A 520,302-nucleotide genomic window follows, 5' to 3' on the forward strand; every position below is an offset into this window, starting at 1 on the left:
CCATATCCCTCTCTGAGCTCCAGACCCATGAATCCAACTGCCTCCCTGTCATCTCTTCCTGAACTGACTGAGATGAAGCCTCTGCCACCTAGAGGAATGAGAGCTCAAAACAGAAATAAAGGTACTGAGATGTAAGGTTTTGCTGGCACGTCGGGAATTTGTACTGACTCTACTAGCTGTTTCAGATCTCTTCTATGTTTTTCAATTCTTTGATTTTACTAACCCTTCCCATCCACTGACCCACCCCAATTAGCAGATCCTATCTCCTCCCGCTTCACAGAGGCCATTAGACAGCTCCCTCACCTCTGCCACCAAATCTACGACTTCTCCAGCCTTTTCTCCTCCTATTTAGGCCAGTTTCCTACCTGAGCTTTGGCTCGTGTCACTTCCTAGTTCCCCAGGTGTCTTTTGCTAATGAGAGTCCCCCCTCTCCATCCTCTCTTCTTTACCTGCTCTCTACTTGCTGCTTCCTATCAATGTTTACACATGTTCAAAGGTTCCCCAACCTTTTAAGAGCCTTTTCCTTTGACTCCCTATCCAGCTCCTACTATTGCCCTTTACCATTCCCTTCACAGCCAAATTTCATGAAAATTTGTCTGTTTATTTCTACCATCTTTATTTCTACACCTCCCACATCTCAGCCTCCTGCAATTTTTTTTTCTTCCCACAATCTGCTGAAACTATTCTTGACAAAGTCAACACAATGTCTTCCGTATTCTTTAATCCAATGGTCCTCATGTTGCTCTGACTTTTCTGCAGCATCTGCTGCTATTGAGCAGTCCCTTCTCCTTTCCTTGCTCTTTGCCTCACGACACTGTTTCATAAGTGGTTCTGGGTAGCTCACTGGGTAATTGCCAGCCCAGGGACTGTATTTTCTTTCTACCTTCACAAACACCTAGTTACCTCTATCTCACCCTTCGGGTCTCAGCTCAGGGTGCCCTTCCCTCTCTGCACAGACCAGTCCACATGGCTTCCTGTGCTTTGCCTGACTAGCCATTATCACAGATTACAATTAGATGTGTAGGGTCACTCTATACCCCTAGATTTTCCTCTGAGTCATATCTAATTTCCAGGGACTCTGGTGGTGACAGGACATGGGGGAGAGTGGCTTTCTGCTCCTGAATATCACCTGTTATGCTGGCCAAGCTGAAATGTACCGAGAGGTCACGGTCCTCATGAATGCTAGTTTAAAGGGATCTGAATGCTTCCCTTCATCCTCCTCACATATTTAAATTTTTTTCCCTATGTTTTTCCAGACTTTGTCCAAAGTGATCATTAGGAATGATTAAAGCAGCAGTCTCTGAGGGTGGTCTGATAGTGGTCACACAGCCTCTTTGTATGAAATTTTGCCTAGCAACCACCAAAGACACAAAAACAGTTATCAGGGCACTCCTATCATCCTCGTTCCTAACTCACCCCAGAAGGCCTGGTCCAGTTACGAGGGCACAGCACCAGGCCTTGTGTGGAATGTACAAGCTCCCCAGCCACACTCTCCTCAAGTCTGGGAACATTGATCTCATCTAGAGGTCCAGTAGACTCTTGCAGACCTTCAGTGTTGTCTCTGTACATGAGTCCTTTCTGCTTCCCAAAGCCAGAAAAAGACTCCTCTTTCAGATGGGTCCACCCTTCCCTGAGTTGAGACAACAAAAATTTAGTTCACTGAATGGGGGTAAAGGCCATGGAGAAAAGAAAATCCTGTGGACAAAAGCCACCAGTTAATATTCCAAAGTAGCCTCCTGACATAGTACTGCGGATCAGAATAGAGGGAAATAGGGGTTTGGAGGCAATAGATGAATCCAGAAGTGCCTGATGCCCTTAGTAGATAAATAGATATGGCAGAAGAAAAGAAATCGTTTTGCCAGTGAGTAGAAAAAGAAGGGCTGTTTCATCTTCAGCTTTACACAGAGGAATTTCTGGGGAAAAATGGGAAGAGTTTGTGATTGCTGAATTACAAAGGGTATGAGTCATTTGTAAATATTAAGAAAAATAAAACGTGCTTATGCGTAAATGTAGCTAGCAAGAAACTTAATAATCACCCACATATCTCCCCTTAATTATTGAATTAATCTAATTACTTCCTACCATCATTTGACCCTTCTCTTCCCACACATCCCCACTTATTATTTTTTAGCTAAATGACACAACAGTCACCCGAAACAAAAACCCCACAGATAACCAAGAGAAGCCACACGTTTGAGAAAGACTCCTGTTATATTTTCATGTCACTCTATATTAACATACCTCCTTTTTTTAGAATCTCAAACTCTGAGAGGAGAATATAAGATGTAAGTGGAAGGCAAAGTGACCTCATGCGTTTCTGCAAATACTGTTGGTTCTCCAAGGGGCAGGAAGCCGACTCCAGAGGCCTCTTGCTTTTTGATAATCCCTCAGGACACAGCAGAACAACAAGCATAAAATGTCTGAATACAGGTGACTAAAACTTGACTCTACCAGGATGGAGTTTGTCCAGCTGCCTCCTCTCTCAACGCCAAAATGCACCTTGAATGCCCCTTTTTGGTTTATTGAGAAAGATCTTAAACAGTTAAATATTTTTTCTTCTTATTGACATCCACACAGTGGAAATCTGGCCTTTGGGGGCCCCTGCAGCTGACTTTCTCCCATGATACTCTCTCTATATCTGCCTTTGTTTTTGAATACTCTGCTTTCTTATTCTCACTTATACTTCTCTTTGGAGAGAGAGCTTTGGAGAAACCAAAATAATTGGACTCCAGGGAGAGCTGAGTTACAGAGCTGAGGTGTAAATGCACTGACAAAATACTTTTTCTCCATATCGTGTTTTTATTTCAAAACCTTGCTTAAAAACTGTTTTCTAATTGAAGTATTCTATTTTTTAATTATTATTATTGCTATTAACAATTACTTATTGAGTATCTAATTAGTGAACATTGTACTAGGCTCTTCAGCTAGGTCCTTTCAGCTGATCGTCTGGCATCCATGAGAAATAGGAACTGCTACACCTATTTCAGAGATTAGAAAACCGAGTGTCAGAAAGAAAGGGCTAGGGACTTTCCTGGTGGCGCAGTGATTAAGAATCTGCCTGTCAGGTCAGGGGACACAGGTTCGAGCCCTGGTCCGGGAAGATCCCACATGCCGCAGAGCAACTAAGCCCACGCGCCACAGCTACTGAGCCTGTGCTCTAGAGCCCGCGAGCCACAACTACTGAAGCCCGCATGCCTAGAGCCCATGCTCCGCTACACGAGAAGCCACCACACCACAATGAAGAGTAGCCCCCACTTACTGCAACTAGAGAAAGTCTGCGCACAGCAATGAAGACCCAATGCAGCCAAAAAATAAATAAATTTTTTAAAATTTTGTAAAAAAGAAAAGAAATAAAGGGCTAATAAAGGGCAGACAGAGGCGAATAAGCAGAAAGCTAAGGAAGCTTAAGCCACAGGGCCCTCTCTTACATGGGCCCCTTTCAAGGCGCGGCACTTAATTCTGAATACATGAGCTCTATTCTTCTCCTTAGGAAGAGATTTCAAAATTGCATAAAGCTTCAGTTCCCACAAAGACTGGATCTGTCCCTGGTGTGGAGCCAGTATGTGAACTCAGAATTATCTGACTTGGAAGTCTATGCTCTTCACAGAGAACTATTGTTGATTATGAAATATGAGTCAGAAAATATAACTTCTGCTCCCTAAATCTGCCATAAACTTGAACACTCCAATAATCTTAATAGAGCACTCTGTTCAAATACCACTTGAATCACTCCTTTGGAGAATCAGAGACATCTATCAGCAGATACTCACTTACCACCATGTGGCAGGTGGGATGAGAGAGGCCTTGTAAGAGAGTAGTTCAAAGGACTGTCTTTGAAGCTGGCTCCCTGGGTTAGAATCCTGGTTCTCCCACTTTATCCCTACCTGTGTGTGCTTAGGCAAGTTATTTAACCTCTCTGTGCCAGAATTTCCTCTTCTGAAAAATGGGTACAATAACAGTTTCTATCTCATAGGAGTTTGTGTGTGTCTGTACATATATTAAACGAATTAAAAGGGTTTTACAAACTGTAGGTCAAGACTCATCAGTTGGTCATGAAATCAACTTAATGGGTTAACTGCATTTTTTTAAAAAAATGAAATAGAATCAGAATACAATCTAACAGAAGATATCAGAATTCATTGCACACAGTCAGGGTAGGTAATTATTTTCTGAAATCTTTGGCTTCCATTGTGTACGTATGAGTGTGCTGCATTGCTTTGTAAAATGTATCTCTTATGGTGAGTCACCACCCAAAAGGTTTGAAAACCTGAGTGAATACAGGCAAAGCAATTAGAAGTATACGAGGAGGGCTTCCCTGGTGATACAGTGGTTGAGAATCCGCCTGCCAATGCAGGGGACACTGGTTCAAGACCTGGTCCGGGAAGATCCCACATGCTGCGGAGCAGCTAAGCCCGTGCGCCACAACTGCTGAGCCTGTGCTCTAGAGCCCACGAGCCACAACCACTGAGCCCGTGTGCTGCAACTACTGAAGCCCACATACCTAGATCCTGTGCTCCACAACAAGAGAAGCCACCACAATGAGAAGCCCACACACCACAACGAAGAGTAGCCCCTGCTCGCTGCAATTAGAGAAAGCCCGCACACAGCAACGAAGACCCAACACAGCCAAAAAAATAAATTAATTTAAAAAAAAAAGAAGTATACAAGGCTTCAAGGCCTGGGAATAATTCTCTATGCCTCTCAGTTCTGTCATCTGGATTTGAAGCTCCATCCTCTGAGCCATCCTTCCCTTTTCCTGAAAGGTGCACATGTTTACAGCTAAGTAGTTTTATCAGCCTGCTTCCTGTCTGGAGAATTTTGGGGGTACAACTTCTTTCATTTAATCTTCTTTTTGTCCCTTTCAGTTCAAGCTGTCAATGTTTCTGCTAGTATAAAATTCTCAAGAGTCTTGTGGGCCTCCTGTGCATGTCATGGGAATTCACTCCAGTAGACAAGAGGCTCTTCCTCTTACCTTTCCTGGATAATTTCATCTCTATTTTTTCTTTTGTTGAGATGGCTGATGGGATCTGTGAGTCACACCCTTAATCTCTTCAAAGAGCCTTTTTGGTCTACTACAAAGAAAGCTGCTGTGAACATTCATGTATAAGTCTTTGTATGGACGTATGCTTTCACTTCTCTTAGGTAACTATCCTGGAGTGAAATGGCTGAGTCATATGGTGGGTATATGTTTAATTTTTTTTTCTTTAAATTAATTATTTTTTGGCTGCGTTGGGTCTTCCTTGCTGTGTGCGGGCTTTCTCTAGGTGAGGCAAGCAGGGGCCACTCTTCCTTGTGGTGTGCGGGCCTCTCATTGTGGTGGCTTCTCTTGTTGCGGAGCATGGGCTATAGAGAGCATGGGCTTCAGTAGTTGCGGTGCGTGGGCTCAGTAGTTGTGGCTTGCAGGCTCGGTAGTTGTGGTGCACGGGCTTAGTTGCTCTGTGGCATGTGGGATTTTCCCCGACCAGGGCTCGAACCCCTGTCCCCTGCATTGGCAGGCCAATTCTTAACCACTGCGCCACCAGGGAAGTCCCTGTTTAACTTTTAAAGAAATCTCTAAACTGTTTTCCAAAGAGGTTGTACATTTTACATTCCCACCAGCATTGTATGAGAGTTCCAATTACTTCATATCCTCACCAACATTTAGTATGGACAGGCTTTTTAATTTTAACCATTCTAATGGGGGGATTACCTAATGATTTTAACAGCAGTTCACAATATTTGCTTGAATCAAATTCATTAGAGCTTGCAAAATGCTGATTTATTATTTCTGCATTGATTAGCTGGCATTCTTTAGTAAAACAGACCTTTCTCTCATAAACTGAGATTATGTAGTTACCCTAAATATAGTGCCCATTAGAAAGGAGGTTAAATGTTTAATTCCTTCCCTTTAATTGCCAGTTTTCAAAACAAAGAGTTATTTTAATCCTTACATACCTTTTTTTTTTTACATACCTTTTTGATTCAAGTAGGTCATTCTTGTTTTCCTATTTTGCAATATGAAAGATATGACTATGAGACTCAAAAGAGCTTAAGGAAATTGCTTAAGGTTTCAATCTCAGCCAACAATCAAAAATCCTGATAAGAGTTTGCTTCTAAAATAAAAGTCTTGGTTGCCAAGGTACTTTGAAGACTCGTCACAGTATGCCTGTACTGGGCGCCTGCTTCCTAGTAACGTGCTCAGATTTACTGAGAAACATCTCATCTCCCCGCCATTAACTCCTTCCCTGACAGCAGGGTCATTACCCTGAGTGTCTCACAGGCTGTTGTGCTGCCCTTCCCAGCACCTGCTGGCGTGAGGCGGAAGCTGAACACTGGCGCAACAGGCCTGGAATACTTTCCTTTGCCAGGAAAGACCCTTCACTGACTTCTGTCTGAGCAGGCTGCTTTTCTTTCAGAAATTAGAATTAATTAGGGCTGACCTCCTGGGCTCTTTTCCGAGCAAGGATGGGGCAGAAAGTAGCAATTGACAGAAAAGCCAGGAACCTGAAAGTGGGTTTAGATGGTGGAGTCAGTAAGGGACACAGAAGTTAAGAGGTAGATGGAGTGATTGACGTTCAGCTGGAAGGCTCTAGAACAGAGGTAGCAGTTGCTAAAATGTTGAAATACATCTGTGTTCTTCCATAAATAGCTGCTGCTCTGTGAACTCCCCACCCATACCCCAGTGCCTGTCTTCTTCCCACCTTGACACCCAGTCTCTTCTCTCATAACCCTCCCATGACTGTTTTGATTAGCTAGGGTCCAGGCTGAACTATGGTTAAATATTTTGAATAACTGCCCTGGGTGTGGACACAAAATGGATTGGAATTCTCACTGGTGTGACCTGGCACCTATACTCTAACTTGAACATGAACATGGTGTTGTCAACCACTGTTGAGACAGCCTAGATGCTGCCTACCCTTGGGGTCATACACTCATGGGTACTGGACTGTGAGGTCACATGTATTTCTTACTCTTGGGATCAAAAGTTTGAAAAACCCAAACTAGGGCATACCAGGCAAAGGAGGCTGAATGCAGAGGTACACAGCTTGTTTCTGGAAAGGAAAGACAAGATGACTAGGCTGTAGGCCAGGCCGGAATGAAGGCTGTGTGACTCACGGTCAATCAAGAGTGGCCAGGAAGCAGTGAGAGTCAGATGTGGGGCACAGGATGGAAAGACAGTGAATTGGAGGTCTGAAGTACATTAGGGATAAAAGAAGGAAGCATGTGTATTGGATGTATGGTTCAGGCATGAAGGAATAATCACCCCACCAAAGATAAAGCAAAGAACTTAAGTCCTGAAAGTAGAGGAGGTTCCTCATGGACAGACACATACAGGCAGCCAGGAAGAGACCAGGAAGGAATTCTAAGGGCTCCCTGCATTAGTAGGCAGTGGAGAAAGAAGCACTCTGAAGGGCACTGAGAAGGAGGAGCCAGAAAGCTGGGAACTTGCCAAACTGGGAGGAGACAGAAATGCAAGAGTAAGGGCTTAACAGGATGAAATATAATAGGTCAAGTAAGATAAAGGCCTGAATGGGCCTATAGTTAGTATCCTGACTGCAGGGGCAAGCCTTGCTTGGTAATTCTGAACTCTAGGACCTTGGGCAAGTGACTTAAATTCTTGTGACTCAGTTTTTTTATCTATAAAATGGAGATAATAATAGGAATTCCCTGGCAGTCCAGTGGTTAGGACTCGATGCTTTCACTGCCTTGGGCCGGATTCAATCCCTGGTCAGGGAACTGAGATCCCTCAAGCCATGCGGTGTGGCCAAGAAAAAAAAAAGAAAACATAAAATAGATATAATAAGAACATCTACCTCAGAGAGTTTCAAAAATTAGATGAGAGAGAGAGAGAGAGACTCTGAACCGGGTTTAAAATGTTATTCATGCAACATATAAGCATATGCTAAATTATGATAACTATGGTACCAGCTACCTAAAATTTTTTATACTTTCTGGGCTTGAGTTTCCTTGGTGTATAAACTCTAGAAACACAGGAAAGAGGAAAGAAAGAAAGACAGCCATGAAGGAGCTGAATAAAGACAAATCTCTTTCTAATCACAGAATTAAGCACACATTAAATGGGGAATTCCCTGGCGGTCCAGTGGTTAGGACTCGGCGCTTCCACTGCTGTGGCCAAAGTTCAATCCCTGGTCAGGGAACTAAGATCCCACAAGCTGTGCAGTGTGGCAAAAAAAAAAGCACACATTAGAAATTGTGACATTGGCACCTCCACTCTGCCCTCTTCAGTTGCTTTTTGTGGTTGTTTCTGAGACTCAACTTTCTTCCCTGTATTTGTGACTTTCAGAGCACAAGCCAGGGTCACTAAAATAAAGATTTCTCACCCACTAGCTGCACAAGCAATACTTTTATTCTGGCCTGGATCCTTTTCCAGACTTCTTTGTGGGCCCGAGAACCAAATAAGGTAATACACTGAGGCAGGCATGGAAGTTCAGGAGCCACGGAGGGGGGAAGAGGGTGGAGCTGAAATCAGAAAAGGAGGCTCAGGAACTGAGCTGACTCAGGAGGCCGGGCGCAGCGAGGAAGGACCACTGTTCACGTGACACTTTGCTCCTTAGGGTTCCCGGAGGAACGTGGGGAGCTGAAAAAAAACACACACACCCAGAGACATCAAAGGCAGTCTTTCCAAATGGCTAAAATTTCTGAGCATTACTGCTTTCCACTCAAGTTATCACCAGGCTTCAGAGCCAGACTTGGGTTTTGAATCCCATCTCCATCCCTTACAAGCTGTGTGACCTCGGGCAACTTACTAAACCTCTCTGTATCCCAGTTTCCACTTACTTTAAATGGGGCTTCCCTGGTGGCGCAGTGGCTAAGCATCCACCTGCTGATGCAGGGGACACAGGTTCGATCCCTGGTCTGGGAAGATCCCACATGCCACGGAGCAACTAAGCCCGTGCGCCACAACTACTGAGCCTGTGCTCTAGAGCCCATGAGCCATGATTACCGAGCCAGTGTGCAGCAACTACCGAAGCCTGCATGCGTAGAGCCCATGTTCAGCAACAGGAGAAGCCACCGCAATGGTAAAGCCCACCTGCCGCAACGAAGAGTAGCCCCTGCTCGCTGCAACCAGAGAAAGCCCACGTGCAGCAATGAAGACCCAATGCAGGCAAAAATAAATAAATAAAAATTAAAAATTTCTAATAAATAAATAAATGGTACAATAGGGAAATTCCCTGGCGGTCCAGTGGTTACGACTCACGCTTCCACTGCAGGGGGTGCGGGTTTGATCCCTGGTCAGGGCACAACCCTCATGCCACACGGTGCGGCCAAAAAAAAAAAAAAATCTAAATGCTACAATTACATTTTATAAATCCGGTAAATTCCAGAGAAAACTACAGAGTGAAAATTATTGTGTGTGCTGTCGCGGGAGCTGCTGCTGCATGTGGAGAAAGGTATTTGGTGGGGGAGCGGGCGGTGCCAGCAAAATGGAATTACTCACATGCTCTCAGCTAACTCACAAACTTCAGTTGTCATGTGACATATCCCCAGACTAGGAGAAATTAGATAATCAACTGATGAGTATTGGAAAGTAATTATGGACCAATTTAAAATGAGAGTTTTAAACCCAAGTTATTTTGGCTCTTCAGTAAAAAGAACTTTCATTAATTTTCATTAAATGTAATTATAAAAAATTAGACCATACAGAGAAATAAATAGCCAAAAAAAGAGAAATCTTCATCTTACCACCTAGAGGTAAATGCTATTATTCTGGTATATAAGCTTTCCTACTATTTCTCTGAGTCTATACGTGTGTGTGTGTGTGTGCACACGTGTGTGTGTATGTATATAGGGCATATGCACAGACATATAATACTTATATATTTGAAAAATAAATCATACCTGCATTGTTCTATAACCTGCGTGGGTTTCTGCGGGGGTTATTTGGTGGTGGTTGTGCGGGGAGAGTGTTAAGAATAGTTGTGAATCCTCTTAAAGTCCACTATGTGGCCACCAGCCTTCTTAGTTTCCTTACACACATAATTCCTCTTTGCTGATTCAGTGTTTCCCAACCTTTTTGATTCTGTAACACACTTTAAGAGGACTAAACTTTCCCAGGACACAGCATGGTGAATGAAAGGAAGTATAACCTGAATAGAGCCATAAACTATAACCTGAAATGAACAGGTTATAGTTCATAAATGAACACATTATAACCTCATTTGCTGGCCCTGCCCCTTAAAGTTTAAAACAAAAACAATGAAAGCTCATGAAGCAAGCTATAGAATTTTATCTGGAGAATAAAGCTTTATCTGGGTATATTTGTAATTTAAATTCTGAAATATGTGGCAAGCAATCAGCAGCAATCTAGACATCCTAGGGAATATACATCAACTATACTTCAATAAAAATAAAAATAATAAAAATAAAATAAAGTAAGGGACTTCCCTGGTGGTGCAGTGGTTAAGACTCCGCACTCCCAATGCAGGGGGACCGGGTTCGATCCCTGGTCAGGGAACTAGATCCACATGCACGCCGCAACTAAGAGTTCGCATGCCACAATTAAGGAGCTGGTGAGCCGCAACTAAGGAGCCTGCAAGCTGCAACTAAGGAGCCCCCATGCTGCAACTAAGACCCAATGCAACCAAATAATAAATAAATAAATATTTTTTTAAGAATGAAAAACAAAATAAAATAAAGTAAAAGACATGCTAGGGAAGGCTGAAAAGAGACCAGGAGCAGGGGGTGCAATTCTGGGGTTCCCTACCTTCCAACCTCCCTTTGCTCTAAGATCAAGGCTGGAAAGATTGCAGCAGAGCCTCTGGGCAAGTGTGGGGAGGGCTGGGAATGAGAGCTTTACACTCATTTTTGATGAACATTTATCATCTTTTATGTGTCAGGCTGGCTTCAGGCTTGTGACAGGAAGGGATCTTGTGGCTGAGAAGAGGTTTAGGAAGAAGCTGGGAGCCAGCCTGTCTCTTCCAAGTTACATGAATATAAATGTTCTGTAAATTTTCTATAAAATGCTACACTATTTTGATATCATCAACAGCATAATTATTCTTTTTCTTTCTCGTCTTGCTCTCCTCTTGTGGATTCTCTCCTTTTCTTTTCCTTTTTTTTTTGACCTTTTTTTTTTTTTTTTTTTGCGGTACACGGGCCTCTCACTGTTGTGGCCTCTCCCGTTGCGGAGCACAGGCTCCGGATGCGCAGGCTCAGCGGCCATGGCTCACGGGCCCAGCCGCTCCATGGCATGTGGGATCTTCCCGGACCGGGGCACGAACCCGTGTCCCCTGCATCAGCAGGCGGACTCTCAACCACTGCGCCACCAGGGAAGCCCTGACCTTTTTTTAAGTTTTTTTGATGTGGACCACTTTTAAAAAAATTAATTTATTTATTATTTATTTTTGGCTGCATTGGGTCTTGCTGCGTGCAGGCTTTCTCTAGTCGAGGCGAGCGGGGACTACTCTTCATTGTGGTGCACGGGCTTCTCATTGCGGTGGCTTCTTTTGTTGCGGAGCATGGGCTCTAGGCGTGTGGGCTTCAGTAGTTGCAGCACGTAGGATCAGTAGTTGGGGCTCGCGTGCTCTAGGGCGCAGGCTCAGTAGTTGTGGTGCACAGGGCCTACTTGCTCCGTGGCATGTGGAATCCTCCGGGACCAGGGCTCGAACCCGTGTCTCCTGCATTGGCAGGCAGACTCTCGACCACTGCACCACCAGGGAAACCCCACCTGCACTTTTGAACACAGAGCTACAAATGTAGGAGTTCCCACAATCCCCGTAGGTTTGATATTCACCAGAATGACTCACAGAACTCAAGAAACCACTATACTTGCTGTTCCATTTTTATCATAAAGGATACAGATCAGGAACAGCCAAATAGACAAATGCACTGGGCAAGGTCTGGGAGGCTCCCCGACACAGTACTTCTGTGCCTTCTCCTCGTAGAATCAGGGTGCATCACCCCTCCAGCATATCAATGTTTTCACCAACCAGGAAGCTCCACTGAGCTTCAGTCCATGGTGTTTAATGGGAGTGTCATTGCATAGGCTAGATTGATTAAATCAATGGCTCCATGATTGAATTCAATCTCCAGCTCCTCTCCTCTCTCCAGAGATTGGGCTGGCTCAAAGCCCCAACCCTCTAATCATGTGGTTGCTCAGGAAATTCCAAGGGTTTTAGAAGCTCAGTGCCAGGAACCTGGGACAAAGACCAGACAAATTATTTTTCACACAACAGTTGCCTTTTCACTTTCTTAAAGAGCACTTTCTTAATGCTCTTTATTGCACAAACATTTTTAATTTTGATAAAGTTCAACTTTATTTTTTCTTTTGTTGCTTGTGCTTTTGGTGCCATATCTAGGAATCCATTGTCAAATCCAAGGTCATGAAGATTTGCGCCTATGTTTCACTGTAAGAGTTTTATGGTTTTAGATCTAATACTTCGGTGGTTGATGCATTTGCAGTTAATTTTTGTATATGGTATTAGTTAGGGGTTCAACTTCACTTTGTTTTTCATGTGGATATCAGTTGTCACAACACCATGTGTTTTGAAGAGACTATTCTTTCCCAATTGAAAAGTCTTGGCCTGTGGCCCTTGTCAAAAATCAATTGATTATAGATGCATGAGTTTATTTCTGGACTCTCAATTCTATTCCAATCATCTATAGGTCTATCCTTATGCTAGTACCACAATGTATTGATTACTATAACTTTGTAGTAAGTTTTGAAATTGGGAAGTGTGAGTCCTCCAAATTTTTTCTTATTTCTCAATATTAATTTTGGCTTTTCCACTTCTGCATAAAGTCTCTTGGAATTTTGGTAGGGATTGCACTGAATCTGTAGATTGCTTTGTGTACTACTGCATATCTTAACGATATTAAGTCTTCTAATCCATGAATAGGGGATATCTTTCTTGTTACAATTTTAAGTCTGCTATGATACACCTTTGAAATATTTCAGAGAATTAAATGTACTGAATGTACAAATGCTGCTTGATACATTTAAAGGAATGAAATCAGTCAAGTGTGTAAATAAAGTTAATTGTTTAGGGAAATTCTGCTTGACTTCTGATTCTATTAAAGATTTATCTAAGGACAGTGGGAATTATTATTATTTTTTTTAGAAATTTATTTTTAATTTATTTATTACTTTTGGCTGTGTTGGGTCTTCGTTGCTGTGCTGCGGGCTTTCTCTAGTTGCGGCAAGTGGGGGGCTACTCTTCGTTGTAGTTCCCAGGCTTCTTATTGTGGTGGCTTCTCTTGCAGAGCATGGGTTCTAGGCACGCGGGCTTCAGTAGTTGTGGCGCACGGGCTTAGTTGCTCCGTGGCATGTGGGATCTTACCGGACCCGGGCTCGAACCCATGTCCCCTGCATTGGCAGGCGGATTCTTAACCACTGCGCCACCAGGGAAGCCCAGAATTATTGATCTTATTTTAAAAATTACGTTCTTAGAAAATAAAATAACAATGATTGGAAATTTACCTTAACCTTACAGAAAGAACTGGATTTCAGAATTTGAAACTTCGATAAATTTAATATTAATCAAAACACTAGAATCAATCATTATTCCTTTCCAGGCACGAGAACACTACTCAGAAAATAAAAAGTCCAGGGAGGGAATTCCCTGGTGGTCCAGTGATTAGGACTCCGTGCTTCCAGTGCAGGGTGCACTGGTTTGATCCCTGGTTGGGGAACTAAGATCCCGCAAACTGCTCAGCATAGCTAAATAAAGAAAAGAAAAGAAAAGAAATCACACATAAGTACACCTCTTACTCACAAGTATACCTCCTAAAGATTCCTAACCTCCGTTAGATATTCCCCCAATATCCCACCTCTCAGAAGTGACGAACGTTAACTTTTGAAGGAGGGGGGGAAATCTCCTGAGTGCACATACTTCTAACATACCATTATAGCAGCTCTCTGAGCCTTCCAGAGAGAAATATAATAAGTACTCAATTAATGTTTATTGACTGAATGAAAGTGATTGATTCAGCTTTGCTTCACTGAAAGCACTTAGTAGGCACTTTGTAACCACTTGTTGATATACAAATAAATACACGTATAACATGAACATTTTACATATTAATGAAATTTCAAAATTATTCCTCACTTTGTGCTTCAACCACACTGGCGTATTTTTTTTTTAATTCCTCTAACTTACTACAGGAACTTTACATATTCTGTACCCTCTTCCAGGAACATTCTCTCACTGCTCTCACAAACTTTGCCAGATATCTCCGGCTTCTGCTAAATCATCACTTCCTCCAGGAAGCCTTCTTTGGTTTACCTAATCAGGCCAATCTTTCCTATGACATGTTCTTAAGACACCATTTCCCTTTTCAGACCATTTTCTACATAAATAATTTCACAACCACTTGTGAGATTCTTTTTTCTAATTCTCCTCTATGTTGGAACTTAGCCCCATGATGGTAGTCTGAGACTCTGTTTTGGTTTACTACTTTTTCCTCCAAATCCATCTCAGTGTTTGGACAATAGAAGGCACCTAACAAATACTTCTTGACTGAATGAATGATTGTTAAATATGTGATATGATCTAAAAAACTGTTTCAGGGAATAATATAAAAGTACCTAAAAGGTGGTACCTCAAAGGATCAAGGCAATTAGGTTTAAAAAAAAAATTTAAGGGCTTCCCTGGTGGCACAGAGGTTAAGAATCCACTTGCCAATGCAGGGGACACAGGTTCCAGCCCTGGTCTGGGAAGATCCTACATGCTGCAGAGCAACTAAGCCCGTGTGCCACAACTACTGAGCCTGTGCTCTAGAGCCCGCAAGCCACAACTGCTGAAGCCTATGCACCTAGAGCCTGTGCTCCACAACAAGAGAAGCCATTGCAATGAGAAGCCCGCGCCCTGCAACAAAGAGTAGCTCCTGCTCGCCGCAACTAGAGAAAGCCCGCATGCAGCAATGAAGACCCAACACAGCCAAAAATAAAATAAATTTTAAAAAATAAATAAATTAAAAACAGAAACTTTAAACTATGTGATTTGCAGAAACACTATTTTCACATAGTTGTCCCGGATATAGAATTAAAACGAGTTTTTAAATGATTATTTGTTGGAATTGTGTGAGGTTATTTTCCATTTGTCCCTGTAGATCAACACTGTCCAACAGATATGTGAGCCACACATGTAATTTTAAGTGTTCTAGTAGCCACAGTCAAAAAGTATAAAGAAGGCTTCCCTGGTGGTGCAGTGGTTGAGAGTCCACCTGCTGATCGATGCAGAGGACACAGGTTCATGCCCCGGTCCGGGAAGATCCCACATGCCGTGGAGTGGCTAGGCCCATGAGCCATGGCCGCTGAGCCTGTGCGTCCGGAGCCTGTGCTCCACAATGGGAGAGGCCACAACAGTGAGAGGCCCGTGTACCGCAAAAAAAAAAAAAAAAAAAAATTAATCTGTTTCTTTATATATCTTTTTTTTTTTTGGCTGCACCGCTTGGCTTGTGGGATTTTATTTCCCCAACCAGGGATTGAACCCGGGCCCTTGGCAGTGACAGCGCAGAGTCCTAACAGATGAATTTAACTGTAATAATATAGTTTATTTAACCCAGTACATAAAAAATAATTTCAACATGTAATCAATATAAACATTATATTCTTTTTTAATACCAAGTGTTTGAAATCCAGCATGTATTTTACATTTACAATACATCTCAATTTGGACTCAAATAACCACATGAGCCTAGTGGTGGTTGTATTGGACAATACAACCCTAGATCAATTCCCAGTCTTTGCTTTCCTCTGTGCCCTGGGAGGCTGACTTGGGCTTGCATCACCCAGCTCTCTTGCCCTAAGTTTTCCAGATAGCTTTGGGCAATAGAAGGCACCATCAAAAGATGGGACTATAGGAAGAGAAAGTAGTCCAGTTATTTCATCTCTGGTCACCCCCAACCCCTGCCCGAACTGGGCTGCCACGGTTCCTCTACCTAAGGCCATTATGGCCTCTCTTCATAGCTACAGCATTTATCTGGTTCTGGTAACCCTGCTCCCTTCCATGACCCACTCAGCCTAAGAGCTGCCTCTGGGAGTTCCTCCCTCTTCTGTGGGTTTCCTTAACCCTGCCCATAATTCTATAAATAATTACCTCTTCAGTTAACCATTTGTTGAGTACGTCATCTGCTTCCTACGAGGACACTGACTGAAGCAAGTAGTTAAGAAACTACAGGTCTACGCTTTTATTAGATTTTCCTTCATGGATACTGGAAGTCAATCACAATACTGAATGTTTTAATTCTTATACATAGATGTCAATGCCTGGCCATCAGTAATTCTTTTTTCTTAAAAAAAAGAAGCACTCAGGGGCTTCCCTGGTGGCGCAGTGGTTGAGAGTCCGCCTGTCAATGCAGGGGACACGGGTTCGTGCCCCGGTCCGGGAAGATCCCATATGCCGCGGAGCGGCTGGGCCCGTGAGCCATGGCCGCTGAGCCTGCGCGTCCGGAGCCTGTGCTCCGCAACGGGAGAGGCCACAGCAGTGAGAGGCCCGCGTACCGCAAAAAAAAAAAAAAAAAAGAAGCACTCAGGACTTCCCTGGCAGTCCAGTGGTTAAGACACTACACTTCCAATGCAGGGGGCCCGGGTTTGATCCCCGGTTGGGGAACTAAGATCCCACATGCTACATGCTATGCAGTGTGTCCAAAAAAAAAAAAAGAAAAAAGAAAAAAATACAAATCTCGGGGCTTCCCTGGTGGGGCAGTGGTTGAGAGTCCGCCTGCCGAAGCAGGGGACACGGGTTCGTGCCCCGGTCCGAGAAGATCCCACATGCCGCGGAGCGGCTAGTCCCGTGAGCCATGGCTGCTAAGCCTGCGCGTCTGGAGCCTGTGCTCCGCGACGAGAGAGGCCACAACAGTGAGAGGCCCACGTATTGCAAAAAAAAAAAAAAATCTGGGAATTCCTTGGCAGTCCAGTGGTTAGGACTTTGCACTTTCACTGCTGAGGTCAGGGGTTCCATCCCTGATCACGTGAACTAGGATCCCGCAAGCTGCACGGCAAGGCTAAAAATTAAAAAATTTAAAAAGCACTTAACCTACTGTATAGCACAGGGAACTATACTCAATATTATGGTTTTTTACAAATTTTTATTTATTTATTTATTTATTTATTTTCGGCTGCATTGGGTCTTCCTTGCTGTGCGGGCTGTCTCTAGTTGTGGCGAGCAGGGGCTACTCTTAACTGCGGTGCGTGGGCTTCTCATTGCGGTGGCTTCTCTTGTTGCAGAGCACGGGCTCTGGGCGTGTGGGCTTCAGTAGTTGAGGCATGTGGGCTCAGTAGTTGTGGCACACGGGCTTAGTTGCTCCACGGCATGTGGGATCTTCTCTGACCAGGGCTGGAACCTGTGTCTCCTGCATGGGCAGGCAGATCCTTAACCACTGCACCACCAGGGAAGTCCTAGATTTTTTTGTTTTTGGCCATACCGCACACCATGTGGGATCTTAGTTTCCCAACCAGGGATGGAACCCACACCCCCTGCAGTGGAAGGGAGTTTTTTTTTTTTTTTTAATTTATTTATTGTTTTGGCTGCGTTGGGTCTTCGTTGCTGTGCATGAGCTTTCTCTAGTTGCAGTGAGGGGGGGCTATTCTTCATTGCAGTGCGCGGGCTTCTCATTGTGGTGGCTTCTCTTGTTGCAGAGCATGAGCTCTAGGTGCATGGGCTTCAGTAGTTGCGGCATGCAGGCTCAGTATTTGTGGCTCACGGGCTTAGTTGCTCCGTGGTATGTGGCATCTTCCTGCACCAGGGATCGAACCCATGTCCCCTGCATTGGCAGGTGGATTCTCAACCACTGCGCCACCAGGGAAGCCCCGGAAGGGAGGAGTCTTAACCACTGGATTGCCAGGGAAGTCCTAGAATTTTTAAATTTTTTATTTTATTTTTTGGCTGTGCCACACAGCTTGCCGGAGATCCCTGACCAGGGATTGAACCCAGGCCATCGCTGTGAAAGTGCCAAGTCCTAACCACTGGACCACCAGGGAATTCCTTATACTCAGTATTTTTTAATAAACTATAAAGAAAAAGAATCTGGGGGGACTTCCCTGGTGGTCCAGTAGTTAAGTATCCGCCTTCCAATGAAGGGGACTTGGGTTTGAGCCCTGGTCAGGGAAATAAGATCCCATATGCTGCAGGGCAACTAAGCCCGCGTGACACAGCTACTGAGCTCGCGTGCCTCAACTAGAGAGCCCACGTGCAGCAAACTACAGAGCCCACGCTCTCTGGAGCCCCTGCACCACAATTATAGAGCCCACTCACCCTGGAGCCCGCGTGCCAGAACTAGAGAGAGAAAACCCGCAAGCCACAACTAAGACCAATGCAGACAAGGAAAATAAAAGAATCTGGAAAAGAATATATGTATACCTACATACCTATATATATATATATATATATATATATATATATATATATAACCGAATAACTGTACTGTACACCTGAAAGTAACACCGCACTGTAAATCAACTATACTTCAATTTTTTTTTAATTAAGAAGAAGCACTTAGGGGTTTCCCCGGTGGCACAGTGGTTAAGAATCCGCCTGCCATTGCAGGGGACACGGGTTCGATCCCTGGTCCGGGAAGATCCCACATGCCGCGGAGCAACTAAGCCCGTGCACCACAACTACTGAGCCTGCGCTCTAGAGCCCGCGAGCCACAACTACTGAGCCCGTGCGCCACCACTACTGAAGCCCGGATGCCTAGAGCCCATACTCTGTAACAAGAGAAGCCACTGCGGTGAGAAGCCCACGCACCACAATGAAGAGTAGCCCCCACTCACCACAACTAGGAAAGCCCGCACACAGCAACAAAGACCCAATGCAGCCAAAAATAACTAAAAAAAATAAATAAATTTTTTAAAAAAAGAAAAAAAGAAAAGGCACTTAACAAATTGGTAACAGGTGAATTTTAGAAATGGACAATAACTTAGAGCCATGGTTCTTGACTTGAGGTAGTGAGATGTCAGAGTAATTTCTGTATTTGGAATCCTTCTGTTCATAAGTGACAGGAAAAAAAACCAACTCAAAGTGGCTTAGGCAAATCAGAGGAAGAGGTAGGGAACATGTATGTTCAAACAACTGGGAATCTCAAAAGTGGAATTGGGGTCAGGGCTTCTTAAACAAGAGTTTTAGAGCTCGTTATTCCCCATCTCTCAGCTCTCCCTCTCTTTAGGTTGGGTCCACTGCAGGCTGCTTCCTCCCTACTAGAAGGATGGCTGGCAGGTTCAGGACCCCACTAGTCAGAGGAAAGGAACACACCTCTCTCTGGCTGGCCTAGCAGGAGCACTGGCAAGATAGCTAATAGTTCATGGAATTAACACTGTACATCAATAATTACTGCTGCTCTTATAAATTTATATGGGCATTTTTGGCAGTGTACAACTTACAGAGTCTTAAATTGGAAGGGTTTCTGTAAAAAAGATAATAGATTATGGCTATAATGCAGCTAATACAGAACCTGATGATAAAAAGTTAGCCCCAGGAAGTTATCCTTAGAGTTCAAATTTGCAATCACTTTAACCAGAAGCCCTAGCACAATTTTATGGCTTGTAAAAAATATGGAAAATGAAAATTGTTAAAATCTTACATTCTGCACTTAGATTGTGGCTATTTAAAATTCTAAAATTACTGTAATTTCTAAAGTTACAAGTCCCATTAGCTGACAGGTCTGATTGGATTAGTCATCCATTCCTGAACTAATGGGGGTGGGGCGGGCCACTAAGAACCAGGATGATTTAATTAACTAGGGGTGCTCATATCTCTACCCCTAAAAAAGTGGGGTGTAGGACCCAACCACACCTAAATCAATAACGTGGTCTACTGTGAGAATGGTAGTTCCTCAGAGAAAATCAAAGGATGTTTGTTTACTACCACATATGATCCCCATTCTTTGTCTAAGAAATTCTGCTATGTCCCGTTGAAGCTTCCTATGGTTCTAGGGTCTAGACAAGAGTGGTTGATGGTTGAATAAATTTAAAGGAACATTAAAATATTCCATAATTTAAATGGATAATTCACTTGGCTGCAGTTACTAGAAGATAGAAAGTGTGTGTGGATGGCCAGAGGAGGTTCAAAACGTATTTGAGAATACAGCTGGAGGGATTAAGAGTGCTCCATTGAGGACTTCCCTGGTGGCACAGTGGTTAAGAAACCGCCTGCCAATGCAGGGTTCGATCCCTGGTCTGGGAAGATCCTACATGCCACGGAGCAACTAAGCCCGTGCACCACGACTACTGAGCCTGCTCCCTAGAGCCCAAGAGCCACAATTACTGAGCCCGTGTGCCACAACTACTGAGCCCACACGCTGCAACTACTGAAGCCCATGCGCCTAGAGCCCGTGCTCTGCAACAAGAGAAGCCACCACAACGCGAAGCCCGCGCACAGCAACAAAGAGTAGCCCCTGCTCACTGCAACTAGAGAAAGCCCGTGTACAGCAACAAAGATGCAACACAGCCAAAAATAAGATATAATAAGTTAAAAAGAAAGAGTGCTCCATTGAAAGATGCATGCTAGACTAGCATTATATGCACAAACAACAACAAAAACAGGAAAAATGGTGGGAAAGAATGGGGTACTTTGGGATACTAAAGAATGAAATGTGAAAAGAACACAGAATTTTTTTGAGCAAATATTGTGCCAGCTTATTTACATACATAATTTCTTTTAATTAATTAAATAATTAAACAAATAAGTTTTGATCACCTGCTGTGTGTCAGGCTTGTTTCCAGGCCCTGGGGATGCACGTGTGACCGCAATAGACCAAAGTTGAAGTTCCTGTGAGGGTAGACAGCACATAACAACCTTGCATTGATGTAATTATCCCATTTTACAGAGAAGAAAGTAATCTTGAGAGAGGGTAAGGGACTCTTCTCCAGACACTTTAGCAGTAAGTAGCAGCGGTACTGTGGTCCAAATCTAGGACTGTCTGACTTCAAAAAGGCTTCGCTTTGATAGAAGGAAATAAAAAGAGGAGAAAAACTTACAGAGCAGGAGGGGAGCAAATATAAGTGAGCCAGAAGAGAAAAACAATTACAGAAGGAAAGAAAAGTAAGAAGAGAAACAAAGGTTTTGCTAGAATCCCTCACCTGGGAAACACCCCAGGGTAAGGCCAGCTCAGGGCCTGGCTCAACAACTGCAGTTCCCATTCCCCCTCTTTCCTTGGGAGTATAAAATCCCCATTTTACAGGTGTGAAAACTAAGGCTCAGAGGCATTAAATCTTTGTATTTTTCCCCCACTATGGATAAATCTTTTACAGGCACAATAAGAGAATATCTGGGAGAAACAAAACAAGTAAATAATTGGTATATCTTTCAGCTAATGGTGGAAAAATACAAGTTATCGTTTCTCTTGAGAGCAGATTTAAATACGTTTTAGCAATAAGTCAGACTTCACAGAAAGAGGGTAGGGAACACCAGCAAAACTGAACTCACTGTTCCGGCGAAGGAGATTTTGGTGATTTTTCTGACACCATCGCGGTATTTCTCTCCCAATAGTTAATCTTGTGGCTCGGTTTTTTTTTAGGTGAAGTGGGAAACAGAGGAAGGTGTGAGTGACCCATGGACCCCACCCCTGCCCCCGGTGCGGGGGTGGGGGGCTGAATTTAAATTCAATCTTCTTCAGGAACTTCCTTGTACTTCTACTTGCTAAAGGTGACAGTTTCCGCATGGCCTGACCGGTCGGTCTCATTTGCGTTTGCGTTTCTATTAAACATTTCAAGAGTCCAGGATGATGCCAAATCCTGCAGTTTGGGTGAGGGGTGGGAAACCAGCCAGAGTTCGGCGGACTTTCCAGGTTTGGGCTTTTCCCTAAGTGTGGGACCCCGGTGGGCACAATCTGGTGACAGCTCGCTCACAAACAGCTCCTTGACCTTGGGAGCAATTCCGAAGCACGTTTGTAAACGTGACAGTCTTAGTTCCAGCCTCACCGCTCACGAGGATGAAGTAATTAGTGAATTCATCTAATACTTTAAACTTATTAGGAGCAAAACGCTCTATCAGTGTTCGGGAGTGACGGCGGAGGTGTTATTAAACTCCAGCCTATTTGGATGTGAGGGACAGGGGACTGAGAATAACTCAGAGGTCAGCAGCTGGGGAATTACACCCGAGGGAGCTCCGGGCCTGAGACAACCTGAGCCCGACGCTGCTACCCTCCACAGACAAGGCGGTACAACCAGAGCGCGCTCCCACCAACCGCTGTTCTCGCTGAGTTTGTAGCCATTACGTCACAGCCTCCTCCGCCCCCCATTGGGCGAGCCCGTCCAGTCATGTGACTCCAGCATGGCCTATAAATAAGGGCGAGGAGACAGCGGTGGTCCGCCATTTCGTGGACGACGGGTGTGGGAGAGCATCTGTCGGTGCCAGGCACGAGGGGACCAGGAAGACCCAGCCGAGGGTGTGTGGATTTGAGCCTACGTGTTTCTAACCCGAGGTCTCGGTAAGTGACCAGCGACTAAAGGAATGAGGTTGGAAATGGGCCTTAACGGGACCGAAGTGGGGCCAGGCCCAATGGCGGCGCCAGATTGAGACAAAGAGACGCTGCCGCCATTTTGTGACGTTCAGCACGGGGCGGTGGCGGGGGCCCCCGGCCCCTCGGAGGATATATCCAGGTCTCAAAGTGGAGGTGTTTTTAACTCTTCACTGGGGGCGTGAACCGGAAAGTGAGATTGCCCGAGAGTTGATGCGAAGGAGGACTCGGTAGTCCGTCGTACTCCGGGCCGCGGCTTTTCAATTTATGGCGCCTTTTTTTTTTTTTTTAGGCCCCGCGTTTTCTTAGGTAGCTGCTCATGATTTTTTTCCTCAAGTCAGTAATCAAGATTGGGCCTTTCGATCCATCTCTAGTAAATGATTTCTGTACTCATCTTCATTTTTATGTTCTTTTAACTTGTTATAGTCTGAACCCAGTCACTTTTATTTTTTTAAACCGCTCTTCCTTGAGCTGTTTTGTTCTTGTAGCTCTTTCCATTAATACGTAGGCCTGTAGCTGGTCACGGTAAAGTTTTTGGAAAAAGGAAAAGAACCCATTCCCCGTCAATGGTTTGGTCTCGTAACTCTCCTGGGTGCAGGGTGGGGTCACACAAATAGGATGTGTCTGGACTGGCTTGTTTAATTGGATAAGCCCGGAGAGAGAAGAAAGTGGCTCTTGAGCTGAGTTCTTGGACAGGCTGCTCTTTTATGCAGTTGATACTGGCCTATAAGTTGATTAGATTCATTGCTGAGACGACTTGTTAAGTACTTAAGATTTATTAAAGCCCCCTAAGTGCCGTAAATTCTTGTATAACTTTTTTCCCCTGAGGTGAAATTAAGGTAAGATTCATTTTAAAGTGCACATTTCAGAGGTGTTAAGTACGTTCACAGTGTTATGCAGCTATCACCTCTCTAGTTCTAACGCGTTTTATACCCCCTAAGGTGACCCGTACACGTAAGCAGCCACTTCCCTTTTGCCCTGTCCCCTTTTCCTCCACCAGCCTCTGGTAGCTACTGATCTGTTTCTGGATTTACTCATTTTGGATATTACACATGCACGGAATCGTAATATGTGCCCTTGTGTGTCTGGTATCTGTAACTTAGCATGCTTTCAAGTTTCATCCACGTTTGTAGCATTTATGGGTACTTCATTCCTGAATAATACTCCATTGTATGGATAATATATTTTGCTTATCCACTTAGCTGTTGCTGAACATTGGGTTAACACTTTTTAGGTGTTGAGAATAGAATGGGGTACATCTTTTAATAACAAGTTTTTAGGTGTTGAGAATAGAATGGGGTACATCTTTTAATAACAAGTTTGTCTTGCTGCTTGAGGAATGAAGCTGGTTAACTTTTGGCCTGTGAAGGCACATTAGTATCACTTTTCTAGTGGTTTGTCTTCAGCGAGTTGTATTTGCTTTTGAGTAGGCTGTCCTACTTTTCTAGGTGTTTTTTGTTTAGTTTTTTAAGGTTAATTTGAAATAGGTAAAGTCCTTAACTCAGTTTCCACTTTGTGGTAAATGCTCCTCCAGTATGTTTCCCCTCACTTTTCAAGGAGGCTTCTTTTTTTTTTTTCTTAGGCAATCTGTGCTGGCTTCCATGCAGTTATCGGTAATTGTTTAAAGGGTAGTGTTTTTAGTTTGGGGGGGGTTTAGTATTTTTGAATTCTTTATTAAGGATCTGTTTTTCACTGTGTGGATTATGATATTTTGGGGTTTTTTTTGTTTTTTTACAGAAATGCATCGTGATTCTTGTCCGTTGGACTGTAAAGTTTATGTAGGTAATCTTGGAAACAATGGTAACAAGACTGAATTGGAACGAGCTTTTGGCTATTATGGACCACTCCGAAGTGTGTGGGTTGCTAGAAACCCTCCTGGCTTTGCTTTTGTTGAATTTGAAGATCCTCGAGATGCAGCCGATGCTGTCCGAGAGCTAGATGGGAGGTAATTTTATTGATTAATTTATACTAATGATAAATAATGTTGATTGTATTTTAATATTTAAAATCTCTAGGATACGTGACTTGTAGATGGCTTCTTGGCTATCTGAAATTGATGTTACTGGAGATTTACATAAACCTTTTCTGACAGTCAAAGGAGTGAACAGTTTTAGTGTAGATACCTAGGAAAAGTTTCTTTTTATTCAGTTGGCCATTGAAGAAAATAATTTTAACGGTCAGTTCTTGGTGGGTGGATAGCTGCATATGGTTGAAACATTTTAATCTAAATGCACCACAAAGCATCAACTGTGTTGTCACCTTTGAATTGTTTCTAAAATAATTGTGGAATCAGACATTTCTCTTATGGCCACAAACTGATTGTAGGTGGATGATGGTTACGTGGGTTTATTGTACTATTATCTTTTACATGTTGGAAATAATTTTGTTTAGGAACTGTGGCTCATACAGCTATTTCCCTTTGCATTTAAAATGGTCTGTTAGCTGGCTGATAAGCAACACCTGAGTCTTAACAGTGAACAGGTGTTGCCCTTCTCCTTCCTGGCATTTGAAAACCATTGGATTTCATGAAAACAAGGAAAATAATCCTTAAGATGCAAAAATTAAAGGGTCTCAGAGTTGGCTGTAAAGCTGTATAAAAGGTCATTTATCTAAGCAGGTTACAGAAACATTTTTCCAGGGCCCCACCTCTTGTCAGTCACTGTCCACATATGGTGAATTATCCAAACATAATGGTTGTGGACCAGTGAAGAGGTGGGAAATAACTGCCCTTTTTTTTTCCTCCTGTTCTCAGTAGCAGTTTCTTAACGTGTCAAGTATTGTGTGTGATGATTGAGGGGGGAGAGAGATGTAAAATGGCCAGAATGCTTACTGCTACTTACCTGGCGGGGGGGTTGGGGAGGAGAGGAGACCAACGGATACAGAGTAAGATTGGTAAACAGTTGTTGCAGCCTCAAAGGAAGTCAAAACAGGATGTACAGATGAACTAGTTCTGGGAGGATGAATCCAGGCGTTTTCACACTTAGATTGCACCTGTTAACATTGAGTCCAGTGATCAGACTAACGGCAATAAAATGTAAGGAAGTTGGTTTCCTTTACTAGAAAAAATAAGGGAACTAAAACTTGCTTTGGTATTAAGGATTCTGCAGACATTAAGATGTATTTTTTGCAAAGAAGCTAGTTATAGGAGTGGAGTTTTTTTCACTTGCTTTAATCTCCTAGAAAGTCAGTTGGGCTGCTTTAAATTTAACGTTTCTTCTCCTAGAACACTATGTGGCTGCCGAGTAAGAGTGGAACTGTCGAATGGTGAAAAGAGAAGTCGAAATCGTGGCCCGCCTCCTTCTTGGGGTCGTCGCCCTCGAGATGATTATCGGAGGAGGAGTCCTCCACCTCGCCGCAGGTACTTAGAGAGAGCGTGTTTAGAGGTATTGGTGTAATGGAGTAGCTAATAGGAGCAGGTATTTCTCTTAAAGTTTGTTGGTGGGTTTTAAGTTTTGAGGAATCAGGTTTTTATGAAACATTTGCTGGGTGTAGTTTGGGATATGTGAGTTGTGCTGAGTGTTGGCTTGTCTTTAGGTCATTGTTCATGTTGGTAGTCAGTAACTTCTATCTTGGATCTATCTTCTAGTTCATCTTCTAGTTGCATCTTTCCAAGTCTTCCCTTATACTTCAATTTAGGCCTTTTCCATTTCTTGACTCCATAATGACAAACATTACATTCAACTCTAGTTCTTCACAAAAATGTGTTTTCTATTAGCACGATTGTAATATTTATCAAGCAGGCAGCTGTTTTAATGTTACAACTGGTAAAGTAGAAATCATTCTGAAACTAACTTAAGTCACTGACCAATAAAGGGGGCTAAAGTAATCCCAGTCATCTGTTCTTCAAACCCAAATAGGAGAGAATGCAGTTTTTTTTATAATTGAAAATGGCATCATTCTTGGACCAGGCAGTATTGTCTGGATGCTAACTCCACATCTCCTCAAACCTCCAAATAGTTTCTGTAGGACTGAATTTACCTCTTACAGGTGAGTGAAGTCCTAGGAGATAGGAGTTCAAAATCTTGCCCCTTTTGCTGTTTTGAAAAACAAAACACACTGTTGCCCATCATAATAGAGTATTTGTTAGCTAATAGATGGTTGTACTGATGGCTTGTTTTTCATTTTTTTTTTGTGCTTTTTGGTCCATCTATTAATAAAAATGAACCCCGTTACAGAGTCACCATCATGTCTCTTCTCACCACCCTCTGAGTCTGCATTAGCCAGTCAACTAGCCCTTTCAGCGTCATGTGACCAGCGCGCCCCATTCAGCTTGGCTGGTGTCGTTTCACATGACCCAGGCATGGCCAGTCGTCAGGTTGCACCGCCCTTTGGTTCCCGAGCATGCTGTTTTCTCTCAGCCTTCTCTCCAACCTTAACCAAATCGGCAGCAGCCACCTCGACCGCCCACACATTCCTGGCCAATCAGCTCAGCTGTTTATTTACCAAATGTCTTCACAACAACTACAGCAGCAGCCTTCGGCTAACAAAAAAGCAGGAAAAATCCACAACACCCCCTTCGCCAACCAACTAAATCCAACGCAACATCTGGCAAAACCTTTTCAGCAAATTCTTCCTGGCCGTCAGTCCGGCAGCCTCACCTCACCATTTCTAGCTTGTTGAAACCCAAAAACTAGTAAGTTTTTCCTGCTTATACAGTTTACTGCTGGTTAAAATAAGGAGTAAGCGGCTTAAAGTAATTCTTTTTTTCTGGATCAAAGGCTGGCTGTGCATAATTGAATGGTAACGTACATATATATATATTGCTTGAATAAAACTTTTAAGGGTGATAGGGAACTCATAATGTAACTAGACCTTCAAGTGAAACTTATTTGCATGTGTGAGATGCCAAACTAAAAATCTTAATAACTCTAACAGATTTAGCTTTCCTTTCTAGCAAAAATTTGTTGAATCCTATCACCTTTAAATGGTTTTACTAACAGTTTTCAAAATTTTTAAATTATGGGGGTGAAGTGGGCCAAGCTAAGGTAATTTTGATAAGCCTAAACACACTCTTAAATGTGATGATCACAAATGCAGTTCTAATGTAGCACTTAATGGCATCAGTATTTACACCTAGCGCGTTTTCACAAAATTACACTATCCACCTGGTACCTAAGTCTTGTCATGGACTTGCAGGTTTGCATGGGTTCCAAATACTGGTTTATGGTACTGTTTTTGGAACTGTGGGACTACATTTTGGTGTGGTGTTTGGGTAGTGAAGTTAGTTTGACATGAAGTTTTGCATTGGACAGATCTGCTGTGAAGCATTCTTTGTTAAAGTGAATCCATGGTTGGAATACCTGCTTTTCACTTGAGCTTTTGGTTCCTTAATCCTTCTGTGCCTTTTTTTTCTTTTCTTTTTAAAAAAAAATTTTTTTTTTATATTTTGGACGATGGGTGCCAGTTCTTCGGCACATTCACTGGGCCCAACAGTGAGATTGAAAAGTTGGGAAATGCCTCACGCCATAAATGCTAATTGACAATTGGCCTAATTTTCCTGTTTTCTGCTTTTAGATCTCCAAGACGGAGAAGCTTCTCCCGCAGCCGGAGCAGGTGAATAACCTTTTTTGGGGGGCCACATTCTCAGAAGTGGGAGTGTCTGTGCTATTCCTAAGCTGTTTCCCAAATGACTTGGTTAATGGTGATAGACCTTGACTTCAGTAATGAATCAACTGGCATAGCTTTTAGCTTTCAAAAACTTCTCTTGTAAGTATTTGTTGTGTATAATCCTGAATGGCACTGTTTTTCTTTTCCCTCTGACTTCAGGTCCCTTTCTAGAGATAGGAGAAGAGAGAGATCACTGTCCCGGGAGAGAAATCACAAGCCGTCCCGATCTTTCTCTAGGTCTCGTAGGTAAGATCTTTAATGACCTGAGCCATTTAAGACCTTGCATACATAACGTATTAAAAGTAGAAATAGGTCTTCTTTTAAGCCACTTGGATAAAAATTTTACAACTTTTTCCCATAAAAATCTTTTGATGTTTTGTCAGAGTGTAACGGAGTTACAGGTGTAACTTCTGTTTTTCTGTTTATCAGCCGATCTAGGTCAAATGAAAGGAAATAGAAGACCAGTTTGCAAGAGGAGTGGTGTACAGGAAATAACTTCATTTGACAGGAGTATGTACAGAAAATTCAAGTTTTGTTTGAGACTTCATAAGCTTGGTGCATTTTTAAAATGTTTTAGCTGTTCACATTTGTTTGTCTCTTGGAACAGTGACACATAAAGATGTAATTCTCTATGGTTTGAAATGGATCATATGAGGCATGTAATATCAAGAATTGTTACTTTACAATGTTCCCTTAAGCAAAATGGAACTTGCTTTGAATTTTTAGTCTTGCACAGACCGATAATAAACCTCTAACTCCTGCCCAGCTGAAGTGTGATGTTTAATATTACGGAAACAAAACTGGCAAAAATTGAAAAGACTCTGTAGCTGGGATATGGTATGCAGCTGTAGTTAAGCGGTCTTTAAAAGCTGCTGTGAACACAAGCCAGCAGGTAAAAATTAAAGCTGCACCCTTAAACTAGATTAGAGGTTTAAAAATTCCACTAGTCTTCACACCGGACAAGAGGTGGTCCAGTGGGTTTAGAATCTAAGAAGTTTCAAGAAAGTTAGTTTACCTTCTGTGATTGGTGTATATGGATACATAGCTCTTTGTAATATTATTTGGAAATTTGAGACTATTCAAGATACCTGTGTCCTGCCAGTTTAAGGGTACATTGTAGAGCTGAACTTTGAGTTACTGTGCAAGATTTTTTTTTTCATGCTGTCATTTGTAATATGTTTTGTGAGAATCCTTGGGATTAAAGTTTTGGTTACAAATTGTTGTTTAACCTGAAAGCCTGTTTTTCCTTGCAAAACTAAAATCTGAGCTTGGTACCAATCAAGTCCAGGTATAACATTCCTATTGGAAGCCATACTTACATTTTCTTGTAAAGTGCTTTTGAAAATAAAATATTAACATAATTGTGTAATAGTTGAACCCACTATTACCATAGTTCTTGTCCCATAGAAGGCAGTTGGTTACACAAATCTTATTCTGTAAGAAACACAATTTGAGGCTTTTGAAATGAAGGAAATTTTTGGTTGTCCACCTAAGCGATGATACATTTTTAGGAGTAGAAGCCAGTTCAAAGTCCTTGATATTCAGTGACCAACATTTTAAAATATAGCCACCTGATACATTATAATCCAAAGTTGCTGGTTAAAAAAAAAAGCATGAATACGTTCCACAAAGCTTTTAAAAATTGCTTCCATTTTATATAATTTGAGGTGTTGCATGGGGATTCTAAATTGATCCATCATGATGTGAAATTCACTATATGGTTCAAATGTAACAGTGCAGAATTGAATATGGAGGCATGCATAACCTTCCTCTTAGAAATCTAGAGGAGTTGTAATTTCAAATTTTTGTGCAATTAGATTAAATCATAATGCAACAGTCTTTTGGCTTAGTTTCCTTAAATGTGCTGTTTAAAGATAGTTTTGGATTATGCTGTACTGACATTAATATGAAAGATAAGTCATATTAATCTAAAAGGATGTTTTATAAGATGCAGATCCTAAACAAATTATTTCCAGTGGTCCTTCTTCACCCTTCATGCACATATCAAGGGCGGGAGAGTCCTGGGTGTCAGAGGGGGAGAATTGGTGTCAGTGGAGTTAAGTATGAGCCTCGTTACAGAAGATACTTTTAAGACTGCCTATTGATTTACTGGGAGCTCGGGCTTTGGGCCTTTTGTCTTCTGGCATTTCATAGCTTAAAACCTTTGTTGGGGTCAAGCAAGGCAAGATAGCTAAGAATTCATGGAAGTAATATGGTACATCAATATTACACTGCTTTTATAAATCTACATGGGCATTTTTGGCAGTATACAACTTGCAGAGTCTTAAATTGGAAGGGTTTCTGTAAAAAGGATAGTGGATTATAGCTATAAAGTGGCTAATACAGACCTGATATAAAATTAACCTCTGGGATTTATCCTTAGGGTCCAAATTTGCAATCACTTTAACCAGAAACCCTAGCACAATTTTATGGCTTGTTTAAAAACATGGAAGATAGAAATCGTTAAAACCTTACATTCTGGCTATTAAAACGTTCTCTACTGTAATTTCTGAAATTAACAAGTCCCGTTGGCCAGTTTTGTCTTGCATTCTCAGTTGAATATGATACTGAAAGTAGTCACAGAAAGTTTGACTTGTGGTGTAATGATTACAGGTGTTCACTAGAGGTCACTATTAATACTTGGTGATAATTTAAGGAACACATCTAAGTTATAGTTGGTTTTTATGCTTTCAAGAATAGTTAATATTCTGTGGTTCTCAGTTCATTGTGGGTTACTTCTGACCTCCATGTCTTAAGCAGAAAGGTAAAGACAAAGATAAATTAGAGCCAGAGAAATTTTATTTTTATGAGATGTAGATACCTTTTATCTACTGTTTCTATGGCTTTTTACAGTTCCTTAAAAGATCATGTGATCAGTAGATGGCATCACCACCTTTTAAGACTCACCTGTGTCTGGATGGAAAGTCCTGGTTGCTTTTATTGTAGAGTTATAGTTTATATTCTTACAGTGCTTTATCAGGAATGGACTTTTCCAGGCCTACTGACTCATTTTTCCATCCCTGGTAATATAGGAACCACTGGTTTAGTACTTTGTATTAGTGTGCTTTTATTTTCAGAATCCCCAACATGATTTAGTTGTCAGACCTGGTTGGTGGTAATGTCTTCCAGTTGTATATTTTTGTACTAGATTGTTGCCTTCTGGTTTTCCTTTTTTTTTTTTTTTTTTTTTGAGAACATGGAAGATTTTTATAATTAAAGTAGCTGAAGAAAAACTGGGTTGGAGTATATTTTTATCAAAACATTCTGATAGTGTTGAATTCAATTTTATATGTCCACACAAGTTCTCTTCATCCTACTTTATTAAATTCGTTGGATACTTCAAACAAATTCAGCTGTATACAGCACACTTTAGAGAAGATAGAAAATTTGAAAGAGATATTGAAAATTTGTCTTGATAAACCTGGTATAACTGCTTAATTTTGTTGTACAAATTTTTGCTTATTGGAATTGCAGAAATTCATAATACGGTATTCTCATCATTTTGTATCCCAGTTCTTCCTCTTAACTACCTGGATGGAAGATGTGACAACAGCCAAAATGTTTCCCAGACTAATACATGAAATACATGTGTAGAACATTACTTCTCATCCTTAGTTTTTCCTTGGTTCTTCTCTGACATACATAAAACATTGTATTATATGATTATTTTACTAAAGTCTTACAATCTGGCCACTTAGTGCCTTAGCTGTTAGTACATGTATGTACTTGGTCTTGAAGTGAAAATCTCTGGAAACATTGATACTTAGCTTCCTTGATAGTCTCATTTGGAGAGGTCCTGAGATGGAGAATATTTCCTTTATTTCCAGAGCAAAATTACACCTTCCAGAAAAGTAGTCTGTAGGTGACTTTTCCCCTCTCTTTTTGAAGTCCTCTTCACTTGTGAATTGGCATTTTTGCTTCAGTACATAACTCATTCAGATTTCATTTGGGGGCAACTGAGCATTCTTTAGAGGTCTTTTTGTGTGTGTGTGTGTGTGGTACGCAGGCCTCTCACTGTTGTGGCCTCTCCCGTTGGCGGAGCGCAGGCTCAGCGGCCATGGCTCACGGGCCCAGCCGCTCCGCGGCATGTGGGATCTTCCCGTATTGGGGCACGAACCCACGTCCCCTGCATCGGCAGGTGGACTCTCAACCACTGCGCCACCAGGGAAGCCCTAGAGGTCATTTTTTTGTTAAGTCCCAAAACTGCAAATCAGAGCCAAGAGGGAAAGTTGCTGAAAAACTGCTTAATGAATGCTGCCTTGGAGGGGGGTGGAGGTGGCTGTTTGTGTTGAACATTTGGAAAGAGGAATGGAAATACTCAGTATATCATCATCAGTATATCAAGTTTTGAGAGCTGAAAGTTATTTTTGAGAGAATAACTCCCGCAGGAAACAATTTCTAAATCCTTTTAAACTTAGGCAGCTAGTACTTTTAACCCAATCCAACTGGCTCTCTGCCACTAGAATTTTTTATAATGAGAATTTATTTTTAGTTTAGATAAAATCCATGTTAAGCTTCAATAAGAGTGCTTTGCAAATAAATACAAATTGGAATGTTGATTTGTCATTTAATCCTTTTCATGTCACACCTTCCCCACATGGTAGTCTATGACACAGGCATTTAATGGGGAATGGGGTACAGTGATAGGGCATAATACCAGCTCAGTATCTCAAAACCGGTAATATTTGACCTGTGTTCAATATTAGGATGCTGAGACCTTGAACTAAATGTAAGTTCACCCCTGTTTTAGATTAGGATAAGTTAAGAGGTGTTGGTTGTAGGGCTTTTAAATACCCTAAGAGAAAGGCTCTTGGATCTTGAGGTGGCAAATAATCTTGAGAGTGCTTTGTAAAGCCCCTTACCTAGAAGTGGAAAACGAGTGAATTGAGTCAGATGGTAAGGGCTGTGTACTAAAGGCAGAGCTTGCAGTTAAAGGCTATGTGAAGAATGAAGTGAAGAAGTGAGTGTGAGTACCTTAATCATAAAGTAGAAGAGGGCAGGAGTACATAACTGCTTGGAGGTAAAAGTGAAAGGATTCTAAAACCATGAATTTACACCAATTCCAGTTTAATGATTTTTTGACTTTCCTTCAGCCCTATTGCCATACAAGCAGTGTGGGATAATTTGTCCAGCTTTAGTACTGGCAGGAAGGCCAAGAAGTTGGGAGTGTTACTGCCCTAATGAAAAGGCTGGCTCATGTGTCCCAGCTGTCTGGGGTTTAATGGGGATAGGAAATTCACTGAACTGGCAATCCTGGTTGGTTTTCAGTTGGCAATGTATAGCAGTCTGTTTGAAATGAAAGTGGCTTCCAGAAGTGAGGTTGGAAGTAGAAGTTGCCCACTTTGTAAATAGAGTAGGTGAACACTGATAGTTTGGAGAGGGCTAAGAAAGTAACTGCCTTTTCAGGTGCTGGAAGCTCGGGTGAAAACCGGTGGAGTAGTCAGGAAGTTTAAAAACAATTTTTTTTGCCCCATCTCTGCCCCACCATGCCTACTCACTCTGGCCAGCTATATCCTCCCGGAAAGGAAGTTTTGTTTTTGAGTACAGCTCTGCCAAACACTATCCTTTTTCTTGTGTAATGCTTAATCACTTGGGAGGTGAGTATCCCTGTTAAACAGAGGGCAGAAAAGCTCATACATAATTCCTCATCCTACCAAACAAGTACGAACACTCTTGGACTTAATGACGATTCGAGGTGATTTTTTTTGACTACGGTGGTGAAAAAGCAATAGGCTTAAACTATGAATTTTGATCTCCTTGGCTAGTGATGTTTGGCAGTATACTTTTTTTTTTTTTTTTTTTTTTTTTTTTTTTGCGGTACGGATGCGCAGGCACAGCGGCCGAGTCTCAAGGGCCCAGCTGCTCCGCGGCATGTGGGATCCTCCCCGACCGGGGCACGAACCCGCGTCCCCTGCATCGGCAGGTGGACTCAGCCACTGCGCCACCAGGGAAGCCCCGGCAGTATACTCTTGGTGCAGGGGCAGCAAGCCAAGCAGTGGCTCCCAGTCAGCTATGTGATCACGAGAATAAACGACAAATACACTTAAAAAGCATTCTGGACTCATACACCCATTTTGTTTTTCGCTTTCTGTATTCAGTGACTTACATGAGAGATTCAGTACTTTATGTTAGATGATTTTGCCCAACTGTAGGCTAATGTAAGTGTTCTGAACACGTTTAAGGTAGGCTAGATTAAACTGTGATGTTGGCAGGTTAGGTGTATTAATTAAATGTGGTTTTGACTTGTATTTTCAATTTATGACTGGTTTATCAAGATGTAACCCCGTCATAAGTTGAGGAAGATCTGTAGTGTATTCAGCACTGAGGCCATACTTGGCTCCACAGCCCTTGTTTTCTGCTCACTGCATTTTTATTTTACAACCCAATCATAAGATGCCACTTAGTGACTGTCATGTTTATGGTAAAAGTAAATTGTACAGACACTGGAAAAGACTTAACCTCCTTTCTAGAGGTAACTTGTTAAATTTGTTTTCTAGAAAGTTAGGCATACTGTAATGAGCAAGTATTTATACAGCTAAAATGCTAATCTTAGCTTTATCCTTATTACACATCTGAAGCATGTACATATGAGGTTTATGTACATGTCATCTGGGCAAGTACCACAACTGTTAAGCAGTCAAGGTATTTCTTGCCAAAGGCCTACCTGGCTTAATTTAATGACTAATGCTTAATGACTAAAATGTCACTGTCAAGGACGACAAAGCTGTGCTAATGTGGATGGGTTGACATTGATTCTGTCCTGTCCATGTTCACTATTAACCTTGTGTCATGGGCATGCTTCAAAGCTGTGACTAGTTGCTATGGCAACTCCGGTCTCCTGGTCTTGACATCACCCTTATAGGAATGGTGGTATTGCATTTTAAACTTACATTTGGGGCCTTTTAATTTTTTCAACTTTATAGAGAAAAGTGCACACTTTTTTTTTTTTTTTTTAATGGAGTCTTCGAACACCCCAGAATTCCATGGCCAGACAAGGCTGTTGCAGAGATGAACGCACCTTCTCTGGTTTCAAAACTGGGTGGTTGAAGTTAATGCAGCATTTCTTAGTTGCTGGAGGAAGAAAATACTGGTTAAGCAGGTACATTCAAGTGATCAATTAGATTTTGACAGTGGACCTGGTGATTAAAGCTATTGAATTGCCTCCAGCAGCTGCAGCCTATTGACCTGGAAGAACATTCCATTCCTTTCCTCAAATGATTTGGATTCTCATAGAGGTGAATGGAAAGAAGGGTTTTTTTTTTTTTTTTTTTTGCGGTATGCGGGTCTCTCAGTGCCGTGGCCTCTCCCGTTGCGGAGCACAGGCTCCAGACGCGCAGGCTCAGCGGCTGTGGCTCACTGGCCCAGCCGCTCCGCGGCATGTGGGATCCTCCCAGACCGGGGCACGAACCCGTGTCCCCTGCATGGGCAGGCGGACTCCCAACAACTGCGCCACCAGGGAAGACCCAAAGAAGGGTTTTTTTAAGTGCATCATCCAAGATTGGTTCCTGAACCAGGGCCAACTTTTTGGACTTAACAGCAGGTGACAGGAAGAAAATAATTTAAAAGGGTATATCAGTAATAAGGCGAATGTACTCATCCTAGTATAGAGAAGGCTGGACAAGTTGTCCAACGTCACAGCCCACGAGTGATTGAGCTGTAATGGTGTAACCCAAGTTGCAAGACCACTTGAAGTGGCCTTAGAGTCCATAGTCCCAGTTCTATGTTTAGAGATGAGAAGGTGGATTTGCCCAAAGTCAACGCAGGGGCACCATGGCAGAGCTGGAACAAGGATTGCCCCAACAGCTAATGAAGTGCTAGTTCAGGGAGGAGTATAATGTAAAGGCCTTCAGGCTTTGAAGCCAGTAGCCAGAGTTTGAATCCTGGCTTCCTCACTTATAGCTCAATGACCAGCTGCATAATTTTTGACTTCCATTTTTCTCATCCATAAAATGGGTAATAATAGAAAATAATTACCTCCTGAAAATATCTTGAGAACACAGTGATGTGATGCATATATGGCACTCAACACAGAGTGACACTGCTCAGTAAGCATTAGCTGTTATGTGGCAGGCTAACACTGGTATGCAGTAAGCACTCAAGGAATGGCTTTTAAGCAAAACTGACCCATTTTGGTGCTGGGCAAGCAAGAGCGCCCCCAGTGCATTCTTGCATTCCCCAGTGCATACGAAGAGTGTTTCCACTGACCCTGGTCCTTACCCACTTTTGAGTCCACTGTCCAGTTTGAGTTGAAGGGGCATGGATTTGAGGGGTCCAAGGTCAAGAGGGACATTTGTGGTAAAAGGGGTCTGAGTAGATTTCAAGAAAGGGGTTTCTGAAGTCACAGGGATAGGCAGGTGGGAAGGGTAAGATGAAGGATTAAAACCGCTAGATGGCTCTTTAAAAATGGGTTTTCACATTAGCCCAGCCTGTATTCAAATTTCCATCTTCTGGCTGTGTGTCTGGGACAAGTCACATCTTAATTTCTTGTTTGTAAAGTTGGGGATAACAAAAACACCTCAGAGGGCATTAAACTGGTCACTCTTTGTTTATGTCTGGTATTTTCCACTCTTTGCTGGAATCACATGGGGGAACTTTTGAAAACTAATACCTGGGCCCAGCCCCCAGAGGTTATGATTTAGTTTGTCTGAGCTGGGAGCTTGGTATCGGAATGCTTTAAAAGTTCCCCAGGTGATTCTAAGGAGCAGTCAGGATTAAGACCTGTTTCTGATCCCACAGTAGTCCTGTGGGTCTGTCTCCTCCCTATGCCAGTTCTCCCAGGCCTCCCCGTATATGGAGCAAGGCACATCCCTGTTCTTGCCTCTTAACCTTGCTGGGAACGGCAGCTCTGGTTCTGTTCTGTACAGAGGCTGTGAAGCCGGATTGAAAACTCCTAGCATTCCCTGGGTGCTTGCCTTGGTGTCACCTAGCCGCTGGATGAGATTGCTTTCACGAGAAAATGCTTTGTTCCTTCATTCATCAAGCTGGTTGCTGGTGCTGGGGTTATTCCTTGAGCAAGGTGTGGGAGAGAAAATATAGACCAGAAAGGGAGCTGAAATTGAATTACCATGCACTGAGCACACGTATGGTGCTTTTTCTCATCAACTCTGTGATGTTGGGGTTCTCTCTCATTTACCCAAGAAGCTCAGACAGGGAGAGTGGTCTCAACCATATCAGACTGGGGCCCCCTTTCTGTAAAAAAAAAATTTTGAAATGATCCTTCACTATTCTGAAGTGAAACCCATTTTCTACACTATTTAAAAACAAACAAGATGAAGGCTTTAATATAAAAAAGGAGGGGCTTCCCTGGTGGCGCAGTGGTTGAGAGTCCGCCTGCCGATGCAGGGGACACGGGTTCGTGCCCCGGTCCGGGAAGATCCCACATGCCGAGGAGCAGCTGGGCATAGCAGCTGAGCCTGCGCGTCCGGAGCCTGCGCTCTGCAGCGGGAGAGGCCACAACAGTGAGAGGCCCGCGAACCGCAAAAAAAAAAAAAAGGAAAGCAGTTTATAAAATATTATGTATTTCTGTATGTTAGGCATGACTGCTAGAAGACATAAGAAGTCAGATGCTTAAACCCACTTGAAGCTATTCCATACTTGCCCTATAAGAAAATTAAGAGTGAAGGCACATATAGACATCAGAATAAAAACTACATTCAGGGGGGCTTCCCTGGTGGCGCAGTGGTTGAGAGTCCGCCTGCCGACGCAGGGGACACGGGTTCGTGCCCCGGTCCGGGAGGATCCTACATGCCGCGGAGCGGCTGGGCCCATGAGCCATGGACGCTGAGCCTGCGCGTCCGGAGCCTGTGCTCCGCAATGGGAGAGGCCACAACAGTGAGAGGCCTGCGTACCGCAAAAAAAAAAAACAAAAAAACTAGAGTCAGGAAGTAATGATAGATCAGACTTATTTGAATGTGATATGAGAGAGGGAGAAATAAGCTTAACTGAAGTAGGGATAACATGCCAAGACAAATAGACTGCTGAATTGGAGAAATGAGAAAGTACAGTATTCTCACAAATGAGCTGGGCCTTAAAACTATAATGTCAAAAAATAAACTCACAACGGGACTTCCCTGGTGGTCCAGTGGTTAAGACTCCACACTTCTTTTCCGGTCAGCAGCCTGAGGTGACCTCTAAAAATGGTTCGCTATTCACTTGACCCAGAAAACCCCACAAAATCATGCAAGTCGAGAGGTTCAAATCTTCGTGTTCACTTTAAGAACACTCGTGAAACAGCCCAGGCCATTGAGGGTATGCATATCCAAAAAGCCACCAAGTATCTGAAGGATGTCACCTTAAAGAAGCAATGTGTGCCATTCCGTTGTTACAATGGTGGAGCTGGTAGGTGTGCCCAGGCCAAACAGTGGGGCTGGACGCAGGGTCGGTGGCCCAAAAAGAGTGCTTAATTTTTACTGCACATGCTCAAAAATGCAGAGAGTAATGCTGAACTGTAGGGCTTAGATGTAGATTCTCTGGTCATTGAGCATATCCAGGTGAACAAAGCCCCCAAGATGCGGCGCAGGAGTTACAGAGCTCATGGTCGGATCAACCCATACATGAGCTCTCCCTGCCACATTGAGATGATCCTTACTGAAAAATAACAGATTGTTCCTAAATCAGAAGAGGAGGTTGCCCAGAAGAAAAAGCTATCCCAGAAGAAATTGAAGAAACAAAAACTTATGGCCTGGGAATAAATGCTGCAAAAAATAAATGCAAATAAAAGTAAAAAAAATCCATACTTCCACTGAAGGGTGCACGGTTGGATCCCTGGTCGGGGGAACTAAGATCCCTCATGCTGCAAGGCCAAAAAACCAAAACAAACAAACAAAAAATCCAAACCTCACAACATGGGGCAGGGGGAGGGGAGTAAATTAAAAAGTACCTATCCCATGGGGTTGTTATGAAGGTTTAAGTGAATTAATACATGAAATGTGCTTAAAACAGTTCCTGGCACTTAAACACTGTTTCAGTATTAAATAGTATATATCCTTTGATAGAAGGGGAATGACAATTAGAAAAAAAATAAGTGCAAGTGCACAGGGTAAAGTAATTACTTCTAGACAGTGTCTTTATTCCATTTAATCATTCTTTCTTTAATGGCTTTATGCAGGTGCTTTTAATATTTTCTACCTGTAGTTGGTTCAGACCCGTGGGCATGGGTAATTCTTTGTGTACCAGACATCGAGTACCTCTGTCCCCTTCCCCTAAAGTCAGTTAGCTCCCTGGCCAGTGTGACCACCATAAAAAAAAAAAATCAGTTCCCCAGGCATCCACTAGGAGGCAGTACTGCCCTGTTGAGAATACTAAGCCAAATTCTTTGCCTGAGGTCACATACCTGTTTAGTAGAATTGCATCTCCACTGACTCCAAAGTCATTTTTTCCACTATGATAGTAACAATAAAGATAGTAATAAAGACAATAGTGATAATAATTAGCATTCCTTGAACTCATGCCAGCATTTTACTAAATGTTTTACATATATATACCACCAGCTCACTTAAACCTCACCATTTGAGGGCAGTTTTTCATTTTGCAGATGAAGAAACCAAGGCTTAGGTCCAAGACCCATGTTAAGTGTTTCGCGTAGAAGAGGTTGCACTTGAGCTAAGTGTTGAAGAATGGGATTGGCATAGAAAGCTGGTTATATAAAGAAAAAAACCACATGCATAAAAGCAAAGGCATGAAACTTCAAGATTTTATATGGACTGACAACTTTAAGACCCCATGAATTTATTCAGGGTTTAGAATTGGAGATTGGTAGAAAGTCAGAGCTAGAGGGGAACTCAGAGGTCATCAGGGATTGGTGATTTTCAAACTTGAAAACTAGCCAAATCTTTTTTTGGAATGAAATCTTACATATAATAACTATAAAATATATAAAACAATTTAAATGATATTGTTATAAAAAGTATAAGTTCTAGTAGATAGTATTCACTTATAAAAGATAGGAAAAATAATGTTGTTTTGATGAATGCAGTATTAGATTGACCTCAGAACCCAGTTTTTCCTGTTTTGGTTGTACAGAGAAGTGAATATAATAAGTAACATTTTAAAACACCTCATTTTGCAATCCCATAAGTGACAGGATAGGAAGGTCTACCCCAAAACCACCTAGAAACACAGATTCACTTCAGTATATTAATAGCCATATGGTTGAACAGGTTTAATGTTTAAAAAAATACTTTGAAAAATCATTAGACATTTTAAACAAACAAATGTCTGTGAGACTTCTGTAGCACCATGTGAGAATTCCTTATGCTGCCCTCGTCTTTACTCGGCAAAGAGCCTGAGGTGAAGGGACAGGGGAGTGAGTTGCTCAGACTCATGGGGCCCAGCTAGGGCCATCTCTGGGCACTCAGCCTCCTGAGTCCCAGCCCAGTGCTCCTTCTGAGAGACCAGTCGACATCTGGTGTGGCAGCATGCCACAGCCTGGCTGTACAACCCCTCACCTGAGAGGGCCCTTGGCTGCTTGCCCATCTCCCTGGCAGATAAAGCCTCAGACGGAGGGCAAACAGTACCTGGCTCCAGCAGTCAGTGCAGGTCTGATTCATGCGTGGTTTGTGCCTGTGCCAGCCGTGAAGGCTGTCTCCTGATCCTCTGCTCATTTTCATCACTTCCCTCACTGTGGCCAGACTGGGACTCTTGAGCAACAGGCAGACACCTGTGAGCTTGAGAATGGTGTTGGCTCTTTTAAGGAGGGTTTTCCAGGCCACAACAGGACTTGTCTGTCCCATCCCCCTGGGCAGCTCAGAGCATTGCCCCATCAACGTCAGTTTCAGTATCAGGGTGGGGCGGCATCATGGGGTGGGGTGCCGTGTTACCAGGGCGCAGACACATTGGCAACAGATGGTGGCTCTGGAGCATGGGAGAACAGGTGGGCTACCTACCACCAGGATTTCAAAAATACCATTTATCAGCATTTGCCTTTTGAAAGAAGCAATTTGCTTACAAATGGCAAGACATTTAAAAATTTAACTTGCTCTTTTTTTCAGAAAAGCATATTAAGTCACTATTAGGAGATTTTTTTTTTTTTTTTTTTTTTTTTGTGGTACGCGGGCCTCTCACTGTTGTGGCCTCTCCCGTTGCAGACCACAGGCTCCGCTCGCGCAGGCTCAGCGGCCATGGCTCATGGGCCCAGCCGCTCCGCGGCAGGTGGGATCTTCCCAGACCGGGGCACGAACCCACGTCCCCTGCATCGGCAGGCGGACTCTCAACCACTGCGTCACCAGGGAAGCCCTAGGAGGTATTTTTAATCACAGTATATTAGCATTTTTGTTTACAGAATGCATTCTGTTGCTACTGAAGAGAATACCATGAGCAAGCAATGTTTTTATACAGAAACAAATGTTTTAAAAGTAGGTTCAGACACTGAAACCTTTGGCTAGACACAGGCTGTTATGTAATAATAAATTAACCTGACCTTGACTCAGAACAGGTGCCCCAGAAGCAGGTTCGTAGAGTATCGCTCTGCTGGGAAAGGCTCTTCTTCGAGGCTCTATGGTCACGTTGCAGGAGAGGGAGAAGGTTCTGCTTTCTTCCAGAGTTGAAGGGATGACCTTGATCAAATCGTTGTGCATTTGTATACCCGCTCCTGGCACGTCACCGTGGCCTCTCGTGATAGTGAAGCCTTTGACTTCTCTGGGAACTCAGTACCCACAGCTAAGAAGTGGGAGCTACACTGCTTCCCTTCCAACCTTGTTAGGACAAAACCTGAGGTAACGCGTGTAAAGCTTCAACAACTCTGCCTGGCACAGAGGAAGCCCCAAAAGTTGCCAAGCTCAGCGTTTTTCACATGAGCTCTACTCCATCCCCTTTAACTACTCATTTTTAATTCAAAGGTAATCCATGATGTGGTAGAAAAAAGAGAGAATACATAAACAAAAAAGGAAGAAAGGGACCCAATAGTTTCTGGTTTTCCTAAGATTTTTTCTATCCTGTTTTCTTTATTCTGTGTGCTTGGAATGGGAAGTGTCCTCATTTGTGTTTAGGGAGTGTTAGAGAGGTGATATCATGGCCCCACTTTGCAAATGAGGAAACTGAATCCAGAAAGAAGTGCCTTTCCCAAGGTCACGAAGACAGTAGGAAGGTTAAGTCGGGTTTGAAACCCACAGCCTGTGAGTCTGAGCCCAGCACTTGTTTCAGGACCAGGAGGGGCCTCAGAGGTGCCGTGCACTGAGGTGTCCACAGGTGAGTCTCAGACACCTGCCCCTGAACCCCCATATGTGCAGGGAGCCTGTGCCCATGATATCGTATTTCCCTCATGATGACTTGAGGTACTCAAAACCATTCCCCACTGAAGATAAATTCCTATTTTGCAGCCTGCCCAGTCCTGGGAGTGGGCAGGCTGTGAGTAAACAACTCACCTAAGTAGGGTTTTTTAAAATTATTTATTTATTTATTTTGGCTGCGTTGGGTCTTTGTTGCTGCGCATGGGCTTTCACTGGTTGTGGTGAGCGGGGGCTACTCTTCGTTGTGGTGCTCCGGCATCTTGTTGTGGTGGCTTCTCTTGTTGTGGAGCATGGGCTCTAGGCACACGGGCCTCAGTAGTTGCAGCACATGGGCTCAGTAGTTGTGGCTCGTGGGCTCTAGAGTGCAGGCTCAGTAGTTGTGGCGCACGGGATTAGTTGCTCCGCGGCATGTGGGATCTTCCCGGACCAGGGCTGGAACCCGTGTCCCATGTTGGCAGGTGGATTCTTAACCACTGCGCCACCAGGGAAGCCCTAAGTAGGGTTTTTAGGTGCCTCAGTTTTGCTCTCCCAGGGATACTGGGTTGGCACTGTCCTTAGTCTTGCAAGCACGTAAGTACTGTCCTTCTGGGCTTTTCCCTCACTTTATTTTTAAGATTTATTTTTGGGACTTCCTGGTCCGGGAAGATCCCACATGCCGCGGAACAACTAAGCCCGTGTGCCACAACTACTGAGCCTGCACTCTAAAGCCCACGAGCCACAACTACTGAAGCCCGTGTGCCTAGAGCCCGTGCTCTGCAACAAGAGAAGCCACCGCAATGAGAAGCCTGTGCACCACAACGAAGAGTAGCCCCTGCTCGATGCAACCTAAGAAAGCCCACTTGCAGCAATGGAGACCCGATGCAGCCAAAAATAAATATATATTTTTTTTAATTTTTTAATTTATTTTTGGCTGCATCAGGTCTTAGTTGCGGCATGAGGAATCTTCGTTGCAGCCCGCGAGCTTCTCTCTAGTTGTGGCCCACAGGCTTCTCTCTAGTTGTGGTGTGTGGGTTTTCTCTTAGTTGTGGTATGCAGGTTCCAGGGCACGTGGGCTCTGTAGTTGTGGCGCTCGGGTTCCAGAGCACGTGGGCTCTGTAATTTGCAGCACGTAGGCTCCCTAGTTGAGGTGTGCAAGCTTAGTAGTTGTGGTGTGCAGGCATAGTTGCCTGTGGCACATGGGATCTTAGTTCCCTGAAAATGGCCCACAGTGTCCTTCCAGCTGAATTCTGACTCAGCCTCATCCACTGCTTCAGGCAGAGGCACCCCTTGATCAGATACAAGTTTGCTACACTGGGACCAAATGGCCTGCAAGGTCTTTTCCAGCACTCACTAGGACTTGCCAAGACCAGAAAAAGAATAAGGTTTTCTGTAAGGATGGCAGGTCCAGACAGTCTATTTCCTGGAGGGGAAAGGAAAAATGTTAAATGCATACAGCGGCTGACAATTCATCCAAGGAGGCATCAGGCTTTTTAACAGGTTTTTTGTTCTACAGCGGTCAGGCAAGTGTTAATATTTGATTAAGATTTGAATAGTCTCTGAAAACTTAGTCCTCAAACAACTCTGTTAATAGTTACTATTCCCATTGCACAGATGTGGAAACTGAAGCTTAGAGAAGGAAAATAACTTACCTCAGAGTGAGGAAATGCCACAGCCAGGACTAGAACCCAAGGCCTGACTCCCTAGGCCCAAGCTCTTCCAGCACATCTCAGCTGTGTGTATGTGCTATTAGCAGGGCTGGCATTGGGACTCACATTGATTCAGAGGCTGCATGGATACCCACGAAACCCCTGGAGGAAGCAAGTTCTTTCTCAGAGAAGGCCAGTGGGTGTAAAGGAGAAGGATGCCAATGAGAAATGAACACTGCCAGGGCCAGAAGTTGTCTGTGCGATGGCCACTGGGTCACCTTTCGTCATTCAGAGCAGCATCAAGAAGGTTTTACATAACATTTCCAGGTTGCACAATGGGGCTCGAAGTCCTATGGCTGTCTCTGGTGGGAAGAGCACAGCATTCAGAGTCTGGAGACCTGGATTTGGCTACTGTTGGCTTCCAGCAATACTGTATTACAAGCCTGTGCACATTACTTGGCTCCTTGGGCCTTGGTCTTGTCATCTGTAAAACAGGAACATGGGGCTATTATAGGATTTAAATGGAAAAAAAACAACAATCTTTAATGAAAGCTTCGTAGGTGCCCAGCACTGTTCACCGGCATTAACTTATTTAGTCTTCACAGCAACCCTCAGAAACTAGGTGTTATTACTATCTTCAGTTTTAAAAAGAGGCACAGTTAAGTAACTTGCCCAGTATTACACAGCAGCAAGTGGGGAAGCTGGAATTGGAACCTAGACAGTCCATTAGATGAATAAATGAATTCTAGGGCTGGTGAATCCTAGACAACACCTTTCTGAGTGTCAAAGACTATTCAAGGTAGATGGGCCCTTAGAAGGGCCTTAGTTTAAGGACTGTTTAGCAGATAAGGAATCCATGGGTCAGAGGGTGAAAAACCTGCAGGACGTCTTGGTAAGTCTGTGGCAGAACTGAGGTGAGGATCCAGGCCTCTCGGCAGCCTTGCCCAGTCGGGGCAACCATGGTCCACAATCCTGAGGTTATGTTCTAGGAAACACAACTCACTGAAAAAGTGCAGTCACTTCCATAATCACTAATGCAGAGAGACTCAGTGAACACTTAAGGCACTTCCACGACTCTCGGACACATTGTATCCATTAACCCTTTCCCAAACACTTTAAATAACACCGTTAGGAAAATGGTAATGAAAGAATAAGGCACTAGGCAATGCTGTGTGGTAACACATACCTACAAAACCCTGCACTTAGAATACATACAAATGAAAGGATATACTAGAATGGCTGCCTACGCAGCAGGGGATTGGGAGTGACCTACACGGTAAAGGGGAATACATAAAACAAGAGGGGACTAGCCAGGACTAGTGATGACTGTGAGCCATCATCTGGGGAGTAGGATTGACTCATCCCACTGCACTGGAGGGCCAAAAATAAAACTGAGTAAAATAAGACAAGAGATGAAATCACTTTGCCTGAAACACATTGGCTCTGGGCTCAAGGAGGAAAAGCGGGCACACATCCCGGGCTGCCTCACCAAAGGCAGAGGCCTGGAAGTGTCCCTGAGTGGAGTGAGTCAGGTCAAGGGGAGAGCCAGTTACACGTATGTCTGTGAGCTCAAGCCTACCACACACTGGTCCAAGTGGCACACCCACCCATCTCCCATGCCAATGGACTGTGCCTGGGAAGATCAGGTGAAGGAAGAGGGCATCTTCATTTACTCAGCTTGCCCACTGTAGATGGGACAGTTGGATGCAGACCTCCCCTAACAGCCCACCTGGCAACTGGAACCTCCCAGGGAAGCGGGTATCCCCTGAGCACAGAGCCCACAGTTCTGGGCTCGGGTCACAAGGTGGCAGCATGGTGAAGAAAGCTGGTTCTCAACTCCATACAGAGGATATCCAGGTTTGCCTGTGAGCACAGGAAGAGGGGGAACCATGGTCCTTAGAGAGCGAGAGTGGCTCATTTATTAAACATGAAATGAGGCAGAAGCCTGTAACTCCAGTGGCTGGGAAAGGGCATTAAGGAGAGGCAGGCATGATTTTCTAGAAAGTAGTCCTCACCCATGAACCACCACAGTGGTGAGTGACTCTGTCTGTATGTGTGTCTATAGGTGAACGTGTATGATTGAGTATGTCTGGTGTGTGTGTGACTAGTGTAATGCTGAGTGTGTGACTGTACATTGAGTGTGAGTGTGTGACTATGAGTCTGGGAGTGGGGGAAGAGGGAAGCAGCAGGCTCAGGTGTTGCCAGAGAGGCTAGGAGGAAACTATAAAACTGGCAATGCCCTCTTTATCAGGAAGCCCTTCTGGGTCAATAAGGGCAGAGCACAAAGTTCACACAGATAGTAGTGACTGGAAGGCATGAAGCATGGCAATGTTATTGGAGAGGCGGTGGTGGTGCTCTCTTAGGATGGGAAGGGCACATACTAAACTTCACTTAGTTCTAGACTCAGACAATGGACTCTGGGCCCAGGTTCCAACCAGCCTGGCCATTTTCAAATGGTGCAGGTGGAACAGTTAACCTTCCTGGGCTTCAGGTTCACCACCTGTAAAATGGCAGAAATAATTGGGCCTGCCTTCCTGGCTGTGTGTGAGGATTAAAAGAGAGCTATGTATGTAATGTATGAGAAGAAGGCCTAATGTGTGATGAGTGTGTGCCTGCTGGTTGTGGAGAAAACATGAAATTATGCTATTCAAGGAGGCCCATGGACAGCCTGGTCCATAAATGCCACTAGTAAGGTCAATCTCCTGTTCTCCACCCACCCTCGGCCTTCTGAAAAGGATCTTCCTGATGGTGCTGTGGTCCTTCAGGAAGTGGCAGTGCCCTGTCTCTGGGGAAGGGGGAGTTTGCAGGGGAAAAGCTTGCCTGGAAGAGGCTGTTAGGCCTACAACCTTCTAGATCCAACTCCAGCTCTGACACCGCACACTCCAGGCGGTTTAGAATATTGACTCACGCAAACTCGTGCTCAAGTTTTGCCCTTGTTTTTCCTTCTTATTAAGGACTGGGTGGAGAGCATTTGGTGTCACCAGGGATTACTTTGAAACTACCGCCTCACATTGGGAGCTGGCTTGAGTCAACTGGTCACCATGGAATTTCTTTTTTTAGTGCACAAACAGCCAAGTTACAGGCAGCTGTTGCCCCGTGCAGGGCGGAAAGTGGCCTATTGACGTAGAGCTGCCTGGCTCGTATTTCTTGGGCAAACAGATGCCGTGTCTCTCAACTCACCAATTAGGAAGCCCAGAAACTGGTTTAGAGACCACGTGTCTAGTTATGTCTAGTTATTCAGGTGGCTTTACTTGGGAAGCACTCTGAATGTCAAAGCCACAAGATAAAGGACATATATAGTAGCTGGGGGTCTCCACTTCTTAGGGGCCACCCCGGGAGGTGGTGAACATTAAGTGCCAAGTCAGCAAGGAAACTCTGTTTTGGAGCCAAAGCGTTAAAAAACACCAGCCACAAACCACTGAGGCTTTACTGAGTGCTTGTTTCGTGCAGGTTCTGAGTCCGGGGAAGGCCTCTGAGGGGAGGGGAAGCTGGAGCTGGAAATTCAAAGTAGTAGGAGGAATTACACTGGATGGGGTAAGGCAGGCCCTTCAAGAAGCAGGAATGGCATGAGCAAAGGCATTGAGGTACAAATGTATAAAGTGTGTTACAGGGAAGAGTTAGGTTAGAACAGAGAATTTACAACAATAAATTAACACACATTCATTAAGCGTCTACTATGTGCTAGACACTGTTCGAGTCACCCGGATGAAGTTGGTGACAAAACAAAAATCCCTCCTCTATGGACAGCGTAGTGAATAGCAACAATATAAATAATAATAGCTCACATTTATTGAGAGCTTACTACATACCTAGCACTGTCTTAAGTACTTTATTTACTCATTTAATCCTTAAAATATCCATATAACGTAGGTATGGTTATTATCTCTAGTCCACAGATGAGGAAGTGTTGGCACTGAGTGGTGGAGGCAGAATTCAAACTCAGAGCCCATGCTCTCACTGAGACATTCCACTACTCCACTAACCTCAGTGAGAAAGGGTGAGAGGTCAGTCAGGTTGCCAGGTAACATGGTCTGGTCTGGATGGTGTGAATGGTGGGCAGGGAGAGTGGGGATCTGGGGGCATGTGTGCAGTCAACTGGAGAGGCATGTGGCTGGAAGGACTTGGGGGTTCAGGGGGCAGTGAATCCCTCTGGCCTCAGTAGGGGGAAAGGAGTGAAGACAGAGAAGAATCAGTAGATAAGGTTTGGGACATTCCTTAGGTCATAGTTTGTCTGGAATTAATGAACTTGGTAGAAATTATTCTGTCCTCAGCAAAGAGGACTGACTTCCAGTTTACTGTGGATTATTCTTTGTATTATCATTAACTGCAAATCATGAGGGGTGAGGGGGCCTTTCTGGTGGGTCAAGTCCTGAGCCCAAAACAAAGGGGCTCTAAGGGTCTCCCAGACTTGGCCAGAAGATGTGATGGTGTACGCAATGTCCAGTCTTGGTCCTTCTCTCCAAACTCCATCAGCTAATCCTCAAACCCAGTGTTCAGGTTAAGTCGTAGACCCATTCCCATTCTCCCCCATCCCCTGTCCCCTCATCTCCACCCCTGCCCTGCAGGTCCCTTCACATTTCTTCATCAGAAATCCCAATGCCAGCCCCTCTTGGTGGCCAGCCTGCAGGTCTCTGTGCATGGCTGGAGCCCTGCTTTTGTGTGGGTGATACCACTGCTTTTGCCTCCCTGCCTGCCAACTACTGCCATGCCTGCTCCAGACTTGCAGAAGCACAAGCCAGATCCCTGTTTCAACCTTTTCCAGTTTTCAGCCATGTTTCCTGAATGGATATAAAATTTCACTCCGGTTTAGGTAAGAGCAGCCAACTTTATCTTGGCTGCCACCACTCAGCTGCTGCCAGTGCAGCCTCCTAGAGTCCCCCTCCCTGCACCTGCATGCACGCCTTCTTGGCTACACGGTTTTGCCAAGCCTTCTCCTTGCTGGGTTCTGTCTCAGGGAAAGTCCTGTCCCCTGGACTCCCAGAAGAGCCTGGATCCCCACTGTGTGTCCCTAAGCCCTCCCCTCCCCCTCCCTCCCTCGCTCTGCTCTGACCCTCCATACACAACTCCAACTTCATGCATATACCCCCTCTGGGGCAGGGTGGGGTCCAGGGGTCAGGTACTCTTGTGAGTTGGCAACAATGTTAACAACAAATTTCAAGATTGCCCTTTAAGAATATCCTCAGCCAGGCATAGACCTTGACAGCTGGGGATTCCCGCCTGGGAATTTTTCCAGTATTCTGCCAGCTGTTTCTTCTCTTTCTGTGGTTTTATTATTTTTCTTTCTGTTCCAACTCCTCCTTTCGCTTTCAGTATGGTAGCTCAGGCCAAATGGCAGTAGAGGGTGGGGACCTGGCAATGGCTGAGGTAGGAGCTGCGGCCATGGTCAGCTGTGCCAAAGGAGGGGAAGGGATGGGATGAAGGAGGAAACAGGAGTGGAACACAGGAAGTGAGACCAGCAGCAGGGTGGCCTCTTGTTTTTCTGGTGATCTTCATGTCATTCAGCTCTGGGCATAGGGCCTTGTCTCCTCCTGGCCCCTGTCAAAAATGCACATTTGCTACTTGGGACAGTGACACATTAACCCAGTAACACCAATTCACTTGTCAGATGTGCTAGCTGTTGCCTAACAGAGCAGAGACCAAGGAGAAGGGCACATGGAAGAGATAAGTTGTGAAGAAGAGTGTAGGAAGGGTTGGGTGCATGGAGCACATGTTTGGGGAGGTACCATGGCACCTCTGAGCAGGCAGGAGGTGCCAGACACCCCAGGGATTTGGGTAAAAGGGATGAACTCCTACCTAGGAGCACTTTTTTCACTACATAATTAGGCTCCAAGAGGGTGGGTAGGGTGAGTAGAGACCCTTGGTGAGATCATTTCCCTAATGTGATGTTAGTATCACAGCATTTGCTTGTGTTATGGGGCCTCCACAGTGGGTCCCCTGGAAAACTTCCTGATGGGACAGCCACGGGCCTCCAGCTTCAGATAAGGATTAAACTCAGCTGTGTGTAACAGAAAAGCAAAATAAGTGGCTTAAACCAGAGAATGCTTTATTTTTCCCTCATGTACAAGAATTGTGGAAACAGTCCTGAGCATTTTAAAAGCAAGACTTAAAGGACTAGAGACATCCAGATATCCCTCACCTTCCTGACTCTACTTCAGAGATATTCCCAAGCAGACAGCTCATTCTGTTTAGAGCTTGATAAATGTGTCCCGCATGGGCTTCCTTCTCTCCCTGTCTCATGGCCCCATATGCTTCCTGGGCTCACCTCCCAAATTCATATCTGGGGGTCTACATCTGAGGGACCCCCAACCAAGGTACTAATATTAGTGAGCACTTACTGCATTTGAGGTATTGTCTCATTTTTTCCTCAACCCTGTCTGGTGGGTTGCCTCCATTAAGTCCCATTCTAGGAATGAAGCTATAACTTGCTCAAGGTCACCCACCATTAGAGCCAAGACTCAAAAAAATCTGTTAATTTTGTGATATCTCCTTGGGATGGATTCCTAGACCTGAATTCCCAAGTCAGATAATGCACATTTTCAGGCTTTTGATCTGTTCTGCCAAATGGCCCCTGAAAGTCAAGCCTACTGCCCCTCCCTACCAGCAGTGTGGGGGATGACTTGCTTCTCATGTCCTGTCAAGGGCTCCTAGCTCTTTTCAACTCAGCCCCTTGAGGCCATTCCTCCAAAATATGTATTTTTTTAAATGCATAAAGTATTAATATTAACTAACCTGTTAGCCTTGTACTAGCAGACATACAATATGTATCTGCGAGTTGAACTGAAGAGATGGAACCAAGTGGACAAGCTCCTACCCTGAGCAGAACAGTTTTCCTGGGAGGGCAGCTTTTGCCCATCTCCCCTCCATGGAGCCAGGTGGGCGGAGGTGCCTAGGTGGGCAGATGGGAAAAGGGAGAGAAAGGATCAAGAAGGAAGGGCACCTGATGGCCACTGTGTGGTAAGGCCTGGGGAGGGAATCTTTGCACAACTTTGCTCTCTTCCACCACATTCCTTTTCTTTGCAGAAATACTGCTGAGCTGGGGGGTGGCAGCAAACAGCCCCCTAACTCTTCCCCTTAGATGTTTGAATAAACTGCGGGTAACAGGAAAGCATGTAGAGACTCACTGGAATTCCTCTCTCACCAGCATGTGAAGCTGCTGTTTCAGATGTCCTTGGTGAGCAGGGAACCCTACCAATGGCTCCAGGATGGGGCTGTGCCTGCCTGACCCCTTTCTAATAAAACTCTCCTACTAGGCTTTATAGTATCCAAAACACTTTCACATCAGGGAACTCCTCTGATCCTTCTTCAACTTGTAAAGTGGGCTGAGCCAGAGTATCATTATCCCCATTTTACAGATGGGTAAAGTTGAGGCTCTGATTAAAATGACGGTTCAATGTCACATGCTATATTATAAATCAAGATTTCTGTAGCCTTGCTGGGAGTTCTCTGGAGGTTCAGTGGTTAGGACTTAGCACTTTCACTGCTGTGGGCTCAGGTTCAATCCCCGCTTGGGGAAGGAAGAACCTGCAAGCCACATGATGCAGCACCCCCCTGCCCCCCCAAAAAGATTTCTGTAGCCTTGCCTACTAATTATCATAAGCACATACTGTGTGGGGCTCTTTGTCCAAGTTATGTCTTTTAGTCCTCACAAAACCCTCTTAGGTGGATAGTCAACTGCATCTGGCAGAGCTGATATTTGAACCTGGGCCTTCAGACTTCATAAGTAAGGGGTTCTCAAAATGTGGTCCCCAGACCAGGAGCATCAGCCAGGAACTTAGAAGAAATGCACATTCTTGGGTCCTGCCCCAGAACTACTGAATTGGAAAACTGGGATGAGGCTTGGCAGTCTATGGTTTAACATGCCCTCCAAGTAATTCTGATGCATGCTCAAATTTGAGAATTGCTGTCCTAATACATTCTTTTAACTCAGTGGATTTTAATCCTGACTGCACCGTGGAATCACTTGAGCGCTTTAATAAATACCAATGCTGGGCCAGACCAGAATCTCTGACCAGCCCTGAGGTGGGGCTCAGGCATCAGTATTTTTAGAAACTCGTCATGTGTATTTCACTGCCTTTGACATGCACCAGGGAGGTAAGCCCTGGAATGCTCCACAGTTTACCAGAAGGTTCTAAAGTAGAAGAACAGGGCAGCCTATACCAGGGAATCCTGGAAGGACTGAAGGAAGACTTGGTGTCCAGGAATGAGAGACTCTGGGGGCTTAGTCCCACCTTCTTGAGATGCATCCACGCGGGCCCAGGAAGCCTGAAGCCCTGGTAGGGCCCAGAGCACCCTGTTTGTCTTGGCATTTTCCCAAGCAGGCAGTTCTGTGTGGAGCTGCAGCTCTTTTGTTTGTGTGGTTTAGCTGTTGGCCCAGTTTTTCCAGGGCTGATTAGATATCCCTGCAAGCAGCACATCCCTCTCTAGTCCACAGGATTGCTGAAAAGGGGCTGAAGCAGCTGTTTCCCATTAGAGTTCAGGCAAAGAAAGGGTGTGGGGTGCTGGCTCTTGCTTCTACCTGTATCACTTTGGGCCTCAGGTTCGAGTATCTGATAAGTAGCAGTCAGGGTCCAGCCAGGAGCCAGAAACCACACCAGTCACTTCAACAGAGAGAATCTAATATAAAGAATTATTAAGTACTTGAAGAATTGAAAAGACAAAGAGAGAATATCAAAGTATCAGTGGGTCACAACCACAGGAAGCAGTAGGGCTTCCCTAGGGCTGGAGAAACAAAGGGAAAAGGCTGCAGTTGTTAAAACTTAGAAGCTTGGAGGATGGCTGGCCTTGCAGCTGAAATCCAGAGCTTTGGAGAAGGGGTGCCAGCTGGTGGTGCTGGTGTCCCTGAGGGGAAACCATTAGGTTGGTTCTGTGAATATTGGGAAAAAAATGCAAACTGGAATCAGCTGAAATGAACTGCTGCCATCTGGAGGGAAAAGCATTGCTAGGTAGGGGAATGTTGGGGCAGCTGGATTTCCAATTGTCTAACTTCTCTCTACCCTTGGAGACCATCCATACTCACCTCAGGCTTACTCCCTCCCATCTCTCAGTTTTCTTCTTTTTAGGACCAATCCCAAATGTTGCTGGTTCAATCAATAAGCCTTTACTGAACACCTGTTATGCCCCAGGCCCCAGGGTCTGGGTGGCAGATACAGTAACAGCACCCACATTCATTGGAGTACACTTACCTGCCTGACCCTGCTCTAAGCATCTCGCACGCATTAACTCATGTACTATTACCCTCATTTTACAGATGGGGAAACCAAGGCACAGAGACATTTAGTAACTTGCCTGAGGTTATTTAGCTAGTAAGCGGCAGAGCCTGAATATGAACCCAGTCAGTGTGGCTCCACAACACACATTCTTCACCAAGTCACCTCATTACCTCAAGTCCTAGAGAGACAGACATATAAACAGTTAATTGCAGCACAAGGTAGAGAATGTCATGTGGTGAGGGCCTAACAGAGGTGGTAAACTCATTTCATCCATCCATTCAATAAATCTTTAGACAGGGGTGCAATGGAGCAGGAACAGACATTCTACCTACTCTTGGGAAGCCTAAAATGGAGACATGGAGGTTAATCAAATTTTAACACCCAAAAAAGTTAGGTCCAATAAACAGGATCCCTTTGCTATGAAAACTGTAATCACAGAGATTCGTCATAAACGTAGAAAATGAGAGAAAGCTGATTCCCGGAGGAAGTAATGGTTGGGCTGGGGCAGATGAGTGGGAGTTAATCAAATGAAGAAAACAAAAGAGTTCCAGGCAGAGGGAATAGTATGTGCAAAGGCTCTGTGGTTGGTAGGAAGTGGTAAGCATGAGAACTGGAAGTCCTGCCCCTGATCTTTGGCCAGCTGACCTTGGCCAGCCCTCTCAGGCATGTAGCCCACCTGTTTGGAGCCCTACGGCTAACTCTTCCTGGATCATACTGCAGGCTGGCCATCCTCTGCTAGTGTAGATCCCAGGCTCCCTCAGCTCCGAGTGATAGGGCTGGCCTCAGGGGCCTCCTAAGGGAGGACTAAAAAAGCCCCAAAGCTGGAAGCTGGTATAGTGACTGATAGGAACAGTCTTGTCAGATAGGGAGTGGGGCAAGTCCCCAGTGAGTCTTTGGAGAATTAGTGGAGGAGTACACCATATAAATGACCTTTGTAAAAAGAAGGCTCAGAGCAGCTGGAGGCACAAAAGGGCGATGATCACCAGAGCCTCGACTGGGAGTCTTGGAGCACTCAACTCATACCAATTAACTCCTACTCCTTGACCCAGTGAGAAGGCAATGATTAAGCCTATTTTACAGGGCAGGGAAAGGCAAAGCTGTAAAGGAAAGTTGCTGTTTGGGGTGGCTTCTAGGCTTGACCCTTTTGGGAGGCAGCTGGGCCTTTGGAGAATGAGATTCTAAGGAACTATGTGGAGATTTTGTGACGATTCAGATAGCCTCTGGGATAAGTGGGTAAGACCCTAGCTTCCTAATGGGTCAGGAAAGGGGGAGAGACAGACTAGAGGGAAGAAAGGGAACTTCCTCTTCCCAGGTTTCTCAGTGTCTCCTCTCTGCCTTGTTTACAGAAAACAAAGTGCCTTTGGCTGTCTCTGGACGGGTTCCCTTGAAGCAATTAGAGCAACCATAGTCAATGCTTCAAGGAGGGCACCCTCCTCCCCCATTCTGCCACTGACACAGCAAGGGTGAAGGACCAACCGGGGGCCCCATGCTGGGACCTGCATGCCTGAGGTCCCCAGCTCTCCAACCCCACCCTAGGCAGCTCTGAAAGCTACCCAAAGCCTTCCAAGTTTCCAGGGGCCCAACCTTAATCAAGCACTGAGGGCTGTGTCATCCTCATCACTAGGAACATCTGATGAGCAGGAACACTGAATGGGCCTCTCTGATTCCCAATGGGAAAACAAGCCCCTCCCTTCCTGACCCCCCCGGCCCCCTCCCCACGCCTGCCTGAGGTATGCCTTTTATCAGAACCACCCAACCAGAGGCACTAAACAAAGTGTGAATTCTCTGAAGCTCCCTTCAGGGGCAAGGGTGAGGGTGTGTGCACAAATCCCTGTTGTATCCTGTTGGGTTGGGGGGCCCTGCAGGATGCCACCACCCATCTGCCATGCTGCCTAGGCCCTGGGACTACTGGAAGACAGGGGAACCATCTGGTGAGATGACATGGGCCAAGACCCAAGGTCATGGGTAGAGATTCAGTGGCTGATAGAGGGGCAGCCCCCACTGATTTATGGGGGTCCAAAGACTCTTTATCTTAATACCCCTTGCATGCCATCTTTCCTACCAGCCTGCTGCACTGCTTGGGTGGCAGAGGGGGGTTCTTTTTCCCTCCTCTACTTTGTACCCACCAGCCTCACACCAGGTCTGGGGGGTGTACTGGAACCAGCTCATACAGGCTTGCAAGAGCCAATTGCTAAATATTCAGGAATTTTGTGAGCTGGTTGTTAAACAGAGCCATCATTCAAAATTAAACTATATGAATCAGTGTCTCTCAGCCTTTTGTTCATTATTGCCTCCTAAGGAAACTTTTTAGACATTTTCCCCCTAATCTCCTACCACCCTCCCTGTGAAATTCTAATATCACAGATATACTGTATGTCTGTTTATGCACTGGATGTATATTTGTGCTTTATATTTACATAAGAAGAGTAAGACTTTTTCATCCCCTGCCAAGAACCAATTTTCACCCCTGTTGTAAATGCATGATATAAACACATAATTAAATAAATTATATTAAAAACAAAAGTAATATATATTCAAAATTCATCCCTTCCTAGTAAGGTGTTATGGAAAAACCCGAATGAACTTTCTGGCCAACCCAATACTACAATTGACTCTTTTGAAATTATTGATGTATCTCTTTTTCCCCTGGAGAGCTGGTTGTTCAACATTTACCAGTCCAACACTGGGCAAATATTTTAGAAAAATAACAGACACTTTGAGATGTGGTCAAAGAGAGGCTTGTCTATAGCAAAAACCTCACTTGAAGATGTATGAGAGAACATGGAGAATTCTAGTGGATGCAGGGAGAAGAGGAAAGAGGAGTCTGGAGAGAGAAAAGACCCTCTGGTGCTGACTCCAAATTGGCTGAAGGGTGTTTCTCATGAAAAGTTTAAAAAGGGGGGGCTTTCCTGGTGGCACAGTGGTTGAGAGCCCGCCTGCCGATGCAGGGGACACAGGTTCGTGCCCCGGTCCAGCAAGATCCCACATGCCGCGGAGCGGCTGGGGCCCGTGAGCGATGGCCGCTGAGCCTGCGCTCCGCAACGGGAGAGGCCACAACAGTGAGAGGCCCGCGTACCGCAAAAAAAAAAAAAAGGGGGAAAAAGTGTGTATGTTGTGGGGAGCAGGTGTATGTATGTGTGTGTGTATATATAATCTACATCCTCATGCTCTAAGAGTGTTTGTGATTAGCAATTGCTTGCTTTTTCCTGAGGTGTAGTGTACACCTTTACACACCACCATTGGGGTCAAGAGGCATAAAACTGAGACGCCCCCATACCCACCTGTCCCTTTCTTTCCCAGGGTCTCATGTCTAGAGTAAACATCTGAATCTCTATTCTGAACGGCATACTGGGCCCTACGCAGAGCACAGAGAAGCTGACAATGTTGTTTGGCCTTGAGTAGAGGGAGGAGACAAGACTTTCACACACAGATACACAATGTGGAAGCGCTGAATCACTCTCTCCTTTCCCGGCCCCAGTTTCCTCACCAATGAAATGGGAAGGGTGGACTGAATTCTCAGGAGGACCTTCCAGTTCTCACTGTCCTTGTCTGTAAAGCTATCTTCTCTTCCATCCACCTGGACAATGCTATGAGGTCCTGCCTAAGCACTGCCTCCTCCCTCTCCTCTGCCCTCACTCATCTCCCATCTGCCTGCAGGATGGCCTTTTAAAACTCAGCCCAGCTCCATCGTCTCCCATGAAATCCGAAAGTCTACAATATGTGAGAGGGTGGAACATGAACTCAAATGCTGTGCCATTACTTGTCAACTGGAGGACTACAAGCCATTACCAAACTCTCCCAACACCAGCTTCCTTGTGTTCAAAACAGGAATAAGGCCCACAGGGCCCAGCCTGAGGTAAAGATGCATGAGCTAGTGCTCTGCACATAGGTTCTTGTTATGGACTCAACTGTTCCCTCCCAAATTCATATGTTGAAGCCCTATCCCCCAGTACCTTAGAATCCAATCTATCTGGTGTCCTCATAGGAAGAGATTAGGATACATAGACACCAGGGGTGTGTGTGTACAGAGGGAGGACCATGTGAAGAGGCAGCAAGAAGACAGCCATCTGCAAGCCAAGGACAGAGGTCTCAGGAGAAATCAAGCCTTCTGTCACCTTAATCTTAGAATTCCAGCCCCCAGAACTGTGATGAAGTAAATTTGTTCAGGCCACCCTGTCTGTGGTATTTTGTTACAGCAGCCCTAATATAGTCCTTAAGAGGCACCGATTCTTTCTGCCTTTAATTTGTGTCAGCTTTGTCTTATGTGTGGGAAGTCTTGTTCCTCTGCTTATAAATGACTGAAGGGTGAGATCCAGGTGCGTGTACCTTTTCCTGTGTCCCCAAAGGGCACAGTTCAATGCCAGGCACAAAGTGTACACAGTCGGACCTCCTTCCTCACTGTCCGCTTCCCACCTGCCGACAAGGGTGGGGGGACCCAGCTGCCATCCATAAAGGTGCTTTTCAAACTGCAGGTCATGGAGTCAATTTAGTGAATCACATGAGCACTTTTCAAAAATAATGACACAGAATAGCAGAGAATAGAAAATGCCAGAGTGCATCTCAGGCAGAAAGGGGAAGAGTTATTTTATGAAACTTCCATTTGTTTTTACATATTTGTAAATAAAAAATAATTACCAACTATTCTAAGTGCTGTGAATTATGTCTGGTTACTGCATCGTGGTATTAAATGCATTTCTTAATATGAGTTACAATCCCCCAAATCTGAAAAAACACCACCCACTACCAGTATTGTTCAGTTTCTCTTTGAGTGAGTTTATCATTGAAAAGCCAATGAGCTGTTCAGGGGAGGCCTGGGGTGGTGTAGGGGCAAGGACCTGAATGGGAGGAGTCACTTTGTCTAGGCCAGTAGCCATGGAGCCCTGCCCTTGGGTACTTTCCTCTCTGTGTCCTAGAAAAAGTAACATAACTTCACTGGGCCTCAGTTTCCCCATCTGTAAAAGGAGACTTATAAAACCTCTCATAGGGATGCTGTGAGGATTACCAGGAGCCAAGGAACCTGAAGATACTCACTCACTGATGTAAGAGATAGTTTTTTTTTTTATTTCATCATTTTGTTATTTCATCATTTCATTCAGCTCTGTCTACTCTAACAGGTAAATTGTTTCTTTCCTCTTCCACAGCAGGAGAAGGGAATGCACTTGCCCCTCACCCCTCAGGAATCCCTGGTTGGGGGTGGGCCAGGGTTGAAAGGGTATCCAGAAAGGTATTTCAGAGGCTAAATCCCAAAGTGAGACCCCCCCCTAAGGATTTTATGCAGAGAAAATCAAGTTCTGGTATATTCTCAAATCAGCTTCCCAAGAGCAGTCAATGTCCCAAGAGTCCAGGAGAAGGAGTAGCCTCTCACCCTTTATCCAGGAATCAGAGAGGATCTGTGCCTGTTACCACCCCTCTGCTCTGGCTGGGTTCCCAGGAATATTGCCTGCAAGCCCTGAGTCACTGCTAGAAGCCATCCTGGGACCCTGGGAATGCAGGGTTGGGACAGCTTTTCCCAAGATGGTCCCCTGAACCTGGTGGTCCAGCACCCCCTCCCTTATCCAGATTGCTTCTCTCCATGACACATCTATCTTATCTGGGCCGAGGCCTTTCTGAAACCCATGTTGGCAAACCGACTTCCAAGGAGGGAACTTAGACATGAGTGGAATATCTGGAATTCCTAGAGGGTTTATAACCCAGCAACTGGAACAGGTGTAGGTAGCTGACCCCTACCCCTACCCTGGCTCTTACCCTGCCTCCAGCTCCTGCATTTGTCTCCCCTTTCTGGCCCCAGAGCCACATCTAGGTCACCATCCTGACCTCCATCCCCTGGTTCAGAGTAGAGAGCACTGGATACAGAGCTGAAGCTCTGTTTCTAGACCTAGCGCTGCTTCTGAGTGGCCTCAGGTAGTCCACCTCACCTCTCTGGGTCTCAGCTCCCTCACCTGTAAAACAAATGGGCTGGTGGGGGATGGGCTGGTATTTAACTTTCTGTAAGAGTCAAATCTTTAACTGTTCTTTCTAAAATTCTAGGAAATGAACTAGAGGAGCTAAAACCATGCTTGTTTGCTCCCCAAAGAGAGAATCGGGCACTTGTGTTCCTGGGGATGTAGTCGGAGTTTCCAAGCCATCAGACCAGTTTCTGGGGTTTGGAATCTGGTTGATGGGGCAGGGGTGGGCATCCTTTCTGCAGCCTGCACCAGCCGGGTGCAGAATCTGGACTGTCCAGGGTGTACCAAAGTCTGGGACAGGGCTGGGGGAGTGGCCTTTCCCCCACAACAGCTGCACTCTGCACCTAACTTCTCCTTGGCAGTCTTCACTAGCCATTCTCCCTTTTCTTCCTTTGTCTCAACTCAGAGACCCTCTGCCTTATTATTTTTAATGTGGTATTATCTTTTTTATTTTTTTTTGCGGTACGTGGGCATCTCACTGTTGCGGCCTCTCCCATTGCGGAGCACAGGCTCCAGACGCGCAGGCTCAGCAGCCATGGCTCACGGGCCCAGCCGCTCCGCAGCATGTGGGATCTTGCCAGACCGGGGCACGAACCCGTGTCCCCTGCATTGGCAGGAGGGCTCTCAACCACTGCGCCACCAGGGAAGCCCTAATGTGGTATTATCTTTAATTAAGTACAAAGACTTTTCCAATCATGTCACCTAGAGATCATTTTATCCACTGCTCTGTTGGCCGCCAGTCTCTTGTCTCTCTCCTCAGCAATGGTAAGGAGGATACCTTTTCCATGGGGAAGACAGATCCATGATTTGTTGCCTTTGCCAGTAATGAAAATGTTGGAGAGCCAGGTGGCAAAGCTGTTGCCATTATCATCTTTCATATGAACTGCATCAAAAGAACAAGGAATGTCCCTCCTAGTTGGTGACCAATTCTTCCCACTTTAGCACCTCCAGTCACCATGAACAGGTTACCAGTGTCAAAGTTGATGAAATCATTAATCTTGCCAGTCTCCAAATCAATTTGAATTGTGTCATTCACCTTGATGAGGGAATCAGGGTAGCAGATGGTGCAAACATCATGGGTCACCAGATAAGTGATTCCTTTTGTCCCCACAAAGATCTTTCTCATTTTGCACAACTTATACTTGGCCTCCTCAGGTATAATATGATGAACAGCAAAGCGACCCTTGGTGTCATAGATGAGACAAAAATTCTCTCCAGTCTTGTCAATGCTCATGACTTCTATAAAACCAGCAGGGTAGGTTATAATCAGTGTGCACCTGGCCATCAATCTTAATGAAACGCTGCATGCAGATCTTCTTTACTTCATCTCCTGTTAGGGCATACTTAAGTCTGTTCCTTAGGAAAATGATTAGGGGGAGATATTCCCTCAGCTTGTGGGGACCAATAGATGGACAAGGAGCAAACACACCAACCAGTCAGTTTATCCAGCATCCAATGCTTTGGAGCTGCTACGCGCTTCAGGTGCTTCTTGGGACCATAAGCCATGACTGCACTAGGCACGAAAAGAGCCCGTTTGCCTTATTTTGAAGATACCCATTGTCCAGGGCTTATCAGAGGGACCCCCAAACTTCACCCACTCAAATCTGCCCCCAGATCATTCCTAAGTGTCACCCCCCACCTTGCCCAACTGTTCTTTATGAGTCAGGAAGCCAACAAACAGCCTCTCTGGACTAGAGTTTCACTTTGGTGAAATTAATCCTCAAAAAAGAGGCCCTCAAATGCTGTTCTCCTCTGTGAAGCCTGCCCTGACCAATAGCCTCACTCCAGAACCTTTTCCCCTTTCCTCCACACCAGACATTCAATTATTTAATCATTTATCTACTCAGTGTATACTGAATGCCAGCTACCTACCCTGTGCTCTGCTGGGTGCTGGGATAAGGAAAGCAAAAACAGACCCAGCTCCTCCTCCTCGGGAGTTTAGGGCCTGGTGGGCAGAGCCCTGGTGGGCTCTTCTTACCTATCCCTTCCTCCTTGCTCCCCTCCCAGCCCCCACTAGCTCCCAAGACCAGCTTCCAAGGACAGCACCTTGTCTTATGCATATTTGTTTCTCAACACACAGCACATGTCTGTTATCCAGTAGGCCTTCAATATATTACAGATTACATATGAGTGGCCAAAAACGGAAATTGGTTTATGGCTGAGGCTGGTTCTAACTCTGTTATAGGGTTAACAAAAGATGGAGAAAGTAATTAAGGCTAGACACTGGGTTAAATCATATGCTGCTGCTGCTAGCCAACAGAATGCAATTTGGCCGTATCTATCAATTATAAATGCATTCACTTTTTTTTTTTTTTTGCATTTTTTTTTGCATTCACTTTTTGACCCAGCAATTCCACTTCTAGAAGTTTATTCCACAGATGGATGCTCACACATGAAAAATGATATACGTACAATGTTAGTCACTGTAGTATTGTTTGCAACAGATTGGAAATAACTTGAATATTCATCGATGGGGTCTAATATTTTTTTTAAAAAATAAATTTATTTATTTATGGCTGCATTGGGTCTTCGTTGCTGCTTGTGGGCTTTCTCTAGTTGCAGTGTGCGGGCTTCTCATTGCAGTGGCTTCTCTTGTTGTGGAGCATAGGCTCTAGGGCACAGGCTCAGTAGCTGTGGCGCACGGGCTTAGCTGTTCTGAGGCAAGTGGGATCTTCCCAGACCAGGGCTCAAACCCATGTCCCCTGCACAGGTGGATTCTTAACCATTGTGCCACCAGGGAAGTTCCCTAATTTTTTTTTTTTTTAATTGAGGTGTAGTTGATGTATAATATAAGTTTCCAGTGATAAGTTTCCAGTGTACAACACAGTGGCTCACAATTTTTAAAGGTTATATTCCACCTATAGTTATTATAAAATATTGGCTATATTCCCTGTGTTTTACTATATATCCTTGTACAATAGCTTATTTATATTATAGATAGTAGTTTGTACCCATACCCATACCCCTACCTTGCCTCTCCACCATGGGGCCTAGTTTAATACATTATGCTACACTACATAAAGCAGAATCCTGTGTGGTGTTAAAAAAAACAAAAAAAAGGGAGGGAGACGCAAGAGGGAAGAGATATGGGGATATATGTATACGTGTGACTGATTCACTTTGTTATGGGGCAGAAGCTAATACACCTTTGTAGAGCAATTATACTCCAATGAAAATGTTAAAAAAAAAAAAGAATGAGGAAGCTCTGTTTGAATATAAATAGGAAGTCCTCTGAGATATACTCTTGAGTTTAAAAAGGTGAGAATAGTTCATTATTCTTTGTGTAAAAAATGAAAAGATAGGGAAGAATATAATTAAGTATAATGTATTTGTTTAGATATGCATAGAAGGGTGCTTCAGGAGGAGGGTCCACAAGGAACAGGTAACAGTGGGTACTGTGGAAGGAAAAATTGGCAAATGAGAAACAGGTGGGAAAAAACCTTTCCATAGTATCCTTCGAATTTTTTGAATATTGTACTATGTAAATGTGTTACCTATTAAAAGTTAAAATAGGGCTTCCCTGGTGGCGCAGTGGTTGAGAGTCCACCTGCTGATGCAGGGTATACGGGTCCGTGCCCCGGTCCGGGAAGATCCCACATGCCGTGGAGCGGCTAGGCCTGTGAGCCATGGCCGCTGAGACTGCACATCTGGAGGCTGTGCTCCGCAACGGGAGAGGCCACAACAGTGAGAGGCCCGCGTACCGCAAAAAATAAATAAATAAATAAATAAAAATTAAAATAAAAATAAGGGACTTTCCTGGCGGTCCAGCTGTTAAGACTCCGCGCTTCCAATGCAGGGGGTGGGGGTTTGATCCCTGGAGCTAAGATCCCATATGCCAAGGGGTGCAGCCAAAAATAAAATAAATAAATAAAAAGTAAACATTAACAAATAAATAAATAAAATAAAAATAAAGTTAATGATAAAGACTATGAGGCAACATGGGGAAATGCTAATAAGGTAGGTGGGAAAAAAGAAAAAAAACTGTATTCAGTAGGATTACAGCTATGTAAAAAAATGCATGTTAAAATTTCCATCTGTGGAAGGAACATTCTAAGTAATTTTTATTTCCTTCTGTTTTTGAAATTTTTTTCCATTAATTTCTGTAATAAACATATATTGCTTTTATTAGAGGAAACTTGTAACAGAAAATACATATATACTAACAGAATGGAGCATTCTGTATAACCGCAATTATGAAAAAAGGTATTGAAAAAGACTGGAAGAAAATATGCAAAATGTTCACAGAGCTGTCTCTGGGTGTGAGATATTAGGTAATGCTTAAAATATTACAATATTTTGTATTACTTCTGTGGTGGATTGAAGGAAGGAAGGTAGAAAGGAAGGAAATCTAATGGAAGGTAATTCTTCAAAATAACAGTAAGATTATGGGTCATTTTTGTTGCTTTGTTCAGTTTTTCAAACCTTCCTTTATTTGGTTTTGTTGTTATTTTTACAGGAATAACACCCTCACTGCTGCAGAGTGGGATTCCACTCCCCAAAATCCTGCTCATTTGTACTAAAGAGCTAGAGTTCCTAGTTGCTTGTTATTCATTCCAAGTAATAAGGCCCAAGGGGTTGCTCTGGATAGTGGGAGATTGCTACTGGTGACACAGTAGTTACTGGGGAGAAAGAGCAAAGCATCAGAGAACCCTTAGGCCCTTAAAATGTCTCAGTTGGCAAACATTTATGAAGCCCTGACTGCTAGGTTTGGTGCTGGGAGAGTATAGCTTTCTAGGTGAGTATGTTTCATGCACAGATGTAAGGAGAGTCCTTAAGGAGGTCTGAACAGAAGCCTGGCAAGATCAGGCCTTGTAGGCAGTGACCAACTTTGCCACTGGACAAAATTAGGCCTGTCCAAGGGTTGAACCCTCACTGGTCCTCACCTGCCTTGCCATAGTGAGCACGTGTCCACTCATAATCTTCTTGGAGGAAGGACACTGTTAGTGATCACAAGGCAAATTGCCCAAGAAAGGTTTTGGTCATTCAAACTCAGAGACCTGGTTTCTGATTCTGGTTCTGCTATTAACCAGCTATGGGACCTTGGACAAGTAATCCTACCTTTATGAGCCTCATCTCTTCATCTGCAAAATGGGGAGAATCATAATAATTATGAATAGTACCTGCCCTGACTACCTCCCACAGTTTCTGTGAGGATCAGGTGACAGACACAGTGTATATAAAAAGCACTTTAAAAGTATAAAGGATTTCAGCTGATGAATGGATAAACAAAACGTAGTACATCGATACAATGGAATACTATTTAATCTTTAAAAGGAAAGAAGTACTGATACATGACAACATGGATAAACCTTGAAAACATTTCGCTAACTGAAAGAAGCCAGAGGCCACATATTGTATGATTCCACTTCCACGAAATATCCAGAATAGGCAAATCCATAAAGATAGAAAGCAGATTAATGGTTGCCAGTGGCTGGGGGGGAGGGATAAACGGAGAGTGACCAACGGGTACAGGGTTTCCTTTTGAGGTGAGGAAATGTTCAGGAACTAGATAGTGGCAACGGTTGCAAAACATTGTGAGTGTACTAAATGCCAATGAGGTACATACTTTAAATGGTTAAAATGATAAATTTTATATGTATTTTACCACAATTTTTTAAAACTTAAAAACAGTATAAATGATGATTCAAATCTGAGTTTATTATGATTATTATTTCCACAATTAATAATCAAAAGCATTAGATGTTTAGAATTTCAGGGCTCTTCATCTATACTAGGGCAGTGTGAGAAGTGACTAGAAAAAGGAAAAAAGAAAAAAAAGGAAATCCCTTACAGAAAGTGGGCAGAGTCCCAGGGATATGAACCCTTGGCCCAGGAGAAGTGTGACCATTGGAGAAACCCAGAATGCCAAGGCCAGGGAAGCACGCTCTCAAAACCATCTGGGTGGGCTTATCCTTTAATTTGGTGGCTATGTGGTTTCTTTGGGAAGACTTAATCTCCAGCCTCTTGCCCCCAAACCGTTTCCCAGCCAGCCTAGAAGAGTGTTCTCTGGTTCTTGCCCTGAAGGCAAAGGGCAGCTTCCTGGACCCAAAGGGGCCCTAACCAGGCTTAGCTCCTGAATGACCCTAGACCCATAAGATTTCAGAGCTGGAGAGACTCCTGGATGAAGAATTCTTGATAACAATGGTGTGACTTTTTTTTTTTTTTTTTAAACAGCCAGAAGGAAATCTTGGCAAGATTAGTAGACTTCCCCATGCTGTTGACACCACAGAAATTGACCACATAAGGGCACTGATGATGCTGGGCATCCATGATATCCTGGAGCATGTCTACAAGGCACTGTGGCTGTAGAATCTGCACCAGGGACTCTTGGAGAGCTTGCTTTACAGTGGAAGTCACCGTGCTGAACGTCCCCATCACCTTGCCTTCCAGCTTGTTGGCCACAGATTCAGAGTTGCACTGCAATGTCTGCTGCCACGTTCTTAGCGATGAGATGGTCATGCATCTTGTCCAGCAGAGATTCCATGTCTTCACGACTCAAGCTCTTCTAACCCTCAAGGCCCTTCAGCATCCCAAACATGCCAACCAGAGTCCCCTTGGTAGCACTAGGTTTGGTGGAGTTTTGAGCAGCCCCTTTGTCATCTGAGCTGCTGCAGTCTAGATCCTGAAGCTGCCTCCCAGACCCAGTCCCTCGAATCAAGCTGATGTCCTTGGGCGGGGCCACCTCAGGGGCTCCACTGGTGGTGAGAGTGCAATAGTCCAGGACTTCCCTGTTAGCAGTGCCACCCAGTGCCCACATCCGGGGCACTTTTTTGCCCTTCTCCTTGGGAGCATCTGACTTACTGGACTTTCCAGACTTCTCCATACCCCTCCCATGCTTCTGAATGAACTCTTCTCACTTCCTGCGGATCAGTTCCTGTTTGGAAAGCTCTATCACGTTCTCAGGCCCCACTGGGAGACCTGACTGTTCTGCAGGGACTGCTTTGCTGGTAGCCAAAGGGCCATCAGAACCTTCCTTCTTGGCCCCCTTTCTTTCTGTTTTTTGCTGTTGTTTTTTCCCAAGGCTTTTCAGCCTGTGTCTCTTTTTTCTTTTTGTGAATTTTATTTTATTTACTTTTTTATACAGCAGGTTCTTATTAGTTATCCATTTTATACATGTTAGTGTATATATGTCAATCCTAATCTCCTAATTCATCACAACAATGGTATGACATTTTGATGACAGGACACTCAGATGTACAAAGAAGACATTATTTTTTTTTCCCATTTCCTGAGACTGATTTAATCTGTCTCATGAATCCACACCTCAGGGAGTGGGAACTGAGAAGGGAGGGGACAACTTGCCAATTAGGCATCTTGGTCTGCTTCCATTTCAACTGCATCTAACAGATAAATATTCAGTCACCTCATTAAAAGGACCATTTCTCCCTTCCCTCCCGCTATGAACCTTAGGGAAGGGTCAGTTCTCAGTCTCGCAATCTACTGCCCCCCCCATCTCTCTCCTTCTCCTTCTCACAATGCACCAGGGCTTGAGGGGCGGGCATACCCTCTCTGCCAGGATTTCCTAAAATTCCCGGACAAGAGTAGCTGGGCACTGGCTTAAAATGTTCCTTCAGAGGCTCCCATCCTGGACAGTCTCATCAAGTAATTTGGGCTGTGACCCAGGAATCTGAGTTTAGTTCTCTCCCGGGAAGTTAGAGAAATACTGCTCTGTGCCATATACTGAGTTCTCTGTAGCCTGGCTTACAGTAACCTCCTTAATGGTCAAGTCCTCCAAGCTCACTTAAGGGAGTGGGAGCTTAAAACATTTATAAAATCATTTCTTTCTCCCCATAGCCTGTCTTTCAAGATGATTGCCTTACAAGGAGGCCCCCACCACCACCAACAAAGGGAAACTTGTTAACTGAAGGACAGCAATGCCTTTGTTGTACAAATTTGTATCTGCTCCTCTTCTGATGTTCCAGAAACCTGTTGATTCTGGCCTGGGGAGCCCCAGGGGTCAATATGATTAATGGAGCTATGCTTTCAAAAATATATTTTAAAATCCCCATTCACTAACAACAATATCCAACATTCATCAAAAACTTACTATGTACAAGGCGTTGTGTTGCATGCACTCACGTATTATCTTCTTCAGAGCAACCTTACACTGTAACTGTACCCACTTTACAGATAAAGAAACTGAGGTGCATAGGGGTTAAACAACTTTCCCAGGGTCACACCACTGATATTGGAAGAGACAGGATTTGAACTGATGTTTGGGTAATTTTAAGGGTTCTTTTAATCACAAAGATACTCCTTCCCTACTTGAGTTTGAGGCCTCTTGGAAACTGTCTGGTCCAGCCTTCCTATTTTATAGGTGTGGAGATCCAGGATGCGAGAGGGAAAGTGACTTGCCCAAGGACACAGAGCTAGTCAGCAGCAAGGCTGGGAATGGACCCCAGGCCTGGAACTCCTGATCCAGTGCTCCACCCCTCAGCCTCTGTGCCTCGGTGCTGGCATTCGACATGCAACACACGACATTTAGTAACTGCTGCTGTACAGAGTGCTGAACTGCCTGAGGACAGTGAGAGTCTTCACGGGACTGAGATCTGCCTGATGGTTTCATAATTTCACTAGGTTCTTAAAATGAGAGGGGCCCATCCAAGAGCTTCAATGCTGTTACACTGTACATTTCTATTCACTGATTTCTAACATGCACATTTCTTGGTATGTCTCCAAACCATCTACAGTCTCTCTGTTCTGCAGATTTTTAGGAATCTGGTGATTTTTAGAAAAAGGTATAGCTGGTGGCCCCATCAGGGCAGACCTGGACCCATAAAGGCTTGTTTCACCTTTGCAAGGTGCAAAGCCCTGAGGCAGGGAACTCCTTTGAGGCTGTGAGTAACTGGGGTGAGAAACCTTTTGACCTCTAGCCACAGGATCTTTGTCCCAGCACATTTCACAACTTGTAAAGGGAGCTCTGACTCCCAAGTGGAGGAAGCAAGGGAGTTCATGTTTAGTGAGTGGCTGCAATGAGGCCTGTGTTAAGTATTTAATTCCCACCTTCACCCTGCAATATTATCCTCATTTTACAGAAGAAGAAATCAAAGTTCAGAGAGGCTAATTTGCCTGAGGTCTCACAGCTTTTAGATCAGTTGACCTAGAATTTGAACTCAGAGTCTGCTGGACTCTGGAGACTCTGTAGGACACCATGGAGCCATCAAGGGTGAAATGCCACCTGCAAGTGTTACCAAGGCCTGTAGGTCTCACCATCTGCTGCCAGACATGGTTCTTGTTCATTCTCCCTCATTCTTGATGCTTCCCTGGGCTGCCAGTTCCTGATTATGTGCTACTCTTATCTGGTCATGCTTGTGCCCATCTCACCTTTCGTTTTCTGTCCAGGAGTTAACAGCCTTAATGAGAAGGTGTTCTAGAGGTCAATCACTACATGCACACCCACACTCTTTCTGGGGTACTCCTTACCTCAAAATTGCACCTGTCTGCCCTGGGATGGACACCTGACCAAGGTCAGTTCAGGTGTAATTAGCCCAGATGCTTGTGCTTTGCGGGGTCTTATTTAACAAAGAGGAGCTGTTTTAATCAGATGTTTTTTCAAGAAATGGAAACTGGGTACTGAATCAGTAGCAGCACTTGAATTATAAAGATTGAGATTAGAAAGGGGACTAGGAAAAGATGTGACGACCCACTTCTGAAATGATGAATAACTAAGACTATGTAGTGAGAAAAGAATATAGTACATGTGCAGAGAGTGGTAGAAAAGCTGCAAATACATATATATATTTGTATATATATTATATATCTATATTTGTATATATAGTATATATTTGTATATATTATGTATACATATATTTTACACATCCAAAAATAGCTGCAGTTCCCATGAGGCCATGCTGTGTAGCAGTTCCTGTTCTTGGATTCCCATAATCCTGTGTCCTTTCATTAAACCCCCCTTTCCTGAGGTAAAATGAATGGGTTTCTTCCCTTCCTTGAAACCAAAGAAGTTTTGTCTAGAGCAGGAGGAAACTTGAAATAATTTATAAGGTTTGAACTTCCTTACAATTGACAAAGGACACCTTTGGGTTAAGAGGTCTCAGAGGGCTCCAACCAACAAGTCACACAGAACAACCTTTAAGCAGTGAGTAAAAAGTAGTCACGTAGTTTTCCAGTTATCTATTGCTATGAATGATACCAGCCAAACTTAGAGGCTTAAAACAACCATCACTCTTTTGCTCATTAAATCCATAACTTGGGCAGGCTCAACAGGGACAGCTTGGAAAGCTTGTTTCTGCTCCACCTGGCCTCAGCCGGGGTGGCCCAAAGGCTTGAGCCGGACTCACCTGAAGGCTCACTCACTTATGCACTCACTCATCCACAAGGTAGATTAGTGCTGGCTGCTGAATGGGGCCTCAGCTGGGGCTCTGTCAGACACCTACCTACCCAGGGCCTCTCCATGTGGTTTCTCCCCTTCCTTGTGGCATAGTGATTAGGTTCCAAGAATAAGCATTCCCAGAGGTGGAAGCTGTATCACCTTTTATGACCTTGGAAGTCACATAACATCATGGACACACTCAGATTCAAGAGAAGAAAGCATTCATGATGTCAACATTACACTGTAAGGAGAACATGCTGGAAGGGGTATATTGTGGTGCCCATTTTCAGAAAATATAATCTGTCACATATAGCTAATGAGCTATAGACATTAGGAGGATGGAGAAAGCCCCTGACCTATGTTCAGACAAATGCACATTAAATCACTAACAGATTAAGAGCTTCAGTAAAATTGCTGCTGCAGTGAGGCAGAATTATAAAAAGCAGAGAGAAATATAAAGTACAGCATGTGGGAACATTTAACGCAGGTGCAAACAGCCTAGTAGACCTCAGTAACCCCTGGGAGTCTCACTGTCTAAGAGCAGCATACTAATGTTGAACCTGAGCTATCTGTCAAGAAGGGAGGGATGGGGTGATATACTTTGGAACAACTTACGTCAGAAATCATTAAAATAATGTTTTGGTTTTTAAATGGATAACTTCAAAACAGATTAACTTTCTTTTGTGATGACAGATAAATATTACTATAGTATCCTATAATTATTTTATGTTTTACTTTTCAATAAGAAAGAGCAACCTACCTTATAGTTCTCTTGGAGATATTCCATTATCTCCTAGCCTCTAACGCTGTGCCAGATAAGTCTGCTGTTACTCTTAGCTCCTTTGTAGGTCTTCTGTTTTACTTCCCTGGTTGCATTTAGGGTGGGATTGTTTTTCTTTGTCTTTTGTGTACTGTATTTGCTCTTACATATATGTCTACCTGTGGAATTAAAGAAAAATTCTGCTCAGAGTTCAATATTATTCTTCAATCTGATGATACATGTTGCATAATAAAGATTTTGGTCTTTTTCCTAGGTTCTGGGGAGGGAGCTTCTGAACCCTTCCTGATTTTCCTGAGTGATAGGGGTGTCTATGTTAACCATGGTGGTAGGGCCCTCAGACCACACCTGAGTTTATGTTAATGAGTGACTCAGGATTGGGGCTGGTCACAACAGAAAGACCAATAATGTGATTAGAGGGTTGGGGATTTGAGCCATGTGATATCAGCTCAACTTCCTCCTGGAAGAGAAGGTGGGCTGGAGATTGAGTTCAGTCAATCATGCATATATAATGAAATCCCAATAAAAACTCTGGACACTCGAAGCTTGGGTGAGCCTCCTGGTTGGTGAATGTATCGGTGTCCTGGGAAGATGATACATCCAGATTCCACAGAGAAGGGGCTGGGAAGGTCCATGTTTGGTATCCTCCCAGACCTCATCCTATATGTCTCTTTATTTGGCTGACTCTGAGTTGTATCCTTTATAATAAAACCATAATCATAAAGTATAGCACTTTCCTAAGTTCTATAAATAATCCTAGCAAATTATGGAACCTGAGGGGGTCATGGGAACCCTGAATTTGCAGCCGATTGGTCAGACGTGAGCATGGCCTGGGGACCCTTGAGCTTGCAGCTGGTGTAGGTAGAGTAGGGCAGTCTTAATGGGGACTGTGCCCTTAACCTGCGGAGGCTGCACTAACTCTGGGTTACTGTCAGAACTGCACTGCAGTATTGCACACATCTTTCTTCACTCTGGAAAGATTTCAGTGTTAGACACATGTGCTCAGCAAATACTACACTGGGTTACTGAAAAGCCTGTAATGACTCCCCATTACCTGTTGTTCCAAGAGGAGCAAACTGGGGTTCCTCTTCCTGACATCAAAGACATGCCATTAACTATAGGAGAAATAATGTCGTACCTTTGATATAGAAGTAAAACAGTAAAAAATAGAGGCAGTGTGGTAGATGGCATTACTGTTCCTTTAGTGTACACTACTGGGGCTCGGTCCAAATTTTCTCAGATCTCTTTTCAGGTTCTGTTCCCTTTCCTGAGTTCTGGGTGATTTTGTTTCCAAGAGCCATACACCTGTGATTCTTTTTGAAGGGTTGGTCCAGGGCTGCTGGAACTGCTTCACCCACATTCAGAAAGCCAGAAGTATCCTTAGAACAGTCCTTAACCAATGACTGACAGCTGTGGAAATATGAAAGCCCAGCTCCCTTGCCTTGAGTTGGGATGAACTCTGAGGTATAATTTGTACCCAGAACGCCCTCTGGATAAGGCTCAGACCAGGACTTGGCCTGAAATTATACCCTTACTTAGCTTTGTCTCCTTTCCTGTCCTGCTCCTCCATTCCTTTTCCAGATTCTCCCAGAACACTTCCTTAATAGATCACTTAACCCACAAATCCTTGACTCAGGGTCTGCTTCTGGGAACATAACCTAAAACAGTTCCCTGTTATTCACTACCCAGCAGGTTGCCATGTGACTTGCAGTGCCTGGGGAGAGGGGGAATCTATTTCTCAGCCCTCCTTGAGTCAAGCTTGGCCACGTGATGTGCTTTGACCAATGGAATGTGATGAGAAGTATGTCACACATTACTTGAATCTTAAGAATCATCACATGGTACTAGAATTGTTTTTTTCTCTGGGGGAAAGGCCAAGATAGGAGCTGCTCCTTCAGCCTGGTTTCCAGAATAAGATGTGTGAAGCAGAACCATATTTGACACATAGCTAACATGTAATGTGAGCAAGAATAAACCTTTATTATTGTTAAGACACTGAAATTTGTGGGTTATTACTGCAGTATAACCTAACGTATGTAATACAGGCAGTGTAGTTAAGAGCATGTGTCCTTGAGTTAAAGCCAAACTGAGGTCAAAGCCAAACTCTACCACTCACTATCTGTATAACCTTGGCCAACTTATTCAGCCTCTCCAAGCCTCAGTTCCTCCATTTGTAAAATGGAGATAGCAGTGACATCTACCTCATAAGGTTGTTGTGGGGATTAAATGAGTTAACACATATAAAGTTCTTCAAACAGTACTGATAAATGCTTGACTAATATTAACTAAAGTGAACTACAACTATGAACCATGATACCACATCCCCCAGTTTTCAGTGTTTTCTCCCACAACCACTGAGCTTGTTGGTTGCCTCCCCAGCATCCATTCCACTCTTCCCTCAGTCTCAATTTCTGTTTGGGGATCTATGTGGTTCTGAACTGATTTCACTGTGACTTCACTTGGCCTAAGATAAATCAAACAACTAATAGTGTCCTGGTAAACTGGATCCCAGGAGGGCAAGGAGGGAAGCCAATTTTCATGGTGTAAATTCTCCCTCCATGGCCAATTTCAAGCTACCAACGGTTTAACAACTGACTTGCAAAAATTTTGGAATATTTAAGTCACGTGGAGAGCCAGTACAAGCCGGCTCCAGCACACCATATGCCACCCCTCTAGCCATAATACATAAGTGCAAGCTCCTCCAATCAGTGAGAATCTCAGGACATCTGCAACTCTAATCAAACATAAACAACTCCCCTGAATTTTGCAAAATATAAAAGAGCTTTCCAAAGTGTATTAGGTTGAACATATGAAATCGCCAACATTAGTTTTGATCTACATAGAAGGCAATTTCATATGATTCAGCCTAAGGGATCAAATACACAGGAAAATATGGCAGAAGAAAGAAAGAGGAAGGAATGAAGCAAGATGGAAGAAGGAAGGAGAGGAGGAGGAGTTAGATGCCACCAGAAGCAAATCTGAAGAACGACCATGTGGAGCTTAAAAAGAGATGGTAATCCTTCACTCCACGACGGGTATTAAATATAATTTTGGACAACCAGCTTCTTCATTATTTGATTACACACCCTCTGGGAAGTATCATTACACCATACAAGCTTATCTAACATCTTCATTCTTTCAACCTTGTTTTCATAGCACTGAACCTTGATTCCCTCCCTTTCCATCAAGGGCGAGAAACTCAGAAAGGTCTGAGGAGAGATTTTTGGCAAGCACCTTTCGACAGGTTTTGGGGGAAACTCGGTCACGCTATTTGGGGAATTCCATTTCCCGTGGCCTTTTCCCTCGTCATAAATTCACTGCAGCAACCTGGGGAGTTAGGGGCCCCAGCCAGGCGGACTCCTACACCTCTCGGAGCCTGAGGTAACTCACCTGTGGGGGGTGGGGGTTAGAAGGCCCCTCAGGGGCTGGCCGTGAGGATTAAACGATAAAATACACTTGCAAGGCACGGCACTCGACAGGAGCCATTAAGTAGGACAATTTAAACACCGAACGGCTCTTACAGAGCGCAGCAAGGGAGAAAAAACACTCCGCCGCCGCCCACGCCTCTGCCTCAGCCGCTTCCCGGCGGCCTCTGCGGTGGGCGTGGCCCCGCTTCCCAGAACGGCCCGCAGGCGGGTCACGGGACAAGAGATCTGGCGCCAGAGCATTGAGGCGGCTGCATCCTAGCCCCTGCCCCGTAGCGGAGGAGTCCACCGTGCCTGTGCTCTCCAGCCACCTCCTACAGCCCATCCCATAGGAGCAGCATCTACACGTGGACACCGCACAGCCGGCATGCATACACTAGCCCACACCTCCACACACGACCACACCCTCTGCTTTGGGCCCACACAGGGCACACACCTCCCCAGCGGAGCAGAGCCCACGCGGCACGGCGCTGGGAGCATATGCAGAGCACAACGCAGTGCATCTGCACACAGACGGCACGTCTCAACCTCCACACGGAGTGCAGAACTCCCAATATACACCCAGCCTTCGCTCTGCTTACCGAAGACATGCGTGCATCCCATGACACACCAAAAACATAGGACACACAACACACAGCGTACCACTTCACATGCGCAGACTACAAACACCATGTATTTTGAGTTGTACGCACCCCCACATGGAGGTCGACTTCACACACACACACCGCAACGCACTGGCCCCCCTCACCCACATGACATGCATACGTTACACACTACACCAGACACAAAATATACACGTAAACCCCTGCTATAAAGAACATGCATTCATCGCCCACATGCTTATATTACCCATACCACACTAAATACGGCATGCTGTAGAAGCCCTGCGCATCCTACAGACACATGCATATATCACATCATTACACACTCAGCAACATATTCCCAACACAAAAAACCCCAATGTATCAACAGACCCATGCTACACCCACTGTGCACAAACATGAATAATCACACGTACCCACACCTCAGCACGCTGGACGTGTATATGCCACACCAGACAAAACTCACACCCACACCTGACCCACTGAACCCCCAGGTACACCTGTGGTGCCCAGCCATCTCTGTGTACTTGAGACTTGTCTGATTTTAACACTGAAAGTCCTAAGTCCCAGGAAACGCTCCCATTTGGGGGAATCCAGAATGGTAGTCACCCCACACACTGTTCAAATGAATCAGGCCGGGACCCTCAGTTAATAGCAGTGATAAAAGCAAGCTGCTCTGGGGGCAAAGAGATAGGGGGCCGGAGTGGCCCAGAGCTAAGGAGACCCTCAGGAGTGGCTCCCATCCACATCCACCACCACCCTTTGTCTATAGAAAGAGTGCAGCTAGGGAGGAAATGCCCTAAAAAGCAAAGTTACTATCAGCATCTTCCAAAAAAAGGAAAGAGGCAGAGTCCTAACCACACCTAACTTTGGGGTTTTACCCTTGGCAAAGCACTTTTACTGAACTTACCTCATTAGATCCTTACAAAAACCTGTGAGGTAGGTAGCGTAGGTGCTATTATGACAATGATGCTGAAAAGCACAGGCACCTGCTTGAGGTCACGCAGTACAGGTCAGGCAGAGCAAGTTTGGAAGAAGTCCCATCTCCCTGTTCACCCCACCCAGGCTTCCCCCTTCCTGCGGGCTGTCTGCGCAGTCCTCCCTCCCCGCCATCCTGGCTGATGCACAGCGGCTAGAATCAAGAAGCCACCTGTCTTGAGCCACTGCCTTCAAAAGTCTTTCATTCCCTCCCATTAGGGCAAGGTGCCCTGGCTGCCCCACCCTAAGGGTGGATTAGGCCTCTGCCTCCCTGCTGGGGTTTAAAGTACATCAAAAGAGATCCTTGCATCAAAATAGCTCTCATAGGCCCTGTCTGGTAGCTTGAAATCACACCAGGAGAGACCCCTTTTAGGTAAAGGCACTGTACCTTGATGGCCCTTGCTCAAAATGCATCTGTATCCCTGGGAGAGACTTCCACGCTACAGCTTCAGCACCTTAGCTGGCATTGTCTCCTCTGTCACGAAGTGCGTTGCAACAGACATTGCCTAATGCCGGCTTGCGGATGGAACTGGATTGTCTCTAGCAAGTCCTGTGGGAATGGGGCGCAGGATGACAAAAGTTTGATCGTGGCTGAGGGAGGGCGTGAGAAGGGTGCAGAGTGACCTGGAGAGAGGAAAACAGGACAATAGACATACGGGATGTTGAAAAGGATGGGGACACACCCTTGGCAGGAGTGCAGGAGGAGACCCTGAGTCTAAGAAGGAAGGCAAAGGGAATGCCATGAGCTTTCTAGAGATGACAGGAAGTAGAAGAGGGCCGAGTGTATAGGATGGGCATATATGGGGGTGGAGAGATTGGTGGGAGAGGGCTGTTTATGAGGAGGCCCCTGGGGAGGGAGCTGTTTGTGGGGGACATTCTGGTTCATTGCTGGTGGCACCCTGAGCAGGTCACTTGAGCATTCACAAATTATTCCTCTGTGGAAGTTGCAGAAGAAAATGTTAAGATGTGGGAAAATGTTTGTGATGTATTGATAAGTGAGAAAAAAGGAGGTTACAAGACAGGACGTACAGTGGGATCCCTATTTTGTAACACTGGCTGGAAAGACACCAAAATGTTAGCTCTAGTTATCTCTGCTGTAGTGAGAATGACTTGCATTTCTTCTTGGAGCCTTTCTGTATTTTCCAGATTTTCTACAATAAACTTGAAATGTGATTTTTGTGCGTTATCAGGAAGGGTTATTTTAGAGAAACGTTCATTGACTATTTATTGAGTTCTTATTAAATTCTGCAGTGCTGGCACCACACATGATGCAGAGAAAAGTAAGCCACGGCCATTGCTTTCAGATTACCCTTAAATCCAGTCATGGCACAGGGGTACAGTTCAGTGCACAAGAATGTGGCCACTGGAACCAGGCTGCCTGGGTTCAAGTCCCTCTTTTGCAGCCTCCTAGCTGTGTGACCTAGGCAAGTGGCTTGACCTTTCTGTGTTTTGGTTGCCTCATCTGTAAAATGGGGATAATAATAGCACCTGTAAGGATCAGTTGAGCTGATACATATGACCACTTAGAGGAGCAGCTGGCACAGAATAATCATGACCTAAGTGTTAGCTGTTATTGTTATTAGTGGTTAAAAGATTTACCTCTGGAGCCAGCTTGCCTGGGTTCAAATCCTTGTTCTGTCCCTGTCTGGCTTGGGCAAATGATTTAATCTCTATCTCTACTTCAGTTTCCTAATTTTTTTATTTTTATTTTTATTTTTTTTTGTGGTACACGGGCCTCTCACTGTTGTGGCCTCTCCCGTTGCAGAGCACAGGCTCCGGACGCGCAGGCTCAGCGGCCATGGCTCACGGGCCCAACCGCTCCGCGGCATGTGGGATCTTCCCGGACCGGGGCACGAGCCCGTGTCCCCTGCATTGGCAGGCGGACTCTCAACCACTGCGCCACCAGGGAAGCCCCCAGTTTCCTAATCTTTAAAATGGGGATGAAAGTAATGGTGTCTCATTCATAGAGCTGTTATGAAAACTCACCAAGTGACTATGGACAAAGTACTTAGAACAGTACCTGTCACATAGGAAGCGCTCAATAAGTGTGAGCCTCCTTAATACTAATTACTACTATTATTACCATTATTATTAATACTGGGGGAGGCAGGGATTAGAGCACCATCAACCAGAGCACCCTCTGTACAGCCAGTGGGTGGGGGTGGGGCCCCAGCACACATGAGACAGGCTGATCCGGGCCCTGCAAGATGGTTCCATCCACTCTCTCTTGCCTCTCCTGTGTTGTCCTCTAGCCCAGGTTATTCTGGTCCTTTAAGTTTTAAAACTGTAGCCCAGGTACCACTCCTTGCACATACACTACCACCTCCCTGATCCTTGTTTAGCTACACACAGCGTGGATTTATGGTGAGCTAATGAAGGCAGGCTTCCAGGACTTTCATTTGCGTGGGAAGTGCTCTGGCAATACTATATTTATAATTGTGTCTTCTTTTTCTTATAGAGGACTTCTATCATCACATAAACTTAAGCACCACCTGGATCCTCCCTTGGTTTTAGGAAGGGGGTTCCTAACTCAGACTTCCAAGTCCCCATCTGCTGAAATCTAACCCCTTTCTTTAACTGGGCCTGGTCACAGAGACCTATCTGGGTAGGACTTTTACCTATGTGAGCCTGTTCTCCTTTGTTATTGGTGCATAGTATTTTGTGTCTCCTTTTGCAGGCATAGCCTCTATCCATCACCATTTGGACTGGTAAGATCATGAATGAATGAATGAACAAACGAAAAAGTGAGTGAGTGAATGAATCTACTCTGGTTCTGTTTTGTTCTCAAGGAAAACCAGCAGAAAAATGGCTTAGTTCTGGGGTGGAGCAAAGCCCTTGGCAGACAGGACAAACTGGAAGGCCTTTTTTTTTTTTTTTTTTGCGGTACGCGGGCCTCCCACTGCCGTGGCCTCTCCCGTTGCGGAGCACAGGCTCCGGACGCGCAGGCTCAGCGGCCATGGCTCACGGGCCCAGCCGCTCCGCGGCATGTGGGATCTTCCCGGACCGGGGCACGAACCCGCGTCCCCTGCATCGGCAGGCGGACTCTCAACCGCTGCGCCACCAGGGAAGCCCAAGACATTTCTTCATACTCTTCGTGATTGTTTTGTGTACCTCAGCTTTACCTCTGTGACTGTTAGCTCTGGGAAGGTGGGGATTTCCATGTCGCCTCCCTGACAAACACTCACAGCTGAAGAGTTGGGATGTTAAACAGGTGTGAAGGTTTTGTGTCAACTTGGTGCCCAGTTGTTTGGTCAAACACCAGCCTAGATGTTGCTGTGAAGGTATTTTTTAGATGTGATTAACATTTACATCAATAGGCACTGAGTAAAGCTGATTAACATAATTTGGTTTGATTAGCATAATGTGATTGAGCCTCATCCAATCAGTTGAAGGCCTAAGAGAAAAGACTGAGGTCCATCTTCTCACTCCTACCACCACCAGGAAGAAGGATTCTGCCACTAGACTGCCTTCAGACTCAAGACTGCAATATCAGTTCCTGTTGAAATTGCCATTCAGCCAGCCTGTCTTACAGATTATGGACTTGCCAGCCTGCACAACCAAGTGAGCCAATTCCTTACAATAAATTTCTGTCCCTCTGTCTGTCTGTCTCTCTCTACATATATACATATGTATATTAGAGAGAGAGGGAGAGAGAGAGAGAGAGAGAGAGAGATTGGTTATATTTCTCTGGAGAACCCTAATACAGGAGGTCTGAATGTAAGTTGTTTTCTTCCTTGGTAAACCATGCTTAATGTGAATGACTTTGCATCATCTAAGTGGTTGGACAGGTGCAGGAGGTCTGGGAGACCTCATCAGGTCTTCTTGTCTCTCCCTCAACTTCTGAGCAGGCTTGGACTTAAACTTGCAGTCACAAATAAGCGTTAGGAATGAAGATCTGACTCCTCCTCTGCTAACTCCCCCACCCCCGATAGTGTGAATACTTTACACTCCAGACTTAGGGTGACCCATCATCCTGTTTGCCTGCAGTTGAGAGGTTACTTGGGTGTGGAACTTAAAATGTTAACACTCAGGGCTTCCCTGGTGACGCAGTGGTTGAGAGTCCGCCTGCCGATGCAGGGGACACGGGTTCGTGACCCGGTCCGGGAGGATCCCACATGCTGCGGAGTGGCTGGGCCCGTGAGCCATGGCCGCTGAGCCTGCGCGTCCGGAGCCTGTGCTCCGCAATGGGAGAGGCCACAGCAGTGACAGGCCCACGTACGGCAAAAAAAAAAAAGTTAAAACTCAGACCAAGGGTCATCCTATACAGAGCCTTGATGGAGGGAAGATGTTGTAAAATACATGGTACACGCACCTCATTACTTGTCTAAAATGTGAAAAGTTCTGCATTCTGAAACCCATTTGTCCCCACACGTTTTGGATGAAGGACTGTGGATCTGGTTGATCATAGACTATCTCTGGAAGGAGGCACAAGCAACCAGCCACAGCCTCTGGGAAGGAAATGGAAGGCGGGAGGGCAGGGATAGGAGGGAGTTTTCACTGCATATCATTTTGTATCTTTTGACTGTATTATCTCCTCCAAAAATAAATACAGGAAATTGTGGGAAAACAAAACCCTCTCTACTTTTGACTAAACTACAAATAGAATTTTTTTAAATTTTGAAAAAATAAATTACCTTGCTGCTGTTATTGATGCTATCAAAGCAATATTTGTATTCCTGATTCTGCTGATTCCAGTGTATCCTGTTCTCAGAGCTGCTTGTCTGTTGAGCCCTGATTTGGGAGTCAAGAGACTTGTTTTTCATTTTCTGAGCTGAGTGCTGGGTAGGTCGTTCCTGGAGCAGCAGGTGGACCCTTGCTCTTGCTTTAGCAGCATGCTCCACAGCCCCAGGCCATTTTTTCCCTGGTTGGTAGTTGTTATTATTATTTTGAAACACCAAGAACAATCATGCAAAGCAAGTAGAAACAGGCTGGGTCAGCTGAAAATGCCCACATGCTCCCGCCTTGGGTCTCCCGTGATATAATTAGCTGGTTTTATCCAGTGGTGAGTGGGAGGCTTGCACCGGGCAAGGCCAGAGGATGATGCAACAAAAGGCAAGCCCGGGCAAGGCCGAGCCTGAGCTGTGCCGGCCAAAGATGCTGATGTGTTACACTGGGGCGGGTGGGGTGGGGGGGGTGGGGGTGGGGGGCGTTGGAACAGGAGGGGTGGTTCAGAGCTGCAGGGGTGCGGGTGACCCAACTGCCCAGAAGGTAAAGCTGGCCTGCGCACTAAGCCTGGAGCTCCCACCCCACCTGCCCCTTCTCCCTTCCCCCATTCCCATTTAGTGACAGAATCTATTCTTGGTTCTCTCATTCTCAACCAGATGGAACGGTCTGCTGAGAACTTCTAGAGGTAAGAAAGGGGGCCCTGTGCATGGACAGACTAAATCAGGGTTCCCAAAGCCGTGAGGCTGGGGGGTGGGGAGGTTTCAGTTATTGGGGAGATTTTTCAAAATACCTGTATACTTGTGTAGCTGGTTGACTCTCACACAATTTTAATTCAGTAGGTCCAGATGGGGCCAGAAATTGGAATAGGTTTTTAATTGTGTTAATTATTATTTTAAATGGAATTAACTATTAAAATATATTACAAGGAATAAGCCTACCTTGCACCCAGAGTTGTACATAGCACAACTCCAGGGGGCGCTGTCCACACAGACTCAGATGGTGCTAATGGTGCCCACGGAGGTAGGTGACACAGGGGACCTGCTTCCCTTCCCAGAGGCAACCACTGTCATTGTTTCTTGTGTCTTCTTCTAGAAAGAGTCTGTGTATTTGTAGGACCTGAACATTTTTCAAAAGGGGGGTTCCCTTTCTCCCATTCCCTGTGTTGAGAATTCCTGAGCTGGAGGGAAAATGGTCTAAAGGATGGAGTTCAGGCATCTGCAAAGTGATAAGGGAGGATTGGGCCTTCCCTGAAGTCTCACCACAGCAGGCTCCCTCCCACCCCACCAGGTTCAGGCTGGGTCCCACACAGCCCACCAAGAACCTGTCAGGGTCTCTATACCTGCATTTCAGACAATAAAAGGCTTTTTCTTAGTAATCCTCCTAGGCCCCCAGGAGGTTTTCAGATGGATTTGCTGAGTAGGGGATTTTCCTGCATTTCAGTCCAGTGACTTCTCAGCAGACTTTGATGTTGACTAGTCAAAACAAAACAAACCTATGTACCAGAAGGGGGAAATTGGGTCCTGCTGTGTGACTTTAGACAAGTCACACTGTCTCTTTGTGTCCTGGTTTCCTCCTCTGGGAACTGGGGAGCATCACGTCTACCTCATTTTTTTTCCAACCTCTCAGCAAAGGTTGTAAGATCATGGATATGAAAGTACCCGTTTTATAGATGAAGATATTGAGGTCCAAGGTCATGCAGCTCAGAGGTCATGCACTCTTCTTCTCGTGGCCAGGTCCGGAAACTCGGCAGGAAAAAACTCTCTTGTGGGAAGAGGGGGAAGAGGAAAGGGTTCTCATCTGCCTCGCTCCTCTGCTGTGGCAGAGATGGCTAGCAGCTCATCACACATCTGTGCCCCCATCCGGGGACTACACAGACCCTTGATCTAAGTGGGACCGCATGACAAGTTCTTACCAATGGAATGTGGGTGGGAAATGATGTGTGTTACTTCTGAACCAGGTGTGAAGAAATGCATATACCTTCTTGATGTTCTTTCTCTTTCCTCCAGCTGGAAGCAGAGATCCTGATGCCTTAGGGCATGGTGGAGCCACAGGATGGAAAGGGCCTGAGTCCCTGAATTATCACATGGAGATCAGCTACTTGCCAACCAGAACACCTCAATTGTATTCATATGTGAGTGAGAAATAAACTTCTATTGGGTTGTCACTGTAATTTGAGAGTTTATTTATTACAATGGCTAGTGTCATTCTAACACACACTCCCACTTTTCTTCCTAAGTCCAGCACTGAGCTGCTCGCATGTACCCAAAAGGAGACATCGGTAATCATTCCTCACAGCAGGTGCAGGGTTGTTAAAAACCACTGAGTGTGGGGAGAGGGAGGCATAATCTCCCTTTAGCTCTGAACTTTGGGCCACCAGCATTTGGGGATTGGGTTTGCAGCTGTTGCATTCCACAGTGGCTCTGGTGGCATCTTGACTATGTGTGACACTCAGTGCCATCCTAGGGGAGCAAAGATAAGGACAAGCAGATGATAGGAGGGGGAACAGAGAGGGTGGGGCCACAGCCAGAGCCCTGGCTCTGCCCTGACTCTCTCTGCCTGTGTCATCTCAGCCAAAGCCAGCACCTCTTGGGGCCTCCATTCCACCATCTGTAACATGAGTCTAAAACACCCATCCAGGATGGAGAGGGAGGGAGGGGGGTGGGGATGGTGAGGAGTCAGATAATGGATTTGAAATCCTGAAATGACTTTCTAAGACTCCACACTGCTATGCAATCAGAGGATCCAAACCCAAGACCCTCAGAACTTTGATGGGCCTTTTTCTTGGGAGGGGCTTAAAAATAATTTGTTAGGAAAGAAAAAAGTGAAAGAATGCATAATTCCTACTTTTTGGGAATCATTCAGAAGGCTGTTCTGAGCTAAAGATCCTGGGAGAGGGATGCCTTGGGCGCTTTGAAGGCTGGCTCAGAGGACTGAACTCAGTGTCTGTGGGCAGTTCCTCTTGTCACCAAATGTCTACCCACAGGTGTCCAGTATATCTGAAATTCCACCATTAGTGCTTCATTCCTTTGGATTCCTTTTTATTCTTCCACAAAAATGCAAGCAATGATAATCCCAAACATGTGTGCAGTGCTTTAGACTTTTCCCAGTAATCCTGAAAGACACAGACAGGTCCAAACGCCAAGTGCAAGGTGCTTCACCAATCATTTTTCTTCTGACAGGAAGATTGTGGGGCAATTCTACTACTAGGTGTATGTCCAAGAGAAACTCTTGCATGTGTGACCCAAAGACATGGATAAGAATAATTAGGACTTCCCTGGCGGTCCAGTGGTTAAGACTTCCCCTTCCAATGCAGGGGGTGTGGGTTCGATCCCTGGTTGGGGAGCTGGGATCCCACATGCCTTGTGGCCAAAAACCCAAAACATAAAACAGAAGTAGTGTAGTAACAAATTCAATAAATACTTTTAAAAAAATGGTCCAAAAGCAGAAACTAACACACCATTGTAAAGCAATTATACTCCAATAAAGATGTTTAAAAAAAATGGTCCACATCAAAAAAATCTTAAAAAAAAATAATTATAGCAGCCCTATGCATAATAACAGAAAACTGGAAATAACCCAAGTGCCCATTTACAGGAGAAGGGAATCACTGGATGTTAAATAACAGTGAAAATGATTGAGCCCTGTTTTAATTATGTATTGCTGCATAACAGGCCATGTTAAAACATAGTGGTGGGACTTCCCTGGGGGTCCAGTGGTTAAGACTTCGCCTTCCAGTGGAGGGGGTGCGGGTTCGATCCCTGGTTGGGGAGCTGGGATCCCACACGCCTTGTGGCCAAAAGACCAAAAAACGTAAAACAGAAGCAATATTGTAACAAAATTCAATAAAGACTTAAAAAAATCATAGTGGCAACCACGATCATTTATTTGCTCACACAATTCTACAATTTAGGCAGGGGCTCATTGGGGATGGCTTGTCTCTACTCCATGTGGCTTCAGGTGGGGAGGATTAACTGAGGGTGAAATATCAACTTTTAAAATGGTCCTCTCGCGTGGTTGGCATGTTGATGCTGGCGGTCAGCTAGGAGATCACCTGGAGCTATTGTGCATGGGGGAGTAGCCTTGGTTATCTTGCATGTGGCCTCCACATGACTTCTCTCAGCATGGTGGTCTCAGAGTAATCAAAATTCTCACGTGGTGTCTCAAGTTCCTCAAGAATGCAAAAGCAGAAGTTGCTAGACCTTATTAAGGGTTAGACCTAGAACAGGCACAGAATTACTCATTCTATTGGCTAAAAGAGTCATAAGCCAGACAGATTCAAGGGGAGGCAACGTCAAGAGAGTGCAAACGCCCAGAGCTGTACTTCATTGGGTGCCACAGACTTGCACAAACCACAATCACCGATAGCCATATGGATAAATCTTAGGTAGGTTATGCTGCAGGAACAAAGAAGCTTCACATTTCACTGACTTCATATAACAAAAGATTATTTCTTTCTCACATACAAGTTGGTGGGGTGCTTGGCTCCACTCAGGAAATTAGGCTGAGGGAGGGTCTGCCATAGTGAGGTGGCGCCATCCGGGACATGAGACCTCACTTTTGCCACAGCCAGGGAGGACAGAAAGGCTGGAGAGTTTCACTTGACCTCAGTTCTAAGGAGGAAAATGTCACTTATGTTCACATTTCATTGGCTAGAACCAGTCACATTACCCAGTCTAAACTACAAGGAGGGGCTGGGAAATGTAGGAGAGCACGTAGAAAAATGGAAGAGCATTACTGTCTTGGTCACATGTGATAAAACTATTGAAAACAAAAGAAAGTTCAACATAAAATAGTGTACACTGCAAGATAGTGTTTATTTTGGGGTAGGGGAGGAAGGGTCAGCATAGGAGAGGAAATCACAGGAAGGTATCAATGATTTGTAATGTTCTAATTCTTGGGCTGAGCAGTGAGTGTTAATTATATTATTTTTTAATGAATACATGAGTAAACAGATGAATGAATAAATAAAAGAGAGGGCTGAGAAGCAGAGGCACTGAAGCCTAACCTCAGCGTGCAGGCCAAAAATGGCTCTTCCATAAATATTCACTGAGATTAGGCTGAGGCTGCTAGGCCTTGAAGGTACAAAGATGAATAAAATATGGGCTCATCCTCTCTAGGTTCCCATCTCAGAGGATGCAGTAGGCACATGAACCAGGCAAGCCAGTAAAGCACAGTGGAGTGTATTGCTTACCAGGGGCTCTGGGAGCCAGAGGAAGCCCTGAGAAAGCCTTGCCCCAAGGGGTCATATAGGTCGGGTCATGAAGGATCAGTAGGAGTTCAATGGGTGGAGAAAGGAGTGGAGGTGGGGCATATTGGTCAGGAACACTCATTCCAAGAAGAAGGAACAATATGTGCAAAGGCACAGAGAGAGCCCTTCACTCCTCAGGTGGCCTGTGTTCACAACATTCCCTCACCACCTTCTAGTCCCTAAATGATATGGTCAACACATTCACACTGTGCTGTGCCACCCAGAACCCTCTACAGGATTCAGGCACTCATTTGCCGTGCTGATTTCTATGTGCCAGGCACTATGCTAAGCATTTTGCCTATATGATCTTATTTAATGAAGAACAGAACTTAATACTATAGAAATGAATTTCTAATGGTGAAATTTCAGGCTTAGACAAGGTGAAATTGCTAGCTCAGGGAAGCTGGAAGTATTTGGCACAAATTCTGTCACAAATTCCTCTACCTCACTGTATGGTCAATTCTGATCTTTGTACTGGCTGGGTAAAACCCCCAGAAGGTCGGGGGGTGGAGCTGGGGGAGCTCCCAATCTCATTCTTCCTTTAAAAAAAAGCAAGCGGGACTTCTGCTCAATAATATAATAATGTCTCTGTTCTGCCACTTCTCTGGGGGTCTCACTTCTTGGGAGCCTGTGTGGAAGTGAATTCCACTGAAAGCTGACAGCCCCTGTTAGGTACTCCCCAGGACTTTTCTGAGAAAACAGTGACGTTGTTCCCAGCACTTCCCCCTGCTTCCTGGGCAGCTCCTGTGGCCACCATTGAGCCTTCCTCACAACCTCCTTCTTCAGGCTAGGGCTTCTACCTTTCCTTTCCGTCATCACGTCCCTCCTGGATGGGGGCTGACCTGGATCCTCCGGTCTCTCAGGCTGAGTCTCCCTACATCCCTAAGCTGCCTGCTTCCTTGGGAGCAGGCCCGGGCAGCAGGCTGTGGTCCTGACTAGCATTCAGGCCCTCAGGAACATGTCCTAACATGTTGAGCCCTGGCATAGAAGAAGCTGGTGGCTGTTTTGTCCTTGGGGCTTCCTGCTTTCAGAGAAGAGGGGGGTGGTAGGAGACAGGAGACCCCCAGAGACCCTAGGGAGACCGTGGTCTGAGTTCCTCTGAACAGAATATGTGATTTGCAGCAGATCCCTTGGGACTGGCCTGGGATCGTGTGTGTGTGTGTGTGTGTGTGTGTGTGTGTGTGTGTGTGTGTTTTGGGAGTTAGATCTTGCATGTGGCTTCTAACAACCTGCTTCTTTGCTTCTTCAGGGCAGAAGTCCTCCTTTAAGAGCATACCTGGCTACACATTCAAGTGTATGGTTGGAAACTTTTTTTTTTAAGTGCTGAACAGCACTAGACACTCAGTAGGTGCTTAATAAATATTTGTTGAATTCTGTTGTGGTGGTGGTGGTGAGCTAGAAGTTATAAAAAAAAATTCACTTCCCAACAAAAACAACAAAAAGAATTATTTCATTGTGAAGCTCAGGACCACAAAACTTTAAATAATTCAATACAAGCCTTCATTAAATTTTTTTCCCAAAGTAAACAGACAGACAATGTCAAGTCTATTTGAAATGTCTGAAAGCCAAGGGGATTCAAGGCAGTTGGAGGATATGCCCGTCTTCTGCTGGACATTTGACAACCCAGCCTTTGGGTGGTGTGGGTACGGGTGTGTTGGAGGTAGGGAGGGTGGAACTGGGGGAGAAGGAGGCTGGTCCTGGGGTCTTGGCCTTTTTGAGGTCCTTCTGAAGTCCTGGCCTGATTCCAAAATTAGGTAGGCAAGGGGGTCTGGTAATGTGCCCTCCCACCCCTACCCAGGCTCTTGTCCCAGCAGTAGAGGAGAAGGAGGCCTGTCTTCCCTGAGGTCAGCTGCATTAGAGGAAATAGACTGGGCATGTCTGGGCAGAGATTTCCAGACACTGAACAGCCCTAGATGTCAGTAATTGTAGCTGTTCCAAGCCTGGATTCTATTTCTTAGTAGATTTCTGTTCAGATTAACACTCTGTTCTCTGCAATTTTTTAAAAGGAGAAACTGCAAATGTTTTAGGTGAAGGAAGGAAGCAAAGGTGGGGTGCAAGTGGGGCTAGGGGTATGGAACAGCGGGGCACCTCACTTGCTTTTGGATCTGTCAGAAGCACCAGTGGACGTTTCCAGAATTGTCTTTCATCAGTATACTGCCTCAGTATACTGCCTCGAAATGAGGGGTGCAGGGCATTTCCCTCATTCTAGAGCCACTGAAACAGAGAGGGCAACAAGCAGAGGGCTCTGGATGAGAGACAAAAGGCCTATGTTCCAGCCATCACCATTTATTTGCTGTGTTATGAGTCAGGCCACTGAACTCTGAGCCTCAGTTTCCCAGCAGCGTATGTGGGCTGTGTGGGGACTACCCAGGAGCTAACTCACCCACCAAATCTTTCTCCCCTTCCTAGCCATCAAATCTGCTGCAATCACAGAACTTTCTTCTGCTGAGGGGAGAGGGAGGTGGGTGTAGGGAGTGAGGACGAGGGGGTGGGAAAGTTAGTTCAGTGTCCCATTTCCCTTGGAGACCAGGTTGGCCCTTAGCAGTGTGCCCAGTCCTCTCTTCCCTGGAGCATTTGACAAATAACTTCTCATCCCTTTAGTTCTGTGGGCCTCGGTTTCCTTATCTGTGAAATAAAGGGAATTGAATCCTTTCTGGCCTCCAAGAATGCTTCATTGGGGTCTCTGGGTGCCTCAGGTAATGGGCAGAGGTGGTGTAGTGAGGAATCCATGGGAATAGAGGTGGTGTAGTGGGGCTTTTCTGGGAATTGCAAAGTGAGGTGGTTTTTTTTTAATTATTTAAGGATTTTTATTTATTAATGACACTCCTCATAGTCTATTCAACTACTTTGGGTAAACCCTTGCCCAGAGTCAGTTGGTGGTGGGCCAGAGAGGGGGCTCCTCGGTCCTGTCCTAACAATGTCGTCCCCTCCGGAGGAGCGGCAACTCACTCCCCAACTGAAAAAAACAGATTTGGAGCTCAGTTCGTGGGGAAATGTGTCAAGCGTACAAACCCAGGCGCGGGTAGTGGGGAGGAGGGAAGCGCCCTCCTGCAGCACGCGAGGGTGGCCGCAGAGGTTTCCAGAGCGCTGTTGCGAGCGCACGGGAGCCGCAGTTGTCCCCCCAGAGGCCGGTCCCCGGCGCTCTGTGGGCGGAGCAGCAGGTCCCGCCTCCAGCCCTTTTATAAGGGGAGCGCAGGCGGCGCCAGCTTAGGTGTGAGCAGCTGCCCGAGTTGGTAGCTGGGCGACGAGGAGCTGGGCGCGGATTCACTGAGACACCGAGACCCTCAGAGGAGGTGAGAGAGCCAGGGCAGGCAAGAGCGAATCCCGGGCTGCGGCTCTGAGCTGAGCCGAGCGTGTGCGCGTGTGTGTCCGCGCACCTCCGTGGGTGTATGTCCGCAGCGGCGTGTGTGTACTGTGTTCACAGGTGAATGGGGTGCGTGGGTCCGTGCTTGGGGCTCGGTTTTGCGCACACCCGAGTCTATATGTGCGCGTGGGACAGGGGCCGGGATGTGTCGGAGATTCCGGGCGGGGAGAGGGAGCATTAATTTCAGAGATCCCCGCCACGCTCCCTCCGTTTGAAGCTCAGCTGGGGCGAGGGACGGCGTGGACCGGGCGGAGGGTGAGCTCGGGGTCCCAGGCTTGGTGCGCTTGCGGTGTGGGGATGAAGCCCTGTCCGCGGAGGGGTCCGGGAGGGGTGGGGAAAGCCGAGCAGGTTCATCTGGGATCCGCTCCCGGGCGGCTCTCGGATCCAATCGGTGCCATCCCGGCCCAGAACCGAGGTCTCGGTCCCCAACGCTGCCGTGTCTGCCAATAGGCTGGGCGCTGAGGTCAGCGCGGGCTGTGTCTCCGGCCCTTGGGAACGTGTCGGGACACGTCCCTTAAGGGCTAGCGAGGAGGTGACTCACGGTGACAAGAAGACCCCAGGGAACGGGGCCGGGTGAGGTCAGATCCCCGCCAGGGCTGGGAGACGGCTGCTCCCCCAGAAGTCTCCTTCCCTGCCTCTCCACGGTCTCTGTCCCCCCATCAGCACAGTGACCTATTTGGCTGGCACAGAGTGTTCCCAGGGAAGCCGGGACACCAGGAGGTCCAGGACCGGGTGTCCGGTCCCCGCCCCGCGGCGCGCCCTCGAGAACCCGGAGCCGCGGCCCGGCGCTGAGTGGGCTTGCGCCAGCCAGTCAGTTAGGGAAGCGCAGAATCCGGACCTCCCTCTCTCCCACCGCTGCCGGGAGAACCCCGGCCCAGCCTGCCCTTGGGTCGGACGGACGGATTCAGGGGCGGGGGCCGAGCCCTGCTCTGCGGGGCGGCGGGGCACACAGCCCCCGTCAAGGGAGGAAGCGGGTAAGGGGTCGTGTCTTTTAGGGATGGGGCTTCGGGGTGCGACGCCGCTCCGAACCTCCGTCGCCTGCATTCGGGGGCTCCGGGCGCCCCCAACCTAGTCCAGAATTCCCTCTCCGAGGGCGACACGGCTGAGCAGGAGGGCGAGTCGCCCTTCGGGCGCCGCCGCCCAGCGCGGACCACGGTGCGTCCGCCTTGTCTGCCTTGTCAGGGGCCCCCGGGGGACACGCGCCTCCCCGTGGGGACGAGAATCTTGGAACTGGTTTGGTACTTTAGGGCGCCCAGGCAGCTCCCTCCTTCCTTCCCTTCCTCCACGTTGCGTTTCGGGGAGGACTTAAGAGCGGTTTTGTTTTCGTTGCTCCCGTCTATTTTTATTTTCCAGGGATCTGACTCATCCCCTGCTTTGGGCGTGGAGATAAGGTGGAGGGACCAGATCTCGGCGCGCCTGTGCTTGCGGTGTGTGTGTGTGTGCGCGCGCGCGCGTGTGTCACAAGAGACGGCGCGAGAGCGCGCGGTTTCCCAACAGTGGCGGGGGTTTTGGAAGCCTAGCTGGCTCAGCGTGACGTGTTCGCGGCTCCCGCTCCCCCTCCCGCTCCCCCTCCTCACCCTGGGGTGACGTGCAGCCGGAGTGGAAGCGAAGTTTTGGCGGGCTGGGAGCTCTTTGCAGGAAACTGACTCATCACAACTCCCTGCCGCTGTCCCAGGCTCTGCCCACGCACCTCCCGTCCCGCGCGTGATTTCCTGTAGACCAGCGCCCCCTTCTGGCCCCAGCGCTAATAGCAAACACGCCTTCCCGCGGAAGGAGGCTTCACCCGCCTTTGCTTCCCGCCGCTATTCCAGTGCTGATCTGAGGTCGCTCCCCCGCCTCTTAAAAAGAGTACCCTATTGGTTCAGCAGTGTTTACTGAGAGCTTACCATTTATTTGAGTATGAAAATATGGTTGAAGTCGAAGGCAGGAAGGCCAACAAAGGAAGCTATTCTTAGTTACTTGTTTGTAAAACAAGGGTTTTTGTTTGTTTTCTCTGAGGTGCGAGTTATAATAATGGGCATGAGAGAAGATTTTGGTGGGGAGCCTATGAGAGCCGTAAGGGAAGGGGTAGCAGAAGTAGAGAGGATCCCTGCCGGGATTCTGGTCCCATCTTCAGCTCCTAGAAGCTAGAGAATATCTAGCTCCCTGATAAAGCCCTAGGTGGGCTTCTCCTCCATGTACCAATGAAGAACTGAGATCCATAGTGTATTCAGGACGTTCTGTGTGTCCCCTCTTGGCTGGCACCCCAAACATGCCCATCTGGAGAGCTGTCAAACATTTGAATTTAATTGGTCTGGGGAAGGAGGGGCCTGGCAGTCTACATTTTGAAAAAGCTCAAGTGGCTCTCTGGTTAAGAAACCTCAAAATTAGAGAGGGAGTAGGGTTCAACACCAGAGCACAGAACCCAGGGCGTTCAGGCCTGGGTTCAAATCCTGGCTGTGCCACTTGTGAGCGGTGTGACCTTGGGAAAGTTACTTAACTTCTCTGAACCTTGGTTACCTCTTCGGTAAAAGAGCTAATGTACTCACTTTTTCAGAAAATATTTGTAAACTTCTTAGAACAGGCCTTGGCACATAAAATATAAAAATAAATCTCAATCCTTGCCCTGAAGAGAGTGAGCAAAGGTTATTTGTGGGCTTTGCCCACTGCACTATGTTACCCCTCTCTATGTGGCAGTGGCCCTTGATCCTTTTAACTGTGTGGTTTTGGGGCAAGTCTCATAACTCCTGCCCTTTTAACTTGATCTGAGGTCACCTAGTGCCTCCCCTCTCCTATCAGCTGAGACATTGCATTGTGGGCTCCACTCACTGTAAGAGGTGGAGTGTGGAGGGGTAGGTGTAGTGTGGGTTCAGGGCTTCCTGTCCCAGGAGGTCACTCAGCAGAGCTTTCATCCTCAGAGCCTGCAAAGCAGGACTTGTCCCCAGAAAACCCAGTCCCTGTCAAGGTCATGCAGGAGCTAATCCTGGAGTCAGGCCGGAGCAGGGCAGGTAGGTGCCAGCACTCCCTCACGGGCAAACTCATCCTTAGTTTTCCCTCTCCTGAAGTGGGAGGAGAGGAACCAGGTAGATGGGTGCCTTTAATTTTCTTTGCCTGAAAAATGGGTTCTTTGGACGCAGGCAAAATGGGGCAGGGGCTTTCATGTTGTCTAGACTTCAGGTCACCTCATGTGCCTGGCAGGATGTGGCTCAGCCTGGGAGAAGTCATCTCCCTGCCCTGCCCTGCCTAGCTGCTCCTCACCCCCAGGCTGCCTGCATGATGACATCCTTGGGAAAGGCCCTCAGCGCACAACACCTGTCAGCTGCTGTCTGAAGGAGGCAGTGGCCCAGGTGGAGTGATGGGGAGGAGCTCAGGCAGAACTAAAGGCAGAGAGAGAAATAATAATAATATTTTCCAAGTGCTTCTATATACTAGGTACTGCTCTAAGCACATTATCTACATTAACTCAGTTAATCCTCACATCTGTCCTCTGAAACATTCACTATTGCTGTCTCCATTTTATAGATGAGGAAAATAGAGCCCAGAGAAGTTAAGCCACTTGTCCAGGTTCACCCAGCAGAGCCTGGATTCCAACCCAGGTGGCCTGGTTCCAGAGCCCTCACTTTTAACCACCAAGATACAGCCTCCCAACTCTGTTCCATCTGCCTTGCCTGGAGGGACCCACGGATCAACTGCTTGAGCATGCTTCTACAGCCCTGCTTTAGACTTGCATGCAGTCCCATTTTACAGATGAGGAAATTGAGGCCGAAAGACATTAAGTGACTTTTTTAAAGTTGAGATAGTAAGTGGCAGAGCTAGGACTAGGTGTTTTTATTTTTATTTATTTATTTTTTTTTTAGAAGATGTTGGGGGTAGGAGTTTATTAATTAATTTATTTATCTTTGCTGTGTTGGGTCCTCATTTCTGTGCGAGGGCTTTCTCTAGTTGTGGCAAGCGGGGCCACTCTTCATCGCGGTGCGCGGGCCTCTCACTGTCGCGGCCTCTCCTGTTGCGGAGCACAGGCTCCAGACGCGCAGGCTCAGTAGTTGTGGCTCACAGGCTTAGTTGCTCCGCGGCATGTGGGATCCTCTCAGACCAGGGCTCGAACCTGTGTCCCCTGCATTAGCAGGCAGATTCTCAACCACTGCGCCACCAGGGAAGCCCTAGGACCCAGGTGTTTTTTACCCCAAAGTCCAGGGTGGTTTTAAGTAGCTGAGCAGGATTACTCCACATGAGCATCTAGATGGAGGGTTTCAGGAGGCTCGAGGAGCTGTCCACTTACTTGGGAATTGACCTCCTGGCCAGGTCTGGGGTTAGGAAACTGCTGGACTCTGGCAATTCACACAGACTTGGGGCATTCACACCCATGAGGGACACCTCAGGGGGGAAAACAAATTGATTTTACCTGATAATACCTGGTGGTAAACAGGACCCTGATCCCTGCTATTGCAATAAACCTGCCTTTGTTGACATACATAAACTTGCCCTTCAACTGCCCACTTCCCCAGTGACCTTGGGGTGCCAGGCTGGCTGAGCTCTGCCCCAACCCTGTGTGTGTTGCTGGGGTGTTGGGAGAGCCTGTGGGAGGGAAGTGGGGGAAAATTAGCTGGAAGGAACCAGAGTGATTGTCTCACCTCACATTCTAGTAAGAAGACCTCGCCTGAGGTTACAGAGTGAAGCACGGCCGGGTAAGGGAGGGTCTGATTTCTCCGGTGACCAGGGTCTTACTTGTGTTCCAGCTGCAGGCACCATGTCAGAGCCATCCAGGGATGCCCATCAGATCCCACGCGGCAGCAAGGCGTGCCGCCGCCTCTTTGGCCCGGTGGACAGTGAGCAGCTGCGCCGGGACTGCGACGCCCTGATGGCCAGCTGCGTGCAGGAGGCCCGAGAGCGATGGAACTTCGACTTTGTCACGGAGACACCTCTGGAGGGTGACTTCGCCTGGGAGCGCATGAGGGGCCTTGGCCTGCCCAAGCTCTACCTGCCTGCAGGGCCCCGGGGGACCCGGGACGACCTGGGAGGGGGCAAGTGGCCGAGCACCTCATCTGCCCTGCTGCAGGGGACATCTCAGGAGGACCACGTGGACCTGTCACTGTCTTGCACCCTCGTGCCTCGCTCCCCAGAGCGGTCTGAGGGGTCCCCGGGAGGGCCGGGCACCTCCCAGGGACGAAAACGGCGACAGACCAGCATGACAGGTGAGGACAAGTGCAGAGAAGTGCAAGGGATCAAGACTCCCAGAATTCATGGTGCAGGGGCTGAACTATCTGACCCAGCTTCCTCATACCTCGGAGTGGGAAACAGGCCCAGAGAGGAGAAGTAACTTGCCTGAGGTCACACAGCTAGCCTGCTGCCAAGAACAACCAGCTAACATTTATTTGGAACATTGATTATATGCCAAGCCCTTTGCTAAGTTTCTAGATTTCTTTCAGTCCTTATAGCAATCCTATACCATAAGACATTCTTGCCATCCTTCTGTAGGCAAAGAAACAAGGCCGAGAGAGGTAGAATGATTTGCCTAAGGTCCCGCAATGAATTTGCAGTGGAGAGAAAGCTAATGAGAATTTCCTGGCTGTCCTATTCAAACTTAACTCCCCTTCCCCAACACACATACACACCTCCAGCCCCCCTTCCCTGCCTATTTTTCTCTTTTTGGCACTTTTTAAACTATCAACAGCTACTTCCTTATCTTGATATTGTCCATCTCCCCAACTAGGATATTATCTCCACAAGAAAGGAATCTGTAGCTCTGTTGTTCATTGCTGAATCCTCAGCACCTAGGATGGTATCTGACACATAGCAGGTGCTTGAGGAAAACTGAATGAATGATACTGACATTTGAACACTAAATATGCCAGGCCTTCGACCAAAGTCTTTTGCCAGGCCTTCGACCAAAGTCTTTTTTTTTTTAATTTTTTACTTTAAAATTTTATTATTATTACTGTTATTATTATTTTTTGGCTTCACCATGCACGGCTTGCAGGATCTTAGTTCACTGACCAAGGACTGGACCTGGGCCCTTGGCAGTGAAAGCGTGGAGTCCTAACCACTGGACCGCCAGGGAATTCCCCATCAACCAAAGTCTTTTAGAGAGCATTTCATTTAATCCTCAGAGCACCATACCAGTGTTATCCTCATTTTATAGGTGAGGAAAATGAGGCTTGGAGAGATGCAGCCAAGAATCCCACAGCTAATTTGCAGCTGGGTCAGAACTAACAATACTGATAATGATAATAATAATAATAATAATAACAATAATAGCTAACTTTATACAGCCCAGGCATTGTGCAGAACACTTTTCATAGATTATCTAATGCAATCCCCAGAGCAGTGCTCTCCGATAGAACTCTGTAAAGATGCAAATGTCCAGTGCCGCTGGCCACACATGGCCGCCAAGTACTTGACATCTGGCTAGTGTGACCGAGGAATTGAATTTTTCATTTTGTTTAACGTTAGTTAATTTAAATAACCACATAGGATTAGTGGCTACTGTATAGGGCAGGTTGGCTTACAGCCGGCCCATGGGCATAAGTCCTATTATTAATCACATCTGTGAAGCGTGGTGGGATGCTCTGGAAATGCTCCTCTGGGAGATGGGCCAGAAGTTGCCAGAGTTCTTCCCTGTACTTGGCAGTGTGTCCCTCTGGCCCTGGGGAGGGTTCCCTGGCCCCTCTGCAGTTTACGTTGGATGGGTGGTTCTGCTGGGCCCTCTTCCTCCTGGCCTGGCTGACTTCTGTTCTCTCTCCTCAGATTTCTATCACTCTAAACGCCGGCTGATCAGCTCCAAGAGGAAGCCCTAACCCAGCTGCTGGAAGCTAGGTCATCCTGGAAACAAGGAGGCCACTGTAGGCCTCTTCTACATCTTTTGCCTGATTCCTTCAGTTTGTGTGTCTTAATTATTATTTGTGTTTTAATTTAAACTCCTCCTCATGTATATACCCTGCTTGCCCCCACCCTCCTCATACCCCCAGCCTCTGGCATTAGAATTATTTAAAAAAAAATTAGGTAGCAGAAAAATAGGCTTATTAGAGTGCTAGGTATTTTTATTATGTGAACTATTATTTAAGCCCTCCTCACCCTTTGCTGTCCATTTCCTCTCTCCCTGAGGTACGGTGAGGCTGGCACGACCCTCACCCGCTGGGTGGTACTCTCTGGAGGTACCTGGCTCCCTCCCCTCACCGTCTGATGGGTATTACAAAATTCTGCCCCTTTCCCGCATTCTCAGACCTGAATTCCTTGTAATTTGAGAAGTGAACAGATAGCACTTTGAAGGGGACCCAACAGAGTGGGGGGCATCATCAAAACTTTGAGGTCCCCTCACTCCCCTCTAAGGTTGGGCAGGGTGACCTTGAAGTTGGCACAGCCTGGAACAGGGCTGGGGATTTGATACCCTCGTGGCCCTTGATAACCCCCTCGGTCCCGTGAAGGCGTGGGGAAGGTCGGGTCCCGTAGCAGACCACCCCACCTCCCCTCCACCCATGGGGGAGCCGGCCTCAGTGTTTGGCTTCGCCTTCCCCTGCACTTTTCTAGGGGCCCCAGAGGCCCCTCTTTCCCAGCTGGGCTCTCAGTCCCTCTCTGCTCCTCTCCCTTCCTCCATGTCCTTTCCCTTTTGTACCTTCTCAGCCCTGGGTGGCAACTCCGGGGTGCCTGTCCCCCAACTCAGTGGACTGGAAGGGGAAGGGGCATGCTAGAAGTAGGGTTCCCCAGTTCTACCTCAGGCAGCTCAAGCAGTGACCACCCCCTCCTCTTAGCTCTTGGGGTGGTGGTCCTGGATGGTCAGACAGGCCTCCTTGAATGGGGATCTCTCTATGTGAGGGGTATGTGGGTGAGAAGCAGGAGGGAGATTGTGATGCCTGCCCCTGGAACTCATCCAAGGACATTTTCCATTTGCCCCACCCCTCCCCCATTTCATTGCACTTTGAATAGCAACTGAACAAGGAGTTAGGCGTTTTATGATGGCGGGAGTAGAGGCTATGGATAGGGCGCACTAAGTGGGTGGATATGGGCCCGGGAGCTGTGAGTTGTTGTCTTTCCTGGCACTGAACCACTTGGTGGCTCTGACCCCAGACACCTTCCAGCTCCTGTAACATCCTGGCCTGGACTGTTTACTCCTGGCTCCCGTATGTCCTGGTTCTTCTGTCTCCACCTAGACTGTAAACCTCTCAAGGGCAGAGAATGAGTCCTGTACTGCCCTGTGTCCTTCAAAGCCCCTCCCACAGTGCTGGATATACAGTAGGTGCTCAATAAATATTTCTGGTGACTTCACTTGTAATATTACTGTTGTTGTCAATATACCTTGGTATTTATAAGAACAAGTAGGTGGGGGTTTTTTGGAATTTTTTTTTTTTTTTTTTTTTTTTTTTTTGCGTTACGCGGGCCTATCACTGCTGTGGCCTCTCCCGTTGCAGAGCACAGGCTCCGGATGCGCAGGCTCAGCAGCCATGGCTCACGGGCCCAGCCGCTCTGCGGCATGTGGGATCTTCCCGGACCGGGGCACGAACCCATGTCCCCTGCATCGGCAGGCGGACTCTCTCAACCACTGCACCACCAGGGAAGCCCTGGATTGCTTTTATAATTTAAAAAATTAAGCACTTAAATTTTAAAAATGCAGAAAGTGGGCTTCCCTGGTGGCGCAGTGGTTGAGAGTCCGCCTGCCGATGCAGGGGACACGGGTTCGTGCCCCGGTCCGGGAAGATCCCACATGCCGCGGAGCGGCTGGGCCCGTGAGCCATGGCCGCTGAGCCTGCGCGTCCGGAGCCTGTCCTCCGCAACGGGAGAGGCCACAACAGTGAGAGGCCCGCGTAACGCATAAAAAAAAAAAAAAAAAAAAAAAAAAAAAAATGCAGAAAGCTTAGCAAATAGAAAGACCAAAACTACAGAACAAAAAGCAGACAACAATAACAAAACAAAATAATAAATCATCACACCTCTGTAGAGTGCCACTGTCAACATTTTGGTTTCTTGTGTGTGTGGTTTTTTTAGTAAAGAATATATTGTTACTCATCAGGGAAATGCAAATTAAAACCACAATAAGATACACACCTACCAGAATGACTAAGATGAAAAAGACTGACAATGCCAAACGTTGGCAAGGATATGGAGCAACTGGAACTCTTATACCTTCTGATGGAACTATAAACTATTTTAACTACTTTGGAAAACTCTTTGGCAATATCTCCTGAAGATGCCTTCCCTCATGCCTGCCCCGTGACCAGGAATTCTATTCTTAGGTTTGTTCTCAAGAGAAATGAGTACACATTTCTGCCAAAAGACATGTTCATAGCAGCATTATTCATAACACAGCCAAACCAGAAACAACCTAAATGTCCATAACATAAGAAAAGATACATAAGTTGTGGTATCTGTATATAGTGGAATACTATATGACATTAAAAAGAACAAAGTACTCTTACTGCATCTTCTGATTACCTATTCATAGTTAACAACCCTAAGACTTAGTAGCTTAAAACAATAATGATCTGGTTGCTCTGGATTGTGCAATTTGGTCAAGAACTACTTTGCAAATGCTGAACAATTCTCTGCTGTACAGGGCGTGGCTTTGCTCCAGAATCCTAGGGGTCTGAGATGAGGCTCTGCCATTGGGGCTTTTGGAGACTTTACACTGTTTACTTATTGCCCATGGATATTTCTAGTATCGTGGGATATGCTGGGTCATACATCCCAAGAGCTTGCCGCATATCAAGGACCTATTGCAGAGCCTCTTTTGCTCTGGACTCCACTTAAACAAGTCAGAGAATATATGGGCTGGATCAGTATTTAGTATACTGCCTCCAAAACCCTTATTGGCCACCAGCGCTATGCATCTTTTTAGTGGTAGGATGTCCACAGTATAATAACTTGTCCTTTACTATAGAGGGAGTGTCTCAGCATGCCCCAACTCATTTGACCATTTAAAACTTAACTAACGGGGCTTCCCTGGTGGTGCAGTGGTTAAGAAACTGTCTGCCAATGCAAGGGACACAGGTTCGAGCCCTGGCCCAGGAAGATCCCACATGCCGTGGAGCAACTAAGCCTGTGTGCCACAACTACTGAAGCCGGTGTGCCTAGAGTCTGCCTTCCACAACAAGAGAAGCCACCGCAATGAGAAGCCTGTGCACTGCAACAGAGTAGCCCCCGCTCACCACAACTAGAGAAAGCCCACGCACAGCAACGAAGACCCAACACAGCCAAAACTAAAAACAAACAAATAAATTTATTTTAAAAAAAACTAACGTGATAGGTTTCTGAATTTTTGTGGGGAATGTGGTCATGACCCACTTTTTTTTTGGTTGTGTTGGGCTTTGTCTTCATTGCTGCGCATGGGCTTTCTCTAGTTGTGGTGAGTGGGGTCTACTCTTTGTTGCGGTGCATGGGCTTCTCGTCGTGGTGGCTTCTCTTGTTGCGGAGCACGGGCTCTAGGTGTGCAGACTTCAGTAGTTGTGGTGAGCAGGCTTCAGAAGTTGTGGCTCGCGGGCTCTAGAGAGCAGGCTTAGTAGTGTGGCACATGGGCTTAGTTGCTCTGTGGCATGTGGGATCTTCCCGGACCAGGGCTCGAACCTGTGTCCCCTGCATTAGCAGGCAGATTCTTAACCACTACGCCACCAGGGAAGTCCTCATGACACACTTTTGATCTGCTTTTATGATATGGATTGGAAAGAATGCATTGGCCATATTATTAGCTTCTTACAGTCAGAGGCCGTGGAGACTATTCTAGTAAAGATACCATATCTGATATAATGGCTGCAATTAGGGCTGCCTCATGGATAATCATCAATCACCATGTTACATTTGGTTTCTGTAAGAGCAAGATGGGGGGGTAGATTGGGAAACACTCTGTGTCCTTTACGTTTTTGAAGGTAGGACTAACCTTTGTGATTCCACCAGGGATGTGGTATTGCTTCTGATTTACTATCTTGACCAGTGGGATAACTTAAGAGACTGCTACTCAGTCCTTTCCCTAATGGCTCTTATTCCACAGATTAGGGAACCAATGTGAGGGTTCTGTTAGCTGCTAAGTACATGCACACCAATTTGCATTCAGGGGCTAGGAAATAGCCACAGACTCATTGGACTCATCGGACTCCGAGAGGGAGCCGCGCTGCATGGCTGTGGGATCTTAGTTCCCCGACCAGGAATTGAACCCGGGCCCTAGGCAGTGAGAGCACAGAGCCCTAGCCACTGGACTGCCAGGGAATTCCCCAGGATGTTTAATCATGAATCAAGAGAGAGGCCTCAATAAACACTCTCTTTAGCCACCTTGTATTCCTCATCTCCCCCAGCCCCAGTCCCATACCCCTGAGATCTCTTCCATGTGTTTCCCTGCTCCTATCAATACATACCAGCCACACCTGTAGCTTTTTGTTAAGTTGTTTCCTCCAGTAGCAGGGACTGTACTTTCCTGCTTGGGCAATGCTGAGACCTGACCCAATTTTTGGTCTAAGAGAAGTGGCTGGCAAACCCCTACTCTGTGGACCAACTGACCATTTTGGTATAAAGTTTTACTTCAATGTAGACACACCCATTTGCTTGTTGCCTATGGCTGTTTTTGCACTTTAAGTAGTACAAAAGCAGAAATGAGTAGTTGCGACAGAGATCACTTGGCCCACAAACCTAAAATATTTACTCTCTTGTCCTTAAGGTGTTTTGCTGACTCTTGTCTAGAGGCAGAGAGGGGAGGTGGGGTGAATCTTCATGTGATGGGAGAGTGTTCTCCTCTAGAGAGGGAGGGGGCATTCTGCAGGCCTGGAGGGCTCAGGGGAAGCTGGGAGTATAAGGTTCATCCATACAAACATCTCCATTCCAGGACCAAGCACCCCACTCTTTCCTTGCCAGCTGCGGCTGTACATCCGGTCTCTCTCGTAGCTCCACCACCTTTATACTAGATCCTGGGGCTGATTATCAGCACAGACTGCTCTTGGGCCACAGGAGATGAGGGCCATTTAGAATGCTCTGATGGGGGTCTCCTGTCCCACACAGCCTGCCCTGAGTTGAGTCTGTGATTCTCCTTCTTCAAGACTTCTAGGGCAGTCAACAGAAGCCAGCCAGCCCTGCAATCCTCATAATTACCATGGCCCCATATCTTTCTGTACCTCTCCCCGGTCCGCCTCCCACAGCTGGGTCTCTGTCACCATGAGGCTGCAGCCTACGTGGGGTTGGGGGTTGTCACCGCCCCACTCACTGCTGGCATCGGGCCTCCATTGTCATCTCACTGGTGAGGGATCCATTTTCAGAAGCCCACATGCCATTTCTGCTACCAACTTAAGACTTTTTTCCCTCAAAAGCAACCTGAGACAAGGACGTGTGTGTAGGTGGTTTACTTGGGAGGTGGTCCTGGAAGCACAAGTGGGAGAGCGGAGAGTGCGGGACAGGAAAGGAGAAAGCCACCGGAGGTGCTGGTGAGCAAGTTCTGCTGTGTCCACCTGGGAGGTCTGAGGAGACAGTGTGGAACGCGCCCTAGGATTGTCCCTGGGGGTACTTGCCTGGGTATCTCTCAGGTACTTAACCACTGACGCCAGCCATGGCTGACTGAGGGCAGCCTCCAGGAGCAAGTTCAGGTTGCTCCCTGGGTGGATCTAGTTCCTGTGATGCCAGAGAAAATGAGAAGGATGCAAGCATTTGAGGTGAGAAGCTATATCCCTGTCAGGAACTATTAACCACAACTTCCAGTGAACACAGACATGGGCCTGGGGATGCAGGTGGGGCATCAGCAGTGGCTGCTATAACTGCGCTTCAGCCAGCCTAGGGCCCAGGTGAGCAAGCTGGCAAAAATCACTGCAGCTTTACCCCCTCCCACCCAGCTTACAGAAACACGAGCACCCTGAGGGTTGGTCTTTGCCTCTTGTATTCACTGCTGTATCCCAACACCTAGAAAGTTCCCAGCATATCATAGGTGCTCAATACATATTTTTTGAATGATTCACTGCGGCTTGAATTTCCGTCTTGACCTGAGCATTTGTCTCCCAAACTCCACCCCAGCCCCAATCCTCAACCCTATCCGCCCGCCCCCCCCCCATCCCAGCTCTCACTTCACTGCCCCTCATCATTCAACAACCAGTCTGGCGTGTGAACAAGGCCACCTGCAAATTGCTAGGATGGAGAAGTTGGAGGTTCTCTCAGTCTCCTATTAACAAGCACAAAAGTAACAACAGCTGGGCTTCCCTGGTGGCGCAGTTGGTTGAGAGTCCGCCTGCCGATGTAGGGGACACGGGTTCGTGCCCCGGTCCGGGAAGTTCCCACATGCCGCGGAGCGGCTGTGCCCATGAGCCATGGCCGCTGAGCCTGTGCGTCTGGAGCCTGTTGCTCCGCAACAGGAGAGGCCACAACAGTGAGAGGCCCACATACCGCAAAATAAAAAAACAAACAAACCATCAAAAACAAAACAAAACAAAAAAAACCCACAAAGTCACAACAGCTGACATTGATTATCATCTGCCTAACACGGTTCCAAATGCTTTATGTGGGTTTATATAGCACTGAATCCTTACAATACACAACCAAGGTGGGCACTATTATGGCCTCTGTTTTACAGATAAGAAATTGAGGCAACAAACCTTTACGCCACTTGCCTGAGGTCACACCCCTATGAAGTGGTGGGGCACCAGGATATTCACGCTGATGACCCAGGTCATATTGCCTGCTCAGTAACCCAGAAAGGGGAAGTGCCTCGCCCAGGGCCACTGCTGCCATGACAGCTCTTCAGAGGAGGCTTTAGGGCACCTGTCTCCTTCTGTGTCCCTCCTCAGTCTTTGATGTAACTTAGGTTTTCTCAGTCTTAGGTAAAGCATGCTGTGTAAATGCAACTTTGAAACTGGTTCCCTGGCCTTGCTTTCCCCTGAGATCACCAGCCCGCCTAAGCTTGCTCTAAAGATAGTTTGGAGCCAGCAGCTGGAGGCAGGGGGACCCAGGTCTCCCAGTTTGAGCCCCAGTTCTCACCACTGCACCCCGGAACAGCGAGTATCTTGCTTCAAGGTTTACCAAATTGTGAAGTGAATTCGAACATCTTTAGGGAATTGAAAATTAGTGAGCGTGAAACTTTCCCATTCACAAAATGGTCTCACTGTCTTTGATCCTTGTTCATTCATTCGGTTTCCGTAAAATTTAGTTTCTGAGCTCAGTCCAGTGACACTATTTTAAAATTAGTTCTACTGTTTCCAGAAAGGCCTGGATCTAACTTTTTTCCTAGCACCAGGCTATGTCCTCCTGTCAGCTGCTCATGGGCAGGTTTTTCCTCTGCCTGGTGTGGAGGGCGAGGCCAGCCTGAGCTCTCGTCACCTACAGACTCGACTCTGTCACACTCAGGTTCCATCAGAGAGGGCTGTGACCTCCCCCGGCCACCTCTGTGCCCCTTTATTTCCATTGTTGGGAGGTGGGGGTGTGGGGGGTGGGGGAAAGTGAACTGGGGATTTCTTGAGATGCTGGGGACTTGGTTTTAAAAATCCAAACTCACTCTATTCTCAGAGAAGTGGAGAGAGTCCCTCGCTGGAGATAAAAAGGTCCGGGATTTGTCACAATTGCCCAAATGCAGAAGCAAACACTGCTGGCCCTCCTTCCAGAATATATCCAGAGTCCAGTCGCCTCTCATAGTCACCTCACGGCTGCCCTCCTGGTCCAAGCCATCACTTGTCTGGATGATTGTAACAGCCTCCTCGCTGGTCTCCTGCTTCTTTCTGCCTTTGCCTAAGGCAGTCTATTCTCCACAATGAAAGCAGCCACAGGATCCTTTTCAAACTTCATGACACAGGATCATGTCATCCTCCAAATGCCTTCCATCTCACTTATAACAAAAACTCATGTCCTTACATGGCCTACAGGTCACACTGTCTGTCATCTCTGGCCTCATCTTACTCTACCCTCTACTACCTGCTCCAGCCATACTGGTCTCCTCACTGCTCCTCATGTACACAAAGCAAGCTCTTGCCTCAGGGCCTTTGCACTCACTGTTTCCTCTCCCTGAACATTCTTCTTCCAAAACTTTTTTTTTTTCTTTTTGGCCATGAGGCTTGCGGGATCTTAGTTCCCCCGACCAGGTATCGAACCCGGGCCCCCTGCAGTGGAAGCGTGGAGTCCTAACCACCAGACGACCAGGGAATTCTCCCAAAACTTCTTCCTCACATACTCTATTCCAATATCACCTCTTCAGACAAGGTTCCCCTGACCACCACTCCCCTATCTGAAATATACCATCCACCATTCTATCCCTTCACTCTGCTTTACTTTTCTTCATAACACTTATTGCTACCAGACATTATATTACACATGGTGTTTTTCCTATTTTTTTCACTTTTTTTTTTTTTTTGCGGTATGCGGCCCTCTCACTGCTGTGGTCTCTCCCATTGCGGAGCACAGGATCTGGACGCGCAGGCTCAGCGGCCACGGCTCACGGGCCCAGCTGCTCCGCGGCATGTGGGATCCTCCCGGACCGGGGCATGAACCCGTGTCCCCTGCATCGGCAGGCGGACCCTCAACCACTGCACCACCAGGGAAGCCCTTTTTTTCACTTTTGTATCCTCAGTGCTGGCTCATATTAGACACTCAATAAATATTTGTTGAATAAAAAAAATCAGTGTTTTATTTAGCTCAATAAAGCCACAGAAACTCTGAGTATCAATTTCTCAGTGGTAAGAAGGGGGTGAAAAGGATGGTTGGTTGTGAGAATATCTATTTATTTAGGAATTAAATTTGTTAATTTTGAAATCTTTTTATTTTGAAATCGTTTCAGACATACAAAAAGGTTGCAAAAATAGTAAAATCATTTCCACAGGCCCTTCACCAACAGTTCCTAAATGTTAACATTTTACCACATGTCCTTCATCATTCTCTCTTGAAGGAGAGAATGTACAAATGTACAAAAATTATTCTTAAAATAATGTACCAATTATTCTTAAATTTATTTTATTTTATTTTTTTATAGTTGTATTAAATTCATTTTTGAATGGGTAATGTCTAACGATGGTACAAAATAAACAGTGAAATATAAATCTCCCTCCTTGTCCATTCCGATACATGTCCCTCATTGCTACCAGTTTCTTGTCTATTCTGTCACAAATATCCTATGCATTTACAAACATATATGATGGCATGTGCATTTATATAGCATAAATTTCATCCACAAACAAACACTTTTTTCTTCATGCAAAACTATACTCAACAATATCTCTTAGAGGGTGTGGAGAAAATGGAACCCTCTTGCACTGTTGGTGGGAATGTAAATTGGTACAGCCACTATGGAAAACAGTATGGACGTTCCTTAAAAAACTAAAAATAGAACTACCATATGACCCAGCAATCCCACTACTGGGCATATACCCTGAGAAAACCATAATTCAAAAAGAAACATGTACCACAATGTTCATTGCAGCACTATTTACAATAGCCAGGTCATGGAAGCAACCTAAATGTCCATCGACAGATGAATGGATAAAGAAGATGTGGTACATATACACAATGGAATAAAAAGCCATAAAAATGAAACTGGGTCATTTATAGAGATGTGGATGGACCTAGAGTCTGTCATACAGAGTGAAGTAAGTCGGAAAGAGAAAAACAAATATCGTATATTAAGGCATATATGTGGAATCTAGAAAAATGATACAGATGAACCTAACTGCAGGGCAAGAATGGAGACACAGACATAGAGAATGGACTTGTGGCCATGGTGGGGAGGGGAAAGGGGGTGAGATGAATTGGGAGATTGGGATTGACATATATATACTACCATGTGTGAAATAGATAGCTAGTGGGAACATGCTGTATAGCACAGGGAGCTCAGCTTGGTGCTCTGTGGTGACCTAGATGGGTGGGATGGGGGTAGAGAGGGAGGTCCAAGAGGGAGGAGATATATGTATACATATAGATGTTCCACTTCTTTGTATAGAAGAAACTAACACAACATTGTAAAGCAACTATACCCCAATTTAAAAAACAACAGCAATATCTTTTGAAGGTTATTCCATATCAGTCTACCCGGATCTTTCTCATTTTCCATCATATGCATGTATCAGAACTTATTTAACTAGTTTCCTGTTGGTGGAAATTTAGGTTGTTTCCAATCCTCAGCTACGACAGACAATGCTGTAATGAATATCCTTTTAAATCGTCATTTTGTACATCACCCGTAGGACAAATGACTAGAACTGAAATTGCTGAGTAAAAAGCTTTTTGCATTTTAAATGTTGATAGATATTATCACATTACTTTTCATGAAAAGTGTACTGGTTTATGTTGTTACAAAAAATCTGTGAAAATGTTTTTCTACATCCTTTACAACATGGTACGTTAATTTTTTGTTTGTTTGTTTTGTTTTGTTTTACCAACTGGATAACTTAAAATGCTATCTCATTGTAGTTTTATTTTTTATTTATTTTATTATGAGTGAAGGTAAACATTTTTTTTTTTGGTAAACATTTTTTCATGTGTCTAAAAGCCATATTTTTTCCCATGTGTTGTCTATTCATATATGATAACAATTTCTCTAATGCATTATTGGTTCTACATTGATCTGCAAGAACTCATGATATAAAAAGGAAATTAGCTTTCTTTCTGTGCTATGTGCATATTTTTTCTTAGTTTGTTTGCCTTTTTATTTGTCAATGGTAATTTTTTTTGTTCTTGCCATTCGTTTTCTTTTTTTCTTTAAAAATTTCTATCTGGAGGAGGATTGCCTCAGTCTTTTCTTTTATGGCTTCTAATGCTTTTTTATATGACTGGAAAGGCCTTAAATGCTCCAAGATTATTTTTTAAATTATCCAATAATTTCTTTTGGCATTTGTTCAAACATACACAAAAGTAGAGAGAAGAATAGAAGGAGCCAGAGTTACCCTCATCAACTTCAACAGCAGTCAGAATAGGGCAGGGCCAGTCTCATTTCACCTACGTCCCACACATTCCCCCATCCCTTGACTATTTTGAAGCAAATTGCAAACAACATATAATTGTACGATTTTTTTTAATGCTGAAACTTTTGATCTGGAATTATTTTAGGGTTAGAGCTCCAACTTTGTTTTCTGCAGATACCTAGCCCATTCTTCCCACAGTTTACTGAATAAACCATTGTTTCTCCATTGATTTGTTTTTTTTTAAGTTTATTTTTTAAACATATTTATTTGTTTTTTGTTTGTTTGTTTATATTTATTTTGGCTGCACTGGGTCTCAGCGGCAGTGTGCAAGATCTTTGTCGTGGCATGCGGGATCTTTAGTTGTGGCACGCGAACTCTTAATTGCGGCATGCATGCAGGATCTAGTTCCCCAATCAGGGATTGAACCCGGGCCCCCTGCATTGGGAGCACGGAGTCTCACCCACTGGACCACCAGGGAAGTCTCTCTCCACTGATTTGAAGTCCCTCTCCACTGATTTGAAATGCCATCATTATCATACAATAAATTCCCATATATAGTGAGTCTGTTCCTTTCTATTCTTATTTATTTATTTATTTATTTATTTATGGCTGTGTTGGGTCTTCATTGCTGCTCACGGGCTTTCCCTAGTTGCAGTGAGTGGGGGCTACTCTTTGTTGTGGTGTGCGGGCTTCACATTGTGGTGGCTTCTCTTGTTGTGGAGCACAGGCTCTAGGCTCACGGGCTTCAGTAGTTGTGGCATGTGGGCTCAGTAGTTGTGGCTCACGGGCTCTAGAGCACAGACTCAGTAGTTGTGGTGTGTGGGCTTAGTTGCTCCGTGGCATATGGGATCTTCCCGGACCAGGGCTTGAACCCGTGTCCCCTGAAATGGCAGGTGGATTTTTAACCACTGCGCCACCAGGGAAGTCCCCCTTTCTATTCTTTATTTTGTCCCATCAGTCCATCCATTTATATTTATGCTCCAGTACCATGCAGTTCTGATGGATGTAGCTCTACAATATATTTTGGTGTTAGGTTAGACATTCCCTAAAAGATGCTTTGGGTGTGGGCCTCCCCTGGATTTTGAAGACGTGGTCTGAGAATGAGGATCTGAGGTAAGCCATGGTGTATACACTCAGCTTTAGCCATAACTGTGCCCTTCAACACTTTGGCTGGGATAAGGTGAGGCATCACTCTGGCAACTAGAGACTTGGGTCCAAGTTCTGTCTTTGCCACTGAGAACTGGATGACCTTACCCTGAAGAGCTTCTGTGGCCTCCCCACCAGCTCCAGCTTTCTTCAGTTCTAAGATTGTAGGGCTAGGGCTCCTTGGGAGTACCAGGCAAGATGGTGAAAGTGTAACCAGTGGTCACTTTGACAGGAAGTCCCATAGATTAACACAGGAGGTTGGCTCCCCGGGGAACGGAAAGAGTGATTAAGCAAGACACAAGACTGTTAACAGTTCCAGAGCTCGTGGGCTCCTGGGGGCAGTGGTTGCCTCATTACCGGGTCCAGGAGGCACGGAGCTGCATGCACGATTGGGAGCCTCTGAGAGGTGGGAGCTACCCTGGAGTTGCAATGCTTCTTTTCTTTGGCGGGGTGAGGATTGGGGAGGGAACTGTGGTCCCCACCCAGCTCCTGGAACGAGGTGCAAAGGGCTAAGCCCTTTTCTCATGAATTTGGACCTCTCTGCATCTAGCGGAAGGCACTTGGGCAGGAGACTTGGATAGATTACCTACCTTTAAATGGCCATGTGACCCTGGGCAAGTCACCTGGCTTCTCAGAGCCTCGGTTTCTCTATCAGGTTAGTGGGGGGAAGGGAGAGGATAAATATACTAGGAGGTCTCTGAGACCCACTGACATGGACAATTTGGGTTCTGTGACTATCACTATTACTTATAGCTATTGTAGTAGTTGGAGTGAAGAGCTGACCCAGTTCCTCAGCCCTTTGGAGAGAGAATGATGGAACTGGGAGAGGCCCTAAGGCAATCAGAGATGCTGTGATTCTGTCCCTCTCCCCTACAGCATCCTTCTTACAAGACTCTCCACTTCCTGAAGGAAAGTCTGTGGTGCCTGCTTGCTGAACCGAATCCTACAGTGGGGAGCTGATTTCTGGGATGTCTGGGAGCAGGATTCATTTGCCCTCAAGTCTGGCCTCAAACTTTATATGATTTCTTGGGTGAGGAAGTGGGGAGAGGTAGTAGTGCTGGGGGTGCGTGTATGTATGTGTGCTCCTGGCCAGGATGAGGTTTCCCACTGTTACAAGTATGAGGTAATGATGATCAATAAGGGGAATGTGGGGACTTCCCTGGCGGTCCAGTGATTAGGACTCTGCGCTTCTGCTGCTGGGAGTCTGGGTTCGATCCCTGGTTGGGAAACTAAGATCCCACAAGACACAGCACTTGGCCAAAAAAATAATAATAATAAGGGGAATATGGCAGAGGAGGGGTCTCTGAAGGAGGGCTGCCCCTGCTGGCTGACTCTGAGGGTGTTGTTCTGAGTGACTCTGAGAGGGCAGGGACCTTCGTAGACGCCAGCAGCCGTGAGGGGTGTCCTGTCTGACTGTGAGAGTTGACCGTGAGGGAGGGGTGTGTGTGTGTGTGTGTGTGTGCACATATATGTGTACACACACATGTACACACGTGAGGACTGACTGAAGGACGTCCCCATTGTCTCTGAGTGGCCATACCTGGCCATGATGGAGGCATAGACTGTTTTTAGGTGCACGTTGCAAAGCCGTGAGGGGGCAGTCCACTGTCCCTGACTGATGGTGACAGGTGTGTTGAGACAGAACTGGCAGTAGGTCACCTGCTGCCTTTCTGACCTAGACCTCCTGACAGGCAAGGAGGGGGCCACCAGGTACCCTCTAGGGAGAGAAGGATTGACAGACTCAGAGGGCTGATGCTGAGGCCTTTGGCATAGTGGGGACTGGTGAGGTGTCCAGGAAGCGCTGCTTTCTTACAAAGTGCCAGGGGACTGACGGAAATAGGGTGCAGCTCGACTAGGAACTCCCGGACAGCGATGTCAAGAGCATCCCATGTCCTGCGATGTGGTCGCAGGGAATCTATTTCGGGATTCTAACTCCCTTCACTTGTGGAAGCCTGACAGACTCAGTGATGTGACACCCACATCACAGTAGACTCTTCCCCCAGCACTTCAGTTCTAGAAGCTTCCGCACTGGGAATCTTATCTTGCTGCCTCATGTGTGTGTTATCTCATGTGTATGTTATCTTTGTCAACAGAAGTACTCGTGGAACTTGAGTTCCCAAGTCTCATGACCCGAGCAAAGCCTGCCCATTCTGCCCTGTTCCAAAGCCCTGTCCCATCATGGCTTCTCTGTCAGGTGTCTGTGATCCACAGAGGGGCCTCCTGTCCGCCGAGGAGGTACCTCTCCAAGAAGTGGTCTTGGAGCAAGTCTGTCCCGTGACAAACCAGGAGAGTGGATCTGGTGTCAGATTTGCTTCTGACATCATGGCTTGGGCAGGTCTCTGCCTTTCGGAGCCTACCTCCCTGAGTTTCCTCATCTGCTGAGTGGGGATAAATCATATCTGTACAGCACCCAACTTTTATGAGACTCAGATGGAATTTCACCCTCATCCATGTTGTCACCACAATTGTCATGGCTAACTTAACCCAGTGGTTGCTGTTTTCGGGGCATAGCTGTGAGTGCTTTACATGGATTATATATTCAACAAATATTTGCTAAGCGCCAACTGTATGCGAGGCACTGTTCTAGGCCTTTGGGATAGAGCAGTGAATGAAAGAGTAAATTCCTTACTCACATGAGGCTTCTGTTTCAGTAAGAAGAGACGCAAATTTTACCAAATAAATGAATAAAAATACTCTATTCTGGGAAGGGGACAAGCGCTAAGAGAAAATAAGGCCAGGGAACTTCCCTGGTGGTCCAGTGGTTAAGAATTTGTGTTTCCACTGCAGGGGGAATGGGTTCAATCCTTGGTCGGGGAACTAAGATCCCCAATCAAAAATAAATAAGTAAATTAATTTAAAATAAAAAGAAAGTAAGTGAAGCCAGAAGGGAGGTGGGCTCTGCTGGGAAAGGGAAGGGGTGTTTCTACTTCAATTGTCTCCTCTCATCTTCACAACAACCCTGTGTGGTAGGTATTAGTCTCATGTTCCAGTGAGGAGACTGAGGCACAGGGATGTTATGTGACTTGCCCAAGGTCACACAGCCAGTGAGCGGCAGGGCTCAGGAGACAGAGTCTGTCTGACTCTAAAGCAATGGGACTAGAAGTCACTGCCTCTCTTGGCCACTTTTTCCACATTTATGGGTCAAGAGGGTGGGTTGGACTCTCTTCTGGTACTGACACTCAGTGAGTGATTCTTTGATTACAATACACAAGACCCAAGGCTGAGCCCACTGGAGGGTCATGGGGTCATGGACGGAGGGAAATCCCCTCTTAGGGGGATGGTGAGTGAGGATGGATATTGACCTCTGGGTGTGGACAGATGCACCCCAAGGAGGGGTGTGTATCTCATCATTGTTTCCAGGGGCAACATTGAGGGTGATGGGGGAGTGGGAGATACTAGCGGAAGGACAGTTAGATTTGTGGAGGAAATTCTCTATTCTAACCCCTGGAATCTCATTCTTGGCTTCACCCCCGACCGGTGTTTTGTTTTTGCTTTTGTTTTTTTGGCCAAACCGTGGCTTGTGGGATTTCAGTTCCCCGACCAGGGATTGAACCTGGGCCCCGGCAGTGAGAGCATGAAGTCCTAACTACTGGACCGCCACGGAATTCCTATCTCTCCTGCCTTTTATTAAGAAATCTTTCAAATCTACAAAGGAGTTGAGCAAATAGTTCAATGAATTCTATTGGACAGATGGCTTACAATTTGCCCCATTTACTCTCCCCCTCCCACCCACACTTACTTCCTGTTCATTTGCTTATGTATTTACTCAGAACCATTTGAAAGTGAAATGCAGACATTATACACTTCAGCATGGATCCCGTAAAGACAAAGAGATTCTTATACATGATCACAACACTTGTACCACACCTAAGAAATTCCACATTGCTCAGTGAATATCATCTAATATGAAGTCCATATTCAAATTTCCCCATTTGCCCCCAAAATGTCCCTTATTCCTACTGTGTTTTTGTTTTTTTTAAATATTTATTTATTTATTTATTTTTGGCTGCATTGGATCTTCGTTGCTGTGCGCGGGCTTTCTCTAGTTGCGGCGAGTGGGGGCTATTCTTTCGTTCCAGTGCGCAGGCTTCTCATTGTGGTGGCTTCTCTTGTTGCAGAGCATGGGCTCTAGGCGTGCGGGCTTTAGTAGTTGTGGCATGTGGGCTCAGTAGTTGTGCCTCACGGGCTCTAGAGCACGGGCTCAGTAGTTGTGGCGCACGGGCTCAGTTGCTCCGCAGCATGTGGGATCTTCCCAGACCACGGCTCAAACCCATGTCCCCTGCATTGGCAGGTGGATTCCCAACCACTGCGCCACCCGGGAAGCCCCCTACTGTTTTGTTTTTTGAAGGGAAATCCAATTAACGATTGCATACTATATTCAGGTGCCATTTATCTTTATTCTCTTGAATATAGAACAGTCCCCCTGCTTTATTTTTTCTTTTACGACACTAATCTTTTTTTGAGTCTACTCAGTTATCTAGTAGAACAACCCACATTCTGAAGGACAGTGTGTGTCAGCGGAGGAAACAGTGAGTAACTGAGGGTCCAGCACTTGCCCAGAGCAAGGCTGGGTATTATGAGGCGATCCAGGGTTAAAACTGATCTCTCCTGCCCTGGAACTCACTGTTAACTTATGTCACCTCCCCCAGGAAGTCCTCCCTGATAGGCACTGGCGAGTTGTTCCTTTTGCAGTGCTCTCACAGCACTTGGCATACAGGGCTACTGTCCCTTCCACACTGTGCTGTAATTAATTTTGTGTCTTCTCCTGCATGAGGCTATGTGAGTGCCTCTAGGGGAGACCAGGAGTTAGTCCACTCCTATAACTACAGGGCCAGGGGCTCCACTTGGGTATGTAGGTTGTGTCCTGTACAAGGGTGCCTGACCAAGGGGGTGAGTGGGGACTGGAATCCAGCCCACAGTCCACTTGCCAACCCGTGGGCCCTGGCACTGGGCTGCATCTGCCCAGAGGAAGGGGCACTTTTCCTAATTTGCCTAATGGAGCCTCACACATCACAGCAGGCTCGTTTTCCACTGTGCTGGCATTCGGTCGGTGCTCAGTGAACAGCTGTTGCTTAAATGCATGCTAGATCTGGGGAAGGCTTTGGGCAGAAGAGATGTTCTGGTAACTGTTCTTTGGGGGAAAAACCCCCTGATTTGTAGCATTTGCTGATTCCCATGGTGTAAATACTCCCACAGTGGCTGATTGCAGGCCGCTGAGTTGGGAAGAGAGGTACACAATTGGCTCTTGCAAACCTCTAATATGTGGCTCCAGCACACCACTGTGGTTTTACATCTATAATCTTAAAACTGCATCTGAAGCAGACTTTGAAGGCCCCAAGAGAGAGACAGAAAGAGATATGGAGAGAAACAGGTAGAGAGAAAAAGCAGAAAGGGAAGAGAAAGAGGCAATAACTGATAAGGAGTCAGAGACTCTACTTCGCTTTAAAGTTTGGGGCCTCCCCAGGGGTGAGGAATTGCTTCATTGAGGTTCTATGCAAGCTGTGTGAAGGAACTTGCCCAAGGGGAGGCTAGACCAGTGGCTCCAGACCCCTGCAATGAGCCCACTATCCCTGAGGCAGAGTCCACGATCCCTCCACTCAGCCTGTCTGTGACCTTTGACCCCAACGGGAAAAGTCCAGGGTGGGTGTAGTGCTCTTGCTTCATCAGTCCCTTCACACATGCTGTTCGCTGCTTCTAAATCTTACCCGCTTCCTTTAGAGCTTGGCTCAAGTCTCAGCACCTGCAGGAAGCTGCCTATGTGCACATCAAACCCTTCCCACCCTATACAGTTTTACGTGCCCCAGACTTATTCTCACCTCCCCCTCGCCACCCCCCACTAGGACCAGACTCTACTCCTTCCAGACTCCAGCCTCCTTCTCTCTTACCTTGAGGTCCCACCTGGACAAATCCTTATCCATCAAAATCCTTATCAATTGACTGACCTCGAGTGACAGATGAAAGTAGCCCAATTAATGAATTTGACAACCCTTACTTGAGCACCTACTATGTACTAGGGAGCTGGGAGCAGTGTGGACCGAGGCACAGAATAATATTCCTATAGGGGGAGCCCAGAACATCATGGGGTCACAGCTAAAGGGGCATGAACCCTGCTTAAAGCATGGAGGAGCTTCAAGGAGGAGGTTAGACTCTAAGGTGAAGGGGGAAGAGGTATCAGCTAGGCAAGGGGATGAGAGAATCAGGGAGGTTTGGGGCAAAGGGAGCAAGTGTGGGAGGGAATCTGGCATTCCAGGAATGGCGAGTGGTTCAGAAAGGATGACATGGACCATGATGGGACGCAGAGGTGAGGGGGTGAAGGATGTGCATGTCTTGAAAGGCCATAAAAGCCATGTGGGGGAGCTACGGATTCCCTGGTGCATATGTGGAAGGAGTAGAGAAATGTTGTTAAGGAGGAAAAAGAGGTTGGAGGCCAGGTGAGGCTGAGAGAGGGAGGAAGGGAGGATGGAGAGAGCCCCTGCTGGAAGCTGTGATGTGAGGAGATAAGCTGGTAGAGCAGCAAGTTGCTTCTTTCTGGTCCTTCAGACAGTGAGATCCTGGACCATCCTGTGTAACCACCCCCAAGTAAGGCAATAGAACCTATGATGGCCGGAGAAGACTTTTTTTTTTGGGTCGTGTTGGGTCTTCGTTGCTGCCATGGGCTTTCTCTAGTTGCCGCAAGCGGGGGCTACTCTTCGTTGCGGTGCGCGGGCTTCTCACTGCGCTGGCTTCTCTTGTTGCGGAGCACGGGCTCTAGGCGCGCAGGCTTTAGTAGTTGCAGCATGTGGGCTCAGTAGTTACGGCATGCAGGCCCTAGAGCGTGCAGGCTTCAGTAGTTGTGGTGTGTGGGCTGGGTAGTTGTGGTTCGTGGGCTCTAGACTGGAGGCTCAGTAGCTGTGGCACACTGGCTTAGTTGCTCCACGGCATCTGGGATCTTCCAGGACCAGGGATCAAACCTATGTCCCTTGCATTGGCAGTTGGATTCTTAACCACTACGCCACCCGGGAAGTCCCAGAGAAGAATTTTGACAGTTGAATAGAGAATTGAAGGAGATGAGGGCATGTGGATACCTCAGGGAAGAGCATTCCAGGCGAGGGAACAGAAAGGGCAAAGGCCCTGAGCGGGATGTGTGGGAGGCCGTCAGCTGGGGGTGGGTGATGAGTCAGAGAGGCCAGCGCAGGTCAGATCAGGCAGGGCTTCATCAGCCACCGTGGATTTTCTCCAGGGGTGATGGGGAGTCATGGGAGAGTTCTGAGCAGGGAGTGACTGTGTTCAGCAGCCCAGTGTCCCCTCACCTCTCTGTCCCCAGGCCAAAGCACCATGGAGAGTGGACAGAGAGTGCCCCGAAAGAGCCGGAAGCTAGGCTCCAGCCGCCGGCGGCAGATGCGAGAGCCAGCTGATGGCCAGGATGTCTCTGTGGCCCCCGAGCCAGAGTCCTGGTCCTCCCAGTCAGCTGCAGAACTGCAGGGCTTCTTCCAGGACTGTGGTGCCAAGGAGAGGGGCTTTGTCACTCGAGAGGATCTGGCGGTGAGTCCAAGGCCCCATCCCCCTGAATCCCTTTTCCACAGCCTTCTGAGACTCCCCATCCCAGGAAAGCAGAGCTTGCCTGCTGTTTTCGCTTTCTCTCATCTCAAATTTGCTCTTAGGAAAGGCTAGGAACTTGTTCATACTAATGTGTAAATGATTGATACGGCCTTTTGTGTTACCCTCTTCCAGAAATACTTGCATATTAACAAAGGAAAGGTTTTAGGCCAAAGAAGTAACTTGCGAATGGTATAATTTTTTTTTTTTACATCTTTATTGGAGTATAATTGCTTTACAATGGTGTGTTAGTTTCTGCTTTATAACAAAGTGAATCAGTTATACATATACATATGTTCCCATATCTCTTCCCTCTTGCGTCTCCCTCCCTCCCACCCTCTCTATCCCACCCCTCCAGGCGGTCACAAAGCACCGAGCTGATCTCCCTGTGCTATGCGGCTGCTTCCCACTAGCTATCTACCTTACGTTTGGTAGTGTATATATGTCCATGCCTCTCTCTCGCTTTGTCACAGCTTACCCTTCCCCCTCCCCATATCCTCAAGTCCATTCTCTAGTAGGTCTGTGTCTTTATTCCTGTCTTACCCCTAGGTTCTTCATGACATTTTTTTTTTTTCTTAAATTGCAAATGGTATGGTTTTAGGCCCACTGAGCAGGGAAGTTTATCTTGGGGAGCAGTCAGGGCCCTGGAAATCAAACAATGTCAATGACTGCAAACTTCAATGAAACAGAAGACCAGCCAAGGTTGTACATGCCAAGAAGTAATCTTAGGCTGTGAGCTAGACCAAGATTGGCTGGATTTTTTTTTTTTTTTTGGTTTCTCTTCATTTTCTACAAAGGGTCCTATGTGGGCTGCTGGAGTCTCACTGGACCTGTTGTCTCCTCCTGATACTGCTCTATGCTCCAGACTTTGTTCTTCCCCCATCAAAACTGACCCTTCCTATATTCCACCCTCAGGCCCACAAAAAAATACAAATGGCTGATGTTAAAATATAATTTTCAAAATAGTTAAAAAAAAAAGACTTTTGAGTAAATATAAAATCAATACTTATCAAAGATCTATCTAATTCATTATTATTATCAATCAGTGAGGGAACCAGTAAGATGTTAGGACAGGTTCAAGGACCATTTGAGAAGCTGGAATATTTATAGGCAATTTGACAGAAGATTGTTAGGATAAGTTTGCTGAGTTCAGTTTTAAAAATGGCTAATATCCAACAGGCCATAAATCTTTGGGGTTATCTGTACTACTAGGCAAAAATTATTTTCACCTCTCCTGGACAAAATCTACAAGTTAACAAGTAACTTCGATAAGTCTGGGACTTCTAATGAAAGGTAAACAATGAGATGAACTAAGTGCATTCCTCTCGTCTAGACAACACTTGGGTAGTCTTTACCCCCATATGGTATTGAAAGGATGTGCTGTCTACCTTTTTGCCTTATTTCCAAGTTTTAGATAATTTCCTGTGATCATAAATAATCTCCAAAGTTTTTTATTTTTGACATAAAACAGTCTGATCTCAGTTGGTTTGACTCGATCATTTCCTTAGATGCAGTGAGGGAGCAAATAAAGCATGTGGACCTCCTTGACTGGGCTCTGCAAATCTAGAGTTTTGAAGTATTGAGCCATTTTAGCTTCTGTCCAGAAGTTTTCATATGGAATCTTAAGTTGGACTTTTAAAACCTCTGTTATTCGCTCTTCTACCTAGAGTGACCATCTGTCCCAGTTTGCCTGGGCTGGAGGGGTACCTGGGATGTGGGACTTTCAGTGTTGAAACTGGGAAAGTCTTGGGCAAACTGGAACAAGTTGGCCTCCCTACTAATATAGAAACCAAGCATAAGACTTTCTCTAGCATCTTTCACCTGCAGCACCTATAAATGTGAGGGACTTCCTCCCTTCTTGAGGTTCCCAATTTTTCTAAAGTCCCTCTCCTGCCCAGAAGTAACCTTCCTTATCACTTGTTTCCAGGCCAGCTTCCTGAGAGAGCTTTGCAGGCATTGCTTCGACAAGTGCACCTTACAGTGGACTTGTCACAATCGATTAAATGAGAATCATCTTTTAATACAACATCCAGTTACACAACTGATCTATTCAACTATATCCCAGTAAAAAGGAGGACAGATTCTTATTGAAACTGTGTAAATAACTGTATTGCCAGAGAAAGGAAAGAGATTCAGGAAAAGTATTGAAGTATTGGTTTCTGAATCAGGAGGGGGTCAGTGAGATTCAGATACCATTTAAAATGTTAAATTTCAGTTTATGAAAGCATAATTTCCTAAACTGAAGGTTAGAGACAACTCAAGAAGACAGAGAGAAGATTTCCTCATACATCCATAAAAATAAAACAATAGAAAAATAATATCAACTATATTCCCAGCAAATAACCACAACTCGATTTCCTTTAACGATTCATTCAGTTCCATGTAATTAATTCTTCATCTACTGGATCTTGAGTGAGCTGGCTGCTTCTGGACTGAAAAGAGTCCTAGAAATTGTGATCCACTGGCTCAGTCTGAAGGTCGGCTAATGCCAGCTTGGAATCCTGTACCCAAGTAAAGCATCAATAGTTCGTAGAACCTGGTACAGTCCTTTTCCACAAGACTTTGAGTGTGTGCTTTGTGGAAGACACAAACTACCCTGCAGCTTGTAACCAGGCCTTCAGGTAAGGGTAGGAAAGCAGAAATGTGTTTAGTAATGAGACTGAAGGCCTGTAGTTATTACAGTAACTAATAATATCAGAATGGAAGAGAGTAAAATGCTGTATTGGGATATGGCATATAACTATTTCATAAGAGTTTGATTAGTGTTTCCCCTGAAGATAAGAACATATTTTGCATAGTAAAGACATTGAGAAATCTCTAGGGCCTTCCCCTAAAGCATGCAGTTTCTGAAATATTTATATTAAGAGTGTTTTACCTATGTAAACTTAGCCTAGGAAAGGCTGAATATCTTTTCTGATCTGACAGTTCTTCCCAGGATGCTCTTATAATAGTGTTGAGGTACTTAATAAATAAAGAGAAAGATAACCTGACATTTTAATTTTATTTTTTTCTAAACTTAGGATCTGATGTTGGGAAGGCAAAACCAAAAGAGCCATCACAGAAGATAGGGCACTAGATTAAGATAGAATCATGGGATCCTGGGCTTCCCTGGTGGCGCAGTGGTTGAGAGCCCACCTGCCGATGCAGGGGACACGGGTTCATGCCCCGGTCCGCGAAGATCCCACATGCCACGAAGCAGTTGGGCCCGTGAGCCATGACCGCTGAGCCTGCGTGTCAGGAGAGGCCACAACAGTGAGAGGCCCGCAGAATCATGGGATCCTGGGCAATAGTACTTGGTTTCCTATTTAATCAAAGTGACAATAAAATAAAACATTTTGAAATAAACATAGAAGGCAACACTATTGCAAGGATATTTAGCTCTTTTATAGGGGAAGTGGCTCTGCTTTTTGTTTTAAAGAAAATTAGAACACGATAAAGCCAAAATAAAGCAGAGAAAATTATTCTGCTGAGACATGGAATCAGTTTTCCGGGCAACTTACACAGAAGATTAATAGTAACCCCTTTTTAACCCTTGCCTAGAGCTCTAAGACCAGTTTATCATTTTAATAGAGATGGAGCCAAATTCTAGTTTTGCATTAATATAACATGTGGCAGTAAAACTTTCACAAGATTGATTGATTTTTTTTTAACAAATTTATTTATTTGGCTGTGTTGGGTCTTCGCTGCTGCACACAGGCTTTCTCTAGTTGCGGTGCGCAGGGGCTACTCTTCGTTGCGGTGCATGGGCTTCTTATTGCTGTGGCTTCTCTTGCTGCGGAGCATGGGCTTTAGGCACGCAAGCTTCAGTAGTTGCAGCTGGCAGGCTCAGTAGTTGTGGCTCGCGGGTTCTAGAGCACAGGCTCAGTAGTTGTAATGCACGGGCTTAGTTGCTCCACGGCATGTGGGATCTTCCTGGACTAGGGATCGAATCCTGCATTGGCAGGCATATTCTTAACCACTGCGCTACCAGATTCACATTTTTATAATCTTAAACATCATGTAAAGATAATGTCGGCTTATTTGATAAGTGAAACAAAATGAGACGTGTAGGAAATTCAGATTAACTAGTTTCTTCACGAAAAACAAATCCAGATCTTATGAAAAATAGAATATATACTTGTATTATATTTACTATAAGATGGAGAAAACACAGATAGCTATTATATTTGTCTTTTGTAAACCAAAATTATTAAACCAATTTAAGTAATTAATCTTTTAAATAAATTTATTTTATTTATTTATTTTTGGCTGCGTTGGGTCTTCATTGCTGTGCACAGACTTTCTCTAGTTGTGGCGAGCAAAGTCTACTCTTCGTTGCGGTGCGCGGACTTCTCATTGCGGTGGCTTCTCTTGTGGAGCACGGGCTCTAGGCACCCGGGCTTCTGTAGTTGTGGCACACGGGCTCAGTTGTTGTGGCTCGTGGGCTCTAGAGCACAGGCTCAGTAGTTGTGGCGCATGGGCTTAGTTGCTCCGTGGCATGTGGGATCTTCCGGACCAGGGCTCGAACCCATGTCTCCTGCATTGGCAGGTAGATTCTTAACCACTGCACCACCAGGGAAGTCCTAAACCAATTCAATTTAATTTAATTTGTCAAAGATTCACCTTAATTATCTGAACCTGGCTCCTTAAAAGTTTTCTGAGTTAGCAATTTCTTGTAAGAGGAATCTTTTATTAAGTCCAGCACATTGAAAGCATTAGAAGTTCAGTTTCTTTTTTTTTTTTTTTCCTGTGACTTTGGGGGCCATTAGATTTATATAAACATTTATTTGTCTCTACTAACCAATCCACACAAAACCCCTGTGAGAGATGTAGTACTCTAAGTCATTAATACCCAGATACAGAAAAATATTCACACTCACAATGAGAGTTAAGGGCCGTTCTGAATTACAGACATGTAGACACACAGACAGGGCTTCTTTTCTCCAACCCTAGCCACAGGTCAAAAGTAAACACAGAAACAAAAGCTCTCCAGTTCAGATTTCAAAGAGCTGTTCTCCTCCCCAGTGGGCTCAAAATTCTTAACCGATTTGAGGTCACACCTAGAAAAACAAACACACCACCACCAACAACAAAGGATTAGCAAACCAGATTTTCTGTTGTCTCTCAACCAACAGACACTAGGTCTCCTTCATGTATCCCGTGGAGATCTCCAAATGGTCAGTCCATAAAACGGAATTCCCCATCATGGCTACCACCAAAACCAGAAGCAGAAAATCAGTAAAAACAAAAACGTAAAAACTGGAGAAACAGAGTCAGCAAACTTAGAGTTCTGTCACACTTGAGATTCCCTTCAAGAGCCAATGAAAAAAGTTCCTGGGTTCCCAGAGTCCATCTGGGGCTCTTTTTCCAGCAATGCAGTTTACTGGGTTCTGACAGCTGAGTCCACTGGGGCATCTCCATGAACCTCCAAAACTGTCAAAGTAGAATTTCCAAAAAGGTAAAATCATGACCCTTGGACAAAAATAAAATGAGTCTATACCAGAGGTTTTATTTAACTCATTTATTAATGAGAAATATTATGAATGGTTGAAAGAGCATTTTAAAAGCTGGACAATTTAACAAAGAAATGTTAGAATCGGATTGCTGAGATAGATTTTTTTTAAGTTGGTTAATGTACAACAGGCCATAAATCTTTGGGGTTATCTGTTCTGTCAGACAAAAGTTATTTACATCTCTCCTGGACAAAATCTACAAGTTAACGTGTGACTTCATTTAGTCTGGGACCCCTAATCAGTACCATGTGTTGAATTAAGTACATTCACAGAATCTAGAAGATGCTTGGGTGGCCTTGGTCCCCCTGTAGAATACTGAAAAGATGTGCTGTCCACTTTTTGTACTTATTTTCAAGTTTTAGATAATTTTCTGTTCAGTATTCATTGCATTTTATTTATAGAAGTGAAAACAGAGCCAAAAAATGTCCAATAGGGGAAAAGTTAACTACTTTTGGAACACCCATTCAAGAGTATGAAGGAGCAATTTCAATGAGAGTTACGGATATGAAGAAATTATGGATAAGAAAAAGGTTCAGCATTATATACATCATAATATGATTGCAGCTATGTAAAATATACGCATCTGGGAAAGGTGGGATGGAATTATTTTCATATGAGGAAAGGAGGACACCTTTATTTCTTGCTTCTTCCACCCTGTTGTCTGGAATAGAGATTTTTGAGTTCCGGAGGCTTCTTGCACCTTCATGTAGAGGGTGGCACTGAGGGACAGTTAAGCCTCGAGCTTGAAGTCTGAGGCCCTGCAGACATAGTGGAGCTGCCACAGCAGCCCTGGCCCGAATACTTCAGATTACTTATCTCAGCTTTTATTATTTAAGCCTCAGCTATTTGAGTTTTTCTGTTATCATTTGTTAGTTTGTTTTTGCTGAATGCATCTGAGCCTAATCCTAACCCATATGCAATAAAAAAAATAATCTAGGATTCATTCTGTATTTAACATGAACAAGCAATTCCGAGTTGTTTTTTTAAAATAAATTTATTTATTTATTTATTTTATTCTTGGCTGCATTGGGTCTTGCTGTGTGTGGGCATTCTCTAGTTGCAGCGAGCGGGGGCTACTCTTCATTGTGGTGCGTGGGCTTCTCATTGCGGTGGCTTCTCTTGTTGTGGAGCACGGGCTCTAGGCGCATGGGCTTCAGTAGTTGTGGTACGTGGGCTCAGTAGTTGTGGCTCATGGGCTTAGTTGTTCCGCGGCATGTGGGATCCTCCTGGACCAGGGCTCAAACCTGTGTCCCCTGCACTGGCAGGCGGATTCCTAACCACTGTACCACCAGGGAAGTCCTCCAAGTTCTAATTAAAATTTTAAACTAGATATTAATATTTTAATGCAGAACATAGTCTGTTATACTGCATCACTGAATAGTTTTAGATAATTTTTTTTTGTGTGTGGTACGTGGGCCTCTCACTGTTGTGGCCTCTCCCGTTGCGGAGCACAGGCTCCGGACGCGCAGGCTCAGCGGTCATGGCTCACGGGCCCAGCCGCTCTGCGGCATGTGGGATCTTCCCAGACAAGGGCACGAACCCGTGTCCCCTGCATCGGCAGGCGGACTCTCAACCACTGCGCCACCAGGGAAGCCCAGTTTTAGATAATTTTTGAAGACTGATAAACACATTCTGGGGAAATTTGGCTACTGTCCTTTATTAGAGTCCTAAAGGGATGAGACTCAGGTAGGTTTGAGAACAGGTAGGTTTTGATGTTGGATGGAGGAAGGGAAAAGGTGTGGATGAAGTTCAAGGCACTGCTGAGAGGGCGGCCTTGGATAGGGTCCAAGAGCCTCAAGGGTCTGCCTTGAGGTCAGGTTGGCGGTGGGACTCCAAAACTGGGGAGAGGGGAGGTGGAGATGGCTACAGACAAACACACTCTTCTTTTCTGAGGGTGGCCCAGAGCCCTCCCCAGTGGGAACAGTGCCCAACTTACCTCTTCCTTGCAGGTGGCCAAGTTCAGCTTCCTGGGCAGCAAGGAGGAGCCAGGGATGATCTTTGACTGGGTGGATGTGGAGCGGAAGGGACGCCTCTCCCTTGAAGAATTCAGCTCTGGGCTCAGTATGTCTGTCCTGGGAGGGCCTCTGGGGAGTGTGCCCAGCATGAGGCGAGGCTGGGCAGACAGGAAAGACCCCAGGACTCCCTACCAATCACAGGACCTTCATAACATGCCCAAGGGCAGTTCTGGGCATGGATGATGATACAGATTTCTGTGGAGATGAGAACACTTAGCCTGAGTGGGAAGGCAGTTGGTTCAACGCAGAGCTGAGCCTGAAGACTCTAGCCCAGGAGACTTGACTTCCTTTCCACCAGAGAGAGCAGTTCATTAGCTGGCAGCTCCCCTGAGCATCCCCCTCCTCCAGAGAGGCCTCCAGGCTTGCTTTCTAATACTTCCCTTGTCATCTCCCCAGTAAATCTTTCCCTTGAGCAAGAAGTTAAGCGCCACCTGTTCTTGAGACCACAGGCCTTGTTTATGCCTGAAGAAGGTCACATTCTAGCTTTGGTTAAAGGAAATCAAGGCCCCAGAGAGCAGCAGAGGGTGATGTTTAGTGGGTGGGGGCTTCCCTGGCCCTTCCTTAGCCCTCACTGGCCAAGGTTACTCCAACACCGGCTTCTCAAGACATGCCCAGAAAGACCTAACGACACCAAAGCCGGAGACGCACAGTGTTCCTGCTGAGCTTGATGGGGGAAGACCTTCTGGCCCAGGGAATGGAAGGAGTGGTGTCCTTGCAGAGACCCTGAAAAGCACTGTTCAGCTTTTAAAGTCTGCAAAGCCATCTGGAGTTCTCAGGTCTGCTGAGTGTCCAAGAGTTTGGGGGACAACAGGAAGGGAGGCCAGGAATCTGCATTTATAAGTTGGGGCCGCCCCAGGAGGTGGTTGCTCCAGTTCTGGTGATTGAGAAACCAGGAGTAGGGAAGGGAAATGAGGGTCTGGAATCGGGAGTGGGGCAGAGGGAACGTTTTGTCCATGTAGCCCCAAGAGGCCATCTTCACATCTGTGTCCATTGTGCCCACTATACTGGGGACTTCCCAAGGTCTATGGAACAAAATTCAACCCCCTTCCCAGGGCCTACAGGCCAGCACCATCCAGACCCTTCCAATCTCTTGGGCTCACTCAATACCACTCGCCTCCTCCAGCATGCCAATCTGGCTCTTACCTCAGGGCGTTTGCATGTGCTGTTCTCTCAGCCTAGAATATGTTTCCCTAGAAATCCACATTGCTTGTACCTTCTTGTGAGTCACATCTCAGTTCCAGTGTTACTTCCTCAGGACACTCCTGACCACCCCCTCTAAAGTAGACTCTATCTAGTCTCTCAGTAGAAATTACCCTGTTCATTCCTTTAGCTCACTTGGCAAATCTACTTAAAAAAAAAAAAAAAAAGTGTCCTTTTCAGCATTCATAGACTGTCAGCTCCACCAGGGCAGGGATTTTGGCCAGTTTTGTCCCTAGCACATAGTAGATGCTCAATAAATATCCCTTGACTGAGTGAAAAGACTATATTGGCCACCGTGGAGCTGCTGTGTGACTTCCAGCAAGTCTTTTGGCCTCTCTGGACCTCAGATGTTCATCTGTAAAAGGGACACAGTGTCTACCTTGAGTAGACTCCAAAGGTTGATGTGAGGAATATATGACCCTGGCCCTGTAAAATGTGACTGACACAGATATAATGATTTCCCCAATGACTGGAGCAAGGCAAGGTGGGAGGTCAAGGGACTGAGCCGAGCCCCACTCTGCTCCCTTCTGCACCCCTCTGTCTCACAGAGAGCATCTTTGGCTCTAGCCCGAGCACCCACAAGCTCCACGGAAGGAGGCCACAGTCCTTCAAGCGAGGATCTGTGGCCACCAGCTTCCCAGTGCAGGAGGAGGCCGACGCTGAGGAGAAGGAGGCGTTCTTTGCCTTCATGGAGCAACTGGAAGCCAGCCACTCACTTCCCGAGTAAGGCCAGCATGGTTGTGGGTGCAGGGAGAGCTACTGCTGGTCAGTGGGGGTGAGGACTCTCCTGGACACAAGGTCGAGTGGGAGCCACCAGGTAGAGCTGGGCAGAAATCCTGGTTTAGCCACTTGTTAGCTGTGCGACTGTGGGCAAGTAGCCTAACCTCCGACCTCTGTTTCCCCGGCCACAGAGTGAGCATAAGAGCTGCTGTGGGATTAAAGCCACGTGTGGAGAAAGCCTACCCACTAGGAGTCCATCCCACTCAACCTCTCCCTCCCTGTCCTGACCTACATGGTCACTCCTCGGAAGGATTAGCGAGTTGAAGGGTCAGCTCCCTAAGGGGACTCAATTCTTAAAAATACAAAGCTCCCCGAGGGTGCCATACTCTCCAGGGGTATGATGGGGGATGCTTTTCAGGCATGGTGATGCTCTGAGTTGGGCAGGACTGGAGACAGGAGAGCTTGGAGACTGCCTCAGGCTCTGGGCTTTTGGCGTTCACTCATGCTTAGAGAAGGGGCTCCTGCCTAGAAATGCCCCTCTCACACCCCCCAGGTCCCACTGGGTCTGTTAGAACCAGCAAGGGAATCACCCTCGCCTGTCTGCCCAGGTTCTCCCACCCCGCAGGGCTCTGTGAGGACAAGCTCTCAGAGGGTGGGGCAGCTGTTGTGGGGCAGGCAGGGTGGGATTGGGGTGGGGAGTGATTTACCCACTTGGCAGCTTTGGCCTGGGCTCAGCCCTCAGGCATCTGTCTTCATGACTTAGTTAAATCCATGTGAAAGCAGCATTTACTGAGTGCCAACTGGGTACCAGACCCCAAGCCGGTGCTTTCACTGGGTGTGTCTCATTCTCCAGTGGCCGTTTTACAAGTAAGTTCAGAGAGAGCATGGGACTTGCTAAAGGTCACACAGCTAGAGTGGGAGAAGAGAGAAGACAGATGGAAGCCCTGGGCCATCGGACTCCCAAGTTCCCCCACCCCACAATTAATCACCAAACCATAGAGAGACAAAGTGTTGTGGGGATTCACGAAGGGAAAGGGCACAACTGGGAAAGGTTCCTGGGGGAGGTGGCATTTGAGCTTCACCTTGTAGGGTGTAAATAGATTTTCGTGGCCCAGGTGCCCAAGTCTCTTGGAGTGTTGCCATTAAAACCGAGGAGTGGGGCTCCCCCTGCCTCCTGGTCCCGCCTCGTGTCTAATCTCTGGCTATCCTCCCCTCCCAGGCAGGCGGAAATCTGGCAGCTATGGAGGAAGCTGCAGCAGGAGGAGCCCCAGCTGGCAGGCAACCTGGAGGGCTTTCTGGCCAAGATGAACAGTCGCCTGCAGGAAGCACGGACTGACAAGGAGGTTCTGGAACTGACCCTGAGGAAGTGAGTTGGGGCCGGGGTGCCTTGCCCGGTGTTGGCACACAGTGGGTGCTCTTTACATTTTAGTTGAATCTTAATTGAATTCTCTCAGTTCCAAAGAATGGAGGCCAGGCGTCCACTGCAGGGCTTGGGAGCCAGACGGGCAGAGCTGAACTGGAAGAAGGGGTGACAAAGGGGACCTATTGGGGAGGACAGAGTTAGGCCTTCAGCCAAAGAGGGAATGGTCAGTGTGTCTTGGTGCAGGGCCACTGTGGCACCTAACCCCAGGTCACCACTCACATAGATTACAATGCATGTGGTGATCCTGGGGTTGGTATGGGCACAGCCTTGCCAGGGGGTCTGAGTTAGGGGGGTAGGAGGACAGCAACAGCGGGAAGTGGGGACAGAGTGATGGGGCTTTGGGGACTATGAGACAGGGCCACAGGAACCAACATCTTGATGATGGTTATGGGAGTCGGCATGATGGGATCAGATGATCAATATCAAGGGCATATATGTCAGGAGCTGTTACTGGGATGACTGTTCTCACGGCGACGGGGGTCAGTGACCGCTGGCAGAGTGAGGTGGACAGTGGCATAGACTGCAAACCCAGGCCCAGACCACCTCTGCCAGCAGCAGGGTCCCAGGGTGCTGATGGGCTGCCTGGTCCCACCCCCACCCCTTCCAGGCGGGACTCTGACCACCATCGCGAGGTCCAGCAGCTCTATGAGGAGATGGAGCAGCAAATACGGCAGGAGAAGCTGCAGCTGCAGGCTGAGGTAGGCTCTCCGCGACAGCCAACCTCTCCCCCGGCCCTGAACTCCCCTGCTGGCCAAGCAGCGGGCCGGCCACTGGCCAGTGTGGGGCAGCGGGAGGCTGCTGGGAGTAGATCTTCTCACAGCCCTGAGCTCGTATTCCTCAGAGAGGTGGGGTGGGGAGCATTGAGCCTGGGCCCCCTGCTCACCTCTGCCAGGTCTCGCGTGTCTCCTGGAGCCACTCCTTCTGCTCTCCGGGTTTCTGTCTCCTATTGCCTGAGCCAGGGCAGCTGTCCTAGACCCCTCCTTGTTGAGACATCCTGGACCCTGCACCCTAGGCCTGGGTGGAGGTGAAGTGTGGGGAGAGCCAGCCCAGCCCAGCTGGGTCTTAGATTCAGCAATACAGGGGCTGAGACCTTTCTGCTCCCCAGAGCGACGCCCGGGGCCTGGCCCTCAGCTCCCAGATGCAGGAGGTCCTGGAGGCCAAGGAACGCGCGGTGCAGCGCCTGACTGAGGGCCAGAAGGAGGTGAGTGACGGGTTTCCCCGGGAGCCCAATTTCTGATGATTCACAGACCCTGACACCCATCTCCTGAGGGTTCCCTGGGCTCGTTGGGCTCCTGCATCAGAGCTGGCCCCTAGGAAAGCGATGTCTCTGGCCTTTTTCTGAGATGAGGCTGGGTACTGCAGTGGAAGTACTGGGACATGAGTCAGAGGTCCAAGTTCAAATTCCTGCTGTTCCAATTAAAAACCATGCATATCCGAGGAAATAATTTTGCTTGTCCTGGCCTTAGTTTCTCCATCCGTAAAATGGGAATAGCCACATCTACTGCATCTCCCCAGCTAGTTGTGTCAAATGAGGTAATAAATGGGAAAGCATTTTGAAACAGGAAAGCACTGGGCAAATACAAAGTCTCAGCATTGGAGAAGCTTGGTGAGGGTGGTGTTCAACTTTCATCTCCATTGTCAGCTGAGTGACCTTGGGCAGGTTTTTAACCTCTCTGACCCCTGGTTTCCTTATCAGAGAAATGGAGATCAGAACTTTTGCCTTAGAAGGCTGCTGTGATGATTAGAGATACTATATTTGAGGGCCTAAGATGGTGCCTGGCTGGTAGTAGGTGCTTTACATATCACAGTTGTTACTGTCGCTGAACCTGACCTAGCTTCCTGGTCAGAATACCTGCTACCCCAACACCTCAGGTCTCATAACCTATAGTCACTTCCAGTTGACATTGTGCTAAGCCTTTGGGTCTGAGACCCTGCCCCATTGTCTCTTCCCTCCTCAACTTTCAGACCACTGACCTTAGTAAAATCACCATCTGTTGTAACCAGGACAACCTGCATTCTTTCAGCACTGGACCAGGTTCCCAGTCTTCCCCACTGTTGCCTTGGCTGGTCCTGCTACCTGGTCTCAACCTCCTGACATGGGTTGATTTCCCAGGTGCCTCTGCAGTAGCTGCTCCTTGGAAACTGAGGCGGGCCCCTTCTGCCAAGGGAAGAGGTTAGACTTTCCACATGGGACCATTTTGTCCTGTCCCCTGTGGATGTGAAGCCTCTCCCCCCAAGGCTATTCATTCCTTCACCCAACAACTATTTATGGTGCAACCACTATGTGCCAGGCACTGTTCTAGGTTCTGAGGAACATAATAGACACAAATGACTCCTGTCCGCAGAGTTATTGTCTAGTCAGAGAGAGAGATGATAAACTAAATAAGCAAGTAAAATCTATAACATATTAGATAGTGAAAGTGCTAAGGAGAATAAAGTAAAGCAGGGCAGGGGGACAGAAGGGTTTTGATAGGGGAGTCAAGGAAGACCTCACTGAGACGATGACTTTGGAGGAAAGACCTGAAGGAGGTGAGGAGTGGACCATGTGGTATCTGGGGGAAGAGCAGTCCAGGCAGAGGGAATAGCAAGTGCAAAGGCCCTGAGGTGGGTAGGATGTGCTGTGAATGTTCAAGGACCAGCAAAGAGACCTGTGGGCTGGAACAGACTGAGGGAGCAGGTGGGGGAGGAGGCGGTAGTGGGAGAGAAGGTCAGAGATGTAACAGAGGTGGGGTTGGGGGTGGGGAGACTGTGCAGGGCCTTGGAGGCTATTGTGAGGCCTTTACCTTCCATACGGCATGGTCAAGAAGCTCTCCACCTCCCAGTCTTGCGACCTGCTGTTGGATCAGGAGCTCCTTGCAGACCAGATGCACTCAAGAGATGAGCAGCCACTGCAGAATACTGAGCAGAGGAGGGTGTGATCCCATGTATGCTTCAGGCCCTTGTGGCACTGGCAGTGTGTGTTTCTTACACAGTTCCCTCTCTCTTCCCCATCCCCCAAATTCCAATGTCTCTCCCGGGTGGGAGGTAATGGAGCTAATTAGGCCAGTGAGGGGGTAACAGCCGCCCCCCGCCCCAATCCTATGTTTTAAGCTGGGTGTCCAGGAGCCTGGAGTCTGTGCCCCACAGGGGCCTTGGAAGGCTGTTTGCTCCCCTGAAGGGCACCTGGGCTTCCCTCCTCCTCACCCTCCACCTCCTGCAGCTGGAGGCCCAGCTCTACCGCCTCAGCAGCACACACCAGGAGGCCAGCTCGGAGAACCAGCAGCTTCGGGAGGCCCAGCGTGACCTGGCCAGGAGGCTGGAAGAGGTGCGGGGGCAGCTGCAGGTGACCAGGGAACACCTGAACGCCACCAAGGGCCGTGTGTCCTGGCAGATGGAGGAGGAACCGAGGCAAGTAGCTGCCACCCCTGGGCTGCGCTGGAGACCATGGGCTTCCTGGAAGAGGGGAGGGTGGCTCTGAGTTCTCCGAGGCTCTGCTCAGTGCCCAGAGCACACAGACTCCCTCCTTAAACCTCACAACAGCCCTGCCAGGCTGGGATTATCATGCCCATTTCTCAGACGTGGAGACAGACGGGGGAAAGTCATGTGCCCAGACACACATGACATATGAATCACACAACTGGGATTCTCACACACACACACACACACACACACACACACACACACACACACAGAGACGCACACACACACAGGCTAGTGCAGTGCTGGATCCTTGGCAGGTACAGCACCCACTCTACTCGTTACAGGTCAGAGGAGTGGATGGGCCAGAATAGTAGGGAAGGCTTCCTGGAGGAGGTGAGGCTCCATATAGGCCTGGAAGGATGAGCAGGATTGGAGGTGGGGAAGGCTAGGGAGTGTGTGCCAGGACAGAAGCACTGCCAACGGGAAGACTGGGAGGAAGGACTAGCGGTGAGGTGCGCACCCAGTGGTGATGGATGCCGACAGTGTAGGTGTGACCTCTACCCGCCCCTGCCCTGACCTCAGCTTCCCGCACCCTTTCTAGTGTCCCCAGAGCAGGTGAGGAGAAGGCCTCAGTCTCCTCTGAGGAGGCTCCCCTGCCTGAACTGACTGGGGACAGCGATGACTGGGACCAGCTCCTCAGCAGCTTCAGCAGCACCCGCCACAGTGCCCTGCAGCTCTCCAGGAGCCCACCCCCAGCTCCGAGAGCCTCCTCAGGCCCCCAGACACCCCAAGCGGTCAGGCAGATCTCCATCCCAGAGCCGCGTGCTTTTCTCTTTGGTCAGGAGCCACCTTCAGATCCAGATGGGTCTCCAGGAAGCCCCCCTGGGGTGCCTTCCGGGACCGAGGAAGAGAAAGGAGTGAACCCAGAGGGGCAGGACATCAGCCCAGAGCAGACTGGAGGGCCCCCCAGCCTGGAACCCAAGGAGGAGTCAGGGTCTAGCCCTGGGGTCCACTTCTGCTGGGGGCTTCCAGGGGCTCCAGCTGGGGAGTCAGGGGGCCTGGTGGCAGCTGCGCTCAAAGTGCTCATTCCTTTGGAGGATGGGGCCCCTCCTCATGTGACCTCTCCCCCTCCCCAGGCCCCAGCTGGGCCCAGTGAACAGTTCCAGGCCTCATACCCAGATGACGAGGGCTCCGGGCCTGGGCCTGTCCCAGCCAAGCCACCTAGGCAGAGAGAGGCCCTCCATCAGGACCCACATGCTGCTGGCTCTGAGCCAGGGCTGGGGTCCTCAGGAGCTGGAGCCCTCACGGCAGGGCTGGATGAGCCCTCCCAGGGCCTGGAGTCTGTGGGTCAGGCTCCCACAGAGGGATTGGAGCAGGGCAAGCTGAGCCCAGATGCACAGGAGGGCCATCTTGGGGGACTACAGGAAGCTCACAGCCAGGTCCTTGGGCCTGAAGGGCTGCCTGCCCTACCCCACCAGAGTCCGGAAGAGGAGCCCAGGACTGACCAAAGGAAAGCAGGGGACCAAGGAGGGCAGGATTTCAGGTCAGAGCTGTCCGTTGAGGCTCATGGCCTGAAAACTGGGCACCCGGAACTCCCCCAGCACGATTCCCCAGCTGCTCCTCTCCCACCTGACAGAGCACAGGCTCAGGCTGAGGCACAAGCCCCAGCTCCTGAAAAACCGTCACCTTCAAGGGGCTCTCCCCACACAGGGGCTCAGCCTGGGGATGCAGCAGGGCCCCAGGAGCCCACACAAACCCTCCCCACCAGGGCTGAGCTGGAAGCCCAGCCCAGGCTCCAACCTACAACCGCTCACGCAGTAGAAGAACCAGGGTCCCCTCAATCCAGGGAGCCAAGGGCAGAGAACAGGCCTGAAGATCCAGGAATGGACTCTGGAGGCATTGGGCTGACCCCATCCCCAGGGGACTGCACGGCCAGTGAGCCTTTGGCCAATCCTGATTACGCCTTCCACGTCATCTTCCTGGGAGACTCGAATGTGGGCAAAACATCCTTCCTGCACCTGCTGCACCAGAACACCTTCGCCACTGGGCTGACAGCTACTGTGGGTAAGGGCCACCTGGGGAGGGCGGCAGGGGAGGGAGGGGAGACCTGGGGGACCAGGCTGAAGAGCTGGAGCAGGCCCAGAGCAAGCCATCCCTGAGGAAGCTGTAGGTTCTGCCCTCACCACAGGCCCTGCATTAGACATTATTTTATATGGGCATAATCTGGCTATTTTACTAATCATCTCTAATTACAGGTAATTGGCTTTTTCTGCATTGAACTGTTTAGCTAATAATGTGCCACATCAACAAGGCACCCTGCAATTTAGCCGCCAGCACTGGCTGATGGTGAAAACAAGCAGGTCTCCAGCCACGTGGCCCCTGGGCAGGCCACCGCAGGGTCCCTGCTGCTTGCATTTGCTCAGGACCGACCCTAGGCCAGTCAGCCAGACTGTGGCAGGAAGTGGCCTTTGGCAAGTTGAACATTTTACGCAGAATGTATTTGTAGCGTGGGGTAAGTTAGGAACACAGGTCCCCGAGCTCAAAACCCAGCTCTGCCACTTACTAGTGGTATGAACTTGAGCAAATTATTTAACCCCTCTGAGCATAATGGGGGCAACAGTAGTGCTGACCTCATAGAGGGGCTGTGAGAATTAGTTCAGTTAATCCATATCAAGTTCTCAGAATAATATCTGGCATGTATTAAGTGCTCAATATTCGTTATTTTTATGGTTATTATTATAAGTAAATTTTTGATAATGTCTAATTCAGTGGCTTTTGCAAATGAAATGTCCCATAGCACAAAGCCTCCTTTCTCTAAAAATATTGGGATATGTGGCCACTTGAACATTGCATAGAGCCACAGAAAAGAGTTTGTGGGGACAGCCATCTTAGGAGCAAAGTTGGAATGGTCCACGTCTTTGTGTCCCATCAGGGTGCGTGCTGATGGGGATCAGTGCTAGACCAGTGGATAAAGTTCTCAAACTTTATGTAAGAGAGGCCCCCCAGGAAAAGTTCTTGAAATTTTCTCTGCCTGAGAATCCTCACCTGGGGAGCCAATTAAAAATGCAGACTTGTCAGGAAAAGGGGACCCATAGGAGGCCTGGTCTGACGTTGAACATGGTCACAGGGTCTGCAAGGCCACCACCCTTAATCACCTAAGCTACTGGTTACTGACCACCTACAATGCACCAGGCATACATGCCTTATTCCTTACATCAGCCCTCCCTGTGATTGAGCCTCTCCCATTATTATGTGGTAAGAAGTTTCTACAAAATTCAGTAGAGAAAAATACAGATTGCATAACTGTAAAAAGACAAGGCAACTTTGCATGCACTGCTAGCCAGCTGGGAGGACCTGAGATCCAGGTGTGTGATCCAAATCTGTCCCACTGCTAGCTGTGGTTTGGTGCCCTTGGTGGCTGTCATCCATCTGGTTTAACTATCACTGGGGACGATTCCAGCTTCCTCAGCCATAAACGTTTCCCCACTCAGCATCACCCTGCTCCATTCCCACCCCCCTTTCTCACCTGCCTCCATTTGAGAACAGGGCTGGTGGAGGACCAGAGCCAGAGCCCATCAAGTTATAGCTGATGGTGCATTTTTTTGAGGCTTCTCCGAATCTACCCCCATTTTACAGATGAGGAGGACAAAGAATTGAAGGCCCAGTTAAATTTCTTGCCCTACCTGGGCTCCAAAGTTCATACCCGGGGCCACCTGCCTTCAAAGCACACGCCCCCACTCCAGAAGTTTTACCCTCTTATGGGTTCAGCCTTGCCCTCTCCCTGGGGTTGTTCATGTAAAACAGCAGATTCCTTGGGAAGCTGAAAACATATTTCTAACAGGTTATATGGTTAAGTTGTAACATGTTTCAGGGAGGGTGCAGGGGATACATGGGTGGATTGAGGAGGGTGATGGGCAGGGAGGTGGAAAGTGGGAGTAAAGTTACTAAATGCAAGGGTTTAATTAGGGTTAGGGTTGCTCAATAGATCACACAGTGGGTATTTAAGCAGAAGCTGGATATCATCACGGGAGGTGGGATTGGATAACCTCAGAAGTTCCTGCAGACCCTGGGCTTCCTTAGACCTGGAGGAAAGGGGGCAGTAAGGAGAAATGGAGGGACTTCCCTGGCGGTTAAGGGACTCTGCACTTCCATTGCTGGGGACACGGGTTCGATCCCTAGTCGGGAACTAAGATCCCGCATCCCGTATGCCACGTGGTGCGGCCAAAAAAAAGAGAAGTGGATGCTACAGACAGACTTTTGCTTCAGCATTTTGCTGAGGTCAGGACTCCCATCTGCCACTTCTCCCAACTTCCTGTGGAGAGCATGGGTGTGGGGGGTGGTCTGTGGCTTCAGTCACCACCAGGGACAGCAGCAGGTGCTTCTGGGGGCTGCATGAGAGACCTAGACCTTGAGGAAGGTCTTACCAGCTCAGGGATAATATGAGGAGATGCCCCTTTCTGGAGCTGGTCTGGGCCCTGCAGTGGGCTCAGCATGGACAAAGCAGCCCCTCTCTATCAGCCCCACCTGGCCTGGTGTCCCTGGGAAGGCCTGGTGTCCCTGGGAAGTGGAGGTTGGCTGGAAGGTGCTCCCCAAAGATTCCAAACCTCCCTGGGACTTCACTATTACTACCATATTTCCAGGCACAGGAGGTGTCTAGAACCATGACACAGGGAAGGGTGGGTCTGTGAAATTTGAGGAGCTGGGGCTCAGGGAGGTGAGAATTCATAGTGATAATAAAAATTACCACCTCCTAAGCACCCCCTAGAAATTAGGCTGAACCTTGGACATAAGTCATTTAATCCTCCCAACCACCCAGTGATGTGGGTCTTTTTAAATTGCCACCTTGCAGATGAGGAAGGAAGGCTCAGAGAAGTGAAGTGACTTGCCTGAGGTCACACAGCCAGTATAGCAGCAGAAGGTGGACAACTCACGGCCCAACTGGTCATCCTTGAAGCCAACATTCCTTCCACCCTCCCAGGCTGCTGTCTGGGTAAAGGGGGAAGATGCATGCAATAATTAGGAATGAAACAAGAAGTATTATAAAAAATAAATTAACAAAACTGATTTTCCTGAGTAGCTGAGGAATAAACACTGCCGTGCAGTTGAGAAGACAGATTTTTTTTGTAGAGGTAAAAACAATGCAAGGTGCCTCACGCTGGCCAACCCTCAGGGCGGGAGTGCAGTGGGAGCTGCGTGGTCAGGGAAGGCTTCATAGAGGATGTGGGCCCTCAAGCATGGATGGGATTTGGAGAGCAAAAGGGAAGCCCAGCAGCTGGAGGTTCCCATCCCACCCTGGCTGGTATTGGGGACAGGTATGTATTCAGGCAGGCCTCAGCTGCAAGTCTGGGATGGTAACTTGAAGTCAAGTAAGCTTGACTCTCCTTTGTGTGTCCTAGGAGTGGATTTTCGGGTCACAAACCTGCTGGTGGACAACAAGCGCTTTGTGCTGCAGCTCTGGGACACAGCTGGCCAGGAGAGGTAACGAGCACTGTCGACATTACCGGCTGAGTCTGGGCTGCAGAGGAGTGGAGGGCAACCCCGACCCTGAGGAGTCCAATATGGGCTAAGAGGCAACCAAGTGCAAATGCAGCTTCTACCCCTGATGATTCAGGAGGTCAGGGATGGAGAGATGAGTCCAGATCCCATGCAGGAGACAGGACAGCAGACCCAGAGTTCCCCTCAGCATGGCGGGGCACCTGTGATGGCCATTCCAATCGCCTGTCCTTCTGAAAACGCTGGCTTTCCACTTTCTGGTTAAGCCGTAGTGATCAAAACTGAAAAGGCACATCTTCTGTGACCCAGAAGTTCTACTTCTAGAAATTCATTCTATTGATAAACTCGTACATGACTATAATATCAAAGGGACCAAGACTGTTCATAGCAACACTGTTTATATTATGAAACATTGGAAACAAACTAAACACCATCAGTAATGGACCAGTTAAATATATTAGAGTCTCTCCACACAATAGAATATTATGAACACAAAAAAGATGGAGGACCCTCTTTATGTACCAATAGGGAAATATCTTCAAGACATTTTATTATGTGGATAAAACAAAGTACAGAATACTGAATATTAATAGGTACAGTGTTTTACACTGTATTTGTTTAAACAGTACGTATATGGGTATGTGTGTGTGTGTGTACATATACATTTATGTATCAATATATATATATAATACCTCTGGGAAACTATTTAAGAAATGGGTAAAATAAACTTCTTGCTATCAAAAAAAAAATGGGGAACTCTGGCTGCCTCTGGGGGTGGCTGCAGGATGAGGGTGGGATTGGCTGGGAGAGACTTTTCACAGGGTGCTCTTTGGTACCTTCTGAAATTTGAGCCATGAGGACTGTTACCTATTAACAATAAGCACACTGTAAGAAGGAAAATACATGCACGTTCTCTTTGGGAAGCAATTAGAAGCAGATGGAGTGGCTGAGGCCTAGAGAGGTCAGGGCTTGGGGTCAGGCCGCCTGGCATGGCCTGATGCGGACTCTCTGGACAGGTACCACAGCATGACGCGGCAGCTGCTCCGCAAGGCTGATGGAGTGGTGCTCATGTACGACGTCACCTCCCAGGAGAGCTTTGCCCATGTGCGCTACTGGCTGGACTGTCTCCAGGTGAGCCGATGGCTGCTGGGGTTGGCCCCAGTGTGTGGAGTCAAGAAGGAACTTGTATCCTTCCCACTCCCTCTTTTCTCCCAGGATTACAAATGACACAGCAGACATATGGGTGACATAATCTACTGAGGGTATGTGGCTGGATGGGCTGGGAACATAGTAGTCCAAAGAAACTACAACCACATAGTACGGTCTCCAAAACAAACTCTTTCCTTTATCCTATGACCATTTTTTCCTATATACAGAAGCTCTGTGATGTCTTCTTAACACCTGGGGATAATGCAAGTCTAGTGCCACTCTAGGTGATCATTCCTCTGTTCACACATCTCTAGTTCTTTCCCCCACGTACTTACTTGCTGTATGTATACATGCTGAAATTCTGCAGTATGTGCTAGCACAGAAGAGGGGTATGAAGAAAGATATGTTGTCTTCTCTCTAGAAGTTTCTAGTCTAGTTGAAGAGATGCAAGAGAAGCAGGATAAGGTGATACATGAGGGGAGCTGGGTTCTGGGTTCTGATAAGACCTGGGTTTGTATCCCAACTATCCCATCCCAACTCTGTGACCTTGGACAAGTGACTTAAACTCTCTGAACTTCAATTTCCCAACTTTTCTCATAGAGCAGTTGTGAGGATTAACTCATATAACTGCTTTCAGCACAGCACCTGGTATACAGTAAACTTTCAGTAAACAGAAGCTATTATTATTATTATTATCCATGACACAATTAGGAGATGAGCCAAGGCAGCCTGCATAGTCAAATGCTGGGCTGCTCAATACAGGCAGGAAAGAGGAGCATGGACAGGAGCAATCTAGGAAGGCTTCCTGGGGGAGGTGACTTTGAGGTTGGCCTTGGAAAGTGGGTGACATGTTTGCAGGCAGAGAGGTTCGCTGCAGATGGAAGGGAAAGTGTCAGAGGTGGGAAGAGTGTGGAGTGGGTGTGATATGGAAAGGTGGGCATGTGTGGAGGGAAGTGGCACACAGTCAGCTTCCTGGAGAGTATGGCCAAATCTACCCAGGGCCTGGCACACAGCAGGCGCTCAACATGTGTTGCTAAGGGAAGATGTTCTGTGTACAGGATGTAGTGTCTGACAGCATGGTCGTCCTTCTCTTGGGAAACAAGACAGACTGTGAGGAGGATCGGCAAGTGTCCACCGAGGCTGGGCAGCAACTGGCCCAGGTGAGTACCTCGGCATCAGCCACTCCCCCAGCCTGGGTTGCGCAGACCCCTCCCTCGAGGGTAATGAATAGGTCACCCTGGCTGATACCACAGAGAAGGATCCATTCCTGCCCTTGCTCCATCAAAGACCGACAGCCTCCCACACACCCGGGGCCTAAGACCCAAACACCAGAAGGTAACAGTGGGCATGACGTTGAACCTCACTGTTGAATTAGCAAATCCCCACAGTGTCCCTACCTACCTAAAAATATCTTCAGAGTCAAAATCTTTTTAAGCTTCACTTAAAATTCCCAATCAAATCTTAATTTTATCTCTGGTCTCCAATTAACATAACATTCCTTCTAATTTATTCTATCTTAAGACCCAAATTCTTCCCTGGGAAGATTGCATCAAAAGCCCTGTCACCAGGGGACAGTGGATTCTATTTATTTATGAATAGAACTGAACTACATTCCAGAAAATCTGGAGAATAATAAAAGTGGAACAAAGACTCTCGCTCCCTGCCCTACCTCTGACACCACCCCTCTTGTCATTTCCATATCGTATTTCCTTCCTGTTTCTTCTCTCATTTCTCCTGATCATGAGGTCATCATTGTGACTCCTGGTTGGTGGGAACTTTTTCCTCTTAAAAGTAGTAGCTCAAAAAAAAAAAAAAGTATCAGCTCATCTCCTTGACACAGTAATTCCTCCTCTAGCAATTTATCCTAAGGAAAGAGTCAGAAATAATAATTCTTAAGAGAATGACGTACTGGATACCCGTGTATTATGTATAATTGGACATTTGTATGAGGATATTCTTTACAGTGTTATTTATAAGAACAAACCTTTGGTGGTTAATTTGTGGAGCTTCATGTGAGAAGCTAGCATTTGCCATTAAGAATCCTGTTCTAAAAAATATTTAAGGGTGTGGAGGAAATGCTTACAATATAACGTGAAGTCAGAAAAGCAGCTGCATCTCTGGGTATAGGTTAGGTTGAATCAGTCACATCTGATATTTGACTGTTTGGTGTCTATCAAAACAGCACTTTCATATGTTTAACCTAAAGTATAACGATGTTTATAGCCCGCCCCCTCACCCCCCAATAAAAGGGTTATATAAAACACAATGGAAATATACACTCGAATACTAACAGGAGTGTTTTATATTTTGTATTTCTACTTTTTATGCTATATTTTCAAATATTTCCCCCAATTAAATATTTTTAAAATTAAAAATACATAGAACTAATGACTTAAAAATGTCCCCAAGGACACTTCTCCAAGTTGGGACACAGGCTTCCCACCGTCACTCTGAATGCTGTGGAGTTTTCTAGGTGGCATCATTGATACCTTGTCCAGCCATGGTGGAGAGACAGTGGGCAGAGGGGCAAGGCTGGGGGCCATGGGCCACAAGGAGACGGAGATGGGCTGCCTCACCGGTTGGGGTTGCCTGGGGGTGTACTGGGTGGGACTCTGTCTGATGATCAGGTCTTTGGTGGTGGGCACTGCCACCTAGACGCTCAGTGTTCTCCCCCATGGCACCTGTGCCCCTATCTGTCTGGCTGCAGGAACTGGGGGTCTCCTTTGGAGAGTGCAGCGCTGCCCTGGGTCACAACATCCTGGAGCCTGTGGTGAACCTGGCCCGGTGAGTGCCGCCCTGCTGCTCCCCGCCCAGAATCTTCTGGACAGCCTTCAGCTGACTCATGTGGGAGGGGAAGGCCCATTCCGAGGAAGCACCTGTGAAAGCACAGGGCTCAGGAGTCTGGGGAAGGAGAGAGAACACTGCATGGAGTCTCCTCACTCCAATTCTACCAGTCCTGTTAGCTGCATCACCTCTGGGAAATCTCCCATCCCCTCTCTGAGCCTTGGTGCAGTGGCCCAGGGGCCAGGTTTGATCCCTGGTTGGGGAACTAAAATCCCACAAGCCAAGCGGTGTGGCAAAAAAAAAAAGTAATAATAATGCAGTGCATTTAGAGTAAAATCAAAATGCCTCTCAGTGGCCTGTATTGGCTCCAGTGCCATCTCCCTGCCCGCGCCGCCCCCCACCCCCTCCCCCGCCCCCGCATAAGCTTCAGCCGCTCAGAGGGACCCTCCCTGACCACACCCCTCCCACTGCTATGATTACCTTCTCTGTGTCCTTCAAAGCCCTTCTTGAAAAAAAAACAAAAAAGCCCCTCTTGACAAACTGTAGTTACACATGCATTTGTCTGTTTTCTTTTTGCTGCCTGCCTTCCCTCCCAGGCTGTAGCTCCAGGAGGGCAGGGTCATGTCTGTTTTGTTCAGTCCCTCCTCCTGGGGCCTGGCACATACTAGGTGTTCAATAAATGAATGAAGTGAGTGAGGGGGGAGCGGTATTAGACCAGATGATTTCTGGGCCCCTTCTCTGACAAAGCAGCTAGAGTGAGCTTGCTAAACTTCAAACCTGATCACGCCAGATCCCTCCGACAGGAAACTGCTCAGTGGCTTCCCTTTGCTTTAGGATAAAAGCCCATGTTCCTGAATGTGGCTTCCTGGCCGGCAGAGCCCTGAATCCCTGCTGCCTCCAAGGCTTCTTTCTGGCCATTTAGTCCTTAGGCTCTGTGATTTAGGACAGAGCCAGGCACACAGTAAATATATTGTGAATAAATGAATGAACGAAGGGGCTTTGCTTCCCCAACCCCCAAGCTCTCTCTCGACGCTGAGCTTTTGCCCTCTGCCTAGAACACACCCCTCCCTCTTTTCTGCTAGTGAACCCTTGTCCACTCCTCAGTCTCAGCTCCATCTCTGCCTCCTTGTTCCCTAAATCCCTCCAGGACCTGGTGTGAAGTCCCTCTGTGTGCCTCCCCATTCCTGGCTCCTGATCGCCCCTTCCCCTCTCTGTCTCTCTCACTACTCAAGGCAAGGACATGATGGCTTCATTGTCATAATCAGAGTCCCTTGCGCCTGGCACACAGTAGGCTACAGAGAATGCCAGAAAAGAGACAGGAAGCCGAAGTCTCCGTGGCCCCATTTTTCTGGTGCCATGTGGAACGCAGGACAGGGGCACAGCAGCTGGGAGAGAGGAAGCTCGGGGGGGCAGCCCCCCAGCTGCACCCCTGGGCCCCTCCCTGCTGCCCCTGGGAGGTGAGAGAGAGGATTGATGCCCAGGCATCTTCACGCAGGTTACTCAAGATGCAAGAAGACCGCCTGAAGGGCTCACTGGTGGAGGTGGCCCCCGAGAGGCCACCCAAGAGAGCTGGCTGCTGCTCCTGAGCACCTGGCCTGGCCAGGTTAGGCGGGCCACCTCCCTGGGTTTCCTGTTCCTCGGATCCTGTCCCACCTACCTGGACACAGCAATGACAGAGACAGCCAGCTTGGAAGTTCAGGAAAATCCTCCTCGGGTCAGGACTTAGATCCCAGGGGAGTGGCTGCACTAATGCTGTCCTTTGTACTCCAAAGGACTTTTCTGAGTAATAAGACTGGTAGTGGGGGGAGGGGGGGAGGTTAAAACTCTTTAAAGAAAGAAGAGTCTAGAAAAGTGACTTAAGGAAAATACACCACAATATTGGCAAAACATCTCTGGGTGGTAAAATTACAGGGTAAATGTGTGAGGGTGTTTTCCTTCTTATATGTATTTGTATTTTCAGATCTTCAATAATGATTGGGTATTGCTTGTGTAGTCAGAAATAAGAGCAAATGTGGAAGAGTGGGAGAGAAACTTTTCAAAGAACTTGCTTTGGTGCTGATTACAAATTGATATGGCCTGTTAATCACAAAGTACACTGTTTATTAAAGCAGCCCCACTGTTCTATGCCTGGCAAAGCCGGTGAACCTTGTCACATTCACTGTATCTGTGTGCAAGCATGGGGTTCTTTCGAGCAGAATCCGATTCCTGGGGAAGAGCGATGTTCTGATGGCCCCTGATATGCTCCATCCCCCCTGTCTCCCTGAGCCCCAACCCCACTCTCTTTCCCCAAGATGTGCCTCTAAGGGGCCACATTTGGGGATCCCACTCCTGGCCCCATGCCATGGTGCCCCTGGTGCAGCCCTCTGCCTTGAGGTGTCAATCTCCGGATACACTTGAGGCGCAGCTGGGGTGTGGCTGGTGGAGCCTGGGGAGCCACAGGGGAAACTGGATTCAGATTATTCAAGGGTCCCTCTTTGGAGCGTTTGTGAGAATTCCCAGAATTGCACAACATTTGCCTCCTGAAAGGTGGCTGCACATTACAGCCTGGGGCTGGGAATTTCAGTGCCCTTAGGGAGAGTGCTTTGAGAGTCTCAGACAGCCTCTTGGTGATGGACTATCTCCTGTCATCTGTGTTTGCTATAAATGTCGGTTGTGTCATCTTACCGTTGACCAAAATAATGCTCACCAGGTACTGCGGTCCAGTGTGGGCAGGGTGCTGAGTTTGGTACTTTGTAATCATTCGGGTACTGGTGACTTCCTCAGCTGAATCAGAGGAAACCTCAGTTGCACAGACACAAGCAAATACAGTTCCGGAGGCAGAGGGTAAGAGAGAGAGAATGAAGGAGAAAGAGGAGGGAATGAGATAGAGGAAAGAGACCTCCAATCAATTTAATCAGAGTCTCCACTCTTGGCCCCTATCCCTCTGCTCAGTTCTAAAAGACTGAGCTCTCTGTCACTAAAGGCATACAAGCCAAAGCCAGGTAACACTTGGCAAAGAGGTGAGGTGGGGAAGATTCAGGCATCAGAAGCCACCAGAGGGTTAGATTAGATGCCCTTAATGGATCCCATTCAATCTCTAGACTAGCAAATGCAGAATGATTCCTGTGATCCAGCCATTTCTCTTACTGGTCCCGCTCACTGATTCTTCCTTAGCTCCAATGTCTTCTCCCTTCCTGGATCCTGTCAGCCCACAAGCCTCCTCCTGTTCTGAACAGGTTCTAGGCTGTAGTAGGCTCAGAGAAAGACAGAGACAGACAGAGAGACAGGGAGAGGTGAGCTGGAGTAAATGATGCCTGGCCCTGGCTGAGAGGTGGGGGGCAGGTCCTACTGTTGCTAATGGCTCTGTCTCAGGGGTCTGGGGATCTGGCAGGCACCAACATCTCTGTCCTATGGGCCAGTGAGTTAATGAGGCAGGTAGGCAGGGTGTGATTCCTGGGGGAGCCAGTAGAGTGGATAGAACCCTTATTCTTTGGGGGATCCAGTATAGAAATGGCCTCTCTGCCTGCCCCTCCCATCTCAGCTCTGATCCCACCTCAGGCAGCTAGCTCAAGTTCCTTGGAGGTGGGGTGCTAGAAGGGACTGCACACCTGCCCAGAGGCCTCTCCTGGCTTTCTCTGGCTGGATCCAGCTTCTGTGCAGAGTACAGCTGCGGAGGGGGCGCTAGATTTTCCTGGTGTCAAAGGGCTCCAAGTCACTAAGCAGGGCCCCAAGTCACTAAGCAGGGCCCGGGAACCTCAGAGCAGCACAAGGCAGGTGAGGAGAGCAGCAGGAGGGACTCAAGGTAGACTTCAGAGTGAACTTCCAGGCAAATGCTGAGTTCTTCAGATTATTATTAATATTATTATTAATAATCTGGATTCAGATTATTCAGGTTCCCAAGCTGGTCTTTCAAAACTGTCAAAGCCCAAACCAATCAAATCGGGTCTTTGGGGGTGTGACCCATGTATTAGTATTTTTGAAACTCCTCAACTGATCCCAATGTGTAGACATGCTTGGGAACCACTGGTTGGGGCTTTATACCTTCTCAAAGCACTTGCACATTCATTTTCCCACTTGAACTTCAAATTAAAACTTGCTCATTTTTGTACAGCAATTATACTTCAATAAAGATATAAAAAAAAACTTGCTCATTTCACAGGCAGGGCAAGGTTTTGTTAAAATATATATATATATATATACACACACACAATAAATAAATATATATACTGTACTAAATATATATGCTAAATATGTAAATAATGTTTATTAGATTAAATTTGTACTCCCTGCAGAAATTTTAGAAATACAGAAATTAAAAAGAAGAAAATGAAAAAAAAAAAAAAAAAAAAGAAGAAAATGAAAATTACCTGAATCTCATCCTTTAGTGACAGTTACTATTGACACCTGTTTTGTTTCCTTTATTTCCTCGTTTCCTTAAAGTTGAGGAAACTGAGGTAGAGAAACATGAGGTAACTTTCCCGAGATCATGGAGCTCCCAAGGAGCAGAGTCAGGATTTGAACCCAGGGAATTGATGGAGCCCATGCCATCAGGTTGTTGTGAGGTCTAAAGGGGCTGGTGCATGCCAAGGGCACCCACTGTGTGCAGGGGTCTGTGAAAGGAGGGAGCTCAACAGGGAAAGAGGGAGGCAGCCCTCGGGCAGGTTTCTATCCTGTCCTTGTGTGTCCAGAGCAGGAGCATGGAGGCCAACACCACGTCCACCGCCGGGCTCACAGCTACACCTGAGCGACTGCTCCGACTCCTCTTTGCCGGGGTCTGTGGCCTCGTCCCCAGGTGGGGCTGCTGGCGGTGGGCCGGGGTCCGGGCGCCCCCCACCCACTCCTCACCTTGACCAACAGCCTCACGGCGAGCATCACGCTGTCTGACCTGCTCTTCCTGGCCGGCGTGGTGCCTGTGCTCCTGCTGAGCTTCCTGTGGCAGGACTGGTGGCTGGGCCCCACCATCTGCACCATCAGCCAGGCTGCCAACACCACCACCATGGTCTGCACCTTCTATGGCATGGTGGCCATGGCTCTTCTGTGCCATGTGGCAGTGGCCTGGCCTGACGCGGCCCTCCCGTCTGGCCTGGGTGTCCGCCTGCTGCTCTGTGGGGCCACGTGGGTCCTGGGCCTCACTGCATCGCTATCCAACTGGCTGTTCCAGCGAGCGGTCATGGAGGAGGAGGCCCAGGCCTGCCTCTTGCTCCTGAACCCTGCTCAGACCTCCTGCTACTTCACCCTGCTGGGAGCTCTGGCCTTCCTGCCTTGCATGATGGGGCTGGGCTCCTCTTTCAGCCACCTGGGCTGGCTCCTGTGGAGACATACCCGTAGCCCCAGGGGGTAGAACATGGAGCACCGGGAGAACACAGGGCTCATCCTTGTGGTGCCGGTGGTCTTCATGTGGATGTGGGGACCCTGCTCTGTGCTAGGCTATGTGGCAGCTGTGGGTGACCGGCCTGCCATGCTGGTGGCTTTTGTGCCATCCAGCCTCTCCACCATCCTGGCCTACTCCCACTGTGCTGTCAGCCCCATCCTCTGCTTCTACCTCTCTTGCCCCTTCCAGGCAAGGCTCAGGGACCTCTTCTGCAGGCCAATGGCAGCCAGGCATCCCAGGGATGTGGGAGGGGCTGGTGTGGCGATAGAGAGAATCCAGCCTGGACATGACAGGGCCCCAGGAAGCCTATGGGGTCTGGCGGGGGTCTGAGAGGTTAGGCTGATGGGAGAGCTGAGATTCAAGAGAGATGGGAAGACCCCTATGACATAGATCCCATCCCCTCCATTTTACCAGTTGGGAGACTAAGATCCAGAGAGGGCAGGCGTAGCCCAGCAAAGGTGACACCGCAATTAAACGGCAACTAGGTCGCTGCTCCCATTCCACCTTGGGGCTCAGATGGATAACTATAGGCTCCATTACTTTCTAGTAGTATGACTTGAACAAGTCCCTTGACCTGTCTATGCCTCAGTTTTCTCATCTGGAAAACAGGATCATGATAGTACCTTCTTGATGGTGTTGTTATGAAGATACACTTTCTTAATACATATAAAGTGCTTAGAAGAATGCTTGGTACTTAGTAAGTACATATGAGTGTTGGTCATTACCATTATTATTATAATCTTATTTTTATTAATTCAGGGGCATTTGAAGTGAGAGTGGTAAAGGGACTTCTAAAGGCAGAGAAGTGGGTAGAGGAATCATCTGGGGGTTGATCATTCCTGGGGTCCTCATTCCTGGGGTAAGGCCTGGGGATTGAATGGGCTGCCTGGGTAGAGGCTCATAGCCCAGGGGGACCCTTCAGTTGCCTCTCCCTCCTCTGCCTGTCCTCCCCCAGCCCTGTCCCACACACACCTCTCAGCCCAATAAAGGAATACCATGAAGTAAAGTCAAAATGGAGCCGTGAGTCTGGGCCTGTGAATTTCTGAACGCCCTCCTTTCTTCTCTGTGGTTTCTTTTCCTGATGTGGCAGGAGCAGGGGCCCCTTTTGAGGCTCCTTCCTTCTCTCCAGAGGCAACTGGAGGTCTTCACCTCTCCTACCCCATCCCCTCTGAGAAGTTCCCCAACTCCATGACCTCCTCTGGCCTCCTGGGAAAAAGCCTCAGGCTTTTGTGTTGGCCTGGAAACCAGGGAGATTGTCTCTACTGAAATTCCCAAGACAACATGTTCTGCTTGGTGATACTGTTACAGCTAAACACACACACATACACCCTGACCCCATGGTCAAAACGCTTAGCAAACACTGGGATGAACCAAGTCAAAATAGTCTCTTTGCCACAGGACTAATCAAAGCCTCTAATACCCTGAAGGCCATGGGGACTCTCTGAGAGGGGCTCAGAGTGGGCAGTTTCCCAAAACCCATGCCAGGGAACCAGTGTTCCGTGGAACACACCTGGGGAAAGAACCCAGCTACCGTGCTGAGCACAGTAAAGACACTCTCGGTGCACCAGTGGCAGCGGCTCTGAGCCTCGACTGCCCTGCCAGGCGGCCTTCTGCTCCCGATGCTTTCCCACGGGAGCCCAAGATGAGGTAAAAACGGGCTGCTGGTTATGGGAACTTTCTTCTTCTCGAGCTATGACTCCAGCCGGTACCCACTCAAAGCGGATCGGAATGCAAGTCAGAGGGGCATCTAATTATAAGGACCGTGGTGAATCAGCTCTAATTTACCATACAATCGTCTAAGAAGCAAGCAAGTCCCAAACTTTGGTATAATTAGCACCAATCTCTTGTGATGTGCTGGTTGGGAAAGGCTGCCTGGAGGGCTAATATGAGAGCTAACTCACCCAGAGAAGGGAGAAATCCCCTTTCCCTGTGATCCTGGTCCCTCATGGTCACAGGGACTTATATGTGAAGAGGGACAAGGAGGAAAGTGGTGTTTACTGCGCACCTAGTGCAGCAGGCCCTGGGAATGTCACACGCTTCATGCGCGCACATCTACGTGTCACTCTGACCACACAACGATCCTGCAAGGTAGGAGTGACAGTCCCATCACACAGAGGAGCAGTAAGTCATCCGGGGCACATGACCTGTGTGGCATTTAGGCTGCCCCAAGAGCCCCGCTTTGGTGGCCACAGATCCTGGTCCCTCTCATTGGTTTGGTGTCGATACCCCAGGGTGGTAGGATTTCCTTGCTTATTGCTCCAGAGCAGGGGTTAGGCCCATGAGGGTGCAACTGTGTGTGAGACAGTGTCTCCAACCTGAGCAGGGCCTGGCACTAATGCTCAGTAAATACTTGCTGAGAGATGAGTGATCAGATGGAGTAAAGTCACCCATGGAATAATGTGATCATGTTACTCACCTCTCTCACGTCCTCAGTGGCTCCCTGATTCACTCAGAGTAATGCTGAAGGCCCTGCAAGGCCCTGCACATTCCAGATTCTTTACCCCCAACCCCATCTCCTGCATTCTCCCCTCCTTAATGCAGCTTCAACCACACTGGCCTCCTTAATGTTCTTCAAACACACCTCAGGGCCTTTGCACTTGCTGCTCCTTCTCCTTGGAGCCCTTGTGCCTCAGATATCAGCATGCCTCCCCCTCTCATTTCCTTGGGGCTCATCTAACTGTCATCTCCTCAGAAAGGCCCTCCTTCCCTGACCACCTCATCTAAAATATCACCCTGTCATTCTCTATCCTCTTATTCTCTTATTTTTCTTTGTGACTCTTATCACCACCAGAAATTATATTATTTACCTATTATGTGCTTACTGTGTTTCCCCTGTCCTATTTGTGTGTCTGTTGTACGTTCCATGTGGAGACAGGGCCTATGTTTTGTTCATTGCTGCATCCTCAGTGCCTAGCATAGACCCTGACACATAGTAGTTGCTCAGTACATTTTCTTGAACAAAAGGATGGAAGAAAGAGAGAGGAGAACCTGGACTCTGTCACACAGCAACACCTGTGCTATTTTTCACAGGAGAAAGGAAAACAAGGAACTTTAGTAAAAGAACCAAATTTACTTCAGTTTAAGGCAAATTCCACACAGAGACTGTCTTAGAGACAGGCACAGGACCAGACAGCATAGAAACACCACCATCATGCATGACAGGAAGGGAAGCAGTGTCTGGCAACAGACGGGGTGGGGCCTGGTCTCCACCCAGGAACGGGAGGTTCAGTGGGCTGAGGAGCCCCATGCGGCAGGAGGGACTGGCATGCATGACCATGTGGGTAAAGGCTGGGCAGCTGGGTGGGCCCAGGGGTGAGATCATCTTTCTCACCTTTCCCACAGCAGGGGCAAGGGCTCAGGCTCAGATGTCAGAGCCCAAGGCTGAAGGACGAGGGTGGATTTGGGGTGATGGGATGGAACAGGGTGACCCTAAAACCAAGACGGCCTTAAGGGGTTGCACTGGTGAGGAGTGGGATGAGGGAAGCTGGGCGTGGGATGAATGTGGACTCTCAGGGTATCAGAGCTGAAGGTAAACCCAGGGCCATCTGGTCAATCCTCTTGCCTTACAGATGTGAAAACTGAGACCCAGAAGGTAGAAAGGCCTTGTTCAAGTTCCCACAGCCGGCAACGGCTGGAGGCAGGGCTTGAACCCAGGACTCCCAACCCCTATCCCCATAGGATAGAGGGGCAGTGTGGGAGTGCTGGAGCTGGGCTGCTTCTTGCCCAGGCCTCCAGGTGGGCAGCAGAAGATGGTGCCCCAAGGACCCTGGGCAGTCTCTGGGGAGAAAGGGGGATTCCTGGAGCCAGGAGCCAACTGTGGAGGTACCTACGGGCTCAGACCAGGGAGAGGCCTGTGGATCTGTGTGTCTAGAACCAGCGTCATACTGGGCTTGAGAGGCACCAGAAATGACTCTGTGCCTGAAAAGCCTCCATTCCTTGCCCACCATGTGGCCTCCACCTACTATCACAGCATCCCCTTCATGCGTCTGTAGGACTCCCACTTCATGCAAGGGTCCCAAGGAGGGGTCACATGTTTAGGCACTCCTGCAAACCCAGCAGCCTCACAGGGTTCACTGGAAATGGGACAGGATAGAGACTGGGTAGGGGTCAGGGGCCAGGTATAGGAGTAGACACCACAGGAGGAGGGGAGGGAGAAGGGGGCCTGGAGGTGGGAGGCTTAGCCCAGGCTTCAGGGTGATATAGGAGCAGATGGGATTACCCAGGTAATAGCTCAGGTGGGCTGAGCGGGACCCCAGTCGTCCTGATTAACATCTTCCTGGCTGGTCCAGAACCAGGTATCAATGAAAGGAGAGAAGAGCAGGGGCCCAGATCCCCTCCTCCACCACCCGTACCCCCAAACTCTAGGGGCTTGGGCAGTATGGGAAGGAGTCTCCAGAAGCCCCACCCGCTGTGGGCCTCCCAGGCACACGTGTTCCAAAGGCTGGGCAGGATGGCCTGTAGCTGGGTCTGGGTACCCTGCCTCCCTTTCTACTGGCCTAAGCCCCAGCCATCTGAGCAGACAAGGCTCAGATGTGCGTGTGCAGGGGGGAAGCAGGGGGCGTGCGGGTGGGGGACCGCGGGGGCGAGCGCTCTGGGGCCGCGGGCAGGGTGCGAGGGCGGATGCCCTGCGCCTTCATGTAGGACACCAGCTGGTCAGGAATCTCAGCCAGCACATCGCGGGCCAGGCGCGCCATGCTCAGCACATGGTTGCCCGTGCGGTCCACATAGTCCCTGAAGGGCACAAACTGTCCAGTAGGGGAGGCAGGGTCAGGCGAGGTCTCCCTCTGGACACTAGTCCCCCAAATCTCCAGGTCTGGGATCCTGTCCCACTTCTCCCCAGCCTCTGCCCACTTCACTCAAGCCCTCCCCGTCATGGTGAATTCTCTGAGGGACTGTATCATAGTCCCTGTTCTGTCATTCACTCAACAGATAACTTACTGCACACCTATTCATGCCAGGAAACAATACACCACTGAACAAGATCCCTTCATCTCTGAAGTCTTGGCACCAAGCACAGGCATTTAGCAGGCACTCAGGAAATGCTGAAGGAAATCCCCTGGCTTCTGGAAAGTGGGCCCTGCGGGTCTCCTCCCACCTCTCCTGCAGGGCGCTCTCTGTCTCTGCTTCTGCTCTTCCCTTTCTGGGCCAACACCTACAGTCAGGCCCCTCTGGCTTTATCCCAGGAGATGTCTGCCCCCCTTCCCAGTGCCTCAGGCTCACTCCTGCCTCCAGGCCTTTGCATACACAGGTCCCACCTCCCAGACTGCCCTTGCTCCAGTTTCTAGCTCCCTGTCTTTGGTCTCCACACCTGGAATGACCCCTCCCCCTTAATTTTTTTAATGGGGGAGGGGGTGGTATGGAGAATGTCGGGTTTTTTATTCTGAATCTCCTAAGCACTAGGGACTCCGTGTGCAAGAGATTCACAGAGGGATGTGCTTACTGACGTGCATTCTGAGGCTTGACTGGACTGGGATTCCCTGAGGACAAAGACCTGTCTGCTCGTTACATTTGCCATCCTACATGGAGACATTGGTATTGATTCAATCAACCAAGCAACATTCATTCTTGGAAAGGGCTGCAGCAACACTAAAGACACCTCCCCCCGCTTCATGGGGTTTGCCATCTCACTTAGGAAGGCAGCCCAGCAGAAAATAACAGAAGGCACAAGTAATTAGGCCTCTGTGTTCTACAGGAGACCCTGGAGGCCTGGGGCTTAGGGAGGGCATGGCAGAGCATTCCAGTCAGGGCAACACGGTGTTAGGGGTGAGTCTCAGACGTGGTAGAGGTGGGTCCAGCCTTAAGACTGACTCCTGTTTCCTTCTGTGTGGCCAAGCCATTCTAGGGCTCCCAGTGCCTCCTTCCAGGGCCCCTTTCCAGAGAAGCCCCTAGAAGGGGGAGTTAGGTCAGCCTGCCTAGAGGGGCTCTTGCATTTTCTGTGGGGCAGGCAGGGTCTGGGCTTCACCTGGACAATGTCCCGCTCGGCCAGCTTTCCCCGGGAGGAGATCCGCACGTCATCACCATCCAGCTCCACCATGGCTGTGGGGGGGGAGGGGCAAAGGCATGGGGTGGGGGGACTAATTGGTGGGCACCTGGGCCTGGCAGGACAGAGACCGCCAGCCCAGACCCCCACGTTAGAGATGAGAAAACTGAGGCCAGGAGACAGGAGGAGCCCAATCACATGAGTCTCTGACTTCTAGCCCATGGTGCCACTCCCCCACCCTCCACAGGCTCCCAGGGTGGAGGAGGGAGGAGTGACTTGGGGCCTCCTCCCCACAGCCTTGGTGTGTGGGTGTGCGGTACACACCTTGACACACCCCTCCCTGTGCAAACACACACTCACACCCTGCCTGCTCATCCAGATAGCTGCACACACCCCAGTGTGAGCTCTCACTCTTTTGGGAGGGGACATTTCCAAGGGCCTGAAGCCTCTGGGGGGAACATCTAGGGGGGTGGGGACTCACCATCGAACTCTGCCTGGCCCACGCCGATGATGATGATGGACATGGGGAGTTTGGCAGCCTGGGAGACAACATGGGAGGTAGGCGGGGTGGTACCCAGCCGAGGGGCCAGTTACAAGAAACGGGAGATCACAGGTCAGGACAGGAAGGGGTGAGTCAAAAGAAGAAAGGCAGGAGGACAGGGAGGAAATGGAAGAGAGAAGGATGGAGACACACAGAGAAACACAGAAAAGGGGGAGGAGGAGGGAGAGAGGATAGCCAAGGATACAGGGATACCAGAGAAGAAGAGGGGGTAGAGAGGGCAGGAGGGAGAGGGGGAAATGGGTCATAGGTTTGCTTCTGCAAGACACTCCTGTCCCCTCTTCTGCCTCTGGACCTCCGTCATGTGGGACAGCTTTTACGTGGGCCCAGAGGGAGGGCCAGCTGTGGCTGGGGCCCCTATATAGGGAGACGACCCGGTAGGGGGAGCCATGTTCCTGGGCCTCCCGCTCCTTGGACCTCCCTCCTCTTCTACCTGGCCAAGCCAGGCTGGGGTTTGGGGCAGCAGCCCTAGAGATGGGTTAATGAGGGCACCATAGGAGTCTGGATGGAGTGGACCATCCAGTGTGATGAAGAGGTAGGTAGAGAGCTCGCCAGCCAGATCCTTCATCAGCCGGAACACCCTCCACCCCCAAAACCCTACTGCTGGCCCTCTAGGCTCTACAGCAAGAAGCCAGGAGTGGTCCCAAAGAGGGCAGGGAGAGGAGAAGTCATGCCCCAAGGGTTTCCCTAAAGGAGGGGGGGAGGTGCACCCCCAGGTTTCCCCATGCTCCATCCCCATCCCTGCTCACATTGACGATAGCCTCCTTGGTCTGTGCCATGTCTGAAATGACCCCATCCGTGATGATGAGCAGCACCGAGTACTGGGAGCCATCCTGCACCTCGGCCGCATTCCTGGGGCAGGGTGGGGTCAGAGGTCTGTCTGGTGGGACTCTGGGCATGTCATCCCCCCAACACAAGGACCCTTAACACTGGTGGGGACAGCTCTTCGGTGGGAGGGGGTCTCTTTAGGGTCAGGCCTCCCTGAGCAGCAAATCAGTGGGAAGAGACACTCCCTCCAGCCTTCCCGGGAGGACAGTGGTAGAAGGAAGCACCTGGCAAGCTGTGGGGATGGTCCAGTGACTGCCACACTCACCTGGCCACATAGGTGACCACGGGGGCGAAGTTGGTGGGGCCGTAGAGCTGCACCGTGCGCAGGCTGTGGTGGTAGGCCTCCAGGATGCCATCGATGCCACAGCATGAGGGGTTCTCCTGGTTGCCGTTCTGGGGGCACAGAGGGCAAGGAGGCTGAGCCCAGGAAGGAAGGAGGGATGGGAAGGAGGGCAGCTGGGTGGTCTGTGGGGGCAGAGCCAGGGCTGGGGAGGTCAACAGGCCTGGGCTCTCCTAGACTCTTCTCTGGTGGGGCTTCGGGGGCTCGGGGCAGGGGAGGGAGCACTCGGGGCCCACCGCGAAGGGCAGCACATGCTCTAGGTGAGCAGGGTCCAGACCTGCTCCTTGCCCTACTCCCTGTACCTGCTCAGACAGCATCCCCCTGACCCCCAGAGTCCTGGCTGCTTAGGGAACCTCGGGCAAACCCACCACCCCCTAAAATGACTGCAGAGTCTGAGCTGCTCTGGAAGGGCCAGCAGCTGCTCCATCCTCCTGTGTCCTGTGCCCAGCACGGTGCCTGGCACCCTACGGGCATGGGAGGGACATTTGCTGTGAGTGATCCAGCAACCGACTGAGTGTCCCCAGCTCATGGGAGGGAGGGAAAGGAGGTGGCCTGAGGAGCCATCTCTACAGGGCCCCCATTTCAGACCAACCCAAGGAACTCCTGGAACTACCCACAGTTGTCCATACCCAACCCACACCCTTTTAGCCTCATTTCTGGGGCCTTGGGGAATAGTTCAGCCACATCCCCACTCCACCTCCACCTGGGTCTTGTTAGGAAAAGGAGGGCAGAGCCCACTGTGGACGGCTTCAGACTTGGAGGGGACGTGCTCGTGACTGAGGTGGGGAGTGGGTTTCTGGAAGCTCTGATACAAGCTCCCCTACATCCAGCAGGCAGCCTACCTCTGCAAAGACTGCACCTCAAGTCCCTAGGCGGGCAGGATGGGAATGCCCCCCACCCCAGGCCCGTCACGACACCCCCAGCCTGGTCAGCCCTCAGCCCTTTCTCCCAGGACCTCCTACCAGCGGGAACTCATGGGATACCCTGCCGTCAGGGGGTAGTTTGGCCCCAAAGCCAAGGGCAGGGAACATCTTGTCGCTGTCATAGTGCTGGATGATCTCCCCGACGGCAGTCAGTGCAAGTGCGTAGGCGTTCAGCTGGTAGGGGCTCATGTAGTGCAGGGACGTGGACTGCGAGGGGTTCCCTGCAAGACAGGGCATGGGGACATTTGCCGGCCTGGACACTCCAAGCTACCAGGCTCAGAATGCGGTGTCCAAGGGAACCCCTTTCTTTCTCTCTTACCGCACATTCAATCCTTTAGCAAATCATGGCTGCTAAACCCTCAGAATACATCCAGAATCCCACCTATACTTCTCCCCTCCTCCACGATACCACCCTCTTGCTCATAGGACTGCAGTAGCCCGATCTCCATCTTTCCACCCTTGTGTCCATACTCAGCACACCAGCCAGAGTGAGTCTATGTCAGAACTCAGGCAGCTAATCACACCTCTTCTCTGCTCAAAATGCCCCAGTGCTCCCGTTTCACCAGGAATTAAATCTGAAGTCCTTACAAGGGCCCACAAAACCCCACTTGATCTGGCCTGCGGTTATCTCTCTCCTCATCTCCTACCATCCTGTCACTCACTCAGTTCTGGCCTCTCACCATTCCCACCTCAGGGCCTCGGCAAAGGCTGTTCCCTCTGCTCTGGGACGCTTTTCCACAGATGTGCACATGGCTTGCTCCCTCACCTCTTGAGGTCTGCTGTGGTCTTCCCCGAGCAGCCTATTGAAAGTTACAGCCTCCTCCATACTCCCTATCCCTCTTCCTGACTTGTTTTTCTCCACAGCCCTTGTCACCACTAATATTGTCCATATTTTAGTTACTCGTTTATTAACAAGAGGCAGTACAGCACAGACTGCCAAGTATTAATCCTTTCTACCTCCTACTAGCTGTGTGATCCTGCATAAGTTTCTTAACCACTCAGCCTCAGTCTCCTCATCTGTAGAATGGGGGTAATAACAGTCCCCACCTCACAGAACTGTTGTGAGGATTAAACAGACGTTATTATAACTCTCCTCACTGTTATGAATACTACGGCCACTGCCAGCTCTGACATCCCATCACTCTGTGATGGGAGGGCCCACAGCCATGAGGGGGGTTTCTGACACACCTGTGGAGTACGAGACCTGAGCATCTTCTGATTGGCACAAAAATGAGCATTGAGCACTGCTAATGGGGGTCCAGAATCCAAGGAAGGTTGTGATGTTTCTAACAGTGTAAAGTTTGGCATTGATTGCTCCCGGCCACTTGGTCACAGCCCGACACTGGAGAAGGTCAGAGGAGGAAGGAAGCCCGAGCAAGGGTGAGGACCGGAGCTCCTGGGCATTCCTGCCTCCCTGAGGACCACAAGGCTCAGTCTTGCCTCTGGCTCTCCCCTCCAGCTTGTGGGGTGAACGGCACAGGGGCTGTGCAATCTGATCCTGTGAGGAAATACCTCTGCTCCAGGGCTCTCCACGGGCCCAGAGAAGCTGTCCTATTGCCCTAGGGAGAGTGGGTATCCTCAAGGGCAAGGCTGTGGCTCAGGGTATGTAGGCCCAGAGGCCAGATTTGTTAGTGACCATGATCCAATCTGGGGGTACCTTCGCCACCTTGGTTGCATCTTTGGTTCTCTAGGTCTAAGTTCCTCCTCTTCAGTGAGGATGAGGCCAGAGGGTATGGGAGATCTGCTCCCAGCTAGGGCCAACTACCACAGCCCTGAAAAGCCCTCACCTTTCCAGGCCCCCAGCCCCCATTCAGCTCCTCTGCCCATGCCCCCACTCACCATTGGAGGCTGTGAAATCGATGGCCACCGTGAAGTTGATCTGGGTCCTAGAAGAGGAAGAACAGCAGGAGAGTAACCTGGACAAAGGCAGGCCTGTACTGGACAGGGAGCGAGAAACCTGGCTTCCACCCCAGCCCCATTGCTTGACAGGTATGTAGCCTTGGTGAAGTCACTCATCTCCAGTTCTGGAAAACCGGGATAGTATCATCAGCTACACCCTCCCCCAAAGGGCTGTTGTCAGCATCAAAAGAGTTAGGCAGTGTGACAGCTCTCTGAAGATGATTATGTTCTGCTGGGCACATGGCTGTGATTTCTTATTTCCTCTCCAAACCCTGCCCCTGGGTCCACCTGAGGCCAGGGAAGTAGGGTTTCCCTGTGTTCCTGGCGCAAATTTGGAGTCAGATTCAGGGTTAAAACTTATTTGGCAAAAAAGAAAGACAAACAGGTATTGTGCATCTCCTGAGGGAAGAACAAATGAAGTCGTCTTGCCAAAAAACTGAACTGGAATCTAACTGAGCTTCCAGAACTATCTACTGGTTGTTTACAGGAAACGCAGGGGATAGAGGAATATGTTAAATGACACCATGGGGGATGCGGCCAGTAAAAGCCAGTCTGTGGGTCTGTGGAAAATTCTGTAAGAGCGCTACTGGAAGAGCACCCATGGACCAGCAGAATCAGGATCACCTGGGAATCTGTGAGGAGTCTCAGGCCCCCCGTGGACCTACTGAATCCAAATCCCTTGGTGTGCTGCAGGAATCTCTTTTAGCAAATCCTTCAGGTGCTTGGGGGAATCACAAGATGAAAAGATAATTAGGAATTCCCTGGCAGTCCAGTGATTAGGACTGGGCACCTTTACTGCCGTGGCAACTAATCCCGTGCGCCACAACTACTGAGCCTGCGCTCTAGAGCCCGTGCGCCACAACTACTGAAGCCCACGTGCCTAGAGCCGTGCTCTGCAGCAAAGGGAAGCCACCACAATGAGAAGCCTGCGCACTGCAACAAAGAGTAGCCCCACTCGCCGCAACTAGAGAAAGCCCGCGCACAGCAGCGGAGACCCAATGCAGCCAAAAATAAATAAATAAATTTATTTTTTTTAAAAAAAGATGAGGCAGGGCTCACCTCACCTGCATTTAGCAGTTGGTCCCTATCAGAAAGCACAGCCCTCTTTCCACTTCATCACAGCTGAGCTGCTGCTCAGGGACCCTTCAATCTCCAGGAAAGGTGAGGGGCATGGTTAGCAGGAGACCCCACCCAGGGTCTGCTGGCCAGAGACAGCCCTCCCCACACTCTTTCCCCCTCGTCCGCTGCCTGGGGACAGAGCATTCAGTAGACTCCAAGCTCTGAGGGAGAAGGAGCCACAAGACGACAAGAGGTGGTTCTGGCCTGCAGGACTACAGCTGAGGGACACTGTTGGCCTGGCTCTTCCAAATAAAGCATGAGGGGAGAGTCAGGCTTTTTTTTACTCCTTAAGTAAAAACCCTGCTCTGGGTTCTGAAACAGCTCAGAGAAGGAAGGGACTGGAAAGCAGCTACTTTTGTGGAAAAGGTACTCCTTGCAGGCTGCTCAGCAACCAGCTCCATCTCGGACTCTGACGTGGGGGCAGAGGAACCCACAGCCTTCCTCCTGGTCCAGGGGGGCGGGGGAGGGAGGCCAGGCAGGAGAGAATCCCTAGACAGAGGCCTCCATCAGCTGCCTGCCTGGACACACACGTCGGCCTCTCACTCAGGTTCTCCAGTGTGAAGACAGCGGAGGAGGAAAGCCAGGGCTTGCCTCTGTGAGCTCCTTCTCAATGAGACAGCACCCAGCCCTTCAACTCAGCCATCTCTATCACACCTCACCTGGGAGCTGCGAGGTGGGTTCATTACTATGGAAGAAATGCAGCATGTGGTGACGGAAAGAACCCTGCCACCGACTGAGTGCTGGGGCCTTGGACACGTGAGGTAAAATGGAGATAATCATCTTCACCCAGCCCATTGTGTTCTGTAAATTGGGGGCACTATGCAAATGAGAAGGATAAACAGGATGAGGATTGTTTGAAAATTACCATGGAATATAAGGGGTGGTTGCTTAATAGATGGAGAGCAGATAGAGCAGTTTTGATGGGGGAAGGGAGCCAGGGCAGGGCCTGGAGAAGGCATGGAGGAGGGGCAGGAAAGCCTGTGGGTGACTGCAGCAAGGGCATGTGCTCAGGGGGTAGGAGGAGAGCTCGAAACCTGGGCGCTGCAGGCTCAAGGCAGCAGGGAGCCTTGTCATGAGAAAGTAAGTGTGGCTTCCCAGGGCCCGACTTTTCCCTCTGCCCCAGAGAACCAGGCGGCCAAGAGCCCGCTTGGCTGGGATAAGCCTTTGGCAACCGCCCTGCCTGTCTCCTTTCCAGACAGGTGTAATCACTCACCTGCCTGCACCTGTGGGCTCGGCTACCCACACCCGGCCCTGGCACCTGTCCTGGCAGGGAGCGTGCTGGCTAGGACCTCACCTTGGAGTCAGGCTCTCTTTCCATGAGCTGTTGGCTGGAGACACCAGGCTTCTCTGCCTGCCTGGATGCCGACCCTTCTGGTTCTTTCTGCTCCTTAAACTTGTGTTTGGCCATCCCCTGGCTCATCTCCCAGTTCCTCCTGCCCTTTGTAGGTCTCTAATGACACTGGGAAGGTTAATCACTGCCCGCCCCCCACCAGAGAGACCATCGGTATCAGAAGCTCAGAGCAGGAAGGAACCTTAGAATTCACTTAATTCCAACTCTCTGTGCAGAGGAGACTGATGCCCAGGGAGGGAGAGTGACGTGCCCAAAGTAACCCAGCAAATTCAAGGCAAAGAGGGGCCTAGGGCCTGGGCCTCCTGCCTCCTAGACCGGGGCTCTTTCCACCTCCCTAAGCCCATTTCTCTTTGTCATGGAGTCCCTACCACCTGCAGGTCCCATCTCCACACAGGGACCTCACGGGACCCAGGCTGGCCTCCGCAGCTCAGTAGTGCCCTCTGCAGCCACTCAGGATCAGGGGCATGCAGGGCTCTGCGTGAGTTGTCTGAGGGTCTGCTCAGAGCCCATGATCGTGGGCTTCAGCCATGGCCTTGAAGAGGCCAGGTGGGGCCGGAGCTGCTCATGTCCATGTGCGGGGCCCCTTCCCTCTCCCTGAGGCCGAAGAAACCAGGCTGCATCTCTTCTCACCCTCCTTTGATGTAGTCAAGAAATGTGCACTCTGACTCCACAGCAAAAGAAAGCAGTGTGACCTTGAAAACAAAAAGACGCTTGGTCAGCGGGGAGCACTAGGCAGAGGGAGAGCATTGCTGACAGCCGTGGAGCACCCAGCACGTGCCAGCATTTGCCTGCTTCATTGCAAACAGTGCCCACAACAACTCTGTGAGGTACTATTATTATCTCCATTCTACAAGCAAGGAAACTGAGGCTCAAAGAAGCGATGCGGTGTGTCCAAGGACACTACCAGGACATGGCCGCGTGAGATGGGAACCCAGGTCCGTCTGGAACCAGACCCTGTGCTCTTGACCTTGATGCCAAACTGCATCTTTGGAAGGGCCCTGTCTCTGTCACTGGAGTACAGGGGCTCAAGCCAAGGAATCGAGTTTCCCCTGAGTGGACAACGGGTGTGGAGTGTGGAGGGAGAGGGGGGTCTTCCTGACATAGGACTAAGATCTGTCAATGCTGACAAGCTCCATGCTTCCATGTTCCGCTAACTGTTAATCCTGAAATGTGTCTCTTTGGTCTGCAATTGTTTTAAATCTTACTTGTCCCACCTCATCCCTCTAGCATCTTGATCTCTACCCTCTCAGACACAAGACCCTCCTGCTAAACAGCCTGTCCTTTCCCTGGAGGTTACTGAGCATCTGGGGCCCCCTCTCCCAGGCAGAGGTCTCTTGATCTATGCCCCTGGCAGTTCTCTGGCAACAGCTTTCCAAAGACAGGTAGCTACCGGGCAGCTCTTTATGAAAATGATTTAGGATGGTGGAAACAAGTGGAAAGGTTGGCAGCTAAAATCAATTAAATGAGGGAAGATTGGGGCAGGGAACCTTTTACCTGTGTCAGACAACTCCACTCTAGGATTTGGGGTGGCCCCTACTGGTACAGATTCAGTCATCTTTATCAACTCAGTGGGAGGCCAGGTAGTGCCTCTGCTTGACAAAGGGGACCAGCCATTAGCCCGAATAATGGGAGGGTCTGTGAGTACTGAGCTGGGCCTTGGAGACCCCCACTTGCTGTGGTTACAGTGTTAGGCACCTTGATGGACAAAGCCTCCTTTCTCTAGGAATGGACTATGACAGTGGCCTCTACTCTGACTGTGGTCACTAGACTCCCTGGGAAGCTTTTAAAACATCTTGCAGCTGGAGTGAGGACCCCAAACCAATAATATGAGGAGCTTTGGGATAGGGCTCCAGCCCTGGATTTTTTATTTTTTATTTTATTTTTAGCTCCTCACATGAGTCTAACCTGCAGCCAGAGTTGAACCCTGCTCCAGGCACTGGGATGAAGTAATTGCCTAACTTGCCTGGCCATATGGATTGACCCAGGGACTTGGTACGCAAAGTATAGCCCCCGAACAACAGCATCAGAATCACCTTGATGCTGAGTAGAAATGCAGATTCTTGGCATTTTAACAAGATCCCCAGGAGACTCTGCACATAGTAAGTAAGGTATGAGAAGCACAAAATACAGATTCCTGGGGTCCAGCCTGGCTTTCCTAAAATGGAACCCCAGGGAACTGGCCTGGGCATCTGTATTTTAACAAGCATCCTGGACGCTGAGTGATTTTTTTATGGTAAAGATTAGGAAATACTGGAGCAAGGGAAAGTCAGGAGACCTCAGCCCAGTCCTGCTCTGTCCCTAACTCACTGTGTGACCTGAGACAAATCACATCTCCTCTCTGGGCCTCAGTCTCTTTATCTCTAAAGTAAGAAAGCTGGATGAGATCAGTGGTTTTCAACCTTTTATTTTTTTAGCTGTACATCTAATATTTCTTAGCTGGGGAACGTATTGCCTCTCCTAGGGGCATTGGGGAATGTGAGGGAGAGTTTTGGGGTCTCATGATGACTGGGGCTCTATTGCTAGCTATGGGCTGAGGCCAGGGGTGCTAAGTATCCCACCACGTACGGGGAAGTCCTGTGAGACAAAGAATTATTCTTCCCCGAATACCGATAGCATCCCCACTGAGAAACACTGCAGCTTCAGACAAAAGAACTATTACTCCAAGCCTGCGTGTGAAACAATTACAATCAGAGAAGCAGTGGTCAGCCCCCTCTGAATGAGCAGAGTACTTTGCAGTTTACAGTCCTGCATCTCCCATGTGTCTGCCACAGCCACCCTGTGCATTAAGCAGGGGAGGGATGATGTATTAGCCCCATTTTACAGATGGAGAAAATAAGGTTCCTTGGAGGAACGCTGGAGTTCCCTGTCTGTGACCTCTTCTAGTCTGGAGTTGCAGTTGGCCTGACTCAAATGGCTACATCTGGCTGTATTAGGTGATGGGGCTGTGGCCCTCTAGAGTGGGAGGGACACGAAGGGTACAGACTTGGGTGCGTTTGCACTGCAAAGACATTGGTTTGTTCTATAAGTGCACTGGTGGACTCCACCTCAGGGCCTTTGCACATGCTGATCCCTACAGCTAGAATTCGTTTTCCTCAATATCTTCAATACTTGCTCCTTCACCTTCTTTAAATCTCTGCTCAAATGTCACCTTCTCAGAGAAGCTTTCCTTGACTACTCTAAATAAAACAGTAGTTTCATCTCTTGCATTCCCTATCCATTTACCTCACCCTACTTCCTCCCACAGCAATCACAACCACCTGACACACACAGGTATTTGTGTGTATATTCGTGTTGTCTCCCCCCCACTAGACAATAAGCACCAGGAGGGCAGGGATTTGGGTCTTTCTTGTTCCCAGCTGTATCCCTCGTGTCTGGAAAGGCACCTGGCACATGGTAGCACACAGTAAATATTTGTTGAAGAAAGGCACGAATGTCCTAAAGATCAGCCCCCAGAAGCCACTGGGCCGGTATAATCCCAGCATGGTCATGGTTAAGCAGGGGTACAGTCCACAGCAGCTGCAAGCTTTGAATTTAATTGTTGTGCTCACTGCCATGTCTACCACCTTCTAGCTCTGTGACCTTGGTTGAGTCACTTCCCTGCCTGCAGCCTTGGTTTCCGCTTTCATGATGAGGTGATGATAATGTCTGCCACTTAAGGAAACAACCTGTGAAAAGCACCTAAATGGGGAATTTCCCAGAGGGCCCAATAAATGCGACTCCTTTTCCTCTTCCTTCCACAGGAAGTCCCCATGGTAGTTTCTCTCTGGGATTTCTCATTCTGTATCACAGGGCCTGCTGTGTCTCTTACACGTCTACCTCGTGTTGCTCCATCGGCCCCATCCCTCCCCACCCCTAACCCTCCAGGTCTCGTTCCCACAACCCGCAGGAGCACACACAGACACACATGACTCCTGCCACCGGACCTAGCTCGGGATGTCTACACCCATGGCAGAAAGGGGGTGGCTACTCACTGTGCCAGAATTCACATATTTCTTTTTCTTCATTTTCTTTTTCGGGTTTACCACCTGCAGAAAAAAACGGTGACCAGGTAAGAAGGAGCGTTTCCAAGCAGTCAGGGCTGGGCGTGGCCCTGAAGTCAGGAGAGAGGGAGGAGTCATGGGTGACTAGGTAGACACAGAAGGAAGAACGAACTGGATTTCGGGCACAGGTGGGAAGTGCAGGTGGGAGACTAGCAGGCTGTGCAGGTGGAAACTGAGAGCCTGGGGAGAGAAGCCCAGAACAACCTTGGAGCCACCACAGGCATGAAAGCCACCCAGATGACATGGTGCTCACTGACATATTCACGGGATGACAGCTTGCTAGGCAGCCTGTCGAAATGAGGGCACACTGCAGCCCCAAGACTACACTGCGCCTCAGTCTCCCAACCTGTTCTATGAGGGTGTGGAACTTTTAGAATTTACCGGATCTCAAACTTTTACTCCAAAGTAGCCCTCCCAGTGGAGGAGAATGAACATGGACTCCTGGGGGCCTGGGCATCGCCGAAAAATCTGGCCACAAGCACATTTCTTTGAAGTCTTCTCTGTTATCTTTAAATCTGCCTGTATTCCACATTTCCACTCTCTAATTATAACTGTTTTAATATTAAAGCACTGTTTTGTTCTCAGATCTTCTGTGAAGTGGGCACTGAGAAAGCATGCTGTTTGTTCTGAGGTTTCATGCATAACCTGGCACACAGCCCCTCCCCCATCCCACCCCCACCCCACCCCACCAGCCTCTCCAGCCCTAAGCGGCTGCACCCCCTAGGGGCCAGCCTAGCAACCTCCCAACTCCTGAGCTGGAGTTCTAAGCCTCCTCCTCTCCCTCTCCTCACATCCCCAGGGTCTCCAGGGCAGGTGTGGGGTCTGCCCTCCTGTGCAAGGGGCACTGAGGGGCTCCCAGGACCAGCAGCTGTGCTGGCTCTGGATACAGTGGTAAGACATTGCCCCCATTCCTGAGGACATCGTGGTCTTTGAGCGGGCAGGAAGTATGATAAACAGGTAATAGGTATGGGAGTGGGGTGGGGGGTAGAGCAGGAGCACCAAGGAGAGGCATCCACTTCAGACCCTGGGGTAGAGTGGGTGTGCAGGTGGGGGCTTCCTGAGGCAAGAACAGCAAAGGGAACCCCAAGGGAGGCACCAGCACAAATGAAGCCACAGAGACTGAGACAGCATGGAAGTTCAGAGAGCCTCAGATGGCATGATGGGGCTGAGAGTGGGGATGGGTAGAGGGAAGCGGACAGGGCTAGACCGTAGGGGCTCCTAGAGCTGTGATGTATATGGCTGCTTACACACGCCCTCCCCCGCACCCCCCCCCCGGTTGCATATAGACTGCGGGTCACTGGGGCATGGCACCCGTGTGAAGGAGCTTGGACTCCCCTTGTAGGTAAAGGTCCCTTTAGGATCTCAGCTGGTGTGGAGTCTCCCCCCTCCCCTGTGCGAACCAGGCAGAGGCAGTGGGTGACATGCACAGTCGGGGGTTAAGCAGGGCAGCAATGTGGTCAATTACAATTTTGGAGGAGTATTTGGGTTACTGACTGGAGGACGGAAGGAGACAGAAAGGCCATTATGGGGCTGTCACAAAGCCCCTACACAGGGGAGACGGTGACAGTGGGGGTAGACGGGAAAGAAGGGGACAAATGTCAGAATATTTAGGTGGCAGGAGGAGTAGGATTCAGTCATGGACTGGGTGTGGGATGAGGGGCAGGAGGTGTCAAGGATGCCTCCCCAGGTGCCATGGCCGCTGTGATGACAACACAGGAGGAGGAGCTGGCTGGCCAGGGGGAGAGGAGGGCTGCAGGGACTTTAGCCAGTGCATTCAGTTTGGGAAGGCTGAGTCTAAGGAGTGGCCAGAAGACAGCTGGGCATATGCGTTGGACACCCAGGCTGATGCTGGGGCCTGAGATGAGGGTCTTTCCTGGCAGAAGCCTGTTCTCTCTTCAGGCACTTCTGACTCTAGAAGGGCCTTCCTGAGCCCAAACCAGCCTCCCAGGGATGCCCTCCATGGTGCAAGGCCTGCCCCGGGGCTGCCAGAGTTAATTCCTTTTCTACCTGATGGCGTTTCAGATGTGTAAAGACAGCACTTCTTTTTGCCAGCGCTGCAGTTTCTCTCATTGATTGCAAGGGGGCAGGGACCAATGACTGAGAAAACAAGTCACTGAAGCCTGAGAGATCGTGGCCTCATCTGAGCCTGTCAAGCATCCTTAGAATCAAACTCCAAGAGACCTGACCCCTTCCCTTCACTTCCCTAAAAATGTCCTTAAAAGAGTCCAGGGCTTCCCTGGTGGCACAGTGGTTGACAGTCCGCCTGCCGATGCAGGGGACACGGGTTCGTGCCCCGGTCCGGGAGGATCCCACATGCCTCGGCGCGGCTGGGCCCGTGAGCCATGGCCGCTGGGCTTGCGCGTCCAGAGCCTGTGCTCTGCAACGGGAGGGGCCGCGGCGGTGAGAGGCCCGCGTACCGCTAAAAAAAAAAAAAAAATGAGTCCAAAGACGGAGCGTGCTTCTCTCTGCCTGGGTGAGGGGACAGAGACAGCTCCGTCCTTTGTCCTTACAAAAAGCAAAGCAATTAACTATGGGGATCATGGCTCTTTCAAAGAAATCCATCACATTCTCTTCTCACAAATAGCCTTGTTCAATTGAATTCAGTGTGAATGTATAATAAGCACCTACTGTGTGCCCAGGAGGGCCCAGGCCAATGCGACCAGGGCAACAGGAAGGGCTGTCACTTTGTCTGCCCTTGGGGAGCTTCAGTCTAGTTGGAACACAAGACCTGCCCACTCGGAACAGAGATACAGGTTGAGGGAGTGGATGCACACAGGGATTAGGGTTCAGAGATGGGAGTCAAAGCCAGCTCTAGCTGAGTGATGTAAGGATAGACCCAGTTTGTAGGATGGTTGTGAAATGTAAATCTCCTGGCACCCAAGCGCTCAACAGATGAAACTAGGAGATAGCACTGACGTAATGCTCACTAGTGGCCAGACATTGTTCTAGTAACTTATTTAATTCTCAGTGTGCATGGCACAGAGTGGGGCAAGAACTCAGCCAGGGTCGCATGGCTAATACATGGTGGAGTCAGGATATGAACCCTGGGCTGTAAATTAGGGTTATAAGTATCTGCAGTTCAGTAGGTCTGGCATGAACTATGCTGTCCATGAAGTTCATAAGTGGGAGAAAATAGGTCACCAGAGGAGTAGGACCTGAGCTAGATGTGGAAGGTGGGAGGGTATCCTGAGAGGGAGCACACACACAGGCAAAGGCTCAGCAGTAGAAAGTGTCCTTGGAAGGCAGACGATATTATCTCCAGAGAGATTGGGTGTCTTGTCCAAGGTTCTCTGGTCTAGATGGAGGTATACTGGTTCCTGTTCTTCTCTTTCCTTCCAGAAAAGAGAAGATATTCTGCAGGCCCTGAGACTGCTCTGATTAAAGGCAGAAGGCTACCTGAACTCAGGACCTCAGGTCTTGGGCCTGGAACCTTCTGATACTGTTCCCCACCTTCTGCCCACCTGTACTTCTATTCCCCCTCCTTGTTGGAAGAGCTCTCTCGGGGGGGGGGGCACTATAACTCAATGATTTGGAGTCAGATAAGCTTAGGTTGTTTGCCTCTTGATTCTGCCACTTACTGGGCTTTGGTCAAGTCCCCTCACTTCTCTGCGATTCAGTCTCCTTAACTGTGAAATGGGACATTAACACCCACCTCACAGGAGAACATGCAAAAACCCCAGCCACGGGCTTCCCTGGTGACGCAGTGGTTGAGAGTCCACCTGCCGATGCAGGGGACACGGGTTCGTGCCCCAGTCCGGGAAGATCCCACATGCCATGGAGCGGCTGGGCCCGTGAGCCATGGCCGCTGAGCCTGCGCGTCCAGAGCCTGTGCTCCGCAACAGGAGAGGCCACAACAGTGAGAGGCCCACGTACCGCAAAAAAAACAAACAAACAAAAAACCCCAGCCATGGCTCACTGTTAGTCCTCAGCAACTGGGAGCTACATATAGTCAGAGCAAACCCCAGCCTTCAGGTGTCTGCCTCACCTCATAGATGTTGAATTGGCTCTGCCCGCGGGCCAGCTCCCGGTAACTGGTGGTGAACTCCCCAATGAAGTCATGGCTGCAAGGGAAAGTTGCTGCTGAACCGCGAGGCCCAGGCTGTGCGCTGCCTCTGCTCATCCCCCCGCCTCTCATGTCCCTTCCCCTGGCTCTCAGTTCTGGCCGGGGCCTCTGCTCCAGGGGTACACACCAGCAGAGAGGGTGGGCCCCTGGGAAGAGTCCAGTGTCACCCATGGAGCAAGAAACCCAACAGACACCCAGCAAAGAGCAGGGTCCTGGAGAATAGGACCCACTTCTAATACTTGGATTCTTATTTGAACGAATGAGCAATAGTATGTATTTTGGGGACAACTGGGGAAATTTGAACATGAAATGAATATTAGATGGTATTCAAGAATTATTGTTCAATGTGTCAGGTGCAATAATGACATTTGTAGTTATTTAGAAAAATGCCCTTATCTTTTAGACATTCTCAATGAGATATTTAGAGGTAAAAATGCCATGCACTGTAACTTAAACTACATCAAAACATACATAAGGCAACTATGGCAACATGTTACACTTGTTAGATTCAGGTGATAGGCTTAAAGTGTTCATTAAACTCTTCTCTCTACTTTTCTGTGCACTTGACATTTTTCCAATAACATTTTTTGAAAAGACAATTAGCTTTAGGTCCGTCCAGGCAGCTTGAGGTGTTTTCTGCAGCGTTTACACCTTCTGCATCTCTGCCCCACAAGCATGTGTTGACAGTAAGCGCAGCAAAACCTTGTACAAAGCAGAACTCCCATCTGCCCTGCGGTTGGCTGCCTTTCGCCACCACTCTCACTGATAGAGGGCAGTGGTTAACATGCTGGCCAGGAATGCCTGCTGGAGTGTGATGCCCAGGAGGTACCCCTGGGGCCTTGCCCCACCTTGAGTCCACACTGTCTTTTGTCTACATATTTACAGCTCTCAGCATTCAGACTATGAGCTCCTTGATGGTGGGACCCCATGGCATCTGGTAGCTGTCTCCAGCTTCCCTGGTAAAGGAACGGTATGGGGAACTCCAGGGTAAGGTGATGAGGTGAATCGTGGGTGGAAGCCTGAAGCTGACTTGCCTGTGATGTGGTTAAAGCGAAGAGAGGAGGGGACAGAGTGAGCTGGTAGAGTAGTGTTGGCACTAGAGTTTCTCTATAGGAAGGTGTTGGGCAGGTGAGCTCCTTGGAAGGAGCTCCGGCCTAACTTAGAGCTGTACTTGCACAGCCCTTCACGGCATCCCCCATCCATGTCACAGACTTGATAGGCACCAGTGGAGATCAGAGGGCTTAAAGCCCCTCTATGACCCCCCTGGTAGCACCACAGGATGGAGGGCTCACAAAAGTCAGGAAGTATGACATACTTGGATTTGGTTCAACAGACAAGCAGGAGCCGGTGAGGGTTCTACTAAAGTTGTGAGAGGCCTGTTCTGGTCCTCGTCTATGAATTCCCAGTGATACTGGCTCCTTGGGGGCACTTAGATACACAGAAGAGGAAGCCCCTGGCCTCCCCAAGGTTAGGCTCAGCCCTACTCAGGCTCTGCTTTACCGCTCCGGGGTCCATTCATATGCTCGCCTTTCCCATATCCCACTCCGTCAGCCCTGCTCCCCCTCTGAGGAGTCAAGGGCCTCCTGCTAGATTTCAGGGAGTCTCTGAGAGCCAAGCCCATCTTCTGCACTTCAGTCACCACACGATGCTTAGCCTCACACAGAGAACGTGGTCATGAATGCTCAGGAGGTCACTAATATCTGCCTGTACCTTAGAACATACACATTTCAGAAAATCCTACATTCTTCCAAATGTGGGGAGACTTTAGACACTGGCTGGCCGCTAGGCAGCTATTTGAGGAAAAGAGGCCTCTTACACCCCTTGCACCATGTCCTGCAGGACACAGGCCCTCTGGTGCCTCAGTGGAGCTGGGCACGGATGAGCCACCGAGGCAGTGGTCCCTTCACAGGAAACCCAGGCCCCTCACCCCCCAAGCTGCCATGGGTGGGGACCTGGGCATAGCTCTCTCCATCAGAGGGCAAGATCCACCTTCCTCCCAGGGGCTGTCCCCCTCCTTGCTCACCTTCTGTCCTTCTGCCAGCTTACCTGCCATCTCGATCCCAGTCGTATACCTCCACCTTGATGGTCCTGTAAGGCAAAGGGCCCATGGTGGGATGGACTTGACCCAGCACCTGCGTAGCCTGAGAATGGGGCCACCTGCGTGGCCTTCTCACGCTCCTGGGCCAAAAGGGGATAGAGGAACACCCACCTGGTTCTGAGGGCCCTCGGTGAAGAGGCAGCAGCCCAGGAGACAAAGGAACTATCTTGAAGCCTTTAAAGGTCTTAGGGACAGAGGCAGCTCCAAAGCTGCATTGGGACTTCCCTGAATTTCAGGGAAGATGTAGAAAGGCAGCCTCAGACTTCAGTTCACCCCACCTTCTCTTGGCCGCCCCAGATGCGGCACAGATCCCAGCATGAAGCCATACTGCAGTTTATCAGGGGTGGGGCCGTTAGAGTGTGAGTGTGGTGCTCCGTAGATCCAAGGCCTAAGCAGGGTGGGCTCTCCTGGTGGGACCCTGGGGTTCAAGGAGTCTGAGTGGTGGGGAGCTACCCCGCATGTCAGGGATGGACCCAGGGGTCCTGACTCAGGATGGCCTGCTGAGCTTTTCCATGCCAGACTGGCTCCTGAGTGAGGGTGTAATTATCTTCACATTTTAGCCTGTCTGCTTTAATTAATTTGTTTTGACTCCTGAGCTTGGGGCTGGGCTTTGGGAGCCCATTTTATTTTTAGCCTGTTTCTATGGCAACAGGCTAGCAGACCAGAGGCAGAGGAGGGAGGTGGAGGTTGCAGGTTAACCCTTGGTACCAGCAGTCCTCCAGGGATGCCCAGGGATGGGGCAGATGCCCGGGTCCCTCTGCAGGGTCAGGGTCTGGAGAGGTGGAAGAGGCATGGGGGAGCTGGGTCTCCAGCCTTCAGTTCTAAGTGGGGCACACAGAGGCGGCTGCCCAGGCCTGTGTTCTATGAATATCTCATCATTTGGCCCATGGCCACGGCCCACCTCCTCAAGTCTGCAGGGAGTCGGCCTTGGAGTTCCAGAACCCCCAGAAGGAGGCGCTGTCTCCCTTCAGATGAGCCTCCATGGGGCACGGGGGTGGGACACGGATTCTCCTGCATCAGGGTAGAAACTGTTCAGGAAATGAAGGGATGCCCAGTACGTTGTGCAGCAACTGGATTTTTGTTACCAAAATGTAAAATGGGGCAGGCATAGAAGCCCACCATTTAGAGAAATCCTTTAAATTTTTGTGAAAAACAAAAAACTATGTCTCTCTGAGGAGAATTATTATGGAAAGAAAAATAAAATCTAGGCCTCTGAAGGTAGGCTGGTGATCTGGAAAGAGTAGAAAGTGTCTGGGGTGTGGACTTGGATGCTGGGCCCTTTGCACTGGGACCTGGAGATGTCGCTTAACCTCTCTGAGCCACAAAATCATTTTAAAGTAGGGATAATAACGGCCCTACAGCATAGCTGTGGAGACAAATTGGTAAAACTGCCTGGCATGCGTTGGATCTCTATAAACATGCCTCCTGGGCTTCCCTGGTGATGCAGTGGCTGGAAATCCGTCTGCCAGTGCAGGGGACATGGGTTCGATCCCTGGTCCGGGAAGATCCCACATGCTGCGGAGCAACTAAGCCCGTGCGCCACAACTGCTGAGCCTGCACTCTAGAGCCTGCGAGCGACAACTACTGAAGCCCACGTGCCTAGAGCCCGTGCTTTGCAACAAGAGAAGCCACCGCAATGACAAGCCCACGCACCACAAGGGAGACACAACACAGCCCAAAAGAAATTAAAACCAAAAAAAGCCTCCTCTCCACTTTAGCATTTGGGCCACACCTGGGATAGTTTTGTTTGTTTGTTTTGTTTTTTTAAATAAATTTATTTATTTTATTATTTTATTTTATTTATTTATTGTTTCTGGCTGCATTGGGTCTTCATTGCTGCGCGCGTGCTTTTCTCTGGTTGTGGCGAGCGGGGGCTACTCTTCGTTGCGGTTCGTGGGCTTCTCATTGCAGTGGCTTCTCTTGTTGCGGAGCACGGGCTCTAGGCACGTGGGCTTCAGTAGTTGTGGCACGTGGGCTCAGTAGTTGTGGCACGTGGGCACACCACAATGACGGGCCACCAACACCAGTCCCTCAGGTGAGTAGATCAGTGACAGCCAACATGCTCAGAGGCTATAGGAGGACCCCAGTCATAGCCACGGCCTTGGATACCCAAAAAAATCACTGGGGAGAATTTTTTTCTCATCTCACTGCCAGAAGGCGTGATTTAATTGGTCTGGATAGGGCTCAGGTACAGGTAGTTTTTAAAAGTCCCCTGGCTGATTCTAATGTGCTTCCAGAGCCACTAACCTCTCTAGATGAAGTTACTGGTTTTCAAACTTGGTTACACATCGGATCCCCCAGGGAGCTTTAGCAATCCTGATGCTGATGCCTTACCCCAGAGATTCAGAATCAATTGGTCTGGGGGTGCAGCCTGTGCAGGGGAATTGTTAAAAGCTCCTCAGGGGGGCTTCCCTGGTGGCGCAGTGGTTGAGAATCTGCCTGCCAATGCAGGGGACACGGGTTCGAGCCCTGGTCTGGGAAGATCCCACATGCCGCGGAGTAACTGGGCCCCTGAGCCACAACTACTGAGCCTGCGCGTCTGGAGCCTGTGCTCCGCAACAAGAGAGGCTGCGACAGTGAGAGGCCCGCGCACCGCGATGAAGAGAGGCCCCCCGCTCGCCGCAACTAGAGAAAGCCCTCGCGCAGAAATGAAGACCCAACACAGCCTAAATAAATAAATTTAAAAAAAAAAAAAAGCTCCTCAGGGGATTTGAACTTGCAGCTGAGGTTGAGACCACTGAGTATGAGATTCCTGTGCCAACTCACCCCAGTAGCAATCACAGCCAAGGCTCCAGGGATGGCTGCAGGGAGTCAGATTAGCTCAGAACCGAAATCTCCAGAAATGGGGAAGAAGGAGGTGCCCAGAGGCAGGGGAAGGCAGTAGCAAAAGCCAGACACAGCTGGTCAGTAGCAGCACCAGGCCTCTTGGCAGGGAGCCAGTGTCCTGTGGGTCTCTGAACGCGTGGGGCAGGAGTGACAGAGCAGGGTGTGTGAGCCTCAGCAGGCCAGCAAGGATGGGGGACGCTGGCAAAGACTCCAGGCTTGCCCCCCAGCACACCAAGCAGCTCTGTCCATAGCCTCCTCCGAACCGAGCTGCAGGTCTGCTCCTAATGAGCCTCTCCCTCTCCCAGGCAGGGAAAACAGGAAAAGGTATGTTTCCCTGATGCTTACAAGTCCCGAGGGCTGACAGGCCTTGAGGGGTTCGCCCTAAACTAACTGAGTCAGTCCATTACTCTGAGAAGCTGCTGGGAGGAAGAAGAGCATCGAGCCTCACAGGCCCAGGCAGTGAGGCTTGATGGCAGAGGTGCTGTGCAACCCCAGCTGTACTGCACTGACTGTGGTTCCTATGTCTGAGTTCAGCTTGTGCATGTGTGAACCAGGGATAAGACACTCCTAACTGAAGCCATAGTATTGGGCCCAGCCCCTCCCGGTGCTCAGCGGGTGGTGGTGTTCAAAGGAGAAGCAACTGGTTCAATCCAGGGGGCCAAAGTTTGGGTGATTTGACAGCCCCCCAGCTCCTGGGAACCCTCTCCCTTCTCCAGGTGAAGACCCAGTACCCTTAACACCCTTTTAAAACCTACTTATTCACCATGAAGGTGTGAGTGAGTGACCCAGAGGAATTTGGTTTAACAGGGACAAATCCTCAAGTCGCAGAATATTCAAGGACAGAGCAGGGGGACTTCAGGGAAGGCAGGAGAAGTGCTTTCATCACCCTTCACCCCACTTCACCCCACTGGAGGGCTAGATTAATTCTGACCCTGAGTCCACTTCCTCTGACTCAGGTTCTGCTCAGCTGGGTCGCTTGGGTTTGGTCTTGTGTGGACTGGAAACACAGCAAAGGCAGGGGGACCCCAAACCAGGGGAACCCCAAATTAGAGGGCCAGCCCAGAAGTGACTTCTGGAGAAGGGACATGCACCTTCTCCTTGCCCTGGCAAGTGACATAATCTGCGGTCCTCCGTTTCCCCATCTGTGAAATGGGCATGTCATTAGTACCCACCTTCTAGGGTTATTGTGAAATTTAAACTCACAAAATAAGATACTGTATTTAAACCAATTAGGACAGAATTTGGCCCATGTCCTAAAGACTCAGTAAAGCTTAATAAGATTAACTCGTTTCCACCCCCATCATTCCAAGAAAACGGCCCTTTCTCAGCAGATCCCTGGTTCTCACCCCCTGGCCCTCTTTTTCACAATAGTAAGTTGATATTTCTGTTTGAACTCTCTTCTCTCAGCTCCCTGACTATGGCTGCCCTCCCCCTGGTCCCTTCTTATCTCTCTGACATCCCCCTACTCCTGACCTCTGCCAGCCCCCCTCCTGGGGACTCCCAGACCTCTGTTCTCCTCTCCCCTGGGAAGAACACCACTGTAACTGTCCCATAGCCACACAGTCTGGCTCCCTGTCACACTTCCCATTTCCACTAGTGGTACCATCGTCTCTCATCCTCCCAACTCCAAACCCTAATAATCTCTACGTCTCTTTCACTCCCATATCCAGGCAGCTGTCAAGGCCTTTTGAGTCCTCCTTCTACCTCCTATCTCGAAGCAGACCTGCTCAAGCCCCTGAGCAAACTCTCCTAGAGCTGTCCTCCAAGTGTCCCACCCCACTCACCCCACGCCTTGACCATTCATCAGCAGAGCGCTGGAGTTTAAGAACACAGATCCTAGAGCCAGCCTGCTTGGGTCCAGATTCTGATGCTACTGGCAGTAAGACCCTGGGTGAGTTACTTAATCTCTCTGGGCCTCAGTTTCCTTACCTACGAGATGTGGATAGTATTTGTACCTTTTTCAGAAGAGGTACTAATCGTTGGGAGGATTAAATTAGTTCACATACATCAATTACCTCAGAAGTGCCACAGGAGCCTTTGATGTTATTATTATGACCCATGTCTCCCACCTTGGCCTGGGAGCGACCTCAGAAGGAGACTTGGGTCTGAGAGCTCACTGTGTCCACAGCACCCAACACGGTGTCTGGTGCCCGGCTGGCCTGGAAGACAGGGCTGCTGGATTAAACCCAATGTGTACTGTGAGACTTCAAGAGGTGCCTCGGAAGTAGAGGAAAGCGGCCTTGTTTTCCTGAACAAGGCCCACCCTGTCCTGCCCTGCGGGGGCCTCCCAAATGCCTGCACCTCCTGAGTGGCTGTTGTGTATGTGGGTGACCCTAGGGCTCAACAGGGGGCAGGTCTGCTCGCTTACCAGGCCGTGTGACACACCTGACACCTCCATTAGCACCACTGTCAGTCACATCACAGTTAATCTGTCCCTGGCTTTGGAGGAGGGCCCAAGCTGCCCAGCCATCCTGGAGGGAAACCAGTCCAGGGCTCAGCCTGGGAGGGGGATGGGAGCCCACCTGGGCTTTCCGCAAAGCCTGCACCTTCCCCCCACACCCGCACCTCCTCCGATGGCTGATCAGAGAGCCCAGGCCTCTGAGCTGGGCTGACCTCTTACAATGCTGGATTCTGAGGCCCTAGGAGGCCTTCCCTGGGATGCGGGCTGTAGGGGGTCAGCTGGACAAACCCTGAAACCTCTAGGCAGTGCGGTCGGAAATCCCAATTCCTTCCACCCCTATGAGAATGGAGCCGCCATGTTCTCCCATCCCCCAACCTTGAATTTCCGCTCCCTTCCTCTCTATCCCAACCATTTTTCCTACATCCCTTGTCCCCAGGAACTGACGCTGCCCCCCGCAACCTTCCACCCTGCCCTGAGCCTCCTTTAGACCCTATTGCTTCAACCCCTCCCATTCCCCACCACTCCAGAAGCCCCAGGACCTGGCTAGACACGGAACAGGGGTTTGTTTGGCTGAAATGCCTATTTTTGTTTCCAGTCTCATTTTGCACAACTATTTAACGGTCTAAAATATACGTGTGCACATCTGAGCTCCCTGTAAGCCCCCTGAAGACAGAAATGCGGCTACATTCCCTTGAATGCCACACAGGTGGAGGCGCAGTGCTGAGCACATCGTAGGTGCTCAACGACCACCTATGGAACAGACTGTGGCTTTTCTGTCCCAGCCGAGGCAGGAAAAGAAGCCACTTCATCTCCTGGATCAGGAGAGAGACAGGGGTGCCTGGAGGCCATCCGTCTGCTCATTCCTGTCCCCTCACCCCACCGCACATACCCTGTCAGTAGCCACTGTGAACAGAGTGCCAGGGAGCCCATGCCAATGCCACCAGCCAGGATGCCCTGAGGTATCTGTTCTGACACCCTAGGGCTCCTGTCAGAGTGGCCAGCAGAGGCCCAGCTTCCTCAGGGCTGCCTGGACAGCCCTGCCCGAGAAGCCCCTGCCAGCTCGCCCACCTGCTATAGCAACCACCGGAAACCAGGCTGGGTTCTTGTGACTTAACACAGACCAATACCGTGTTACAGCTCCCATCCTACGTGTCCCCTCTCCCCCCTGCACTTGCCACAATTTGTAATTATATGTTTCTTTGTGCAATTATAGGATTAATGTCTGCCTCCCCCACTAGCATGTAAACTCCAAGAGGTTGGGTGAAGGGTGAAGACTGTGTGTTTTGTTTCCTCCTGACTTCCCAGCATCTAGTGCAGTGCCTGTCACATGGTAGGGCATCAATAAATGTTTGTGGATGAAATGCTGAACGGTATTTTATGTATACCAGAGCCTTACATGTAGGTTGTGAGCTTCAAAGCAGCCCTACAAGGTAGGTGGATGTTTAGGTACCCAGTTTACAGATAAGGAAACTGAGGCTCAGACAGGTCAAAGTTTGCCCAGGTTGAGGGTGCTTTTTTCATCACAGAGTCAGGATTGGAAACTAGGTATCTGTATCTATACTCAACAATCTACACTCAAACAATGATGAGGTGTATTATGAGTAGGCTTTGTAGCGTCAAAAACTTCCATGAGCTGTTTGCACTGCATCCCTCACCCCCATTTATGGCAACTCATCTGGCAGCGCATATCCTGGGATCCTGACTCCCCAGAGTCTCTCAGCCAGGAGTTGGGGCTGCTGGGGACCAAGTCACCTCTACGTGCATCTAGAGCCGCCATCTGGCCCCCACCTGCCCCTCGCTGGGCACAGTGAAAAGACCAGCTACTGAGCTCCGGGCAGGGTGCCCAACACACACCAGGGCTTCTCTGAAATCCTTGGTACCTCCCATCCCCCCAACCTGGGAGGGCTTCCACCAATGGGAAAGTCAGACTGGGAGGAAAAAAGGCGGGGTGTGGTGAGGGAAGGGCAGGGAGCCAGAGGGATCCCCAGTTCCACCCTGTGCAGGGCCACCAGCACGCAGCTCCAGGAGGCTCTGCTCGCTTGTACTGATGGGATGGCCCTCATCAACGTGACCGTGCCCCCCGCACCTGTGCTTGCGGACAGGGGACAGTTTCTCATCTCACCGATCATAGTCCCCGTTGCAGAGGGCTCTCACAGGAATGGAGAAAGTTTGCCAGACTGGGTTTAGGGTGTTCTTCATGACCTCAGTCTTGTGGCAGATGGTGAACCTGGCAAAGAAGAGAGGGAAGTCTGTCAGTCCTGACTCCAAGGGAGGCAGAATTCAGATCACCAGAGGGGCTGGCTTGTTAATCTCTGCAGTTGCCAGACAGTAGAAACAATGGCTTCGTGAGGTGATGAGCTGCCTGTCACTAGCAGCATCCAGGTAGAAGCTAGACAGCCATTCTTTTTTTTTAAATCTTTGCATAAACTTCAGTTTATTTTATTTTTTTAACATTTTTATTGGAGTATAATTGCTTTACAATGGTGTGTTAGTTTCTGCTGTATTACAAAGTGAATCAGCTATACATATATCCCCATACCTCCTCCCTCTTGCATCTCCCTCCCACCCTCCCTATCCCACCCCTCTAGGTGGACACAAACCACCAAGCTGATCTCCCTGTGCTATGCAGCTGCTTCCCACTAGCTGTCTATTTTACATTTGGTAGTGTATATATGTCCATGCCACTCTCTCACTTCTTCCCAGCTTACCCTTCCCCCTCCCCATGTCCTCAAGTCCATTCTCTACATCTGCGTCTTTATTCCTAGACAGCCATTTCTTGGTAACACTACAAAAAGGATTCCTGCACCAGGTAGGAGTGTCAGAAGATGTGGTTCTGGCCCCTGTTCTCTGTGTGACCTTGAGCAAGGCTGTCCCCATCTCGGCCTCTATTTCCTCACCTGTAAACCCAGGGAGTTGGCCACTATTAGACTTTCTTCATCTGAGATCCATGGAAGGATCTGGGGACGGGCTTTAGGGGTCTGTGAACCCTTGAAATCGTCAGTGGAACTGGGTGCCTGAGTTTCATGTGTTCCCCTGTCTAAAGGACTCTCTCCCAAATTTCCATGTTAACGGCTCACCTCCTCACTTCCTTCAGGTTTCACTCAACTGTCATCTCTTTGACATGAGCACCTGCCCTGAGAACCATTATCTAAAATTTATAGCCCCCTGGTCCCCTGACTCTGAGATATCCTGGTCCCTTTCCATACTGCTTTTTCCATCCCATCTGTCACCATTTGACATTTGACATGGTCTGTCTTTCTCCTTATTTCTTTCATAGTCTGTCACTAAAATGTAAACTCCATAAGGGCAAGGGTTTGTCTTCCTTGTTCACTGGTATATCTCTAGTGCCCAGAATAGCACCTGGCACTTAGTAAGGTGTTCATGTAATATTTTTTTCAGAATGAACTAATGAGTAAATGTATTTCTCAGAGGAGAGTTTCCATAGCTCTCACTGGCATTTCAAGCCAGTGAAATTAAAGCCCCTGGCTTAGATGATCTCTAAGACCCTTTCAGCTCTTGTAGTCTGAATCCATGAGCTTGCTTTGCAAACTAAAAGTGCAGAATTGGCTTAATCCCAGCTGGGCCCCGATCCAGCGCCCCTGCCCACTCCCCATGCCGTGCCTGACTGGCCCCGCCATGGAAGCCTGCCCTGCCACGTGGAGGGGCAGCGAGAAGCCAGAGAGGAGCTCAGGGGAGGGGCTGTCCCCATGAGATTTCCCAGCATCCACCCCAGCTACCTCCTGGCTTGGAAAGGTCACCCAGGAAGGTGCCTGGGCACCGCCCATACCCACACAGCCTGTGCCATTTCTTCTCTGGCAATTTTCAAGTCAAAATGTCATTCCTGTCACCATGGCTCAGCGTTTCTCTTCTGTGCTCCTTCTCGCCCACCCACTGGAGTGTGAGGTACATGTGGGAGACCTCCCCACACGCTCCAGAGCTAGTGATGGGGACGGGGAAAGGAGGGGCCACAGCTGCCCATGGCTGGGGCAGCAGGTCGGGCAGGAAGAGGAGCCTAGACTGGGGGAGATGGCAGGAGCAGCAGCTGGTGGTGAAGGGAGGGAGGTTCACACCCTGCAGAAGCCCTAACCTCCCACCTGCAACAGTCGCACAGACCTGCTGTGGACCCTCCCCGTCTCCCCACCTCTTTGGAACCACTGCCTGCTCTAGCTCCTCTAGCTTGCCAGCCAAACTGCCTGACCAAGTCTTCTAAGCTATTAGCCTCATTTCCTCCCTAGGTCTTTCTCCCTGAGCCCTGTGTGGTCTGTTTTCTGCTTCAGACTCTTGCCTGAAACCACTTTCTTTAAACTCCCCCAACCCCCCCCCCTTTGCCATCACTAAATCCACAGGCCCCTCGATCCCCTGATGTACTTGCCGTGGGGGACAAGGCCCTAGTGTGGAAATGGTCCCTGCAGTCATCTCCCAGCTCAACTCAATTCATTTCAACACACACTCGGGACATGGCCGTGGGGTGAGGGTGTGAACCAATGGGGTCAGACAGATGTGGGCTCCGGTCCCAGGACCACTACCTCCAGCTGTGCAGCCCTGGGCAAGTGACTGAGCTTCCCAAAGAACCGTAACTAACGCTGCCAGACCCTGTTCTAATAACCCGAATTAACTCATTTAATCCTCATGGCTTCCCTGGGAGGGAGGTGTTATGATTCTCCCTATCACACACACCAAGAAACTGAAACGCAGAGGGTAGGGCCCCACTGTCCAGAATGGTAGCCACTAGCCTCACGTGGCTATTTACATTTAAATTAACTAAAATGAAATGAAATAAAAAATTCAGTTCCTCTGTCACACTAGACCCTTTCAAGGGCTCAGCAGCTATATGTGGCTGATGGCGACCATAAGGGACAGTGAGATACAGAACATCTCCACCATCACATAAAGTTCCATTCGGTTAGACACTTGCCTAAAATTAGAGTTAATGATTGGCAGCGACTGGCCGAGCCCGGCTCTCCATCACCACATTCTTGCTCCCAGACCAGTGATTCTGATTGAAGAAGACAAGGTATGTGCAGTGCCAGGAGCACGGGTGCTCCGTGGATGCTTCCTGCCCTTTTCCCTTCTGGCGTGGCAGGCCTGACATTTCACTCCCTGTGGTCCCTCTGGATCGGTTTCTCCAGCTGCCCTTGGTGTCCCCTCACCCCAGAAAGATCCAGCCCATGCTTCACGTGAAACTCACCCCCAAAATAAACCCCCATCGCCTGCCCCATCTGACCAGCTCCTTTGCCATTTTCAACAGTCTGGGTTCCCTGCAGCTCGTCTGCCAGGGAGGGGGCGGTGGGCGGTCCCCACCCAAGTTCTGCAGAACCAGGTCTTGCCCTGCCCTTTTGCCCATGTCCTCCCCTCCCTGCCTCCTCCCCTGCATTTCCACAGCTCGCCTGGCGCAGCACCTCCCACCTGTTCACCGCGTCAGTCACGAGTCTCTCCCTCTCCCCCGCCCCCTCCCCACCCAACCTACACACCACTCTGCTAGAATAATCATTGGCAAACACTCTGCAACATGTCCATCTCCTGTTCCACAACCCAAATCCCTCCCTCCTGCTGGCCAGTCAGCCCTCGCCGCTGAGACAAGCCCTGGGGCGGCCCCTGCCCTCCTTTCTGGAGGGGACTTGCATGGACATTTCCATGGGCACCCAGAACATTACTCAGACCTTTTCCTCCCTCCCTCAAATCAAGTCGAAGTCAACAAGAATTATTTAAAGAAATCCTGCTAAGAGTCCTACGGTGAGACAAAGGATCCTTTTGTTATGCAAATTATCGTACCTAATTTCCCTTGTTTTGTACGCTCATTTAAAGATCAGTTTTCCCTTCGACTGAAACATACCTCCTCCCTGCTGCTGCCCTGCCCCCCAACACACACACACACACACACACACACACACACACGCACGCACGCACGCGCACACGCACACACCCAGAATTTCAGATTCTAGGGGACTTAGCGAGGCCTCCCTGCCCTCTGTTCAGGGCACACTTGCTTTGCACACACTGTTTCTCTAGCCTGTTATTCTTCCCTGCTCCTCTCCCCACCCCCAAACCCCAAACCCCGTGGACCCATTTTTTTCCTCTCCTTCAAAACCTTCTTCCTAGTTCCCTTCTCCAGCAGCGTTTCTCTAATTAACCTCCCTGGCCCCATCGCTTCCTCATTCTGCAGAATCCCAGCTAAGCAGCTGCAGTCTTCCAGAGCTGTGGTGCTTAGAGACCATGGAGACCACCTAACCTAACCAGATCATTTTACTGATGAGAAAACAGGCCCAGAGAGGTGGCATACTTGTCTAGGGTCACAGAGCGGGTTGGAAAAGAGGACTTACGTCCCAAGACCCTCAACCTAGAATCTGTCCCTCTGTGTACATCACTGACCTCTTACATTGCCCAATGAGTTGTCTTTCCATCATATTGTGTATGGCTTCCAGATTAGGGAGAGGAGAGAAGGAAATGGAGGCTTCAAAGATGGGAGGGATTTTGAATGAAGCCTGGGGCCAAGGGGGGAAAGGGGTCCAGATTTGCCATGCTGAGTAGGAAGTAGTGGGGGGAATATGTGTAGTGGGGTGTTAGGAAGGCTGTGCGTGAGCCAGGACAAGGCTTAGAGATGTGGAGTGATGCATGTGGAAGAAGGAATAGACTATCAGAGGGGCCCCTCATTCCTTCCCTAGCCCTGTTTTTGCCTGCTCCCTCCATCTCTGACATGCCCAGCGCCAGCCATTTAGTAATGACCCTCAGAATGGCACTGTGGGCTTGCAGTCTGCCCCTTATCCCCCACCAGCCCCATCTGTGTGGCCAGGGTACTACCTTGGAGCCCCTGACTTCCACCCAGAGCCCCTGCCCTCTCTAGAGCAGGGGCCTCAGGGCAGCAGCAGGAGGAGATGGCCCAAGCCACCCCCGCCCGGCAAGTCACCACGGTCCATCCCTCCCCCCAAAGCCCATGCCCCCAAAAGCGGGGGTGAAGCGTTGCCGGAGAACTCACGTTCCATCCTCGTTGCTTCTGTAGAACACCAAGAAGGGGTCAGACTTCCCAAAGAAATCTTTCTTGTCCAGCTTGTTGGCACAGAACTGCATTGTGGCGACATCCTGGTGGGAAGGAGGGAGAAGAGGTATGTGAGGCACAGAAGGCTGGAGGGGGGCCCCGTCCCTACGGGGACACAGCCCCAGGGCCTGGGGATTCTGGGCCCCAAGCCAGTTAGAAAGGACAGCAGCTCACACTGCCCCGCACCACGTGCCAGGCCCTGAGCTAACAGGAGGGTCTCATTTCATCTTCAAACAACCCCACCCGGCAGGTCTGGTGGAGCAGCCGGGCAGGGAAGCAGGTGGATTCTGGAGCCGGCTGCCCCAGTTTGAATCCTGGCTCTACCAGTTTGTAGCTGTGTGACCAGGCAAGGGAGGTAACCTCTCAGAGCCTCAGTTTCCCCTCTGTAACATGGGGCTGATTGCAGTACACACTTCAAAGGGCTGTGGTGAGGGCTGAATGAGATCAAGTGTGTGAAGTCTGGAGCAGAGTGCAGGCACGTCACCCACTCGGTCAAGGTTCATGCACAAGGTATCATCACTATTGTACTGAGTGGCTCAGAGAGAGGTGCAATGACTAACTCAAGCCACTCTGAGCTTGGTCACCTAACCCCAAGCCCTCGCCGGCCACATCGCCTCACTCCCTTACATGACTGTATGGTTCCTAGAGGACATTCAAGTTTAAGTATCACTTTCACATGCACTGACTCACAAGAGGCTCATCTAACTCTCAGGTAGCTATAGCTGGACCATGACCCCCCCATTTTACAGCTGAGGAGCCTAAAGCTCAGAGCAGGGAGCAACCCCTACAAGTTTATCAAACAGAGCCCTGGGTTTCTGACTCCCCTGACTAGTTCACGGCTTTGGCTGACCCAGACCTAACACTCAACCCAAGAGCATAAGGAAGGTACCAGGACTAGTGAGAATCGGTTGACCTCTCCTCTCACACGGCTCCTAGCCCCTCAGCTTGCTGCAGCCAGCAGGGCACTGGGCAGAGATGCCTCCATGTCCTCCTCTTTGCCCATCCCCGTGTGGTCTCTTCAACCTGAAAGCTCTGCATCCCGACAAATCAGCTGCCAACTGGCCAGAGCTCAAGGCTCTGTCAATAGTCCCTGGGGCCTGGCCTGGCCCTGGAGGGAAGCAAGGCAGGAAGCAAGCCACCCAGCTCTCACGCTGCCCGCTTCCTCTCAGTGGCGAAGAGGGTCTCTGGAGATCAGTGTCCTACAGCCCAACGAGGACCAAAATGGTGGCAGGGATGAAGATGCAACCTCTCACAGCTTGAAGGACATGGTCAAAGGTTGGGGCAGTGGGTACGATATAATGGTTAAGAATATGGTCTCTGGAGCCAGGCTGCCTGCTTCCGTTCCATCCCCTTACTAGCTGTGTGACCTAGGGCAAGTTACTCACCCTCTCTGTGCTCAGTTTCCTCATCTGTAAAATGGGGGTACAGGCAAGGTCTACCTCATAGGCTTGTGAGAATGAAATGAGTTAATTGAGAGCAGCGCTGAGAACAGTATATTGCACACACTAAGTACACACTAAGTGTGTACAAGTTATGATGATTTGGATATTTCTCCCCTCCCCCCGCCCAGTGTGTGGTCTCTGTCCCTGCCCCGCTCCTACCTCTACCACCTCATATGCCTTCCCTCAAGGACATCTGACAACAGCAAACAGAGCATTCCTCCATTCACTTGCTCATTCATTCATTCAACAAACATGTATTAGATACCATCTGTGTGGGCCTGTCACTGAACTCAGTGCTTTACAGCCTTATCATATTTAGCCCTCAGAATAATCCTTTGTTGCTTTTTACAAATGAGGACGCTGGGGGTTGGGGGAGCTAGGTCACCTGCCCAAGATCACCAGCTGGCAACTGGTAGAGCAGAAATTCAACATGTATGAACTCAACATGACTTCAAAGTCATGCCTCTTCCAGCACAGAGCACACTATAGTTCATGAGACCCGCTTCCCTGTATCTTTAGAGTCGCTGATTTCTTCTGACTCGGGTCAGGGCTGGATTTGGGTTAGCCTGGGCTGAGAGGGTCTCCTGAAGGGAGGCCCTGAGGGGCAGTGCTGGGGTACAGTGGCCAGCACACGGAGGCGCCCAGGTAATGATGGCTTTTATCATGTCCCTCAGCATCGCCCACCTGAGAGGGACAAGGAGGCCGGATTGAGGGCTTCCAAGGCCTAGAAGCCCCAGGAATCTGAGAGCCTCCTGAGAAATCTAGGACTTCAGATCTGGAATAGAGAATGGCTGACTTACCGAGCACTTACTCGATGCCAGGTGCTGTGTTAAGCCTTCTCTTTACATACATTATTTCACTGAATCCTCATTATAACAGTATGAAGTAACTCCTCTAGTCTCCCAGTTTACAGATGAGGAAACTGAGGCTTTTAGAGGTCATCCAAGATCACACAGTGATGGTAACAAAGGCAGTTAGACTTCAGGGCTTTCCCTCACACCCTCCCAGAAAGATCTCTAGCCTTCTAAGTCCATCCCCAGCAGTCACTATCTTTCCCCAGGAGAAAGTTCCAATCCCATCCCATGCTGGATGGAGGGAGCACTTTAAATGCCTCCCTGGGGAGTTTCATCTCAAGGCCTAGAAAGAGGAGGAAGCCTAGGACCTGGTAGGCTCCTCCCTGCACTGGCTATATAATTTGTGGGACCCAGTAAAAAGGGAAAATGTGAGGTCCTTTGTTCAAAGAGTATTAAGAGATTTCAAGACTGTAACAGCAGAGCAGTAAACCAAGAGCAGGTCCTGTGTGACTGAACAGATCACATGCCCATAAAGTGGGCCCTGGATGGAACCATCAGCGGCATCAGAAAACAGACCAGACTTTGCTGAGTAGGAGACCCAGCAAGGAATGCAAAACTCTGAGTTCTAGTTTGTCCCAGCAGTCCTTCAAGCCCTCTGAGCCTGTTTCCTCATCTATAAAGTGATGCACTGGACAGGATGATCACCACTGTCCTTTTCAGCTGGGCGGTTTAGGTTTTGGTGCTGATGCCACAGGGAGCGTACTGGGAAAGGGGCGGCATCTGGGGAAGGCTGGCGCTCAGGGGACAGTCTGGGAATCCAGGATCCCTCCAGCATAGCTTGGTGGTTATCACAGTGACTTCTCCCACATCTGGAGGTCACCTGTGTGACATCTTCACCTGAATAAATACAGGCAAGCTGCACATGACACCTATACTGGTTGACTACGAAATACACACATATATTTGAAACAACCAAAACAGATGCCACAAAATCCAGAGGCAAAGCTCTTATTTTTCCTTCCTAGGAGGACTCCTGCGGGCCCTGCAAGATCAGGGAGGGGAGGAGGAATATCAGAAAAATATTAGTGCAGAACTTAATAGACCCTAACTTCCAGGACTATTTAGTGCTCCACTGGGAGGGCCATGGTCCCAGCACAGCACCTGACAGAGAGAACAGTACAAAGGAGCCACAGACACCTGGTTGGAACCCCAGCTCTGCCATCTACTAGCTGAGCAGCCTGGGGCAAGCAATTTAACCTAAGTCTTGGTATTCTCCTCTGGAAAAATGGAGTAATAATGCCCCCTGTGAGACTGTTGGGAAGACCAAGGGAGATGATATATGTTAAGTACCAGTCCACAGTGCCCAGCATAGAACAGCTAAAAGAATAGAAGCCAACACTCGCCAAGTGCCATCTACTCCCGGGCTGACCCATATGGAATTGCCAATGTTCAACTCGTGTTTATCTACGATAACTACAATCGTTATTCCTATTTTAAAGCTGAGGAGGCTGAGGCACAGAGAAGTTAATACCCTTTCCTGAAGCTACAAAGCTTAGTAAGAGGAGAAGCTTGGATTGAAACAAGACAGTCTGGCTCCAAAGATTAATAACTGAGATTCCAAATGATGACCCCGAATCATCAAGATAAGTTTAATTATGTTTTGTAGCCTCAGTTTGAGAAGTCAGAGAAGTGTGAAATCCATTTTAGAAAAGTCTCCTCTATGCAAGCTAGCTTAAAGAAAAAAAGACTGACTCTGAAATTCATCTAACTGGAAACATCCACCAGTGAGCCACATCTCATTCCCCCACCCCACCCCCATGGCAAATATGTGTGAGGCATTGCTGGGAGCTTATTTTGTTCTTCAACCTGATCTGCCTTCCCTATTGCCACCCAGACCCAGAAACGTTCGCCAAAAGCCCATTATGATAAACTATATGGGGCCATTGTCAAATCCGTGGGCATAAGACAGAACTTCAGAGAGCTTTCTAGGCTATAACCAAGGCAAGGTTCCTCCCTAATGGGTGTGTGGCCCATGGGGAGCCTGTGAGACAAGGAGCATGGAGCTGCTTGGGGACTTGCTTTTGAAGGTGCTTCTGGGTTATGTCAATAGTCCTATTTACTATGCTTCAACTGTTCCCCTTAAATAAGGGTTAATGAATGAATCAACCCTTGATATACATGTGACCCCAGGAAGAGGCTAGGGAAGCGGCAATAAAATGCACTGGGCCAGCAGGATCAGGGAGCAGCAAATTCTGGCTGAGGGTCAGAGGTCCTGCTGTTTGACATTCTCAGCCTGGCAGTGGGGCTCTCTGAACACATGATATGCCTGTCCCAAACCAGAAGCATCTCTGGAATCAACTGCAGAGATGATAAAACAGCTCCCGCAATATATAATTTTCTGCAATTTCTGCCTTTTCACCCTATCTTTTAAAAAAACATATTAAGTTCTTCTAAAACAGCAGGATTGCCTCAATTTGCATCTTTCCGCATGTTAATCAGGCTGCTTGGGAGACCACAGCAAACAGCCTTTCTCTCTGGGATGGTGGCCTGGCCCACTCTAGTATGTTAGGCCTCCCTGACCCAGGAGGTCAGCAAGTGGGCTGAAGGCTGGGAGAGGGTAGCAACACCCCGGGGGTTGGGGGTGGAGAATGGAAGGCTGCTCTGGCTTGGGTCTTGCTGGCAGCCCCCAGGATCAGAGCAAGGATAAGGCAAGTGCAAAATTTAAGGGACTCCAAAAATCTCAATAATCAAAGATTTTAATGAGATTTTTTTGATGTGGACCATTTTTAAAGTCTTTATTGAATGTTACAATATTGTTTCTGTTTTATGTTTTGGTGTTTTGGCTGCGAGCCATGTGGGATCTTAGCTCCCCCACCAGGGATCAAACTCGCACCCCTGCATTAGAAGGTGAAGTCTCAAACACTGGACTGCCAGGGAAGTCCCTAATGCGATATTTTAAAAAATCAAAATCAATGCAAAAATCCATGATACATAAAATATCAAAAATCTGAATAAAGCCATTTTACAGATGAAGAAACTGAGGCACAGAGAGGTCAAGTAACCTGCCCAGGGTCACAGAGCTCGTAAGCAATGGCATTTGGTCTGGATCCAGAGACCAAGTTCTAACCACTTTTCCCTACTGCTCACATGCTGTACCCTAAGAAGCATTTTTAAATAGATGGTGGAACCATGGTGACATTTACTGTCTTCTCTTTAATATTTGCTGCATTTTCCAAATTTCCTGGAATTAGTACATTGCCTTTTTTAGTCTGAAAAAGAAGACATTGATTAAAAAGAAAAAACCTATATGGGAAAAGGATCCGAAAAAAGAATGGATATATATATATCACTGAATCACTTTGTCGTACACCTGAAACTAACACAATATTGTAAATCAATTATACCCCAATATAAAATAAAAATTAAATTAAAAAATAAAAATAAAGAATCATTAGCCACAACTCTGAAATTTAGCATTCCCGTAGGGAGAAACACAACTCAGAGCTGGGGGTGATTCCGTGACCAGTGACCTTCAGAAGGGCTTCTGCATTCATAGAGGGGCCCAGAGCCCCGGCCTGCCTGGGGTGTAGGCATTCAGGGATAGAAGCAAAGACTCCATAGGCTAGAGTTTATTCTAATGCAGATGGTGAGTATTAAAGTTGGTCTAGGAGGCTAGGCCTGTCGCTACACATTGATGGGAATAACCACCTTGAGGTCAAGCTGGTTTTTCTCTCCTGTCTTAATGAGTGACTTCTCAAGCAATCCAATCAGTTGTGTAACTGTTGATTTGGTCATTCAGAGGCTGAATACTCCAGATTGACCATTCTTCCTCCTGCTCATTGAGCCTGTGTGTCTGGCATACTAACCAAAATCCATCAACTAAAGTTCAAAGAAAAATGGAACAATTCAGCTATGAGGATGTTCACTGCAGTAATAATTATACTGTTTCCTTTAAGAGAATAGCTTTAATAAATTATGGCCCATCCATAAACAGAAAAATGATATACAGCTATTAAAAATGTCTTCCAAGAATATCTAGTGACATGGGAAAATAAATCTGGTTACCATATTCTACTAATTATAAGAAAAAACTATATATTTGTACGCCCAGAAAAAAAGCCTTGGAGGAAATGCATCAAATCACATCAACAGTGATTATCTCTTGTTGATGTTTCTATTCTTTGTATTTTCCAACTGTCTGTTAGAAACATGTTATTTTTCTAGCATCAGGAAAAGTGTTTTTGTTTTGTTTCCTTTCATTCTGTTTTTTTTTTTAACCAGAAAGATAATTTCTAAGACCAAAACATTACAAATTAACTTTTTTAAAAGGTGATGTCTGAATCCTGATCATTTATCATGAAGAACACTTACACTTGTGCTGGCCACACACACATTTTTCCCAAACATCAACCTGCATATTCTGACACTCAGAAAACCTTCACCACTACCCCCCACTTCACCTTACCTCTTTCTTCCTACCTTTCTCCCTCCGTCCCAGGACTCTTCCTGAGCCTCCCATATAAAGACACTGGGCTCTCTCTGAAGTTTGTCTTTAGAACAATGAGAGTCCTGACTTTAACAGGATTCAAAGCTAAGCTCCCCGGCCACAAGGTCCCACACAACCTGGCCTCCACACTCACCCACACCCTTGCCTCTCTGATGTCACTCATCACTCTTTTCCTGCTCCTGGGCCTTTGCAAGAGCTAACCTCTTTGCCTGGATCCATCTCCCCCCAGGTAGCTGCAAGGGCTCAGTGCCTCACCTGTATGTATTTTGGAATAGTGTACAGTATATCCATGAATTTTCCTTCAAGATACTAAAGAGTGCTATAAAATATTTGTTATAAAAAAGAGGCAGGGGGTCTTCCCTGGTGGTGCAGTGGTTAAGAATCCTCCTGCCAATGCAGGGGACACGGGTTCGTGCCCCGGTCCGGGAAGATCCCACGTGCCGCGGAGTGGCTAGGCCCGTGAGACATAACTACTGAGCCTGCGCGTCTGGAGCCCGTGCTCCGCAACGGGAGAGGCCGCGACAGTGAGAGGCCCGCGCACCGCGATGAAGAGTGGCCCCCGCTCGCCGCAACTGGAGAAAGCCCTTGCACAGAAACGAAGACCCAATACAGCCATAAATAAATAAATAAATAATAAATAAATAAATGTATTAAAAAAAAAAGAGGCAGGGTTGAGGACCACTGCTGTGCTGTGATTGCTGGTTGGCAATTTCTGTCTCTCTCTCTCATACTAAATTGGAAACTCTGGGAGGGCATGAACTGAGCCAAAGCATATCTGATGAAATGAAATGAATGAATACACGAGCAGGCTGGTGATACCTAAAAGGGGCGGGGGAGGGGCAGCTGCAGTGTGAAGCTTTGACTCCCTCCGCTTGTGAGAGGTGAGCCACACTTTTGCCAGTGTGTACAGGGACCTGACTGGGAGGCAGTGAGAATGTGCATCCGGCCAGGATCTCCTGGTTCCAGAGCAAGGCTGGCCTGGGTGGCTGGCAGCCCTAAGGGTAGCTAAGGGTCTGGGGAGGGGAAGGCAAGGAGCTATCTGCTCCCTGCACCCGCAACACCCCACTGCCTCTCTCCAGAAGCCCAGCCACTCACCATGCCTGCTAAAGGCTACCGGCCTGACAAAGACCACAGCCCACAGCTGTTCCATGTACCATGAAGACTCGGGACTTCCCTGGGTGAGGGAAAGACTCCCTGAACCAAGGCTTGGGCTAGAATCCTGCAGTCTTAGGCAGGTCACTTCAACCTCTCTGCATCTGTGCACTGGGTTACTCACACCTACCCAGCCCTGAGCCCCATGGTGACAATCAAATAGACTGTTAACATGAGAGTCTTGGTCAACTGTGAGGACTATGCAAATACTGCTCAGTATTACACGGAAAAATCATTGTTTTACTGATGAGCATAATGAACTCCTGGGTCATTCAGAGCCCCTTCAGGAGATTAACTCATCGTTGTCAATATCAAGTATCACTGAATAATATTTTGGATCAAATTCGGATTGTTGGAACTTTCTTGGTATTTAAATTCCAGATGAGAAGGGCTTTTCTATAACCCATCAAAGCATGCTGGTGACCCGCTGGAGTCTACTCTAATCTTTTGCTGGTCCCTGCCTGCCCACACCATCCCCATGGATGAAGGGAGGGTTTGTCTGCTTTGGCAGAATATATCCATTTGAGCAGGAAGCCCTGCTCTGGTGAAAAACCATCTCTCAGACTCCACCCTCTTCCTTTGATCCTCCTACTGAATGCTGGAACGACAGAAGCAAAGCCGTTCAGATGTAATTATTTTAATTCAGCCAGATGCTGGGAATTAGTCTCTTTTCCTTGCAAGTATTCTAGGGAAAGACAGAACTCAGCCAAAGATGCCCCAAAAGAAAAGGAGCTGACAATATCAAGAGGAAGGGAGGGAGCCCTCCCCAACCCCCACTTGCTCTGAAACAGCTTAAATCAAAGAAACTGCTGTCATCCCTGGATGAAGGCGGGGAAGGGAGGAGTGGGGAAGGAGGAGGAGGAGGCAGAGCCTAAGGGGTATTAAACCCAGACTGTTTACCAATCCCGGAAAAGTAGACCAATAAGAGCACCCAGCATTGTCTAGAGCTTTAGAATTTCCAAAGCAATTTCACTTGCATTACTTTATTTAATTATAAACTAGGGAGGAAGTCACCAACTGAGTTATAAGCATGGGGGCAAACTGAATCTAGGCTTCAGGGAATTCAGATTCAACCTTTCCCAGACACCCACTGGGAGCCCAGCCCCTGCTAGGCACAGTCACCTTCACAATCTCCTTTAATCCTCACAGCCACCCTATCAGCCCCAGCATACATGTGGGGAAACTGAGGCTCAGGAAGCTTGAACAGAAGCTCTAGTCTACGCATCAGCTGCATTCTCTCCCTTGTTGGGACTCTAACAGCGTTGAGGTCACCAGCATACATAGGCATAGGAGTTTTCATCATCACCTGCTTCTAAACATTTGGTTTGTGCTTCCTATTCATTCAGTCACAGATTCACAAAAGAACCCCTGTGATCACCTACTGCACGCCACGCCCTCTACTGGGTGTATAGGAGGGGGAGGTTTGGTCCTGCGGTCAAGTTCCTCCAGACCCACTGAGGTAAACAGACAAGTAGAGAAACCAGATTGAGCAATTGTGTTTGAGATGATTTGGTCATTGTTATACTGCCCTGTCCTAACAATCCTGTGTCTTATTCTCCAACTGGAAGGCCCTGAAAGCAGAGTTTGGGGCACTACAGCCTAGTCATGAAAGACCCTGGCTCTAGGACCAGACTGCCTGGGCTCACATCTCTTCTACTCAGTGGCTGTGTGACCTTGGGCAGGTCCCTTAACCTCTCTGTAAAATGAGAACCATATACATCAGATATTATAATACATCATTCTACGGATTACATTACATATTATAATACATCAGATAAATAAACTGATACTATATACCACTTAGCACAGTGTGTGTCTCAGAATAATCGCTCAATTAATATTGGCTAACAATTTATACCTCCATACATACCAGTAGTTCTCAAAGTATGGACCAGGAACCCCCAAGGGAGTCCACGAGGCCAAAGCTATTTTCATAATAATGCTGATAAGACATGGAGTTTTCTAGAAGTTATCCAACAGTGATATCATAACAGATTGACTGCAGAAGCTGATATGAAAATCCAGCTCTTCTGTTAAGCCAGACATTAAAGTGATATTTTAAAATATAAAGCAAAGCAGTCTTCTCAATAAATGAATTTTATTTTGGAAAATATAGTTATTTTTCAAAAAAGATGTTACTTCTGTTAACCTATAATGGGTTAAACTATTGTTATTTTTAAATGAATTAATACATAACTTAAATTTCTTTCTTTTTTTTTTTTTTTTGGCAGCACCGTGCTGCCGCATGTGGGATCTCAATTCCCCAACCAGGGATTGAACCTGCGCCCCTACAGTGGAAGCGCGGAGTCTTAACCACTGGACTGCCAGGGAAGTCCCTCAATTTTAACTTCTAATATGGTAAATACTGATAGCTAATGGATACAATAGTTATACTGCCTTCCCAGGAAGGTCAGAAAATGCTGTTTCTCCTCATCCCTCCCAGGCCCTCTAATCTGAGCTGGATCCAGCCCCACAGGAAGCTGAGTTCCCAGGTTACCCCAGAATTGGTCTTGTGCTCACACTGTCGCTGTCTCCTCCTTTTCTCCTTATGACCTTCTATGTTCTCACCTGTGGCTCCTAATTAACCTAAGGGGCATGCAAGCCTGGGTAGTTTAGGGGAATAAGCCTGGGTTTCAGAATCAGGCTGACCTGGATTAGAACCCTGGCTCTACCACTTATTGTCCTTGAACAGGTGATTAGCCTCTCTGAACCTCACTTTCCTCATCCATAAAATGGGAATAACAACGGTTACCCTACCTCTTAGGATTGTTGTCAGAAGTAGTGATAACATGTAAAATGCCCAGACATTGATAGACAGAAACTATCACCATTACTGCATTTTATCAGCATTATTAGCTATTGGGTCCCCTGAGCCCCTTCTTGGGTGCTCAGCTACCTGCCAGCTGTCCCCATCTCCTTCTTTCCCACAGTCCCACAGAAGAAGCAAAACCAAGGGCTGCCTAGGATTGCAGACTCTGGCTTCCCAACACACACACACACACACACACCCCACATGCTCTCCCTCAGCCCCATGCAGGGGTGTCACCCTACTCCAGAGCTAAAAGTGAAAAATGACAACTAAATGCCAAGCGCCCAGGCTCCAAGAAAAGGCCCCTCTGTTGCTAGTGTCAGTGCCAAGGCAGTCTTGGCTCAAGGACAAGTGAGCGGTGGCCATGATGGGGAGTGGACCAGGGCTCCCAGCCCAGCTCTGCTGCTGACTGTGGGCGAGTTTCCTCCTGTCTCTGGGTCTCAGCTCAGCTGTAAAAAGGGAAGACACCTTCTAGCTCCGATGCTGTGGACTTCTACGACAGCCAGGTCAGACTGAGGAGCCCGGTCTTCCCCCAGTCCCTCCAACGACACACAACGGTCACAGAGAGGCCAGCTTGCTCTCTGTCACTGCTTCAACCCCACCCCCACCAGGTCCTGTCCTGGAGTCCCTCTGCCACTCACCCTGCAGTTGCTGAGCTCCTCAGCGGACAGGATGATGGTGCCACATTTCTTCCCTGGGACACCACTGGGAGAGGAGAAGATGAAAGAATGGAAAGTCAGACAAAGACAGAGCCACAAGCCTGAACTCTCCCTGAATCAGCCCTCTTCATCCTCCTCCCGCCACCCCCAACCATCCAGCAGATCTGCCCCAAAGCCCCTAAGAAGACACAGTCTCCTGTGGCCTAGGGCACTGCTTCCTGGGCCAGGCCCCCAGGCCTGGAGCTGCCCCGCCCCCTGCTCCCCAAGAGCCCGCCAAGGAGGGTACTGTCTGCAGTGAAAGTCCTAGAATTGGAAAAGCATCCAGACTCACCCGGAGGCTTCCAGACCAGTGGTCCTCAAACTTTCCATCCAAAGACCACTTCTGTGGGCAAAAGACCTCGTGGGCTAGCCACCCCACCCTGCACCCAGCTGATCCCCAGAGTCCTGGAACATTCCAGCTCTGAGCCACTCTGATTCATTGTAGGTGAGAGAGCAGTAAAAGGGGGTAAAGCAGGAGGACTGGTATACTCTTGGTGGCAGCTTGCCGGGCCCTCTCCCATGGCTCCCTCCCCTTAAACTTCTTGGCTGGGATCTCTCTGGGGGAGAGAGATCCCGGCCAACCATGTGCCTTCTCTGTGAGGGAGGCAACCGGGACATGAAGTCAACCCACCCAGAGAATCCCCTCTAGGAGGGCAATTCCCAGGGTGGAGCTCTACCCAGGGGATCTGCACTACCTCTTCCTTAGATCAGGAGGGCCCCCTCCCCCAGGCACCATCCCATCCCATTCCGATTGTTTAGGACTAACCCAGGGGGTTCCCAGTGCAGCCAGGGGCCACTGGGAGGGAGAAGAAAATGGCACGTTGTCCAGTAGCTGTGTGACTTTGGGCTCACTACTACACCTCTCTGAATCTCAGTTTCATGGCCCATAAAATGGGTGTAATTGTAGCATCCATTTTACTAACTAATATGCACACACACAGTGCCCGGCACAGAGAAGGCCCTCAAGAGCACCATTTCTCTCCCTGCCTGGTTTCCTTTACAATCGTGCAAAGCTGATAAAATCCAGCCCCACAATTGGGCCAGCCTCAGGGTCACCAGCATGTTGACTGTGGATCACATTTTGAGAACCACTGATGGAGCTCTCCCCAGTGCCAGCTCTTAAAGGGAGAAGTTCTCAGACAGGGGAGGCATGGGAGCCGGTCCTGAGGGCTGATGAGACAGCCCAAATCTCTCCAAATCAGGTGAGCAGAGCAGAGGCTGCATCTCGAGGTTCCCCTGCCATAGGGAGGTGGCGGTGCCTGACAGCTTGTCCCCCTAGACTTGGGCAGCTGAGTTGAGTAACCCAAAGCCCCTCCCTACCTCCCCCGCCCCCCAATCTGGCCCTCCTTGCTAGTAAAGATTGATTTGTTTGACCAGGGAGATAGAATCCTCACACCAGCCTCCTCTGTCCAATGGTTCTCCATCTGCTCCTCTCTTTGCCTCTTAGCCCCTCTTCTATTTCCAATCTTTCCTTCCACGCTCTCAAGCCCCAGTCTGCTCCCACCTGCTCGCTCGGCCTCTCTCTCTCTCTCTCCCTCCCTCCCTCCCTCCATCCCTCTGGTCTTTCTTGCTCTCCCTTTCTGTTTCTCTCTCTGACTCCTGCTCCCTCTCCAATTGCTGCTTCTCTACTCTTCTTATAAATTAGCATCCATATACTTCCTGGGCTGTGAGCATCCCTGGGTCCCCTGAAGGCCTCTTTCCCACAACCCGCTAGGCTGGTGGCCAATCCAGCTGCTGGGACCCCAACTTCTAGGAGCCCTCTGCAAAGGCCAGTGGAGCTTTGCTTACTCAGCCAAAGTGCTCGTCTCCAGAGGCACCTCCAGGCTGGTCCCCCAAGCAGATGCTCCCTACCCTGGCTCCCCAACCCCTGCCAGGTGAGGACCCTTTCTCCAACCAGGAGAGGAAGGGGAAAGAGTGGGAGGGTCTTGGTTGCCATATCTGCGTGAGGCCAGCCAAAAGCAGATGTTCAGGGTGGGGGCTGGAGGAACAAGGCCAGCCTGCCACAGCTGGTAAGCAAATGCGGAGAGTAAGGATTTAGCGGAACTACTCTGTGAGCAGGCTGACATCCAGCAGTGGAAGCAACGGAGAAGAAGATGGGGAGGAGATGAAGATAAGAGAGGGGAAGGGTTAGAGGAGGTAGGAGGTGGAAGAAAACTGGCCGGGAGAGAGGAAGGGAAGGAAGAGTGCCCAGCCCCTGCTGATTCCCAGAAACAGCCCCTACCTCTAAGCCCCACCCTGCTCCCTGAAGTCCTATGAGCCATTGGGGCTGGGGATGCTGGAGCTCTAGCCTGGACGGGGGGAGGGCCAGCTGCGGAGTGGCCCAAAGTGCCACTTTAGGAGGGACCCAGGACCCTCTCTGTGTCCCTGACCAGGGCTAAAGGCACAGTGGTAGGAGCAGGGACTGGGCCAGGACTCTGAGGCCCCCTCTGCAGAGCTGGCTGAATGTCTGAGGACTCCAGGGCTAGAGATGTCTGGTGGCCTACCCGTTGGATACAGCTGGCATGGGTTTGCCTGTCCTGGAATTCAGGCTGAATGCTCCTATTCTGTGGAGAGAGAGAGAGCAGGTCATGAGCTGAGTATCCCCATTCTGAGAGGCCAGAGCACTTGGCATCTAGATTCTTGGAGACAGGTTTCTGTTCTGGGTCAAACATCAAACCAGGACCAAGAGCCACAGGCCAGAGGAAGAAGAGGTCTTCTTCCCAAACCTTGTTGTGAAGCCCTGGGCAGCTCCACCCCAGGGGTTCTCAAAGTGTGGTCCCCAGGCAAGCAGCATCACAGCCCCTAGAAATATGTTAGAAATGTAAATTCTCAGGCCCTTGCCCAGACCTGGGGTTGGAGCCCAGTAGTCTGTACTAAACAAGCCCTCCAGGTGATGCTGATGCCTGCTACAGTTTGAGAACCTCTGCTCTACCTCTTTGAGCCTCAGTGTTCGGGCTGTGAAATGGGGAGATTGCTGAGATAATCACATGAGGCCATGGAGACAAAAGACTGTCTGGTTCAGAACAGATGCCCAATGAAAGGGAGCCGTTCATAGGTCTAGCCTGGGAGACAACTAGACTCAGACACATGAAAACTTCATGTGTCTTCAGCGGGAAGAGTATATCCCCCTCCTTCACCAACACCCAGCATCTCAACATTTTAGATCCCGCTTACCCTTTAAGGCTCCTCTCAGTAGCCATCCCCTTTCCCAAGTCTTCCTTGATCCCTCTTGAAGGTGTGTCCCTCCACCAAAGGTAGGTCAGGGGACAGCACAGACCCAAATAACTCATGTGCATTTGATCCAGGCAGTGGGGAGCTGAGAGGGGCCGACACAAACTCACTCCCGGGACCCCAAACTCTATAAACTTCAGAGCCCCCAAACATAAGTTTACTCCCTGTTCTCAATAAATGATAGCTATTTGTCACTATTTTCTGTGAACCCAGAGGAGGAGATGTTTGTGGGGATAGTGAGGCCTTTCTGGGGACCCTGAAGTTACCACACAGTTACTGGGCGTCAGAGACAAGGGCCTGGGAGAGAGACCACCCCCCCCACCCCCCCACAATAACACATTCTGCAGTTATTGATCACGGTGAGGGGACAGCATCCAGTGTGAACTTGGCAGAAGCAAGTGGGGGGCTTTTCTGCCCACCCTGCCCTATGACCTGGACACTTGTCTTAGTGTGCAGGCCTCTCTTGCCTGGGCCCTACTCCTGGGGCTTCCTGAAACAGGGACAAGAGAGGTCACCCCATCACCTGGCCAACCTGGCTGGTCCCTGAAGCCACCATCAGGCTCCACTGTGACAAGCCTTGGGACTCCACATCCCAGAGCCTGCTCAGTATAATAGTCTTCCCCTAAAAGCACTTAAAACCCTATGATGCAAGGGCAGGGTAGGATAGGGAGGGCCTCACCATGCCCAGCTCTGGCCTCAACAAGGTATGAACAATCTGAGGAATACTCTTTGTGAGTAGATCCCTGGGTTCAAATCCCAGCTCTTCTACTTCCTAGCTGTGTGGCCTTGGGCAAATCAATTTCCCTCTCTGGGCTTCAGTTTCTTCCCCTGTACAATGATGGGGTGGGGTGTGAGAGTGGGGTAGATAGTATCTCGGGCCATGCTAAGGAACATGGGGTTCTAATAACTGAGCCAGGGTCCCTCCAAGATAACTGGGTTAAAAGCCCTGCAAGGGCAAGGCCCATGAGGTCTCCTTATTTCCGATTGTCTGTTATGACTGGCTGACTGCTTTGCCTCTCCCCTGAGCCAGCCCTCAGCAAGGATGAACAGGAAGTTGGCCCATCACTGAGGAAGCAAACCAGACAGGTCCCACTCCCCTGAACACTTACGTGAGGGACTTCTCCAGGCGGCTCCCAGGGGACCCCACAATCTCTCCAAGGGTGCAGAAGGCCTGGCCCAGAAAATCCTGCACATCCAGGGTACAGAAAAGACCACTGTCACCCACTCTGCTCACAGCCATCCCACCTCCTCCATCACCTCACCCCTGGAAGTATGAGGGCTCTGAAATGACAGGATGCAGCATCAGACACATTCTGTGTCACAGTGAAGCCCAAGGCCAACTCAGAGTTTGGCATTTAAGAGACTTTCAGAATTGCTGGGCAGGCACTGGCAGAACTCACGTGTTTAGATAAATCAGGACTCTTGGAGTCAACATCATATCTGCAGGGAACACAGAGAGATGGTGAAGGCAGCTGGGGCATCCTGCCCCAAATTGCCTGGCTTCTTGAACTGAGCCAGGACCCCTGCTCCCCCAAAACCAGGCACCAACACAGTGGATATTTCTGGGAGTAATAGCAGGGAGATGCAAATGGGAGCCTTCTAAGGTGCTAGTCTGTCTCTTGATCTGGGTGGTAAATGGATATCAAAATGCATCATTGGGGTAGCGCTATTAAGATTTGGGCACTTCACTATATATGTTATACCTCATTAAAAACTGAAAAAATAAAATAAACTTGCTCTGCCACCCTGGCTGGTTCACAGATACCCGAGCCACCCTGCTCTTCACTGACTGCTCTCCCATCTTCCGAGCTAAGGCTCAGCTGCCCTTGGACTTCAGTACCTTGCCTTTGACCTTCCCTGATTGTTCCCTTTTGCCCAGGCCTGCCCAACCTGCCCTCAGGCCTGAGCACTCAGGAAAGAGGGAGGCATGAATACCTGTACCTCAGCCCACCACAGGCAGCTGATCCTGCAGCTGGGCACCTCTCTTCACCTGGGGCTAGCTCACCCACAGCCTCACCTGCAGCCCTTCCCTCCTGCATTCCGCCTCTACTCACACTGGCCATCTCTGCAGCCAAACAGTCATTCTAGGTACAGACAACTCCTACTGAGGGGCAGTCGTCATTGTGCCAGTCCTCTTCCCTGAGCACTTTCTCTCTCCAAAGTGTCACCAGGTGACTTCCCTACAATGGGCTGCATTGACTGCTCTGGGCCTCAAGCCCTTCTATTGGTGCCTCCAAAGTCATTTCCTTTCACTGCATTTTTTTCCTTTGCTCTCTCAGGTGCCAACCCCTCTTTTCTTCCCCACTCAGTCCACAATTCTCTAGGGCACAATCCTTTCTAATCACCTTAGACCCTGAAAATACAACAAAACACCACTCCTCCACCTTCTCATCAGACTAAAATCCCACCATCATCCTTAACCTCAGGAGAGGGGCACTCTGCATCTTTGTGATAAACACACAGATGCTTTGAGCCCCATCAGCCAAGTTACCTCTGCAGGAGGGGAAACTGGAGGGGACCCTCTCCCAGAACAAGCTTTGACAGAGGGAGAAGTCAATGGGGAGCTGGGGGGAAAAGGGCTCCCCAGAATTAGAGCTGGGTTGCCCCCAAGATCTTTCCTCACCACCCCCCGAATCAGGTAGCTTGCCCAGCACCCTCCCACACTGAGACAAATGGCGGGGGTGCCTTTGTTCCCCCTCCCCACCTCCTTTCCACCTCCTGATGAAGGTGGGGCTGGATTCAGCTAATTGTCACTTTTATCCTAGGCCAACCCTGAGTTCCTCTACTATCACAGCTCCCCGCTACCTTCCCTCGTGAGGAAACTCCCGCCCCACTACAGGTCCTGTAGCCCCACCTCCCATCCATGGTTCCTTCCCCAGCTCCATCCTCAGCACGATCTTCTACTTACAGGTCAAAACGGAGGTTCTGCTTCTCCTCGAAGAAGTAATCCACGATGAATTTGCGCACAAAGTCGGGATTGAGTGTGTTGTCGATGACTTCAGTGCGTCCGAACTACAAGAGGAGATGGGGCGTGGATCTCATGGCCAGGCTGGTGGAACAGGGGAGCACTGGGCTCGGAGCCCCTCAGTCCTGAACCCGGTAATGATGGAAGCCACGCCTCTCCCAGCTCCTGCCCCCACCCCCCCATCAAGGGGAGAGCTCCCACATCTAACAGTGGAAGCTGTCCACCTATGGCTCCAATCTCCATTGTCACTTTATTCTCCCTTTCTCTATATAGGCTCCACTCAAGTGAGATGGTTTTGATACCTGGATACCTGAGCAGGCCCTTCACTTGTTCACCTCACTGCCTTTGCCTAGGCTGTGTCCTCCACCTGGCCTCCCCTTCTCAGCCAAGGGCACATCCTCCAATCAGTCAAGATCTGTTGTTAATGCTACCTCCTCCAGGAAATCTTCCTGATTCCTCCAACCAGAGAATTACTTCTCTCTGAGCCACCACTGAACTTGTGGCACCTCTATGACCACCTTCCTTCTCTGACTGATTCCGCATTAGGTGTGTATTGATTTGATGCCCCAATTGTAAATGCAAGGCAGAGACAGGGACTGTGGGATCTTTTAAGGTCCCATCTCGTGGCATTCATGCCCTTGTGCAATACCCTCCCCTTGAATACGGGCTGGAGCTAGTGACTCACTTCTAATGAAGACTGGACTAGAGCATAAGTCACTTCCAAGGTTATGTTATAAACAACTATGGCTTCCGTCTTAGGCGCCCTCTCTCTCTTGCTTGCTCACTTTGATGAAGCCACATGCCATGATGTGAGCTGCCCTATGGAGAGACCCATGTGGCAAAGAACCAAGGCTATCAGCCAACCCACCCCTGAGAATCTAAATCTTACCAAAGACCACTGAGTGAACTTAAAAGTGGATCCTGCCCCAGCTGAACTTTGAGAAGACTGAGGCCCTGGCCAACACTTTGACTACAGCCTTGTGAGAGACCCTGACGTAAAGGATTCTACAGAGCTACACCCAGATCCATGACCCTGTTGTTTAAGTGGCTAAGCTGTGGGCTAATTTGTTACTCAGCAGCGCATAACTAATTCAGAGACTTAACTTTCTTGGTAACCCCTGCAACATATACACTAGAGTTTGGCACACACTGGACACTCAATAATTATATCCCATTAAACTCCCTGAATGACTTAAAGCAAGTCACTCCCCATTTCTGGGCATGAAAATTACTTAAAGGTTTGTTAAAACATAGATTGTAGGTTCTGATTCAGTGGGTTTAGGATGAGGGCTAAGAATCTGTACTTCTTTTTTTTTAATAAATTTATTTATTTTATTTATTTATTTTTGGCTGCGTTGGGTCTCCGTTGCTGTGCACGGGTTTTCTCTAGCTGCGGCGAGCGGGGGCCACTCTTTGTTGTGATGCGCAGGCCTCTCATCACGGAGGCCTCTCTTGCTGCGGAGCACGGGGTCTTCAGTAGCTGTGGCACGCGGGCTCAGCAGCTGCGGCACACGGGCTCAGTTGCTCCTCCCAGACCAGGGCTCAAACCCATGTCCCCTGCACCAGCAGGCGGATTCTTAACCACTGTGCCACCAGGGAAGCCCAGAATCTGTACTTCTAAAAATGCAGGTGACACTGATGTTGCTGGTGCAGGGACCTCCCTTGGAGAACCACTGGGCTAGACTGTGGTCCACAGGGATGGGAGCTCCCAGGAGCCTTCCCATGTCATGGAGGGCGGGCAGTGTGGGCACCGTTCCGGGATACCCGTTCCATCAAAGCAGCTCTTTTACGTCTTCAATCCACTAGATATTTTTGGTGAGATTTTATTTTTAAAAAGGGACATGGGTCTAAAAGATAAAGCACAAAAGCACTGTACACTCCATGGTGGTAGGGCGTGATATTCCCCAAACTAAACAAGACAGGCAGACAAAGTGAAAATATTTTAAATAGGTCGTCGACCATTCTTAACATGTTTCCAGTTGTCTGGGACATAGCTAGGTATCCCCTTCTCCCCTGAAGTAAGTTAGAAACCTGCAAAGAGAACATCCCACCCAGGGCAGTGTGGGGTCATCTGGGGAGCACTAGATTTGGCACCTTCCTGCCCTCAGGCCCACAGCAAATCAATCTCTCATTCCCATCAATTCCATCAGCTAAATCTCTCCCCTCTCCCTGCCTCCTCTGCCGTGGCCTTGGTCAGGACTCTTCATTTTCTCGCCTCAAACACTGCAATAGCCACCTCCTGGCAGGTACCCCAGGTAGGCCAATCGCTAATGCTTAAGGACTCAGCTCCCTGAAAGTCCAGCTCTCTAACTCCCACCCCTTCCCTTGCACTCCCATAATCCTCCTCATATCCCTATGGCTGCACTCATCACAAGACCTAATAATGATCTACTCTTTCCATCCCACTAGACTGAGCTTCTCAAGCAATGGGTTGGCGGGGATCCAAGTTTTCCTCATCTTTGCAGCTCAGGACCTGACACAATGTTTAACAGAGTCACAGGCTCACAGTCCTACATGATTATAGCACCAGCAGCTGCAGTAAACACTTCACACCATACTACCTTATTTAATCCTTTTATGGCAGGCTTCCCTATTTTATGGATGAGAAAATGAAAGCACCAAAAAGCCAAGTAATTTGTCCAGGGTCACACGGCTAATAATTGCTGACTTCAAGGCACAACCCAGGCATTCTGGCTCACGTTCTCTAAGCCATGTTACCCTACATATAAGGTCCTGAGGGCAAGGACAGCAGAAGCCCACTGCTCCCAGTGACTGGTATACAGTAGGTACTCATTGTTGAATGAAGAAAGGTTGAATGAGGAAATCGATGAGAAGGTTTGAGTCCCAACTTCATCACAAGCTGATTGTGTGACTTGATCGGAGACTTTCAAAGCCTCAGTTTCCTCATCAGAAGATGGAGACTAATACTCGTTCTGCTTGCTTCTTAGAGCTATCCAACTCAATCCAATTATGAATTCAACAGTTTTTAAGCACTTATAAAGTAGGCCAGGCAGTGTGGTGGGTGCTGGGTTACAAACATAAATAGAACACGAATCCTGTACTTAAGGACTTCTCTATCATAGGTGGGACAACTCAAACAAATAACTACAATACAGTGTGACAACACTGTTAACAGAACGATATACAAAGGTCTAAGGCAGGGTGCTCCACCCTAGCTGGGGAAGTGTGAAAGTTATTAAAATGTACAAAAAAGCAGAGCACTGGGCATCCTGTTTCGTATACTAGTCCAGGTATCTGATTTCATAGAGGTCTGCATCGTTCATTATCTCTGAGCTACTTTACGACTCCGCAAATTATAGAAAGCATAGAGTAATGCAGATGATTTTATCCATAGAAATGCAAATAGATTTTCCTCAGTGGAATGCAAGTGATTATTTGATTATTACCCTGTGGATACAGACCAATTTTGCAGCTATTTGTAAATTCATTTCAGTATTCCTGATTTCATATATGTGTGTGGTGTTGGAATTATTTGAACCAGTTATAACATCTTTCTGGGTCCCTCAATGATTAATAAGTTGAATAAATCTTTGCCGTGTGTTCATTTTATATTTCTACGGGAATCGTGATTTTATCTTTAAAGAAACGTAGCCTTTAACAGAAGATTTTTTAAAATACCCATGCTTGGAATTCCCTGGAGGTCCAGTGGTTAGGACTCTGCGCTTTCACTGCCAAGGGTGAGGGTTCAATCCCTGGTAGGGGAATTAAAATCCCACGAGCCATGAGGAGCGGCAAAAAAGACAAACAAACAAAAAAACCCATCCGTGCTCAAGCCCTACCACAGGCCAATTAAATCCGAATCTCAGTGGGTGGGGCCTGAAAGACTGTATTTTTAAAAAGTTTCCTACATGATTCTAAGATGCAGATGGAGTTGAGAACCACAGATTCTCAGTAGGAACATGGTAGGAGGAAGGAAGAAAACTAACATTTACTGAGCCCCTTACTGAATGCTTAGTAGATCAAGTGGATCATTGAATTATCGCACTCAATTCTCACAAAAACCCTGTGACCATTTACCCATTTTACAAGTGAGAAAACTAAAAATCAGAGAGGTTAAGTGACTTGCCCAAGCTCACACCAGCTAGGCACAGCTGGGATCTAAACCTAAGAATGTCTAACTCCAAAGCTCATTTGATATATATATATATATATATATATATATATATATATATATACACATATATACATATATATATGTATATATATATATTTTTTTAATTTGAAGATCTAATTGGCTTTATTAAATGACTCACGAATCGGGCAGCATCTCATCTAGGAAGCACAGAGATACTCCCCAAGGCTTATTATATTTTTACTTCATCTAACTGCCAAGAGTCCTCAAGCATTATGAAAGCCAAATAAAGATGAGGTTTACTTCACAAGCATTTATAGAAGCCTCCCTGTGTGCAAGGCCATGGTAAGGACATTGAGTTGAATAAGACTGGGTTCCTGCCCCACCCCACAAATTCCATAACAATCTTATAACCCTGGTTGCAAAACAGTTCCTGCATTTTCCTCTCCTGCCCTTTCTAATTCTTAATCCCGCGTGTCTTCAGATGCAAAGAAAATTTCTCCTAATAGCTTTCTAGAATGTAGACTATTCCAGGAAAACACCCAGGTTCGAGAGAATCCTCTCTTAAGAAAGGGACCTACCTCCTCCTCAATGCACTGCCTTCCTCTCTCAAACACAATAAAAAAATCCCTCTGGCAGAATTTTATATAAACCCCAGCCCAGAAGAGGCAAGTATTCCTTTGTGCATCCTTCCATCTCCCTCCACTCCCGGCAGAGACTCCAAGGAAAACACCCATTAGGGAAGATGACAGCGCTGCTTTTAAAATGGCACTTGAAGCTCAATAGGGGGGAATTCCCTAGAGATTGATCTCTGCTGGAGAAGAAAATGGAGTTCCCCTGGAAACAGGACACGGAGGGGGACTCCAAGGGCACCCAATATCTCCTAGAGCAGGAAAGGGGACAAGTGAGCCTGGCTGGGCGGTGATAAATTACCAGGACCAGGGGTAATTAACATATATGCACATCCTAAACTACTGTGAATGAAATCTTAAACCCAGGGACTTACTAAAGATGTTTTATAGCCTTCATTACTTGGGCTAATAACAAAGGGAAAAAAATGTGAAAACTTGGATTTTAAAAATCCAAGAAGCCACTGGGTCCGTGTCAGACCCAATTTATACCCCTATTAATGACGGTCAGATCACAGCTGAACTGATGTTTTTTTTTAAAAGAAAAAATTAATTTGGTTGTATTTCGTTCTACATAGAGAATTAGAGATTTCAAGCCAGAAGGGACTTGGAGAGATGAGGTTTTAGCAGCGGGAAGCACGCAAAGGCACGAGATCTGACTCTGCTAAGGGGGCTTGGGGAGGAGGGGAAGGTAGGTTAACCCCTCACCACTCTGTAATCCTGAGCCAAGCCAGCCCTGAACGCCCTTCCAGGTCCCTGGAAGGGCCTGTCCCTCCCTCCATTCCATTCTGAAGCCCTTTGTCCACACTTGGTCTCTAAGGATGGGAGGGAGCCTGACACTGCTCAAGTCTGGGGCACAGACCACCAAACACTGGTAGGCACAGGAATTCTCTGATTAACAAAGCTGCAGGGAAGCCCAAAATCTGCTTTGTTTTACCAAGTGATTCTGATGCAGAGAACCCTAGAGAATTGTTGGGTAGGTGGCAAGTGTGGACTGGGGAGGCTGTGGTATGAAATTGGGGAAGGGGCTGAGCAGTCGGGGAGGTGAGGGGACTTTAACCCCAGGGGCTGGGACAGCCTCCCAGAGAGGAGAAAGTACAAATGAGAAATAAGCCTGGAAATTAGGGTATTCACCCTCTGAAAAGCTTACTTCTTGTCCCTGGCAACAAAACTCAGTGGGAAAAGCTCCTGACATGTCACAAAAGATGCTCCCAAGGGTTCCTAAAACCCCTATGACTAAGTCCCAAGAATATCAATTAAGCAGCATTAATTATATATCATCAGTTTGAGCAAGACCCTCAGAGGGGAGGCAGACTTGAAACTTCTTTGAGGACTAAATTAAGTGGCTCCCAGGGGCTGGGCTACACATAGAAGTCGAGATTTATGGGGGCAGGTGGGCAGCTGTCCCACCAAACTGCCCTGGGACAAGGGCCAGTGCAAGGCTGGGATTGAGCACCCAGGTCAGGCAGAAGGTCTTCCCTTCCTACATCCAACCTACAAGGCTGGGACGGGGCAAGCCTGTGTCAAGACATGGGCCTCCTGATCTGCAGGGGACACTGAGCTGGCAGTTAGTCCTAGACTGATTTGGAGGCTTGTTCTCCGTGCTGGAGAGTCTCCTGCTGCCGCCCCACCCTGCCCAGCTCCTTCTCCATTCCAGGAGATTGCTTCCCATCAAACTCCATCACCTGGTTCCCTTGCTCTGTGGGTTCCAGTTGGGTTTGGCCAGTGGGAGGCACTGGCAGATGGCAGATGGCAGATGGGAGACGGGAGATGAGAGAATGTGGGCTATTTCCTCCGTCTCTGGCCCAGTCTCAGCACCATGGTTCTGGGAGGGGCTGCTCCCCCCACGCCCACCACCACGCTCACCTCTCACTCACGCACAATAACATTGTCTCCTCCCACTGCCTCTTCAAGCCTGGGTGGAAACAGCTCCCTGTTGTTGCCAGGCCCTGGGTGCTGCACTGTCCCTGTGGGTGTCCTCAACCTCACCCATACCTTTGAAAGAAATCCATTAAATCTCTTCAGTGAAAACAACTGAGTAGAATTCTCTCTCCTGCTGGGACCCTGACTGATATATTTTCTCTCTCACAAACACATTCACACACTCATACCATTTCCAACTCACCTGAACACAAACCAAGAACGGTCCCCACCCCCACCCCATTCTTCTTAGACACGGTAACATTCATGTCACCAGTAAAGTGTGTGACTCCTGCCCATGCAGCCTAGGTACCCAAGGTCTGTGACAGCCCTCAGAGATGCAGGGTCCCAACCCAGCCATCCTACCTGTGGGCCTTGGTGGGGACTCTCAGGGTCCAGGGCTCTCACCACAGCCTCTGCTTTGTAGAAAGTAGCCATCCCGGCCCCATCCACACAGATGTCAGAGAGCCCAGCAGGGAAGGGCAACCGCTAGATTAGAACCAGCTCTGAGTGGGCTGTGACACTCTGAAATTGAATGCAAATATCCGTACATGTCCTCATTTTCTGGGGAGAGAAGCCATGGTTTTCATCAATTTCTCAAAGGGAAGCAGAAAGCTTTAAGAACCACTAACTCTAGCTTTGGAAGGCAGATCCTGGGGGTTTGCACATAAGGCAGTAAAGTGAAGTAGTTAATAGAGCAGTCTGAGGCCAGGCTTCCTGGTTTCAAATCCTGGCTCTGCTATTCACTGGCTGTGTGACCTTGGCCAAATCCCTTTGTTAGGGAACCGTTGACCGAAACTGTCCACCTTGGCCAGGCACCATGATAACCACTTGCATAAGTTTCTCACAACAGGAGGTCCTGATAAGGAACATGGTACTGCTGCTGAAAACTAACTGGGAAAATATGGGAGGGGCCAAAAGGAAGGAGGAGACGCCAGCCCATAATATGTCCTACTAACCTCCCAGAATCCTTTCGCTGGAATCCATCTTGGCTGAGAGATGCACGCACCACCAGGAAGGACCCTGAGTCAGACCAAGTCTGGGCCAAGCAAGATGACTGGCCAGAGACAACCCGGCAACTAACCCCATTACCATAAAACCTGAGACTGTGAGCCACGTGGCAGAGCAGTTCTCCTGGGTCCCCTTACCCTGCTGCTCTCCACCCAGGCGCCCCGTCCCAATAAAGTCTTTTGCTTTGTCAGTGTGTGTGTCTCCTCAGACAATTCATTTCTGAGTGTTAGACAAGAGCCCACCCTTGGGCCCTGGAAGGGGTCCCCCTTCCTGCAACACCTTCTTCACCTCTTTGCCTTAATTTCCTCTTCCATAAAATGGAAATGACCATTTATCCACACTTTATAGAGTTGTTGGAGGCTTAAATGATTTAGTGTATGTAATATACTTAGAAGAGAGCCTGGGACATAAAACATGCTCTGTAAATTTGTGATTCCACACTCCGGTTCTTTATAAATCCCAAACCCTGGCCCAGCCACCCAGGAGGTATATATCTCCCAAGTCTCTGAACTCAGCCCTGTCTCTGAGATGCTCCTGGCCCTAACCGCTAACATTTCCTACCCATCTTCCATGCCTGAGAAGGTTTCTATCCTCCATCTAAAGGGGTCCTCTGTGCTTAAGTCCCCTGGAGGTCCCAGTTCTGTGTGGTTTCTCTCCAAATAACTTCCACATACAGGGTAAGGCTGAGGGGAAAATTCAGGGCTGGCCCTTTGCTCTTACAAACTAGCTGCTCCATTAAGATCAAGGTTCTGCCCTCCCTGTGGGCTCCCCTCAACACCTAGCAATGCCCAGGCCTCAGTTAGAAAAAAGGAAGTAGAATGTGTAAATTTTGCTTAGCCACCCAGGCCTAGAGAAGAAAATTCACTCTGGCCACTGCAGGAAAGGGAAGGCAGGAGGAGCCCTTGGGCAAGGAGGCTGCTAGTGAGAATGGGGGGAGTGGTGCCCTTGGCCCACTCATCCCCAGCTCAGAAACTGGAGATGCAGAACAAAGGCAGCCTGGGAAGAGGCTCTCTCTGTTGCTTCCAGATTTCCAAAATCTGGTCCTCTTCTTCTTCCTCACAACCCACTTGCTGGGGGCAGTGACAGCAAGCAGCTCAGGGATGTCTTCCAACATGTCGGTCAACTCCCCACAGATGCCCATGGCTGGAGCCAGGGAGGTGCAGAGGGGTAGCCAGGCCAGTGGCCCAGGAGCCCCACTGGCCAGGGTTCTGTTACTTATTATCTATGTGAGACCACCTGGGTAACCCCTCGGAAGGTGCATTTCCCCATCGCTAAAACAGAACATCCTTCCTTCTCCAGGGGAAGGCTAGAGGGAAATGTGCATGAAAGGCTGCACAGAGCATCTGCTGCCCAGTTGGTCTTCAATACTGATAACAACTGTCACCAAGCCCTACCAGGTGCCAGGTGCTAAGTGTTTTCCATATATTAACTCATTTAATATTCATAATAACCTTATGAGGCAGTACTATTATCATCTTCATTTTACAGAAGAGAAAACTAAGATAAGGCTCAGAGAGACTGAGTGACTTGCCCAAGGTCACACAGCTAATGGGTGGAAGGAACAGGATTCAAACTCAGGCATTCTGGCTCCTAATCAATTAGGAGTTGATCGAGTCACTCAACAATAAGAGGTTAATACTGTGAATGAGGCTGGGACTATGTCCTATCAGTCTTTACCCCAGCCCAACCTCTGAACTTCTTCAGTGCTGACTGTCCCTTCCACCTGGTTAATTCTTCCTGTGGAATTGGGTGGTTCTACAGGTCAGGTGGCACAGGTGAGCGCCCCAATCTATTCCTCTGCTCAACCTCCACACCACCTCTAACCCCTACACACACATACACACACACACACACACACACACACACACCACAGTCCTGGTCCTTCCTATGATTTCTGTGAACATTCATTGACTAACAAGTTGACTCAGAACTGAAGATTTTAGGGCCAGAAGGAACCAAATCCTCTCAACCAATGAGAAAAGAGAGGCAGGGAAGCGGGGATGGGGTGCTCTGACAGAGGTCACATAGCTGATTAGGAAACGGGCAGTGACAAGAGCCCAGGCCAGGCGGGGCTCTGGCTCTGAGCAGTGCCCTCTTGTCCCAGAAGCCTGTCTATGCCCCCCTCTCCCAGGTTTCTCCCTTCCATCAAATCCTCCTCCTCCTTCCGCTCTGTATCGTGACTTCTCATCTTCACAACACTTCCACACATTCATGATCTCATTTAACCCCCCACTGACCCCGATGGAGATGATTTTATTATCATCCCCATTTTACACATGAAGAAACAGAGCTCCAGGAGGCCCGGGGGGAGGGCCAGGGCTCCCAGGAGTGACAGGATCACGGTGTTCACTGGGATCCTCTGCCTCAGTAGTGAGTGGGTGGCTCTGCAAGCCTGAACAATCTTAACCGCCCCTGATTTAAGCAGCTCTTGCCTTTTTACAAATTACAGCTGGATGAAGCCTCAGAGACCTTCCCCCCCAGCTGCGAAGCCCCCAGTGACTGTGCTGGCCAGGACAGAAGGAGGCCAGAGCTGACAGGCTGCTCTCTACCTCCAAGCTGCCCACCCTTCCCCAGCAGGAGCTCCCCTATAATTTTCATATATTACTGATGGCTCCTTAATGGCAGATTCTAACATCTTGCTGCAGAGCCCAGCCCCTGGACCCTCACGAATCATGTTCACTGGGATTAAAATTAGAGGCCAGAAATCTATCTGACTCAAATACAAATAGGACGAGGGAATCTGCTTGGCTCTGGGAATAGGGGACTGGGTGGGTGTCCAGGGCTGGGGAGAATGGCCAGAGGTCTGGGCATCAGGCAGGAGGGCATGGGTTGTGCGGAGGGGCACAGAAGTCCCATGCCAGGTCCACCACCGTCTTGGGTCTGGAAATTTCTCTCAGGTTCTCTCACGGGAGGGGTCCAGGATCCTGTGGCCATCTCTTCCTTAGAGAGTAAGGAAAACGAGGCCCAGAGAAAGGATGGGGCTTACCTAAAGGCACACAGAGTGAACCATGACTTCTGTGGCCTGGTGGCCTCCCAGACCATTTCCTGTTTTGTCAAGGCCTCTAGGTGAGGAAGGGCAGAGGTGGAGATGGGAGGCCTGAGGCTCCAACGGCCTTCCCAGTGCTCAGGCCTAGACAGAGAAGGTTCCTGTTCTGGCCCCAGACACCAGCAGTGGCCTGTGAAATTTTATCAAGCTTTATAATAAAAGACTTCCTGCCAAAAAGCTTAGTTCCTAATTAGCCATTGTTTCCGATAATCTGTTAAATTGTCCCAGCTCCTGGGGGAGTGGCCCTTTTACCAATAAGCCTGGCTGCCAACCTGCCGGCAAAACACTCTCCACTGGCTTGTGTTTCTGGTCCTGCCTGAGCAGCCGCTTTTGGGAGAATGGGGGAGCCTGAGAAAGCCTGCCACAATAGCACCTGTCCCCCAGCACACCCCAAAATGTCTATGATTCCTATCAGATGGCATCATGACATCTGACATGATAGCATCAGTAGTTCCTTCCTTATACACCATCAGTGAAATGATAGCATCGGTGGTTTCTCACTTAAGGGCTTCTTACAGGAAGAGCCATTATTGAGCATTCTCTACGTGCCAGCCCCTTTACATGAGTTAACTCCTTTAATCCTCACAGCAGGCTTTTGAGCCTAAGCATTTGCCTAAGCGCCCCAGCTGGGAAGGTGGTGGCCTGGATTCGGACCCAGTTACCTTGACTTCAGAGCCCGCGCTCTCAACAGTTCAGCTGCAGCTATGAAGTGTGCCTGGACACTAACGCCAAAGAATAAATAGATTTATCAGCTACCAAGGGACCTGGCCTAGATCCTCGGGGTTTACTAGAAAGGCAGACTCCTTTCTTTAAAGGGAATCTTAGGCTCCTGTCTAATGTTATCACACAGAACTAACAAACACCTCTGGCTGAATGGGGGAAGGGGTGGCAGGAGCCACACACAAATTCACAGTTGGACCCTGAGGCACCACATCAAACCCTGGAGCCAGAAAAGCCCATTTTGAAAGTCAGTGGCCTGGGCAGATGAAAGGAGCCCGGACTCAGACTCAAGACCACATCACACCCCGGCTCTGCCACTTGCTAGCAGTCGCTGGGCGAAGCAAGGACCCCTCCATCCAACTGCTTCCTCAGCTGGGATGTGGTGAGGGCCAAGGCAGATCACAGGGTGCTGCTGATGTGGAGACTGCATGGGGAGTAGGAATGTCACTCATCCTCCTGTTGAGGATGAGCAGGACAGGGGACAGAGCCGCCCCATAGCTTTGTCTGACTGTATTGTATAATAATACTATTTAAAGTATTGAGCACAACAAGGCACTGAGGTGATTCTGTCATTACGTCCCATCACAGCCCAGTGAGCAGGCATCAGGGTCCCAGGGTCTCATTTTGCTGATGAAAGAAACTAGGACTGAGAGAGGTTATGGGAAGTGGAAAAGACAGGATTTGAAGGGACATTGTAAGCAGGTTCTAAAGCCCTAACCTTAAAACTGGGAAAAGGTACCTGTGTACTCACCTGGTCCCTGAAGTAAGGCCTTGGTCCTAGACTGCCTGCTCCTGATGACCGGGAGTCAAGGCCCTGGAAATGCAGCTGTGTGACAAGAGCAAAAACCACTAAAGGCTGCCCAAGGGACCCAAGGCTCAAGAGGGACCTTTCTTTGCAGAGGCAGACTCCTCTCTGCAAAAAGGGGAGAGTCGGAAAGCCAACCCCATGCTGGCCTGGGAATCCACCTCCTAGCGAGGCTTGCCTCCTGTTTTGGGCTTTAGCAACAATAACAGTCCATTCATTACTTTAAATCTTTTGATAAAGGTCTACATTTTATGAGGGGGGCCAGGTCCTGTTCTGGTCATCAGGGATCCCAACTGGGCTCACAGCCTAGTGGGCGGAAGGTCATTTCATTTCACACTTAAACTCTTGGCCATTGGATCAAGCGGATCCCCACTGCCCTTGCCCACCCCATCTCATCCCAGGAGCTCCACAAACACTGCAAATTGTCTTCCTGCGGCTGCCCTTTGCCCTACAATCTGCTCTGCACACAGGGGACAGAGTTATCTTTCTGAAACATAAACCAGGCTACATCACTCCCCTGCTCAAAACCCTCAAATAGCTTCTCATCACACTTAGAGCAGTGTCTGAACTCCTACATGGCCTACAAAGCCCTGCAGGATCTGCCTGTGCAACCTCTGTGACCATACGGCCCACTGTCTTATTATTCACACCACTCAAACTGTACCAGTCTTTCTTTTGGTCCTTTGACGCAAAGAGCTTGTTCGCACCTTGGGGCCTCTGCACTCGCTGTTCCCTCTGCCTGGAACCTCCCCACCACCAGACTAATGTATGGCACCGCTTGGGGCTCAACTCGAGTCACCAGCCCCTCAGCAGGGCCTCCCCTGACACCCCTTTAACTAAAGCAGCTCCCTTTTCCCAGGTCACTGTCTCATCACACTGTCTTATCTTTTTCACAGCACTGATCAACCAGTACCTGAAATTATCCAATTTCTTTGCTGACTACACTAAGCCTCTCCAGAGCATGGACTCTGCCTGTCTTGTTCTCCACTGTATGCCTGGATCAGTGTATGGCATATAGCAAGCGCTCAATAAATGCCAGTTCCCTGACTACTGATTCTGGAAACCGTGATAAAATCTAAGACCACATACTCCCAACAGGGCTTCCGGGGGGTGCCGCCCTCCCCTCTGGAGCTGATCTCTAACCTCCCTCCAGCACACACTGGGCTGCAGTTGGACTAAGTCACAGCCAGCTAGCTCATGGACACGCAGGCCATTCCCACCCCCAGGTTTTGCTCATGTCGGGTCCCATTCCTGGAATGCCCTTTCCTCCTCCCACCATCCTTCAAGTCCAAAGTATGGTGTTGTCTCCCCCTGGAAGCCTCCCTAGCCCTCTTGATCTCTCCCTGCTGTGAAGCGCTGAGAATTCATGTCTAAACTACTTGGGAAGCTCTTGGACTAGTTGTGGTCTGAAACTTGGGGCCTCAGAGAGGATCTGTTCCAACACCCTCAACAAGATGAATAAATGAGGCTTTTAAATCCTTCTATAGGGCTTCCCTTGTGGCGCAGTGGTTAAGAATCTGCCTGCCAATGCAGGGGACACCGGTTCGAGCCCTGGTCCAGGAAGATCCCACATGCCGCGGAGCAACTAATCCCATGCGCCACAACAACTGAGCCTGTGTTCTAGAGCCTATGAGCCACAACTACCGAGCCCACGTGCTGCAGCTACTGAAGCCTGCGAGCCTAGAGCCCATGGTCCACGACAAGAGAAGCCACCACTCGCCGCAACTAGAGAAAGCCTGCATGCAGCAACAAAGAACCAACACAGCCAAAAAATAAAAATAAATAAAATAAAATTTAAAAGGTAAATAAATAAATCCTTCTATATATGTGTCTGTTCTCCCCAGCACCCTGTAAGGTCTCTGAGGGCAGGGACCTCCCTGCTACAGCTTTGCACCCTGGAGGATACCACAGTGTCTTACCTAAATTACTTCCCTTCTCTTGGCCTCCACACTGCTATTTATAGAATGGGCTACCTGAGATAAAGTATATAAACTGCCTGGTACATTGCCCGGCACCATCAGTGATCTATTAACAAGAGCTATCTTTTACCAAGTGCCTACCTGGCTCCTGCAACTTATCCTATGTTATCTCAAATCCTTAGACAATCCAGAAGGTAAGTATTGTTAGTTGTCCATGTTACATGTGAGGAATCTGAGGCTCAGAGGGGATAAGTGTCTAGGCCACACAGCTCTAAGTACCAGGGTCCTGAAACAAACCCAGGTTTGTCTGACTCTTAAAAGTGCCCAGGATCCCACCCCTCCTCCGTGGTCTGGGCATAATCTGTACCTGCCTGCAAAGTTGTTATAAGGATTAGGGATGATGAGTATGAGATGCTGGACACATGGCAGGCACTCAGTAAAGGATGCCTGTTGTCACACAGATTTTCCATACATCTTGGTTGATTCTTTGAGTAGCTTAAATAATCAGAGTTATCAGGGAGCAATCATGGCTGCTGGGACAGAGGTGTCTGGGGATCTCAGAGACAGCTTAAGGTGGATCAGAGCTGGCTAAAGGAAAGGGCATGGTGGAGAATTTCCTCTGGAGGAATAGAGTGAGGGTGGGCAGTACGCCAGACTGGGGGCTATGAGTGTTTGGATGCAGGGAGAGGGACAGAGCTAAGAAGAGCTTCTTCCCTAAGATAGTGGGTAACAGGCCCTGAGGTAGGGAGGGAAAAGCCTGGAGTCAAACAGCTTGGGTTTTGTTCTACTGTCTGTAACACATTATTTTAAATTATTTTTTAATGAGTTTCATCCACCTTATGAGTGGGAGTTACATTTGAAAGACCCTAATTAGGAGGCCTCACCTCTAATACGTTATCTCCTGGGTACTGGAGAGCCCTATTAACAGAGGGATGTTAGCAATGATTTTTCACAACCAACAGGAAGGGGTAGAGAGACACCTGGATGGTTAGGAGTGCTGTACAAGCACTTAAGCACTTGCAAAAGCAGGGAGTGAGAATCTGCAGAGACCAGTGACCTCACGCCTTGGGAGTGGGCCTGGGCTTCTGATACCCCTGGGTTCTCCCACAGATGGAGGCTGCTGTGGCCTGATCCTTACCAACCCTGGAACATCATCCCTTGGCTGACTTTCAGAAGCCTTTCAGGCAAGAGGCAGGCCCAGGGACCTCTCTGAGCTTGTAAGGACAGGTGTGTGACTAGGGGCCACTTACTAATATTAGGTTAGAGTCTAACCTTAACTGTTAGACCATATGAAATTGCCAAAATTTTCAAATTGCAGATTCATACGGTTCAATCTAATTCACAGGTGCGTGCGGCAGAAATCAGCCTGAGACCTGCTTTCACAGTTGTGTAGGTCCTGGCGTCGAGGTTGAGCGGAAGCAGAGGTGTGCCTGCACCCACTCCTGACTGTGGGAGGCTGCAGGTCTCTGTCCCAAAGACCTGGCAGCTGGCCAACCAGGGTTAGGTGGCTTCATAACAGATTGAGTCCCAGCCCCACACTGATGAACTGCATGGCCTTGCATAAGCCGCTTCAGCTTTTCCCGTCTCAGTTCCTACCTGTGATCTGGGCCAATCACATCTCCTCACAGTTGGCTGCAGCATTAGGGATGCGCCAGCAGAGCACACAGCAAGGGCTGAATCCATGGTAGTTCCTGTCTTATGGCCATGTTTAGGGTAGTCCAAATGGGAGAGGCTGTAACACCAGGCTAAGAAGTTGATGTTTTGTCTTAGAGCCTTGAGAAATGGGTGAATTCCTGAGCTGTCATTTGGAGAGCCACAGGAAAAAGCCCTCTTCTGTTCAGGAGGAGCTAAAAAGGAGACCTTGGGGATGAGCCTGGGGGTGACCTTTGGGGCCAGAGCCAGGGAGGATAGTCGTGGTCTGATAGGGGGCAGGAGGCAGACAGGCCACCACCAGAGAGGCAGAGTTTTGTGGGCAGACTGAGAGGAGATACCCAGGATAAACACCAGCAGGGGACAAAGGCACCACAGAGTCTGGGAGTGGGTCTCCTGCACCATCCGCAGCCACCATCCTGGTGGCCGGCATGCCATGCTACAATGCTCTAGGCACGACACAGGGATGACATCCCTGTATCCAGCCTTTCCTGAAAGAGCCCCTCCTGATGAGGGACTCCTCACACAGGGTTGGGATGCTTCCCTTCAAGCCCCTCTCCCCCTGGAAGCCCTCACTCCTTGGAGAGCGAATCAGGTCCTACAGCCCCAGGCTGAGGAGGGAACTCGGGTTTCCCAGGAAGCTTGAGTATTTGAGAATGTTGGCTGTTGCTCCTGGGTTCCTGGTGCGGGCAGGGTTGGTTTAGTTCCCAGGGTCTCCAAGTGTGGCCGTTCCCCCTGTGAAGGGCGCCCAGGGGCCCGAGCTGGGCAATGGCACACTGCAGTTGATATTTCCAGGCATTTCACAAGCATTATCTTAGTTAGTCCTTCCAAGAAGCTCTCCTAACCCCATTTTACAGATGAGTAAGATGAGACCTGGAGAAGATAAATACCTCACCCAGGTCACGTGGTAAATCTCAGAGCTGGGATGGGCATCAAGTTCAGGGCATCACCTGACAGGGTATTTGACTGTTATTCATGATGTCCTTAGGGACCAGACGCAGAAATACGAGATGGGTTATAACAAAGTTATGTAGATCCTAGGTGGCTGAACAGCACTCCCCAAAGGTCAACTAGGTAACTGAGATCAATCTGGGAAAAGGTCTCTAGTGGAGGACCACAGCTCTCCATCCCTATCACTCGCGTGGACAATGACTGCCCCAACCCAGGACCAGGAGGCACAACCATAATTCAACATGATCTTCACAGACCATAACAACAGACTGAATCTGCCAAATGACATGTAACAGAGATAAATGTAAAATTTCACATTTAGTTTCAAAAACTCAATTGCCAAATCTGAGCTGGAGGAATTCTGTTTGGATAGCAGCTTGTTTGAGGAGGATACAGGAGCCCCCAAACTCAATATGAAGTCGAAGACACCTGCCAAAAAGGCCAGTGGAATTCTAGGTAATGTCGAATGCATGATTGTCTAGTCCAAGCCCCTGTGAGGAGGGAGCCAGCCCACGATGCTCTGAGCTGGAGAAGGGAATGGTGCAGGACACACACTTTGGGAAGAACATTGACAAATGGACGTGTGTTCCAGGGAGTGTGCCCAGATTAGCAAAGGGACAAGAGACAGTTATATAAAGAGAAACTCTTGATAGAAATGGTCACATTCTAGGTCTGCCCCAAAGCGTACTAACAGGGCCATGTGAGCTGTCCTCAAACATTGAAAGAATATGTGGGGGACTTCCCTGGTGGCACAGTGATTAAGAATCTGCCTGCCAATGCAGGGGACACAGGTTTGAGCCCTGGTCTGGGAAGATCCCACATGCCGCAGAGCAACTAAGCCACAACTACTGAGCCTGCGCTCTAGAGCCCGCAAGCCACGACTACTGAGCCTGCGTGCCACAACTACTGAAGCCCACGCACCTAGAGCCTGTGCTCCACAAAAGAAGCTGCTGCAATGAGAAGCCCGTGCACTGCAACGAAGAGTAGTCCCCGCTTGCTGCAATTAGAGAAAGCCCTCGCACAGCAACGAAGACCCAACACAGCCAAAAATAAATAAGTTAAAGAAATAAATTTTTTTAAAAAAATAAAGAATATGAGAAAATCAACTTACTTGCGCATCTAAGGAGTGTGGAATTAGGAACGAGTGGAATTATGCCCTTTATGTATAACTCTATTATAGTTCTGAGGTCATGTTCTAGAAACTACTTTCACATTAACCACTCTGGGCTTCAGTTTCCTGTTTTGTTAAATGAGGCCAATAATAATAATAACAGTAATAATGCTGCTGCTACCTCCTTCACAGGTTTGTTGTGAGGATCAAATGAGTTACTACAGTAAGTGCTTTTTAGAACAGTGCCTGGTACATCACTGTTAGATATGTTTGCTATTAGCATTACTATTGCAGTTATTGTTGTTTTTGTTACCTCCCTGAATTGAAAGTGAGCTCTGGCTGTAGATAGTGTCTGGTCACCCTTTGTGTCCCCAGCATTCATCTCCCAGCACACAGTAAGTTGAGTCAAAGTTATGTGGAGGCTCATGTCAAGGTGCTCCAAGGAAGATCATCCCGAATATTCAGAGATGAACTGTCATTCCCAGCTGGTGTTAAGATGCTCAGCAGGCTGAGGTTGCTCAAAAATAGACTGAGCGCTCAGGCAGGGACATGTGGGCATGGCGGCTGGGGCCACGTGCTCTGCAGGTGGTATGGGTTGATCAGCGGGACACCCTAAGATTCCAGGATACACATGTCCTCCTTTCTGAAGGGCCCTCAGCCTGGACAGCCACCTGGCAAGGGAGGGGCAGGGATCACCCCTACGCTTTTCTTTTTTTTTTCTTTTTTCTTTTTTTTGGCTGTGGGGCTTGTGGGATCTTATTTCCCCAACCGGGGATTGAACCCTCACCCTCGTCAGTGAAATCATGGAGTCCTAACCACTGGACTGCCAGGGAATTCCCAACGTGAAATTCATTATTATTATTATTTGCTGCACCCCTACACTTTTCAAATGGGGAACCAAGCACAGCTCCCTCTTCCTAGTGAGAGAGTTTCTGGGACTCCTCCTACCTGGCCATCCTGCCTCTCCTGGGACATGCAGAAGGGCTTAGTAAGCCTTGATGCAAATAGTGGTCGATTTCCTGGGCTAAAATTACATCTTGAGTCAATTTTCACAAAGTGCAGTGACAGATTTAGGTGATGGGAAGACGGAGCTTTCTCAGAAGGCATTACAATGACCCAAACGGTTAAAATCAGCTGAAACCAGGCAGCCAGGGGCTGCGAGAGCAGCTTTCATCCTTCTGTGGTCTTATGCAAACATGGGAGACCCTGCCTAGGGAAACTGCTGTGCTTGCACTTGACTCCCTCCGGCCATGGAATGAGTATCTCTTGGCCAAGATTCCACTAACAGAGAGACTTTTTGTAATGAACTAGCAGGTGAAGCCACGGGAATGGGTTTGTGTTTACTAGGAAAAACAGGCTTCCATCCCAGGGACAGTTCCATAGAGATGGATCTGGATTATTCTTTAAACTCTCCCTTCCTGATACTTTCCTCTGCAGGTCACACAAAGAACCAGGCAAAGTAGGGCCTTGATATGTTTGAGGGTATCTTTCCTTCTACAGAAATAGCTTGAAGCCTGTGTCCCAGGGGTAGCCCATGCAACAGAGCTCTGTCACCGTCACCCGTGAAGGCTGGGCATGGTGCTGATGGTCTCTTGTAAATGGGGTCAGTCTCCTCTCTGACATTCTGACCCTATGACCCCGGAGTCCTCAGCCTGAGAGTCAGGAGCTCCCTTCAGCTGCCTCTCCCTGTATCTTACCAGCCTCACACCCTGAACACCAGCCTCATTCATCTGCTCACCCTCTGTTTTGGATGGTCTCCGTTGGCCCTCTGGATCTACTTCCAGCCCTTCCCCACCCTGCTCTGTGCCCGGGAGGCCGACCTGTGTGGACTGGATCAACAGCCGCTCCCCGCTCTAAGTCTTCCAGTGGGATTCCACCAATGGGAGGTGAAGGCAGGAGAGCAGAGGGTGGGGAGAGAGTGAGGTTGCCCAGGCTGACCATGTCCCTCCACTGAGGGCCCCTGCTCCTGTAGACAAGCTCCCTTGGGGTTCCAGGAACCACCCCCACCCCTTACCTCCTCAGGCCTGGAGTAGTCCCACTGTCCCCAGCCCCTGTGATTCACCAGCCCACGTTGGTTTCCCTGAACCCCAACTCCTTTATAATTAGCCCTGTATTATATCTCCCAACTCTGCAGGACCTGGACTGGCCTGCTTACTCCAGCCACCTCCATGCCTTTGCTTTCACCACCATCTTTTTTTTTACAAATTTACTTATCTATTTATTTATCTATCTATATATTTATTTAGGCTGCATTGGGTCTTCGTTGCTGTGTGCGGGCTTTCTCTAGTTGCAGCGAGCAGGGGCTACCTCTTCGCTGCGGTGCGCAGGCTTCGCATTGCAGTGGCTTCTCTTGTTGCGGAGCACAGGTTCTAGGCACACGGGCTTCAGTAGTTGTGGCACGTGGGCTCAGTAGTTGTGGCTTGCGGGCTCTAGAGCGCAAGCTCAGTAGTTGTGGCACACGGGCTTAGTTGCTCCGCGGCATGTGGGAATCTTCCCGGCCCAGGGCTCAAACCCACGTCCCCTGAATTGGCAGGTGGATTCTTAACCACTGCGCCACCAGGGAAGCCCTCACCACCATCTTTGATGCTGGGTCCTTGTGTATGGCCCCTGGCTTCACTGAAACCCAGATCGACTCAGCTCCTCCAAGTGGACGCTGCCCCTGCACTGGGGTCCAGCCCCCTGATTCCAACACATGAGGCCAATCCTGCTCCTCTATAGGATGAGGAGGGTGAACCAGCTGAGCCCTGAAGTTCCTTCCAACCCACATTCTCCTCTGCTCCACATCATGCATCCCTTAGCCAGATGGCTGGCGTTGAGGTTCAAATTCCACTGAAAAATCCAAATGACATTCTGGCTGTAATTTTCTCTCCTCTGAACTCCCATTCTATTCTCATCAATACCTCTCATCACAACCTCTGTTAGCATCATTCATGCATGGGAATCTCCCCTTCTAGGCTGTAAACTCCCTAGTTCCATCTTGTGTTTTTGGTGAAACACTTTTCTTTTGGCCTATCTCCCTCTTCCCCCCGCCCCCATCTCAAGAATGCTTACTGTTGTAAATATTGACTGAAATGGGGGAGGGACCAGTAAGGCCCCAACACTCTGGATGATGTTGTACAATGATATTTACCAGACAATGACTACACAGCAGGTATGTTATATCCATCATCTTGCTTTGCCCTCACCACAGGCCTACAAGGTAGGTGTTACCCCCGTATTACATATGTGGAAACAGAGGTTAAAAGCAACTTGTTCCAGGAGACTTCCCCAGTGGTCCAGTGGTAAAGAATCCACCTTCCAATGCAGAGGACGTGGGTTCGAGCCCTGGTCTGGGAAGGAAGATCCTACATGCCCTGGGGCAACTAAGCCCACGCACCACAACTACTGAGCTCGCGCACCTCAATGAGAGAGCCCACGTGCCGCAAACTACAGAGCCCACTTGCTCTGGAGCCCACACGCCACAGCGAGGAACCCACACACTGCAACAAAAGATCCTGCATGTCTCAATGAAGATCCCACGTGCCACAACTAAGACCCTATGCAGCCAAAAAATAAAGAAATAAAGAAAAATAAATAAATAAACACTGTGATTAAAAAAAAAAGGGACTCCCCTGGTGGCTCAGTGGTTAAGAATCTGCCTGCCAATGCAGGGGACACGTGTTCGAGCCCTGGTCCAGGAAGATCCCACATGATATGGAGTAACTAAGCCCATGCACCACAACTACTGAGCCCGCATGCCACAACTACTGAAGCCCACGTGTCTAGAGCCCATGCTCCACAGCAAGCGAAGCCACGTCAATGAGAAGCCCACACACCGCAACAAAGAGCAGCCCCGGCTCACCGCAACTAGAGAAAGCCTGTGTGCAGCAGTGAAGACCCAACACAGTCAAAAATAAATAAATTAATTAATTAATGGGAAAAAAATAAATTAATTTAAAAAAAAGTAACTTGTTCCAGAAAGGGTTGGAGCCAGAAGTGAGAGCACAGGTGTATCTGATTCCAAGGCCTGTCACCGTTCCTCTGCTCCACCCTGCAGTGTCTGTGATAACAAGATGCAACATGGGGATTTCCCTGGCAGTCCAGTGGTTAAGACTCTGCACTTCCACTGCAGTGGGCATGGGTTCAATCTCTGGTTGGGGAACTGAGATCTCGCATGCCGCAAGGCGCAGCCAAAAAAAAAAAAAAAAGATGCAACATGGGCCCTGACCCAAATGAGACAAGTCTCATTACAGGATGTAATTAAGGGTTCATGGAGCAGCACCCTTCTGAAGAGGCCCTTCCAGACTTTCCTGAATGAATCACCGAGACATTAGGACATTACTGTTCTCTATGAAGCTCGGCCAAAAGGTCTCAAAAGTTAATTAGTTCCTTTAAGCTAAACATTTCCCCAGCAATCTGGTTTACACTTTAATTGGCTTAGAGTATTGGAGAGGAAGAAAAAGTCAACTTTAGCCCAGCCCCTGCGGAAATATTTCCCATACATTTTATGGATAAAATTCATTCCCTTTGGCCACTTGCTTCTGCCAAGCCTGAGGGAGGGCAGATCAGGGAGCAGGGCAGGTGATGCTCCAGTCAGTCCACCAACGAGGAAAGGGAGGTTCGTTTCTGAAGTCTGAATTACTGGCTGTTCTCATTCTCATCAAGTCACCTGGGACCACCGCCCCTGTGGGCTCTTGGCTTTGGTCATCTCATGCACCACTCCTCTTCCTTCCCTTTCCCCAGGCTCTGGGGTCTGGACCTGTGTCCTTCTGCTCTTTGGAGCTGTCTCTGTTCCATTAGTCATTGGTACCTCTCCCTCTCTCAGTGGAGACACCAAGCTGAGTCTCTATCCGGAGCCCCTGGGCCTCCCTCCCAGGTCTGGGTAGAAAAGGGCATGGGTAGGGCTGCCAAGGTCAAATTCCCTCTTGTCCCATCCTTGGGCCTCTTCTGATCACCAGAAGGAGTGAGCACAGCTATGAAGGTCACGGGAAACTCCCTTCAGCTCTGAGTCCAGTAAATTCACTCCCACCTCCTCAACCCTGGAAGAAAACATTCTTCACCTCCCAGACTTTGACCTCATCCTTGCTTGGCCAGATCCTCTTCTCTAAGAGTAAGGAGGTCTGCTCCTTCTTTGTTCAGACAGGAGCCAGGGGCTGCAAGGACCCTCCCCCTTTTATTCTCTGCACCTGAAAACCAGCTGGCACAGAAGGTCTAAGGGAAGAAGGAAGCAGAGACGGGAACGAGACAACAGCTGCCACATCCTTGCCAGCCTCTGTCACCTGGCTCCTTTTCCTAATCCAGTCATTCCTTCAACAGCCATTTATTAACACCTACTGTGTGCTGGGCATCTTTCCAGGTGCTCAAAATGTAAGAGTTAATGACAGATGAAAATCCTTCCCCTCATGGAGCTGACACATGACAAACAAGATAAATAAGTAAACCAGAGTATCGTTTATGGCTTATGGTGAAAAGCGATAAGGAGGCAAAATTAAGCAGGAAAGGGTGGAGAGGCTGAAATGTTAGATGGGGTAGCCAAGGGAAGGCCTTGATAGGGTGATGTCTGAGTCAAGATCTGAGGGAACTGTGGAGGGGCCACGTGAACATCTGGGGAAAGAGCATTCCAGGAAGAAGGAACAGCAAGTACAAAGGTCCTGAGGCAGGAAGAGGCAGGTGTGGCTGGAGTGGAGTGATGGAGGGGATGAGCAGTAGGGAATGGGTCAGTCAGGTAAAGGAAGTCAGATCCTTTAGGGCCTGTTGGGTCACCACAGAGACTTTAGTTTTGCAAGATGGGAGCTACCGGATGGTTCTGAACAGAGGAGGGACAGAATTTGACTTGGGTTTTAATAGGATTCCTCTGTCTTTTGGGTGGGGAATAGACTGAAGGTATCTAGCAGCCACCCACTAAAAGTGTCTGTGATTCTTAAGAGCGAGCACTTCAAGTCTGCCCTCTCCTTAAACACCCTATCACAAGGGCAAAAGGCCTCTGGTGGGGACAATGGAATTGAGACAAGGCTGGAAAAGCGGGCCATCCTGAGTTATGGCAGAGCTTGGAAGTCAGACTAAGCAGCTGAGACTTGATTCAAAGAAGAGGGGAGTCACCAAAGGTTTCTGAGCAGGAGAATCACCTAACTAAAGCCACACTCACTCACATTAGTCAAAAACCACGGGAAGGTTGCTCTGGCTGAGACATGGTGCTAGATGCTGTACCCATGTCTCTGGTCATGATCTTGGTGGGCCTGGACTCCCTGTCTCCCCCCTCAGACTGGGGCTCCCTGAGGACAGGAACTTTCTCTCCACCTTTAGTCTCTTCTTGCATCAGCAAGGACAAGACTCTGCACGCCTTACTATCCTTCCCGGGGGTTTAGATGCTGATGTTGGAAACACATCAGGTGGGATGACTGCAGAGTTAGATGAACAGACAGACAGACAATCAGGAACAGGCTGATGTTTCCACGGTGGGAGAGGGGCTGTACCTACCTCCCGCCACTGCTTGTTCTCCATCCCTTGAGTATACATGACGCATACTGTGAGGAGAGGAGAGAAAAAAGGGTTAACACCCCAGGCCAAGAGGAAGGTGTGGGCCCCAGATGCGGAGGGCCCTGGAGGGTCAGGCGCCTCAGGACACTATGGCCTGGGTAGCAGTGTTGGGTCTGGGTGGTGTCAGCTTGGAGGAGGGGGCCCAGAACATAGGTGTGTCTGGGAGGGGCACCCTTTGGGAGGAGGGTCGGGGTCACTCACATCTAGGCTAGAGCAAGTGTAAAGTGTGAGGCAGGTAGACAGGTGTGCATGACAGAGGACTGAGTGGCAGAGGTGTGGCAGGAGAGAGCATCTGAAACCTGCTTGTCCCTTTAGAGCCCAAGGTGGCCTCATGGGGCCTATTATTATCATCAGCCCCACTTCCCTGATGGGGAAACTGAGGATCAGAGGAGGCCAATGAGTTGTCTGAGGTCATATACTTGAGCAGCATTGCTTAGGGCTAGAACCCTGGGCTTCAAAATCAGTGCTCATCCCCCTAGGCCACAGATATTTGGGGCTCTTAAATGCACTGGTTTCCCTGGGGCTGAGACCTTCTGAGCCCTCCCTACCCACTTGGTTGTGTTGAGGCTTCACAAGTACGGGGGCTGGGAAGGGTCAGACCTCCAAGTTTTCTTTCTCCAGACAGTATCTGTGAAACATTAGATAGCCTTGATGTACTGGGAACGATGCCTAGTACATAGTGAGCACTCAGTATAGGCTCCTGTGTTGGCTACTGTAGTAGTCATAATGCCGTTGTAGCAAAGGAAACTATAAACAAAACAAAAAGACAGCCTACATACAGACTGGGAGAAAAGATTTGCAAATGATGCGACCAACAGGGCTTAATTTCCAAATATACAAACAGCTCATACAGCTCAATAACAGAAAAAGCAAACAACCCAATCAAAAAATGGGCAGAAGACCTAAATAGACATTTCTCCAGAGAAGACATACAGATGGTCAATAGACACATGAAAAGAGGCTCAACATCGCTAATTATTAGAGAAATGCAAATCAAAACTACAATGAGGTATAACCTCACACCAGTCAGAATGGCCATCATCAAAAAGTCTACAAAGAAGAAATGCTAGAGAGGGTATGGAAGAAAGGGAACACTCCTACACTGTTGGTGGGAATGTAAATTGGTGCAGCCACTATGGAAAACAATATGGAGGTGCCTTAAAAAACTAAAAATAGGGCTTCCCTGGTGGCTCAGTGGTTGGGGGTCTGCCTGCCGATGCAGGGGATGCGGGTTCGTGCCCCGGTCCGGGAGGGTCCCACATGCCGCGGAGCGGTTGGGCCCGTGAGCCATGTCTGCTGGGCCTGCGCGTCCGGAGCCTGTGCTCCGTGGCAGGAGAGGCCACGGCAGTGAGAAGCCCGCATACGGCAAAAAAAAAAACAAAAAACAAAACACAAAAAACTAAAAATAGAGCTACCATACGATCCAGCAATCCCACTCCTGGGCATACATCTGGAGAAAACTCTAATTTGAAAAGATACATGCACCCCAATGTTCATAGCAGCACTAGTTACAATAGCCAAGGCATGGAAGCAACCTAAATGTCCATGGACAGATGAATGGATAAAGAAGATGTGGTACATATATATGGTGGAATATTAGCCTCAAAAAGAATGAAATAATGCCATTTGCAGCAACATGGATGGATCTAGAGATTATCATACTAAGTGAAGTAAGTCAGACAGAGAAAGAGAACTATCATATGATATCATTTATGTGTAGAATCTAAAAAGTGATACAAATGAACTTATTTACAAAGCAGAAATAGACTCACAGATATAGAAAACAAACTTATGGTTACCAAAGGGGAAAGGTAGGGGGGAGGGATAAATTAGAAGTTTGGAATTAATACTATCCATAAAATACTTAAACAACAAGGTCCTACTGTATAGCACAGGGAAGTATATTCAATATCTTGGAATAAACTATCATGGAAAAGAAAAAAATAAAACAATGTCATTGCTGTTGTTGTTACTGTTATTACTGTCAGTGCAGGACTTACATGGGTCAGACTTGGAGAACATGTCTTTGTCCAAAAGGTTCCTGAAAGAGGGGGAGAGAGCAGGAGTTAGCACAGCCCAAGGATCTCAGGGGATTCAGGCTGTTACTGAGATCCGGAGGCTGCCTCGGGCCTGGCTTCAGGCAAATGCGAAGAAGGAGGCTCCTTCAGCACCGTTTATTAGGGTTCATTGGAGCTGGCTGGGCCCCAGAGGTTCCTCAGCTCAGCTCCTAGGGTGTGTGGTGCTTCCTGCTTCTCACCCCCGCCACCAACACACACTCCTGTGGACCCTGGTGCTCTGGATCCCACAGCCCCTTGCTCTTGGGCCGAAACACAATCTGCCCAATGTTGTAGAAATTGTTCTAGAAATTCTCCTTTTACCACTTCTCTGTCTCTGAAAAAATAAAGTGAAATCAAGCCACTAATGTACCATTCTCTCAGGGCTCTACTTACAGCCAGTTTATTCAATCATCTCACCTGTGCCAGTGGATTAATTAATGATACCTCCCAGGGGATGCAGACTCATTTGAACAGGGTCCTTTTGTGGTCAAGGCCAGAGCTAACACATGGTCCTAACAATTAGACTTGAACTCATGCAGCAAGATAACTGGGAACTCCCTGGTGGTCCAGTGGTTAGGGCTCCGCGCTCTTATTCCCAGGGTCCCAGGTTCAATCCCCGGTTGGGGAACTAAGATTTTGCAAGCCGCACAGCGTGGCCAAAAAAACAAACAAACAGAAAATGATGGACACAATGTTTGGAGGCAGAGAGCTCTCACAGCAGGAGCGGAGCCCCTCCTTCCCTGCCTCTGTGCAATCATGGCTCCTACTCACTGAACCCCAGGCACTGCGCCAAGCGTTCTGCAAATATTAGCTCCCAATTCTCACTCTGTCCTGCAAGATCAGTACTGGGTAAGCATTATCCCATCTAACAGATGGGAGATCATAGGGAGATCAGGCAAGGGCGTGTCCTGCACATCTGGTGTCCCTCACTCCACAGTGACCCACTGCTGTCAGGAAGCAACATGGCTCAAAGAAAACTTGGTCTCTGGCTGGGAAGTGACTTAACCTCTCTGAGTCTGTTTCCTCATCTGTACAATAGAGAGAAGAGTGCCAGCTCTGAAGGCTGCTGATGCTCAGCCCTACCCCTTCAGCCCTCCTAGTTCCTGTACACACCCACAGTTTCCTCCTACTTCTCTTCCAAAGGCTTTCTCGGGGAGGCAGGGCTGCAAATACCAGGAAGTTTACACTCCCCACGGCAGCCAATGATGGGCAGGAGTTGGAGGATAAATGCCCGGCTTCCTGACTCCCCCCAGGACGGCTCTGAGCTGTGCTTCACACAGCCTCCCAGAGGTGCCCACCGGGAGACCCACTCATTGAAGACCCTTGTTGACTCGAGCAAGGGCTTTATTGCAGAAGGGGTTTCCTGTGAGCCCTCCCACCTGTTGGAGCTACTGACTCCTTCCTACACTGTCCTAAGGTCAAGCTCTGCCCTTGCCAACCATCTTACCCATGTCCCACTTGCCTCCCATATGTCCCCGGGGGTCTTCTCGTCCCCGCCTCCACTCCCCTACTCCCCCACGGGCCCCGATGTCCCTTGCACCCTTTCCCCAGAGAGGAGAAACACTAGGCTATGTGGCTTCCTGCCAGCCAACTCCAAATATCAGAGCTGGATGGGCCCCTCAGGATCATCTGTTCCACCTTCTCCTTGAGGAGGGGGAAACTGAGGCCCAGGGAGGGGCAGGGAGTAGCCATGCTGCACAAGCAGTGGCAAAGCCAGAAAGGTCTAGAAGGAGACCTCACCCTAAGTCACCATCACTGAAGCCATCAGCAGTGACAGGCTGTCTGGACAACTTGACCCACAGTCAACCCCACCACCCATGCTCCCCACTCTGAGGTGGGAGCCAAAGACCAACCAACAGACAGATAGATGCAACAGCAGCCTGGTGCCAGGATACGGCATCCTCTGCTACCCGGGGAGGTCCCAGATGGTGCTCATCAATCATACCAGCTCTGGTCCCCGACCAGATTCCCATCCTCTGCTCCAGTCTCTTCATTCAGGGTCCTCTCCCCAGAGGCAGCTACCCTGCTAGCCCTCCATGACCCAAAGGCACAGGACCCTTCTGCTGGCCTCCATCACCCCTCTCCCAGACCTGCTCCCAGCGGCTGTCCCTTTGGAAACCTTCTGATAAACCTCCCAGCCCACTGCAGTGAGCATCAGATGAAATGATACAAAGGCAGCTCTGAAAAGTAGGCAGCAGGAGCTACAGGTAAGATACCAATTTGATATATGCTCATCCACACCGAGATGGGCTGACCTGGACCTGGGCTGACCCTCCCCTCCTGTAGTGTGCTAGGATTCAGGGCAGGAGTGTCTGTCTTGATTTAAACAAAGGACAAAATGCCTAAATTCCAAAGATGCCTCTACAGTGGTGGAACTTGAGATGTGGTGAGGAGCTGGAAAGTAATACAGAGGGTTGGGGGATGGAGAAAGAGGGGGCAGGGTGAGGGGGACTCCTACTAAAGCAAGTGCTGAGGTTTATCTTTGAATTCTGTAATGAAATTCTATAATTACATAAAATTCTAGAATGTTCAATCTGGAAGGGACCTCAGAGGTCACCTTTTCTAATTCCTTTATAAATCAGGAGTGTGAGACTCGGAGAGAAGGCAATTGACTTCTCCAAGGTCTGTGCCTCCTCCAAGTTTAGTTCTGGAACTCAGGTTCAGTCATGTCTAAGCTAGTGAGAAAGAGAGTGAGACCGTGTGTGTGTGTGTGTGTGTGTGTGTGTGTGAGAGAGAGAGAGAGAGAGAGATACAGATATATGGGGTCTTATCTTCAAAGAGAAGCAGATGGGACCTGCCTGGGCGAGAGGCACACAGCTGGACTAAGAAATAGAACCCAGTCACCTAGCTTCAGTGGCTCCCTGCCCAGTGACCCTCCGGACTCTCACTGAGCCACGTGGCATGGGTCATCCTGGCTATGGCACCTGAAGACAATGCAAACCCTCTTCCCCCTACTCTGCTGAGATTATCCTTACCATCCTTCCAGAACCATTCCTGTTCATTCTCCTCAATTCTGCCTTCCTTGGACAGACACTGACCAACAACCATTTCCTCTGAGCTCTCTCTGGCCTGTACTGTGCCATCCTCTGACTTATAGGACCCATTACCATACTCAGCACACCCTGGACTGCAAAATCAAGGGTGCCTCTGTCTCTCACACGGGGCAGGGACCCCAACTCTGCTCCAGGCCAGCCTAGCACCTGACTCAGAGCAGGGTCCTGGCAAATTGGATGGATGAAGGAAAACCAAAAGGAATGGCCAATGGGTGAGCAAGCCTCTTGTCTCCCAACATGGTCATGCTCAGGGCCGGCCCCTATACTTCCTCTTCCCTGTAGAGCCTAATGGTTAAGTATATGGACTGCAGTCAGATAAGCTGGGTTCACATCCCACCTCTGGACAAGTTACTTGCCTTCCTTGTGCCTCAGTTTCCCCACCTGTAAAGTGGAGTTAAAAAACAGTTCCTCCCTTAGGACTGCTGTGGAGCACTTGGACAGAGTGAGGCTCATCACACAGGTTAGTCTTCGTCATCGGCCTGGTGCTGAGCGGAGCGGTCATCCTCCTGGTGAGTGCTCAGGCTCACTCGGTGACAAAGGAGAGACAGGACAGGTGACACCAGCCACTTCTGGGACTTACAGGTCCCAGGAAGCCCATCCCATCACATACACTCCCAGTGCCCCGTTGGGGTTGATCCACTGAGGACGCCAAGGCTCAGAGATGGTGAGTGACTTGCCCACACGCACAGAGCCAGTAAGAAGCCAAGGGATAAAAAACCAGGTCTTCCAACGCGAAGCAGGGCTCAAACCGCAAGGACACAGAGAGACCAGCCCGTAAGTGCTTTTCTCCACTATCTTTCTTTGGAGAGCTCAAAGAGACTTTTTTCCAACAGGCAAATGTATTTTTCCCCCCAAAAAAGCATAAAATTCTTCAGATGTCCTAGTGACAGCCTAAAGCTTGGCTTCTTTTGTTCCTTAAATCAAGATCAGGGAGCAGAGCAAAATGCTCTTTTCCTCACGGCTCTCCCCCCCAAAATCATTTCAAAAACAGTTGCAGGAAGAACGACCATGCCCTGGGCGTTGAGAAGACCCCAGCAAAGACAGAAAGCACTGGAAAGGCTGAAATGAGAGCTCCTGCCTGGTGCTAAAGGACAGGGCCTGAGGGTGACACCTTCGCAATGAGAAGCTTACAAGAATCAGAATACAAGCTGGGGCTCTCCAGTCAGAAAGAGGAAGAGATGCAGCCCTCCGCTCAGGGAGTCTTGTCGGAGGAAAAACAGCAATGCCATCAGGGAGCTGCAGCCTGAGGGGAGACACAGCCCCGTCCTCAGGTAGCCCCGGTCTGAGGGGAGACGCAGCCCCGCTCCCAGGGAGCCCCAGTCTGAGAGGAGACACAGCCCCGTCCTCAGGTGGCCCCGGTCTGAGGGGAGACACAGCCCCGTCCTCGGGAAGCCCCGGTCTGAGGGGAGAACAGCCCTGTCCTCAGGGGGCCCCAGTCTGAGGGGAGTCACAGCCCCATCCTCAGGTGGCCCCGGTCTGAGGGGAGACACAGCCCCGTCCTCGGGAAGCCCTGGTCTGAGGGGAGACACAGCCCCGTCCTCAGGTAGCCCCGGTCTGAGGGGAGACACAGCCCCGCCCCCGGGGAGCCCCGGTCTGAGGGGAGAACAGCCCTGTCCTCAGCGAGCCCTAGTCTGAGGGGAGACACAGCCCTGTCCTCAGGGAGCCCCCGGTCTGAGGGGAAACACGGCCCTGCCCTCAGGGGGCCCCAGTCTGAGGGGAGTCACAGCCCCGTCCTCGGGAAGCCCCGGTCTGAGGGGAGTCACAGCCCCGTCCTCGGGTAGCCGCGGTCTGAGGGGAGACGCAGCCCCGCCCCCGGGGAGCCCCGGTCTGAAGGGAGACTCAGCCCCGTCCTCAGGTAGCCCCGGTCTGAGGGGAGACGCAGTCCTGCCTCAGGGTGCCCCACTTTGAGGGGAGACACAGCCTGACCCTTATGGAGCCCCAGCCTGTGGAAACACAATCCTACCCTCAGGGAGCCTCAGTCTGAGAGGGAGAAAACAGCCTTGCCTTTAGGAGGCCTACTCGGAGGGGAAATACAGCCCTCACTTCAGGGAGCAAAAGTCTGAGGGGAGACACAGCCCTGCCCTCAGGGAGTCCCAGTCTGAGAAGAGACACAGCCGTGCCTCAGGAAGTCCGAGCGGGTAGACACAGTCCCTCCTGTGCTAAATTACTCAGCAAACTGATTATCACACATTCAGGTTGTCTCTAAACGAAGCCCATACACGCTCCGTGGATTTACTAGCAAATGACTCTGGCTATAGAATAAAAGGAAACGCACCAAGAACACTCATCTCAGCTTTTCCTGGACTGGCGGTCCCTAATAGAGGTCCATGGACCCCCCTGAAACTATAAGCAAAATGTGGCATATTGGTCCATATGGATGCATTCATTTTTGGCAGAATTTTCATCATATTCCCAAAGAGCTTCCTGAGGTTCAAAGGCTAAGGAAATATGGGGTTCTTTTGTTTGTTTGTTTTGGGTTTTTTTTTTCTTAATTATTTATTTTTGGCTGCGTCGGGTCTTAGTTGCGGTTCACGGGCTTCTCTGTAGTTGTGGTGCACGGACTCAGAGTGTGAGGGCTCTTCGTTGTGATGCGTGGGCTCTCTAGTTGTGGTGTGCGGGCTCAGTAGTTGTGGCGCAAAGGATTAGTTGCCCTGGGGCACGTGGGATCTTAGTTCTCCGACCAGGGATGGAACCCGCGTCCCCTGCGTTAGAAGGTGGATTCTTAACCGCTGGACCACCAGGGAAGTCCCCAAAAATATGGTTTAACTTCTTTGCAACAAGCCTCCCTAATCATCCCTCCAACCTCTGACAAAAAGTTGGTGGTGATGAGCACATAGCTTGGATCTTCAATGCTGGGTCCAAAACCCAGCTTTACCCCTTAGCTGTATGACCTCACTTAGCCTCTCTATGCATCAGTATCCCCATCTGTAAAGTGGGAGTAATAATAGTCCCTCTCTCCTACAGGTTTTCTGAGAATTAATGGAGTTCATATATGCAAAACAGAACAGTGTCTGGCACATACTAATTTGCATTTAAGTGCCTGGCATACAATAAGTGCTCACAAAAGCCCTGTGGAGAATAAGGTGGCTTCTAGGGAATCCCCATGTTCTCCCCTCCCTGCTCCCTACTGCTGGGCTTGATCAGGACCTCGAGCACCTTCATGTCCTCGCCCATCAGGGTCCACCTGGCTGTTGTATAGCCTTCATTGAGGAGAGCAGACTGGGGACAGGTAAACCACTATCAGGGAGAAACAGGAATCCTGAAGAGGCTGGAGAGACCCCGAAGCTTGAGGGGCCCTCCAGATGCACCCTATTTCTCCATGGAGCACTTTAACACCAAACATCTGGTTAACCCCAAGCAGGCAAAGAGGGTGGGAGGGGGCCACATTAACCGTGGATATAATCGGCACCAAATCCTTTGTTGTGTACTTAACCTATGACACCCTGTTCACCCTATGTATCAACGCTGGGAGGTAGACATTGCCTCATTGTACAGGCAAGACAGCTGGGGCTGAGGTGTGCCAGTGTCACCCAGCTTGCCAGGAGCACCGAAACTGAACTCTGAAGCCAGAGACCATTCAGAGGTGCCTGCATTACTAAAATCCAGGGTCTCCCAAATCCCCACCAGCAGTGCCCCTCACATCCTCACTCTCCCATTTCCTACCCCCAGCTTCATCAGGGGTGCTCTCAAAGGAACAGCTGAAGAGGACTGGAGGGCTTCCCATCTCTCCCTGCCCTGCTCCCTGTCCTAACAGGCAGAAGTAATCCCAGGAAAGGAGAGGGACCTTGGCATCCAGCCCCTGGCACTCGCCCATCTCCCCTTTCAAATCCTGTTCCTCACTCCCGTGCACTGTCTCCCTGCCAGGCAACCTCAGCAAGGTCTAAAAGGCAATTTTCACGTGGCTTAAAGAGCTCTCCTTCCTGGAGCTATTTGCATTTTTGTTATTATTAATTATTGTAATAACTGTCCCTCTTAAGCTACGTGACCGAGGAAAAACAGCCTGAGCTCTGGCCTCAGATCCATTCAAACTAGAATCTCCACACAGCCACATGGTAATTCTGTGACCTTGCACAAGCTACTTAACCTCAGTTTCCTCATCTGTGCACGCAGTCACATACCTGCCTTGTGCAGTTGTGAAGCCAATAGCTTACAACAGAAATGTAGGAAGTGTGCTTGATTTTTCTCTCCCTCACGCCCACCCCCCATCCCATTCATCAAGTCTTAAAATTTCTCCTACTGGGAGTACTAGGCTAGGCCAGCAGAGGTGAGTGACATTAGGAGACAGAGGCACCTTGCAATGTTTTGGAATCACACTAAGTCTTTTTTTCTTGACCAGGAAACTAGCAGGAAAAGAGGTTGTCAGGGGTCCAGCCAAGCTGTGCTTGGAAAATCAGTCCCCAGTCACTTAACACTGGCTGTCCACTGACTGCAGGAAAATCTGAGGAGTCAGTCCTCAAAGACACCAAACTCGAGGCCCCTTGTAGCCCCAGGGATCTCAGGTAGTCTGTGGGTCACCTGGAAAGCCTCCTTGTGGCAGAGGCCATGGCTGTCCACCCAGCAAGCATTCCTCACTCCCTTCCTAATAGAATCCACACTGGTTCAGTTATCTGATGCAGATGGCCTAAAGTCAGAGAAGGTAGGCTCCTGTCCTTTGTTGCTGTTGACTGATTGTGTAACCCCCCAAATTTATACATTGAAACACTAACCCCCAATGTGCTGGTATTGGAGATGAGGTCTGTGGGAGGTAACTAGGGTTATTTGAGGTCATGAGGGTGGGTCCTTCATGATGGGATTAGTGCCCTTATAAGAAGAACTTGCTCTCTGCTCTCACCTTCTCTCTCTGCCATGTGAGCACAGTGAGAAGGTGGCCATCTGAGGCCAGGAAAGAGGGCTTACCAGAATGTGACACCCTGATCTTGGACCTCCATCCTTGAAAACTGTGAGAAATAAATATTTCTTTCTCTTGTTTAAGTCACCCGGTCTATGGTATTTTGTTTTGCCAGCCAAACTGACTAATATACTGGCCTGGGGTGGACATGAGACCTGCCTTTGGCCACTGAAATAGAAGGGGAAGTCTGCTGAGAGATTTTGGGAGCGACTGTGCTTTCTAGATAAAAAGAAATTTTCAGAGAGAGGCCTTTGGTCCAATGTCTTGCTTCCTGTCTTTGGATGTGGTTGTGATACCTAGAAAAGAGGCAGTCATTTTGTAACAATGAGGCCACCATTTGGATGATGGCAGAATAGAAAGACAGCTGCATCCTTGATGGCAAAGTGAGCTGACAAATCGGAACTGAGATAACCTACGTAGAGACTCACTGTGATCTGAGAAAAATAAATGTATTTTGGGCTTGACCTACCATCAGATTTTCTGTTACCTACAGCCAAAGAATTCCTAACTGAATCTGATTCCTCTGTGCCCCAAACTTGTTCCAGCCTTATTCCCCTCACCTCCTCCCCACCCTCTCTTCCCAATGGTAGGTCATCTCCAGCAATGGACTTAGGTCTGAGCAGGGAGACCTGTGGGCTGGAAGAGGACAAATGGTAAGCTACTACCATATGGTCTAGATGCCAGGGAAGGCCAGCTGCAATCCCATGACTCTCTCTGGTCTCTGCTCCCTAGGGATTTCTCTGGTTCTGGGTTTGCCTGGCATCCCTGAACAAGGAATGCCTCTCATCCTTGGAGACAGAGTACCTACTTCTTGGCTACATCTACCATGGTTGGTACCCAGGCCCTACGATGATTCTCATCCTTGGAGACCCCAATCCTCAAACTCAAGAGGCTCTCAAGGTTTTGAAGTCTGAGGAAACTGGATTTGGATCCCCTTCTCCAAAACACACTAACTGTACAGCCTTGGGCCGGTTCCTTAACCTGAGCCCCGATTTCCTAATCAGCAAAAAGGGGAAAATACTACTAGTATTTTTCTAGTTCATAGGATTGTTGTAAGGTTAAAAAAGATGCAGTAATTGTGGTAGGCAGAAATCTAAGATGGTCCCTGCGATTCCCACCCCCGGTGTGCAAGCCTGCACAATCCCTTCCCCTTGAGTGTGAGTGGGACCTGGGAATATGATAGGATACTCACTTCTGTTACTTTATATCAAGTAGCAGACTCTGGAGAGATTATCCAGCTGGCTTTGAAGAGGGAAGCTGCCATGTTGTGAGAGGCCCACATGGCTGGACCTGAGGGCAGCCTGTAGGAGCTAAGAGCCCCAAACCAACAACCAAAAAGAACACAGGACTTTAACCTTACAGCTGCAAGGAATTAAACTCTGCCAGCAACCTAAATGAGCTTGGCTTAGACCCCAAGCCTCAGATGAGATCATAGCCCCTGCAGGCACCTTGATTTCAGCTTGGAGAGACCCAGAGCAGACAAGTCAGCTGTGCTGTGCCTGGGCTTCTGACCTACAGAAACTGTGAGATAATAAATGGCTGTTGTTTTAAGCTCTAGGACTATGGTGATTTGTTATGCAGCAATTGAAAACTAATATAATAGTCTGAGTTTGTACCAAATTGCTATTTGATAGGTTAAAAACAGCTGAGTACAGGCAATTGCATATGGTTCAGCCTAGTACAGATGTTAATGCCTGGCATGTAGTAAGCACTCAATAAATCCCACTGTTTTTATTCCTCTGGCTCCACTAAACAGTATCTTAATGTAGTCAGTGGCTGAATAGACCTCTTTTTCCTAGCAATGGCTCTAACAGCTGCCACACTGCCCCCAGGCTCCTCCTTCCCCCAAAGCCACCCTCCCCCTGCCTGTCAGAAGACAGTGTTCTGAGCCCATTCACACCCCTTCTGAGAGGCTGAGGGCACAGCTCTTGAGCTAGGCTGCCTCTCCAAAATGCCAACCTGAACAGACAGCAGAAAACAACATCTCTGGGGCAGAGGCAACAGCTGCCCACCAGCCCCACGTCAGCTGGAGGGGAGAGGGCAGCTGCTTGAGAGATCCCAGCAGGGCTAAGCCACCACCTGCCTCTGGACTGTCCCCTCCTTGCCTTCCCTGTGGGTCTCAGGAGCCCCGCCATGTAGAATCGTTCAGTGGTTCTGCCAGCAAGACCCCGCGGAAGTGCACAGGTTTCCTGTTACATAAAAAATGCAAATTGCTCTTTCTAACCAACACACTGGTCTGGATCCCTGCATCAGACGAGGCATAGAGAAATAGTGGGGCCCTTGGGAACAGGACACTGGACAGGTGAGTTTTGACTGGGTCTGCAGGGAGGCTAATAGTCAGGAAAGGTCTGGAACAGACCAACAGAGAAAAGAGAAGCTCGTGGCTCACACTTTCTACGATGCCTGCTGGAATCTGGTTTCACAAACCATCTACCTTACTCCCAAAACAACCCCTCAGAATCTCTAAATGTACACAGTATGTCAAATATATGTCAATAAAGCTGGGGGTGGGGGGAAACAGAACTTTCTAGATGGATCAGATCTCCAGAACCCACACAAACCAGCTATAGAGACAGATTTTTATTTACTTTCAGGTGTCAAATAATAGGCAACATAAATTACTATTCATGGCTTAGTCCATTTAATCCTTCTACTGTGATAAGGATTATTACACTTACTTTACAGGTGAGGAAACCACAGCCCAAGTTAAGTGCTTTTCCCAAAACCACAGGGATTTGAACCCAGGTAGACAGACCCCATAGACTCATGTTCTTACAAGCATTGAGCCAGACAACCAGAGGCTTTAAAATCTTTGGCCCGAGTTTACCTAAATCAGTGAAAACAATTGTTTGGGAGTAGACTATAGATTAGCCCAGGAGACACCCAACACAAAGAAGCAGGGGCCCAAACACATCCATCCTACAGTGTCACCTGCCTTCAGCAGAGGCTTGGATGGGCCTCTGCTGTGGTCCTGTGCTAGGGCTCAGACATGTCCCTGTGCCAGGCAGCTTTGCTCAGCTAGGAGTGTCCTAGGATAGGCATGGTGGGGGTCAGGTCCTCCCCTAGGCAACAGCAGAGACCTCCTAGGGCTGCAGGGGATGGCAGGGACCTTCCTAAGGAGCAGAAGGGAAGGGAACTAGCTCCCAGGAATGCTAGTTTCCAGTTCCTTTGAAACACTGGACCCCTCATCCCCAGCTGCCCATTCTGAAGCCCCCTGGAGCTCTCAGTCCACCAACCCCTCTGCCTGCCCTACTATTCCCTGCCCACCAGCAGGTGTCACCTAGATGCTCAGGGCAGGGGCACCCTGTAGCCTCCTCCCCCGGGCTCAGTGAATGCTGACCATGAGATGCAGGGGAGGAGGCCTTGGCTCTCATTAACTGGTGGCCATGGAGTATAGAATATGCTGGAGAAAGCCATTCTGTGCAGCTCTCCCTCCTCCCCATCCTCCTCCTCCTTGCCTCCTTTTCCTTTTCTCTCTCTCCCTCTCTCGATCTGTTCTAGAAACTGGATAGTTAGACCTGGTTGAGGCAAAGAGATGGATTTACAATTTCAAGTTTATCCACATTGTTTTCTTGCCTCCCTTCCATTCCAGGTGACTCCTCCCTCCTCACCCCTTCCTACCAAAACTCATTATTCCCCACTCTCTGGCTTTTGGGAGGGCAGGAGCAGAGCCTGGGTCATGCCCTTCTCAGGTTGATGTCCCATGAAAGGGAATGAACACCAGGGTTGATCCCAGAACCACATCCCCCAGGAACTCAACTGCATCCCTAGGTACTGCTTAGGCAAAAGGTTTGAGTCTTTGGACACCTCTGCTTCCAGAGAGCAAACAGGAGGGGCCAAGGTAGCTACTGCCTTACAATAATCACTGTAGTTATTTATTGAGCACCTACTGTGTGCGAAGCAAGTGCAAAGCAGCATGCTGGATGCTTCATGATCCTCTACTCCTGTAAATTAAGTCCTCCAACAGTATTCGGTGAGGACCTACTACATGCCAGCCATGCTTCCAAGCATGAGGGGTACCTCTGTGAATAAGGTTTCTCCACGAATAACAGGTTCGTTGTTTGCACTTGACAAATGGGGGAAAGCGAGGCTAAAAGTTTGCCCCAAGTGGTGGAGCAAATTCCATTTTAAAGTATCTGATTCCAAAGCCACAATGCCCTGTGCCCTCTGCCTCCTCTGGGTTCGTGGGTCTGAGTCAGGGCGGGGATCGCTGCCCTCAAATGCTTACAAAGTTGCTTTGGGGGAAGAGGAATGAAGTCTACACACCTGAGATGTCTTCAGAGGTTTTGTGCTCAATATGTGAGAGACCCAGTGGCCCAGGCTGAGTGCTCAGGACCCAGGGAACACAGAAGGCAGTGATTTGGGCTGCGTGTCTCTCAAGGGTGAGGATGGCTGGAAGTGGGGAGCACGAGGCCAGGCTTTTCAGGATGGGGGGACACAAACTGGCAGAGATGAAGGCAGGGTGAGATATGGATGGAGATTGTGCTGTTCAGAGGCTCTGAGGTGAAAAGCCTCCCGAGACAGCTCCGACACAGGCATGACTGAAGGCTGGGAAGGAGCATCTGGTGCAGGGCTATGCACCAGCAGGGAAGGGAGGACAGGCTGGTGCAGCTGTGGATGGCTGAGGAGGTGAGGCTGGAGCTAATGGGCAGTCAGGAATCTCCCAGCAGAGTAATGGCAAGATGCAAAATGGCCTTGGGAGATAATTCTGACAAAACCGTATGTGGGACCATAGGGGAGACATGTGGGGTTATCACAGGAGCCCCCAGAAGGGCCTGATGCAGGGGCCAGCTATGTTCAACTTCATCAGCCCTCACTCCCACTCACCCTAAACCGCAGCCCCCCGCCAAGTCCTTCCCTCTTTCACATCCCAGCCCAGTTCCCCTGGCTCCATCTACACCTCCCCAATGCCACAACTTGGGAACACAGGGTTGGGGTGCCATGAGGGTGGGTGAAAGGTCCAATCAAAGAGAGGCCTGGGCGATTTGGAACAACTGCACACCCAGGACCCCGGAAATGCTGTTGGTCACTTGGGGCAGGGGAATGGCATTTCCAGTGGAAACTCAAGAGGTGGCCTCTGTGTAGGCCACAGGGCCCCCTCACAATCCCAGCAAGGCAGTGACCCTAGGCCAGCCACAGGGTGACTGCACTAGGGATAAATTCCCCCTTCCCCATTTGTATCCCTTACTGCCTGGGGCAGCCTTCCTCTCAGATAGGAGAACCTGGGGGAGACCCAGCTTAGATGGAGAAGTGACTCCCAAAGCCTGTGTGACACGACTGAGGATTTGGGGGTGGCAGCCCACAAAAACTCTCCTCCCCCTCCCCTGCTGGACTCTAAAATTCCACACTCATCGTTCTAGTCCTTTGGCTTAAGATTTTGTACCCCCAGTTATTGTTTTTTTAATGGTGCAACTTTAAGTCGTTATCAATTATCCACATCTCAGGATGAATGAGTCAATCTGATCCTTTCCTGAGAGTCAGTTTTGTTGTTGGAGGTGAAGAAAGGCTTTCAAATCCTGGGGTCTAGAATGGTGGGTGGGTAAGGGAGGAGAGGGTGAGGGTGTTGGGGCAAAGGAGGGGGGAGAAGAGAGGGAAGGAGGGCACAAAATGCAGAGGCTGGGCACGCCTGGGAGGGATGAGGCAAATCATTCTTTTCTGGATTTGGGGAGGGGATGATCAGAAATAGACTGCTGTGAAGACCCTGCTATGTCCTTTCACTCCCTCCCTCTCCCCACACGGGCGTCTGGACCCCCGTTCCTGTGTCTTCTCTCCTCTCAACAACAGCCCAGAGTGCAAACTTTCTGGGATACGACCCTAAGCCTGGCTTCCCATTCCGCGGTCGCCACCCGTGGCTGGGCAGGGGCTCTTGCAGGAAAGGCAAAGGGGCGTCCTGGAGAAGAGGACACTCTGGAAGGGGGCGCACGGAGGTAGATGGTCGGAGCCAAAGGGGCGCAGGGGCTCCGGGGCCAGGGGCGGGGCCGGGGGCCAGGGCCAGCGGGCGGCTCACCTGCAGGACACGGTGATCTCCACCTTGGTGGCCGGGATGCTGCCCGCCAAGGAGTCGAACTCGCTCAGCGACGCCATGTCCTCGGGCTGCTCCATAGCCCACCGCGCCCTCCACCCCAAATTAGTAAATCCCTGCGCGATTCACGCCTCCTCCGGAGCAACCGAAACCCTGGGCTCTCCCCCAACTCCGGAGCCGGGGCTGGGCGGCAAAGGGAGGAAAGAGGAGAGCGAAGAGGGGGCGTGGGAAGTGAGAGAGGGAAGCGGGGCGGAGGGAGCGGGGGCAGAGGATACAGGAGGGGGCGCGGGTGACGCGACGAGGAGGCTGGGGGCCCAGCGGAGAGGCGCAAAGAGCACAGGGAGCTGAGGCGCAGCCGGGAGAGGCGGAGGAGCGCGGGGAGAGGGCACCGGGAGGGACGCGCGGAGTCGTGGAGAGGGCACCGGGAGAGGGGCGGGGAGCTTGGGGCGGGGACAGAAAGGGTGCAGGAGAAGGAGAGGGGTGTGGGGGGCCGGATGGGGCGCGAGCTGCGGGGGTGGCCGAACTCAGGCAGCGCGGAGCGAGCCCGGAGCGCAGGGAGTGCGGCGCCTCTCGCTGGGTCTCAGCGGCGGGGCTGGGGACGCGGCTGCGAGCGCCACTTCCTCGGCTCGGGCTCTGGCTCCGGGGCTCCCAGGCTGCGGGAAAATCAAATCTGCCCGAAGCCGCCGCCTCCCGCCACCTGGGGCGGGCTGCGCGCCGGGTGCGCGAGCGCCGGAGGGGACGCCCGCAGGGGCCGGGGCGGGGCCGCGGGCGGGGTCTGCGCGCTAGTGTGAGTGTGTCCCTGCGAGCATGTGAATCTCTGTGCGTGTGGCGGGCGTGGAGACGCGGCTCCAGATGCTGGGAGCCTGGGGAGTGACAGCTAGAGATGGTCTCGGCCGTGCGCGTCTCCGTCTGCGCCCGCCCTCCACTCCCCACCTCCCTGAGGGGCCTCCATCTCCGGGGAGGGAAAGGGATGTGTGAACCAAGGGGCATCTGTATGAGAAGGGTCTAGGCGGAGCGGGGGTGGGGAGGGACCTGTGCAAAAGAGACAGCAACCCCCAACCAGAGGTTTGGAGCGGGGGATCTTTGCTGAGGGTGCGCTCCAACGGAGGGCAGGTCTCAGTCCAGAAACAGATTACACATCTCCTGGGGAAGCATGTGGGGCCGACCCCGGTGTCTGGAGGAGCCGCCTCGGTTTCCCAGTGAGGGTCCTTAGGCCTAGGCAGAGTGGGTGCATGGGCGCTCCCCCATCCGCCTCTGGTTCTCGCCGGGCCTGGCCACGCGGAGTCAGCCACCTAAGCCACGCGACAGTGCCCTCCCCATCCCCGGCCCGTCGTGACCACACGGCTTAACCAGCCCCCAGGTCTAGAAGCTTCCTCCAGCCAGACAGAGGGTGGCCCGAGATCCCCGGGGGTTCTCTGCAACCTGCACCAAGTAGGCGCCTGCTGTGTGCTGGGCTCTGATCCCAGCTGTGGGAGCGAGGAGAGAGTTGAGGCACCTCTCAGGCGGGCCCCCTCCCAGCCAGGCCCATTGCGGCCCCACCCTGCCCCAGTTTTGCCCTTCTGGGTGTGCTGTGGCGTCTCTCCAGGGCTTCGCACAGAGGGTCGTCTCCAAGAAATCTCCAACGACCCCTCCTCAGCCTCAGTCTCACCCTTGCGGAGCTGAAACCTCCTCCGCGCCCACCGCCCGGCGTTTGGATGCGACGCGCCCCTGTGCCCTGGAGAGGGGTCCTGGCGAGGCCTAGAGCCTGAGGCTGGCCCTGGAAAAGCCACGCCCCGCGGGCCTGGCTTTGGCAGCTGGGCCTTAACAGGCGCCTCGAGATTCTGTTTGAAGTCAATTCCCAGAACATCAGATACAGCCAGAGTCAAAGATAAATAAGAACACATTCATCGGCCTGGGTTAAGTGTTTTCCTTTTACCCATGGCTCAGGATTGGCTGCAGTGTGTTCTGCAACCTGGGACCCGACAGCAAGAACAAAGGCGCTGGGATGCCCAGGGCAGCGGGGGCTTGCTGCGTCAGAAGGCTCCACTCTCCGGTTTGGGCTTACGACCCTCTCTGCAGGATAAGTCGGGCCTCCTTTTCTGAAGGATGCAAAACTGGGCTTGGACTCTCTGTTCCCTCCCCCCACCCCATACCTGTTCTACACATGTTCCAGACATACTTGTGGAATATGTTATCCATTCATTCTACCAGTATTTACAGAATACCTGCCCTGTGCCTGGCCAGGTGCTAGGGCCCCTTGGAAAACTTCCTTGGTAACAGTGATAACCACCATTCCGTTTTCGAAGAGACTATCCTGGGCCAGACACCATGCTTAATTTTTAAGATATTATTTGCGTACTACAAAATTCCACCATTTTGTGTACAATTCAGTGGTTTTAAATATATTCACAAGGACTATGCGTGATTATAAATTCTCAAAATAAGTACAGGCATGAGGTACTATTATCCCAGGGAAGCTAAGTAACTCGCCCATGATCACCCAGCTGGGAACTGGCAGAGTGAGAATTTGAACCCCAGCCATTGAGACCAAAGCCTGACTGAACAAACCTTGACTGCCTCTTAGGATGGGGCGAGATGATGGAGGGTCTTAAAAGTCATCCATGAAATTAGGCCCAGTTGAGGAGGACAACAGGTGGGATCCATTGTAGGTAATTAAGCAGGTGAGTGGTGAGACTGAAGTTCTACCACATAACCTTGTAATGTGACAGCATCTGGTCACATAACCTTGTAATGTGACAGCATCCCCTGATTCTCTTTCTAGAAAAATTCTGGAACTTGTCTGTTTCTCTCCGTTCCCCCTCAGTCATTGCATTTCCATGGCTGGCTCTTTGGGGAAAAAAAATTATACTGGGCACCATCTCTGTGCCAGGTGCTGTGTTAGGCTCAGAGAATAAAGAGGTGAAAAGGACATAGTATCTGTCCCCAAAGAGTTCCAGGCCAGTGGGGACCCCAGGACATGCAGAAAATAAATGACAATGCAGCATGAGGAGTGCTGTTGAGGTAGGTATAAAGGGCCCAGAGAGTAGAGAAGAGTGACCAACAGCTCTACCCCAGGAGTGGGCACGAGGGTCAGGAGCAACTGCAAAAAGGAGGTGACACTGAGATGGACATTGATGATGTCTGTTTGGTTCCCTCAGAAGCAGACCCCGAGAGAAAGATTTAAATGTGAGCAGTTTATTGGGGAGATTAAGGAAATGCTATGTGGGGAGTGTGGAGGTGAGGTAAGGAAGGCAGCCTATAAGGGTGGTTTATCAAACCAGTTAACACTGTGGGCAACTAAGGCTCATTCCCACTGAGGAGCTCTAGGAGACCATACAAAACACACCTCACACTTAGCCCACCAGAGGGGCAAGGGAGTAGGGGTATGTATACACCAACTTTCATCAGTCACTGGCTCAGTGGCTGAGGGCCGCTTCTGGAGGGCTTTAATTCCCTGACACTTCTGGCCTGACCAGCACAAAGTGGCAATGCAGGTTCCAGAAGCCAGAGAAAGCATCAGGCAAAGAAGTACAGGTGCTGACAGTTGGATGTGGGGCTGGAGTGCACTGAAGTGGTAAAGGTGAGGGTACAGACAGGACAGTGGCTGCTACGGATGATGAACTAACTTCTGCCTGGAAGACAGGGCTGAACAGGTGCTCCTGGCAGGGGACCAGCATGATTAAGGGCCAGAGAGCTGTGTTTGGGGACCCTAGTGTGGCTGGAGCACAGGATGAAAGTGGCAGAGATAGAATATGAGGCCAGAAGGTGAGGGGCCATGATGCAAGGCCATGGGCCTTGGCCTCCTCTGGGCACAGAGGCTTTTCAGAAGGGGACACTGAAGGAGGGGTGGTCTGAAAGACACCCCATAGCTACATAGCTAACCAGTGACCGCAGAACACAAAACTTGCTGATCAGGCCCAGAGCAAAATGCTCACAGTGCTCGCGCAAATGAACTGCTGATGGTTCGAAAGCAGTCTATGGTGTTGACATTGGAGAGGTCATTTCTTCTTCGAGGGATATGATAGTGTCAAGTAACTGAGGTCACCTGTGATATTTAGGCAAGCCAGCCGGCAGGCCATCAGGCACTGCAGACGTGTTGTCTGGGCCTGGCAACCAGATTAGAGCCAACCACAGCTCTGCCCACCCCACCATGTAACCAATGCTTGTCCCTCTGATTACAAACTGTGAGCACAGAATGGGCCATGTCCAGAAGATCTGGAATAATCAGCATCAGCGTTTTGTCTTTGCCATCCAAGACTGCAAACATACTCTCATCTGACCTAATCTGCAGTGTTAATGACGGCAGAGCAATTTCGAGAGGCAACCCGCAGCATTGGTAAGGAGAGGAAAAGCACCACAGGGCTTGGGAGGCAGAGCTCACAGATGAGGCAGCTGCTGCCTCCCGCCCTCCCCCAGGCCTGTCGTAAATGCTGCCCTCAGATCTGCCCTGTTTGAGGCTGGGGACGGTAAGACAAAAGGAACACAGAGCAGAAGATGGAGTGAGCATGGGACAGGGGAGTGGGGGCTATCCATACTGCACCTCAGAACAAGCTGGAAAAAGGCCTTCTTTACTTTGGGTAAATGCATCCCTGAGCCAGCCAGGGCACATGGCTTGTGGAGCAGACTATGGGCTTGATTTGAGCCTCCACTTACTCCCTTGGCTGGGTGCCCCTGTGAGGTGAATGCCCTGCACCACTGTACATGGGAGCCCTGGGGAGATGGAAAGACAGAGGGCGTGACAGGAACCTGAAACCACTGTGGCAGTAGAGAGGTAGGGGAGATGCAGTGTCTGATTCCATCCATTAATAGAAATGCTAGAAGGGGCTTGGTTGGAGACCATCTAGGTTAAACCCCTTCTTTCACTAAAAAGTTTAGAGATGGGGAGTAAAGGACTCAAGGTCACCTGACTCTTCCCTCAATAAGAAACTCCACTAATAACAGCAAGGTCAGGCACCCAAGTGCAGTGCGGACCTGCCTGAGAAGGTCTGAGGAGCAGCCATGTTCTGCTGGGGTGGAGCAAGAGGCACAAGCTGGCCACAGGGCTCTCCACACCTCCAGCCCCCATTCCTCCTGGAGATGCCCCACCATCCCAACTGGAACCCCACCCTGCCCCTCCTTTTTGCCTCTCCCCACATCACAGCATGGCTAGATCAGTCATCTGGGCAAAGGGAAGCCCCAGGGCCTTCCAGCTGCTGGTGCAGCAGCCTTTCCCGCCCCTAGGATCCCATCTGCGCCCCCCACTCCCACCCCTGGGCTTCCTCTCTCACTTCTCTTGTGCTCCTCCTTCCAGCCTCTCCTGCTTTTCCAAGTGAGGGAGGCCTCCCTGCCTTTACAGTCTAGCTACTAGAATCTTCACACCAAACAGGGGATCCACTTGAAACCAAAGTCGGGTTATGTCACTCCTCTGCTTCAGACCCTGCCCTGGCTTCCATCTCTCTCTGTGGTAAAAGGACTTGATGGGCCATGGGCTCTGTGACCTCTCTGACTTCATCTCGTCCTTCTCTCCCCCTCACAGTCCTCACTCCAGCCACACTGGCCTCTTTATTGGCCCTGCAGGCCCCTGTCTCAGGGCCTTTGTACCTACTGTTCCTTCAGCCTAGAACACTTGTCCCGGGTCACCCAGGTCTCTGCCCAAATGCCCTCCCTGCAGGGGGCTTTCCTTGGCCACACTACCTAACACAGTACCTTGTTACTCTCAGCCCCCTGACCCTCCTTTATTTTTCCTCAGAGCAGTACCCTTGTCTGTTCCCCCACGAGAATACAAGTTTTATGCAAGCAAGAACTTTGCCTTGTTCATGGTTACACTCCCAGCTCCAAAGACAGTGCCTAGCACGTAATAGGTGCTCAGTTGATCGTATGACTACATGAAAAGTTCATCTCTCCCCCCGAAACACTGACTCCTTCATGAGGACCCTTGGCTTCCACGTAGCAGTCCCAAACAGGGCCCAAGTCTTCACTACCACATACATCTCACATCTAGCCTTCCATTTATTGAGCAAGCATTTATTGAGCATCTATTACGAATTCAGTTGTTGAATTGACAACTATCAGATTGAGAATCTCTGGGCTCCTTGACCAGTAGCACAGAGAAGGGAAGGGATTCTTTTTTTTTTTTTTTTTTTTTTTTTGGTGGTACGCGGGCCTCTCATTGTTGTGGCCTCTCCCGTTGCAGAGCACAGGCTCCAGACGCGCAGTCTCAGTGGCCATGGCTCATGGGCCCAGCTGCTCTGTGGCATGTGGGATCTTCCCGGACCAGGGCATGAACCCGTGTCCCCTGCATCGGCAGGTGGACTCTCAACCACTGTGCCACCAGGGAAGCACAGGAAGGGATTCTTATCTATTTATTTTGTTTACTGAGAACTTACCATATAATAAGCTTAGCAATAAGAATTTAACATCCATCACACACTGAATCCTCACAATAACTATGATGCTATTGTCTCATTTGATAAAACTTTACTACTCTGTGCAGTGAGCTGGGCTAGTTCACTGCCAGGGATAGAGAGATGAGGGAGACCCAGTCTCCTCAGAAGCTCTGTCCAGTGGAGCTGGAGCACTCGTTTTGAGTTATGCTGTAGGAATCTGTAGAATACGGGCCTTAACTTGCCCAAGCGCACAAGGATAAGTGGCAGAGACAGGATGCAAACCCAGGACTGTGTGAGACCAAAGCCCCTGTCTTCGCCTGACACCAGGCTCTCTTGTTCCAATCTTCACTCAGGGCTTGTCTAGGTGACTCAGTGTCTGCAACACAGCCCCTCGCGTGTCCATGGGGCCTAGTCCAGCACCATGTGATCTGTGCTCAGAGCCTGTCCCTTCCACTTTTCACCCTGTCCAGCACAGACATCACAGCGTGTCACTGTGCACCCTCCCCCTGCCACACACACACATTTAACCCAGTATTTAGTCACTATTGTTAGTTGCGGTATTGGAAACCTCAGTGCTGCAAAGGACTTTTAAGATAATGCAACTCACTTCGATTTTACAAATCTGAAGACTGAGTCCTAGAGAGGGAAAGAAATTGGCCCGAGGTTGTTTTGCTAATAAGCAGCAACTGGAGGTAAAAACTAATAGGAGTTCAGGTTAGAATCAACTCCTAGACCTCTTTTCTCACCTCAGCTCCTTTAAGAAGGGATGGGTCCCCTTGACTTTTATTTATAAGTGCAAGTGTCCTATCTCTGGGCCTTTTGCGATAAGGGCCAATGTGAACCTCCATCTCCCCACCCCCACCATCAGCCTTTTACACCCAACCAGGACCAGCCACATGGTTGCCCCCGGCCTTTCTTCCTGCCATTTCCTCTCCACCAGGCCCACATTCTACCCTTCTTTCAGGTAAAATCTCTTCCAGAAAGCTAGCCTGGATTCACCCAAGGTCACCGAGTTTCTCCTTCCATTGAACCTCCAAAACACTTCTCTTAGGTAGACACTTCTCTCTTCTCCTGCCTAGCAGGGGGCGTGCCCTGAAGGTCTTGGTCTTGGATCTTGGTCCTCCACAGCCTAGCCTTTCCCAGGCCTCAGCTTCCCTCTCTTCCTTTTTGCTGGATTTAATTACATTTGAATATATTACCCCCCAGTCAGCCAGTCTGCTCTTGGGCCTCCTGAACTCTCTCTCCACTTGATATCAGCCCATTTCCTCTTATATTTGCATCTTAGGAACTGGAGAATGAATCCTCGCATTTGAATCTTCAGAAGCTTAAAAGCAGCCTATGTCCCTCCCTGCAGTCCCAGCCTCCCACCGACACACTTGATGATTTCCTGATTGGCCTGGGTGAGGGATGAAAGAGCTGGACTTTCAACTGGAAAGGCTTGATCGAGTCTATTCCCCCAAATCCCTCCCATTTCTCCCCTGCCACAGTTGTTTGAGGGTCTGCCTAGGCCTCAGGACTCTGTGCCCCTCCCCACCTCAGGCTGATGGGGTGGGGCAGGGGGCTATTTCCCACCCCACCCCCACCCTCGGATTTTCCCTACACTGCTGCTCCTTAGCATGTCCCCTGGCTGTACCTGCACTGGGCAGTCTGAAAAGCCACCAAGGGTGAAACATTCTTTTTTTTTTTCCCCAAGTGCTAAATTCATTTTCATGCCAAGCTGCTTTTATCTGCCTGCCTGACTGCTGAAGAAAACTGAAATGTGCACAAAATGCCACGAGCCTGGCTTTGTGTGGAAGCTGAAGTCCCAGTGGCCCTGCCCCTGGAGCCCGTCTGCTTGCATCTCCAGCTGCCTGATGTGATTTCCCTGAGTTTTATTAACTCTGGGCCCTGCACTGAGAGAGGAGCTCATCAGACACACTTCACATCTTGCCTCCTCCACCCCCGGCTAAGAAAAGTTGCTCTGATTACAGTAAGTATGTGTTCCCCAGTTCTCTGATAATTCTATCAGGAGCCAGGGTGAGGCTCAGGTGTCAGGGTTTGGGAGCTGCTGCTGACAGCCTCTCAGAGGCCGCCTGCCCGCCTGCCTGGGGGCAAGAGGCAGTGCTGGGTTGTCTCCATTCCAACCATTCATGTTATGACCTTGAACCCCTCACTCTATCTCTGCTTCTCAGGTTCCCCTAGCTTAAAAAATGGGGATGATGATACCCATACGCCCAACCCCTCCAAACTGGTATAAAAGTCCAATTAGATGAGAATGTGCTGCAAGAAAATACCATCATAAAACTGCCCAGGTTTAGACCAGAGAAACCAAGTCTGGCCTTCTCATTCCATAGATGGAAAAACTATGGCTCAAGGAAGTTGCCAAGGTTACACAATGACCTGGCTCGAAAACCAGCTTCCATATTTTCTGAGCTGGAGGGAGGAGGGGGCAGAGAATGGTATGGAAACCATTCCTGTGGGAGTTTCGGGTATGACCGAGGGAGACAGCAGACCCCAAGCCTGAAGCTCAGCTCTGCCAAAACCCAGCCATCTGACATGGAGCTTCATCCATGAAATGGATTCATCTATGAAACGGACATTATGATGTCTTGTTCACAGGCCTTCAGAGGATTAAATGGAATAATACATGTAAAGCACCTGGCATGTGATATGTTCCCCAAACATGAGTTTCTTCCCTTCTCATTTTCTCTTAAAGTATCACAAATGCTTTCAAAAAGGGGAGGCACAAAGGGAACATTTTCTCTTAGAGCTGAATGTTTCCAAAGACAGTTGTGAACCTTGGACTCCCTTTCCTTGGGGGCTTTCCTTATACAGTGAATGTGAAATGGCCATTTTCCCCGTCAGCATAACGAGGAAGTAGAAATATTGCTTTCTCCCTCCTTCCCCACCACCTCTGCTGTACAAGAGCTTCCTCACAGGTACTCAGGCCAGCAGCTTTTAATGGAGCTGTGGCCAGATCCTCACAAAGAGGAAAGTGAGTCTATGAGATTAGCTGAGTGGTGAGGCTAATACAGTTATGATCCAATAAACACACTGATTAGGGTCATTTGTGCTCCTTTCCTCCCTCCCTCCTTCTCCCCCTCCTGCTGTGCCTTGGCAGGCCTAGTGCAGGCTCTGCTTAGAAGGGTCTTGGAGATAACTAAGGCTGGAGCCTCCCAGCCAGCTTGGGCTGAGGATGGATAGACTGCAAGGCAGGAGTTTTGGGTCCTAATGCCTACCCTGCCACCAGATCATTCTCTTTTTCTGCACCTCATCTTCCTCCTCTGTACGTCAAAGGTAGAGATAAAAGGGCTAAACTTGGGATCAGAAGTTCTCAAGTTCAAGTCCTAGACATGCCTTTTACTAGCCCTGCAACACTGGGCCTGTTATTCCATACATTCATTCACTTTGTACAAGGCTCAGTGCTACTTGTCTTTGGTCCTCAGTCTGCTCACCTGCAAATGGGCATAATAATGCCAACCTCAGAAGATGGCTTTGGAGATTAAGAGAAAAATACATATAAGAAGCTTCCACAGACCATGGAACAGAGAAAGGGCAATAATTTCTTCTAAGGTTCTTTTTTTTAAAATAAATTTATTCACTTATTTACTTTTGGCTGCATTGGGTCTTTGTTACTGCATGCGGGCTTTCTCTAGTTGTGGCGAGCGGGCTTCTCATTGTGGTGGCTTCTCTTGTTGCTGAGCACAGGCTCTAGGAGCACGGGATTCAGTAGTTGTGGCACGTGGGCTCAGCAGTTGTGGCGCACGGGCTTAGTTGCTCCATGGCATGTGGGATCTTCCCAGACCAGGGCTCGAACCTGTGTCCCCTGCGCTGGCAGGCGGATTCTTACCCACTGCGTCAGCAGGGAAGTCCTCTAAGGTTCCTTCTGGTTGACTCTGAAAATATTTGCTATTGCTGGGCCTAAAAGAGGGGCTCCAAGATTACTTGCTGAATGAATGGCTTCAACTGTAAAGTGCAATATTAAGTGGCTAAGAGGGAGCTGGCTCTTTACAATGAGGCATGCTACAGAACCAGGCCCCGGGCACAGGGGCTCAAGCAACCCTCATCATGCACGGAGGGCTTCTCCTCCAGCTAGTCCAGTAGACAGGAAAGAGGGCTGACGGGCCTGTGCCGACAGAGTCTTCCCAGGCCTTTTCAATGCCAGGCTGATGTCTCAATTCTGGCCCCACTCAGTCTGAGCAGCTGCTGGTTTTCCACACCCAAGGGGTGCCAGGCCTGGCTTAGAATCATGAAAAGGCATTGGTAGGCATCTGCCGTTTGAAGAAGCTGCAAGGCTAAACTGTATTCACACTGGCCTCTAGTGGCAAATTTCCAAAACAGCATTCTAAATGGAAATTCGGCAGCTGAAGGAATCTTCTCAGAATGACCTAGATTCAGAAATTTAGGGCTAATAGGGGCCTTGCTCTGATCTTCGTTTGATGAATGAGAAAACCAAGTTTCAGAGGTAAAGTGATTCACCCAAGGTCACACAAAAGCCTCGCATCTCACTGTCCACAAACCTGACCCAAAACTGGCCATCTGTGGTTTCAGACAGTTAGGGATCATGGATTACCTACTTGGTAGGTAACCAAGCCGGCCTTAGAGTGAGACCCTAACATGTTTTCTTCCCCTATAATTTGCTTCCTTTTTCTGTTGTTTTTCTCCCCTCTTTTATCTGTAAAAAAAATGTTGCTGGAAGATCCCTATCCGATATTTACCTGAAAAATAGTAATCTACCCTACAGGCAACAGGGCTCTGAGGCCATGAAGTGCTTTGTAGGCAGTAAACTCTGCCACTTAAACAAATGTGCTCTTCAATGTTTCCTCCTCCACACGTTGCAAGAATGTAGTGCCAGAAGGGGCCACGGTGACAGCTCAGATTGGCTCGAGGATCTGAGGGTAGGAATCGTTTCCCTTGTGCAGGGAAAGCTATTTTGACATACTCTGGAGACACAGTCCAAAAATAAATCAAGCTGAGGACTTCCAAAGGGCTTAGTGGAAAGGCTTTGCTACCATACCAGCTAAAGCCTGGGTTTGGAGACTTGGGGTAATGCTATTATTTCTGCAAATGGATCTCAAATCTTTTCCTGACAGAGAACAATTTTTAATTTGATTTATTCAGCAATAACCTCAAAGAATTGCATAAGGTGCTAAGAGAACTCCCAGGGGGGAATAAGACAAGGGCTTTTTGCTCTCAGAGGTTAGCCCAGCGGGAGGGAGAGGTGTGTAAGGTCAGGCTGCTGAAACGTTGGTGTGAAAAGGCAGAAGTATGTGGTGGCTTCAAGGGCCGCCGGTAATAAGGACAGCTGTTTCCTAAATGCTGGTCCCTGTTCTAAGTACCTGCTCTAGCTCATTTAATCTTCACAATAGCCTTATGAGGTTAGGACCATTATCCTCATTTTATAGTTGAGGAAACTAAGGCACAGAGAGATTAAGAAACTATTAATAGTTCATCACACTGCTGCTAAGCAGTGAAGCTGGGCTCTGAACTCTGGCGGTCTGGTTCCAGAGCCCTTTATCCTCAATGTCATAATCGCTGATGACCTCTCCCCTGAATTTCTGTGATATCTACTGAACCATACCATCTCACCCACTCTGGGACCCTCACAGGATCTTAGTGTCACACATGGTCTGATGTCCGCGGTGTACTAAATGGGAACGGAAGGTGGAAGAGCATTGTTTCTTAAAGCTCAATCTTAGCAGCCAAAGCCAAGAGCTTTGAATCCCTTCCGTTTTCTAAGACCACTACTGGTCTAGGAGGCAGAAGAAAAGGTTATTGTCCTGATTGCTCCATGCTCTAGGAACCACTCCCCACCCCAATTTCATGTTGACAAATATGACCTTTAGGCTCTCACCACTCAAAGTGTAGTATCTGGACCAGCAGTCACCATCTCCTGGGAGCTGGTTAGAAACCCAGAATCTCTAGCCGGATGCTGAATCCGGATCTGCTTTCTAGCAGGCTCCCCAGTGATTCTTGAGTGTGGCAAAGAGTGAGAAGCCCTGGGCTAAGACCCTTGGGGGCCACGCACTTTCCAGTCTGGGTACCAAACTTCTAACCCATCCCATGGGCAGTTGTTTGAAGGCTTCTTTCGTTGGCTTATCTACTCCCAACTTCAAGCCTTCTCTAAAAAGTCTGGAATCTCCTACCCTTCCCACCAAAGCTAATCTCCTGTCCCTTGATTAGCTCTCACAGTCCCACAACCTATCTTCATTAACCTCCATCTAAGTTACAAACTCATCCTGCATTCTCTGCATAACCTACCTTCACCTTGATCTATCTGAGCTGTGACTGAAATGAGCTATCTGTGCCCTAGCACACCCCACTTCCACAAGACTTGTCGTAACTGTACTTTTCCAGAGAGGGTGTAGACACTCGTATGACGAAGGGATCAACCAGGATTCCTTTTACACAAGCTCCCTTTACACAGAGTCAGGAATTTCTATATCTCTGGCTAACTGGCAGAATCACTGGAAACTGAAACAGTTCAAGTTTTACTCTTTGAGGTCACATCCTTTAGGAAAACTGGCATATGTTGCATGTGTGATCACCTCGGCATACATCTGGTATATTACCCAGAAACAAGGACCTGTGCCTGTGTAGCTCTTCCCAGTGTAATCACAACCTTCTTTACTTCTCAAAGTAGCGGTGATATGTTTCCACCTCTCTCAATGACCTGGGTGAAAGCAGGGATTTTCAGGATTATAATTCTGGAAGGTCAGTCGTTGAGTGTCTTATTCCTTGCTCCTAGAGGTGGGTCCAATTATGTCCACCCAGTCCAGGCTGAAAGAAATATATTTCTATTTTCCCAGAATAGTACTCTATACCCCAAAACCATCTCTGGGAGGTTACAAAGTCATTTATATAGTTTGTTGATGGGTTTTGCTTTTTTGTTTTTTCAGAGAAAAGAGACAGAAAGATGGAGAAAGAGGCTGAACATGGGGAAGGCTTGGGGAACAGAACCTTGTTTGGCCATTCCATAAAGTAAATCACCATTTCCAAAATATGTAGAGTGATAAGGATAAACAGTTAAGCTATAATCCCCTTTTCAATCAACAGACTACCCATTTAAGAAAACAAACACAATGGGGCTTCCCTGGTGGCGCAGTGGTTGAGAGTCCGCCTGCCGATGCAGGGGACACGGGTTCGTGCCCCGGTCCGGCAAGATCCCACATGTCACGGAGTGGCTGGGCCCATGAGCCATGGCCTCTGAACCTGCGCATCCGGAGCCTGTGCTCCGCAATGGGAGAGGCCACACAGTGAGAGGCCCGTGTACCGCAAAAAAAAAAAAAAGAAAACAAACACCACAACACATTTTGCCTCTGGGCTTGTGATGACATGCAGGTGTATCTCTTCCAAGTTCAGGGAATGGTTCAGGTCTCTCAGCACATCCACTTGGTCAATCTACAGGGGATTCCCCCTCACTCAGAAATGCTAATCAACATCACTTACTTCTTTCTTTGGTGCTACTTTTTTAAAGTCAAACCTACTATTGGATGGGAGAAGTCTACTAGAGATGCAAAAACCTAAAATGATATGAAAACTTGAATATCAGTCCTGCAATACTACTTGAAAGGGTTCAGAGGTCCAAATGGCTGTTAGAACCTCATACAATATTTAAAATCAAACTACAGCAGTGATTTCAACCATCAATGGCATTTTATTTTGGAAGTTCTATGTATTCCATAGGTATTAACTTCCTTTCTCTCACCGCCCCCTCCCTAAAAAAATCAGAAAGATTAAAAAATATATATATAAAATCTCTTATCTAGTTTCTCTAAAGTCTTAGGTTAAAAAACTTAAGTGGTGGGCTTCCCTGGTGGCGCAGTGGTTGAAAGTCCGCCTGCCGATGCAAGGGACACGGGTTCGTGCCCCAGTCCAGGAAGATCCCACATGCCGCGGAGCAGCTATGCCCGTGAGCCACGGCCGCTGAGCCTGCGCGTCTGGAGCCTGTGCTCCGCAACGGGAGAGGCCACAACAGTAAGAGGCCCGCGTACCGCAAAAAAAAAAAAAAAAACAAAAAACTTAAGTGGTGCTTCTCCTTTATGAAGATACTGCTTTTTAAGAAGAATTCATAGTCTTTCCATATGCTCACTATAGATTTCTACTCCTTCCTGGGGAAAAAATGGTCAACGCTTCTGCTTCTTTTTAATAAATTAATTTCTCAATTATTACACATTATCATTCCCCACTTGACACATTCTTAGAAACTTGATTGTTGGATGCATTTTTCACTTGGCAAAAATTCAATGTGGCTTTGCGTGGGATGTCTAAGTGTCGGAAACAGCAGTGTTGATGTTCTGGTTTTGAGAGGCAAAATATATATAGAGATGCATACAATCCCTGGAAGAACAAAGGCAAGAGACTGAAATAGGGGGTGCACACAGTTAAGAAGGCTGATAGACACTACTTGGTTTTGAATTCTACAGCTGTCACCACCAAAGACTGCAGTGTAGCCCAGAATATAAATTTCTGCAAGAAGAGGCTGGTTAGGCACTGCGAAATGACAGAGTTGCCTTCATTTCGTTCCAAGTGTATAGAGCAGATACACACAAGAAGGAGCAGTATGGGTCATTTGCAGTGAGCAGTAACCTGTGAACAATCACGCATGGGCATTTCTGCAAATGCTCTGTTAACACAGGCACTGGGGAAGAGAAAAGAAGCATCCTATTAAAATACACTTCCATCTCTAACTCACCCAAGACCCCAGGCCTCCTCAGCACCTCAGATTTGCAAGACCAAAATGCAGTTTAGAGTTACGTGTCATTCTAGGTCATCTGGAAACTGGTTCACTGGGGCCATCTCAGAAGACCTGGGCGTGCCCAAGAGTGCAGCAAGTCTACCCAGAAGGGTATGCCTTAATGATCTTCACATCGTCCACAGGACGGTCCTGGGAGTTTGTTTCCACCATTCCTACTCGATTCACCATTCCTATACCCTGGCACACACGGCCAAAAATGGTGTGCTTGCCGTCAAGCCACTGAGTGGGAGCCAGGGTCACAAAGAACTGGCTGCCGTTGGTGTCTGGCCCGGCATTGGCCATTGCGAGAATTCCAGCCCCTGGCGGGAAAAAGGAAGAGAGGAAAGAGTATGAATAACCCCCATAGCTCCAGCCTGGATCTGCAACACCAGCCTAGGGATAAAAAGAAGCCAGACCAACCACCCGACCAGACAACCTTCCCCTCAGGGCAGGCTCTCTGCCCTTGCACAAGCGCTAAAAACTGCACTACCCGATGGCCTCATCTTCCTTGTCTTCACCTACTCCCTAGCCTCTATCCATGATGATCCCTGCTAAACTCTGGACCATGTTCTCAATTCCCCTCAAAAATTCAAGAAGGTCAACTGCTTCTTTGAGGAAGCTTATAACAGCAACATTCAACAAGTAGTTAGAATCAAGATCACTCAGATCGGCACTCTGAATCGCTCAGGACTCTTGAGGCCGCTTTCTCTAATCCGCCAGCGCTCTCTGTGGCTCTGCAGCTGGGCAGCTACATGGCACCAGGCCACGGTGTCAGGCATTCACCTTGAATCACAGCCAAAAGAGTGAGCTTTTAAAATCCACTCCCTCTTCCTACCCAGTCCAGACACGTCATATACCTACCTGTGAATTTCAAGTCTGGATGAAGTTCATCTTCAAACTGCTTGCCATAGATAGATGCACCACCTCGACCTGCCAGTTAGAAGACAGGAAACCAATCAGCCCACATTCCACCTCACACCAAGAACCACGGTCCAGGGTTAAATGACTTTTGGAGTACAGGCAAGGACAATCAGTGAGCGCGCCTAGCACTGTGCTAAGTACACTGCAACTACACAGCCCGGCAGCAGAATCGAGCATTGGCACAGCACATTCAAGTCACTGGTTTCAGTTAGGTAAGACGTTTCTTTTCAAAATAACACTGAGTGCTTTTTTCCTGCTTATGAAAGTAATACATTTTCACTGTCAAAATGTAGAAAACATAGATCATTATCAAAGGAACATTAAAGTCCCCTGTAATCTAACCATCTACAAATAACCACCATTCATGGTTTGATGTGTTAAGAGGTTTCCTAATTTTTTACATTTTTATGGGTACTTTAGACAGGAGTGCTCCAAGTCCTAACCCTATGTCCATCACAGACACTGCTAATCAATCAGCACTCTTCCCTGCTGAGCTTAGACTGGGCTCTGAATCCTTATCAACCCAGAAATCCAGGCAGCCATTTTTAATGGATCAGATACGGCATAAGAATTGAAACCTATTTGTCATCCTTAACCTAGATGAAGGAAAATAAAATTCATTTAAGTCAAAGATAACTAGCTTAAGGAGAAACAAGGACAGTGCTGAGTGGCAATGTGGCAGAAAAGAATAATATTACAGTAGGGAGAATTCATTGGGAGGAGAAGCAGTATGCTGTAAGGAGAATATGAAGAAACATGGCATTGGGAATGATTTGCTAGCAACACCACAGGTTATTTATATATCCACAAGAGTCCATAGCATACCCTTGCTGTTCTGGGCACCCAGGTTTTGTTGTTAGAGAAAAATGATACGTTAAATAAGATTTTTCCATAGGAAAAAATGTCCTAATAGGAGATACCTCTCTAAATTATTTAGTCAACCATATGTCTTGTTGAACTACTTTGGTTTCTCCAAGTTGACCAGTCAAGACAAAACAGCCTGAAACAAAGTGAACAGATTTATCAGCTTACTCTGCTTGCCTGGCAGACAGGAAACAAGCCAGAGGCAAGGAGCTCACTTCCTCTTACAGCCTGCTGTGAAAGTAGCATGTTAAAGCACCATGTCCACCCCCAGAGGCCCCTGGGCCCTGCTAAGGTGTTTCCATGGTAAAAAAATCCTTTGCTGTGTCTTTTAGGATGCTCCATCACAGGGAGCCTGTCACAGCCCCCGGTTCAGGAAGAAAACGCTGTTCTCATGCAAAGAGGAATGGGGGTGAATGTTAACAGAGTTGGGGAAACCTCCCACCTGGCCCAGGCTACCCATGCTTCTGGAAAATTACTGAACTACCAAACTATGTAAAAATTCATTCCAAAAATTCCAACATGCCAGTATACCTCCAAACAGCAATTATATAACCAGTATGTTCCCTCTGACTACAGAGTCAAGGTTCCTGCTTGAGCTTGGGGTGGGGGGTTGGTTAGTAGAAGTGCTAGGGCTGAAGATGAGAGAGGAGAAAGAGGACTATGGGGACAAACTAAGGTCAAGCCCTACCTCCAGGGCTTGAATGAGCATGATGAGGATGAAACTCAGCAGTGCACTGTCTGTCTGCAGGCTGAGCCTTGGAAGTGTGATCTCTGCAAGCCAAGGACTGCCAGAACCTCAGGGCCCCACTCTCAAGGAACTGAAACCGAACATATGAATGGCACCACAAACAGGATAGGCCAGTCAAGAGTCACAGATAAAGCCTGGGGGCTTAAGCAATCGGAAGGAGATGAGAGGAAAGGGCATGGAAGCCCCACTTCACTCACTAGGCATAGTTTGACCAACTGCAAGTAGTTTGGGCCTCGAAGGCACCAGTTAATCATAATATGTTATCTTTTCATAACCTAATTCAACTCAGTAGGGTTTGCAGCAAATTGTCAGAAAGACAAATAATTCCAATCAAAACATTCCTTTGGGCATGCGGAATAGTGGAGAAATGGACAGGGAGTGATTAAAGAGTTCTCTGGTGCACAGCAGGCAACAGATGTCAATGATCACATATAAAGCCAAAAATTAGGAAGCTCTGTGATAAAAACGTGCTGTGTGCCTCCTCTAGTACAGATACAAGGGAGACAGGCACAGGCCTGTTTTCCAAACTCTGTGCCCTCAAAGTTCTTCCACTCTTCTGCCCTCTCCTTTAAACATTTATTCAATGTATTTAGTATTTCAGACATAAAAAGATACAAAGAATAATACGACAAACAACTGTGCAACCTCCCCTCAAGAAATAAAGTGTGGCCAATCCAGTCGAAGACCCCAGGCACACACACCCTGTTTCCCTACCCCAACTCCACCACTCCCCCAAGAGCTAACAACTGCTGTGAAGGATCTCATTTTCCTCTCAGGTCACCACTACCCTTTCTGACCAGGAGTTTGTCATTTCCGTGCATTTTCTTTTCTCCTACATATTGTATGCATCCCTAAACAAATGTATTGTTGTTTGCATGTTTTTAGGTTTATATAAATGGTATTATACTCTATATATTCTTCTTCAGTTAGCTTTTTTTGGGTCACCACTGTAAGTGATATTCATCCATTTTGTTCCATGCAGCTCTCTGTAGCATTCGTTCCACTAAATGATTACAACACCATCTTTTCTCACGGCGATGGATAGTTAGGATCTTTCCAATGTTTTTGCTATCATAAACCATGCTGCAATAACCATTCTTATACTGTCTCCCAAACACAAGTGCAGGAGCTCTCAGGGACTATACCTCATGGGGGATATGCAGGCTCACAGTGTATCAGCATTTCACCATTACTAGATTTCCCCAACTATCTTGCCAGAAGTGGCCCCAATGTGCACCCCACCCACAGTGCTCTCACTCTTACCCTTACTGCTCGAGGTCCTTTTGCCAGGCTTTTTCTAATGTTTGTCAGTCTGAAAGGTGTCAGATCTCTTGTGTGTTTTAAACTGCGTTTCCCTGAAACTGTGCATAATTTCCTGTTTACTGGCTATTTAGCTTCCCTCCTGTCAACAGCCACATTTCTACCGAGTGGTTTCACATTTTAAAATTTATATATATTTTATTAGCAGGATTATTCTAGATACTAATCCTTTGTCAGTTAATGCTTTTGCAAATACTTTTTTCCAGTTTACTTTTTTCACTTTTTTTTTCTGCTTTATAACAAAGTGAATCAGTTATACATATACATATGTTCCCATATCTCTTCCCTCTTGCGTCTCCCTCCCTCCCATCCTCCCTATCCCACCCCTCCAGGTGGTCACAAAGCACCGAGCTGATCTCCCTGTGCTATGCGGCTGCTTCCCACTAGCTATCTACCTTACGTTTGGTAGTGTATATATGTCCATGCCTCTCTCTCGCTTTGTCACAGCTTACCCTTCCCCCTCCCCATATCCTCAAGTCCATTCTCTAGTAGGTCTGTGTCTTTATTCCTGTCTTACCCCTAGGTTCTTCATGACATTTTTTTTCCTTAAATTCCATATATATGTGTTAGCATACAGTATTTGTCTTTCTCTTTCTGACTTACTTCACTCTGTATGACAGCCTCTAGGTCTATCCACCTCATTACAAATAGCTCAATTTCGTTTCTTTCTATGGCTGAGTAATATTCCATTGTATATATGTGCCACATCTTCTTTATCCATTCATCCGATGATGGACACTTAGGTTGTTTCCATCTCCGTTGGTACATGACTCTTTCTGAATTATGGTTTTCTCAGGGTATATGCCCAGTAGTGGGATTGCTGGGTCATACGGTAGTTCTATTTGTAGTTTTTTAAGGAACCTGCATACTGTTCTCCACTGTGGCTGTATCAATTTACATTCCCACCAACAGTGCAAGAGGATTCCCTTTTCTCCACACCCTCTTCAGCATTTATTGTTTCTAGATTTTTTGATGATGGCCATTCTGACTGGTGTGAGATGATATCTCATTGTAGTTTTGATTTGCATTTCTCTAATGATTAATGAAGTTGAGCATTCTTTCATGTGTTTGTTGGCAGTCTGTATATCTTCTTTGGAGAAATGTCTATTTAGGTCTTCTGCCCATTTTTGGATTGGGTTGTTCGTTTTTTTGTTATTGAGCTGCATGAACTGCTTATAAATTTTGGAGATTAATCCTTTATCAGTTGCTTCATTTGCAAATATTTTCTCCCATTCTGAGGGTTGTCTTTTGGTCTTGTTTATGGTTTCCTTTGCTGTGCCAAAGCTTTGAAGTTTCATTAGGTCCCATTTGTTTATTTTTGTTTTTATTTCCATTTCTCTAGGAGGTGGGTCAAAAAGGATCTTGCTGTGATTTATGTCATAGAGTGTTCTGCCTATGTTTTCCTCTAAGAGTTTGATAGTTTCTGGACTTACATTTAGGTCTTTAATCCATTTTGAGCTTATTTTTGTGTATGGTGTTAGGGAATGATCTAATCTCATACTTTTACATGTACCTGTCCAGTTTTCCCAGCACCACTTATTGAAGAGGCTGTCCTTTCTCCACTGTACATTCCTGCCTCCTTTATCAAAGAAAAGGTGACCATATGTGCGTGGGTTTATCTCTGGGCTTTCTATCCTGTTCCATTGATCTATCTTTCTGTTTTGGTGCCAGTACCGTACTGTCTTGATTACTGTAGCTTTGTAGTATAGTCTGAAGTCAGGGAGCCTGATTCCTCCAGCTCCGTTTTTCGTTCTCCAGGTTGCTTTGGCTATTCGGGGTCTTTGGTGTTTCCATATAAGTTGTGCAATTTTTTGTTCTAGTTCTGTCAAAAATGCCAGTGGTAGTTTGATAGGGATTGCATTGAATCTGTAGATTGCTTTGGGTAGTAGAGTCATTTTCACAATGTTGATTCTTCCAATCCAAGAACATGGTATATCTCTCCATCTATTTGTATCATCTTTAATTTCTTTCATCAGTGTCTTATAATTTTCTGCACACAGGTCTTTTGTCTCCTTAGGTAGGTTTATTCCTAGATATTTTATTCTTTTTGTTGCAATGGTAAATGGGAGTGTTTTCTTGTTTCACTTTCAGATTTTTCATTAGTGTATAGGAATGCCAGAGATTTCTGTGCATTAATTTTGTATCCTGCTACTTTACCAAATTCATTGATTAGTTCTAGTAGTTTTCTGGTAGCATCTTTAGGATTCTTTATGGATAGTATCATGTCATCTGCAAACAGTGACAGCTTTACTTCTTCTTTTCTGATTTGGATTCCTTTTATTTCCTTTTCTTCTCTGATTGCTGTGGCTAAAACTTCCAAAACTATGTTGAATAAGAGTGGTGAGAGTGGGCAACCTTGTCTTGTTCCTGATCTTAGAGGGAATGCTTTCAGTTTTTCACCATTGAGGACAATGTTGGCTGTGGGTTTGTCATATATGGCCTTTATTATGTTGAGCAAAGTTCACCTCTATGCCTACTTTCTGCAGGGTTTTTATCATAAATGTGTGTTAAATTTTGTCGAAAGCTTTCTCTGCATCTATTGAGATGATCATATGGTTTTTCTCCTTCAATTTGTTAATATGGTTTATCACATTGATTGTTTTGCATATATTGAAGAATCCTTGCATTCCTGGCATAAACCCCACTTGATCATGGTGTATGATCCTTTTAACGTGCTGTTGGATTCTGTTTGCTAGTATTTTATTGAGGATTTTTGCATCTATGTTCATCAGTGATATTGGCCTGTAGTTTTCTTTCTTTGTGACATCTTTGTCTGGTTTTGGTATCAAGGTGATGGTGGCCTCGTAGAATGAGTTTGGGAGTGTTCCTCCCTCTGCTATATTTTGGAAAAGTTTGAGAAGGATAGGTGTTAGCTCTTCTCTAAATGTTTGGAGGAAGGTGATCTCCGCGTCTTACTCTTCTGCCATCTTCCTACTTTTTTCACTTTTTTAATGGGATCTTCTCATGCAAAGAATTTTTTGCAGTTGAAATTCCTTAATCTTTTTCCTTATAATCTGTGCTTTCTGTTTCTTTAAAAAACAAAAACAAAAAACCTGCTCTGATGTGCTTCTTCCTTCTCCTGCTCACTGACCGTAGAAACCTCTCAAGATGAACTAGAATGGCATCTAAGACATGGAGAGTGGTCTCTCACACAAAGATTACCATACTTGGTGCTACCTGTGCCTACCACTCCCATGCCACAGCTGATGGAATCACAGATTAATATCCAGCCCTAAAGCAGCCACAGGTCAGCCAGTTAGCCACTAGGAGGCCCACGTGAAAGCTCTGCCTGAGGCATTCGACACAAGAAGGCAACTAACCAAACCAATCAAAGCCTCTCTTCCAGCAAGAGAGCCTCTAACACATACCGCAAATATCCTCTGAGCATTTCCAACCCCTTCTCCATGGCCTACCTCAACCTCAGAGACAAAAAAGGCAGGTACTGACCAGTCCCGTTTGCAGCTAGGGGTTGCCAGATGACCCAGTTCTGACTTACTGACATAAACAGTAGCCACTGAGTAGAGCTTCTAGGAAAGCTATAGCTTTCCTGATTAAAAAAGGACAACACACTCCTGTCTTTCACCCATAGCTCTTTCCTCATCTTCCTTCTTTGAAAGCAGAGGTGATGTCAGGAGCAGCAGCAGCCACCTGGCAACCATAAGACAAGTTTGAGACCAAAGGCCAACACACTGAGAATGATGGAGTGGAAGGACACAGCAAGGCTGGGTCCCTGACAACTCTGCTGGGCAGATGAACCAGTGCCTGCAACTGCTTACCTCCAGACATTGTGTTATGTGAGAAAAACAAAAGCTCTCTTTGTTTAAGCCTCTGTGGTTGAGTTTTCTGTTACTTGCAGCCAGAAGCATCCCAAATTGATACAATCACTTTGTTAGTAACAGTAGGAAGGGTGAACTGACTAGTGGAGCTACTATTGGATTACCAGGGCAAATGCCAGATACCAGATCTAACACAGCAAACAATACTACAGTTCTCCAAGAAGCTTTAGCTCTTAAGATAGAGTCCTCTTTTCCTCACTTGCCTTTGGGGTCAGAGAGATCTGGATTTCGGTTCCCACTACACCACTTACTAGCTGTGTAACCTTAAGCAATATACTTACCCTCTCTAAGCCCCAGTTTCCTTGTTCAAAAAATAGGAACAGGGGCTTCCCTGGTGGCGCAGTGGTTGGGAGTCTGCCTGCCGATGCAGGGGACACGGGTTCGTGCCCTGGTCCGGGATGATCCCACGTGCCGCGGAGCGGCTGGGCCCGTGGGCCATGGCTGCTGGGCCTGTGCGTCCAGAGCCTGTGCTCCACAGTGGGAGAGGCCACAACAGTGAGGGGCCCGCGTACAGCAAAAAAAAAAAAAAAAAAAAAAATAGGAACAGTAGTAGCACTTATGTCTCATAGGACTGTTATAAGAATTAAATAAGACAATGCATGGAAACCATGTAGTATATAACATGAAGCAAACACAGTAGTATCAGTGATGATGAGCCTCCTTTAACTGAGATAATCTGAGAATTTTCTTTGAGAGACGACTGTAGGTTGTGACCAACAGTCCACCTTGGAAGGCAGTCTGCCCAAGTTTACGCCAGTTCCTCTGTCTTCAAACCTCCACCATTCCCCCTCTGCTCCTTGCTCTTTGTGGATAACTTTGCTTCTTATTTCACTGAGAAAAAGGAAGAAAGCTTTCACATGTTCTCATCACCAAATCCACTTTCCTTCCTACATCTCTACCCATTTACCTTGCTTCATCCATTATTAATACACTGTATAAATAAATTGTTCAAATGACTATCCCACCACCACATACTAATCAATCCCATTCACCTTTAAGGAACTTTGCAGGTACAATTTTCCCTTCTCCTGTATCAGTTTTTCTTTCTGATAGATCACTCCTATCAGCATAAAGACATGGTATTACTATTTCACATTTTGGAAAAACGACAACAACACTGTCTTCCAAGTATCTCCCCATTTCTCTTCATCAATTTCCAGAAAAAACCCATCCCACTTCTTCTCCAGCCTCTTGAACGCTCTCCATTCAGATGTTTGCCCTCACCACTTCCCTGAAACTGCTCTTGTCAAGGTCATCAGAACCACTACATTGTCATTAAAACCACTGGTCAATCCTCAGGCCTCACCTTGCCTGATCCAACAGCAGCATCGGACAGTTGATGTCACCTTTCTTGAAATCCCACCTTACTGGCAGCTCTTCATTTTCCTCTACTGGCTCCTTCTCCACTTCCCTCTCTCCTTTTACAGAAGTTAGACCTGCACTGATATGTGAAGACTTCTCCTTCCAACACTTGTTCCCTTCCCCCTTTACCTTTCACAAGTGTTACCCCATTAAATCTCGGATTTCTCACTCTGTCTTGGCATGTGCTTCCCAGAGGACCAGAACCAACAGAACCCCTATCACCACAGTGCAAACTATAAGCTTTAGCTTTGACAACAATGAAAGTTTCTAATTCATCTCCCTGCTTCCGGCCTTGCCTCCTGCTTTCCACACCAGTCTATTCTGCATGTGGAAGTCAGGGGATCCTTTTAAAACAAGTCTCATCATGGCAGTCCTCTGCTCAAAATCCTCCAGTGACATTTCATCACACTTCAGACAAAGTCCAAAGTCTTCATCACAACTTACAAGACTTTCCATGATCTGGTTCTCTGATACCTCCTGCCACTCTCCCCCTCACTCACCTGCTCCAGCCACAGTGGCCTCTGTGCTGCTTCTTGCAGAGCACATTCTGGTTCTAAGACCTCTGACTGCCATTCCCTCTGGATTGTCCTTGTCCCTGACATTCTCATGGTTCATTACTTTATTTTATCCAGAGCTCTGCTCAAATTCCTTCTTATCAGAGAGGTCTTCCCTAATCACACTATCCACAGTAGCACCTCCCTCATTATCCCAGTGGTTCTCAACCAGGGGTGACTCTGCCCCCTGGGGACACTGAACAATGCATGGAGACATTTTTGGCTGTCACACCGAGGACTTCTACTGGCACCTAGGGAGTAGAGGTCAGGGATGCAGCTGAACATTCTACAATACACAGGACGGCCCCCACAACAAAGAATTATCCAGCTTAAAATGTCAGTACTGCCAAGGCTGAGAATCCCTGCTCTAACCCCTTGTACATCATTTTTTCCATATCATTTGTCATGTACAACCTGACAGTGTACTACGTACTTATTTGTTCACTGCCTCTCCCACCAGAATGAGAGTTCCATGAGGGCTTTCTTATTCATTATTGTATCCCCAGCTCTTAGAATAATGCCTGGAGTCCAACAGACATTTGTTACATGAATTAACAACCAAAATAAATAATAAACACCCATACTTTTTTGAGCTCCTATTTTGTGTTGAACCTGTGCTAACCATTTTATAAACATCTGCTCGTTTACTACTCACAACAATCCTCATGAGGTACAAATAACCACACTCCCCATTTATATATAAGAAGGCTCAGCAAGGTCATATAAGTTGTCTAACATAACACTTAGTAAGTGTTCATGTGAAGCCAAGATTCAACCCCAAGCCCAGCGGGCTCCACGACCCTCTGTTCACCCCCACACTATACTACTTGCCGTATATCACGGCTGGATTAAATGTCCTCACACATTTTTCTAATCAAGAGTCCCATATGGTCCCCGAATGATGCTAATTCAAATCTGAACTCCCATCTGGGAGTCTCCATGAACTGGCCCGATCTTAACCCCCATGCTGTCTCCTACTACTCTGTGTACTCTGCCCCAAACTGCTCCTCCCTTACTCTCCCCTAAGCATGCAGTTTGGGGGTCTTAGAAATCACATTTTATGCATCTGTCCTGGGCGTGGAGAGGTGGCTGGGTCATGTCACAGAGCCAGTCCAGCATGAGACGCGACACCTGGGGTGGTGGGTTCTCCTTCACACCCTACAGGTGTGTCACTTGTGCCTCCATTCTGTATTCACTCTTCTTCCTAAAGCTATCAATAAAATGCCCTTCCCCGTCCTCTCAAAAGTTAAAATTCTACATTTCCTTCAAGGCCCACCTCAAAATATTACTCCATCCCATTCTAACCCCATTCCACTGTACTTTTTCTCTCATTATGAATTATTCCAACAAATGTTCTATACATAATCCATAGCATACCACCATGCATTTGCATATTTATCATATTATTACTTTCTAGTTGTTTCTTATAATGAATACACTGTCTTCTTGGCAGGGCAGGGTTCTCTGCAAAGAAGAGAAAAATGCCTTGGCTTCTAATGCTTAAATACTCCTCACAGGCCTTAGAATAGTACAGGATACCCCACAGATTCTTAGCAAATATTCATCAAATGAATAAAATTAACAAGAGCTTGCTGTTCAACACGTTAAATTTCAGGTGTTCCTGGAGCTACTAAGAGGTGAGATGAAATCAGAGTGAGAGTGACACACAGCATAATCAGCACATAATTAATCACTGTAATCACGGCAGCTGGTGAGCACTGTGAGGCTAAGTGCAGAGCTGGAAACGTGAAAGGAAGAGCTTGATAGGATGCCATGTCTTATAGGAAGAGGATAAAGAGAAGAAGTTAGTAGAAAACAGAGAAAAGACATTCAGAGGGCTAAGAGAAGATCCAGCATAGAGTTATTACAATAAAGGAAATTTAAAAGAAGAAAAATGGTTTAAAATGAAGCAGGAGGTCAAAGACATCTGAATTGAGAAAACATCTGGCAAAGGTGTATCAGAAAGACCCTGGAGGACTTCCCTGGTGGCACAGTGGTTAAGAATCCACCTGCCAATACAGGGGACACGGGTTCGATCCCTGGTCTGGGAAGATCCCACATGCTACGGAGCAACTAAGCCCGTGTGCCACAACTACTGAGCCCGTGCTCTAGAGCCCACGAGCCACAACTACTGAAGCCCTCGCGCCTAGAGCCTGTGCTCCACAACAAGAGAAGCCACCACAATGAGAAACCCACATACCACAGTGAAGAGTAGCCCCTGTTCACCACAACTAGAAAAGCCTGCACGCAGCAACGAAGACCCAATGCGGCCAAAAATTAATTAATTAATTAAAAAAATTAAAAAAGAAAGAAAGAAAGACATGGAAAGTATAGTTCCAGAGGAGCCGGACTGAGGGACAGAAAGGATACATCGGGGATAGAAAAGCTACATCGACCTGCTGAAGAGCCCAGAATGCCACATGCTGGCCACATCTGAGATGTTCAGCAAAAATTATGTTACCTAGTCAGCCAGCAGTCCACACTAGTGACCCAGGAGGGCCTAACTCCTGTTTGCCTTCCACCATAAGCCTGCCAACAGGCTCACTATACTTGAAGCTGGACGCAATTATTTGGAAATCTTTTGAGTGATTCAATTTCATTAAAATTACCTCATGGAAATGTGACATTATGAAGGATTGCAAACTAATTACAGAAATACAGGGAAGCTCTGACAAGAGCACTCACATCTGAGTCACTTCCAATTCTTGTACACTAATCAAGAACTCTCAGTTCACTGGTGTTATGAATTAAAATTTTATCTCATAACAACAAGAAAGAGGAAGAAGACAGGAGAGAAGTACAACAAAGTGTTGACAGGACATTTTCAGATAAAGAAAGTGGACTGAAGCAGAATTAGACTCAGCCTTCCCCAATAACTGATGAAGCAAACACAAAAAATTCACTTTCTTTCAAAGCCAAAAATTCATCAGCAACAACCAAATAAGAAAAGGGAGACAAACTTATTCCAAAGATTCTGAAAAGAGTCAAAAGAAATTTGACTCTTTTTGACAGAAATTTGATTCTGAAAAGAGTCAAAAGAAATAAGAGATCCTTCTGCCTGCACTCCTGAAAAGTAGTAATCAGGAAAGGAGGAGTGTCACCCAGAGAATTCTCACAAATACCCTCCAATTTTGAGAAGCCAACAAGGGGAGTGGGTGAACAACCCTGAAGAAGTTAAGAAGCCCTTGAAGACAGAAGCCCACACACCACAGGCGCTCAGGAGTGGCAGGTCAGGATAATAGCAACAACCACCTTAGTCAGGTGGAGGAACACAGGGCCATGACAGGGATCAGGACATGCTACTCCAAAATTAGGCACCCTGGCATAATGAGTATTTCAAGTTGAAGGAATGTGAGAAACAGCAGGTGCAGGAAGGACTTTCTGACATTCCTCTGAAGTGGGTCATAAGACTCTCAAATGAGAGGTTCCCTCCATATACCTGGAGGAAAGGAACATCCCTACTTTCATGAAAGAGGGACACCCAAGAGGAATCTGAATGAACAAGCCTTGCTAAGTCTCCCCTAGTTTACTACACTGAGCTTATACTCATACCCCTTTTGTCCGCTCACATTTTCCCACAACTTTCCACTCTTTATCAAACCTAGCCTAAAAACGCTCAAGGTAACCCCTTCTTCAGGTCTTCATTTCCCTATAAAGGAAATGTCATGCAGAACTTATATTAAATAAATTTGTATGATTTTCTCTCGCTAATATGTCTTCTGTTATAGAAACCCAGCTGAAAACGAAAAAAAGGTATGAGGCCTCTTTTTCCTCTGCTACAGCTGTACCCAGGGGCTACCCAGGGCCTGGGGTGGGGGTAGAGGGACACCACCGGCATGGAGTCTGGGAAGATAGAACAGAACAGCCCTCCCACAGGGGCTCACTGTGGGCTGAGCTGGTGTTCTCTCCCACACCCTCAGCAGGCTAGAATAAAATGGAAAGAAAGCAACCTAGCATTTGGGATGGGGAAGATGACTGGTCCCACAAAGGTAGGAAGAGTGACAAAGAGAATCCACTTACATTGTACCCAAGCAAATAAAAGATAAGGTCAATGCAGGTTCCGACGTTAAGCATGGACGTGACAACAAGAAATGGCACAGAGACTATGCAAACATACACAACAAATGGAAGGAGAGAAAGAAGGGAGAAAATATGGGCTTCCCTGGTGGCACAGTGGTTGAGAGTCCACCTGCCGATGCAGGGGACACGGGTTCGTGCGCCCCGGTCCAGGAAGATCCCACATGCTGCAGAGCAGCTGGGCCTGTGAGCCATGGCCGCTGAGCCTGCGCGTCCGGAGCCTGTGCTCCGCAACGGGAGAGGCCACAACAGTGAGAGGCCTGCGTACCGAAAAAAAAAAAAAAAAAGAAAAGAAGGGAGAAAATATAATCCAAGAAGGGCTTCTCCATGGTTGTCTCAGCTACAGATGCTTCAACAAAAATAAGAATCCAAGAAAACAAGAGCTCAAAGACAAGATAACAAATCAACAGAATAAGGTGAAAAGATTGCAGAGCTGAGAAAACAGACTGAGAGCCAAATGACACCAAGACAGCTCTAATAAATAAATTAGAGCAGTAAAGAACAGAATAAACAGGGCTCAAAACTGAATAAGGCAAAGAGTAAAGGTCTGAGATTATTTCAGTGGATGCAGGAAAAAATAGAAAAATATCATCTCACTTACTCAGGAGAAATGTGACAGATATGGAAGGCAAAGGCAATGAAATAAGGAATAACTAGTTTCCTGAAACATAAAATCCAGTAAGTGTAACAGAGAAAATATTCAGAAATACAAATTTAAAAATTTCCCTGAACTGAAGGAAGGAGTAAATCTGGCCTCAGTATTCTCCAGAGCCATGTTCAAAACCAGAAGGCAATGGAGCAAAATTGTCTAAAAAGATCTGAGAGAATTAGTCTGGCCCAAGAACAGTAAATAAGTCATGATCTTTTTTTTTTTTTTTTTGTGGTACGCAGGCCTCTCACTGTTGTGGCCTCTCCCGCCGTGGAGCACAGGCTCCGGACACGCAGGCTCAGCAGCCATGGCTCACGGGCCCAGCCGCTCCGTGGCATGTGGGATCTTCCCAGACCAGGGCATGAACCCGTGTCCCCTGCATCGGCAGGCGGACTCTCAACCACTGCTCCACCAGGGAAGCCCCATGATCTTTTTCAACTATAAGCCTAACTGGCAGAAATTCTCAAACATGATTGAGTTTGAAAATATAACACCCTCCAGCCCTTGCAATAAAAACCACTCGACAATAAATTCTGCCTTCTATCACTTGTGAATAGAAAAGCCTAGTGGTGAGCACTGAACCCTCTGAAATGTAGAACCCACACTGTAACTGAGGGACTCACGGGTGCAGAATGGAAAATGCTGGAAACTCTGATAAGGAAAAATAAAACTAACAACAAAAAAGTGGGAGCAAGGGAGGGAGGACAGGTGTGAGATAATAGAAAAAAAGATGTACCTATATATACAGAGCCTCTAAAACCTTTGTAAATTCCTAAGTGGTAAGAACACCAGGAGCATCTCTTGTTCTAATATTTGGTCTTTGACCCTATCCCTGACACAGGGGATAGGGTCAGGCTCCTGAAGCCCTTATAAATTCCTAAGTGATTAGAGCACTAGGACCATCTTTTGTTCTAATGAGGTGACTCTGGGTGGAATCCTGGATGGGGGCTGGTCACCAGAAAGACCAAGTCATGATTAGAAGCTTGGAATTTTCAGTGCCTGCCCCACCCACTTCTCCAGAGAGGGAAGGAGGGGAGAAAGGCTAGAAATGGAGCTAATAATTGATCATGCCTACATGAGGAAGCCTCCATAAAATCCCAATAGTACAGGGTTTATAGAGTTTCAAAGCAGACGAACACATCCACCCTGGGAGGATGATGCACCCCAACTCCATGGGGACAGAATTTCCCATTCTCAGCACCTTCCCACACCTCACCTGAAGCATCTCTGTTCATCTGTATCCCTTACAATATCCTTTAATAAACTGGTAAATGTAAGTAAGCACTTAGGTTTCCCTGAGTTCTCTGACCTGCTCTAGCAAATTAATCAAACACAGCTGGTGTCACAGGGAACTGCTTGTTGTGGGGAAAAAATTCCATACATTTGGTGACCAGAAGTGTCAGTGAAGTGTTCTGTGCGACCATATAAAAGTAAAGGAAAAACCCAGGAGGGAAGAACTGAGTTTTTCCCAACATAGGAAGCAAGTAAAACTAAGTTTTCCCTAAACAATAGGAATGGGTAGAAATTTAAGTACTAACTGTCTCATCTTTCATAGCAGGAAGTCAATTTTTCTGTTAAGTATATACAAAATTAAATAAAATACTTTTTGTTTTAAAAACAATAGCATGCATGACATAGCCTATTCTCTTGAAATTATTTCCATCTAGCTAGTTATCCATCCTTTTAACTAGGTATCTGAAATGAAAGATGTCTAGAATAATGGCCGCCAAAAGTTAACGTTCATCATTTCTGAGAGGTGGGACATTGGGGGAATAGCTAATGGTGGTTAGGAATTTTTAGGAGCTAAACTTATGAGTGATTTTTTTTTCCTTTTCTTTTCTTTTTTGGCCACGCCGCATGGCTTGCAGGATCTTAGCTCCCCAACCAGAGAGTCCTAACCACTGGACCACAAGGAAATTCCCTCTTATGAGTGATTTTTCCATTCTTTTTTCTACTTTCCTCTATATTCTATATTTTGAAATGCGTCCATATATATTGAAAAACTAGAATGCCTCTTCATCATAAAGGATAAAGGACAACTGAGAATGACAAGGAAGAAAAAGACTGAGAAAAAACTGCCACAGAAAGAACCAAGCTTATTTAAAGGCAAAAGAGCAGGTATTGGAATTAGCAGAGAGAAAATGCAGACTGGGAAGCAAGGGCCCTTGAAACTTATAAATGTTGGCATCTACCAATTTCACTAATAAATCCTAACTCAACAATGATAACTCCCAAATTCATACCTCCATCCCCAACCTTTCCATGAACTCCACACTCATATCCCATTAATCAACATTTCCACCAGAAGATCTGACAAGCATTTCAAACATAGTGTGTCCAGAACCAAAACCAAATTTTTGATGTTCCCCCTCCAAACATGCTCCTCTCTCCACCTTCACATTTCACTTAACTCCAGTTAAAACCCTTGAAGTCATCCTTGACCACCTCTTTCTCACACACCTGTCCTTCCCAGCTTCCAACCTCAGCAAATCCCACTGGCTCCATTTCTATCAAAACATAACCTGAATCCAGTCACTTCTCACCACCGTCTATACTATTAGGCTAGTCCAACCACATATATCTAGACTGGATGACTACAGCAGCTTTCCAACTGGTTCCCAGCTCTCACTCTTGCCCCACATCATCTATTCTCCAAACAGCAGTCAGAGTGACCTTTTTTTTTTGGCTGTGCCACACAGCATGTGGGATCTTAGTTCCCTGACGACCAGCGATCGAACCTGTGCCCCCTGCAGTGGAAGCACAGACCCCTAACCACTGGACCGCCAGGGAATTCCCAGAGTGATCTTTTTAAAGAATAAGTCAGATCATGTCACTCCTTTCCTCAAAACCTTCTAATGGCTCCCATCTTATTCAGAATAAAACCCAAAGTCTCTACTATGCCCTACAAGGTCCTACATGATCTCCTATCTAGGCTCCTGACTCACAGCCTCTGGGTCTACTCTTCCCTCCATGGGAATATTCTTCTCTCAGTCACAAGGTTCATTCCTTCACTTCCTTCAGATCTCTGTTCCAATCACATCTTTCAGACAGGACTTCCCTGACCTTTCTACTAAAATCCCATCCCCACGTCCTTTTCCTGCTTTATTGAGAGCAGGAAGTTTTGTTTTTTTTTTTTTTTCTCTAGGCACAGCCATATCCCAGAGCTCAGAAAAATATATGACACAAGGCAGGTGCTCAGTATTTGTTAAATGAATGAATCAATCTAAGAACCCACTGTTTTCTTTTCCTCAAAACACTGAAAATGTCCTTCTTTACTCCTGATTATCCAGACTACTCTATGCATTACTATAATTCAGGCAAACATTATTTGCTCTTAGTAAGCAATACACGAAAGTTATGAGAAGCTCTATAAAGTCCGGGAGTCAAGATTGGTTTCTGGTCAATTCCACTGGTGTGTGTTTGGGGAAGGGGGTGTGCTAGCAAGGGCAGAAGTAGTCACCAGAATCAACTAACCCAGTCCCTGGTATGTGGAAGAGAGCCCTGGCTACCTTCTACTCAGTTATAACAGCATGAGGCTTCAGAAACTAACGTTGACTTAACTGTACCTGTCCCTGTTGGGTCACCTCCCTGGATCATAAAGTCTTTGATGATTCTGTGGAATTTGGTGCCATTGTAGTAACCTCGACGAGCCAATTCAGCAAAGTTCTTACAAGTCTTTGGAGCATGCTTCCAGTACAGCTCCAGCACAATGATCCCCATGCTGCAGGGGGAGAAGACAGTAGAGCTCCAGTCAAGAACAAGGTCACAGCAGACAGAAACATTATGGGACTGCTCCATGACTCTTCCTTTTCAAGCTTATAAATCATGAAATTATGATAAATATCAGATTTCATGCTCAGCAAAGGAAAACAACACAATGCAAATAACATAAACACAGATACCTCCTTTGAGTAAAACATGCAGGGGCTTCTGGTACTTCTTTTAAGCAAAATAACCATGGACAACTAAAAATTCTAACACGTTGTATACAAGAAATCACTGATCATTGGAAACCAATATAACCAACCCCTGAATTAGGGGAAAAAAATCTTACACTTAATCTGTAATTTTTTTTAAGTTGGACATTAAAAAATTGGGAATTCAAATTTATTTATACATATATAAGTTTCTGGGTGGGGGTGGAAAGTGGGTAAACGGGAGACAGGAAGGTTTTCAGTGAATATCTTTTTAAAGCTTTTGTAGTTTAGAGCTATGTAAATTACTACCTATTCATTAAAAAATTTAATGGGAAAAAAAAGGTACAGTTTGTGTATATTTAGGAAGGGTACAACAAAGGCAAAATCTGATTACTTCAAAGCTTTATACCTGTCCAATGTGATGAGTGCTTTTCCCCTAGAAGTAGTGCTAAGGAAAAGGAAGAAGTAAGACTTAGGACAGGTGCCTTCCCCTCCATTTCATCACTCACCTAGACTTTAAGCTCCAAGAATGTGTGAACTGAGTCAACTCTGTATAGCCTGAATACCCAGTGCCAAGCACAGTGTAAGCACTCTGTTAATAAATGTACTATGTGCTAGAACATAGCTTTCTAAAAGCCTTTCTACTGGCAATTCATCCTTCACACTCCTAACATTCAACACGGATTAACAACTACTCTGTGCAAGATACAGTTCTAAGTGCTTTTCCTCTCACAGAGCAACATTCTGGTGGATATTTGTAAAATACAGGGAATAACTTTTTGGAATGGCAATCAGAAAATACCTATACAAGTTTGAAATGTGCATACCTTTTGACAGCAATTTCAACTTCTAAGTTTCTATTCTATGGAGAAACTTACAAAAATGCTTAAGAATACAATATGTGCAAGGATGTTTATGCCAGTTATTTGTCCTAACAAAAAAAATATGAGAAGCAATTTAAGTCTTCAAAGAGGGAATGACTAAATTATGAAATATCCATACTACGGAAGGCTGCATGTACTAGTGTGTGAAAGAAAAGCAAATTACAGAAAAAATATATATATATAATATGATCATACAATCTTATTATTGTTTAAAAATAGAACATAAAAGAGATGCCTATGTGTACAGAGAAAAAGATCTGGATGGTGATCCAACAAACTACTAATGGTGTTTTTACAGAGAAGAGTTGCTTTCACTTCTTATTCTATAGACTTCTACAACTGCTTGGATTTAAATTTTGATTTATGTTGTAATTTAAAAAACTAACAGGTGAATTCAGAAATAACATACTTTCAAGTTGAGGCCAGAAAAAGTAGAATTTTCTCATTAAGAAGGTGGGGAAAATGGCCAAGGGGCAAGAACAGCATCTGAGAGAACTGTGCTCTGATGGAAAAGCAGCATGGGCAAGAATAGAAAAATGGAAAGACGATGGCTGGACCTTGGCTGCTGATGTGAGAACAGCAGATGTAGGGAGAGAGGTAGGGAAAGGCCAGGATGAAGGTCAGACTACAGAATTTCAATTTTATACTGTTGTAGTAGTAAGAAGTTACTTTAGGTTATTTGTCCTACTTTGGAAAGATCACTTTTAACTTTTTCCAAGGAGGCAATGGAATGAATGGGGCTAAAGAACCTAGCACGTGAGGCAGACAGACCAGGCTCCAAATGAGGTTCCCCTACTTACTAGCTACATGGGTTTAATCAAGCCATTTACAATGCAAATTTTGACATTTCTCCTGCTAAAACTGGAGAGAAGCTGGAATTGTACCTACATGATCTGAGTTGCTAAGAGGATTAAACTAAATGTGATGCTACATATCAGGGGCATGGCACTAGCTGTTTGTGCTCAGTATTATCACTCTTTGATAGGAGAGAATAAATGTGCTTCTTCCTGTGTTCTCCTAAAAATCTGTTTATACAACTGTGCTACTTACAACCTTAATATTTACAAATCTGTCTCCTTCACTATACTGTAAGCTTCTAAAGGCAAGGCTGTGTTTTATCCACCTCTGACCCTCAGATCCTACGTCCCCGGCCTGTAGATTCAATACACGTTAGTTGAATGAAAGGATGAATGAACGGAGGGGTGAGAAGAAGGCAATCGGGACTCTGTCGCTAAAGTCTCAGCGCGAGTCGGTGCGGAGCTCGGACGCGGGCAGTGGCGGTCCCCACTCAGCCCTCAGGCCGCCCCCACGACCGCGGCTCCACGAGGAGGTCGGCCTCCCGAAGGAGCGCGCCGGGAACCCAGCCCCGCGGCTAAGCCTGGGCTCCGCGTCGCCTCCGCCAGCCCAGGCCCAGAGGCCAGACCCTCACCTGGTCTCCAAGTATACGTTGGGCGGCTGCCAGGAGTCTGGAGGGATCGCCGCCATAGCGAAGCTGGCGGAAACTTCCCGTAGCAATTGTTACTTCCGGCGATTCGCCTGAGACCCGATTCGCCGGGTACCCGCCGCCGCTCCACACACTTCCGGTTCCCGCCATTCACCTCTAGCGATGCCAAAATTTGGGTGCTTGAGACGAGGAAGGGGAAGGACCCCCACCTCCAAGGACGAGAATCCGGGGTGCAAGGCGAAAGCAAGCTGTCCGCAAGGACGGAGAAAAGTGCAAGCTCTATAAAAGGTGGCCTCCAAGTGGAGAGAGGCCGCGCCACTCTCCGGACGCTCTGATTGGTTCTTTTAGGCGTGGAAGGCGTGACCAACCAGCAAATCTGCACTTCTATTGGCGTTAAATCCTAACCTTTCATTTGGAAGAATTCACTAAGTCCCACAGTCTAAGGAGAGGAAGAGTGGAAGGGAATAGAGATGAGAGACGCCAGTAACTAACGCTTGTAAGGCGCTGTATATTTACAGAGCACTTGAACATTATAATCTACTGCGCAAAACAATCATATAAAGTAGATGTTGTTATTCCCATTTTTCAGATGTGAAAACAGACTCAGCAATTAAATGACTTATTTGTCCATAGCCATACAGCAAATCAGAGCTTCTAGACTCCAAAGGCAGAGTCTGGAGAGAGGGGAGAGGGAAGGACAGGGAAGAAAATGAGAGATAAGGAAAGGGAGAGACAGGAGAATGAAGATCAAATAGATCAGGGCTAGAGCAAGGCTTAGAGTGGCTGTGGCTGGGATAGATGATGCCCCAAGGTTGTTAGAGTTTGCTCAGGATCAAAGAGAAGCAAAGTAGAGGCAATGAGACAAGGTTTGGAGGGAGGACAAAAAAGAAATGGGGTAAATAAACATATAGTAAATGCTTTGTACACCACTTAATAATGATGGCTAAATGAATGCTTACTTTGTGCCTGGCATCCAGCTAAGGACTATTGTGTAATTTCACATTGTTAAAAATCAAACACAAATGGAGCCCAGACTTGGAAATTCCCTGAGCAGACAAATCAGATTAGTCATACAAGTAAAACTTAATTTAGCTTATTCTGTAAAACAAGCAAAACTTAACTTGGGCCATTTCTTGTTAATGCCTCTGAAAATCCTAAACGAAACTTAAACTTCCCCAAAATTAATGTGAGGTAACCACTTTTAACCCATTCCCTATCACTAGGAAAACTCTTAATAGTATAACCAACCACTGTGAAGAATAAACAACCACTGCCTCCTCACTGTATAAGCTGCTTTATAAAAATATACCTTTGAGCCTCTTTCCATGTTCTGAGTGCCCCAGTTTGCAAACTGTTGTGTGTATGTGTGTGTGTGTGTGATTGTGTGTGTGTGCAATAAACTTTTACTACTATTCCGGTGATCCAGTGTTTTACTTCTGCTATTTCTGAAATTTTTTAAAAACTGAGGTACAGGGACTTCCCTGCTGGCACAGTGGTTAAGAATCCGCCTGCCAATGCAGGGGACATGGGTTCGATCCCTCGTCTGTGAAGATCCCACATGCCACAGAGCAACTAAGCCCACATGCCACAACTACTGAAACCCCTGCGCCTAGAGCCCGTGCTCCACAACAAGAGAAGCCACAGCAATGAGAAGCCTGCACACCGCAACAAAGAGTAGCCCCCTCTTGCCGCAACTAGAGAAAGCCCGTATGCAGCAATGAAGACCCAACGCAGCCAAAGATTTAAAAAAATTTTTCTTTAAACTGAGGTACAGGGGTTTACTGGTGGCGCAGTGGTTGAGAATCTGCCTGCCAACGCAGGGGACACGGGTTCAAGCCCTGGTCTGGGAAGATCCCACATGCCGCAGAGCAACTAGGCCCGTGAGCCACAACTACTGAGCCTGCGCATCTGGAGCCTGTGCTCCACAACAAGAGAGGCCGCGACAGTGAGAGGCCTGCTTGCCACAACTAGAGAAAGCCCTCGCACAGAAACGAAGACCGAACACAGACATAAATAAATAAATAAATAAAAATTAAAAAAACAAAAACTGAGGTACGGTCGATTTACAATATTTTGTAAGTTTCAGGTGTATAACCTAGTGATTCACAATATTTAAAAGTTTTACTCCATTTATAGTTATTATAAAATATTGCTCTATTCCCTGTGCTATGCAATATATCCTTGTAGCTTATTTCTGAACTTTTGACAACACTTAATCTTCAAACCCACAGGAGGTAGATATCACTATTCCCTTTTTACTTTGAGGAAACTGAGGCTTACAGAGATTAAATAATTTGCTCAAAGTACCACAGCTGTGAGCCTGTGCTCTTGACCACAGTTCAATCCTAGTTTCCTTAATTGCCAAGCAGGAATAAGGGTATACAAGGTTGTAAAGGTCAAAGTAGACAGTGAGCTCCTTGAAAGTACAACTGTGCCTCCTTCATCGTTGTGCCCTCCTTGAAGAGGACTGAACATAGGATGCTCAGGTTTCACTGAATGACTAATGGACAGAAAATAAATTTTTAGACTGATGAGTGTTGTGCTAATGTAAGGTATAATTAATTTTACACTTCCTGCAGTTTTGTGTTATGACCCTTGAGCTGGATGGAAAAGTTTTCATCATTGGTCCTTTCTGTCTGTTATCTGAGTTTCCTTTCTTTGGACTTTATGTAGTTCCTTACTGTATATCTTGGGAGGCTTAGGGTACAATGAGGATGTATTGGGGTTTAACACAAGAATAAGACAGCGTCTTGCTGGCTCATTCCAAATCCTTCCTCAAGAGGCTCAGTATTTGTTGGCCTTTTTGTCCCCAAGAGAACATTAGATGTGACTTCACGACAGAGTTGACAAAGAGGCGTGGATTCCTTTTCTAAATTCACTATTAAATTGTAGCTTGTATAATACTTCATTTATTCTGTATCTAAGCTTAATGTGTCTTCTGAATAAATGTCTCTTACTAAAAACAAAATTATAAACTTTTACAGAAACATCATTTTTTGAGCTGGAAACCTGAAGATCATCCTCTTTCTCTCTGCTCCCTATGAGTGACACATCAAAACGTGTCAGTTCTTTTTTCCAAAGATCCCCAAATTGTATCCCTTCCTTCCCATTCCCACCGCTGTTTCAGACCTTTAATACCAGGATCATTTCAGAAGCCCCTTTTGGCTTCCCCCCACTAATACATCTTACACACAGAAGCCAAAGCCCTCCTCCCGAAATACTACAAGATATTGCCATGAAGTATTAAATGGCTTCCCTTTGCCCATTAAAGTCCCAAATCACTTGGCCTGGGCTTGAAGGCCCTTCATCATTGACCACTCACTGACTTCTCCAGCCTGACTTCCTATTATTTTATTATCCAAGCCTTAAATGTGGCACCAGCATTCCCACTTCCAGACCTCTGCCCAAGCTAGTCCTTTTCCTTGCAATGCTTTCCCAAACTTCGCCCATGTCCTTGTTCCAACTCCTTCAGAAAACCTCTCTACTCTTCCTGTCTACAGCAGACTCTCTCCCCTTCTCTCTTCTTGGTCTTTAATTCAGTGCCGCCTTCCATCGTTGTCTAACTGCTTGTGTCAGATTTTCTTCTCACCGAGAAGATTGTTAACAGCCCATGTTACGGACCATGTCCTAATTCAGTTCAGTTCAACATTCACACGGCCTGTTCCACACCAGAACCTGAACAGAGGAAGCTTCCAGTGTAATCTCGAGCAATTTAACCTTTCCATAAACTTCAGCTTGTTTGGTATGAGGGTAAATGGAGGTTGTTGAAGCAGTTTCGCGAATGTAAAGTCCTTTGTAATGTCTGGCAAAGAGTAAACTCTCAATTAACATTAATGAGTGGGCAGTGTGTAAATCTGAGTGATTTGTTTGCCTGCCTTTCTTTTAGATTCCAAGGGTAAGGGCCTGCCCACCATTTACGTTATCCCTCCCACTCCCACCCCTTAATGCCTAACACGCTGCCTGGTACGTAGTAGGCTCAGCAAACGCTCACTGAATGAATCAGTTCAGCTATGAAGTCCGTGGTAGCCCACGAAGAGGAGAAACCCTGGCAAGAACTGAAGAGGACCGAAGAAGAAAGGACGCCAGGGGGAGCAGGAACCCGTTCTTTCCAGATCTCGCGAGAGTTCCCGAGGGCTCCGAGTCTTTGTGCTTTCGGCTTCTGGCGGAAGCGTGGGGCGGGTAGAAAGAGCGCTGCCTCGCCTTTGGCGTAGGAGTTGCTTCCGGGTTGCGCGCCCGGAAGCAGGAAGTTGTCGGCCTATACTCCACGCCCGGCAGTTTAGTGTCCCCGAGGCGGGAGGAGCCCGAGGGGGCGCGGGCCCCGCATGTGAGTGACTGGGGCCCGAGGCCGGGAGGGGGGAGGCAGCTTCGTGACAGCCTCGTCACCGCACCCGTCTATGACATCCTCGCGCAGCCCACCTTTCGGGGCCACTGCCACTCCTGTCCCTGCGCTGACCCCTTTTCTGAGCCTTTGGCGTTTTGCAGACTGACGGCATCCTCCTGCAACTCCCCCGGGGTCGATTCCCTTGTGACTTTTCCTCTTTTTTTTCTTGGCTCTGCCGGGGTGAGCAAAGCGAGTTCGACCCTAATTGAACTTGTTTCGCGGGCGTCATAAGCAGTGTCCAACACAAAGGTGCTAGCGAAGTCTAGATTTCACTGCCCTTTTGACAGATTTCTAATTTTTTTCTTTTTGGTAGGTTGAGAGTAGATTCCCCGCCCCCCCTCCGAAACATCTTTTTCTAATAATTGTTAGGGAGAGAATGCTTTTTTAAAGTGTAATCTTGGTATATGATAAACATGGCATCTCGGATTTCAGAAAGGAATATGACTTGGTTTATTAACCCAAGTAAATGAGCTGTTTGTAATCTCCTTTTAGAACAAGGAAATTTGCCTGCGTCGTGTTCCGCGTAGTATTTTAAGACCATTAACCCTGCAAGCCACACTTTTTCTGGTCTAAGAGCCTGCATAGCCTTGGTATTCACCAGTATATTTCTTTTAAAGTATTTGGTCGTCTCCTTATAATAGAGACTATTCCCAGATACTTACTATTCTGGCTTTTTCTGTTTGCTCATTTAGTTGTTCCCATGGTGAAATGTTCTTTGGGCATCTCTCCCTTAATAAGTTTGCTTATTTGAGTTTGAGTTATCACAGTTTCCCTCTAAGGAACAGCATGCCTTAACCAAATTTAGCTTTGCTACGTTGAAGTTTTACGCGCAGGCTCAGCGGCCATGACTCACGGGCCCAGCCACTCCGCGGCATGTGGGATCCTCCCGGACCGGGGCACAAACCCGCGTCCCCTGCATTGGCAGGCGGACTCTCAACCACTGCGCCACCAGGGAAGCCCTACATTGAAGTTTTGACTGAAGTTCACATCGCCCAGCTTGAATACCATAGGCCCTGTTTACCCTTTCTGCTTTGGACCAAAACAATTTTCAAGACCCAGTTTGAATCCCTATTCTTCCACAGCTGCTCTCAAACTCCACAAAAAATGTCCAAGTGTAAAGTTCCTAACTTGCTCACCTAACCTCTCATTAGGCTGATGTATTTTTAAAAAATAAGAAGAAAAAGTAAAATAAATGAACCATTACTTACATCAAATTAGTTTGAGAACAAAATGATCACTTTAGGTCCTTTCTATAAATTTGTTCAACAGACACTGATAAGGTTCCATGTTTCTGAGGTGAATTTCCATGTCTGTTATTTGTGTTGTTATTTTCTCAATAACAACACAAATTAATTCCCCTGCTTTCAAGAAACAATTTAGTGTGAGAGGAAGACAAGGAAGTAGATGTAATACAAAATGATAGAGTTGTGTTTAAGGTTCATAGGGCAAAAATGAAGGTTGGGATAGCGTTCAGTCATTGGGCAAAGCACTGGGGGCTAGATTTTGTAAGCAAAGGAAATTATGTGTACAAAAGCAAAAAGATGTGAAATAGTATGGCTATGAAAACTGTGAGGGAGGAATGGGAAATGAGACTGAACAGGTAGGCAGTAACCAGATCATAAAGGGCCATGCTAAGTAATTTGGACTTCATCTTATAATAATTATTAAGTATTTAATTTGGGTATTGAGACAAATGTTTTCGACATATCACCTTATAATCCCTTAACAACATGGTTGGAAAGACACAATTATCCTCATTTTATAAATGAAAACTCTGAGGCTTAAAGAGGGTAAACAGTGACTCATGGCCACACAGTAGATGGAGAATCCAGTATTTGCATTCAGCTTTTTCTAACTCTGGTGCCTGTGTTCTTAACCACCATGCTAAATTGTTCCCTAGCAGGACATGGGAAGTCAAGGAGGGTGCTTTAAATAGATGAGCAATGTGCACCAATTTGTGTTTTAGAAAAATAACTTGTAGAGGATGGATCAGAAAGGAGAAAGAGGATTGGAAATATAGAGATTAAATATATCTTTGTGATGGTGTGTGGGAGAGATGTTGAGGGCCTTGACTGCCGCTCACGTAGAGCTGAAGAGGAGGTGATGAATGTGAGAGCTATACAGGATGTAGAATTGAGGATTTGGTGATTGGTTCATTAGTGGGGATGAAGAAGCAGGAAGAGAGGTTTTAAATTTGGAGAACTGGTGTTTCCATTGATTAAGAAAAGGAATATAGTAGGAGAAATGGTTTGCAGGGGAAAAATAAGTCAGTTAGGAACACATTACATATAGGGGACTATAGGAAATTTGGGCCAGGGTGTCTGGTAGGTAGTTAGATAGATGGGTCTTGAGTTTTGGAGAGAGTTCTAGACTGGAGAAGAGATTTGGAAATCACTAATAGCTGGTGATTAAAGCCATGGAGGGAATGAGACGGTCAAGGACAACCGTGATGAATACCAACATTCCGGGACATAGACTCAGAAGAGAACAAGAGAATTATGCCAAGGTTTGAGAGCCCTTGAGGGAGATAATGGGTAGCAATGGCAGCTGCTGCAGAGAGGTCAGATAAGGTGTTAACTGAAAAAACGTCCTTTGGACTTGGCATGTGTAGAAAGCCTTTGGTGACCTTAGTGAGAGCAGTATCAGTGGCATGAGGGGGTCAGAAACGAATGGTGACCTGAGAAACAAGAAGGTGAAGTGATACTTTTTTTTTTTTTAAAGGGAGCTTGGCTCTGAAGGGAGGAAGAATATGAGCTCTGGAAATCTGAAGAGGAAGGATTTTTTTTTTTAATGGTAGAAACTAGAAGTGGTGAAGATAGGAATAAGTAGAAATATGTTTAAAGATGTGGGGATTCAAATATGTCAATGTCATAAAAGGCCAGAAAAAAAAAACACACACCAGCATCTATTGTAGATTTAAGTAGACCAAAGAGACATGACAGCTCCCTGTGATAATGTGATCATTGGTTGTATCCTAGACTTCTAAAAAGTTATATGGCTTGCCTTTCTTTCTTTCTTTTTTTTTGGACCTTTGGGGGAAATTTGACTGTGGACTAGATATTAGGTGATGTTAGAGAATTACTCATTTTAATAGCTATGATTCTGGAGCAGAATCACCCCAGTTGAGATTCCACTGTTCCACAGCAAAGTCTCCTAATTGTGGGGTGTGTCTGTAATCAGTAGGGAAGAGGTTTGAAATCTGCACCTGGGTCCCATTCCCAAGGTTCTGACAATTCAGTATATCCAAGGTGGTGCATGATACCTTGATTTTTGCAACTCTGCAAGTGATTCTGCCTGTGCCCTTGCAGGTATAAGCCACTGTTAAGAGTCAAGCTCGCTCATCGGAACTTCCCTCTGAGGCAAAGCTCATTTCTGCCAGAGTTGGACCTTCTTTCTGGAGGTAAAGGGATTGCCATCAAGCTTCAGCTGATTTCACTCAGTCTAAATGAATATACTTGATGCTTAGCCATGATTTTGTGTGCTTTTTTTTTTAAGGGACAAGTTTTTTGTTTTTGTTTTTAATACAAACTGTCGTGTTGAGGGTTGACTTGCAGCAGATCGCAGCAAGGGAGCTGCTCTATAGTCTGACCTAAAGGGACAAGATTTTTTTTTGCTTAATTAACGTCATAGCCACTAGATGCCAGTAGTACCCTCAAGTGTGACAATCACAAATGTCTCCAGACTTTCCAAGTATCCCCTCAGGGGCAGAATTGCCCCCAGTTGAGAACCACTGATCTTACCAAAGGTGAAAGGAAGGCTTTTTATCAAGACCTCCGTGTGCTCTTGAAAACTTCACTAAATTATTAGTAACTACCCTTCTGATAACTTGAGAAATGTGCCAGAATCTCGGAGAAGGATGTACAGCTTGCAAAAATGTATGTATTCAGTATCATATTACCATTGTGTAGTTGAAATAAAAAAAACCCTATTTGCAACACAAACTGGGAGTTTAATGAGATTTTTATGCGTATCAAAAGTGGGTAGAGGTTTACAAAGATTGTGAAACAGTCTTCAAAACCGATGATAGTTGGTTCTCCTTTTAGCCTCGCCTGCACTTCTTTCCCCTTCACGGTGCCCCTGAGTGCACACCAATGTGACATTCTCTTCTCCCTGAGGATACCTACAGGTGCCCCCATCTCTCAAATCTTTAAAGTTTTTTACTGGAATTTTTTTTTTAGAATTCCCACTGCTTTCCTTTTCTGGTCCTCTACTGAGTTAATGGATTTTGACTGGGTATTGTTGGATAATTTATTGTAGCTTGCTTGCTTGCTTGGAATATCTTTGTTCATTTAAACAGGAAAATGCTGTGTCTCTGGAATCACTGGTCACAAAAGCAAGATGCGAAAAATATTGTAATAAGTTATTGCTTTATTCTTTTTTCAGGAATCATTGTAGTTGATCACTTTCCAGTTTGCAGCCACTCATTTGTGATAATCAAGGGACACGGTGTTGTGGTTTCGGAACTGCCTGCTCAGAATAGGAACATACTTGGTAAGGGAGGCAGCGTGCATAAAGATTAAAAGCACCAGCCCTGAAGTCAGGCACACTTGTGTTCACATCCTGGCGAGTTATGAAACCTTTCTGAGCCTTAGTTTCCACATCTGTGAAACGGGATTAATCACACTTACCTTATGGGATTGCTGTGACGACCTACTGAGATAATGTTTCTGCAGTGCTTAGCACAACACCTGGCATATCAGATGGCATAACAAGAAATGGTAATATAGGAATGCAGTTGGACATAAGGCTTTAACTTCTAATGTATTGAATTTTTTCTGCTTCCTGAAATATTCATATACTCCTAGAATTTTAGAGCTAGAGGAAACTTGAAAATTTTTCTGGTTCAATCCTCTTATCTTTTGGATGAGGAAATAGACGGAGTGACTTAGCCAGAATCATAGCAATGAGTGTAATAAATGCCACAACAGGGTAAGTTCAGATTCTGTAAGTCCACATTTTACAACATCTTTATTGAGATACAATTTCTATGCCCTGAAATTCACCATGAAATTCATTATAAAATGTACAATTTAGTGGTTTTTGTATATTCACAAAGTTGTGCAACCATCACAATTTGTTTTGAACATTTTTGTCACTCCAGGAAGAAACCCTATATTAACAGTCACTCCCCATTCCTCCCCACCCCCTCCCCTAGGCAACCCCTAATTAAATCTATTTTCTGTCTCTATAGATTTGCCTATCCTTGACTTTTCATATAAATGCAGTCATGTAATACGTAGTCTTTTGTGACTGTCTTCCTTCACTTAGCATAATGTTTTCAAGGTTCATCCATGTTGTAGCATGTATCAGTACTTTATTCCTTTTTATTGTCCAGTAATATTCCATGGTATGAATATTATTGATGTATGGATATTATTAATATCCATTTTGTGTATCCATTTATGGACATTTGGGTTGCTTCCATTTTTGAGCTATTATGAATAATGCTGCTTAAACATTCACATACAAGTTTTTGTGTGGATATTTGTTTTAAATTATCGTGGGTACATACACGTGGAATTCCTGGGTCATATGGTAACTCTACATTTGAGTTTTTGAGGAACTGCCAAACTGTTTTCCAAAGCAGCTGCATCATTTTATATTCCTAGCCACAGTGTACAAGAGTTCCACTGCCAGCACTTGTTATTATCTGACTTTTTGATTATAGTCACCCCAGTGGGTGAGAAGTGGTATCTTATTGTGGTTTTGATTTACACTTCCTTGATGGCTAATGATGTTAAACATCTTTTCATGAGTTTGTTGGCCATTTGTATGTCTTCTGTGGAGAAATATCTATTCAAATACTTTGCCCATTTTTAATTGGGTATTTGTCTTTTTATAATTGAGTTGTAAGGATTCTTCATGAACTCTGAATACCTGTCCCTTAACAGATATATGATTTGCAAATATTGCCCCCCCATTCTGTAGGTTGTCGTTTTACTTTCTTGATGGTATCATCTGAAGCACAAAAATTGTTAATTTTGATGTAGTCTAATTTATTTTTCTTTTGCTACTTGTGCTTTTGGTGTCATATCTAAGAAGCCATTGCCTAATCCAGTGTTATAAAAATTTCCCCCTTTGTTTTCTTCTAAGAGTTTTATAGTTTAACTCTTAAGTTTAGGTCTTTTATCCGTTTTGAGTTAATTTTTGTCTGTGGTATAAGGAAGCATCCAACTTCATTCTTTTGCATGTGGATATGCAGTTGTCCCAGCACCATTTGTGGAAAATACACATTTTATTTTATTTGGCCACGTCACACAGCTTGTGGGATCTTAGTTCCCCGACCAGGGATTGAACCTGGGCCCTTAGCAGTGAAAGCACTGAGTCCCAACCACTGGACCGCCACGGAATTCCCAAAACTACACATTTTAAAATAGAGTTTTCACCATCCTTTTACCTGAACCTTGAAATGAAGGCCTTTGTGGTCTTAAAAAAACAGTTTGAGCAACGGCAGAGAGTTTAGAGAAAGGTTGTGTCCCCTTTAATGTGGGGTTCCTCCCTCCCTCTCCCAATCCCCAAAGTCTAGATTACCTGCCTGTTAATCCACCATTAGAAGTCTGATTCTGATTTAGTTGGTCTTGGGTTGGGGCCCTGGTATGAGCATTCATTAAAAGCTCTCTAGGTGATTCTGATGTGCAGGCACAGTTAAGAACCAGTGAAGTAAAAGGTTAATAGAAAGAGGACCAAAGGGAAGGAGTCATCAGAGGAGGCATTGTTAGAAGAGGAGCTATGCCGGGATGTGTGCTGGTTTGTGGCAGTGCAGACCTCTTCCTCTGCTGGAGCTTCATGACTGTTGTCCTCTGTTCTACAGGGGGCAGCATCTCCTTACTGAGGAAATAGTTGTACCATGTCAGTGCTTTTTGATCTTAGCAACACCTTGGGGATGAAATATGTGAAATAAGAGGACCCTCTGCAATGTAAAAGCAAGAAAATAACAACAACCACAAAACCCAACCAACAGAAGAGAGCACAGATCCCAAGCACTGCTTTTCCTCCTACAAATGAAGAAAAACATTGTTCCGTAGCACAAGCACTTTTTTTTTTTTTTTTTTTTTTTTGCGGTACACGGGCCTCTCACTGTTGTGGCCTCTCCCGTTGCAGAGCACAGGCTCCGGACGCGCAGGCTCAGGGGCCATGGCTCACGGGCCCAGCCGCTCCGCAGCATGTGGGATCTTCCCGGACCGGGGCACGAACTCGTGTCCCCTGCATCGGCAGGCGGACTCTCAACCACTGTGCCACCAGGGAAGCCCAACAAGCACTTTTTAAAAAGAACTTTTTAATTTCATTTTACAAATGATACAGAGAATTCTATTTTGCCTTTAATTTTTGTCTTTTATTCTGTGGCCACTGTGAAACATGATACAGAGAGAATTCTTTTTTGCCTTTGATTCTATGGCCACTGTGAAACAATCTGGCTTTAAAATAACTATTAGAATGCAAATTGAATTTTGAAATGAGTTATAGATCTTAGGCCTTTAAGTATGTAAAATATAAACAGAATGCCCTTTATTGTCTGAGATTATATTTGCAGAAAAGCATGAGGACTGCAACCTGCTAAGTCTGAAGCGCTACCATGCCATGGTTTTGTGTTGTCTGAAATTCTTGGTCTGTCAGGAACAAAGCATATCAATGTGTTCCTCAGTAAATCTTGCCTTCAGTGATAAGTTCCTCCCCTTGTGTTGCTAAAAGGTTCATCTGATGTGAAAGGAAAGAAATAATTGATCAACAACACATTCCATATTCCATTTCTTTTATTTTAGTAAATTACCAGCAGCAGATCTCCTGTGATTGGTTTCAGAAATCATTTTGGATGGCACTAGTGTTTCTGAGTCCCATTAGGGATTTATTGTGCCCTGGACAGGTATTCCTCAAAGTGTTTGGAAACCAGTGCTGGCCTGTGAACCATTTATTACTAGCCCACAATTAAAAAACACTTAAAAACTTGTATTGCATCTTGATATTGTCTCAGTGTATTCATTGTGTTTTACAGAAGAATTGTTCCTTCCCCACAGGTGGTCAAAAAGCTGGTCAAAAAGCACTGTTCTAAAGGAAATAACTTTGTGGAGGAAGTACTTTAAAGAAACCATCTTTCTTTTTGCATTCATTTTCTTTCTCTCTCAGGGATTTTGTATTAGAAGACATGGATCTTGCTGCTAATGAGCTCAGCATTTATGACAAACTTTCAGAGACTGTTGATTTGGTAAGACAGACGGGCCATCAGTGTGGCATGTCAGAGAAAGCAATTGAAAAATTTATCAGACAGCTACTGGAAAAGAATGAACCTCAGAGGGGGCCACCCCAGTATCCCCTCCTTCTAGCTGTGTACAAGGTAAAAATGTGTTCTGACTTGGAAATAGCTTAGAGCACAAACTCTTCAACATTCTCCCCAAATATTACTGTTGACTGATTCCACCACTGAACCTTGGTTTTTCTATGAATAAATTGGCCTTTACTCTTTGTTACGATGTGTTATTAGCAAATTTGACTACTTTGTTAAATGTTCTAGATGAAAGATGTGTATTTATCATTAACTGTATCTGTGTATATTTTTAAATGAGGGACATAGCCCCTGGTCTGTATGATAAAAGCTTGGTGAGCCTTGCAGTCCTCACAGTTCTCAAGCTTTAAATGCTTTCAGAAGTGAATGTCAATGGCTTGTTTATGAAAATGGATTAGTTCTTAAAGCACGCTGGAAATAGTAGAAGATGCCTGTTTTTTTTCCTTGGCCTAAAAGTATTTTATTTGCTGTAACAATTATTAATCCATTTCCTGTCTTTCCTTGTAGGTCGTCATAACCCTGGGATTAATCTTGCTCACTGCCTACTTTGTGATTCAACCTTTCAGCCCATTACCACCTGAACCAGTGCTTTCTGGAGCTCATACCTGGCGCTCACTCATCCATCACATCCGGCTGATGTCTTTGCCCATTACCAAGAAGTATATGCCAGAAAATAAGGGAGTTCCTCTGCATGGGGGTGATGCAGACAGACCCTTTCCAGGTAGAATACTGCATTTGTTATTTATTAGATACGGCTTTCTTGGCAGTATATCATGAGAAAGGAAATAACATTTACTGACATCTAATGAGAGACACTTTCCCTATGTTGTCTCATTTAATTCAATCCTCAGGGAAACTCTATGGGATGGGTTTTATTACCCCATTTTGCAGATTGAGAAACTGAGGCTCAGAGGATTAAGAAGCTTGTCAGAGAAACACTGGGTGGAGCCAAATTCAATCCCCTGATTATAAAACACACATGATGGGGATGAGTGTTTTCGCTCATAGGAGGGATTTGAGTGTATCTTACTCTACTGTTTTCTCTCCTGTGATCCCTATCCATAATAGATTTTAATAAATAGCTATTGGTTTATTGAAAGCATCTGAGTCCATATCCTCTAATAATCCTTAGCCTGTTGGCTAGGTGTTTGTCTAGGTATATCCCTCTCTTTCAATTGAGTCTTTTCTCTCTGTTTCACAGTTCACTATGTGGTGCTCCTGAGTATACAATTTTGCCAATAAGTTGAATTAAAGAAGCACTTAAATTTAGTAACAATGTATCAATGGTAGCATAGGAATTCCTGGTCCGATAGACCATTTGAGGAGTTCCCTTTTGAGAATAGTGTAATGTGGTAAGATTCAAAATTTACTTTTGAGAAAGAATAAGGGGGTATTATTTGGAGATTTTATTTTATTCATTTATTATTGTTTTATCTTAATGTTTATCTTATTTGCCTGTATGAAGGAATATGTAAGTTAATATCACAAATGGATTATAGAACTTTTTGTTTAACTGTGTTCTGAAACCTTTCAGCTTCAACATAACTGTTGAGGAAGTATGTTTTCTCTTCAGTGTTTTCAAAAAATATTTAGCAGTTGAAACTAAGCTTTATAATCATAATGCTACTCTTTAAGCCAAGATCTAATCAGTCATAAAAATCATCACTTGGTTTGGGTCTCCTTTGAAAGCTATTTTTGTGCACTTGAGGAAATCATGGAAAGATTTCGAGAATTGTATCAAAATCAGAGGAAGGGAACATTGTAAAACAAAAACCCAGCCTCGTAAGTTTTTTTTAAAAATCAACTTCTGTATTTAAACGTTTAAATTCCAAATATATAACTTTCTTGTATTTACTGGGGAGGTTGTTTTTGAAACAACAAAGCTCAGAAAAATGAAGTTTCCAGCTCCTATCAGGAAGGTCCAGAGCATGTAGGGGAAAGAGCCAGAGAAACGTGTCAGTTAGGCCAGCCTGTGCTGCTGCCTCGGATGCATCAGCCTCCTTTCCTGTCTTCCCCTCACAGCCTCGCTAACGTCATTTTCTACTCTTTGGCACATGAGATGAAGTCAACAATTTTTAGGACCAAGTTGATGGCACCTACTTTCTTTCTCCCCATCTTACAAAGTACATCTCCACAGACTGTTGAGTTAAGCAATAATAGTCAATGGACCGTGACTGCTCATTCTGTGTATCGGAGTTTAAAAGGTCAAGAAACATAGGTGTCTTGTCAACAAGCCAGGTTGTTTGGCCACTCCAAATGAATATGTTGCCTTGCAGATAGAAATAAAAATGAGTCCTTAGAGCTCACTTGTAAAGAGAGAGCATTGGAAGGGTGTGGTTTTAGGTCCTTAATGTTGTTGATTCTATTAAAGTGCTGCTTTTACTTGTAAAGGGAGATACTGCACCCTATTTTCCTATGTGTGATAATTCTGGGAAGCTGTAGACATGTAAAACTAACAGCATTTTGCATAGCACTTGGAAGGAAACTTAAGAATGCATAATTAAGTGGTGAATAGAAACATATTGGGGAGAACTAGGTATAAGAAGGGCAAACTGCTGGGCCTGAAAGAGGGCCAGAAAACTAAAAAATATATAACTCATTCCTATTGTCATGGTACCCCAAAGCAGCTGCCTTTCAGTTAGGACTACTTAGCATTACCTTTAAAGTAAATGTCGAGGGAGAATGTAAAGTGAATGTAGCTCCCATGGGAAAGCCCGTCAGCGTATTGTTTCCTTAAGGGCTGGCCTAACGCTCCCGGGGATCATCTGACACTCCTTGAAGGGAGCAGCAGTGACCTACCAGTTTCACCACCTCCAGTGCTGCTAGGTTTCTTCCTGACCACTGGTGGGTTTTCTGCTTGACTCTACCCAGGGAACAAAAGGCAACAGAAGTTGTTCTTCTTGTAAGTTTCAGCCTTGGGTAGGATACCCTGCCCCTAACTCCTCTTCATGGAGTGAATGAAGTGACTCTGCAGTGAGTCATGTAAAATCCCACTCTGCAGCAGAAAATAAGCTGACTTATTTAGTACTTACCAGATGCCAGGCCCTGTTCAAAGGGCTTTCCATATATTGGCTCATTTGATCTTCACAATATCGCTATGCAGTACGTTCTGGTTTTATGTCTGTTTTACAGATGAAGACACTGAAGTAGAGTGCGATTAGCTCGCTTGCCTGATCTAATAAGGCTAGTTAGTCATGGAACCATGATTTGAACCTAGGCCACCCATCTTCAGAGTCTGAGCTCTTAACCTCTGTTATGAGTAGTTTGTAGCTACATGGTATACCTGAAGAGTCTAGCTGTAAGTTTGATTTTGGAGTTCAACACTCTTTCAGGTCACCAGATGCCTTCTCTCTCAGCTCCCTAGTCCCCGAAGAAATAAGGTTCTTTCTGGCTGGTACTGCACATACCAGCCAAAAATAAATGGTCCTCCAAGCCATTGGCCCTTTAGAATTTTCCTGAACTAGTCTTTTCCTAGGCATTCAGCCCAGCTCATCCTCCCAGTCTGCACCCTTATAGGTAAGGTTTGACTTACTGTTTGACTAAGTCCTTTCTCTTATTAACCTGCAGTTTTCTCTTCACATTCACATTCTTAGTTCTTACCCACCCCCGCCCCTGGCCTCATATCTTTATATCTGCTTTGACCCTGCCAGCCACCCTCTTGGCTTTCACCCTTCTGTGGAATCATTGAGTCTTAGAGCTCAAAAGGAACTTTATAGAGTTGGTCTGGTACATACCCCTGTTTTGTAAAGAGGAAATTGAAACCAGGAGAGGTGAAATAGCTTGCTTACCCAGCTAAATGTGACAGACTAGCACTTGAACCTTAGTTTCTTTAGTCTAGCACATTACAATTACTGCCTGCTGCCTCTGCCCTCATTCAAGCCAGGTTCCAGAATGTTAGGCCCAACTATTTTGTTTACCTGGGGCATTTATAATTTGTAATTGTAACATCCATATATACTGAGGAGGCCTGGGACAGTTCTCACATACAATGAGAAGCTGCATCTCTGTATCTGTACTGCATAATGGGAACTTTATGTACCCGTGAACTTTCAAGGGAAGGTTGAAGTAGATCTACCAATATCAAGGAGTTTGGGATCATTCACAAGCAGATCATTCACTGACTTAGAACTAAGGTAAGGACCTAATCAGAATTCGAGTCCAGACCAGTGCTCAGCGTGAAATGCTAGGACCTGTTTATTTACAAATAAAAGAGTAAAGTGATAACAGCTCTGTCGGGCACTTACAGTATACTTGGCACTGTGCCGTATACTGTGCCATGTATTCCTCAGTCTTCACATTAGTCACGTAAGGTAGTTAATATTTTTATGTCCATTTCAAAGATGAGGAAGCTGATGAGCAAGGGGGTTGACTAACTTGCCAAAAGTCTCACATTTAGAGACAAATTTTTATACAAGGAGAACTTATAAAAATAGATGGACTTTCTGGTTTGGAATGGTTCAAACATGTTGCTTCCTGAAGGCAAAGCTGTTGGCGAGATGATTTCTTGGGTTCCTTCCATCCCTACGGTGTACAAAAGTGGCTCTGGGCCTATTACCACCCATGCAGGGGGCCTGGCCAAGGTCAAGACGTCACCCCTGCCTCACGCCCAGGATGCTAGAAATGCTAAGCAAAACAAGCTGCTGGAGAGTAGCCTGATTAAATACTGAGCACGTACCAGTGAAAGTCACAGAGACTTTGTCGTGGACTTTTGCAGGGTTTTCTTGGATATGTTTCTAATATGAGAAATCTAAGAAATCATGAGGTTATATTTATTTAATCCTTATTTTGAGGTTTCTTCAAGTTCAGATTACTTGTTTGATTTTTCTCCCCATGGACTTAATCCTATTGTTAAAGCTTCTGAAAAGTCAAGGCTTCATTCATTCATTCATTCATTCAGTGAGTGTGTATTCAGACCCTACTGTACACCAGCAACTGTTCTCAACAAAGCAGTGAACAAAACAGTCCCCCTCCTCTTGTGGAGCTAGTCTTGGCTTTGTGCCTTTCTTCTTCTCTATCCTTTTTACCCAGAGGGAGGTTTTTTTGGTCCTGGAAAGAAATCTGTTTCTTATTTTTTTGCTTTTTGCTTTTCACCAGATTAATAGTCTGTGTAAAAGGACTCTCTCCACTTAGAATTCCAGAGTATGTTATGGTTGTCCACAGCGAGCCAGCCTGAGTGCGTTTTCTTTGTAAACAACTCTCAGGCACCAGGAAGCCTCCTGACAGTCTTGGCTCACCATTGTTCTGCAGAGTGCCCAACTTGCAGAGAAGGCTGGGCAGTTAGTTTCTGCCTTTCTTAACTTCAAGGCTGTGTTTTGTCTGCAAGACCATTTTTGACACCTCAGACAGCAAAATGATTCCATAACCACGGTGAGAATTTGGAATACAGACCATGGTGTTTTATTGAACTCTTAGATGTGGAGTTTCACTTCTTTGTCACACCTTTTTTTAGTATGAAATAGCTAGTATAAGAAGGATGTCTTGCATAAAGAAGCCTTGGAAATCAAAAGAAAGTTAGGAAGTCGCTATCCAGCTTCCACTCACCTTTCTGTCTGGTGCTGGAGGAGTGGATAGAAGCAGAGGAGGGCTGCAGAGAAGTGAGATGCAGCATGTTAGGTAATTGAAGAAAAGTTGTGGCCTGGGGTGGCATGGGATGGTTTGCTGTGTGCTACTGGCTGTTTTCTAGCATGGGACTTTGATCACTCCGTGGTATGTTGGCTCCAGCCAGTTGTATAGTGCACACATCAGATAAAACCTTTTCAGATAGATGGAGTCCAAGTTGAAGTCTGGGCACTTCTCCTTGTTTTTGGAAATTCTATGCGAAGGGGAGAAAGAGCCCCAACTGTACACTGCCCCCTACTCACTGCCTGGCCATTCCTCAGTCCCTCAGACCAAATATAAGCACATTCTTTATCCACCTTGAGGACGAAGCCTGCAGAGAAATCAAAAGTAGCTCTTCCTCTTGCAGTGTGCTCCCCTAATTCAGATGGATGGTATAAACTACCCCTTTCCAGTGATCTTTTTTCCTCATCAGTCCCCTCTTCCTTGGCTGGCCGCCAGCCTAGCCACAGTGCCTCTTCTTCTGTCGGGTACCTCTCCAGGGGCCTGCCTTCCAAGATGACTGAACTCTACATTAAAAGGTAACAATCTCAGCTTGAGTTTTCATGGTCTCCAAAGACCTTTTTTTAAAAAAAAATTTAGTTTATATTGAAGCATAGTTGTTAACAATGTTGTGTTAGTTTCAGGTGTACAGCAAAGTGATTCAGTTATACATATACGTATATCTATTCCGCCCCTCTCCCCTGCCGTGCCGCACGGCTTGCAGGATCTTAGTTCCCTGACCAGGGATTGAACCTGGGCCCTCGGCAGTTAAAATGTGGAGTCCTAACCACTGGACCGCCAGGGAATTCCCCCCAAAGACATTTTTATTTGGAAAATAACATAAAACATTTACATACAGGGACTTCCCTGGCGGTCCAGTGGTTAAGACTCTGTGCTTCCAATATAGGGGGCGAGGGTTCAGTCCCTAGCAGGGAACTAGGATCCCACATGCCGTGCGGCGCAGCCAAAATAACGCTTACATACGAAAACAAAAAAAGAGGTATGAGATTTTTGATTTTTAAAAATATACTTTTAATGAAGTGAATTTTCTCACCTCTATCCCTCTAACTCTTCCACCCAAGCAACCACTGGTAATAATTTGATATACATCTTTCTGAATTTTTCCATGGCTGTACAGATAGCTATACTTAATATCTATAAATATAAAATAGTTCTTGAGTCACACATGCAAGAAAGGGCTTATGTCCATATTTTTGGCTAGACACATTGTATTAGTTTCCAAGGCTGTCGTAACAAAGTACCAAAGGCAGGTGGGTTAAAACAATAGAAATTAATTTTCTCACAGTTCTGGAGGCTAGAAGTCCAAAATCAAGGTGTTTTAGGGCTCTTCTCAAAGGCTCTAGGGAAGAATCCTTCTTTGCCTCTTCCAGGTTCTGGTGGTTGCCATCAATCCTTGGCATTCCTTAGCTGTGGTAGCATAACGCCAGTCCCCATCTCTGCAGGGCCATCTTCCCACTGTGTGTCATTGTGCATCCTCTCCTCTTCTAATAAGGACACCATTTAGATTGAATTTAGGACCAACCCTACTTCAGTATCACCTCGTGTTTAATTACATCTGCAAGGACCCTATTTTCAAATATGGTCATCTTCTGAGGTTCCAGAAGGACTTCAGTTTTAAGGGGGACGCTATTCAACCCAGTATACACATTTTCCAGGATTTTATATTATTCCATTCTGTGAGTATTCCATAATTGAACAGTTTCTAGATTTTTTACTATTATAAAAAAAAAGACTTGGGACATTCATATACACACATACTATTATTTCTGTAAGATAGATTCTTGGAAGTAGAATAGCTGGGTCAAAGATCGTTCACATTTTACTTTTTTTTTTTTTTTTTTTTTTTTTTTTTTGCGGTACGCAGGCCTCTCACCGCTGTGGCCCCTCCCGTTGCGGAGCACAGGCTCTGGACGCACAGGCCCAGCGGCCATGGCCCACGGGCCCAGCCGCTCCGCTGCACGTGGGATCCTCCCAGACCGGGGCACGAACCCGCGTCCCCTGCATCGGCAGGCGGACCCCCAACCACTGCGCCACCAGGGAAGCCCCACATTTTACATTTTAATAAATACTAACAAATTATCTACGTAAACTTACACTGATGTGTAACTTCTATTAACAGCATATGTAGATCATCAGCACTGGATATTGCCGTTGTTTTGCCAGTCAAGAAACTGAAAAGTGGTATCTCACTTTAAGTCACCTTTTAGTGGAGTTGGATGTCTTTTCATGTGTTTCTTTTAGGCCATTTGTGTTTATTTTTCGTGAATTACTTGTTCATATTATCTACACAGAGAGAGCAAAGCAATGCCCTTTCCCTCTCGTCCTGCCCTCTTCATGTGTGGCACAAAGAGAGGCTTGAGCTCTCCAGTGACCCATGAGCAGTCAGAGGTGAGGGTCCTCAGGTCCACAGTCCGCCCAGTGTCTGTCACATGAGGCTCTTAATATAGTCTCTGACTCTATCTGTGCCCTGAGGGGAGTATCCGCTGTAGATTTTAAGCCATGACCATACTTCGTGATTCATTTGTATTACCCCAGCATGCCTTCTGGCACTTAAGTATTTCCCAGAGTTAATTTGTCAGGGGGTGGGTTGTTGCCTGTTGCCATTCTCACACATTTTCTCTTCTAGATGAACTTTAGAATGCCGTGGTCACAACCCCACCCCATCTGCACCTTCACCAGTAAGAGACTCTGATGGGATTCTATCCAAGTTGTATTAAGGTTCACATATGTATTTTTTGAGTAGACTTGACATCTTTATGATATTTAGTCTTCCCATCGAAGATCATGGTATGATATGTTTATTTAGGTCTTATTTTATATCCTTCAGTAAAATTTTCTAGGTTTACCTTTCTTGTTAAATTTATTGCCAGTTTTTGTCAATGAGATCATTTTCCATTTCCATTTTTAAATGATTATGGTCCGCACTGTAAGAACACTATTGATGTCTACATGTCTACAGGTCTCCATCTTGTGTTCTGCCGCCTTGTTAAATTACCTGTTATTGTTTTCTTTTCCTTTCTTGACTTTCTTTGGGTTTTCTTCCTCCACCTGCTTTTCACATATCTCTACCTGTTAATCCCAAGAATATCTAAAGCTCAGAATAAAACTAAAATAAGTTACAGTTAAAATAATCTCTTGATACCCTTAGGTTCAGAAGTGCCTGCTACTAGCCCATGAAGCACCTCTGTATAAATTAGACGAATTTCTCCTGACACTTTACTCTTATCTCCTGGGAAGATTGTCATAATTAATTGATTCATTTGGAATACGACACATTACTACAGAAAAATGTGATGATCAATATATGCAGCTCTCCAGTGTCTCCCTTAGATGAGGAGCTCTTGTACCATCTCAGCCTGCACAGACATTCTCCATAGTGCTTCTTAGAGCCATAGATTGTGTTATCACTGCCTCCGGAATCACCCCTTTCTTCCCAAGCCCACTACCTCAGTTAAGACTCTCGTTATAGGGACTTCCCTGGCAGTCCAGTGGTTAAGACTCCGTGCTTCCAGTGCAGGGGCGTGTGGGTTCAATCCCTGGTTGGGGAACTAAGATCCCACATGCTGCACATTGCGGCCAAAAAAAAAAATTTTTTTTTAAAGAAAAAAAGACTCTCGTATTTCACCTCTCATCACAGTACAACCCCTCCCTCCCCCAAAAAAGGACAAAAACAAAGTACCACCGGGTCTTCCTCTTCCCAGCCTCTCTCTTCCAGGACACCCTAGTCACAATCCAGAATAACCTTCCTAGAAGGAAGCCCTAGAAGTCCTCATCACAGTCTTCCTCAGCAGCCTCTGTCCTCTTATCCCCGCCCCACCGCATCCCCTGTGCTCTTCCCACTGCACCCAGGTGCCTCGGTACTTCCTCTTGCCTCTCAGTCTCAGTCTGCTCATCTGTAAAATGAGAATAGCAGTGCCTCCTCAGTAATTATGTGGTAAAGAGTAAACGATACATTACCTGCAGAAATGACTCGTATTGGGCTTGGCGCTGAGCACGTTAGTTTTCTTTCCGCTTCCTACCCCCTCCCTCACAAGTACTTTGGAAATGGAAATGCTGTATTATTGTAACATGTTGTTATGATTATTTATGCCTCGTTGTATGTCCATTACCCAGAGTTCTTGTATTTTGGCAAGAATTCATCATATTTGACCTCTAATAAAGAACATTTGAAAATATTCCAGAAGGGAAAAAAAAAAGTTTAATTGCAGCCTGAGTATGCCACTGGAAAAAAAAAAGCATACTGCAGCCTCAGTGTGCCACTGAAACAAGTTCCACGAAAGGGTTTTCTGCTGCCCCTGGAGGCTCATGGTGAACACTGTGTGTGCCAAGGTGTGCGCAGTCCCCTGGATGAGAAGAGTGGGTGGCAACTGCCTCAGGGAAACACAGGTTCTGTCTGCAGGAGATGGAGGATGCTCAGGAGACGTGCTGAGAACAAACACAGCACTCCCCCCGATGAGGATTTCTTATACTGCACGACTGCTGCCTTCTGCTGACTACAGAAAATGTTTTGTGGTTAAGAGTCGGTTTCCACATGTGTTTATTGGTTTAAAGAGCTGACTTGGTTTCGGCCACATTTGGTTGTCTGTCGTCTTTTGTTGTAGGCTCTCTCCTGATTGGGTTTCCATTGGGTTTTAATCAGAAACCATCTGGTGAAACATTTTGGATTCAAATTAGAGTTTATCAGAAACATCTATCTCAATTCTCTAGCATATTTTTTTTACATGAAATGTTGTCTATTAACTATAGCAGATTCAAGAAAACTGAGATGTTGGGATTCTGGGCAGTCAACAATGGCCACTCAAAAGACCTGCTCTGTTACATTAGCCTCCCAGCATGTATGCTTCAAATACTAAAATTAAGGTGCTATATGGTTACGTTGTATCTGGTCCCTTAGGATTAGTTGTGAATAAAGTCAATCACAAACTCAATTATATGTAATGATTTAATATAAAGCAATTTAACATTAAATACCTCAGTTCTTTTACTACTAATCAAATGAGTAAAAATATGAACATTTAAATGAACTAAAGGGAGATGGTGATTTGTTAGTTGAGGTATTTGAAAAGCCCCACTTGTTTGAAACACATGTGAACAGTTACAACTCTTTCTTTGACAATACAGTACTGTCTACTATACTTTAACTTTTATGTATGACTTAGAACAGGAAGTTGTTGGTTAGAAAGCTACTACTTGTCTCTCTAAATCCCTTCTGTAAGCAATAAAGTAACAGTGATAGATATATGATAAAACTAGCATAGTAAAATGTTAATGGTAGAACCTAGGTAGTGGATATACTGATATCTACTGCAAAATTCTTTCAACTTAACTGTATTCTGGAAATCTTTCATAATGAAATATTGGGGGAAAATTCATCTTAAAAAAAAAAAGGAAAGAAACATCTATCTCAGAGAACAGAGGTGAAACCCAGAACGGAACAGAAAGCAAACAAGAAATAATGTAATAATAATATGAACAGAATAGTCTCAGAGGGAAGGAACACAGAGAAACTGAGAAGAGCTGCATAGAAACAGAGCCAACCCCTCACAGAAGGACCAGAGAAAGGTGTGGGGAGCCAGCAAGCTGTCACATCAGGGTCTAGGTGGGGCGTTCTTCTAGTTCTGACCAACCTGCAGTCCTTGGGGCTAGAAACCATGATTAGTAGCCCCTACCCACCCTGAGCTCGGACAGAGTGCTTAACGGGCAGATGCAGTTCACTCCACTCCAAAGATGGGCCCCTGAAAAGTCCTGTCTCTCCTTTCCATCCCTACTGTCTGTGCCCTTTTCTCAGTTTTCCTTCCCAGAGCCGTCCTGGCCTCCACTTGTACTTGTGAACCCAGGGCCTAGGGTGTCAGAGAAGACATGCATGCAGAGGGGCTCATCACTGACGATGGGACCACCCTTCCTGCCTGCCCCTCCCCCATGTGCTGTAGCCGGGTCAGACCTATGGGTTGCAGGTTTGAAAACGGTGGAAGAACTGCATCTCCAACCCCATGTCTCCGAATATAGCTCCTCAAACTGTTCGACTTCAGTTGTTGATTTGACTTAGGAGATACTTGTATGTGTTAAAAAATATTTTCCACAAAGCCTAGAAGAGTATACAGAGAAAAGTACCTCTCCTTTCCACCTCTGGCCCCTAAGCCCTCTATTCCCTTCTCTGGGGTTAATGTATTTGATATGTACCTTTTCAGAGGTCACATGCGCTTATCACTGTTAGGTTTTAAAATTATTCTTATGTCTTTCTGCTTCCATTGCTGTGGCGACTAGATTTACCAGCTCTATCTGCTTTCTCCATATCCCTTCCTCTCTCAGACTTTGACCCCTGGTGGACCAATGAGTGTGAGCAGAATGAGTCGGACCCCATCCCTGCCAACTGCACCGGCTGTGCCCAGAAATTACCCCTCAAGGTGATGCTCCTGGAAGACACCCCAAGGAAATTTGAGAGACTCCATCCTCTGGTGATCAAGGTGAGCAAGAAGGCAGGTTCTCCCACTGATCGATTACCCATTTCATGGCTAGGCTGTGACATTCGTGATTAGTAATTCCATGTTGTCTTGTTGCACTTTTGTTTTCTGCCTTGCCAAGACCGGACAACCCCTGTCATCTGAGGGGCTTCAGCGTTTTTTGTGCCAGTACCCTGAGGTTACAGAAGGCTTCACCGAAGGGTTTTTCACCAAGTGGTGGCGCTGCTTTCCTGAACGGTGGTTCCCATTTCCTTACCCATGGTGAGTGTGGAAAGGGCCGCTCAGCGTGCATGTGTGCGGGGGGGGGGCAGACCAAATGTCAGAACCGTACTATGGATAATTACTGCCAAGACGCTGCTATGCCCAGCACTGTGCAAGCACTTTACAATACACTCTTCAAGTCAAATGATACTCAGGAGTGCACTGTTGCAAACTTGATGAGAGAAAGTGGGTGAGTCCAAAGAGGTGTGTCAAGAGGGGCACCACTGTGGTGGATACCGAGATTGCCTGATAGACTCATAATTTACTTCTAAGTATGTGTTTAGCATTTATGTTCATGCTGAGTGGGTCCTGAGCATTGAGGACTGCAGAGAGAGCACAAAGAATAAAAGGGAAAGTTATTTCTTGGCAGCCAGGCTGTGTGCCTTGGTACTGAGTATCTGTTACTCGTTGGTGATGCTCATAATAGCTCTGGGAAGTAGGAATTATCACTGTCATTTTTCAGATCAGAAAAGTGGAAATCAGGTTAAGTACCTTGCTTAAGGTCACCCAGCCAGAATTGAAACCCAGGTCTATCTCCTTGTTCCTTGCTGTGTCCTATAGAAGACATGGTCTGTTTCTTCAGGTGAAAGTTGTTTTCTAGAAGAAAAGGAAGGCCAGTTTACTTCTAGAACCATTCCAAAGAGAATTAAAACTGCTTTTTCAGGCATTTTGTCGGATGATTTCTGTGCTTCTGCCTTTCTTTAAATTTGTCGTTTATTTACATGATCAAATACTCAGTGTAACAAGCTGATACAGGCTTCCTCCTTCATGCTGCTCCACCTCAGAAGGTTCACGATTTTTGCTTCCTCCTCCTCCCTTCTTCTATCTTGCCCTGTCTGCTGTTACTTCAGTCTCTTTGCCAAGAGAGGATGAATGGAGTGTTTCTTTTCTCCCTCTATATGTTGTTTTAGCTGGATTTTATAAACACCCCACCCACACAGACAAATCATGGCAGTAGAGTTTGTGTGTGTGTGTACATTTTACTATTAATTGATTTGGCGTGACTGTTCTTCATGAACCTAATACTTCAGATATTGTCCTGACATTTTTCCCCTCTTCACCCACCGCCCACAGTTTTCCCACCCTTGCCGAGCTCTCTGTTAGTCACGGAGTTAGGCTGGCTTGCCCAGTTTAACTACATTTTTCTCTTTTACACATTTTACAGGAGAAGACCTCTGAACAGATCACACCTTTTACGTGAGCTTTTTCCTGTGTTCACCTACCTGCCGTTTCCAAAAGAAGCCTCCTTGAAAAAGTGCTTCCTTCTTCAACCAGAACCTACTGTGGGGAGTAAGGTAGGAAATTTTGAGAGGACTTGGCTCTAGAATTTTTCCCATTTGGTACCTGGGCTGATGTCATAAAGCCTTCCCTGCGTGTCAACTTAGGGGGTGAATTGAGGGGTCAGCCACATAATCTAAAGTTCTCTCCTCCTCCTGCTTGCCAACAGACCTGACTTTTTACTGAAGACACACTTACAGAAAGTCTAGTTACCTTGCAGATGTATTTCCTGCCCTTAACACCTGGGGGCAAGTTACTTTTCTATATTAAAGGAAGTAAAATCCTAAAAATTTAAGGGTCCTGAGCATCCCGTTAGTCTGACTTCCCTACCTCCAAGTAGAAAGCAGGCAGACTATGAATGAATAGTATGTAAATGAATAGTCCAGCTTACTCATTTTATAGAGAAGGAAACTGAGCCCCAGAGAGATTGTCATTTGCCCAAGGACACAGCAAGTTAATAAGAGGTCTCTCCTCACCCTCCACTCCCAGGTTGGCTTTCCCCAGAAAAACACAAATGAGAAACTTCAGACAGAGAACCGGGAAAGCAAAAAGCTTGGGAGCATGGAGAGGTTTGGGAACAAAAGGGCTGACAAGCCTGTGCCTGAGGCAGGCAGCCCAGTGTGTGTGGCAGTGGTTCTCACCTCAGTCCGTGGCCAGGTACCCAGAGCCCACATTTACCGTCTCTGGGGCCAGCGGACTGGGCATAGGTGTTCTGTGTTTGTGTCTGTTTACTTTTCTCTGAATTGCTCTTTTTTTGAGTCTCATTCCTGAAGAAGGTTTTTGAGCCTGGATTGGTTTGGAATAATTAAAAGGATGAGTTTTCCTTTATTAAAAAATTAAATTTGCTGAACTGTGACCCCTACCCACTCTGGGTTGTGTCTTTAACCTCCTGACACTATTGTTTGGCTCCAATTTGCTGAATCGTGTTAAAGGAATTTCAAAGCCTTTAAAAACAATCATTCCATCTAGAAGTAAGAACTTCTGTCTGCCAGCTGTAGGGTGGAGGTGCTGGGCTGTTGCCTCAGATTTTAAAGAAGTTTATCCTGCTGTTTTCGGCTAGAACTCGGGGCCCTAGTATGATTTCATCTTCATAATTATGATATAATTCTGGGTGAGGGCCTTGATCTTTATCTTGGGTTTTCCCACTTGAACCTTAAGTTAATTTCACCAGTCTGCTTAACAGGGACACCAAGGAGCCCAGCCAAAGGGTTAAATACACAGTTACACAGATTGTCAGAGTCATCTTGTTACAGTTCTCAAGGATGTTTTGGGAAGGGGAGTGGCCCAAATAGGCAAAAATCCTGAGAGTTTGATTTCTTAGAGCATCTGTTCCCCACCCTGGCCCAGGCTGTCCTTCCTCCACAGCCTTGTTACTCCGCCCTTGGTCCACATCCCTGTGCCCTGGACCCTGGTAAAGTCACATGTCTGTGGGCCCAGAATCCAAGAGGCAGCCTTGGGATAGAAGATAAGCAGTGGGGGCTGATTGTTGAGAGGCCCTGGGGGAAGAGGTGAGGGGTTCCAAGGCCCACTTTACCCACCCCACGGTGTTGCCTAGGGCTGGCCCACTCCATCCCGTTGTCAGTTCCTCCTCATCCTGAATGTGGAGGAACATGGTCCCACCCCCTCTCAGGCCTATATGAAACAGAGATACATCCGCTTATTTTTGTCTTCTGGGATTTTTTCAAGACTGCATATGTCAGGGCTTCTGCCAGTGTTACTACCAGTTAGTCACAGGCCAGCTCAAGACACTAGTCCTCCTTCTGTCACTATAGCAGCAGTTGAAATGGCTCTAGCGTTTCCATGGACACAGAGTCATGGCCAGGGCCTGTGGGAGCAACCAAGAGACCAGGGTTGGGAAGCAGGAGAAGATAGGGCCACATCCCAAGGCTCTAGAGGACCCAAGCGGTGAAGGAAAAACCAGGATGTGGCCCAGGGAGTCAGACTTCTTACCCCTGCTTTATAAGGGCATATAAAGAGCTTCCCTAGAGGGCAGGGGCTGGGAGGAGGGGGAAGAGGGGAGGGAACGGGAGACGCTAGGGTTTTCTCTCACCATCTAGACAGGAAGAGAAGCCTGAGCAAGACCAACCTCTCCCTTTATCTCTACTCCCTGCCCCTCCCCAACCCCAGGGTTCACAGCTCTACCTGGTACACAGCAGGTTGCACTTAATGCCTGTTGGTAGCAGTATTATGCCCTCAGCAGTGCAGTAGTTACCTGTGTAGGTGTATATCCTGTTATCTCCTTAGCTTTCAAAATCAGAGGCTGATCTTACTGTCATTAGTTTTTAATCAGTAGCAACATGTATCTGCTCACTTGAGTCTTGCCAAAAAGTATAAACTTGAACTTGCTGCTGTCAAAAGCCTAACAGTAAGTGATAATGTTCCATGGACCGTTGTCCGAAGGATATGCAAACTATCTATCTGGGTCAAACCAGACCCTCAGAAGATTGCCTATTTAGATCACCACGTGTTGGCCTCTGCTAGACTTTTGTTAAAATACAATTAGATACTTCGCCTTTGACCTACTTTGAAACTGTGGCTAGAAATAGTTGTGAATTATGAAGCTCGTGCCATTTCTGCTACAGGGCTGTCATTGAGGATGGTGCCCACAAAACTACACGACGTCTCTTTAGGAAAAACCATAGAAGAAATCTTACCCTGGTCTCAGTACCAGGAGATGCCATACTTAGGAGAAACTAGTTTGTTTTTGTCTTTTGGACGTAACTGTGAATTGTGTTCTTGGTACTGTTTTCCTCTTTGCTTAGGCTGCGAGGAAGCTCAGAGCCATATGTGTAAGAGTTTTTGTGTATTACTGTCCCATGCTCCGGGGTTTTATTTTGTTTTCCTTTCCTTCCTTTTCTTCCCCCATGTCTTTTCCTCCAGATGCATAGGATGCATGACCTGTTTACCATTGGCAGCGGCGAGGCCATGTTGCAACTCATCCCTCCCTTCCAGTGCCGAAGACATTGCCAGTCCATGGCGATGCCACTAGAGCCAGGGGATATTGGTAGGTGGAGCCTCCGGCGGGCAAGGTCACTGGAGGGTCTTTTTACTTTTTAACTCAAAAAACATTCTAAAAATTAAATATTGCCTTCACAAAGATTCATTAAGTAGAGTCAAAAATAGCCTTCTTGGGCTTCCCTGGTGGCGCAGTGGTTGAGAGTCCACCTGCCAATGCAGGGGACGCGGGTTCGTGCCCCGGTCCGGGAAGATCCCACGTGCTGCGGAGCGGCTGGGCCCGTGAGCCATGGCCGCTGGGCCTGCGCGTCCGGAGCCTGTGCTCAGCAACGGGAGAGGCCACGACAGTGAGAGGCCCACGTACCATAAAAAAAAAAAAAAAAAAAAAAATAGCCTTCTTTTATTAAAAAGGTCAATATTTATGCTTAGATGTAATGAGAAGTAATGAGAAAATGTAGCAGAGAGAAATGTCTTGTATGCACATTTAGAATGTATGTGTCCATTGGCTTTATATATTTATTTATTTGGCCACACCACGTGGCTTGTGGGATTTTAGTTCCCCGACCAGGGATCGAACCCAGTTTCTCAGCAGTGAGAGCATGGAGTCCTAACCACTGGACTGCCAGGGAATTCCCTCCATTGGCTTTAGAGATTTCAATTTAGAAAGAATTATTATGGGGAGTATTTAGAGTGATCCTTTATTTTACGGATAAGGAGATTGAGATCCAGAGAGGAGAGGTGACCACCTCAAGGCCCCACCATCAGTTAGGCAAAGCATCAGTGTTAAGTGACTCCTTTCACTGAGTCAGGCCAGAGGAGGTACAGTTCAGATTTGAGGAAAGCCTTTCTGTGCCTATTTTGCTAATAAAATGATGCAGGCAGTATGTAAGGGCAGCAGCCACCCAAGGAAATACTACCCTCCGTGTGTGTCCCACAGCCAGGTCACAGCCTCACAGTCATCACTCACCCTTGGCTCCATGATTTCCCAATGTGACTTGTTCTGTACCTGATATTCTAAAAATCCGTTCCAAAGAAACAGCCTTGAATCAACTGCTGTCAGTAGCTGTCAGTTTGACAGTGGAATTTCCTTGGCAGAAGCACATAAATCAGCAAGCATCACCATCATCCTCCTTGTTTTTCTTGCCTCACAAAACCTAGGGGAGCCCTGGAGTTCCTGGCAGAGCCCAGACTGGTTTTCCAGTTGATTTCTTTTAATTTTATCTATTCGGAGGATCCCAATCCCTAGAAACCTCTCATCTCATTTGGAGGTCGGATGCAGACTGCGAACTGCCAAACTTTAACCCAACCAAGTTACATAACTTTTATTTCCACTTAAAAATGAAAAAATAAAAATAATGCACAAATTAAGCATTAACCGATAATGGAGCACAGCTGGTCTGGCCCTTGAGACTTACTGCGGAAAAGAGAATTCTTATGTGGAAATTATTCCAAAACCATCTTCCTTTAGTGGAGTGACGCTGCACAAGTCTGTATGGCATTCCGGGTTTGGAGTGTGTAGTTGTGCTTAAAAAAGTTTCTGTCTTATGTTCTACAAACGCCTGACAGTTCAGACAACTACAGAAACACTTTAGTTATCCAAATTCCATGTTTTCGGCTCCCACAAGCATCCAGAATGCCAATTATAGAATTAGGGAAAGAGAAAAAAAGATGGTGAGTGGCAGTGATCCAAGAAGCTGTGCGCCACAAAGGCTGCTGCGGCTGGTCCAGAACAGCTTAAAATCCAGAGCCTGATGCTTGTTGTGCTGTGACCGGCAGACTGCTGACCAGAGGGGAAGAAGCCCTGTGGTCGGCAGTGTCCATGAAGGCCAGCACATGACAGGAACGTCGAGAACTAATGGAGACCGACCAGAGCAAGGGGAAGCGGGCAAGCCAGGAGAAGAGTGGAGGTGGAGAGGGCGGAGGAGGACAGTGGACACTTGAAGCAGCGGCAGAAATAGCAGGGGCCGCAGCTGCCACAGTGAAAAATGAGGGCAAGAAAGCAGACCCTGACAGTGGAGACTAATTTAGTGGCTGTAGGACAGGTGGCAGCTCCTGCACCTAAGAGACCCTTAAGAATAGCACTGTGACAAGCAGGTTCTGTGTTTTTTGACAAAATAAGCATTATCCTATGAAAGCGGAGGGGAAGGGGATCACCAGAAAACCTGTGATGGGCGGCGTTTGCAAGAATGACGTGGGTGTCAGTCAGGCATCAGAGGTTGATGCTGGTGAGCCCACACACCTGCCATGATGGTACAGTCACGGCTCGTAGTAACCTTTCTGGAGTCACCAAGTAGAGGGCACATCCGTTCAGCGCTGTCAGTTTAAAGATGGGTGGTATATATCATTCTCTAGAAATGTTTCCATCAGGAAGTTATTGAAGTGTTAAAATTGTGTAACTTTACCTTCCTAGCCTATTCGTATCGCTCAAATGATATAGGTCAGTGTTTCCTAATCGATTCTTCGGATCACTCATGACCCTAGGGGGCAAACAGGAGCCCCTTGGAAAGACCTTTGGCAAATAGGGCTCTTGAGTCATTGACTTTGGGAAATGCCTGTCTTGTTGAAACATAGTATACATTAGTGTACAAAAGGCTCTGAGAAGCCTTGGAGAAATCCAGTGTTTTTCAAACTTACTTGACCAGGGAACCCTTTTTCCTTGGACTATTTTATGAGATGCTACTGTCTGCAGAATACAATTTAGGAAATACTGGTTTGGGTTAATCTGGAAATTCTGTAATGAGACCATATTATGTATAACCTCAGGAGAATTGGATAGGGGGTCCTGGCGCCCCTCAGAACCCGTTCTGTCTTCTTGCTGGAAAAAATGAGACCTGAGAATTGATGTCCCATATCAGCCTTATCTAGAGCATCCTGCTTTTGTAAAACTGCTGAATGGTGATTCACAATTACCCAGGCGAGGGCTGGTGATGAAGCACTTTGGTTCATAGTGGCTCCCATTGGCTGTCAGGTTACAGAGAGGACTGATAATAACTGGGGATACTTATGCCAGGAAGAGCTAAAAGACCTCCAGAGCAAGCACTGCCTCTGAGTCTGTAGGTGAATCTGAGGGCAGCTCTGGTGGACCTGCCTTGCTCCTGCCCACAGGTAGGCCTGACATTCACATGCTTTCCTTGTTCGTGTCTCCCTTCAAGGCTATGCTGGCGCCACCCACTGGAAGGTCTACATTATAGCCAGAGGGGTCCAGCCTTTGGTCATTTGTGATGGAACCACCCTCTCAGAACTGTAGGAAACAGAACTAAAGGAACAGGTTTGAGAGCTGAAGACCGGATCGAAAGGGGGAAAATAAAAACAAAAAACGATGAAACCACTTTCCAGGGGTTGGTTGCTTAGTTGCCTGCCCTGTGCATGCGTGTGTGAGCCAGTTGTGTGCAGGAAGCAAAGGCCAGAGCCCAGCCCTCCCAACTCTTCCAGCCCAGCTGCTTGGCCAGGACCTTGCCAATACCCATCTGTGAGAGACCGGCCTCTTCCAGGCCTTTTGGCACCAAAGCCTTGAGGCTGCCCTTCAGGCAGGGAGCACGGTTGATACCTTCCCTCACTTGCATGACATGATCCCCTCTGCTGGCTCCCTGGCCACGAGAGGGCAGTCACCAGGTCCTGACTTTAGAGCCATCCTCTACCAGGTGGGCCTGCCTGTCCTCTCTTCCTGGTCACACCACCCTGTACTTTTTTTGGAAAGCCATGGATGATTAAAGAAGTCATTGCAGTTTCCCAAGCAGAATGGAATCTAGAACCGGTGAAAAAGGATCAAATAACCTCAAACTGCACTCAAGAAGTGCACTTCTTTCCCAGTGTCCATGGCTCTTGGAGTATCAGCGATGCCAGGTCGGAGTCTGATTGTAATTGAAATGGTAATTCCTAAGGTAATTCTTGTCTCCATTCTATCAGTTCTTATGCCTCTCCCCTCCCTCCGCTTCTCCCTTGCGTATCTGGATGGCTTCTCAGAAGTTGGGCTCCTGGTCCCCCTCCCTTGGATGGGCCAGCGGCCTTTACTGCTGAGGCAGCACTGCTCTTGTCAGCTCTGTTGCTTTTACCAAATGTCTTCGGAGGGGGAGAGGGTGCCTCCCCGGGTTTGATCTTTAGGGTCCAACTTTCTGCAGGAAAGATGTTTTACAGACGTGTCAAGCTGATGTTGTAATGTGGTTGGGGAAGGAACTCCAGACCCAGAGTCTTGGCCAGCTGGGCGTACGACTGTGTGACCCTCTGTCTTGAAATGATTTCTCTCTCTGTACTGGGAGCCAAGGTGAGGTGTTTTTATTTTTTGTGAAATTATAAAATCATGTTCTTTTGATTGGATGATTCACTATGCTCATTGTTTTCCCCAAGTGCTTTTAGTGTGTCTTGAGTGTGTAAAGAAGGACACTCTTTTCTTGTTTCCTTTTTCCCTTTATTATTCCTTTATCGACCCTTAAAAATCTGGCTTCTGAAAATGCCATTGCCAAGTTGAAGAAAAAGCAAACCACACTGCAGCCCTGGTTCTGAACTGCAGAAATCAAACAGATACTGGAGGTGTCTGTGTCGAGTTACAGACCAGAGGCAGACAGTGGTGAGGGAAGAGGGTGGGTGTGACTCCTTATGGGGTCTTCTTCATCCTTGCAGGCACCCCTGCACCTTGTCCCCAGGCCCTGTTTCTCTACACTCTCACAAGCAGCAGTGAGGATCGTCAGGTGCTTGAGTGGCCTATGTGTGGGCTTGTAAAGGACGTGGAGGGTTCGCAGAGTCCAGGGTGGAAAAGCTCAGAGCCTCCTCCACGGTCTTGAGTGAAACTAGGATGAATTGTACCTGAGGGAATTTTTCCTTAAAAGAATCAGGCCTTGTGTGAATTGATACAGGAAAAACAAAACTTTGTGTCCATATGAAAGTCATGCTGCTAAGCAGTTACAATTTAAGAGGTTTTAGATCAGAGAGATCATTTGGAGGCCAGCTTTGTGCAAGTTTTTCGAGCCTTTTCAGTGTCCTTACCCCGACTGCATAAGGGGAAGGTTTATACGTAAACAAGTTCTTTAGAGGCCTCTCAGCGTTTTTCTTAAATTAGGTCCTCTGGATTAACAAAAGACAGGGTTCCTTAGGAGTAAAGCAACTGTTTTGTTGATGGAAATTTCTGTTTTTATGAATTACCCTGTGTTCCTTCCCCATTTTACTCCAGCCCTTTACACCTTAAATGTTCATAAAATACCTTCCTCAGCTCAAAACTGAAAAACCGTTGTATGTGTTGGTGTTCTGAGTCATCCTCTGGGAGGTCCCCTGAGCTGTCTACAGTTCAACAAAGAATGGTATGGCAGCAGATAAGTAGAGACTTTTTAAAATCATTTAAAAATCTGTCCAGTTCAGAATTGAATATAGATTTATGTTAGCGGAGAAGTTCTCCAAAGAGGTTTTCCACTTTTAATTACTGGATACTGAGAAGTAATTCACCTTTTTCTCAAGGTAATTCTGAAAAGCAGAATCTACCACTGACCAGTCAATGATCAATGGGTTGCCAGCCAATTCCTTTCTAGTTATCCAAGTCTTTGTGTGAGGGTGCCGCAGGATCTCCCCTGCTCACCTAGCTCTCAGCTCCTCCACTGAAGCAGCAAAAGTCCTTCCATGTTTCCCGGTGTGGGAAAAGGGTCATAAAGATGAGGAAACAGGGTCGGGGGGCTGGTGGGACCACATAACTCCCCATCTCTACCACCACAGTAAGAGCAAAACCGCAGAGCTTGCTTTAAACAGAGGGACTTGCTCTCGTGAATTTGAGTTGTTTAGTAAGAGGTCATATGGCGGTGACCTCCGCACATGGGTTAGGTTCCCTTTCTTGTCAGTTCCCAGAGCAGAGTCTCGTGTCCCCAGAATTCAGCTCTCAGGGGAGAAAGGCTGCTTTGGCACCAGTGTGAAGTATTACATCCAGGTGTCCTGAGGTCCCCAGGAGTCAGGTGTTGAACAGACTCTACACCTGTTCTGGCTTATGAAGAGAGGTAGAACTTATCCTCGCCACTCTCAATTTTTCAAGGAAAGGAGAGACTGAAATAACTGGTTTATGAAAACAGAATCTGCCTCTTTGGCAAAATACAAAACGTCTGTGAAGTGGACAAATTTGGGGTCATTTTCTGAGAGAAAGAAATAGTAACATTTGTCCAGTCCATTCCAGCTTGAGTGTCTCGAGGGGCTTCCCTGGTGGCACAGTGGTTTAGAATCCGCCTGCCAATGCAGGGGACATGGGTTCGAGCCCTGGTCTGGGAAGATTCCACATGCCGCAGAGCAACTAAGCCCATGCACCACAACTACTGAGCCCGTGCGCCACAACTACTGAGCCTGCGCGCCTAGAGCCCGTGCTCCGCAACAAGGAGAAGCCACCGCAATGAGAAGCCCATGCACCACAGAGAAAAGTAGCCCCTGCTCGCTACAACTAGAGACAGCCTGCGCACAGCAACGAAGACCCAACACAGCCAAAAAAAAAATTAATTAAAAAAAAAAGTGTCTCGATACACATGATCTCTGATCTTTTGTCAGTCCTGTAAAGCAGGTATTAGATCCTCATTTTACAAGTAAAGAAACAGGACAGTCCTGGGGCTGAGGACTGCCCTGTAGATGGCTGGTTCCACCAATAATGGTTCCACATTATTTTCCTGCTACAGCAAGTATGGTGCCCAGGAATGAAGCTGTGGGTTTAATTGACTCAGGTGTGCCCAGCCAGGTAGGAGAACCTAGGGGCAGGGTCAGCAAGCCGGGAACTCTTCAGGGTTTGTTTTCAAAACTGTTTTAGCCAGAAATGGAGAGAATCTAACATGACTTTTGTAAAAAGCCTTTCACTTTTTCCCTCCCCATCTGAAAGCTCTTTTAAGAGTGAACGTGGCTGGAACACAACCATGTCCAGCCATCTTCCCATCACCACAAGTTTCCAGATGTGAGACCAGAAGAAGGACTCTGCCCAATTCCGATTGTGGGTCCCCTTGGAGTTTACATCACTTGTTTTTGAGTTCTCGGTTTTCTATTCCCTTCTTCCAAAACCCAGCATACACCTCAGCGTAGGAACAATTATTTTAAAACAAAATAGTTCCTCAGCTGCAGGTGATAGCCTCAATCATTTTAATACAGTCTAGATGGTATTTTGCTCATTAACCAGTGCCTTCCATAGTGAAAATTCAAAACCTCAAAGCAGATGTTTGCTTCTCATCTAATCCTTGTCCAGCAGAAGGCCAGGTCGTAGGGGAAAGTGAAGTCTGGTTGCAAGGAGAAAGATGCTCTTGTCTACCTTTTGAGAATCAATTATTAAACAGGAATCTCTTAGGCTTTTGAGTTCTCCTATCGATGGAAGAAAAACTCTCCTGAGTTACAAGTTCCACACTCATTAACTTTCATTTTTAAACTTTTTCACCCACTAAAATTGGTTGAAGGATGGGAGTGCCAGAGATGTGCTTTAAAATAGCATTTTGGTTTGAGAGTCTCTCCACGTTTGGACCTGGATGTATTGGGTCCAGAGCAGACGCATATCTGAGCCAGGAGGCTATGAAGGTCAGGCGCTTATGGAGAGAGCCCTGTCACAAATGAAAAATGGGAGGCTCTGGGAACGTGCTGTGTCGCCATCAGCCTCCCCATATCTCCAGCAGCTTCTGCAAAAGCATCTCAGAGAAGATGGACGGGCGGTCTCCCTTGTGCACCATATCCGAGTCCACCCACTGGGCGCAACGTGGCTTTAAGTGCTGGCCTTGGTGAGAAACCTTCCAGCCAGCTCGTCTATGGTCCAGGTCCTCTAGTGTCTGGTTTCCCTGTCCTGCGTAATTTAAGCATTAGAGCTATAAATCTGTCATTTCTCCCTCTCTGGAGACTGTGAAATGTCCAGCCCTCTTCAGAATAGTAGAGAGAAGAAATGTTAACTGCAAGTAGAGGCCTGGAACTGTCCAGACATGGTGGGGCTGCCCACAGGCCATTCCTCCTGTCTTTATGCAGCTGAAATCTGTCAGTCAGCCCACATCAATCCAAGAGTGAGCCACAGCTGCAAGCACCTGTGCTGAGGAGGGAAACCAATTTAGAGTTTCAGACAGAAATTGGAGTGTCGGGACATCTGCTTTGTGCCAGGCATAATTGTCCTCATTGTTCCTAACAACAGCTCTGTGGGGTAGGTGAGGTCAGCAGTGTCCCACCCTTCAAACTTCAGCCCCTCAGAGCACTTCCAGCCTTTCAAGGAACAAACTCGCACTTAACCTATGAAAATTGGTGACGGAAACTGACAGACCTGTGGCATTCCCAGAGAAGCCCCAGCCTCATAGGCGACTTTCCCTCCAAACTTCTTTCCATAGTTTCACCCTCAGAAAAGTGCTGGCTGTGGTCTCTTCCTCCCCCTCCCTCCTGGGGAAAGGTCACAGACGCCTAGGCTGGGGGAGAACACTGGAGAGGCAAAGGGAAGCAGGAACTCAGTGCTCAGCCTCTTCCCCGCCGCCATGAGGGACGGGAGCCAGGACGGCTGCAGCTCGTCTTCAGGGAACCAGGGTGGTGGGCCTGGGTGGTCCCAGTGAGCAGAGGAAGGGGGACACCTGTCCTGCCACGAGTGCTCCAAATGATCTAAGCTCTTACTCTGTGTTCAGTGTGGAATGTTGACCATAACTTAATGTCCTGCAAACTTGTAAAGAATGTATGTAAATTAAAGTTTTATGTAACAAAAATTTTTACTTTTTGCAATTAAAAGTGTGTACGTTGGTTGATAAGAACTTTCCTGTACTTGATGTCATTCTTTGGTTTCCAGTTTTCTCTTCACCCGTAACTCGGAGACTAGTAGCCACATCCTACTCGTGAGGCAGGCCTCAAGGCTCTTCTGTGGGCCTCCGGGTTACCTGTCCACATGGGCCTTGGTCCTTCTGACACCTACACCCGGCTTTGTACTCGCCTGCGTTCACAGATTCTTCTGTTATCCCTGTTCTAACCCTTTGCCCACAATGACTTCTGATCTCCTGTTCCATGAGTTCTCAAATCTCAGTCCTCCTGTTAATACTCTCCCCTGTTCTTGCACTTTGCCCAAAATTCAAATGAGACCCTCAACGCCATTTTCCTTCTCCCAGACGGCTGCACACGGCCCAGGTGCCCTCACAGTGTCACTTCATCCGTGGATGTCCTTGGTCCTTGCAGGAGGACAGCCAGGCCCCCTTGCTGGCTCACCCCCGCTGCCACAAGATTAGGGCCACTCAGCACTCAACTCAATCGAGATTTGATTTAAGTCATTTTTGTGTGTTCATTTTTTTATAATTTCTTTTTAATATATGCATAGTTTTATATAAATGCATAAATATGGCCATTTCTTATATAGTGTTTAGTGTCCTGTTTTCTTTTATTACTTGCTGCACCCTTCTCCCTCTCCTCCTCCTTATCCCTCCCCCTTCCCATGTCAGGTAAATGTAATATATACACAGCCATACCCTGCCATGTATCTTTCCACACGTTCTTCCTTGTTCTCTAATCACAATCAGAAATCATAAGATTTTTGTCATTGCTTTGCCAATATTGGGATCATATTACGGGCACTTGATGTTTCTTGCTTTTCTTACTCAGTACCCCACAGAGTTCTCTTCAAGTCAGCTGGCATAGCTCTCTAATCCATTCTTTTTAATGGCTAATATTCCATGGTATGAATTCAACCGTTGTCTTGTTGGTAAATCACATCCTGTTAAATGATTATCCGGATTATAAGTCAAGAAGTCTGCAGTTAATTTTTAAAATACTTGTTTTTAAAAAATGTATATCCCTTCTCATTTGCTCCAAGTCTCATGTAGGTTCTTCAAAAATTATCCCATTCCACAGTGCTATTCATTTACCTGCTTGAAAACTGCACTTCAACATAAATAAATAGGTAGATAGATAAATAAATAAAAGTAAGGCTTGATTCCATGTAAAAAGGTGGCAGAGTTGCCTGTTTTCAGTCCTCTTCTTTCTCAATCCCTCTGTAGCCCTTGACACTGACCTGTGGAAAACACCTCCCTCCCTTGGCTTCTGTGAAACTTACTACTCCCCTCCTGAACCTCCTCTTTCCGCTTGTCTCCGCTGTAGGATCTTCTGCCTGTCTCTGAAACACTGGTCTCCCCTACCAGTCTGCCCTTGGGTTCTCCTCTTTTCTTTCTCCCTGGGAGAGATCTCAACTCTGTGCTTTACCTTCCACCCATGGGCAACCTCCGTGCCCAGCCCACTTCTCACTTGAGCTCTAGTCCTGTAAATCCAAGTGTCAGGAGCTCATCTCCATCAGCTGTCTCCCAAAGCACCTCTACTTCTGGTCAGGACCAAGCTCTGGAGCGTTTGCCTCCGTGTCACATGTCCAACCCCCTGGCTACTGCCTCAGTTTAGAACCTTGCTGTTTCACTCCTAGGCTTTGCCAGTAATTGCCTAATATGTTTCTCTTTCTTTTTTGGCTGTGAATTCATGACTTTATTTTTTTTCCAGTTTTTTTTTAATTGGAGTATAATTGCTTTACCATGTTGTGTTAGTTTCTGCTGTACAATGAAGTGAATCAGCTGTATATATACCTATATCCCCTCCCTCTTGGACCTCCCTCCCACCCCCCCGACCCCCCACCTCATTTGTTTCTCACGCACATCCTACCATCCCAATTCACCGTCCACTTAGCTGCTGCAGTGATCTTTCTAAAGCACGTGTCACTTCACTTCCGTGCTCAGCACTCCTCAATGGCTCTCCCTTACCCACAAGACAAGAAGTCCTGGCTGGCCCCTCCAGCCTCATTCCACTTCTTGGCTTTGCCTCCCCTCCTCATCTCTTGTGTCCCACCTCTACTAGACCATCCATAATTCCTGGAAGCATCCAGGCTATGTGTGTGTTTTGTGTGTGTGTGTGTGTGTGTGTGTGTTAAGAGCAGTTTTAGGTTCATAGCAAAACTGAACAAAAAGTTCAGAGAGTTCCCGTATACCCCCGGTCCCACACAGGCACAGCTTCCCCACCACTGACTTCCTGCACCACAGTGGTACATCTGTCACAGTCAGTGAACCTACACTGGCACATCATCACCCAGAATCCATAGTCCATTTGCATTAGGGGTCACACTTGGTGTTCTACATTCTGTGGGTTTGGACAAATGTATACTGACATGTATCCATCATTATAGTATCATACACAATATAATATATAGAATAGTTTCACTGCCCTAAAAAATACTCTGTGCTCTGCCACTTCAACCCTCCCTCCCTGTTAACCCCTGGCCACCACTGATCTTTTTACTGTCTCCATAGTTCTGCCTTTTCCAGAGTGTCATATAGTTGACATCAATCACACAATATGTAGCCTTTTCAGATTGGCTTCTTTCACTTAGAAATATGCATTTGAGTTTTCTCCATGTCTTTTCATAGCTTGAAAGCTCATTTCTTTTTAGTGCTGAATGATATTCCATTGAATGTACCACAGTTTATCCATTCACCTACTTGGTTGCTTCCAAGTTTTGGCAATTATGAGTAAAGCTTCTATGAACATCCATGTGCAGTTTTTTGTAGGGACATAAGTTTTCAAGTCCTTTGGGTAATACCCAAAAAGCACAATTGCTGGATCGTATGATAAGAGTAATGTTTAGTTTTGTAAGAAACTGCCAAGCTCTTATAAAATGTCTGTACCATTTTGCATTTCCACTGATAATGAATGAGTTCCTGTGCTCTTCATCCTCATCAGCATTAGGTGTTGTCAGCGTTCTGGATTTTGGCCAGTTTAATAGTTGTATAGTGATACCTCATTGTTTTAATTTGCAATTCCCTATAACATGATGTTGAACATCTTTTCATATGCTTACTTGCCATCTGTGTATCTTCTTCAGTGAGGTGTCTGTTCAGACCTTGGCCCATTTTGTAATCAGGTAGTTCATTTTTTTATTGTTGAGTTTTAAGACTATGTATATTTCGGATAATAGTCCTTGATCAAACGTATGTTTCGTAAATATTTTCTCCCATTGGTGGCTTGTCTTCTCATTCTCTTGACATTATCTTTCACAGTGCAGAAATTCAAAATTTTAATGAAGTCCAGCCTATCAATTGTTTCTTTCATGGATCATGCCTCTAGTGTTGTATCCAAAAAGTCATCCCCATACCCAAGGTCACCTAGGTTTTCACCTGTGTTATCTTCTAGGAGTTTTATAGTTTTGCATTTTACATTTAGGTCCATAACCCATTTTGAGTTAATTTTTATGAAGGGTGTAAGGTCTGGGTCTAGATTTTTTTTTTTTTTTTTTTTTTGCGTTACGCGGGCCTCTCACTGCTGTGGCCTCTCCCGTCGCGGAGCACAGGCTCCGGACATGCAGGCTCAGCGGCCATGGCTCACGGGCCCAGCCGCTCCGCGGCATGCGGGATCTTCCTGGACCGGGGCACGAACCCACATCCCCTGCACCGGCAGGCGGACTCTCAACCACTGCGCCACCAGGGAAGCCCTAGATTCATTTTTTGGCGTGTGGGTGTCCAGTTCTTTCAGCACCATTTGTTGAAAATACTATCTTTGCTTCATTGTATTGCCTTTGCTCATTCGTCAAAGATCAATTTGCCATATTTATGTGGATCTATTTCTGGGCTTCCTACTCTGCTCTATTGATACTTTGTCTCTTCTTTTTCCAATACCACATTGTTTTGATTACTGTAGCTTTATAGTAAGTCTTGAGGTCCAGTATTGTCAGTTGTCTGACTTTATTCTTCTCCAATATTGAGTTGGCTATTCTGGGTCCTTTGCCTTTCGTAAACTTCAGAATCAGTTTGTCAAAATTCACAAAATAACTTGCTGGAATTTTGATTGAGATTGTGTTGACTCTGCAGATCTAGTTGCATCCAGGTTGTTTTAAATTAGAAGTTATAATTCCTATCCCATGATAATATTTTTATACTCCAATATGTCCTTTTTGCTCAGTTTGAATTCCATTGTATTAGGGCACATTCCTTCAACATGACACATGTACTTTAGGCTTTCTTAATAAATCAAACTGACAAGCCTCTAGGTACCATGTAGATATTTCACCAATCTTATTTTTTCATAATAATGACTTTATTATTTCTATAAAAATGATTCATCTTATAAAGAATTGAAGACAGTTTGAGTGATCTTATGAAAACCTCCACCCAGCGATAACTACTGACTTTAGGTGAACAGCATTCTAGGTATCTCGAGGGTATTTCTAGTTAGAAGGCCAGATAGAAATGCTTTTATTAAAATGGGCCCAGTCATGCCATTTAAAGAATAAAAACACTACATCAATTTTATGTGAATGTAACAGAAGAAAAAGAAAGTGAAGTAGACATTTCTTCCCCACACACACAAAAAATTAATTCTTAAAAGATCTCTGTGAAGTTAAGATGATGAGAAACATTGAGAAACTACAGCTGTTCTTAATAAGGTTTCCTTTTTAGATGGCATGGTTCAAGGCTCTGAAGATAAGGGAATAGCCTGCTCTTTTACCAACTTTATCTCTTCCTCTACTTTCCAATTTGTGTGAATTATAACTATATTGACATTATCAGGGTCTATTGCATTTTCTTCTGCTCTGAAACCATAATTCTCAGAGTTATTTAGCCTTCATTTTATATTTAAAATGATTTGTGACTCACCACCAGTACTTTTACCATCACTTCTTCATTCCTGAGTTGTTTTTAAACTCTCAGTTGGCTGAATCATCACTAAGTTTTTCTAGGATGGCTCATCAACGCTGTGTTTTCTGTATTTGAGAATGTTTCTGTGGTCTTTATGCTTGAATATGACTTGGCTGAATAAAGTATTCTTGCATCACATTTCCTTTTGCTCAGAACTTCGGAGGCATTTCTCCATTGTCATTTGGCAGCATTGACTGTTGGTAGGGGCAAGACAGGCCAGCCTAAGATTCCCTTTTAAAATGAAGGTTCCTTTCTTTTTTTCTTTCTTATTCTTTCTCCCCTCTTTTTCTTTCTTATTCTTCCTCCCCTCCCCCCCTGCTCCTCATTCTTCTTCCTCTCCTTCTTCTCCTTTCCTCCTCCTCCTTTTTTTTCCCCAAATAAATGTATTTATTTATTTATTTGGCTGCGTTGGGTCTTCGTTGCTGTGCGAGGGCTTTCTGTAGTGGCGGCGTGCGGGGGCTACTCTTTGTTGTGGTACGTGGGCTTCTCATTGTGGTGGCTTCTCTTGTTGAGGAGCACGGGCTCTAGGCACGCAGGCTTCAGTAGTCGTGGCATGCAGGCTCAGTAGTTGTGGCTCGCGGGGTGTAGAGCGCAGGCACAGTAGTTGTGGCGCACGGGCTTAGTTGCTCCGTGGCATGTGGGATCTTCCCGGACCAGGGCTCGAACCCGTGTCCCCTGCATTGGCAAGCGGATTCTTAACCACTGCGCCACCAGGGAAGTCCTCCTCCTTCTTCTTCATCTATGTACCTGAAGAATTCTTTCTTTCTTGTTCTTTATCAGTTTTTCCTGGAAAAAGGTGTGCGCTTTTTTTTTTTTTTTTTTGGCCACACTGCGCGTGGCTTGGGGGATCTTAGTTCCCCAACCAGGGATTGAACCCGGGCCCCTGCAGTGAAAGCGCCGAGTCCTAACCACTGGACCGCCAGGGAATTCCCAAGGTGTGCTCTTTTGAGTTGCAATTCCATTCTTCATTCTGGGGAAGGTGGTTTGTATTTTCTTTAAAATGACTACTTTTTCTTTTCCATTTGTTAGGTTCTCTGTTTCAGATTCTATATTTATTCCTTTGTTTCATTGTCTTGATCTTTTATGACTAATGTCTTCTCTTTTTTAATACTTACCTTTTTTCTCAAAAGGAAGAAAAAAAGACATCTTACGAAGTTCTCTCAATGGTCTGTGGTTCCAAAGAATGGAGCCATTTTCTCTCTGTGTTCACCGTGGGCGGAGGGAAGTGTAGGGGCTCAGCTCTGCCCGAGAAGCGCACAATTTACCCACAGCTTGTGGGCTGGCTGGAGGCTGGCCTGACATTGGGGCCCCACTCTTGGCAAAGATAGTGAAGAGCAGCATTCCCTGATTGACTTTCACGCCTTCTAGGTTAAATCTCTTTAGAAAAATCTCAGAGTTACCCAAACAGAATAAAAATGTCCTTTCTTATTTTGGGGAAAGATTTGCACCGACATCTAAGATAACCCCATTTAAGCTTTTGAAATGGTGTATAGTAGAACTTCGGTGTTTCTCCAGAGATCAGTACCTGTGCTGTCATCACAGGGTAAAAAAAATATTCAGTATGTAAATAAAACAGGGGAAAAAAAAAAAAAGATGAACTGCTTTCGCAGTTGCCTGCAAAGCAGAGGCAGAGTTCTTTAGCAGGCCTGCTTGCACAAATGCAAATGTTGAGATGACTTTCCGTAATGTACAAAAGCAAACTCGGCCAGGCATTGATTGTGAAATGAACTCACAAATGACTGTACACAGCTGGTATAAATCAGTGCCACCCGGCAAAACAGAGGAGCCCAATCAGGGCTTGGTTGTTGCTTTTCTTGAATTCTTTCTTAATATATCTGTTTTTAAAAAAAAAATGATTCTGTCAACTGGGATTATTACACTGCATAATGATATTTTTTATGTCCAAACATATGAATAAAATTACTTTCTCACCATGTATATTATGGTTATACATGCTTTCTGAAAGTGAATTAACACAGAAATAAATCTGTGATGTCAAGAATGTACATTAACCTGTTTGGGCCTTATAAATACGTAAAAATAGCATCTAGCTTTTTGCCTCTCTGTGGAGGTATACTTATATCTTATGCTGAATCTAGAACTGGACATTTTGTGTATTAGCATATACAGTTACATTTACTTGGTACAGTTTAACAATAATTTTTTTTTCTTTTTTTTTGTGGTACATGCACCTCTCACTGTTGTGGCCTCTCCTGTGGAGCACAGGCTCCAGACGCGCAGGCTCAGTGGCCATGGCTCACGGGCCTAGCCGCTCTGCGGCATGTGGGATCTTCCCGGACTGGGGCACGAACCGTGTCCCCTGCATCGGCAGGCAGACTCTTAACCACTGTGCCACCAGGGAAGCCCTAAAAATAATTTTTAAAATACCACGTGTTGGGTGTTGTGCCTGGTGGTCTAGGGAATACAATAAAAGGCTTTAATGTAGTCTTATTATGAATACCATAAAAAAAAACTTACCTTTTTTCTCATTTACCATGATTATCTTAAGTCTTACCTCCATATCAGTTTATTTTTCAGCCATATCTACTCAGTTTCTTGTTACTTCTGATATGTTAGTTTTATAAAAGTGCCATCAGTTTGTTCCCTTTTTATCTCGTTCTGTCATTTCACCTTTGCTTACTTCTTGAATTCATGTTGTTGTTAATTTTTTTTAATTTTATTTTATTATTTTTGTTTGTGTTGGGTCTTCATTGCTGTGCACGGGCTTTCTCTAGCTGTGGCTACTCTTCATTGTGGTGCGAGGGCTTCTCATTGCGGTGGCTTCTCTTGTTGTGGAGCACAGGCTGTAGGCGCGTGGGCTTCAGTAGTTGCAGCACATGGGCTAAGTAGTTGCGACATGTGGGCCCTAGAGTGCGAGGGCTTCAGTAGTTGCGGCTTGTGGGCTCAGTAGTTGTGGCTCGCGGGCTCTAGAGTGCAGGCTCAGTAGTTGTGGCGCACAGGCTTAGTTGCTCCTTGGCATGTGGGATCTTCCCAGCCCAGGGATTGAACCCATGTCTCCTGCATTGGCAGGCGGATTCTCAACCACTGCGCCACCAGGGAAGTCCCGTTAAATTTTTCTGTAGTTCAAAATGCTGTAGGAAAATTTTTTTCTGTTCCTTGGGTTACATTTTTTTCTAGACTTGGTTTTCATCGATCACATACATGTTCCTTTCTTTCATATATTTCTGTAGCTACCCTGCCATTTCTTTTCAATGTCTCATGCTTAACATGGCAGCTCTGGCCAAACCTTTTGTTTGTTTCTGTATAATCTGGGTACATTCTCAATTCTAACAGCGTCTGTACCCACCACTAAGATTTTACAAATGCTAACGTTTTACCATATTAACGAAGTATTGACTTATGCAACCCATTTAGCACTTGCCACAAAAGCCCCATCTTTGCACTTTCTTACCTGAGGATCCTCCTCACCGGGTAGACAGCTGAGACTCTCTCTCCCTGTCTTCCTGACCTCGAGTCGACTTTCTCTGTCTTCACTCTGTCCTGATCAGGAACTCATATTTTCTCAACTTCCTACCATATTCCATCTTCTTGTTTAAAAAAAAAAAAAATCCTTATTTTCCATCCCCACAAAGTGGAAGTACTGAAAACTAAGTTAATGAAAACCTTGTAAATCTAAGAAACTACAGCATTAGTCTAAAAGCCAACTCAATAGTCCCTTCCTTTTCATCCACTCAGGCACATACCCACACACAGGGCCTCCTTGCCCCTCAGGAGCCTCCCCCTGAGGTGGAAGGGCCAGGGACTCAGGAGCCAAAGGCCTCAGTAGGAATCCCACTTCTGGCTTGCTGGGACACTGACCTTGGGGAGTTCCACTGACCTCTCTGGTTTTGGTTTCCTCATCCCTAAATCAATGCAGCTAATCCTGTCTTCGGAACATCAGTATAAAGATACCTGAGACCAGGTATGTGAAGGGCCCAGCTCTGTCCCTGCACAGATCAGGGACTCGGTGTGTTCTCCCACTTTCCTCTCATCCTCAGCCTGTGTCCTCTCTCACAGTTAGCTTCTGCCCTCCACTGTGGACAGCCCTCCTCCAGCCTCAAGAGCCATCCTTGAAATCACAGGCAGAGCTAGACCAGACCCCAAAGGTTCTCTAATCACCCCCTCCCTTTTTATGAATAGGTAAAGCTGAGGCCCGTAGTTGGTGGCTGAATCAAGAGTGGAAGCACCCACCCAGTGCTCCCGACCACCAATCCTCTTAGGTTGATGGAAATACTGTCTTTCTGCTCCCCGGTACCCTGCATAGTCCTCTCCTTGGCTCCCCTTAGCCCAGTTCCATCCTGAACCCTCGGTAAAAATCACCTGAAGATATCACCTCCCAGCCTCCCACCAAGCTCAGCCTTCATCCTCTTTGCTGGCTCCCAGCATTTAATGCTTTCCTTCACCCTGTCTGGCCCGGGTTTGTGGAACAAGGACAAAGCTCGTCCTTTTCAGCTGAATTCATCGCCAGCTCCTTCGAGAGGCTGGGTCCTTCAATGTTCTGTCAGAGCCCCATGCTGCTCTCCTGCCCTCTGGTTCCCTAAGGCGGATCATGTGGGCAGAGGCAGCCACATTCTCCTTCCACCCACACAGATCCCTTCCTGGCTGAGGACAAAACTCTACACAGATGTGCAGCCAACAGCATACTTTACGAGGCTTCGGAGAGAACTGTCTTGGCCCAGAAGATACTTCTTGGCCCTCAGGCTCCCCAACTCCTGCCCGACCCCCAGTGCCTGCAGGTCTGTCCTCTACCAGTCTCCAGGCATCTTGAGTCGAGCTGTGCAGAGCACCAAGGGCTGGCTGTACGTGTTATGTTTTAGTCTAGATATCCTTGGGGTTACCCCAAAGAACGTGGTCCCAGCCCCTTGAGGTTTAAAAATCTTGTTGTGGAGACATGGGGATCAAGTGTAAAGTGCACTTTAAGAACTAAATACTGGGAAGTAAGATGCTCTCTGAGGATTAAACCGTATCAATACAAGATGAATTAGATGCAAAGCCACCTGAAGGAATGGTCTCCAGATTTGACTGAAATCAGAATGGAGATATAACACAGAGAAACATTAATGTAAAGATTGTGCCCATCAGAAAATGGAGAGAGTGGCCACCGGTGGAAGCCCAGAAAAGGGAGAGCCTTGGAGGCAGAGGCTGGTGGTGCCCATCTGACTGGGGAGACAATGCCCCCCAGGTGGTTGGCATAACTGGCCTTACCCACACCTCCCTGGATTCCAAAGCTTCATCCATGCTAAGCTGCCAGGGGAGTGCAGAAAGCTGGGAGCAGGGGGTGGGGGGCAGGGGTGGACTGGAGTCGCTGGTGAAAGCCAGGCTGTGAGCTCCATGAGAACACTGCTCTTCACGAGCGTTTCCTGAATGAATGCTGCAGGATGAAAACTACCCCAGAGAACGTGAGGCCTGAGCTGGACCCTCAAATATGTTAAAGGACTTAGGTATGTGGACGAGGGGCAGGAAAATAGATATTCCAGAATGGGTGCTTTGCATGGAAAATGAAGGCACAGAGGTAGGGAGAGCACGATGTGTGCAGAGGACCAGAAGGAGGCTGGCAAACACAGCGAGTCCTAGGGTAGGGCCAGGTTGTGAGATCAGATGCCATGCAGTGGGAGCCACTGAGTTCCTCAGAAGGAAAGACACAGGATGAAAGTGGTGTTTGAGTATCATCAGCCTGGCTAGGCTGCTGACAGGTGCCAGGAGAGGAATGGGAATGTGGGGGGCAGAGACCGGGGGCCAGGCAGTTAGCTAGGAGGCTGTGGAATAACCCACATCAGGGTCATGGGACTGTTTGCCACAGCAGGCACTAGAAATAAAGTTGGGAAAGACCAGCAGGGATATGTACAAAAAGCATTGCTGCAGCATCGTTTGTATTGTTGAAAACAAAACAAAACAAAAAAACAAAAAGGAAACAACCCAAATGTCCATCAGTAGGAAAACAGATAGGTAGATGGCTGTGTATTCATACAGTAGAATACTGTACAGCAGGGAAAATGATCAGGTAGCTCTACATGCCTCGATGTCAAGAAATCTTAGGAAGGAAAGAGGGAAGAGGGAAAGAAGGGAAAAACAAGTTTTAGAAGGATCTAACCCATGCTGTCCAATGCAGTAGCCACAAGCTACATGTGGCTATTTAAGCTTAAATTAATTAAAATAAAAATGCAGTTCCTTAGCCCCACTAGCCACATTTCAAGTGCTTGTTAACCACATGCAATTAGTGGCTACCATACTGGATGGTGCAGATAACATTTCCACCATCACAGAGAGTTCCTTTGGACAGCGCTGACCTTTTAAAACATACAAAACAATATTACATATTGTGCCTGGATAAGGAATGTATAGTAAAAGTACAATGGAGATCATGCAAATGTCGAACAAATTCAGACAGTGGTATGCCTGGGAAGGTGAGTGTTAGGATCAGAGAAGGGACACTAGGGGCTTCCATGTTTTATCTCCGAAGCCAGGTGGTGGCTAGATGAGTGCTCATTATATTATCATCTATACTTTCCTATGCCTTAAGCATTTCATAATAAATACATTTTTAAAGAAGATGGACTGGGACTTCCCTGGTGGCACAGTGGTTAAAGAATCCGCCTGCCAGTGCAGGGGACATGGGTTCGATCCCTGGTCCTGGAAGAACCCACATGCCACGGACCAACTAAGCCCGTGCGCCACAACTACTGAGCCTGTGCTCTAGAGCCCGCGTGCTGCAACTACTGAAGCTCGCGTGCCTAAGAGCCCACACTCCGAAATAAAAGAAGCCACCGCAATGAGAAGCCCACACACCACAACGAAGAGTAGCCACTGCTTGCCACAACTAGAGAAAGCCCGAGTGCAGCAACGAAGACCCAATGCAGCCAAAAAAAAAAGAAAAAAGAAGATTGGAATGGACCTGAAGGACAATGTGATGAAGACTGCATACAGGCCAGGCAGGAGACAAAAATGGCTTGAATTTTTTGCCTGGAAAATGGCAGGAGGAAGGGGGTGGTGCTGCCTGCGGGGATATCTGACCTTCCTCATTTTGGTATCCACACCGTCCCACGTGTACCATTCAGCCACTCCCTTGTTGCCATCATCATCCTCCATCCTCATAGACACTCTTCTCTGGTCCTCGTCGCCCTGGTTACCTGGCCTCCAGACAGTTGTGACGGGGGCAGGCACAAACACCTGTAGAGGCTGGCCCCCTGCTGGTCACACACACACCTCCAGGTGGCCCTCCTGCTGGCCCAGACTTAGCTCCCACAATTCTGGCCACAGGCTCCTTCACCCCAGCTCCAAAACCAAGCCGGCCCACACTCCTACAGGGGGCCATTCATGTCCCATTAGTGTCCCAGCAAGGCCTGGGACAGCTGTGCTCTGTCAGGAATTTGCACCAGGAAGCCAGTGGCCCAGGGGAGGTCTGGGCCAGGCGCCCAGCCCTGCTGAGGCCAAGAGTCTCCGGGATGCAGGCTTTGGGCCTTAGCTAAGCTTGGTATTTCAGGGGAGAGAGGGAGACTCCGACTCCAGTGGGCTGGGCGCCGGGACCTGGTCATGATTCGGGGCTGGCTGGGTCAGCTAGGCTCTCCTCTTTGGAGCCATTTGTTGTGGCCCCCACTGTGGTGGGGATGCTCTCTCCTCAGAGCCCCTAGTCCCTATTCCCAAAGCAAGAAACCCTAGACCAGGAAATTAGTTAGCAGATCCCATTCTGCCCCTGTTGAGGCACCTGGGGACCTCCTGCCTCTTTCCACTGATTCAAAACAGCTACCATTTATCAAGTGCTACGTATTTGACATTCATTTTATTGAATCATCCCTGCAAGTCTCTGAGGAAGGTGGTATTATTCCATTTTACATATGAACAAAGTGAGGGTTGAGGGGGTGAATGATTTGCCCAGCTAATGTATGACAGTCATGCTTAGAATGTGGATGTGTCTGACCTGTTTTCACCTCTGAACTCTCTTGACCCCCTTTTCCTCTCCCTTCCTCTGGCACTCACCCTGCCTCCCTGCCCTTCAGTCTGTCTCTTCCTCCCCAGCCTTTCTCTGAACCTCTGTGTGACTCCCTCCTCTGCTCCTTTCTCTTTGCCCCATTTCCCGTCTCCCCTACTCCCTCTCCTTCCCTGACCCAGAAACACAAAGATAATTCACTATACAGTGAATTGTGTATCATCAAGTGGCTGGGACTGCAAAAGCCAGGCTTCCAGGGTTTGGATTCAGTGCCGGTGACCTTTCATTTCCATGAGAACACGGAATATGGCATCCAGCAATCTGACCTGAGCCTGACGTGTAAATTCTAATAAAAGAGCAAGCTGAGCTACAATGGTGAGAATAGGAACTAAGAAAATAATATCCACAATATAAGAAAAAGCCTTGCGCCCAAAGGCAAATGATTCACCTGATGTCTAACTTTGAGAACGGGATAAGTTACACCACAGCTACTCTGTGGAATATTTTGCGAACATTGCAAAGTGGTAGTTAGAAAGATATGAGCAAGTTGGAGAAATTATAACTACCTAGAAAAAAAAAAGTCACAACCCAACATTGTACATGTGCTATTCCTTCATTAAGGAAAGAAAAAGGAAACATACTAGGACTGTGCTTCTCAAATTGTCAGTGGTAAAGGATGAGTTTGTGTTTTTAAAATTTCCAGTCCATTACAAACCAACAGTTTTGTAAAATACCATAAAAATAAACGACAAACATGTATGCGTCAAAGGACGAGCATCTAAAATTGTACTTTTTTTTTTTTTTTTTTGAGGTACGCGGGCCTCTCACTGTTGTGGTCTCTCCTGTTGCGGAGCACAGGCTCCAGACGCGCAGGCTCAGCAGCCATGGCTCACGGGCCTAGCTGCTCCACGGCATGTGGGATCTTCCCGGATCAGGGCACGAACCCGGGTCCCCTGCATCGGCAGGCGGACTCCCAACCACTGCGCCACCAGGGAAGCCCTAAAATTATACTTTTTTAAAAACTTGCAAAACTAAACAGTCATAAAACACACAAAACAATCCAATTCGAAATGAACAAAAGACATGAACAGACACTTCACCAAAGAGGATGGCAAATAAGCACATGAAAAGATGTTCACTATCATTATCCACTAGGATATGCAGAGTAAAACCACAATGAGATCTCACTGCACACCGATTAAAATGACCACATCAGTTTCCTAGGGCTGCATAACAAACTACCACAAACTGGGCAGCTTAAAACAACAACATAAAACATTAAAAAATTATTATTATTATTAGAAAAGCAAAATGAAAACTAGATATACAAGATGCAAGCTGGGGACTTCCCTGGTGGCACAGTGGTTAAGAATCCGCCTGCCAGTGCAGGAGACACAGGTTCGAGCCCTGGTCCGGGAAGATCCCACATGCTGCGGAGCAACTAAGCCCGTGCGCCACAACTACTGAGCCCACGCTCTAGGGCCCGCAAGCCACAACTCCTAAGCCTGCGTGCCGCAACTACTGAGGTCTGCGCGCCTAGAGCCCCTGCTCTGCAACAAAAGAAGCCACCGCAATGAGAAGACCGCGCACCGCGAGAAAGAGTAGCCCCCGCTCACCGCAACTAGAGAAAGACTGCGCGCAGCAATGAAGACCCAACACAGCCATTAATTAATTAATTAAATTAAAAAAAAAAGATGCAAGCCTCAATTTTTGAATAAGAGGTTCAGCAGACATAAAACAACTATGTCAAATTGCCGTAAGAGTTCCTCAGTGCCCACTCTTGTTTTCTGCACCTGTTGTGCTGAGAAGCAGTAGTGAACATTTGGCAGAATGGCACTGGGCTGTTGACCACACTTTGAGTAGCACCTGCTCAAAGACGAGAAGCAAATACTAGAGATGGAATTTTCTTTTCCCCTCTTTGGCTTAATTTTTTGTTGTGGAATTATATTGCTATTCAAAATGAAACAATTTAAGGAATTCCCTGGCAGTCCAGTGGTTAGGACTCCACTTTCACTGTGGGGGCCCAGGTTCAATCCCTGGTCGCGGAACTAAGATCCTGCAAGCCGCCCGGTGCAGCCAAAAAAAAAAGAAACGATTTAAGGCATATATAGATTGTAACACAAAATAAATTTCCCCCGAGTTCTGGTTAAAGAGAAAAACACAGTTGATGTAAACCACAGCCAATCCTGCATGTGCTTAAATCTGTCACCACCCCTCCCTCTCCTCCTCCCCTAACTTCGCCTCCTGTCCTCCATTCCTCTCTCTCCCCAGTCTGCTTGCCCTCAACCTCCCTCTCTTCCCAGTGGCAGGTCCCAGGCTCTGGTGCACCCCTCCCCAGCCCCCAACATTGAGGAAATCACTTCACCTCTCTGAGCATCAGTTTCCTCATGTGTGGTGATTATGAGACCCACCTCAGAGCTGTCATATGAGGAGTAAATGAGGTCACCCACACAGCAAGGACTCTGAGCACTGTGTGGGCATGTGCATGTACAGAGTAGGGCCCTCTGGCTGCGTGCAGCGGTCCGCAAACACTCGGGCCAGCTCTGGTCGGCCTCCCAGTCTTGTTCCATCTCACCGTCCCCTCTCAGGCAAACCAGGCTCCTTCTCCACCTCCTCAGTCTGCATCCTCTGCCCTCCAAGGGTGCATGTCCTCCCCGTCCAGCTGTGAGATCCGCCAGGCCAAGGGGGTTCCTCCCAGAGGAAAAGCCAGGCCAGGCTGCTGTATTTTTTTCTCTACTACAACTTGAGGCCCTGTAATTTCTCCCACCTGTAATAATAAATAATAATAATAATGAATACATTCATACTGGCTAACTCAATGAGCAGTTAGTATGTGCCAGGCATTATCCCAAGCCCTATCAGTATACTAACTCATTTAATGCTCATGACCATCCTATGAGGTAGGTTCTGTTCTAAGCCCAATTTACAGAAACTGAGGCCAGCAAGCAGGGAAATAGCTTGCCCAAGGCCACCCAGATGATAAGCCCCATGCACTTAACCGCAATGCTCTACACGTTTCCTGGCAGTTTCCCTGCTTCGTGATGGTGGGGACCAGATCTGTCTTATTCACCCAGCTCAGTGCCTGGCACAATGGAGAAGCTCTGTAAATCTTTGTTGAATGAACAGATGAATGAATGGGTGAATAAATGCTGCTCATTGGGCTATCTTAACCAGTTTTATGTGTATAGTTCACTGAAAGTGCAGGCTTCAAGGATCCCAGCTAGACTCCAGAGTACTGGTTCCCACTTCCTACCTCATGCAAGGGCAGGGACCAAGGCCAAGACCTTGGTCCCTGCCCTTGCATGGTCATTGCAATGCAAGTGCTTGGCCACTGGACCTATTTCCCTTCCAATACACCCACCTCAGAGCTCCTGCTATATCAGCTCACTCACCACTCTGCTTTTCTGCTCTCTCTTGATGTCAAAAACAGACACATTCTATTTTCTACATATTCAGAGCAGGAAGGGTCCCAGCATCCCACTTCCAAATGAGCACCTCAAGCACATGCAAGCCACAATTGTATCCATAGTGAAAAGCCTATTCCAAGGCTGGGTGGTTGTTGTCTACTGTTACTGAGAGCCTACTATGTGCCAGTTACTGTACTGGGTGCTTTTTATACATTTGATCTCATTTAATCTTCCTTCCAGTTCCGTTAGGTAGGTACTATTACTGTCACTGGTTCAGTTGAGAAAACTGCCAAAAACACAGCTAGAAAAGGAACAGAACCAGGATTCAGACTTAGGTTGGCCCAACCTTTGCCAAATACATCTTGTCTTCCTCCATCCTGCCACACGCCGCCTGTTGCTTCCTCACCTTGCCCAGTCCTCTGGGGGTAGGATCCATGTGACTCCCTTCTTGTTACCTGTCCTCAGCACCCAGTGGGTGTGACCTGGGGTGCAAGCAGTCGTTGCAGAGGTTACTGTGATTTTGCCCCTGGAGACCTGTCCACAACTCAGGAGGGACTGCGGAACTCACACAGCTCTTGGCCTGAGCCCCTGTTACCAAGCGAAAGGAGGCTTTAGCCAAGGACTCTGAGGGGAGATAAATGCTGGGAGTGGACTCAACTCTGGTCGGGACCCAAGCACCCAGCCCTCCCTGAGACATTGTTTGAACTGGGCCAGGCCACCAGACACAGCCCCTCCCGCCCGCCCCAGCCAGGGTGGTGCTTGTGTGGGAAGGACTTTAACTCCAGCTGCCAGACCCCTGAACGGGAGAGGCAGAGAGGACTGGCCAACATGCACAACTTCCGCAGCCTCCTGGCCCATCTGCTGCTGCCGCTGCTACTGCTGGGGGCTGCCGTGGGCCCTGCCGGAGCCCTCAGTGATGATGAAAAACACGTGATGGTGGAGCTGCACAATCTCTACCGATCCCAGGTGTCCCCACCGGCCGCCAACATGCTGCAAATGGTAAGTGTGGCCAGGGCCCCCACCAACCCCTTTCACGGCGTGAGTGGAAGTTATCTCGGGGATTCATCTCTCCGGCAGGAACAGAGTCCCTGACATTGTAGAATTCACAGGCCCCCATAAGCAGCCTCATTATACAGATGAGGAAACTGAGGCTCAGAGGGACTTGCTGGTCCCTCAGGGGCTTGTATGTCCCATAGCTGGTAGAGCCAGACCTGAAAGCCCTGCTCCCTGATCCAATGACCCCTTCCCAGCACTTCCTAAAATGCATGTGCCCCTGGGAGGGGGAACACAGGAAGTTCCTAATACCTTGGTGAAACGATCTTTCAGATACCTTCCAAGGAGATGAGAAGAAAAAATAGGGCAGCAGGATGAGTCCCAGCACCCAGGGTAGGAGGGATGTACTAAGGAGGTGGGGTGAGAACAGGAACCAGAAGTAGACAGGGCTCTGAATCACACAGATCAAAATCTGTCTCGACCACTCACAAGGCCTGTGATTTGGGGTGAGTCCCTTAACCTAGTAAGGACCCTCAGTTTCCCATCTGTAAAATGATGTCATAATTAGAGCTACATAAATATCAACATGGACAGAATCTCACAGATATAATATTGAATGGGGGAAAATGAAATCTAAAAGAAGTACACATACATATATTTTTAGTATAGTACGGTATATTTACATGAAAGAGATAAAGTGAGAAATTCACCCCCTTCCTGCCCTCCCTGAGGGCTACACAGGCCCTTATTCTCCAGTCACCCTTAGGTGAGGGGCAGTGTCCAGGGACCCCCTAGCCATTGCCTGAGAGCAAGGTTGCACCAGGCGTCCAAGACCAGAGTTCTAACAGCTCTGTCCAATCAGCTGAAGTGACTCTGGGTGGACCCTTTACCTTCAAAGGCGTCTGTTTCCTGATCACATGGTACGGGCAGTCCCTGCCCTGAGGGTCAGACAGGATGACCTATGAAAAAGATCTAGGAAGGGCTCCACGGATGCACACAGCACCGCCCTTCACAGCCCTATCAGCCTTGGCAACCAGGAATTGCAGACAACAAACTAGGAGCTCCCGATTCTGTTACCAGCTCTGCCAACAGTTCCCCAGTTGAGGCCTGGAACACATTGTTGGGCCTCAGTTTCCCCATCTGTAGGTCCCTGATGCCCTAGAGTCTTGCTGGCTGAGGCTGGGGGCTACACAGGCTGCAAGCTGCTTTGTAGACAGAGATGGACCTCAGGAGTGGGGCAACATTCTAGGAAGCAGTTCAGATATTGATGGGATATGCTGCTGCCTGGTAGGAAGTGATCTGAGGAGGGGGAGATAAGGCTGGACTGGGACACTAGGATAAATTTGGGACAAGGCGTAGGCTCAGCTTCAGCAGTGGTAAATACAGAGGCTCTGGAGTCAGATGGCCTGGGTTCAAATCTTGACTTTGCCATTTATTAGCTATGTGACCTCAGCCAAGTTACTTAACCTCTCTGTGCCCCAACTGTAAATCAGGGATGATAACACTATAATAACTCCCTTGTAGAGTGGTTGAAAGGATGAAATGAGTGACTATGTGTAAAGCATTTAGAACAGGGCCTGGCACACAGTAAGTGCGCAATAAGTGTTTGATAACAAAAGAGGGAATGGATCCAGGGTGAAGCAGGGGGGGGTTATCACAGATTCTTCTCTCTCCCTCAGCCTCCAAGTCTAATCATCACCACTTTTACCTCCCAGAAGTTTCAATTTTTCTTGAATCCTATCTCCCCCCCACCCCTCCGCCACCTCTTTGACACAACCCTGGTTCAGTCTTTCATTTCTTTTCCCACGGAATTCTAGAACAGCCTTTACCTGCTTTCTCAGCCTCTGGCTTCTACTACCAGGATGAATGATCCAACACACTGGCCTGACCCTTTTCAAAACCCTTCCGTGGCTCGCATTGGCTCCCTGATGCCTCCAGATAAAGCCCCAGCTCCTGAGAAGCCCCACTCTATGTGTCTAGCCTTGTCTACCTCTCCAGCCTCCTCTCCTTCACACTTTCTCCTTGAGTAACCCGAGCAGCTTATCTTTCCCCCACCAAAACGTTTCCCAGCTCCATGCCTTTATTCATGTTTGCCCTCTGTTCAGGATGCCTTTCCCCTCTCCACCTGGCCAATGCCTCATCTTTTAACACTTAGCTTAATGTCTCCTTCTCCATCCTCAGGTTGCACTAAATGGCCCTCTTTTGGTGCCCCTATACTACCCATCGCATATCTGTCAGTTACCACATGGTGGCCCAGTTAACAGTTTATGACACTGGGAACTTGGGCTTCTTGGTCCTTGCTGTCACCCCAGGGCTGGCATAGTGCTCAGGACTGTTGAATGAATGAGTGAGTGGATGAATGAATGGACTTGCTTTCAGATGGTGACCAAGTGGCCAGTGAGGGTGGGTACCTTGACTCTTGAACCTCCACAGGGGTCTCTGGACAACTGAGAAGCCTTAAGACTCACAGGAATGACTCTCTAATGGTGGGACTCCAGGCATCCAGTCAGGATGGAAATTACAGCCGAGCTCTGTAGGAGAGACTGCTTTAAGCAGGGCTGTGTCTCAGTCATCAACAGCTGAGAAATGTCTGTTGAGCACCTGCTCTGGGCCAGCACTGTGCCAGACATGCTGAAGGAGCTTACAGTCTAGTCTGGAGCCCTGAAGGTCATCCCAGACACCCTGAGCCTGGTCCCCAGCACCCTGCCCCTTTCCCGCTCCCTATCCTCCACTACTACCAGTTTGAGAGAGCCTCAGGGACCAGTGACTTGGGACAAAAATGCCCACAGAGGGAAAGGGATTCACTGAGTTTACAGCATTTTACTATCCCAGCCCAGTGCTCCCATCCGTACCCCAGGCAGCTGCTCCTGAGAACCCTGGGGGGGGGGGGTGGCCACACAGCCCCCTCCCCTCAGGGTCACCCAAGCTCTTGGTACTTTATGGGCTGTCTGGCTCCCACAGCTGGCAGGCCCCCAGAGGGTGGAGCAAGAGTTGCTGCCAGGCCATCCATTTCTAGGAGAGGCCAAGGACAGTTTAATGGGATCCAGGCCTCCTTCCTCAGTCCCTTGGTCAGATGCCTTGTTAATCTGTCTTCCCACCCACACTGGGCCCATCCTTCCAGCCTGGGACACAGAACCTCAGAGGCCCTCTAACCTGAAATGCCCCCTCCCACCATCTCACCTGAGGTCCTCCCTGGAGAACACTGCCTTTGGGACCTGACAGCTCTTTGGGCCACCAAGGCTCTGAAAATAGGCCTCTCAGTGAGGGTCACACACACACACACACACACACACACTTAATTTTCTTGGGGAAAGGGGTTGTCCAGTTGACAAGAGAGCAACTGGGAGGGAAGCCCAGAGCTGGTAAAGCTGGGCTATCCCAAGGGGAGAGTGGGAGGTTAAAGGGGGTGCTGGCCCCTCAAGTAAGATTTCTGGTGGGTGGGTAGAGGGAGTGGAATGGCTGAATAAACAACCCAGCCCTGGAACATCTCACTGGACATCGTGTGTGAGCTTCAGAACAGTTCAAGCAGCCCTGGCAGGGGCATCACCACCCATCTTGCAAATAGAATGACATTACTATTAATTAATAATCCCATTATCAAAAACATCATCTCATTTTTTCTTCCCAAAGTCCTATGAGAGTTCAGAAAGTTAGGCAATCTGTCTAAAACCACACAGCTGGTGAATGGTCCCAAGTTTGCCTAACTCCATGGCCTGGGATGGCACCCTCCCACCTCCCCACAGAAGCTCCCCATCAGCACAGCTGTGTTCCAGATCATGTCCACGAGTCACCCTGCAAGGAGGGGAGGGTCTTCGGCCTCCAGAGGCCCCCCAGAACACCCTCCACCTTCTTTTCTGATCCTCACCCAATTTGGACATCCTTACCTCCCTCTCCCACCCTCCTTTCCCGCCTCCACTGAGCCCGAGGCGTCCTCACCTCCCCCTCGCAACCTGACCCGCAGAGGTGGGACGAGGAGCTGGCCGCCTTCGCCAAGGCCTATGCGCAGCAGTGCGTGTGGGGCCACAACAAGGAGCGCGGGCGTCGCGGCGAGAACCTGTTCGCCATTACGGACGAGGGCCTGGACGTGCCGCTGGCCATGGAGGAGTGGCACCACGAGCGCGAACACTACAACCTCAGCGCCGCCACCTGCGCCACAGGCCAGATGTGCGGCCACTACACGCAGGTGCGAAGCTGGACGGGCGGGCGGGGCCACAGGGCAATGGGCGGGGCCGGGAAGGGCCGGGCGGGGCCGCCTCTCCAGTCAGAGCCCGGGAGTCCGTAAGCCCCGTTTGCATCCTTCATAAAAGTCATCTCTCCACAGGAATTCATGTGTTGTCCAGGCCCCCAACGAAGTCTGCTTCTCAGACTGTCTAAACCATTTTCAGCTGTCTCTTTAAAAACCACAATCTTCTGAAAACCTAGGCGGCCCCTCTCGGCCTCCTGGTCCTGAAGAGACCTGAATTAGGTGTCTCAGAGCCTTTTTCCTGGAGGGTAGTTACTGTGCCAGGCGATCCTGATCGAGCTCTAAGCAGTCTTGTCCTCTGGCCGAGGTTACACACGGCTGTTTGCCCCAGCAGTGAAGGGCTTCCCCCGCTGCCTTCGGTCTTCTCTCTCTCACTGTCCCTCTTGTCATTTCTCAGAGTGTCTAAGTTGCTGCTTCCAATCTGCCAGGGACTGATAAAGCAAATACACAATTTTTCTTCTGCCTTGAAAAACTACATGCGAAATAAGAGAGTAAGCTGTCATCAAGTGAACGTTTCAGAGAGCCTTCCAAGAGCATTTCCTGCCTCTTGCTATGTCAGGGTTTTACTGCATTTTGAAAGTTTGAGTTTGCAGACAAGGGGCATAGGGGTGTGTGTAGGGGAGTTAACATTAGTGTTATTGAATTCTTTTTTTTTCTTCCCAATGCTTATTTGTTGTTCAAACAATAACATGACAAATTTTAAAAAAAGAAAAAGGAAATGAACCAACCATCTTCCCACCCATATCCACCAATTCCATTTTCCAGTGTTTCTTTGGGTGGTATTTTTAGTGATCTTTAGAGAAGGAAATCCTAACATCACCCACCCAGATCAGGAAGTTGTGAGGCCCCAGCCCTCCCTGCCCCCTTCTCTCTCTTCCCTGCCACCTCTCACACTCCCCGTACATACATCCTCCTGCAGGAATTGCTGTCAGTGCCCAGCAGGAGTCGGGCTGCCCCATCTCCACCCCTGTGTTCTCTAAGGCTGAGTGCATGTGCATTCTGGGGTCATTTCTGCCTGGGAGATGCTCGACAGTGGTCCCTTGGGAACTCTCAGCTGATTCAAGCAGCAAGACCCCAATCCTGGGGAGTTGTGCAGAATTAACAGCAAGAGCCAGATCTCACAACAAAAAACGGGCCTCAGTTTGAGTAACTCCTGGGGAGACTGGGCCTAGAAATAGCAAAGGGAAGCTATATTGGCTTGTCTCAGCCAATGGCAGGGCACAAAGTTTGTTTTGACTTTTTAAAGTTTATACTTAAGACAGAACGCCTTCTACCAGTTAGGAGACCCACACTTAGAAATGGCAGGGCAGGTCCCTGCTTACTTGTGATTTGGGGGGAAGTTTTACTTCCAAAATGGCTCCTCCTGTTCCCTTCCTTGGCCTTTGCTTGTTGCTGATGTTTAAGATTCTCCCATTTGAGATTCATTCCTTTGTTATATCCCTTGTTTAAAATGCAAGGGCCTCTAGAAGGAGCCCACAGAAGAATTCATGAGGGTCTATCAAAGGGGAAGGTTTTCAGAGGGAAAGAGTCCTAGTGAAATAGTGTGTGTGGTTGGTAGAGGAGAGTAGGCTGCTTGGGACAAATTTCCCCCCAAGCCCCCTGTTCAGAGTTTTGTCCTGAAGCTGTGTGTCCTCAGGGACTTGGATCTTACATATAGGGTTCCTCCTCTCCTCACTCATAGAAGGCTGATGTAGAGAGACACTAGCTAGGAGCCATCTTGCGCAGGCTAAACTGTTGGGTTTTCCCTCCTTCAGGTGGTCTGGGCCAAGACAGAGAGGATTGGCTGTGGTGCCCACTTCTGTGAGAAGCTCCAGGGCGTTGAGGAGACCGATATCCACTTGCTGGTTTGCAACTATGAGCCCCCGTGAGTGGCGAGGGAGCCCTGGGGGAAGGGGGTGGGCAGAGCCAAGGGGAGGGCTGAGCTGGACACAGTCTAAGGAGGAGGAAGGGGGCCAATCTGGGGTCCATACCCTATACCCTTGGAGGAGCTGCGAGGGCACCCATGGGAGTCTGCTCTTACTGGCCCAGCAAGTTAGTGTAGGGCAAGTAAGACCCAGGGAGCGCTTCCAGACTAGGTGTGTGTATGAGGGATAGGGACAGGGGTTGGCAGGGACCCCCCTCCCCCCAGCATCCTCCTCACCTCCTGCAGGGGGAACGTGAAGGGGCAGAGGCCCTACCAGGAGGGAACTCCATGCTCCCAATGTCCCTTGGGCTACCACTGTGAAAACTCCCTGTGTGGTGAGTCCGGGGTGGGGTGGGGTGGGGTGGGGGGAGGCAGGTGAGGCAGGGGACGCCTACTGGATGGTCTGGTGTCTTCCAAGGCTCCAGAGTGGTGCGTGGGCCAGGGGAGGAACCCTCAGCGGCCCCACCCCCTCCGGGTTCCCAAGCCCGCTTTACCTGCTTTGCCCTCCTTGCGCACCACTTTGGCGCCCTGGCATTCCAAGTGAACAGCTTTCTACCCTCCAAGCAGAGGGTAGAGGAGAGTTGGGGGCTCCTGAGCACAGGGGGTGCGGGGGTGGAGGTGGGAGGCGTGGCCAGATGGGTGGTCAGAGGGACTCCAAAGGCCAGGCCTGCAATGCGATGGGTGTTTTAGGAACAGGAATCCAGCGGGAGAAATCCCCTGAAAAAGTGGAAATGCGTGTGTAGAGAGGGGAAGACTTGGACAAGGAGGTGGTTGGAGGGGCAACTGTCAGTCACAAGAAATAACATGTATTATCAATGAGGGACATATTCGCTGGAGAGGGTGTGTGCATGTGTGTTTGTGTGTCTTCGTAGGACATTTGATCACCTCACCTTGATTGCGGTGGGGTGAGGGATGCGGGGTCCTGCTTGCAGCACTAATGCCAGGCCTTGTCTCTCTTATCAGAACCCATCAGAGGCCCGGAAGAGGCTCAGGATTTGCCTTACCTAGTAACCGAGGCCCCATCTTCCCTGGCAACAGAAGCCTCAGGCTCTAGGAAAGAGGGTATCACTTCTTCCTTAGCAACGGAAACTCCATCCTTCTTGGTAACAGAGGTCTCAGGCTCCCTGGCAACAAACGCTCTACCTTCTGTAGAAACCAAGGCCCCATCTTCCTTAGTAACAGAAGACTCCCCTTCCATGGCAACAGAGGCTCCACCTTCCTTAGCAACTGAGGTCCCTTCCTTTTTGGCAACTCACAGCCTACTCTATTTGGATGAGAGACCGGCTACCCTCCCCAAATCAACCCATGATCCTACCCCCAAATCAGCAGATAAAGAGGCCAGCAGTACAAGAATGCCCTCCAGGAGCCCAGAGAGTTCTCTGCAGCCCAAGATGTCCTTGACGGGGACATGGGAGCCGCTACCCCACTCCCAGGAGGAGGGCGAGGCTGAGGCCGAGTCACCTCATTCCAGTGAGATCTTGGCCTCAGTTTTTCCAGCGCAGGACAAGCCAGGTGAGCTGCAGGCCACACTGGAGCACAAGGGACACACCTCCTCCAAGTCCCTGTCCAACTCCCCCAGTGCCTCTGCCACCGCTAATGCCATGGGTGGGCGTACCCTGGCCCTGCAGTCCTCCTTGCCAGGTAAGGCCTGTAGCTCCCATCCTACCTTCCCTCCTGGTTCCAGAATGTCAGCACCCTGCCTCTAGTATAGATGATATAGGCACGGCGGGGCATGCACCCTCCAAGTAGGAGCTTCCTCCCTGGCTGCTGGGCCCCACGTGCATGCCTTGGTAGCGTGGGTGGGAGGTCAGGCAGAGCTGTCTCCAGGCTGAGGCAAAGCCTCTCCCTTCCTGCAGGTGCAGAGGGCCCTGAAAAGCATGGCATCAAGTCAGGGTTGAACTCGAGCCCTGGGCACGGCTGGGGCCTCCTCCTGGGACTGCTGCTACTGCCTCCCCTGGTGCTGGCTGGAATCTTCTGAAGGGGTCACCACTCAAAGGCAAGGCCTCATGGGGGGGGACCCTAGCCTCATGCCCACTCTGCATTGTCTTTCTCCAATAAGAGACCACAGCTTCCTGGAAGGTCCTCTCTGTGGCCCAGCAGCCCCCTTCACCCCAGCCAGACTCCAGGCCAGAGGCCTTGTGCCCTCAGGAGGCCTCGACAGGGACGATGCCTCTGCCTTTGGGGAGGTCCACCCCTCAGCCAGCTGCAGGTTGTTCTGAGCAGTGTTCCTGTGGCCTATGCCCACTCTCCAGCTGTCCTGTGGCCACAGTCCTGCTCTTCCAGGGACAGAAGATCGCAGGGCTTCCCAGGAACCCCTCAGCCCCTTCCAGTCCCCTGGCCTCTTCGTTGAGCCATTGGAGTCTAAGGCTGTTCCCAGGAGTGCTTCCTGCCTTCCCAGGGTGAAGAGGTCAGCTGTCCTCCTGCCACCTCCCCCACCCTGTCCCCAGCCCGCCAAACAAGATGTTTCTTGGCTGAAGTCCCTCTGGAAGGGAAAGGCTGCAGGGCATGTGCCTCATCCACAGACATCTTTGGGGGCATGGGGCCTGGCCACTGCGAGCTCAGGTTGCTGCCCGCTGGCTGCATGTGTCTGGACCCCTTCTGTTCCTCCCATCTCAGTCTGGGGGCGGCAGTGAGTGAGGACTCTGGGGAGGTCCCTGCCTGCCTGGCCTTGGGTTGTCTGCCTGGGCAAGGTAAAGGTTCTCCCTGAGTATCCGGTCCCCTAACTTTCCTGTTTAGAAGGCAGCGGGTGTCCTAAGGGGCAGATGAAGGACAAGCCCCATCTGAGAGGGGTTCTATGGGTGGAGCAGGCAGGGACCAGGGAAGGGAGGCAGCCCCTGACTCCTGAATAAAAGCCTGTGTAAGAGGACCAGTCGCCGTGCTTGTGAACAACAAAGGGGGCAAGGGAGGGCTCTTGGGCGGAGGGCCCTGAGAGGCTCACCTCTTCCCCTACTGACTCATGGCAACTGTTCCTTCTTCACACGCCCTCTCCCCCAAACACTCCATTTAATTCTTTGAGGCACTTTTCCTTTCCTTCCTAACCCCCGACCCCAAATCTTCAGGTAGCCGGCGGAAAGGGGCTAGGGCCAAGGGTTGGCGAAGGGTGCTGGGCTGACTCTCCCAGCTCTGGGAGTGATTAGTGGAGCCTAGCTGGGTTCGTGACCCAGGATCAAGGAGTGGCACACGACCTCTTCACAGGGGCCCTGCTGCCCATGCCCACCCAGGACACAAGGTCTGAAATGTACCTCAGCATGGTTTTGCCAACCCTTGGTGCTTAGAGGAGTCCTGAGAAAGGGCTCTGGAGTCCCAGACACCCTCCAGGGAAGCACAGGATTGTCCCGAAGTGCTGTGGGGCAGGAAAGCACAAGTGTGTGAGTAGGGCTAGCAATGGTAGGTGATGAGGGCAGCCTGGGACCCAGCTGGGGCTGGTGGGGAGGGGCAGCTAAACAGGAAGCATACAAATCAGTCCAGGGCTGAAGGCTGTGTGTGTGTGTATGAGATGATAGAATGTATCTCCATTAACGTATAACTCATAACATACGATTCACTCATTTAAAGTGTACCACTCAGTGGTTTTTAGTATATTCACAGGGTTGTGCAACCATCACCACAATTTGGGAACACTTTTATCACCCCAAACAGAAACCCCACACCCCTCAGCAGTCACTTCCCATTTTCCCTTCACGCCCCCCAGCCCCTGCCCTAAGCAATCACTAATCTATTGTCTCTATGGGTTTGTCTATTCTTTTTTTTTTTTTTTGCTGTACGCGGGCCTCTCACTGTCGTGGCCTCTCCCGTTGCGGAGCACAGGCTCCGGACGCGCAGGCTCAGTGGCCATGGCTCACGGGCCCAGCCGCTCCGTGGCATGTGGGATCTTCCCGGACCAGGGCACGAACCCGTGTCCCCTGCATCGGCAGGCGGACTCTCAACCACTGCGCCACCAGGGAAGCCCTATTCTGACATTTTATATAAATAGAATCATACAATATGTGGCCTTTTGTGTCTGGCTTCTTTCACTTAGCATATTTTCAGGTTCATCCATGTTGTAACATGAGATAGTACTTTATTCCTTTTTACGACCAAGTAATATTCCTTTGTATGGAATATATTTTATTTATCCATTCATCAATTGTTGGGCACTTGGCTTGTTTCCACATTTTGGCTATTATAAATAATGCTGCTACAAACATTCATGTAAAAGTTTTTGTATGGCAATATGTCTTCATTTCTCTTGGGTACATACTAGGAGTGGTATCATATGGCTACTCTGATCATATAGTAACTCTATGTTTAACTTTTTCAGGAACTGCCAGACTACTTTCCAAAGTGGCTGCACTATTTTACATTCCCACCAGCAATGTACAAGGGTTTCAATTTCTCCACACTACCAACACTTGTTACTGTCTTTTTCAATTATAGTCATTCTAGTGAGTGTGAAGTAGTATCTTGCTGTGGTTTTGACGTTCATTTCCCTGATGGCTAATGATGTTGAGCATCTCTCCACGTGCTTACTGGCCATCTGTATATCTTCTTTGGAGAAATATCTACTCAAGTCTTTTGCCCATTTTTTAATTGGGGTATTTGTCTTTTTATTATTGAGTTGTAGGAATTCTTTACATATTCTAGATACAAGTCCCTTATCAGATATATGATTTGCAAACATTTTCTCTCATTCTGTGGGTTGTCTTTTCAATTTTTCTTGATATCCTTCAAACACAAAAGCGGTTAATTTTGAGGACTTCCGACTTATTTCTTTTGCTGCTTGTGCTTTTGGTGTTACATCTAAGAAACCATTGCCTAATCCAAGGTCATGAAGATTTATACCTGTGTTTTAAAATTTTTACGTTAATTGTGTGAATTAAAGTGTGAATGTTTCTTTCTGGACTCCCAATCATATTCCATTGATTTATGTATCTATCTTTATGCTAATGCCACACCATCTTGATTACTGTAGCATTGTACTTAAGTTTTGAAATTGGGAAGTGCAAGTCCTCCAACTATTTTTTTTCAAGACTGAATTTCCAGTCTTTTTTCAAGACCCTTGAATTTCCATACAAATTTTAGGATCAGCTTGTCAAATTTCTGCAAAGAAGTCAGCTGAGATTTTGATAGGGATTATGTAATCCACCATTTTAGCAATGTTAAGGCTTCCGATCCATGAACATGGGATGTCTTTCCACTTATTTAGGTCTTCTTTACTTTCTTTCAACAATGTGTTATAATTTTCAAAATATAAGTTTTGTAATTCTTTTATTAAATTTGTATTTTATTAATTTTTATGCTATTATAGATGAAATTGTTTCACTAATTTCATTTTCACTTTGCAAGTGTATAGAAATACAATTGATTTTTGTACATCAATTTTATATCCTGCAACCTTGGTGAATTCATTTATTAGTTATAACAGTATTTTTAGTGTATTCTTTAGGATTTTCAATATAAGATCATGTTATCTGCAGAGACAGTTTTGCTTCTGCCTTTCTAACACAGATAATATTTCATTTTCTTTCCCAGTTGCCTGGGCTAGACCCTCCAGTACAATGTTGACTAACGGCAAGTGCAGAGCCTTGTCTTGTTCCTGATCTCAGGGGGAAAAACATTAGGTGTTTCACCATTTGGTATAATATTAATTACGAGTTCTTCATAGATGCCATTTACTAGGTTGAGGAAGCTCCCTTCTCTTTTTAGGTTTTTGAATGTTTTCATCATGAAGGGATGTTGAATTTTGTTAAACACTTCTCCTGTGTCTATTGAGATGATTGTGTGGTTTTGTTCCTTCTATGGACAGAATGTATTACATTAATTGATTTTCAGATGCTGACCCTGCTTGCCTTCCTGAGGGGGGAAGGGCGTCCCTCCCTTTGTGGGCCTGTCTTTGCAAGCTAGTCCCAAGTCCTATGAGGTGGTCAGGTGAGGTAGCCTCTGGGCAGAGCCAGACTGTGGAGGCCCAAACCCATCTTTCTCAGTTTTGGGGTGGGATGTACCAGCCTCCTGCAAAGCAAGAACACCTGTTTCCAGCACTCAGGTTCCAGCCAAACCTGTCATATGAGAAAACCTACTAAGACCAGCAGCAGGAATCTCTTTGGAAATTTTTTGGGGTAAATAACAGAAGCCAAGACATGGTATCCCATAGTAGTCAGGGAGGGGAGGAGAATGGGAGGGCATGTTCAAAAGGAGGGCAGGGGGCTGGCACTCTGAGGCCTCAAGGACCAGAGTAGGGCAGGTCTGCTCCCACACTCTGCTGCGTGACTCCCAGGCATCTGGGCACTGGCGTAGCAACAAGGGCTACAGAAGGGCCCTGCAAAGACCACCACTGCCACCTCGGGCTTCATCACAGGGGGTCCCAAAAGGCCTGTCAGAGGACATTCCAGCTTTGTCCATTGTAATTAGGTTTTCCAGGAGGGGAGGGAGGTAACTGGGTCCCCACAGGGACATTCCCACTCCTGTCACCCCTCCTTTTGCTGACAGCTCAGCTCCCCGCACCTACCCCCCAAACCCTCCACCCCTCACACCCCTCCCCCGCCAATTCAACCCAATCTCCTTTCTCAGATAAGGACCCTGTCACTCTAGTTTCCAGGACTGAGAGGAAACATGCCAGGTGCTAGGGGGCGTTGGGGGAGGGGAGCAGGTGAGGCTTCAGCCCTCAAAGAATGAAAGGTTCAGGAGACAAAGGGAGCACTTACCATACACGACACACGCACCTTAATACTGAACTGAAAATGGTTAGGAATAAAAACCTGTACTTAGCTCAACTAAAAACCAAGACAGAGCATCAAAGGTGATTTTCTTGCTGTTTCTGGGTGGAAGATAACCTGGGAAATGTAGTCAAAACCCTGAAATTCAGAAATCCCAGGGTATTACCTGGGAACAGCACTGCCTCCCCTCAAAGTGACTCGAAAGGCCCACCCAGGCTGGCTCTTTACCTTGGTGGCTTCTCCAGACACCTAGGAGGAGGTGGCTGTCAGAGGGAGGGGCTCTTCAGGACCAGCTCAGCTCAGACTCCTGAATCTGGGGGACCACAGGAAGGAATTGCTGCAAAAACAGGACTTGAGGGTGGAGCAATGGGAAGAAAAGTTACCCCAGGGCAGTGGTCAGTGCCATGGGAAACCACACTGGGCTAGAGAAAGGTCATGTGCCGTGCGGCAGACACACCTCTAAAGGGCCTTCCTCCTCTACAGAATTGGTGCCAGCGAGGCCTGGCCTGCTCACCTTGCCATGTGCTTTCCCTCCCTGCCACTTCAGCTGTCTGAAGTGAGTGTGAGATCTTAGTAACCCCCACCAACGTACATTTACAGGATACCTGCACAGGCATGCTCCTGTGTTCCTGGGGAACAAGGATACGTAAGGTAAACTGGGGCAACTGTTACTAGGCCAATGGGGAAAACCAGTTCTGCAAAAGCATCCCAGGGCCTTCCCTGGGCATGACCCAGCCCATACCTGTGAGGAAGTTTGACCAAAATCCCAAAGTCCAGCTCTCCGAAGCCATCTCCCCTACAACAAGGGCAGAGAAACATTTGGGGAACCAAGCTGGCCCTCAACTGGTATTAAAACCCCATCAGCTGGAAGCCCACGGTCTCTAGGGGCCAGCAGGTTCCATTTGTAAGTTCTGCCTGTTTATAGGCAAAAGCAAATGTTGGGCAGAAGCAAATGAAGGGAGCTTTGCCTTTTCCAGAGAAGGCCAAGCTCAGTGCTTCAGCTGGGCCTGTGTCCACTCCTTCTGCTGTAACCACGGGACTGCTACACCAACCGACTTGGTAAAACCCCACAATGTCATCTGCAAACAGTCTGAGAGGACAGCTGGGGGTTTGGGTGGAACATTTTCTGAAGCTGGGAGGACCTTTAGAGCTCCTGTCTCCCTGGGAAGAGGTCTAGGCACTAGCTGTTGCTCTGTGAACTGGAGTCTCGGCTTGTCTAATTCAGAAAACCACCCAATGACCTGAGCCTTCGCCCTGCCCCCCACAACACCCCCAGCCTGCCTTCTGGCTGATCTACACCAAGCCCGGGCACTTCTCATGCCCAGGCCAGGCTGCCCCCAGTCCTGTCACTTTACACACAACCCTTCTCACACAACCACAAAGGACTAAGAAAGACCCTGCAGACAGTTAAGCTGTCTTATTTTCCTTAAAAATAAGAGACTCCCCACAAAGCTCCAAACCACCACCACTGAATTTATTTGAGGGAGAAAGGGTCAAATCTTATTAGGAACTTTAAACTGGATAGGAAAAGACACTGATCTGCCTAACATCTGGGTGTTCACAAGTGCACAGGTAACCATATCCTGCACGTAAGGCATCACCATTACACCAATGAACATCTGACGAGAAGGACACGTTCTTAGCAGTCACATGATTTCCCTTTCAGAAGGTGCTGTCTCATCAGAAAAGTAGTGTTGAGAAAAACGAAGACAGTCTCCTAGCAAAGGCCTGGGCATGACAGCGGCCTCGTGAAAGGGATCACACCTTATTTACAAAGCAAGAGAGTGACACTCCCAGCTGAGCTGCAGGATGAGAGCTGGGGCTGACTCGAAGGGTGTGAATGGGGGTTGGGACCTGACTTCATGAGCCTTTGCCCATCCAACGTGGGCCTCCACAAGCCATTCTTTGGCACCCTGCACAAGACAGACTCAGGAAATCTGCAAAGTAAGGGGATTCTGCCCCAATTTCCCAGCCCCACCCCACCTCCCCCAGGTCTAACAGTGACCAATCCACTGGACGCAGCCTCACCCCCACCCAACCCCTACTTCTGGACACACGGCATATATGGAAACCGAAGCCCGGCTGTGCTGGAGCACATCTAGGTGCTGCTGGGTTGGCTGTCTTACAGGTGCCCCGAGATGATCAGGCCTCACCCACGGTGGCCAGGCTGAGAGAGCGTGTTTTTTTTTAGGTGATTCAGGTTACTCCAGGGCAAAGCACGATCCTGATGACACCCGGCGGAAAAGCAGGCTGGAGCCTCGAAAGAGCTGGCCCTGGATTGGAAGGAGCAGTAGGGTCAGTGAAAGGGAGGCCATGCTTCTCATCCCACCCCAGAGCCAGGCCAGCGAAAGACAAAGAAGGGTCCAGTAGCTCAGAGACCCCAGAGTCGGAGATAGAGGGCCTAGGTTTGCATTCCTGAGGGCAAGGTCAGAATCTGCTCTGTGCTGAAGCACTAGGGAGCAGTTTACTTCATGCCACAGGGTGTCCAATATATATATATTTTAATTTATTTTTGGCTGTGTTGTGTCTTTGTTGCTGCGCACGGCCTTTTCTCTGGTTGTAGCGAGTGGGGGCTACTCTTCGTTGTGGTGCGCGGGCTTGTCACTGCGGTGGCTCCTCTTGTTGCGGAGCACAGGCTCTAGGCGCACGGGCTTCAGTAGTTGTGGCGCACGGGCTTCAGTAGTTGTGGCGCACGGGCTTCAGTAGTTGTGGCGCACGGGCTCAGTAGTTGTGGCGCACAGGCTTAGTTGCTCCGCGGCATGTGGGATCTTCCTGGACCAGGACTCAAACCCATGTCCCCTGCATTGGCAGGCAGATTCTCAACCACTGCGCCATCAGGGAAGTCCCGGGTGTCCAGTATTCACTGGGCTACTGAGTAACCCCCAGAGGAGACTCACTGCCCTCTGGCTTCAGAGCCCAAGTGGACTGGGGCTCCTCCAATATTAGAGGATGTGATGCATGTAGGACCAACTGGATTTGCTGGAAGGCCTGCGTCTGTCTCTGGCCTCCCTGCTTTCCTCCTATCTGTCCCTTTCTCAACCTTGAGGCCAGTCAGTGTGCTAGCTCCTCCTGCCCAGGCCACTGCCCCATTTTACTCTGAAGCCAACCAAGGTCAGGAAAAGTCAGGGATCTGTCCTGGGCCAGCCACCTGGATCCTTGACCCAGAGCTCCAGCCAGCAGGAGGGTGCTTGGGCATAGAACACAAAGACTTCAAGACTGGCAGACTCAGGAAATCTGCAAAGTAAGGGGATTCTGCCCCAATTCCCCAGCCCCACCCCACCTTCCCCAAGTCTAACAGTGACCAATCCACTGGACGCAGCCTCACCTCTCAGAAGGTGCTGCCTAGGCACTAGCTGTTGCTCTGTGAACTGGAGTCTCGGCTTGTCTAATTCAGAAAACCACCCAATGACCCGAGCCTTCGCCCTGCCCCGCCCCAACACCCCCCTGGCTTGCCGCCTGGCTGATCTACACCAAGCCCGGGCACTTCTCATGCCCAGGCCAGGCTGCCCCCAGTCCTGTCACTTTACACACAACCCTTCTCACACAACCACAAAGGACTGAGAAAGACCCTGCAGACAGTTAAGCTCATAAAAATAAGAGACTCCCCACAAAGCTCGCCAAGCTCACCACATGGCCCAGCTCCACCCTCAGGCTCTCCTGGGCACCTGGGGCATCCTGCGCGGGTGGAGGGAGGGGCCGGCCTCCAACATGCCAGGTGTGTTTTCATCCCAGGTTACCTGAGGTATAAGAAGTTCTTGGGCTTCACCACCTACCCTGTGGGCTCCCTCATACTTGTTCTAAGAGTCTTTGAGAGTTGAAGAAAAGAAGACCTTGTCTGATGTGTAATTCTTAAGTAAATTCAGATCTGACCACCTCAAACCCCTTCTACAGGTTACGGAAAAAAAACCGAATGAACTTTTTGGCCAATCCAATAAAATAAAGTGAAAATTTAATTTAAATGCCTCAAACCAAAAGTCTACATTCTCTTTATCCTCCTTACAACATCGGATTCCATGACAACCCCTTAACTTTCCATGTAATGAAGAGTCCACAAAACCTTTCCATCTGACTGATGTGGAAAAGTGAGAAAAACCTCCCTGGAGAGCAGGCTTACCTGCACACTCAGGTACTTCCAGCAGTGGATCCAGGATTTGAACACTGGGGAATAAGGGGGTAGCCCGGCCTGCAGCCTGCGGGGAAGGAGAGCATGTTAGATCCAGAGAACAGTGGGAGACAGCTCAGCTAAGGAAAAGGAGCCCTCATGAAGAAATGGCTTGGGGCTGCCACCACCCCCATACCAAACCACAGATTCCTCCCAAAGGGGTGCAATGAATCCCAGAGGAAGCCAGGGGCCTAGTGGGCCAAGCCCACACATAGAGCAGGTGGGAGGGGGCAGGGCACTGGACGGGCTCAGCCAGGTCCCCCCAGCAGCCTTGGCAGGGTGCCTGCGGAGGGGCACACACCTACCCGCAGTTATTCACGGCCATGAGATCACCGACCAGCAGGAAGGGGTAGGTCAGCATGCTCACTGCGATCTGCAGGGAGACCTGAGGGTCAGTGAGCCCACCTACCACCAGCCCCCGACCTGGGCTCCAGGAGCAGGCACACCCTAGACCGGGGCCTGCCTCCAGCCATCTCCAGAGCTGGCCTCCGAAGCCCCGCCCAGGCCCTCAGCTCAGAGGGAAGAGCAGCTGGCCAGACTTACCCCCATCACAAATTTAGTGTAGCTCCGGATGGCCAGGGCCTGGCTGAACTGAAAAGACAAAAAGGGAGACTGGCTTGCCCCAGGTACCTCGGGATGCAGACTTCAAACACGCAGGCCCCCGCCCCGCCCGCGCTGCCTGGTCTGCAGCCCCTTCACCTCGCCCTCCGCACTGGCCTCACACCCCCTCTGCGCTCAGCTCCTCACATGCCCGCGGCACACGCTGTGCTCCCTTTCAGGGCCTGCCAGCAGCTTCTGTGGCCTAGCAGTCAGAGCCAAGAGAAGATCTGGGAGGTAGAAGTGGGATATCCGGACTGGAGGGCCTTCTGTGACCCAGCCAGGGATGGTGAGTGGAAGAGACGAGGTAGGTGGGATCATGGGCTGTGGCCTACGTAACCTCATCCGAGCTGTAAGCTGCGAGGGCTAGGCCTTTGTTTGCCTCGATCGGTGCCTGCCCAGGGCTCAGCGCACAGTAAGTGCTTACTGAATGGAAAGTCAGGCAACCATCTGAACTGCACACAGAATCCTGGGTCCTGTAGCATAAGGTGAAGGGCAACCCTGGGCTTACTGCCACCCTACCTCACCAAACTCTCGCCCCCTTCAGGCCCCAACTCCTGAATTCAACTTTGCCCATGAAACAACCCCGAACTACAAAGGGTGACTACCTATCCCTCAGCTTCCTGTGACATGGCCATCCCACCCGATGGATGCCCTGCAACCCTGGGTGGAGATTTGCTCAGACCCCTGCCTGAGTGGCAGCCTCATCTTAGCCTTTAAGCCACACACAGAAAAGCACGTGAAAAATACTTTCAGTGAAGTGTCGACTGCTGTTCTCAGTGAGGTAAGTGCAGTAGCCCCTGGTCAAAACACCTGCCCACCTGGACTGGAGGAACCAATCAGCTGTGGGACACCCCTCCCCTTCAAGGAACCCCAGCTGTCCCAGGCTTGTTCTGTATGTGAAGGCAGCAGCTGACCCACCCATAACGCCCTCGAGAAAGGGGCACTGTGCTACTGTAATTGCAGGTGGGAGCTGCTCTCTATGGAGCAACTGTTATCTGCTCACATTGAAAGGCCAGTAAGACTCACCTACCCAATTCAAATGGCCAGTTTCCCTCTGCCCCAGCTGCGAGCTCTCAGAGGCACCCCTCACCACAGACTCTTTCCCAGACCGCCCCCACCCCTGAACTGCCATTCTGGGGCCCAGACACAGACACACGGAGACTATGAACCCCACCCACCCCAACAAAGTGATTCCGGCAGACAGGTCCCCAATCCCTCACCCAGCCTCCGATGGTGGGTGATTCCTACTGTTAGAATGTCTGGCTCCCAGGAACCCCTGCCTATCACTGCTCCCCAACTCTTATCTTGGGTCAGGCCGAACCAGCTGACCTATCAGATCCCCAGAAACCTTTCCTCAACAAGTGCCTTTTAGAAGGACCAAGGCCTCCCCGTGCCTGACCCAATCTGCCGAGAGGTCTGTGCATACCAGGCTGTGTAGACCACTGCTAACAAGAGTGGGGTGCACCTGCATGGTACACTTCCTAGCTGACTGAAGCACCCTCAGCCTGGCCCAGGGAAAGACCTAGTCCCAGCCCTGTCAATTCGCAGGCAAGGGCCCCGGGAGAGCCCTTCAATCTCTGGGTCTCATCTGTCTGTAAAACAGGATGTTATACCTGCTCTGTTCCTTTCACAACTGAGGTGCTGTCAGGATCAAATGTCATAATGTTCACTAAAGGGCTTGAAAAAGCCTAAAACACTGAGCGGAAGTTCAAGGGTTATTATTAGCTGGTCTACATCCTGATTTACCAGGGATCCCTAGTTTGGTTTGGGTCACTGCCTCAGACTAGCCGTGGATAAGCTAGGGTCTGTTTGACCTAAAGCTGCCCAGGGACGGGCATTCCATAAACCCCTCTACGTCTTGTTAGCGATCTCCTCTCTCGAGGCCGTTCTCCTCGGAGGCAAAGCTGACCCAGGGACAACCAGAGTCTTCTCCTCAGACCCCTCCCCAGAGGCCCCCTCCAGCCCTAGGGGCCCAGTACTCAGAATCCCAGAGTCCTCAAGTCTGCCCCAGACCCTGGGCATCAGCAGTACATGGAAAGATGGACAAGTCCTTGTTCCAACCAACCTGGGAACCTGGATTCTGGTCGTTCCCCAGCCCCCCTGGGGTGTCACTCACGCTGTCATCCACCAGGTAGGCATTGATGAAGTGGGCCAGCAGGTTACAGCCCCACAAGAAAACCACATCTCCCAGGAGGTGAGGGATTAAGCCACTAAAAAACAAGGTGAGCAAAGATGAGCAGGGGAGGGAAGAGAACATTTCCTGGGGGCTCCACACCCAGGAAGCAGACAAGGATGTTCCAAGCTCAAAACTTCAGCATATCCACCAGCACCACCTCGGGAAGGAAGCCCGCAGGGGCCACATGGGCCAGCAGCTATCCACAGCGGGAAAGCAGTGCTCCTTTCTCCACAGGGAGTGGGGGGTGGTATGTGTGTTATATGCTACATCTGACAGCACAAGTTAATGGTCTCACAAGCGGTGTTCAAACCACAGAAGCTGGGCCTTAAGATATGAATGGTGCAAAATCCGGGATTTTCCAATGCAGATTATGAAAGAGTACCTACACGTTAGCCATCTTCTCCTGGCCTTTTTACCCAATCCACTCTCACAAAACACTTTGCTCAGTGCACCTGTATTCACCCCTGGAATGTTCCACTAAAAACATTCCATACAAGCTTTTATGCGGAGGGCTGACTTTTAAAGTGATGGCCTTTAGAATGCGCATCTCTACACACTAACGTGAAGCTTCCCTAAAACACAGTGCTGAGGGCAAAAAGCCAGATCGAGACCAGTGGGTCCTGTGTGATACTTGTGGGTTTGGGGTTTTTTTTTTATTTTTATTTATTTATTTTTGGCTGCATTGGGTCTTTGTTGCTTTGTGCAAGCTTTTCTCTAGTTGCGGCGAGCGGGGGGGCTACTCTTCGTTGCAGTGCGTGGGCTTCTCGTTGCGGTGGCTTCTCTTGTTGCGGAGCACGGGCTCTAGGCACGCGGGCTTCAGTAGTTGTGGTGCACGGGTGTAGTTGCTCTGCGGCATGTGGGATCTTCCCGGAGCAGGGCTCGAACCCGTGTCCCCTGCATTGGCAGGCGGATTCTTAACCACTGCGCCACCAGGGAAGCCCTTGTGGGTTTTTTTTTTTTGAATGTGTTTATTTGCTTGTTTAGATATAGAAGGACGTGGAAAGATCTCCAGGAAAACAGCTATCTCTTGGAGAGAGGACACAGAATTATGATATTTGAGCTTTCAAAAATCTTATTTCAAAATATTTGAAAGTTCAAAATACCTATAACACATCTATGATATGAGAGAAATAAATAAAGTGAACCTTCATGAATGCAATTTCCAACCCTGTTGCTTCCACCTGTGCTCAGACTGACTTTTCACAGGTACACTCAGTGCTTTCTGAGTATGTACATCACCTGTTCTACAAACACGTGAAGAAAAAAAAAGAACCCAATGGGTAAGGTATCTGTTGTGTGGGAATCCTACTCACACACCAGAAAAGAATGTATACAATGTGTGAAAAACACCAGAGGTGGGGGCTTCCCTGGTGGCGCGAGTGGCTGAGAGTCTGCCTGCCGATGCAGGGGACATGGGTTCGTGCCCCGGTCCGGGAGGATCCCACATGCCGTGGAGCGGCTGGGCCCGTGAGCCATGGCCGCTGAGCCTGCGCGTCCGGAGCCTGTGCTCCGTAACGGGAGAGGCCACAACAGTGAGAGGCCCACGTACCGAAAAAAAAAAAAAAAAAAAACACCAGAGGTGGTGATATGTAGTGTTTTAGCGTCTGAAGCACCAGTCACACAAGCAAATATTTATTCACACACATATATATGCACACCCATACATATGTGTACATACACATAGACATGAATATACATATAAATATGTGTGTGTATAAATCAAGGTTTATCAACCTCGACACTATTGACCTTCAGGTCTGGATGATTCTTTGTCATGGGGGCTGACCTCTGCACTGCAGGATGTTTAGCTGCATCCCTGGTCTCCACCCACTAGATCCCAGCTGTGACCATCAAAGATGTCTCCAGACATTACAGATGTCCCCTGGAGCAAAATCACCTCCTAGTGAGAACCACACACACACACACGCCTACACACAGAACACCTGGCCAATGATGAAACCACAAGATGAGTTAACAGAGAGCCCCATGTCTAGTGTACTGTGTATTTAACAGCATGTATGTCTCTGCCTAGACCTTAAAAAAGCAAAACAAAAAATACTTGTCAGGCCTGGACTTTGGGTTCTGTTTGTAGTTTACAGTCTTTTCGGTGTGAGCTTTCTTTACAGGTGGAGTAAGATGGGTGTGAGACACCAAGGAGGGCAGGGGGTCCGGGGCCCTCAGGAGATTGTGTGCCCTGAAGACATCTGCTCTGCAGAAACACAGGCCCAGCACAGCCAGGTCTTGACTTTTTAAGAGAAGCCAGAAATAGGGATTGTTTTGTGAAACATCCTAAATGTTGAATATGAAGAACTAATTTCTCAGAAGTGCTATGTCAAACAGGATCCATCAGCTGGAGTCAGCCTGTGAGCTGCCAGGGCTTGACCTTCAGCCCATGTCACAGATTTTCAGTGACTTTTCAGCAGTGAAACCAAGGATGATGGAAGACCTGAAGACCAGCCTCGTGCCCACCCCCAGCCCTGGAGCACATGGACGGGGACAGTGGGGTCGGGGGTGCGGTTTTGGCCAACCCCACCCCCAGCGTGCTGGACAAACAGTACCATTTCTGTGTAAGCCGCGATGTGGACAGAGCTGGGCAGCTTTGTTCCCGATGATCCGTAGCTCGCATAGGCCATGGAGCTCTACGGGCCAAGGAGCAGGTGCTCAGGCAGGGACAGAGCCCTGTGGTTAGTCTGAGGCCAACAGCTGTGGCCTGAGAATGCGCCTGTTAGTAGAGCCATGCTCCGTGGCCAGTTATGGGGTGTATAAACTCACGTACACAAAGAATCCCAGCAGCCCCTCTTCTTTGAAAATCTTCCCAATGGAGCTCAACACGCCACTGTGGAGAACACAGGGATACAACGTCACCCGGGCACCTTGGAGAAGCCCATGCCCTGGTGTGGAGCAGAGCCTGCCACCCTTGCTCAGAGCCATCCAGTCCTGGCCGGGATGGAGAGGGGGCATTCTCTGTCACCAGGCAGAACCCAAGTGTAGATGATTACAGCTCTGTTGGGGAGTGAGAGGGCGTCTACGCAGTTTATGGAGACTGGGGAAACCCAACCACCCACAGGGGCAGAACCCCAGTTCTCTACTGCTTTTTTCTATGGATCTGGAATGTAGGAATGAACCTTCTCGCCTGGGCTGCTGCAGAAGCGACAGGACCTTCTCCTGCCTGGCTCTAGTGCTTACTTCTGGCTGAACAACCTTCTGGCAAAGAAGCCTGCATGTCCCACAGAGAGAGGAGAGGTGGCGAGTGGAGAGAAGCACCTTCCCAGAGGGCAGAGAAACAGGGCCCTGCAGCAGGAGGCCCTGTGATCAGACTGCACAGACGCAGCTTGGGAAAAGGCATCTGGCCCTCCCCAGCAGGGAACTCGGGGATGCGCACCCTGCCCACTGCAGCCTGTTAGAGATCACAGGACAGGCTGGGATGTCTTAGGTGTGAAATGCAAAGGAGGCTCAAGTGCAACCTCTGTGACCTGTGACAATGCCAAGTGACCTGTTCTGCATAGAGGCTCTGCGAAGCCAAGAGGGCCAGGGTAGCCTAGGAGAAAGACGGTGGGAGCCAGAGCCCTGCCAGGCCCCGCTACCCTTCCTCTCAGGACAGTAGCTCAGCCCACTGGGTTCTAAGCCCACTGGGGGAATGGGCCAATTTCCCATTAGTGAATTCAAAATGAGGCACCATGGCAGCCAAGCTTCCTGGGGCAGTGGCCCCAAGGACAGCAGCAGAAAACAACTGAACCCAGGAAATAAGAATCTGAGCGAGGAAGGATAACAGATGCATGTACTCCTGCCACGAGCCTCCAGGACCCACCTCCTGTCCTGCACTGAGCCTCAGAGGGGCAGGGAGGGCACAAGTGCCACAGGGAAGGACTGTGTCAACACACCTATGCCCCTACAGATCCAGCTCAGTGTCAGGCATGGCAGGTGCTGGGTAAATATTTGGTAAACAATGGAAGAGCCAAGCCCCAAGGCCATGGGGTGGACGGCTGCTTAGGAGAGGATGAAACAAACTCTAAGCTGGTTTCTGTGACAGCTGGAAAAAGGGCTAGGGCATAACCTAGGGGGTCTAGGAGGGAACCCCGCCAGGACTCCTAATCCAACTGGACTCCTATCCCACTCACCCCTCTGCAGGGCATCTAGGCTCATCCAGGGCTGCCCCAGACAAGAGAGGGAGAAAATACCCCTGGACCCAGACTATGGAAGCCACTACCCCATTCCTCTGAAGCTGGCACACAAGAAATAGGGCAGAAAAGGGGCAGCAGCTGACCACAGTATGGCCTGTCCTGGCAGACTGTGAATAGTGACAGGGCCACTCCTGCCAACCCTAAGAATTACCCACCTGTACTTGGCCTCCCGTCCCACAAACTGGACCATGCAGCGCATTGAGATGACTGAGGAAAGAGAAAACACAAACAGGTGACATGGTGGCCAAAGCCCAAGACTCCCCAGCTATGGGTGGGGTGCCCGGCACAGTGGCCACTGCACAACACGGCCCATGTCAGAGCGCGGGAGGGGAGGAGGGCCCCTGGGATTCCCCATCACACCCCATGACCACGGCATCCCATTTCTTCTGGCTGGGAAGAGCCCCAGCTCCCTTTGGACTGAACTCCCAGCCAATTCCAGTGATACTACTTCCCAGTAATTCTACCGCTGCCCGTCTACAGCCCATGAGGGGTCACCCCACAGCTGAGATGCAGTCTCCAATGGGGCGGCTCACCATGCAGGGGGTGGGCCAGCATGCGGGACACGCACTGCATCATCATCTCATAGGAGGTCTGCAAGAGAGCAGAGGGCGGGGACTTGGTCTGGCCTGTCTCTGGAAGTGGTGCTCACTGGGAGCTATAAGCACCTACATGGGAAAAACTGGGATCCTGCAGCACCCATGTGGGGTCGGTCTACCTCAGATGGCCCCCCTTGTCACCCACACAAAATTCCCTCTACCCAGGACTGCTGCCAGGTCCCAGGCCAGGTCCCGTGGCGGCTGAGAGGCTTTCTGTGATTCCCTGCAGTGGCCCTGCTGGGGCTCCTTCCACATCCCACTCCACTGTGCACACAGCAGGCCCCAACTGTGACTCTTCAGTGACCTGCCCAACTGGGCAGTGAGAGATAATCAGGCTCTCCTCTCCAATTCCAGGCACCCACCTCCTTCACCACTTTCTTCAGAGAAGTCTTCATGTCATCTTTGTTGGCAACCTGCTCAATCTCATCTGGAGGGAAAACCTGAGATGCAAAGAACAAAGGTGGATCAAAAGCAAAATACAGGTGCGCCTCTTCGATGTAACTTTGAAGGGATGGAGAGGGCAGGAAACAGCTCCTACTATTTTCTTGGCCATGTCCATTAGCTGGGCCCACCTTGGGTAACCCCCTGGGGCTGGAGCTAGGGGGGAGAAAGTCCCTGCCTAGTGTCACATTTGTAAGAAAGCAGGCAGATGGTGAGGCAGGGGCCTTTCCAATTGAGGAGACTCGGCGTTGGACCACCAGGGCTTGGAGTCTGGCTTTGGTACTAGGGTGGAGCCCTGACCAGTCTGGGAACCGAGAAGCAGGACCGTGCACATGGCTGCCTCCAGGGGTGGCAGGGGGCTCAGGGGAACCTCGGGCAACCGGTCCTGGCTTCAGCCCGGGCTCACCTTCTTCATGCTGCCCCGGGTCACGGTGGAGAGGGCGTTGGACATCAGCCGGGGGCTCAGGCCTCGGAATAGCCCTATCTTCCCATCCACTTGCACAATGTACTTGGCTACAAGAAAGCAGAGGTGGCAGCGTCACATTCAGCCCAGACGCACCCACTCCTGGGTCACATTCACACCCAGACCAGACGCAGCTTGTCCTTCTTCAGTACCTGCTGACTTCAGTCACGGAAGGGAGCACCGTCCAGGACCCCGGAAGCAATCGGGCCCCACTCCCAAACACCTTTTCTAGCCCATTTCTTTTTGTAAAACCTTCAAAACATATTTTTCTGACAAACAAGTTCATACGTTTTTCTTTTTGTAGTTTGGAAAATCTACTTGGCAAACTTAGCTACAGTTTCTCAACTCAGCAACTTAAGTGCTGCAATCTAGGAACCAATTCTGTTGCTTATAAAAAATGTTTTTCTCTGGGAAAAGAAAAAATGGAAAAAGGCAACCACAAGCGATGATGAAGTTTGCAACCTAAGGTAGGGAAAAAGGAAAAGGAAGGGCTCCCAGGGGAAAGGCTCTAGAGTGTCCTTTGAGCATGCCACGGAGAGGGCCATCCCCACCTTGTCACTGTGCTGCATGCAGGATCCCACCTGGCACCTACTGGCATTTATTAATTACAGGGGGGAAAGCCAGTGGAGAAGTAACTAAAACAGAGGCACCAATGAACTATTCTATAGAAAAAAACTTAAGTGGTCAGGGAAGCTGGACTCTGACCCTGTTTGAGTCAGTGTTTTTTTGTTTGGGTCTTTAAAAGGATACTTTCTTAATGTTTTGCTGTTTTATTCAATATCAACTTTTAAATGATGTTCAAAAAGGAGACGTATTTTTATAAACCTGCATACCTGGAAGCTGGCAGAACATTCCCTCAGACAATGTGCTCCCCTTGAGCCAAGACTTTAGCTCTCCAGCACCGCACAGTGGCGGGAACCAGCAAGGGAGGGTGCCGTTCTCTCCTCTGCCACATGTCTGCCAACAGCAATTCCATGTGGCAGCTGTATGGGCTTCCCCTGGTCCCGAGAGCACCTGGTACCTGCATGTTTGGCTTCCTGAGATTGGGGTGGTGCTGGAAAGAGAGGAGTAGGAGGAGAGAGGACGCTGGGCGACGTGGCCAGGACGCCCTGCTTCACGGAGTGAACAGGCAGAAAGAAGGTTTATTTTGGGGGAGGGGAGCGCCAGTCAGCAGAAGGGAGAGCTGGCGGGATAAAGCCTGAGTGTGGTCTCCAGCAGGACACTTAACCTCTTTCCATCCAATTTCCTAGCCAGAAAAAAAGGGAGTAAGGACCCCTATTTCTCCCCATCTCAGAGCTGAATTACGAACAAGTGAGAACAAAGGTATGCAGAAACGTCTACAGAGGCCAGCAAGGGGCTCCATCATTCCATGGTTTCTCTATAGTCCCTGAAAACTCTCCAGGAAGTTCTTTCTGGGAGAACACCAAAGAATGTCATGGCAGCTGTGGTGCTTTTCATAGCTGAGGGGGAGTAGGAGACCCCGTCCAGACAGTCGCTAGACAGCAAGACAGCTGAGCCCCTCCCCAACACCAGGAGTCTGCTTACACCATCTGCACTGGAACAACATTTATATAAATGGTGGGGGGCGGGGGGAGCACCTCAGAACTCTGCTCATCTTTGCAAGAGGCAGTAAGGTGATTGTCAAGACCCCTCTGCCCTGAGTCCTTTCGGGAATGACTGTGTGACATGAACAGAGATGATCTGGGTTCTAACCTCTCTATGGCTAGAATCTGCATAGTGGTGTATGGAGGAATCACACGTAGGGGTTGGCAGCCTGCCATCCCGGCCTCCCGCAGTCCCGCAAATCCAGCGTCGCTCTGCATACCGGCTCCATTGCACTACAGTGGCGGGTGCCTCCCTGATTCTGTGACGTCCTCCTTCCCCACGCTGACAACTTTTAAGTGAAACAAATACGAACAGATTTCCTCGCAAAATGACATGTTCCACCTGGCTCTATACTGTACTCAACAATGAGGTGGCAAAACTAGAAGAGAAACATGACATCAGATTCTGCCAGCAGGGTGTGAAGTGAAAAAAAGGTGACAGGAGGCGAGGCCCCAAGTTATTTGGCAGAAAGAAAGATTTTCAGAGAAGATGCTAGACTGACTAAACAGATAAGATGAGCAGAGGTGGAGGGAGCATGAGAGGGTCAGCCTGGCTGTGAACAGAGAGCAAAGGCACAGTTAAAAAAGTCTGGGGAGTTCCCTGGTGGCTAGTGGTTAGGATTCCAGGCTTTCACTGACGTGACCCGGGTTCAATCCCTTGTCGGGGAACTGAGATCCTGCAAGCCATGTGGTGTGACCAAAAAAATTAAAAATAAAAAAAATAAAGAAGTCTGGGAAGGGTGGGGACTGGGAGAGGGACAGGGATGGTGGATCTGAAACGGCCTTGGCCAGCTGGGGGTCAGGGAATGAGCAGCACAGGCAGCTGGTGGGCTTTGCTGGCATCAGGGAAGCTCCACCGTGGTGGGCTTCCTGATGGAGAGACCCTCTGGCAGGCAAGGCTGCAGGGGGCGGAGGGGGCGGGTGCTTGTATGGAGGGCCTGGGCATGAAGAATCTGTAAGGAGTATGGGGCCAGAGCAGTTAGCAGCCTTCCTGAGCTCGAGCAGCTCAAGAGGGCACACCAGGGGTGAAGCCAAGACCCACCATGTACTGTTCTACACCCAGGGGATGGAGATGCCTGAGTGAGTAGGCACCACTGCCTGAGGAATGCAGGGGAACAGGACAAAGGAAAAGAACCCAGGAGGCCCCAATGGGCCTCCTGCTGGAGGAGCAGGAAAGCAAAAGAACTGCTAAAAGGGCAGCCAGACTGCTCAGAAGGCAAAACAAAAAAAAAAAACCGGAAATCCGCCCCCTACCCCTGCTTCCAGGCACAGCCTGGATCTGTCTCCCTATCCTGCTGCCTGGGCTGACAGCTGGCAGCTCACACAGAGGAGCTGGACCAAAGCTGTGTTGGTCACCTGCTCCCATGCTGACACCCTGCTGCCTCTGACCCCTCTTCCACGCCAGCTCTGACTCTGGGTGCCCCATGCTGCCCGGTGTGCTCCCCAGGGCCACCTGGGCCTGTTCCCTGTTTGACGTTTCTTTTTTGTCTCTCTCGGTGTGGGCTTTCCTGCCTGGGAAGCACACTCACCGTAGGTGAAGAAGCTCGGCAGGTAGAGGACCTTCCTCCCCAGCACATTGGTCCCAATGGTGGGGGGCATCGGCTCATGACCTACCTTCAGAATCAACAAATACAAAGGGAAAGTCAGATTCTACTGTTGATTCAGTCTTACTACTTCTCACCTTTCCCAGGCCTCTAACTCTTCTCCCACGGAGTCTAATGCTATTTCTGTTGATGTTTTCCCCATCAAAACATACCCAAAATTTCATCAGTGTCTATTACTATCAACATCGTGTAATCTCCCAATGCACAGAAATGTCCAGTCCCAGATACCACCCTTACCATAATCCAAGTCACCCCATCCCTCAACATTCTTACCTTCCAATTCCAGACATTTCCAGTGCAGAACCACCCCCCCCATGTTTATGTACTTCAAACCCCATGCTCACCTCAGAAAAAACTGTTAATTCTCATCGCCAGGTTAAAACATCAGTCCAGTCTCAGTCTCAAATGTGGCAACACCAAAACACATCACACCCAAATCTCAGCCCCAAACTTCAGATAGCTCATTCACCCCACACTCAAATTTCTTACTGTACCCACTGCAGATGTCGACAAATCTGTCCCTCTCACTCCCAGCCACCTTGAATCCCAGCTGCTCCTCAAACAATTCCTCAACTGTGATCTCATCTTGATCACCCCATATCCCTGTGACAGAATGACCCCCTCATTTCTGCAGGGTTATCATAGTTCTTGCTGTATAGATGCTGGTTATAATTAAGGTATGTGTTAAACTCATGGGTGGGTGAAGGACCAAGCCACCCAAGCCTCTGTGAGGAGGAGAGGTTTCTCCTGAGGGGTGAGGCCATTTGTTATGCTGCCGATTAATGAGAAGATTCTCTGCTGCCAGGCAAGGGCCAAGGTGTCCAGGAGACCAGCGCCTTAGTGGGGTGTGAGAAGGCCCTTCCCTGGCAGGGGACCAGGGCCGTAGCCCTGTCCCTCAGAGCAGGCCAGACAAATCCATGGACCAGAGGAGCTCCTCTTGGATGTGGAAGAGGATAGAAACAGCAGGGTTGGGAAGCTCTGCCTTAAATAGAACTAGGTATGCTTCCAGCGTTTTCTGGGCTCAATTTCCTTTCTTCCTCACCTTAGTCAAGTGTTTTGAAGTTCAGGCTGTCCCTTATGGATGGGATTCTGAGCTACATGACAGATTACTGATCATAAATTAAGAAACTCCCTCCACGATAGAGAACTTCTTAAAAGAAAAACATCTAGCCCAGGGGAGTTGAAGGAAAGGGATGGCCAGGTGAACCAAGCAGTTAGCCCTCCCCTTCCAGACGTTTCCCCTTCTGGGTTAAAAGCTCGAAGGTTCTGAGGTTAGTTTTGCTTTGATTTTGTTCTCTCATACAGACAGCATTCCATTTACACCCTCAACTCCAAGTCTGAGCCAATGTTCTTTTGCTGCCTTATCCATTCCAGTCACAACAACTGGGGAGGCCCATCGATTCCAATTTCACCCTTAAACCTGCTTGTTCCCTTCATCCTGTATCCCCATGGCTCCCAAATCTGTTGAGTCTATTTACTTAACTTCCACCTGCGTTATCAAAGGCACGCTGACCCTATCTCACTCCTATTCCCTTCACTCTCAAGTTCTAATTATTTGTTCCCAAGTCTACTCACCCAATTTCATCCCCAAATCTGTTAACCCAGTCCTAACCACAGCCAAAGCTGTGGTTCTATACCATATACCAGCAGAGCCAGTCCCTCAAATCTCTAACACCCATGAGCCCTGATCTCAGGCACTGCATTCTTACTCACTTAATCGGGACAGCCCCCAGACCTGCCAATCCAATCCTGCCATGCACCCCCAAACTGAGATCTTCCTTTTTGCAAGATGTTACCTCTGATTCCCAAGCTATACACATTAACATTTCACCATCAAGGACTTCCCTGGTGGCACAGTGGTTAAGAATCCGCCTGCCAATGCAGGGGACACAGGTTCAATCCCTGGTCCAGGAAGATCCCACATGCTGTGGAGCAACCAAGCCCATGCGCCACAACTACTGAGCCCGCGCTCCGCAGCAAGAGAAGCCACCGCAGTGAGAAGCCCGCGCACAGCAACGAAGAATAGCCCCCGCTCACCACAACTAGAGAAAGCCCGCGTGCAGCGATGAAGACCCAACACAGCCAAAAAAAAATTAATTAATTAAAAAAAAAAGACTTCACCCTCAAATATGTTACACTCAGCACCAGCTGCGTTCACATCGGGTAGACAACCTGTGACGCCAACTGGGCTCACCCATCAGTATCCACCCCCCATACAGTTCTTCTCACCCTCTGGACTTCCTCATTCCCCAATTCCCTATCCTCCTTCATTCTCCATTCTCTCTCATTCCTCAACTGCCTTTCCAAGTGACCCTTATTTCAATTTTCATCTCCTGTAAACCAAACCTACCAAGGTCCAAATGATGGAGCCACTTCACATGGAGCACCCCCCCATTCCTTGTACTCCAACATCCTCCATTCCACAGACACTCCTATCAGCCACCCTAAAGTCCCAGCCCTCACCCAATCTCACTCCATCATCCTTGCTTCTCATCTCAAGTACCACCAGTTCCAAAGCCTCAATTTCTCTCCCAAAGCTGGAATCTCTATTGCTGTAAATACAACCTGAATTTTTATAAGTAAAGGAGCCCTCACTCCCAAATCACAACCAAACGCCAGTCTCGACCTTCCCCCATCAGCCATTTCCAAATCTCAGTCACAATTAGATTCTAGTCAGGCACCGTAATGTCCCTGCCCAATCTCCTGGTTCTTTGTCACGTTCCTTGTCACACTCCAAAATCCACTGCCCCCATTCCTCAGATTTCAATTACTCCTATTCTCAAGTCCCTCTCATTCCAACTGTATCTCCCATTCTCAGTCCATTATCAGGACAGTAAATCTGATACCCATTTGCCTCAACTCAAATCAAATCTCGTTTTGGTTAGGTCTCCATCTCAAACATGCCCCCCCCCCGCAACTTAACTGAAAATTCTAGGCTAAATCTTCAGATATTAGTCCAAGCCCAAACCATCCACATCTACATTGTGCTCATCTCAGTCATGCCCACCTAATTCTGCCAAATGCACTCCCTCCACCTCAGCTCGGACGCCCCCTTCCAGTTCCATCTCTCCCTTTCTCAAGCAGCCCAATTCATCTGTAAGGCACTGCTGGTCCCACCAAATATGCCAAATGGCCCTGCATGCCTCGATTCCAGAGACTTCCTACCTTGGCCTCATTTTCTGCCAGCCCCTACACATCCTGCTACCCTGTGTTCCAACTGGTCCTTCTGCCCAATTCCACTACGCCCATACCCCTCAGCACATCCCCCCATACAGCTCCTACCCCCAACCGTGAATTCAATGTTCTCCTCCAAATGCGTCATCCCTTTCCCCCTAAAAGCCTCCTGGCTCCCCATTCCAGACAAATCACCACTACCCCTCCCCCACTGCGTCGCCCTATCTGTTCCCCTCCCCCAAAGCACGTCATCCTGTCCCCTCCTCCCATCAAATCTGTCGTCGCCATCAAATCCAGAGCCCCCATCTCCTGTAAACCGATTCGCCTCCGCCTCTCTCACCAAATTCCGTCACCGTTAAATCCAGTGCCCCGGTCCCCTCCTCCCCGGAGTCTGATGCCCCTTTTTCTTTCCTAAAATTTTGGCCATGACCCCCAGTCCTTTGTTCCCCCCACCCCAAACCGCTTTAAATCCATCTCTATCAAACCCAAAGCTCTTGCTCCCCTTCACCCTAAATACGTGCTTATCTTCTGAATATTCTGCCTTGGCCCCCAATCTTCCCACCCACCCAATCGCCCAAACTTCCCACCCCTCCCCCAATTCTGTTGTTTTTTCTTTCACCCCAAAATGCTGCCACTTCCCTCCTAGTCCAAGTCCATCGCCTCCATTCTTTCGTCTCCCAAACCTACCTCTCCGTTCCATCGCACCCTCCCCTGCACCCCCAAATCCCTTGTTCCTTCCACCCTCTCCCAAATCTGTCGCTGACCCCTTTGCCCCCTTCTCCTGCATCCCCAAACCCATGCCCCCTGCATCCCCAAATCCCTCACCGTTTTCTTCCTCTCCCGCTCCTTCTGCGCACCAACCCGCCGTCCCCGCCCCTCTCCTCAAATCCGTCGCCATCGACTCCCCCACCCCCATCCTCCTTCAGATCCTGGCCTGTCACCGTCTTATCAGCCCCCACCTCCCTGTGGCGCCCCCGGTCCCACACCTGGATGAGCAGCTTCACGTAGAGCAACGGGTGACTGAGCGCCGTCACTCCGGCGCCCAGCGCCACGAAAAGAGCCTCGGTGGTCGGGGCGTTGTCCCCGGAGCCCAGGCCCCCGGATGCGCCGTCCATCCTGCGGGCCGAGGGTTGCGCCGCAGGCCGAGGGTGGCGTGGATGTGCGCGGTGTGCAGGCGGCGGATCGCGAGCCCGGGCCTCGACCCCCGCCGCCGCTCCGCCGCGAGCTCCAGCTCCTGCTCCGGCTCCCGCCATCCCCGCGGCACCGCCGCGAGCCCAGGGCGCCACTTCCGGGTCGGAAGCCCCCATGGCAAGGGGCGGCGAGGTCACTCCCCCGTCACGTGACGGGACGGGCGCCTGCCCCTCGCTGGCGTCAGGGGGCGGGGCCGGGCCGCACCACTCGCGGCCGCGGGGGAGTGCAGGAGTGTAGGCGAGGCGGTCGGTAAGCGACGGATGCGGTCCCCGGGCGGGGTCGGGTCCTGGCTCAGCGCTGGGGTGTGAGCCGGGGGTCAGTGGTCGCGGGCGACCGGGCCGTGGGTTCGGAGACTGTGAAGGCGGCCGCAGGCCCGGGCGCTCCCCCGGGATCCCCGGAGAGCGGCAGGGGCGGGGCTCGTAGGTTCTGGAAGCCAGATGCCCCCAATATGGTCTGAGGCGCTTCCAATCCCCCACTCAGGCTTCGGGAGTTTTCTCCGCAGTTCTGGGCCCGCCTTTTTGCGGCCCTGTTCCCGGGCCCCGCTGCCTGCGAGGCTTCCCACTGCAGGCCGAGTCCCTTCGCGCTCGCCAGCCTTGTCTCACCCCTTTGTCCTCCCCACCACACCAAATCCATTTGCACCTCGAAGGTTGTGGTCCTCCTCCTTTGCAGTTGACCATTCGCCAACCTGCCTTAGAGCTCATGGTTAGAAAATGTGTTTTGCTCTATTTACTTCACTGGGTCTGAAGGTTTTATTTAGTCCTTCAGTGTGAGCACACGCAAGCTTTCTGCTAGGCGCCGATAGTCTAGTCGTTAGGTAATAAAAATGAGTAATAACTGGCTCTTAAATCGCACTTATTTGTGCCACCGTTTGAAATGCTTTGCAGTAAGATAACTAAAGTATGTTCCTCTCAGCAGCCCTGTGAGCAAGGTGTTTATTCCAGCACGTGCCCTGTTCATGTTTGCCACTGTGCCCATCCCCTGCAAGAACACCTAAAGCCTGCTAGTTGTGGAGGTGCTCAATAAAAGTTTCTGTTTCAACGGAAAGAAAGTATCCTAAGAGTCGGCAGGGACACAGCAATGGGTGACCTGATGCATTTGTCTGTATTTATCCTGTGTTCGTTGTGAGAAAGTTCTTTAGAATAGACATCTGCCTTCTGACCCCTTAATCCAGGTTTGAAGTCTGCCCTTCCTGCCTCCCTTCCTGCCTCGCCCCCTGAAAAGCCACCTCCCGGCTGGCTACTCCTGACAACAAATACTCTGTACACTTTCCACATCTCAATCCTGTCAGTCCGCCTTCCTCACTTGCTCTCTGCCCCACGCTGGCCTCTCTAACCCAGGTTTGTTCTGGTCTGAGTCACTGGAAAGCCTCCTAGACCTTTCATGTTACAGTGTTTGCCTCTTCAAACACAGCTTTCATCAAACCTACCTCCCACCCCCAGGAGCACTTTAATTGACTTCCTTTTGCCTGGATTCTGATTTAGCTTCCTTAACAGGGACCTTAAAGTCAGCTTCATCCACAGCCTTATCTAACGTTACAGTGCCTTACTAACTCCACCCGGAAGAGTGAGGTTACCTTCCTTCTGAAACTTCCTCACACAAACCTTCTCCTCCTCTGGGCTTTTCCTCCCCATGTTTCTGCGGCTCTGTTTTTCCTTCTGAACCCCATAGTGTGTCCACCATTAGGCGTTTTACTCTGCCTTACGTAGTCATCTTACTTTTTGTGTGTATTTGGTCCTTTCAGAATGGTTCCCTGTAAAGCAGCTACATTGTGTTGCATTGTTTTGTATCTTTGCACCAACTATGGTGATATACATATAGTAAATGTTCAGTGAATTGTTTTTAAGTAATTGAACAGTTTAGCCCAAGAAATTAAACTAAAAATAGGTCAATTAAAGCTGTTAGATCTCTAGGGAATGAAGTGGAAGCAAATGCAAACCTGCCCTGTAGCTATGTTTCCACAACTCAGGGCTCATAGGGACAAAAAGCGGAAGAAAAAAAAAAATCGTCACGATAAAAATATTACAAACCACTCAAAAACACATTCCATTACAAGAGTAAATGCGCAAAACAGGAGGATCAATACTCGTGGGAACTTGACGTAATAAGCAATCTGAAAGAAACTTTAAGGGGAAAACAGTAGTTTTCAAATGAAGGCAAAGATAAAGAATAGAAAGTGCTGAAAAAAAAAGAAAAGGACATTGTGAAAAAAGAAGAGGTATATTTGAAAAGGAATCAAATAGCTCATCTAGAAATGAAAAGTATACTCACTGAAATGATTGAAAGAAAATCTTGCTCAGTATTCCCTCTACTGAGCAACCTGGCAGTATGTACTCAGAGCTATGAAGCAGTTAGCTCTGGGCTGGTTAGTGCCTCCCTGTGACTGCCCCCTCACAGGGCTTACCATGCAGCACTGTGGCTGCCTGCTTTTCTGTCAGTCTCCTCATTAGACTGTAAGTTCTTGGAGTCCAGGGACTATCCTATTCATGGTTGGCACAGTGCCTGGCACGTGGTAGAAGCCCACTAAATATTTGCTAGAAAATAAATGAGCAAATATACTTTTAACAGTTGTACAAAGTTATTTATGGTAGCACCACTTAAAGAATGAAAACTTGGACTTCCCTGGTGGCACAGTGGTTAAGAATCTGCCTGCCAATGCAGGGGACACGTGTTTGATCCCTAGTCTGGGAAGAACCCACATGCTGCAGAGCAACTGTGCCCGTGCGCCACAACTACTGAGCCTGCGCTCTAGAGCCTGCGAGCCGCAACTACTGAGCCCACTTGCTGCAACTACTGAGCCCACTTGCTGCAACTACTGAAGCCCACGTGCCTAGAGCCCGTGCTCCGTAACAGAAGCCACTGCAAGGAGAAGACCGCACACCGCAACGAAGAGTAGCCCCCGGTCACCACAACTAGAGAAAGCCTGCACGCAGCAATGAAGATCCAATGCAACCAAAAATAAATTAAAAAGAAAAAAAGAATGAAAACTTTAGGGGGCTTCCCTGGTGGCGCAGCAGTTAAGGATCCGCCTACCAATGCAGGGGACATGGGTTTGAGCCCCGGTCCGGGAAGATCCCAAATGCCACGGAGCAACTAAGCCCACGCACCATAGCTACTGAGCCTGTGCTCTAGAGCCCACGAGCCACAACTACTGAGCCCACGTACCGCAGTTACTGAAGCCCGTGCACTTAGAGTCCGTGCTCTGCAACAAGAGAAGCCACCGCAATGAGAAGCCCGTGCACTGCAACGAAGTGTAGCCCCCACTCACCACAACTAGATAAACCCTGCGCACAGCAACAAAGACCCAACGCAGCCAAAAAAATAAAGAAAGAAAATAAAGAAAAAAGAAAGAATGGGAACTTTAGGAAGACCCATATGCCCCAAAGTAGGATCAAACAAACAGTAGAGAATTAACAAGAAATATTACTCTTGGGAATTCCCTGGCGGTCCAGTGGTTAGGACTTGGTGCTTTCACTGTCGTGGCTCAGGTTCAGTCCCTGGTTGGGGAACTAAGATCCTGCAAGCCTCGCGGTGCAGCCAGGAAAAAAGAAAAAAAGAATACTGTTGAGAATTGCCCGGTATATAGATCACCAGTCCCCGGGATCCTGTGGGGAACTACTGTTACAATGAAAAGAGAGAATACAAAATAGTAAGTACCCATTGTTACAACTAAGTTGACATCACACAAACCAGGTCAGGAAGGAACTTGAGGTGATGCCAAGGCCAGCATGAGAGTTCAGGCCTCACCTGGGGAAGCGCAGGTGTCAGAATTTATCCTGGCATAAAGAAGATGGGTTTGTCTGGATGCAGGCTCCCTGTTGACCAGTTCTGAGCAAGAACGTTCTGGCTGCTGCCTCTGTTCACCTGCTTGCCTGGGGTAGGGGTGGGGAGCACTGGCCTTCCGTCTGTACTGAATTCCTGGGGTCCCATACTCACCTTAACTCAGGAATCACCTCTTGTCCTAATTAGGCTAAAAGAAGGTACATTATAACTGTCATCATCTCAGGAATTCTGGCATATCGTGCAGGTCACCAGATGTATTAGCATGCGAGATCACTAAGCCTTCTGGGAGAAACATGGAAGACAGCTAAGGGACCAATAGGTCCCAAGGCCTTGGGATGAAGCCTACAAGAGTGAAGACGGGGAAATGGGGCCTCTACACTCTGGGGAGACATGGTGTGTCACGGTGAGCACAGTACTCACCCCAGCGTCAGAAAGGATGAAATGCCTGGTTGGTGTTCTGCTCTATCGTCCTCCTCTTGGTGGAGAAAGGTGAGTCCATTTAAATCTCTTGTGCCCAATGTCTGTTTATCCTGAGAGGTGGGAAGAAGTTTTCTTCTCCTGCAGTAAAAATCAAACATTAATGGGCCATTGCCCCAAGTCTGGGTGACTTTGGGGATTAAGACGATATCAAGACTTTTCATTCAGTGGAAGAATATTTAGCATTGAAAAGACATGAGCTATTGATATGGGCAATGACATGGGTGAGTCTCAAAAACATTATTCTAAGTGAAATAGTCCAGGCAAAAAAGAGCACATGTTGTATGATTCCATTTATATGAAGTTGTAAAACAGGCAAAATTAATCTGTGGGGATAAAAATCAGAACAGTGGTTACCTATGGAAGAATGACTGGAAAGAGGCATGAGGAACTTTCTGGGGGGAATAAAAGCATTCTCATCTTGACTAGGGTGGTAGTTATGTGAGTAGGTACACTAGTAAAAGCTCACCAAACTGTACTCTTAAAATCTGGGCGTTTTCTTGTAAGACCATTATTCCTTAATTAAGGAAGAAATATTTCAGGACTAAGATTCTTGTTTCCTTTTAGTGGGTATCTAAGGGTTTTAAAGGGTCAAAATGTCTATTGCACGCATTCGTGTGAATTCGTACATAACTAGGAAAACAAAACTATTCCCTTCTCCACTGCTTCCCTATCAGCCTGTGGCAGAGTCTGTATCCTTATGTGCAGTGGTGTGCTGGTAAGTGTTTAATAACTGGCTTTCTAGGAAAAGAAAAGCCCTGATTCGTAGCACTTGCTGATTCACATAATGTAAATATTCTCACCATGGCTGATTTCATGCTGCTAGTGAGATGTCACTGAGCACAGACTTGGGAAGAAATGGGTACAGTAGACTTTCGCAAGCCAGTAGGAGCCAGCTCCAGCACACCCCTGTGGCAAGCCTTTATTGCAAAGCTTCCGGGGAGTCTTGGCGGAGCTGAGGGAGCAGCTGTTAAGCGGTGTGAGCCTCTGAGGTGAGCAGCCATTTCCTATTAGCTTGAACGTGAAGGATGGCAGGAAGGAAGGGACACTGCTCTCAAGTGGTCGTGTAAATACAGCCCCGTTGTGAGAGGGGTCAGCCTTGCAAGATATGGCAGCTCGGCAGCTGTATAACTGGGGTTAGCAATCTGCTGGCAGCATTTGGATTTTCAAGTGAAAATATGGGTTATTTCGTTTAAAATTCCTGAATTCTCTTGGGGAGAACAAAGAGCAAAATCCTGTACCAGGGAGATGGAAGAGGGAAGAGATATGGGAATGTATGTATATGTATAACTGATTCACTTTGTTATAAAGCAGAAACTAACACACCATTGTAAAGCAATTATATGCCAATAAAGATGTTAAAAAAAAAAAAATCCAGTACCAGAGGACCTGCACTCCCTCCTGGCAAGAACAGGTTGTAACAGGATAAAAGCTGCCCCCATGAGAAGGGCATGGATTCTCCACCCATCTCTGCATCTCAACAACACACCTGCTGCAACCAGGAGTTTGCCTACATGGCTCTAGTTGGAATTTGAGTTTCTAAATCCTGGTTTAGATTGTGTAGTCTCTAAGAATTAGTTTGGTTTCTGGTAGAACAGTGTGTGTGTGTGTGTGTGTGTGTGTGTGTGTGTGTGTGTGTGTGTGTGTGTGTGTAGACTGTTACCTGCTGGGTGAGCTGAAGAATATCCATGCACAGCTACAATCCTCCCAGTTGGAGGAACCAGACTTGGCATCTTAGGGTACTCACGTTCACTCTGGGTGCTCTTGAGACACCAGTGGACAACAGAACCTGGCCAGGGCATTGCCTGGACCCCTGATTCCCAATTCTCGCTGAACATTAGAATCACTAAAGGAGTTTAAAAAAAAAAAAACTCAGCCTAGACAGTTGACTAAGAATCTCTGGGGATAGAGTCTGGAAATTAAAATGTTTTAGGGAAGCTCTACAGATGATCCCAATATGTTTTTTGGAGTTTTTGTTTTTGTTTTTTTTAATGAAGGCACCAGTTAAAGGTGCTTTTTCCTTGGACCAAAGGAAGAGTCACATGTAGCATCCAGCTTAAGTTCTCTTTCCTCCTCAGGTTGTAGTTCCCAGTCCTTCCTATAAGAAAGGGGCAGGACAGTGAGAGAGGTGTGGCTTGCTCACCCCCACCGCTTCTGGGGACCAGGTAGAAGTTGCATCTCGTTCAGAAGACTAGGGCCAGGGTTCCAGCAGGGACTAGAGGCAGAATGAACTTTGGCTCGCAGTGAAGCTGGGTGCCCTGTGAGAGTTCAGAAGGGACAGAAAGTAAAAATGCCCCTTGAGTCCGTCAACCAATATTTATTGAGCACCTACTATGTGCCAAGCATTGTTGCAGTTACTGGGGATATAGCAGTAAGCAAAATAGACAAAAATGCCTGCTTCATGGAGCTGGCATTCTAATGGGGGAGACAATAAACATGATAAAGAAATCAGTATATGAGAAAGAGATAAGTGAGAAAAATAAAGCAGAGGAGGGGGACTGGAAATATGTAGTGGTATTACAATTTGGGGAGTATATGGGGGTGAGGAAAGCCCTTGGTGAGAAGCTAACACTTAAGCAAAGATTTAAAGGAGGCGAGAGGGTGAGCCAGGCAGGTATATGGCAGAAGAGAGTTCTAGATCGAAGGAATGGCACATGCAAAGACCCTGAGGTGAGAGTTTGTCTGGTAGGTTGGAGGGCAGAGAGGAGGTCAAGTCCCTAGAGCAGAGTGAGGGGGGGATAGTGGTGGAACTGAGGTCAGGGAGTTGGGCCTTGTAGGCCATTGTCTGTGGACTTAGCTATGACACCCAATGACACATAAATTGGAGAGATCCCTAATGTAGACCAGACAAAGGTGGCCCTTGAAAAGTGTGGGGAAACTGAGGCTAGAGTCACGGACATTCAGTCAGCTTTCTTTCTGATTTGCCCTATGGGGGACTGGGACTGTGATGGGAGGGGTCACTGAACCCTGAGATGGGTGGAAAACTGCAGGGTGTATGTATGTGTCACCCTGAGGGGCTGGGGCTTGGGGGAGGAGGCGGGACAGGGCTGGGGCTTGTTGGAACCTGGTCAAGGTGGAGGGCAGACGATGGAGGAAAGAGAACCCTACACTCTTCCACGACCCCTTCCTACATGCTCAGAGTGTCCTACTCCCTATTCAGGAAAGATTTGTGGAGGGCCTGCTATGTGGCAGGCACTGTGCTAACTTCTGGGATACAGAGACACATAAGCCAAGGTCCTGTCCCCTCAGGGTCTTGTAAAGTCTACAGCCTCTGGCAAGATTTTAAGAGTGTCATTTGTCACATTCCCTCACATTCCTAGCACTGGGGCTGTTTGCTGAAAGGAAAGAATGAAGAGAGAATCCTGGTGGGAAGAAAGAAGGAATCATGCAGCTCTTTGATGGGAGAAATGGATTTTAGTGGTTCGTTATGTAACAGTTCTCCCAGAAGTATGCAAAAGAGGAGCTTTGTGACAGAGAAGATGCGCTGATGGTGGATCTCCAGCGAGTGGAGAATAACTCCTGCTGGCGTGTGGGGAGATGGGCAGCAGTAGCTCAGGCGGGGAAGTGCTCATGGGAGAAAGGTCACCGGTGGGCAGGGCAGCTGGCTGTGCGGAAACAATCTGTTCTTTCTCCACTCGAAACCTGTCAATTCTCTCCAAGCTGCTCATGTTTCTCCAGCAGGCCTCAAGAAAGGCCCACAGCTGTTTGAAGATGAAAGGAGCCTGACCTAGGGTGTGAGGCCCCACCTGCTGGCCGTGTGCTCTGAGAAGCCGCCGCCTAGCACCATTCCTGGGCTTGGGCCTTCCCTTGCTGGCTCCCATCTGGCGCCTCCCTGCCCGGTCCCCGTTCCGGGGGTGTGGGCGTAGCTCAGCCTCCTGCGTGTTCCCTGTTAGGCCAGCCCTGCTGCTGCTTCATCCACCTGGCTGGCTCCTCATTCCAGCTTTCCCAGGACACCACCCTAGGTCCCACCTGAGGCCAGCCTCTGGTGACCTTGAGGCCTTCTTGAATAGCAGGATGGGGCCAGGGCCTGCCACAAGGCTGGCCCAATCCCTGAGAGTACCAAGTCTGAAACTAGATCATTCACACGCCGAAGAAGAAGAAAGAGTTGTTTATGTTCCTCACTGACGTCCTCCTGGCCACCCACGTCAGGACTGATACGTTTGCTGTCTTGTCTTTCAGGCCTCTGCACCCCTAGAAGGGACCTTCCCCTGGCTCACGTGGAGGGAGGTTGATTTTGCCACCCTGTGTTCCTCAGGGCGCTAATGGGCTCTGAATAATCACACCCCACGGACTGACAGTACAAATTAGGAACACCCAGAGCACAAAGGGGCAGGGGGCACACAGAAGGGGAAATACGGGAAGCTTCCTGGGAAGTTGAACAGCAGGAAGCAGGGCTGCCTGAGCCTGGCACCCAGGCCTGCTGATGGGCAGCCGGCAGCACCAAGCTCTCCCAGAAGATAGGAAGATAAATGCCAGCGGGACTGAACGGGAAAATTCTGGCTGTTTGGAAGAGGGGACAGAGGAGACTAGTCTATGAGGGAGCCGAGCTTTTTTTATCTCTCGTCCTCCAAGCCAGGGACTACTGAGGAAAGCCCACCCCTCCACTGGCACTGGTGGTGTGGCCTCTGCTCATCGCATGACTACCCAGACAGCCCACACCCCCAACCCCGTCAGGGCCTCCCCAAGCCTCGAGCCTCCTAGGGGCTAGAAGACTGAGGGGGAGGGGGAGGCTGCGAGGGGAGGAGCGGCAAGGGCTGCACCAGACACTGGAGCAGGTTTCAGCCAGCTGCCGGCATCTCCCCCGGATCCGTGTCATCTCTCACTCACAGGCCTGTCTGTCACAGGCCATTAAGTTCTTGGCAGGTGCTATGTTTGGCTGAGGCTGCAGGCCGGGTTGGGGGCAAGGGGGTCCCAGGGAACAAGCCAGCCTGTCCTCTCTGGGCCTTGGCTCACTGGGGATACGTGCTCCTCTGGGGAGTCCTCACTCTCCCCTGAAAAAGCCACACCCTCACACACCCCTGGAGATCACACATATGTCTCTCTCTCTCTCTCTCTCTCTCTCTCACACACACACACACACACACACAACATCCAGGTCCCAAATGTTGACATTTCCTCCCTGGCAGCCCCCAAATGCCCTCTGCTGCCCCAGGGCTGCCAGTGAGAGGCCCTTTGGGTGCCCCTAGTCTGCACACAAAGCCCCATTTGCATCCCAGGGCAGAGCTTTCTTGCCAGCCAGCCAGCTTGTCTGCCATGTGACTGCCCAGCCCCACAGTTCCTGCTTGGGCATCCCTCCCTCTTTCCCTCTGTCTGGGCTGCAGGAACTGAGCTCTTCCATCCTCCTTAAGGCTTGAAAGCAGAACTAAGAGAAGAGAAAGCATGAGGCTTATCTATGCCAAGGACCCCAAAAGCCCTGAAATGGACGCCCCCACTCAGAGAGAGATGTGTTCACGACCATTGAATCAGGGCCTACTCTGCATAAGTAAAATTCAGTTCATGTGAAAGCACCTCAGCTCAGCAGACAAAGCCTGCCAGGGACAGGCTCCTGGGGCCCCCTCAGCCCATGTCCTGCCATTCCCCAGTCCCTAGACACTCCAATGTGCTGGACTCCCTGCCCTTATTCCTAGTCTCTCCCTGGTCTCTCAAGCCCACACCACTTCCTTCTGCTTTGAATGCCTTTTCCCACCTTCTCAACCTGGAGAGTTTACTCATCCTTCATCCTTCAGGCTGCCTCTGCTAGGAAGCCTTCCTTGATAGCACCCTCTGCTCTCTGCAGACTTCAGTGCCCCTTCTTTGGGTGTTCACAGCTTCCCTGTTCAAAGCATTTCCTACATTGTATTTCAGTTGTTAACAGGCCCATCTTCCTCCTTAGACTATTAGCTAAGGGGCAGGGGACAGTGTTTAATCCATAACCTCTACCATAGGGCTGACACATAGTAGATGCTCAAGAAATACTTGCCAACTGAATGCATGACTTAATGAATGGGGCAGAAGAGATCCAAGTAAACAGAGAAGAACACCAGGTCTCTGAGGAGGGAAAGGAATGCCAACGGTAGGTATCAAGGAAGGCTTCCTGGAGGAAGTAAATAAGCTGTTGACAGGGTGGAGACATTCCAGGCAAAAGGAACTGATTGGTCGGGGTGGGGGGGTGCAGGGGAGCCATAGAAAAGGTCTTCTGTCAGGAATAACATTCACTGAGCACCTTCTCTGTACCAGGCCTTACTCTAAACCCTTACACATGGTAGTATTTAATCTTCACAACCACCATAGGAGGCTGGCACTGTAATTATCCCCATTTCACAGATGAAGAAAGTGAAATTCAGTTACTGGCCCAAGGAGTTTAGGTCAGATTTGATGAGAGAAGCAGAACAACCAGAAGTGATACAGAATATGGGATTTGACCTTATGCAATGGGGCAGCTACTTAAAGAAGTGATGCTTCTGAGTCTAAAATCCTCATGGCAGGCAGTGAGGAAGGGAAGATGGATGTGAAATTGGGGAGAACAAGAAGGAACTGAACCATTGAGGAAGGGCTGGGACTCTGGAGGATGAACAGGCAGCCACGCCGAGACAACTTCGGTGACACAAGTGACCTGCAGAAGAAGTTGGCACCCTTTGTCCTGGAGCTAAACACATACCCGGCCTAGGACTAGACAAGCTGGAGGAGGTCGGCAGAGAACCCACAGATCTGCATCAACACGCGTGAACGGCAACACCGCAGGAGCCCTGCACCAACCACAGGAGCAAGCACGGCTGCTGCGTCCGCCCCTGCCACCATGGTCAGCTTGCAGGAAAGGGAATTCTGGAACTGTGGTTCAGCTTAGCTCAGCTGACACAGCCCAGAGCTACCACTCAAGGTCCCAACCCAGACCTACATGTGTATAAGGAACAAATGGCTGGGAAGTTGATCAGAGCCAAACCAGGGGGGTCTTGGCAGCACTCCAAGGAATTTGGGATTCCTTCTGTGGGATAACAGTGCTGATTTTCGAGACTGTGTGTTGAGTTGGAAGCGAAGGTGGGACATGCCCCTGGTGATGTCCTGAAGGTGTTGGGCATATTCAGGTTGGGGTGGGAGACAGGAAGAGATGCCTGTGGAACCCTGAGATAGATTCTGAATTGAGTGGAAGAGGCTGTGTGTAAATGAGGGAACCAGAAGCTGAGCCTTGGGTGGTGCCTACAGGCGAGAAGCAAGTCAGGCAGAAAGGCTGGCAGAACTGTGAGGGCCGAGGTCAGGGAGGTGGGAGGACCAGGGAAGCAGAGCCCTGGAAGACATTTTTTGGTTGTGGGCATCTTGGCCCTCCTTCTTGGGCAGATGTAGCTCTGATGTTGCCTGTGCCATGTTTGGAGTTGGGCATTTAGTGTGGCCTCCTGCTGGTGCCCCTACCCACTCTCCCCCACCTCTGTGAGGGGCAGGTCCAGATGCTGCTCTGGAAGCCCAAGGCGCTGGCCGCTGAGGGGTGAGATAAGCCTCTGGGCTCAGGGTGTGATGTTTGTCCATCCTGCATGCCTTCTGAGGCCCCACTGGGTGCAGGACACTGGGCTTGGCTTGGGACCAGCCAGGAAGCATGGGCACCTGGGCCCTGCAAGCCGGGAGCTAGCGTACAGTCTGGTGGGAGGCAGAGGAGGAAACTGGGCCCTGCAGTGGAGGAGAGAGGAGCACGAAGGAGGGAGGTCTCCCCAGACTTGGGAAGAATCCAGGAAGAAGTGGCATTTAAAGATGAATCCGATCAAGCCCCTAGATCTAATCACATTGACAGGAAATCCAGGGGCCAGCTCTGCAGTCAGCAGACTGTGGGACCTGTAGGGCCAGGAACCCAGTGTCCTCATAGCCATATTGTGTGGGAAAACAGAAAGAACAAGTTGAACCTGTGGATGAAAAGAGAGTTAATAGACAGAACAGCCCATTGTAACATGTGGACCTTATTTGGATCCTGATTTTTTTAAAAAATGGTGATCGGTTTAGTCTGCTCAGGCTGCCATAACGAAATACCATAGACTGGGAAGCTTAAAAACAACAGAAATTTATTTCTCACAGTTCTGGAGGCTTGAAGTCCCTGATCAAGGTGTGGCAGGGTTCTGTTTCTGGTGAGGACTCTCTTCCTAGCTTGTAGACAGCCACTTAGTCTCAGGTACCCTTCCCTTGGAGTGTGCAGGGCTGTGTGTTGGGAGGTGGTGTGGAGAGAGAGATCTCTTGCCCGTCTTATAAGGCCACCAACCCTATCAGATTAGGGCCTCACTCTTATGACCTCATTTAGCCTTAATTACCTCCTAAAGGCCCTCTTTCCAAATTCAGCCACAATGGAGATTAGGGCTTCAATATGTGAATTTGGAGGGACACAATTCAGTTCATAGCAGATGACATTTATGAAGCATTGGCACTTTGCTGACTGGGTATTTGATTATATTGAGGAATTACTGCTAAACATCTCTTGGGGTATGATAATGGTAAAGTGTTTCACATATATACACATACATGTATATAACATGTATTATATATATGTATGCATGTGTAGAATAATATTGGCATTATATGTACTGTGATATGTACACAGTACATTATATGTACATTACGTGTACATTTTTGCACACAGGAGTATATATATTTCCTTATTTTTTATTTATTTATTTAATTTATTTATTTTTGGCTGCATTGGGTCTCCTTTCCATCCCAGCCTCCAGTTTACACTCAGGAGGGCAATCCTTTTTCCTAGCTCCTATCATCTTTTTGGAGATATTCTACACACAACACACAAATGTATGTGCAAAACTACCTTCCTTTTTTTTTCTGTAAAATATAAATGGTAGCGTATAATGTTGTTCTGCATCTTATTTCTCTTTTTTCTACTTTATCTTTAAAATGTCAGATTAGTGCATAAAATTTCATACTGTGGGGCTTCCCTGGTGGCGCAGTGGTTGAGAGTCCGCCTGCCGATGCAGGGGACACGCGTTCGTGCCCTGGTCCGGGAAGATCCCACATGCCACGGAGCAGCTGAGCCCGTGAGCCGTGGCCGCTGAGCCTGCGCGTCCGGAGCCTGTGCTCTGCAACGGGAGAGGCCACAACAGTGAGAGGCCCACGTACCGCCAAAAAAAAAAAAAAAATTTCATACTGTGTAATGGCTCTACTGTATAAACGTACCGTAAATTAATGTAACGTTTAAGTTGCTGCCAATTTATGTGCTATCATAACCAAGGCTACACTGAATACTTTGTAGACCTAACATTTTTGCACACAGGAAGAAATATATTTGTATAGGCAACAGGAAGAAATGCGAATGCTGGATCAAAGTGCATGTGCATTTAAAATTTTTTTTAATTAATTAATTTTATTTTTGGCTGTGCTGGGTCTTTGTTGCTGTGCGCGGGCTTTCTTTAGTCGCGGTAAGCGGGAGCTACTCTTCGTTGTGGTGTGCGGGCTTGTCATTGCGGTGGCTTCTCTTGTTGCAGAGCACGGGCTCTAGGCACGCGGGCTTCAGAAGTTGTGGCTCGTGGGCTCTAGAGCACAGGCTCAGTAGTTGTGGCGCACGGACTTAGTTGCTCCGCGGCATGTGGGATCTTCCTGGACCAGGACTTGAACCCATGTCCCCTGCATTGGCAGGCGGATTCTTAACCACTGTGCCACGAGGGAAGCCTCCTTATTTTTTAGATATGCACCAAAATATTTGTGGGTGAAATCATCTGATTTGCTTCAGAATGGTCTGGGAAGGGGAAGTGAATGTGCCTATAGATGGAGCCGGGCTGACCATGAGTTGATGGTTGTTTGTTGGGTCTGGGTTATGAGTTCATGGGGTGCATCGTATTTTCTACTTTTGCATATGTTCTAAATTCTCCATAACAAAAAGTATAAACAAAAAGTGAGGAGGATTATTGTGATTTAGGGTTGGGGGGAGAAGCCAGGCATCTGCTAGAAGAAATTGCTCAGCCAGAGCTCTGAGGGAGTGAGGCTTTTGGGTGTGTGAGGCCCCAGTATTTCACAGGCACTGGAGCGTGAAGCTGTGCCAGGTGCTTCGGGTACCGAGATGACTGAGGCTCAGTCCCTACTCTCCAGGACAAAGACCAGTCTCAATGGAGGGCCCTGGCTCAGGGCAAGCAAGACCAGAACCCAGTGGGAGAGCCCTGAAGGGCCTGTGAAGCTTGAATAAGGGGAACAGAAGCAGTTATCATTGTTCTGGAAGTGCTGGGAGACCAAGTGGTAAAAGGAGGCATCAGGCAGAGACCACCCAGTGTGCTAGGAAAAGGGAAGCCTGAGGATGGAGCATCAAGAATGTGATCATCCAGGCTCCCAACCAAATCTTTGCTGGAATTGTAGGAAACTGACCTTTGCTTTAGAAATCTGACTTCTTTTTGCGTTCTTACTAGGTGACTTTGGGCAAGTTACTTAAACCCTCTGATCCTCAATTTTTTCTTCTGTAAAATGGGGATTGTAATAGGGCCCACCCCATAAGGTTGCTGTGGTATTAAATGAGAAAATATTTCTAAACCACTGAAAAGAGTTTGTGTTAGTTATTATTATCATCAGAGTTTCAGGGAGGAAGTTGCCTTCCCTTGGGGCAAGAAGGTGGAGACATCAGTTATTAAAATGAGAGAACCCCAGTGGGGAGGTGGGAACACCATATTCTCTTCTCTGCCAGCCCCTAATAGGTTTGTGATTTATTTTTAATTTAAAAAGCTGTTTTTTTACAGTGGTGAGCAGGGTCAGATGCAGAAAAGAAGTTGTAGAGAAAGGACCAAATAAAATCCACTGGACCTTGTGAGAAGGTGTGGTTGGCCAGAGTGGTGAGTGTCTCAGGCCAAGAGCCCAGTTCCAGAAACTCCCTCTAGGCCCCCGTTGCCCTCTTGGGGTGGCTTCTGGAACAGGGGGTCTACAGGAGTGAAAGGTCAGGCCCCATGGGGGGGGGGGGGGGCCCAAGCAGGCTCCTCCCTCTGTAGGGAGCACCCGCCTTTCCCCTTCAAGGCTGTGGCTCTGGGACCACTTCCTCTTTCCTCACTCTGAAGCAGGGAGCAGGCCTGCTGAGGCCTCAGGAAGAACGGGACTCCAGGATGCCTTAGCACACCTGTGACCCCAGGTGGGGGTGGCTGAGTGTGCTGGTTGGAGACCTCTCTCCCTGCTTCAGGGGTAGCTGAGGACCACCTTGGAGGCCAGCAGGATGGAGGGGGCGAGTAAGGAGAAGCTGTCATCTGTGTCCAATCTGGTGACTGCATTTGAGAATAGCAGGTACGGGGTAGTGGAGGTGGGAAGGGTCACCTTGGCCAACTGGCAGTCTCCCTCGAGCTCCTCTGCCCACCCCTGGGCCCTTGGGCAGCCCAGACCCTCCCAGTCTCCAGGCTAAGGAGCAGGGCTGGGGCCACCTTGGACCCTCACAGTGAGCAGTTCTCTCTCTGGGCCCTGTCCTGCACACCTCCTCCTGTCTGGGCAGTGCCCACGTCCCTCGGCCATGAGTTCCTTGGAGCATGGGAGAGTGTTGTTGGGGCACCAGGCCTGCGCAGGGGTGAGAGCATGTGTGTTGATGTGTTGGGGAGAGTCCAGACGTGTGTGTAATTATGAGTGAGCGTGGGTGGACCAGATGCCGTGTTTGGGCTGCAGAATTCCACCCGTTGTCTCTCCAGCAGAAATAATAGCTAATACTTATCAAGTGCTTACTCCCTATGAGTAGGATAACCATACAATTTATCATTTAGACCAGGACACAATGGAAACTGAATGCCATTAAATTTTTTTGGTGGGAGGGAGGGGACAATAAGAAAGGTTGAGACTGTCACAGGCAAACTGGGATGTGTGGTCAGCCTACCTATAGGGCACTGTTCTAAGTGCGTTTGCTACTTATTTCATTTAATCATCTAACAGCCTATTAGGGGTAGGTTCCATCTCTATACCCATCTTACAGATGAGAAAGGGGAGGCACAGAGAGGTGGGGAGGCTTTAAGTGCTTTAAGTTCATGGGCAAGGAGCAATGCAGGGGCTTCCATCTGAAGGGAAAAGCCTGAACCGGATGTGTAGAGGTCATTGTGTGTCTGTATGTGACATTAATCCATTCTGCAGGCATTTCTTAAGCCCAGGACTGTGTTAGGGATTGTGACTGTTGTAAGTAGGGTTCTCTGGAAATAGACTCCGGGGTAGAGATTTGCTTCAGGAAATTTGCTGGGGAGGCTTTTGGGAACAATACCTGTGTGGGTGAGGGAGGCAGCTTTGGGCACAAGGAGAGGTTGAACTGCCGAGCACTTGGCGCAGAGGCTGCAGCCCGTCCCAGAGAGCTCTGGAGGTGGAGGCCTTTCAGGCTGTTCCAGATGAGGCAAAGGGCTAGGTCTTTGTACCCCCACATGGACTAGTCATTGGATGTGGACTTGACCTTAGATGAGGTAGCTCTCTTCTGGAGAGGGCAATTCCCAGGGAGGGACCCAGTCAATAACCTGTCAGCCACCATACCACCAGAAGCCAGGGGAAGAGTGCCTCAGTGCTGAGAGGGTGTGGGTGGCACAGCACAGCATCACACAGGAACTGTATCAGATGCAGGAGCCTAAAGAATGATCCCTGCCCGGAGGACTTCTGTCTTTGGTGCTAAGCTCATGGAATGACCATGATGCCAGGTCATGGACAATAGATATCCTGGGAGGGGCCTTGACGCTCTGCTGAGTGTACTCAGAGCAGGCAAAGCCTCCTGTGGGCTTCATGGTGGAGGCAGCATAGACGTGGACCTAGAAGGGCAGTTCAGCTTCCTGAGCGGGTGACCTGACCCTGCCTCTCCCAGAGGGCTTTGCCGGGCACGTTCTGTTCAGCACCGAGGACAGCTCTAGGCAGCACCTTCCTGGACCACCACCCCACTCAACACGCCAGGTGTGCCCAGTGGAGACCCTCAGCATGTGTGCTCTGCCTAGGCAGCACTTCTAGCAGGAGGAGGCAGCCCTCAGACCAGATGGGGTCAGAGGAGGTCTTGTCGGGAGGATGAGAGTCACCTCTTACTGTGTGAGGGGACCCATGCCAGCTGCCTTGGCCTGAGCTTTCTTGTGAGGCACTTCCTTTCAGTGCCTTAACTGATCTGAAACTGAGGGGTGAAGAGGAAACAGAAGCTGGCCTGGGCACTTGGGGAGAAACGCAGAAGCTGAAACCAAATGTAGAACAGAAAGCCTGAGACTCAGCTAATTCCGTGAGCTGCAGACCAGACCAGTGCGCTGAGGAACCGTGGTGCACTGGAGTGTCAGAGAGGAGCCATGGGGGACTGGGTCCCAATCCTCTCTGCCACCAACCAGGGTGTGACGTGGGGCAGGTCACGTTGACTCTCTGCACCCGTTTCTCCTTGACTCACATGTGGAGGGGCAGTTTAAGGCTCAGGCTCGGGAGCCAGCCTGCTTGATCTGAATCCCACCTCTGCCCCTCTCTTGCTGCAAGATCCTCTCTTTTCCTAGCTGCAGAATAGGGGTAATGAGAAACTTTCTCACAGAGTTTTGAAGATTTTGTACCTGTCTGATCCTCCATTCCCCAGCCTGCCTTTCTTATAAGACACCCTGTGCTGTCACCACAAGCCTTTCCACACCAAAGGGAATGGGTCCCAGCCCAAGTCGTTGGATATATTCCTTGATGGTGGCCTCTGTTATCTAAAGAACTTAACTGGCCTACAAATCCAATAGGTAGGATAACAAAGCCACACTACAAAAGCTTATCCCTGGAGGAAGAGGGAAACTGATCCCAGGCTGGCTTTTCCCACCACTAGAGGTGTGGAGGGCGTAGCTCACACTGAAAAGCCCCAGCTTTATCAGCTCTGCCCTCCCTTTAGAGTGTTCCATGGCTCCCACCTTCCCTCGATATATCAGTTACTGGGATTTTAGGGGATTTCCTGCTTACAGAGACTTAAAACCAGGGGTGAGGTCCACAGGCGAGGTGATCTGGGAGGGCACTTAAAACCCTCTATGTGCAAAAAGAAGGGTTCCTAGCTGCATTTTAAACAAGGAAGTGTGTTGTTCCCCAGAAAACAAGACACAGTCTACACTGACTCATTTTGAAGACTGGAGTTCCCTCCAAGAGAGGTGTTGGGGAGGGCAGTAGAAGTCTCAGTGAGTTCTTCCTGTGTACCAGGTACTCAGAGGCCAGTGAACATCTGTGATTTGCATTAATTGCCCCCAAATCCCCACCAGAGAGGTGCTATTCTTCTCCCTACTCTACAGGCTGGAAACCCTCAGGTCTGCTGTCTTCTCCTCAGGACCCCGGGAGCAGCACCCAGAGTCCACGGCCTGGAGGCTGGGCATCACCACCCTGGGTGCAGGCCTCCTTCACCCACAGGGCCATGGGATAAGCCCACCGTGGAGGAGGCCGTGGACTCCGGGCCCAGGACGGTCAGCAGGAGGTATCTGAGCTCCCTGAAGAACAAGCTGTCCAGCAGGGACTGGAGGAAATCTTGCCAGGCTAGGACCTGCCCCGGCCCAGGGACACAGGTGCCCGAGGGGTAGAAGTGGGGAGCTGGGTGGGGGCCCCTCCACTGACCTCCTTCCCACACATTCTCTCCCAGCCAGAGCCAGCACTTCCCCAGGTGGGGTCTTGTGTGACCAGAGATCAGCTGAAAGCTAGATTCACACCCACCCCACCCTTAACGGCCTTTGATTAAGTGTCTACTATGCGCCCTGCTGCTGGCATTATTTCTCATACCCCTCACTATAGGAGTCTTTTAGGCATGGAAATTGAAACTCAGACAGCTTAAGGAACTTGTCCAAGGCCACACAACTTGGAACCTAGTACCTTTCCCCACTGAAGGAGGCAACAGTGCCAACTAGAAATAGAGGTCAGCGCTAATTCCTGCCCTTAGACTCATCCTAGGCAGGTCACCTCCCTTCTCTGGGTTTCAGTTTTCTTGTCTGTGGAATTAAGAGCTCGGCTGCACGAGGCTGTGCACCCTGGAGCCAGACTACCAGGGTACACGCCCCAGCTCTTCTGCTTACTATGTGACCTTGGGCAAATCTCTTTAACCCCTTTGTGCTTGTTTCCTCATTTATAAAATGGGGATGGTGACCATAGTAGTACATACTATGTATACTGGTTATCAGTTGCTGCGTAACAAACTACGCCAAAATGTAGAGACCAAATAGTTTATTATTTCTGACAGTTTTGTGGGTTGATTGGAATGCTATTGGATGGTTTTTCTGTTGGTCTCACTTGGAGTTTGTCTTAGTCAGCTCAGGATGCCATAGCAAAATACCACAGACTAAGTGACTTAAACAGCAGAAGTGCATTTTCGCACAGCTCTGCAGACTGGACATCCAAGATCAAGGTGCTGGCAGGGTTGGTTTCTGGTGAGGCTCCCTTCCTGGCTTGTAGATGGCCATCTTCTCACTATGTCCTCACACGACCTTTCCTCTGTTCACATGCTTTCTTGGTGTCTCTCCCTCTTCTTATAAGGACACCAGTCTTAGTGGATTAGGCTCTACCCTTCTATCTCAATTAACTTAATTACTAAAGGCCCTATTTCCAAAATATCGTCACATTGGAGGTTAGGGCTTCAACGTATTAATCTGGGGACACAATTCAGTCCATAACAGGGTCTCTCAAGTGGCTACAGTCAGATGTTGGCTGGGGTGGGAATGCCCAAGATAGCTCATCTCCCAAGCCTGGTGCCTGGGCAGGGACAGCTGGAAAGCTGTCCTGAGCTGGGATGCTGGCACGGTTGGACCCCTGGCTCCCTCTCACTGTAGTCCCAGGGCCTCTCCTCTCCATGTGGCCTCTCCATCAGGGCAGCTAGACCTGCAGATGTGGTAGTTCGTGGCTCCCAACAGAGCACAAGTGGAAGCTTCCAGGCCTCTTAAGGCTTAGGCCCAGAACTGGCGCAGCCTCCCTCTGCCCCATCCTCTCAGTTAAATCGATCCCAGCGCCAACCCAGATGAGTTGCAGGAGGGCATGAATCCTGGGAGGTATGTTTCACTGGGGCATCTTTGGATACTGCTCCCATCAGAGGAGACCAAAGCTCTCCTCCTTCTCCTCCCAACTCCCCTGCAGGAGCCTGAGGAGAAGAGGATCGTCCAGGAGCTGCTGGAGACAGAGCAGGCCTATGTGGCACGCCTCTACCTGCTAGACCAGGCCAGTGGCCAGGACGCCCGCTCCTGAGCCCCAGCACCTGGGTGTCCTCACCTCACCCCTACTCTCCCTTCTGACCCACCTCACAAGAGCTGAGAGTTAGGACCTCGGGGTTTGATTCTAGGAAGCCTTAGTCTTTTTAACTCCATTGGCTGGAGTTCAGGCAGAAATCGGGATTTAGCTCATTAGCGCCACTCCTGGTTCCACCGTTAGTGCCTGGGCTGGTCTCACAGGAGTGGAGAACACACCAGCCAGTCCTTCCAGGCCCCACACAGCATCCTCATCTGTCATTCCAACTCCCAACATCCTCACCATTGTTAGCCCTTCACACTTTCTTAAGGAGCCCTAAGGCGAGAGGGTTAAATCACTGAACATCAGCAGTGGGATCTTGAGCCTGGCAAAGTCCAAGACTTGACAGACACGAGATAGGCCCATTTCTGACATTCATCAGCTGCCAGCCTTTTGCCAAGTCCCTGTGTCTCTAGGCCTTGGTTTGCGCATCTGTAAAGTGGCCGGAATACAATCTTCCCTGCTTCTCTCTCTTCCCAGGGTTTTTGTGAGATTGATGGGAGATTAAGGAGGTGGAAGCATTCAGCAAGCTGGGGAGGGACCCCAAAGCCCCTGGGACTGTGCTTGTCTCCCCCTGGGCTGTGTTGGGGGTGGAGGTCCTTCTCTGCCACAGGCCCAGTGACCCAGCTGCGGCTGTAGGTGTTCTTCCAGGAACTGCTGAAGGAGGCCCGCAGCAGCAAGGCCTTCCCCGAGGATGTGGTCAGGCTCATCTTCTCCAACACCGCCTCCATCTACCAGTTCCATGCACAGTTCTTCCTCCCAGAGCTGCAGCAGCGGCTGGACGACTGGTGAGGTCCAGCAGGAGCCCCTGAGGCCCCCTGACCACAGCCCTGGTCAGGTCCGGTTGCAGCCCCCAGGGAACTGGGTCTGGCCTATTATGCCCCTGCCCTTGCTGTGTGACCATGACTCTCCTCCTCTGGGCTTGCTCTGTCTGCACAGTGAGGGGCTTGGATGAGGCGTGTGTGTGTGTGTGTGTGTGTGTGTGTGTGTGTGTGTGTGTGTCCTGGAGAAGGGGATGGATCAGGTCCTCACTAGGCTGAGTGACTTAGGAGGCAGTGGAAATAACCAGCATTAACTGAGGGTTTCCTACTTGCCCTGCCTTGGGCTTTACACCTATTAACTCGCTTAATCTTCACATCAGCCTGCTGTGTGATGATGGCATCGTGGTTATGCAGGAACCCCTCTCTGTTTTCAGAGATGACTACTAAAGTATTTAGTGCTGAAATTAGTATCTTGCCAAAGAAATGCCATGATGTCTGGGATGTCCTTTAAAATTCTTTGTTAAAAAAGAATCTTAGTCATTGTTAAGTGCAGGGACGGATATATAGGGGTTCGTTATTATATTCTTTTTATTTTATGATTGCTTAAAATTTTTTGCAATAAATTTTTTTGAAAAAAACAACCCTGTGAGGTTGCCTACCATCATGCCCAGTTTTTTCAGATGGGAAAATTAAGGTATAGAGAGGCTAGGTGACTGGCCCAAGAACACACAGCTAGAGTAAGTGGTGCGGTTGGAAATCAGCCTCAGGCGGGCCAGCTCCAGATGGTTAGTCCTTACCACTCTGCTGTAACAGTTCCTGGGTCGAATGACCTTCTCTTACCTCTCTGAGCCTGGATTTCCTCCTCCCTAAGATGGGCCATTGACTGTCCCTCCTCCCCCATGCAGGGTTGTGAGAATTAAATGAGATGAGACATGCATGGAATCTTGGGCAGTGCTTGGCATGTGGCCCTTGTTGTTGTTACATGAACAAGCATCAGGTGGTTATTGAATGCCTATTGTGGGCCTGACACTGTACTGGGCTTTTGGGGGAATCCAGTCCGTGGGAGAGAGCAGCACCTGCCCTCAGGGGGCTCACAGTCTAAGGGGGAGTGAACTACACACATGTGTGAGGATGACACGCCCCCCTATACCTGCACCCAGAAGTGCCACAGTACCTGGTGCCCCTCCTGCAGGACGACCACCCCCCGCATTGGCGACGTGATCCAGAAGCTGGCCCCCTTCCTGAAGATGTACAGTGAGTATGTCAAGAACTTTGAGCGAGCCGCTGAGCTGCTGGCCACCTGGAGTGACAAGTCTCCACCCTTCCAGGAGGTTATCACCCGCATTCAGGTGAGGTTGGGGTGGGGGCAGGGCAGAGCCTGCACTGCCACCCCAGTGTGCAGTGGCTCAGGTTCCCCAGTGATTTGGGGCACCTCCCTGGCTCAGTTGCTGCGCACTCCCCCGACCCTCAGGGGCAGCCTGACCTACCCCTTCCCCCCTCACCCCCACGCTCTCCCTCCTCCCTCCCTCCCCAAGAGCAGCGAGGCCTCGGGCAGCCTGACCCTGCAGCACCACATGCTGGAACCTGTGCAGAGAATCCCACGCTACGAGCTGCTGCTCAAGGAGTATGTCCAGAAGCTGCCAGCCCAGGCCCCAGACCTGGCTGATGCCCAGAGTGAGGACACCCCCAGGGAATCCAGGGGGTTGGGGAGGTTCGAGCCACTTCCATAATTTATGGAGCACCTGCTAAAATGGTTATGATGACCATCAGCCATCAACATTGACCGCTGATACTTCGTAGACATTGTCTATAGCATCAGCCACTTTTTTATAGACATTAAGGCTCAGAGAGGTTAAGTGACTTGCTCAAGATCACACAGCCAAAAAGGAACAGAGCTGGGCTTTGAAACCATGTCTTCACCCTCTGGATCTGGGGGGCATTGAAAGTCACAGAAGCCAACGGCCTAAGCCCTGTCTTTTGGTGGCTTCTAGTCTCTCCACTCTGGGTGGGAAATGGCCCCCATCATCCAAATACCTCATGTGCCAGGCTACAGGGGAAGGCTGCTCCTGGGGGTGCTCCTGGCAGGCCCTGAGGCCACTTGATTAAGCCTCAAGGACCTCCTGTCTCAGCCACAAGCCCCGTATTTTCAGGGGGTAACTCTGGCCCTGCCCCCATTTCAGAAGCCCTTGACATGATCTTCTCAGCTGCTCAGCACTCCAACGCAGCCATCACTGAGATGGTGAGCATCCCAGCCCTCGGAATAGAAGCAGTAGGCATCCCCAGGGGCCCTGTCACCTCCTCCCTGCAGCTCTCAGCCTCCCCCAACCCACCCAGGTCTCTGTATCTCCTCATCCCCTGATCCTTCCTCACGACACCTGGCCCACCTCCCCCTCACACCCTGTCCCTGTCCACACAAGGCAAACCTTCCAGAAGCAGGCAGGCCCTGCCTGGCCTCGGCTGAAGGTACACCTCCTGTCCCCAGGAGCGGCTGCAGGAACTGTGGGAAGTGTACCAGCGCCTGGGCCTGGAGGACGACCTAGTAGACCCCTCCAACACCCTGCTGCGCGAGGGCCCTGTCCTCAAGATCTCCTTCCGCCGTGTCGGCCCCATGGAGCGCTACCTTTTCTTGGTAGGGGGATGCTGGGGGGCCTGCCCCACACTGGGGAGGGAAGTCCACGGGCCCTCTGCCCCAGGTTCTGCCTGCCTGGCATCTACCCAGCTGGCACTGCAGGACGAACAGGGACGAGCCTGCTTCTCTATCCTTCTCTACTTTGGCACCCAGGTGACTCGGGACAAGTCATGTGCTACCTCCAGGCCTCAGGAATTTCTAACTGAGGGGGTTCCCAGACTTGCCCTGGGAAGCAACAGAGTCAGAATTTGAACCCAGTCTGTTTGGCTCCAAAGCCTGTGGTATCAATCTATGCTCTAGAGAATGTACAGCAGGAGGGAATTAGGTTGGCTGCTAGGAAGAACTGCCCTGGTTTGCACTGAAGAAGCCAGGGTGTCTCCTGGAAACTGGTCCCACCTGAAGGTTTTGGGGAGGGAGCTACAATCTCTCATAAGCCCCTGCCACCCTTGGCCCCTGTGAGAAAGGCCTCATAGGTTTCTGAGGTCTGATGTGGTCCCTTGATGCCCACAGGTAGGGCAGTCCTTCAGTGACCTACCTGTTGGGTTGGGGCTAGACAACCACTTCCTCATCACACCTGTGAGGTCCTGTGAGCTGGCCCAGCGGGTGGCGAGAGGGGAGGGAGACCCAGTGGGGCTCAGCCCACGCCCAGGGAAGCCTGCCTGATTGTCCTTCCTGCCCTTGCCATTGTGCACACACTCATGCTTGTGTCTCTTGCAGTTCAACAACATGCTGCTCTACTGTGTGCCCAGGGTCATCCAGGTGGGCGCCCAATTCCAGGTCAGGACCCGTATCGACGTGGCCAGCATGAAGGTAAGAGGCACCCCAGCCACCTTGGGCTTTACCCCAAGGGTGGGACCGAGTATGCGGAGTAGCAGGAGGGGCCAACCTGGGTCTCAGGTCCAGGGCAACATGAAGGTGGAAAAGCTTTGGAGTTAGATCTCTCCCACCTGGCCTCCCAGCCTTCCTGTCCAGGACCCTTCCCAGCTCCCAGCTTTGCTCTGCTTTCCCTACCATCTACCCCAGTATTTTGAAAACTTTAATACATGCATGAATCCCCTGGGAGTCTTGTTAAAATGTGGGTTCTGATTCAGGAGGTCTGGAGAGGGGACGGAGATTCTGCATTTCTAACCAGCTCCTGGGTGATGCCAGTACTGCAGCTCCCCAGGCCATACTTTGAGTAGGAAGGGTCTCCACTTTCAGCTCAGCTGCTGACTTGGGTGTGTCCCCATCCAGAGATGGCCACAAATGAGCAGAGACAGCACAGCAGTCCATAGTAGTGCCCATCGACTGGGCGGTCACTGTGGGTTGGGTTGGGCCCTAAATCATCCCACTGGATCCACTTAACAGCCCTGTGATGTAGGGGCTGTTATTATCCCCTGCATTTTTTTGGTTTTTAAAAATCTTTAAAAAATAATAACTTTATTCCCTAAAAATATAGATAATACACATTCCCAAATCAAACTATATCAAAAATATATGCAATATATATTGCATATATATACACCCCATCCCCTAGTTCCCCTTCCTGGAGGCAGCCTTTGCTTCTTGTGAGGCCTTCCAGAGGTAGTCTTTGCATACACAAACTAATAATATATTCATTATGGCTTCCTTACTTTTGTTTCACATAAACAGTGAGAGTATTTTTCACATACACTATTCTGCACTTGACTTTTTTAAGTAACTACTAATTCTAGAGGTGCTTGGAAGTCAGTTCACTAGGAGCTTCCTCATGCTTTCGCATAGCTGCATAGCATCCCAGCATGTGGATGTACCGTAATTTGTTCAGCCAATCCTCTACTGACAGACATTTAGATTGTTCTCAGTTGTCAGTGTCTGCAAATGAGACTGCAGTGAATAACTGTGTACAGTATGCCTGTGTGTAAGTATATCTGTAGTTAATCCCACTTTTAAAAGGAAATAAAGTGGTACGTCCAGACAATGGAATATTATTCAGTGATAAAAAGAGATGAGCTATTAAGCCGTGAAGAAACATGGAGGAAATTTAAATGCATATCACTAAGTGAAAGACGCCTATCTGAAAAGGCTACATATATACATACATACTATGTATAATACTATGTGATTCCAATGATATGACATTCTGGAAAAGGCAAAACTATGGAGACAGCAAGAGGATCAGTAGTTGGGGGAAGAGAGGGATGAACGTGGAGGATTTTAAGGGCAGTAAAACTATTTTGTATGGTACTATAATGGTAGATAACAGTCATTACACATTTATCCAAACCCACAGAATTTACAACACCAAGAGTGAACCCTGATGTAAACTATGAACCTTGGGTAATAATGATGTGTCAGTGTAGATTCATTGATTCTAATAAATGTACCATTCTGGTGGGGGAATGGTATTAATGGAGGAGGCTGTGCATATGTGGGCTCAGGGAGTATATGGGAAATCTCTGTACCTTCCTCTTAATTATGCTGTGAACCTAAAACTGATCTTTAAAAAAAAAGTCTTTTTTAAAAATAAAAAAAACCCAAGGCCCAGAAAGATTAAGTAACTTGCTTGGGGGTCACACAGCAAATCCTGGTTTGCATGATCAAACTCAGGTATAACAGAGTCCAGAGCCTCTGTACCTAACCAGCATACTATACAATCTCCTACTAAGGCTTCAACCTGGAAAGATAAAGCATAGGGCGGAATTGAAGGCATAGTGGAGGAAATGGGAGGGGAAACTTCTTGACAGCCCCTCTGATCGCTCCTGAGTCCTGGTGGCTGGGGCTGGAAGAAGCAGAGGTCAGATCTGGCCTGTCTTGGTACCCTTCCATCTCCCCCTTCCCTATCCCTATTGACTCCCCCTCCCCCCACCCATCTCCCAGGATCTGCCACAGGAGAGAGCTGCAGGCAGAACTCGAACCAGGATACTTCCGCCTCTGGAGAACCCCTGAGCCTCTGAGAGCCCCCAGCAGGAGGGCCTTGCCCCTGCTGCTGACTGGGCTTGCCTGGTGTTTGGGGCTGAATCAAGGGCTTGGGGGTGGGGTGTAGCCTGCGGGTGATGAGGGCTGATGGAGGGACTTGGGCACCTTCTGGGGCTTCACAGCCTGTCCTCCATATCTCAGCTGACTGAGTTCCTCTAGGAATGCAGCCCCCCCACCCTGTGTCATCCAGCTTTCCTAACTGAAGTGGCCAGAATGTCCCAGAGGCTAGGGTGCGTGCAAGCTTGTACGTCTGGGAGCCTTGGTGAGTGAGACTGAGAACGGCAGGTTATGGAGAGTTAAAGACAGAGAAATGGAGACAGGCAGCCCTGTCTTAGGACTGGCAGAAACCCAGGCATAGAAAAAGAGAGGCAGAGATTGACAGAAAAGCCAAGAAATATGGAGACCACAACAGACTATCGTAAAGAGAAAATACATAGAAATGGGCCTGACAGTGTCAGATGCTCAGGGTATGTGCCGAGGGCTCCCAGCCCAGCGTGCGCTGGGTTCCTGGCGTCTCCAGTCCCAGTGAACATAGTCCCTACAGGGCGTGTCTGGTGCTCTGGAGGCCGCACAGCGCCCACTCCTGGATGGCACGGGCCTGGCAGGAGCAGAGCTGTCCACCTACCCGCATTTGTGCAGGAATCATTTCCTGAGTCTAAGGTTTGGAGGCGGGTCTGACCTTTGACCACCATGATGGCTCCCACTGGCCGTGACCCCCTGGCCTCCTCCTTCCTGAGTGTCAAGGAGACCTAGTTCTCAGCAGCTGATTCACCCCCCAGGGTCTGACTTGGTCCTATCGTTGTGCCATCCTGTACAGGGCCAGCCTGGGAAGAAGGAAGGGGTAAGGGTACATATGTACTCAGCGTCTCCATGGACAACTGTGCAGGTTGTGCACTGTGCAAGCACACCTCAACTAAGATGAGCACACCTCATCCCCGGACGACAGCATAGATTGCATATTTACAGTTCTCACTGTCCGGCAGATGGCAGTCAAGTGTCTGGTTCAACAAACCAGATACTTGACTGAATGTTACGCCAGTTTGCCAACAGATGTCAGTAAAGTGTTTTGAGGAAGAGGTGTCTTTCTCTAATTAGCACAAAGGCACTGTGTGGGCTGGCAGGAGCCTGAACCGGCCAAGTCTGGTGGTTGAGCCTAGGTATTGCGGAGCTCGGGGAATTGTCCTCTAGAAACCTTCATCCTGCCCCTCTGCAGAGGTGGTCCCTCAGGTCAGGGACTCTTCCCACTTCCCCTTTTTCTATCAAAAGCATCATGTTTCTTCCTGGCCGTGGACTCCAGACCTTAGATTTCTCCCTTCTTTTCTCTCCTTCACCCAATCAGGCATGGAGTCTTGCCAGATTCCAGATACTGTTCCCCAGGTAGAAACCTTTTCTCTCTCCAGGCAGGCATGGACCATTCAGGGTATCCCTCCCTAACTGGCCCCTGGGCTGCTGGTTTGTCCTATTTTCCCCAGCCCTTCAACCCTTATAAATAGCTGCTGGAGTGGCTTTCCCAAACACCTGTCTCCACATGAGCTTCTCCATTTATAAACCCTTAGAGCCTCCCCATTGTCAAGGGTATCAAGTGCAAATCACATCAGGCCCCTTCTAGAGGGAACGGACTGGTTCTGTGGGCCCAAGAGGTAGACTAGGCCTAACGTGAGGAAGGATGTTCCCAGAGTCATGCTCTCTGAGGTGTGGTGGGCCGCCTGAAAGTGTGCCAAGGCCTGGTCACCTCGTGGCAGGGAGCCCGCAGAGGGACCCACATGTCAGGTGGATTCATTGACAACAAAGTTCCTCCATGCTAGGCCCTTGGGCTCTAGGTCTGTATCTTAGCTTCCCTTTGTGACTCTGTCTCCACATTGCCTGGGAGAAGTCTGTGCTTACTGGGCTCTGGGAGTGGGGTGGAAATAGATGTGCTTCTGCTTTACCCTTAGGGACCAAAAACCGTAATTTGAATCTTCATTATGCTCTCTAGATGCTGTGTGACCTCAAGCAGGTCTCTTGCCCTCTCTGATCTTCATTTTCTCATCTCCCAAATGAGGGTGATAATATCTACCTGTCCAGACTGCTGTGAAGATTTTCTTTAACTTTTTATTCTGGACACTTTTAAGCTGAGAAAATGGTACAATGAACCCCCATATACTCATCACCTGGCTAAAACTGGTTTACTCAGCAATCCCCTTCTTAATCCCCTTTTCCAATGGATTATATAAGAGCAAATCTCAGACACATAATCATTTCACCTATAAATACTTCAGTATGTCTCTTTAAGAAATAAGAACTCTTGGGCTTCCCTGGTGGCGCAGTGGTTGAGAGTCCACCTGCCGATGCAGAGGACACGGGTTCGTGCCCCAGTCCGGGAAGATCCCACATGCTGTGGAGCGGCTGGGCCTGTGAACCGTGGCCGCTGAGCCTGCGCGTCCGGAGCCGCAACGGGAGAGGCCACAGCAGTGAGAGGCCCGCATACCGCAAAAAAAAAAAAAAAGAAAAAAAAGAAATAAGAACTCTTTTTTTTGCCCTAAAAGTTGCCAACAGTACCATTATTACATCTAACAAATTAATGATAATTAGTTAATAACATTAAGATCCCTTGGTTTTCCTTGACTGTCTCATAATTGTCTTCTCACAGCTGATCTGTTTGAATCATTTGTAATATGCTTCTTACATCCCCTTTTATCCATTATACCTCCCTCTCCTAGTTTTTCTCTCATTTATTAGTTGAAGAAATCAGATCATTTCTCTGGTAGAGTTTCTCACAGTCTGGATTTTGCTGACCGCACCCCTGTGGTGTCATTCAGCATGTCCCTCGGTCCCACATAATTCTTGTAAACTGGTAGGTAACCATAGATTCAGCTGTGCCAGGGGACTGTAGCTGTTGACAGGTACTGCCTTCAGGGGCACATGATGGCCATTAAGCATTAGAATTAATTAGTGGGTTCAGCAGTTGTGCTGATTAAATGAGAACATGTGTGGGGTGCTCAGTGGCTGTCGCATAGTAAGTGCTCTGTGACGGGTGGCTTTCATAACGGACTCGGGACCTGTGGAATTCTAGGACAAGGATGGTAAAAGACAGGAAGTGGGGGGGGGGTCTGTTGGATCTGTGTATTGGGTGATCAATTCCTTCATTCACTCTATGGGGTAAAAGGGTCTTGTTCTAGGCCATACATCTGGTCTTGAAAAAGCTGTGTCCCCAAACCCAATTTGTGACCCAGTTTCCATTTTGGGTGACTCCTTTGTCAGGAGCCGTCACCCCTACCTCACACTGGGCCAACTTATCTGCTAAGGTTCCAGGAGCCCTAAGTCCCATTTGCTGTACAGGGTGAGGCCAGATTGCAGGCACATTTGCCTGGCTTGATGGGATTAGGGAGCAGTTGAACAAGCTCCCTATCCTTGTCTCTAATTTGAATTGTCCTTGGGGCACAGTTCACCTACCTCCCTGCCACAGTGCCTGGGGGGCGGGTGGGTGAGTCTGAGCAGTCTCTCCCTCCCATTCCGAGCAGGTGCGGGAGCTGACTGACGCCGAGTTCCCCCACTCCTTCCTGGTGTCCGGGAAGCAGCGCACCCTGGAGCTGCGGGCCCGGTAGGCAGGCAGGCTGAGGGCCGGGTGAGATGGGAAAACTGGGAGGGGCTGCTCTCCTCAACGCCTGTGTTCACTTTCCAAGCAGGTCCCAGGAGGAAATGATCTCCTGGTTGCAGGTATCAGAATGCTCCAGGGCCCCTAGGATTCTGACCTCCCCACCCAGGCTGCGGGGGAGAGAGGGATGCTCTGTGTGTGTGTGTGTGTGTGTGTGTGTGTGTGTGTGTGTGTGTGTGTGAGAGAGTGCACACCCGCCTGCTTGCTCCCTGTTCTTCCTCAAAGTTGCTCTGTAGTAGTTGGAGTCAGAGCGGTTCAAATCTTGCTGCCTCTCACTGCCTAGCTGGGTGGCCTGGGGCGAGTCACTTAATGTCTCTGAGCCTCCGTTTTCACATCTGTAATCTGGGACTAATATTTTCTCCTCCCTTAAATCAGGCAATGTACACTTGGAATCTAACCCCTAGCACCCAGTAGGCTTTTAGCAACGTTTGTGGAATGTGTAGATGGATTCACAGATGAGCAAGCCCTTCCTGCCGCCCCCCAACCACCTCCCTGTGCTCTGCCCCTTGCCCCAGGCCTGCCAAGCGGCCATTGACCAAATCGAGAAGCGGAATGAAACCTTCAAAGCTGCAGTCCAGAGCCCTGAGGGAGACACCCAGGAGCAGGAGGTAAATGAAGGCTCTGTATCCCTCCCGGAGCCGCCAGCCTTACACAGGAATGATTCCCTCTCTTTGTTCTACCTAGGCCAGCTTGGAGGGCTGGAGAGTGTCACCCACCATGAATGATTTGAAGGGATCGGGGGAAGCTTACACACGCCAACATCACCCTACTCAGAAACTCAATGCCAAAGATTCCCCCATTAGCAAAAAATTCCTTTGGGAGGCTTTATGTGCAACTACCGCTAGGAAGGATTTTACATCTATATGTATAACTCGGGCTGTGGGGGTGGTGTGTGTGCAGGTTTGGGTTTTTTTTCTTTTTTTTTTGCTATCTTTCAAGAGTTCTTTATTTATCTCTATTAATTCATGCTCCAAGGGCAGGGACTGGTCCTCAGTTTGAAAGAATCAGAATTGACTATGTCAGCAAACAAAAGCAAATCAGTCTCTGAATCTTTTATAATGTGCAGTGAGTATGTCTGCCCTATGCTCTAGAGAGACAACATCTATTTTCAAGGCTGGTAGCTATAGGAAGATTCTTGAAAAGACAGTCCAGAAAAAAGGAAACACAAGAGACCCTAGGAGAACTGTCTCCCAACATTTATCTTTTTTTTTTTTTTTGGAATTTTAAATTTTAATTTTCATTTTTTATACAGCAGGTTCTTATTAATCTATTTTATACATATTAGTGTATACACGTCAATCCCAATCTCCTAATTCATCCCACCACCACTCCCCCACCCCCGCCACTTTCCCCCCTTGGTGTCCATACGTTTGTTCTCTACGTCTGTGTCTCTATTTCTGCCCTGCAAACCAGTTCATCTGTACCATTTTTCTAGGTTCCACATATATGCATTAATATACGATACTTGTTTTTCTCTTTGTGATTTTCTTCACTCTGTATGACAGTCTCTAGATCCATCCACGTCTCTACAAATGACCCAATTTTGTTCCTTTTTATGGCTGAGCACTATTCCATCGTATATACATACCACATCTTCTTTATCCATTTGTCTGTCAGTGGGCACTTAGGTTGCTTCCATGACCTGGCTATATTGTAAATAGTGCTGCAGTGAACATTGGGGTGCATGCGTCTTTTTGAATTATGGTTTTCTCTGGGTATATGCCCAGTAGTGGGATTGCTGGGTCATAAGATAGTTCTATTTTTAGTTTTCTAAGGAGCCTTCATACTGTTCTCCATAGTGGCTGTATCAATTTACATTCCCACCAACAGTGCAAGAGGGTTCCCTTTTCTCCACACTCTCTCCAACATTTGCTGTTTGCAGATTTTCTGATGATACCCATTCTAACTGATGTGAGGTGATACCTCATTGTAGTCTTGATTTGCATTTTTCTAACAATTAGTGATGTTGAGCAGCTTTTCATGTGCTTCTTGGCCATCTGTATGTCTTCTTTGGAGAAATGTCTGTTTAGGTCTTCTGCCCATTTTTTGATTGGGTTGTTTGTTTTTTTAATATTGAAAGGCATGAGCTGTTTATATATTTTGGAGATTAATCCTTTGTCCATTGATTCATTTGCAAATATTTTCTCCCATTCTGAGGGTTGTCTTTTCATCTTGTTTGTAGTTTCCTTTGCTTTGCAAAAGCTTTTAAGTTTCATTAGGTCCCATTTGTTTATTTTTGGTTTTATTTCCATTACTCTAGGAGGTGGATCAAAGAAGATCTTGCTGTGATTTGTGTCAAACAGTGTTCTTCCTATGTTTTCCTCTAAGAGTTTTATAGTGTCCAGTCTTACATTTAGGTCTCTAATCCATTTTGAGTCTATTTTTGTGTATGGTGTTAGGGAGTGTTCTAATTTCATTCTTTTACATGTAGCTGTCCAGTTTTCCCAGCACCACTTATTGAAGACACTGTCTTTTCTCCATTGTATATCCTTGCCTCCTTTGTCATAGATTAGTTGACCATAGGTGTGTGGGTTTATCTCTGGGCTTTCTATCCTGTTCCATTGATATGTATTTCTGTTTTTGTGTCAGTACCATATTGTCTTGATTACTGTAGCTTTGTAGTATAGTCTGAAGTCAGGGAGTCTGATTCCTCCAGCTCTCTTTTTTCCCCTCAAAACTGCTTTGGCTATTCGGGGTCTTCTATGTCTCCATACAAATTTTAAGATTTTTTTGTTCTAGTTCTGTAAAAAATGCCACTGGTAATTTGATAGGAATTACATTGAATCTGTAGATTGCTTTGGGTACTATAGTCACTTTCACAATATTGATTCTTGCAATCCAAGAACGTGGTATATCTCTCCATCTGTTTGTGTCATCTTTGATTTCTTTCATCAGTGTCTTATAGTTTTCTGAGTACAGGTTTTTTACCTCCTTAAGTAGGTTTATTCCTAGGTATTTTATTACTTTTGTTGCATTGGTGAATGGGATTGTTTCCTTAATTTCTCTTTCTGATCTTTCATTGTTAGTATATAGGAATGCAAGAGATTTCTGTGCATTAACTTTGTATCCTGCAACTTTACTAGATTCATTGATTAGCTCTAGTAGTTTTCTGGTGGCATCTTTAGGATTCTCTATGTATAGTATCATGTCATCTGCAAACAGTGACAGATTTACTTCTTTTCCAATTTGTATTCCTTTTTTTTTTTTGTACGCGGGCCTCTCACTATTGTGGCCTCTCCCATTGCGGAGCACAGGCTCTGGACACGTAGGCTCAGCGGCCATGGCTCATGGGCCCAGCCGCTCCGCGGCATGTGGGATCTTCCCGGACCGGGGCACGAACCCATGTTGCCTGCATCAGCAGGCAGACTCTCAACCACTGCACCACCAGGGAAGCCCTTGTATTCCTTTTATTTCTTTTTCTTCTCTGATTGCCATGGCTAGGACTTCCAAAACTATGTTGAATAATAGTGGTGAGAGTAGACATCCTTGTCTTGTTCCTGATCTCAGAGGAAATGCTTTCAGTTTTTCACCATTGAGAATGATGTTTGATCTGGGTTTGTCATATATGGCCTTTATTATGTTGAGGTAGTTTCCCTCTGTGCCCACTTTCTGGAGAATTTTTATCATAAATGGGTGTTGAATTTTGTCAAAAGCTTTTTCTGCATGTATTGAGATGATCATATGGTTTTTCTTCTTCAGTGGTGTATCACATTGACTGATTTGCATGTATTGAAGAATCCTTGCATCCCTGGGATAAATCCCACTTGATCATGGTGTATGATCCTTTTAATGTGTTGTTGCATTCTGTTTGCTAGTATTTTGTTGAGGAGTTTCGCATCTATATTCATCAGTGATATTGGTCTGTAATTTTCTTTTTTTGTAGTATCTTTGTCTGTTTTTGGTATCAGCATGATGGTGGCCTCATAGAATGAGTTTGGGAGTGTTCCTTCCTCTGCAATATTTTGGAAGAGTTTGAGAAGGATGGGTGTTAGCTCTTCTGTAAATGTTTGATAGAATTCACCTGTGAAGCCATCTGGTCCTGGACTTTTGTTTGTTGGAAGACTTTTAATCACAGTTTCAATTTCATTACTTGTGATTGGTCTGTTCATATTTTCTATTTCTTCCTGGTTTGGTCTTGGAAGGTTATACCTTTCTAAGAATTTGTCCATTTCTTCCAGGTTGTCCATTTTATTGGCATAGAGTTGCCTGTAGTGGTCTCTTGTGATGCTTTTGTATTTCTGTCCGTTGTAACTTCCCCTTTTTCATTTCTAATTTTATTGATTTGAGTCCTCTCCCTCTTTTTCTTGATGAGTCTGGCTAAAGGTTTATCAATTTTGTTCATCTTCTCAAAGAACCAGCTTTTAGTTTTATTGATCTTTGCTATTATTTTCTTTGTTTCTATTTCATTTATTTCTGCTCTGATCATTATGATTTCTTTCCTTCTACTAATTTTGGGTTTTGTTTGTTCTTCTTTCTCTAGTTCCTTTAGGTGTAAGGTTAGATTGTTTATTTGAGATGTTTCTTGTTTCTTGAGGTAGGCTTGTATTGCTATAAACTTCCCTCTTAGAACTGCTTTTGCTGCATCCCATAGGTTTTGGATTGTCATGTTTTCGTTGTAATATGTCTCTAGGTATTTTTTTTTTTTCTCTTTGATTTCTTCAGTGATCTCTTGGTTATTTAATAATGTATTGTTTAGCCTCCATGTGTTTGTGTTTTTTACGTTTTTTTCCCTGTAACTGTTTTCTAATCTCATAGTGTTGTGGACAGAAAAGATGCTTGATATGATTTCAATTTTATTAAATTTACCGAGGCTTGATTTGTGACCCAAGATGTGATCTATCCTGGAGAATGTTCCGTGTGTACTGTGTACTTGAGAAGAAAGTGTAATCTGCTGTCTTCAAATGGAATGTCCTATAAATATCAATTAAATCTATCTGGTCTATTGTGTCATTTAAAGCTTGTGTTTCCTTATTAATTTTCTGTTTGGATGATCTGTCCACTGGTTTAAGTGAGGTGTTAAAGTCCCGCACTATTATTGTGTTACTGTCGGTTTCCTCTTTTATAGCTGTTAGCAGTTGCCTTATGTATTGAGGTGCTCCTATGTTGGGTGCATATATATTTATAATTGCTTTAGCTTCTTCTTGGATTGATCCCTTGATCATTATGTAGTATCCTTCCTTGTCTCTTGTCACATTCTTTATTTTATTTTATTTTATTTTATTTATTTATTTTGCGGTACGCAGGCCTCTCACTGCTGTGGCCTCTCCCATTGCGGAGCACAGGCTCCGGACACGCAGGCTCAGCAGCCATGGCTCACGGGCCCAGCCGCTCCGCGGCACGTGGGATCTTCCCACACCAGGGCACGAACCCATGTCCCCTGCATCGGCAGACAGACTCTCAACCACTGTGCCACCAGGGAAGCCCAACATTCTTTATTTTAAAGTCTATTTTATCTGATATGAGTATTGCTACTCCAGTTTTCTTTTGATTTCCATTTGCATGGAGTATCTTTTTCCATCCCCTCACTTTCAGTCTGTATGTGTCCCTAGGTCTGAAGTGGGTCTCTTTTTTTTTTTTTTTAGACATCTTTATTGGGGTATAATTGCTTTACAATGGTGAAGTGGGTCTCTTGTAGGCAAGATATATATGGGTATTGTTTTTGTATCCATTCAGCAAGCCTGTGTCTTTTGGTTGGAGCATTTAATCCATTCACGTTTAAGGTGATTATTGATATGTATGTTCCTATTACCATTTTCTTAATTGTTTTGGGTTTGTTTTTGTAGGCCCTTTTCTTCTCTTGTGTTTCCCACTTAGAGAAGTTCCTTTAGCATTTGTTGTAGAACTGGTTTGGTGGTGCTGAATTCTCTTAGCTTTTGCTTGTCCGTAAAGCTTTTGATTTCTGCATTCAATCTGAATGAGATCCTTGCCAGGTAGAGTAATCTTGGTTGTAGGTTCTTCCCTTTCATCACTTTAAATATATCATGCCACTCCCTCTGGCTTGCAGAGTTTCTGCTGAGAAATCAGCTATTAACATTATGGGAGTTCCCTTGTATGTTGTCATTTTTCCCTTGTTGCTTTCAGTAATTTTTCTTTGTCTTTAATTTTTGTCATTTTGATTACTATGTATCTTGGCGTGTTTCTGCTTGTGTTTTTCCTGCCTGGGACTCTCTGTGCTTCCTGGACTTGGGTGGCTATTTCCTTTCCCATGTTAGGGAAGTTTTTGACTATAATCTCTTCAAATATTTTCTCAGGACCTTTCTCTCTCTCTTCTCCTTCTGGGACCCCTATAATGCAAATGTTGTTGAGTTTAATGTTGTCCCAGAGGTCTCTTAGGCTGTCTTCATTTCTTTTCATTCTTTTCTCTTTATTTTGTTCTGCAGCAGTGAATTCCACCATTCTGTCTTCCAGGCCACTCATCCGTTCTTCTGCCTCAGTTATTCTGCTATTGATTCCTTCTAGTGTATTTTTCATTTCAGTTATTGTATTGTTCATCTCTGTTTGTTTGTTCTTTAATTCTTCTAGGTGTTTGTTAATTCTTCTAGGTCTTTGTTAAACATTTCTTGCACCTTCTCGATCTTTGCCTCCATTCTTTTTCTGAGGTCCTGGATCATCTTCACTATCATTATTCTGAATTCTTTTTCTGGAAGGTTGCCTATCTGCACTTCATTTAGTTGTTTTTCTTGGGTTTTATCTTGTTCCTTCATCTGGTACATAGTGCTCTGCCTTTTCATTTTGTCTATCTTTCTGTGAATGTGGTTTTCGTTCCACAGGCTGCAGGATTGTAGTTCTTCTTGCTTCTGCTGTCTGCCCTCTGGTGGATGAGGCTAAGAGGCTTGTGCAAGCTTCCTGATGGGAGGGACTGGTGGTGGGTAGAGCTAGGTATTGCTCTGGTGGGCAGAGCTCAGTAAAACTTTAATTCACTTGTCTACTGATGGGTGGGGCTGGGTTCCCTCCCTGTTGGTTGTTTGGCCTGAGGCAACCCAATACTGGAGCCTACCCTGCTCTTTGGTGGGGCTAATGGCAGACCCTGGGAGGGCTCATGCCAAGGAGTTCCTCCCAGAACTTCTGCTGCCAGTGTCCTTGTCCTCACGGTGAGCTATAGCCACCCCCCACCTCTGCAGGAGACCATCCAACACTAGCAGGTAGGTCTGGTTCAGTCTCCTATGGGTTCACTGCTCCTTCCCTTTCGTCCCGATGCTCACACTACTTGGTGTGTGCCCTCCAAGAGTGGAGTCTCTGTTTCCCTCCGTCCTGTCGAAGTCCTGCAATCAAATCCCGCTAGCCTTCAAAGTCTGATTCTCTAGGAATTCCTCCTTTCGTTGCCAGACCCCCAGGTTGGGAAGACTGATGTGTGGCTCAGAACCTTCACTCCAGTCATTCGACTTCTATGGTATAAGTGTTCTCCAGTTTGTGAGTCACCCACCCAGCAGTTATGGGATTTGATTTTATTGTGATTGCGCCCCTCCTACTGTCTCATTGCGGCTTCTCCTTTGTCTTTGGATGCGGGGTGTCTTTTTTGGCGAGTTCTATTGTCTTCTGTGGATGATTGTTCAGCAGTTAGTCGTGATTCCGTTGTTCTCGCGAGAGAGAGTGAGCGCATGCCCAGGTTTGGGTTTTGAAAGTGCCTGAAAAATGTGAGACCAAGGGAAGGTGGAAGGCAGGTGGGGTGGTAGTTATGGAGAGCGTCTGTGACTTGATTTCAGATCTGAGCTCTGAACTCTGGCCAGCTGGGCATCTTTGCTGAGTCCCTTGACCTCTCTGGGGCTCAGTTTCCTCACCTGTAAAATAGGGCTCATAGTAACTGACCTCCACTTTACGTGGTCTTTATTCGTCCAGTCCGCTTCACATGGAAGCCACTGGGAAACATAGCACACATAATCTCTGCCACAAGCAGGTGGGTACAGGGGGTCCTGAAGTACCCACCCTGCCACCCCACAGCTGCAGTCCGAGGAGCTGGGCCTCCGGGCGCCGCAGTGGGTCCGTGACAAGATGGTGACCATGTGTATGCGCTGCCAGGAGCCCTTCAACGCCCTGATGCGCCGCCGCCACCACTGCCGGGCCTGCGGCTACGTGAGTACCCACCTCGGCCTCTGCCTTCCCAGCTCAGGCCCTGCCCTCCCATCCCTGCCAACCCTGCCCGCTTCAACCAGTACAGCCAGAAGTGCTGGGCGCCAACTGTGCCAGGTGTGTGAGTTACCTGTTTTGGGGGCCTCATGGTGCCCACGTGTGAAGCAGGTCGGCTGTTTGCCCCATTCTGCAGGTAGGACGCAAGGCTCAGACAGGTAAGCGACCTGTTCAAGACACTCCCCAAAGCTGACCCTATTCATTCATCTGCTTCCTCACCACCATTTCCCAAGACCCTCAGGGCCCAGCACCAGGAAATGGTCTCCAGTTCCTGGGTGGGGGCACCCAAATCCTTCAGCCCCTGTCGGGCCTTTCATCCACCACCTCATCAGCCCCACACCTGTTACTCACCCACCCCTCACCGTCCTCTTTTCTTGACCAACCTCAGCTAACTGTCCCCTCCTCTTCTTGGCAAACCCTCAGCACTCCAGCACCTGCTCGGTTCTGCTGCTAACTCTGCCCGCCAGGTTCAAGCCTCAGCTTCCTCACCTGTACAATGGGGATTAGTAACACCTACCTCCAGGGTGGTAGTGAGGACTCAACAAAAGAAGGTTCACCCCCTTCCCTCTCCTTGTCCCCCTTTCCTTCCCCCTCCTTAATCACTTGGGCAGCCTCACTCAGAGGAACAGCCACCAGCTGATTGAGGAAGGAACCACTCCTCCCTCTTGTCAGCTCAGGCCCAGTTATCAGAGGCAGATCTTGCTTTGCTTTTTAAGCACTTGCTGTACTTGAGCTGTTCTCTGTTGACATTACAACCCTCTCCATTTACTCTGCAAACAGAGAAGCCCTTTAATGACCTCCGTCTTTAATGACCTCGGGGGACAGGAGGAGACCAGCTGGGCAGGTTGGGGCCAGTCAGCGAGGCGTCCCCAAATGTGTTAAACTGCAATCAGGACACAAAGTAAATTTCTAGGACTGGGACACACCTATGTTCGTGTAAGTGAGTTTCATATCAGAGCCAAATAGAAAGGATCTGGGGATTAGCTTCCATTTTCGGTGAGTCACATCAATAAACAAGAGTTGAGTCTACTCACGCTTGTAACTTTGTAACTAGTTTCTAAAAAATTATTTTAAATAGTTAAGAAATACAAAGAGGCACAAAGAACAATATAACAACACTCATGTACCTGCCTTCCAGGTACAAAAAAGAAATAAGATTTTCTGAGAACTAAATGAAATGTATGATCCTTGATATTGAATCCTGGATGGGAAAAACAGAACCAGAAACAGAAGTCATTACTGGGACCATTGGGGGAAATTTGATTATGAAGCATATATAGGTAACAATATCGTATCAATGTTAAATTTCCTGTGTGTGATCATGACATCGTAGATAGGGAGGAGAATGCCCTTGTTCTTAGGAGACACCAGCTACATATTTAAGGGTGATGTGACATGATGACTGTAATTTAAACTCAAATGGTTCAGAAAAAATATATATGTGTGTGTGTGTGTGTGTGTGTATGTATATAGAGAGAGAAAGAGAAAGAGAGAAAGGGAGAGAGGGAGAAATCAAAAGTGGCAAAAATGTTCACAATCCGTGAATTTGGTGGTGAGGGTATCACTGTATTTTTTCAACTTGTCTTCAGGTTTGAAATTTTTCAAAATAAAAAGTTGGTAGAGGAGAGGAGAAAATAAATACGTGCTAATTGTATTTAAAAATTTTAAATCTCAATAAAAAACAAAATAAAATATTCTCAAGGTAGCTGAAGCCCTGTGTGTGGGGCTGTGTGAGGCACCCGATTCTGGGGCTTCTCCTGCCCGTGCGAACGTTTGTACTCTGTGAGTCATCCTTTCGTGGTTGGGTGCCCAGTTTCTGCTTCCCCGCCTGCCAGACAGGAATCCTGGTGATGGTGGGGCAAGCCCAGGCCTTCCCCTGTGGCTCCCTCCCAGGCCACATGCTGTGCTGGGCACACAGACCGGCTACCTGATGAATAACCCTTCGTCCAAGTCTCTATCTCTTGCCCCCATTTCCAATCCCACATCCTGGACTCACTGTGACACTCCAGTCTTCCTGGAAGTCACATCCTGCAGTGCCTGTGTTTCTCCCCAGGTTTTCTCATGCCTCTTTCACCCGATCTCCCCAGCCTGATCTGTGATGGCCTTCTTGGGGACGTCTCCCTGGTGGGCTGGGGGCCGGGCGCCACTCCACAGACTCCACATGGCGGGTCTTCCTGGCAAAAACAGCCAGCCCATCATTTTTGTATCAGAACACGTTTGACTCTAGGATTGGCTGGACTGCAAAATCTGCATGACTCTTAATGCTAAACTGTAGAACCGTAAAGACACCTTCTGTTTGAGGAGGGCCAGTTGCTGCCAGAGAGCTCTGTGGCCTTCATCAAGTCACTGTCCCCTCGTTGCAGGTGAGAGTAAAAGTCCCAGGGCTGGTCACCTGGTGGGGTTGCTGGGAGTCGTGTGAGATGACAGAGGGCAGAGAGAGTGCTCGGAGAAGTGATCAGATGCAAGGGGTGTGCACAGGTCAAGGCCCCGGGATCAGTAGCTGCCCTCACAACAGGGAACGTGAAGGGAGAGAGGTTGAGCTCCTGCAGTGGGGGCCAGGCCTCAAGCCCCCAGCTGCGGGCCCTCTCCCCCTGCACTGCAGCCTCCAGGTGGCTGGGCCTCTGCCAGCGCAGGGGATGCCCAGCTCTGCCTCCATCCCTCTCCTGAAGCTTTCTTTTTCTTCCTCTGGTCTCGGGTTGCTCTCACGTCCCCACCTCCTGAGCCAAGGCACTAACGGGGACCTCCATGCCTCACCTCAGCCCCCAAGCCCCTCCTGCCTGTCCTCCCCCAGGTGGTGTGTGCCAGGTGCTCCGACTACCGGGCTGAGCTCAAATACGATGACAACAGGCCCAGCCGTGTCTGTTTAGACTGCTACACGTTCCTCACCGGAAATGTGCTCCCTGAGGACAAGGAGGACAAGAGGCGTGGCATCCTGGAGGTGAGGGCCGGTTTCCTCTACTAGGCAAATGTGTGCACGGCCTCACCAAGTGCTGGCACTGTCCTCGGTGCTGAGGAACAAGCCTGCCGTGGTCACACTCCCCGTCCTCTCTCTGCCCACAGACAGGCCCCCCGACGGAACACCCCCCTACCCCGGCCCGGCCGTGGCCAAATAAAACAGAGCTGCGCCTGTCACCAAATAGAAGCAACTTTTGGCTCCAGGCTGTGGCCCAGGCTCTCCACCTTTCCTCTGCATCCTCATCCGATAATCGCACGGCCCCTCTGGACCACTCCTGTTCATATCCCCATGCCCTGGCCTAGCAGTCCCAGGAGGTGAAAAGAGCTGGTGCGGCTGATTCCATTTTACAGATGGGGATACTGAGGCTGCAGGTCAGAGTCCCACTGCAGGGAAGAGGCAGCCTGGAGACTCCATTGTAATTGGAAGGGACTTCAGGGACCAGCTGGTTGGAGACCCAGGCCCAGAGAAGTGACCAAGGTCACACAGAGAGTTAGGAACCAGCTCTCTGATCTCTACCACAGATGTTCTCTGCTGTCCTTGGGGCTGAGCCACTCCCCACCCCCAGCCGCAGGCACTCTCAGGCTGCTCCCACTGCTGGTCAGCACCTCTGGGGCACTGGCACCCAGCCTAGACACTGGTTACCCCCGCCCCTCTGCCACTCCCTCATTAAAGCCAGGTTGACATCCCACTGTCCTCGGGAGGTGGGAGAAGACCCCAGCCTATTCCAACTGAACTCAGCTCCCAGGTTCAAGTTGGTTCCTTTCCACTGACATCTGCCCACTCTCCAATCCTCCCTCATTCTTTTAGGCCCCAGCCCTGCCCATGCCCTCCCCAATCACTAGACCATACCACACAGCTTTTGCTCCTGGAGAGAGAGAATGGTCTGCCCCTTTTCAGGCTCCAATTCTGTTCCCTGGGGCAGCTCTCAGGGGATAAGCCCTCCGAGCACCTGCGCAGAGGTCAGGCTGGCTGAGGTTTGACTGCAGCTCTGCCACTGGCCAGCTCTATGACTGCAAGTCCCTGATGGGACCTCTCTGAGCCTCAGGGACAAATAACACCTCCTTGAACGGTTGCCGAAAGGTTTAGAAAGAGTGATTTCTAATGAGCGACATCTGTCAGGTAGTGGGTGCTCTGTTCCCTGACAGTCCCTCTCTCTGGTTTCAGAAAGGAGCTGCAGCGGGGTCCGAGCAGAGCCTAATGTGCAGCTTCCTACAGCTCCTCGGGGACAAGTGGGGCAAGAGTGGGTCCCGGGGCTGGTGCGTGATCCTCCGGGATGACCCCCTCGTGCTCTATGTCTACGCTGCCCCCCAGGTAATGCCACGCCCCACCCCTCCTCACAGTATGTGTGTGTGTCAGGGGTGGCAGTGGGGGTGAGTACTGTTGGCCCCATAAGTCAGATGAGGCTCAATGAGGACCTGGTTCCCTCAAGTCACAGGGTTACTGGCATTCAGAGCTGGGCCCAGACTCCAGGTCATGACTGCTTTGCCCTCAGGGGGTGACCAGTCCTCTTCCTCAATGCCCTCCTGCCACCCCACCCCACTTCATGGGTTTTTGGGGGGCAAGAGGCAGGTGTGTGCCTGGTACCTTCCAAACAGCCGTCTGAGGCAGTGGCGCCGAATGGGAGGACAGCAGCCCACAGCTCTGCCCTCCCCTCCCAGGACATGCGGGCCCACACCTCCATCCCCCTGCTGGGCTACCAAGTGACCGCTGGGCCCCAGGCGGACCCCCGGGTCTTCCAGCTGCAACAGTCAGGCCAGCTCTATACCTTCAAGGCCGAAACCGAGGAGCTGAAGGATCGCTGGGTGAAGGCCATGGAGCGGGCAGCCAGCGGCTTGAGCCCCGGGGGACCCAACGACAGGGACCTGTCTGACTAAGCTACAGCAGGGCCCTCTCCCCATCAGAGCCCTGCTCCTGCCATGCACGGGCTGACACTTCAGCTGACCCACCACCCCAAGCTGAGCTTTCAAAGAATTGATTTCCAGTCGTCTGTGTTCAGAGCGTGTGTCCTGATTTGAGATTCAGAAAACATGGGTTCATTCCTTTGGGGAGGGGATGACGAAGCATCCCAGTTTGCCCAGGGCCGAGGGGATTCCTAGAACATGGGACTTTCTAAAACTAAGAAAGTCCCAGGTAACCCAGGACTGTTGGTCACCAATGTGGTTCACAGGCTGGCTGCATGTATGTATCACCTGGGAAGCTTTAAAAGATACCAACAAATAAATATAAAAATAAACTAAAACTTCAAACAATACAAGGCCTGGATCCATCACCAAAGATTTCTGATTTGACTGGTCTGGGATGGGGAGGCGTGGGTATGTTTCAGGAGTACGCATAGGAGTCTGATGCGCAGCCCAGGTTATCCAGATGAAGAACAAAGCGAGCCAACTACCAAGTGCTAGGCATGAGGTTAATAATAATAACAAATATCAGACATCTACTGAGGCAGGCACTGTTCTAAGTGTTTTACATGGATTATCTTCTTTTACCTTCAGGACTTAAAATCCCCATTTTCCAGATGAGGACACTGAGTCTTAGAGAGGTTTAGTCATTGGCTCAAGGTCACACAGCTGGTGGATGCCAGAGCCAGGTTTTAACCTAGTGCACTAAGGTGAAGGCTCTGTCCATCAGGTAGCAGAGCACCTGGCTGAGCAGAAAAGGAGAGGAAAGAGGGAAGGAAATGGGGAAAGACAGGAGGGGAAAGGTAGGAGCAGGAGGAGAGGGCAGGAGCATCTCTGGCTGGTGGGTGAGGCTGCTTTTTCATAAGAGACCACCAGGGGGTGGCAATGACCAGCAGGCCGCATCCAGGGACCCCAGCCGGGGCCCTGACACCCGAAGCCACTTCCATCAGGCCCAGCTGCTGCTGGGCTGCTCTGCCCCTGATGAAGGTGAGACAGACCAGTCATAGATCTTTGTCCCCTTCTAGGCCCAGCAGTTTGCCTACCCCCACCCCCCAACCTGAGGCCACCTCCCTTCCGTAGGGTATTTTTTTTCTTTTTTTTTTGCGGTACGCGGGCCTGTCACTGTTGTGGCCTCTCTCGTTGTGGAGCACAGGCTCCGGACACACAGGCTCAGCGGCCATGGCTCACGGACCCAGCCGCTCCGCAGCATGTGGGATCTTCCCGGACCGGGACACGAACCCACGTCCCCTGCATCGGCAGGCGGACTCTCAACCACTGCGCCACCAGGGAAGCCCTGTAGGGTATTTTTTAAAGCCCAAGAAAACCTAATTGTTATGATCTCTCTGGGGACCAGGCTGACCTGGCCATAAGTTCATTCCTTAATTCAACAAATATTTGTTGAGCATCTTCTTTGAGCCAAATGCAGCACCTATACTGGGGGTACAGCAGTGAAGGAGACAGACAACATTTCTGCCTTCATGGAGTTTATATTCTTATTCAACAAAATAAATACATAAAAGGTAGAACATATCAGATGTGATGAGTGCTCAAATAGAGTGACAAACCATCCAGACTTTCCTAGTTTTAAAAGTAAAAGTCTTAAGTCTCAAGAAACCCCTCAGTTCCAGGCAAACCAGGATGGTTCATCACTCTAGTGGAAGAAAAAAAAGCAAGAAAGGGAGCAGAGGGGGAATAGGATGTGTGTGTGAAAAACACACATGTTTGAAAAACAACATCAAGGAAAGAAGAAAGAGAGGGAAACACATATCTGGGAGAAGAGCATTCCAGGTGGAGGGAACAGCAAGTGCAAAGGTCCTGAGGTGGGAGCCTGCCTGGTACATGCAAAGAACAGTGAGGAGGTCAGTGTGGCTGAAGTGGAGTGTGTAGGAAGGAGATCAGAGAAGAAGGCATCAAATCATCACTAAACTAAGGGTGGGGGGTCAGTAGAGGCAGGGCTGAATGAGATGGGGAGTCTTGGGGGGAATCTGATTTGTTTTAACAGACTCCCTCCTGCCGCTTGTTGAAACGGACTGAAAGGAATGAAGGTAGAAGCAGTTGAGAGGCTGCCACTACCATCAAGTGAGAGAGAAGGAGGCTTATATCAGGGTTGGAGCAGTGAAGGTGGTGAGAAGGGCTAGGATTCTGGGTATATTTTGAAGGTAGAGTGGAGGAGACTCCCCTATACAATGAATGTGGTGGGAGATAAAGAGGGAGCCAAAGGTGACTCTAAGGCCTCTGACCTGAGAACAAGGTGGTGGGTGCAGCTGCCACTAACTGAGATGAGGAGATCATGGAAGGGGCAGTTTGGGGGATAGTGACACACCAGGAGCTCTCACATGGACGAGTTATAGCTGAGGTGCCCACTCACGGCCTCGGCCAGTAGTCAGGTATCTGAGTTCAGGCACCAGGTCTAGGCTGGGGCTGTAAACATGAGAGCTGTCATCCAGAGACGGGGTTTAAAGCATGTGTGTGAAACAGAAGGAAGGGGTCCAAGGACCGAGCCCCGTGTACCCCAACATTTGAACTGTGCGCATGCCCAAATTCTAGGCGTTAGCACCCTGACATTCTAGCTGCACACACCCCAACATTCTAACCCTTTGACCTGCAGTTACAATTCTGAGAATTTACCCCAAGGACACAAATCAGTGTGACAAGACTCACGCACATTATTTACAATAGTCCCCCAAACTGGAAACTACGTAAATATCCATCCAAAGGAGACTCAGCAAATAAACTCACGCCCATGGAGAGGGAACTTGTGGCAAACTGCATGGAGAACCGTGCCGCTGTTCAATGAGAAGGCTTCAATCTTAATGAACTCACCTAGGAAGACGCCCGTAAGGTGTTAAGTGGGCGATAACTACAGAAGGAGCTAACATTTTAAAACACTCACTCTGTGTCAAGCACTGAATTAAGGCCTTGGTGGAGATTATTGCACTTAATTCATAATAACATTAGAAGTAGACACTATACCAAATCCTCATTTTACAGATGAGGAAACCAAAGCAATGATGGTTGAGTAAAACTTGCTTGTGGTCACATAACATGGGGTAGAAGAGGTAGCATTCCAACCCACTGGGCTGTAGATGAAGATACTTTACATCTGCACCAACTAAAGGGGTACACGACGCATTTTACAAGTGGCTGTTTTACTTTCTTCTCTACATGCTTGTGGTATTTGAATTTTTTTTCAATATGAGGTATTATTCTATAATCACAAGAACAAAAGTGCCTTTCCTGTGTTAAGGGAACAATAAAAGAAGGACCAGGGGCTTCCCTGGTGGCGCAGTGGTTGGGAGTCCGCCTGCTGATGCAGGGGATGCGGGTTCGTGCCCCAGTCCGGGAGGATCCCACATGCTGTGAGGCGGCTGGGCCCGTGAGCCATGGCCGCTGAGCCTGCGTGTCCAGAGCCTGTGTTCCGCAACGAGAGGCCACAACAGTGAGAGGCCCACGTACCGCAAAAAAAAAAAAAAAAAAAAAGGACCAAAGGAAAACTCACCCACCCTGCCCTCCTTCCCAGGATCCTGAGCTGCCACCACGTGGGATCACTAGGCATCAGTGCCAGAGTTGAGAGGCTGGGTACCCCAGCGGCCGCTGGGAAATGCAACCTGGAAGCACTGGCTGGAATGGAGTGCTTATTCCATGAATGAGTGTGACGATGTGGAAACGTGCAGTGACCAGAGGGTAGAGCAGAGCCTGGACCTGGCAGAACTCAGGGTCCCACCAGAAAGCCATGGACACCAAGAGGGTGCCATCCTCAAGGCTTCTCTCCTGGGAGTTCAAAGAGGCCCGTGTGACCTGGGGGAGTCTCTGACCTTCCCTGGCTGCATCTCACCCTGGCTTTGCTCACACAATGACCCTATTTGTCCCAGGCTCATGGTCTACATCAGGAAGGGAAGACTCTAAGGGGTTCAAATTTTCACTCCTGAAGCTCCTTACATTTAAAAGGCTGGAGGCTCCCCTAGCAGTCTGGTGGCTCTGGTGCCCACGTGCCCTGACCCTGGAAGGGGAGCTGGAGGTGGGGGGAGGGAAGGCTGGCAGATGCCAGGGTGGGGGCATCTCTGGAGGGGCTCGTGGACCCCGAGTCAGTGGAAGACCTTGCCTCTCCCTGCCTTCCCTCCTGGTCCTGGGGCTCCAGGAATGGCATTCACTCATTCATTCACTCATTTCTTCCTACATTCATTATTGCTAGTATTATTGAGTATTTACTATGCAGTCAGCACTGGGCACACATCATCTCATTCATTCAGTAACAGCCTTTTGGCATTGGTTCGACTGTCCACATTTTACATACAGATGAGGAAGGTAAAACCAGTCAAGGCTAAATAACTTGTCCATGGTCAACCAGGCTGTAGGTAATGAACCCAGATTCAAACCCTGGCCCGTCTTATTCCAAAGTCCGCCCGTAGCCAGCTCTGGGGGGCAGTATCCCCAGTGGTTAGTGGGTCCAGGCCTCCACACAGCTCTGCCACTTACTGGCTATATTGTCTTGGGTGAGACTTCATTACTCTGGGCTGGGGTTTCCTCACCTGGCAAAGGGGGTTAACCATGGTCCTACCTTCCTGGGGACTGCGGGGGAGGGGGTCCAGCCCTCAGAGCAGTGGTGGCCACACGTGATTATTACAGGCGTTCACCGTTTCACTCTGTACTGTCTGCCTCTATGCACTGCAATGCACATATTTATGGAGTATCTGGGAGTACAAAGTGGAGTAAATCATAGGCCCCGCTCTTAGGGAGCTCTGTGTCTAGGTCATTTAAATCACCTGGGAAGCTTTTGAAAGACTCCCAATGCTCAGGCTGCACCCCAAGGCCATTAAATCAGAACCCCTCATTTGGCTGGGCTGTAACATCAGCATTTTAAAGCTCACCAGTGGTTCTGATGAACAGTCCCTTCAGAAAGGGCAGGACCAGTTCTTGAGCTTGGGAACCCTGGCTCAGGTCCCCAGGGGTTCCCTAGCAATGGTTAGTCTGAGTGGGGAATGGGGGAAGTGGCCTTACTATGGCACTAAATGAGTTAGGATTTATTGACGTATAATTTACATACAGTAGAATCCACCATTTATAAAATAGTTCTATGAGTTTTGGCCAAAGGTACAGTCACGCAACCACTACCACAATCAAGACATAGAACAGCTCTATCACCCCAAGAAGTTTCCCTGTGCTGCCCCTTTGTAGTCATCCTCTCCCCTCACCCTCTGGTCCCTGGCACCCACTGCTCTGTTCTCTGACCTATCGTTTTGTCTCTTCCAGAATGTCATATATTTGGAATCATACAGTACGGAGACTTTTGGGTCTGGCTCCTTTTACTCAGCCTCATGTATCTGAGACTCGTCCACGTTGTTCATGGACCAGTACTTTGTTCCTTTCCGTTGCTGAGTAGTATCCCTTAAGTGGGTATACCGTGGTTTGTTTACCCTTTACCAGCTGAAGGACCTTTGGGTTATTTGTGGTTTGGGGCAATTATGAATAGTGCTGCTATGAACTATAAACATTCATGTTCAGGTTTTTTTCATGGTCATGCATTTTCATTTCTCTAAGGTAAATACCTAAAATTGGATCACTGGGTCATATGGTAAGTGTATGATTACCTCTCTCAGAAACCGCCAAGCTGTCTTCCAGGGTGACTGTACCATTTTGCATTCCCATCATCAGCGATCAGAGTTTCCCATTGTGCACATCTTTGCCAGCATTTGGCACAGGCAAGGTTTTTGTTTGTTTGTTAAAACATTTATTTATTTATTTATTTATTTGGCTGCCCCAGGTCTTAGTTGCGGCATGCGGGATCTTTAGCTGAGGCATGTGGACTCTTAGTTGTGGCGTGTAGGATCTAGTTCCCTGTCCAGGGATCAAACCCGGGCCCCCTGCATTGGGAGCATGGAGTCTCAGCCACTGGACCAACAGGGAAGTCCCTGTTTGTTTTAAATTTTAGCCATTCTGGTGGGTGTGTAGTGCTTACAACTTTTTAAGCTTATGAATGTATCAAAAATATCATGTTGTACATCTTTAATCTATACAATTTTTATTTGTCAATTATACCTCAATAAAGCTGGCGGGAGTTTATGAATGTAATGAAATAAGGGCCTGTAATAGTAAATATTTTGCAAACATAATCATTTAAGTCCCTATTACGTGCCAGACAGTATCCTAATCCTTCCAAAATCCTAGGGGCAGCTGGTATCATGGGGAGGGCACCCATGACAGTCTAAAAGGCTCAAATCCCAACTCTGTGGTGGGCTTGCTGTGGGACGTTGGGCACATCACTCAGTGTCTCTGAGCCTCCATTTATTTATTGTAAATAGATTGAGCAATGCCCCCTTGCATGCTTGGTGTGAAAACCAAAGGAGATAATGCAGGGAAAGCTCCTGGCCCACAGGAGGGGCTCAACAGCTGGGAGTTGTTATTAGCTACGCTCTTTATGTAGCAACATTCCTGGGATAATTTGTTCCAGCAGCAAGTCTAGTTGCTTCTGCCTTCAGGATATATTCCAGATGGAGCCTCCTCGCACCCCACACCTCTCACACAGCCACCTCTCTGGTTCAGACCACCATGCCCTCTCTCAGGTGACTGATTGCAAGAGCTGCTCTCCGGCTCCTGCACTCATACACTCACCCCCTGGTGGTCGTACTCCAAACAGCAGACACAGGGGTTCTTTTCCATCTGAAACTCCCATCCAGGGTCCTGGTCCCAACCCTCCTGAGGCATCACGGTAAGAAGTCCATCTGATGCCTCCCTCCTACAATCCACCAGGCTTTCTGTGATCTGGCCCCTGGCTGCCTCTCAGAGCTCGTTTATTCATCTCTGTATCCCAGAACTTAGCACATAGTAAGTGCTCGAAAAACACCTTCTGGCCTGGATTCACACTAGCGCTGTCAGGCCACCAACATGGCAGGCATTATTTCTCTTCCACTGAGGTGACTGGAAGTCAGAGAGGTGCGAATGATGTGTGCAAGGTCATACGGCACTTCTGTGGACTCTCTCAGGGACCAGGACAAGGGTCTCCTAACAATGGCTGTGGCCTCATACCTTTGCCTTTTCCTTCTGGCTGCCTGTCTCTGCCCCATGACTGGACCCCAGGGCCCTGCTTCTTCCTGAAATTGGCCATGGTGGGAGTGTTCCTGCCATGGAAATTGGCAAATCAGCCCCCCTCCTATCCCTCATCCTCCAACAGAGGTCTGATTGTTACTTTTTGCCAGCACGACACTGTCCACGAAGTCTGGCATCCTGAGGTAACTGAGTGAAGCCACCTTGCTCACCTGTCCACGTCTTGAGCTTGCAACCCTCAAGGTGACCCAGGTGCCTTTTCCATCTCTTCTCTCCTCTGCCTGGCCTCAGGCTCTATTCTGGGCCAGTTGCTAGCTGGCCTTCGGCCTATACACAGTGAGCTTCTGCAAGTCAAAGGCCAAGGTGGAGGTGAGGGCACCTTCCTACTGGTGCTTCTGGCCTGACCCTGGCCTCTACCTGGTCACATCCTTCTTGTTCCAACTCCCTGAGCCACTGATATGCTGGAGCCATTTCTGCCTCTGATTTCTTCTCCTTACCCTCTTCTCTCCATGATTCTCTCATTTCTCATCTTTGGCATTTTAACTGTGTCTCTCTTTACCTCTGCGAATAAAAACAAGAGATAATTTTTTTTTTTCTGGCAGCGCACCACAGCATGTGGGATATTAGTTCCCTGACCGGGGATCAAACCTGTGGCCCCTGCATTGGAAGCACAGAGTCTTAACCACTGGACTGCCAGGGAAGTCCCAAGAGCTAACTTTTTTTTTTTTTTTTTTTGTGGTACACGGGCCTCTCACTGTTGTGGCCTCTCCCGTTGCGGAGCACAGGCTCCGGATGCACAGGCTCAGTGACCATGGCTCACGGGCCCAGCCGCTCCGCGGCATGTGGGATCCTCCCAGACTGGGGCACGAACCCACGTCCCCTGCATCGGCAGGCGGACTCTCAACCACTGCGCCACCAGGGAAGCCCTCAAGAGCTAACTTTTAATGAACACTTACTGTGTGCTTTCAGTGTATCGGTGCATTTAATCTACAAACCAGCTCCATTGTACAGATGCGAATAGGGAGGCAGAGAGAGATTCAGCAACTCACCGCAAATCACACTTCTGGTAAGTGGGGAAGCCAGAACTGACCCCGGATGCTCTGTGACCTTTCTGGGAAGCGGCAATAATCACATCGGACTTAGAATTTTAAAACACGGGTTTGAGTTCTGACTCTGTTACCTCCATGTGACTTTGCTCTCTGTGCCTCAGCTTCCTTCCTCATTCATAAAATGGGATGAACAACACGTGCCCTGTCTATTCATGGGATTGTTTTGGGGTCAAATGAACTAATGGGTGTAAAAGGGCTTTGAAAATGTTAAAATGCTGAGCATATGAGTGGATTAATGTATATGGTTCTGTTTTCCAATTTTTATTTTCTCTCTTGCCTTTCAGAAGGGTTCTTTGTCTGCCTTGGTTATGCCAGTGTGTGCAGGGCCCAGACACAGAGGCGCTCCCTAAGTAACTTTTTTCCTCTGTTCTCTGCTGTGCTCCCCTTTCTCAGGCCTTTCAGGGAGACTCATCACCTTTCCCCTCTCTCACTATCATCAAGCCCAGACTCAGAGGGCAGGAGGGTTCACCCCAGCAGGGTTCCAATGCTCAGATCAAGACCAGCACTGGATGAAGTCCACAACCACTTCTTAGACATTATCATGGAAGCCAACTGAAAATTATGCTTCGCTTTATAGAAACTGGCTTAAGTAAACTTTAAGTAAACTTTTCAGAAACACATCTACTTTTGTGGAGCAAGGCAAGGTCTGACTTTATTTTTTGGCAGCCCGCCTAGTCTGACTTTATTTTTCTTCTTGAAAAATTATTTTGGGGACTTCCCTGGCGGTCCAGTGGTTAAGACTCCATGTTTCTACTGTAGGGGGCACAGGTTTGATTCCTGGTTGGGGAACTAAGATCACACATGCCATACGGCGCCCCCCCTCCCCCCAAAAAACAACAAAAACCAACAAAATAAAAAATTATTTTAATATATTTAATTTTTTCATTGAAAGTCACCACTTTCTTGGAAGTATAACTTATAATAAAGTGCATAGATTTTAAGTATATGGAATGATAACTTTTCACATGTATTCACCCACGTAACCATCACTCAGACCAAGGCCCAGAACATTTCCAGCACCCTGGAGAACTCCCTCATGCCCCTCCCAGGTGATACCTGTTCCCACAATTTTGATTTATTTTGGTACGAAAATTCAAAAGGAACAAAGGATAAACTGACAATTCTTCCTCCCACCCTGCTGTCAGACACCGATTTTTTTCTCCTAAGAGTCAATATTACTGGTTTCTTTTTTTTTTTTTTTTAGTCTAGCGGCATGTGGGATCTTAGTTCCCCAACCAGGGATCGAACACGTACCCCCTGCAGTGGAAGCGTGGAGCTTTAACCACTGGACTGCCAGGGAAGTCTCAATATTACTGGTTTCTTATAGATATTTCCAAAGAAAGGAGATACATAGACACACACACATATTATATCATATTATGTTTTATGTCTTGTTATGTTGTATAGATTCTCCCATTTTCACCCTAAAGGTACTTGACTGTGCAATTGTTGTACACCTTGTTTTCTGTTGTTGTTGTTTTTTACTTAACAGTACATCTTCAAACACTAGAATTATTTTAATAATTAGCAAATTAATATCTTTACCAAAAGACTTCTCCTTACAAAAAATTTGGTTTCTAAAAAAATCTAAAATTTTATGACTAAATAATTCTGTGCTCTGCCTTATGGCCTTCTGAGGGTCCTTAGGCAGCAAGCTACTACATCAAAAAATACGATTCAATTAGGAAAATGGGATTCATGTTAACTTTTCGGCCCACCCATCTTATTGGTATTATCTTTTCCCTTTATAGCTCTTATCAAATAACAGTGTCATTGGTTTATATTCTCAGTAACTCATGAGTTCTAAAGGACATGTATGACAGACCAAGAAAAAAGCCGGGGGGGACTAAAATTTGGAGCATAAATTGTAGAATTTCTCAAAGGTCTGAATTACTGGAGCTTATTAGGTTGGGGTGAATAAAAGGGGAAAGACATATATCGTACTTTCAGATGTATTAGGAAGTTTTCCTGAGAAATTGGTCAAGAAGAATCCACTGGTGTTGTATGAACTTTCCAGGGGGAGGGCAGACCAGGCCCTGCCAGAGGGCAGTTGAGGGGGTGGGGCTGTGAGTTCCAGGAAGCAGAGTAGGGGCCACCCAAGAGCGGGAAGACTGGCAGGTAATCTGAATCAAAGTCCTCACATGCATCAGCAAGGCCAAAGGGCATAAACAGGGCCCCATACCGGAGGCGCAGCCAATGGGCAGAGCTTCTGAGCTGGACTGGCTGAGAAGGGAGTTAGGAACAAGCTGGGAGGCGCCAGGTTGTTGTCAAGAGTGAGGCTAAAGTTCATCGGTCTCTGGGTGCATGTGTGGGGCATGCTGACCCAGTGTAGGAACTTTGTGCACCATCCCTATGGAGTATTGTTACAATAATGGCCCTGGAGAGAATTACCCCCACCCCTGTGTTCATGCCTCTTTGCAACATGATTTTGCTGCTTCTACTACCACAAGGTGGAATTATTTCACCTCCTCTTTTTTTTTTGGCTTGCAGGATATTAGTTCCCCAACCAGGGATTGAACCCATGCCCCCTGCAGTGGAAGCTTGAGTCTTAACCACTGGCCCACCAGGGAATTCCCAATTTCACCTCCTCTTGAATCTGGGTTGACCTGGTGACTTGCTTCAACCCATAAGATGTGGCAGAAGTGATGTTCTGGCAGCTCTGTGGAGAGCTCCATGTGGAAAGGACTGGGGCACTCAGCCTACAGACAGAACCAACTTGCCAGCTGTGTGAGTGAGTAACCTTAGAAATGATCCTCCAGCCCCAGTTGAGTCTTCAGATGACTGTGGCCTCAGCCAACATCTGACTGTAGTCTCATGACAGACCCAAGTGAGAACTGCCCAGCTGGGTCCTTCTCAAATTTCTGTTTTGGTTGTGTTGGGTCTTTGTTGCTGTGCACAGGCTTTCTCTAGTTGTGGCCAGCAGGGGCTACTCTTTGCTGCGATGCGTGGGCTTCTCATTGCGGTGGCTTCTCTTGTTGCGGAGCACAGGCTCTAGGTGCACAGGCTCAGTAGTTGTGGCTTGCGGGCTCTAGAGCGTAGGCTCAGCAGTGGTGTACGGGCTTAGTTGCTCCACGGCATGTGGGATCTTCCAGGACCAGGGCTCAAACCCGTGTCCCCTGCATTGGCAGGCAGATTCTTAATCACTGCACCAAGAGGGAAGTCCCCTTCTCAAATTTCTGACCAACAGAAACCGTAAGAAAAAATAAATTATTGTGGTTTTTGTCATTATATTTTGGGGTAATTTGTTATATAGTCATATATAATTAGTAAACAACCTCTATGTCCATCAACAGAGAACTGTTTAAGTATATTACAATACATACATATAATGAAATACCATGCAGCTGCTTAAAGAAAAATGAGGAAGTTCTTTATGTACTGACATGGACAGCCCTCCAAGATGATTTAAGTGATAAATGCAAAGTGTAAAAATAGTATATAGAGGGGAATTCCCTGGCGGTGCAGTGGATAGGACTCCGCGCTTCCACTGCAGGGGGCACAGGTTCGATCCCTGGTCAGGGAACTAAGATCCCACAAGCTGCGTGATGCGGTCTAAAAATAAATTAAAAATAAAAAAATTTGGGCTTCTCTGGTGGCGCAGTGGTTAAGAATCTGCCTGCCAACGCAAGGGACACGGGTTCGAGCTCTGGCCCAGGAAGATCCCGCATGCTGTGGAGCAACTAAGCTCGTGCGCCACAACTACTGAGCCTGAGCTCTAGAGTCCGCAAGCCACAACTACTGAGCCCATGTGCCACAACTACTGAAGCCTGTGTGCCTAGAGCCCGTGCTCTGCAACAAGAGAAGCCACGACAATGAGAAGCCCACGCACCTCAACGAAGAGTAGCCCCCGCTCATTTCAACTAGAGAAAGCCCGCACACAGCAATGAAGACCCAACACAGCCAAAAATAAATAAATTTATTTTTAAAAAGAAAATAGTATATAGAGGATACTATCATTTGTGAAAAAAATTATGTATATACATATATGTATATATAGAAAGATATATGTACATATGCATATATTTTATATGTGTGTATATATACATACACACATACTATGTACATGTATATATTATATATGTACATAAAATATCTCTGGGAAGAAAATAAGACATTGGTAACAGCAATTGCCTCTGGGGAGGGGAACTAGCTGACTTCACAACAGAGGTGGGGAGATGCCTTTAAAATTTTGAACCTCGTGAATATACTATCTATTCAAAAATAAAGTTTAAAATTTTTAAGTAGTGCTTTCTCTTTAGCTCAGAAATTTCACCTCTAGTAATTTACCCTTAGTAAATGATCATGGCAAAAATTTAACTACGAAGATGCTGTCACAGCTCCATTTAATATCATAAAACTGGTAAAACAACCCAATTATTCAACAGTAGGAAATTTGTTGAGTAGCTTATGGTGCGTATCTGCCACCATCGAAAGTGGCATCATAGAAAACAATTCAATGCCCAGTGACGTGATCATGATATAGTAATGGATAAGAAGTTATGAAATGGTAAGGTTAATCTTGTCTTTAAATTAAATTCAACTATATAAATGTAGATGAAGTTGGAGATTAAGACACATAGATAGATACAGATAGATATAGAAACCCAAATGTTAATGGTGATTATCTCTGGGAGGTCCAATTACTGATTATCGTTAATTTTTTCTTCTTTTTCATCTGTGTTTTCAACGATAAACATGTACTCCTTTTGTAAAAACACAAATGCTGAAAGTTTGTCTCTCTTTTTTTAGAGACTCATAAATGATCCTATAAATAGCAGCTCCCAGTAAATAATTTGAAACTTTGTTTTTAAAGACCACATTTTTTCAAGCACAAAGATTACCAGACCTTTATCACTGGGTGGAGAGAGCTGCCCACCCTATTCTACGTCCCAGCATTTTGGTCACAATATTGACCCCCTCCCAGCCCACTGGCCAGTGGGGGCCACGTACAGAGGCTGCATCCCCAAACTACCCCTGATCAAAACTGGTAGGCAGGGGAGGTTCCAGAATGTCTAGAGAAAGGTGGTCATCTCTGAGGAGTGGTCTTGAGACCAGTCTTCAACCTGCATTTCCAAAACCAGCATGCTGTTTTTATCTCCAATTTTAAGTTAAAAATCACCAAGTGTTATTGGCTGAATTGTGTCCTCCCCTAATTTTATGTGTTGACGTTCTAATCCCCCAGTACCTCAGAATATGACTGTATTTGGAGATAGAGTCTTTAAAGAGGTAATTAAGGTAAAATGAGGTCAACAGGTGAGCCCTAATCTGATATGACTGGCGTCCTTATAAAAAGAGGAGATTAGGGGGCTTCCCTGGTGGTACAGTGATTGAGAGTCCGCCTGCCGATGCAGGGGACATGGGTTCGTGCCCCGGTCTGGGAAGATCCCACATGCCGTGGAGCGGCTAGGCCCGTGAGCCATGGCCGCTGAGCCTGCGCGTCCGGAGCCTGTGCTCCGCAACGGGAGAGGCCACAACAGTGAGAGGCCCAAGTACAGCAAAAAAAAAAAAAAAAAAAAAAAAAGAGGAGATTAGGACCTAGGCACAGGGGAAGGCCACATGAAGACAAAGAGGAGAAGAGGGGCCTCAGAAGAAATTAACTCTGCCAACACCCCTGAGCAAACTAATTCACCAAGTTTCCTAAAGATACACTTTTATGCAAGATTGAGAAAATGTGCATTGTCCACAGCAAAGACTGTTACCTTCTGGTGGTGACTGTGAGGTATGGAGCTGATGGTGACCATGGGGGCCCTGGGCACCCCCAGTGCTTTAGGTGCCACCACTGCAGCCTACATGTGAACATCCCTGGCCTTTATAGCAGGCGAAGGTTGGGAAGTAATCCCAGCACCCATCAGCCTGAGAAGCACCCAGGGCTTGCCTTGGGATGTGGACTCTAGTTCCCTGTCAAGACTGTAGCCCTACGTGGAGACTGGCCCTGAGGCCCCTGCCGGGTCTCACCAGTCCCCCTCCAGGGACCACTTGGGATCCACTTAGAGGGGCCTTCCCTGACTCCCAGACCCACCCTTCCCTCATCTCTATCTCCAGAGAGTCACCTCCACACCGCCATCAGACGGCGGAATATGGTTGGTGGAGGAATTCACTGTCTGCACATCTATGGGACCGCTCTTTGTGGGGCTTCAAAGCCCTGGGCATCTTACTCTCAGAGGCCACATCCCTCAAATGTACTCAAATGGATCCACATGCCACAGCACATATAAGTTACATGAACTATGGGAGCTGAGTTACAATCGTCTAGTTAACATTTTGAAGCCATTTAGCCATTTCATCCTTACAATATATTTTTCTAATTTTGAAGCTAGCAATGATCCCAGCTGTGGCTCAGGTGTTTCCATGGGTGTTTGAAAAGCTGGATGGCCTGACCCCAGAGGAGCCCTCCAAGTAACCAGGGTCCAGTCGCAATGCCCCAATCCCCTTTGGGTGCTGTAGGGTAGGAGGGATGGCACTTTTTCAAGCAGAGCTGTCTCTTCCTTCTCTCCTCCTTGGCTACCTCCTACCTTCTCTTACTTCTAGCAGATTTTCAATGAGGCCAGAAAAGCCAAGGGCTAGGAGGTCCTTAGCCATCATAGAGTCCAAACCTCCTACCCATGACAGAGATGAGAAAACTGAGACCCAGGAGCAGGAAGGTCTTCTTCAGGAACACCACGCATTTTTTCAGAATTTGCACTCGGAACTCTGACCTGGGTTGAGAGTGAGATTTTGAGATTGCTCAGGAGGAACCCTTGAAGCAGTGTTTCCATCTTTCTCTGACCAAACTCCTAGGTTTGTTTTCATCCCAGGTGAGTGGTTTTCTCCCAGTTTTGCTTGTCTCTTACTCTTGACAGCTCCCCGCCAAAACTTGGGGAAGGCTGGAGCTTTGCCCCAGGTGCTGAGTGTCTTGGGTTGTCAAGTACAAAACAGGATGCCCAGTTAAATTTGAATTTCAGATAAACAACACTGTTTTTTGTTTTTTGTTTTTTTTAGTATCAGGGCATCCCAAATGTTGCTGTTGATCTGAAATTCAGATTTAACTGGGTGTCCTGTATTTTTATTTACTAAACTGCCCACCCTCCACCCTGCAGCTGTGAGTTTTCTTGCTACCTCAGCAGTATGAGTCACACAGCTGTGGACCTCTAGGCAAATGTTTTTGAACGGAACAGCATCATGGTTTGGGGGGGAATCCCCCCATTGTCCCATAACGCATGTGGACATAATGCAGAAACCCTAAAACAGTGCCCGTGGGAAGAAAATAGAAGAGTCAACAGGAGTGTGTAAGGCACTGGGGAGAACCCCAGCCGTGGCAGTGCTGCAAGCAGGCTTTAACTAGATCGCTTGCTCTTCACCTCTCAGAGCTTACTTTGAGACTCTTGGTGATACTGGAGATCACACCTTCTCAGCCAGCTACTTTGAAGGCCTGATAGTCGTTCTTCCCCGCCTTTCTGAGAAGAGGTCTACTGGGAAGAATGGGCTTGTGGGCTGTGTGAGTTGGACAGGTTGCTTGACTTCAGGGATAATGATTGTGTCCTCGTCATGCGATCGCCGGGGGGATAGGGTTATAGGAGGAAATTAATGTAAAATGCTGGCACACGGTAAGTGCTTAACCTCAATGACGGCTATTGTTATCATTACATCAGGACTTTTGCTTTACCGCCAAGCCAGGTCTTCTTAAAAAGGTGGGTTCTTGGGGTTCCCACACTGTGTCCTCAAGAAGCTTTGGGTCTCCAAAATGGGCACATTTCCTGGCCCAGAGTCAGCGAGAAGCTGATGTCACCTGTTGGCTCTTGGTTTAGGTTAGATGTTCAGTTGCCCAGCAGAGCCCGGAGGAAGCAGGGCTCAGAAGAAGTTGGCTTTGAGGGTTGAGGAAACAAGTTTCCACCTGGGATGTCCCTGAGGGAGGGCAGGCAGCATTCTGTGCACGTGCCCTGTTGGTGGAGGCTGGGAGGGAGTGCAGGGGTTGTGTCCCTGGAGGAGGAAGAGAGGAGGGGGAATGGGAAAGGACCTGCAAAACACAGGTCTTGTTTCCTCTTCTGCAATGTCCACCCCGGGGCCCCAACAAATGAGCTGCGTGTGGAACTGAGGTGGGAAAGCCCCCGACGTGGAACCTCTCTCCTTTTAACACCTGGCTCTGCACAGGGCCCTGGGGTTGGGACACTCCAGCTTCTTAGAAAGAAACTGAAAGCCCTTAGGAGAAACTCCACCACTTCCCCTTCCTTAAGAGGAACTTGGAGTTGCTCTGACAGGAAAGTCTTGGTGGGGCTTCTCGGAAGCTGCCACCGCTGCTCTACTGAGGAAAACCGCAGGCCGCGGGCCAGGCCAGGGGCCAGGCTGGTGGAGAGCTGGCCATTGACAAAGTCACGGCCAAGTTGAATTGGGAAGCTGCCAAGGTTTTCTCTTCAGCTCCACCTGCCACCTCCTCTTTGGGGGGGTCCTCATGCTGCTCCCCTGTCTCTCAGCCACCCAGGGTCCCCTCCCCGCCGTCCTGCAGGGCTCTAACCCAGACTGTGCTCGTGTCAGTGCTCCAACCTCCCCTACTGTATTCACCACCCATCATGACTCATCCATCCCGCAGACAGGCACCGACCCTCTAGTAGGGGGAACTGGGGGACCTAGTGGGCACAGGGAGCTACGTTTTGGAATAGGTCACACCCTCTGAGCTGTCTCGGATGGCCTGGTGAGTTGAAAAAAGGGCATATACTGGGCACACAGGGATGCCTGCCTTAACGGTGGCTGCTGTTTGCTTCGTTCATTTCTAGACTGGACACAGGCTTCCCTCTGGGGGCTGGGGGGTGCCTCTCCCCTTCCCAGACTCATCCAAGGGCAGCTGCTGCAGCAGGAGGAGACAGTACACAGGGACAAATCACATGCAAGGCCCAGCCACAAAAGGGGCTAAGAGACCCTCAGGGCCTAAGTGTTAGTCCAAATGTGTCAGTAGGTTTGGCACCAGAATCTGGCCATGCCATTCCCCCGCTGAAAACTTTCCATGGCTCCCCACTGCCTGTGGGGACAGAGTCCAGACTCTGTGGCCCGTGTGTAAGGCCCTTTGCTGAGGCTCCCAACTCTCCTCTCCAGCTCCTCCCCTGGGCTTTGCTCTGTTTAGCCTCTGTTTTCTTCCCCCACCCAGCCATCTCCTGCTCACGTGCTCAGACCTAGCAGGGCATGGATTTCCTGGGGAAGTTGTCCCTGCCCCTAACTCCAGTCTAGATGGGTTAGGGGCTGCCTCTGTGACCTCACCGGGCACATTCCTCCCAAGACTTTTATCCACATCGCCTAGTGATTGCCCAGTCTCTTGATCATCAACCAGCCAGAGCTGTGGGCTGGGCATATCTCAACAAACATTTGGTGAGGGAAGAAACGAATAAATGAGTGGATTTAATGCTATCTGCCAGGCCGTGTGGCTGAGAGCCCCACGTGCCCACAGGTCCAGACATCCATGTGTGGATGTGTCCATCCAAGTGCAGTGGGAGGAGACACGTGCTTGCTTGTCACGGTGTCCCTGAGTGTGTGTGGGTCCCTGTGTTTAACAGCCAGCATCGCTGATGATGTGCTGCGGGCCAGCAGGTGGCACTGCGCCCCTCTACTGAGGTGTTTGTCCATCCTGACTGCCACTGGCTGTCCTCACCGGAGGGGCCTCAGCAGACACACAGAGCCTGCCTCCCTCAGCGCACAGGAGGCCGGGCTGACTGGGTCTCATGCGGAATCACTTTGGTCTTCCGACTGAGCAGCCAGGGCTCTGATGCCGCAGTGTGCAAACTCCCGTTCAACCCATGTCCGTGGCACTGTGTATGCCCAGAGCCAAGCCCCACAAGGGAGCCTGAAGTCCAGGCAGCCGCAGAGCACAAAGGTTAAAATAAAAGTATGGGCTCAGAGTCCCAGCTCTGCCTCTGACTGGCTGTGTGACCTTGGCCAAGTCCCTTAACCTCTCTGAGCTTGTTTTTTTTGTTAAGTGGAAATCATGGCAATATGTAAAATCAAATAATCGATGTAAAACAAGGACCACAGTGGGGCTGTATCATAAGGCAGTGTAGCCTACAGTCTCAAACTGTAGCCCTAAAGGGCTTGTTAAAACACAGATTGCTGGGCTCTACCACCAGAGTTTCAGATTCAGTGGGTCTTGGGTGGGACCTGTGAATTTGCACGTCTAACGAGTTCCTGGGTGGTGCTGACGCTGCTAGTCTGAGGACCACATTTTGAGAACCCCTGGATACAGGATACTTATAGTCAGTCGAGACACAAGGTTATAAACACAGCACAAAAGCAGCAGATTTCTGGTGAGATACAATGGAAGCAGAGGAGATGGAGGGGCAAACTCCAAGGGCTATAGGGGCCCAAGGAAAAGGGACATAACCCTGTGGCCTGAGCAGTAGGAAGGGGAGGAAGAGTGGCCTCTGGACCTGGCTCTGCTCTCTCCCGCCACTATTCTCAGCTCAGCCTCTGGGCAGTTATGCTGGAGGAAGTGAGCCCAGGGGCCGGCTGTCCGGCTGGCGGGGCACCAGGCCTGCCTTTCTCCACGTGGCTGCTGCCTTTCCCTGAAAGGGATGGGTCAGTTGGTTTTCTGCTCCTGGCTTGGCCTCTGCTGTGCTTCCTCAGCTTCTGGGAACTCACATTTCCTTTCTCTTTCTATTTTGAATAGTGCTTTTTAATCAAATTATCATGAAGGCAAAGCATGTCCATTTTAGAACATCAGTACAAAGCAGAAAAGTGCAAAGAAGAAAATGAAAATAGCAAAAAAAAAAAAAAAAATGAAAATAGCGATCGAAGTTCCACTCAGTGGTAATCGCTGTCTATTTCCTTCCTTGTATGTGTGTGTCTCAGGCACAATATTGTATCCACTTGACATTGTAGCATAAATGTTATCCTTTGACATTAAAACCCTTAGGAAACATGAATTTAAGGGCAGCATGAGAGCCTAAGTGGAGCTCTTGATGCGTTAACTGCTGTCAGCGTTTCAGGTGACTTCTCCAGGGGAACCTCCTAGAAAGGGACTCACTGGGTCCAAGGGCATAACAAGTTGGGTTTTTTTTTGTTTGTTTGCTTGTTTGTTTTTTTATGCGGTACACGGGCCTCTCACTGTTGTGGCCTCTCCCGTTGCGGAGCACAGGCTCCGGACGCACAGGCTCAGTGGCCGTGGCTCACGGGCCCAGCCGCTCCGCGGCACGTGGGATCCTCCCGGACTGGGGCACGAACCCGGGTACCCTGCATCGGCAGGCGGACTCTCAACCACTGCGCCACCAGGGAAGCCCCATGACAAGTTTTAAGACTCTTGATACATATGGACAAAATGCTTTCCAGAAACATTGTGCAGGTTGATGGTCCCATCCAGGGTAGGAGGGGAGTGGCAGCTGCTGGGCCCAGTTCACAGCGTTTGAAATGAAATGAGGAGGCCATGCAGCCGCAAGGTGGGAGGGACGAAGGGCCCAGCACTGTCCAGCCTCAACATCCTCCCGGGCAGTGCCATGCCCCATGCCAGGGGAAGGATTCGCTCCAGGCGAAGGATGTGCCATCTTTGGTTGGACCTGGCCTGGGCAGAGCTGCCCTCCTGCTCCTGGAGCCAGGGTCGCTCTTGACCTTGTCACTTTCTTGCATACCTCCTGTCCAGTCTGCAAATGCTGTTGGGACTAGTTTCAGAACATCCCGAGGTGACCACTTCTTCCCACTCCACCATCACCAATCTAGCCCATCTCTACCTGGATGGTCTCAGCAGCCCCCCATTATCTCCCTGTCCTCTTCCATCCCTTGCCCCATTAGATTCTGTCTCCACAGCATCCAGAAAGATCCTTTTGAAACCTAAGTCTAACCAGGTCACTCTTCAGCTCAAAACCCTCCAATGGCTCCCACCTCACTCAGGGTTAAAAGCAAAGACCTCAGTATGACCTACAAGCCTTTAGGATCTGTACCTCCCCCACTCCCATTACCTCCCTGACCTCACTTCCTACCACTCCCCCACTTACCTACTCAGCTCCCTGATGCTCCTCAAAACACCCAAGCACACTCCTGCCTCAAGGCCTTTGCACTGCTGTTTCCTCTGCCTGGCACACTTCCTCGGCTATCCACAGGCGTCCTCCACACAAATGTCTTCTCAGAAAAAAACACAAGCTAATATGACTTATTCTGGAAAGGCCCTCCTTGACCACTGTGTTCTTTCCTTTACCCTGTGTGATGCTCCTTCAGGGCACTGCCCACTTACTTGATTGTCTGTTTTCCTACTGGAAGAAAACCTCCACGAGGGCAGTCCTCTTTGCCTATTTTGTTCACTGATGTATCCCCAGCACCTGATGCACAGTAGGTGTTCAGTGAACCTGTTGAATGGAAAACTGAATGAAAGATTTCAGCATCTGGGTATATGTGTGGTTTCTCCTCTAGACCCTACCTTGCCACCTGTAAGTCGCCAGCTTATGGACAGCGCCCAGCACATGCCAAGCACCCGTGTAGTGTTTGCTGTAAAAACAAACACGTGAGGGGAAGAAGGAACTTGAGGCAGGGCATGGGAGACTGCTGCATGGAGATTGGGAGACTGGGATTCCAGATGAGCCCCTGCCACTCACTATCACGGATGCCTTGGGCAAGTCCCCTCACCTCTTGGAACCTCGGTTTTGTCATCCATAAAATGGCTATGATGATACCTGTGCCGGCAACATCACAAGGCTGTGGTGAGGATTAAACGGCAAAGGTAGGTCGGCAAAGCACAAGGACAGCCCTGTCCAAGCTGCAGCTCCTCTATGAGGCTCTGCCCAACCCCCGCCTCACCCCACCAACCACTCCTGCTCTGAGTACCCAAGGAGCCCTGCTGGTGTTTTCACATGCGGTGTATTTACAAGACTGTGCACCCTTGAGACGGGGCCAGGCCTCACCATCTCTGCATCCATCACTGGGCACTGTGCCTGGCAGCTGGGCAGTGCCCCTTGGACATCTGATAACTGGCCAACAAATACATTCACTGAAAGCGATAGACGTGTTACTGTGATACAAATAAATAAGGATGGGGATTTCAGACCCAGACAGAGGGCTGAGTGAGGCAACCCAGCTGGGGGCTTTTTGGGTTCTGGGTAGGAGGGCCTGCTGTGACTCCAAGTGCCCCAACTGAGAGGAAGGGAGAGAGGTACTGATGGACCGGTCTCGTTGACTCTGGGACAGGGCCTGGCCAGCTTCCTCCCCAGACATCTGCCACATTGGCCACATCTTCTGGGCTGTGGGGCGGAGGCCTGGCTGCCCACCTGCATTCCTTGCTCTGTGTACCCATGATCTCATGCTGGCCCTGCAGCCGCCCACCGGACAGGAGGCTTTGCCCCACTCTGCAGATGAGGAAATGGAGGCTCACAGAAGTCAATGCCCCGACTTGGGTAGTCATCTTGCCTGGGCTTGGGCAGGCACCCTGGTGGGCCCAAGGCTCCAATGGGCAGGTGGAATGTGGTCAGGAAGACCCCTTCACACTGTTCAGTCAGGCTTTAGAAACCCCATTGATCCTATACTCCCACTTAATAAACTCTGGTCAACTGGTCGACTGACTCTCCTTAGGGCTTCCCAGAGGGGTCCTGGGGTTTTCCAGGCCCAGCTGCCTTCCCTCTGCAGACTCGGTGACCCAGACAGGGCTAGCTGACAAGCAGGCCCTGCCCAGGAGGGTTGTGGGATGCAGCGAGCGAAACTCCTTTTAGGAAGGAAATCATCTCAAAGCCAAGGTTGAGAAACCAGTGTCTCGCCAAGGCCTGGGGGTGGGGGAGCCCAGGTGAGCCGACTCAGTCCTCAGGAATGGGTGGGGTCTCGAGGGGAGGCGGGCAGTTCCTCCCGCCCCAGCCCAGGGTCCTGTTCAATCCTTACTGAGGAGTTTCCTGGTGACAGGCAGTTACCTGTCGGCCGCCCGTGTGGGAAGCAGCTTGGCGTGGCCCTCACCATCTCATTAGCAGTGATTCACCCAGGACTCACCTGGCTGTCAGGGACCTGTCCCACTGCCCGCCAGAACCAGCTTGGCTGGCACCCTTGGAGAGGCAGAGACCCTGTTCCTCCTGCTTTCCAGCTTCCGTGGCATCTAGGGCAGAGACTGCCTGGCACACAGTCAGACCTCAGAATTCATTCATTCAACCGACAAATATTTATTGCACACCTACTGTATGCCAGGCAGTGTTGCTAGGTGCTAAGGATACAGAGTGAACCAGGCAGACCCAAATCCCTGCCCTCCTGGAACTCACTTTTCACGGGGAAAGACAGACAGTAAACAAATAAGTATGTGAATCATACGAGCTCTTGAAGATGGTGAGTGCTGTGGGGAAAAAGCAGGGAAGAGCGTGAGATAGGGGTTGCAGTTTTTTTTTTTTTTTTTTTTTTTTTTTTTTTTTAAATAGTGTTTATTTATTTTTACTTGTTGACAGTTTGCTTTATTTATGGCTGTGTTGGGTCTTCGTTTCTGTGCGAGGGCTTTCTCTAGTTGTGGCAAGCGGGGGCCACTCTTCATCGCGGTACGCGGGCCTCTCACTATCGCGGCCTCTCTTGTTGTGGAGCGCAGGCTCCAGACGCGCAGGCTCAGTAATTGTGGCTCACGGGCCCAGTTGCTCCGCGGCATGTGGGATCTTCCCAGACCAGGGCTCGAACCCGTGTCCCCTGCATTGGCAGGCAGATTCTCAACCACTGCGCCACCAGGGAAGCCCGGGGTTGCAGTTTTAAGTAGAGTATTAGGGTGTACCTCTCTGAGAGGTGATATTTGAGGAAAATCTGATGAAGATGAAGGTGTAAAATAAGGGAGGGAAAAGGTGCACTAGAAACAGCAGGTGCAAAGGACCTGGGGTAAGAATGCAGAGTGGGGGCCATATTTAAGGACCATCAAGGAGACCAGTGTAGCTGAAGCAGAGCAGGCGAAGAGGAGAGCAGTGGAAAACAGGGTCCAAGGCTGGGGGCGGGTTGTCCAGACTGTGCAGGGTCTTATAAGCCTTTGTAAGAACTTTGGCTTTTACTCAGCTGAATTCTGTCAAAATTCTCCAAAATCCCCCACACTGAACCCAAGACAAGTTTCCCAGGCTCTGCCTGGCTCAGAAGCCAGAGAGCGAAGTCAAGGGTCAGGGATGGCTTCACAGAGGAGGGTCTGGAAGGATGAGTTTGATGAGCAGAGGGGTTGCTACCTGTGGAGGATGGGTGCAGAAGAAGATGTCAGTTTGAGAAACAAGTACCTACTAGAGAGGGATGTTGTGGGGAGAGGAAGAGAAGAGAGCAGAGGCTGAAAAGGAAAGAGCCCAGCCACCCCAAGCCTGTCCTTCTAGACTCAGCGGGGACACACCCACACTCTGCTCCAGCCTCTCTCTCAACTCTGGGCCTTTGCACATGCTGTTCCCTCTGCCTGGGAATCCTCGCTGTTCTTTGCCTGGTGAACTCCATTCAACCTCCACAAAGGGGTCCCTGAGTCCCCAGAGCAGGTGCTTCTCCCACCAGCTCAGCACTCTACCGCACCCCACCTTTGAAGCATTTTCACACTGGGTCATATCTGCCCCCTGAGGGGTCTCGCTTCTCCGTGGGATGGTGGCTGTGGACCACATGGGGGTTTGCTCACCTTTCCATGCTCTGGGCCTGACGCAGAGTAGGTGCTGAAACAGCTGAATGAATGAGGAGTCGCTTGCTAGGATTTGGATCCCTCAGAGGTTTCAGAACAGTAACAAGACCAGATTCACATTTTAAGAAGATGACTCTGGGTCAGTATGCATGGAGATGGAGGGGGAGGGAATTGGAGGAGGGTGACAACTAAGAGGCTACTGCAATAATCCAAGCAGGGGCAAGAGAGGGTCAAGGAAGAACAGAACCAGGGTGCCAGCTGCTGGGAGTGAGAGGAGCAGCAAGATCTGGGAGCAGTTTTTAGAAGGGACATCCACACTGGCCCTGGGGACGATGAGGAAGAGGGAGCAGAGGGTGGGGTCCAACTTTTCCTCTTGTGTTTTGCCTCCTTCCCTCTGTCCTCCCCATGGATAGACAGAAACCACTTCTCAGACACAATACAGCACAGTGGTTACAAGCCCAGGCTTTGAAACCTGACTCTAGGTTCGAGTTCCATTTCCACCACATATTCGCTGTGTGACTTCAGGCAGCTTTACTCAGCCTCTCTGTTCTTCAGTTTACCCATCTGTAAGGCAAGGATGACAACTGAGAATCGGTTACTGGATTTCATTGATTCTAACATTCCTGTTTTAACATTTCTGAAATCTGAGTGAGTCTTAAAATCAATGGCATGTCATGGATTAATTGGCAGCATTCTTTAGTGATACATCATATGTGGAATATCTGAAGATTGATGGAGCCTCAGATTTGACAAAACACAAAAATATATGGAGAGACCAGTACCTGGCATGCCATAAGGGCTGAATAAATGTTAGCCATTATTACTGTCATTATTTGCTTTCTGGAGTGCTGTTTGTCATACAAGGTAACAGATGCCCCATCAGAATAAAGAGACGAGTATAATCCGGAGCTAAAAGAGAAAAGAAGCTAATTCATAAGTAGCTATAAAGGTGAAAGAAATCTTAGTAATTTCCCCCCCCCAAAAAAAACACCCATAGCGTAATGCTTCCTGTGAAAGAGCCCATAGAATTCTGCCAAAGTTCCAGAGAAAACTTCAGAAATTCCTCCTTTACAATGGAGACCAGAACTCCTGGCTCCCTGACCGGCAGGGGGAACCAGGGCATGTCCCCAGATGACTTCGATGGTGTTCCCTGTGTCCTTTCGAATTTCCCTGAGTCACCATTACTCACTGCCCACAATCAGGGCTCAGCTACCTTCCAACCAGGAGACCGATGCCCTGGGATCAAGGGGCATCCTCAAACAAAAGTGTGATTATGGAGTGTTCAGCACGGGTTGTAAACTGTCTCCAGCTCAGGAGAGCAGGGTGACCCTCGCCGCTGTCTTATTTTTGGCCTCTCGGGTTGTGTTCCTGCCTACTGACTTGGCAAATCCTGGGCGACTCGCCTTGTTTTCTCTCCTTACTTAAATACATGTCTGGAAAAAGCCTCCACCCCCAGACCCTGCTGTGTGTGGAAATGGTGACAGGCCTGGAGGAGGAGGAACTAGTCGGCTGGTTCTCGGAGCCTTCCCCTGGATGAGGGGGAGAAGAGCTGGCCCAGGCAGGCGCTCTTAGGCCCAGCTGCTCAGGTCAGCGCCGCTCCCAGGGGCCGGTCCTGAGTCCCTTCAGGCTCAGCCAGGGCCCCCACCCACCCCAGCTCTTATTCTCTCCTGCTCTGTCTGTGTTGACGAGAGACCATCTTGGCTCCCTTTGCTGTGTCAGCCTCACAGAAAAGTCTCTGGTGACAGAGACCGGTTTGCGCCTGGGATTGGAGGGCAGTGAGGCTGAAAACTCAGGAATCCGACCACGCACAGGCAGCATGCACATGCTGGATGGCAAGGGGGTGGATGGAGGGAGCTCTGTAGCCGGCAGCCGGGGCCAGCTCTCAGCAAGGACGGAGGCAGAACAAGTGTGCCCCGGACACTCTCCCGGGGAGAATGAGGGACTGAGCAGTCAGCACTGGGTCTCTTGGAAGACCCACCCTTTGAACAGGACAACTGCCCTCTCTCCTGGCCCCCAGACGTCAGGCCAGCATTCTTCCAGTGCCCCAGTCTGATGGCATCTTCATTCCAGAACATGCAATCTCCTGCAGATCTTTCCAATCACGAGTTCCACTGAGTCTCTTCTCTGGGCTGCGGTAAACACCAGGACGGTTTCAAAGCCTCGGGACACCCCATCCCACCCCACCCATTTGCACGGGGAAGATGGAAGTGACAAAGGCATGTTATGAACCCTTGAAGGAAAGCACTGCGTGATACCTGGGGAGACAGGTATTATCATTCCCATTTATCATCCCCATTTTAAAGACGAGCAGGCTGAGGCGCTGGGAGGTTAACAGCCCTGTCTGGGGTCCTACAGTTAACAAGTAGCAGGTTTGGGCTTTTCACCAATGTCTGTCAGTCACCAAGAGCCTTCACACTTGACCTCTGTTATCACACTGCATGCTTAGCAGGTGCTTGACAAAGCCCCTGGCACACCGGGTGGTGGGGGGAGGAGTGCTTAATAAACAGTAGCTAGGACTTCCCTGGTGGTCTAGTGGTTAAGACTCTGTGCTCCCAATGCAGGGGGCATGGGTTCGATCCCTGATCGGAAAACTAAGATCCCGCATGCCTCATGGTGCAGCCAAAAAAACAGAAAACAACCAAACAAAAAAAAAACAGTAGCTACTGTGATAAACAATACTGATACTGATCTCATAATAACTCACAGAGGTTGCATTTTTGTTCGCATTTTAAAGGCAGGGCTTCCCTGGTGGCGCAGTGGTTGAGAGTCCGCCTGCCGATGCAGGGGACACGGGTTCGTGCCCCGGTCCGGGAAGATCCCACATGCCGCGGAGCAGCTGGGCCCGTGAGCCATGGCCGCTGAGCCTGCGCGTCCGGAGCCTGTGCTCCGCAACGGGAGAGGCCACAACGGTGAGAGGCCCACGTACCACAAAAAAAAAAAAAAAAAAAAAAAAGATGCAGCTGAGGCTCAGAGAGGCTTCATAACTTGCCCAAGACCACACAGTAAGTGGTGGAGCCGGGTCAGATTTGAACCCCAGTCTCTTCTGACTTCACAAGCCATGGTCTAACCACTGCACTCACTGTCTCTTTGGGGAAGCACCACTGGCCCTGCTCAGCTGCACCCCTCATAGATTGAGATTCTCTCTCTGCAGGGCCCCATATCTGGAATTTTCTCTTGCTCATCTCTCTCTCCTGGGCAGCACGTGAGCTTTTGATGCAGCTTCCCAACTGCAGGGACCTCTACCAGCTGTGCAGCACCCCATGCAAGCCACCTCTTTACTTGGTCTCCATAGTGCCTCGAGGCCCCACCCCCAGAGTCCTTCAACAGAGCCCCAAAGCCCTGGCTTTGAACTTCTCAACAAGAATTTCTTCACCAAAGGTAATCTCAGGAGACATGTCAGGAGCAAGATAACAGTGGGGAGAGGTCACTGAGAAGGACGAGAAGGGCTGCATGGCGCGGGGGGCAGGGGGGAATCTGCCCCCCCCCGCCCCCCCGCCCCCCCCACCCCCCGGCAGCAAGTCCCTTGTTTCCTTTGTGGGATCTTTGGAGCCAAAGCAAATATAGTAGCAGACTTGGCCAACCTTAGCAGCCCGTGTGTGCACCTCCCCATTTGCAGGCCACAGTGGACAGCTCTCAGCAGTTTGAAAGCCCTGGCATCCCTGTCCAACTTGGCTTGATTCTCCAAGGATCACAGACAAAACACACTCCTTTGACCAAATGCTGGGTCAATCCAGCAATCGGACCCATTTGCAGCATTTCTGGAGTGGTGAGAAGAAATGATAATAGTTCTGCAAAAAGAGATCCTGTTTACTTCACACATTAAGATGGCTACTTAAAAAAACAAAAAAAGAAGATAACAGGTGTTGACAAGGATGTGGAGAAACTGGAAGCAGTGTGCACCATCAGTGGGATTTTGAAATGATGCATCTGCTGTGCAAAACAGTATGGAGCTTCCTCAAAAAATAAAATAGAACTAGCCATATGATCCAGCAGTCCTACTTCTGGATGTATACACATCCAAAAGAATTGAATGCAGGGTCTCAAAGAGATATTTGTGCACCTTTGTTCATTGCAGTGTTAATTCCACAAAGAGGTGGAAGCAATCCAATGTCCACTGAGGAAAAATGGATAAACAAAATGTGGTATAGTCATACCATGGAATATTACTCAACTTTAAAAAAGAAGGAACTCCTGTCACATGCTACAACATGGATGACCCTTGAGTACATTTTGCAAAGTAAAATAAGCCAGACACAAAAGGACAAAAAGTGCATAATTCTACTTATGGGAGGTATTTAAAGTGGTCAAGTTCATAGAAACAGAAAGTAGAATGGTGCTTATCAGGCACAAGGGGGAGGAGGAAATGGGGCATTTTTGTTTAATGGATATAGTTTCAGTTTTGCAAGATTAAAATGTTCTAGAGATTGCACAACATGTGGATATACTTATCACTACTGAACTATATGATTTAAAATGATTAAGATGGTAAATTTTATGTGTTTTTTTACCATAATTAAAATAACATTTTAGGCTAGGGATTGGAGACGTTGCTGTCGCTGTCAGTGACCCTGTGGCGCGTCTCTGTGGGACTGGGAACTTAAAGATAGCCAGGATGGCAGAAAATGGTGATAATGAAAAAATGGCTGCTCTGGAGGCCAAAACCTGTCATCAAATCGAGTATTATTTTGGTGACTTCAATTTGCCACGTGACAAATTTTTAAAGGAATAGATCAAACTGGATGAAGTCTGGGTATCTTTGGAGATACTAATAAAATTTAATAGGTTAAACCGTCTAACAACAGACTTTAATGTAATAGTAGAAGCATTGAGCAAATCAAAGGCGGAACTTATGGAAAAAAGTGAAGATAAAACTAAAATTAGAAGATCTCCAAGCAAACCCCTCCCTGAAGTAACTGATGAGTATAAAAATGATGTAAAAAACAGATCTGTATATATTAAAGGCTTCCCAATTGATGCAACCCTTGATGACATAAAATAATGGTTGGAAGATAAAGGTCAGGTACTAAATATTCAGATGAGAAGAACATTGCACAAAGCATTTAAGGGATCAATATTTGCTGTATTTGATACCATTGAATCTGCTAAGAAGTTTGTCGAGACCCCTGGCCAGAAGTACAAAGACACAGACCTGCTAATACTTTTCAAGGAAGATTACTTTGCAAAAAAAAATGAAGAAAGAAAGCAAAATAAAATCGAAGCTAAATTACGAGCTAAACAAGAGCAAGAAGAAAAACAAAAGTTAGCAGAAAATGCTGAAATGAAATCTCTAGAAGAAAAGATTGGCTGCTTGCTGAAATTCTCAGGGGACTTAGATGATCAGACGTGTAGAGAAGATTTGCATATCCTTTTCTCAAATCATGGTGAAATAAAATGGATAGACTTTGTCAGAGGAGCCAAAGAGGGAATAATTCTGTTTAAAGAAAAAGCTAAGGAAGCACTGGATAAAGCAAAAGACGCAAATAATGGTAACCTACAATTAAGGAACAAAGAGGTCACCTGAGAAGTACTAGAAGGAGATGTGGAAAAAGAAGCATTGAAAAAAATAATAGAAGATCAACAAGAATCCCTAAACAAATGGAAGTCAAAAGGTGTCAGATTTAAAGGAAAAGGAAAGGGAAATAAAGCTGCCCAGATTGCGTCTGCTAAAGGAAAAGTACAGTTTCAGGGCAAGAAAACTAAATTTGACAGTGATGATGAACACGATGAAAATGGTGCATCTAGACCAGTAAAAAGAGCAAGAGAAGAAACAGACAAAGAAAAACCTGCATCAAAACAACAGAAAATGGTGCCGGAGACCAGTAATTTAGTAACATTTTTTATTCATTTTAATTAGATTTTAAGCTGCTTTTGTCTTTGGAGGCTTTTAAAAAGAGAAACGAATTAGGTCCACTTCAATGTCCACCTGTAAGAAAGGAAAATCTTTTTGTTGTTTAACTTGTCTTTTTTTGTTGTTGTTATCAAAATCAGTATTTTTTTATGTATAGTTCTGTTTGTGTTCTTAGTTATAAAAATTTAAATTAAAAAAAAATTAAAAAATAACATTTTAAAAGGGAGGGACGAATTCTCCGGCAGTCCAGGGGTTAGGACTTATCGCTTTGGGGCTGGATTCATTCCCTGGTCGGGGAACTGAGATCCCTGCAAGCCGCGTGGTGCAGTCAAATAAATAAATGAATAAAAGGGAGGGGGAACCTGTTGATTTCCTCACTTTGGAGGGATTTATAATACTGACAAAGTTAGGCACTTTATACATGTTATCTTCTTTCATTCCCACCATGACTTAACTGTGGTAGACGTTGCTATTCCTTGTTTACAGCCTGGGAAATTGAGCCCCAGTGACAGAAACTGACTCACCCACAGTTTCATGGAACTCAGTGAGGGGAAGAGCCCCAATTTGTACTCAGATTTGTCTTCCTCCAAATTAGGAGTCTTGTCCCTGCCCTCATCCCACTGCTGGCTGAGTGTCTCCTGATTCAAGGTCCCAATCACTGACGGAAAGAAAACAAACTTTTAATATGAGTGCTCCATTTCCCCAAATGGAGCCCAAGGTCCCGGGTGAGGACCAATACATCTTCTATTCCTCGACTTGCCAGGAGAATTAAGCCGAGTACTGGGCACACGTAGTTACTGGGTAAAAAACACTTGAGAAGTAGTTGACATTGTTAAACTTCTCCAAGTTGATATTGTTAAAGTTCTCAAAAACTCCAGGAAGCGTTTTTGTACTAGGGGCACGGTGCATGCGCAGCCCTTGGGTCGTGCGCGCATGCGATCCATTAGCGCAAGACCGTTATCACGTGACCGTTATCGCGGCATTTAGAGGTCCGGCTTCGCTGACTGTCAGCCTCAAGGTGGTCCTCGAGGCGGAGAGTGCGGTGAGAGGTGAATGGCGGCGTTCTACGCGGGGCCTTCCAGGCCCCTGGCTGATGGGTGAGCTGCGAGGCTGGGGACAGGCTGGGGGATGTGTTCTCCAGAGCTCCAGGGCCCTCGCCACAGCCACCCGCTGGCCGGGGCCCAGGCCTTGAGGCAGCAGTGAACCTTTCCCCCATTCCCCGCTCGAGGCTGTTTGGAACAGTTCCAGAGAGCTGTGGTCCACATTCAGTGTCACTTGGGGGTAAGTCGCTCCAGCTTGCACAGGCTGGGAATTCTCTCCACCCCATTTGCGGTGCTTCCCTTGCGGGAAGTGAGCCACTTTGGGCCCATTCGCTTTTGAGAACTGGGCCACTCTGGTTTTTTTTGTTTTTGTTTTCAATATTCAGGTATTTATTTGGTTGCATCAGGTCTTAGCTGCGGCCCGCGGGCTCTTCGTTGTGTGGGCTTCTCTCTAGTTGTGGTGCGCAGGCTCCAGGGCGTGTGGGCTTAGTTGCTCTGCTGCATGTGGGATCTTAGTTCCTGGACCAGGGATCGAACCCGCGTCCCCTGCATTGGAAGGCGGACTCTTGGACCACGAGGGAAGTCCCTTGGTCAACTCTGTTTGGAGGCCTCTGTCTGGGAGTGGAAGTGGAATTTTTTTTTTTTTTTAATTGAAGTAAAGTTGATTTACAATGTTGTGTCAATCTCTGTGGTACAGAAAAGTGACTCAGTTACACACATATAGACATTCTTTTTCAATATTCTGTTCCATCCATTATGGTTGTCACAAGGTATTGAATATAGTTCCCTGTGCTATACATTAGGACCTTGTTGTTTATCCGTTATTTTTTTAATAATTTTTTATTTTATTTTATTTTATTTATTTATTTTATTTTTGGCTGCGTTGGGTCTTCATTGCTGTGCACGGGCTTTCTCTAGTTGGACCAAGGATAAAATGTGTGTCCCCTGCATTGGCAGGCAGATTCTTAGCCACTGTGCCACCAGGGAAGTCCCTATCCATTCTAAATGTAATAGTTTGCATCTACCAACCCCAAACTCTCAGTCCATCCCTCTCCCTCCCTCCTCCCCCTTGGCAACCACAAGTCTGTTCTCCATGTCTATGAGTCAGCTTCTGTTATGTAGATTCATTTGTGCCATATTTTAAATTCCACATATAAATGATATCATACAGTATTTGTCTTTCTCTTTCTGACTTATGGAAGTGGAATTTAAACTACAACTCCTCTGATTTTCTGTGTGATGGTAATTTATCTGTTATGTTTTTGTGTGTATCATTTTGGGGTGAGCCACTCTGGTTTGCTTTTTTTTGTGGGACTTTTGTTTGTGGGACCGTGTTTGTTATGTTGTATGTGTGTGAATCAGTACTTGCACTGGCTAGTTGAGACGTCTTTGGTGAATAATGGAGCTGAGTGTGATGACACCAGGTATCCTTCCCTATTGTGTTGGGATTCGCCTGTGGTGAAGCGTTGTTTGGGATTTTCCCTTTGCAGTGATTGGGAAGCTCCCTTTTTGGTGCTAGGGAACTGTGATCCTGCAAGACCGTTTGGCATTGCATTTGTTTGGTTGATATTTGATAATGCCTGCTGTGATAATCAGAGCTCTTTCCATTTTATAGGCCCCCTAGAGTGTATTTTGCAAAACTGGGAGATTTTTAGTATGCTCCTAGAAAGAGAGAGAAAGTAGTTCGTTTGTTTGTTTTAACACTGCGTGGCCACTATATTCTTTAGACTTAAGAGGAAAATTGGTTATGATGAAACTCCTTTGAAATTCCAAAACTGGTTCTTTTTGCATATGCAGTTAGAGAAAGCTGGCTTGATGGAATACTTTTTTCAGAATCCTGACCCTGAGAAAATAAAAATATTTTTAGGAGAAATCTTGAAGTTAACTAAGTAAATTTAACTTATTTCAACTGTTATTTTTGGTTTTGCATTTGCCAGGTGAATTGCCATGACACACACAGTCATGATTCCCTGTCTTTCCATTTGCATGTTGTTTGTTGTTAAAAAGAGGGATCTTTGTTTGAAAAAGTTAAGGAAATTGTTGGACTTCACCCTTTTGTTTCTGTCCTGCAGGAATTAGATTTTGTTCTTTGTGTGTATGTTTGCATTTGTCTTGTGCGTTAAGTGTGCCGGCTATGGGAAACTCAAATTTGTTTCCCAAATGCAGCCCCTTGAGGTGCATTCTCCAGAATTGGACCGCTTTCAGTTATAATATTGCTGAATTAACTTGTAAATGAGCTATATTTCATAGACTTAAAAGTAAGCACTCACAAATTAAATACTTCCTAATATTTAGAAAATTGTCCAAGGGTGGGGTGAATTGGGAGATTGAGATTCACAGATTATATCTATGTATAAAATAGGTAACTAATGAGAATGTACTGTATAGCACAGGGAACTCTACTCAATGCTCTGTGGTGACCTAAATGGGAAGGAAATCCAAAAAAGAGGGGCTATATGTATACATGTAGCTGATTTACTTTGCTGCACAGCAGAAACTAACACAACACTGTAAAGCAACTACACGCCAATAAAAATTAATTTTAAAAGAAAGAAAATTGGCCAAAATGAATTTCAGGTCCTCATGATTTTGGAAATATGCAGTACTGAATTGATATCCGGTACTGAAGCGAGCTTAAGCATATTGGTTTGTTAAGTGTAATATTTCTGTTGTATCTAGGTATACTAGAGATCAAATAAGACCTTATATCTGTTGCGAATTTGTCAGCAAGGAAAATAACTTGATATGACGAAACTTTAAGTCTATCTAAAATAGTCTTTCCAAAAAAATAAATAAATAAATAAAAAATAAAATAAAATAACCTTTCCAGATTTTGGTAACTTGAAACTGATCCAAGTTAAATGGCAAGAATTTATTGACTATCTGGGTCATTTCAAATAGAATAAGGGAATTCCCTGGCAGTCCAGTGATTAGTACTCCGAGCTTCCACTGCAGGGAGCACGGGGTCAATCCTTGGTCAGGGAAATAAGATCCCGCATGGTGCGCGGTGCGGCCAAAAAAAAACACCCAAAAAACAAAAATCAAATAGGATAAAATATTGGAACATTGGTTGCTGGGCAAATCTAAGTTTACCTGCCTTTGCATTCTGAGGAGAGGAAAACTAAAGCATAGGTTTCCAATCAGAAAATGCTGGTATGAGATTGCCAACAAACACATGAAAGAATGTTCAACATCACTAATCATTAGAGAAATGCAGATCAAAACTACAATGAGGTATCACCTCACACCAGTCAGAATGGCCATCATCAAAAAATCTACAAACGGGCTTCCCTGGTCGCGCAGTGGTTGAGAGTCCGCCTGCCGATGCAGGGGACACGGGTTCATGCCCCGGTCCGGGAGGATCCCACATGCCGCGAAGCAGCTGGGCCCGTGAGCCATGGCCACTGGGCCTGCGCGTCTGGAGCCTGTGCTCTGCAACGGGAGAGGCCACAACAGTGAGAGGCCCGCGTACTGCAAAAAAAAAAAAAAAAAAAAATCTACAAACAATAAATGCTGGAGAGGGTGTGGAGAAAGGGGAGTCCTCTTGCTCTGTTGGTGGGAATGTAAATTGATACAGCCACTATGGAGAACAGTATGGAGGTTCCTTAAAAAACTAAAAATAGAACTACCATACGACCCAGCAATCCCACTACTGGGCATATACCCTGAGAAAACCATAGTTCAAAAAGAGTCATGCACCACAATGCTCATTGCAGCTCTATTTGCGATAGCCAGGACATGGAAGCAACCTGGGTGTCCATCGACAGATGAGTGGATAGGAAAATATGGTGCATATATACAATGGAATATTGCTCAGCCATAAAAAGAAACGAAATCGAGTTATTTGTAGTGAGGTAGATGGACCTAGAGTCTGTCATACAGAGTGAAGTAAGTCAGAAAGAGAAAAACAAATACCGTATGCTAACATATATATATGGAATCTAAAAAAAAAAAGAAAGGTTATGAAGAACCTAGGGGCAGGACAGGAATAAAGACACAGACGTAGAGAATGGACTTGAGGACACGGAGAGGGGGAAGGGTAAGCTGGGACAAAGTGAGAGAGTGGCATGGACTTATATATACTACCAAATGTAAAATAGATAGCTAGTGGGAAGCAGCCGCATAGCACAGGGAGATCAGCTTGGTGCTTTGTGACCGCCTGGAGGGGTGGGATGAGGTGGGGGGAGACGCAAGAGGGAGGAGATGTGGGGATATATGTATATGTATAGCTGATTCACTTTGTTATAAAGCAGAAACTAACACACCATGGTAAAGCAAATCTACTCCAATAAAGATGTTAAAAAAAATGCTGGTATGACAAACAGTTATTATATGTTTTGAGCAAAAAAGGAGTTTTATGCATGGTCAGGCTGAGATTAGATTAAATTTAGTTAGGTAAATGGAATTTGTTATTAAAAGTAGGGTAGTGCAAGGCTAGATTTGGTTCCTCTCTGCTAAGAGAACAAGTTTACTTAGAATGCTGATTTTGATAACAGATTATATGAGCTTCCTTGCCTTTAAGTGATCTGTATTGGCTTTTGAGATCTCTTCTCACTTTGGATAAGAAATAAGTAATGTCTTATAGTGACCTATGATCTTATTTAATGAAATGTTTTGAAACTTTCTGAAAAACTTCCCAAATATCAAATTTTAATTAAAGTTCTTTTGACCTCCAGCTAACTTCGGGATGCTTAAGAGGGCCCCTGAGGCATCTCAGAGAGGAATATTTAACTAGTATTATTTGGTATGTTGAATTACATGGGAGGCATTGTCAAATGAGTGAGAAATCTTCTCAGATTATATGGTATGGATAAATGTTACTACTATAGATATTCTAGAAATTATATAAAGTTTCTGAAATATAGATATGTCCTGGAATAATCTATCAGCCATAATTCTGGTTATATCAGAACAACTTGATTAAGCTTTTTTGTCAACACATTGTGATCAGATCTTTAACCTTGCCTTTTTAAGTCTTTAATAGACAGTTAATCTGATACTTTGCAAAAGTGCTTCATCTTCAAGAAGATTCATAGGAAGGGCTTTCTGACAAGTACAGGTCTCTAATAAATCTCAGATTATACTGCTGAACTGGGTAAGAAATTTAAAATCCTAATGGAAAACGTGATGGCTTCATAAAAAGTTAACAAAAGGATTGGGTACCTTGTAAACTGGTGAATATGTTTATGGGTTTTGTCTGGAGTATTACTGATTTTGATCTGTGTTCTCCAGATACAGGGATGCCCTTCCCCTCACGTTATTCCTGACTTAACAACAATTTGGTAAATTTTACCTCTTTGAGTAAAATTGAAATATTTTTCTTTTCTCTCTGGCTGGTCCCTTCAGAAACTGGAGATTCTTGGGTTCTGGGCAGCCTTATCAGGTGAAAGGGAAAGACTATCTCCTAGCATGTACAGGAATCTTGATATTTTGGGGACCGAGAATTCCACTGAGGCAAAATCTGATGGCAGGCTTTTAGCATTTCCAGGCCTTGAGAGGCCTTTTGGGAATTCATTCTAAGACTCCTGAGGAGTTCCACCAAAGCCAGTTCGGAGGAGCCTAGTAGTCAATTGACCGGATTTATTTTACAAACAAATTAGTCTTGATTTGGCATGTTTGTGAAAAACACTGCTTGCTTTAAGTCTGTTGCTGAAAGCACATGTACAATGCTTGTGTGACAACTGGGTATATGTGACAATGTATGGCCTATGAAGTGTTTCTCCATTAACATACTTCAGAGCCTGTTCACAATATCTGATCACTTTTCCCCAATGTGAATATCTAGGCAAATATAAAGAAGGCCTAGCACTGAGGGGCACGATCTAGACCCAGGGCAAGCAGCTAAATAACTCCAGCATCAAGGGACATGTTTTGGTTCGTTGAAGGATTTGCAATTGAAAAAGGAGATGACAAGGGATTCCCTGGTGGTCCAGTGGTTAGGACTTGGTACTCTCACTGCGGGAAAGGTTCAGTCCCTGGTTGGGAAACTAAGATCCCACAAGCCGTGTGGTGCCACCAAAGAAAAAATAAATAAATAAAAAAGGAGATGATGCACATATTTTGAGGTATGGGGAAGTTCTGGCTGATACATGATTTAACTTAAACTTTACTGACCAGAGCAGTCTGTTTTGTGGTCTTTTGAACATGCATTGTACATCTTGGGCATTCAGGAGGGGGATACATTTGAAAGTCAAAAATGGAATAGCTGTGCTTCAGATATTCAAGGTAAAACTAGGTGGCCATTGTGGATGTGATTTCAGACACATTCCTGTATTGTTGAGGACTTGAATTTTCTGAGCTGTGTCATACTTGGGATTCCCCCAGCCATTCTCAAAGCAGTGTCTGCTGGCAGATGGCAGCGTCAACCTTATAACCTCAAGGTCTCCTCTGTAACTATTAGCAGAAAAAGGAGACATGTAGTGGCCAATAACTCCAGCTATGTATATGTTAATACCACATTAGAGGTTAAAACCTACTTAAATAAAACTATTATACAAGACTTGGATCCAGGACTTGGAACTCAGGACTATTTCCAACTCGGTATCCCTTCCCCAAATAAAGGTAGGACTACAGCCCATTTTAGCAGGAAGTAGCCAGGGTGGTCATTGCCCCATTCCTTGAAAGACTTGGGGAAGGATAAAACAGGGTTGGAGGCTGAAACTGAGTCCCCCTAAAACTGAGTTCCTCTGCTGAGTTTATGATTAACCTCTCTATCCAAACCATTATACTCATGTGTTCTCCTCAAGATTGAGGAATATCAAAGAAAAGGGGGGAATTGTAATAGGGGCAGGATGGGTGTGCAGCTGTTAACATTGGACCGTTAGTGCAAGACCCATAGTTCTCGACCATCAGCAAGGTGGTTAGAAGTCCCACTCCATCAACAGCCAACCTCACAGTGGTCCTTGCTGCAGGGAGTGTGGTGAGGTTACATCTTCATGGAAAGTACCATTTAAGTACTTTCGGCTCACAAAGCGTTTTCACATACGTTAACCTATTTGCTCCTGATGGTATCCCTGGATAAAAGAGATCATCATCATCTGCATTTTACAGGTGAGGGAAGCACAGCCCACAGGGACGTGTTCAAGGTCCCCCAGCTGGGATTACAATCACTGGAGGCATGACTGGACAGGTGTCTCAGGACCCCGAAGTCTGTGATGCTTTCACAGGTGGCCTCATAAATTATGGCCAGGCTCTCTCTCTCACTCAGCCTTCTCTGTTGATCTTGTGCTATGCTCACCTGCTGACCAAGAGGGTGAGCCTTGATCTCCAAGGCCAAATAAATTCTGGACAGTCCGCATGAAGGCTGGAGACGCTTTTCTTGAGATTGCAGTTTTAGCATCAAATACCCTGCCAACTACCATGTGCCAGTGAGTGAAATGCTGGGGCATTCCCAGGCCCAGGAAAGGGTTGGTCAAAAGGGGTCGGGCTGGAGTCCAGCTAAGCAGGGAGGCCTGACAACTGGCACAGGGCAGGGAGACACAGATGGGGTCAAGCTTGGGGACATAGCTAAGGCCGTGGTGTCCATATGAGCCAACCTGGTCTGCTGCCCAGGGGTTGGAGCTTTGCCCAGAGGGGCCAGAGGGGGCAGAGGAGAGGACGGAGGTTTCTTGCCCTCTGCCCTATCTCCCGCACCCCCATCCCACCACCCCCTGCCAAGTGCGGACAGCTGCAAGCCCGAGGATGCTGGCCCTAGAGTGAGGGTGGTCGTGGCCTGCAGGTGAGGGCAGCAGGATGGCCACGCAGTGGCCAACCACATCTGTTTGGTCCTTTCATTATGACATTTTCTCCTCTGATTACAAAAGTATCTTGTGTTCACAATAAAAAAAAAATTGAGGGCTACCAAAAAACCCACAAAAGCACAAAATAAAAAGCACCCATAATGCTCTATCTTTTTTAACTGTATAAAGGACAAAAGGTAAAAAGTAAACACCCTCATCTCCCCACTCCTCACTCTCCCCTCCCCTACACACCTAGGGGTCATCACTGATGGCAGTTTGATAATGTTTGTTATGGCTCCTCTCTTCTTCTCTCTTCCTGTTGGAGGGAAGAGGGCAGTGAATTCCCAAGAAGTGAAACAAAAACTCAGTCACTGTTTTGACTGACAACGCAAACATTTGATTTTAATTCCTTTTAAATACGTTGGTGACAAAGTGCTCTGTTTGAGAAGTGTCCTGGCTCCATCTACTTTGGACACTTGTACCTCCCCCACCTCTGGCTGCCCTTATCACCTCCCTGTGAGGAAGACCAGGCGAGGAGGCCTCTGGGGGTTGATTTCAAGGCAATTAGGAGGCTTTCTGCTTCCAAACACTTCTCTTTTTTTCAAGACACTATTTATTTATTTATTTTTGGCTGCGTTGGGTCTTTGTTGCTGCACACAGGCTTCCTCTAGTTGTGGCGAGTGGAGGCTACTCTTCGTTGCAACACGCACGCTTCTCATTGCGGTGGCTTCTCTTGTTGCGGAGCATGGGCTCTAGGCCCACAGGCTTCAGTAGTTGCAGCATGTGGTCTCAGTAGTTGCGGCACACAGGCCCTAGAGTGCACGGGCTTCGGTAGTTGTGGCACACAGGCTCAGTAGTTGTGGCGCATGGGCTTAGTTGCTCTGCAGCATGTGGGATCTTCCTGGACCAGGAATCGTGTCCCCTGCATTGGCAGGCGGATTCTTAACCACTGTGCCACCAGGGAAGTCCAAACACTTCTCTATTATGTCACTGATGCCTGAAATTCCACTGTTGAGATGTCATACCTTTAACAGAAAACTTCATTTTCCCTGAAAATACAACTCCCTCATGGGAACTGTGAATCCTTTAAGAGTATGGAATACAAAATGAGTTTTAAATTTCTTTCCTGAGGACAAGGTTTGTTTTTTTTATTTTTAAAGATATTAATGTTTCTTTTTTTTTTCTCCTCATTATAAAAGTAACACATTTGTTGTGAAAAATGTAGAAAAAGAGAAAAGCATAAATGAGAAAATAAAACCAAATTTGCTCACAGAATATTACCCAGAGATAACAAAACTAACATTTTTATGTAAAAATCTTCTGGTCTTTTCAATTTTATTTTATTTTTGGCTGCACCACACGGCTTGTGGGATCTTAGTTCCCCAACCCAAGGATTGAACCTGTTCCCTCTGCAGTGGAAGCATAGAGCCCCAACCACTGGACCGCCAGGGAATTCCCTTCTGGTCTTTTTTCTATGTGAATTATATATGTGTAGATAAACGTACACAAACACATTTGCATACACACGTATAAATAATGCCAAATTGGCACTTTCTTTTATTATTATACCATGTCATTAAATATTCTTTGATATCATAACTCTTAACACATACACGTACACTGTCATATAAATACACCCAAATAGGGAACTAGTACCCCCACTGCTGGACAATAAGCTGGTGCTAATTTTTCTCCACGATATCCAATGCTGCAATGAACATTCTTGTGTAGAAATGCTGCAAGCAAGTTTTAATCACGGGATTAGGGAGCACACACATGCCAGTGTCTGGGGGCAGGAGGCCATTGAAAAGAGTGTTGTCTACCAAAAACCTGTGGAACGTGGAGACTGAGGGCACCACAGCCTTCACGGACTCATGGCGTGGCCTGCGGCTAGCCCACCCTGAGTGGCCCGTGAGACATGGCAGGAAGGTGCTGCTTGCTGGACAGATTAGCAGCCTTAGTGCTGTCCTCCCTCTATAAAAATAGCTCACATTCTACAATGGACAGTCCGCGCTACTCTCTCTTAGGGCAAGCCGCACCCACAGGCACAATCTGGCACTGCTGGGCCATAGGAGCCCACACCCTGGCCACAACTGCCCGGGCCAAGGTTCAGCCTGACACAAAGGCAGCCATTTATAGGCTAGATGTGCAGGAGGGGCAGCCCAGCATTAAAACTCTGCCCAGTGGGGACCTTCTCTATTGGACAGTGGCTTACCAAGCCAGCTGTCTCTCACCAGGATGCTTTAAAACCAGAGGACCATTACGTGGTCAGAAAGTGAGGGTTGGGGACTTCCCTGGTGACACAGTGGACAAGACTCTGAGTTCCCAATGCAGGGGGCCCAGGTTCAATCCCTGGTCAGGGAACTAGATCCCATATTCATGCCTCAACTAAGAGTTTGCATGCCACAACTAAGGAGCCTGCCTGCCACAACTAAGACCCAGTGCAACCAAATAAATAAATAAATAAATTTAAAAAAATATATAGATACAACCACAGGTGCCACTACAACCACTTTCTAATTGTTCTTTTTACAGTCACTGAAGTAATTTATTAAAAAAAAAAAAGGTTTATATGGAGAGAAGGTAGTGGGCAGGAGTCAGGATGTAGAAACCAGGAGGCAGTAGAAGACATTAGGTGAAGAGAGTCCATAATTGGGTTTGTTGCAAGCATCCAGTGACTCCAGAATGAGAACCCAGTTGTTCGAGAGGGCTGCTCTTTGTCTGGTGAGATCCCTCCTGGGCTTCCTAAACAGCCTTACAATAAAGGCTTAGCCCTGGAAGTAACCAGAGTTGGTCTGTGTCCCCTGCAGCCTGTAGGAGTCTTACCCCACACATGTGGACAGTACTCTACAGCTTATGTGATGCATTCCTAGGACTTCTCTCATCATAACAACTGTGGGAGGGAGAGTAGTTTATCCCCATCTTACAGGTGAGGAAACTGATGTTCAGAGAGGATCTGAGTCTGCTGGCAGGTCAGGGAGCAGAAACTCAGAGCCACGTTTGCTGACCCCACATCCATGCTGGTCTCACCACACCAAGTGGCCTCCTGTCCCGTCCCCACAGATGTTATCACTATGCTGCAGTGCTGCTGTCACTAGCCCTCTCTGAAGGTGAACTAGCCTTAGTTGATTTTGTGTGTTTCAACTTTCTACTCAACTTGCATAATGCCTGAGGACTGGGTTTGCAGGTTTTCTTGTTCATAGTGCTCAGTACTTGTGAGGATGCAGTCGGGGTTCAATAAGTTCTGATGGTTCCAAATGTAGTTTTTCAAAATGCAGAGGCCCACATCCCACCTCGGAGTACAAAACAGGACTCTAGGCAGTTCTGAAAATTTCCCTAGGAGTCTGATCACATTCCAGGTTGAAAATCAGATATAGAGAATGCTTAATCAGCCCCTTCAACTCTCAAAAAAAACAGCCATGATCCAGGAAATAAGCAAAAATATGTAAATGAGCAATCAAACTGAATCTCATAAATTTTATGCACAAAAGATGAAACATGCTTGTCTTAAAACAAACTGCTCGGACTTCCCTCGTGGCACAATGGTTAAGAATCTGCCTGCCAATGCAGGGGACACAGGTTCGAGCCCTGGTCCGGGAAGATCCCACATGCGGCGGAGCAACTAAGCCCGTGTGCCACAACTACTGAGCCTGCGCTCTAGAGCCCGTGAGCCACAACTAATGAGCCCGCGCATCACAACAAGGAGTAGCCCCCAGTTCACCACAACTAGAGAAAACCCATGCACAGCAACAAAGACCCAACGCAGCTAAAAATAAATAAATAAATAATAAAAAAATAAAAATACAACAAAACAACAAACTGCTCTAGCCTCACTCTGCACCTCCATACCCTTACTTTACACATTATTCTAATGAGGTTGGTCACTTGGTTTCTCAGCCCACGGTTTATTGGAAGCATGCATAGAAATAGCTATGAGAAACTGAAAGCTGTTACAAACATTGGTAATCGTAACAGTGGTCTTGAGTTATCAAGAAAAGGTCAAATACAGCAGGAAGATGTACAATCCATTTTAGAAAGATCTTCTAAAGAAAATTGGTTTAGGTATTTAAAGGGCAGGGTTTCAGTTACCCTGAAAACTGACCATGTGCTAAAAAGGAGCCCAGGCCTCCTCTCTGGCATTGCCAGTCCTGCCTGCAATGATTGTCTCATCACACTGCACTGACAGTGTCCAGCTCTCCAACTTGTGTGTTGTGTAGTAGCTAACTGTGTGAACTCTGGAGACAGGCTCACCAGGTTCAAATCCTGGCTCTGCCACCTCTGAGCTGTGTGACCTTAGGCAAGTTACCTAATCTCTCTGTGCTTGTTTCCTCATCTATCAAATGAGGATAATAATAGCACCCACATCCGGATCAGGTACATAGAGAGCTCTTATACATGAGAGTGATAACAGCAGGGATTGAATCTTATTCAGCTCTGTCCCCACCTCTCCCTTAGCCCCTTACTCCTCAAAGTGGGATCCACCAGCAACTGAGAGCTGGTTAAGAAGGCAGAATAATACATCCAGACCTATTAAATCAGATTCAGCATTTTAAGATTTTGTGTGCACATCAGAATGTAGAAGCCCTCAATGCATACTGTCAGATGAATGAAATTAGGCATTATTGTATATGGAAGTCCCAGGAGCATCAGAAAGACAGAAACAGGGAGCAGGGGGGCTAGCTCCTGAGGAAACTAAGGAAGTGGGTGCAAAGGAGAAAGTGTGGGCAGCTGGGAACTCGGAGGGACTTGGTTCAGCCACTTTTCCAGCTGTATGACCTTGGGCCTCAGTACCCTCATGTGTGAGATGGAGGAATGCCCACCTTACAGGGCTGTAACCAGGATGAGCGATAAATACATAAAGTGCCTGCAAGGGGCGGGCCCTCAGGCTGTCATTACTGCAGGCTCACAACCCCGCACCCGAAGCCCTGGGGTCAGACGCCTGTGGGTTTTCGGGGCTTTCAGATTTCAGAAAGCTCACATGATGCGGTGCTGACACTACAGAACACCCAGCAGGGTCTGGGCAGCACCCTTAATTAAACACAGCAAAGCTTTTGCAGTGAAATGTATGAACAGTAAGAGACATATTAAAGACTTTAAATAGTCTCACATCACGGCAGACCAGATTTGTGGCCAAATCAGTTTATATCAAACCTATTTTTTTAAAAAGTCTGATCTTTAGAGCTTTTGGCTTTCAGAATTGTAGACAAGGGAGTGTGAGCCTGAATGACAAAGGAAGAGGGGCAGCCCTGGGGGGAGAGCCGACCAGGCTTGGAGGGATGTGCAAGGGAAGGGCTGATAGCTTGCCTGCAGGGGTGAGTCCACAGGCAGAAGGAGAGGGCAGAAAGCAAGACTTGGAGGCCTTGTAGACAGGAGGGATCCTGACACATAGACTGTAGGAAGTTGCCAGGGTTAGGGCCTGAGCAGGAGTGTGACCTAATCAAAGACAGAACGACAGGTTGGTCAGGCTTGCAAACAGGAACAGAGCATCCTGGACCCACTCGAATTTCCCAGCACAGAATCAAGAGTGGGCTCACCCCTACTCCCCACCCACCCCGCTCCCCCTACTACCCAAAAACACGCAGAGGAAAGGTTTTCATATTCTATCACACTGTCAGGGCAGCCCACGGGGTCTTATCGATTACATAGGCACAAGTAAAATGATCACAATATGAACAAAAAGTAAACATAATACGAGTTCCACCGTGTGCCGCTTGCCATGAACCTGTTGTCTCCAGCTCTTACAGCACCGCTCTAAGGTATTAATTATTTTTCCTTTTACAGAGGAGGACACTGAGGCCCAGGTGGCCTAAGAAAGTCCGGGGTCACACTGGTTCATCTAATGCCAGTGCCTGAGTGCCTTCCAATAAACCACATGCTCAGGGGATGACTGAGGCCAAGGCAAGAAAGGGACAAGCTGGGGGGCTGAGATTGGGAGAGAGAGCAAGTCCTGCAGCCTCGGAGAATTTTGATTCAGACTTGGGTTCTGCCCTCCACCTTTCTGAATCGTTATTTATATCTTGGATGTATCTCTTACAAACCCCAGAGTCGGGATTTGTCCTCTATCCACTCTGACAACCTTTATCTTTTAACAGAAACATTTCATCCATTTATATTTAATGTAATTGTGAATATATTTAGGATTAAATCTACTCTCTGCTTTCTATTGGTTCCATCTGTTCTGTATTCTTTTTTTTCTCCTCTTTTTTCCCTCTTTTGGATTTAATCTTTTTTTTTTTTTGCCATTGAATGCTTCCCTCTATTAATTTGGAGGTTATTCCTCTTTCTCTGTTTGGCCCTGCTCTCAATATTTCAAGGGTTATGTGATATATGTATGTTTTGTACCACTAGTCCAATAGCTTGAGATGATCTTACACAAACAAGAGCTTTGGAGTTCGACAGGCCTGGCTTGGAACCCTGGCTTTAGAACTTTTCAGCTGTGTGCTCCTTTCCAGCTGCTTTCCTCTAAGTCTCAGTTTGTAAAAGACGGGTTGATGGAACTCATCACCCAGCTTATTGTGTTACTTTAGTGAGCTGAGGGGTGCCGAGTGCCCTGCCCAGGGCTTGGCACAGAGAAAGGGCTCAATGTTCCTCTCTCCTCTCTGGTCTTTGCCTCTCTGCATCCTGGAAGAATTGGCCCCAGATGGAGGCTGCTCAAGAGCCTGGTTGCATAGCTGGGCTTTACCGTAGAAAACCTTCCCAGAAGGAATCCCTTTGGAATAAGATGTTCCGAGGGTGCAGCCAGTCTGCAGCATCATCAGTGGACAGCACAGCCTTAGTCTGGGAAGTGAGAGGCTGTTGGGAAATTCTGCTAAAATGGGGGAGGGAGGTGGGTAGCATTGATCAGCGTCCCAGAGGGGCTAATCAGGGAAGGGAGGAGGGCTCCCCAACAGTGTGTGTGTCTCTAATCTGGGCGAAGAAGGGGGGCTGACCGGTAAGCAGCAGCTTCTCCTCCTGGGAGGCAGGTGTGTCCTCTTGTAGAGGAGAGCAGTGACTCACCAGACTACCACGGCTTGTTATAAATATCCCGAGACACTTAACTCCCTCGGCCCTGATTCTATATTAGCACAAGTGGTACTCCATAATTCCATAATTAATTAGGCTTCCTAAGCACCTTAAGACTGGGAGAGGGTGTCCCAACCTGTGGACACAAATATTACAAACTACATGGTCGGTCCCCACCCCCACTGTGAATCAAAAAATAAGTCCTCTTTCTCTCTCTTATCTATTTACTTATTTACAAATTAGCATTGGGTGAATTTTGAGAAGTAAGGGTAGGCCAAATGTGCCCTGCCCCAGCAGTGGAGGTGCCGATCCCTAACCACTGGACCACCAGGGAATTCCCTTACCTGTTCTTTTTTAATGTAGCTAGTAGGAAATTTAAAGTTATATTTGTTTTGGGAAGACTGCTGAAATCTGAATAAAGTTGATAGTGTTGTGCCATTGTTAATTTCTTATTTAGGGGGCAAATATACCATAGTTATGCAAGATGTTAACCTTAGGGGAAGCTGGGTGAAGAGTTTACTGGAACTCTCTGTACAATCTTTGCAACTCTCCTATAAATCTAAAATGTTTCCGGACTTCGCTGGTGGCACAGTGGTTAAGAATCTGCCTGCCAATGCAGGGGACACGGGTTTGAGCCCTGGTCTGGGAAGATCCCACATGCCGCGGAGCAGCTAAGCCTGTGCGCCACAACTACTGAGCCTGTGCTCTAGAGCCCCCGAGTCACAACTACTGAGCCTGCGTGCTGCAACTACTGAAGCCTGCGTGCCTAGAGCCTGTGCTCCGCAACAAGAGAAGCCACCGCAATGAGAAGCTTGCGCACCACAAGGAAGAGTAGCCCCCACGAGCCACAGCTAGAGAAAGCCCGTGTACAGCAATGAAGACCCAATGGAGCCAAAAATAAATATAAATAAATTTATTTTTTAAAAAAATCTAAAATGTTTCCAAAATGAAAAGTGTAAAAATACCCCCTCCTATTACATGTGTGATCACACTATATTTCTATTGGAGAAACATAGAATTATATTCCTAGCACAGAGCTTAAAACAGTTCTCTAAGAGGTATTATCGTCATCTCATGGGTGAAAACAAACGGTGCTCAGAGGGGCTAATCAGCAGGATTTGGGACGCTGTGTGTTGGGTTTGAAGCCCTTGAACTTTCTGCTATACTCCTTGGCTTCTCCTCCAGCAACTGGCGCCCACTGGAGCCTTGTGAGAATTCCTCCGAGGGTACTAGTGTGGGCATGTGGGCCCACGGATAAGCCACTCGCTGTGGTGGGCAGGGGCTGGTGGGTGGGAAGAGGTGGGGAGATGAAGAGCAGAAGCAGGGGAGTGTGGGGGTTCCTGGGATGAGAGGACTGTCCAGGTGAGAGCCAGGCAAGGTCTTGAAACCCTAGGACAAAGGGGCGGAGCGACGGCTGCGCAGCTAGGCTTTCCGTTTTACTGACGGGCTGTTTTCTTTGATCTCTGCCTTGCTTTGGAAAGGATGTCAGGAGCATCTGCTGCTGTCTCAAGGAAAACTGGCAAGGATGCTAATGACTTGGATGAACAGGCCCCAAAGGGGACAAATCATGGCACACGGGGGTAGAGCCGGGTACCTGGGCGTGTCCTGGTGTAAGGAAAATGCAGTGGGGATGCTGTTTCCATCTCGTCTCTTTGCGCCTCCCTCCTTTCTCATCTCAAAGGAAGTATGCTTGTTCTGATGTAGAAGACCCCGCCTCCTGACCTGCAGGCCCAAGGCTCAGCCACCGCGAGCCTAGGCAATCCCCTTTCCTGTTCCTTTCTGCCTTGCAAGGGGGCCTGAAGCTGCCCTCTGCTCCACATCCTGGCAGGCCCCCCCCCAGACCCAGCCTCAGGCCTCTCGAGAGAAAGAGCACCATGCCTAGAGTCCAGAGCTCCTGCTTCTCCTTCGGGCCTGCCCCCCTCAGTCTGGGAGGCCACAGGGGGCCCTGGCTCTCCTACCAGCGAGGGTGCTACTCTGCTGCGCTCCGGAGCGGACAGGGCCAGCCCAGCCGGCAGTGCACTGTCTGCGGCCAGCCGCCCGCCACCTTCCCACGTCCAGCTGTGCGCCGGGCGCCCCTGTCCTGACGTGCCCCTTCCCCTCCGCTGCCCTGCCGCGCACTCCGCCGCGCGGCGGCCAGATGTGCCGGCTTTGGTGCTGTCGGGCCCTAATGAGGTCCAGATGTGCAGCCTGGCCTGGGCCGGTGGCGGCGGCTACCAAAGGAGAGGGAGGCCCTGGGAGGGAGGAGCCAGGCTGCAGCTGGACGCCCGGTGCTGGAGGAGGAATGCACTAGGAAGGATTCCTGCTGGAATGCGAGCTGGGGTGACTCTGCCTAAATAAGGGCCTGGCCTCTCTGGGAGCCGAGCCGGAGACCCAGCTCCTCCAGGTGCAGCAGCGCCTGCACGCGCCTTCAGCCATCCCTCCGTCGTCTTAACAATTCTTTTCTTTTTTACAGTTATAAAAACTATACGTAGCAATGAAAGGCAGTTTAGAAAACCCAAATGAGCTAACAGATGAAAACAAAGAAAAGAAAATAAAAATCACCTATAATCTCACCACCCAGCCACTGCTAAAGTTCTGGGATGCGTCTTGCTAGAATTTTTCCAAATACGGGTATACGCATAGGTTGGTTTGTGAGTTTGAATCGTCCCACAGAGACTCTCAGAACCTGCATTTTTTAAAAAAATTAATTTATTTTTTTGTCTGCGTTGGGTCTTCGTTGCTACATGCGGGCTTTCTGTAGTTGCGACAAGCAAGGGATACTCTTCATTGCGGTGCGCGGGCTTCTCATTGTGGTGGCTTCTCTTGTGGAGCACAGGCTCTAGGCGCGCGGGCTCAGTAGTTGTGGCTCGTGGGATCGGTAGTTGTGGCTCGCAGGCTCTAGAGTGCAGGCTCAGTAGTTGTGGCGCATGGGCTTAGTTGCTCCGTGGCATGTGGGATTGTCCCGGACCAGGGCTTGAACCCGTGTCCCCTGCATTAGCAGACGGATTCTTTTTTTTTTTTTTTTTTTAACATCTTTATTGGGGTATAATTGCTTTACAATGGTGTGTTAGTTTCTGATTTATAACAAAGTGAATCAGCTATACATATACATGTACTCCCATGTGTCTTCCCTCTTGCGTCTCCCTCCCTCCCACTCTCCCCCTCCCACCCCTCCAGGCTGTCCCAAAGCCCCGAGCTAATATCCCTGTGCCTTGCGGCTGCTTCCCCCTAGCTATCTACCTTACTACATTTGTTAGTGTGTATATGTCCATGACTCTCTCTCGCCCTGTCAAAACTCACCCTTCCCCCTCCCCATATCCTCAAGTCCGTTCTCCAGTAGGTCTGCGCCTCTATTCCTGTCTTATCCCTAGGTTCTTCATGACATTTTTTCCCCTTAAATTCCATATATATGTGTTAGCATACGGTATTTGTCTTTGTCTTTCTGACTTACTTCACTCTGTATGACAGACTCTAGGTCTATCCATCTCATTACAAATATCTCAATTTCATTTCTTTTTAAGGCTGAGTAATATTCCATTGTGTATATGTGCCACATCTTCTTTATCCATTCGTCCGATGATGGGCGCTTAGGTTCTTTCCATCTCCGGGCTATTGTAAATAGAGCTGCAATGAACATTTTGGTACATGACTCTTTTTGAATTTTGGTTTTCTCAGGGTATATGCCCAGTAGTGGGATTGCTGGGTCATATGGTAATTCTATTTGTAGTTTTTTAAGGAACCTCCATACTGTTCTCCATAGTGGCTGAACCAATTCACATTCCCACCAGCAGTGCAAGAGTGTCCCCTTTTCTCCACACCCTCTCCAGCATTTATTGTTTCTAGATTTTTTGATGATGGCCATTCTGACTGGTGTGAGATGATATCTCATTGTAGTTTTGATTTGCATTTCTCTAATGATTAATGATGTTGAGCATTCTTTCATGTGTTTGTTGGCATTCTGTATATCTTCTTTGGAGAAATGTCTGTTTAGGTCTTCTGCCCATTTTTGGATGGGGTTGTTTGTTTTTTTGTTATTGAGCTGCATGAGCTGCTTGTAAATTTTGGAGATTAATCCTTTATCAGTTGCTTCATTTGCAAATGTTTTCTCCCATTCTGAGGGTTGTCTTTTGGTCTTGATTATGGTTTCCTTTGCTGTGCAAAAGCTTTGAAGTTTCATTAGGTCCCATTTGTTTATTTTTGTTTTTATTTCCATTACTCTAGGAGGTGGGTCAGAAAGGATCTTGCTGTGATTTATGTCATAGAGTGTTCTTCCTATGTTTTCCTCTAAGAGTTTGATAGTTTCTGGCCTTACATTTAGGTCTTTAATCCATTTTGAGCTTATTTTTGTGTATGGTGTTAAGGAGTGATCTAATCTCATACTTTTACATGTACCTGTCCAGTTTTCCCAGCACCATTTATTGAAGAGGCTGTCCTTTCTCCACTGTACATTCCTGCCTCCTTTATCAAAGATAAGGTGTCCATATGTGCGTGGGTTTATCTCTGGGCTTTCTATCCTGTTCCACTGATCTATCTTTCTGTTTTTGTGCCAGTACCATACTGTCTTGATTACTGTTGCTTTGTAGTATAGTCTGAAGTCAGGGAGCCTGATTCCTCCAGCTCCTTTTTTCGTTCTCAAGATTGCTTTGGCTATTCGGGGTCTTTTGTGTTTCCATACAAATTGCGAAATTTTTTGTTCTAGTTCTGTGAAAAATGCCAGTGGTAGTTTGATAGGGATTGCATTGAATCTGTAGATTGCTTTGGGTAGTAGAGTCATTTTCACAATGTTGATTCTTCCCATCCAAGAACATGGTATATCTCTCCATCTATTTGTATCATCTTTAATTTCTTTCATCAGTGTCTTATAATTTTATGCATACAGGTCTTTCGTATCCTTAGGTAGGTTTATTCCTAGATATTTTATTCTTTTTGTTGCAATGGTAAATGGGAGTGTTTTCTTGATTTCACTTTCAGATTTTTCATCATTAGTATATAGGAATGCCAGAGATTTCTGTGCATTAATTTTATATCCTGCTACTTTACCAAATTCATTGATTAGCTCTAGTAGTTTTCTGGTAGCATCTTTAGGATTCTCTATGTATAGTATCATGTCATCTAGCAGACGGATTCTTAACCACTGTGCCACCAGGGAAGTCCAGAACCTGCATTTTCCACTCAGCTCTTCCCACATGAGTCTACTATAACCAGTGTTTCCCAAAATGATCCCACAGAGCACCAGGGCCATTTTGCTTGCTGTTCATAGGGGTCTCTTCCCCCAGCTGTTTGGGACTGAGCACTGTGAGCACTGGCTCACGCCAACTTAAATGAGCTTCTGTCCTAGAGAACGTCTCAGAGTCTTTAATTTACTAGTGTGTGTTCTGAATCATCAGGAGGAGACTAGCATTTCCTAAACATATTTCACTATGAAATCCCTTGAGGGATCCTCTTGGGGCTTGGGTCTGTGGAGCATCAGGTACGAAATGCTGTTCTGTGACATTCTTCGTCATGGCTGCATAGAAACCAACTGTATGTGGACACCATCATTTATTCCAGTATCCATCACTGGGTGGACATGATGGTTGCTGTCAACTTATTGCTATCACAAATAACTCTGCGATGACCATCCTCGTACTTCCCCCTTTGTTGTACAGAAACGTTCCCAGAAGTAGGACTGTTGTCCATGTGAAAGACCACTTTTAACTCTCAGGTTTGGGGGGCCTGGTGACTCTTGCCCCAACTCCTCATCCAGCCCTTATACGGCGGAAAAGGGGTTTACCCCACTCCCACAACAGCGGGCACCTGAGGGTACAGGTGGGGTCTGCTAGTCTTTAGCTTAAGCATTTCTCCAGCACTCATAGGCATTGAGCCTTGGGGACTGTAGTGAAAAATAACTTTTCTTGGGCTATTATCAGCAACACTGTAACAAGCACCTGTTAACAACTATTTTCCAAAGAACTGTTGCAACCAGAGAATAAAACCGCACCTGGGGTGCAGGGGTGTGTGTGTGTGTGTGTGTGTGTGTGTGTGTGTGTGTGTGTGTTTCCTTTGATGGTGGGGAGGGAGGGGGGAACCGGTCAGAGAGGTGCAGTATGGCTCCCACAGGCCCCACAAGCAGGGAGAAGGTCTTACTCATCTTTGCATCCTCAGTGCTGGACACAAAGTGAGTATTGCACACAGGCTCCTAAATTCAAGACAACTCCCAGCCCTGGGGAGAAACTGTCCTGGGCTCAGCCCCACACAATACACACGGGGGTCAGGGGGTCCTGTGTGTATTATCTTCTTGGTTCCCCTCACACTTACCCTAATTCCAACCTTAACTTCTCCTCCTTCCCCCTCCTTCTCCGCGCCTTAACCTCTCTCTGTGTTTGCCCCCTCTCGCCCCCTCCCCTGATACTCACTGAGTTTGTCATCAGAGACTCAGTCCCTTAGACACCCAGGTCCACAGCTGAGGAGCTCTAACTAAGCACTGCTTTGATCCTCAAGGGCACCTTCTAACTGAGCTCTTAGCCTTATTTGTGTACACTTCTTTTGAAAATCTAAGCAAAGACAGGGATCCCAGAAAAATGCCCAATGCACATACACCTTCAGTGTCAGGAGCTCATGCATGGACCCTCGGACAGCCCTAGCCAAGAAAACCTGTTCCTGGTGAGCCCAGCTTGGCACACACTTCCATGGGCTGGGCGGGGGGTGGGGGGGCTGCTTTCTGTACTGGGACCAGATGCTACCCAGTATGCTTGCCTCCCACAGAGCCGATGGCTTGTAGGCAACTAACAGGTCCACTATCCCTTTTTCTGTTTCAAAAACCCCAAACTTCTGAAAACTTTTTGTCATTAGGCATTTGACTGCAAAGCCTGACCTGATGTGAACTATTTGGCTGCAAAACCAACCTCAACTAAGTGGGGCTATTTACAGCCTTTATTTACACCACTTAGTGTGTGAATATTCATAGACTTTGCTCAGAAATGTTTATATGTTTACCAGGTGCTGTCCCGGACCCTGCTGGGGGTATTTTATAATATATACAGTGTAAGTGAACTCATCATGTCACCTTTCTAAACTAGGAAAAATCCTGGGTTCTGAAACCTCTCTGGCCCCAATGGTCTTAGGCAAAGGATTGTGGACCTGTATTTATAAAAATTTCCTAAAGAAGTCCATGGACTTATGAGTGAAAAGAGCCAGACACAGAGCATATGTACTGTATGATCCCATTTATATGAAGTTCAAGAACAGGCTAAACTAGCTGACAGCCGTAGAAATCAGAATAGCAGTTACCTCTGGGGAGGGGAATTGACCAAGAGGGAGCATGAGGGAACCTTCTAGGGCACTGGAAATGTTCTGAATCCTGATCTGGGTGGAGGTTACACAGGTACATACCTACATAGAAATTCACCAAGCTGGGACTTCCCTGGTGGTCCAGTGGTTAAGACTCCGCACTTCCACTGCAGGGAGCATGGGTTCAATCCCTGGTCGGGGAGCTAAGATCCTGCTGCGTGGCATGGCCAAAAAAAAAAAAGAAAGAAAGAAATTCACCAAGCTATACATTAAAGATTAGTGCAGTTTGCTGTAAGCCTGTTAAACCTCAAAATAAAAGTAAAAATAAAATGTACGGAATATATTCTCTCAAATTAAGCCATAAGAAGCTGCTTGCCTTGGCACCCCATCCCACCCTGTGATGTCTTTGAACTTTCCAACAAAGCTTAAATTAAAATCATCTTAATATATGTTTGGCTTGTCTTAATCCCAAGAAATGAGTTTAACACAAAAGTCAAATTGAGTGAACACTTTTTTTAAACTCTGATTTGCCCTCAAAAAAAAATCCATCCCCGGGCTTCCCTGGTGATGCTGTGGTTAAGAATCCGCCTGCCAATGCAGGGGACGTGGGTTCGAGCCTGGTCTGGGAAGATCCCACGTGCCGTGGAGCAGCTAAGCCCGTGTGCCACAACTACTGAGCCTGTGTGCTACAACTGAAGCCCACACGCCTAGCGCCCATGCTCCACAACAAGAGAAGCCCGCACAATGAGAAGCCCTCGCACTGCAACGAAGAGTAGCCCCCGCTCGCCGCAACTAGAGAAAGCCTGCTCGCAGCAACGAAGACCCAATGCAGCCAAAAATAAATTTAAAAAAAAAATCCATCCCCTTAAAGGCTATCTTCGTTTTGAAAGTACTGCAGGAAAGCACTCAGGGCCTGGCCCCCTTCAGCAAAAGCCTTCCACTCACATCAACCTCTGAGAAGGATGCTGCCCCTGGGACTGCTGCTCAAAACACACCAGCCTGGGCGGTGAGCACAGATCCAGGCGTCCCTACCCATGGGGCTGCAAGTCAGAACTTGCACACAGCCAACAGTATCCTTTAATTGCATCTGATTAGCTGGAATTTGGAACTTGTATTTGTGAACAGAAGGGCATAGGGGACTCCTTGATTAAACAAGTCAGATAACCATATATTGCTAAGAGGAACAGAAATCTTCTTTCCCATAGCTCTCTCACTGCTCAGCATCTGACTGCTCACGGCCTTGTCCTTTGACACTCACTCCCCCAGCATCCCCACCTCCGCCTTCCCTCCCACTTCCTATCTGGGCTCCGGAGCTCAGCCCAGTGGGGCTGCTGTTTCTCTGCCACTCTACTCTGTGACCCAGTTCAGCCCACATGCCAACCTTCCCATCTTCAGCCAGAGGGCACTGAACTCATGGCCTTGGGCTGTCCTCAGCTGCTTCTAATCCTTTTAGGAACCAGTCAGGGTATAAACAAACAAACAAACCTACTTGGGCTTTTTCCTCATCTTTCTAGAGCACACTGTCCAATAGAAGAGTCCATGCTGATGGAAGTATTCCCTGCTGTGTTGTCCAATGTGGTAGCCACTAGCTGCATGTGGCTATTGAATGCCTCATGTGTGGTAAGTTTGACTTAGGAACTAAGTTTTTAACTTTTTTAAGATTTAAATTTAAATACTCTATGTGGCTGGTAGCTACCATATTGGTCAGTGCATCTCTAGAGAAAGGGAGGGTTGGGGGCCTAACATTCCTTTAACCTCGCCCAGTGGCCTGGAATCTGGCCTGGAATCTCTGCCTGCTCTTTGAAGATACCCAGCCCTTGTCTCCCTAGCTCCCAGATCTGTCTTCTTCCAGAATCACTGGGAGCATTTGTTGAACCCCTACACTGTGCTGGATGTTTCACAAATGTAAACCAGATATACTGGGTCACCTCAAGTCCTAGGACAACATTCAAAAGAAGCTCAGAATTCTAAGACAGCTTGAAAAGTAACACAATAGGTCTTTTCTGAAAACCTCCTGAGGAAGCACCAGGGGGAATGTATGTCAACAAAACACAGGGACTTCTTATCTCCCCAAGTCCCACTCCTTTGCCCAGCAGCTCTGCCTGTCTCCTCCACAGCCCCAAACAAGGAATGGTTCTGCGGGTCTCTTCTTCCTCCCTCCACCTTCGTTCTTACTTATTTAAAGAAATTTGACCCACTCTGGGCTTTGCCCTGTCTCACTCCTCTGAAACAGCATCCCAACAGGCCACGCTTCTTCCTTGGCAGAAGACAAAAGTGGCAAACACTTCGCATGGACTTTGTGTGTGTGTGTGTGTGTGTGTGTGTGTGTGTGTGTGTGGCATGCAGGATCTTAGTTCCCTGACCAGGGATCAAACCCGTGCCCCCTGCAGTGGAAGCACAGAGTCCTAACCACTGGACTGCCAAGGAATTCCATGGACATTTTTTCTTTTATCCCTGATACACAAGGTTACATTGTCCCCAGTTTACAGAGTTTACAGATGTGGAAAGTGAGGCACAGAACAGTTAAGGGCACACTGACCCTGAATGGAGGAATTGCAATACCAACCCAGAGTTGTGAGAGTCCTAGATGATGAGGGGGTCTTTCTGCTCAAGACTTACACATCCAGAGGGCTGCACCATCTGTCCCTCCTCTGACCATAAACCCACCACTAGTGGCTGACTAGCAAACCCATCTGCATTAACTTAATATGCTAGCTGTAGAGTCCCTAGGTTATCCCACCCCCAGGAAATTGCTCATTTTAACCAGGAGACACAGGCTTGACTCCAAGGAGTGACTCAGGATCTCAAGTCTCAGTTTCTCAGCTGGACTTCGGGGCTGGCTAGGGCATGCTGACCTCCTCTCCAGTCTCGTCCTAGTTCTGACAAGGCCAACCTGCACTCCAGCTCATCATGACTCCGCTGTGCATCCAGCCCACGGGCCAGGCCTTCCCCACTGCTGAACAGCCTGCTCCTCCACTTTTTTAAAAAATTGTGGTAAAATATACATAATATAAAATTTACCATTTTAACCACTTCCAGGTGCAGTTCTGCCGCATTAAGTACATTCACATTGTTGTGTGACTGTTACCACCATCCATCTCCAGAACCCTCTCATCTTCTCAACTGAAACTGTACCCATTAAACAATTAACTCCTGATTCCTCTCTTCCCAGCCCCTAAAAACCAACCATTTCACTTTCTATCTCTATGAATTTGACTGCTCTATTATTCCATATAAGTAGAATCATGCAATATCTGTCCTTTTGTGTCTGGCTTAGCATGTCTTCAAGGTTCATCCATGTTGCAGCATGTGTCAGAACTTCATTCTTTTCATGACTGAATAATAGTCCAGTATATATATATATATATATATATGTATGTATGTATATATATATATATATATATATATATATATATATATAAAATATTTTCCTTATCCGTTCATCTGTCAATAGATACTTGGGTTGCTCCCACCTTTTGGCTACTGTGAATAATATTGCTATAATAATAATATGTACACACATCTGTTTGATTCCCTACTTTGAATTCTTTTAGGTATATGTGCAGAAGTGGGATTATTAGACTTTATGATAATTCTACATCTAATCTTTGAGGAGCTGCCATTCTATTTTCCACAGCTACTGCTCTACTTTTACTCTCATGCCATACTCCTCTGACATCTTCTACATCAGCCAGCATATTATCCATCATGTTTAAAAATGTAGGGCTACACTCATCACTTCCAACCCAAAGAGTGCAGATCAGTCTGGAGAAACTCATTGGTGGTATGTCATGAGGCTGGTTTTGATCTGGCCCATTTCAAGGTTCATGTTAGAAATTCCAGTAAAGGTGTGTGAGTCTGACTGACGTAGAGATGTTAAAAGATGAGAAGTCTGACATACATAGAACGAAGTTTGTTCTTTTAAAAAAATATTTATTTATTTAGGCTGCGCCAGGTCTTTGTTGTGGCCTGTGGGATCTTTTTTTTGGTTGCGGCATGCGGACTCCTAGTTGCACCATGCATGCGGGATCGAGTTCCCCGACCAGGGATCGAACCCAGGCCCCCTGCATGGGAGTGCGGAGTCTTACCCACTGGACCACCAGGGAAGTCCCTAGAATGAAGGTTTTAAAGTATTGTGACAGGCAGCGTGATGGAGCTGAAACCTCACACCTCATTTGAGACTCAAACCCAGCTGAAACTGCACACATGGTCTCAGGACTTAATGAAGCTCAGGTTCTTTATGTCTCAGTGCAGAAAGAGGTCCAGTGGTTAAGACTCCATGCTTCCAATGCAGGGGGCGCGGGTCCAGTTCCCAATCAGGTAATTAGGATCCCACATGCCATGAGGTGTGGGCAAACAAACAAAAAAAATTCAGTGCAGAAGGAATTCAGTAGATTTGTTTAGAGAGATACACATTACATAGGCAGAACGCAGTCTGTCTCAAAAGGCGAGAGTGGCCCTAGGAGATACACAGTCCACAGACAGAGTGTGGGCCATCTCAGAAGGTGAGAGGCCCCAAAATATGGGATGGTTAGTTTTTATGGGCTGGGTAATTTCATAGGCTAATGAGTGGGAGGATTATTCCAAATATTTCGGGGAAGGGGCAGGGATTTCCAGGAATTGCACCACTGCCCACTTTGGAGCCTTGTAGTTTTTGTTTTTTTTTTTTTGCGGTACGCGGGCCTCTCACTGTTGCGGCCTCTCCTCCTGGGGAGCACAGGCTCCGGACGCGCAGGCTCAGTGGCCATGGCTTATGGGCCCAGCTGCTCCGCGGCACGTGGGATCTTCCCGGACCGAGGCATGAACCCGCGTCCCCTGCATCGGCAGGCAGAATCTCAACCACTGCACCAGCAGGGAAGCCCTTTGGGGCCTTTTATAATTGGCTTTGGAACTGTCATGGCACCTGTGGGTGTGTCATTTAGCTAATGTATTACAATGAGCGTATAATGAGGCTCAAGGAAGTCAAATCTTCCACCATCTTGGACCTAGTTGGTTCTAACCAGTTTTTGTCCTATCCTCAATGGCCATGTCATTCTTTTAAAAGTTGTACCCTGCCCCCTTCCCTCCTATCTCAAAGCTATAAAACTAGCTTCTCTTCACTGAGTACCTTGATGGACCAAGCACTAAATTCATTTCCTTTAGATATCATTTGATTGTCACACCTCTATGAGATCACTTCACTTTACAGATAAGGACACTGAGTCTCAGAGAAGCTCAGGAACTTATCCAGCCTGAGCTTCTAGCTGAAGGAATCTGACCCCAAATTTCATACTTTCCACCATGCCACGCCATCACTTGCTCTGTTATAAAAAATGAAATGAACACCGAAGGGGTAAATGACATAATTCACATTAAAATCGGAGGAGAGCTGGCTTGTCAGCATTGATGACATCAACATCTTGTAAGTTTTGCTGAACTTAAAGGACAGTGATATCGCTCCGAAAATAGCTCACATAAACTTAGGCTTCATCAGTAGGATATAGTGACAAAATCAAAGGGGCTAGCCTTCCTACTGTGCACCACACCAGTCAGTGTCAACGAGAGGATGTGGCCAATTCCAGACATCAGGCTTTTTTTTTTTTTGCCACACCACGAGGCTTGTGGGATCTTAGTTTCCCGACCAGGGATTGAACCCCGGACCACGGCAATGAAAGCTTGGAGTCCCAACCACTGGACCACCAGGGAATTCCCTAGGCTTTTTTTTTTTTTTTTTTTTAACTAATTTATTTATTTATTTATTTTTAAAATTTATTTTTGGCTGCGTTGAGTCTTTGTTGCTGCGCGCAGGCTTTCTCTAGTTGTGGTGAGCGGGGCTACTCTTCGTTGAGGTGTGCAGGCTTCTCTCATTGTGGTGGCTTCTCTTGTTGCAGACCATGGGCTCTAGGCGTGTGGGCTTCAGTAGTTGTAGCACATGGGCTCAGTAGTTGTGGTGCACAGGCTTAGTTGCTCTGCAGCATGTGGGATCTTCCCGGACCAGGGATCGAACCTGTGTCCCCTGCATTGACAGGTGGATTCTTAACCACTGTACTACCAGGGAAGTCCCCACACATTACTTTTTTAAAGGGTCATAAGCTAAAAACCGTATGGAAGAAATCGCTGGTAGGGGAAGTGTGTGGAACCAGGACCCACAGAGAACTGGGAGGTATTTGGTTTGGAGAAAGATCTTAAATATATCTCGGAGAGGAATTCAATTTCTGTGTTGTATTAGAAAATGCACTAGAGCCAGAGGGAAAAGCCAGTGAGAAACAGACTTTGCTTCTGATACAGTCTCTCAAAGGCAGAATGGGCTTTTGAGGAAGTGAGATCACTGTTATTAGAGGTATCCAAGGAGCAGAACATGGAGGATTTCCCTATCAGGGATGGTCAGTTCAATTTCACTCACATCACCTACTCTGTACTGTGATGGAACACCAGGCGAGAGGATACAAAAGCAAATGTTATCATGCCTTTCCCTTAATAATAACATGTGATTAGGGTTCCCAGAGGAGGTGACATTGACCTGGGTCTCAGAAGTGCAGTAGGATTCTCTGAAAGAATTTCTAAGCTAGGACTAAATGACCTTCCAGGTTCTAAGATTAAGCTACATTAAAAAAAAAAAAAAAAAACAACGCTCAAAGTCCATCAGTGGAGCCTGGCAATATAAATTAAAGTCCATCCTTTTGTTGTTGTTGTTGTTGTTGTTGTTAAATTTTATTTATTTATTTTTGGCTGCATTGGGTCTTCATTGCTGCGCACAGGCTTTCTCTAGTTGTGGTGAGTGGGGGCTACTCTTTGTCGCGGTACACGGGCTTCTCATTGTGTTGGCTTCTTGTTGAGGAGCATGGGCTCTAGGTGCGTGGGCTTCAGTAGTTGTGGCACGCAGGCTCAGTAGTTGTGGCTCATGGGCTCTAGAGCGCAGGCTCAGTAGTTATGGTGCCCGGGCTTAGTTGCTCCGAGGCATGTGGGATCTTCCGGGGCCAGCACTTGAATCCGTGTCCCCTGCACTGGCAGGCAGATTCTCAACCACTGCACCACCAGGGAAGTCCAAGGTCCATCCTTAGAGTAGAAAAATATTCAGCTGAAATATAATCTAGGATGTTCTTAAACATTGATATAGAAGGATCTCCAAGATATATTAAGTATGGGAATTCCCTGGTGGTCTAGTGGTTAGGATTCAGTTCTTTCACTGCTGTGGCCTGGATTCAATCCCTGGTCAGGGATCTGAGATCGCGCAAGCAGCGTGGTGTGGCCAAAATAAAAAAAAGTTTTTAATTTAAAAATATATATTAAATTAAAAGGAAAAAGCACGGTCTAGGCACTGTGTATGGTGGTCTACTGTTTGAATTTTTTTGAAAAGGATCTGGTTATTAAGAACACACACAAGTGCACAAACGCGCTCATGTGCTTTTATTGCATGTTATGTCATACCTCTAGCCTCGTAACAGAGGTTGCATTTGAGGGGAAGTGGCTGGGACATAGGTGTGGGAAAGAAACTGTGTCTGACATACCCTTCTGTACCTTAGAATTTTAACTGTGTAAGTGAACTGCCTATTAAAAATGAAGTTAACATAAAACCAGAATCATTAAAGGCACCTACCTATTTCAGCATAATTTCCAAGAGTGCCTTCCTTAGCCTTTTCCTCTGTGTCTACCTGCCTCCATTGAACAGGTCTATGGGGGTGTCTTCACCTCAGAGGAGGCCTCCTGAGGGAGTTTCTACTTCCTTCTTTCCTTCCTACCTCCTCAAGGCACGCAGCATCTAGACCAATGCTTCCCAAACATTTACATGCGTACTGGCCAACTTGGTATCTTGTAAAAATTCAGATTCTGTTTCAGTAGCCTAGGGTGAGTCCTGAGATGCTGCATTTCCAACCAGCTCCCAAATGAGGCCAGTGCTGCTAGTCACAGACCACATGTTGAGTAGGGAGGGTCTGGACCTCTGTTTCCACGATGCGGCTCATGGGTTAAGCATCTACAGGTCTTGAGAAACTGCCCTGCTCCAGAGAAGAGGAGGGGATGCTATGGTGGAGATTCTGACAGAGAGCAAAGCACATCCAACCCGGTCCTGGTCTGAGCCTCTCAGCACTGCCAATGTTGCAGGAAGGGGGACCCCTTTCAGGGCCCGAGAGTGAGCTCTTGTCTAACACTCGGAAATGAATTGTCCAAGGAGACAAACGTACTGACAAAGCAAAAGACTTTATTGGGACTGGGCGCCCGGGCAGAGAACAGCAGGGTAAAGGAACCCAGGAGGACTGCTCTGCCACGTAGCTCACAGTCTCAGGTTTTATGGATATAGGGTTAGTTTCCGGGTTGTCTCTGGCCAATCATCTTGCTTGGGGTGGTGCACGCATCCCTCAGCCAAGATGGATTCCAGTTAGAAGGACTCTGGGAGTCTGGTTGTCCCCTCCCTCTTTCGGCCCCTCCCGAATTCTCCAGGTTAGTTTTGGTGGCAGTACCATGTTTCTTATCAGGATCTCCTGTGGTGAGACAGCTCAGGCAAGTGGGCCTGGTTAAGGCGTGCAGTTGTGGTCAAGAGTTCCCTAACACCAACAGAGCGGGGCCACTGACCAGTGTCCCCGGTTTCCATTCCCACCTCCCACAGCTTTGGCTGGAGCACAGACTGACTACCCCAGCTGCCTCCACTGAATGGAGACCCAGACAGCGGGTGGGACAAAGAGGTACCCCAGAGGGAGCTGGAAGGCAGACAGGCTGGATTACAGCACTGTGCACTGTAGGAGGCCAGCTGGCCTAGACTCCACCAGCCAGAGAAACGCTTCTCTTATTTCTGATGGGCTTATGGTGGCTATGGGCCACCCCCTCTCTCACGCCCTCCCTGAAAATTCAGAAGCCAAACCAAACCTCCTACAGAAAATGAAACCAGACAGCGTTTGGCACCATCTTCCTCCCTGGGTGAAAAGCAGATGTCTTGGATCCAGGTGTGGTGGGACCACCTGCTCTGGCAGAATGCTGACGGCCACCCAGTGGAGGTCTCCTCACTCACCCCGGATGGGAACTGACCTGTGAACCTGGAAGTCAAGCTGCTAAATGCCCTTACCGCACCCCTTGCCCCGGGGGACAGAGTAGTTTTCCAGGCCACACACGTGGGTTTCCCTGATGAAGCATTTTCTGTCCTGACAAAACCCTGCTCTTGGCCAGTGTCAGAAAGAAGCAAGTGTGGTGTGAGTTCTGGAAGGAGATCAACGGGCACATCCCCTCAAGGCTGATACCAGCCCTGGCTGGAGCAGCTGCCCGCCCCGGCCAACACCACCAGTGACCACTGGAGGAGTGCCAGGAAAGGCACCCTCCCCCACAGTATCCCCACTCACCCATGACCATGCCTGAAACTGCACCAGTCACCTTCATTCTTCAGGGATGAGAAATTGCATCTCTTTTTTTTTTTTTTTTTTGCGGTACGCGGGCCTCTCACTGTTGTGGCCTCTCCCGTTGCGGAGCACAGGCTCCGGACGCGCAGGCTCAGTGGTCATGGCTCACGGGCCCAGCCGCTCCGCGGCACGTGGGATCTTCCCGGACCGGGGCACAAACCCATGTCCTCTGCATCGGCAGGCGGACTCTCAACCACTGGGCCACCAGGGAAGCCCTGAGAAATTGCATCTCTTAAAATGCTCCCACCCACAGGAGAGGCAATACATTAAGCTGTTATCAGTCATCTACACTTTAATGTGAATTAGTGGAAGAGCCCTGGAATGTTACACCTGGAATGGGCCTAGTCCAACCCTTCTTTTTACAAGTGAGGAAAATGGAAGCCCAGAGCAGAGGCAACTGGCTCAAGGTCAGGCAACAAGGTGGTGGCCAAATGGCAGGAAGAGGCATAAGGGATGGATTGTAAACAGGTGACTGGGGCAATGCAGAAAACCCCAAAACAGTCAAGGGGAGCAGGGGGCATCCTCAAGCTTGCAGTTTATAGACTAACTCAGAGTTGTACCGTTTTTCCCTCAAGAACAGGCAGGAGGCACAGCTAGAAGCAGCTCCCCACCCCACCCCACCCTTGAGCATAAAATGTCTTTTAAGTCTCCTGGTTTTATTGTTTGTTTGTTTGGTTTTATTTTTAAATTTATTTATTTACTTTATTTTTGGCTGCGTTGGGTCTTCGTTGCTGCGCGCAGGCTTTCTCTAGTTGCGGTGAGCGGGGGCTACTCTTCTTTGCGGTGCACGGGCTTCTCATTGTGGTGGCTTGTCTTGTTGCGGAGCACGGGCTCTAGGCACGTGGGCTTCAGTAGTTGTGACACACGGGCTCAGTAGTTGTGGCACGCGGGCTCAGTAGTTGTTGCTTGCGGGCTTAGTTGCTCTGCGGCATGTGGGATCTTCCTGGATCAGGGCTCGAGCCCATGTCCCCTGCATTGGCAGGCAGATTCTTAACCACTGCCTCACCAGGGAAGCCCGAAGTCTCCTGTTTTAAAGTTCATTCAAATGCAACATTCTACTCCAAAATATATTCTGGTTTGTTTTCACATAAAAACAATAGTGAGATTTATTTAGTGAGACACCATTTTCCACTTACCAGATAGGCTGTGATCAAAGTTTGTGTTTCTGGGGAGGGGACTCAGGTGGTTGGGACAGAGGTAAAGAGGCTTTGCACTGTATGCCCCTCCCCGCCTTTTTTTTGGCCTTGCCCCATGGCTTGTGGAATCTTAGTTCTCCGACCAGGGATCGAACCCATGCCTTCGGCAGTGAACGCACCAAGTCCTAACCACTGGACTGCCAGGGAATTCCCCTGTATGCTCCTTTCTACCTCTTTGAATTTTGTGCCATCTGCAATATTATCTAGTCAAAAATTAATAAAACTTACACGTAAAAATGTGGGTGGGGGCTTCCCTGGTGGCACAGTGGTTAAGAATCAACCTGCCAATGCAGGGGACACGGGTTCGAGCCCTGGTCTGGGAGGATCCCATGTGCCGCGGAGCAAGTAAACCTGTGCACCACAACTACTGAGCCTGCGCTCTAGAGCCTGCAAGCCACAACTACTGAGCCCGCGAACCACGACTACTGAGCCCGTGTGTCACAACTACTGAAGCCCATGCGCCTAGAGCCCGAGCTCCACAACAAGAGAAGCCACCGCAGTGAGAAGGCCACACACCAAAACGAAGAGTAGCCCCCACTCCCCGCCACTAGAGAAAGCCCGTGCACAGTAACGAAGACCCAACTCAGCCAAAAATAAATAAATAAAAAAAAAAATTTATTTAAAAATTGTGGGTGGGTTGGGGGTACGAGGAAACAGGCTCTCTTGTTCTGACGGGACAGAACACAAACAAAAACATCTGCATGTTGGACAGTTGTGATATTTGCCCAAATGTTAAATACACACACTTTTTACCCGACGATGTCTGGCTTAGGGATCTAGCCCACACCTGGGGGAAATGATGCTCAACCGTATTCACGGCTCCGTTATGTGTGCTGACCCTGAGAGCCTGGCCTGAGCATCTGACCATCTTTGAAGGCCTTTTTGACTCTGAACAAAATCCAGGAGCTAGGTTTCTTACTTTCCTGTCTCATGGTCTTCTCACACCACCTCAGGATATAATTAGTAAAATAGTAACACCAGCTGATGCCTACCGAGGGCTTGATTTGTGCCTGGCTCTACCTAGACTAAACTCCTTCAGCTCTCACGACCACCTCATGAGCTGGCTACTATTCTCATCAGCCCTGTGTGATAGACAAGGACACTAGGGCAGGTTAGTGCTAATCTTGCCCAAACTTAGCACACGTCAGAGAGAGGATTCGAACCAGGGTCCATGCTCTGAACCTCTGCACTATACCGCCTGTCTGTACAACAGCACATGCATAGGGATCAGCTACCGTGTGTGTTAAGCAACTTCTGGGTGCTAATCCACCGTGTTAGTCACTTCACAGTGCTTTTACGAGGTCATCTCCACAGTCCTGCATTGAGTGCAGGAGGTGGGGGGGGCGGGTTGTCACTGAGGGAACCGAAGATAAAAAACAGAAGACACTGTCCCTGCTCTTAAGAAGCTGACAGTATGTGTGAGATGACAACAATCCTTACATCTGTGCAGCACATCAGCTTTCAGAGCCCCTTCATTATCTCATTTAATCTTCTTGACACTCCTGCCAAATAATTTCCATGATCTCTGCTCAGGATGAGGAAACCGAAGCTCTCCAAGTCACACGGGGCTGCCCCCAAGATCATCCAGCCACCCAAGGGAGGGGCTGGAACCTGACCTCAGGTCTCATGACTCCCACTCTGCTAAAGGGGAAATGACACGCTGCCTTGACAACCCAGCTCAGTGGTTTCCAACCTGCTCCAACACGAGGACTCCTTTTTCCCTTCAGAAATTGTTGCAATCCTGCAAATGAGGGGAGTTGTTATTTTGGGCTTTAGTCAACTGGGGAAATTCATAGTGGAAAAACAACCAAAGCTTCAGCACAGTTCAAAAGGAGCAGCACAGTTATATCCCAGACGTCACTTATACAGTCGGCAGACGATATTTGGAGTACAAATAGGGATTTCTTGCAATAACTGCAGCTCATGGGCAGGTAACAACTTGCTGAGACCATACTGCCAGAGCAGTTCAGAGAAGGACACATTTCCAAAGTCCATCTTCTCTTCTCTCCTGTACCCTTACAGGAGAAAAGAGCACCTAAATTCTATTGGATTGGCGGAAAGTAGAAGGGAGGAATCGTTGGGAGCAAAGGAACTTGGTCACAGGAGGCAAGTCTGTGGGAAGCCCAAAGGGTGTGTGGGTGGGTATGTATTTCTGTTGGAGGGAAAGGTTGATTCTAGATGCCGAGGGCCATTTGAGCAGTTGGGATTAAGAAGTAGATCAGAAGTAGAGAGAGTGGTCTAGAGGGGAACTAATGCAAGTCAAAACGTCTTATCTGATGCCTTTGGCGTCAGATGTGCTTTGTAATTCAGGGTTTGGTTTTTTTTGTTTGTTTTTTAATTTTAGAAAAGCAACGCAATGCCTATACATTTTGTACTTTTTTTTTTTTTTTTGCCACGCTACAAGACACATGGGATCTTAGTTCCCCAACCAGAGATCAAACCCACACCCCCTGCAGTGGAAGCATGGAATCTTAATCACTGGACCGCCAGGGAAGTCCCCTGTACTGTATATTTTGTAATGCCTCTAGCAGGATGTGGGCAGCATACTATATTCAAATATGTTGATATTTCTGCAATGAAGTGTATGGATCATGGATCGTCATACCAGGTACGACTAAAGAAAGACTTAAATGACTTTGCATTCGTTCAGGACAGGTTTTTCTGCCAAATGTGTTTTCTTTTCAGAGCTTTTAGGTTTTGGAGCTGTAGATTAGGGACTGGAACTTGAATAGATGCCATTTTTGGCCAGCTTGCTACATGCCAGGCAGTAGTTCTAAACTGATCTACATGCGCTATCTCATTTAACCTTATGTCAACACTGAAGTTATTATCCTCAATTAACAGTTAAGAATAGTGAGGTTCAGAGATGTTGAGTGACTTGCCCAAGGTCACTCAGCCAGTCTGCAGCAGGGCTGGGACTGGATCCCAAGTCCCTGTGACTCCAAAGCCAGGGGTCCCCTGACCCCCTTCCAGGGAGGAGAAGCCCATTCTGCCAATCTCACCATTTTGTTTAGGTCACCACTCTTCAGCACTGCAATTACGCATCAAGGGACAAAGGGAACAACTGAAGTCCAAGGCTGTGGTAGTGATTTCTCACCTGTCATTGAGTGGTCACCCCCCGCATCACACCGTTCTCCTATGCACGTATGTCCCAGCTGAGCAGAAGAGGCATGAGCCACTCCATGCCCTGGCCTGTGTAGAAGGAAGGCCTCCATGCTTGGCAATCACTCACTCACCTTTCCAGAATCCACTCAGGGCAGTACGACACAACAGTTACACTTACTGATGTTAGAAAGGCCTGGGTGCACGTCCCAGCCCTACAGCTTACCAGCATGCAAACTTCTATGACATTAAACCTCTTAGGGCTTCAGTTTCCTCACCTGTAAAATGGGGGTAATAATAGCACTTGCCTTGTTGCTGTTGCAAGGATTAAGTGAATGAGCATATGTCAAGTACTGAGGATGGAGCTGTCCTAGTATGAGCACTTGATATTATTCCTATGGAAAAGCCCTTTCTGCCCCCAAGCAGCCACTCTCTTCTCTACTTTGTACACTTGCCTGTCCGAGCTCTTCTACCACTTTTTTCCCGTTTATTTGCCAATATATCTTTCTTGCTATTAAACTGTGAGACCTTAAGAAGAGGGTTTATGCCTTATTTCCAGCACTCAGCACAGTGCCTGGCACATTATAGTTATTCATTATGTGCCGAGTGAATGAACAAAGGAAGGAAGGAAGGAAGGAAAAGGCCTCTGTCCGCAAACGCTTATAATTTTGCTATGGTGAAGTCATCAAAGTGAAAAGAAACCATATGATCCTCATCGTCTATAGACATATCATAAAATCCTACATCCTGCAAACCCATGGGGGATGGGGATTGCAAAAATCACATAAATTGCAATCTCAGCCTCCAGGGAGCTGAGGCTACGCTGGGTGATGGGACATGCCCAGGTGAAAAAGAGCTGCAGAGCAAGGTTGTGGTACTTGCCAGCCCAAGGACATATAGTGCCACTGGAATTTCAAAGCTGGGAGAGGGCAGAACAATATGGGATGAGTCACAAATGTGCATGTCATCCTCGCTCACGGTGAAATAGTATCGTTGGGTGACAATAGGAACGATGTCACAAGGCAGGATGAGCCAAGTGCATGCCTCGGAGTGGTGGGCACAGCCTTGGGTGTAGGTTCACAGGAAGGAGAGAAAGAGAAGACAGGCTTTTTGCTGGTGGTCAGGGCAGGTTGTCTGAGACAGCGGGATCTGAGTCTGGAGTCATGGCCTCTCCAGAGCTGATACTGGCTTGGAACCCCCAGTGTTCAGAGTTGGCTTCTACCTTCCCTGTGCTGATCTGCCTCTGGACTGTGATTCTAGATCTGGGTTTCTGACAGCTTTTTTATTATTGTACAAGTAACATTCTTTCATTAAAAAAAAAAAAAGCAGAAGAAGAGAAAAGAAAGAAAAAGAAGAAAATAAGAGAACCAGAGAGAAAAAATAGCCTATAATCCCATCTCCCAAAAAAATCACTCAATATTTTGGTGCCTACCCACGCATCCACCCACCCTTCACCCACACTCCTACCCACCTACTCATCCATCCGTCCATCCATCTGTATCAGAGTTCTTAGCTGCAAACAACAGAATCCACTTTAACAGAAAAAGAACTTATTTAAAAATATTAAGAGGCTCACAGAATCCAGAAGGGATGATCGTTACAAAGGTCCAGTATTCAGGGATGACACCCAAACCATCCAGAGGTATTGATACTTTTCCAGCAAAGCCACTGGCAGCTATCAATCAGCACAAATTCTACAACTTGCCTCACCTCATCTCCTTCAACAGTAGTGAAAACTGGATCCCCAAACATCTCCTCTGTTGCTCTAAAGCCCAGGTACCTCGCCAGCCCCCTTTTCTGGGATGCCCACTTCCTCAGTTGCCTCTCTTCCAAATCAGTCTCATGTTGTTGCATCTGACTGGTGGAACCTAGGTCACACACCTATATCTTAGCTGCAAAGAAGTCTAAGAAAGCACATTTCTGGCCTTTATGTTGAGAAGTGGGATTTATGATGTGGGGAAAACCCACAAACATAGGAAAGAGGATCAAAAGATACTAGTGACCATAAGACATGCAAATGTCTCCGACACTGCATTTTTTTTCTCCTTACAAATATAGAATGATACCAATTTAATCATTCTCTGAATCTCTGGTGCCTGGCACACAGTAGGCACTCAATACATGAGGAAGGAAAGGGAGAAGAAAGAAGGAGGGAGAGATTACACAATTACATGCTGCCTTCCTAAGCCAGGCTGAATGAAGACTTGATGTTTAGTCCATAAGACTCCCAAGGCCTCTTGTGGATTATGAAGGGAGGGGACTTCCTCCCACCCCCATCAGAGACATGTGCTCACATAACACCTCTCTCCATGGCTTGCAAGCATCTGGCCCATGTGGAATGCTGTGTCCTAAGCAGTCACTCACTTTCTGTAAAGCCCACCTGTTGGCTTACTGTTACTCAGGCTGTCACTGGATCTACTCCTCTCTGTAATCTCAGAGTTTTGTGAGGGTTTAGTATTGTCTGAAAGCAATCTAAAACAGTTACTGCAAAGGCAACCTTAGAGGCCTCTCAGGATGATAAAGATCACTGGCACTTAAATTCAAAGAGATTTGTTGAAATCTGTCTTGTTCTTCACCGTCAAGGTATGGCATCACAGAATTACATGGGTTCTGCCTTTTAGAAGCTTATACTGTAGTTTAATTGATAAGAGGCAAGAAACACTTAAATGACAAGGAGGTAGGTCTCTTGGTGCCAAATGAGGTAGGAAAAAGTCACTGCTCCCAGGGTTCAGAACAGCCAGGTCAGCATAGGCTGGGCTGGATGAGGGAAGCCCACTGAGAAAGGGTGTGTCGAGGAAAAAAGTAGCTAAGGTACCACCTTGGGAGCAGCAGCAAACCTGCATTCTCGCTGACTTCTCCAAAGCAGGTGAGATCCCGTATCTTGAATTCCTATAGCATCATGTACCCCTCCTTATCATGGCTGAATTTCATTTTGGCAATTACCTGATCCATATCTACCTCCTCCACTCCACAAAGAGCTTGCCATTGTGCCCTAGGAAGGCTCTGGGTGGGCAGAGGCTGGTGAGGACCAGGTCAGGGCATGGCTACAGGGAGGCTGAGGCTGAGACCCGTCATCACAAAGACAGTCTGCAGCCTTCCCCCCAACCCCACCCCCTTCCTCCAGGGAGGAGCAGCTGATGTGTTTCTGGAGGGTTCCAATCCAATTAGCGCCCTCCCCTGCTCCAAGGAGAGGCCCAAACCACAGCTCCCTTCCCTGAGGTATTGATTCGGTGGGGAGGGGGTGCTGAGGAGATCTGAACACCCTGACCCAGCTCTTCCTGGCAGCGAGGCCGTCTCGCCGCTAGAGAGGCTGCTAGGACAGCGCCCGTTTCTAGGCGACTGTTCTGGGGAATGGTCTGTTTTGGCAACCAGAGGGCCCCTGGGTAAGGGGGCGGTGCCCGCACGCCGCCGCCTCATTTGCATGGCAACCTTCTCCCCTCCCAGAGCTGCGCTGCTCTGCGGCGGCCCGGCGGCCTGGCGGCTCCAGCTCCTGCCCTCCAGCAGCGCCAGCCCCCGCCCCAGGCCCGCCTGCGCTGCCACTGCCTTATTGTCCCAGTGCTACCTCCCCGGGATGTGGAGGCTGCCCGCCGGGCTAGGGCATTTCCGGAAAAGGCGGGTGCCCTAGGGAAGTGGGGAAAGGATGCTTAAGGACAAAACACGGGAATGGGGGAGGGGGGAATGAAATATAATCTTTTTCAAACGAGTCAAAGTCACATGGCTGGGTAGCATCAAAATGTATTCTGGATAACACGGTTGGCTCACAAAATGTTTATTTAGGTGAACTCTCAGCTCAGCCCTAGGAGGTACTGAGAAAATGTCTTTTTGCAAGTTGATGTGTGAATTTGGAAACGGGTAGGTCTGGGGAAAAAAAATGTGTTACCTAGAAAAACCAGGCAGTTATATTCTGAGGAAAATATTTCCAAATAGTTGCAGGAGGGACTTGGTGACATAGGATGAATTTGTTAGAAGAAACCGAAAGAGGAAATAGATTGATAACTTTTGGAGGCTCCCTCTGTCCTGCACACGCCCACCCCACCACACCTGCCAGCGTGAGCCCATGATGCCAGCTGAGATACCAGGCTCTGAACCGGCATTAACTGCCCAAGGACACATGCCCTGGGCTGGAACCCGAGAAGGGGGTTGGGCAGGGGTAGGTCACCCCAGCTGAGCGATCACATTCCCTGGCAGCTGTCCAAGGGGCAGCTCTGGCTGCACCTGTTTGTGGGGCGATTTGCTTTTATCAGTATTGACACAGCAGCAGGGCCAGGGAATAGCGCAGTAATAAATAAATGAGAGCAAGAGGGAAAAAAAGGCCGGAGCCACCCAGGCGAGGCAAAAATGCTGAGGTCTTTCTTTGCTTGTTGTATGTCAGCACGTTCAATCCAGTTTCCCCACCCCTGAAATCTCTGAGGATCATGGTGTAGGCTTGGCAGGGGAGCTCTGGGTCTTAAAGAGATAGAATTGCAGAGTCGGAAGCACTTTAAGATCCTTTTGTGCCAGGCATCCCAAACCAATAGATCTCAAGGTTACTTGGTATCCTCACCTGCCTCTTATGGTTTGTCAGGGATCTCAGCAGGAAGGCAGTTCCTTCCTCCCTCTGCCAAGTTTTAGCATCAGGGAAACAGAATGATTAAAGTGTAGGTTTTGGAGTTAGTCAAACCTAGGATCAAATCTTGGCTCTATCTAGCTGCGTGGTTTGGGATGTGTTAACTAATCACTCTGAGCCTCTGATCCTCCCCAGAAATAGAATAAATAAATAAATAAAATAGTACTATCTATTGTTGCAAGGATGCAACAAATGATATAAGCAAAGACCTAGAATAATTGCTCTGTAAACGTTCACTTGGTCACTATTATTACCTGTCAAAATCATCTCGGGTTTCTTTCAAGGCTTTGGAGAAAATGCACCCTCCCCCCGCCCCCTGCCAAAAGAGACCTGGGGGAACTGATCTGTTCCAGAAATGGGAGAGGGGGAGCAAACAAGAGCCTGACATGCTCTTTGTCCCCCAAACAGGGTCAAACGTGGCCTCTGGTTTCTCAGCCTTGTTTCCAGGCTTCAGGGGCTGCAGGCCGACTCACCTCCGCTCTAGTACAATACAGTAAGTGGGATGCAAAGAAACCTGGTCATCAGAAGCCACCTGACCAAACCCAGAGATAAACAGCATTAGCAGAAATTACTAGCGATGAGTACCATGTTTCAGAGAGGGAGGTAGGTTCTCCACGGGGAGACATAGTGTAGCGGCTAAGAAAGTAGGTTCAACTGTCAGACCACTGGACTCTCACCCCAGCCCTGACATCTGCTAGTCGTGTGCCCATGACAGGTTATTTAACCTCCGAAAGCCTTGCTTTCCTTATCTGTAAAATGGTCATAATAATAGCCCATAAGCTTGTGAGGACTAATGTATGGAAAGCATGTAGTGAGTGCCTGACATGGAGAAAGTGCTTAATCATGTTAGCACTTGTGGTCCTTGCTGTTAGATGAAAGAGGCCAGGGATTGTGTCATATTCATCCCTGTATTTCCAGATCCTCAAACAAAACTTGACATTTGGTAGGTTAGAGTAATGTTTGATGAATGAATGACTAACAAGGTCCTTGCCCTCAAGAAATTGAATCTTCCCAGGAAATAGAAGACATAAACTGCCTATGCCACTCGCAGTAGGAGACAGCAGAGGGTTAAAAGCCATTCTGCCAGTCCCCAAACCCCAGAGGCAGACAGTCCCTTTGATCCCTCAGTTTCATCTATCCAGGATGCTTTCAACAGAGGAAAACAGGAAGTATCCCTGATAGCCCAGCTTGCTCTGTTTTTTTTTTGTTGTTGTTGTTGGTTTTTTTTAAATGATGGGGGGTGGGAGGAAGATGGTCCTTTGGGTCACATTTTGCCAGGAAATCAGCCTCCTTCCTTTCAAATGCTGGGGCTTCCCAAGGGGCAGATAAAGGGCAGATAAATAGCGTTGTGCTCAATGCAGAGAGATAGATGTGATCCAGAGATGGTAAGGCTGACAGGTTGGGTTCCTTAGTGGACCACGTTACAGTTACCAGACTCAGGTGTTTCTGGAGCACGTGGCCCTTTGCATATTCACTGACTCACTCACTGTTGACTCAGTGCCTTGGGCTGGACCCTGAAATTATGGCTGAGTATCAAGTGTCCAGGGTACGAACAGACCAAAAGGACAAAGGACAGTGAGCTCAGAGAAGATGGACTGAACACAAAAAAGTGAGAATGTTCTAAAGGAGCGAAACAGCAGCTGGTATGAGAAAGCAGTTATAGGAATGAAAAATGGAAGAGAGCAAAAGAAAAAAACCCAGAGAAGAATAAGTACGTAGGAAAAAGAAAAGAGAGCTTCTAAGAATTTGTAGCCAGGGTGGTAAAGTCCTCGTAACAGGAGAACTGGATACAGAGTGCGTGCAGAAGAAACCCGTGACCTCCAGGGACACAAAGCTGACAGGAGTGGACAGAAGCAGAAAGCAGAATAACAGTTTAAGACAGCAGATCTGGTTCTGACCTAGCCAGCCCCGGAAAAGGGAGCGTTTGCTAACACTCTGTGCTAAACTCACGTTTATGTGACGTTTGCCCAGCATGGACATGAGAGAACTTTCTAGGTATAGCTTACGTGGGCAGATCTATTTGTCAATGTTACACAGTTAAGATTTCTGCATTTCCATGTTTGTAAGTTTCACCTGAAAAAAAGAACTCTACAAAGTAACATCAAGTGGGCAAGAGTGGAAGGTAGAGAGGCAACAAGAAAGACAGAACACCGATAATTGTGGAAGCTTGGCAGAGGATACCTGGGGGTTCACAATAAGGTTTTGATGATGTTGAATTTGTTTTAAAACTTTCCTAATAAAAAAGTTTTTTGTTTTTTTTTTTTATATATAAAAAAGTTTTTAAAAAATTGCTCACTAATGGAACCTAATGAAACTTAAAAGCTTTTGCAGAGCAAAGGAAACTACAAACAAGACGAAAAGACAACCCTCAGAATGGGAGAAAATATTTGCAAACGAATCAACGGACAAAGGACTAACCTCCAAAATATATAAACAGCTCATGCAGCTCAATATTAAAAAAACAAACAACCCAATCCAAAAATGGGCAGAAGACCTAAACAGACATTTCTCCAAAGAAGACATACAGATGGCCAAGAAGCACATGAAAAGCTGCTCAACATCACTAATTATTAGAGAAATGCAAATCAAAACTACAATGAGGTATCACCTCACACCAGTTAGAATGGGCATCATCAGAAAATCTACAAATAACAAATGCTGGAGAGGGTGTGGAGAGAAGGGAACCTTCTTGCACTGTTGGTGGGAATGTAAATTGATACAGCCACGGTGGAGGTTCCTTACAAAACTAAAAATAGAATTACCATATGATCCAGCAATCCCACTGCTGGGCGTATACCCATAATTCAAAAAGACACATGTACCCCAACGTTTATTGCAGCACTATTTACAATAGCCAGGTCATGGAAGCAACCTAAATGCCCATCAACAGATGAATGGATAAGGAAGATGGGGTACATACATACAATGGAATATTACTCAGCCATAAAAAGGAACGAAATTGGGTCATTTGTAGAGACGTGGACGGATCTAGAGACTGTCATACAGAGTGAAGTAAGTCAGAAAAAGAAAAACAAATACCGTATATTAACGCATATATGTGGAACCTAGAAAAAATGGTACAGATGAACCTGTTTGCAGGGCAGAAATAGAGACACAGATGTAGAGAACAAACGTATGGACACCAAGGGGGGAAAGTGGTGGTGAGGGTGGTGGTGGTGGGATGAACTGGGAGATTGGGATTGACATATATACACGAATATGCATAAAATAGATAACTAATAAGAATCTGCTGTATAAAAAAAAATACAATTCAAAAAAAAAAATTGCTCACTGCTGTCCTCAAGCAAGTCCCTTTCAGGTTCTTAGAAAGGCAGCTGAGACATTATCTAAACCCAGTGTTCCTGTTATAGATGAGGAAATGGAGCCGCACCTTGACTCATTCAGGGTGTTCTCAGAAACCCCATGGCAGAGCTGACCCTGGAATCTCAGGCGGAAGCAGCGCCCTTTGACCTTTTTAACTCTCACCCATTTGTGGGGAGTCAGCTGGAAATTGCTCTTTAGCCTGGGTTGCCCTTCCAACCCCCAGGCCCAGGTGTTGAAGTTCAGAGAGGATGAGTGGCTTGGGGGTGGGGAGTTCCAGGCTGCAAACCACTTTCCCCTCCACTGTTTTCCTTCTGAAAGGTAATCCTGAGCTCACAGAGATTCAGTTAGGTTCCCTCCCGCCACTTCCAAAAGCAGAAAAGGAAACCCACACAATTAAAGATTTCCAGTAACCCAGAGTGATAACTACAGCGGGGAAGTCCCAGCTCTGGAGCTAACAGAGGCGTTGCCTCAGGGCAGCCGATTCGCCTCTCTTACCTTGGTTCCCCCTTATCTGTAAGAAGCGAGTGAAGATTTCGGGTTCTATAATCTTACGGGGGTGTCAGGAGGATCTTAAGAGGTGCTGGTAGGGAAAAGCACTTTGAAAAGTTAAAAAGAGCTGAACAAATGGGAGGAAACATTATCAGAGAGAGAGAGAGAGAGAGAGAGAGGGAAGGAGGGCAGGAGAGGAGGAAGGAAAGCAGGAAGCCTACTGCAGGATTCTGAAATATGGTCTTTAGATTGTGCCTTAGAGAAAAAGACTTTTGGGGGTGGGGCTATAACACTCCTTGATGCTTGCACTAGGCCAGGCGGTGTGTTTTGCTCTCGCTGTACCATCTCATTTCCCCCTTCGAAACACCATATGGGGACTCCGGTATTATTGTTCTGCTCATTTGCCACATGGGGAAGGAGACACAGAGACCCTTGAACAACTTGCCCAAGGTCATACAGCTGCTGAGGGCAGAGCTGGTGCTCAAAGAGGTCATCCTGTCCTGGGAGGGAAGGCCACCCCTCCCGCCAAGGCATGGGGAGGAGCTGAGGAGGCTCCCTTTCACCAGGGTGTCCGAGTCACCATCAGAAGACCTGGACTCGAGTCCCAGCTCAGCTGCTTATTAACCGTGTGACCTGGCCTGAGTCCTGTCGCCTCTTGGAGCCTCAGTCTCTTCGGCTGCACCACGGTGATAAAAGAAAAACCTGCCCCACCTCCCTCACGGGGAGCACGTGAGGATTCCATGAAATCACCGATACTGCAGGTGCTTTGAAACAGCTGCAAAGGGGGACAGAAATGAAGAGCTCCTGATCGTTTCTGTGGAGAGGCAGTCCCGGGTTATTACGTGGTGACCTCCAGCTCCTCGTCCCCTAGGCTTGCCCTCCACACCCGCGTGATAGAAGTCCGAACCAGGGACTGTGGGTGTCCTCAGATATTGCTTTGGTGGGAAGGGGGCAGAGAAGCATCAGACTGTGCCAGCTTAAGGATTCCCTGAACAAACACATTCGAGCATTGGCTTAAGGTTCTATCCTAGGCCCCAATTTCAGCAGGGCTCCTTTCTCCTGTTGGTTGTTAAACAAACAGGCTTTCAGCTACTTGGGCAGGATTTAACTAGCGATCAGCCCTAGAGATAAGTGGATCACATTCAGCAAGCTTACATGGGAGTAATTTGTACCCAAGAGTAGTTCATAATTTATATTTTTGAGTCCACAATCAGGGAACTATCTTTCAGTGACTAGAGACACAGGCTCCCCATACTGTATACCCCTTCTGCCCAGGACTGAGATAACTGGGAAACAGGAGACTGACCAGACTCAAATCACAGCCAAAAGTGTGAAGAGTTTATTCTTATAAGACTGTAAACATTTGAAGGTAGGACTTCTTTCAGTGCATCCGCTCTGTATATCCCCCCTCCCCCCTTACCCCACATACCTGTAGCACTTAGCACAAAAGTGCAGAGAATGTTGGTGAAGTGAATGGAATTAGGGGAAAGAGAGTGCAGTGGTTTTACAAGTTTCCTGGAAGTCAAGGCAAAGGCTGGTGCAGCTCTTCCAGGGGACCAGCATGTTTGTGCCTCTTTATTGTGCTTCCCCCTCCTGTAACCTCACTGCCCCCTACTCAGGCCGCACTTAACTCTAAGATGAGAGGGACCATATTTCCAAACCCCAAATTAGGAAGCAAGCCTTGACAGAATATTTGAAACTAGTCATCTCTATTCCAGAAGGATGTATGTCCTTCTGTTTGCACTGGGATTGGTAATATCCGCCTGCATTTTGGCAGATTTTTCTCAACCCAGTTTGCCAGTTTACAGCTTTCCTTGCAATGATTGCATTGACTCCAAAATACATCTAGAGATATCCCATGAACTCATCAATAGACCTTCAGATTAATTCACCCTGTGGCTTGTTGGTCCTATTCTGAAGCTTGCCATTTCTCCATTTCCCTAACTAATGTCCTTCCTGGAGTCCACTGGACTAATGTCCGCCCCCCAGAGCACAGGTCGGGTGAGTGACTGAGTATGGCCAGGATTCTATCCAAGGGGAGAACCCTACGGTGCTGGGTGGGGCAGAGGAACCTTGGCCTCTAATCAATGGTGTATCCGGGCTCTACTCTCTAGGTCTCCTCTGTACAAGGGGATGGTGGAAGGCACAGACCCAAAGTCTTAATGACCTCTTGCAATTCAAGCATTCGGTGAGTCATGGGTTGTGAGCATTTGCCCACAGCCCCCGCTTTCCCTCCTGCAGTTTGGGGATAAGCTGTCGTTTGCTCCTATCTAAGGCAAACACCTGCACTGGCCACTGATCCCATCCCCTCCTCCCTCGAGCAATGCTCCCTCCTCTCTCCTGCATCATCTGTTTTTCCCTCTTTGCTGAATCATTTGCCATCAGTATATAAATATATATAAATATGCTATAATTTCTCCCATCGAAAAAGAAAGTCTCTCTTGACTTTACTTCCCTTCCAGCTTCTGTCTCAAACCCGTTTTGATCACAACTCCACCCAAACTGTACCTTGTTAAAGTCACCAGCTCCCTCCATTGTGGTTAAACCCAATGGTCATCACTCCGTCTTCATCTTACTTGACCACTTAGCAAGAATCAGCCGATCTTTCGTTCTTCCTTGAAACACTTTTTTCCCTTGGCTTCCATGAAACTACATTCTCTTGATTATTCCTCAGGGTCCCCTTTGTTAGGACCTCTTTACCTCCTTCACCTCGAAATGTTGGAGGGTCCTAGAGCTCAGTCCCTAAATCTGTTCCCGATCTTCATTAATCCACTGGTGATCTCATTCAGTCTCATGGTGCTAAATGCCACTTGTCTTAGCCCAGATTGTCCTAGAAGCAGAACCTTAATAAAAGGTTTGCATGCAGGTAGTTTATATGGGAATTAAATTCCAGAGAGCAGAAATGAGGGACAGGGTCAGAGAAACAGAGAAGAAAGGGAAACCAATTCAAGGTTGCATTACTGAGCGGTGAGCAGCACTGTGGGAGACTGATGCTTGACTCCATAGAACCATATAAGGAGATTCAGAACTGTCTATCAAGGATGAAGAGGGCTCTTCATTTATCCACCAGCTCCCATGCACCATTGGTTAAGGGTGGCCCCGGGAGCATCACCTTTCCCATAATTCTGGGTTGTACATGTGGCAGTGCTTAGTGAGTTCCCACACTGTCCTACAGCTACCCTTGGGCAAGAAGCAAGAAGTACACAAAGCAGGCAGGGGTGAGGCACTGTCAGTTCCTACACATCGGAAATCTGGCCAACATCAGCTGCTTGACATCAGCTGGAGAAAGAGGTGAGGCCAAGAGGATTTACAGGCATGCCTGGGACTTCCCCGGTGGCCCAGTGGTTGAGAATCTGCCTTCCAATGCAGGGGACACGGGTTCGAGCCCTGATAGGGGAACTAAGATCCCACGTGCTGCAACAAGGCCCGCACGCTGCAACTAGAGAGAAGCCTGCGCACCGCAACAAAGAGCCCGTGTGCTGCAACTAAGGCCTGACGCAGCCAAAAATAAATAATATATATATATTTTTAAAACCTCACTTTAAAAAATAATAATAGGGCTTCCTTGGTGGCGCAGTGGTTGAGAGTCTGCCTGCCGATGCTGGGGATGCGGGTTCATGTCCTGGTCCAGGAAGATCCCACATGCCGCGGAGCGGCTGGGCCCGTGAGCCGTGTCCGCTGAACCTGTGCGTCTGGAGCCTGTGCTCTGCAACGGGAGAGGCCAAAACAGTGAGAGGCCCGCGTACAGCAAAAAAAAATTAAAAAAATAATAAAGGCATGCCTAAGAGGTGTCTGATACATCGTCTATCCCTGATGACTCTCTCACATTCATATCTCCAGCCTAGGCCTCCCCCTTAAGCTCCAGACTCACATAGCCACTCCTCACTCCATATTTCCTTATTTCCTCTTGGTGGTCTCCTCAAAACCCGCTTCTCTCATAGTCTTCCCCCTCGTTGCTAATGGTCACTCCATCCTTCAGGTATTCCTTCCTCCCAAGACAAAGACCTTAGAGACATCCTTGAATCGGCAACACATATAATCCTTCAGTAAATTATGCTGGTTTTACCTTCAAAATATATCCAAAATGTGACAATTCTAACCACAACTCCCTGTCCAAGCCACACCAACGCCCTCATCTGGATTCCTGCAATTAGCTCCTCATTGGTCTCCTGCTCACTCACTTATCCTATTACAGTCTATTCTCCACCAGCAGCTAGTGAGGCTTTTCCTTTTTTTTTTTTTTTTTTTGCGTTACGCGGGCCTCTCACTGTTGTGGCCTCTCCCGTTGCGGAGCACAGGCTGACGCACAGGCTCAGCGGCCATGGCTCACGGGCCCAGCCGCTCCACAGCTTGTGGGATCTTCCCGGACCAGGGCACGAACCCGTGTCCCCTGCATCAGCAGGTGGACTCTCAACCACTGTGCCACCAGGGAAGCCCTAGTGAGGCTTTTAAAATGTTAAGTCAGATAATGTCACTCCTTGGCATTTCCTTTCCCCCTTCCCTGCTTTTTATTTCTCCACCATACTTACCACCACCTGACATAATATACACTTCACGTTATTTACATTGTCTGCTGTCTCCTTCTACTAGAATGAAAGCAAGAATTTTTGTCTGTTTTATCCCCGGTACCTAGAGGCATGCCTGGTGCATGGGGGGAGTACAGTGAATATTTCTTGACTGAAGAGCATCTAGATCAAGCCCCGGCACTTTTCAGATGAGGAAACTGTAGCCCAGAGTTATGACTGTACTAATTAATTACACTGTGAGGCCTTCTTTTTTTTTGTGGTACGCGGGCCTCTCACTGTTGTGGCCTCTCCCGTTGTGGAGCACAGGCTCCGGACGTGCAGGCTCAGCGGACATGGCTCATGGGCCCAGCCGCTCCGCGGCATGTGGGATCTTCCTGGACCGGAGCACGAACCCATGTCCCCTGCATCGGCAGGCGGACTCTTTTTTTTTTTTTGGCAGGCGGACTCTTAACCATTGCGCCACCAAGGAAGCCCTGTGAGGCCTTCTTGATGCCTCTGCTGGTGTTCTGACTATCTCCATTCTCGGCAACATTAATTGTTAGTTGTTACTGTGAATGTTGGCCGTCTATCAAGTCGGAATAGTAGTTTGTAGTCAGGCTCAGACGCACCTCTGTGAAATCACTAGAGTACAGTTCCAAGGCAATGGAAGATTAGGTAATTTATGATCACATGGTATAAAGGAAGCAAGCAACAACTGCAGGAATTCAAGGTGAGGGAAGGTCTCTGGGCTATACTGAGGGAAGTGCAACCCTGAGATCCCTGAAGGAGACAGCATTTCAGGTGTGGGAGCAGCAAGAGTGAGGAGACAGAATTACTAACCCCTTATATACACCATGTTCCGTTCCTCATCTCAGTAGAGTAGATGGCAAGAGTAGGATGACTTTGGGTTTGATCTGGGTGGTAGGGTGAGTTCCATTCAGCCATGCTCCAGCTGTGCGACTTGGGCAAGTTACTTAGCCTCTCTGAACCTTGGTTTTCTCATCTACACTTGGCACTGTGACGTTAGTAAAGGATCTTGACCGGGAACACACAGAACACTGAGTGCCTGTGAGGCAAGAGAACCCTACGGCCAGAAGACCAACGGGTAGGAACAGCCTGCCATCCCCCAGCCCCTCTTCAGGTCCCCGTATATCTCCCCATCACTGCGCTTTCGTTGCTCTTGTTGCAGTGACCTGTTTCAGGTCTCCCATCTCCCGGAAGGTCTTTGAGGACAGGGACCAGGATGCAGTCATTCCTACCCTCAGAACTTGACACAAGGCCTGGCACATAGTAGGGCTCCATCAGTGTTTGTTCTAGTCTGAATAACCTAGAGTGATGCTGTGGCACTAATTCAAGTGTACGGTGAGGAAAGCCCAGGCGGGGATAGAGGCAGTGAGGATGGGCAGAGTCAAATCATAGGCAACCTGGAGGGAGAAGCAGCAACTGTTGGAATTCTTTTTAGGTAAAAGTCAAGAAGACAATGACTTAGGCTAAGAAGGAAAATACAGGTCTGAGTCCCAAGTCTGCTCCCAGCTCCAGGTCCTTGGGTAATTTTTAATCATTTTGTGGCAAATGTGGTATACATGTCAGGGATGGGGGCAGATAGTATACCAGGTAACAGTTGTGAATGCCTGCTGAGCATTTAAAAGCTTTGAATCCAGACTCATAGATACAGAAAACCAACTGATGGTTGCCGAGGGGAGGTGGGCAGAGGGATGAGTTAAATAGGTGAGAGAGATTAAGAGGTACAAACTTCCAGTTATAAAATAAATAAGTCACAGGAATGTAATGTACAGCATGGGAAATATAGTCAGTAGTACTGTAATAGCTTTGAACGGTGACAGATGGTAACTAGACTTCTCATGGTGATCATTCTGTAATGTATAAAATGTATGTAATGTACAAAAATATTGAATCGCTATGTTGTACACCTGAAACTAATGTAAGTCAATTATACTTCAATTAAAAAATAAAATTAAAGCTTTAGGGAATTCCCTGGAAGTCCAATGATTAGGACTTAGTGCTTTCACTGCCTGGGCCAGGGATTGGTCAGGGAACTAAGATCCCGCAAGCCGAGAGGTTCAGCCAAAAAAAAAAAGCTTTGAACCTAAGCTTTACCACTGAGTAGCTGGTTGAACCTGGATATGTCATTTGACCTCTCTGAGGCTGTTTTATCTAGAAAATGGAGATTAAAAAAGGGATAATAATGCCTGCTCTACCTTCCAGGGTGGTTGAAAGGATCAAACGGATTGTGGATATTCAAATGATTTGGAAACTGTCAGGTATTTTTAAAATGTAAAGCAGTGTTAGTAATATACTTCAGATTAATTCCCCAATCCTATTCTATTCAACTCTTCATTAAAAATTATGAGGCGAGGCTACCCTGGTTGCGCAGTGGTTAAGAATCCGCCTGACAATGCAGGGGACACAGGTTCCATCCCTGGTCCAGGAAGATCCCACATGCCGTGGAGCAGCTAAGCCCGTGGGCCGCAACTACTGAAGCCCGCGTGCCTAGAGCCTGTGCTCCGTAACAAAAGAAGCCACCGCAATGAGAAGCCCGTGCACCGCAACGAAGACCCAACACAGCCAAAAATAAATAAAATAAATAAATTTATTTTAAAAATTAAAAGATTAAAAAAAAAATTAAAAGATAAAATAAACCACGGTTTCTCGTCTGGGGAGTATTTCACTGAGGTTTTGATACTGAAGAAACGGGAAGCAAATTAAGTAAGGGAATGGTTAAGTGAATTCTGGTATATGTATATATATACTCAGCACAATGCTATGCGGCTATAGTCTACATAGATTACGTGTAGGAATCTGGAAGATACTCATGATATATATTCTCTGACAGTCAGCCCCAGCAGCAAACATGACACACCCAAAATTGGGAAACTTGAAGAGAGTTGAATAAAGGGGTATTTACAAAGTTGTGGGCAGCACTGGAAAAGCAGAGGGGAGCTGTTTCTACTTCCAGGCTAGGCGTGAAGGGGTAAGTGGGGCCCAATGGAACATAAAGAGCATCCCCAGACAAGAGCTCTGCCTTTGATGGAGGGACACAGCTAGTCTGCAGGGATCTGGAAGGGAGAGAGGCAGGGAGCAAACATCCCTCAAACCCAACCAGAAGCCAAAGGAGGGCAAAGGAGCACACAGCAGCCTCCTGGGGCACAGAGCAAGGTGAAGGCAGTTGGTGAGAAAATCTGCAGGGGCAAACAGAAGATATCCAACACCACGAATTTACTGGGGGGGGGAAACCATGATGCAAAATTATAGGGGTACTACAGAGGTGTATGTGTGTTTGTATATATATGTATATATTAGAAATAAGATCACAGGGAAATCCACCCAAAAGGCAATCATTCTTGTATCAAGGTTTTGGGCCAGGGATTTTGGTAGACAGAGAGTAGTTGACTTTCAGTTATTGATAATGTGTCTACGTTGCTTTTCTTAACAAAACACAGTCAATGAAGCAAGCTGAGAAAGCGTATGCGGGAGGAGGTAGAACAGCGTAGGCTCCCCTTACTGCAAAGTCAGGTATCTTTACAATTGCCTCATTTTACAAAAGGGAGAAGTGACTTGTTCAAACTCACAAAGCAAGTGAGTGGGCAAGCTGGGAGGAAATCTGGATCCCCGCCTCCCCACACAGGTTTCCAACCTGCCCTCACCTCTCCATCCAACCCCACACCACCCTGCCCACCCCCTTCCCTTCTCTTCTGCAAATCGTAGAGCCACCGCGATTTGAAGCGGCTAAGCAGCCTCGCACCCTTAATCTCACTGTCTGAATGATAAATCCTGCAGGACAGCTCATTCCATTCAAGCCCTTCACACTCTCCTTTGAGGAGCTGGGTGGTCTCTTCCGCTGAAGCGGGGGCTGCCTGCCCTTCCTTCCACTTAGCGTTCCCCAGGAGTCGAGGACTTCCCGGGAGCCAGGCGTTCGCCTACAAAACAATATCCAGATACGACACAGCCCTCCCAACCCCCTTTCACGGCCAGACCATAAAATAAAGCCGCGTGGGCCTTGCACCCCTGGACAGGATCCTTTGTCTGGGTTGGAAACAGCCTGAAAAGATGAAAGGGGCTTCCACTCTGACCTCTTCACCCCTTGTTATCTTGCGCCAACTCCCTTTAGACTCTCTGAAGCCGACAGCAGCATTTTCCCATGGTCACCGGGGTTAACAACGTCTCAGCCGACAGCGGGAGAGTGGCATGTGAGGAATGTACCTGCCTAAGGGGCGATTATTTTCATCAAGGACAGGCTGAAATGGATAATGAGGTCAAAAACAAACGCCATTTCTTTCTCAAAGGACTCTCTAAAGAGAGGCTATTAGATATAGTTCATTAGTTGGGGGGTTGGGGAGGGAGGTAGAGAACTACTTTTTAAGACTGCTGCTCCAAGAGAGATGGAGGCATTTTGCCAAGTTTAGATTCTTCTCCAAGTCGGTAGGGGCTAAGTTTAGATACAGTCTGAATTTCAGGTACAGGCAACAAGTGGACTCAAAAAAAGATTTGCAAGAGAATGTATTATAGTGATACAAGTGGGGTCCACAGTAAAATAAAAAAACAAACAAAAAACCCCTAGGGATTTCCCAGGTGATGCAGAAGTCGAGAATCCGTCTGCCAATGCAAGGGACACAGGTTCGAGCCCTGGTCCGGGAAGATCCCACAAGCTGCGGAGCAACTAGGCCTGTGTGCCACACCTCCTGAGCCTGTGCTCTAAAGCCCGTGAGCCACAACTACTGAAGCCTGTGTGCCTAGAGCCCGTGCTCCTCAACAAAGAGTAGCCCAGCCCCCACTGGCCACAACTAGAGAAAAGCCGGTGCACAGCAACGAAGAACCAATACAGCCATAAATAAATAAATAAATAAAAACCCTAATACTTAAAAATCAAATATGGAAAACTGGTGAACCAGAATTTATTTCTAGAAATGTTTCTCATGTGTTAGCGTCTTTATAAAATGTCCCCTTTCCGTTAGCATCACCGTCCCCATAATTCAGGCACTAACTCCCCACTCCTCACCCCCAGATTTTATCATTGCTTTGCAATGGAATCTCCACTGCTAAACCCTTTCCCTCCCACTTCTTCCTGCATCCAATACAGGTTCATCTTCTTAAACAGAATGTATCCAAGCTCTATCAAAACCTTTCACTGCTCCGTGAGGTGGGGTGTGAAGAGGTGTGTGCTAGCACAGAGCCTGGTTAGGGTAGGCACCCTTTCCCTCCCCTTTTCCTTTATATCACCACAAAATGAAATCCAAACTCTCTAGATGGCATTTAAAGCTCTCCAAAATCTGAACCTAATTAACATTCAATCTGTAACACCCCCCTCATTGCGCCTCCCCCCAACACATATTTAAAAGACCACTTTCCAATAATAACCCCAACTTTGCTAACATGGTCTCAAAACAAATGCCTTGAGCAGTAGCAGGAGCACAATAGACTCTTCTGGGTATGTTTTGGTTCTTCTTTGGGTTTCAATTTCTCATGGAAAAAAAAGCAAACGAAATTTCAGGCTTGTTTCAGTTCATGCAGAAATGACTTGCTGGAACACTATGGGGAGAGAGAGAAGGTCAAGGCCAAATGGGTGACCTCCCAATGTAACCGAGCAGGACCCTATGGGACCTTCCCAGGGACAGGCCTTCCCTCATATCTTCTGCTTTAGCTCCTCTCTGAAGTACCTAGATAACAGTATTTGATGCACATTTCCTGAGTTGTTTTACAGATGTGAAAACCCCCCACCTAATGGAACATGTTAACTACTTGATGACCGTGAGCACATAGCCCCAGGCCTCCTGGAGCCTAAGGACTGATAATGTTAACCCCTGTGACACCACCCAGTTACCTCACCATCAGCCAATCAGAGAATTGTGCACGAGCTGATCACACACCCTGCGACACCCCTCCCTCTCACCTGGCTTTTGAAAATGCTTTGCCAAAAGCATTTTTTCCAGGGAGCTCCGGGGCTTTTTAGGGCATGAGCCACCTGTCTCTTTGCATGGCCCTGCGATAAACCTTTCTCTGCTCCAAACGCTGACGTCTTGGTTTGTTTGGCCTCACTGTGCTCTGGGCACACAAACTTGCGCTAACACCAAGAGTGCCCCCCCTTGGACAGGAGGGGGTCTGGACATGCACATACGGACATACACTTGAGAAAAAAGCACACTACTGCAAAAAAAAAAATTTACAAAAAAAAAAAAAAAAGGGAAAAGAACAAGCTGGGAACGGAGTGCCATGATTAAGAACACAGATGCTTCCTAACCTGGGCTAGTATCCTAACTTCTCTCTAAACCTCAGTTTCCTCACCAGGAAAATTGTGTTAATTTAATAACACCTATCTCTTAGGGTTCTTGTATTTAAAAAGGAGATGTGAGGAAAGCACTTAGCAGACTGCCTGGCACATAGTCAGTTCTATACATGTTAGCTTTGATGATGGTGATGAGATAGGCTGACACCTGCAAAAGCTGTTCTTTGCATAAACAGATGACCTTGCTCTCTGTGGAACATGCTCCAAGCCCCCTGATCTGGCTGTGCTCACTCATGCCTTTGTACCTTTGCTCCAGCTCCTCTCTGGGTCTGGAATGTACTCTCCTCTCCTCATATCTCAAGACTCCTTAGAGGACACCTTCCCAGTGTGGCCTCCCCACATCAGGCCCGACCCCCACCCCCCAGCCCAGCAGAACTAATTCCTCTCTCCATTAAGGGACCACAGCTCTATGATGACATTTCTCACATTGTATAATAATGCTTGTGTATATGTTGGCCTCCAGTTAGAATGTTAACAGCTTTGGAATTCTCAGGGTCCAATGCGGTCCCAGATCTAACCCACCCATACAGGTGCTCAGTAAGTGTTTATGGAAGGAATGAACAAAGAATGTACAAAGGAATGGCTTGTCCCTGAGGGTACCTGCATGGCTTCACACCCAATCCCACCCACCTAGCCTCTCAACCCTCAGACTCTTGCCAACACCTGTTTGAGAAGAATCACCACTCCTGGAGGATCCCTGAAACCTAACAGGGTATTATTGCATTTTCAGCTGCTGCCTCCACCCCACCTTGTGTGACCTACTGGCCAGCTGGAGATGCCACAAGGAACATGACTCAGCGAGGCCAGAAGATAGTTTAGTACCCAAACTACAGAATTCAGTTATAGACTAGTGCCCAAGCCGCCACTCTAGGAAATGTCTGCAAATCAATCTGTATAACATAGGTTATCAGTAAGAACGACTTGGTGGGCTTACATGCTCTTTAGCTCCATTTTGTTCCATTTTGAGGAACAAAACGATAACTGATTACTTGGAATTTTTTGTCCAGTAGTCATGAAAAACACAAAGAATCCTGGTTCTTCTGCCTACACTGAGTCCCAATCCAGTGTATTCATTGTGAGATAAGGGGTCAAATTCAAGGGTACATACAGTCTGTGGTCTTGAAATAGGACAAAGATATTGGGTCCTCACAGGAATAAAGCCAACTGACCTTAGTCTTGTTAGCACCCGTTACATCCAAGTGAATTTATGGGCCACAGCCAGAGCTTCAGGGCTACTGAAGGGGGTAATGCAGGGGGACAACGCGCAAGAGGTAATGTAAGAAATGAAGCTTGGTCTCCAGTCAGGTTGAGTCACTGTAGGAATTCACCACTTACTAGCTATTGGAATATGCAAGTATGTAAATCTCTGAGCCTTGGTTTCATCATCAACATAATGAGATAACCTAAATCAGAGGATGGAAGAAGGAGGATTAAATGTGATAACATAAAATAGGGAGTCCTCTGTGCAGTGAGTGATTCCTCAATAAAAAGTAGTGGAAAGCTACAGATACATAAGCTGGAATAACAATGGTCCAGTAAATAAGCAGAAATTAGGGAATATGTATGTCTGTGAGTTGGGAAGGGAGAGGAAAGGGGAGGATGGCTGCTCTAGGATGAATGTTGGTCTCCAAAGGCAAGGGCAAGGGGAGGGACTGAAGTGAGAGGTGGCTATTGGAGGTGATGCCATCATCTATCCCAAAGTCCAGGAGTTATCTGTGCATTTGACCACCCACACCTTCCTAGCCATGATCCTGCCTTGTTCAGAGCCCTGCTCCACTAGATCCACTAGGAGCCCCCAGGGAGCAGGGGAGCGTCACCCAATTACGGTTTTATTTTAAGATCTGGAGGGAAATCTTGAACGTTGTTAAATCCCACAGTGTCGGGCTTCCCTGGTGGCGCAGTGGTTGAGGGTCCACCTGCCGATGAAGGGGACACGGGTTCGTGCCCCGGTCCAGGAAGATCCCACATGCAGCGGAGCGGGTGGGCCCGTGAGCCATGACCTGCGCGTCCGGAGCCTGTGCTCCACAACGGGAGAGGCCACAACAGTGAGAGGCCTGCGTACCGCAAAAAAAAAAAAAAAAAATCCCACAGTGTCGTTTTATCAGTGAGGGAACTGAGGCCCAGAGAGAAAGACTAACTTGCCCAAGGACACTGTTCTAGTCCTGTCTCTGCCACTAATGTGCTGTGAAGCCTTGGGCAAGTCACTTTCTCTCTCTGAGCCTGCAGTTTCCTCCTCTGTAAAAGGGGGGCTTGCAGTATTTCGATTTTCTAAGTTCCCTTCAACTCCAATCTTCGCTATATCAAAATAATGGTTCCCTCTATCACTCTAAGTTTAGACATTAGATTACTCCCCTCCGCCTCAACACGCACACCCTGTCTCACACACAAGAGTCAAGAAAAAACATGTTTGGATAACACTTGAGCTCACTTAATTTTAACCCAGTGCTAGTTTTCAGTAGGGGTAAGAACAAGAAGAGATTGGCCACACAGAAGAAACCGCCTGAGGCCAGTGGCTCCCGGACGCCTGCCTGGGGTGGCCAGCCCCTGTAATCTCATCCCCGCAGGGCTCCTAAGAGCTGGCAGCATGACGGGATAAATAAGGCCAGCCATCGCACCTTACATGGCCATCCCCAAGGCCGCCCGGAATCCCTGGGATTACGCAGACTTCTGGAAGATTTGGAGCAAGTGCACATCACCTGCTGCCCCCCACAAGTGTGCCTGGGCTTCTGCAGCCTCCGTCTTGTGACTGAAGAATTTTTAAATGGAAGCTCTGAGCTCACAAAGAAGAAAATGTCTCCCTGATGTCACACAGTTGCTGCCAATTCATCAGCGCAAGCTAAAGGTCAGAGAGGGGGAAGCCACTGCTCCAGGGTCCCGCGGCTGCTCCCTCAGATGGGGCTTCCCTTCCAGCAGGCTTCCCGCCAGTCACCCGGGCCAGCCCCAGGGAAGCCAAGCCGAGGGCTGTTTGCATTTCCAGGGCACGCACAGAGGCAGTTCTAACTCCACTAGCTGCTTCTATACTTCCCTTCTCAGACATTAACCACTTCATCCTCCCGCCCCTCTCCTGCCACCGCTCTTTTCTGTAGACGGTGCACCTTGGAACCTTGATACAATGCTGTCCTGAGGGTACTTCCCTTCACTTCAGGGGTAAAACCAAACTGCATGGAGGTTCTTTTGGTATTTTAATAACTAAATGCAGTGGTCAAAGAGCAAAGACTAGGAGTCCCACGGCCTACAGTGACACCTTGGTTCCACTGCTTCCTAGCAGCATGATATTTGTAAGTTATTTAACCTGTCTGAGCCAGCTGAGCCAGCTTCCTGACCTGGAAGATGAGGATCATAAGAATACTTAACCTCATGGTATAGTTTGAGGACTCAATGCGAAGCACTGGTACACGGCCTGGCGTGTAGTGAGTGCTTAATAAATGTCAGCTTGGAACCAACACTCACAGCTCTAACTGGACACGTCACTTAATCTCCAAGTCTTAGTTTCCTCATTTGTCCAACGGAGATAGGCTGGTCTGTGACCGACAGGGTCACTGTGAGGATTCAGTGAGAACGAATAGAAAACAATTAACACAGCACCTAGCATGGGACAAATAAATGGTGACTGCTTGGGACTATTATCTCCATCAATCAAACTGTGATCTGTAGGGAAGGCTCAAAGTATTCATTATAAAACACTTTCTAGGAGCCTGACACAGTCCTTATCTCCCAACAGTTCATACTCCAGTGTTAAAAGACGAGATATATGAAAACCACGTATGTGATCAAACATGGACAAAAGCCAATTTTTAAAAAATGAGTTTGAGTTTTTCCCTCTTTGGAGGACCATTTTCAATTCCAGCCAAAGTTTCTAGGAGAAGAGAGAGATGAAAAGGAAAAGTTACATCGGTAAGAGAGAAAGGATTAACTGGGGGACGGCCAGGAGACAGTCGATGGAAAATGAAATGACGCAGTAGGAGGAGGCTGAAATAACTGAGTAATAAGATAGCAGTGGATTTCTCTAGAGTTGGGAGGGACGACAGGCTAGCTCTCTACTTCAAATGTAAGGGACAGACCTGCAAAGACAATGGCAACCACAGCCATGACCTGCTCAGCCTGGCTCACTGTGCCCAGCCATGCTGCCTGTGGGTCTCCCTCTGGGGCACCCTCAGCGCCCCCCAAACAGACTCCTGCATCAGTGATGGACTGAAGGCTGTCCCCTAGATCCAGTCGGCTGTCAATCCTGCCTCTCCCTCCTCCCTGTCATCCCCCATCCTCGCCTCGCCTGGCACAGGGAAGTCCTCGATGAACTGTGATAAAGGTAAATGTGAGCCTTTCTTCTAGGCTCCTCTCACAGTGGCCCAAACAGGTGCACTCGGGCAGTAAAATCTCCCTCCCTGCCTTTATCCCTCCTTAGCCTCTTCACACCAGTGTTTCCTCTTTCCCTTACGACAAAGATGTTCAAGGCTCTCGGTTTTATCTCCATGGGACATTAATATTTTAATGACAGTATCTAGAGATTAGACACAAATATATTCTATAAACATTTCTTGAGCCTATAGTCAATAACCAGGCACTGAGAGTTCCCTGGTGGCTCACTGGTTAGGGCTCTGCACTTCCACTGCAAGTGTTCGATCCCTGGTCAGGGAACAGAGATCCCGGGTGTTGTGTGGCGAGGCCAAAAAAAAATTACCAGGAAATATTCTCGGCTCTTCCACTTTCTCACAGCTACCCTATTACTGCGGGTTGAGGCATCAGCTTCCCAGATGATTCTGATGAGAAACCTGGGAGAATCACAGTGCGTGACTCTCCCCGCCCTCCTGCCCTTCAAATCCAGGCAATAACCCAGTGTTGTGAGATCGTGTGTCTCCCATATCCACTGGGCACGTCACCTCAGCCCTTCCTTGTCTGTCACCTTACCTATTCACGGATGCCCCTGCCTTTAGCCTTAATGTCTTCTGTCCTGCATAGCTGCTTCGTCTTCCTCAGAAGCCCCCTTCATCACATTAACCCCCCAACTCCAATCCTTCAATGGTTTCCCCCCAAATTTCATTCGAGGTCCTCATAACCCTGCCCTAACTCTCTGGAGTGGATATATTCGTAGAGCCCTGCCTTACCCATGACGGGGGTTTTAGGGAGGGAAGCAGGAGGGGGATGTCAGGGTACCAGTCTGACCAGAGGGGCTGTGTACACAGGAGGGCTGGTGCAATGTGACTGGGGTGAAAAATCTGAATCATAGTCAATGAGGGCAGCCAAATTCCTATCTGGGAAATCAGGGCAGTCTGAAGGGTGAGGCCAAGCTGTAAACAGAATGAGTAATGAGGTCAGAAGCTGGTGGGGACCAGAATCATGTCTAGATGCAGTTCAAGGAAACGGAAATGGTACAGGACTGAGGCTGTGAAGTGAATTATAAGAAGGTATTGGAGACCTGCTCCACTGTTCTACAAGGGGATGGGATGGGAGGAGCAGCCCTCCAACTCTCCCTTCCCTCTGGCTTTGCTGTTTGGTTTTTCATGTGTGTGTGATTCCCTGTCTTCTCTGCTGCCCACAGTTTCACACCCTTCACATGCCCCCAGCACTGCTCAGTGACTTGTCCTAGGTTGCAAGGTGGTGGATGTAGAAAAAGAGCTACATCTTCCACCTAATAGGGGACGTGCTCCGGGGGTGAGCTTACACTCATGCTCATAGGTTGGCAGATTGCTTCACATCTCTGTGTCTCAGAGTCCTCATCTATAAACTAAGGATAATAATAACACTACTATGAGGATTAGCCGAGCAAATATTTGTAAAACGCTTACAACAGTGCTTGGCACATAATAAATGCTGTATAAGTGTTAGTTAAATAAAAATAAGGTGCCCAGATGGTAAATAAGGCCAGTATTCAAAGTCGGTTCTAATTTTAACATTCGAGCGCTTAGATCCTCCACCACCTAAGGTCAACAGCAGGTTATGATGGACTAAGCTGACTACAGGACTTTCGAAAATTAATTTTCATTTCAACTGAAAATAGAAAAACATGCTCTTGGTTTATTTTACTTGGGCACACAGGAAATATCACTTGAGCGACTACTCTTACCTGTTCTTAGGAAACCACTAAGAAATTCAGAAGGACCAGTTCAAATAATAGTGCCTATCCCAAATTTAATAGACCTTGCAGAAAAAAAAGATAGACTTAGAAAATGACTGTGGACATCAAAAAGGAACAGCGTGAATTAGGGAAGCTCAGTCTGGCGAGGTTAAGGCTGCAGCTCCTGTTGGAAATGTAGCTGAGAGCAGATAATGCAAAGAGGAGGAAATAGTATTATATTTCTTTTTATTAAAACAGTTGGGGGGAGGGTGTTTGGAAAGGAGAGGGAAAATGTGACTGTATGGTTTGTAAAATGATTTAAAAAAAAAAAATGGAAGGGACTTCCCTGGTGGCACAGTGGTTAAGAATCTGCCTGCCAACGCAGGGGACACGATCCCTGCTCCAGGAGGGTCCCACATAAATGCAGAGCAGCTAAGCCTTTGCACCACAACTACAGAGCCTGCGTGCCGCAACCACTGAAGCACGCACACCTAGAGCCCGTGCTCCTCAACAAGAGGAGCCACCACAATGAGAAGCCCGGGCACGCAACGAAGAGTAGCCCCCGCTCGCCGCAACTAGAGAAAGCCCGCGTGCAGCAACGAGGACCCAACGCAGCCAAAAATAAATAAATAAATTTATTTATTTACTTTTTAAAATGCAGTGTAGTTATAGTTGAGTAGTGCGGTTATAGTTGAGTAGCATTCAAAGAAGAGAGTGCAAAAGTCCGCTCCAGCTCTCTATCAACCAGAAATCTTTATTAACGGAACCTCTGCGGTGACTACAGTATGGCACTAATAGATGTTTGAAAATGATGACCCTGATAGACTGAAAAACCCTAAACAGCTTTCTGAAACAAGAGAAAAAAGATTAAATGAAGCTTGGTATGGTTTGTGACAAGTGTACTTTATCGTATTCTAATTTTTCCAAAACAAGCAATATTTTTGTCATCTGAAGTATGTGGTGATTTATGTGCCATCTAATAACTTTCTACACATCATGCTATTAGAATGACACATTGCCTGAGGATGGTGGATATCAGGGTTTAATATGTATTCCTTTCCCTAAACATACTTTCTTCCCATGTTCCCACCCCCTACCCTTTATGACTTGTTTCTGCCACAACAGGATTTTGTTTTAGGTCCAGACTTGACCCGATGGTCTTCTACTATTTTTATTCTTCCCCAAAAAAGAGGGTGTCCCTGGCCTTAGGAACCACTTACCCTCACTCGAATAAGTTTCACACTCTGGATGGATGGTCTGAGGTGGGTGCTCTCTTTCTCATAACAGACAACAAGAAAGGACAGTGCCTGGGTGTTAACTGTTAAAAATAGACACATCTCTTGGGAGGTAGGGTCCTCAGAGAGTGGGACCACGACAGCTGAGTGGTGTGGAGCACGTGACTTAATTTGAACAGAAACAGATCCTGCCAGGACCGCCCCGGGAACTCCCTGAGACACAGAGCAGAACTCAGAGGGTGCCTGCAGGTCCCCAGATCCCTTACCCACTTGGGAGGTTCTCCGGCCTTTTCTAATTACCGTCCCATTCCTTTCTCTCCCCTTCTGAGCCCGCAGCTCAGGGCTCTGCATACCACAGGGGTCAGACACAAATAAAATCCGTACATGGACTCCATTCTCGGGTCACAGAATTTGGTTAACAACTCAGACTGAAGATGGCCTTGGCTCCCACCTCCCTTCCCCACCACAAAATCTTTGCTTGTAAACACCAGTCACTTAGTAACACCCTCAATCAGTCGCCTTTGGGCTATTATTCATCACAGGCTAACCTTAAACCAACTTCTCTTCACAGGCCTCCCCCCAGAAAAGAGGAAATTCCATAGCTCTGATGTGATGTGAAACATGATCTGCACGGCCAGCACTCTTTCTTTCTCACTCTCCCAAGCCAGTTCCCAAACTGGGTTTCCCTGGTCCCTCTCGAAGCAGCCTTCTCCATCCCCCTCTCCCCCCACCTCCCCTCCCCCCCTTCCCTCTCCATTTTACACACTGTAACCTGATAGGCTGGAAATTCAGCTTCTTTCATCTTCCATTTCCCACATCCTGAAAGTCTGTGGAGAAGGAGCCCACCCAGATAAAGGAATTCCAAGTATGTGCATCCCCCTCCCCCTTTAACTCCATTCACAAAGCAGATTACTAATGGCCTGAGGCTCCAGGGAGGCCCTACTCCACTCCCCTCCCCACCCCCCGGCCTCCAAAGAGTTTACTCAGTCCACATCCTTACTCCTCACGGGCCCAAAAGCCTAAGTCCACAGGCCTAGAACCAAAAATTAACTTTTCCCTGGACTCTGATCCTAAAGAAAGCTTTCAGACTTCACTCTGATTGGGACTGCAAGCGCTAGGAGATTCTGTCTACCATTATTCCGTGCCCTCTTAGGCATTTCTAGATAAGAGGGCTCAGGGAAAATGTATCATTGGATCAGGGGAAAAAGATATAAATGTTAACATGTGATGGTTCAAGGATACATTGTTCATGTCTTTGGGAAAGATCACAGAGTGTTCTAACCCAGAGACATTCCTTTAGACAGAAACTGTTTCAAGGCCAGAGGAAAGGATGCTTTATTTGGGGAATTCCCTGGCGGTCCAGTGGTTAAGACTCCACGCCGCTCTCACTGCCAAGGGCCTGGGTTCGATCCCGATCCCTGGTCGGAGAAATAGGATCCCACATGCCTCGCGGTGCGACCAAAAAAGAAAGAAAAAGATGCTTTATTTGAGGGGATAGGCAAAGAATGGGTGGGTGGGTAGGTGGGTGTGTCTGTCTGTGGAGGGAGGTTCTGGTAACATTTTTGTCAATAAATTTCTTGAGTTGAAATATCCTATTATAGTTTCTCACTACCTGGAAATTAGCGATTACAAACCATGCCCCCACCCCCGGCTCAGTTCTTTAGTTGTTGTGTCCAAAGTTCTGTCACTGACAGGGAAGGGAAGGCAGGGACAGCTTCTCTGACCTCAACCTCAAAGGTTAGGAAGTACCCCCCCATACCCCACCCCCGCCAAGCATCCCCTTTCATTAAGGATGATAAACTCTCTTATCCATCCTTTAGGGAGGGTGCAAAAGCTGTTTTGAACCTGTACCAGCTCTGGGATAGTCATTTCCCTGAATTTACTGATCACTTGTGTGAAACAGGATTTCCTATATCAAGGAGTGCTCCTCAGTCCTGATAGTAGGGAGTATATGAAATAGCTTATTCATCCCTACCTTTGCAATTCACAGGATAGTTATCTAACTTACTCAATGCACTAGCATGGGACCAAAACTATGGTCATGGCTGGGCCCATGTGAGTGCATTGGGTCATGCATTCAACAGGTCTAATGCTTGCTTGCCCAGGAAGTCTCCTGGAATTCCCAGAAGAATTCATTCGAGCGGCTAGACCTGGAAGATGCAGGGAGGATGATAAGAAATAACAAACTGTGGCAGAACAGCCACATGGCAGCTCCTCAGATCATCCCTAGGGTGCGGAGGAGAAATCTGTACTGTAGCTCAGCTCCAGGACTGGCCCATGTTTGCAATCCACATGTAAGAGCAGCCTGCTCCCGATATCCAACCGGTAACAGGCTCCTGCACGGGCTCAGCCTCCCAAGACAACAGCAGCACAAAGTGATGCACTCGACACCTGAGCCTCAGTTTCCTTGTCTATAAAATACTGATCCTTGCTAATCAAAGTGTGGTCCTGAGACTGGCAGGACAGTCTGACCTGGGAGCTAGCTAGAAATGCAGGATTTCAGGCCCCATCCTGAAACCGGCTGCATTTGAACAGGATCCCCAGGTGATCCCGGTGCACATTACAATTTGAGATGCTCTGGCCTAGACTCAGGATCTCTAAGGTCCTCTTTCTAGTCCTGAAACTGTCTGATCTCATTAAGTGGTTTCCAAGGAAGTTTTTCTTCTCTGATAAATGGTTTTCCCCCTTTCTTACGCCTCCACTCTTGGCACTCAGTGCCTCCCCTGCCAAGGAAATCAAGTTTCAGTAGGCATCAGATTTGCTTGATGTGCTTTTTTAAAATGCAGATTCCTGAACCCATCAAAAAATGCACTGAGTACGACTGCAGTGGGGCCAGAGGTTGTGCATTTCAGCCAGCTTCCCCCCAGTAGTTCTACAGCTTATGGTCCCCAGATATTTAAATATTTAAAATTTTTCTTATGGCAAATTTAAAACATATAAACAATAAACAAAATGGTAATGAGGACAATCGTGTTTCAATACCCAACTTCAACAAAGATCAACTCCAGGCTAACTTTGTTTCACTTAGATCATATTTGAAAGTTTGGTGTCTAGACTTTCCCAGTCTTCTCCATTCCCTTCACCTAGCTACTTCCAGTCTTTTAAGGCTCAGTTTGTTTTCCTTAAGGGCAAGTGTTGTGTCAGATTGTCTGTGAATCTTCAGGACCTAACACTGTGCCTGGTACATGCAGACACTCAGTAAATGGATGCAGTAATATATTAAAAAGAACTTTAAAGTAAAACATAAGCTGGACGGTTTAAACTGGAGATAAACGGGATTATCTGATCTCTCATTTTTTCAGTTCTTCGCCTGTGATTCCTTTTTCATTTAGAGAAATGACGGCATCAAAATGCATCCTACCAAGTGAAAGAACCAGGAAAAAGTTTCCAGAGGTCCTGGTTCATATCACTTTCCTTCTGGTCTCAATACTTTAAAAAACATTTTGTGTCTGTGTGTGTGTGCATGGTAGGAGAGAAGGTAGGTAAATACCTCTAGGGAACCAGGATATTGTCTCACGGCCTTTGTTTTACTCTTTAACCTAGTAATAAATCTCTTAAAGCTCCTGTGGTATTCAGAATATCCTGGACACGGCAAGGTCTTCCCACAGTTGTGAAAGGAATTCAAGTTTACTAAGTGGATGGAGCACTGAATCCCAAAGGCACAGTCCTTCTTTTCACCTATTTGCTAATTATAAAGGCTAAAGCTGAGAACTTGAAGGGGGTGTGCTAAAGACAGGGAGGAAGAGTAAGGGAAGGTAGGACCAAACTGACACAAGAACTTCCGCAGTTCCAAAACTTAGCACAACAATCAGGGGATGAAGCGGTAATTAGGCCTGATTATCATGCAAGGCAGCCCCGGTTAAACTGGAATGTAGCCGGAGAGACGAAAGACTGGATGGAGAGTTTGCTATGCTGGAGACAGGCTTTGATGTCTGCAGGGAAGGTTGTGTTTCATTCAGCCATCCAACCAACCAAAAAAAAATGTTGCAGGAGCAACATGAAACCTTCTAAAATGCAGCATACGGCAAGCTGAAGAGGAGAGGGAGTGGCTGGGTGAGAGTTCTCCTTGTGGAGTGTGTGTGTGTGTGTGTGTGTGTGTGTGTGTGTGTGTGTGTGTACATACATGCCACTTTTCTCAGATTTACCGCTTCAGCCTCTTGGATTTGTCAGAAGACAGGAAAGAGAGAAGAAGCACACGCTCCGACTATTACTCACCATCCTTGGCTTAGCAGATCCTTATGACAAGGGAGAATGTATCTAAGCTGAGGATAGCCTTTTTCCCTGCTGTGGGGAGAAAGCAAAGGAAATAGAGGTAAATTACTCTATGGGTCCCTGAGAGGCCCAGAACGACGATAACAGATGCAGATGGAGTCATTTGAGGCTGCCAGCTACCACAGCTTTTATACCACTGATGTAGGAAGAAAAAGAAAATGAGCTAAGAAAGTAGGTTAATCTCCCAGAGAAACACAAAAGAGGTAGCAAGTTGCATTTTTACACCTTTCACTCTTTAATTGCTTCAAACCCAGAGCTGTGAAACACAAGGAATTCCTTTTGTGTCCTTACCTTACCTCTCGCAACCTCTTAGGGGTATCCCCTGTTCTAATATATTGTTTTTGTATCCAAGCTAATTGCTCAGCTAGGTGCCCTGCCCAAACCAACCAACAACTTTCATTTTATGCAAGGGACTTTCAGTACAGCTTGGTATTGGGAGCCGATCAACTTCTTACTAAATCACTGGCAGGCAAACAGTAGGTTTGTAGTCAGATGTCATCATGTAATCGTTTTACTTATTCACAGGGTGCTCACCATAGGAAGTAGGATGTGCAATCTTGATTTTGTATTAAGGCCGTCCATGAAAATGCGAAAATCTTACCTGGGATATGAAATGCAATCTCTATTTCATAGAGATTACCAAAATAAGACCCAGTACCATCCAGACACATGGTTCAGTATTTCTTTTCAAAAGGGATAAAGTAAGTTGTTGATCAAGTTATGTTGAAGGAATTAAAAGAGCATTTTATTATATATCCAACACATCACTTCTTGAGTTTATCTCAGGCTTTTCCTCTACATCTGTAATGGATCATCCACAGACTCCGCTATTTTTGCTGTGATTTCTTCTGTTAGTCTAGTTTACTCTTAAGACCTGTATAAAATAATAATGAAATGTATTTACCATAAAGGAAAGAGCCCATGGAATAACTACAGATGCAAACCTTCTCTTGCATCTATCCCTACTGATATTGCTACTATACTCCAGAAATGGTATGAGTAAAGAATGATGCCTTGATATAATAGGCCGTTCCTTTTTTTCCCCCCAAACAGTTTCACTTGATTTAGGAGAAACTCTACTTAATCCCTTCTATAAAATTCCCTGAAATTACTCTTGCAGTGTACTGTATGGATTTAGGATAAATAAATCGCACAAGATTGAAAATACCCTTTCAGCTATCGTATTTTGTATAATATTTGAAAACGAATTGTGGAGTTTAGTTTTTACTCAGCATAAAAAAAAATAAAAAGAGGAGAGAAGGAGAGAGAAAAAGAGTCTTAGCAGCTGTGTATTTTTTAAAATAATAAGAAAATTGCATTCCCCAGAATTTCCAGTAAAACCCGTAAGATTGAGGCAGTTCATCCCTAAAGTATGTGTGGGATGCTGGGAGCTCCCTGGCTTTTCCAGGCAACCCCACCCCCCAAAACTCCCCACAAAAAAACAAAAGCAGATGGGCTGCATCTGAACGAATCAAACTCCCCAGGGGCCACAGCTCTCTGCTCTAAATGCTAATAGAGTGAGTAATCAGAAACCTACATTTGGTAAATTATTTATCTTATCTCTGGAACTCAGCAAAGCATCGAAGGCAGCAACTTCTGTAGAAAGATGTTGTTGGTCAAGAACTCCAGCTGGAATTTGTACTTTTACTAGAAAAGGGAAAAGTTCAGAGACCAGAGTGGCTCATGAAGCAATAATTTTTTTTTTTAAATGACCGCGGGCAAAGCCAAGGAAAACTGACTTCACAGTTCTGTGGAACAGGTCTGGTTCGTTGTTTTGTCTAATGGGTCTTACGTTTCCATCTGTATTAGGGTAATGGCAAAGGAAACCAATAGATAATAAAATCCCTGAAGAGTTGGAAATAGGTTCCCGCACTCCCCATCTCCACTGTTCCTTGGCAAAGGGCAGCCAGCCAGAGTAACCAGAAGCAGCCTTTCTGAAACCCTAGCTTTCCGCATCAGAATCACTCGGAGGGCTTGTTAAAACTCAGATTGCTGGGCCTCACCCCCAGAATTTCTGATTGTGTAGGATTGAGGGGGTGGGGCCTGATAATGTGCATTTCTGCATTTTGAACAAGATCCCAGATGCTGCTTGTTGCTGGTTCAGGGACCACACTGTGAGAAACATTGGCCTGGAGGGTGGGGTCTTTTTACAATTTGGTTTGGTTTCTGTAGAATCTAAGCATCCTCCCTTGGGATGAGGTATGGAGATTGAGAGGTTTAAGGGCTATGACTGGGATTTTGAAAATGGAATTAGGGACTTCCCTGGTGGCACAGTGGTTAAGAATCTGCCTGCCAATGCAAAGGACACGGGTTCAAGCCCTGATCCAGGAAGATCCCACATGCTGCGGAGCAACTAAGCCTGTGCGCCACAACTACTGAGGCTGTGCTCTAGAGCCCGGGAGCCACAACTACTGAGCCCGCGGGCCACAACTACTGAAGCCCGCGCACCTGGAGCCCATGCTGCGCAACAAGAGAAGCCACCACACTGAGAAGCCCGAGCGCCGCAGCTAGAGAAAGCCTGCACGCACCAATGCAGCCAAAAGTAAATAAATAAATGTATTTTTTTAAAGTGGAATTAGCCGTAGAAATGAATCTCAGCACTTTCACCTATTTTACAAAACATCTTAACTTGATAAATCAGTTCCATCCAAGGTTAACATTACGCTTAAAGCGCATGCACTTGCTTTGCGTCCCCCACAGTCCCATGTACTTCTGAGTTCAATAGAATTAAGCAAATAAAAAAGTAAAGGTTTCTGGGAATTCCCTGGCAGTCCAGTGGTTAGGACTCCACGTTTGCGCTTTCACTGCCAAAGGTTCAATCCCTGGTCGGGAAGGAACTAAGATTCCGCAAGTTGCGGGTGGCAAGGCCAAAAAAAAAAAGTTAAGGTTTCATTTGAATAAATATGTTTGTATAACTCACATTCATATTTATAAACACATTAAAAAGTTTGTTTCACCTCTATACAACCTCATTAGTTCATCCACATTGTGAATTCAATTCTAACAGAATCGTGAATTATGAGAAGCCCAAATGACTCCTTTCCCTTTTTTTAAATTAATTAATTATTTTTTTATTTGTTTATTTTTGGCTGCATTGGGTCTTCATTGCGGCACACGGGGCTTCTCATTGCGGTGGCTTGTTGCGGAGCATGGGCTCTAGATGCGTGGGCTTCCGTAGTTGTGGCACACAGGGCCTAGCCGCTACGCAGCATGTGGGATCTTCCCGGACCAGGGCTCGAACCCGTGTTCCCTGCATTGGCAGGTGGACTCCTAACCACTGCGCCACCAGGGAAGCCCCAACTCCTTTCCCTTTGCTTCTTTCCTTCAAAGGAGAAATATATTTGGAGCACACATTGTATATATGGATAGCACACACACACAAACACACAAATATAAGACAGGGTATTGAATGTAAGGGGAGATGAGACCGAAAAATACAAACCACCTGAGTTAAAGGAATTCCCCACCAAATGTGGTGGCCAGGCAATGCTTTTACAGAAGGTGGCACTTGAGTTGGATCCATTCAAAATCCTTCCATGGCTTCCTATCACCCTTCTGACAAAATTTATATCCCACAGAATGGCATACACAGCTCTTATGATCACCGATTGTTACCTGTCAGTGGGATTTCTCTCCATTCCTTTTTCACCCCAGGGGCCATACTCAGCGACAAGGTAAAATCTGTGATAATGTGAATTTCAGATGTAACTGCAATTGCCGATCGATCCTCTACCAAGAGCACCCTTCCCTTTTCTCAAAGAGGGGCAGGCTGCACATCTCTTTCAAGGGGTGTGTTGTGTGGTGGCGGCTGGGAAGTGACTGCCTCATGATCTGTTGAACTTTACTTCACTGAGCAGTCAGTTGTGTACATAACGAGTTTCACTGTCCTTACTGTGTGTGCTTTTTGTGGCAGCACAGATCAAACTGAAAAACAACCAATTTTCTTTAACCTCACAATAATGCAAACGTTCCCTCGATTTTACACTTACAACATTTTTGGACCCTGCTTACTACGATATGATGCGTTTTTCCTGTCCATGCAAATGCACGCCTGAGTGTTCACACATGCTGTTCCTTCTTGCTGAAATTTGAATTTCCGCATCCTGTCCTTTGACTGGTTGATTCCTCTCTTCCTATTTATGTTTTGAGACACTCATCAGTTGCTACCTCCTCTCTAAAGCTTTCCTTGACCCTGAAGGTCAGATTTAGAGGGTATCATCACTTTCTTTGCATACGTTGTCCTGACTGTAATCACTATAGGACAAGTGTTGAACCGTGTGAGGTGCTCATTAAACACTTGTGAAGAAAGGGGCCAGCAATGTATAAGCAAAGAGAGATGGGAAAATATAAGTCTCACTCGGGGACAGCAGTTCTATCCTGCCCTGATCCTTCCCTCTCACTTAAATGGAAAGAAAGACATGCAGTTATGAGCAGAAGACCTCAGAATAGCTGAGCCTTAGTTTCCTCATCTGTAAAACCGGGATAATGTCATTACCTGCCTCATGGAGTGGTCCCAGGGAAAGTGTTATATAAGGCACTTAGCACTGTTCTTGGCACATAGAAAGGGCTCCATAAGTGTTAGCTATTATTTGCTCTATTAGATTAATTCCATGCTTTTATGGAGGAGTCACATGGCTTACCAAGGTAATGTTTCACAGGCACCTGAGTAAGTAACTGGCATCAAACTTATTACCCAAATTTAGACCTAAGATCTCTGAGAGATAAAGGTGGCACTTTGGAGCTTTTCTGTGTCACTGATGAGTCTAACAGTTGAACAGCTGAGCAGTTCTGAGTGAGATCTCCTGGGTCTGAGTCTACTTCAAAGATGGGGGTGGGGGGAGTGCATGATCTGTCTCCGTATCAAAAGGGCTTCTTGGAGAGAAGTAGCTTTGTCTTGAGTTCTCCAAGAGTGCACAGATTTAGATCAAAAGAAGGGAAGTTACAGAGAAACAGAATTTAATTTTAACATTTAAAAGCTTCCAAACAAGTACAGTTGTATTGAACAGGCTGACTCTTGAGGCAGCAAACTGCTTTTTAGTAGCAGTAATCAGGGTCTAGATAATCAAGAATGATGTTCTAGGAACCTCAGCTTTAAGATTTTTTTTTTTTTTTTTGCGTTACATGGGTCTCTCACTGTTGTGGCCTGTCCTGCTGCGGAGCACAGCCTCCGGACGCACAGGCTCAGCAGCCATGGCTCACGGGCCCAGCCGCTCCGCAGCTTGTGGGATCTTTCCGGACCGGGACACGAATCCGTGTCCCCTGCATCGGCAGGCGGACTCTCAACCACTGCGCCACCAGGGAAGCCCAGCTTTAAGATTCTTGATTTTGAAATATGGAAGGCTGTTAAGCTTCTACTCGCAGCCATGAACTTGGGCATTCAAAGACTGGCTTCAGATCCCAGATTTGCCATTTGATTGTGGGATAGCCACTTAACCTATCTTTGCCTCAGTTTCTTTATCAGAAATGGGGATAGCAACCCAATTTTCCTCAACATCAGAGGGTTAAATCTTTCAAAATATATAAATACTTCCGCACAGTTAATATAGTTAACACCTGATAAAAGGCAGCTCTTTTTATTATCAGGTTCAATGTTTTCTCACGTGTGTGCTCATGTAACTTCTTATCGATGTCTAGGATCTTTTCACCTGTGAAGCTTAACGCTATGTTACCGTCCCTTCTCAGTGTTTCCATGTCGGAGCTCACTCATTTTAGTTAATCTAGGCACCAGTCACTCAGCCATCCCCAGAGATTAGGTAGAGAAGAGTCTACCTCTAAACCCAGGGAATGTGTACCTTCTGGATAGTTTCCAGAGTAAATGCCCTTTTCCTTTAAGTGACATAAATAGTCCAGTCACTGTTTCCAAGAGCTGTTAAGAAGAGGAACAGACATGTTTCCTCTAGTGTCCCCTGAGTGCTGATAACTGGATGCCAAGGAGTTGGCCAGATCATGTGGGATAGGCAGCTGTCTACATGGTTGTAATTTGAGGGGTTGAGGAAATCCCCCTGCTTTAAAATATCTTCCCCGAATGGCCGGGACCACATGCCTGAAATGTACTACTTATTCTTCAGCATAAGGTGCTGCTGAAATGCAATTGTTATCCAGGAGTGGACTCACATTCAGCCATTATCATTCATTAGCACCTCGGTTTAGATCAATTTATCAGATTAGTTGGTTGAGTAGAGTCCCAGAGATAAGCAGGCACAAGACAAATACGGTTTAAAGAGGGAAACTGATCCCAAAGGGTCAGAAGTATGGGGCACTGGGCCACTCAGGTGAAGATGGTCAGAACAGTTTGGGGGAAGCAGGGATTTTGAATACTACTACAATTGTAGACATTTTAAAATAATAACACTTTTCTCCCCTTTGGAGTTATCTTCTTTCTTTTTCTTTTCTTTTTCTTTTTTCTTTTTGGCTGCGTAGGGTCTTTGTTGCTTGTGTGCAGGCTTTCTCTCGTCGTGGCCAGCGGGGGCTACGCTTCGTTGTGGTGCGCGGGCTTCTCATTTCAGTGGCTTCTTTTGTTGCAGAGCATGGGCTCTAGGCACGCGGGCGTCAGTAGTTGTGGCTTGTGGGCTCAGTAGTTGTGGTGCACGGGTTTAGTTGCTCCATGGCATGTGGAATCTTCCCAGAGCAGGGATCGAACCCGTGTCCCCTGCATTGGCAGGCGGATTCTTAACCACTGCACTACCAGGGAAGTCCTGGAGTTATTTTCTTAGGTTATTTCCCCAAAGTGGAATTCCCGGGTTAAAATTAAAGTTTTGATTCTATGACACCAAAATGCTGTAGAGCCACCAGTTCAGTGTAAATATACTTGGGTCGAAATATCTTTGTAAAATTTGTACAGCTGTCCTTGCAGAAAGCCGTTCTTTCATTTAACTGAAAGTTGTCGAGCTTATAGTAAGTGCCAGGTGTCATATTAAGCTCTGGGGACACAAGACAAAATCAGTAATTCCTACCTTCTTCCAGTCTAATTACTCATCAGTTTGAGACAATTAAACTACTCTTGGGTGTTACGTCTTTCTACTGCGTCCCTGACATTCTCATTCTTTTATTCTCATTTCTCCTGAAAAATACTTAATCTGTCATTTCATAGAGTCTTTTAAAAAGTCACCATAGTACTATGTTTGTTGAACTGATTCAAACATTACAGTAAAATTTTGCTGTAATTCCATCTCCCAGAGAAGGCCAATATGAATAATTTGGTTAGTTATCATTTTTAAGTCACCATGTACTAAGTGCCTACGATATACTTGCCAATTATTGAGTTATGTCTAGGAGGGAGCTATTATTAGCCCCAAATTATAGACAAGGAAACTGAGTCTTTAGAGGTTAAGATTACACAACTTCCAAGTGGCTGAGTCAGGATTCAAACCCAACCACCTCTGTCTGACTCCAAAATCTGTGTTCATATTGAGCATAAAAGAATAATTTCTTAAACACTTTAATGGTTGACGTCTAAAGATGGTTATAGAGTCATCTAAAAATAAGATTGTCTTGTCATAGGCTTGGATGGGAGTTCTTGGATTTCAAAGCCAGTGTTTTTGTAGCAGTTTTTACAAAGTGTATTCACTTTGCTAGGGTGGTCATAACAAAGTATCACAGTCTGGTGGCCTAAGCAGCGGAAATCAATTTTTTTTTTTTTTTTTTTTTTGGCCAAGGCTTGTGGTTTGCGGGATCTTAGTTTCCCGACCAGAGATTGAACCCAGGCCCCTGGCAGTGGAAGCGCTGAGTCCTAAACACTGGACCGCCAGGGAATTCCTGGAAGTCAATTTTTCTCACAATTCTGGAGACTAGAAGTCTGAGATCAAGGTGTTGACAGGGTTGGTTTCTTCCGAAGCCTCTCTTCTTGGCTTATAGATAACTGTCTTATTTGTCTTCACATGGTCTTCCCTCCTCCGTGCATCCCTTCTGTGTCCTCATCTTCCCTTAAGTACACCAGTCATATTGGATTACAGCCCACACATTTGACCTGATTTTACCTTCATTACCTCCTTAAAGGTCCTATCTCCAAATACACATTCTGAGGTACAGAGGGGGGTGATTAAGACTTGAACATACAAATTTTGGGGCCGGGGAGACACTAATCAGCCCATAACATAAAGTGAATCTAAAGGTGTTCAGTACACAAAGTAAGTTGGATAACAGGATACTTTGCCTTACCATGTTCACTCCTAGAGTTGTTTCAGAAATATTTATTTATTTTCCAGAAATATTTATGAACATCCGCTATGTTCAAGGCTTGGTACTAAGCTAGGAACATAAAAACTATGGAAGACATGGTTCCTGCCTTCAAGGAGCTCGCAATCTCTCTGGAGAGCCATTTAGAGAGACCAGAGGTTCTCAAGCTCAAAAGCACATCAGTGTCATCTGGAGGGCTTGTTAAACCATAAATCACTGAGCCCAACCCCCAGAGTTTCTGATTCAGTGGATCTGGAGTGGGCCTAAGAATTTGCATTTCTAACAAGTTCCCAGGTGGTGCTGGTCTGAAGACCACACACTTTCAGAACTACTGGGCTAGACGTATCAAGATCACATGTGATATGTATCACTGAGGTGGCACAGGTGCTTGGAGAGCACACAGGAGGGGCCATTTTCTGTTTTCATGCTAAAGCAGCTGAGGAGACAACTGGGAAAGTCCCTCTGCACCTGAAAATTCCCCAGAAAAAATTTTAGCATTTAATTGTAAACATATTATGGTAAGAAGCGATGCATTGCCTATACCATTAATTTGCTACTTGGCAAATATTACCTTTCATTACTAATTACATCTATATAAGAAAACAGAAAGAGCCTGGGTGGGGTGGTAATCAAGTCTGGATTCTATCCTTGCTCTAAAAAGGCTATGGGAACTTTGGCAAGTCGCTTCCTACCTCTGAGATTTGGTTTTGGTCATCTATAAAACTAAGAAGATTAGATGAGAAGATCTTTATGTTTCCTTCCAGCTCAATCTTCATGATTCTATATATCTTGCCTTATCAGGACAGAAAGACTCATAAGCAGGAACTGGAACTGTGTCTTTTGCCTCTGTGTGTCTCCGTGGCACAGTACCTTGGACATAGTAGCTGTTCAGCAAATGTTTATTGATTAACTGACTGAATTAGTCAATACCACTGCAAAACACAAAAGATTCTTGTCTCACAGCCGTAGATTATAGCTTCCCCTCACCCTAAGGCTAACACTTAATCCCACATGCTTAGCTGCCAGATCTCATTTTCAGCAGCCATTCCTCTTTGTCACCACTCACTCACACCGTTAACTTTTAACATTGTTCCAGTCCCCATTCGTTTCTCTTGGGCACAATATTGAAGGAAATTATCCATTGACTCTATTGTCTTTCCATTCATTACCTTGCTTCCTGATTTTATTTAACCTGGCTCATGGCCCTCTGTGCTCTGAGTGTGACCTCTAACACACAAAGAGCTACCCCATACATTGTCTACGTTTTAATCAGCATATACCCATGTACTAGGGCTTGTGCCTCTCTCCCCTGTGGACCTTGGGCAAGTTTTTTACCTTCCTGGGTATAATAATAATCAAGAGGATTAAAGAAAAAATATATGTACATGTGCCATATGAATATCATATATATTAATATGTATGTGCAGTATATATGGCACATAAAGCGATTAATTAGACTAGTGCTTAGCACACAGTAAATGCTCAATTAATATTAGATATTATCCCTATAAATTAGACTGTACCTAATTCTCTAAGCTTTTGGCTTAGGAACCTGGCAATCTTAATTTATTAAAGCACTTTTCTGAGAAAGGCAAAAATTTGCTCTGAACTCTGTATTTTTGAAAGCGCAACAACCACTTGTCTTTTCATTATGATATATATATAATAAGAATAGCAGGGGCAAAGACTGAGTCAGGGAAATTCACAGAATCTTAAATGTGTTCTCTTCTGGGTTTAATTCAATTCAGTTTTTTAAAAAATTGTCTGGGACTTCCCTGGTGGCACAGTGGTTAAGAATCTGCCTGCCAATGCAGGGGACACACGTTCGCTCCCTGGTCCAGGAAGATCCCACGTTCCGCAGAGCAACTAAGCCCGCAAGCCACAACAACTGAGTCCGTGTGCCACAACTACTGAGCCCACGTGCCACAACTACTGAGCCCATGAGCCACAACTACTGAACCCACGAGCCACAACTACTGAAGCCCGCACGCCTAGAGCCCGTGCTACGCAACAAGAGAAGCCACTGCAATGAGAAGCCCGCGCACCGCAATGAAAAGTAGCCCCCACTCACCACAACTAGAGAAAGCCCCTTATGTAGCAACAAAGACCCAATGCAGCCAAAAATAAATAAACAAATTATGTGGTTTTAAAAAGTTTACAATATAGTCTCTACGCTTGAAGAGCTTATGGTCTCATTGGAGAAACATGGATCCTTTCATGGTGGACACTCAGTTAATGCTTGCTGCTCTTAAAGATGATGCTATAAAGACAGTGAACAGATAACAGAAGAATGATTGTGTCAGATTACTAGTACAATAATTGCTGTGAGTTTGAAAGCTATTGGCTGAAATGATCAGAGAAAGCTGCAAGAAGTCCAAATGGCCTTGTGTTGGTCTGTAAAGATAGACTGAACTCGGGGATATATATGTAATTTGGGCTAAAGTATGGAATCTGTGTTGTCTTTACAGCCCTGCACAAGAAGACTGGCTCTTTGCCAACATACCTCCCATTCATAAGAGTGACTTCAGAGGTAATTCTGATGACTGCCAATGATAAGTTTGTTTCTCATCTAGTGAGTGGGTGTCTCTCTAATAATGCAGCATTACTGAACACAGAAACAAGCTTAATCTATCCAGGGAAAAGTAGCACTATTTCTATAAAGAGGATAGAACATTTCACTAGTTCTCCAGAGTGAGCAAGATCATACTTAGATATTCAAAGAAAGGTTGACAAAATTATACATTGAGGGCTTCCCTGGTGGTGCAGTGGTTGAGCGTCCACCTGCCGATGCAGGGGACACGGGTTCGTGCCCCGGTCCGGGAAGATCCCACATGCCGTGGAGTGGCTGGGCCCGTGGGCCATGGCCGCTGAGCCTGCGCGTCCGGAGCGGGAGAGGCCACAACAGTGAGAGGCCCGCATACCGCAAAAAAATAAATAAATAAAATTATACATTGAAGGCCATAAAAAATGTTCCATATTTGTAGTGCAGTTGTTCTAGTTGTAGCTGTGGTGAGCTGTCCATGTTTGTTTTAGCAGCACCCAACCTAAAAAAAGAGCTAAAACAGAATTGGAAAAGAGGAAGTGTATGTTGAAAATGTAAGTTTCTCCAAATTATTGAGTGGATTTCATCCAATCGTGTTAATGCATGTCTTCTTTGTCATTTGAATCTTGAGCGCCCTGTGTGTTAACTACAGTGTAAGCTACTATTCCCAAACCGTAAGTGTCAAGAGATGATTTGAATAGAGAGTCTTCCTAGTTTCTTCTTCAATAAAGACTGAAATAAAATCTATCATCTTTTTCATCTCTTTCACATTTTGCCTCATGACATCAGGAGGTCCTACTGATTTTTCTCTCTGGCTTTCTGCTTTCAATTTATTTAAAGAAACTATTATTCATTCATTTTCCATGCATTGGGGAATACAAAGAACATCACACAAAGCATCTTTTGCAAAACGCCTGGGGTTGCTCCCCGCATTCTGTCTGTCCTCACCACCTATTCATATCTTACTCATCCTTTAAGATCCACTGTAAGTTCTACATCCTCCATGGAGCCTTCCCTGACTTCTTCAGCCTCCTCTGAATGCTGTTCTTGTGGATGATACCCTCAGTTAGAACTTAATCATAGCTTACCTTGTTAAATCCCTTAAACTCATCTTGTGTTCCTTGGGAAAGCAGACTGGCATGGTGGGGAGGAGATGTCTGCGCCACTCAGCTATGTTACTTTGGGCAAATTACTTCTCTCTGTTTCTGTTTACTTATCTGTAAACCAGTGAAGATAGTTAAACTGCCCATGTCACAGGATTCATATGAGGATCCATGTAAAGTGCTTAGAAAAATGGCCAGCACATCTCTGATGCTTAATTTTGGCTGCTATCACAGTGTCACTTTAGCTGCTTTCACTTGACCCACTGTTGACACTTAGCCTTAACATTCAATGAAAGGATGGCTTCTGCCCTCAGTACGTTTATGATCTAGTTATAGAGACTAAACAAATACAGAAAAGTAAAGCTGTATACTATTAAAAGACAAATGAGATATACAATAAACAAATGTTTTCATTACCATCTTTTTAGTGTCTAGCAAGATATTCCATGAAATCTTTTTGAGCAAATTTTTTTTTTCCTTTTCTTTAGGTGCGCTTTGTGACTTTTCCAAGTCTTGCATCAACAATTTTATTTTACTTTTTAGAAGATGGCAGACAGTCCCCTCATCAGCTTTCAAACATATGAATTCTCTCTTTCTGTCTCTTTCTCTGTCTCTGTCTCTGTCACGCACATATACAGCTCCTATTCTTTATCAGTTAAGCATGCAGGGTTTTTGTGCATGTGCCTGTCTTTTTGATCTACAGCATACATTTTCCTCATCTTCTAATAAGGTATTTTATAGCAGTCTCCAGGCTTCCTGTAGCCTTTATACATTCTAAGCTACTCCATTTTTTTTTTAATCTATCCAGTAATACTCAGGAACTATAAAATCTTTGTGTACAGTGCTTTTGATAAATATTGATTATTTTTACTGAAATTGTTAGTACTAAATGTGTAAAAATCCAAAAATAAATCTAGGTTATTTTTATTCTTTAAAAAAAAAAAAAGGGACTTCCCTGGTGGTGCAGTGGCTAAGAATCCGCCTGCCAATGCAGGGGACTGGGTTTGATCCCTGGTCCAGGAAGATCCCACATGCCATGGAGCAACTAAGCCCGCGAGCCACAACTACTGAGCCCAGGCGCCGCAACTACTGAAGCCCACACGCCTAGAGCCCATGCTCCGCAACAAGAGAAGCCACCGCAATCCTGTGCACCACAACGAAGAGTAGCCCCCTCTCGCCGCAACTAGAGAGAAAGCTCACATGCAGCAACGAAGACCCAATGCAGCCAAAAAACACCAAATGAATTGGTAATGAATTTAAATATACTTTACTGAATAATAAAAACCCTTTCTCCAACCTTGCTGAGAAAATTGGAAGCTGACTAAAGGAGATTTATAAACTTGAAGCAAATGTCACATCTTATCAAGGACAAGAACCAGTTCAAACTTGACTACATAGATTTCCTGACTATTCTGAAGCTGGGACATTCTGGATTTCTTAGCTGTCCACCACTACCACAATTATTACAACTTAAAAAGGAAGCTTTAGTCTTTTATTTATTTATTTATCTTAAAATTTATTCTATTGAAGTGTAGTTGATTTACAGTGTTGTGTTAATTTCTGCTGTACAGCAAAGTAATTCAGTTATACATATATATATATATATATATACATTCTTTTTCATATTCTTTTCCATTATGGTTTACCACAGGATATTGAATATAGTTCCCTGTGCTATACAGTAGGACCTTGTTGTTTATCCATTCTATACATAATAGTTTGCATATGTTAATCCCAAACTCCCATTCCATCCCTCCCCCACCCCCCCTCCCCCTTAGCAACCACAAGTCTGTTCTCTAGTCTGTGAGTCTGTTTCTGTTTCGTAGATAAGTTCATTTGTGTCATATTTTAGATTCCACATGTAAGTGATATCATATGGTATTTGTCTTTCTCTTTCTGACTTACTTCACTTAGTATGATAATCTCTAGGTCCATCCATGTTGCTGCAAATGGCATTATTTCATTCTCTTTTATGGCTCAGTCATATATATATATATATATATATATATGTCACATCTTTATCCATTCATCTGTCGATGGCCATATTTAGGTTATTTCCATGTCTTCGCTATTGTAAATAGTGCTGCTATGAATATAGGGGTGCATGTATCTTTTTTTTTTTTTTTTTTTTTTTTATGCGTTACGCGGGCCTCTCACTGTTGTGGCCTCTCCCGTTGCGGAGGACAGGCTCCGGACGCGCAGGCTCAGCGGCCATGGCTCACGGGCCCAGCCGCTCCGCGGCACGTGGGATCCTCCCAGAGCGGGGCACGAACCCGTGTCCCCTGCATCGGCAGGCGGACTCTCAACCACTGCGCCACCAGGGAAGCCCCATGTATCTTTTTGAATTATAGTTTTGTACCTATATATGTCCAGGAGTGGGATTGCTGGATCATATGGCAACTCTATTTTTAGTTTTTTGAGGAACATCCATACTGTTCTCCATAGTGGCTGCACCAATTTACATTTCCACCAACAGTGTAGGAAGGTTCCCTTTTCTCCACACCCTCTCTAGCATTTTTTATTTGCAGACTTTTTAATGATGGCCATTCTGATCAGTGTGAGGTGGTACCTCATTGCAATTTTGACTTGCATTTCTCTAATAATTAGAGATGATGAGCATCATTTCATGTGCCTATTGGCCATCGAGGCTTCAGTCTTTTTTTTTTGTTTGTTTTTGGCCACGCGGCTTGCAGGATCTTAGTTCCCTGATGAGCAGTCGAACCTGGGTCCCTGGCAGTGGAAGCGCAGTGTTCTAACCATTAGACCACCAGGGAATTCCCAGAGGCTTCAGTGTTTTTTGTTTTTTTTGTTTTTTTTGTTTTTTGCGGTACGCGGGCCTCTCACTGCTGTGGCCTCTCTCGCCGCGGAGCACAGGCTCCGGACTGATGCGCAGGCTCAGCGGCCACGGCTCAGGGGCCCAGCCGCTCCGCGGCATGTGGGATCCTCCCGGACTGGGGCACGAACCCGAGTCCCCTACATCAGCAGGCGGACTCTCAACTGCTGCGCCACCAGGGAAGCCCGGCTTCAGTGTTTTTAAATTTGGACTGTTTCATGTCAGTTTGTAGCAGATTTTCACATATATTCCACACATACGAAATACATGTGAAATTGAAATTTTTCTAAATAATTCTATAAATGTTGAGGTAATTGGACATATTTTAAGATATAAAAAGAAGTGTACTGCAGTTGACCTTCTCCAAATTTTCCTCTTTCTATTTATTTCATCAGACAAGGAGAGAGTAAAATAAAAAATAATGGTAAAATTTTCAAAATTAAACATTAAATTTTAAAATGCAGTAATTCTTACTTTAGGAGAGAAATGAGATGCAGACCCGAATTATTTCTATCCAATTAATTGCAAATAGCTTATAGAGTAAGAGCCATACAGACCTAGTTATATAAGTGCATCAACTAGACTCAGAGGTACTTTAAAAGACAGCGAACAGGCATCCCCCTTTCAAACCTCTTCTAAACTGTGATTACAGAAATTGCTGAAGTCATTCCTTTGACAATGACTTGATTAAATCCATATCAGGTAGAATATGGAAACCACCTAAGGATTAATTTGGCTATTGTTCAAATTAACATGAACAAATTCTCCCCTTTCCAGAGAACTGTTAGCATAATTATGGCCTTTATATTTCCAGAAGCACTTGTCATTTAATTATTAGTGTGATTTTTCTGATTCTTTGTTAGAATCTTTGAGACAGCACCAGTTGTGCTTGTTTTTTTTTTTTTTTTTGTGCTTGTTTTTATTATTACAACTATAGTTTGATGAATCAAAACATCAAGTTCCCTACCTTCAAAGAGTAACTTTTAACTCAAAACATACTTGAATGTTTAATAATTATCTTTAAAAGCAGTTTTAAGTAAATAAAAGCTCTTTGCCAAGCAAGGTCCATGTTTTGTAATTTCCAGCTGTGAAGAACCCACCATATTAAATGTTAATCACTTCAGCTAAAACTAATTAAGTATTTAGCCCTACAAAGATCTAGACAAAGTGAAAAGGATTGAACTTGATTTAATGTAGACAACTTTTTTTTTTTTTTTTGGCTGCGTTGGGTCTTCGTTGCTGCATGCGGGCTTTCTCTAGTTGCAGTGAGCAGGGGCTACTCTTCGTTGTGGTACGTGGGCTTCTCATTGATTGGGGTGGCTTCTCTTGTTGCGGAGCACGGGCTCAGGCGCGTGGATTTCAGTAGCTGCAGCACGCGAGCTCAGAAGTTGTGGATCGAGGGCTCTAGAGCACAGGCTCAATAGTTGTGGTGCATGGGCTTAGTTGCTCCGCAGCATGTGGGAACTTCCAGAGCTAGGGATCGAACGCACGTGTCCCCTGCATTGGCAGGTGGATTCTTAACCACTGTGCCACCAGGGAAGTCCCTATAGAACTATTTTGAATCACATTCTCTCCCAAGATGATTAAAATCAAACTAGCTAGCATTTTATCTTTGAAACCTCCAAGGTGCGAGACCATTCCAAAATTCTTCCTTTTCATCATCATTGTCATAATCACAATCAGCATCATTGCTGTCATAGCTAATATTTATTAGTTTACTCTGTTAGTCTACATGCTTTATGTGCAGAATTTTTTTTTACTATAAATTTATTTATTTTTGGCTGCGTTGGGTGTTTGTTGCTGTGCGCAGGCTTTCTCTACTTGCGGCGAGCGGCGGCTGCTCTTCGTTGCGGTGTGCGGGCTTCTCATTGCGGTGGCTTCTCTTGTTGTGGAGCATGGGCTCTAGGCGTGGGGTTCAGTAGTTGTGGCACACGGGCTTAGTTGCTCCGCGGCATGTGGGATCTTCCTGGACCAGGGCTTGAACTCGTGTCCCCTGCACTGGCAGGCGGATTCTCAACCACTGCGCCACCAGGGAAGCCCTACGTGCAGAATTTTATTTGTATCTTACAACAGCCCTATGACGTAGGCGCTATTATTATCTCCATTCAAAGTCTAAAGCTTAGAAAGGTTAAGTAACTTGACGAATGTCACATAACTAGTAGGTGCCAGATCCCAGGTCTGAAAGCAGGCTAACTCAGGTTAAATGTTGTTCTTAACCTTTATTTTATTTTGCCTAAGCCCACTTAATTCACTTAAATTTGGTATAAATTGACTTTAATCATGACCTTTTCATTGAGACCCATTTTGATCTTCCCCTTCATTAACAAATGTTGGATAAAGTATTCATTCAAGGAATGGGAAGACAAGATATAAATAACTGAAAAGTTAATAGATTTTTTTTAAAAACCAAAAAAAAAAGAAACACATGATTGTCAGATAAGTGGAATAGACAGTGAAAGAATGCTTGGTGTTTCTTTAGCAATCTGGGGTGGAACTACAATTGTGTCCTGAAGTCTGGAAAGACTAAATAAAAGTGAAGAGGAGACGATATTCTCAGAACAGGTTGACTGCCTCTACAAAGGCAGAAAGTGTGGAAAGTGCTAGGTGAGTGGGAACAAGTGAGAACAGTCCAGTAGGGCTTATGAAAGGAAAGGAGGGGTAGAGGGGACAGAGGTGGGGGTCACGTACATTGATACTTGATGTCTTACTCTGTGCTAAGGACAGTTTTAGACCCCAATAAGAGGAAAGCTTTGAACATTCAGGAGTTGAATTTGGGTCATTTCATCTCTTCCTCTCTTAGCTGTTGTATGACCCTGTATCATCCTATTTATGTTTCATTTTCCTATCTGTAAAAGAAGGAATAATTTTTGTTCCCTTGGGTTTTCTCCTAGTCATCAAAAATGAATGAATTAGGCCACAGTACACAAACAAAAAGAAAATATGTAATATTTCACGAGATAAATTAAGTTGTGAAATATCTGGGCATTTTTATATAACAAGTGCTGTAGAAAACTTTTAATGAAACATTTAAATTCATTAATGACTGCAGCTATTCAGATCCTTGGATCTCCTCATTTTTTCTTTAAGTGGCAGGAACTTGAAAAAAATTAAAATAGGATGTAGTTAGCTTTCAATTACTTAGGTCCTGACAATTCAATTTATGGATTACATAGAATTTTAATTTACTCATTTCACACGTCGTTATCAACTCTACAAGAAGTTTAAAAGGACAAAGGATGAAAGTCGAATTGGTCAGTTTCCATGTTATTTCCAAGGCGGGCAGGGGGGCGGATTTCCTTTGAGTCAAGACTCGGGGGCAGCCAATAATTGCTAGTATTGCCTGACTGGTAATAACAGGCTGATGAAAAGGTGAATACAACGTGAAAACTCTGATTAAGTCAAGCGCGCCCTCCCACCCTCGCTTTAGATGAGGAATTTTCTTCTCTCTCCCGCCCTCACAGAAGGGGCTGAGACAGCATCTGGCATCACAATACTAACATTTGCTTCGTGATTTCCTCTTTACAGGGCACTCTGACACACATCACTTCTTAGGCATCAGGATTCACTGGAACCTTTCAGCATTTTAAAAATAAAAATCTGCTAGGGAATCTGGGGGCTGATCTTTTCACCGGCTGTGACAACCGCGATCTGGACCCCTCCCCCGAGTGAGCGGAGCTCTCCCCGTTTTATTCCAGGCCTGTGACACCTCCACTCCCTCCGTGAAGCCGCCGTGACTCATATCTTGCAGATCTTTCGCCCCCTACGCGCTCCCAACACACAACCCCCGGGAGATCCAACCCGAGCCCACAGCGCGTGGTCAACCCACCCAAGCCGACTTGGAGGTCTTGCGTCTGAGTCACACATAAAGACCACCCTCGTCGGCATCCCCACACACACAGTCCCTCACACCCCGGCGCGCCGGCCGCCCGGCCTGAGACACCAACGCCCGTCGTCTCTGCGCAACTTGTTATGCTGCAGCTCGAGCCCTTGACCCAAAAACCCCGAGAAATGGAGAGCTACAGAGCCGGCCTCGGGCGGCCTTTGATGGCTTTGTTATTGTTTGGGTTTGAATCGATACGCCCCTCCCCATCCTTCCTCCCTAGCGGCTCGACACCCAGCTCCCGCCTACCCGCACGCCCCGCGCCCCTCCCCCTCCA

General features: G+C 47.7%; 10 protein-coding genes, 1 long non-coding RNA gene and 3 pseudogenes across 41 annotated transcripts; 9 read left to right on the forward strand and 5 right to left on the reverse strand.

The window, feature by feature from the left end:
* Positions 1–8,435: 8,435 nt before the first annotated feature.
* Positions 8,436–21,578, reverse strand: LOC116762822. The gene is made up of 3 exons (XR_004352349.1): positions 21,366–21,578; positions 20,637–20,708; positions 8,436–8,578 (listed from the first exon to the last, which is right to left on the reverse strand). It is a non-coding gene; the product is annotated as an uncharacterized LOC116762822 (long non-coding RNA).
* A 649-nt stretch (positions 21,579–22,227) lies between these two features.
* On the forward strand, positions 22,228–29,844 carry SRSF3 (serine and arginine rich splicing factor 3). The gene is made up of 6 exons (XM_032648777.1): positions 22,228–22,368; positions 24,136–24,343; positions 25,622–25,756; positions 27,913–27,951; positions 28,165–28,251; positions 28,435–29,844. The coding sequence occupies exons 2-6, from the start codon at positions 24,138–24,140 to the stop codon at positions 28,460–28,462; spliced, it is 495 nt and encodes a 164-aa protein (XP_032504668.1). The 5' UTR covers positions 22,228–22,368; positions 24,136–24,137; the 3' UTR covers positions 28,463–29,844.
* An 8,049-nt stretch (positions 29,845–37,893) lies between these two features.
* LOC116762065 lies at positions 37,894–38,734 on the forward strand (annotated as a pseudogene).
* A 20,973-nt stretch (positions 38,735–59,707) lies between these two features.
* On the reverse strand, positions 59,708–60,515 carry LOC116762154 (annotated as a pseudogene).
* A 27,505-nt stretch (positions 60,516–88,020) lies between these two features.
* On the forward strand, positions 88,021–96,644 carry CDKN1A (cyclin dependent kinase inhibitor 1A). Of its 4 annotated transcripts, XM_032649724.1 has the most exons (4): positions 88,250–88,328; positions 89,753–89,826; positions 93,115–93,570; positions 95,123–96,644. In XM_032649724.1, exons 3-4 carry the CDS (start codon positions 93,126–93,128, stop codon positions 95,170–95,172), a joined length of 495 nt encoding a protein of 164 aa, XP_032505615.1. In that variant the 5' UTR covers positions 88,250–88,328; positions 89,753–89,826; positions 93,115–93,125; the 3' UTR covers positions 95,173–96,644. The 4 variants fall into 4 exon arrangements, with proteins under 4 accessions (XP_032505614.1, XP_032505613.1, XP_032505615.1 ...); XM_032649723.1 differs by lacking the exon at positions 89,753–89,826 and having other exon boundaries at positions 88,021–88,328; XM_032649725.1 differs by lacking the exon at positions 89,753–89,826 and having other exon boundaries at positions 88,250–88,459.
* Positions 96,645–107,646: 11,002 nt separating this feature from the next.
* Positions 107,647–142,864, forward strand: RAB44 (RAB44, member RAS oncogene family). 3 transcript variants are annotated; one of them, XM_032648633.1, is made up of 15 exons: positions 107,676–107,758; positions 108,229–108,382; positions 114,656–114,873; positions 122,369–122,480; positions 124,183–124,357; positions 125,574–125,720; positions 126,385–126,475; positions 126,883–126,978; positions 128,977–129,164; positions 129,778–131,240; positions 134,573–134,654; positions 135,686–135,800; positions 136,877–136,978; positions 138,526–138,602; positions 140,098–142,864. In XM_032648633.1, exons 3-15 carry the CDS (start codon positions 114,667–114,669, stop codon positions 140,186–140,188), a joined length of 2,946 nt encoding a protein of 981 aa, XP_032504524.1. In that variant the 5' UTR covers positions 107,676–107,758; positions 108,229–108,382; positions 114,656–114,666; the 3' UTR covers positions 140,189–142,864. The 3 variants fall into 3 exon arrangements, with proteins under 3 accessions (XP_032504523.1, XP_032504524.1, XP_032504525.1); XM_032648632.1 differs by lacking the exon at positions 108,229–108,382 and having other exon boundaries at positions 107,647–107,758; XM_032648634.1 differs by lacking the exon at positions 108,229–108,382 and having other exon boundaries at positions 107,690–107,802.
* Positions 142,865–143,278: 414 nt separating this feature from the next.
* On the forward strand, positions 143,279–143,922 carry LOC116762155 (pyroglutamylated RF-amide peptide receptor-like). Its single transcript, XM_032648907.1, is given in 2 exon segments — positions 143,279–143,366; positions 143,369–143,922. Coding segments are annotated over 2 exon segments (642 nt in total).
* A 3,080-nt stretch (positions 143,923–147,002) lies between these two features.
* Positions 147,003–237,867, reverse strand: CPNE5 (copine 5). Of its 4 annotated transcripts, none has more exons than XM_032650527.1 (22): positions 237,366–237,707; positions 223,361–223,401; positions 221,301–221,347; positions 196,933–197,036; positions 195,425–195,464; positions 195,134–195,210; positions 193,298–193,357; positions 191,107–191,157; positions 190,758–190,821; positions 179,353–179,456; positions 174,502–174,606; positions 167,101–167,142; positions 164,977–165,052; positions 160,923–160,976; positions 157,582–157,643; positions 154,422–154,468; positions 152,643–152,803; positions 151,585–151,712; positions 151,241–151,343; positions 150,414–150,471; positions 149,915–149,988; positions 147,015–148,697 (listed from the first exon to the last, which is right to left on the reverse strand). In XM_032650527.1, exons 1-22 carry the CDS (start codon positions 237,458–237,460, stop codon positions 148,479–148,481), a joined length of 1,812 nt encoding a protein of 603 aa, XP_032506418.1. In that variant the 5' UTR covers positions 237,461–237,707; the 3' UTR covers positions 147,015–148,478. The 4 variants fall into 4 exon arrangements, with proteins under 4 accessions (XP_032506419.1, XP_032506418.1, XP_032506417.1 ...); XM_032650526.1 differs by having other exon boundaries at positions 152,622–152,803; XM_032650528.1 differs by lacking the exon at positions 191,107–191,157 and having other exon boundaries at positions 147,003–148,697; positions 152,622–152,803; positions 237,366–237,867.
* A 12,782-nt stretch (positions 237,868–250,649) lies between these two features.
* PPIL1 (peptidylprolyl isomerase like 1) lies at positions 250,650–273,333 on the reverse strand. The gene is made up of 4 exons (XM_032647820.1): positions 273,002–273,333; positions 270,338–270,492; positions 253,302–253,370; positions 250,650–252,760 (listed from the first exon to the last, which is right to left on the reverse strand). Exons 1-4 carry the CDS (start codon positions 273,055–273,057, stop codon positions 252,540–252,542), a joined length of 501 nt encoding a protein of 166 aa, XP_032503711.1. The 5' UTR covers positions 273,058–273,333; the 3' UTR covers positions 250,650–252,539.
* A 3,894-nt stretch (positions 273,334–277,227) lies between these two features.
* C11H6orf89 (chromosome 11 C6orf89 homolog) lies at positions 277,228–310,951 on the forward strand. 5 transcript variants are annotated; one of them, XM_032647818.1, is made up of 10 exons: positions 277,229–277,340; positions 280,706–280,797; positions 281,781–281,888; positions 285,519–285,726; positions 286,183–286,396; positions 297,604–297,758; positions 297,877–298,016; positions 299,182–299,311; positions 302,175–302,298; positions 305,402–310,951. In XM_032647818.1, exons 4-10 carry the CDS (start codon positions 285,538–285,540, stop codon positions 305,494–305,496), a joined length of 1,047 nt encoding a protein of 348 aa, XP_032503709.1. In that variant the 5' UTR covers positions 277,229–277,340; positions 280,706–280,797; positions 281,781–281,888; positions 285,519–285,537; the 3' UTR covers positions 305,497–310,951. The 5 variants fall into 5 exon arrangements, 4 of the variants coding, with proteins under 4 accessions (XP_032503710.1, XP_032503709.1, XP_032503708.1 ...); XM_032647819.1 differs by lacking the exon at positions 281,781–281,888 and having other exon boundaries at positions 277,228–277,340; positions 286,242–286,396; XM_032647817.1 differs by lacking the exon at positions 281,781–281,888 and having other exon boundaries at positions 277,231–277,340.
* Positions 310,952–327,930: 16,979 nt separating this feature from the next.
* On the forward strand, positions 327,931–337,186 carry PI16 (peptidase inhibitor 16). The gene is made up of 6 exons (XM_032647639.1): positions 327,931–328,180; positions 332,136–332,357; positions 334,172–334,281; positions 334,567–334,655; positions 335,284–335,961; positions 336,177–337,186. The coding sequence occupies exons 1-6, from the start codon at positions 328,010–328,012 to the stop codon at positions 336,296–336,298; spliced, it is 1,392 nt and encodes a 463-aa protein (XP_032503530.1). The 5' UTR covers positions 327,931–328,009; the 3' UTR covers positions 336,299–337,186.
* A 5,279-nt stretch (positions 337,187–342,465) lies between these two features.
* Positions 342,466–361,704, reverse strand: MTCH1 (mitochondrial carrier 1). Of its 5 annotated transcripts, none has more exons than XM_032647656.1 (13): positions 361,000–361,337; positions 356,765–356,849; positions 353,575–353,681; positions 353,090–353,167; positions 352,665–352,722; positions 352,287–352,338; positions 350,727–350,786; positions 347,840–347,984; positions 345,718–345,765; positions 345,480–345,547; positions 345,127–345,202; positions 344,640–344,749; positions 342,466–343,285 (listed from the first exon to the last, which is right to left on the reverse strand). In XM_032647656.1, exons 1-12 carry the CDS (start codon positions 361,318–361,320, stop codon positions 344,660–344,662), a joined length of 1,188 nt encoding a protein of 395 aa, XP_032503547.1. In that variant the 5' UTR covers positions 361,321–361,337; the 3' UTR covers positions 342,466–343,285; positions 344,640–344,659. The 5 variants fall into 5 exon arrangements, with proteins under 5 accessions (XP_032503547.1, XP_032503549.1, XP_032503548.1 ...); XM_032647659.1 differs by having other exon boundaries at positions 343,193–343,285; positions 347,891–347,984; positions 361,000–361,324; XM_032647658.1 differs by lacking the exon at positions 344,640–344,749 and having other exon boundaries at positions 347,891–347,984; positions 361,000–361,704.
* On the forward strand, positions 361,392–404,885 carry FGD2 (FYVE, RhoGEF and PH domain containing 2). Of its 15 annotated transcripts, none has more exons than XM_032647642.1 (17): positions 361,392–361,453; positions 365,229–365,473; positions 379,650–379,881; positions 381,434–381,514; positions 382,220–382,368; positions 383,534–383,690; positions 383,877–384,015; positions 384,522–384,580; positions 384,824–384,970; positions 385,688–385,780; positions 391,408–391,487; positions 391,570–391,603; positions 392,057–392,149; positions 399,480–399,611; positions 402,457–402,603; positions 403,786–403,932; positions 404,217–404,884. In XM_032647642.1, the coding sequence occupies exons 2-17, from the start codon at positions 365,349–365,351 to the stop codon at positions 404,493–404,495; spliced, it is 2,094 nt and encodes a 697-aa protein (XP_032503533.1). In that variant the 5' UTR covers positions 361,392–361,453; positions 365,229–365,348; the 3' UTR covers positions 404,496–404,884. The 15 variants fall into 15 exon arrangements, with proteins under 15 accessions (XP_032503533.1, XP_032503540.1, XP_032503546.1 ...); XM_032647649.1 differs by having other exon boundaries at positions 391,573–391,603; positions 404,280–404,867; XM_032647647.1 differs by lacking the exon at positions 361,392–361,453 and adding an exon at positions 376,572–376,672 and having other exon boundaries at positions 365,455–365,473.
* Positions 404,886–432,804: 27,919 nt separating this feature from the next.
* On the forward strand, positions 432,805–434,075 carry LOC116762327 (annotated as a pseudogene).
* Positions 434,076–520,302: the final 86,227 nt, after the last annotated feature.

Source organism: Phocoena sinus, chromosome 11, assembly GCF_008692025.1.
Source record: "Phocoena sinus isolate mPhoSin1 chromosome 11, mPhoSin1.pri, whole genome shotgun sequence".
NCBI classification, from domain to species: Eukaryota; Metazoa; Chordata; class Mammalia; order Artiodactyla; family Phocoenidae; genus Phocoena; species Phocoena sinus.

Bases quoted from the DNA above. Each gene is read 5' to 3' on its own strand.
- PPIL1 (XM_032647820.1), bottom strand. From the start codon at position 273,057: ATGGCGGCGATCCCTCCAGACTCCTGGCAGCCGCCCAACGTATACTTG. The intron at 253,371-270,337 runs GTACAGTTAAGT...TCTAACTGGCAG, and splicing joins AGGTGACCCAACAGGGACAG to GTCGAGGTGGTGCATCTATC. The intron at 252,761-253,301 runs GTAGGTATATGA...TTTTCCCGCCAG, and splicing joins TCCAGACTTGAAATTCACAG to GGGCTGGAATTCTCGCAATG.
- SRSF3 (XM_032648777.1), top strand. From the start codon at position 24,138: ATGCATCGTGATTCTTGTCCGTTGGACTGTAAAGTTTATGTAGGTAAT. The intron at 24,344-25,621 runs GTAATTTTATTG...TTCTTCTCCTAG, and splicing joins GTCCGAGAGCTAGATGGGAG to AACACTATGTGGCTGCCGAG. The intron at 27,952-28,164 runs GTGAATAACCTT...CTCTGACTTCAG, and splicing joins TTCTCCCGCAGCCGGAGCAG to GTCCCTTTCTAGAGATAGGA.
- CPNE5 (XM_032650526.1), bottom strand. From the start codon at position 237,460: ATGGAGCAGCCCGAGGACATGGCGTCGCTGAGCGAGTTCGACTCCTTG. The intron at 167,143-174,501 runs GTGAGATGAGAA...TTTGCCTTACAG, and splicing joins TGCAACGGGGACTATGATCG to GACCATCAAGGTGGAGGTAT. The intron at 157,644-160,922 runs GTGAGTAGCCAC...TTTGTTTTCAAG, and splicing joins AATATGTGAATTCTGGCACA to GTCACACTGCTTTCTTTTGC.
- CDKN1A (XM_032649722.1), top strand. From the start codon at position 93,126: ATGTCAGAGCCATCCAGGGATGCCCATCAGATCCCACGCGGCAGCAAG.
- MTCH1 (XM_032647656.1), bottom strand. From the start codon at position 361,320: ATGGGGGCTTCCGACCCGGAAGTGGCGCCCTGGGCTCGCGGCGGTGCC. The intron at 352,723-353,089 runs GTGGGTGCCTGG...GCTCTCTTGCAG, and splicing joins TGAAGAAAGTGGTGAAGGAG to ACCTCCTATGAGATGATGAT. The intron at 345,203-345,479 runs GTAGGTGTGTGC...CCTTCCCCGCAG, and splicing joins ATGGCCGTGAATAACTGCGG to GCTGCAGGCCGGGCTACCCC.
- RAB44 (XM_032648632.1), top strand. From the start codon at position 107,734: ATGCACGATTGGGAGCCTCTGAGAG. The intron at 107,759-114,655 runs GTGGGAGCTACC...CTCTGTCCCCAG, and splicing joins CGATTGGGAGCCTCTGAGAG to GCCAAAGCACCATGGAGAGT. The intron at 129,165-129,777 runs GCAAGTAGCTGC...CACCCTTTCTAG, and splicing joins CAGATGGAGGAGGAACCGAG to TGTCCCCAGAGCAGGTGAGG.
- PI16 (XM_032647639.1), top strand. From the start codon at position 328,010: ATGCACAACTTCCGCAGCCTCCTGGCCCATCTGCTGCTGCCGCTGCTA. The intron at 334,282-334,566 runs GTGAGTGGCGAG...CACCTCCTGCAG, and splicing joins GTTTGCAACTATGAGCCCCC to GGGGAACGTGAAGGGGCAGA. The intron at 334,656-335,283 runs GTGAGTCCGGGG...CTCTCTTATCAG, and splicing joins CTGTGAAAACTCCCTGTGTG to AACCCATCAGAGGCCCGGAA.
- C11H6orf89 (XM_032647816.1), top strand. The intron at 298,017-299,181 runs GTGAGTGTGGAA...CACATTTTACAG, and splicing joins TTCCCATTTCCTTACCCATG to GAGAAGACCTCTGAACAGAT. The intron at 302,299-305,401 runs GTAGGTGGAGCC...TCTCCCTTCAAG, and splicing joins ACTAGAGCCAGGGGATATTG to GCTATGCTGGCGCCACCCAC.
- FGD2 (XM_032647640.1), top strand. From the start codon at position 365,375: ATGGTGTGTCACGGTGAGCACAGTACTCACCCCAGCGTCAGAAAGGAT. The intron at 379,882-381,433 runs GTGCCCGAGGGG...ACTCCCCTGCAG, and splicing joins GCCCCGGCCCAGGGACACAG to GAGCCTGAGGAGAAGAGGAT. The intron at 384,971-385,687 runs GTAGGGGGATGC...TGTCTCTTGCAG, and splicing joins TGGAGCGCTACCTTTTCTTG to TTCAACAACATGCTGCTCTA.